The sequence below is a fragment of the Mustela erminea genome, chromosome 7, assembly GCF_009829155.1.
Source record: "Mustela erminea isolate mMusErm1 chromosome 7, mMusErm1.Pri, whole genome shotgun sequence".
NCBI classification, from domain to species: Eukaryota; Metazoa; Chordata; class Mammalia; order Carnivora; family Mustelidae; genus Mustela; species Mustela erminea.
The window spans coordinates 43,625,706-44,131,268 of NC_045620.1; the positions used below are offsets into that span (position 1 = coordinate 43,625,706).

Here is a 505,563-nt window from a genome sequence, read left to right on the forward strand (position 1 = left end):
GGGAAGCGGGGGGCTTCTGAAAACTGGGAGAGAACAGGCAGGACAGAAATAGCTGTTTTCCTTCGAAGAGGAGCCCACTGGGATCTGCCTGTCTTCCCCATTGCTGACAGAGGACTTAGGAGTTTCCCGCTCCCCAACCTCCAAAGGTGCCTTTTGAAGAAGAGGGTCTTGCCTGACCCAAGAAGAAACCTTCCCTCTCCTTCCTGCAGAGAAGCCAATGCCTCGGGGTGGTGGTGGGGGGCATGCAGTGAAGTACCCACCTGCCTTAGGTTCTATCAGGCCTGGGAACATATTGCCCCATTTTTCTTCCTGGGTGGTGACTGGCTGCTCAGGGGTCTTTGTTTTACTGCAATGCCATCTTTGCTCTGAAATGTCACAGTGACTATTAACTCAAAAGTCATTTCTATGGGCCACAGGAGTGAGCTCTTTCCCTCTCTCTCCCTTCTGCCCTGTTTCTGCCTCTCACTTGCCACAAGTGCTGGGAAGATTTCTAGGGAATCAACAGTTCCTGGTCCCTACTCCCTGCTTCCTCTCCATACCTCTCCCCATCCCACGATCATACAATTTCTGGTGCCTGTGGCCATTTCCCCCTGAGCTCCTGTTTGTTCCCCAGCCCAATTAGTTCCAGCTTCCCTCTTTCATTTTTATTTTTCCTATTTACACTATTGGAGTGTCTTCCCTAGTTAGCTGAAGGAAAAGCAATGTGTTCTGCGCCCCTAACCTTCCATTTTTGTGTCTCTGAACATTTGAGGGAGGTAACACCACTGGAGAAGCCCTCACCCCCACCCCCAACTCCAGCCTAGAGGAACTTACATAGTTTTAAATCCTCCTCAGTAGCTGGGAACCAAAGCAAAAGGACAACCACACTGCCGTCATAGGAAGGGGTTCTGTGTGTCTGGGAAGATGCCAAGCTGAGAACAGGAGTAAGTAAAAGACATGCCCAAGAAGCAGTCTTCCTGTCTCTGTGAGTGAAATAGTCCCTCTCTGGAAAGGAAGCCACCTTTGAAGGTTTGCTTTGTCCTTTTCGGTGACCCTGCTGTCCCCAGGTGGTGTTCAGGGTCATGCTGTGGGCTAGATTCCCCCACAGGTGCGGACACACTTGGACTTTGGGTGCTCCCGGACCTAGAACTGGAGAAACCTTCTTCTTGCTCACCTGTATAGATGTCTGTGGCGGAGTATTCTCATAGGCGACAGTCACACACACAGGTCCCCAGTTTCCAGATGATCCTCTTTTGAACCTGCCCTTTTTTTTCCCAGCCCCAATGCAAGGGCATCATCTTAGGGCTGTTTATCTGTCGTCCAGCCCACAGACCTAGGGAGGCACGTGGAAGCCTGAGGAGGGATGGTGGGTGGTTCTGAGACCACTAGGTGTCCTCTCTAAATGGGCACCTTCTGCAGGGCTGTGGGCCGGGCCAGACTCTAGGACAGTTACCACCTTAAGTAGGTGAGGGCAGGAACTGGGAGCAGAGAGGAATGGAGGAACTGGGGCTGTGACCTCAGGGGGGTAGGGGCAGGGTGATGCTCCCTGCGGGAAGCCAGGGTCCTCCTCCTGAGGTCGGCTAGGGACCCTCAGGCCTCCTTATTCAGGGACAGTGCCGATGCCCTCCTTCCTTCAGCCACAGCACTGGGTTGGGCCCAGCGCAATCGGGGAGTGAAGTGCGAGCCGGGCAGCGCGGGGATCCAGGACACCCCAGTGAGGCAAGAACCTCCGGAGAGTCCGGTTCCAGGTCGAGCCTGGCGCGCAGGAGATCCCCACAAGGGGGCGGAGGGAAACCCAGGAGGCCCCCGGGAGGAGGCGCAGCCAGCGGCTGGGCGCGCGCAACCGAGCGCACTCGCCGCCCCTCGGCTCGGGGCAGAGGGTGGGGAGGGGGCTGAAGAGACCATCGGGTTCTCCGAAGTTTCGGGCGATTCCTTCAGCCCGGAGACCCGCCTCCCGGTGGCGTGCTCCCCAAGAGAGGGCCTTCTGCGCCGCCCCCCCCCCCCACCTCCCGGCACTACACGGTCGAAGGATCGCGCGGGGGCTCCCTCCCCAGCTCAGTCTCCTCCCCACGCGCCCCCTCTCCGCCGCGCCGGCCAGCGCGGGCTGCGTCCCCGGCACTGCCCCCCGCCCGCGCCCGAGCCCGAGCCCGAGCCCGAGCTCGAGCTGCCGCGCCGCCGCAGGCTGCGGGAGCTGCGCCGCCCGTGCTCACGCCTCGCCCGTGCTCCCGGCGCGCCCCGGCCCCGCTCGGCCCCGGCTCCCCGCTCCCCGTTCCCCGCGCGCGGACCATGGAGTGAGGGGGCGGACGGCCCCGCGACGAGCTCCCGCAGCCGGCGAGGCCGGAGCCAGACCGGGTGGCCTCACCAGCCGGCGGAGTTGGCCAGCCGCGGGCCCTCCTCCCGCCGGTCCTTCCCCGCTCCTCCTCCTCGGCCGCCGCCGCCCCCGCCTCCCGGCCGCCCCCGCCGCCCCCGCCGCGCCGCCGCCCGAGGCCAAGCGCGGACGCCGAGCGTGGGAGCCATGGCGCGCGAGGAGGAGAGGGACCCCGAGCGCCGGGAGGCGGCGGCGCGGGCTAGCGGCGAGGAGGAGGAGGAGGAGGGCGAAGAGGGACTGAGCGACAGCGACGACGAGGACGAAGACGACGAGCCCGGCAGCGGCGGGGAAGAGGAAGAGAAGGCGGCGGCCGAGCGGGAGCGCAGCGAGGACGCGCGGCTGCAGCGCGCAGGGTTGCCTCCTGCCGCGGTTCCCGCCGCGGCCGCCCGCGAGAGGAGCGGCCGGCGCCCGCCGGGGCCCCCGCCGGGGCCGCTGCCCTGCTGCCCGAGGATGCCGTCGCCCGACGACGAGGACCGCGAGCGTCGCCGGAGCCGCCGGAGGGACCTTCTGCTGAGCCAGCTCTGCTTCCTGGCCTTGGTGGCGCTGCTGCTCTGGTCGCTGTCGAGCATGCAAGAGCATAATGGTGAGTGCTCGAGGCTCGCCCCGAGTGGGCGCTGCGGCTCCGGCAGCTCGGGGCTCCCGGGCCGGGCGCGGGGCAAGCAGGCTGGCCGGTGGGAGGGGGTGCCGGGCACGAGGACTCCCCCTGCCCCTTGGGGGGCTCGGAAGGAGGGGGCCCTGGGGAGGGACGCCCGCAGTGGAGGACCGCGCAGTGGAGACGCAGACGGCACGCGGAGCCGCCGGGCTCGCCCTGGGAACGCTTACCTGTGCCTCTTGGCTCTATCCTTCTAACCCACCGGCTGGAGGGATTGGTGGTAGAGGCGGTGGGGACTCTTACCCTAAGGAGGTACTCCCCCCTCCCCCCGGCCCAACAATAAAGTTGTCCTGGTAAGACTCGGTACCTGTGCAGGTAACCACCTGTACACCTTTGGCTTGTTGAGAGCAGGAAGGGGGGCTGGTGACTGGTGAAAACGTAATTCTCCAGTGTTCTCCATATAGAACACGCGGTGTGGACCAGGTAGAGGGCTCCACACCCGCTTTTCCAGAACAGGTGCCCGGAACTTCGGGTAGGAAAAAAAAAAGTGTTGGCCACCTGGCTAGGGTTTAAGGAATCTACTTGTTCTCTTTCACTGAACACGGACTGGGAAGACTGATCCCTTTTGTGCCTTTGCAGGTCTGGAAGAAATGGTTTAGATTATCCTGCCCATCAGGCTCTCTACTGCTCTCACGGTGACCTGCAGTGGGTCCGCCCTTTACCCACAACTTTTGTCTTATCTTTGTCCTTGGCTTTTCTTGAGCTGAAATAGACCTTGTGGGGAAATGTGCTCAGAACAGTTGTCCACTGAAAACAGTTTGGACCCTGGGGGGCAGCTGTCTAAATAACGGAGGGAGAGACTTGGAAGAATAACTGTTGTGAAAACGGTTTTATATCCCAGCCGTTCAAGTGGCACAGTTCGTGGGAAAACAGCCGTAAAAATGGTTGTGAGAAAAAGCCGTTACAAATACGTGCCTTGGTGTTAAGACAGATGTAGCCCTGATACAAGGCGTTAGGAAGTGCAGAATAAAATCTTTTCGATAGTGATGGTAAAAGGGTGGCATCAATTAAAAAAGGGATTTCCCCCAAATTGGCTGGTCTTGTTCTTCCGGGAGGTGGGTAAGCACATGGTCGGGCTTGGTTCAGGTCTTAACAGACCTCTTGACAGACTTCCTCATATATGGTAATATGAGAGAGTCCGCCTGGGTCTTCAGCGGAGCCCTTGGAACTACAGCTCTCTCCCTTTTTCCCCGAATCCCAGATGATCTGGTGATAGAGGACGGCATCGGGAAGGGCTGTGCTTGGGAGGGAAGCTGGACCTCTCTCAGAGGGCAGTGCCAGACCTGCCAAGAGCAGCTACTGACTGCTTCTCCCAAGAAGGGTTTCTTTTCACTGCCTTTTAATCTACCGGATTTTTATGAGTGCAAAGCCAGTCTGTACTTGGTGCCACCTTTGGAAAGGAACATGTGAAGTCAGTTACTTGCCGGCCATTTTTTCCTGCATGCTGGGGCTCCGTGAGTCCTAGAGTTCCCACCGCTGTCAGGATATGAAAGACATTTTTCTGAATGGAGAATGTGACCCATACAGTTAAGTTCATCAGTGACAGGGGGCTGCCTGGGCCCTGGGAAAGCTGGGATGTTCAGGGGGAAAGGAGGTGGCAGACACTGTGCAAACTTAAAACCTGGTGACTCGAAAGTCATTTTGAAATGGTTTCCCTAACAGTGACATTTCTATTCAGGCGCCACCAACTTGGGCATAGTTCCACAGCACGGCTCTTTCCCCCGTCCCTTCCCTTGGTCTCTCTCCTTCCGTATTCTTTCTGCCTCTCTCTCCCCTCCCAGAAATGTAGCGCTTCAGAAGACCCCCGCCCTCGCAACTGAAGGTAACAGTGAAAAGCGAGCAGTGCAAAGAAGGATGTCATCCATCCCCCAAGTGGCATGCCCACCCTAATTCTGTCCCCTGTCACCTTTTCTTCAAGTAGATACTCGTTATTTCATTACATGATGCCTAGCCGATTCTCAGCAAGGCTCAGGTGTTTTGAGCTAGTTTTTTGGAGCTAATTAATTAATGTGTGTGAATCCACAAGTGATCATTTAGCTTGGGGGGCGGTTGTCATTCAGCATACTTAAGCATTTGAATAGTGACTTTTACCCTGGAAACTTGGGTGTTATTCTACTTAAGGGTCCTTTCAGTATGGATAAAAAGTTTGGAATTTAGCCTCATTTTAAAAGATACGGTGTCTGGGAGAGGCTGAGTGATCCGCTTAAGGTCACACAGCATTTGGGGCATAGAGGGAAGAACCAGCCCAAGGTGGCCTGGCTGTTTGATCCCACCTCTGGTCCCTGCTATTCATGCCACCATCTGGGTGCAGCTTTGTAATATTTATATAAACACATAGGGGGTACCTTGCTAAGGATCAAAGGGGGATTTTTTATTTATTTACCTTGAAAGCCATGCAGTGATTAAACGTAACTTCACAGAAGCCTGTTTTCTAACACATATTAATTTTTCTTTTCTTTTCTTTTTTTTTCTTCCTTTCCTTTCCTTTCTTTCTTTTTTTTTTTTTTAATAAAAAGCACAGTCCTTTCACCAAACCCAAATAGAGAGGTGTTGCAGTTGTGTTACACAGTGTTGTATAACATTCCTGATCGTATGGAATCTGAGCTCCCTTCCTGGACATCTGACTGAACTCCAGTCTAAATTCCTTTCTCTGAGACGGGACACAGGCATTATTAAAGGGAGGGTCAGTGCTGTAATCAAGACAAAGGTTAACCCTCATGGTAACAAAAGCAGTAATAATAACTGGAACTTGGTGGGCTCTTACATGCCAGGCACCGTTCTAAAATAAGGACACTTTTCACGCGTTGTGTTCTTTAAACTTGCACGCACTCTTTGAGGATGGCCCGAGCCTTTGGTGGTAGAGGAAGCAAGTGGGCCTGGGTGTTCTATTTAGATATTGCTGATAAAGATCTCATTTTTTATCTGTTTTCAAAGCCAATTGAAATAAGGTGTCAGATTTCCTATGGGGGGCTTTCTTTTCTTTATCTTGTTTTTTTTGCAGTGAGAATGGATTACTTTTGTGTGTTTCGATTGGTTTGAAAGTGTTTAATTTTTGTTTGAAGTAAGGAACCTGGTCATCTTTTTTCCCCAGAAGTCATGTCAAAAAAGCCCAGAGGTTCTAACTCAGGAGTGATTATAGACATCTCCTCTAGAAAGTTCCTGGGTAGGTGAATAATGAGTAAGGAAAAAAAATGTAATATATGTTGCTAAAAACATACACACACACACACACACACACACACACACGTATGTATGTATATACGTATGTATGTACATATATTATATATATTCTGGCCCAGTTACTATTGCTAATAACAAATTACCCCAAAGTATAGTGGTGTAAAACTACCATTTTATTTTTTTGCTCACGGATATTTTGGGTCAGGAATTTGGAAAAAGTGTATTAGGGATGGCTGGTCTCTGCTCCACGTCTGGGGCCTCTGCTGGAAGGAGTGAAAGGCTGGGGGACTTGCCAGCTGGGTCTGCAGTCCTCTGGAGGCAACATCACTCCAGTGTCTGGGGTTGATGCCAGCTGGTGGCTGGGACCCTCAACTGGGCTGTCAACCGTAAAACCTATGTGTGACCTCTCCGTATGGCTTTTCCATGGGCCTTAGTTTGAACTTCCTCAGAGCACAGCAGCTGGGTTCCAAGAGGATAAAGGGGAAGTACGTGGCATTTTTCTGTCTTAGCCACAAAAGTCACACAGTATGACTTCCATTGTTTTCTTTTGGCCAAGGCAGTGACAGATGGCAGCCCAAGTTCAAAACGGGGACAGAGATGCCCCCACTTACTCAGTGGAGGAGTGGCAGGGTATATGGTAAGGTGAGCAGGCGGGCGTGTGTGTTGGTGTATAAGACGGGCATGTGTGTTGTGGCTATCTTTGGAAAACCAGGGGGCCAAGGGATAATAACTTAGAGATCAGAGCCATTTCCCAAGGTGGTAAATGGTGAATAACACACACATATTTGAAATACTTTCCAATCATGATCACGTGGCAACGCATCTGAAGTCAGTGTCGGGTGCACAGGTGGTATTTGGAAAGGGGGCTCTGTGTGTGTTTGAACTGCAAATTTCAGTTGCTGATCTGAGAGCGCATCTTTAGCTTTGTGGCTTCCCCTTCCTCAGAGGACAAAGACCACAACCTCTCGATCCCTCCTGTGGCTGACAGAGCTGCCTCGCTGGATTCCCCAGCTTTATCTTCCCTTCCCGCCTTCCCTTTCATGCTATACTACTCAGGCCTTCCTTCTGCTCCTGTAAGGGGTGACGCTTCTTCTAGCCCCAGACCTGTCACACATGCTGGTTCCATAGTCCCCAGCCCAGCTAGTTCATCCTTTACTTCCAGGCCCAAGATCTTCCTCATCCAGCTAGGTCCCCGGTTTTGCTCTCTGAACACCCTCAATTTTCCCTTCACAGTATTTGTCACAGTTGGCAATTATGTATTTATTTGGTTGGTTTGAGCAATCTGTCGTGCTTTCCAGATTCTAAGCTCCTGGAGGTCAGGGACCTTGTGACTTTTGCTCACCTTTGTCATCTGTGTCACCTGCCCACAGTAGATGCTCGTAATACGCTTGTTAAGTAAAGAAGCTGTTTTGATTTCTGAACGACAGTACCTGTGTTCAAAACTAGCCACCATGCCTCGGGAGCTCATTTACTAGCATATATTTTCATCTCGTGATTTATAGTTCTGCTGCTTGTCCATCAAATTCAATATTCTTACCCGTTTTTCATGGGCTCACACAGAGCTGCAGAAGGTGAGCACTTTGCCCAGTGTCACTTCGTTAAGTGGCAGGATTTGAACACAAGCCCACTTGCATCCGAGCTGGATGCCGCTGCATTCCCTAGCCTCAGCTTAGGAGGACATGAATAGAAAATGGGAATCACGCTGCCTTTTTCAGTCGACTGGGGAGAGTAAAGGAGTAACAGAAGGTTGCTTTCATAGAAGCAGTATTTTAGAAACACATTGCTTTTCAACCTTTTCTATTTTCTGCCTAAACATATATAGATGTGTCTCTCCTGGCTTTTCTTAGCTGCTCATCAACCCAGATTTTTTCTCAAAGATTTCCTTTACTTGCAAGCCTTGAATCCTTGTGGGAAGATTTCTTTCTTTCTTTCTTTTATTTTTTTAAATACCCCAGAGGGTTGGCAAAGCCAAAAGAATTGCAAAACCACCCATTTGCTGAGAATTCCAAGGCTTGGTAGAAGTTGGCTGATGGGACAGGATTTTGGCAACTCTCTTTTTCCTTAAGGAGATTCCTTTTCTTTGAGTGAAGTAAGTTTTTGGGGGGAAATGGTAGTACACAGACACTTGTGTTGGGGAGACTTGAGGTAGAGAGTTCAGAAGGCATCCTTGAAGTCACATAGTAGATGGCTAGTACTGTCAGGAAGGTGATGGAAGTTTTTCTGCTCTTTTCCTGCCTTCAATTTCTGTAGAGCTTATTTGGCAATGAATTTTGTTTATCTTTGCAATGGTTTAAAACATGGTATTCTCCTGTAGAGTTTGAGAATTAAGGATTCAGTGGAAGAAGGTTTTCTCTGAATGGAGTGGTGGTGGCACCATCCAGCTGTTTATAATCCTGGAGCCCTAAGTTGTTAGACATGGATGATGTCTTCTAGACTCTCTCCTGGAAGATACACTTGTCTTGTCCTTGTCCTCATCCCTGGGGGAAGTGACGTTTTTCATTGTTGGGAGTCCTGGGGGTTTTCCCACCCCACCTTTGGGACACTGTCTTCAGTGTCACCCGTTGGAGGAATTCCTGCCTGGATGCTACTGGTGGCACAAGACCCAAGGACTTCCATTCATTCACTCAGTAAACATGTGGTAGGCTTTTTCCTCATTGTTGGGGGTGACTGTGGTGTCTGAGATGGATACCCGGAATATTGTCATCATGGTGGCTTAGACTTTAGTGGGAGGAGAGGTGTTGAACAACTTATTTTCAGGAATTATGAGAGAGAATGAATGAGAAATACATCACGGCGTAGAGGAGGTGTTGGTGGTAAGCAGAAGCTGGAATCTGGAAAATAAAAGGAATTAGGTTGAGAATGAATAGGGGATGAAAAAGATAATTTATAAAAAATGGGCAATAGATACAGGCAGGCAATTCAAAAAGCAATTGCAAATGACCAGTAGACACCAGTAAAAACCCTCAGCCTTAATAGTAATCAGGGACATCTAATTTGAAAGATTTATTTATTTGAGAGAGAGAGCAGGGGGCAGGGCAGATAAAGAGAATCTTTAAGCAGATTCCCTGCTGAGTGTAGAGCCCCACACGGGGCTCAATCTCATGAGCCTGAGATCATGACCTGAGCCAAAATCAAGAGTTCTATGGTTACCCTGCTGAGCCACTCAGGCACTCCTCAGAGAAATCTGATTTTTAAAAATGATGAGATACCATTTTTTAAAATCAGATTGGCAAAAATGAAAGCATGTGATAATGTCAGGTGTTGGCAGAGATGCAGGGGAGACAGCTTCTCTCATTTATTGCGGGCGAGGATGTAAATTGGCTCCCCAAACACTGTGGGGAATTGCAAGGTGATAAGGTTTTTAGGTACAGACTCCAAAAGGAATCTTGGCTAATTTGTAATAAAAGGTATAAAAAGGGGAGCAGAGGGATTGGAATGGCAGTGCTTAGACAGTTGAGCCTTGGATGCAAACCCAACTTTCCTGGATCCATCGGTGACCGTGCTGCATGTTGGTCACGACCCTTTGCACTCTAGACTAAAGATGTTAGGTGGGAGTTCAAGTGAATGGGGGGAAAGGCCTTTGTCGTAGCTGGAAGTGTTCAAACCAATACCAGTTGCTTATTTGAATCATGAAATCTAGCCATTGTTCCTTGCTTGTCAACCACTCCTTATTTCCAGGAGAGTGAGAATAATTAACATCTGCTCATCTGTGACCTAGTTGGTAGAATTTCACATTTGCAACTTGGTGTTTCTCTCTTCATTTCCTCCCTGCACTTCTGCCTTGCTGGACCACAGCAAATGTCGTTTTCACTTGCGTGACTTACAGTGGACCCTGATCCTCTAGAAGACAGGAAGTAACAAGTAGGTTGCTTGACTAGGACTTTGATGTGAGAACAAAGAGGGTGGGGGTAGTGTATGCACCACCAGGAGAAAGGGGGGTGCCCCCAGTTGACATCAAGTACCATTTTTTAAAAATGATTTTTAAAAAAAGCACCATTTAAAAAAAAAGATTTTATTTATTTATTTGGGAGAGAGACAATGAGAGAGAGCATGAGAGGCAAGAAGGTCAGAGGGAGAAGCTTACTCCCCATGGAACTGGGAGCCCGATGCAGGACTCGATCCAGGGACTCCAGGATCGTGACCTGAGCTGAAGGCAGTTGCTTAACCAACTGAGCCACCCAGGTGCCCCAACAGCACCATTTTTAAGAAAGAATATGAGATAGTCACTTTTGGATGTTTTGATTTTGATAGCTAGTAGGACATCTAGGTGAAGTATATCTGATCATTAAAATCGAGTTTATAAGCTGCAGGTAAAGATAAGTCGCTGCAGATAAAGACCTGAGAATAGTATGCACGAGAGTCAAAATTGTATCTTTGCTTAGCTCCGTGGGTCTCAGTCTTCTCTGTGCATTGTAATCACTGGGGAACTTTAAACTTTACTTATGTCTGGGTCCTGCCCCCCAAAGATTCTGATGTAATATTTGGGGGGGCAGCCTGGGCATTGGGATTTTTCACAAAAGAAGCAGATAGCCCCAATGTGCAGCTAAGACTGGGCACCACTGGATTAGATTGGGGGGTCAGTATTTACCTTATCATGGACATGTCGTAGCTAAGCTGGGAATTACGCTGGGCTGAATTTTTCTGTCCTGAACAAGAATGCTTCTTTTTCTAAGCCTTCACCACTAATTGAAGCCCAGACTTTCCTCCGGTTACCTTCATCTTCACTCCCTATGTACACTGCCATTGAATATTCTATCTGGTTCTCTTTTTCCAGAAATCTTTCTTGGGTTCTTCCGGCTTGTTCCAGTCTGGACAGGTTGCTTGTTAATCTGCTGTCCAGCTGTCGTTTTGAGATATCCCTTGAGCTTCTTCCTGCCTGTGGTTTCTTTCCCCCAGCTCTCCATATGTTGAAAGGATCCCATGTATGTTTGCTGTCTTTTTTGGTGTATCCCTTCATTTGTGGAGTACATTTCTGGGGATCACACACACACTCCAGGTGCTTTCTAAGACAGGGGTGTGGAAATAACAAAAACAAAAATTTGAGACTTTGTAGGTTTGAAAATACATTAATTCTAGCCCCACACTTTGAAGATGGAGGGGTGGGTCAGGAATTCAGTTTGGAGCACAGTCTCTACACAGTTTTGAAGGCCTTGCTCTTATAACTTGCAGGGCTGTCCCTGAGAAGTCTGAGTCTATTTAATTCTTTGGTATGAATCCTGTTTTGCCCCCTCTGAAAGCACGTGTGCTCTTTGCTCTGCTTCTAAAGCTCAGGCGTATCACAGTTAAACGTCTGCCGTGGTTCTATTTGCATGCATTTTCCTGGGCACTCACCTGTTTCTTTTAATCTGGAAGCAGATGTCCTTTGGATCTGGGAACTTGTGTGATTTCCTCCATCCTCCGGTCTCTCTTCTCTCTGAATTGTCTGTTATTTGGGTATTTGACTCCTGAGATTCTGATTTTGAAGATTCATCTTCTGATTTTCTTATTTCTTCTCTCCTATGTTTTTTTCCCCTCATCCTTTGCTCTAATTTCCATAGGTTTCCTAACCGTATCTTTGAATTTCTGTTGTATTTTTAGTTTCCAAGAGCTCTTTTTTATTTCCCCTGTGCAAGTTATTTTTAGTAGCATCCTGTTCTGCTTCATCAATACAAGTATCATCGCTTACATCCCGACTCCGTTTCTCCAAGTTGCTGTTATCTATTTTTCTGTTTTGTTTTTCATGTTACGGGCTTTCTTTGAAAACCATGTGATCCTTGGTGTCTACTCATATTTACATGAGGCCAGTGAAATGATGATTGGAAACTGTGCAAGGAGAAGGGTCTGTTGACTGTTTCTCTGTAAGGTGATCTGGCCGGGCCACATCTCTGGGCAGTGCTTCCACATCTCTAGTTCTGGATCTTTATCAGTGGGTCGTCAGATTTCCCAGAGAGGGGTCACCCTGTGTCCTGTCTAGAGGGAGATCAGTGGGCATACAGTGGGAGAGGAAGTGGAGTTTAGGGTGTGTTGTTCAGCGGAAACATTCCTCTAGCCTCAGTGAGTTGTCTCAAGGGTGGCTTGGAGTATGACAGAGCCACACAGTTTATTTTGATCCATTGCAGGACCATCCTGAGTTATTTCAGGCTCCCTTCTTCCTGCCTGTCTCCTTCCATTCCTGTCTTCCTCCTTTTTCTTTCTCTTAACTCCTGGACACGCCAAACTGGTAAGAACTGTGGCCTCCTGGGAGAGCTTATGCTCAGGGGGAAGGGGGAAGCATAGTTTTCACCATCTTCTTAATTTTAACTGACCTTTTTATGGAGGTAGTTGTAGATACACAGCTGTTGTAAGAAATAATGCAGAGAGACTCCTCACATGTTTTCCCCAGTTTCCTTCAATGGTAATGTTTTGCAAAAGTCTATTATAATATCATAACCAGTGTAGTGCCTTAGATACAAGCCACGGACCTCATTCAGATATCCCAAGTTTCATTAGTGTTCATGTGCACGTGTGTGCGCGCGTGTGTAGCATGTGTATGTGTGTTTGTATGTACATGTAGTATGCATGTGTGTGCAGGTTGTATGTGTATAGCACGTATGGTGTGTGTTTAATGTGTGTACATGTGTGTATGCATGTGTGTAGTATGTATGTGTGTGCAGTGTGTGTGTATGTGTGTGTTCTGCACAGCTTTATCACCTGTATCAGTTGCTGTAACCACCATAATCAGAATGCTGGACAGATCCACTGTCATGACGGCAACTTACATTCCCCTTTCCATAACCGCACAGCCCTTGTACCTGTTTACACAGAAGGAACAGGCGAGGTAAGTAACTCGTGTCACCGCCAAGAATAAAGTTAAAACATTATAACTTCTCGAGTGAAAGGCTACTTATAAACTGGGGGTGGGGAGAGGAGTGTGAAGTCTGTCGACGTTCATGAACCTGGGCCGTGGAGACCTTGGTCAGTGATGGCATTCCTTCCCTCCAGGGATGCCACCATGTGCTAAGTGCCAGGTTAAGGCTGCGTGGAACTGGGGACCAGTTTCTCTGATGGGTCATGTTTTTTGTCATTTGCACAGCATTTCTGAATGAATGCTCCATGAAAAGTTTACCCAAGCCTCTTTTTCATTCAGGCAGGTTAGCCAAGCTTTCTGCAATCCTAGTTTCACCATTATTTGTTTCCTGGGGAATTAGAGATGGAAATCTTGGGGACCATTGTCTCTTAACGTCTGGCTTTATGTTTAAGGAAGCTGATGTGAAAGAGAGTTGTAATCAGGGCCCAGATCCTCATTTTCTGACTCTCTGCTTAGTAAATAACTACCCCCCACCCCCCGAAAATTAAGGGTAGGAATATATTTAGTGCAGATGAATTCTGGATTATTTCAAATTTGGAAATGTTTCTGAAGTGTTAGGACCTTGTTGGGAATTATTTGGCATGCAGTGTGGTCACTGTATGAGGAAAATGAGGGAATTTCAGGGGCAGCTGCTTCTTGTAACAAAAGATTTTTTTTTTTTCAGAAATATTTGCTCTTAGGACACTCCTGGCTTGCTTCAGGAGAAAGTTAACATTATTGGGTCACCTTTCACTTTGCTAGTTACCTCATGCAGCTATGAGAATGATTGGTTGTTTTGAAGATGAGTGCCCATGAATTTTTCTTGTTGGGGTCTTTGAGTTGATAGGATTTCACCATTTTTCATACCTGGTATTGCAATTCTAGTCTGTGATCTAAACACCACTTCCAAACAAAGCAAAGCTTCCTAGGACCTTAAGACCCTAGGTTTTTGAAAACCCCAGGATAATTCCCTTCTGAGTGGGATTTCACAGTGTGATCATTTGAAATCACAAGGGTTTGCTGGGGTAAGTGCAGAAAGAAATCTCATTGTACCTACTTACAATAAATCGACATGAGGATGGGTCAATTGCAGTATCTTCCAACATTATGGTATATTTCCTCCCTTAGGTATTGCAAAATTCATAGAATACTATATAAAATGTCTTGGATACTGCTTTTGAAACTAAAACTAGTAATATACAAGAAAGTTGATTGACAGGATCCAGAACAAAAATATCACCCCTTAGAAACTTTGTCAAACTAGCCCTTTGTAATTATATCCTTCCTCATCCCTAACCTCTGATCTGTGTGCTGACACCATGGTTTTTGTCTTTTTGAGAATGTCGTACACATGGAATCCCACACGATGGAATCTTTTGACATTGGCTTCTTTGGCTCAGACTCTCAGATTTGTCTACATTATTGCATGTGTGGGCCATTCATTCCTCTTTATGGCTGAATAGTATTCCATTAAATAGGATCTACAACAGCTTGTTTATCTATTTGCCTATTGAAGAACTTTGGGGTTGTTTTTAGTTTTGGTAATTATGAGTAGAGCTGCTTATCAGTATTCAAATCCAGGTTTTTTTTTTTTTTCTTAAATTTCTTTTTCTCACCTTATTATGCTGGCAGAGACTTCCAATACAATGTTGAGTTTGAGTGGACATGCTTGCCTTACCCTGATTACTTAGGCAGAAAGCCTTCAGTCCTTCATCCTTAAGTATGATGCTTGCTGTAGGACTTTCATAGATGTCCTTTATCAAGTTGAAAAAGTTCTCTTCCACTTACAGTTTGTTGAGAATTTTTTTTTCTTGGTTCAAAATATCACTTTATTATTAGGAATTTATAAGTTGCCACAAAAATCTACTACATTTTTATTTATTTTATTTTTAAAAAATTTTTATTTTATTTTTTCAGTGTTCCAAGGTTCATTGTGGTGCATAAACAGTGAGTGTTGAGAATTTTTATAAGGATGGATATTGAAGTTTGTCAGGTGGTTTTCCTGTTCAATTGATATGATCCTATTGTTTTTATTCTTTAGACAGTTAATATGATGGATTGCATGAGTTGATTTTCAAATACAGAATCAGACTTGTGTACCCTGGAGAAGCCCCACTTGATCACTGTGTTTTTTTGTGTGTGTTTTTCTTTTTAAATTTTCCTGAATTTGGATTGGTCATATATTATTGCAGACTTTTGCATCTGTGACCACCCAGGGTATTGGTCATAGTTTTCTTCTCTTGTACTATCTTTGTTTAGTTTTTCTGGCCCCACAAAATGAATTAGGAAGTACTCCTTTCCCCTGTATTTCTAGATGAGGTTGTGTAGAATTGGTAGATTCTGAATGTTTAAAAAACATTGGTAGATGCTGAATGTTTCAAAAAGTTTGGTCATTTATATTTTTTGTGAGAAAAACTTATTAATATCTTATTTTAATGTAATATAAACATGGCACCAAACTTGACAATGAATTTTTAATGTCCGCATAATGATAATTTTAAAAATCACAGTATTTTTCTTAGTATTTGTAGCAAGTGATATTTATCGGACACTTTGCATGCTCCAGGCACTGTGTAACTGTTTTTACATGTATTGACTCCTTTAATCACCATATCCAATGGAGTAGATACCATTATAATCTCCATTTTACATGCAAAGAAGAATAAGATGAAGCATGTAAGTAACTTGCTTAAAGTTTCGGTGTGAGCGATATCATTTGAATTCAGGCTGTCTGATTCCAGACCTCATGGTCTTAACTATTACATTGTATCCTCCAGTTATATTATAATTTATTTATTCAGGCCTCCGTTTGGGATATTGAGGTATTTTCTATGTCCTCACTGTGATGAATGTTCTTGTACTGAAATCTTTGGTAATCGATGACAGTTCCTTAGGCTGGATTCCTAGAAGTGCTATGTCAAAGTGCATGCCTATTGTAAAGGCTAATAACATCCTGCTATGTAATTTTCCAGGAACTTGGAAAAATTAGAAGTTCCAACAGCAATAGTTTGAGAGTGTTCAATTCAGTGTTCTCTTCCAGAATTGAATATTATGATTATTTTACATATTTTAAATTCAGTTTGATTGTGGAGAGATGGTATCTCATTGCTTTACTTTGCATATTTTCATACTATTGAAGCTGAATGTTTAAAAAAGTTTGGTCATTTATATTTTTTGTGAGAAAAACTTATTAATGTCTGTTCTCCATTTTTTTTCTAAGGGGATAATTGTTTTTCTTAATGACTTGTAAAAAGCTCTTTATATATTCTATATATTTGTCTTTTATTCTATATCAGAAGTTTTGCCCCCACCCTTTTTGGTGTACAGATTTTCATTTTTTATCTGGTCAAAACTGTATCTCTTTTCTCTTGTATTTTTCCATTGTTTTATTGTTAGACCTAGGATCTCAAGTGTGTGTTTATTCCATATAATCCTCTATGTCTTTTTTCCTCCTGTTTGTATGGTTTAATTTAAAACAAACAAACAAACAAAAAAACCTCTTTATTTCATTTGGGATTTACCTGAGCTAAGATGAAGATTTAACTTGAACCGAGGAGCAGATTTAACAGTTAAATTGTTTATTGAGCAATCTTTCCTTTGCCCACACATTTGTGGAATGACCTTTTAATCTGTGCTTGTTTGCTTATATATCAGAGGCAGTTGTTGTGATGTCTGTTTTGTTCTATTTTCTCATTAATTAATTATTGTAGCTTATTAGGATATTAATTATCTAATGGGGCAGGACTTCTCTCTTGTTATTCTGGGAGAAAAAAAATCATTTGTTGTTATCACTTGTTTATCCTTCCAGGTGAACTTTAGAATCTCTGTTGAATTTTGCTCAAATGCCTGTGGGTTTTGACAAATCTATAAATAATCTGTGGAGAAATGGCATTTTACAGCATTGATTCTTTTCATTCCTGGTGTGCTTTTTCATTTGATCAAGGCTATAAAACAAATCTGTCAAGATTAATAATTATTTCCCTATCTCCTTCTTACATATATTTGTGAAAACTATTATTATTTATTCTGACTGTTGTTTTATTCTTTATATATTCTCTTAAAATATTTAATCTTTACAATTTTTTCTAACTTCTTTATATTTTATTCTTAAGTTTTAAACTATGCAAGTAATAATAAACACAAATTTGTTATACAAACCAATACCTTGTATTTTCCTATAGTTTTCTATTAAAGGGAATTTTTATTTCTTTATTTTTTTTATGATAAAAGTGCTCAACAAATTAGGTTTGTTTTTTCTTTTTTGTTAAGTTTTTATTTTAATTCTAGTTAGTTAACATACAGTATGTTATTAGTTTCAGGTGTACCCGTATAGTGATTCCACACTTCCATACAACATCGGGGCTCATCACAACAGGTGCACTTGGAGGGCATTTTTATTTTTAATTAATTAATTAGAGAGAGAGAGAGAGAGATCTGAGCACGTATGAATGGAGGGGGGCAGAAGGAGAGGGAGAGAGAGAAGGCTGCATGCCCAGCATGGAGCCTGACATGGGGCTCAATCCCATGACCCTGAAATCATGACTTGGGCCAAAATAAAGAATTGAATGCTTAAAGGACTGAGCCACCCTGGTACCCCAGAGGGAATTTTTAGATTCATGCTGTAGTTGGGTGGTTTTTTACTGGTGGCTCTTGTTAGGTGCTTTTCATTATGCTATGGAAGTTTCCTTTTATTTCTCATTTTCTGAGAGTTTTCTTTTCTTTTCTTTTCTTTATATCTGCCATGGATGTTTTATGTGGGCAAATGCCCTATTAACATTTGTTGAAGTGTTTAGTATAATGTAACATAAATAAATATCCATGTGAAGCTACTCCTGAGCTAAACCCCAGATAGCCATGATTTTTTTTTTTCCTTTAATAGGATACTGGTTTGATTTGTTCATATTCCTTATAGGATTTTTGCTGTTATATTCTTGACAGATATTGACATACAGCTTCCCTGCCAGGTTTTGGTGTTAGCATTGGAGCAACCTCACAAAACTATTTGATGATTTCCAAGTTCTCCTGTGTTCCAGAATATTTTATGAAGCAGGGAGTTGGCCTGTAACTTTAAAATCTGCAAGAACATTTATATGGGACTGCCTGGCCTTTACCTGGTCTGTAGCAATCTTCTTAAAAGTAATTTTGGAGAAACTTTTCAATTTCTGCCACTGTTACTTTTCCATGGAGCTAATTTGTTTTCTCAGAAGTGTCCATTTCATTAAGGTGTTTTAAAATGAACCAAATTATGCAGTGCATTTTAAAATTTCAACTTTTTCTTTTATTGTGATTACGTAACACTTTCTCATTACTAACTTAGGTGTTTCCTTTTTCCTTGATCAAATTTGACTGTATTTGGTTTATTTTATTATTTTTGGAAGATCCATCTCATGTATCTTTTTTTAAAAATTTCTTTTCAGCATAATAGTATTCATTGTTTTTGTACCACACCCAGTGCTCCATGCAATCCATGTCCTCTCTAATACCCACCACCTGGTTCCCCCAACCTCCCACCCCCCACCCCTTCAAAACCCTCAGATTGTTTTTCAGAGTCCATAGTCTCTCATGGTTCACCTCCCCTTCCAATTTCCCCCAACTCCCTTCTCCTCTCCATCTCCCCTTGTCCTCCATGTTATTTATTATGCTCCACAAATAAGTGAAACCATATGATAATTGACTCTCTCTGCTTGACTTACTTCACTCAGCATAATCTCTTCCAGTCCTGTCCATGTTGCTACAAAAGTTGGGTATTCATCCTTTCTGATGGAGGCATAATACTCCGTAGTGTATATGGACCACATATTTCTTATTCATTCGTCCGTTGAAGGGCATCTTGGTTCTTTCCACAGTTTGGAGACCATGTATCTTTATCAATTTTGCTCTTCCCCCTGTTTTCTGAATCAATTACAACACTAGTTGTTCTTTAAAAATCTTAATTCCTTTGTTTTCTAATATCTTGAATTAAGTGCTTTATTTGCATATTTTTATTATTTCTTGTTAATGGTGCATTTGTCCTTGAGGGAAGCTTTAGACTCACCTTATAAGTTCCAAAGTGTCAGGTGGTCATTATTCTACTTTTCAAATAGTCTTGTCATTATAGTTTTATTTTTTCTGCAAATTAATTATTTAGGAGAGTGATTTTTAATTTCCAAGTTTATGTGTTTTTTTAAAAACACTAATTTCTAATTGTCTTTCAGTTTGTCCAGAGAATATGAGCTTTGATTGTGGTTTTTCATCTGCTTTGGTTCTTTCTTTTTGGAACATGAACTGTTTGTGATTGGATACCCATTTGTCTGTCTTTCATATCTATCATCTTCTCATTTCATCATTTCCCTCTTTTTGTCATTTCCTCTTCATTATGCAAGAGTTTCTACTTTTTTTTTTCCTCCTCAATGGTTTTATTTTCAGCACTTTGGGTCTGCTCCGCTGCCTTTTATTCCATTTAGGTTTTGTTCATGCATTTCCATCTTTTTAATTTCATATCTTGTCCATCCTCATATTAGCTAGCTGCCATTGTAATCTTAGCCTTTCTGCCCATTTTTAATTTTCTTTCATATAGCCCATATTTCTTTTTATGCCATTGAGATTATGAAGTAGTTTCTTTCTAAAATTTACTTCTACTTCTTTTAATAAACTATTTTTGGAAGTATAGTATTCTTTATGTTGCAGTGAATTTTTTTTTTTTTTTTGAGTTATCCACCCTTGAAAGAGAAGATCCAGGCCCTGTGTGTGCCTGGGAAGGGACTCCTCTGTCCCTCCAGAGCACCCTGCCATATCGTGATACTATTAGCGTATCTTCAGCTGAAGGTCTGGTTGCTGTTTGTTCATAGTCTTGACCAAATTCCCCGTGTTTATGTGACTTTTCTAGGGTAATTCAGCTTGCCTGAGAGGAGATATCCTGGTAGTTTGAATATTTAGATGGAGCTTTATTCATATAATTGCAATCAGTGATAGTTCTTCTAGAGACAGTTCATTAAAATCTTCCACCCCAGTTTGTGTCTTCCTTTGGTTCTGTTTGTCTCTTCTCTTTGTTGTTATTCTGCAGATGGCAATATTCCCCCATCCATCCACTCTTTCCCCAGGTTGAGTTATAGAAAGAGATATTCATGGGGTGGAGAGCCCCTTGAAAGCATTTCCTTTCAGCAGCTTGGTTCTGAAATAGGGGTTCATGCCTGGGGACTGGTGGGCCGTAGCCCAGCTCTCACTTCCCACAGCACCTGTCATGTCCCCTTCTTCTGTTTCAGGAGCTCATCCACACTCTGTGAATGTAGGAAAGGGCGAGTCACATATTGTTGACTGATGACCATAGTATCCCAGGATGCCTGTGCAGATTTCTGCTTTACAGTTTCAGTTTGTTACAAAGAAGAAGAAATTTCTTATTCATGGATAGCAGGATTCAGGAACAGCTGAATCTGTCTAGTATTAACTGACTGGTCCATGTTTTTTCCATGCTCACACCTCTTTCACATATTTTATCTCACTGGATTATCTTCACTGAATGATGGATTCGATATTATTATCCTCTTTGGGTTAAAGTGACTTGCTCTAAGTCACACAGGTAACAGTGGTGGTTTCCACTGTGCTAAACATCTCTGAGGAACAATTCCTGCCAGGAAGTTCAACAGAAGTAACCCCAGTGTGGTAGGCAGAATAATGTCCTCCTCCCTGTCAAAGATGTCCGTGTCCTAATCCTGGGAATTTGTGAATCTATAGCATGTGGCAAGGGTGAATTAAATGAACTAATCAGCTTGTTTCAAGATGGGAGAGTATCCTGGATTATCCAGGTGGGTCCATTGTGATCACAGGGGTCCTTGCAAGTGAAAGAAGGTGGCAGAATCCGAGGTGGGGGTGGTCCACTGACTGGCTTTGAAGATGGAAGGGGCCATGAGCCAAGGAATGTGGGCAGTTGCTGGGAGCTGGGAAAGACAAGGAATGGGTTCTCCTGTGAAGCCTCCAGAAGGAACAACAGCCCTGCTGACACTTTGAATTTAGCCCACCAAGACCCCTGTTGGATTTCCAATTCTAGAAGTATAAGATTCTGGTTTGTTTTAAAGTCACTGAGATTGTGGGAATCTCTTGCCACAGCATTGGGAAACAAACACACTCCGCATATCAGACTTTATGGTCTGTTTTTTTCATTGTTTTATTTTTATTTTTTCTTAAAGTTTTATTTATTTGTTTGGGAGCAGGGAAGGGCAGAGGCAGAGGGAGACAGAGTCCTAAGCAGACTCTGTGCTGAGCATGGAGCCTGGTGTGGAGTTTGATCCCACGACCCTGAGATCATGGCCTGAGCTGAAACCAGGAGTTAGATGCTTAACCAACTGTGCCACCCAGGTGCCCTATGGTCTCTGAGAAGTAGGAATAGGAAGTCCTGGAGGGATCTACGGTGTGTGCACATTACATAGGCATTTACCTGGACCCTCATTTGATACGTTTTATCCTCATTTGATATACAGTATATTTATTTTCTGACTGTGCTTGTGCTACCCTCCCAAGGAGAATGTCAGCTCCCGGGAGCAGGAACTTCCTCTGTTGTGTTCACCGTCTTATGCCCAGTGTCTGGTTTGGAGGAAAAGCTCAATAAATATTTGTTAGATTATTCCTTTTTGCCTGGATGATACTGTACTAACAAAATGGAGTCTCAGTTGCTTCCTTAATGGAATACTGCCAACTGTATAAGTAGTAACAAAAATAAAAAGAAGAAACTGAGTTAAAATGATTACTTTTCAGTGTTTTTTCTAGTGTCTAGTCATATACATAATTTTCTTCTTTTTAGAGTTAGCAGATTCTTGTCTCATACTCTCAAAGGATCCTCTCACAAAATAAGATAGGTGATCATTATAAAATAAATACGGTGTTGTAGATTACATTGTTGACTTATACATATGATGTTCCATGTTGCATTTTTGTGACTTAACATTTTAATAATGATAACAATCAGTTTTTGATAATTATCATTTCATGGGCTGGTTGGCTTCCCATTAAATATACAAGATATCCCATTGGATATGTAAAATATATGTATTTAATTTTTTTGGTTATTTAAAATATTATAAATTACTTAAAATATTTAATCATTACTAATTAAACACCCTTGCCTATGAGTCTGTTACGAGTCACTGTGCTCTGTAGTTATTATTCTGTTTGTAGTCGTTGGTAGTATGCTTGAGCTGCTGACAACGTCTGTGAAGTTAGGGGGCTTCCACAATTTTCTGTATAGACCTCTGTTTACTAGGTTCCCTGTCTTGGAGTGTTGTTTTTAAAGATATATTTATTAATTTTAGCTAGAGTCAGAGAACGAGCATGAGCAGGAGGGGCAGAGGGAGAGAGAATCTGAGCAGACTCCGTGCTGAGCAAGAAGCCTGGCACAGAGTTCAGTCCCAGGACCCCAAGATCATGACCTGAGCCAAAAACCAAGAGTTGGACACTTAACCCACTGTGCCACCCAGGCGCCCCTGTCTTACAGCAATTTGAATAGCTTCTTCATTTCTGTTTACTTCTGAGGCATTCTCTGCCTGGTATTGAGTGTCCCCGCCTTATCTCTTCAACCTCAGATTGCACTTCTGTGTCAAATTCTCCCTTGTCAGAAAGCCCTAGAACCTCTACAACAACTGGAGGGAAAGAGAGTGTTGATGGGTCAGTGATGGCAAAGAGGGACCAGTTTGGAAAACATGTCAAGAGGGTTATGAGAATCCAGTGGAGGCATCTCCTTAAAATATATCACATGATGACCTTCTCTTTTATAAGTAGACACTTTGTTTTTTTCTTTCTTCCTCTTCATGACAGTTGCTTTGGTTTTCCTACATGCTGATTGATCCTTTGATAACAAAATAAAAAGGAAACAAGTGTTCACCATTGACTCAGTTTCACAAGAGCAATGAGAAATCCAGGGGTGGGGGAGGGGATCTCTCTAGATGCCGTTTGGTTTGTTCAATTCAGCAGAGTTAACTGGATTACAAACAGTAACCGAGCCCGGGAGGAGAAGGATGTCCACTCTGAGGCCAGTCTGGACAGTTGTTTTGCCTAAGATGGCAAGATCATCATCTTTCCATCTGGAGGCAAGAATGCCATACATGGGCACATCTTGTCCTGCCTGGGAAGGGGTGGTCCTGGAGGTTTCTAGGGTGCCATCGTGTCTCTGGATGGCCCTTCCATGTCAGTGTTTGCTTTTTCTGTGTTTTCTGAGTCCACTGGGAGGGAGAGTAGGGAGGCAAGAAGAAAGAGGGGAAGCTAGGAGGACTGAATCCTTGCCTGGGAGCATTGTCTTTCGATGAATGTTCTGAGTGTCAGTGCAGAATGAGGGTTTATTTTAGGAGACATCAGGAATGAACTCTTTTATGTTGATATTGTACAGGACTGATCTGTATTATTCTGCCGTGAAGAATGATAAAACTTCCTGATCCTCCTACATCTTTATAATTTCTTCCATGGAAAACCTTTGTGGGTAGGAAACTTGGCTCTTCCTGACCAGAACAGGAGTACTGGACAGTAAGTCTGGAAATGGGGGTTCAAGTCAGCTGCATGGGCACATATGGTCTCCATTTCCCACCTGTGAAATGTGTGCCTTTGCACTGTGTTGTCTTTCCACTGGAAAATTCTACAACTCCCTAATTTTACCACTAATTTTAAATCACTAGCCTCCTGGAAGATGTTGGAGATCTGCTTCCTCCTAAGGCTAATTTACAGCCAGAGCAATAGAGCTTTGCTTCTGAGCATGCCCTGAAACATTATTCATTTTTATTTCATAGAATTACTCTTATAAATGTGATTTTCTGTTGGTTTCACAGAGCCATTGAGATTGTCCAGCTCGATGAATTTCTTTGGCATGTCATAAATTTTTGCTTGTAGTGGAAGACTGGTGTTCAAAGCAAGATCCTCGGATTCGTCATGTCTGTATCACCTGGTACCCTTCCCCACTTGAACTTGCTAAACATGCAGAGTCAGGGGCCCCATTCCAACCTTCCAAATCAGAATCTTTGGGGATGGGAGCTAGGAAACTTTATTCTAACAAGGTCTCTTAATTGCATGTCAGAGAAGGTTGAGAAGCGTCCACAAGCCAGGGAGGCAGACAGGTGCTATGATTTTGCCCTGCACTTGCGAACATACCCCCAAGCATATGGTCTCCTCCTCGATGGACACTACTTCCGTCAGACCTAACGGGCTTTATCTGAAATACCAAGATAGAGACCTTTCTGTGTTTGGGAAGGTCAGGCAGTTCTGCTGAGGGCCTGAGGATGTTGAGAGGGAAACACAGATCTTCTTGGGGGGGGGGGGGTAGAAAGGAGGATGCCCTTTTCTTAAGGGGTGACATCCATTGTCCTTGGTACCCCAGGCTTACCTCCACAATGTGGAGTGCCTTCAAAAGAGCCACAGGAGTTTTAGGAAGGGGACAGCAGCTCTGGCTGGCAGGGTTGGGATGCAACACACACCAGAGGTGGCTCATGCGGTCGCCTTTTTAAATTAGTTGTTATTACACAGGTAATTCATGGGTTACTGCTTCTGAAAATTAAAGACATCACATAGCACTTATATCCTCTGTGCGTGCCTGTCTCTATCCCCAATATTTACAGCCCTGTCCAGGAGCCACTGGTAAGCCATTAAGTGGCTTACCCCACTTAATGTCATTCAACAGTGTATGCTAGAGGCTGATCCCGCTCCTTCTTTTCCATGCCAGAACGGTATTGCAGGATACCCTGTGCACACTCCCAGATGCATTTCTTACCTTCTCCTGCTCTTCTTTTATCCTTGGGAGCTACTTTCCCCAGCTCCGTGGCCCTCTGTCTTCCAGGCACTTTGGCCAATGGGAGTACAGCATGGGGAGAGAAAGAAGAGCATCTCCTCCCCCTTCTTCTCCTTCCTCTCCCGCCTTGCTTCAGGCTGCCTCTCTCCGTGACTGCATTTAGTCTGGAAGCCCCTCCTTTCATGGCCCGGCTCCGGAGCCCTGGTCTCAGGCCATTTCCCTGTTGTCCTTCCCACCTTAGGGATGCTAACAACCTCCTGCCATAGGTCATCTCTGGTTGCCCCAGACTTCTAACTCTGTGACCTGTACAACCCATGGTACTCCGTATGACTTCCTCTTGTGTTGGTTTTCTTCACTGTCTCGTTCACAGGATTTTGCTTTTTAGCTCTTCCTCTTCTGTTGGACATTTGAAGTGTTTTCCTTGTTTCCCCCATCACAGAAAGTGCTGGAGTTGAACATTCAAACACACAGTTCCTGTGCGTGAGCCCAGGTGATACCGAGCAGTGGGAGGACTCTCTTTGGGTGCATTCTGGATCTTAGGTGCTTGTGTTACGCAGTGAATTACTCTGCTGAGAGGAGCTTACTAACTGTTGAGTGAATGAGTGCACCAATGAAAGAAAGAATGACGAATTCCCTTAGGCAGATGGAGAAAGCATTGCCTCACTGGCCTCACGTGAAACTGCCTTTGTTCTGTGGCCTGTTCTGAGGCCTGAACAGAGTACAAGTCCTTTCAGGGTCCCCTTCCTTGCAGAAGCTGACCCAGGCTCCAGAGCAGCATTCAGGAGCACTGCTGGGGCTCTTGTGAAATTAGTGCTACCGAGAAAGCTCCTTGGTCTCCTTAAGACAGGGTGTAGGGAACCAGGCATCTGCTGTGATTCAAGAGAGTGTTGTGCCTTTGCACGTGGATGGGGGTGTTGATAATGAGTGATGGGGGTTAAGAGGATGAACTAAGGGGAAGTGAGCAGCTCATGCCCACTTGGTGATTGGAGTCTCCCTCGCTCCCCAGAGAAGCAAAAGGCTGGCCCATCGTTTCTTCTCAGCTCCATAACGCTTTTAGAGGAGGATAAGGAAAAAACAACAACCACCACCTTCAAAATAAGCATCAAGGGCTGTATTGAAAGGCCAGCAGATGTGACCGGCAGACGGGGTTGTATGTGTGGAAAAGGAGTTGGGGCGTCCTTTGGGGATGGTTGGACGTTTACGGATCACTTTCTCCAGATTTATAAACCTCCCTTTTTTCTTTTTTTCCTAACAGTTGAGCTGGTAGAGTTTAAACCCCTATTCTTCCTTAGGCTGCTGTTCCCCAGGGAACTGCCCAGACTTCAGACACTTCCAAATCCTGCAATTAACTTGAAAAAGTAAGATTAGGTTTACTTTATAGTGCTTGGCCTGTAAATGATGATAATGAGGAGTTAGGGCCACCCAGCGCACATCAGATGAGCTCAGCCCTCGTAAATGCATTTGGCAGGGATCGCATTGGGCCTCCCTCTCTGGAGAGGCCTTTACCTTTCGAGTTGAGAGACCCTTCCAGTTTCAGAAGCTGCCACTGCTCATTCATTGTGTTGCCAGCTTGGTGGAGGGGGTTGGGTATGGGTGGATGGAACCCTCAGGATTCGGTTAGCCAATAGCACCGTCTGCCCCTCTCCTGCCTTCACCCGCTTTGCCTCCTGCAAGTCATCCTGGAAAGGGATTTCATGAAAAATTGCCTTACAAGGAGGCCCAGCATGAGGTCCCTGTAAAGGCACAGGAATCTGTGCTCTCCGGGGTTCAGCATCTGCTCCTGTCCCCTGTGAGCTCAGCCTGGCTTCAGGCTCTGTGAGGCATCCAAAAACTGGCAGGGCTAGGCTGGAGTTCAGGCTGCAGATGCGGTCCTGCTCAATGCTTTCCTCGTGCAGAACCCTGACCTCTGGTTCTGTGTCACGTTCGTACACACGCACCGTAATCTGAACGAGACGTTGACAGCCGGGGCATCCCTGTGTTGCTGGATTCAGACAGATTGAGATTAGCCCCCAGTGAGAGGAGATGACACACACAGCTGTCCTGGGGGACTCTGGTTTCGTCACCTTCTCACCAAATCCCACCCGCAGCTCTGCCCCCTGGCCTCCCCTCGGCTTCTGATGTAAGCCGGAGCCTGCGTCTTGCCTGTGTTGATGGACTTCCAGAGCCTGAGCCCCTCTGACATTTTCCTGCTGACTTTTCTGTGTTCAACCCAAATAGGAAATGACAGGGATGGTTTCTGTGCAGAGAGAATAGGATTCATGTGGTTACTTTTAAAAACTCATTCGGAAGTTTGATGTATACACAGACATAGACACACACGGAGAAAAGCATATCTATCACAAGCGTTTAGCTTGATGATTTTTCATAAACGAATAGCAGTTGTGAGATCAAGAAGCAGAGCAGGGCCTCTATCCCTGAAGCCCCCTAGGGGTCCTTTCTGCCCACCCCCCGGACTGACCATTGTCCCAGCTTCTAACCGCATAGATTAGTTTTGCCATTTTTTGTGTATTACTTTAGTGTAACCTGTGTATATATTCTGTTGCTGAATACATGCTTGTGGGCTCCATCTGTGTCATTTTAAGTGTTGTAGATTCCTCACTTATGGGGTGCGTTCTCGTGACTGCCTTTCCGGGATCATGTGTGCACACTTCGATGAGGTCTGTACCCCTAGCGTGGAATCACTGGGTCTTGGGATGTGCCCACCTTTGGCTTTTGCAGGTCCTAATAAGTAGTTTATCTATTTAAAGAATAGCTTGGATTTTTAAAGCAAAGTTGATAATTGAGTTTAAGCTTCATGGTCACATGTGGTTGGATGGAAAGGTTTCATGGGCAAACCACTGCCAAGAGAGAGTCCAAACCTTTGGGATGGAGAAATTGCTGGCATCACGGCATCTTCACCCTTGTTTGGTGTTGGGGTCCTGGGAAGAGGTGGCCAGATGGGCTCATGTCTTGCTGTCCCCGAGCTGGAACAGTTATTTCATTTTTGACCCTTCTCTGCATGTCCTCCTTCTTCCTGTCCCTCTTCTTCATGGATTTCTTTTCTCCTCTCTGAACTTCTCGCAAAAGCAGTTGTATCCCTGGCCCTCCCGCCCCTGCCACACACGTTTCACATACATTCACACACACACACATACCCCTTGCCTGTGGGAGGACCAGTTCCTAAGGTAGTAATACAGTCAGGGGAAACACAGCATGGAGAAAAGTGTTAATTATCCTGGAGGAAAGTGTGATCACAATAACTGCAGCTCTTCAGAGAAAAGCTTATTTAAGAAAAAATACGTGGTAAGAACAAGCATTCCCCAAATTACTGTGCCCGAGGCGAGGCCTGTACGAGGCAGCCTCACTCTTGCTCTCATGCTGTTCTCGCACCGTGACATGGCCAGCCCATGTGCAGCAGGCTGGCCAGCAGAAGCCACCCAGAGACCCGCAGATGAAAATTACAAGGCAGTGCATCCTCTAGACGGCACATTGCCTTGGTAGCCAGCGCCTGCTGTGCATGGGGATGGTACCACCCACTCCTTCCTCCAGCCTGGTTCTGGCCCCAGACCCTGTGGCTTGGAGTGAAGGGTCAAGGATCTGGGCACCCATCTGTTGCTGTCCCCAGCCCTCCTCAGGGGCCCTGTTTGGGGGGTTGGAGTGGAGGCCAGCCGAGGGACCTCTGCAGAGGTCAGATGTCAGTCTCCTCCTGCCATCCCGGGGACCCTAAGGGTCTCGGTTACAGTGGCAGTGCCTCCTGGGAGCCAGTGGAGCCAGTGCGTAGAAGGCATCTATGCAGAAGCTGACTGGACACCACCCAAGGGGTCTGTGGGCAGCCTTGGCACAAGTCCAGTGGCCCTAGAAACAGAAGAGTATCCTGGGGAGAGGTGACAGCCTGGCTGGGAGCAAGCATACTAAGCGAAGGCAGGTGACTGAGTGGGTCCAACAGGGTTGTATGTCGCCATCACTGGCTCCTCTCTGCCCTCTGACCCTGTGCGGCCCTCTCTCCTTGACCACGGCAAAGCCCCGGGCAGGGTGGCCACCCCTCTCAGTTCCATGGCCTGCTCTTTGGACTTGATAGGATACCGTGGACCCTGATGTGGAAGAGGAATGACTTGGGACCATCCTCATCTCTGTCTTCTCTCTGTCACCTGAGAACCAATAGAGACAGCCACTTGAACAAGGTGCGAAGATGGTGGTTTCGGTACCTCCTGCTACTATATTCTTCCATCCATACAAAGTCTTAGATTTGTGGATTCATTAAGTCATACTAATAAAACACCGATCTCTTCATTTCCCCTGAAAATCGTCAAAGACCCATGTGACTGACTACTTTTGGGGGCTTTTGGCCTGCCCTGTGGTACGTGGGCTGCCATCAGAATTTACATAACTGCCACTGAGAGCAAAGGCTGGTGGCATTTCCATTAGCCATCATGGCCTTCACTGAAGCGGACACGAGGGTTCCGTTCTTCTGACACGGCGTGTAGATCCTCTGTACCACCTCGTCCTGTTGGGAGGCGAGGGCCGGCTCTGCAGTGTGAATCTGCATGTAAGAGCCGACTGTTCCCGGTGCTTTTCCCGTTTTGGGTTGCTGGGAGCTCCAGGGACAGGGACCCTCTGTTCAGGGTGGGCTGAATTACTTGCATGCAGATGGGCAGACAGGCCCGGGGAGGTGAGGGAAGCCAGGGTAGGTGCTGCCTGCGGTAGCACAACCTCCTCGGGAAGGAGTCAATGAATATGGAGTCATAGACAGCCTTCAGCAGGGGGCCCACTGTCGCTGGTAGGCAGAGCCTGGTTCCTGGGCAAGTGAGTTATTGAAGGATGGAAGCAGGATAAAGCAGGTTAGGCTGGGTGTGAAGGCTAAGCTGGAATGTAGTCTCTGTGGGGGCCAGCTAATCCCACAGGGAGACCTGGAGCACAGTTACATCTCAGAGTGGATCCTGTCTGGGGCAGAGTGAGCCGTTCACTGGCCACTGGCTGCCTGTGGCATGGGAGGAAGAACCTGTCAGACAAGGCAGCTGCCTTGGAGAAGGGGGCAGATGACTCCATTAGCAGCCAGCTCTCACAGCAGCTGGGGTGGTGCCTGCGAAGGGCAGGGGACCTGGGTGGGCACCAGCAAATAAGCACCACATGGCTTGCGGGCCTGGCCTGTGATGGGCTGCTACCGGACTTGGGTCCTTGGACCAGTAATGGTAGAAACGAGTCCAGACCCCAAATGTAAGGGCATAGGCAAGGCTTTATTAGGATAACAGCTGCAGCTGAAGGGAGACATAGGACAAATCGGTGTCAGACTGGCCCTCCAAATGATACTCCGGGTAAGTGTTAAATGGGCTGAGGTGGGAAAGGAGTGATGGGTAAGCGTGCAGGGGGGTGGAGTCCCGGGAAGTCGGGCGCGCAGGCGCAGTGGACATACATTGTATGTTTCATCTACGTGTTAAGCCTCCATCTCTGGGTGGTTTTTGTTTGTTTGTTTGTTTGTTTTTTAAAGCATGAAAGTGATGGGAGAAGTTGGTAAAAGGTCGCATTTGGCGGTAGTTTGAACCTGTCTGGGCTTGCTCCTTGGACTGTGCTCTGCTTTTCCAGGAAAAGTGGTAATAGGCAGCAGGGAATGCCCCAGGTGCATGGGGCCTTGTTCCCAAGTTTCCTGTCTCAGGGCTACCCCCACTCCCAACCCCGTCCATGGGAACTGGACCTCCCCTCCCCGGACGTGCCTGTTTGGACTATGCCACTTGGACAGGTCCATGTGGCCTTGCCAGGCAGGACCTCGTGGCAGGTTTCAGCAAAGCAAACAGTTTTATGTAGTTGGATAACCACATAAGAGGGCAAAACTGGGGTTCAGAGATGTAGCTGTGAGAATTGGAGAGGGTTTGGGGGCTCCAGATGTTTGGGGAGGCATTCCTGTTTGAGACCAATAAAAGAGGACTTTTTTTTATTGGTGTTTTTTGTGTTGCCGTACATTCTTGTCTTATCCGTGTGCTCTGGGGCTCCAGGATCCATGCAGATGCTAAGTGGGGCTTGGAAGCTCCTTCTGTTCTCAGTACATGCACAGCTCTGTCCTGTTGGTCCCCGCTGCCTCCACCTCCATGCTGTCCCCACTCAGGCTGGGGGCCCTTTCTCAGAATGGTCTGGCTCTTCAGGCCACTCCATTTCTCCATTCTTGAGGTAGAATTGTTAGTCCAGAAAATCTCTCCTTGTCTAATTGTGGTGGGCAGGCAGGCCAGGTGCGAATTGCAAAAAAAGAAAAAAAAAAAAACACGAAAATGTGCTTGTAGGTAGATTTACCGAGCATGCCTGGTTGTGTGTGTGAGCAGGGGTAGGGGATAGGGGGAGAGACAGTCCCTGGGCTGGTATTGATAAGTAGATAGAGGTGACTTAAAACTAGCACTTTCATTGGTCTGCGCTGGTGGTTTGTGGAGACATAGTGGCATTTTGAGCTCTGTCCCTTCTTGGGACAGATGCTCTTTCCAGACTTAGAGTGGTGGCTCTGAGTCTAGAGCTTTTGGCACACCTAGCTCTCATTCAGGGCAATTCTGAAGAATAGTGAATTAATGTCCCCAGATAATGGGGGTCATTTTACTGCAGAATGGCTGCCCTTTGTCTCTCTGGCAAAAGGGTGCTGAGAAATGAATGTTCAGGGCTGTGGAAATGCTGAATAATAAGTGAACTTGATCCCATCAGGCGGCAAGGGCTGAAAGGCTCCCTCTGACGGACCCAGTTATACTTTCGGGGTCCCTGGACTGGTGCTTTGGAAAAAGTGATTGGCTTAAGTGTCTCTTTCTGTTGATGTTATCAGATTCCCCACCACGGACTTTGATCTCAATAGTGAGTTGTAAGTTTTGAGAGTAACTCAAAGGATTTCCTGGAAAAGGTGGAGGAGGGGAGTTAGGCTGTGGGGTTGTGAATGGGTGTACTGGAGACCCAGAGCCAAGGGAAGATTAATTTACACAGGGAGGGAGGGATGCCGGCCCTCATGGGAGTAAAGAAAAACCCCAGTTTTTAGAGGTGCTTCACCTTCATTCATTCTTCCCTTCATTCATTCCTCCTCTGTTGAGTCAACAGACAGGTGTGGGATGAGGTCGGTTCTGCTGGCATTGTGTTTGAGATGGCCCATATAGATTGGGGTTTGGACAATAGAGGTCTGGGCTGTGGGAAGGAGCAATTCTTCACTCTTTTCCCAGGACTGTACTGCAGCAGCTGGGATTGCAGCTGACATTCTCTACACATTTCCATGTTCTCAAAGGACAAGGTCAGTTTTTGGTTTTCTGGTAAAATTCGTGGGGCAAGTTCCCTCCCTTCCTTGTGGAATGATTTTCAGAAATGGTAAACCTCAACTCTCATACAGATAGAAAATGAACATATGTTAAAGATTTTATTTAACTCATGGAGGAGGAAACTGGTAAGATGTGAGGAACATTTCAAGGGGAATCCGAAGAACAGACGCCTTTACAGATCAGGAGTGTTGAAATGAATATGCAAATAGAGGCAAGAAGGGTTTCTTCCACAGCAGGGGAGAGAAGTTAATCTGTACATATAGATAATAGTTATTATACATCACTGTCAGTTTACGGAATGGTAAAATAGCTCAAGGGCCATGAAAAGTGAGAGACAACTTGGAAAGGTGTGTTCTAGACGATGCTTGGTTTTCTGTTGAAGTGCACATTTTTCCCTGTCCTCTTCTTAAGAAAGTCCAGTGTTTTAAGCATTAAGCTTGCTCCAAAAGTGCCTTTCTTTCTCTTTATTAATATACAAATAGCAGCGATAAAAGTGTTTCTTTTTCATTTTTGAATGCATGATGGTGGTTTTTGTGATACTAAGGCCAAGCTTACTACTTACCAAACAACTTCAAGAGTTATTTTGGGAGAGAATTACTCATCTTAGCCTGGGTAGTTTCCTAGGACCTATATTAATGAGTAGAAAGTATAATTTACAGGAATTATATATATGATTTATAAGAATATTGGGTATATGAATAACATGGAAATAGTGAATCTGTGAACCAGAAATGAATCGGCTCAGACAACATAGACTATTCCAGAGCTATTGCAGGGTTGGGAGGGATAGGAGGTAGGGGAAGAAGACACTTGTAGAAGCATCTAGATAATTTCAGAACACAATTCCTGAAAAAAATACTTGGGAATTTCTTCATGCATTAATTTTTAAGATCTGAAAACTTTTAATGTAATTTAACTGAAGCCAATATTTTCCACAGTTCCCAAGGATCTAAAATCCTAGTTGTTTCTCTCTTGTTTGCCTTTCTGAAGCTTATTCTAAAAAGGTGTGTTGTAGTTATGAAAAAAGGAAGGACTAGGGAATTTATGGTGGGATTTAACTTACATACCTCTTCTGGTTTATTGTGAAAGTACTTCTTCTATTGGTAGCCCTCGACATTGCTGTCCCACTGTCCTATTGGAAACCTGTCCCTTCTTTTCTGGACCCTCTACATTCCCTTGCTTTCCATTGCTGGAATTATTCTCTTTCACCGGTTTTCTTCTCTGTTCCTGGGATGCCCCACAGGCACTATATTCCTCTCTTACAGCCACCTTCCCCTGGACGCTGCATCCTCGTGCAGAGAACCAGCTCTCACTGGGGTTCAGAGGGTCATGCTCTCCTTTCTTGCTCCAGAACACCATACCAGCATTTCCACCTGCTGCTGGAGGTTTCCACCTCAATATTCTCGCCCATAATACTCAGTACGTTTGAACTGCAAGTAATCCAATTCCTTCCGTTGAAATGTAGTTCTTCCTTTTGAACTTATTCTCCCAGCCACTTACCAAACACTGTCAGTTTGTTCTTCTCAGGATCTCTTTTGTCAGTGGTCTCTTCCATTCCACTGTTGCACCATAATCCAGGCCTTCGTCTCTTCATCACTGAGTTGTTACACAGCTTCGACGTTACCTGAATTCAGTCAGTATCCCTTTAGTGCCTTGGGAGTGGATACCATGAGCCAGACCCTGACGCAGCTGGTGGGGGTCCAGTGCTTCTCAGTCTACAGAAAAGACAGACATCAATTAGATGCTTACACTACTAAGTGTATGGTTATAAGCTGAGGTAAATGCTGGAGGAAAGTGGTGTAAGAGTGTGTAAAGGGAAACCCTAAATTAGCCTTCAGGGCCAGACAGGCCTCCTTGGAGGAAGTGATCCCTGAGAGCACTGAGGAATGAACAGGTACTAAATGAGCAAAGATGACGGCTTGAGTTTATCAGGAGAGGAACCTAGTGTTTCCCAAGTCCTGGAGGTGGTGGTTGGAGGCATGGTGCATTAGCAAGACCATGCCTGAAGACCCACGTGCTAGGGTGATGTGAGTGGGGGCAGAGCGATGAGGGATGAGCTGGGGGCAGGGGGAGGCAGGGGCAGGCTGACGATAAGTCGCAGTACAAATTCAGGTGTCTGCATGATACCTCGAGGGCCTAGGCTACATGAAAAAAGAGGAAGGCAAACACTGTATGATCTCCCTTATATGTGAAATCTAAAAAAGGCTCAGCGAATTGGAGAGCAGAATGGTGGGGGATGGGCTGGGGGAGGGGGCAGTGGAAGATGTTGGTCACAGGGTACAGACTTCCAGTTATGAGTAAGTTCTGGAGATCTGATGAACAGGATGGTAACTGTATTCAACAGTCCTGTATTATATACTTAAAAGTTGCTATGAAAGTAGATCTGAAATGTTCTCATCACCCTGGTGTATAAAGTAATTATGTGAGTTGTTGGAGGTATTAACTAATGTTACTGTGTGGGAAGCATTTTGTAACATGTGCTAGTAGCAGATCATTACATTGTAAACCTTAAACTTCCACAATGTTATAAGTCAGTTATAGCTCAATAAAGCTGGAAGGAAAAATCTGGTGTCTATCTTCAGAGCCAAGGGGAGTCTTTGAAGGGTTTTAAGCAGGAAGGGCATGACATGCCCAGATAAGCCTTTTCAGAAGGTCATTACGACTGCTGTGTGATACCAGAGATGTCCAGAAGACAAGACAACCTGAAAATCCTCTTGATCCGAAGCAACAGGAAATACTGGATAATATCGTAGCAGAGCTGCACTTACTAGGAAGTAAGAGCCATCGCTGGAGCTTTGAATAAAGGGAACACTACTTACCCAAGGAGCATGCTGGCCCTGCCTGCTTCATCTCCCTGGTGGGCATTTGCCCATTTCAGTGAGCAACAGATGTGACTTCTGTGATTACCCAGGGACAATAGACAAAGCAAGGGGTGTGAATGGATTGGGGAAGTGATCTGAGACCCCAGTGTGAAAGAGAATCAGTAAAAGGGGGGGACCATCCACTAAATCTGTACCCCACAAAAGAAAATGCTAGGAAGTTTGTCTTTTTTGAGCTGGGCTCTGGTTGGGAGTGGGACAGGTCTTCTGCAAAGATCTCTCTCTATGCACACTGCCCTAAGTGGGTGTGGGAGTCCTCTTTATACTGTGTTCATGGTCCTGGAACCCCAGGCCAAGAAATTAACATAATAATGAGCCCTGTGCTGGTAGTCACCCTGGGATTCCTAGAAGAAGCATCACAGTTTTCTCTGATATTGTAAGTAGAATTTAACCTGGAAGATTTTCACATGATTTTATTCTTTCATATATATGAATCTATCTGCACATAATGTGTATACATATATGAATACATACACATGCATATATTCAATGTGTGTTCACATACATATGAAATTGGAATGTATTTTAGATTGTATAAAGCAATGATGACTGTGTAAGCACACGATCAGCTTGGCCAGGTAACCAGTAAAGCATTTTTTAACTTTCTGTATTTTTGCAGAAGAGAGTGATGTGTTAATTACAACTTAATTTTATTAAGTTAAATGTGTATGTTATAAGTTATGAGGAATTACTAAAATACTATGAATAGGGTATATGATTTCCTAACCAGTAGAGGAGAAAATTGGTGTGTAAAACCCTATTAATCCAAAAAAGAGAGAAAAGAACAGACAAAAGGAGAGAAGAAGAAAAAAATATAACCAAATGAGATGGTAGAAACAAATTCAAATATATGAACAACAAGACCAAGTTCATGACAGATTGCTAGATTGGGTTCAAAATATTTCAACTTTATGTGTTTTCCCTAGAGGACACATCCACAGCATACAGGCACAGATCATTGAAAACAAAAAGATGGGAAAATATTGAAGGCAACTACAACCTAAAAGACACCACTGGGTTGGATAAGGTTGGATATTATTATCCAATAAAGTATACTTAAAGGCAGAAATTATGACTTGGGATAAAGAGATAGTATTTAATGGTAAGTGATACAGTTAACTGGGAAGATAGAATAATTCTAAACTTCTAAGCACTTAATAACATAGTCTCAAAATAGCATAAGTAAAACTTGGTTTTTTAAGAAGAAACTGACAAGAACAAATTTATAATCATATGGGGGAGATAATACAATTTTCTGAGTAACTCACAGATCAATTATAAAAAAATCATGAAGGATATAGAGGATTTGAAAAAAGTTTTGATCTGATGGACATGAATAGACTAGAGCATATTGTTGAGAGCTCAACAATATGTAATGCATACTATTTTCAACGTGTATAAAATGGAACATACATAAAAATTCACCTTGTACCAGGCCATAATACAAGTCTCAAAAAATGTCATGGGATTGGTACAACACAGATTAAATTCTTTGACCACAGACAGACACTTAAAACCTTGTTAAATATATAGTATGTTACATTATATCATAATACATTGTATTTTATTATGTCAGAATATAGGAATATTAAAATTAGATATGTTAACTGTTCAGTTTAAGAGGTAGGAGGAAAGAAGAGTAAATATGCTCAAATCAGAAGGAAAGAAATAATAAAAAATAAGAGTAGAATGAATGAAATAGGAAGCCAAGTTATAATAAGTAGAATAACCAAAACCAAACTTTGGTTCTTTATAAAAAGCAATAAAATGCACAGACTCATTGACAAGTCTGGCCAGCACAAATGAATAGTAGTAGGCATGAGAAGGAGGACATGGATACAGCTATGGCAGATATGAAAAAGAGTAACTCTAAGTGTAGTAGGAAATGCAGATGAAATTGACATTCTTCAAGAAAGATTTAGCATAACTGAAGAAGAAATTGAAAACCTGAAGAGAATTGTTATATTAAAAATTTTGATATTATTTTATTAGTGTAAAATGTTTATTCATCTGGCTAGAGGCATTAATGTAATTTTCCTTATGAATATATTTTAAAAGGCTAAAAATGATCATCTCAACAGATGCAGAAAAATATTAAAAACCTCACACCTACTATCTACCTCTCTTTCCGTTTCTCTCTTGAACTTTGCAAACCAGAACTAATAGTTAAAGAGTATCAAAATCCAACAATAAAATTTGTGTTATTTAGTTAAGAAACATTAGAAGCCTTTTGGAATAAGGAAGCATTTTGCCTATCTTTTGTGATCAATGTCTTATCTGGTGTTATAGCTAATTGTAATAAGTAAAAAAACAGATTGAAAGTAGTAGAGGTAGTCCAATGCAAGAAAGTATATTTATTTACAAAGATTGTGATTTTCTAATTAGAGAAACCAAAGAGATTATTATAGATTGCTAGAATTAATGAGAAAATTCTTCCAGATTGCTGGATATAGGATCAATAGAAAAAAGCTTGTTCCATATCTGTATATTGGTCATTTATAAATAGAATAATATATTCTGCTTAGAAAGGAACACTAGTGATAACCTTAATCAGGTACCATCTCTCTCTCTGGGGCCAATCTTGATCAGGCAATCTTCCAGTTCAGGTACAGAAACCATTCCTTGTACATCAGTATGCCCATCCTCCTACCCATCCTTCCCAGAGTTACTTCCTCAATTGCTTGGCTTAATGGTTTTCTGACTAAAAAAATAAAAAAAAACAAAAATTAAATCCTATTTCTGAACTGTCTTCAGCTCTTGACACAGATCTGCAAGTCTCTCAGTACATTCTTTGCAGGGAAGGGTATAATTGTCGAGGTAATAATTTTATGGATGAGAATGTGAGGCCCATAGCTACTGAAATTTTCATTCCTGGAGGCAGAAGGCAGTTCCCAGCCCCATCCCACATGGTGGCAACCAGTCAAGCACTTGACTGTAGAATTGAGATGGGCTCTGACTGTAAAGCACCCTCCAGATTGTGAAGAGTTAGTTCAAAGGGATGTGAATGTCTCATTCATTATTTTATATCGATTATGTGTTGTAACAGTAATACTTTTGCTGTATAAGTTTAATTAAAATGAATTATTAAAGTTAACTTCATTTTTTGAAATTTTCTTCATGTGAATACTAGAAAGTTTTGTACATATACGGCTTGCGTTTGTTGACATTTTCTTTTCTGCAACTGAGCATGGTTCTAGGTTTCTCCTTCCTAGTGGTGTGGTTTGGGATGACGGCTTCACTTTCTCTGAGGCTCAGTCATCATCTTTGTAAATAAGGGTGATAAGTGCCTCATGTACCTTGAGTAGTTGAGAACGTTCAGTGGAGAAACCCATTACTTGAAGTACTTGATAAATGGCACAGCTCTGTATCTACACTGGATGATTTTGTTTCTTGTTTGTCAGTCCATCTTTGTTCCAGAGCACAGCACAGTTCCAGAAATAGAACAAAAAAGGAGTTGGAGAAAATGGACCACATTGCTGGCACCTTGCCAATTTATTGGAGCCTCAGGGATCAAGACCAACCTCTAGGAAAAACTTTGCTATTTGTCTTTTTTGTGGGCTTCTGATTTTAGAGAAAATTCTGTGTGCCTCACATTTTTTTAATCCTGCTGTGGCTGTACAGAATGGTAAAAATGACCATGTGTACAGGAATTGTGCAGAGCAATCTTAATACTCAATCAGAAAAATTATGATGGTTTTGTAAACTTTGAAATTTTTTGCTAACATCATTAAAATTTTAAAAATTTAAAATATTTAAGTGGTACACTTAATTTGTTTTTTAAAATATTTAGAAATAGTTAAAGTGCTTTATTTATTCATTTTTGTAAAAACAACTTATGAAGAGCAGTTTAATTAGTGCTTAGGATATAGACTGAGAATCTTTTCTAGGCTGTGGTTAGTTGTCTCACTATTTTCTGAGTTTGCGTCAGCTTCTGACATTTTTTTCTTCTTCCTTCCTTCCTTCCTATCTTCCTTCCTTCCTTCCTCCTCTCTTTCCTTCCTATAGGGAGGGGAAAGAGAGAGAGGGAGAGAGAGACTCTTAAGCAGGCTCCATGCCCAGTGTGAAGTCCAATGAGAGGCTCGATCTCACAGCCCCACGATCAGGACCTGAGCCAAAATCAAGAGTCAGACACTTAACTGAGTGAGCCACCCAGGAACCCCTTTATCTTTTATTTTAAAATTGAAGTATAGTTGACACACAGTGTCACATTAGTTTCACATGCATGGCATCATGCTCAGACACATCAGTACCTCACTCAGTGCTTGCCACGATGAGTGTCGTCACCATCTATCCCCGTACAGCATCATTACAGTGTTAACTGACTTTCCCATGTGGTACTTTTCATCTCCTTCACTTATACGTATTTTAGAACTGGAAAATAGATGAGGGTGATTAAGAGGGACAACATTTTATCTCCTGAACTTTTGCCATCACCAGGTATCTCCAGGGGCTCCTTCAACGTGCATCACTTCCTTAGAGACATTGTCATCCTTTGGTCACCACCGCTTTCTTCATTCGTGCTGCTAAGTTTGCACTGAGCTCCTCTAGCTGCACATCTCGAGTCTCTGGACACTAGTGCTGAGCGACTTCGTAATCGGCCCTTCCTTATACACTGTCGTGTAAGCCCTGGCCACCTTTACCTTCTGGTGCTACCACTTCTCATATTTCTTTGCCACATTTTCATCTTGTTAGCCAGTTCCTTCTTTCAGTTGTTCATCTTACAGAATGTCACATGGGTTTATTATGGGGAGACAGGGGGCAACACAACCACATGACGTGCAGTCTCTTGGCAGACTGAGTCAGCAATGCAGTGACCCGCCATGACAGGCTTTGGAAATACTGACGTGTTGGTCACTGATCGTGGTGTGTGTGATATTTACATGGTGGTCATGGGCAAGGGGAGCTAGCGGTGAAGTTTGTACTTCTTCACAGTTTATAGAAACTTGAACTGTGTTTTTGGGGCACTGCTCTTATTCAACTCAACTGTGGCACCTGAAATTAGCACTTCTCATAACTGTGCAAAATGAGGGCTCTCATTTTTGGCATGCTCCGAAGTTATTTCTTGGGACAGAGACACATCAGCACCTCCATTTTTGTCTCTTATCCCTTGTCTGATCTGAAAGACCACCTTTCCTATTTGTAGTTCCCAGATGTTACCTTGAGGGTATGCCAACTATACAGGGGGAACTCTGCAGGGTTCAGTGGTCATTAAGTCATTCGACAGCTATGTCCTCCATATCCGTCTGTGCTGGGCACCGTGCTAGACTCTGGCATGTTTGCTGGCAACTGAAAGTGCCTTAAATTGCTCTCATTTTTGGTTTTTGGCAGCTGACTTTCCAGCATATTTTCCAAACCACCACTTATACCATTTTCACAAAGTGACTTCTTCCTTGCACAAGTTTTTCCTGTCTTGAAGTCACTTTAAAATGCATGCCATCAGAGCCTCAGGTCTCTGAGATTGGACTATGGTCTGCATCTTGGCACATCAGATGGGACAGTCCCTTTTCTAAATACAACAATCAACTAATGGACGTGGTCTAAACTTGTATAGTTGTTTGTTAATTATTCAAAGCATGTTTCATCAAAGCCAGTCTCATTTCTCAGCATCTTCTTTCTTCAGTGTTTTTAATTCACCTGGGGATTATGGCTATGATACTCTAAAGAGCATCTTAGGGTTTATTTAGAGTCAGATGTCTCTGCCTGGAGCATTAAATTCCACTGAAAAACTGCTTCAACCAGAAGATAGGTGTGGCCAGAGGGAAAGGTTCATGATCTTAGAGCTTTAAAATTTAAAAAAAAATTCTTTTGAGATTCATTGCCATTAAATACATTAAATAGTTTTGGTAAATGATGTATTTGCTTAAGAAATTCAAAGCACTCTTTTTTTTTTTTTTTAAATAAAAGAGCTCTCTGGCTCCTAGTGGTGATGGGAACCAAACACTTACTGAGCTCAGACTGTGCCAGGAGCTTTTCCATATCATCATACTTAATCCTTATAATGGCCTTATAGGATAGAACCGTTTATCTGCATTTATACAGTTGAGGGACCTGAGGTCTAGCAGGAAAATTAAGATGCCCAAGACTTAGCATCTGTTAAGTGTTAGGGTTGGATTTTGAATTTTGAGTTTGTCTGATTCCAGAGTGCTTTTAGTTTTCTATATAGAAATGATTGTAAATGTCTGGCATACTGAAAACTGCTGACCTATCCTGATCCCATTACAGACATCACCAATGGATAACCTATTTATTCTCCTTGCCTTATTCTGTGCTGCAGCCCATAAAGATGCTGAATGAGCTGAATGGAAAATGCTTCTCATCCTTTCAGTGTTTAAGGATGTCTGGACTTAGGGAGGTACTTATACAGCTGCTGGTGGACGGCTTCCAGGCCAGTTCTGCTACTCACGACTGAAGGCCAGAGGTGTCCCCCTACCATCCCTCCTTCTAGCATTTTCCCCATGCTCACTGTTTCTATATTTGGGATTCTAAGAGAGAGATGAAATGTTCCCTATGGGATAGGCACAGACGGAAGAAAAACAATTATGAATTTAAATCCTGTCTTGGTTTGGGTTTTCCAGACCCTCACACCAAGGACTTGGGCACAAGGATTCAGGACTCCTTCCAAGTGAGTACATGAGGAAAGTGAGACCAAATGGGGGAAGGGTCAAGACAAGGTGCCTTCTTCAGCAGAATACTGCTGTGGGCATCTGGGGTCCACGCTAGATCCCTGAGAGGCTGTGTGGAACTTGCCTCAGAGGCAGGAAGCTGGGGTATTTATCCGGCATATTCCAGTCCCCTGCTGGTGGACAGCTGCTCACACACACTCCTCTCTCCTCCAGGATGAAATCTTCTACACCTCTCAGTTGCCTCTGTGCCAATCAGCCCCCTTTGGTGCTGGGAATAACCCTCAGGCTGAGAAGCTATCAGGTGCAGTGTGACGGAGAAGCTCTGAGTGGACCCCGTACCAAGGATGATCACACGGGGACCATCGGAGCCTGGAGCAGGGGCTTCTCCAGTGTCTCCTCCAGCAGACATCTGTTGGGTGATTTTCCCACATGCTGGGATGAGAGTTAAGCTGATCCCACTCCTTTCCCTTTAGAGAGTCTCCTAGATTCTTTATATTCTGAACACCTAATGTCATGGGGTGGGTGGACCCCAAATGGCCTGTCTCTGTGGCCAGGCTACATTCTTAGTTGTTGCAGCCCAGTCATGTGGACTTGAAATTTATGGTGGTGGTTGATTGCATCAAAGACAACGCCGAATGCTGTGAGTGGCTCCTAATACATTCCTTGTTATCTTTTACAACCATCTCCGGCAAGCATTGTTCCTCTTGACACAGTGGGCCGCGTCAGCCAGAGTGAATGTTATCCCAGACAACCATGAATTGAAGACCAGAGAGAGTTGGGGCTAAAATAACTAGCTTTGAAATGGAGCCAAACTGTCTTTCAGCAGTGGAAGGGGCAGATTTAAGGCAGGGGGACCTCAGGTGACCTTGGCGCCAACGAGACCCTTAGCTTTGGGAGACCCTCAAAGTCACAGGTAGCAAAAATCTCTGCTCCCAAAGCTTGGAGTAAGAAGAAGCAGCCATGGTGGTGACAGGGTAACGATGTATTTGCGGTAATAGGCGCTAATTAACCCGGACAGCTGATTTTAATCATTGCTGTCATCTGCTGAAATCAGCTAGCTGACAGAGTGGTTTGGTTTCATCTTTTCCAATAGGCGGATATGTGAAAAGTATTCTTTCCCCCTTCTCACTCTCTTATTTTAGCTTAAGAAGAACCAGCTTAAAAGGAGAATGGAGGATTCATTTCCAAGAACCCCTTTACAGTTTACCTTGAGTTGACTTGGTACCTTTTTTTTTTTGCGTGTGGCTTTGTCTCACTGGATCATGTGAACCAGGCAGAGAACAAGTCCACATTTCCTGTTGGACAATTTTTTTTTTCCCAATGGAGCTCCCAGGATGAACTTCTTTGGATTCTCCAGTAGACCCTCCAATATGGGGGAAGGGTCAGCGTACACTCAGAGCTAACATGTTGGTAGCTCCAAGTTAAATTCTGACAAGATCCATGAAGAGACGGTACTCGATTTCATAACCTCATGGTAGGAGCTGATGTGCATTTAGATTTATAGAATTATGCAATGGGTGAAGCAAGGTCATGTGGAAACATCTGGAGCAATTCCTGGATGCTTGGTCTTCCCACGGGATTAGGCAATAGTGCGGTCCTACTGTGCCCCCAGGCAGTGGACAGGATGGTATCATTTACAGAAGGCACCCTGACGTTTGTCTGGCGGTCTGTGGCCTTTTCCTGTAGGAATGGGTGGAGACCAGGGACAGACCCGAATCTTCACATCCCCTGGGGGTCCATCTGAAGGTCCCAGGGCACAGATCATGTCCTGAAAATCTCAATCGGTGACCCAACATGTTAAGCGTAAATGACCTGCCACTGTTGGTGTTTGGAGTTTGTCATTTTTAAGGCGTTTCCACTATGGCAGAGGTATGAAATTATTTCAGACCTCAGGGTCTGATGATGGAATATATGGCACATACTAATGAATCCCTTGCTAAGCGTCACCCTGGCCCAGCCCCACTGTTGCCCCGGGGGTCTGAGCTCTTCTGAGCAGTCAAGTTGGAATCCTCCGGACTTCCCAGATCCTTAAGCCACGGAATCTAGCATTCACTTCTCTGATTGTTTCATGGTTGTGCATTTTGAATCACCAGCATCTTTCCTTGTAGGAGCCAGGTCTATACATCCTTCACAGTCTTCTGGGAAGCTGTGTGGAGTTGCGCCTCTCCGCCCTTTGTCTTTCCAGGCTCTCCTCCTCACCCCACCTCACCCTTGTCAGGTACCTACCACCGGCCCAACCCAGTCTGGCAGCAGAAGGAGCCAAGAGAAGTGTATGAAATGTTCCTTTCCTCAAAGAGCTTCTGGAGTGGAGGGAGAAACGAGGCATTCACATGTGAGAAAAAGATGGGATCTGACATTCCAGAATTAAATGTGAGCAAGAGCAGCCGGGAAGTGGGAGGGCGAAGAAACGGGGCTTGGGGGCAGAGAGGGAAGGTGTCACAGACAGGGAGGGGTGCAGGCTGACCGCTGCTCTAGGTGTGGTATGGATGTGGATGATGGGTAAGAATGTGCTGCTTGACAAACCAGGGGCTTCACCGGCCTCTGCTCGTGGCCATGTCGGGGGTGCGTGCTCCGTGTCTGCCAGAGGGCCTGGGGAAAAACGGTAGGGAGGGTGGGGATTGCAGTGCAGATCAGGGAGGCTTCCTTGTCCGAAAGGGGAATAGATGCTTACTAGGTGTCCACATGGCAGGAACTCCGGCCCATTCTGCCAGGTATTCCAGTTTTTCAAGAGAAGCTGGAAATCGGGCTTTCTCTGTGACATCAGGGAAATCTTATAATGGTGTCTGAGCTAAACTCAACGCATCTGTGCTGCTCTCCAGCTGGACTGAAACTCTGGCCTCTGCCATCACAGGGTGCTCATTCCATAGGGTGGCCATGCCTGGGAGCCTTGTATTCCCCCCGCCCCCATTTCCAACTGGAACCAGAGTCCGCATGCCTTGAGGGGTGGCCACCCCTCCAGCAGTTCCCAAACAGATCATGAGATCCTGACTTCAGCTTCGGTAAAGGGGGAAGAGAGCTCCCTGGTGGGGAAGCTGCCTTTCCCATGCTCAGTGCGCCGCTTGCTCTCTTGTTGGACAGGGATTTCTGGAAGCCGGCAGTGGGGTAGGGTGGGCACGGTTTTGAGGACAAAAGCAGTGAATCCAAGTGTTGTGGTCTGTCATTCCTTAGCAACAAACTCAGCAGCTTGCCTCCCAGTTTAATAAGTCTAGACCTTTGTGGCTCGTAGAACAGGCGTGATGACAAGTAATAATAGCTCATAAGAAAAAGAAGTTTTTTTTTTGTTTTGTTTTGTTTTTTTCGTCATTCCTGACTCATCCCCCTAACATGGGAAATCCAGGCAAGGGTGCCTAGAGATGCCAGAAGGCACAAATTCAGAGGTAGTACTACATGGTCTGGGAGGTCCCAGGGGGTCCGTCCTGGAGGAGGAGGCTCCATTGGGAGCGCCCTGGACTCCTTAGATGTCCCAGGTTCCTCGAGGGCGAGCCTTCCAGAGCCGGACTGCGTGGGTTCAGATGACTGCTGTCCTGCTTCTTAGCTCTGTGACCTTGAGTAAGTTAATTAAACTCTTTGTGCCATCCTCTATTCATCTTCGGATGCAAATAATAATAGTACTAATAGCAGGGGTGATGATGATATCACCCCTACGTGGTTGTGAGAATTAGAGCTGCTGTATGTGAACCATTTAGAAGACCCTCTGGTGCGAGAAGTGGTTGCTATTATTATTTTTGTTACTATACCTGTAGCACGTGCAGAAGAAAGATGCACCTGCCCTTGCCCGTAATAGATGCTTTTGACTCCCTGGGTGGGGATCCTTGGGGCAACTTATTTATAAGGGATGGACATTCATTGACTCTCATGAATCCAGAAGACATCTCCTCCTCAGACGTGTCTCCGTCTCCTTTCCCGAGCACCGCATAAAGTAGGGGATGTAGGTACCATTCCTCTGTCAAGGAGTTTTGGGGAAGTGGAGTGGCTTCTTCATAGCGACCTGTCAGTTAACCTTGGTTGCCTTTTACCAGCTGTTGCTTTCAGGAGTCAGCTCGTCGGGATGGTGGAGAGGTGCTTTCTTTAGGGAGAAGGTGGGTTTGAGCTCTAGACATCCCGAATCCACATGTTCCCAGGCCCATCCAAGGGCACCATGCTTCCTCCTCTCACCAGCACTCACCTCTCACCTCCTCCTCACCACATAGGGAGGACAAGGAAGAAAACCCAGCAGGCCAGACATTCTTCTCTCTCAGCAACACTCCAAACCTGGCTGGCTGTTGTTCTGTTTTCAGCCTGGGTGCAGGCCCAGTGGGACAACGGCTGGGCACCCAGCCACAGTCACCACCCCCAAAGAAAACAGAGCCCAGATCTGCACTAACACTGGGCTCATGGAGCAGTATGTCTGACTGAGATATGCTGATGTGTGCATAAAATACACAGTGGCTGCTGAAGGCTTAGTACAGAAAAAAGAACGTAAAATAGTTCACTAATAATTTTTATCCACACAGTGGAATATTATTCAGCAACTAAAAGCGAGGAAGGCCTGAAGAGGCATGCTATGCCATCGAGGAGCCTTGAGCACATTTATGTGAACTCAAGGAAGCCAGTCACCGAAGACCACACACTGTATCATTCCGTTTATATGAAATGTCCAGAATAGGCAGATCTACAGAGACACAACATACATAACGATTGCCTCAGGTTAGGCCCTGGGGGTAATGGAGAGTGACCACTGATAGGTGAAGGATGTCTTTTCGGGGTGCTGGAAATATTCTAAAATTACATCACGACGATGATTGCACAACTCTGTGAACGTACCAGAAACCATTTAATTGTACATTTTACATGGGTGAATTTTATGGCAGGTAAGGTATGTCTCAAAAAAAGGTGGTAAAATAGTTTTTGCATTTATTACCTGGTAAAATGATAATATTTTTGATGTATCAGGTTAAGTGAAAGACATTAAAATTAATGTCACCAGTTGCATTGTACTTTTTTAACATGTCTGGGAGAAAATGCAAAGTTGCCTACGTGGCTCACAGTATATTTCTGTTGGACCGCACTGCACTGCACATTCTCGAAGGACCTTCCTGGCTCCAAAATTATATTCTTCCACAAAACGATCCCCAGGTTTGGACTTCTGATGACTCATCTTGGTACCATGGCTAAAACCCAACTTGAAAAAAGGTTCATTTGGGTCTTTTTTTAAAACCATTTGCAAAAATAGGTTTTTGGAGAGAAATCCTGGAAGGAGGCACAGAGTCACATAAGGTGAGCCTGAGTACTGAGACTGTCACTTTCTTCTGTCCCCATGAGCCACTAGAGCCATCTGCAACTGTGGACAGGGCTGTTTGAAAAAAAATTGCAGTCTAAACCTGAACAACGGTTTCCTCAGTCGATTCTCTTCTTGGAAAGTTGACTCTGGACCATCACTGTCCAGAGGAACAGGCAGTAAATCCCTAGTTGGCAATGTGGCTTCACGGGAGCCAGTGCCTGGCTTCCTACCACTCTTATGGCCCAGCTGGAGACCACGGGAGTGTCTTTCTTTCCCCCAAAGTCTCAGTGTCAAAACACAAAGCTTGGCCCCCAGTCTCATCTACAAGGAGGGTTGAAGATGATCTCCAGAAGTGTCTTTTTGTGGTCGTCCCCCAGTAGCTGTTATTCACCAGATGCCGGTTGTCCACTGCCTTAATGGGCCATCGCTTACTCAATCATGAGCCTATAGGCCTCACCTGGACCTTTTTGTTTTACTCCATGCACACTGCCCCTTAACTGCCTGAGGGCTTCCTTTGGCTGCTGGATCCTGCTGGGCCCAACAGAGGCCACTCTGCTGCCTTTCGCTGGGTGCTGTAGGAAGTGCAAACTCCCAAGTAATAGAGCTTTGTGGAGATACCAGACTCTGGCAAGAATAGAGGAGTATCAGCATGCATTAAAAAAAAAAAAAAAAAAAAAAAAAAAACAACCCTGAGTGGCTGTATTTCCTCTGTGAGTGGGTCTTTCCCTTTTGCTTCAGCCAACCCGTGGAAGGCTGACAGTCTCTGAGCCCAGGTCAGCTTCTGTATTCTTCAGCACGTGCTCCTGCGTAGGTCTCTGCAGTGTTATTCCTAAACTCCTTTACCTCTCTTTCGATCTCTTTTCATTTAAACAGTCAGGGGAAGTGTTCATTGTCTTGGGGAGGCCCAGCTGCTGGAGGTTTTGTAGCCCTGTCCCACCTGCTCCCTGCCCCTGCCCCCCACCCCTGCCCCTGTCATCCCACATCTCTGGACGAGCTTCTTTGTGCACTGTGAGCTCTTGCCCATTCCAGCATTTGGGTAAGGGCATGCAGAAGCAAGGGCTTTCTGTAAAAACCTGTTTTGCCATTTCTCCAGGGAGTAAGGCAGAAGCAAACTTCTTTAGTTCCTGGGCTTCTTTTGAAATAGCTGTGGTCACAGAGACATAGTCATAGAAAGAGTAATGATGAGGAGGATAGAAGAGCAAACCCTTTCGCATAGCTTTTCCACTCAGTATGAGCTTTCCAGAGATCCCCAGAGAAGAATAAGCAGACACAGAGATTGTGCAGGGGGATAAAGCACATGAGACAGAAAACTCGACCAAGGCCACTGCCTGTGGAAATCCACAGTTTCCAGGACACCAGGCAAATCATGTTGAGACCCTATCTCATCCTGGTAATAAGTGCACCAAAGGAGCATGCCATGGCACCAGATTTCCATTTTAATATTAGTGCAGCGGTAGATTGCCAACGTCATGATTAAATTAGAGTCAGGTACATTTTCTTGTAACAGCGATATCCAGAGGAGGGATTGGAAATGGAGCTGCTCAAAGATAATCTTCCTCTGCATCTCCCAAGAGAGGACACTCTGCTAATGTGGCTTCGCTGCTGAGGGAAGGCCCCCCCAGCCCTCTGAGAAGATACCTCAGATTGTGGCTCTCGAAGAGGGAAGGAAATAGGTGTGCATCCGGCCAGGCAGGGAGGCAATGGGATGTCCTGCCTCCAATGCCCGGATGTCTCAGGAGCACAGGCTCTGGGGTTAATGCCTGTTGGTTCTAGAATAGAGGGCTTCCAGCCACTGGACACCACCAAACATTCTCTTTTCTGTGACGGGTGTTTGTGGTGCACTTGGCTGTTGTGTCGTTGCCACACCAGTCTGGTGGTGACCATGAGGTCTCTGAGGCCTTTTAGGCAGAGGGGCACTGTTTGGAGGCCAAGCAGTACTGGGCAGCAGCATCCCATCCTGTTTTGGAACCAACCAAGGTGTTGGGATCACCCAGTGGCCGGCACCCTGCCCCATCTGGATGGGTTCCTCATCCATACTGGTCTTGGCCACATTGCCATTATGTTTCTTTTTCCCACTCCTAGATACCGTACGGGGGATGGTACTGATATTCTTGCTCCTCTGGTACCTTCTTTAACATTATTTCCCCTCCAACATTTTATATGGAAATACTCAACCATTGAGCAATGTGGAAGGAACATTCAGATACTCACCACCTAGACTCCTCCGTTAACTTTTCACTATAGACACATTTTTTCTTTTCTTTCTTTTTTTCTTTTTTCTTTTTTCTTTTTTTTAGCCCTGGTGAAATCTCTTCATGATTCTCCCATTGATGTGTTCCTTAAAACAGAACAGTCCTATCTCTGCCCTGTCACAGATGGAAACATGGATGGGAAAGTAGTGCAAAAGTCCTCTTGGTGAAACTGAGGCAAGAATCCAGGTGTTCTGAGTTTAGGGCAGGTCAAGGGAAACAAAGGGTTCCCAGAGCAGGAGCTGGAAGATGGGAGCGCCAGGCCACGCTTTGCTGCTAAGAAGCTTGTGTCCCTAAGGGGATCACCTTCATTCTGCCAGGACAGTTCTCGTGCTGACCTTGGACAAAGTGCTCCCTGCAGTCCAGTCCCTGCTGCAGTCCAGTCCCAGGCAGGGACTGGACATAGAGCTTGGGACCTTTGGCAGATCAGTGGTCTAGATTCTGAGCTGTCGGTTTCTCATCTGGGAAGTGGGGATAACAGCACCCATTTCACAGAGCTGTTGTAAAATGACCTGAGGTATTGAGACACTACAAAAATGCCCTCAAATGATGCCTGGCATGAGGTAGGCAGGTGCAGGGTCACCCCTAGGATGAACGCAGATACACGCATACCTTTGTATGGGTCTGGCTACGTGGTGCTCACAGAAGGTCCACCTATTATGCTGCTGAAGGTACAGCTGTACTCTATTTAGAAACAGTCGTAGTAACAAGGGAAGTCGTTTCTGTGGAGTTAAGTAAACCTGAACCAAAGATAAAAAGAGCCTGAGAGACACAAATGTCTCCGTTCACACTCTGAGCATCCTCTTTAAGCCTCTGTGGAAAGCGCTGTTCTGTTCGCCTCTGTGGATGAGCATTTTCTGGTTTATTGCTTCTCATAAAAGATTGAAGGGACGAGAGCACTGTTCCCTGCGGCCCTGTGGAGAAGGCCTGGGGCATCATCGCTGTACAGGACACGATTATTGGAGCTCTGCCCTCTCGTGGGGTGACCGTCTCTGTCACGGAGGGACGTACTGTCCTCGCTCCGTGACTTCCTGCTTCTCCTCTGGCAGCAGCGACAGCTCACGCTTGTCATCGGAGGGGACGGGATGAACTCAAGTCCCAGAGGCAGCATGTTCCTAATTAAGCACCAAGTCAGGGTGGCCCTGCAAGCCGGAGATGGCAGGGCAAGGCTCTCTGTGAGCCTCCAGCCCCTCCCGAGGCTCATCACGGGCTGCGGGCTTCTCGGAAATTAGATGCACCTTTCATGGCTTCGTGGAACTCTTCCAAGACAGGACATCCTCTTGGAGAGGTGGCAGTGTGTTCTAGGGACTCCTCATCCTCATTAGCCTCCTGTCTGGTTCTGTTTGGGGCTGGGAGGCCATATCGCTGACTGCGGGGTTGTCATGATGGGTGACGAGAGAAGTGGGAGTGCACCCGGTGCCCCACTTACTTCATGATGGTTTGATCCCCGAGTGGGGGAGGGACTTTGCAATGAGCTCTCACTGTTCTTAGGAGGAAGCTTTGTGTCTGGGTAGGCTCATCGGTGGCCCAGTTTGTGTGTGTAAGGCAGTGTCCGGGAAGAAGTCCATGCAGTGGTATGGTCACGTCGGTTAGAGAGTTGCCCAGCTGTGGTTTGAACCAGAGTGTGATACTTCTCATGGGAGTACTCCTTACCTTCTTAACAAAAGGTTAATCTCATACGTTGGTCGTGGCACTCCATGCTGTCGGAAATAAAAAATTCAGAATGCCTAACATATTGGGGGATTTTTTGGGAGGGCATATCTGCAGGTAGGCTTATCAGTGCACCAGTGATGTCCTTAGGGACCCACTTTTTCCCCACTCTCCCTTTTCTTCCCTTCCTTATATGAACTTCATTCCAAGACCAGCTCTTCTCCTGGTGGCAACATGGCTCATGAGGTTCTAGGAATTGCCTCTTCACCCAGGAGAGAGGAAAAAGGACATGAGCAGCTCTGCCTGGAGAGTGAGAGGACTTCCTTCCCAGAGGCTGCCAGCAAAAACCTCCCCTCTGTGTCTCACTAATCTGAACAGGACCACTTGCCACTCCCGAACCAAACTTTCTGGTTGTGCGCCCATCCCTGGGGATGAGGTGGGGTCAGGCCACCCCTTCTCCATAACTGGCTACTGCTACCCAGTGGGGGAAAAGTGGGAGAGATCTGAAGAAAAGGACCCCAGTGTCCATGATATCGACCATGACGGGCATTTGCTAACCCCACCCACGGTGTCTGTGACCCCTCTGCTCTTCCGCTGCCCACTCATCCTTCTGCCATGGAGCCACTCAGACGTGATTCCAGAGGGATGGGCATGCTCCTCGGCTCCCAGAGTCCCTCACTCCATCACTGCCTCTCAGCTCATGTGCCTACGTGTGTCCTTTTGTCGACCTCCGGTCTCTTGTTTCCTACTTCCTTTACTTTAAGAAACACTGGAAGAGGCCTTTGCTTTTTTCTTTCTGGCACCCTGTCAAAGGGCTTCCTGACCTTGGCTGGTGGTGGCTGTGATGGACAGGGTCTCTCTCGGCATTTGAAGTGGCAGGGCCTCACGTTGGGAGAGCACCGGGGCTGGAGGGAAGGGTGCGGACGGCATGCGTGGAGTAAACCGCACCAAGTGTGATGAGGAACCACGTGGCAGGTCTTAAATACTGAACCTTGATTGTCATTTTCAGCAAGTGTTTTCAGCGGGAAGTTATTGGCAGTCTGCACTTGACAGGACTCTAGAAAATAAACAGAGCCTGATTCTTTAGGCCAACCCCAAATCCATAGAAGTACACTTGGCGGGCTTCCCTGGGGATCAGGGCGAAGGGAGGTGTTGCTCTCTGGCTGGAAGGTGAGAAGCAAACCAGGTAGCAGGTGGTAGCCTGGAAGGTTCTGCGTGCGTCAGCCTCTCCTAGTCCGGCCATTCATGTATTTTCTCCCCGTCTTCCCTTTCCTGATGCTGGATCTCTGACTTGGGACTGAAACCCGAGAGGGGATGAACGGATCCTATCTTTCTTTCCACTCAACCTTGTTTCTCTCTGATGGCTGGCTTCAGTTTCCAGCTTGGAAAGGGGCAAGCAGTGGGCCAATGAATAGGAAAAAGTGAGAAGAACCAAGTGGCTTTGTGCTTAAATGAAAACCACACCAGCCGACCTCTCTTTGGTCCTGTCCTTCTCATTGTGAGGCATCAGGAGAATATTTGAGTTCTGGCATCAGGTTCCCTGGTGAGAGGAGAGAAGGAAAGGAAAACATTATTGGAAAATCTACATGTCTGTGGCTCTGGACCAATCTCATCATCCCACTTTCTTCAAGAGGCATTCTTTCCAAAGTGAGGCCAAGGTTACCTTTGGTAGCTGACATCATTTGGTGTCCCCTCAGCCTTTCTCCAGTTCTAGTTGCAGCGGCAGTGGGTAGTTTGGGGTGAGTTCAGACTCTTGTTGCCGTGGCCCTCAAGCGTGGCCCGAGGTCTTTCCCAGTAGGTGGGAACTAGCTTGGCCCACTCAGAAATGCTGCCCAGAATTTGTGGGGCTTCATGCTCCCGGGGCAACTCTTAGCTAGTGGGCCATGGGAACCACAGTCCTCTTCCTTCAGGTAGGCATCCTGGATGCATCTCTGAACTTCTAGTGGGTTTATGCCCCAGTTGCCGGCAGAAGCAACCTCCATTATGTGTCCTTATGTATCTAGTGTCCATTTCCCTATCTTGCTTTCCACTCTTCCTTCCTCCTCCTACTTGGTATCCCCTACAGGGGAAACTACTTGTACGTAAGACTTTATCGCAGACTTAACATTTGGAGAGCCCTAACCAGGACACCTCCCAACATGGTGGGCATTACACTGCCACCTAAAGCATTATTCTAGTGTCACAGCAGCATTTGAAGCTTTTGTTTGTTTCACTGGGTCAGCCTCTAGCCATTGTCTGGCCCAGGCTGACAAGGTATTTGGGGGGCAGGGTTAAGAGTCCCTCTCTACCATCAGTGGCCAGCCTCATCCCTTGCAGCCTGTCCTGAACACCTTATCCCTCAAAGCCATTTCAATCCCCATACAATTTCCTGGCACTCTCATGGCTTTATTAGTCTTGTTCATAGAAACCATTGGGAAGCTCTGTGTTCATGGTAGGATGAAAGGTATTTATGCAGAGAGAAAAAAGAGCTCTGTGTTTGGGAGTGCACTGCATGGACATGGTGAGGATGAAGGCCAGGGAAATTTTGATACAAATGTGGAGGTTCTCATATTTTCTTCCCACCCTTCAGTGAGTCATACAACCCATCCTCTTGGAGTGCATGACTCTCAAGGTTGGGGATGGAGGTGCCATGGGACCCTGTTCACCTTTGGTCAGATGACTCTACCCCGGATATAAAATAATCCAAGCTCAAGGAAACTTAGAGGTCAGATCACTCAAGCCTTTTCACTTTTCAGAAGCAGCAACCGAGATAAAGTGACTTAGCTTCTCCAGTAGCCTGGAGCTAGTTGCAGAACTGGCATAGAGTCCCAAGTCACCAAATGGCCAACATGGTGAATTCTTATGACCATGAGCCCTGGGGTCCTTGGAACAGACCCACTTGTTTTATTTAGTAGGGCAATGAAAGAAGATGGAGCAGGTTTGAAAGAGAAAGCTCTGAAACCAGGCTGCCGGAGCCAGATCTTTCAAGCCTTTCAGAGGACCCTGAGGACAGATCTGAGGAGACAGACATGGCGGGAAATGTCTCAGGGAGCCCACACAGCTCCGTGGGGGCCAAAGCGCCGTCTTTGGCCATGGCTCACATGGTGCTCAGTGAGGGGCCCTTCAGTTCTCTGAGGATGTTTAGGGGTTCCTGCGTTTCCAACTTCAGAGGTAGAGAGACCAAGCAGGGAACCGTACTGGGAACTGTGCAAGTGTTCCATGATGTCTGTGAACAAGTTAGGAGTAAAATAGTACTCACGAGTCAGCTGTTGAAACACAGCATCCCATGCAGTGGAAGTGTGAGGTGCACCCTGAATTCTGCATTTCTAGAAAGGTCCCAGGCTATGCTCACGCAGCTGGTCCCAGGACCACTTTGAGGAGCAAGGCTGTAATGGGAACGGTTTTGTCCAGGAATCTGGTAATCCTGAATTTCTGGTTCTGGTTTGCCACTAAAATTCTCGGCTTGTCATTGAAACATCACTCCGCCCCACCCCCCACCCCAGTCAAGGGGCATGACCCCTGAGGGGTGATACAGAATCCCCTGGGTATCTTTCCTGGGGATTCATGGATTCCTCCCAGTCCCGCCCAGATGGTGGCTTGAGTGAAACACAGTGACGCTGTGACTCTCCGGCATTGCCTGAGTTCTAGGCCAGAAAGACACAGGGAGGAGGAAAACCAAGCAGGCTGGGTATTCCTGGAGCTTACATGTGGGTTGGAGGGTAGGGAGGAGCAATAAGGACAGGTTATGATTCTGTCTGTGATATGTGATCTGAAGGAGGAGTAGAACTTTTTCGGGGAGCTTGTGGTGAGAGAGGTCCTGGAAGGTCAAGGAGGGCTGCCTGGAGGAAGGACTTCCCCTTGGCAGCAGTGAGGGACTCAGAGTCTCACAACTGGGCCTCCTTTGTTTGGCCATGGCACAGTCTGTATCTGGGGATCGTTTGGACTCCTGACTCATGCCTTTGGGTGGGTGCCTTGGGCTGGCCCTTGTCCCCAAGGCCATTCTTGCAGGAGCTCTGCCAGCCTCTGTGGGCCTGGGGTGAGTAAGTGAGCTGGGCTTGGTGTGAGGAGGGAAGGGAAGGCACAGCAGGGGTGGAGGACTTTGCGGGGGGCTGGGGAAGGGGGAGTAGAGAGATAGCTGGGCCTTCCTTTGCCCCTCCTATGGGTTGGTTTGCTTGGAGACTGCTAGTGGGACTGGTCTTTCCGATGCAGGACACAACTGAACACCACAGCATGGCCTGAAACCTTAGTAGCCTGCTGTGTGCTCCCTGCCCTCTCTTTCTGCATTGGATGCCCTGGCTTTCCAGCAGTGGCAGGCAGGGACTGGTTCCCTCTGCCCTGCAGCCTCCCTGTGTGTGTGATGCCTGGAGGACTGCCCCTTGGGCTGTGGGGACAGCCGCTCAGGCTCCAGTGTGCTCCACGAAGCTTTGGGGTCTCCCCTGGCTGGAGACCTGCATTTCCATCCAGCCCCCAGGAGATGCCCATGCTGTAGCTAACAGAACATTCTGCAGGAGACCTCCAGAAGACAGGGCATCAGCAGCAGTGCCTGCTTCTGGGGCATAGTTACTCCTCCTCCTCCTCTGCTCAGTGGAGGGACAGAAAGACTTCAGCTTTTCCACAGGGTTTTCCTTGAGGAGAGGTGTTGTGCTCCGGTGCTAGGAGGTTTGAATTCAGTGTGAAAGCTGCAGCCTGTGAATGCCGAATGTGGCTGGAGCACATACAGGAGGAGAACTTGTCCTAGTGCACTGGGTTCTCAGGCTCTCCCCTCTGCCCCGCCACCACACCCAACAGTGTGTAGAAGCAGCTAGAGAGAGGAGAAGTGTGTTAAACAGAGTGTGTGGCCTTCCCACCACACCGAGGCCTCTGGATCTACCCTTCTCTGTCTTTCTGGAAGCATTGAGGCAATGGAGAAGAACCAGCGCACAGCCCACTCAGCCTCTGGCTTTTTCCTCTCCTGGTGGTTTTGGAGAGCTCGCAGCCTCTCCACAGTTTGTGTTCCTTTCCAAGGACCAAGAACAGTGCAGAGAGACACACTCTCTTCTTTCAGCTGGAAATTCCATGTGAAAATTCACGTGCAGGAAGCTGGCGCCCCCATTGCCTCTTCTTCACCCCGGGAGAGTGAGAACCACTAGGCTCACCCTGGAGAGACTCTAGGAGTGGGGTCAGGAAGGGGGCCATGTGGAGGGTGCCGCTGGGGACCGGCAGACCTTGCCCCTGCTCACCGAGTCTGCAGAAGGCGGTCTGCTGGCTGTGGGCCTATACAAACTTGACCTCCAACCCCAGGGTGAAGACCCGGGGCGCAGAGAGTGGAGACAGCTGTGTAAACCACGGGGTGGGGTATTTATAGCCACGGTAAGGAGCGCTGAGCCAGCCTAGAGAGCCAGAGCCAGTCACTGTGGCCGTTGGCTCCATCTCTTGTTCTCTGTTAACTCGGTTTTCGGGACATTATTTCTTCAGTGTTGCGTTAGGCATTCTGGACTCGGTTTCCTCGTCTGCAAATGGGGGCCTGTTGTCCTGATCTTCGGAGCATTTCAGAGTGGTGGCTCTCTCTATCCAGTGTTCGAGAAGAAATGCAGGATTCTAGTTTTCAGGGAGGGGAGAGTTAACATGGCCTCTCAAAGTGAGCCCTCGAGGCCATGTCCCCCGGGCTCCTGGAGCTCTGGGATGAGGTGGGACACAACATACCTGGGTTTTGGAGACAGCTCTGGGCTTGAGTCCCAGCCTGGCCGCTTAACCCCAGCAGCAGCAGTGAGGCGGTGGAAACGCTGCGGGAGAGCATGGGGTGGTGTGGTGCGTACGCAAGGGGCATGCAGGCCAGTCGTCGCGTTGCCAGTCGTGGTGCAGCAGCTCGCCTGCCTGTCTGTGCCTGCCTGTGTGTCTGTGGGAGTCACCTACTCAGAGAGTGGACAGCCCTGTCTCCCTGAGGGGCCTGGGGCCAGTATTTGGGAAGGACGGAAGCCCTGTGCAGGAGAAAGCGTGTTCATTTTCAGGAGAAGGCTGAGATCTGGGGTACCCAAGGAAATCCATTCTTGGTGTCAGAAAACTTTGGGTTCTCTAACCCTCAGTCCCACTGAGTAAAAAAGGGTGGGGGGAAGAGAGAGAGCAAGTGAGCGAGAGAGAGAGAGAGAGAGAGGCCGAAGGGGGTGGTAAGAGCAGGAGAGGGTGAGCACACAGCTCTGTAATGGAAACTTGGCATCCAGCCTCTACTTCTTCCCTTCCTCAGTGCATGTGGCTTGAGTCTCGGCTTGAGAATGTCTTCCCCTTTCAGCAGGCACCCCGCACGCTCCCCGTGGCCCACCCCGTCCCCCCTTCTCAGAGCCTGCAGTCATCCACGCTGCTTCCATCGGTGACACAGGACCTGGGAGCCTCCTGCCTCCCTCCTCATGCACCCCCTCCCTCCGGACTAATTAGGCCAACATGCGACTTCCAGGGCCTGGCAGATGAGGAGCCAAGAATGCGGTGGACAGGCGCCAAATGTTTTTGTTGACATTGCTCAAGTGCAGCTCTGTGGATCGGCGTCTGCTGGGGCAGAGAAGTCCAAGGAAGCTGGAGATGCATAAAGGGAGAGCGGGAGAAACCCAAGTGGGTGCCTCTTCCAGTCCCCTTTGCCTTCCCCACGGCTCCTCCTCTACCCCCTGCCCCCAAAGAGCCCTCCAAGTCATGACCTATGGGACCATCTTAGTCTGTGAGGAGGCCACACTAAGTGGAGTGCCATGCATTCACTGGGGTTTTTGGAACCATTTTCTTTTCTGTTTGTGACGGCTTCGTGTGGCGTATGCCTCACCACTGTTCCTTATGGTTTCCGAGGAAATGTACTTCCTGGAAGTAAGTTTAGGGAGCCCGTCTTCACCCCTAACCTATTAAAAGGTTCAGGCCGCATTGCTGATCTGCCTCACTGTACCTGAATAATGCAGCCAGATGGACTGCATCCTCCCCAGGGATCTACCATGAATGTGGCCCTTGGGTTACCAGGCCTGGGTTCGGATCCCCATTCTACTTCGGATCCCCATTTGGATCCCCATTGCTTGCCGTGTGACCTTGGGTGAGTCTTTGAACTTCTTCACACTTTGGTTTGCTTATTTGCAAATGGGGCTAATGGTTCAAAATAAGACTGCTGTAAAATGAAACATGGATGGAATGGAAAGTTCTTTGCACATAATAGACACTCAGTAAATGGAAGCCCTAATAGCTCTTAAATGGTAGTTGGGGTGGTTGGCTATGGATTGGCTCTGATTTTAGGCAAATCTCTTCTACCCCGACTTCTTTACTTCAGAGGTAGGTTGACCCAGCACCAACTGCCCCGGCCTACCTCACCAGGATTTTGTGAGAACAAATGGAACGGGGTATAATAGTGTCACACTTGGTTCTCAGCAGGGAAAGAAGTGAATGCAGTACTTGCTGTCATCACTCTGATTTTCTCAGACTCTGGTCTCCACATTAGTAGTTCAGTGGTTAGTGGTCAACTATATTTTTGTTGAGATAAAAATTTGTAGGTTTTGGAATCCAGAGGTGCTGCCTTAATGGTCTCTAATGCCTGAAGATATTGAATCATTATGTAAAAAAAAAATCCTCTAATTTTCTGCTACAATAGCTGGCTTTATTTTTACATCTCTTAATTGGTATCAGCTTTTCTTTCAGAATTACAGAACCATGGAAACTTGGCCTGAGAAAGAACTTTGGAAGTCATTGGAAGGGACACTTGCTTCTCTGCAAATCTTTGGAGTCTCCCTAAGCATTCGGACTGTAGTACCACAAAGCACTTTTCTCTGACCCCGATTGTGAGAACAGCAGAGTGGCCAGTCTATTGATCTGTAGCACACCTCTGCCTTTGGATCTTATGCCGGCTGGGAAATGCCATCGGTGCCCTGCCCATATCCCTTTGTTCTTGCCTCTTCAGTGCTCGCTGGTACTGTTTAAGTCTTAGCATCTGCATTTCATTGTCTAAGGCCTTTGCCTAGGCACTAGAGCCCACCTTGGACTCCCATGTACCAAGTTCAAAGTGCCAGGGAATTCATGCCCCCTGGAAATAGCCTTCAACCAATGGCAGACCGCGGATAGGTAGATACGTACCTAAGCTTGCTCACCCCTGAGTATCTGAGCTACCTGTCTACTTTGACCCCCAGAGCTTTCCAGGGGAGCCAAGCTCTAGTTGACTCATTCTGGTGACTGGCTTGAAGTGTATCATCTGTTGGCTGTCTCCCCTTCCCCACCCCATGGTCCTGTTCCCTTACCGGTACTTCCTGGGGTCACCCCCCATCCCCATAGGAAAAACCCATGTTCAGATCCTCATTTCCAGGGCCGCTGTGGAAACCCAGCCTGAGACAAATGCGCCGTCTTTCTGCACACTTGCAGATCGTTTGTGACAATAAGGTGCTAAATTCACATTTCAGGGCTGCTTGTTGGATTTTCAGGCCACTGACCTTATTGTTTCTTCATGAGCTTTTGAGATTATTTTCTCTGCCTGTCACCATTCTTAATCCTAAGAGTTAACTGTGGAGGTTAACCAGATGACGCAAAAGCCTTGCTTTCACCTTGAATTAGCTCTGGCACTGTTCTCTTAGTTATGACTACACTGATGTCTGTGGCCACCACGTGGGCTTTTGCATTTCAGAATCTAAACTGATTGTTAATTCTCGTTAGGTTCCACATTCTACATTTGTGTGTGTGAGAGAGAGAGAGAGAAAGAGAGAGAGAGAGATGTCTAAAATAGCTGTTCTGGCTAATATGTGTAAGTTGTAATGAAATACCTTGATGATTTTATATCTGAGAGCAGATTCCATTTGACTGAGAAAGACCTTGGTGCATGAGCTGCTGCACTTATATGTGTCCTGTGGCTTAGGTGAGATGTCTACAAGCACTCTGATTTCCAGAAACTTCTGCGAGTCTTACTTTGTCCATCCCCAAAATGGGAATAGGTTTTTCAACCCATACTTACTGAGCACCTCCTCTGAGCCGTGGACAAAGTGGACAGCATCCCTGCTCCCTCTTGCTTTCCCAACCAGTGTCGTGAGGTTCAAATTCAACAATGAAGGTGGAATCATCTGGGAAACTAAAATTACCATGGAAATAGGGGAATGGGTATGATGACCTTCAGCTCTTCATTGCCCATTTCAGAACATCACACTGATGTGGCTGGATGAAGTGTTCCCTCTGGCCTTCTGTGAAGGCCACTTGGCCCATGAATTAGGCCTTTATCTTGTACTTAGATCCATTTTCTGCCCACCACACTTCTGGACACTCAAAGGGTGTCCCTTGCCTCACGCCACATCTTTCTTTAGTGCTAAGCCACCAGAAAGACTGTCTTTGCTTGCTGTTTCCACTGCCCAGTGGCTCTCTGAGGTCCAGCTCTCTTATTTCTTAGCCTTTGTCTTACTTGATTTGTCTGTAGGTCAAGGCCATTGACCACTCCTGAAATTCCCTTTCTGCTCACCTTGCCTTATGCTATTACCTGTCCTCTTTCCTTTCCTTTCATGATCCATTCTCTAACGGAATGTTGAATTCCCCATGACCTCTTCTCTTCTCTTTAGTCCCCTCCCAGAAGACCCCATGCATCATGTCTCATACTTCTCCCTATTTGCTTATGACCTTCTAGGTGCCGTCTGTAGCTTAGCTCCCTCCCCTAAGGTATCTCCATCCCCTGTGCTCACAGGCAGCTTACCACCCTTTCCGTGCTCCACAACACTTCAAGTTCAACAAATCCTTTATGGTTACGTGCTCCTTTCTCCCCTCTGATGTGCCCTTCATCTTTGTTCTGTCTCCTGGCACGTCGGTCCCTACAGTCATCTCAGCTGGAGTTCTCACCACTGTTAACCTGCTCTTCCTGTATTTCATTCAGTGGTTCAGTGTTTTCACATTTGTGCTTTCATCTCTTGTTTGTGGAAGTCTTGATATGCAGCATTGACTGGCCCAGACTCTGGGGATGTTGACATGGTGTCCTAGCTTGGGGAACCCTCCAGAAGCAGTTCCTGAGAAATTGTTCAGTTGTGAGAGGTTTATTTGGGAGGAGTAGATGCTGGTGGGCTCGAAACAGTCACACTGACTTCATGGACCTAATTATACCCATCTCTTCCCAAATCCATGTTCGGTGAGGTCAATGTGGGTCATGTTGAACTTGGCCATGATGAGAATATTTACACTATGGAAATAGGCCAGTGGCTCCAAACAAGGACACCCCCTGCCCACCCCTTCCAGAGAGAGTTGGTTGTTAAAACATATATCAGTGTGTTACTAGGAGTGAGGAATTAAGGCAGAAAAGGACAGCAATTAATACATTGTGTTTTATCAGGAGCATTACACTGTAGACAGCTGGAGCATAATCCCAGTGGAGAAGATTCTGTAATTCAGTTTAGAATACGCATCTTGAAGTCATCCCACCGGAGTGGGTGAGGTAGTAATATACCAGTCCCTCCCAGTCAGTGGCTGAGGGCAGCCTCTGTCAGGCCCAGCGGGATCCAGCAGTGCAAGGAAGCCAGCAGGCAGTCAGGGGCTGCGTGAATGGAGTATAATGATAAGACCCAAGGTGGGAGGAATAGGCTCACGACTGAGCAAATGGTGGCTGATGGAGGTGCTGGACATTCAGCATTGGGAAAGGCCAAAGCCCAGCTGTTAGTGATGTGTGGTTATGCTCTTTGTCTCCCCAGACCTCGACTTCATGGACCTCCTAGGGGAAGACCGACAGTGGACCGTGGGGAGGAAGTTAATGCAGGTGAATGACACTCTGACTTCAGAAGATGCAGGACTCCGGAGCAGCAAGAACTGCACTGAACCAGGTAACAGTTACAGCTGCTGTTGTGCGCAGTGGCTGCCCTTTTCTCTGGTTATGACTAAGGAAGAGCTGGACGCCATCTTCTCCCTTTGAGTTCTAACCCAGAGAGATCTTAATGACATTTAGGGCAGGTGTCTAAGAAACTGAAAGGGGACGTTCTGGGTGTGATTCTACCTCTGCATTCTTTTTCTAGGGCGTGGGTGAAAGGTAAGTCAAAGTCAGCGACCCTCATGATTCTGTGCTGATATTGAATGTGGGGGCTGGTGTTCTCAAGTGGGAAACTGAGTTGGGAGCAGGATGGGTGAGGGTGTTTTCTGGCCATCTTTGCTTTGATCTTTGGAATCCTCTCTGGGTGGTTTTTAAGCAGAAGCCTTGTTTCTGTCACAGTAAAGAAAAAGGGGGTGGAACCATATCCTTAACTGTGTTGTTGGTCTTCTTGGGAGAAGTGAATATTCATTTACCAGTGGTCATATTTAATATCTGTTGTGTCTTTATGTTGATCTTGAAAGGAAAGCAAACATAAAGGGAATGAAGGGGACTTGGAATCGTCAGAACCCAGCCCACCAAATCTCAGAAAAGGCAAGCACTTCTGGATGGTTGAGGGCCTTGTTAGTTTCAACCAGGGGTCAGGAAGCTTGTCTCACAAATGGCCAGACAGGAAATATTTTAGCTATTGCCACCCATATACCATGTCTATAGTTTTTTTTTTTTTTTAAATCATCCTTTTATAACCCTTTACACATTTAAAAACCATTCTTAGCTCATAGACCATACAGAACAGGCATTGAGAGGTATTAGGCCTGTGCTGTACTTTGCCAATCCTGACTTGGGCTGTTTGGCTCTCTGGGACCTCCTTTCCATGGATGGTGGGAACTTGGGCCCCATGCATGCCCCTTCTGATGGGTCAGGAGCTCAACCATGTGTTGATCCCACATCCAAAGGCCAGTCTCATTTTTAGTGTCACACTGCAAAGATATAAATAGTCTTCATTGCAGCCCAAAGAACCTTAGACCTTTGAAAACAGAAGTTGCTCTGTGAAGTTGTGTGTCTGCCTTTTTTTTGATAGAGGTGTCCTTCACCACCATCCTGAGAGTTTTAATAGTCTGTTCCTAGGCAGAGCTGGAAAGAATTAAAAATCAATTACCAGCAATCCCCCCATCCCAAACCCACAACAACCCACAATGCTACATCATCTATATTCCTCAAGCTGGAGAATTCAGGGGTTACTGTGGCTATTACTAAATGCTCTGAAGGAATACCCTTGAAGGTTAGTGAAGCACATGGCTGCTCCATGAGCTAGAAGCAAAAATGGATGTGATGGGTTTGAGTGCCAGACTGAGCCAACAGAGCCTTTTGTAGAAAGATGCAGCAAGAACCCTGGTTGCTGATCTGGTCACGTAGCCAAATATTTTTCAGTGTCTTCTGATAACTAAGAGGCAGGTAGTGAGCAAGATGTCAGAAGACTAGAAATACTAGAAAGACTAGACTAGGAGGCCAGTTGGCACCTTTGGTATACCTTTGGTATGGGAAATAATGGAGTCACTTGCAGTACAGTGACTGGCTTCGGGTTGAGGTCAGCCACCATGCTCAGGGCCAGTGGTGATAGAAGGGCTTCTGATCCCTGTTGAGAGATGTATGTTCGGGGGGGTGGTGCTGTCTCTGTGAGTGGCATTGTTCATTGTATCAAGAAGTATCTTTTTCAGAGTGATGGATGTAGAAGAATAAAGCACATTAAAACCATTTCAAGAGAGGAAATGACTCAGCCCCCAGGTAGAAAGGAAGATGTCCAGGTTTTTGGTGTTGACAGAAAAGGCACAGGGGGAGAGAGGAGGAAGGGCTTCTAGAGAGTAGCAGGAGGAGAACTAGAGCTCATAATGCTCAGAGCTAGTCCAGAAAGAATAAAGACTCAGAAGGAACATTCTCAGTGTCTTCATTTGGGGGCTATCGGAACTGGGCTTGATTTCTGGGTGCTGGACCTCAGAGCCAAAGACCACAAGGAAGGTGATCATGCCTGAAAGAGGAGGGGTCCTTTTTAAGTCCTGACACAGCAAGGGCCTGCCTGGAGTCTCTGTTATTCACCAGACCTGCCTTGACCATCCCAGGCTGCTGTGACCATTCTTTTTGCTAAATGTTTTTGGACAAAATGTCTCTCACTGTGCTGTCCAGTATGACACTCAGTAGTGACTTAAATTCAAATTAAGTCAAATTAAATACATTAAAAATTCAGATTCTCAACTGCACTAGATACATGTCAAATACCTAATAGCTGTGTATGGCTCATGGCTACCATATTGGAGATCGTAGACCATTTCTGTCATCACACAAAGTTCTATTGGATGGGCAGGTCTAGAGCTTCCATCTGCCATCTTTCCAGCTTAATTGCAGGCACCTCAAGGATATAAAGTGGACATGTAGATTTGAGAGTTCGTCTCTTCCTGGGTTTTGGAATTACCCTCCCCTGGATTTGAATCCCAGCTTAGAAGCTGTGGGCTTTGGGCAAAATAGGCTTTCTGAGCCTCTCTCTGCTTCTGTGAGAAATTGAGGTAATCATTCTGACTTTTCATGACTGCTGTGAGAATTGGTAATGAAGTCATGAAGTATGACCAGCTTAGTGCCCTGTGTGTGGTAGTTCTGTAGTAGGAGTTCCCCCATGAATTGCTGGCTGTTGGGGGCAGCCATTCCTCCATTATAGGTGGGTCATGGATACCTTCTCCAACCCCTCCTCATAGGAATGGGCACATTCTGTTCCTCTTGTTCTGTCAACAGGCCACATCCTCAGGTGGCCCAGGTCTGACCCATCAGGAAGGTGGGCTGAGAGGTTCAAGCACTATTTTCTAGTACATAAAAGCTTGAAAGATCTCGCTATGGTAATAAGCACATCACCTCTGAGAAATGCTCTCTTTCTACAAGAACGTGGTCAAAATGTGACCACAGACACAGGTGACCCCCAGTAGCCTTGGTGCTCTTTCCAGAATGCTGTTGGAAGTCTGCTTCTCAGTTTTCATAGAACAGATATTTTATGCAAAAGTGTTGAGAGCAACAGCACTCATAACATCGGATTTGGAATTTAAATACAGTAGTATTCATCTTCTCTACCTCTAACTTACTGTGGGAGGGCGGGATTGAACTGGACTGAGCCAAGGCCTAGTCGCCCAGGTTTCCTTAAGAGGTCAGAGGGCCCTGGAGGCAAGGAATATTGCTTGTACTGGTTGAATGCAGTAGTGTCTGCTCTCAAGAGTCTTCAGTGTAGAGGCTAGGAAGGAAGCCATGTGGTTTCTGGACTGACCTCTCTTCTGCTTTGTGATGATGTCAGCAGAACAAGAGTGTACTTCCAAAGATGATGCATCAGGCTTCCCTCTGTGCTCAGAGTAGTGATTATTTACTAGGGGGCCTGAGCATTTGGGATGCCAGCATGGCCCATGACCATGTGAGTAATGGTGTCAGGGTCATAGGCAAGAATTAATTTGGTTCTTGTCATAAGGTACACCTAGTGCTACTCATCATGTCACTGGGCTTCTCAGACTGTGCTCTAGGAACCCATGGCTTTAGGTGCCATTAGAGTAAGTATATTCAGAGCCTGGAGATGGAATGATCTCCATCCTGGGTGTACTCTCTGTTCAGGATAGAGGCTTACTTTGCTTCTCAAATGTCAATTTCCTCATCTGTGAAATAGGCTTGCAACTAGTTTATCCTTTCTACTTCTTCCACTTTACAAATCCAGTAGTTCCACAACATTTCAAGAAGAGAGATTCATGAAGACATCCACCCCAAGTTGCCCTGCTCCGTTTTCCTAAATAACTTCTTTGCATTTGCAAAATTCCATATCATACCCCACCCCCTCCTTGGACCCTCTCTCCTTTCCTCTTCTCCTCTACCCCTCCCCTGCCCCATCCCCCATCTCCCTTTTTGCCTTCTTCTCAAAACTAGGTGCCCAGAGTACCTGCCCAAGGGACGATCAGGATGCAGGGTGCTTAATATAATGTCAGTGCTGTCTTTGGTTGGTGTGCTAACACAAAGATGACACATTCTTCATATGGCAGCTGCCACTTTAAAGACATGTTGTTTTGCAGTATTCTGGATTTTTTTTAAATAGCATTCTTCCTTTCCCCCCAGGACATGGTTTTGGTGGAAATTGGTAATTTTTTTGTGCCTCCAGAACTGCATGAAAAAGACGAAGCTCTGGGCTCCAATTTTTCTGCAATTGTTCCAGTCCTCTGTGAATTTTTAAGGTTGTTTTCTTAGCCTGACACTGCCGATTTCATTTAGAGCCTGGAAACATATTGTTTTTTGGCAAATAACACTTGAAACTGTTTACTCAGATGACCTATTAAGTGAAATTTAACTTTGAATAAATTTTATCCATGGAAAATTAAGTTAGCTAAATGTAATATTGAGAGTGGTGGACAACTGTAGCAGAAATGAACTCTTTGTAGTATTTATTTGTACACTTTGCAGAATTTTATTTATACACTTCGAAGTCTGTCTCCAGAAAAATCTATCATCTTTTGGTTTTTAGTTCTTTGATGTTTTAAGGAAATGAGCTTTTTCTCAGAGTGCCTCCTTCAAATAAACTTTGGAAGAAAGAGCTATTTAAAATGATAGCCTTTGGCAAGAGTCTCACTCTGAGATCACTGGATGTTCTTTTGAAAAAGGGCTCATCTCCCTCTCTCTGTGTGGCTTAGTTGGGTCTAAGATCCTTGGGCCTATGCTGTAGGTACCTTTGGGGCATGCTGGGAGTGTTTACTGGATCAGGTGTCTACTGGAATGTCCAGGAAGTACACGATCTGAGAATCAAGTATGAATTGTAGTAGAGGAGGGAAGCCAGAGGTCCATATAAGTGAAGCAATATGGGTAACTTCAAGGGATGAGTATGTCCACAGATTGGGAAGCAGCACAGACTGGTTCACGGTGTAGGTCATGAACAAAGTTAAGTGCTGGAGTCCTACTGGTTTTTTACTTTAAGCCATAACATCAAGGCCAGCTGGTCTGGGGAGGTGGGTGGGAGGATGAGTGGTATAGGTGATGGGGATGAAGGAGCATACATTCCGTGATGAGCCCTGGGTGATGAATGCAAGTGCTGAATCAATGTAGGTACACCTGAAACTAATATTGCTTGGTGTGCTCGCTACCTGGAATTTAAATAAAAATAATAATTAAAAAAAGGCCAGTTGGTCTATAATCATAGGGCTGGGATGACCAATCTACAAAATATGAAAAGCCCGAATCTATCATCTCTTACATGAAAAAAAAAGATCCAGAGGGGATGGATGACTTTCCTAAGGTCACAGCACTTGTCAGAAACAGGTTAGAGCCCCCTGCCACCAAACTTCCATACATAGATACTCAATACATGTGGATAATTAGATAGCCTGACATCTACATGAATTGGTATAGCACTGTCCTGTAGAATTAGAATACAAGCTACAGATGTAGTTTTAAATTTTCTAGTAGCTACATTAAAAAGGTAAAAAGAAGCAGGTAAAATTAACTTTAATCATACATTTTAGGGGTGCCTGGGTGGCTCAGTGGTTTAAGTGTTGGATTCTTGATCTCAGCTCAAGTCTTGATCTCAGAGTTGTGAGTTCAAGCCCAGCATTAGGCTCCACACTGGCTGTGGCCCTTACTTAAGGAAAAAAAATACATACATATATATGCATATATACATGGAATATGCATATATAACATATAATTTTTTATTTAACAGAATATATACAAAATATTAAGAATGACAAATCTCAGATTGCCTCTGTGTTTTATCCCTGGGTTTGAACCCAGGAAAGAACTAAGGTTTTTTTTAGGGACATCTGAGTGGCTCAGTTGGTAAAGCATCTGCCTTCAGCTCAGGTCATGATCCTGAGACCCTGGTATTGCCTATGTCAGGCTCCCTGCTCTGTGGGAAGCCTGCTTCTCCCTCTCCTGCTCCCCCTGCCTGTGCCTGTGTGCTCGCTCTCTCTCTCCCTCTCTGTCAAATAAATTTTAAAAATCTTTAAAAAAAAAAAGAACTAAGGTTTCTTTTTAAAAGTCTTAAAATCTATTCCTTATTGTACTAGCTTACAGAGCTTTCAACAGTGTTTCTCTGCAGTTATGATTTTCGTAATGATTCACATAATAGCCGTTAACACTCAAGTGCAATAAGTTAAGAACTTACTGTGATCCACTCTTTAATTTGTATCAAACTCCTTACAGAATTAGATTGGGTAAGGGTAGCTGCAGTAACAAATAAGTCCTGCAGATGTGAGAGTTTAACACAGAGTTAAGGATTTCATTCTTGTGGAAGGTTCTGGCCTTTGGGTGGCCCTATTGCAAGAGATGGTCCATGGATTCTGAAGCCTTCCATTTTGAGACTTTCCCAGGCTTACACTTTGGTTCCCAAGGGTGTTGTGCTTCTCTCTGCTTTCAGAGGCACAGGCATGGAAGATTGTGCATAGCTGAGTTTAAGGGATTAGATCCTCACTCCTGCTCACACGCCACTGGCCAGGGCTCAGTCACATGACAACTCCTCACTTCCAAGGAGGTTGGGATTTGTATATATTAGCAGAGTGCCCTCAAAGAAGAGAGAGATCTGGTGAACAGCTAGCTGGTCTTTGTTACCTTATTTCTTCACCCAAATTTTTTCTTTTTGAAAAAAAAAAAAAAAAAAGACTTCTCAGTTTTCCTTTATGCCTATCTTATTAGTAAAGCCGTATTTTACCCTCTACAGAAAAATCATAAGCCAGACTGACATCTTTTGAGGTGGGCTTAGCTCTTGGTTTGACCTTCCTGATTCTCACTTGGGCAAGGTGGTGCAACTTGACTCTTCCCTCTCACCTTGGGAGGATCACAGGTGAGGTAAGAATTGTCCCAGTTGAGCCTCTTTGCACATTGTGTCTCTTCTTTGTAAATACAAGAACCCTAGGAAAAATAACGCATGTTTGATGCATGAAGCCATTGGCAGTAACGTAAGAACTTGGGTTCCAGAGGAGATCCTCAATCTCAATTCCATTAATTTCAACCTCTGTGGTGCCAGGTGAGTGTCTTAAATTCTTTGAACCCCATTTCCACTGTCTGTAAAATGCCAGTCAGGATGCCCACTTCGCAGGGATGTGGTAATCACGAGCCAAGGAAAGCTTCGTAAACAGCTGCAACCTCATAGTATGTGCTTATTAAATGGTAGCTGCATTACCTTCGTTACTGAAATATAATGGAAGGCAGACCCACAGAGGTCATTTTTAGGGCCTTTGCAATACTCTGAGGCACCCTAGAACATGGTGGGATTATGAAGATTATTTTTAGGCTGGATAGCTTATTGAGTGCAATTTGGCCCCAGTACAGCATTCTCAATGGCTTTGTGAACGAGACATGTCAAGAGATTACCCAGGAAGCTTCTGACTAATGCTGTTTCCTGGCCTCAGAGGCCACTCTAGAGACACACAGGATGAAATAAGGAGTACAGGATTTTCTACTGCACACTAATGAAGGGTTTCACAGCTTCCAGTTCTGGGAGGAGAGGCCAGACACTATTTATTTCTTCCAGCTTCAGAATCCCTTTAGGACTTATTTCCTGAGACATTCTTAAAAGCCACATTCTTTAAAAGTAGCCCGGGCAGACTAATCCAATGAACGGTGCATAGAATCTTCCCGAAACACAGGGGAAGGGTGATAAGCTCTGCTCTTAGATGCTTTCATGGGCCTATTTGCACAGGAGCCTAGACTCTCAAAGCATTTTTACATTCACTAGCTCATTGGAACATGTTTGGCTCCTGGAACAAAAATACCTGAAGGCCAGGAATGACTGTATTTTTGATAGATAAATTAGATCTAGACTGAGGGTGGTTAGGTTAAATGATTGAGTCATAGTCATAAATGTGGAAAGAAGCTTAGGGATTCTTGATTCCAAACCCTTTTCCTCAAGTCAGGGTCCAGCTAACTATGGCCCTTGACCAAATCTGGTCTGGTGACCATTTTTATAAATAAAGTTTTATTGGAACACAGCCAGACATACATATCCATCTGCATGTTGTTTGTGGGCTGCCTTTGCTGTAGGAAGGCAGAGCTGAATATTGCAACCTAGACCTCGGGTCCTGCAAAGCCTGAAGTATTTACTCAGTGGCCCTGTACAGGAATGTTTGTTGCCACCTCCTGCTCTAGGTACTGGGACTGGTGCTTCAGGTGGCCTGGAGGAGAGGTGAAGGTGAGAATGATTTCCCCACCTCTCTTTCTGCTCCCCTGACCTTTCCCCCAGATGTACTTGTGCCTTATTAAAACGAGTATCCTAGTAAATATTTTTAACATCACTCCTGACCGGGGGCCCTGTAACTCAGGTATTGCCCCCTTTCTGTTTTCTCTCTCATGCATAGACATACGATCAAAAACCTTCAGCATTGTCTGTCCACGTATTAGGGACATGTCTAAAGTAGAAGAGGTCATATTTCATCCCCATAAAGATGCTTGAAACCCACTGGTCTGGACTAACTCCTTGTCCCAGAGCCTCTGGGTATCTGAACCAACTGCCCAGTCTTTCTTACACCTGGAATGGCTTCCCTTTGGGGTTAGAGAGTGAAGCACCCATGAGGGGCTGATGAGTATGGTTGGTTCCCACCACATGTGGACAGTTTGCAAGGTCCCCCCAGAGCAGTGAGCATGGAGCTTCCCTGTGTGTGTGGAGGCCACAGGTACTGGAGGGGGTGGCAGGGAATGCTGTGGGGTGTGCTCAAGTGTCCATCCCCTCCTGGCCATGGTGCATCCCTCAGCAGTACCTGTATGGCCTTTTGACAGCGGCGGTGACAGCCACCTCCTCCTTGTGGCCCCCGCTCCATGGGAGCTTATTCTTGCCTGCCTTTGCCTCCTTGGTGGTGCTGCAGCATACCTGAGGTGACTGGGGGACTTTTTTCTTGAATCACACATTCCAGAATGATCTTGTGCCACAGATAAACCCATTTCACAGATGAAGCCAGGACTAAGGTTGAGGGGCATGAAGGGGCATCTCCAGGGTCCACCTCTGGTTGGCAGTCGAGTGAGGACCCGCACCTCCTCTCCTTTCTTGCCTCTGGCCACAGGGCTGGGCTGTGTCCCCTCACTTGTGTAGGTGTAGTCTGAAATCACGGGATCACCAGGAGGCCACCACTGTGCTCTCATGCAAGTGCTCTCAGGTGCCTTAGGGCGGCTCTTTTCAAAGTGCGGCAGACCCGCAGCAGTAGCCCTGGGAGCTTGTCAGAAATGCACATTCATGGGTTCAACCTGAGACCTCCTGGGCCAGAGCCGCCGGAAGTGGGCCCAACCCTCTGTGTTCTCACAAGCTCTCCAGGGGCCTGCGAGGTGCACTCGAGTGTGAGGAAGCCTGGCTTAGCTCACTAGAGTCCCCTGGAGAGACTTTCAATCCAGGCCCCACCCCAGACCAACTCGAGTCTCTGGGACTGGAGTTCAGGCTTCAGGGGTTTGAAAGCTCCCGGGTGAGGCCAGGGTGCCATCAGGGTTGAGACCACGGCCTGCGGCCACCCACCTCCATGCACTGGCTGGCTCTGGAAAGCTGGCTGTGGAAATCTGGTCGAGAGGAAGAGAACTGGGTGGGTGAGCCCAGCCAACCAACCAACCAACCAACCAACCAGAGGGACGGTGTCAGCCAAGTATAAGACACCAGACCTATCTTGCTGTAGGTTCCTCACTCCTTCTGCTTTCATTCATTCACTCCTTGTGAGTCACACAGATGGTCGTTCACTTTTAGGCTCCATCTTGGGGGTCTCTGGGTTTTGTTTCTAAGATCCCTTCCCCCAAGAAACACCAGGATGGAGTTTCACCTAGCTGTATTTTAAAATGTCCAGCTGGGGGCATCTGTGTGGCTCAGTCAGTTGGGTGTCCGACTCCTAATTTCAGCTCAGGTCATGATCTTAGAGACATGAGATCAGGCTGCACATCAGGCTCTGTGCTGGCAAGGAGCCTGCATACGATTATCTCTCTTTTTCTTTCTGCCCCTCCCCACCTTCTCGCTCCCCATCTCTAAAAAAATAAATAAAATGCATTTCTGTGAGGGTTGGGTGAGAATGTACCTGCCTCACCTTTTAGGGAATCTCATCTTGTGTTCCAGATCTTGGTTGGTTGCTGAGTGCTCACCTCTCCCACTCCCTTTATCCCTCCTTCTTAGACCCCTGGGCTGTCTGGGACCTCCGGGCTGACCCAGGGCTGACTGTGGGCCTGAGGCCTTGGGGTGCTGACTGCCTCTCCCTGGGCACTCCCGATTCTGACCTGAATAGGACATGCTCAGGCATGGGGTAGACTCTGGGAGCTTCAGGGTAGGATGAGGCCCAGGCAGAGTCTCTCTCCCCAGAAGCTCACAGCAGCTCCTCTGGGCCTCAGACTTCTGAAAACAGGCTGTGTGTGTAAGCGGAGCCGTGTGGCTGAGGGCTATAGGGAGGGCATGTCTGAGTGCACTAAGTGTGCCTTCCACAGATCGCACACTCGGGCAACAGGGACCCAGCCTATTGCTTCCTCCTACCTGGGGGCTCCCTATGGCCTGTAGGCCAATGGCCACCCCTCCAGTCTGCATTCATGGGGACAGGCCCCATTCGTGCCCATAACAAGTTCACATTCCACCTTGGAGAGTAAGGTTAAATAAGTACATGTCTGGGTTTTTATATTGGCACTTCTGAGGTTCCTGATATAGTTTAAACCATTAGTTTGGATGAAATTTCTATAATAGAACAATAAAATCCCTGAATTAAAGATTAGCAGACTTTTTTTAGAAGCGGACTTTGAACGAAATAGACATGAGCCCCGCCCAGTGTCTTGTCTTGTCCATCCCTGCCAAGGCCTTTGTGCACAGAGCTGAGCCTGGCTTCCCAGCCCAGAGCCTGCAGGGCTTACCCAGTGTCCATGCCATTGGGATCAGGGGCACTGGGCTGAGAAAGGGAAGAGATTAGGATGTGGAGGACTGGGGACAGGCCGCTCTAGGAGCAGCATAGGACTGGGGTCTGAGGAGTCAGGCTGGACTCAGTTAAGCTTCCATCACCTCAGTCAGTAAAAAGGTGCCTGGAGTTCCCACCCTGCGTTGGGGTCATTGAGACAATCAGGAGATAAGGGGTGCCCGCGGTTTATAATTAAAAAATACTTCTGCATGGAGGGTAGAGGTGGGGAGGCAGACCAGGGTTCCACAGACCTGGAAAGGAGTCCTGTTTTGATGTTCGGGGACTGTGGGATCCTGGACCAGTCATGGAACCTCTCAAAGCCTTGGTTTCCTCCCCTGTGAAGTGGGAAAATTCAAACAGCGAGTTTTGCTGGGAAGAGTCCTTGGAATACACTATGGAGAGTGACACAGAGCAGGTTCTCAGCCCATGAATGGATGCCCATATTTTGAACGCCTACTATGCGCCAAGGGGTTTTGCACGCAGGGCCTCAATTAGTGATGCATGGAAGGTTGTGGTTATTATCCACACATCCATTAGGACATGGAGATTTCTACTGCGGGAGGACAGTGAATGGATCTGACACGTCCTAATATTGTACACGCACCTCATTTTATTGTACTTCTCTTCTTTCTACTTCAGAGATACTGCATTTTTTTTTTTTTAACAAATTGAAAGTTTGTGGCAATGCTTGGTTGATGAGCAAGTCGGTCGGCACCGTTTTCCCTGTGACATTTACTCGCTTCGTGTCTCTGTCTAATTTTGGTAATTCTCACATATTTCAAACTTTTTAATTATATTTGTGATGGTGGTCGGTGATTACAACATGCTGAAAGCTTAGATGATGGTTAGCCTTTTTAAGCAGTGAAGTATTTTTTAATCAAGTTACACACATCTTTTGGCATAATACCATTGCACGCTTAATAGACTACAGTAGAGTATAAATATAACTTCCGTATGCACTGGGAAACCAAAAATAATCATGCGATTCACTTTCCTGAGACACTCACTGTATCACCATGGTCTGGAATTGAACCTACAGTATTTCTGAAATATGCCTGCCATACCTAGTGGAAAATAAAAATATTCTTAGTGGCCAGATCCTCCGTGCTGCCCATGAACAGCCTGTTGGCATCAGCCTCAGTCTCCCAGTGGGTCTTTTTTGGGGAAAGGGAATGCCACTTAGCTGCATTCATATTGGTCTGTCCTGGGAAGATCCACAGGAAAACCACTGGTAATGGGAATTTTGAGATGCAAGCTCGGCTGTACGGAATGGATGCCAGCGGATGAAAGAAGAGGGAGTGAAGGGCAGTGAGAAGGTGGGAAAGAAGCTGGACTTGTTCTGTGCTCAGTTCTGTCCACTTGTCACCATGCGCGTCTGCCCTTTGGACGTAACTTTAAGTCAAATCATTTGAAAAGAGATGACCTATGTTCCATGGGCAATGGTCCTTCCATATTCCAGAGACCGAATTCCCCCACTGCCTGTGCTGTTTTAACCACAAGTATGAGATCAATTTGTTAAATTCTGATTTGATGAATTTAAAGGAAGGAAAATCGTAATACAGCTGTACCCATCCCTCTAATCAGATTGACCCTAATTTCATACAGAACATTGGCCCCCTTGCAGGAATCATTGTGCGTTTGTGGCTTACAAAAAGACGTTGCCTTTAATGGGGCCAACCACGAATACTTTGGTGCTTGGTGGTTCCCAAGGGTGCACAGTCTGTCAGTAGTAGCCATTATGGATCTAGAATGATTGTTTTTTCAGTGCCACAATTCCATGTGCTGGTTTTGTTGTTGTTGTTTTGTTTTGTTTTTTTACAAATTTGTATCCCCTCTATCCCCATCCAGGCTCAAAAACATTATCGTCAGCTTTTTTTCTGTTTGTTTTTAACTCTAGCAATTTATTATAGAAATTTGCAGACATACAGAAAAATGGAAGGGATTTTACAGTGAACGCCCACAGACTCCATCCCTAGGTCCTATCATTTACATTTTACTCTGTTGGCTTTCTCACACATTTACTCATCTAGCCCACCTTGTATCCATCCATCAATCTGTCCTATTTCATTTGCATGTATTTCAGAGTCATTTGCAGAAATAAATACACTCCCTCTCCCATAGGTTAGCATGAATGTCATTAATTAGAGTCTATTGCTTACCCTTTTTGGGTAACATTTCTACACAATGAAGTGCACAAATCTTTTGTGCACCATCAGTGAGTTCTGACATATGCATACAGCAGTGGTCCCAACCTCTGTCAGGATTTAGGACACACATCATCCCAGGAAGCCCCTTCATGCCCCTTCCCAGGAACCCCCCCAGCCTACCCTCACATAATCATTCTTCTGATTTCTTGCACCATAGAAAAGTTTGCACCTATTCTAGCATATTATATACAAGAATCATAAAATATCTGTGTTTATCCTTGATGTAAGGCTTTTTTGTTGGCACGTTGTTTTTGAGATTGATCCATGTTTTTGTGTAGAGCTACAGTCTTTACTATACATGCATATACACACACACGTCAGTAAACATGGATTACATTTACATATGTGACACACTTCCCATCTAAATGTTCATATATGAAGTATATTTCTCTCCACGAAATGCTTTGTAGATTTTGATTACTTCTCTTAGAAACTTATTTTAGGGCGCCAGGGTGGCTCAGTGGGTTAAGCCGCTGCCTTCGGCTCAGGTCATGATCGCAGGGTCCTGGGATCGAGTCCCGCATCGGGCTCTCTGCTCAGCAGGGAGCCTGCTTCTCTCTCTCTGCCTGCCTCTCTGCCTACTCGTGATCTCCATCTGTCAAATAAATAAATAAAATCTTAAAAAAAAAAAAAGAAATTTAGTTTAGATCAACCTCCAAAGAGACCTTTATGATGTCTGGAAAATTAGTACGAGCTTTGGTTGACCAGGGTCTAGATGGAGATGAAAGAAAGCCTGTCATCCCTAGTCCCATCCTCTCTCTTGCCTCCAGATCAGAACTGTGAACTGGACCCAGAAGCCTTCTGGCTGTAGGAAGGGAAGAGGGAGGACGTGGGAGGGGAGATCTCCATTTAGGCCTCTGGAGGCAGCCCTGCGTATTCAGTTACTCAGTTACAAAATGAAGTGGGAGAAGCCGAACCGTGAAGGTGGAGAAAACGGTCTGGTTCATTGAGTAAACAGCCATGTGCACTCTGCTGGGGAAGCTGCTTCTGGAGGCCTGTGTGGCATTCTTTCCTGCAGGAGCTGGGCATGCTTCTCCTCACCAATAGCATCAGAGAAAGACCTTCTCTCTCTAAGCACCTCCTTGGGAGGTAGATGGCTAGTCAGGGAACAGGACCAGCCCTGCATTCAAGTGGGAACTGTGTGTGTGTGTGTGTGTGTGTGTGTGTGTGTGTATGTTAGTATCTTTGGAAAGGGTGAGATCCTCATTTCCCCGAACAAGTTCTGTCCCAGTGGAACCCTTTGTCGGCATAAGTCTTCATTTGTTTATGTTCCTTGTCTGCTTGTCTGTGGTTCCTGACAGGTTGATTTGGAGTAGGTAATTGAGAGGCACAAGCTACGGACCCAATGAGGAACACCCTGGGTGATAGTTAATTTCATGCCGTAGCCATTAACTCTCTCAACTCAGTTCTGGTTCCCTTTGAAGCAGACGCTGAGATAAGGGTTTGGGTGCTTGTAGTTTATCTGGGAGGTGATCCCAGGAAACTCCCAGGGAGTAAGGGAAGTGATCTGGGGAGGGAGGACAAGGTAGCCAATGTTCACATGTCAGTCATTTACCCCTGGAGACAACAGGGTACAGATGACGCCTTGGAGGTCTCCCCTCAGGGGTGAGGGACCTGGGGTATGTATACACCAGCTCCCACATACCTAGCCTGCCCCTCACCCAGGCAGAGCAGCGTCCTTGACCAGGGACCAGGTCCAGGGCAAGGAGTGTGGGTGTGGGCCGCTGGAAGTTGGGGCACTGGGTACCCAGCTGCTCAGAAGCGGGAAGGTGAGGGGGAGTCAGCTGTGATTGCTAAACACGGACTTCCTTCTTTCCCACGAAGCGGTTTTGTGTTGTAAAACGGGTTGGAAAGCTCATCCTAAACCAGGAAGATCTCATAACGGCACTTTGCACTTCCTCTGTGTGTGCATGGGTTTGTCTTGCCAGATGCAGGCACGCAGACTCACCCCGTTAGTTTTCACTGTGTCATAATGTGGGTTTGTACAAATGCTGACTGTTCATGCCGCAGGGAGCCGGCTCAGGCTGCAGGAACCGAGGAAGCTTTTCAGGCCAGGGTCTGCGAGCAAAGGGCTTTCATGAAACCAGGAAACATGCCTGCCTTCCTCCTTCACCTAGGATTGCCTCCATGCACGTATCAGACTTCTGGGGACCCTGGAGAAGGTCAGAACATGTCAAAATAGAAAAAAGAGGAACCCACCAAGAAAATCCTGCCTAAGCTCCTTCCAGAAGCAAGCAGAGCCTCTGCTCACCAGGCAGATCTTTTTGTTTTGCAATCAGTGAAAGCAAAAGAGTTACTTCTAGAAGTGTTGCTGGGCTCTGGGGCCCGGAAATTATGTAAATCCAGGGAGAAGACTCCGTTTAAACCCCGACTAGAAATTAGGAAATGTGGCGCCACCACCAACATGTGGCCCATACTTCAGTCTCCAGCATGGGTGTTATTTAGGGGAATACATGGGCTTTCCTGGCTTCAGAGTGAAACCAAATCGATCCAGGTCCTTAGGTAATCATTTAATCCCTCACTGGGCTCTATCTTGTATCAAATGGAGTCCGTATTTCACACCAAATCATCTTGACTCAGTATGTTTAAAGCAGAAAACCCGAGAGCCCTGGTCTTTAGGGCCTATATGTTTTCATATTCCAGAGCACCCCCAATGTGGGACTTCCAAAGGCTTCTAGAGGAAAGCATATCCAACTGAGTAAGGTTCTTCAGCCCAAAGCCAGGCACAACGGGAAGTAATTCCCACCTGGAACTGGAGGTATTTAGATCCCTCCAAGGCTATGAGGCTGTGGAATGCAGTTTTTAGCCATGGAGGAAGGATTGTCCCTTATGGTGTTTTAAACCATGACCACAGGTGCTTTGATATTTCTCCTGGGACGAGGAGAAATATCTTGCTCTAGAGTATAGCTGGCCTTCACGACCCACTCCTGACAGATAGACTGTGGCAAAAGTTGTGCGGCTTCCAAAGCTGTGTTGTGAAAGGCAATACAGCGTCCACTCAGCTCTCTCCCTTGGGACAGTTGCCCTTGGTCCTGGAACACCATGGTGAGAGGAAGCCTGGGCATCACAGAGACCACCTGCAAGTGCTCCTGGCGACAGCCCCAGCCATGGTCCTGTGTGACCGCTGACAGCCAGCATCGACAACCAGACCTGTGAGTGAAGACACCTTCTAGATGACTCCAGCCCTAGCCTCCATCAGACGGCGACCATGTGCCATCCCGAGTAAGAACTGGCTGGCCAAGGTGAGCCACCCCTGGAACCGCAGAGATGAAAACAATTAGTGATCATTGCTGCTTGGGTCTGCCAGTTTTGGCTGTTTTGTTATGCAGCCATGGTGACTGGGACAATCATATACCCATGGCCCCATTGCCAAAGAAGTTTCAGGGCCAGTGAAGGATCTGCTTTTATCAGGTGTGGTGACTCACTTCTTGCTCCCTGGGAAATCAGTGTCTGGGGAGAAGAGACAAGAGTGGACCTGTTTCTCAGAGTCTACAGCTTGTTGCCAGCTTGGCCTAGAGATGCATGAGGTTTCCAGCTCTTTCAGCCTCAGGAGGCTGGGGACTGAGAACCCCGTTCTGGGTCTGGCTGTGAGCACTGGGTCAGCAGTGGTAGGGAGCAGCCCTGCATGTCCCCCCAATGCTCTGGGCTTCTGGGGCTGACTCTGCACCCTGAACTTGCTTTAGTGTCATGATGTATCTGGTCTGGGCTCCTCCAGGGGCAGTGGCCTGTTAGAGGGTGCACAGGAGTGTGGCCCTGGCAGCTCTCCTGGTGCTCCAGTCCTGGGGAGGGTGGGTCCCTGTGGGGCCAGCTGGGGGTCTCCCCTCTCACTTCTTCTCTGTGCTTCTCCTCCTTCAGCCTGGGAGTGGATCCACCATTTCTTCACTGTCTTGGGAGAGATGTAAAAAAAAAAAAGACCAAAAAAACCCCCAAAAAACAAAAAAAACGCATGTGAGAGAACTTTGAAAAATCTGCAAAGGTCTTATGAAACCAGAAGTACTATTAAGGGATTCACAGATATTACTGGATGAGGCCAGAGCTGCGAACCTGTTTGGTGGTTTTACCTTCTCCGGAGACCGGACGTTAAGGGTCATAAACTCTCAACACTCAGACACTCTAAAAAAGTCTTGTGGCCCAGGACCCCATATAATGCCTGAGTTCTCTTTATGGCATTGCCTGAAAATTGCCCTCCATCATGTCATGGCATAGCCTCAGTGACAGGAAGCTCACCCCCCACCTCTTATTAGAGGCCTTTTATTCCTTTGGGCAACCAGGATCATGAAAATTACCTTCCTTGTGGTGAACCAAAGTGATCTTCCTTTTAGGCATTCAGAATTCTACAAAATAAGTCCTCTTCCTTTTCCTTATGGCGTCCCTCTGAGGTCAGATATCAAGGATATTCAGGCTTTGGTGTCTCCAGTTTTTTGAGCTCTCTTCCCACCCCTACATCATATGGCATGGCTGGGAGAGACCCCCCACCATCCTGGTTACCTTCTGGACTCTGAAAACGTCAGTCTCTATATATTAGGAAGGAAATATTTTCATTAAATATATTTCTAAGTGATCACTAGCTTAAATTTACTTACATCTTATATTTTAGCTTAAAGGCAGCAATCGCTATTTTTTTTAATTAAGTTCAATTAGCCAGCATATAATACATCATTAGTTTGTGATGTAGTGTTCCGTGGTTCATTAGTTGCACATCACACCCAGGGCTCAGCTCCACAGGTGCCCTCCTTAATACCCATCACCCAGTTACCCCATACCCCACCCCCCTCCCTTCTGTAACCTTCAGTTTGTTTCCCTGGAGTCCAGAGTCTCTCATGGTTTGTCTCCTTCTCTGAGGTCCTGGGATCAAGCCCTGCCTTGGGCTCCCTGCTCAGTGGGAAGTCTGCTTCTCTCTCCCTTTGCACCTCCCCGCAACTTGTGCACGTGTGTGCTCTCTCTCTCTCTCTCACACAAAGAAATAAAAATCTTAAAAGAAAAGAAGAAAAAAATCCATCTCCTGTCAGTGTGTATGAACAACACATGAAGAATTGGACCTGATTCAGTCCCTGCTCAGCTGTTAGACATAATTATGTCAGATGCCAACACATCTAATGCAAACCCATGTTCAGATGCAAATCCATTAATGGCTAAGCTAGGATTTAAATCCATAGGTTCTTTCCAGAGACAGGATCGAGTGTCTCCTTGGGGTCAGGGCTGGGCTAAGTGCTCCGTCTGCAAGTCTCCTTAACTCCGACAGGCGCATGAGTCAGGCGTTCCTTGGGCACCCAGGGACGGCTGCCCAGCTGGACTTAAAGCCCAGCCGCACCCAGGTGCCCCTTCCCAGCACCGCACTCTCCTCTACACTGTACGTCAGGCATGAATGTCGAGTTGACACATGATTTCCACAAGTACTAGTCCTGGCCTGCAGGTGTGAAACCCTGTGTGGGCCGGCACCAGGGCTGTTTTGCTCACTCTTCTATCCCCAGGGTCTGCAAAATAACCCAGAACATGGTGGCTTTCTCATCTTTGTTGGATGAACGATTGAAGGAATGAATGAATCCTTCTGCTTGTAACTTCTCTGTGACAGTTGTTCCCCCAACAAACATTTCATTTTGAAACAACAAAAGATGAACACAGTAAACTCTAAGGGAAAACTATAACAAACTTTAGTGTATTTCCTGTTAGAATTAGTGAATGTTAACATTTTTATTTGCTTCTGATCTTCTGTGTCTAAGAAATACAACAACACAGATCAAGTTAACATCCTTTCTTGTGCTTTGTCAGGTCTTCTACCTTCAGAAGCAATCATCGTCCTTATTTTGGGCATGGTTGACCTGTGTTTAGTGTTTCTATCTCATGTGGATATTTACACATAAGCAATAACTTTGTTTGGTGTACTTTCAAATGCACATGAGTGTTATTTGACTATAATAATATTCTGTGATGTTTTCCCCACTTCTATATTTTTGAGATCTATGTGTATGCATGCTCTGGTTCATTCATTTTAACTGCCTTCTTTTTTTTTTTTTTTTTCTCTTTCTTCCATTTGTAAGATTCTATTGGCATTTATCTATTCCCTAGTAGTACATACACGTCTTGTTCTGTTTGTTGCTGTGGGTAGTTAATATTCTCATCATCCTGCATTGTCAGGCAAGAAGACTTTGAGCCAGCGATGAGATGACCCCTCTAAGGTGCCACAGTTTTAAGAGGTTGTAGACCAGAGGATGGGCCCATATCTTCTGACCTCAGGCTGTGGTCTTCCTCACTGCGCCACACTGTCTCCTTTGGGAAAGCCGATGACAGGTCAGAGGAAATGGAGAGGGCTCTATCTCCTAAAAACTCCAGAAAGGGAAATGACCATTTTGAGAGACCAGTGTAAGTAAACGTTTGATGCAAAAGGAGGTCACCCCCACGCATTTCAAGGAAAAGACCCGAGTGTCATTGATGGGGTATCCCTGATGTTGACCCTTGTGTCTGTTGTCAGTCACCTGGGGCACCCTGGACAGACAGGTCAGGATAAGGCTTACAACCACCTCAGGGCTGGCCCGAAATTCACAAAAGCAGCAAGAGGCCGTAGGTGACTTTATCTCCCAGCTCAGAGGGTCTGGGGTATGGGGCCACTTCTGTCCTGGGGGTTAGCATCCCCTCCTTTTTTTTTCCCCCAAGTGAATATAGGGTTACTGTAGAGTAGGTATTAAAACCAGTTAATATAAAAAAAAGACTAATCATTTCTATCTTCGTTTCTCTTTAAAAATTAGGGCTTTGAAAACATTAATCAAATTGTGCAAATTTAGCAAAAGATGTTCAAGTTTCTGAGACAATAAAGACCTTCTTTTCCCTTCTCCAGAAATGGGATAATGGCCTTTAGGCCACCTGGCTCTGTGGACTCTCAGTGGAGAGTAGAGCCTCTGGGGCGATTTGCGTAACTTCTCGGTTTCCTCATCTTTCAAAGCAGATGATGGTGATAACCGCCTCATTGCCAGAACAAATTTGCCGGGAAGTGGGAGCCTCAGGGCTCTTCACTTGCAGGAGCCCTTCCAAGACCTTCTATCTAATTTTTATTCGTAATTTGGTATGCTTTTTCATGAAGGGGGTCTGCCAAGTTGTATGAGCTTCAGCCCCACATGCTCTGGGTTCACCTCCTTGAGCAGACGTTGGTTGTAAGGATGCCCTGTCGCATAATTAGTGCACAGTAATTGTAAGCCTTTGTTAGGATAATTATTTAATTAATAGCATGAGGCCCGAGTGTAACCTCATGCCTGGAACGGAGTGGGGGCTCAGTTAGTAACAGCCTTGGTTATTCTCTTCTCAGATTCAGCACAGAGCTCTATTTTTATGGGGTCTTTCATTTTCAAGGATAGTGGGAGGGGGACCAGAGGTAGGCTCCTGCCTCCAGCGGGCCCACGGCCCCAGATTCTCTGTAATACAACAGACAAAAATCCCTTTAAGGCCTTAGAAGTTTTCTGCCTGTCTTCTCCATCATCTGGCTCCCCTGAATGGTCTGGTTGACCTTCATGTCCCATGGTGAGGTGAGTAATCAGCTGGGCAGGGACGCTGACTGGTTGACCTCACCTTCTCCCATGCATTTTTTCCTCCAAAGACCATGAATATGAAAGTCCCTCAACTAAAAGCTGGTGGCAAATGAATTTACCATGGAAAAAATGCTTATAAGAGGATGCTGATCACCAAATGGAAGCTGAGAAAAAGAGTGTCTTCAGAGTGGATGGGATTGGGAAGGATAGGGAAGTCTAGTCTTAGACACTCTCAGAGCCTTCACTTCTAAATCCTGCACACTCTGAAAACTGGGACCAGGATATTTGGGCCCCATCTGAATTTTATGACCTGATGAGTTATTTTGTTCTTTCCTTCTTAAATGCAACGTGACAGTTGTGTTTCTAAATTTAACTCTTCCTGTTTTGGCTGCTCAGAGTATGTTCACAGAAGACCTGTGTGGAATGAGAGCAGCTCTCCCTGGGGCATCAAGCCCACTATGGGCTGTCATGTCCCTGGGGGAAAAAATCCCAGGCAGGATGGCCTCACCAGCCCATGAGGCTAGTGGCTTTGGATGTCACCTTTCTTTTCTTGGAAAAGATATAAATATGTGTGTGTGTGTATGTGTGTGTGTGTGTGTATAAATATGTGTGTGTGTGTAAATATGTGTGTGTGTGTGTGTGTGTGTGTGTGTGTGTGTGTAATTTACCCCCAAGGTTAGTTTCCTTGGCATTTTGTTACTCAGTCTTCTCATTACACCTTTTTTTTTAGGAAGTTCTGAGCACTGCCTCTTTCATGAGAGAATGTGAAATATGGTTGCTCTTAGGGCATCATTCTGAAAGCCATTTATGGAATCTTCTTCCAGTTTCTAACCTCTTTGAACTTCTTCTTAGCATTCTTGAGTAGCCAGAGTTACTTGTAATTGAGGTACCTAAACCACAGGGAGGGTAAGGATTTGTCCAAAGGGAAGCAGCATGCCGAGAGCAGATGTGAAACCCTTACTTGATGGCAGTGGATTTGGGTCATCGTCTTTCCATGACTTATTGGTGAGAACTTGAGTCCCCTCATCTCAAGATGGATATATGTATTATATTACTGTGCAGTTATGACGAATAAAGGAGGTTGGATTTGTGATCGCACCTACTATTCATGATGTATTGTGTGTACAGCCAGTGCTCAGTTAGTGGTCACTCCCCTTTGAGCTCCCATTTCTTTGTCTATGAGATGCATGGAGTAGACTGGATGATCGTTAAGGTTCCTCCTAGCACTGAAATGGAATGATTTTATTGCGAGGAGACATTGAAATCTGTCCTCATGTAGATGAAGAGCTTCCGGAAATGTGAAAAGATAGGAAGAACCTCAGTTTTAAAAAAAAAGCATCTTTTTTGTGAGGCACTTTGCACAAGATTATTCACCCCAGGACACCATGCCCCCCCATCCTCGGAGGCAGTGCTTGATCTAGCAGTTTCTTCTCTGTCCCTGGGGCCTACAACAGGCCTTGGCACAGCGTGGGCCCTGGTTGGATATTTGGTGAATGAGTGAATGGACAGCATGACGTCTTTGTGGTCCATAGACCCCAGCATCATGGTGGTTCTCAGAGCTAGAAGAAGAGATGCTGATGATGACAGTGGAGGGTAGGGTTATTGATGAGGAACTGGCTAGTTATCACTTCTGCTCTAGGACCTGCTGATCTAACTTAAATAAAACACAAAATTAACACTTGTGTGGTCTATCCTGAAAATATGTCTCATTTTGCAATAGTCTGGCTTGTTGGGAAAATAAAACTAGAGGCGGGGGGTTCCATGATCCCCTAAGTCTAGGAAACATGGCATCATATTCTTGGAGAGACCTCAGACGCTTTCCCATCAAAGCCTCAGAGAGCTTCAGGAAAACTTGTCTGAATTTGTTTCAGCTCATGTTTTCCAAACCAACTGGGCAACAGAACCATATTCTGGTAATTCTTATTAACTTCCTAGGAATCTAGGACTGGGGAGAACACACCTGGGGAAATGCCCACGCAGGTGAATGTGAATTATGTTGCAAACTGTGCTTTTTGTTCAAGATGTACAGTTCCAACTATTTTCAAAACCAGGTGGTGATCCTCTGACATGTCTCGTGCTGGGCAACCAGTTAAAACTGTAGAGGTACATCTTTAGTGCCCAGGGGACCTCTGGGCTAGTCATTCTTCTGCGGTGACTGAGCAGCTGCTGGTTTACTTAACCAAACACAATGCAGGAATATTTGCATTTTTCCCATGCCTGATGTTAATGAAAAAACAAAGATGTTTTAAGAGTGAAATGTCATCATCTTTCTTTGTTACACTTCATCTAATATCTCCCTCACACAGAGGTTGCCCCGTAGGAGTATAAGAAGGGAACTTGGGGGTACAGATCGGGCTGCAGGTGCTTGTGCACCAAGGTCAGTCCTTTTTCCCTTTGAGCTTGGCCACTGTTTACACTGAGGATGGATCATATCAAGCATATTTGACTTCCATGCTATGAGGTTTTCTAATGGGCAAATAAAGAAATGCTTTGAAAGGAGAAGGTCTCTTTCAAAGTGTATTGGCCCACCTTGATGTTACCAGCTTCTTTGACTCCACGGCTGTTATGTTTTGTTCAGATGGCCCTTGCCAGAGGAAAGTTCCTACTTAAACTGGGGAATGTCTTCATTCTGAAATTGACAAAGACTGAAGGTGCTGATCTTTGTAGTCCCCAGACACTAGCTGGGGACAGTGTCATCTGTGGTATCTTCCAAAAACAGATGCTGGAGAACCAAATTATATAAGTTCCTGGCCGTTTGCCTCACTGGCTGAGGGTCTATCAGCATATATTTGATCTGTGATGCACACTGCAAACCCTTGTTGAGCTAACGTTTTTAATTAAAATGTCTGAAATCAACTGTGTCATTTGCACCAGACTGAAGTAGGGGCTTTGTTCATTGCTAAGGAGCCCATGTTCTGATCTCAGCACCTCATTTATCTGTATTGTTGAGAAATCTTTCCACCTACGTGGCTGCTCCTGATAGCCCAGTCTTGCACATCAAGGAACTCAACAAATATTTGTTGAATATGGTGGAGCGAACGAAATGAAACCTTTCAAACGCCAGACCATTTAAAGAAGTAGTAAGCATTTGACTGATGTCTTCCTAAAGTAAATTCTCTACATTCTAGCCTCTGGGACACAGTGCGCCAAGTGTGGATTGGACTTCGTTGTGATACATTTAGGCCATCATTTTGTTAAGGAAAGAACATGAACTTGGTGTCAGGCTGACCAGACTGAAAATCTGAACGCTCCCATTCTCTAGCTGTAGAACTTGGTCCAATTTTCTCATCTTGATGGTTGGCTTCTCCCTCTGTCAGGTGGAGGGCAGTGCCTGAGTTGCTGGCATTGTTAGTACATTAAAGTAACTACTGTAAATTAGTTAGCCTAACTAGGTGGCTAGATATTCTCCAGCCTTCTGGTACTTATTGTGAAGGACCAGTGAGGCAGCTTCAGCATATCCTGGGAGCTGGATGGGAATGTGGAGTCATATCCCACCCAGACCACTGACTCAGGCACTGCCTGCTAACAGGCTCCCCAAGTGATTCCCCAGCACACTGGCCCAGAGCTCCCCTTTTTTATCCTGTTTGGGAGAAAAAGCAATGAACCAGCTTTAGGCAGTCAAGGCCTTTGGCTTTCTGGAAGGGGGTCGGGTCCTAAGCATCATGAGAGTAGCCTAAGGAAGGAGCATGGAAACTGCTTTCTGATTCTTCTCCATGGAGGTGGGTTAATGCGAGATAGCCCTGTACTGTTCATTTCTCAGCCACACACAAGTAGATGTAGAGTCATCTTTTGGGGAATGACCAGGCAAGGGATGTCCCCTTCCCCCAGGAGAGCTGGGCTCCCTTCTGTATCCCATGGACCACGTGCTGGTGGGGTTGATTCTGGGTCATCTGGCTAGGACAGGGCAGCAAAGCACCACTGTCTTGACTACAACATATGGCCTCCTATAGTTCTGACGCTGCATAGAGTCCAGCAGGTCCTGGGGGCCTTGTAGCAGAGCTGGGTTCAATGTCAGAGGCAGCCCCTGGAGATGGACCTGACCTTGCTTGTTCCTGACAGAGCTATACTTCACTTGGATGCCTGACATCCAGCCACTGCTTATGCAGTTTCTTAAACGGACCCTTGTTTTCATACTGCCCCTTCTAACATCTTTCACTGTATTCTCAACCCTTGCTTCTCAGAGTGTGGTCCAACCATAGAGAGGCATCGGCATGCCTGGGAGCTTGTTGGCCACCCAGAAGCTCAGGTCCACCTAGACCCACTGAATCTGAATGTGAATTTCAAACATTCCTAGAGGATTCGTGTGCGTAGTAGAGTCTGACAAGTGCCAGGCCAGTGTATGCTCAGTAAATATTAATTCTCTCTTCCTTTGTTAAACATTGTGTATAAAATAAAAATCAGTAAGTCTCCCCATGAAAGCTTGAGAAGTGAGGAGCAAGATGTCAGGGCAGAAATTTTATGAAAACTCTCTCTTCCCTCCCCAGTGCGGGCCAGTTCTCTGGAAGGCTGGGGCCACTCCACCACCGCCTTGGGACTACCTGGGGAGGAACCTGACGGCTCCCGGCACTGTTCTTCCTTGTGGGTGTCTGCAGCCTGGGCGGGAGACAGCCATGCTCTGTGTTGCAATCGTTCGGGCGGCAAAAATATAAACAGAGCACGATGCTGCGTTCAGCTTGGTTACGTAACTTCGCTTGGGAGTCATACTTTCCAGATGTTGTGTATCGACATGCTCCCTGCTTCTCGCACTACCTGTTTCTTTAGCCATGTTCAGCTTTTCTGGGGAAAGGTCAAAGACAAGCTCCTAGGACAGCCCAGTGCTTTAAATCTTCTGGGAAAATACCTTTTTTGAGCTCATTCTAGGTTGTGTTTATTTGCTTTCCTGGAGGCTCTCTGAAAAATTTTTTTTTCTCTCTCTGTAATCTTCCTTCCTTGCTCCTTCCCTTCCTCTCTCTTTCCTTCTCTTTCTCTCTCCCTCCCTCCCTTCCTTCCTGAAGAAGCACAGTTTGGGGCCATTGGAGCCTTGGTTTCCATTGCTCCCATGTGGATGTGGACCTGAGTTCGTATCTCCAGGGAATTTGGGCATGAACCTAAACCCATGTTCAAGGTCCTGGGCGGGAAGAGAACCCCAGACTTACAGTGGGCAGCTTTGGGGCAGCGGGGTCCAATGGTAGTTTGTCACGACGTGATGAATCATTCTGGGGCCACACACAGGAAATCAGGATGCGGTGATAATGAAAATAGACCTGCCCTCCCTGAGCTTTTTCTTGCCGGTCCAGGCACTTCCTTGGTGGCTGGGAGGCTTGAAGATAGAAAGGACGTGGTTTCAGCCCTCAGGAATCCCATGCTGAAGGTAGGAAGAGAGAAATGCAACTACTTCCATAGGTGTGATAAATACTCCACTATAGGTGGGCACATTGGGCTGGGTGGGGTCCCAGAAGAGGGTGAGATGGATGGGAGGGTACTGGTAGGGAAAGGCTTCCCAGAGGCGGTGGTGTTTCAGTTGACAAGTACCTCCAAAGGAAAATGATTGGATTGTGCCCCCCCTGGGGGGCGGGGAAGATGATGGTACTTGTTTAAGAAGGTGGGCTAAGGAGACCAGGACAGCCTATTGTATGTTACCAGCAACACACAACGCCTTTCTTTGCACTGTGGTCAGCACAGAATCCATTCTGCAGTACTCGCTTCCCATACTCATTAGAATACATCTCTCGAAAGGATTGCACAAAAGAAATACGGCTGCAGTTGCCTGATATAATTCTTGGCCCATATGAGAACATGGCTGCCTGTGCCCTGTTTGTTACATGGGGACTTTTCCCTATGAATTCTCTCCCTTTCATCTGCTGTGAGCAATGAGTAATTTTGCACCCATTTCCTGCTCTCGTTCTAATTCATGTTCCAAACACTAGAATAGCAAATGGAAGGGAGCCTATAATACAAGAACAATAAGTTCAGGGGTAGCTGGAAGGAAAATTGGATGTGAAAATTGCCATGTGAACCATCGGGATTTGAGTAATTTATGAAGGTGACGAGTTTATCTTTAAGTGTCAATGGATGTCCCTCAGGTCAGAGTATAGGAAAGAGTTCTTTAGGAGTGTAAGACACGGGGCTCTGTTTTCCCCTCAGCGAAGGGCTTCGTTCTTGCTTCTAAAAAAATGTGTCTGTGATGTCAGCAGGCTACCCAACATGTGGACAGGAATAGAGGAAGAAATTCTATGAATCTGTCCAAAGCTCCAGTAATATGGAAGCTTAGAACAGCTTAACTGTCTGTAGCTTTTATATTGGTATCTTTGGTTTTTTAAAGTTACAAGTCATCTAAGAATACATACTTAGCTTAGATAATCCAAATGGCGTCTACTGAACCACATAGAGAAAAAGTTAAAATCCTTCTTTACCCACACTTTGCCTCTCCCAAATCTGTATTCCAGGAAGATTACCATTGCAAACAGGGTGGTTGAGAGGGCAGGATTCCTCATAACCTCCATTTATTCACTCACAAGTGTGCATGTATATGTTATTATAACGTAAGTGGTTAATACCCAAAGTTTATGAAGAACTCATCATCAAAAAACAAAACCCACAAAATAATTTAAAAAAATTTAAAAATTAAAAAAAAAAACCCACAGATAATCCAATGAAAATGAGCAGAGGACCTCAATAGACATTTTTCCAAAGAAGACATCCAGATGGCCAACAGACACATGGAAAGATGCTCAACATCATTAATCATCAGGGAAATACAAACCAAAACCACAACAAGATATCACTTCACACCTGTCAGAATGGGGAAAATCAAAAACACAAGAAATAGGTCCTGGTCCAGACTGGTGATATGGGAGGACCCTGAACTCACCCCCTCCATGGAATACACCAAATTAAGCCTAGCTGTAGAACAGTTCCTTCTAAAGTAGAACTGAAGGCTGAGTAAACAGATCTACACAACAAATGACAGAGAATAACAGAAGAGAAGAGCAAGAGAGACAGAAGACATGAATGCCTGCTACCCGGAGAGCACCCCTCAGCCCATGCCATCCCACAGTGCCAGCCAGCCAGCAGAAGTCAGCCGTTACACACAGTCTACATAGTGGTTGACCATGCAAGACCATTCCTTGAAGTTTAGAAGTAGCTGGTCCACCTAATACATAGAAACAGACACAGGAAGCCAAGCAAAATGGGGAGACAGAGGTATGCTCCAGGAGAAAGAATAAGAAAAACATTCAGAAAAAGAAGTAAATGAAATGGACATAAACAATGTGCCCAGTCAAGAATTTGAAGTAATGATCATGAAAATGCTCAGTAGACTGGAAATAAGAATGAAAAACCATAAGAAATAGCAAGTTTGCTGAGGATGTGGAGAAAGGGGAGTCCTCATGCACTGTTGGTGGGGATGCAGGTTAGTACAGCCACTCTGGAAAACAGTACAGAAGCTCCTCAGAAAGTTGAAAGCAAAACTACCTTGTGATCCAGTAAATCTACTCCTGGGTTATTTACCCGACAAAAATGAAAGCATTGATTCAGAGAGATATATGTACCCTTATGTTTACCGCAATAATATTTACACTAACCAAGATATGGAAGCAACCCAGGTGTTCCTCTAAAGATGAACAGATGAATGGCTGAAAGAGGTTTGATAGATACAGGCATAGGTACAATGGAATATTATTCATCCATAAAGAAGAATGAAATCGTGCTATTTACACCAACATGGATGAATTTAGAAGGATGCATAATGCTACGTGAAATAAGTCAGAAAAAGACAAATACCAAATGATTTCACTCATTTGTGGAATTTAAGAAACCAAAGAAAGAAAAAAGAGAAACCAAAAAATAGACTCTTAAATACAGAGAAGAAATGTTCTTTGGCTGGTTGTCAGAGGGAGTTGGTGGGAGATGGGTGAAATTGATAAAGGGGACTAGGGGTACACTTATCTTGATGAGCACTGAGAAATATATAGAATTGTTGAACATTATATTGTACACCTGAAACTAATGTAATACTGTGTTAATTATACTTCAGTTTAGAATAAAAAAAAAAACAGAAATGAGCTTCATCTTACACCTTATTATGTTATTTTCACCTTATTTTGCTACTTGCTAAACTGTTGCCCATGATGTTTTTGTTTTGTTTTGTGCACACCTTTTTGTCTAGATTTTTTGGGGGGGGGGGTCAGGAGGGGCAGACAGAGAAAGAGAGAGAGAGAGAATCCTCCAGCAGACTCCACATACCACATGGAGACTGATGCGGGACTTGATTCTAGATCCTGAGATCCTGACCTCAGCAGAGATCAAGAGTCAGATGCTTAACTGATTGAGCCCCACCCCCAGATGCCCTCTTTTGTCCAGATGTTATGTGGATACATGTGATGGGGAAGACAAGTTTTTTTTCAGCACTTGAGCGAACAAAGGGGCTCATGCCATGTGCTCGTGCGGTCAACCAGGGTCTCAGAGCTCTGTCAGCCAGCTGTGGTTATGCTGTAGCAGTGGAGGTGTTGGTGCTTGGGGGTGACTCCCCAGCATCCCCATGAGCTGGTCCAGCCTGGCCATGCAGGTTTCTGGGCACCTCCTTCACACACCGTCACTCTCCTGCCAGATTTCCCTAGGACTTTGTAGAACTGCAGCATCAGGACCAACATAGTGAGGGCAGGCAGCTAATGTTTTCACTTAGCTCTCCCTTTCTCTTTGCCTTCTTTATTCCTGCTCCAGGTGGACACATAACAGCTTCTGATTTCAGAGTAGGTCCTGAGGGTTCTTGTGACGTTGGGCACAAGGTTCGTGCTTGAACCCTGTCTTCTACCTTTTTGAGGCTGGTAACAGGAAAATGTCTTGAAGACTAGTTTAATCTCTTTGGGGCTTTAGAAACTTGCTCAGCCTGCCCAACCCCCCTTGCCCCCCCCACCTTAGCAGAAGATTATACATTAAACCTTATAGCAGAAGGTGGGCAGAGGGACAGGGTGATGCTGGACACATGGGATTCCTTGTAGAATTTCCTATGTGGGGGTACAGAAAGGAGATTCTTCTGTAAGCATTTCCTGATAGAGCTCATGGTCCAACCATTCTGATCATTGATCCAGCTCACGTCTGTAGATCTGGGGCCTCTGGATGATGGCAAAAGCTTTTGACTTGAAGATTCCCTGCCCCCAGGTTTTTCTCCGCTTTTGTTGCAGGGTCGGAGGGCTGTAGACAGGATCCTTCCAGGGGCTAAGTTTCCCAGGGAAGGCTGGAGGAAAGCTGTTTCCTGGTCCTGTTCTAAACCATCTTTGCTGGCGTTCTGGACCCTTGTGTGTTCTCCCTCAAGAACACAGGTTTCCTTGTCTGTAGGGTGCAGGGAGCTGCAGTGGAAGGGTTTTGGCTGTGCAGGAAGCCATGCTGCGTGCTGCCCCTATTCACAGTTTTACAGGGAAAGAGTCAGCTCAGGTTTAAAATAACACACCTTGGCATCTGCCAGGCCGTGGCCTGCCATTGTGCCTGGATGGGGGCAGGAGGCCCGATGTTTCAAATGTGTGATTTACATGGGGTGTCGGCTGTGCATGGAATCACAGCATCACCCTGTTGTCTGAAAACAGCAGGTTGAAGGTCATTTGCTTTGATTTTATGGGTCATGGGGCTAGTGTGCTGGCCGTCAAGTCGCGTGCTTTCTGAGGCGCCCACGTTCTGTCCCAGCTCAAAGAGGTCATCTGTCTTGTTTTCATCTTCCTGAAAAGAACAGGTCCTTTGTGTCACTGTGTTCTGACTCGCTCACCCTCACACCCATATCTCTTTCTAGCACCTTCGCGCCTCCTGTGTGCCAAGCAGACCTGTTTTTCCCTCTTTCCTATCAGACTAGGAATGCTTTAAGTGAGGAATGGAAAGGAGGCTCTGGGTGGGCCCCTGGCAGCATCCCCAGTGCAGGTTTTCCAGAGTATGATGCCCTCAGAGCAGTCATTGGGCTGGACGTCAGACTCCCACCCAGGTGCAAAGTAGGAAGGGTTCATGGAGGGATTTTTCCATCAGACATCAGATAGGAATGAAATGGAATGTTCTGGAAGGAGGTGGAGTCATGGTCCTACCCTAAGTAGGTTGAGTGGCTGGGGACAGATCCTTTCCCTTGCAGGGCTGAGACCTGTCCCTCCTCATGGCAATTATGTGGGGTGGTGTACCATTCTTGAGATTTTACCAAAAACACACATGCTGGTGATTTTTATGACCTGTGTAGATCCAGGGGCTCTATGGGTAGAGGGGATCACTACTTCATTATAACTTCGAGGGTCATAACGCTGTAATCAGAGTTCACAGTTCTTTGGTTCACTCATGCACATAAACGCCTGGAAAGTGCTGGTGTAAGGAGCATTTGCAAAGATGAGGCCTCAGATCCAGGCTCTACGTATTTGCTGTAGCTGGAGAGAGGAAAAGAGAGAGAGAGAGTGTGAATGAAAGAGGGATGAGACGAAGTCTCGGACACAAACAGCGGAGGCAAGCTGGTCCTCAGGGTTTATAAAAACAGCCAAGGAAGGGAGTTGGCCAGCAGCCACGTTGGGGGCAGCACTCCATAAAACATTGGTGTCTGTGCCTCACACAAGCAAGCGTGATGGTCCATTTGACAGGACAGGGTTTCCCTGTTTCATTTGAGTTATGGATCATAAATCAGTCAAATAAAAAAATCCAATCTTGAAAATGTCTAGCAGCTCAAAAACTCTGGGATTAAGTTGTGTCAATGGGGCTATAAATCAGCCAGGAGCGAAGTCATTCTGATTCCTCTGGGCAGCAGTGGAGGAGGGTCGAGGCCACGTTGGCTTGGGGGAGGTGGGGGAGATGTGGTGGGGAGGCCACCTGACCTGAGGTGGGCCTCCTCGAGCAGACAAAGGGAACGACCACAAGGTCTTTGTGGAGGAGGGGGATGTTAGGGGCTCCTACCTCTCTTAGCAGAATTTTAAAATGTGGAGATCCCTTGATTTCCAAATGATGAGTCAGGATGGCCGCCCCCTTTCATGGGTATCGGGATCATCTTGTTTTTGTTTCTCCTCAGTCACCAAGTGATGTTTCATGTCTACTCTGCTTGCCGTAGCCATTCCTCTATGACCCGCTGTATTTACAGAAAAGAGGCAAAAGGGAAAAGAGCCCTTTGGGGCAGAGCAGCCACACAGGCCCAGTGGGCCACCGCCCCTCATTCTTGGGACCCTAGATGATAAAATCGATTCGGATCCGTAGCCACTCCTCAGACTGGCCTTGAGCACGCCTCGGTGGAAAGCAGGCAGGAAGGAGTCCCGGTGGAACTGCCTTTCCTCGCTGAGTTGCTCTGATGGGGACATGGTTCCTTTGGGGACCCCTTTGTTCTCCACGAGTTCTCCCCTTGTTGTTGGGGAAATAGAATCGCTTTTCTGGGTGCATGGTCATGCCTTGTGTGATGCGGCCCCTGTCTTCTGAGGAGTGCAAAGCCTTTTCAGGCACCCTAGCTGGTGCAGTAGCATCTGCTTTAGGTTCTTTCAAAAAGTAGGTGTTGCCTGCCCCCTGCTCATGACTCTTCTGCTCTTCCACTCAGTGCATGCTGGCCAAATTCTCCCCGCTGCCTCCCACATTTTTTTGCTGAGAGGCCCTCCCTTACCTCAGAGTTCACTCTCCTTCCCAAGTGGCAGGCTGGGAGGGCAGGGAGCCCATGGAATCAGCCCTCACCCAGGGATTGTCGGGAGCTGGTGGATCGCCCCTCTGATGGGATACCCACAGTGGGCACCTGCTTGATTACAGCTGCCCTCTATCGGCTGCCCTCCCTGCTGTGTCTCCGCTTCCCATTCGTTACTTAGTCCAAATGTCTTTTCTTCTGAGTGTTTGTTCTGTGGAATCTTACACCAAGACATTTGCTTGCATCCTTTTGTGCAGGTAGGCGATGGTGAACACAGGGAAGCAGAGGTTAGCCGTGGTAAGTGCCAGAGATTCCCAGAGCAGGGCCTGAGCTGGGGGCATGTGGAGGGCGTCACCCGCTGGCACCTCTGACTGGGGAGGCCATGTTGTTTCCTCACCCCTGGTATTGATGTGCTTGACTTTTCCAGAAAAGCCAAGGTAGCTCTCCTAAGTCCATTTCCTGAGTTAGGAACTGTTAATACCAGACACGAAATCCAGAGTGGGAGACACGGGGTGTGCTTTTCCAGGTGGTAGAGTATATTGATATTTTATCAACTAGTGTAGCTGTCTATACTGATGTCCACCAGCTGGCCCGTGCCTGTTTGATGGTGGGGTCACATGCCACTCACACCCAAGGAAGTTGGTGCACAGGGCTCGCCAAAAGACAGCAGTGCCTCCTGACCCAGGGGTTGGGGTGGGGAGGGATTCCCAGAGCTCCCTCTTGCAGACTCCCAGGGGCAGCTGTCCTGGGCCTTCCTTGTGCCTGGACAGCTGGTGGCATGGATTGGAAAACCAGGTCCACCCAGCTTTGCTCACCTGTAATTACATTTACTTGAATCTGCTGGCGTGTCCAGGCTGCACCTGGAACCAAATGTGTTTAAATAAAAGGTGGGCCGGAGAAGCACCAATGCCTATATTCTCTGCTCAGCTGTCCAATGGCTTTGTTTTCTGTCGGGCACCAAATGGTCAGGCTTGTCATATGGAGAGGCAGCACAGGTGCGGGTCTTTTTTGTTTTGATCAAAATATGTTTCGATCAAAAAATTTACTAACAGTATAAATGTCACGTTATGAAATTAACATGAGGGGATGCCCGAGGGGAACTTAAAAAGGTGATTTCCACCTCATTTAAGAGATTGCTGCTGACTTGCTGTTCCAGAGCTCTTGAGTTTGGACATCTGCTTATTTCTCTGGGAGGGACGTGGTCCGTTGTTTGGTTCATGCTGTGCTAATTTGCCCCGAGTGATCTGATCTACTGACGCTGTGCCCTTCTGGCTCTGTGTCAGCATCCTACAGACGGTGCATCACATGTGCGTGCTCTCTCTGTCCTAATGTGTACATCCCCAGGCGTGTGTGTTTTCTGGGTGCATTTTCCTGAGTCACCAACCCCATCTCCAAGTCTGAGTGGACACTTGCATGTCCAACATGTTTCATTTGATTCTGGCATGGCCCAGGGATAACATGGGATCCCGCAGGCTGAGGACTCAGCCCCACCAGGCTGTCCCTTCTTCAGATGCCTGGTGCAGGTCCAGGTGGTCACTGGGCTTCTGATGGACTGGCTATAAATCAGAGGTTCCTACGGCCCTCTTCCTGGGTTCAATTAATTTAGTTAATATATTTTTAAAATTAATACATTTCAACTAGAATTTAATAAAACTCTGAGAAATGTTTACTGACATCAATCAGTTTATTATAAAGGGCATTTTATATGGCAATTATATCTTGAAACAAAAATGTTGAAAAGCTATTAGAAAGGATAAAACTCTAGACAGGTGAGGAGGTACACAGGGCAGGGTCCAGAAGGGTCTTGTGTGCAGGAGCTTCTGTCCCCGTGGAACTGGGGTGTACCATCTTCCCAGCAGATGACTGTGGCCACCAACCTAGGAGTTCATCAACTGTTGCTGTTCAAGACTTTGGATAGGGTTCACTGGGCAGCCCCTACCTCCCCTTTCACAGAGGTTGGTGGGTGGGTTATATAGGTCAACGCTAATCACTCAGTGACCATCCCCATCCCGAGGCTCTCTAGAGGCCCCACCCTGAGTCCTCTCATCAGCATATACTCAGGTGTATCCAAAAGGATCTTCTTCAGAATGACAGAGGACATTGCTGTCACTCAGGAAATTCCAAGAGTTTTAGGAGGTTTTTGCCACAAACCAGGAACAAAGACTAAATATATTACATTGGACATACTATTACTTATGTACATACACACTGTGTGTGTGTGTGTGTGTGTGTGTGAGAGAGAGAGAGAGAGAGAGAGAGAGACTTGTTTCTTTTTTTTTTTTGCAAAATCACTTGGAAGTTAAACTTAACTTCATCAAAACCCTGTGTCTCTAAATACTTAGACCTGATCTCCTAAGAATAAGAGGATTGTATTCCTATCCATGAACAGAAAACTGCGTAAGAAATGGAACAGTCAAAAAAAAAAAAAAAAAAAAAGAGAGCAAGAGAAAAAGAAAGAAATGGAGCAGTCATGTCAGAAACTTTTAAAACAGTGCAAATGAAGTTTTGGTCAAACTAAGACCTAAACATCTGAAGCCTGCAAAATTATTAGTAACATATTGAACACACATTTACCAAGTCACTGGTATGCTCTGGTCACTAGGCATGGGACCAGGGAAGCTAAGGGCAAAAGAAAGACTGAATTGGTGAATATACTGGAGATATATGCAAAGGTCAAAAAAAGAAATTCAAAGAAACTCATGCTGAAGGACTTCAGTTTTGGAAAAGTAAAAGCTGCTTCTACTTACAGGCTGTCAGATCATCAAGACAGAACATCTTATAATCAAGACAGATCATCTTAAGGAGTGAGATGGTCTTATTCCGTGGATTTCTGAGACGTACTACATTTAAATGTATTTCACGTAACTAAAAGTGTATGCCAGAGGACAGCAACTGCTATAACGTTTTGTATAGTTCCCTTCTGGTGTTAAATAAATAGAGTTAATTTTCTAGCCCCCCCCCAAATCGTGTCAGTAATAGCTAATGTGTACCCATCTTGATATTTCTCCCAGTTGTTCCCAGGAGTGTTTTATATTTTCATATTTAAAATCTGGCATCTAGAGGAGGCTCACTTTGATTGAGTATGTTTAATCTGTCTTATTTTAGAACATCTCTTTTGCTTTTTTCTATTCTTTCCCTGCCATAGACATTTTGACAGACTCAGGCCTGTCAGCTTGTTGGGTGCCTCACACTCTGACTTTGTCCGGCTGTCTCTCCCTGGTTAGATGCAGGTTAAACATTTTTGGTAGGAATTCTGCATATGGGGTATGGTGTGCTTTTCAGTGTATCATGTGTCAGGAAGCACGAGATGCCAGTGTGTTCCGTAATTCCTTTTGGCGAGTTGGTTATGCTTTAGACGTGAAACTGATGCTTTGTATCTGCGTAACTACGCTGCTTCCCAGCAGTCTTTCGCCCCCTGTGGCTTTAGTGTTGGGAGATCATCCTTCCCTAGACCAGTTTGCAAATTGGTGATTTTCCTATTCAATCACTTTTACATTAGGTGGCATTCCTCTCTAAAAAAAGAGTGCTTCTGCCCCATTTAGTATCACCATGGATTCTTTTTTTTTTTTTTTTTTGGTCTATTCATCATCATTTTTTTTTTAATGCTCCAATTGTCCTAATTTTGGCCATGACAGCCCCTTCAAGCTGACCTACTCATTAATGACTTGCCAGACTCACCTTGCCTTGTTCTTCCCTGCAGGGTATTTCAGACTTTCAAAGACTTGGGGTTTCTCTCTAGCCTGCACCTACCTGTTCTGCAAAATCCAGTTAGACCATCTCAGTTTTCCGGCGCCTACAGAGCATTGGTCTTAAAAATCTGGTGCTCCTTTGTGTCTACTTGGCACACACAGAAGACACCATCCCCCTGCTGGACCTGGGCCTCGCAGCCATGAGCTCCTAGAAGTCAGCAGACCCATGCTGAGCCCTTCTCTGAGCTTGGCTGGATTAATTCACGTTGTCAGCTAGAGCTGATGAATTGACAGTGAGACACCAAACACAGGGACATAAAGGAACCTATTTTGGGTGAACGACATTTTCCTTTGGAGAGAAATAAAATCTTTATTCTTCAGGCTGATAAAAGTTTGAGAAGGCTATTGTAAACAGAATGACCTAGAGCAAAGTGTGACTGCGGATGTGCTGATGGTTGAAGAGCTAAGCAGGTCTGTGACATAAGCTTTTGGATGGCCCAGCCTGAAAATGTTCTAGACTTCTCCTAAGACCGGAAGGTTTTATCTAGGGTAGTTGTTTCTGGTGAAGTTGATCACTGCTATTATATTTAAGACTTTTTTGGTCAGTGCACCTCCAGAAGGAATGGGATCGGGCCCTGTGGACCCGACCTGCACATTGAGGTGACCACGCGCCACAAGGCCAGCAACAACCTCAGCTTGCCCTTTGGAATGCCTTCTCTGTCTGCTCCTATACTGTGACTCCCACCCACATCTGATGGGCTCACAGGAGGATAATATGGGGATCGAGGCCTGGGGGGGCTTTTGCTACCATTTGCACATTTTCTGCACCCATCTGCCAGTGTTGGAAACCACACTTACCTGCATGGGAAAGTAAAAGCTAGTGCCTCATTTGCCAAGATGGCAGAAGAATTGACTTTAGCTAGAAAATTGTTCCTTTTCCCTGCTCAGTTTGAAACATTTTTTTCTATCGCTCTATAGACAGACCATTTAACTGATGTTACTCTTACTAACGTCATCACAAGCATTTCAAACCAGTCTACTGAATTAAAAATATTTGCTTTCTAGCAGATAAGATGAATGTCTGCCTCACAAGGTGGCTGAGAGGCAGGTGAGATCAGGCCTAGAAAGTTCTTAGTGCAACAATGCCTGGTGCAGGATAAGAGCTCAGAAAACATCAGTTTTGATTACGGAACATATTTGGTGGCTCTGATGATCTGGCCTTGGAACACTTCAGAATGAAAAATGCTCTTCCTAAGTCACTAAATAATTCCACTTATTTCAGTCATTGGAAATCTCCTGGCTGTCTGCTATAATGGATAAGTTACAAATGGGTGTCAGAGAGCACATGGGACTGGCCTTTTTCCTCATTAGAGGAGGGCAAGTTCGCCAGAATGCTGCTTTCCTTGGTGTGAAAGCCGCACTTGGATCAATTCGAAACCACTTTTAGTTTTAATGTTTTTCTTGCGTACTGATCAGTATCTGCAGCGAGATTGGGCTGCAAACATATGATCAGTTATAAACCCTTTGACGATGACCAGGGAGCATTTTCACTGCTCTAAATGAGGAGTAGGAAGTTCCGGTTTTAAGAAAGCGGCTCTCTCTAATCCACACCAAGAGATGTTACAATCCTACAAACCCCCGAGTTTGCCAGTACCCCCCGTCACAGGGCTCTGTGGTGGCGGCTGTGCGGGTCAGCACCTTTTCCTGAGTGCACACCAGGATGGTTTGATGTCTTTACTCATCCGCATAATCAGAGAAAATCAAGTTGTTGGCTCTTAATGAGATGCCTTTAGGCTGTATCTATAGAATGCCAATTATGCAGCTGGAAAGAGGGGTAAAGTCAATTATCTTATTTTTCCCCAAGACTTTAACACAATCTGATATTTGCATTAATATTGTGACACATGCTGTCCTGGGGAATGTCTCAGGCTTTTGTTCAGTGACTTAATCCTCCCGGTATGTTCACTTTTCAATCTTCACCCAGGCAGCTGACATTCCAGAAGCGCAGTTTTCTCTGTTGTGACAGCTCCTGGAGGTGAATGGAAGGTGGGGCTTTTTTCCCCCCCTTGAGATTACACCTTCTCATTCTTACTTCTACACGTCATTCTCTTGCATTCCTGAAATAGCTTAGGCAGCCTTTAGGTGAAAGTGGCAAACTGCTCCCCCACCCGCACCCCCCCAGCCCCCCGCCAAAGGAGAGGAGCCCAGACCGCAGTCCTGAGCACTGGGCAGACAGCCCCTGCCCGTTTGCAGGGTTGACAGCCAGTCTGTGAGCCCTGCTCCTTCCTCGCCACTGCATGCGAGACAAGGCATGGTTGCCAGGACTGTAGGGCTGTTTTTCCCTCTGAATGTGGTCTTCCTCTTGAAATGTGCATTCTTCCTTCAGCCAGGGTCTGGGAAGCAACAGATGGTATTCTCCAAAGAGGTGGCTGGCATGGGGCTGGGGGTAGCTTCAAAAAGGATGTATTTTTACCAATAAATGGGTAGGATGCAGAACCAAGAAGAGATGCTAAAGCTTTCTAGAGTAGCTGTGGCAAGGGGCTATCACCATCCCTTTGCCTAAGAGAACAAGGAGGGTCAGGGACACCCCAATACTGAGCTGTGGACTATGGAGGGGGGACTTGATGGGAGCTCTGGACCAGGAGAAAACCAGGGGAAATAAGTGTCTTGGTCTCTCAACCTTTAATCTCCTGCCATTGGCCAAATCCACCTGTAAGCCAAAGGCCAAGGAAGCTGGGTCTGGCCTTTTAAGGCACAGAGCAGGAGTTGGGGGGCCTGTGGGTTGTGGGTCAGGAGGGATGGAGGGAGAGTTTCAAACACATTCAGTTTTCCCTTTTTTAACACAGAACAAAGCTTGTTTCCTTTGTTTTACAGAAATGGATACTTTGGAAAGCCAGGAAAAATAAATCCTGCCAATAATTAGGTACTGTTTAGAGATTCATTAGAACCAGACTTTGCACCAGAAGAGGGATGTGGCTTGACCATTTTATGAACGTTTACTGTTCCCTACATTTATTTTGATTAATATTTCTTTATTTCTTTAATTTTATTTTTAAAATATCCAATTAATATTTAACTATACCCAGTATTGGATCATTTTGTTCTGTTATGATTCACACAGTGAGAGATAATTTCTTTTCTTTTTTAGAGAGAGGATGGGAGTGGGGTCGGGGGAGGGCCAGAAGGAGAGGGGGAGAGAGAATCTTAAGATTCCACAGACACCAGCATGGAGCGCAACATGGGGCTTAATCTCATGATCCTGAGATCATGACCTGAGCAGAAATCAAGAGTCTTGATTTCTTAACTGACTGAGCCACCGAGGTGCCCTAAGAAGAGTAGTTCTAACGACTTTTCCTCTCATGATTGCTGGAGTGGTAGATTAAGAGAAATAACCTTGGGTTTTGTCAGGTTTTGAGAAGGTCATTGTTGATTCCCTGTGTCTTCCCATTTTGTGGCTGGGCTGGAGAGGGACAGAGCAGCCCATAGCTCCAGTTGCTTTGTTGCTGAAAGGCACAGTGCACTGGTCACTGAGAAAGACCTTCTTTCCATTCGCCATGCACAAGCCCTCTGGATAGAGCTGCCAGCGAGTGGAATATACAAGATGATGTAGGTGTGCAATCACAAGATTTGTTACCTGCACAGACTTCTGAAGAATGAGAGAGAGAAACCTCAGTGTGTGCCATACCCAGACATGGCTCAGAGTCTCAGTGTGAAACCCAACATCCTCCAACCTCAGACTTCAGCGGAACCTTCCAAACTATGCCCCCAAGTGGATCTTGCTTCAGGACATGTTGTTCTGTCCTTGCTCACTATTTACTCCACTTATATATGGTCTTTCTCATCATAATGTCATTAGGATGGTACTTATTTGAACTTGTCTGCTCCCCAGCCTCAGGACCCTCTACTGCATTCTTGGCTCACCATACTTTAATGCTTTAAATGTGTATTCCTTATTCTGTCCACTTTTCTACAAAATTCTATAGAGACCTGTTCATTTAGTATATATTTATTGGACACCCACTCTGTGTCACTCACTATATGTTCTGGGACAAGAGGACAATGAATGAAAAAGCCAAAATTCCTGTCCTCATGCATCCAGGCTGGGGGAGGGGGCAGTCAAGGCAAACAGCAGACAAACGCAAGTAAATGTTGAGTTGGCTAGAAAGTGGTACGTGGTGTGAAAAAAATGAACAAGATAATGAGGGACCAGGGTGGGTTGCAAGTGTAAACCAAGGTAGTAGAAGTCTTTGAGAAGGTGGTATTTCAGTCATCTCTGAAGAAAGTGCAGGAAGGAGCCAGGGAGATAACTGAGGGTGAGCATCGCAGGCAGAGGGACAGCAAACACAAAGACCCTGAGGGGGAAGCATGCTGGATGTGTACACAGGATGATGCGGAGTCAAGGTAGCTGGAGCAGGCTAAGGCAGAAGATGAGGAGCAGGAGGGGGGTCAGAGTGGGGGAAGACTGAACTGGATCACTTAAAGCCTTGGAGACCAGTTGAGGTCTTTGGCTTAGCCTGTGGCTGGGGAGCCGTTTCTTGCTCTGAGAAGTTATGTGCCCAAGCTTATGTTGTGGAAGAATCAACTGGAATGTCAGGTTGATAATACAATGCAGTGGGCAAGGATGGAAAGTAAAGTCTTAGGAGACTATTAAAGTGGTTGTGTCTCTGAAGAGGGTGAGAGACAAGGAGGGTGTGAGGAGGCATCAGGTCCCGGCTACATTTTGAAGGCAATAACAACAGGGTCTCCTGAAGGAATAGATGTGGATGAGATAGAAATAGAAGAATCCAGGATTCTTGATCTGAGCAAGAGTGGGTGAGGCAGCTGGTACAGCAGGCTTTGCTGGGGAGATGATACGGTGTTCTTAGAAATGGTCTTAGAAATGCTGATTTGGAGATGCACAATAGGCATCCGAGTAGAATTAATAGTAGGAGAAGTGTGCATGTGAAGTTCAGTTGATAGGTTAAGGCTGGAGTTCTGAACTGGGGGTTTTGCAGCATATAGAGGCTTATATTTATAGCTTGAGATGGAGGAGATCCCCTGTGGAGTGAGCATTGACAGAGAGGGGCCTATCTGGAGCCAGCAAAGGAGATTGAGGGGAGAACCCAGCCATAGGGGAGGTGGTGTGGTTCAGATGGTGTTACCATCTAGTGTGGTCAGTCTTAGAGGTCCAGCACCCAGACGAGAGGGAGTGAACAATGGGGTTGAATGCTGCCCACACATCTGGTGTCTTTGGTGACATGTACAAGAGTAGTCTCAGTGTTGGTGGGAAGACAATTCTGATTGGAATGGGTTCAAGGAAGAAGGGAGGGCAAGAACTGGAGACAGATCATATAGGCAACTCTTTTGAGAAGTTTTGCTACAAAAGGGTGAAGAGAAATAGTACAGTATCTCATAGGAAAAGTGGGAATAAGATGAATTTTTGCTGATTGGGGAAAAAATAAGAATATATTTTTATAGTAATGGAATGGTCTGCATTCAGCTGAATGTATTGACTTCTTAGAGTCTCTCTCTTTTTTTTAACATAATACATTTGTTATACTACTTCATTCCATGGGTGTGTCTTCCTCTCCCCTCAGTAGATCAAAAGAGTCTTTATTCCTCTGGGAGACACATAGTAAGACATCCTTGAGCTCCGGTTTTGTTCGTCTGTTCGTTGGGCGCATGTAAACATATGGCAGTGCTCAATGGATAAACCTGTTCTCTTACTTCGTTCCTTATAATATTTGATTGTTGTATTCCACTGGCTAGCTATGAAGGCTATTTTGAATGAACTGTTATTGAATTTGTTATTCAATTGACAGACAGTGGGAGGTGTAGAATCATTCCTTGGGGAACAAGTAAGACCTCTCATTCTAGATTTTCCACTCCAGAAGTAAGTTTTCCCCTTCAGAGCTGAATGACTGAGATCAATTAATTTGTGGTCAAAAACATGTTCATGAGTCCTGAGTTTGCTCTTTGGCTCATCCTGTCTACTTAATGCACAGCTAGTGCTATCCTTTTACCTGTGCTATTTCAAGATCAGGATTTTGACCTTGGCAGCATGTGTGGACTCTCTGTGATCTGACATATGTGAGAGCTTGCTTGTTCTAGCTTGGAGCCCTGTCACATTACTGGACATCCCTTGAGCTGGCTGAATTCCTAAGCATGATTTTTATTGATAGGGGCTCCTTAATACACATCACAGACCATCTGGGACTCCTTAATACACATCACAGACCATCTTATATATGTTCACTGTAGCATGATTCTTGGGATAACCACAGCACACGTTTTTATTTTGAAATACAAGTAGGCTTTAATAAGGAATTGTTTTAGCTCTCTTGGGGGAAGAAGTGCCAGTATCTCTCGTTCAAAGATTTCCCTGGGCAGGGCTGGCAGAGGAGGGTCTGTCAGACTCTGGGTCTGAACATTGTCAGACCCCCTGGGTCTGTTTTCACTGCTCCTGAGGAGGTAGACAGGAAATTTACAGAGGTGTGGCAGGGCAAGTGAGATGACCTCCCAACTGTCCAGAGCCTCCATGTGGGATGCTACAGACTGAATGTTTGTATCTCTCCAAATTCATATGTTGAATCACTAATTAGGTTTAGATGAGGTCATGGGGTTAAAGACCCCATGATAGATTTAGTGCCCTTGTAATAAAAGGAAGAGCTCAGCACCCTCCCTCACAGTGAGATGGTGACCAGGAAGAGGGCTCTTCAGACAGACACTGAATCTGATGGCATCTTGACCTTGGACCTCTAGCCTCCAGAACTGTGAGAAATAAATATTTGTTCTTTAAGTTATTGAGTATATGGTATTTTGTGACATCAGCCCGAAATGACTACAACAAGGAGGAATGCTTTTTTCTCCATTAAGTCAAACTTCAGGGAAAGAAAGCACCTTTCAACCAGCCAGGGTCTTATGAATATAATTAAAAATTAGCTGCCTTAACATAGGACCCCACTTGAAGGGGCTCTGCTGGGACAAATCTGGGGCAGTTTGAGTACCCAAACAGATAAGGATAGGAATAAAGTATAGAAAGGAAGAATCCATTATACCATGCTTATAATAAATAGATAAACCAGTAAAGAAACAAATCTGGGAGGAGGGAAGTTTCTTGTTTACATTTGAATGCTGAGTACTGATTGGTAAAAGTGGAGAAGGTACTGGATTGGGAAAAATCATAATTTTGCAGTCATCACAGTAAGGATTGAATCAGGTTAAAGTTACCAGTAGGTGCAAAATCCAGGGATAGATCTGATGAGGAAGAGGATATTTGCCTGGTTTTAAACTATTTCCCCATAGATTTCTTCTAAGTAGCAAGAGAAACAAAAGTAACTACAGTGGATAAATCCAACAATATATTGACTGAAATCACCTTGATCAAAGTGAACATTACTGATGAGACTGGGTGGTCACAGCACCCTATAGAAGTGATACCCCAAAAGGCAAGTTTGCTTCCATGGTGTTCTCACCAGGAGAATACGACCCAAGTCTAATTATCAGAAAGTACCAGAAAACCCCAAACGAGGAATTGCATTAAAAATTGGCATCAAGGGGCACCTGGGTGGCTCAGTTGGTTGAGCATCTGCCTTGAGCTTAGGTCATGATCCTGGCATTCAGGGATTGAGTCCCACATTGGGCTCCCTGCTCAGCAGGGAGTCTGCTTCTCCCTCTGACCCTTACCTCTCTCGTGCTCTCTCCCTTTCTCTATCTCTCTCCAATAAATAAATAAATATTTTTAAAAATTGGCATCAAAAATGCTGACATCAGAGCGACAGGAAGGCTGATGAGCTGCCCCAGAGTAGAGGAGAATGGGAAGACAGTACAGGTAAGCGCAGATCTTGACCAGATCCTGTACTTGGGTGGGGGGGGGGGGGAGGTGTTCTAACAGACATGACTGGGTCAGTTGACAATGTTTGAATATGGACAATATGTTAGAAGAATTACATCAATAATAAACTTTAAAAGTTCATGAGTGTGCCATGGTCACGTATAAGAATGTCCTTTTGTTGAAAAATAAGCTCTGAATTGTTTTAGAGTATAGAGACACATGATGTTTGCAACCAACTCTGGAACAGTTCAGAAATAGTGATGATGGATGGATGGATGGGTAGATGAATATAGATAGAAATTACATAGATGGGCAAATAGAACGATAAAGCAGATGGAGAAGAATATTGACAGTAGGGAAAAGGGTTTATGGGAGTTCCATGCACTACTTCAATTTTTATGTAAGTTTGAAATTGCTTCCAAGGAAAAGTTAAAGATCCTTTGTTGAAGGCTTGATTGATCCACATTCATGCAGAATTTATTCAGCATTGGTTTCCCATGCAGTGACCCATGCAGACAGAAACCTGGTTCTCAGGAAGCTTCTGCTCTAAGGGGAGATGACAGAAGAGAGGAATACACAATGAGCCCGAAGAAGGTGTCAGATGGTAATCAATGTTCAGAGAAGGGAAACTCTGTCATAAGGTGGTGATGGGGATCAATGGGAGGGGTCCTGTTTATACTGGGGGGCCATGGGGAGAATGGTAACCTGATTGAGGGAAGGAGTTGGTCCTATATCTGCCCAGGGAAGAACTTTACAGGCTGAAGGACCAGCCACTTCAAAGGCCCATTTTCAGGAGGGAGATGGCGTGCTTGAGGAACAGAAAAGGACATTGTGACTGGCAGTTAGGGACAGGGACAAGGAGTTGGTCCCTAGAGCAGGGATGGACCATCTAGGGCCTTGTTGGCCATAGTAGGGAGCTTTAATTTGATTCTAAATAGGAGAGGGATCCAATGGTTAGTTGGAAGAATGGAAGCGACATTGAGGAATTCATGTTTGGAGAGATCACTCTGGTTACCTCATGGAGTATTACTTGTAGGTGGACGCTGCTGGGGGAGGAAACCTCCATGAGGGACTCAGAGAGGCAGCACCATCTCTAGCCCCCACTGGTGTGAACATTTTTGGGAGTCCAGGGTGTCTATATGAGCACACTGTCTCTTTTTTGTCTTTAATACTAAAACAGATCTTTAGTGCAGTTACTCAGTGCTTCTCGGCAACTCTAAAAATTGACCAGATTTCTTTTTCCAGCATTACTTTGACACATGCCAAGAATGACAAAAATGTATCTCTCTCCAGTTTTTTTTTTCTCTTGAGCTACTTTCAGGCCTGAGTGTTGGGGAATAATAAATAGAAACCCAGAACATGACTAAAGAGGCCCCATTCCACAGGAAGAAAACCACTGTGAGGTTCCAGAGAAGTATTTGGGGGTTTCACCAGAGCTCCAGAAATAGGAGGGGGTAGTCAAGGGGACATCAGCCCTGTGACCACTCTGGCATTATCCAGAATACTGTAGAAGAAATAAAGACTGTAGTTTTTCTTGCTCATGGTTTCCCACTACTGCTTTTGCTGTCTGCCACCAGCCATCCTTTCTAGAGTTTGGAACTCTGTAGTCTAGGGAGGACACTGAGTGGTCCTGTTTTGCTTCCCAGTGTCCAGTGAACTGTGATTTTTCTTTAGCAGACTGAAGAGGCCCAGAGGTGGGGTTCTTGTAGCTCTTAGGTGTTTTGTTGAGGCACCATCCAGATAGAAAGCAGAAATGTGAGGCTTAGGGAAAGGGTTCTTCAATGCAATGATTGATTCTTTAAAGAGTAAGCAGACTCTTTATAAGACCCTCATAAGACCCCAAATGTGTGTGTATGTATGTGTGTGTGTGTGTCTAGGGTCTGGGTGGATGCACGGTGGGACAGTAGATGTCCCTAGAAGAACACTGACCTGTGATATCAACAATTCTGGTAGATCTTCTTTAGAATGTGTTTAGCTGCTCTAAGACACCCTTGCAGTATACCATGAAGCTCAAATTAGGGCCTGGGGAGCAGATTCTGGTGGGGGCACCTGGGTGGCTCAGTCATTAAGTATCTGCCTTTGGCTCAGGTCATGATCATAGGGTCCTGGAATTGAGCCCTGCATCAGAGTCCCTGCTCGGTGGGAAGTCTGCCTCTCCCTCTCCCGCTCCCCCTGCTTGTGTTCCCTCTCTTGCTGTGTCTTTCTCTGTCAAATAAATAAATAAAATCTTTAAAAAAAATAAATAAATGGCCCAAACAGATTCAAAGTCACTGGGGGAAGGTGGGAGACTTGGTCTATTGCAAAGAACAGTGTGGGAAGAGGAGGGAAGTATTTTACCAAAGTGGTTTGTGGCATCAGTAAGAATCAGAGAACTAGGGAGGAATGGAATTTAAAAAAAATACATTTTTGTGTTTGAATTTGCATTTTGTTGAGCAAACAAAATGTTCCTGAGTCCAGTCTTTGTGATTTTTTTTTTGCAGTGTAAATAGATAAATTGATAATTGAACATGGTAATTTTTTTGAAAACTAGAAAGGAAGAAAGCAACACTAGTATAACTATTTCTTATTCTTTTTCTGTATGCTCAGTGATAGTAAATGATCCTTCAGTGAATGTGACTTTGAATTTTGGATGTAGCCATCAGGTCATCGAGCAGGAATAATGTGTGTGAGAGAGCTGACTGCCTATTACCATTTTGGAGAAAGAAGATAAGAGAGATAGTTGTACAACCCTGTGAATATACTAAAACATGTTGAAGTACACACTTTAAATAGGTGAATTGTATGATATGTTAATTATATCTGAATACAACTGTTAGAAAAAAATAGCCAAAGAGCAAACTATGAAGAAATCAAATTTTAAAAAGCCATACAGGAAACAGAACATACAAATGAGCACTCTCATTTCCATGGGACTTGGACCACTTATTTTAATGATTTGATATGGGCCCAAAGGTCCTTAAGCCGTCTGTGGGAAAGCTTTCAGAACCAGGGGAATATTACCTTCTGTATTCTCAATGAGGTCAAATGTCTTTGGAGGATGGTTCGGTTTTTGGAAACAGCTAAAATGACTCAAAGGTAAAATTAGCAATTAAGCAAATGATGAAGCTGAGAGAAGTAGCAACACAGTAAAAATAAAAATAATAAAGAATGCTATAAAGTAAGATGATAGACATTTCCTTTTGGGAACGCCCATTTATTGACTCCACCAAGGACCATCTTTTTCACCAGTAAAATTAGCAGGTTTTCAAACACCAACACTGTAGGCTAAGGGAAATGTGACTGCCTTACGATTTGTGAACAACTGTAGTTAATTGTCTTGGTGGGGTTCCTCCAGAAGCCAGCCCGGTGAAGCCAGTGAGGGGAGTGTTCATGGCAGGTGATCACTGTGGGCATCTGGGACTCCCTGTCACCAGGAACATTCCTCAGAGTCGCCCAACCTAGGAAGTGAGGAAGGTGGGGTGTTTGCCCATTGATTCTCATTGATCTTGTTGAGAGCTGCTTCTAGGAGTATTTGTTGTCTAGAATTTGTTTGCTGGAGTACCCTGCAGTTTGGCTGAGCGTGCTCTTCGAGAGAGAAACACACCACTCAGGCAGAGTTGGAATTATTAGTAGCATCTACTACTTGAGTCTAAATCAGTGTTGTCCGTAGCATCTTCTTCAGCGACGGACATGTTCTGTAAGCTGGAATGTATAGTAAGATAGTCTCTAGACACTTTGAAAAATGACTAATGTGGCTTGGGCTTGCTTCATTTCCAAAGCTTCATTTCCTAGCTTCTTTCTACCAAAGGTAAAGATTGTATATTAATTGTCTTCTTTATAAAGCTAAACAGCAATATCTGAAGATATTCAGGGACTTGACTTTAATAATTCATACAGGTGAGATGAGATGTCTGCATCTTATCTGCACAATGTCTGCAGTGGCCAGTGTGGCTAGTGGCTACTAGCCCGGGCAGTGTAAGTCTAAATAGAATATTAGAAAATGAATGTCTCAAAGTCTCCTAGTCTCAAAGTCTCAAAATTAGGTATCAAGAGGACTAGAATAAAATGAGTGGTACATTTTATCTAAAGATGTATTTTGATGGACCCTCAAGTCTTTAGTCTTTGCGCTTTGGCTGAACAGATTTTCAGCTGCTCTTAGCTGATAGGTAGGACTCTGTGTGCTCAGCCAGAGATAATTGCTAATTAATGCAGTTCACATTTTTTCAGTGCCCGCTGTAGAAAAAAGTTCTGTGTCTCTGCATCCTAGCTCTGAACAGAGAGAGAGGGGACTAACATGCTATAGAGCCTTCATTGGTAGGACTCTATGACTCAGCCCAGGTCAAGACTGCTCAGATGAACATTGTTGCAAGGAGGTTAATGGAATTATCCCTTTGGTTTGATACTTATAATTGAAACAGAGTCATTTGATGTGACGCTTGTAATTGAAACAGGGAGTTAGGCAATTTTGATTCGTCTTTTTTTGCTTCGTTGTATTGACCAGCTTTTTTCTTTGGGGATGATATGTTTGAAGATATCAGTTAGATCACTGGATTATAAAGGCATTCAGAAGATTATTCATACCTGTGTCTGAAAAGCAGCCTGAATCATCTGCAGTTAATTGTTATTGAAAACAGTCTGTGGCATTGTAGAACGTAAATGACAGACATGTGGGACACCTGACTTAAACTGTGTTTTTTTCTTCCCTTCCTTTGCCTGAGGCAGACATGGCTAATCAATCACAGTGGTCTTTCTTGTGGACCCAAAATACAGCCTCTGGGTCTTTTCATAAAACAATGCTCCTGGCATATACTGCAGGTCAACCAAGATTAGCATGTTCAGTAAGAAAATGAGTCATTTCTGTCCTACCTGATAGAAAAGAGTGGGCAATTCAGGGATCACTTACACGTACGGAACTTTAATTCACTGGTTGTTGTTGTTTTTTCTTTTTGACCGTAGGGATTCAAAGTACTAACATTATAATCTATTATGCACCACCCTCCCCCTCCACCCGCACCCCTGGCCCTATTCCTTGGGCTGGGGCTCAGCAAACTATCTCTGTTTTTGTAAAGAAGATTTTACTGTTTGTGTTGTCTGTGGCTGCTTTTTTGGTACAATAGTATTTTTGAGACCATATGGCCTGCAGAGCCTGTCTGCCCCTTTATAGAAAAGGTGATGCCATATTAGACTCTTCTTCTGACTTTTGTACAAGGAGAAAACCTCTCCTTCCTGTTGGCACAGGAACAGTTAGATGAGCCTATGCTTGTCCACTCCTGCACTGGGCGAAGCTGGTGAACTTATTGCTCGTGCAGCTTTTAATCCGTAAAATGTATGTGAAATTGCTATGTGGCCAGGGTGCAAACTTGTTAACCCTGGCACACCATAATTAATTACAGAAATAGAACTTCGTAAGCACACACTCCGTAAGGGTGTGAACTTGGGATAAGTTGGTCTTGGGGTCACCGTTTGGATCTGCCACTTCGCGTGTGCCCTTGGTTGAGTTAACCTCTCTGAGTGTCTGTTTCCTCATCATTAATATGATAGCATTAAATCACAGTCCTTGTTGTGGCTGTAGAGATAACACTACAGTGAGGATGAAATAAGAAAATGCACTAAAACATGTTATTCTAGTGCCTTGCACATATTCATAGTCTATAAGTTGTAGCTCTTCTTGCAGCAGCATGTTTTAATAAATAAGGGAATGGACTAGGAGAATGGTCTTCTTTAGAACAAGCTCATATCTGCTGTGCGAGATTCTTGAGAGAGAGTCTCCATTCATATTTTGGGACCCCTACTGTATCAGTTGGCTATAGCTGTGTAATAAGCCATCCTTTATTTATTTATTTAAGAGAGAAAGAGAGAGAGAGAGCACCCGCATGTCCATGCAGGGGGAGACGCAGAGGGATAAGAAGACTCCCCACTGAGCAGGGAGGTCTGATGTGGGACTCGATCACAGGACCCTGGGATAATGACCTGAGCCGAAGGCAGATGCTTAACTGACTGAGCCACCCAGCTGCCCAATAATAAGCATTTACTATGGCTCCTGAGTCTGTGGGCCAGCTGCATAGTTATGCTGGATTAGGATCAACTGATCTCAGCTGAGTAGGTCCATGTGCATGTGATCATTGGTGGTCAGCGGGGGCTGGGAGGGGGCTGATGGACGAGGATGGTCTCATGTTGTCTTGACACCTATGCTGAGAAGTGGCACAGCATCATTTCCACCGTATTCTTTCATCCCATCAAGTCATAAGGACATCCCACATTTAAAGGATAACCCTACCAAAAGATAGAATGAGCTGAAACATCTGATTGCAAGAGGCATGGAAAGGGATGAATGAAGAACTGGCGCGTTTTTGTTTGTTTGTTTGCAGTTGATCTATCGTGTGGGCTATTTCAAGATGATAAAAAATAAATCAAGAAATTGCAGACATCTTGCCTTTCATTCACATGAATTTTCAAAAGTCGAGTATCCACATATTTGCAGCTACTACTATTTAGCTTGATAAAGAAGACAATGAATTTACAATTTTTAGCTTTGAGCAAAGCTAGGAAACAAAGCTTTTGATTAGGAAGTTCCACATGACAAACCCAGGATTTTCCTTGCCACATCATTTTTGCTACAGACTTTGGCCAATGGAGCCTTCAAAGGGACAGGATGTTAATTTGGGGCTTGCCTCCCGCAGTTTGTCATGTAATCAAGTCGGCAATCCTCAGGGCCTGTTGGCTGGTCATGTGTCAGTTTTCTCTGACATTTTAGTAAGCACTGCAATCCTTGAATTCCTTTATGAAGGAACCATCAAGCCCCCTGCTTCTCAGACTTATGGAATTCCCAGACGTAGCCTCTGGGTGCCATTGCCACTAAGGCCACTTGGGAAGGGAAAACCGTGGCTGGACAGTGCACTGCCTTGGCCTCTGGGGTCAGGCCACCCTGGATGCCTTGGTGGTTTGATCTCACTGACTATTCAGTTTCATTTTGGGGTTGGACTCACTAATAGTTGAAGACATGAGACGTTCAAAAACCTGGGCTCTGGAGCCCAACCAAATGTGGACACATTTGGCTCCACGCATCCATACAGTGATGTGGCTCCATCACTGTAGGTGTGACCTTGAGCAAGATGCTGAGCTGGAGAATGGCAGGTTTTACATAAATATGATGGGAACATCATGGTACTTATAGTGTGGAGCTACAGGATGACACAAGCTAAAGCTCATGAAGCCTCTGACTTCAGTTCGTGGAATAAACACTCAGTTGGCGACAGCTGTTATTATCAAGATTATTTTTAGGGGTCTCACTCCATTGTAACATGAACCCCTTGGTGATTTTTGAGTCCAAGTTACTTGCCCACTTTTGCCTCTTGGAAGGGTCTTGACCACCTTTCTCCGGCTGGCTCTGGAAGGCCCAGTTTGAGTGGAAACATCCGTGGGTTGCCATGAAGATGTCATTTTGATTCGCACAGGGAATTTCCACATTTCGAAGGGGATAGCTTCTCCTCAGCACAGGGACCCTTGCCAAGCTTCGAAAGAGCTATAAACTTGCTGAATCGTGGAAAGGCATTCTTGGACACAGAGCTTCCAACAAACCAGACCCTGTTTGTAATTAATTTGAATGTTTCCAGAGCTTCGTGTTATACCCTCCCTGTTGTATTTCCATGGGGAATTCATTGGGCCGTAGCTATGGTTCAGAAAACCGTGCACAGCCCTCATTTTTTCATGTGGGCTACGTTTTAATGGAGGGCAGTGATTTTTTTTTTTTTTTCTCCAGGTACCGGTTTTGTCTTCTTTTACATGTTCAGCGTCTGTGTGGCTGTTTGCCCTGCAGAACGGAGCTTGTAAACAAATACACTCGATGAGGGATACCATGAGAATATTCATTCATAAACTATCTCTGAGTCCATATAACAATTTATAGGAGAACAGAATGTCAGTTCACTTATTTAGTGGTTCAGAAATTCTGCTATTTGCTGTTTTATGAGGAAGAGAAATAGGAACGGGTTAGGAAAACTGAACCCAAGGTATGGCAGTGTTGGGAGAAGCAGAAATTCTTAAACAAATACTGGAGTTCACATTTCACTTGGCTCCCACGTGGTGTTCCAGAAAGACCCCACCCTGACCTACCTGCTGGGTAGAACTGTGTTCTTAACTCAGGGCCGTGAGGTTTGCCAAGTGCTGAGGGCTGAAGGCCAGCAACCAAGAGCAGAGAAGAGGACAGAGCTGATCTGGGGTGGCCCTTGGCAAGTCCTGGCCATGAGCTGGGTCACTTGGCTGCAACTCTGAGTTAGTGACACTTGAAGTGTGTGATCAATCATGTTTAGTTAGGCAACAGGAGATTGGGTAGAGGGAAGCAGAGGAGTTCCAAGTGGAAAAAAAGGTGAGTTTTGTATAATCTCCACAGGAATTTCTTGTGATGGTTTGTGAAGCAAGGGATTTTGAACAAACTGATGTTCTAGCCAGGGCCTTCCACCCTTGCATGTGTTTCGCAGCCTGTCCCTGTCAGTGGGACTTGGGGCATGTGCCCGACCCTGGGTTGGGGGGGTGCTGGTCTCAGATCTTTAGGTTTGGGAGAATGTTATTTGTTGAATTGTATCTCCCTGTCAAATAGATATGCTGGCTTCCTGATCCCTAATACCTAGGTATGTAGTCTTATTTGGAGATGGGTTTTTTTTCATATGTGATCAAGTCAAAATGTCGTTCTGGTGGGCCTTAATGCAGTATGATAGGTATCCTTGTAAAATGGGGGCATCTGGACATAGACACACTCAGGAAGAATGCCATGTGAGGATTAAGAAAGGGGTAGAGGATTCTCCAAGCCAAGGAACAGATTGACAGCAGATCACCTGAAGTGAAGCAAGCACCGTGGAACAGGTTCTCCCTCAGAACCTCCAGAAGAATACACTCTGCCAGCATTTTGATCTTTGACTTCTAGCCTCTAGGGCTGTGATATAATAAATCCAGATTATTTAAGCTACCCTATTTAGGGGACCTTGTTGAGGCAACCCTAGCAAACAATACAGCTAGCCTTGGGACAGAGGGCATGGATATTCTCACCCATTGCTGCATTGTCTTGCTTAGCCCCCCCCCCACCCCCTAACCCCCCCCCCCCAACCCCACCCTGCAGCCTGTGCAGGGAGCACAAGTGGTGGGAAGTGAGCAGTGAGGGGCTGGGGGACCAGGGATTTCCAGGTCCTCTCAAACGAGGCTGGGTCCCACTCGGCAACTGAGACTTGTGTATTTCTAATAAATACCCAGAAATAATGTGATGAGGTTCCGATTTCTGCTTCTTGTCATCTAGATTTTCTGTTAATAATAATAATGTAAAAAGTGCATTTTTAAGGTGTGATTCAGTGAGGGGGTTGTCAGTGCATTGGAGACTTGGTATGCAGGCCACACTTAGTCTTCACTCCCACTGAATGAGGGTCTTATGGGCCTTTTTTTTTGAAGGGGAGCTGAGGCTCCAGAGGGTGACAGGACTGGCACAAGGTGAATGATAGGACCAGAATCTAGTCTGGGACCCTGGACTTGCAGGGTTGAGGACCTCCCCACTGTAGGATGAGAGCACTCTTCCCTGGCTAGGGTCACCTGGAGAATTCTGAAGGTACTGATGCCTGGGTCACTCCCAGAGGGGCTAATATAATTGGTCTGGGCAGTTGGTCTGCCCATGGGTAATTTTCAAATCTCCCAGCTTGAGAGACGCAGCACGATAGGCAAGCCAACAAGGTAGTTTAGGTTGAAAATTTTAAGTTAGCTTATGGAGATGTTCTCACCGAAATTGCTGAGAATCACTTGCAAAATTTTTCCTTGAACGCAGATTCTTGGACCCCACTAAGCACACTAACGTAGAATTGCTTGGAGTGGAGTCTGGGCATCTGCATTTTATAAATGCTCCAAAGGTTATTCAAAGATAATACAGGTTTGGGTTCTAGGATTTGTTCTAGAGGGGTGCTGGGCTATGAAGGGCTCTTACCTTCCCAGAAAGCTGGTGCTCTAACATCCTACCTAGTGACCTAGGGAGCATGGCCATCTGTTCACTTCAAACATTCTGAAAGTAGATATTACAGTGTCATGCTAGAAAGGCGCCAGGGCTTAAAGATAGAGTAAATATGCCTTTCTTCAGTGACTGGGTATAACTCCGCTTCACCCAGGAACCTTGCCTTGGAATTCTGCAGCTTTATCCAAGCTGGCCAAATGGATGCAGTTTCTATTCCATAAGGAAGCCCTTGAAGGCAGCCTTTTTGAAGTCAAGTGGCAGGTTTCTTTATTCTACAAATGAAGAACCTGAAGCCCACAGATGGTGTGGCTTTCATCCAATCCCTGTGAAGAAAGGTGGATGTAGAACTGGAGGCTCTTAATGCCCAGTGTGACATTTTTTCTCTGTGTCTCTGTGTTTCTGACCCTTCACCATCTAGCTGCAATTCACTGGCCACATCTGTGAGAGCTCTGTGTTCTGGATTGGGCCCTTCCTGCAGGAGTCACAGGAAAGCTGTTTTTGGTGAGGAGCTGTGCTAGAACCTGGGGGAATCTGCCCAACAGGAGAAAAGCACACTTCACACTTTGTGGCTTTGGGCAGAGGGAGTCCGTGTTCCCATTCAGGATGTTCTGTAGCGTGAACAATATGGCCTTCCCTGGAAGGTTGCCCACACCACCTGGAGAACCTCCTGAGTCTGCATCCTATAGACCTGAGCATGTCATCTTGCACGTTTCAGGGACCTACTGGGGTGGTTCACTGTTCCCTGTGGGAAGATAGCATCATGTAGTGGAAATGAGCACAACACTTGGGCTTGGGATACGTTCTTGGTTAAGTTCCAGCTCCACCCCTTAGCTGCACTGGATAAACTCATTAGACTCTCTGGGCTTCCATTTTCTCATCTCTAATAATATCTCTTTGGGATATTGTGAGCATCAAAAGATCTTTAAAGCTTTATAAAAAATTAGTTATTACTATTATTGGAATGTTAGTCTGAATAAGATTTATATAGAAATGCAAGATAGGACACCAACGTTGGCTTGTACCTACAAGAACAATTAAGTACCAGTTTCTATTTGGGGGCCTGGTTTTCTCTTGCCATCCTCCAGATGATTTAGTAATATAAAGCCTCATATAGTGAATTAGGCTGATTAGCTCCCAAAGCTTAAAATCCAAGACTTAAGGGGCGCCTGGGTGGCTCAGTGGGTTAAAGCCTCTGCCTTCAGCTCAGGTCATGATCCCAGGATCCTGGGATTGAGCCCTGCATCCTCCTCTCTCTCTCTGCCTGCCTCTCTGCCTACTTGTGATCTGTCTGTCAAATAAATAAATAAAATCTTTAAAAAAAAATCCAAGACTTAAAATATTGGTCATGGCAAAAGTGACTGGACCATCAGCCAAACCAAATTCATTAATTCATCATATCATATCATTTCTATCTTGTCAAAGTGTTGTGGGAACCTGGCACAGATCCATGACACCTATTCCGTGCCCAGGTACCCATCATGATAAGTTTGGGCTGAGCTGGTTATGTTAATCTTTGGACCAATTAGATCCAATTAGATAAATGATTGTATTCAATTATAAACCAATTACAATTGGAATATTGGGTAATGATTAAAAATCAGGTTGCTGGGGTGCCTGGGTGGCTCAGTCAGTTGAGTGTCTGTCTTCTGCTTTGGTCATGATCCCAGGTCTCTGGGATCGAGCCCTGTGTTGAGCTCTCTGTTCAGTGGGGAGTCTGCTCCTTTCTCTCCCTCTGCCACTCCCCCTGCTTGTGAGCTCTCTCTCTCTGTGTCAAATAAATAAAATTTTAAAAATCTGTTAATAATGGGTTTCTTGTGGCTGAAAGAAGATATTTTTATTTTTATTCTTTGTATCTATTGGCATTTTTTAAGAAAATGCTACTTCAGCCTGATGAATGTAGCTTCACAGAAGACAGAAGACAGAGAAGTCTTTTTAAAAATTTTTTTAAAATTTTTTCAGTGTTCCAAGATTCATTGTTTATGCACCACACCCAGTGCTCCATGCAATATATGCCCTCCATAATACCCACCAGCAGCCTCACCCATCCCCCCAATCCTCTCCCATCTAAAACCCTCAGTTTGTTTCTCAAAGTCCACAGTCTCTCATGATTAATCAAGAAATGGGCAGAAGACATGAGCAGACACTTCTCCAATGAAGACATACAAATGGCTAGTAGACACATGAAAAAATGTTCATCATCATTAACCATCAGGGAAATTCAAATCCAAACCACATTGAGATATCACCTTACACGAGTTAGAATGGCAAATATTAACAAGACAGGAAACAACAAATGTTGAGTTGGGTCTTAATGGATGTATAGGAGTTTGGAAAGGCAGAAGGACTATCTTGAGAAATGAGAATACCATTTGTGGAGGCATAGAAGAATTAAATCTTATGACCTGTTCTGGAAATGGCCAGCAGTTAAGGCTGGACCATGTGGTCAGACATTTAGGGTTTGCACCAGTTCTGGCTAGAACAAAGAGAAAGACTTGGGGAACTTCAGGAAAAAATGTTGGATAAATGTTGGATAAGTTCACTGAAGACAGATCATGGAAGACCTTATAGGCCTTATGGTAGATTTCTCACCCATAAAGGAAAGAAGGATTAGGATGTGATTTTCCTGGTGTTCTATGCTTGGTAAAAGTGTTGGAGCACAAGGGGCTTTGCCCCTGCCATGTTTTTCAAAGTTGTTGTGTCCTGGACCTCACCTGTAGCCAAAACTGATATGGAAGTGTTTTGGATCTCTATTTTCCACAGGCATGGAAATAAGCCCTGATCTCTGACCCTGGAAAGAATCATGGTGGATGTTACTTCTGAGCATGGGTTTCTGGGGTTGGGGATAGCAGCTGAGTAGACACCTGCTCCTCCAGTGAATAAACGGGAACAGTGAACTTGTTGAGGCCATTGTAAAGTGTATGGCTTCATCACTTAAATAAATTATTTGCCTTTTAATTTTTTTAATTTAATGTTTTACTACCTCATTATTTCTGAAGCTTAATAATATGGTTGAAACATATACCTGGTTGTGTTTTTAGTGGAAACACCATGCCGTTTCTGAACAGTGTATACAAGCATTCTGAATCTTAATTTCTACACCCATAGATAGAACGTACGTACGTACGTACGTACATGCATACATACATACATGGTTTGGTTTTGGCTTGGGTTTCCCAAAAATCAGACCCTGAGAGTAGGATTTAACTAGTTTATCTGGAAAATGACCAAGCACCACTGGTACAGGAGTGGGATGTGAGACAGGCAAGGGACAGAAGTTAATAAATAGATGGAGCCCTGGGTGTGGTGCATAAACAATGGATCTGGGAACACTGAAAAAATAAAAGTAAATTTTAAAAAAGAAGCTAATAAATGAAGTAATAATAAGTAGGTATCTTTCTGGGTAATAGGAGCATCACCCCAGGGGACCACTGGGAACCTACATGGAGTACATGCAAGATTGATATCCTCAAGGGGTGAGGACACCAGAGAGCATTTAACCCACTGAGCCACCCAGGCGCCCCACGAGAGAGCATTTAAATGAACTCCTGTATACCATTGGTTGAAGGTTACTTCTGGGAGAATTAACTCCCCAGCATTCCTGGTCTTTTCCACATAATGGGCCAAACATGCTCTATGGCCAGAGAAAGCCCTCAAACACAGAAGACTGAGTGCCAAGGGAATATCGGCAGAGGACCCATTGCTCCACGTCACATAGAAGTTTTAACAATAAAAGTCATGCTGATAAACTAGATGTCCTTTCCCTAAGATCAGGAACAAGCCAAGGATGTCTGCTTTCACCATTTCTATTCAACAGCCTACTGGAAGTCCTAGCTAATGCAGTAAGATAAGAAAAGGAAATAAAAGGCATACAGATTGGGAAGGAAGAAACAAAACTGTCTTTGTTCACCAATGTCGTGATTGCCCGTATAGAAGATCCTACAGAATCAATAAGAACTCGTGGAACTAGTGATTATAGCCAAGTTGCGAGATACAAGGATACAAAAGTCAAGTGCTTTCCTATATACCAGCAATTAATAATTGGAATTTGATATTAAAAATACCATTTACATTCACAGAAAAACAATGAAATACTTAGTTATAAATCTAACAAAACATGCAAGATCTATAGGAGGAAATCTAGAAAACTCTGACGAAAGGAAACAAAGAGCTGGATACATGCAAGGAGAGCTATTTCGTGTTTATGGATAGGAAGATGCAATAGTGTTAAGATGTCAGTTCTTCCCACCTCGATCCTGACTAGCTTCAGTGCCATCCTTGTAAAAATCCCCACCAGTTATTTTGTGGATATCAACAAAGTGGTTCTAAAGTTTACATGGAGAGCCAAAAGACCCGAGGATAGCTTACTCTGTGTTGAAAGAGAAGTTGAAAGAACTAAGTTGGAAGACTGACACTACGGCACTTCACCCTTATTTTAAAGCTAAATTCATTAAGACAGTGTGATACTCTGCTGAAAGGAGCACAGTGTGTGTAACTCATAAATAAACAAATACATATATAAATAGATTTCTGTGTATTTTTTAGAAGGTGTGATATTGGTGAAGGAATATAAATAGATTGATAGAACAGAATGGACAGCCTGCAAATTGGAGGCAACCAAGATGTCCTTCAATATGTCTGTGGATAAGCAAATTGTGGTGTATCCATACAAATGGAATATTATTCAGCAATAAGAAGAAAGGAACTGTCAAGCCACAAAAAGACATGGAGGAATCTTAAAAGCATATTGCTAAGTGAAAGAAGCTAGCTTGAAAGGGCTACTTACTGTATGATTCCCACTATATGACATTTTGGAAAAGGCAAAATAACGAGAAAGTAAAAAGATCAGTGGTTCCCTGAGACTCCAGGGACAAGAGGCTGGGATGTATAAATGGGTGCAACCTTTAACCATCTATATGAGATTTCTTAGGGTGGGGGTTCATGGGTGGCTCAGTTGGTTAAGCATCTGACTCTTGATTTTGGCTTAGGTCATGATCTCAGGGTTTTGAGACTGAGCCCCACGTTAGGTTCTGCACTGGGCATGGAGCTTGCTTAAGATTCTCTCTCTCCTTCTGCCTCTCCCCCACTCTGTCTCTAAAAATATATATAAATTAAAATCTTTTAAAAAATGATTTCTAGGGTGGTAAAAGTATTCTGCGTGATACTAAAATGCTGGATACATGACATTATTTGTCAGAACCCATGGAACTGTACAACATGGAGAGTGACCCCTTATATAAACTGTGGACTTTAGATAATTATAAGGTATCAGTACTGGTTCATCACTTGTTACAAATGTACCACATTAATGCAAGCTGTTAATAATAGGGAAAACTGGGGTGAGGAGGGCATGTAGGAGAACTCTCAATTGTTGCCTTCCACTCAGTTTTTTTTGTAAATCTAAATCTCTCTACAAAGCAGAGTCTCTTAATAAAGGAAAAAATAAAGCAAACCATTAAGTAGACTGGTGTTTTAAAATTTTTTAAAAAGATTTTATTTATTTATTTGACAGAGAGAGAGAGAGAGAGAGAGATAACACAAGCAGGAGGAGCAACAGGCAGAGGGGGCGGGAAAAGCAGGCTTCCTGTTGAGCAGGAAGCCGGATGCAGAGCTCTATCCCAGGACCCTGGGATAATGACCTGAGCCAAAATCAAGAGTCAGATGCTTAACCAACTGAGCCACCCATGAACCCCTGGAGTTTCAAAAATATTAATATTTGTGACTATAAATTAGAACAGAGCCCTGATTTTTCCTATAAAACAATAATTCTAATGTGAAGACTAAAGGGTGACATTATGGAGGTCAAAGGCACTGAGTTGGGGATGTGTATGGAGCAATCGAAGGCCCCGGGCTTGGGAGTTACTCCTGCCTCAGTCCTGTACCAGCCCGTCTCTTAGCAGCAGCAGCACTTCAGATAAGTGGTACCTCAGCCTCAGATTTGTCATCTTCAAGGTGGGGATGATAAGACATACTCCGTGGGGTGGTTGTGGAGGGAAAGGGAGGTAATGGCTGTAAAGTGGTTGGACAACTCTATGCACGGAGCTCAGTTGCCTCCCAGCCTCGCCCTGCCTCCAGATCTCTCAGGGTGCTGTACAGAACATTTCATTTAGATTCCATCAAGGGTTGTGCCATCTTTGGCTTATGTTCTGTGGTGAGCATGCCAACGGATGACAGACAGCTACTCTGGCGGGTCACAACAAAGTAGTAATTGACCTTGCTCCCCTCTCCCCACCAGGACATCTGTTCAGGCTGTGCTAGAAGCCAAGGGCTCCCCATGTGGGGTTTCAGTTTTAAACTGCAGCACTCCAAACATTCTTTATGGGCTGGCAAAGGTGTTTCACACTTCAGATGGGCCTCTTGAGGACAGTTTGCTTTCTACAAGGAAGATTGGGAATTCCCATCTGATGGAAGGTTCTGTTTAGTCTCATTTTGGCACCACAGATAGACTCTCCCATAAGTGCATATATGGCCAATTCTGGATGAGCCATCAGTATGTAGCAGGGGGTAAGCTGTACTGTATTGGAGAGTGCAGATACAGATTATTTCTATCATCTCAGAAAGTTCAGTTGCATAGCACAGGTAAGGAATATTCTGTCTCTCTCACTAGCTGCCCCCCCCCATTTTAATCCCTTGCATGCATTTGTGCCTTGATGTTAATGCTACCACCACCCCAGTTCTGGCCTTTAGTGCCTATTAACATGTTGACAGACTGATAGAGTTGTCCTTGAGCAAGCCTGGTGTAATGCTATATACATCTTTCTTCTCAGTTGACAGAGTGAGTTCTCTGCTGGGTACTCAAGCCCTTACCAGGACCCCAGCTCACCTGTGACACTTTATTTCCTCCCATTCCCCAACATTCCCCAGAGTGTGTGACATGTATGCACCAGGTGCTTGGTGTTTGGGGAGCTCATCAGTCCTCCCCACTCCCCCACCCACACATGCCTCTGTGCTAGGTGTCATTTCACTCTCCACTCTTGGAGTGATCTCCTTCCTCTCCATCTGTCCTAGCCAAAGGCTTCTCCATTATGTGGCACACTTCTCAAATATCACCCACCCCTCAAAGGAGGCTGACAGGCTCACCCAAGCAGAGACAGTTTGTCCCTCAGGGAAATGCTTTGGGTTTCCCTTCCTTGTGACGCCTGGCACATCTTGCTTCATGGGAAATCATTTGTGTGCCTTACCCATCCTTACTTCCTCCTGGAAATACACCCCTTTAAGGGCAAGTGCTCTACCCCTTCATCTTTGTGGGCTATCCCAGTACTTTGCCAAGCAATGTGTATTTGGTGAATTTTAAGACCCTCCTACCAAGAAACATTCTCTAAAGTCACTCCTCTGTTTTCTTTCCTAAAGCATCATAGGAGCAAACCAGCACACTCACACTGTCTCCATGTAGGGAAATCCTGCAGAATCTCTGTTTCAATCCCTGATCTTTCTGCCTCTGAACCACCTTTTAGCCACACTGGTCATGCGTCTCCTTTTGCACACTAAGGGGATTATATCATGTACCAGGCAGTGTTGATGCCCAGCTTATGTCCCGCAGGCCTTAAAACTTAGCTTTATACTGCCCAAGCTTCTCATGGCTTGAATCTGAATCTCTTTGCCTGAGGGATTTGGAGTTTCTCCAAATCCTGGGAAAATGACTCTACTCCACAAAGTCAACCAGAAGTTCCAGGGGATGAATATCCTTGGGAACAGTCCTCAGCCAAGAACTGATGTAGGCTGGTGTATAAATACCTCACCTACCTCTCCCATTGGGTGGGAAGGCCCTGAGGTGCATACTTTAGCTGGTTTCCCAGAGGTTCCCCAGAGGATGAATATCAGTTGGCCATAGCATCACTAGCTTGATAACTTAACCCTTTGTTGGTTGACTTCCTTCCCTCTCCCACTTCTGCACTTTCTGGGTTCCCTTTATCTCCCAAAAAAAGAGCTGCCTTGGGGTGCCTGGGTGGCTCAGTGGGCTAAAGCCTCTGCCTTCGGCTCAGGTCATGATCCCAGGGACCTGGGATCGAGCCCCGCATTGGGCTGTCTGCTCCGCGAAGAGCCTGCTTCCTCCTCTCTCTCTCTCTGCCTGCCTCTCTGCCTACTTGTGATCTCTGTTTGTCAAATAAATAAATAAAATCTTTAAAAAAAAAAAAAAAGAGCTGCCTTGAGTCTTTGTCTCAGATGCCGCTTCTGGAGGACCCAAATTAAGACTGAATGACTGTAGAGTGGTCTTTATTGCTGAAACTCTGGCTTCTTTGTTTGTTTGTTTGTTTGTTTTTACATTCTTCAGTTTGCTCCGGTTTGTGTTTTATCTACACAGCTTGTCACCTCTGAGGCAGACATCCCTAAGCTCTTAGCTGGAATGATTGCCTTAATTATGTCACAACTGGAGACTCAGCAAGTTGAAGAATGTCCCTTCGACATGTGGGCACAATTGGACACCTCCAGAAGTTTTGGAGAAAAGGTGCAGAGACGTTCTTGGCTACAGCAGCTCTACCTAAAGCCAGAGATTACTGAGAGTTACCAGCTCTGCTATTTATAAGGAATGAATTCATGGCTAGGGAATTTATATATGAAAAATGGGAAATACTTTTATAATGTTAAATATAACTTTGTTCTGTAGTTGGTAAAAAGAGCATTTAATTAGAATAGAATTTGGTGGAAGATATCAAAGTTACTTTGCAAAGCTTCAGACTTATTTCTTTTCTTTCACAGACTTATTTCTATCTGAGTTTCTGCTCTCCTGTCCTGTCTTTTTATTCTTTTCCTCCCTTCCTCTCTTTTTACCATTATTATTTGTGCTATTGTATTTAGACAGGATTAAGGTGTTTTTAAAAAATCCATATGCAAAGATAATTTGATTTAACTCTTTAGCATTTGAACTCATTAGACTTTCCTAAACAACAACAATAAAAGGACAAATCTGTGGCACACAGGTTACATCTCCCCTCCACTGATCTTGCCTTACATCAATAGTCGATCACAACACCCTTCTCAACCTAGAGTTCAAGGGAGCCATTGCCAATTGATCAGTATTAGCTTAGGAGATGAAATTTTGTAATTTAATGTGAATGATTAGATTTGGGGAAACCAGTTTAGACACATAATTGATACGCCTGCTCTTTTCAGTTACCCTTTATTAGAAGTCAGAATAAAAGGATGGTTCTAGGACAACTTCTCCTTGGGTTCTGTGGGTATGTGTCAGTCTTGGGTGTAGCCCTGTGCTAAGTTTTTCATTAGCTTGAGAGAAGTCCAAGAAAGATAAGAACCACAAAGATAAGATCCACTCGCCTCTGTCCGAGCCCCAGGGGCAGTCTAATAAAGACCTTTCACAATATCTGCACATGGGCTTCTTGCCCTTTCTCTCCTCCCATCAATTTTATACATACCCGTACCAATGGCATTCCCTGTAAACTAGCTCCCATGTCCCTTGGTCATTGACATCATCCCTTCTCAGATGCTTTGATGTTTGGCTGGCTCTGTGATGGTCTTCAGGAGCTCAGATCCAGGTCAGTCGAGGAAGGTGAAGACTTCCCCCACATTCGTACCTCATCAGTCTTCCCCAGAAACCCAGTCTTGGTGACATGGGAATCTCTAATTGCTGCTCTGCCAGGTATATCCATAGGGGTGGGCTGACTCCTTCATATGTGTAGGGATCACTTCTCTTTTGGCCCACTTTGCTAGCCCACCTTCCTGAAGTTAAAGCTTATTTTTGCTCTTCCCTCTCTGTCTTATCTCTGCATCACGGGCCAACCCATGGGACACAGATGCAGTGTGTTCTCTGTGTCTGCAAGGATGGCTAGATAGGACCCCCATTCCTCTGATTCTCTAGCTATTACCACCCTCTCCAGCTTCTCCTGTCTACTTGTCCTCAGGTTCCAGCTTGACAAACAACTTGGAGAAGTTCTCCAGTGTTTGCTTTGTAACCTAAATTATTCAGCTTCTCATCAGCACTTATGTGTATATCAACAGGGGTAGTCATATTTGTCACTCTCCGCCACCCCAAAATGCCTCTCTTGGGGTATTTATCAGTGTCTTTTATGCCATTGACACTCTGACTAGAGGTTTATCTTTGGATAGTTATCTTCTGTCCACAACCTAAGACTTCTGAAAATGCCTCTTGTTTGATGGCTAAGTTAACCTGTTTTCCCCCAGGTGATTGATTTGAGACAGCTGAATGCCATCATCTGCAGAGTTTCCATGGCTTTAAACCAGCACAGAGTTCATGGGAAACTTCCCATTCCACTGACCAGACAGTGTGGCTTCAAAAAATCTTATCCTTTGTGTCATTAATGCATAGGGGAGAAAACAGTCCCCTCTGTGTTGTGGGTTTCTAGGAGCAGAGCCTGAGATGGGGATCTATGAGCGTGTGTTTTACTGAGGGAGAGCTCTCAGGAGAATTCTATGAAAGAGAGAGAGAAGCAGGATGTGGCAAGGGAAAGAGCCAGAAAGGAAGGCCTTTAAGGCAGGTTTAGCCTTGACCTGATCCATTGTGGGGAGGGGTTAGTGCTCTAGCAGAATTGTCCCTGCTTGAGTCAAGGGGTCTTAGTATCTATACTAACATAAGTCACTCATTGAACATGCCTGGAGGCCTGGGGTTTTTCGGTCAGTTTTTAGAATCCTAGGGGGCATTTCTGTGGACAGAGTCCCAGCTTTATCCCCAGCAGCTGGAGGGACGCAGCATCAGCTGCTAAAGATCTTGGCTGGCACCAAGGGCAGTGATCACCCCAAATCTTGTGCAGGAAGAAGGAAGCTCGCACGTATTGAAAGGCTGCTGTAAATGGGTGTGTGTGGAGAGCCACCACATCCATCTCTTCATTTAATGATTTAAACAACCCATAAAGAGGGGTGCCTGGGTGGCTCAGTTGGTTGAGCATCTGACTCTTAATTTTGGCTCAGGTCATGATCTCGAGGCTGTGAAATCAAGCCCTGCGTGAGGCTTTGAGCTCAGCAGGGTATCTGCTTGAGGTTCTTGCCCTTTCCCTTTGCCCCTCCCCCCACTCTCACGTGCTCTCTTTCTCTCAAATAAATAAGTCTTTAAAAAACAAACAAAAAACAAAACCCATAAACACAGCATCATTTGCCCTCAGTGGGATTCAGGAGCTTTCTAGGATTGGGAAAATGAGCAGAGGAATCAGGATTTGAACCCAGATCCCACTTTCTTGGTTTCTCACCTCAAGGCCCCAATTGTCTGCCTTGAAACTCACTTCAAAATTGTTGCCTGTGGGGCGCCTGGGTGGCTCAGTGGGTTAAGCCTCTGCCTTCAGCTCAGGTCATGATCTCAGGGTCCTGGGATCAAGCCCCACATCGGGCTCTCTGCTTGGCGGGGAGACTGCTTCCTCCTCTCTCTGCCTGCCTCTCTGCCTACTTGTGATCTCTGTCTGTCAAATAAATAAATAAAATCTTAAAAAAAAAATTGTTGCCTGCACCAGGGACCCCTTTTCAATATGTCATTTCTCAGTCCTTGATGGGTAAAAATACTGCATACCATCTCCTAGGACAATTTCCCCAAAACCATCTTTTGAAGTCTTGAAACCTCTTTTTCAGGCCTCTTTGCCTTTATTTATATAGTTGTGCATTTAAAAGTCACACTTCTTTGTCTGTTTCCCATACAAGCCCACAACAGATGCAAATCACCAGTTTGGGTCATGGGTCATCTACAGGCAGTGGGAGGCTGACAGTCTTCAGTGGGGGAGAGAGTTTAATCACAGTAATCAGAAAAAAATTAAGTCTTGGGCCATTCACTATAGAAAAGCCTGCAGTTTAGGGGTACCTAGGTGGCTCAGTGGGTTAGGCCTCTGCCTTCGGCTCAGGTCATGATCTCAGGGTCCTGGGATCGAGCCCCGCATCAGGCTCTCTGAAACCAGGAACCAGAGGAATGAGGTTCGCTTCATTAAAAACTGCTATTTAAAGTAGAGCAAGAGACCATCATTAGTGATGGGGGAGATGAAAAGTAAAACCACAGTGAGATACCACTGCACAATCACTAGAATGGCTCAAATGTAAAAGCTGACAATGCTGAGTGTTACTAAGGATGTGGAGTACCTGGAACTCTAATATATGGTTAATAAAAACACAAAATTATACAGCCACTTTGGAATTTCATATACATTAAGCATATACTCAGCATATGGCCCAGCCATTGGGCACTTAGCTCTTTACCACCAAAGAAATGAAAACATGGTTAATAAAAAGACACGCACACAAATGTTCATCACAGTTTTATTTATAGTATCTCCAAACTGGAAAAACGCAAGATAGCCATCAACTGGCAAATGGATAAACAAATAGGGATAAATGCATGTCATGGGATACTACTTAATATTTAAAGGAATGAACACTGAAGATGCATGAATGGATCTCAAAAGCATCATGTGAAGTGAAGAGTCCAGACACGAAAGCATACACACTGGATGATTCTATCTGTATAAAATTCTAGAAAATGCACATGAATCTGTGGAGTCAGAAAGCAGACCAGTGGTTACATGGGGGGGTCAGGTGTGGAAGGGATGTACCACAAAGGGGCACAAGGAAATTTCGGTGGGTGATGGAAATGTACACCTTAAATGGCTACAATTTATTGCAAGTAGATTGCACTTCAATAAAGTTTTATTTATTTATTTATTTATATTTTTTAGAGAGAGAGAGAGCGCGCGCACGTGCACGTGTGGGGTGTGAGGAACAGAGGGAGAGGAAGGGAGAGAATCTTAAGCAGGGTCCACTGCAGCGTGGAGCCTGACTTGGAGCTCGATCTCACCACCCTGAGATCATGACCTGAGCCGAAATCATGCACTTAACCGACTGAACCACTCAGGTGCCCCAAAATTGACTTTTAGGAACATTCAGCAGCTTGCCTAGCACGTTGCAAGTGCTCAGTAAATGGCGGGCTTTATGGAAAGTGTATATGTATGTGGCCCACTGCATGTTGACCTCTCACCAACTTCACTCCTAAGATAAGTCACTTCTTCTCCAGTGGGCAGCAGACAGGGATAGAAGCTCCCTGAGGTCTTCCCTGGAGGGTGGAAATCCTGATACAGCTCTCCTCCTCAGTGAAGCAGACAAAGCTGCTTTCAGCCCGAAGCAATTGTGCTCTCTTTTCCATCTTGGCATCTTTTGCCTCCATTCAGATTTCCCAAGGCCTGGCCACACCTCAGGCTGGGCTGAGTCAGGAAACCAGCTGGTCCTCACGCCTCTGCTCCACCCAGGCATCCTTCTGGCCCACAGGGAGGAAGCTGCACGTGGTTCCAATTACCAAATTAAAGACTCGACCTTCGCTTGGGTTTTTCTTCAGTTTGGAGGCCCCCTCCGAGCCTTTCTCCACCAGCTCAGTTCTTCTGTTAGCATTTTGATGTGGGTTTTAGAACACTTCACAGGATAGCCCTGATGAAAATCCAGTAAGATGAGACACAGAAGATGGGGTAGCAAGTATAGAACACTGGAAGAGAACTCAGCTTAATTCCTGGCCTCAGCATTGTGTATCTGCTAAGATAAACACGTGCCACTTGCCTCTCCTTCTTAAATTGGTATCTGATTTCTATCTCTGACTTTTCCAGCCTGGAGCTCTGAGGACTCCCAGGGACCGTCCACGGCCACTGACCCAACTCCTTGGGAGCCTCCAGTACCTCTCCCCTTCCAAGGGTGCACAATCCCCTTGGCAGTCTGGGGAAGGATATTGTTCTAAATACATTGGATAGGGATGCCTGGGTGGCTCCGTCGGTTAAGCATATTGTGCTCAGGTCATGATCCCAGGGTCCTGGGATCGAGTCCTACATCAGGCTCAGCAGGGAGCCTGCCTCTCCCTTTGCCTGCTGTTCCCCCTGCTTATGCACTCTCTGTCTCTCTCTCTTTGACAAATAAATAAAGATCTTTAAAAAAATAAATACATTGGATAAAATACACAGGGCAGCAGAAAGTATTGCAACTGCACTGCAATATAGTTATCAGCATAGTGAATAAACAGCCTGGTGATGGAGTAATAATCCATGTGCTTCTTTATTCTCATATCCAATAGCAAGATCTGGTGGTGGGTCTAATAACTACTGTCATTTTGAATTGCTGATGAGCATGAATGCTATCCGGAGATATCTGCCACACTACAGTGGGCTATAAAGTATCTGACAGCTATGGGTGATAAAGTCAAAGAAATTGCTATAATACCATGTAGCTTGCTGCCTACATTCTTATTAGAAGGAGATGCTACATTTCAGTTAGAAGTCAGTAAAAGAAAAAATGTATTTCCTCTTCACAGTTCCCAGGTCCCCCTGCATTCTACTTGTAGATCCCTTGGTTAAGAACCCTCAGGACTAGGGCCAAACTTTCCCCCCCTGCCTGGCCTTCCCACTGAGATGGATCCTCTGTCACCACTGCTGGTGGCCATATAGATCACCTCCTACATTGAAAAAAAAAAAAAGTGACAAACTATTTCAGACATGAAAGCATTTAGGGAATAATATAGCAAGCCTCCGTATATCCATCACCACCTGAGAAATAAACAATTGCAGATGCTTTTGGAAATCTCCTTTGGATTTCTCACTGCTCCTGTCTGCATTCCGTTCCCTGCCTCCCAGGGGCAACCTTTGTCTAGAATTGGGTGTTTGTGGCTCCTATGGATATCTTTAGGCTTCTACCACAGACGTACATATCCATAACCAATATCCAGTATCAGTTGCCTGTTTTTTGAGCTGGGTCTAAATGATTTCTCACTGCATGAGTCCTGCAATGTGCTTTTCGCCCTTGATGTTATATGTATGAGCTTTACCCATGTCATGCATGAGACTCAGTATGCTTTTTTTTTTTTTTTTTTTAAACTGTGTGGTATCCTGTTGCCTGACTACATCATGATTTTGTTAGCTGTCCTCCTGTCCGATGGACGCTGGGATTGTTTCCATGGTTTTGACATGACCAGGCCATGTTGAACACTCTTGAGGGTGTCTCCTGCAAAGATAATTTCTCTAGCTGTGGAATGGCTGGATCATAGGGTACATGTGTCCTTCGTTTCTAGGAATTCTGCCAGACCATTCTTGGTTATACCTATAGATTTACACTCTCGCCAGCAGGAGATGTGAGTCCCTATTGTTCTGCATTGTTGTAAATACTTAGTATTGTGAGACCTTTTAATACATGCCAGTCTAATGATGTGTCTCCATGTGGCTTTAATTTGCATTCCTCTGGTTCCTGGTTTCAGTGAGATGAATGATGCCCTCCCATGATATCAGGTCCTAACTCTCTGGAACCTGTGATGATTATCTGCAAAGTTTTTGCAGATCTGATTAAGTTAAGGCTCTTGAGATGGGAGGATTACCTTGAATTATTGGAGTGGGTCCTAAATGCTGTCACAGGTATCCTTATAAGAGAGGCCAAGGGGAGGTCAGACATACACAGAGCAGGCAGTGATGCAAAGGTAGGGGCAGAGACAGGAACACTAAGGCCATGAGCTGAAGAATGCCAGCAGCTACCAGAAGTTGAGAAAAAGCAAGAAACAGATTCTCTCTGAGAGATTTTAGAGCAAGTGTGGCCCTCCTGACGCTTTGACTCTGGCCTTCTGGCCCCAGTGCTGTGAAATGATACATGTCTGCTCTTTTAGGGCCCCCAACATGTGGTCATTTGTTACAGCAGTCCCAGGACACAAATAAGCCAATCAAAATCAGCTTCCACTTATAAGTTTATTGGGCATTTGTATGCTTTCTTCTGCGAATTTCTTAGTCATAAACCTTGCCTGGTTTTTTTTTTTTCTTAGTAACTGTAAGAGACCTTTCCAAATCCTGGATATCAATTCCTTGTTAGTGCTATATTTTGTTTATGGCTTGTTCTTCTTCTTTTTGATGGTGGTGTTTTGTTTTTGTTTTTGTTTTGTTTTGTTTTTAGAGAGAGAGAGAGCATGCACAGGAGAGAGGGAGGGGCAGTGGGAGAGGGAGAAAATCCTAACCAGGCTCCATGCTTAGCATGGGATCCTAAGCAGGGCTTGAACTCAGCCCTGAGATCATGACTTGAGCCAAAATCAAGAGTCAGACACTTGACCAACTGAGCCACCCAAACATCCCTGGTAGTGGTTTTTGATACATATGAAGGGTTTATACTTTAAGGTGGTCAAATGCATCACGTTTTTCTTTATGGTTTGTGCTGTGTCTTGTTTAAAAAGTCCTTTACCACCCTGAGATCAGGGATACATACATACCCTGCTCTTATCTTGTAAATATCTCCTGCTATTGAGGAACCTTCTTTTGGGCAAGAGACCCCAGCTGGGGAGGTGTCACCTCACTCTTCAGACAACTGGCAAAGCCTCTCAGATATTCCAGTGAGCCTGCCAGGGACTGCTGGCCTGAAAACAGGTGTGGGCTATCTTGATTTTTCCCAGATGGCCATGCAAGTTATTTTGATGTTCAGCTTTCATAGCTGTACCTACTCCTGCCCTTCTTGTTTGTTTGTTTCTAAGTAGGCTCCATGCCTAATGTGTGGCTTGAACTCAACCCTGAGATCAAAAGAGTCACATGCTCTCCCACTGAGCCAGCCAGGCACCCCTGCTCCTGCTCCTTGTAATCCCCACTTGTCATGGGCTGCTCTTCACTTACTACCATGGTAGGTCCAACCAAGGTATATTTGCTGTCCAGCTCAGCCGTGCTTGATGGCCTGTTACAGAACCACCCCTCCCCCTTGTAAACTTTGGTCTCATTTTGGGAAAAAGAGAAGTAGAACCTCCATCAGATGAAATGACTCTTCCTAATTCCCTTTGCAACTTTAACCAAGTCATTGACGACTCTGAATCTTTCTTGAGCTTTTAAAATTGGATTACAGAGTAGCTTATCTCTAAGGCGCATTTGAGCTATAAAAGTGTCTGATAGAAATCAGACTTCCGAAATCCAAAGGTGTCCATGTTCACAGACTTCTGTTTTCCTTTTAGGAAAAACTGTGGTAAAATACACATAAAATGTACCATTTTAACAATTTTAAAGTATATAATTTAGTGACATTTATTCTATTCACCATGCTGTGCAACTACCACATCTTTCTAGTTTCAGAACATGTCACCCCTGAGGATACCCTGTACCCATTAGCAGTCACTCCTGACTCCCCTCTGCCCCAGCCTCTGGCAAACCCTAGTCTGTGTTCTCTATCTGTGGATTTGACTATTCTGGATATTTCATATAAATGGACTCATATAATATGTATCTAGCTTATTTCATTTAGCACGATGTTTACAGCATATGTTAAATATGTATATATGTACAAGGTATGTATAATTGACCCCTAAAGAACAAGGTTTGAACTATGTTGATCCACTTACATGTGGATTTTTTTTTTTACAGTAGAGTACTATGAATGTATTTTCACTTCCTTATTTTCTTACTAATATATTTTCTCACTAATATTTTTTTCCCCTAGCTGACCTTATTGTCAGAATACAGTATATAATGTAAGCCACAAAATGTGTGTTCATCAACTGCTTATGTCATTGGTCAATGGGAGGCTACTAGCAATTACGTTTGGGGAAGTCAAAAATTATACATAAATTTCCAACTGCTCAGGATCATCACTCCAATACCTGCATTGTTCAAGGGTCAGCTACATAAATTAACATGCATCAATACTTCATGCTTCTTTATGGCTGAACTAAATAATATTCCATTGTGTGGATATATCACATTGTGTTTATCTATTCACCTGTTGATGGGCCTTTGGGTGTTTCCCCCTTCTGCCTGTTGTAAATAGTACTTTTTTGAACATTCATGTACGGTTTTTTTGTTTGAACCCCTCTATGGTCAGTTTACTGAGGAACCACCAGTTTTTCATAGCAGTGATACCATTTGTGTCTTTCTTGATCCATCATTTTCCCTTGAACATTTCTTATTCTTTTCTTATTCTTACCCATGTTGTAAGAGTCTTCTGTCCCTGCACACATCCTTCATGTATGTGTGGTTCAAGTGAGAAATTTGTGATTCAAGGAGAAATTCATTACAAACAGCCTACATGGGGCTCCCATACTTTCTCTACTCACTGAGGGCACCATTCTGGGAACACCCCCCTCTTTAAAAGAGAGCAGTCAGCTCATGTGCCCCTGACTCACATGGGCATCTAGGTATTAAGGGAGAGGAGGGACCTTTCCAGATTGCCATGTGGTTGGAGGTGAGCATGTCCTCAGCCCAGAAGGGATGGTAGTAGAATATGAAGCACTTCCATAGATTTCTGTCATTTGGTGCCCCTTAAGTCCTCAAGGAGCATGTCCTTATAACCTAACCACCTGCTTCAGCAACGTAGTGAGTAGCTAGTAACCTGGAAAGCTATGGAAGAGGAAGTGTCTCCTTTGGCAGGGATGAATTGTACTGACTTTCTGCTTTCTATCTATTTGGAGATAGCACTGGTCTTTGAAGTGCTTTGGGGATCACTTAGTTTGGGTTCCCACCAAAGTCAGAAACATGGATTTGAATGCAAGTACATTGTTTGGGAGGTGATCTCAATAAATACCAGCAGGGAATGTCACTACTGAGAACAAAAGGGCCCGGTTCCAGTGAAGAGAACTGTCCCTGGGAGATAGTGATGAATCACTGTCAAGTGAGGAAACTGAGGTATTTACCTCCTATATCTCATCCTGCTATAGTTGAGGGTCACTTCTGGGCTGTAACCATCTCCCTCAGTATTTCTTGTCACCCATATAGAGGTTGAGCCCTCACTTGGAGCCAGAGAGCATCCCCAGGCAGAAAAATGCAGGATGCCATGGGCCCATTGGATGGAAATCATCCATGGAAGCCTCCAAGGTGGTACCAACACAGTTTGCTGTGGTTTCGGAAAGTGATGTGGAAGAAGAGTCTACAGTTAATGCTCAGGAGTCAGTATCTCTATCTTAAGCCCTGCTAAAGTCATTTGATGTTCTAAGTCAGACATATGAATGAGAAGATCTTAACATCTCATCCTGTAACTATCTCAGCATCTCAACATGTGAATGTCTCCACTGATCCTGTAAATGTCTGTACATGTCAGCAAGTGAGAAGCTCAACATCTGAATTGTGAATATTTTAATATGGCAACCTGTGAATGTCTTAATTTCAGAACTTGTAAATACCTTAACTCCTCATTGTGCAAATGTCTCAATATCCCAACATGTGGATCTCCCAACACTTCAATATACAAATGTCACAACATCTGCGTCTATGAATGTTTTAACCTCTCCACATGTGAATGTCTCAACATCTCAACATGCAAATGCCTCAACATCTCAACATGGCAAATGTCACCACAAATCAATACCTGATATTGCAACACATGAACTTGCAAATCTCTCCACATCTTAACACATGTCTCAGCCTGTGAATCCGACGGTCACATCTCCACATGCAAGTGCCTTGACATCTCAACATGTGATTGTCAACATCACAACATGTGGGTATCTCAGCGTCATAACACATGAATGTCACAACACCACAACTTCAAAGAGATGGATGAGCCATTGTTTTCCTTTTTAAAACAAAATCGGTGTTTTTATTTTTTATATTTTTTAAGTTTTTATTTTAATTCCAATTAATTAACACACTGTGTTATGTTAGTTTCAGGTGTACGATAAAGTGATTCAACACTTCCAGACATTACCCAGTGCTCGTCATGACAAGTGTACTCCTTAATCCCCAGCAGCTATTGAACCCATCCTCCCTCCACCCATTTCCCTTCTGGTAACCATCAGTTTGTTCTCTACGTTAAGAGTCTGTTTCTTGGTTTCTTGGTTTCTCTCTCTCTCTCTCTCTCCTTTTCCCCTCTTTGCCTGTTTATTTTATTTCTTAAATTTCATATAGGAATGAAATCCTACAGTATTTGTCATTCACGGTCTTATTTCACTTAGCATTATGTTCTATAGTCTTTGCAGATGGCAAGATTTCATTCTTTTCGTGGCTGAATAGTATTCCATCACATGCATATGCCACATATTCTTAATCTGTTCATTAGTCAGTGGACACTTGGGCTGCTTCCCTAGCTTGGCTATTGTAGATAATGCTTCTATAAACATTGGGGTGCATGTATTTTCCACTCAACACCTGTCCCTCAGAACCTAGTGAAATACTAGCACACAGAAATTTTAACTCCTGAAGAAATTCTAATCTTTTATATATCAGCACTGAATCTGTAGATAGAAAAAGATAGATGTCTAGATATCTATAGATATCTACAGGTAGATAGATATTTAGATATCTATAGATATCTACAGATAGATAGATATCTACAGATGGAAAGAGAGCTGCTCAAGCTTTATAACAATCTGCTAGCACTCTATTTATATGGAAATCAGGCTGCTGGCAATATCACATACTGCCAAATCTTTGTTAGGGGAGAAATGCCTCTCAGCCTCCTGGGAAAGATAGCCCCAAGCCCCATGCTTCCTGAAATGGTTTTAGAATTTCTCTCACGATCTTACCCAGATAAGTACAGATAAAATGAGGTCACAGATTAGAAACAGAACCTCTGGCATTTGTAAAGTGACAGCTGACAGCAGGGGGAAGAGAAAGAAGACCTGTAGAAAGTAAGCTCCCCAGGAGTGTGAGTGGAATTGAATGGGATGGGGCTCTGGGGCACTTTCTGGGGCAGTAGTCATGGTCTGCATCTTGATAAGTTTTGGGGCTACACAGGTGTGCTCATTTGTCAAAACAGTGAATATTCACTTAAGATTTGTGCATTTCATTGTCTGTAAATTGTATCTCAATATAAAAATACCATACATATTTATATGATACACATACTGAAATTATTCAGAGTAGTGTGCTGATATCTGCAATATACTTTTAAATGCATTTTTGAAAGGACAAATTAATGATGGATAAATGGATATATGTGTGATGAAACAAGTATTTTATAATGTTATATAAGAATCTAGGTGATGGATACATTCTTTTAACTTTTCTGCACACTTAAACTTTTTTTTTTTTTTTAATAATAAGGTATTCTGGAAAAAAGTAGGTTTGGAAGACTAACAAGTTCAGCCATTTGGGGCTGCTTTACCCACATCACAGACTCTGAGAACATTGCCCAGTTGTATCTCATTTTCATGCCTGATATTCATTAATGTCCCGGATTATTTTTAGAAATCTTAAAATTCTGATCCATGTGTATTTAAGACACCAAAAAGAATGTAATTACTTTTGGAAATTTTCCATTAAAATTTTCTACTTTCAAAAAAAAAAGAGTTCAATTCTTAATTAGGGGTAAAGTTTATATACTTGAAAAATCCCACTTAAATGAAATCACTCATTCCCTGACAATGCAGGATACATGAGATACTATTTTAATAAGCATTTCTAGTTAGTGGATGACTTGGCTTCAGCATTTTCAGGCTATTTTTACGTGTAATGCTTTAGGGTTTGGGGGAAGGGATTTTGGGCTGGAATCACCAGACTTTGGATTCTGTCTAGATCATCCATTTGTTGTGTGTGACCATGGGGACTTTTCTTGATCTGTTTGAGCTTGATGTCTTTATGTGACAGGTGAGAATGATGATACCTAGAATATAGGCTTTTTGTACAAAATAAATCGAATACAGGTTTTCCCCACCATCTGAAAGTAGAGCATTCCTGTGAAACTGTTTGTAAGCCCAAATGGCAAAGTGAAGAAATAATTACCATTAATCTATACGGAAAAAAAATGTGTGAGCATTCCCAGACCCCAAGAATAACCACTTTGGCTTTTCTGGTTCCTTGGGACACAACATGTTAAGGGATGCACAAAACAAATCGAGGTATAGCACAGATGCTCACAGACACAGTTGAAAGTTCTGGGGGCTTGATGCTGCGATGCTGAGTGTAGTTCCCGGGGGAGGCGCTGTGTGGCGCTGCTCCTACAACTCCAGGGTGTATGTTGCCTCCATACAAACGGTTAAAGCTATGCCCACTTTTGGCCTTTCTTCATGGAGTGAAAATCCTCTTTGGATTTCTGTCAGTTAGTGAAAACAAGTACTAATGTTGTTCTTTCGTAAAAGTAAAGTGGTTAACATGAACTTTCAAAAACGAGGGGATACCCGTTATGCAGGCAAAGCACAGTAAAAGAGGCTAACATATAATAGGTTCTTAATCCGGTGGAGTTCTCAGCCTCCTGAAATCCCTATGAGGGGTCCCCTTTGTCCACAACCTCTTTAACATTTGTTGCTTCTTGTTAGTTTTTGCAGTTCTAACTGGTGGAAGGTAGTATCTTAGGGTGGTTTTGATTTGAATTCCCCTGATGGCTAATGATGTTGAACAAAGAAGGGCCACATGCACCCCAATGTTCACAGCAGCAAGGTCCACAATCACCAAACTGTGGAAGTAGCTGAGATGGCCTTCAACAGATAAACAGATAAAGAAGATGTGGTCCATAAATACAATGGAGTATTATGCCTCCATCAGAAAGGATGAATACCCAACTTTGCATCAATATGAACAGACATGGAGGAGATTATACTAAGGGAAATAAGTCAAGCAGAGAAAGACAGTTATCATATGGTTTCACTTATTTGTGGAGCATAAGGAATAACATGGAGGACATTGGGAGAAGGAAGGGAAAAATGAAGGGGGGGAAATCAGAGGGGGAGACAGACTGTGGACTCCGGGAATCAAACTGAGGGTTTTACAGGGGAGGAGAGTGGGGGAATGGGTGGGCCCAGTGTTGGGTATTAAGGAGGGCATGGACTACATGGAGCATTGGGTGTTATACGCAAATAATGAATCATGGAACACGGCATTAAAAATGATGTACTGTATGGTGACAAACGTAACATAATAAAAAAATTAAGAAAAAGTCCCTATGAAATTTCTAGGCAGGAGAATGTATATTGCCTTATGCATTTTCCAGAGAAGATAACTAGTGTTTGTGGAGGTGCAGTGACGTGTAGACCTCTAACCATGTGGATATTCCAAAGTAGATGGAGGACTCAAGCCAGCATGTGTGAGTCCGTTGCTTTTTTTTACTTTAGCCAGTGGTGGTGGGTCAGTAGGTTAGAAGTGGCTTTCCAGAGCCCTGGGTCCTTTTCAAATGCACTTCCCTTTGCTTCCTTTCCTTTGGCCAAAGCTGTGGAATTTCCACATATAGTGGTCAAAGAAGAGTTCTGTTACTGGGCCATTCCCTCTGAGACATCAAATCTGCCCCACAGCTGGTTGTCTTAGACAGCCTTTAATGAAGATTTGCCCATCTCTTAGGTCCGTCATCCAGAATTGGCTTCCTGGCCTTATTTGCAACATTAAGGAAGAAAAAAGTGCCCATCTGAAAGTAGTGTGAGCTATTTGAGGGCTCCCTCAATGCTTAAAGAGAGAGCCCCAGAGCCCAGCATGCGCGTCTGGTGGGGGATGCCCACTCAGGGTGCTATATGGTATGATAGAAACCATGGTAGGAACAAAGTACAGTCCAACCAACCCTTGGAGCACGGCCACGGCCAAAGAACACACACCCTCGTGGGGCTTATTGTTTTTAGAGCATGCTAGGGAATTACAACAGACTGTTTGGAGCCTTCACAATCGCTTATTTTGTATTGGATGTTTTAAAAAAAGCAAAGGATTTTTTCTTTGTATGTGACACATATGCCAGGAAAAATAGTTCCTGGAGAATGAAAACATCTCGAGGGGCAGTTTGCAACTTGAGAGGGGCAGTTGGGCCCAGTTGCAGAGATGGCATTTTCTTCCAAGCAGTGAGCGTCCAGGGAGGAAACAGACGTGGTCAGGCAGATGGGCTGATGTCAGGAGGTTTCCGGTCTTTAGCAAGGGCCCAGCTGGGTCTTCAGTGGGAGCTGCGGGTGCAGCAGTGACCTTGCCCTTGGCCGTCAGAGACATGGGCTCCAGAGCAGCTGGGTCCAAACCCTAATGGGGAACAGGGTGATGGGAGTTCCACATTGGGCTGATGTCCTGCAGCCTGGCCTGGCGTCCAGCTAACTTTGAAACCACTTATTGCCTCAGCACCACGTGGGTGCCACCAGTTTCTCTGTGGGCAGTGAGATCGTCCACCGGGCTGAGAATCTGCCAGGTCAAGGGCTTCAGGGGAATAGGCACAGAGAGACAGTAGGAGAAATGAAAAGAAGGAAGTAGCAGGAAGAGCCCAGCCTGCAGACTGCCCTGGGCTCTGTGGGGCAGCGCCCCCTGTAGACCACAGAGAAGGCTTCTCGGGGCTTGTGTACATCACCTGCTAGGAAGGATGCCCACCGCTTGGCACCTCCCTTTGTGCAGCCACGTGGCTGTGCTGGGTGCTGACAAATGCTGTCCTAGGAGGCTTTGCATTTTGACACCACTGACAAGTGAGGAGAGGGATGTTCCTCTACTGGCCACTTCAGCTTGACTCTCCTTCCAGGAGTAAAAGGAATCATGAAAACCAAGAGCATTTCTCAAAGAGCCATTCCTGGACCACCAGCCTCGGTTACCCCTCGGGAGCCTATGGGACATGCACATTCTTCAGCTCCTCCCCAGACGTGCTGAATCAGCAGTTCCGGGAGTGGGTCTGGGAATCTGAGGTTTCAAAGTCCTCCAGGTGAGTGGGATTAGCACTCCTAGTCTGGGATCCGCAGGTGGAGAGGAACCCAGCTAGCTCCCGGAGGAAATGGGTAGGGATGGGCATTCCACCGTAGGGTGTCTCCTACGGTCACCCCCATTCTAGTTGCTCTCCATGGGCTTCAGTGGGGTTTCTACATGGGATGGCCTTTAGGAAGATTCGAGGTAGTGATCTGCCTGGAGTGGGGCACTGGGATTATTTATTTATTTATTTTAAAGCTGCTTTATAGGAAAGCACAAGGTCAGTATTTAAATGATATGTCGATAAAAGCAGTAACGATTTTGTAATACTGCTTCTGTTCACACTTTACATAAGGACGAGAAGGAAGGTGTCTTCTAGTCTAGGACTAGTGATCCTTGTCTATGGGACATGGTGCTAGAGCCCCTGCCACCCCACCTCCTCCTGGAGGTTCCATAGTGAATACATCCAATGCCAAAGGTTGCCTACTGTGTTGTTCAGGACACTGCCCTGTGAAAATGAAGATCCTTGTGTTTGGTGTTTTTTTTTTTTTCCTTCTTCCTGACTTTCCCCTGACATGTGGGTCCAGGTATTATTTATTATCTGGTTTTGCTCCCTGCCTCCAGGCAAGGACTATTCAAAGCCAATTCAAACTTTGCAAGTCTTAAAAATAACTCTCTCTTTGCTAACCCCTTCCAGGTTTGGCAGGGCTTTCCTTCAAACAGGAAATCCATCTATTTCTACCTGCCCAACCCTCATGCTTAACTCACCCCAGGATCTGTTCTTACTTTTTCAAGCTACAAGTCAACAGGGTGATTTTGTGTGTGTGTGTGTGTGTTATAGGGGTGCAGGGGTCCTGTTTTCCCCTTCCCTTGCCAAGAGTCCTGATTTTCAGGGTCAAGGTTAACCTCTTCAAAGTCAAAACAGTCATCATGGCTCATTGTGAGCCGAAGTGTTTCCCATGAGTTCATCTTCAACTTACTGTTCCTAAAAGTCATCCCAGGCATCTGGAAGTAAAAGTTACTGTGACTGTTTTGGAGAGTGACTTAAATACTGCATGTTCACAGCAGACATTTAAGCTGATCATGATCTCCAAAGTGAATTCCTTTCATACTGAGACTTGACCTCTGGAAATTTGACTTTTCTTTTAGTTTCTTCATTTTAGTGACTATTTTGACCACGATTGTGTGCTCTAGTCTCTCTTTCTCAACTCTCTCCCCATCCATCCTGACGACCAGAGTCCTAAGACTCCTTTCTGTCCTCCAGACATCATTGTAATAAACCGACTCTCCATCCCTGGGAGGGGCCCCCAAACCACGCCTTTCTCTTCACAAAACCCTGAGTAATAATGAGTGGGAATCTTTGGTCTCAGAGAGATCTTGGGTATGGTGAAACTTAAAAATATCTTTAAATTATAAATAATTAAGGGGGAAAAGAGACCAACATTGGACTTCATATTGAAGGGGATGTTTTATCTTGTGGAGAAATGAAGAGTGGAAAGTATGTGGAAGGTAAAAAAAAGATCCGTAGAAGAAAGATAACGCCACGTGCCTCCCATTCCCACATCTCCACCCTCAAGTGTACGTCCTTTACCCCTGCTCTGAGCCCAGGCTCTCTCTCCTCTGAAATAGAAGGGTCCTTTGGCCAGCCCTGCCCTCTAATAGAACTCCTGTGACAGGATGTTCTCTGCACTGTTAGGAAGCCGCTTGCCACATGTGTCTCTTGAACACTTGACATGTGGCTAGGGCTACTGATGAGCTTCATTCTGAATTTCATTTCGTTCTATTTAATTTACTTTTAAATGGCCACACATGGCTAACGACTGCCATGCTGGGCAGCACAGAGCTGGAGGGAAGGAAGTGAAGTTGCCCGGGCAGTGCCGGCTCCAGATAATTCCTCTGGATAGTGGCAGCAAAGACCAGACTAGCTCCCCGAACAGTACTTCCTCCCCCAAATTATTAAATCTGGAAGCGGAAAAAGGAGAAGATCACTGTTTTACAAAGAAATTGAGATAATTGAGGCTTGAAATTTTCACTGAGGTGAAACAGAGCCTTCCTTCATTATTAACAAGTAGGCTTGGGATAAAAGCAAAAGACTAAAAAGGAAGCCCTGAAAATTTTTTTTTTTCTTTTTAAAATCCCATTTCGTCAACCAGGGATGAATTGCAGAAAACTCTGTGAGTATGCAAGGGTTTTTGTTTGTTTTTGTTTTTCTTTTTGTTTTGCCTGGGAAAAGGGCAATATAGACAGTTGTCCACTTAGATGCCCAAGTTCTCAGAACCTGGTGGTCTATCTGCCTTTGGTTTTACCATGTGTGGAGCCATGGAGCCATTCCTGGGGAGTGAGAAAAAGAGAGGGAATGAGAACCAGCTGATTTGACCTCATTGGCCAAGTTCAGGAGAGCATCTGATGGAAAGTGCTTGAAACATCCCAAGGTCTGGAAGATCCTGAGTAGCCTGCACCTGGTACCATTTGACATTGGTGTCTTGGCAGTTTTTGTCTGAGAAAACCAGCTCTATTTTGGAACATTCCTTAGTAACGACCACCCAGCGTCCATCGCTGATGTGTGCTGAGTAACAGGCTCTACGTTTCATGCTAGGAGCTTCAGGAGCTTCAAGAGAAACATCATTTATTACCACAGGAATACATCATTTACTACCACAGGCAGGAAAGGTAGTTATGGAAGTGTTAATTTTTCAGTAAAGAATGAGAGTGTGAGTGTAATTGTGTGTGTGTGTGTGTGTGTGTGGGTGGGTGGGTGCATGTACAATCTTAGTTAACACACTGGTGGCAGCAAGTGAGATAAAGACTTTGTTACTAGAGAGTTGCTGGGTTCCTTTTAAATTGAAGCCCTCTTGCTGGTGTCTTTATTGAGGACAGAACAGTAAGTGGTGACCATGAATGCTGACACTTTAAGACAGAGTACAGCCTGAGAGAAAATGGAGCAGACAGAGTTAAAAGCAGAAAGGCAAGGTCCCCAGACTGCCCTGGGAACCTGGCACCCATATTTGCCTGTCCCTCCCCTGTGTGTTGGCTCTGCATCATGGTCCTTCTTGGCACATGCCTTTGGCTGGGTGTCTCTGCTAGCAGCATTCTCCAGCTTGGCTCTGGTTTCTGGGCTGGTGTTTGCCCTCTGTCCACGCTTTTGGCTGGCACCCCCCCAGCAGTGGGCCACTGCATTCAACCGAGGTCCAGGCAGTGACCCTCCTTCCTGCTCCATGGGCACCACCCCATTCCCTGTGCTGTCCCAGGCCCATCTGCTTCACCTCTCTCCCTGGGGCAAGCAGCCGTGACAGCTGCTGGCCCCAGTCCCCAGCAGTGTAGCCAAATGATGCTTCACTGAAAGAAAAGCATTTAACAGAAACTTAAATCTATTCTGGAACAAAAATGAGGCCCATGGTTTCTTAGCATCCAGGAGAATTTCTCGGTCCCGACATGTAGAGACGACAAAGCGGCCAGCTTGAAGGAGCCCTTACTGGCCAAATCTGGGACAGTTTGAATATCAAAATAAGTAATGACAGTAGCAGGTAATAAATAAAGTATAGGACTAAAGAATCTGTGAGTCCACACTTGAATGAATGAATGAGTGAATGAGATGGAAATAACCTCCTTTGACAAGAAGAAATGACGGAATAAGAAAAATCCCCATATGGCAATCATCATAGTAATTGACTCAGTCAATAACCATAAACTGATACCATAACTAGGTGGCTATATGTGTGATAAGCAGGTATTACGTTGCCTCAGGGCATATCCCCAGTAGTAACTTTACAGTGGAGGAAAGTGGGTGGACTGACTCCACTCTAACCTGTGGGCTGATGGAAAACATTGGAATTGTGTGCTTTGGGATGGGCTGCCCTGGGAGGGGTGCAGTGTCACTTCTGGGGCACTCCTTTCAAGAGAAATCAGCAGGAAAACCCAGACTGAGGGGTGTTCTACAAATAATTGTCCTACAAGGACATGAAAGACAAAGGCCGAGCAAGAGTGAGGAGCTGTCCTAGTTTGGAGACCAAGGACAGAGGACAGTTAAGTACAGTATGTGACCCTTGATTGAATCCTATGCAGAATTTCTTTCTTTTCCTATAAAAGATATTAACGAGATAGTGAACAAAACGAATGAGGTCTGTGGATTATAGCATTGTGATCGTTGTTAATTTCCATAGTTTGACAGTTTTTCTGTGCTTATGTAAGGGAATGTCCTCATTCTTAGGAAATACACTAGACCAGGCAGATGCAAAGGACATGGTACCCAGATTGACTGGAAAGGGGTACAGAGGATCTGCCTGGGGTGACAAGGTACTCTAACTCTTGGTTGGGTATTGTGGATACTCTTGGTTGAGGTTGTGGATTACAGGAGCATCTACAATTATTGAAACTTCCTGAACTGTACATCTGAACATCTGTGCATTTTCCCATGTATAAGTTATGCCTTGCTGAAAAGTTAAATCAGAAAATAACTAAAATTTTTAAAAGACAATTCTAAAATTGTTCAGTGTGTAAAGCCATTGAAATGAGTGTTAATCTTTCCAAATGGCTCTCTTGAAATTCAAGGGTATTCCCTGATCTAAGCATATTCCTTTTAAAAAAATAATTCACTATTTCATGGTCATATATTATTTCTTCTCATAGCATTTGGCACCATATGACACAGAATAAGTATTAGCCAGCTGTTTTGATGGCCTGTATCTTGGACTTTATAGTAAATACACTTTATTGTGTTTGAGATCTGGTGGACAAGTAAGACATTTGTGTATCTAGGGTGGCAGCAGAAAGAGACCCTGGGTCAGAACTTTCCAGACACTCACAACCACAGTGGAAACATTTTTCCACCTTAGGAAATGTTCCTGCCACCCAGTAGGCTGCAGAATGGCAAGCCCAGGTTTGGAGCCACACAGTCTGCTTTTTGGAGTTTCCTTGTTTCCTTTTAAGGGTCCCCAGCCAGCTTCCCACCTTATTTGCAGAGGCTGGAAAATGTATCTGTTGCTTTTTAAGTTGCCCTCCTGTGCCAGGAAGCTTTAGGATGTTGTAATCCTTCCACCTCCGGGTCAAATGGAGTAAAATATGGATGCGAAGTCGGGACTCTGAACCCAGAGCAGAGTTCCGGTCTGGGAAGCAGGTTCAGGATCTCACCCTGGCAGTCTTTCACTGGTTCTGGCTGTGGTTACTCAGAAAAAGAAACCCGCCTTTCAGTCTGATCAGCACATGGTGTCAGGGGACTGGCAGGTCACCATGGTCATCCTACCTTTATCACACTCTGGAGACACCCAGGCAACATTTTGATCTTTATTGCAGATGACAAAACTGAAGCTCAGAGAGGTCAAGTCCACTAGAACCTGGGCTTTCTCCCCTCCTCTCTGAGGATCTTTCCAGCATATCACATAATCTTGGTGGGAGTCTCCCTGGAAGCAGACACTGAGCAAAGACTTGAGTATAGGTCATCTGTTTGAGAAGAGTCCCAAGGAAGAGAGGGAAGCCCTGGTGGTACCTCACCCTTCTGGGGATTTGGGGAAGGAGCAGAGAATCCGTATATGAGCATTCTCCAATCCATGGGGGAGGGAACAGGGGTATATATACCCCAGTTCTTATTACTTGTTGGTTGAAGGCTGTTGGGAGAAGGCTGTGTTTATTCTTGGTACATCACTCTGTCCATCACACATTTGGACAGAGAGATGCTGGTACTTGTAGGTGGAGATGGAGTTGGCAGGGACTGAAGTGGTGGACACTGAGGTGTGGGAAGGGTACCCACAGGGTCTTCCAGGCTACCTTTCAAGGACCAGACCATATGGAATCGACTTTGAGAGCTTTGAGGGAAAAAAGGCATTATGGGCTGGACTTGCAGCCAGATCTTGAAGTAGGTTGACTCTGCCCTTGCCACTGGTAAAAGGAGTGGGGAGGACAGGATTCTCCAGTTAGTTTATTAAGTGGGCCAAATCCTCCCAGTGCTTTCCATCAGGAATAACCCTCACTGTCCCCAAAATATGGGGCAGGAATCCTGACAACACCCCTCCTACACCTCCTCATGGGAATAGCCTCAGGCTGCCATGCCTTTTAGTGATGTCCTGACATCCTTGTTCAGTGCCATGACTCAGTCTCACTCAGCCATGGCAGCCCCCTGAGGGTGAGGGATGCTCTGGGAGGCCAGAGAGCACACTGAAAACAAAACAACAACAGAGGCTCTCAGGGAAGAAAGGCCGTGAACTTGGCCTCATTAGCACTATCTGGCAGTGGATCCAATTATCTCCCTCACGCGCTTATTATGGAAATGGTGAAACACAAAAAGAAACAGACCAATACACAGACTACTTAGCCTGGGGGAAGCTTCCTGTCTATTTACTAGTAGTGGAATTGTACTGTGGTGAGAAATCGAGGTTCCCTTGTCTGAGCCCCACTGGTCTCCCATTATTGAGACTAGGAGGTAAGAGTCTCCATGAAGAAACAGGACAACATTAGTGAGTCCAGGTCTTTCACTTCATGCGCTCCACACCATTGAGCAGAGGACATGGGGAACCACCAGTGAATTTCTGCCTTTCTCTGTGGTGGCCACAGATTTAATCAGGTGGCATCAGGAGGCAAATATTTGGACCTGCCTATGGAAAGTTCTTCTGCTCCACCATTTCCTGTGGTGGCCTGGGGCTGGTCGGGACCACAAGGGAAGTGAATTACCCAGAGAGGGCACATGCCTGACTTAGTTACCAAAAAGGAAAGAAAGAAATCCTTTAGCTTTGTGATCTTTTTTTTTTTTTTTTTTTTTTTTTTGTCCCTTTTCATTGAAGGGAGATCCTGGCAATTAGCTCTGGTCAGGGGCCTATGCGTTGGCTCTCTGCCTTTGCCCCACTTTGTCTTTTCAAACGGATGCTTTTCGGTCTGGTTTTTGTTTGCTGCTGGTGTTTAGTTCCTGAGAGAGGATCTGACTTATACAAGCTAATTTCTCCTTCAGCAGACCCCAGAGGAAATCAAGCCAGAAGCAGAGACCTCTTAGGGGGAGTCTCTGCTCTATGCCGGCCAACATCAACCCTGTTGTTACCTCCTCTGCAAAAGCAGGGTCCTAGGCTGTGCAGAATTCTTCTTGAACCTGGCTGGGAAGTTGGATGGGAGACTAATAGTCTGGAAAAAGCAGTGCACCGTAATGGTTTATGGTATCAAGTTTGGAACACCAGAGAGGAATGGAAGTAAAAAGAAAAAAGAAAAAAAAAAGAGTGGGGGTAGAAAAAGAAAAAAAAAAGACTCATTTCTCACAGAAGAAGGGGATAGGCCTTTGTGAGAAAAGCCCTGTAAGGACTCATAGTCATAATCTTCATTTTCAGCTTACCACATGACTTTGGAAAATCACAAGTTTCTGGATCTTGTTTCCTCATTGGAAGAATAAGAGTATAGGGCTGTATGACCTCTAAACCCCAACGGGAAAACCAGGGAGAACAAGGGCAAAGGACATGGGCTGAACCTGCTTCCAGCCTTGACTGGGTCACTTAACTGCTCAGAACCTCAGTGGGTCTCCCTTGCATCTTCCTGAGTGTTGAAGACATTTAGGGGGACCCTCTGAAGATCACCCATGGATAACATGAGAACTTCTCAAACCCCTTGACTGCTGGGGTTATCTCCCTATCTTTCACTGAGTACATGAAGCCAATAAACTGAGTACATGAAGCCAATAAGCCTTCTGAGGATTCAGATTTACTAGAAGATTTGAGGGAGAAGGATCACTTCTTAAGCCAAAACAAACAGTGGCACATTTATGCTGTTCATGTAAAATGTACTTGAATTTTAAAGACAGATACTTGAACAATAAGAACTGGAAATGGATTCCATGCCTCCCTTAAACCACGTTCTACAAGAGCCCGGTCATGGTCATGAACATACCTGTCCTTCATTTCTCTGTTCAGGGACACCTGGTGATACATTAGAGAAGCCACTGCTTTTCTCTGTGCCTTGGAGATCAGAACAGCTCTTATGTACCTGAGTACCATAGTGGAGAACATGACCGAGCTCTATGACTTTCCAGAGGTCACTTTGGTCTAGGATGGTGGTTCCTGGTTCTTGGGGGAAGACTGCCTATTTGGAAGACCTGGTGATAGCAGCTTTAAATTCTGATTTAGATTTTATGTGGAATTTGAGGGCACTCCAGGATCCATTTCATGCCTACTCAGTAGACCACTACTGCCTGGATGCCAGGTTAAGAGGACTTTGTCCAGAGGAATATGGGTGGGCAAAGGAAAAAACCTGGGTGGGGGAAGAGCTTTAGCTACTGCTTTATATCATTTTTCCAAAGTGGGTGGGCTTCTGGATTTGAAGGTGTCTGCTGAGGAATGACCTGTTTTGAGGCCGAGAAAGCATGAAACTTTTAGAGGTGGTGGGAGGTAAGGTATGTGTGTAGGGGGAAGGACTGTGTGTCTGTGCATATCTCCTAGTTGCCTGTTAGGGTTAGTCACAGCTCTTTTGGGTTTTTCTTGGATAGGCTAAATACTTGGATTAGGTTGTAAGGATTTTTTTTTTTTTTTTTTAAATCTGGGTGCTTGTAACCTAGCTACTGACATCAGCTCTCACACTGTTTTTTAAGATAACACGAGTACTTTGATGTCACGGTGTCTTTGCCTGAGAAGAGGCTTCAGTTTGGAGAAGTGAGGAGTGGGTGTTTATCTCATGGTCAGAAGGCAAAGCAGGGAGCCCTGATCATGCTTTGAAAATGGGAAAGTCCTCTAGTTTCTTTGCTTACTGACCCCAGTATATTACTCAGATGTTACCTGGCTATGACTCTACCTCTGCTCGAGTTGTCTTCTCTTTCTGATCTTGTATGAGTAACCCCAATCTTGTCGAAATGTGATGTTTCCCCTGAGTTGGGATGCTGGTGCAGCAGGTTGGATTCACACCCCTGAAAGTTTTAGGCAGAGTGCTTGCCCCCTACACATCTCAACAAGCAGGATCCTGACTACAGCCTCAAGCTCCCCTTAGGTGCTCTGTGTAAGACACAGAGAAACAAAGCCTGTGGCTCCTCTCTTATCGTTCTTGGAGCTCTGGGCACACGGTGGGCTCCCAGCCTACCCTGTAGGCTTGGGGGAGTTCATGATTTCACAGGCCTTTCTAAATTGCACAGTTATTTACAGAATCATCTGACTTAATTCTCACCACGAGCATGGGGGTGGGTATAATGGTATAATTTTCTGGATGGGGATCTGAGGTATAGGTTAGAGAAGTCAGGAGGTATTTCTCAAGTGCCAGCCTGATCAATGGCAGGACACAAGAATTCAGTGACTGTCATACCCTGCCTGTATCCTTTACCTATACCCATCAGGACTTATATTCTTTGCCTGATGGGCTTTCTCTGGCCATGTAAGTGTGCTTTGCCTGCCTTTGTGGTAGACCAGAAGTCAGAGGAATGAATTCTTCTTGGGGCAGCCCAGGACCTGTGACAGATGGGAGCTGGTGTATAACTACCCCAGATCCCTTACGCCTTGGAGGAGATAACACTGAGGTACCTGGTCTATGCATTTTCCCCAGAATTCCCCTAGGGATGGGATTAAAAAGTCCGTTGCCCACAGTGATAATGAGTTTGTGGACCAACTGGACACCTTCCCTTCCACATGTCATTTCCACACTCCCCTGCTGGCTCTCCTCCACCTCACAAATTAGCCCCTTGCACCTGAATCCTTGTCTTAAGAGTCTGCTTCTAAGACCCAGATTCTTGGGCACCAAATTCTGGCTATTCCCATCTGGACAGCAGTGCTCCTCTCGCTTCCTTCTAGTGTAACGGCTCACCAGCCTCCTCAGAGAGAATCAAGCTGTGTTCTGAGGCTAAGAACAGCCTGTCAGTGCTGTGGTACATGTGTGTAGTTGGTGAATTTTCTTTCTTTTACTCTGAGGAGAAAGAAAACCAACTGGTACTCCCTGGTACATCCTCCCACCCGCCCCACAGATCAGCACTGTTTCTTCTCCATAAAGGGAAGTTGTCTGAAATGGAGATGGGGAGGTCAGAGACCCAGGAGAAAACCCCACCGTCAGAGCCTCTGGTAGGGAAGACGGATTGGACCCAGAGAGGTTATAGAGTTCACCAAGTTGCTGCATTTGTTCTGCACATTGCCTACATTATGAAAGGGGAGGAAGTGCCATTTCACACTCGTGGCAGATGTTGTAAATCATGGGAAGTGTGCTGCGGCCACCTCTGTGAGGTGGCTTGGAAATGAAGCCTTCTATCAGAACCGGAAGCCAGACTGCCTGGCCCTCACTCCCCTAGGTTTTGCTTTGGTGAAGAGAGGGGGCGCTATTGAGGTGTTGGTGGGGGTGGGATTCTGCAACTCCTTTCAACAACACCCTTGAGCATCAGAGAAGTTGAGAAAAGCATGTCAAGATTCCCTGAGAAATTTTGACTGCATATGGCAAAGGTGAATTAGAATTTTCCATGTGAGTGGGGAGGGATTTTTAAATAAAGCAAGAGCTCCAAAATTCATATCCCTGTCCAGAAGCTTCTCTTGTATATCTTTAAAAAGATTGAAATCGAAGATGTCGAGGACAGCCTGGCTTTCTTATTTAAAACTGATTATTACCAGTTGGCTTGCTCTAACCCAGTATGAGAACTCCGTGTGTGTGTCTGTGTGTGCAAGGGCAAGGGCTGGAAGAAGATATATGAAGGTGAAGGAAAGTGGCATATAAGGACATTTCCTGAAATACACTGTGTACCTGTTTGTTTTTCCTATAATATCATATACTTTTAATTGTATTATTGACCAAACTGCTGGTGTGGGAACAATGTTTTAGGTCCTAGGTGCCACTTCCAACAAGATAATGTTTTAGGTGCTAGGTGCCATTTCCAATAAGAAAACAAAAAATGGAAGAAAAACAAGGTGGAAGATTATCTGTGTTCAAGGTTGCTACCTGCTGGTTGTTCTGGTGAGTAATAGTACAGAAAGGAAGATAGATAAGAATAAATGGGAAACGAGGCATGGGATTCATCTCTGGATTGCTTGTTCCCTGCTCTGTGTGTCCTTAGAATGGTTAATCGTGGGCAGACTGTCATTCTAGCCTTCCTGGGAGGCTGTTCCCAATTTATTCTTTCCCTCTCTGCCATGAGCAAACCAGAAAAGATTATTTCCAGAACCAGAGTGTTCCAGGTTTTCTGAAAGGTCATTGCCACTTTTTTTTTTTTTTTTGGTAGCTCCCAGCACGGCAGAAATGCTTGGATGTCAACCCTGTCCCTTTCACCACTGCTGCAAGCTGACTCCATTTATTTGAGATAAAACTTTCCTCCTGGTCCAGTAGCATTCAAGGCTGAATTGGCCATGAGACAGAGGGCCCTGTGTTCCTAATTATTTCTGGATGAAAAGTCCTGCAGGCGAGTGGAGATTCAGGGCAAGGATGGCCAGGTGGAGCAGTCACCAGTGTGCAGTGGATTGTAGAAATGGAGAGATAATTAAATTAAGAGGGCCAGGTGCAGGCATTGAAAAATAACCCTGGGTGTTAATTATGCAGCCCAGCTTTAGAGTCCAGTGTTAGCAGAGGAAATGCCATGGGACAGTTGGTCACATGGCAGCTTGAAAGGCTTAGGAGAGACACATTCATGATTTCTAGAGAATTTGCCAGCGCTGCCTACTTGGGATTCTGGGGAAGCAAGATTATTTATTAGTTGGAGTGTGTGTATTTTTTCTGTTTTACACTGAGCCAAGGTGGGAACTTGGTGCGTGTGTGTGGGGTGGGGGGCGAAGTTTGAGCCCCATGGAAATTTGAATGTAGTGGGAATCGTGGTGGAGTATGTCGTTTCTGGCATAGGCCCTTCTAGAAGGACTTACCATCCCTCTGATTTGAAATGATTTTGATCTTAGGGATCTGGGGCAATGTGTCCCTGTTGGGAAGATGAAAGGATAAGTCATGACTTAGTCTCAGAGCGGACAAGGGGGTGGAAGCTGATAGTGCGGAACAGCAGCACAGCTGGGGTGCTGGTATTTTGAGAGACAGAAGCCACAGCTCTAGGTCCTTTCTGCCTGATTCCATTTTGCTGAAGTTCTAGGTCAGGCTAAATCGAGCTCTGGGGATGCATGGCGGGGCTGGGGTTTGCATAAGGGAACTTTATAAGGTAGTGGGGGAATGTTCTGTTTCTTTCTTGGACCAAGGGTTAGATGATGTGAACATTTTTCAAAATACATGGGATAGACACTTAAAATCTGTGCATTTCATTGCACGCCAATTGCTCCCTGATGAAAGAAACATGAAAAGACCTTCCAGCGCTGCGCCTTTCCATGGATTTCAAGCCCTAATGGGTCTATCCCATATCTCGTGTTCATGGTCATTCCTGACCACCCAGGCTTTCCCCATGCACAGAGCTGTTCACAAAAGCCTCTCATTAGAGGGAGGCCGAGTCTAAAGCACAGACAGCGCACTGTGGCCCTCAGGCCAAACCCACTCACCCTCATTTTTGCAAATACAATTGTACTGGAACACAGCCACGCCTGTTCATTTATGTGTCCTCTGTTGCTGCTCTCATGGCATAGTGACAGCTGATTTGTGGCGGAGCAGGCTGCTGGCCCACCGGCCCGAAATCCTTACCGTCAGTCCCTTTGCAGAAAAGGTTTGTGGCAACCTGGTCTAAAGTACCATTACTTTGGGAGCGTCTCGTGACAGCTGGGGCAGAGGATGCTGTCCTGGAAGGGGTCAGGTCTAGCTGTCGAGTTGTGGTCGCAGTGTGGATAAGTCATTCTTCATCCCCTGGGTTTTGCTGGATGTGCATGGTGTCACGGATCTGCAGTGGAGAACAGCTTGGCCTAGATAGAGTAGCAAAAAAAAAAAAAAAAAAAAAAGTTTTCTGGGTCGTTGCTTTTAGGGAGGGAGACATAAGTAAGGCCTGGAAGCTCTCTGTGGCCAAAGCAAGACTCCTGTTTTAAACCCCTTAAACTTCAGCGATAAATGATGCCCGCTTGGAAAATGAAAGTCAGCTAATTGATTTTGATAAAAGTAGGCGTGCTCTGGTGAGAGCTGATCAGGGTGATTGACAATATTCGTTAAGTAAATGAAGGAACTAACTGGATGTATGAACCAATGTCAGAATTTGGGTTTGTATTTGGAGCTAAAGGAGCCGTTCTGTTGAAGATACTTTTTTGAACGGTTTTTTAAAAGGTTGACGCCCCGCCCTCCTTCACTCTCTCCCCGAGATGAACGCTTGTGACCAGGCAGGCGGTCCCTGGAGGCTCTGGTAATGTGGCACACGGGTCCCAAAGCTTAGGCTTTTGTCATTTTGCAATTGTTATTTCCTTCATGCATCTGGTTTTCTTATTCCGTGGTTACCAGAATTAAAGAGTTCAGTCTTGGGAAAGAGGGGAAGAGTTATTTTTTAATGAAAATAACTAAATGTGAAGTAGATTTTTGTTCTCTTTAAAAATATGTGTGTGTGTGTGTGTGTGTGTGTGTGTATGAATATATCATATGTTAATGAGGCATCGCATATAAATATGCAAATGACCATGTGTATGTGATGATTATGTAAATGAGAAATATAGTAATGATATAGCTATGTAATCGGGGCCTTAAAAAACCCTGGCAGCCCTTGAGTGTTTGGTTAGACTGTTCCTTCGTGGCCCCAGGTTACAGGGCTGGGAGCTGGTCAGGCAGAATTGCCGGAACTGATGAATTGCTGTCTGACCACGAGGAATTCACAAACAAGCAGATGGATTCTGAGCCGTGGAGATGTGTTGTTCCACAGAGCAGGGAATTACCGGTTTGATCAGGTGGCTGGTGCTGTGCAGTTCGTTCACTTAGTAGTATATGTTAGGGCCTCCTCCGTGTGCCATGTCTTATGTCAGTAGAGGTGAGAGGCCATGGGTCTGAGCTCACACTTAACACGCCTCGCAGCTACCTCTGTTAACTGGGAGCTAGTCAAGGACTGGATGCTCAGCAGAATTAAGCCAGCTGCTCCTTCTGCTGCACGGGAATGTCAAAAATAATTACATGTCTATAAAGGCCTCCCCTCCTCTCTTTTGGGTTGTTGTGCCCGACAGTGAGAACCGCAGCAACACCAACACACATGCACACACATGCACACACACACCCCGTCATCTCATGGCAGTTTCCTTAAAACTTTAGATACGGATTTGGGATTGAGGGAGAATGTGATTTTTTTTCTTACCTTTTATAAAGTATTTATTTTGTAAGTATTTAAATAGCAGTGTTAACAATAACCCCGTGATACGGACACTGACTGGGTAGTATGTATATGCATTCCTTTATTGACCCATGCATTCATTAACTCATCTTTACAGATCACATTGCCATCTGCCAGGGACCATGCTTGGTACTGGGAGTGAGAGGGGAAAAAAAAAAAAAAAGCAAAAAAAAAGCCCAGTTCTTGCCCACAGAGAATTCATAGCTTCCTAGGAGACAGATAACCATCAAATAATATTGAATTACATGCTTGCGAGTTTAGAAGAGTATTATAAATTATTCAGTACCATAAGATCGCACAGTAGGTCTGGGGGTTAGGACATACGTCACAGAGAAGAAAGTGGATGGGGTTGGAATCTACAGGGAGAATTTTGACCCATGAGGGTTAAGGGAAGTTGTGCAAGGGCCCTGTAGTCCAAAGGAACGGGGCATATAGGAGGAACTGAGACAAGACTGCAGAGTGAGAGAAATGCGGAGTGTAATGCAAGATGGCTTCAGTATGGCCAAAGACATTGGCAGTGACCTGGCAATGCAGGGTTCTTGCGGTTTATGATAAGGAGGTGAACTTGAGTCTAAGGATGGCGAGCAGTTGCTGTAGTGCTTTAATCAAGGTGGATTTACATTGGGAAAATGTAATTTGGATTTACATTTTGGGACACTTCCTCTGGCTGTGGTGCTGGTGTGGACCAGAAGGGGAAAACTCAGCCTGCAATGATGACTTTCTGTAGGTTTGTTTTTCTTCTTTCACTTTTCCTCTGAGTTGTGGGGCACTGGGCTGATTTAGTCTCTGATGGTCTCAGAGCAGAAGGACTGGTGATAAAAGGTCATAAGCAGAAAGAAAGGTGGGATGGAATATTCTAGAAAGGTATTCCTTGGACTGTGGGATGAGTAGGAATACCATATGTCAGCAGCAGTGGCCTAAATGGGAGAATTATGGTGCTAACAAGTCAACCGATGTCTGAAATGATTCCATCCACCAAACCTTGGCCTTAAAGAGTAAGTTCCTGTTTTAAACCAGTTTTTCCTTTGACATCCAGAATGAAATGTATGAGGATTTCCTTGGCAGCAACTCTTTAACCATAGGGCATTGGGGAATGATCTTTGACTCTGACATAATGAGCCAGACAAAGATCAAAATAGTGAGACACCTGGGTGACCCAGACACTAAGTTGTGGGGAGGAGAAGTATGAAAGTGCTGACCTCCGTGTCCTCCCCAGTTGCTAGCTGTTATTATATGGCTGTTATTAATATCATTACCACTGTTACCAATAGGAATGTCCTGCATTACTCTCTCACCCTTTACTATTCATTCATTTGTTTGTTCATTGATTAATTCATTCATTTCACCCTTTAAAAAAAAAGATTTTGTTTATTTATTTGACAGAGATCATAAGTAGACAGATAGGCAGAGGGTGGGGGGGGAAGCAGGCTCCTCGCTGAGAAGACACCCTGATGCGGAGCTCGATCCCAGGACCCTGGGATCATGACCTGAGCCGAAGGCAGAGACTTTAACCCACTGAGCCACTCAGGCACCCCCTTTCACCCTTTTAACAAACATTATCGAGAATGAGAACCAACTACACCAGGTATTATTATAGGTGTTGGGGCTGTAGCAGTGAACAGAACTTCATTGCACTCTCCATGCAGCTTACACTCTAGTTCAGGGAGGTGAATAAATAAATAAAAGCCAAATAAATAAATAAATGCATTAGCTGACTAATGAGAATGAGAGCTGAGAAGAAAAACCAGGCAGGAAAAGAGGCTGGAGAGTGATGGATAAGATGGTTCAGGCAGCCCCTCTGAGCCAAGAACAGAGCAGAAGGCATAGACTCTGCCAATGACTAGGGAAACTGAAAAGCGGGTGCAATAGCCCTGTGGCAGGAAGTGCTTTCAGTACTTGAGGGAGAAAGCTAGTGTGCCTTGGGGAGTGCTCTCCACTGTGTGCTTAGGCTTTCATTTTTACCTAACCAGGAATCCCTAATAATGGGAGTGGGCTCCTCTTTCAGGAGGCAAAGCAACTCTGATAGAAGTGATGGGCACCTACTTTTGATTTTTTCCCCCCCTTGGGGCTCTGATCCCACCTCCCTTTCACCATTTATGCATAGGTTAGTCCTGCAGCCATTCATACCCTGGGCAAAGGTTCCCAGAAGAAACCTCATGGGAGGTCTAACAAGTTAAGGTATTACTGTATCTCCTTTCTGACCATTTTCAAGATTGACAAAATTCCCCAGTTGTCTAGCAGCATGGTCGCTGGAGGGGCAGGTGTCCTGTTAAACGTGGAATACATAAATAAGCAGTGGGCATTGACAAGATGAAATAAAAATGGAAGGAAATACATTTCTGGATGAAATGGAGCCACTCCAGTGACATTCGGAATGTCTGCTCTGCATTCAATAGATGATGTTCTCTGCCACGAGCATCTCTTCCAACATTGATGTGGACATCTGCCACGTGCCTGTTCTCTGCTGGGGCTGGAAAGTATTCTTCAGTGTGTCAGCGTCTTGGTAAACATGTCAACAATTTGTGTGATTCACTACACGTGAATAAATGCTATGAATTTGGCTGATCGATGGGTGTGTGAAGGCCTGCAGACATGGGAGAAAATGCCACTTCTTATCTGTGGGCGGACACGGAAAAAAGCAGAAGTTCTCCCCAGGATGATAATTACACAACTAACGATGCGAGTCTGTGAAAAGTTCCAGAAACTCGATTACTGTTGATGGTGATAATATGATTAATTAAAGCCACTCAGGAATTAGTCTATTTTACTGTAGTAGGAGGAAGGGAAAAAAAAATAGGTTTAAAAGGAAAATAAAGTTTTAGGGGTTTTTTTGTTTTTTGTTTTTTTGGGGCTTTTTGTTTTGTTTTGTTTTGTTTTTACATCTAAGAGTCAGAATGATTAAAATTACGCAGCTTCCTCTTCTTTTTCAAAGGGAACCGGGAAAGTCTGTTGTCTTTGCTCCTGGGGCTGGCGGCTGGCAGATAGGTGAAGTGAGCGCATGTGTCCCTCCTGATTCAGGAGCTGTCCAAGGCGTAGCTGTGACCAGTCTCTCTGCACAGCACCCCTCTCCCTGGCCTTGTCAGGCAACACAGAAACCTCCAGAGTGCACTCGGACGAAATAACAAGACTGCCCAGATGTGAAGGGGAAGAAGAGGGTTTAATTCCAGCTTCCCTCCTTTGCTTGTTATGTTTGTCCCCATCTAGAAATTCATTTGTGAGCAAATGGCATTTTCGGAGCCGAAGAGGGTCAACCAGGACGCTGTTGGCCACAACCAGCCTAGGTGATGGGGCTGCAGCTTACTCAAACGCTCTGATACATTCCCTCGAGTGTCTGCCCCATGTCTCTATGGCAAAGCCTGCAAAATTGTGAGCATTCAACTCTTGCAATTACCACTGACTCAGCTGCCAAAACATATTTTCCGTCCATTTCTGACAGAGGCTTCTGTTTAAATAGAGAGGAGGAGAGATGATCTCTTTTCAAAGTGATTCCAGCCTGATTCTCAGAGTGCAAGTGGTAAAGTCACCAAGTCCAATTGGAATGAATTGATTTATCTTTTTTGGCAGCCCTGATCAGCACCCTCCCAAGAGGCTGGGCTATAAATGGGAGGTAATCATGATGATATACATATTTCTCTGGATTCTGCTTGGCTAATCCAGTCCATTTTCCATAGATATTATCACTTCAGACAGCTGCTATTCCATTGCTGGTCTTGAATTTTTGTTTAACCCTGTACTTCAAGAAGAGAAATCTGGTGGTTTTAAAAAATGCAATTGAATTGCCAGAAAAGATAGAGGAGTTCATTCCCCTTTAACATTTTTCAGTGGAAGTTTTATTCTTTTCACCTGGACGAAAATGGAATGATCTGTGAAATGACATAAGCACATGCAAAACGTGCACATAATTATCAACTCACATGCATGTACTGATATTCTATGTTTATACTGTAAACTGAAGGATCCTCAGCTTGTCATTTTGCCTGTTTTCCTTGACTCGCTGGGTTAGGGGCTTGATTGGGATGAAACTTGGTATTTGTATGACTCCCCCCCCACCACCATTACCCCTGTTTAGTCCTAGTTAGAACCCTTGAGAACTGTTGGCATATGACCTATTTTACCCACCACCTGCTTGTACCCCAAATCTCACAAAACAAACTGAGGGTTGCTGGGGGGAGGGGAGTAGGGAGAGGGGGGTGAGGTTATGGACATTGGGAAGGGTATGTGCTATGGTGAGTGCTATGAAGTGTGTAAACCTGGCCATTCACAGAACTGTACCCCTGAGGCTAATAGTACATTATATGTTAATTAAAAAAAGAAAAGAAAAAGAAAAAGAGTATAAAATTTAAAAACAAAAAAAGAATGCCTTCTTTGGCCACTTCTACTCAACAGAGTACTGGAAGTACTAACCAGAGCAATCAGACAAGAAAAAGAAATAAAATCCATCCAACTTGGAAAGGAAGAAGTAAATTTTTCTGATGTTGCAGATGATAGGATCTTTAAGCAGATTTCACAAAACAACTACTAGAACTAATAAATCAATTCGGCAAAGTTACAGGATAGAAAACCAACATACAAAAGTAACTCATGTGTCTGTACATTAACAATGAAATTAAGGAAGTTAAGGAAATAATCCGATTTGTAATGACATCAAAAGAAATAAAATATTTAGAAAGAAACTTAGCCAAGGAGGCAAAAGAATTGAAAACTACAAAACATTGCTAAAAGAATTTTTAATAGACATGAATGAATGGAAAGACAGCTCATATTTATGAGTTAGAAAACTTAGCACTGTTAAGATGTCAATACTATCCCCAAAGAATTTACAGATTTAATGCAATCTCTTTCAAAATCCTGATAAGCAATTTTTTGCAGAACAGAAAAGTGCATCCTAAAATTCCTGTGCAGTCTCAAAGGACCCCGGGACCCTGAATAGCGCCCTCCCCCTCAAAAAAGCAAAACAACAACAACAACAACAAAAACAAACTTGAAAAATAAGGACAAAGTTGGAGATATTACACTTTCTTATTTCAAAACTTATTACAAAGCTACAATAATTAAGACAGTGGAGTGTCGGCTTCATGACAGACATATTGACCACTGGGTAGAAGAGAGAGCCCAGAAATCAACCCCTGCACACATGGTTAAATGATTTTGACAAGGACACCAACATCATACACTGGCAAAAGGACAATCTTTTCAACAAATGGTGTTGGGAATACTGGCTCTCCACATGCAAAAGAAGTTGGATCCATACTTTACCTTATACTATATACAAAAATTAACTCAGAATGGACCAAAGAGTTAAATGTAAGACTTAAAACTATAAAAATCTTAGAGGAAACATATGGCAAAAGCTTCACAACATTGGATTTGGCAATGATTTCTTGGATGTGATACCAAAAGCACAGGCAATCAAAGTAAAAATGGGTACATTGGTCTTTGACAAGATTGAAAACTTCTGGGCATCTAAGGACACAATCAGTTGAGTGAAAAGGAAGCCTACAGAATGGAATGAAATATTTGCAAATCATTTATCTTTCGAAGGGCTACTACTCAGAATATATAAAGAACTCCTACAAGGGAAAAACAAACAAACAAACAAAACCTAAATTTAAAAATGAGCAAAGGGCTTAAAGAGATATTTCTCGAAAGAAGATACACAAATAACAATCATATGAAAGATGCTCAATATTACTAATCATTAGAGAAATGCAAATCAGAACCACAGTGAGACGCCACCTTACATCCATTATGATGGCTACTATTAAAGCAATAATAACAACAACAACACCAACAATAAAATATAAATACACCTATTTGAGTGTAAATTCTCAATGTTGAGAAATTGGTAACCCCTGTGTACTGTTGGTGGGAATGTAAAATGGTGTTGCTACTGTGGAAAATGGTATGGTCATTCCTCACAAAAATTAAAAATAGGATTACCATATAACCCAAAAGTCCCACTGCTGGGTATACATTCAAAATAATTGAAAGCAGGCTCTCTCTTTATTTTTAAACTCATGTTTACAGCAACATTATTCACAATAGCCAGAAGAAGCAACCTGAATGTCCAGTGACAAATTAGTGGATAAATGAAATATCATGTATACATATGATGGAATATTATTCAGCCTTTAAAAAGAAGGAAATTGTGACACGTGCTGCAAAAAATGGATGAACCTTGAGGATGTAATGCTGAGTTAAATAAGCCTATCATAAAAAGACAAATACTGTATGATTTCACTTACATGGGGGTAACTAGAAGAGTCAAACTCACAGAAATAGAAAGTGGTATGGTGGCTGCCAGGGACTGGGGTTGGGGGTGGGGAGAAGAGTCACTGAATGGGAACACAGCTTCTGTTTTGCAAGATAGAAAATTTCTGGAAATGTGTTGTAAAACAATGTGAATAAGCTTAACACTAATGAACTCTATACTTAAAAATGGTTAAGATGATACAATTTATGTTATATGCATTTTACCACAATTTTTAAAAATCGCCTATAATCCCACCACCACCAGAATTAACCACTCTTAACATGAACATTTCTTTCCTCTGCATGTGTGTTTGCACATGTGTACATGTACACACACACACACACACATCCCAACCATTTGTTGGCTTGAGAGTGTTGAAGTCACATGGAGAGATACAGAGGAAAGGAGAACAGAGAGGTAATGGAGTAAGTGGCATAGTTGGTGAGTGTCTGACTCTTGATTTCAGCTCAAGATCTCATGGTCCTGGGATCGGCCCTGTGTCAGGCCCCACACTCACTGCAGAGTCTGCTTGACTTTCTATTTCCCTCTCTCTGCATCTCCCTGCTAACTCTCTCTAAAGCAAATAAATAAATCTTTAAAAAAAGAAGAAGAAACCTAGTGTGCCATGGTAATTAAATGCTAAGAATGTCAAAACACTTTGGGAGGAGAAAGGAATGATTTTGCCAAGGAGGAGGCATCTGAGTTAATTGGGTTTTAATGTATGAGTAAGAGTTTTATGAGCAGAGAAGGAGGATCAAGGAGAGTATGTTAAAAGGCATGTGGTTGTGCAAGGCAGAAAAGAGTTTGGAAAGCAATGAATAAGGAAATGTTGGGAATATTGGGAGCAGGAGGTAGCAGTGGGGCCTGAGCCCAGAGAAAGTGGTTCGAGGACACATTGGGGGGCTTTAATCTTCTAGCTGTCAGCCAATGGAGGTGTCATTCTTCCCTGCCCCAGATGTGTTTGTTTGTGTGCTTGTTTTTTGAATAATGGGAATGACATTTGGGCTGCATGACATTGAAATAATCACCACAAACCCATTGTCACTGCAGGAGATGCAAAGTAACCCTTGAAGATGACCATTTGCTGCTCCCAAATAGGAAATTACCCATGTTCTGATGCTTCCAGAGGATTAAACGTTAAATGTGTGTGGGGATTGACACAAAGGGTAGTCTGCTTTTTCTGTGGCTTTTCATATCCTATATAATTAAAAATAGATGAAGCAGAGAGTCCAAGGACTTATTTTTTATTAATCCTTATTATCTAGAATGACAGTATCTAATAAAGATATACTGCAAGACACATATGTACTTTTGAATTTTCTAATAGTTACGTTAAGAATGGTGAAATTAACTTTGATAATGTATTTTATTTAAGCCATTTTATTGCTTGTTGAAATAATATCATTTCAACATATAATCAATATAAAGTTATTAATGAAGTCTTTACATTCTCCTTTTTATATGAAGTCTTCAAAATCCAGTGTGTATTTTGCGCTTACAGAATGTCTCAATTCAAACTAGCCTCCTTTTGAGTGCTCAATAGCCATAGATCATTGGTGACTCCTCTACGAGACAGAGCAAGTCCAGAGCAACCATGCTGTGGTTGAAAAGAAATGAGCACTAGCCATGTGTTCTCTAAAACATGATCAGGATCATCACCCTTTTTTAACAACTTTGCTCACAGTACAGATCAAATTCCTTCTCTGGCATTTAGGAAAGTTTAAGCTGATGAAGTATAATTTTCACTGACACTCTCGTTTGCCAGGATCATATGGTGTCTCAAAAATATGCAGTCATGTCAAATCATGGTAATTAGTGCCAGAAAAAAACTTGTCAGGGGTATGCATTGCAAACTCTATCACCTCCACTTGCCAACCTTGCATACGGATGTTCTTTTGCATTTTCATCGCAGCCAACAGAATTGAATTCTGCTTCAAGACACATACACGTGGCCTGTATTAGTATGGGTGGAATTGAACTTAGAAGAGAATTTGTCCTGAAGGGTAAATGAGAAAGTGATTATTAATGTCATTGAATATTTGAAGTAGCAAACACACGAGGATAAGAGTAAACACTGGATGTGTGTTTGTATGTATATGTGCATTTTGACCCAACTCAATAGAATTAATGCTTTCGTTCTCCACTTTTCAAATTTCCCCTCCTTCTGAATCTTGCAAATTTTTTTACATACAGATTTGGAATGCTAACATAATGCATTATCTTTTTCTCATTAGCAAAATTTCTTCCACAAGGCATATGTTTTTCTCCCCTCAAAATACAAATGATTTGTTTTTCATCCTAACCAGTTAGGTCTTGCCAAAGGTATATGCAATAATCATTTGAGATGCATATCGTGAAGCTCTGTTCTCCAATCAAGATAACAAACTAGTTGGAAACCATAGCAGCTGGAATGAAAATAAGACCTGGGCTCAGGAGTTTAACAGTGTTTTCAAGCTTTGAATGAAAACAAAATCCTAAAAACTTATTAGAGAAGAGACATTTGTTGTCTTTAAAAGTAGGACTAGGTTTTTTCCTTGTCTCTTATTTCATTTTACCTTGAAAATATTAGGCTTTCCTTTTTTTTTTTTAAAGATTTTATTTATTTATTAGGCAGAGAGGCAGGCAGAGAGAAAGAGAGGAGGAAGCAGGCTCCCTACTGAGCAGAGAGCCCGATGCAGGGCTCAATCCCAGGACCCTGGGATCACGACCCGAGCTGAAGGCAGAGGCTTTAGCCCACTGAGCCACCCAGGCACCCCGAAAATATTAGACTTTCTTAAAATGTGAATGGTTATAAAGGGAAAGACTGTGCTTTTAAAAAAAAATGTGGTTGTTAAATGGATAAAGAGAATAGGGTGAAGATTTTAAAGTTGAGGCTGGAGAAAACAGTAAGACTCTTTACATCTGTTGTATAAGGTGGAAATATCCAAGAAAGAACTATTTTTATGATGACAAAAGGGCTGTTAATTCTTGACACAGTCTTATGAGAATCTCAAAGATGAGAAGGAGAAGTATTACATCACTCTCTTAGAACCTTGCAACAGGACGTAAGATTCCAATAGGAAGTGAGATGCTAATAGGAAGTGAGAAACCTGTTTTAATGTCAAGTTTTGATTGTTCATTGCTAGCACTTAAAAATGCAATAGGTTCCTGCATATTGATCTTATATCCTGCAACATGCTAAATTCACACTTAGTTCTAGTAGCTTTTTGCATATTAACATTAGTTTTCTGCCTAGAGGATCATGTTGTCTGCAAATAAATACAGTTTACCTTTTTCTTTTCAATCCAAGTGCCTTTTCTTTTTCTTGCCTTATTGCTCTGGCTAGAACCACTGTGATTTGAATGGAAGTGAAGAGAGTAGACATTCTTGTCTTATTCTTTATCAGGGGAAAAGCATTCAGTCTTTCACCATTGAGTGTGATATAAATTATAGGATTTTTCTAGATGTCTTTATCAAGTGAGGAACTTCCTTGTATTTTTAGTATGCTATGAATTTTTATCAAGGATGGATATTGAATTTTGTTAAATGCTTTTTATACATCTATTGAAATGATCAGGTGGTTCTTATTTTTAATTTGTTAATATGATGAATTATATTAATTGATTTTGAATGTCAAACCAGCTTTGACTCCTAGAATAAATCTCACTTGGTCATGAAATATCCTTTTCACATATTTGTTGGGTTTGCTAAAATTTTATTTTTCATTTTACATCTATGTTCATAAGGGATATTGGTCAATAGTTCCTCTTTTTTTGTAATGTCTGTGTTTGGTTTTGGTAGTAACAGGATAATACTGGCCTCATAATATTAGTTGCATGGGATCTGGAAAAGTTTGCATGGGATTGGTATTCTTTCTTTCTTAAGTATTTGATACAACTTGCCAATGAAGCCATCTGGACCTCAAGTTTTATGTTAAGGTTTTTAACCACAAAATCAATTTCTTGAATAGTTAGTTAGCTGTTAAAATTATCTATTTCTTCTTGAATGAGCTTTAGTAGTTAGTGTTTGTCAAAGAATTTGTTCATTTCATGTAAGTTGTCAAATGTATTGACATGAAATTGTTCATAGTATTTACATAGTATCTTTTAAACATATACATATGCATATGCATACACACTCTACTCATGTCACCTCTCTCATTCCTTATCTGTCTGAATAGAGGATTATCAATTTTATTAATGATCTTTAGAACCAACTTTTGATTTCATTGATTTTTACCTATTGCTTTTTAAATTTGTTTTCTATTTCATTAATTCCCACTCTGATCTTTATTAATTTTCTATTTTCTTCTTTTTTTAAGATTTTATTTATTTATTTGACAGACAGAGATCACAGGCAGGCAGAGAAGCAGGCAGAGAGAGAAGGGGAAGTAGGCTCCCTGCTGAGCAGAGAGTCTGATGTGGGGCTCGAACCCAAGACCCTGAGATCACAACCTGAGCTGAAGGCAGAGGCTTAGCTTACTGAGCCACCCAGGCGTCCCTCTATTTTCTACTTACTTTGAATTTTCTTTTCTATTTTTGAGAGATATATTTATTTATTTTAGAGAGAGAGAGAAAGAGAGCATGCACATGAGCATGGGGGTTAGGGGCAGAAGGAGAGGGGAGAGAGACTCCCATGTAAACTCCATGCCCAGCATGGAGCCTGTTGTGGGACTCAATCCCAGGACACTGAGACTATGACCTGAGCCAAAATCAAGAGTCAGATGATTAACCAACTATGCCACCCAGGCACCCCTGCTCTTCTTCTTCTTCTTCTTCTTCTTCTTTTTTTTTTTTTTAAGATTGTATTTATTTATATGGCAGAGAGAGATCACAAGTAGGGTAAGAGGCAGGCAGAGAGAGAGGAGGAAGCAGGCTCCCTGCTGAGCAGAGAGTCCGGTGCAGGGCTTGATCCCAGGACCCTGAGACCATGACCTGAGCCGAAGGCAGAGGCTTTAACCCACTGAGCCACCCAGGCGCCCTTGCTCTTCTTTTTTTTAACTACTATATTGAATTATAATTTACATACAGAAAGCTGTACATTTTGAATGGGTACAACTTGTGGAGTTTGGAGATAAGTGCATATCTGTGAAACTGGCACCCACAGCCTATGCCATAAACATATCCATCACCTGCAAAAGTTGTCTTCTGTCCTCTTAAATTATTTATCATTATTTTTGTGTGATAAGAATACTTAACGTAAGATCTACCCTCTTAGAAAAATTTTAAGTATATAATGTAGTATTCTTTTTTGAGAGAGAGATAGAGGGAAAAAAAGTGCTTCAGTTTGGGGGGGAGGCATGTCACAGAGGGAAGGGAGAGAAAGAATCCCAAGCAGGGTCTACACTCAGTATGGAAACCAACACAGGACTCAGTCTTATGACCCTGAGATGATGACCTGAGCTGAGATCAAGGGTTGCACACTTAATTGGCTGAGCCACCCATGCTTCACTACAATATAGTATTCTTAACTGTATACTGTTTGCTATATGATAGATCTCTAGGACTTACTCTTCTCACATAACTGAAACTTTGCTTACACCCTTTGACTAATACCTCCCTGTTTCCTCCTACACCTAGCCCCTAGGAATCATTAATCTACTCTCTGCTTCTGTGAGTTTGACTATTTCAGATACTGTAAGTAGTATCACATAGTACTTATACTTCTGTGTTTGGTTTGTTTCATTTAGCATAATGTCCTCCAGTATCACTCATGTTGTCTCAAATGGCAGGATTTCCTTCTTTGTTAAGGCTGAATAATATTCCATTGTATGTTTATGCAGTATTTTCTTTACTCATACATCTGTCAGTGGACATTTATGTTGCTTCCTTGTCTTGGCTATTGTAAATAATTTTGCAATGAACATAAGAGTGCAGATACCTCTTTGAAATCATGATTTCAATCCTTTTGGATATATACCTAGATGTGGGATTGCTAGATCATATAGTAATTCTCTTTGGGGCCTGCAACAAAGTAATATGGATCTGCACAGCAAAAGAAACAATTAACAAAATGAAAAGGCCGCCTATGAAATGGCAGGAAGTATTTGCTAACTGTATATCTGCATAACAGTATTCAAAATATATAGGGAACTCCTACAACTCAATAGCAAACAAGCAAACAAACAAAAAACCCCACAAAAACAAGAACTGCACAAATAAACAAATTTAAAAATAGGCAAATGAACCGAATAGACACTTGTCTAAAGAAGACATAGAAATGGCCAAGAGACCCTTTCTCCCCCCTCACGATTTTGGATCTCTTCTAATTTGGTTAAAGCATTTTTTCCTGGGGTTGTTGCCACCCTTTTAGTATTTTACTTGCCCCTTCATATACTCTTATCTGGACAAAATGACAAGACGGAAAAATTCAACACAAAAAAAAGAACAAGAGGCAGTACCGAAGGCTAGGGACCTAATCAATACAGACATTGGTAATATGTCAGATCTAGAGTTCAGAATGACAATTCTCAAGGTTCTAGCCGGGCTCGAAAAAGGCATGGAAGATATTAGAGAAACCCTCTCGAGAGATATAAAAGCCCTTTCTGGAGAAATAAAAGAACTAAAATCTAACCAAGTTGAAATAAAAAAAGCTATTAATGAAGTGCAATCAAAAATGGAGGCTCTCACTGCTAGGATAAATGAGGCAGAAGAAAGAATTAGTGATCTAGAAGACCAAATGACAGAGAATAAAGAAGCTGAGCAAAAGAGGGACAAACAGCTACTGGACCACGAGGGGAGAATTCGAGAGATAAGTGACACCATAAGACGAAACAACATTAGAATAATTGGGATTCCAGAAGAAGAAGAAAGAGAGAGGGGAGCAGAAGGTATACTGGAGAGAATTATTGGGGAGAATTTCCCCAATATGGCAAAGGGAACGAGCATCAAAATTCAGGAGGTTCAGAGAACGCCCCTCAAAATCAATAGGAATAGGCCCACACCCCGTCACCTAATAGTAAAATTTACAAGTCTCAGTGACAAAGAGAAAATCCTGAAAGCAGCCCGGGAAAAGAAGTCTGTAACATACAATGGTAAAAATATTAGATTGGCAGCTGACTTATCCACAGAGACCTGGCAGGCCAGAAAGAGCTGGCATGATATTTTCAGAGCACTAAACGAGAAAAACATGCAGCCAAGAATACTATATCCAGCTAGGCTATCATTGAAAATAGAAGGAGAGATTAAAAGCTTCCAGGACAAACAAAAACTGAAAGAATTTGCAAATACCAAACCAGCTCTACAGGAAATATTGAAAGGGGTCCTCTAAGCAAAGAGAGAGCCTACAAGTGGTAGATCAGAAAGGAACAGAGACCATATACAGTAACAGTCAACTTACAGGCAATACAATGGCACTAAATTCATATCTCTCAATAGTTACCCTGAATGTTAATGGGCTAAATGCCCCTGTCAAAAGACACAGGGTATCAGAATGGATAAAAAAACAAAACCCATCTATATGTTGCCTCCAAGAAACTCATTTTAAGCCCGAAGACACCTCCAGATTTAAAGTGAGGGGGTGGAAAAGAATTTACCATGCTAATGGACATCAGAAGAAAGCAGGAGTGGCAATCCTTATATCAGATCAATTAGATTTTAAGCCAAAGACTATAATAAGAGATGAGGAAGGACACTATATCATACTCAAAGGGTCTGTCCAACAAGAAGATTTAACAATTTTAAATATCTATGCCCCCAACGTGGGAGCAGCCAACTATATAAACCAATTAATAACAAAATCAAAGAAACACATCAACAATAATACAATAATAGTAGGGGACTTTAACACTCCCCTCACTGAAATGGACAGATCATCCAAGCAAAAGATCAGCAAGGAAATAAAGGCCTTAAACGACACACTGGACCAGATGGACATCACAGATATATTCAGAATATTTCATCCCAAAGCAACAGAATACACATTCTTCTCTAGTGCACATGGAACATTCTCCAGAATAGATCACATCCTCGGTCCTAAATCAGGACTCAACCGGTATCAAAAGATTGGGATCATTCCCTGCATATTTTCAGACCACAATGCTCTAAAGCTAGAACTCAACCACAAAAGGAAGTTTGGAAAGAACCCAAATACATGGAGACTAAACAGCATCCTTCTAAAGAATGAATGGGTCAACCGGGAAATTAAAGAAGAATTGAAAAAAATCATGGAAACAAATGATAATGAAAATACAACGGTTCAAAATCTCTGGGACACAACAAAGGCAGTCCTGAGAGGAAAATATATAGCGGTACAAGCCTTTCTCAAGAAACAAGAAAGGTCTCAGGCACACAACCTAACCCTACACCTAAAGGAGCTGGAGAAAGAACAAGAAAGAAACCCTAAGCCCAGCAGGAGAAGAGAAATCATAAAGATCAGAGCAGAAATCAATGAAATAGAAACCGAAAAAACAATAGAACAAATCAACGAAACTAGGAGCTGGTTCTTTGAAAGAATTAATAAAATTGATAAACCCCTGGCCCGACTTATCAAAAAGAAAAGAGAAAGGACCCAAATAAATAAAATCATGAATGAAAGAGGAGAGATCACAACTAACACCAAAGAAATACAAACTATTATAAGAACATACTATGAGCAACTCTACGCCAATAAATTTGACAATCTGGAAGAAATGGATACATTCCTAGAAACATATAAACTACCACAACTGAACCAGGAAGAAATAGAAAGCCTGAACAGACCCATAACCAGTAAGGAGATTGAAACAGTCATTAAAAATCTCCAAACAAACAAAAGCCCAGGGCCAGACGGCTTCCCGGGGGAATTCTACCAAACATTTAAAGAAGAACTAATTCCTATTCTCCTGAAACTGTTCCAAAAAATAGAAATGGAAGGAAAACTTCCAAACTCATTTTATGAGGCCAGCATCACCTTGATCCTAAAACCAGACAAGGATCCCACCAAAAAAGAGAGCTATAGACCGATATCCTTGATGAACACAGATGCGAAAATACTCAACAAAATACTAGCCAATAGGATTCAACAGTACATTAAAAAGATTATTCACCACGACCAAGTGGGATTTATTCCAGGGCTGCAAGGTTGGTTCAACATCCGCAAATCAGTCAATGTGATACAACACATCAATAAAAGAAAGAACAAGAACCATATGATACTCTCAATAGATGCTGAAAAAGCATTTGACAAAGTACAGCATCCCTTCCTGATCAAAACTCTTCAAAGTGTAGGGATAGAGGGCACATACCTCAATATCATCAAAGCCATCTATGAAAAACCCACCGCAAATATCATTCTCAATGGAGAAAAACTGAAAGCTTTTCCGCTAAGGTCAGGAACACGGCAGGGATGTCCATTATCACCACTGCTATTCAACATAGTACTAGAGGTCCTAGCCTCAGCAATCAAACAACAAAAGGAAATTAAAGGCATCCAAATCGGCAAAGAAGAAGTCAAATTATCACTCTTCGCAGATGATATGATACTATATGTGGAAAACCCAAAAGACTCCACTCCAAAACTGCTAGAACTTATACAGGAATTCAGTAAAGTGTCAGGATATAAAATCAATGCACAGAAATCAGTTGCATTTCTCTACACCAACAGCAAGACAGAAGAAAGAGAAATTAAGGAGTCAATCCCATTTACAATTGCACCCAAAACCATAAGATACCTAGGAATAAACCTAACCAAAGAGACACAGAATCTATACTCAGAAAACTATAAAGTACTCATGAAAGAAATTGAGGAAGACACAAAGAAATGGAAAAATGTTCCATGCTCCTGGATTGGAAGAATAAATATTGTGAAAATGTCTATGCTACCTAAAGCAATCTACACATTTAATGCAATTCCTATCAAAGTACCATCCATCTTTTTCAAAGAAATGGAACAAATAATGCTAAAATTTATATGGAACCAGAAAAGACCTCGAATAGCCAAAGGGATATTGAAAAAGAAAGCCAACGTTGGTGGCATCACAATTCCGGACTTCAAGCTCTATTACAAAGCTGTCGTCATCAAGACAGCATGGTACTGGCACAAAAACAGACACATAGATCAATGGAACAGAATAGAGAGCCCAGAAATAGACCCTCAACTCTATGGTCAACTAATCTTCGACAAAGCAGGAAAGAATGTCCAATGGCAAAAAGACAGCCTCTTCAATAAATGGTGCTGGGAAAATTGGACAGCCACATGTAGAAAAATGAAATTGGACCATTTCCTTACACCACACACAAAAATAGACTCAAAATGGATGAAGGACCTCAATGTGCGAAAGGAATCCATCAAAATCCTTGAGGAGAACACAGGCAGCAACCTCTTTGACCTCAACCGCAGCAACATCTTCCTAGGAACAACGCAAAAGGCAAGGGAAGCAAGGGCAAAAATGAACTATTGGGATTTCATCAAGATCAAAAGCTTTTGCACAGCAAAGGAAACAGTTAACAAAATCAAAAGACAACTGACAGAATGGGAGAAGATATTTGCAAATGACATATCAGATAAAGGACTAGTGTCCAGAATCTATAAAGAACTTAGCAAACTCAACACCCAAAGAACAAATAATCCAATCAAGAAATGGGCAGAGGACATGAACAGACATTTCTGCAAAGAAGACATCCAGATGGCCAACAGACACATGAAAAAGTGCTCCATATCACTCGGCATCAGGGAAATACAAATCAAAACCACAATGAGATATCACCTCACACCAGTCAGAATGGCTAAAATAAACAAGTCAGGAAATGACAGATGCTGGCGAGGATGCGGAGAAAGGGGAACCCTCCTACACTGTTGGTGGGAATGCAAGCTGGTGCAGCCACTCTGGAAAACAGCATGGAGGTTCCTCAAAATGTTGAAAATAGAACTGCCCTATGACCCAGCAATTGCAGTATTGGGTATTTACCCTAAGGATACAAACGTAGTGATCCAAAGGGGCACGTGCACCCAAATGTTTATAGCAGCAATGTCCACAATAGCCAAACTATGGAAAGAACCTAGATGTCCATCAACAGATGAATGGATCAAGAAGATGTGGTATATATACACAATGGAATACTATGCAGCCATCAAAAGAAATGAAATCTTGCCATTTGCGACAACATGGATGGAACTAGAGCGTATCATGCTTAGCGAAATAAGTCAAGCAGAGAAAGACAACTATCATATGATCTCCTTGATATGAGGAAGTGGTGATGCAACATGGGGGCTTAAGTGGGTAGGAGAAGAATAAATGAAACAAGATGGGATTGGGAGGGAGACAAACCATAAGTGACTTTTAATCTCACAAAACAAACTGAGGGTTGCTGGGGGGAGGGGGTTTGGGAGAAGGGGGTGGGATTATGGACATTGGGGAGGGTATGTGCTTTGGTGAGTGCTGTGAAGTGTGTAAACCTGGTGATTCACAGACCTGTACCCCTGGGGATAGAGTATTATGCCTCCATCAGAAAGGATGAATACCCAACTTTTGTAGCAACATGGACGGGACTGGAAGAGAGTATGCTGAGTGAAATAAGTCAAGCAGAGAGAGTCAATTATCATACGGTTTCACTTATTTGTGGAGCATAACAAATAGCATGGAGGACATGGGGACTTAGAGTGGAGAAGGGAGTTGGGGGAAATTGGAAGGGGAGGTGAACCATGAGAGACTATGGACTCTGAAAAACAATCTGAGGGTTTTGAAGGGACGGGGGGTGGGAGGTTGGGGTACCAGGTGGTGGGTATTATAGAGGGCACGGATTGCATGGAGCACGGGGTGTGGTGCAAAAATAATGAATACTGTTATGCTGGAAATAAAAAAAAAAAAAAAAAGAAAAGAAAAGAAATGGCCAAGAGATATATGAAAGGTGCTCAACATCACCCATCATCACAGAAATGCAAATAGAAACCATCATGATATCACCTGACACCTGTTAGGATGACAGTGTATTAGAAAACACACACACATACACACACACACGCGTAATTCTTAGCAAGGAAGTGGAGAGAGAGGAACCCTCGTACACTGTTGACAGGACTGTAAAATGGTGCAGCCACTGTGGAAACCCATCTGGAGGTTCCTCCTCTCTTGTTCTTTTAAGGTGGATGTTGAAGTCATTGGTTTGATACTTTTCTTCTTTCTCAGTATAGATATATAGTACTGCATGTTTCCCCTTTCTTGGTGGCATTCCACAACTTTTGATATGGTGTTTTTATTCTCATTCCGTTCAAAATGCTTTCTAATTCCTCTTTGCATTCTTTGACATATGGATTATTTAGAAATGTATTATTTAGACATTATTATTTAGAAATGGATAGAAGATTTTTCAGATACCTTTTGGTGATTCATTTCTAATTTAATTCCATTGTGGACAGGAACAAACTTTGTATAACTTAATTCCTTTCCAATTAATTGAGACTAGTTTTATGGCCCAGAATATGGTTTATTTTGATAAATGTCCCATGTGTCCTAGCAAAGAACATGCTTTCTGCTATTGCCAGGTGGAATGTTCCACAAATGTCAGTTATGTCTTGCTGGTTGATAGGATTGTTTAAGTCTACTGTCTCCTGACTTATTTTCCATCTACTTGTTATATTAATTATTGAGAGAGAGAGACATTGAAATATCTTTGTGCTCTGTTTTATTTTGTTTCTATTACTATATCTTGAAAGTCACTAATCTTTTTTTTTTTTTTTTGAAATGCCCAATCTGCCATTAATCCTGTCCAGTATGTTTTCATCTCAGATGTAGTTTCCATCCAGAGAAGCTCAGTTTGAATCTTGTTAACATCTTCCATGTCTCTATGTAACTTTTTGAACTACAGAATGCAGTTGTAACAACTGTTTTAATGTCCTTGTCTGCCAAGTCCAACATCTGTGTCAGTTTTTGGTTGGTTTTGACTGATTGCTTTTTCTCCTCATTATGGGTCCTGTTTTCCTGCTCTTTTGCCTTACTGGTAATCTTTAACTGGCTGTCCAGACATTGTGAATTTTACCTTGTTAGGTGCTGGGTATTTTTATATTCCTGTAAATATTCTGGGATTCAGTTAAATTACTTGGAAACAGTTTGATCCTTTTGGATCTTGCTTTTTCTTTTCTTTCTTTCCTTTTTTTTTTTTGTTTTTTTTTTTGTTTTTTTTTTTTGGCAAGATCTCAGTAGTCAGTGTTTAGGTGCTTAGGAAGGCTTGTTGTTTCCCTCTACTAAGGGGAGACACTACTGTGTACTCCACCCACTGCACCCATGAATCTTGAGCTTCTCCAAGCTGGCTGGTGGGCACAGGCACTGTTTCCAGCCCTTTGGTGAGCACTGGACACTGCGACCTCTAATCCTTTTGAGTGGTTCCTTCCTGGCTTTGGGGTGCATGTGCTGATCAGTACTTGGCTAAATGCTAGAGGCGGGTCCTCTGCAACCCTCCAGGAGGCTCCTTCTTTGCAGCTCTCTTTTCTCCCCAGTGCTCTGTCCTGAGAGCTTAGGCAAAGCTCTGTATCCTCTGTTGAAGGGGGTCTGCCAGTCTCCCTCCGTATTCTCCCTCCCCATATTGTGCAGCCTGGGAACTGTCTCAAGGTGTTCCTAGACCTTGTGACATTTGTTTCCCATCTTTCAAGATGCCTGCCCTTCCATGTCTGATGCCCATTGTCTTGAAAACTGTTACTTCATATATAGTGCACATTTTCCTGGTGGTTTCAGGTAGGAGGATGAATCCAGTTCTTGGCCAGAAGCTTATCTGGGGCAAATGTTTAAATCTCTATGCCTGGATTTTCTCAGTTTCCACCCATGTTCTACTGTAGGGCTGTCATGGGATGGGAGTAGTATGAAGCACTTAGATTATGCCTGACGCATGATAAACTCCCCTCCTATTTTGAGAGGGGGACTGGCTGAGGTCTGAAGGGACCTTGGGCCCCAAGACAGCACCTAGAATGTCAGGAAAACCCCCTGAGGTCAGAAAGTAGCTGAAGAACCAGTCCACAGAGGTGGGTGGCTGCCAACATTGATGGCATGAAATTCTGTCTTCTCCAAGGGGACATACTCATGGAAAGTTAAGAACAGTTCAAGGATCCAACAGCCCCGATGTGGCTGAAGTAACTGTGAAAGATTTGGAGACCAAGGACATTGTTGTTGCTGATGTCTGTCTCAGACTTGGGGGTGAAGAGGGACCCTGTCTGCCATAACAGACTGCTATAACAAAATGCCATTGACCAAGTGGCATAAGTGACGTTGATTTCTCACTGTTCTGGGAGCTGGAAGTCCAAGGTCAGCACGCAGCACGGTCAGGCTCTGGTGAGGACTCTCTTCCTGGTTTCTAGACAGCCATTTAATTTACATCATAGAAAAAAAGCAAGAGAACTCTCTGGGGGCTGTTGTATTTGGGAACTAAACTCATTCAGGAAGATTTTACCCCATGGCCTGATCACCTCCCAAAGTCCGTACCTCCTCTTACCATGACATTGGGGGTCAGGATTTCAGCATAGGGATTTCGGTGGGGGACACTGCACAAACATGTGATTAATAACAGGCATCCACTCAGATATCTGTCAGAAAGCAGCTCAGAGTCTTGAAAGAATTTACAAAAACTCACAGATCCTCAGGGATCATCAACTTTGGACCCTCCTTTAGACTGATGAGAATGCTGAGAACACTGAGCATGGAAGATGATGTGGCTTATCCAAAAGGATTTCCCAAAAGAGGTTGGTTAGGAATCAGTTTGGGGCTTAGCTGCTCCAGGGATCCTGCCCAGAGCCAGTCAGCCTCACTGCTCCAGGGCAAGGCTGCCTGGTTCTTACTCCTAGCAACCTGCACTTATTTGTCTAAGGGCCTTCTTTGGCTGGTGAACCATGTTTTGCTTTCTTAGTGGAAGCTAAAATGTGGGAAATAATGCCTTTGTCTACCAACCAACAAACCACTATGCAAGTTGGTGTGTAAATACCCCAGCTCCCTTGCCTCAGAATGGCATGGGTTACAGCACCTCCTGGAATTACCCAGGGAGATTGAGTCCTGGCTGGTTGACCATGGTGATAACTAGTTTTGTCACACACCTTTTGATGAATGCCGTCACTGCCCGGTCTCATTCCTGCATCCCCTACTATGGTTCCTAGGCTCACCTCCAGAAAGCATCACTTGCCCTTAAATATGGTGGTAGTGTCTGCTTCTGGAGGAATGCAAACAAGGCCAAGGGTGGGGCTGCATAAGGACGATTTACAAGCATCAGGAAAGGCAGGAGCAACTAAGGCAGAAATCCCTTTTTAATGTAATGTTATGAAAGAGGAAAGAAGGAATTACAGCTCTAAAGCTCTAATCTAAAGATTAGACAGAAGGCTGGGAGGAAATGATCACAAAATAATCAAATCCACAGCGATCTTAGTAGGAATAAGCCAGAAGATGAAGAGACTCCATCTTAGCAAAGCAGATTTGCTTGGGCTTTCTCTCCAGCTGTTTTTCCCAACCATGATATGAAAAGAGCGAGAGGAACACAGACATCAGAGCGATTCTTCAACAGCCTAAAGTTTTCTCCAGAAGCAAATGAACCAGGGCCTCAGAAGTACAAAACTGTTGAGAAATCAGTCAAGGACTTAGCCCAAGTGCATAGAGTTAGGGCACAGAGGGAATGAGCCCAAATCCTCAAAGAGGAGGGCGATGAGACAGCCAGGCACACCCGTACAATATTGAGAAGACCAGCCTTGAAAGGAAGGGTTGCCAGCAAAGAGCGTGAAAACAAACAGAACATTTGAAATCTACTGGGCAGAAGGAACAGATCAGGGAAGTTAGCTTCTTTGACAGACAAAAGCTTTTAAAATCTGACTTCTGTCCTTTCAGAAAAGATCTGCTGTGGACATCCTGCTGCAGCTAGTTCCAGTTTGTGATATTAGGAAGGCAGGCAAAACCCAGACAGAGAACTGTGTGGTCTGAAATGACCTAGAAATATGACATGTGTTGAGCTTAGCAGATGCTGGCACAGGGTGTCCAAAAGAACGTTCTGTGGTGGCAGAAATGGTCTCTATCTGTCTACACTGTCCAGGAGAGTAGTCATTGGCCACATAGGGCTATTGAGCACTTCCTTGAAAGGTGACTAGTGTGACTGTGGAACTGAATTTCTAATTTTATTTCACTTTAATCACCATAAATTTAAATAACCACATGTAACTAGTGACTTCCATATTACATAGCCCGGGTCTAGAAGATGCATCTCTAGGCAATGGCTAGCCCATCTGGACTTGTTGCTAGCCCATCCCTTGGATGTATCACATAGGACAGAGAATAAGCCAAAGGACTGGAGAAGGGCAAGTATTGCTTCTCTGCCTTTCTATGAGAAGTGTGACCCTGGCTTTGCCTTGTTCAATGTCTGAAGAACTGTGGGATCTACCCCCACAGTAATTAACTGTGATTCAATATTTTATGCAGTTCTTAGGCAGCATCTGAGTGCCTATTCAATTTATCATTCATTCATGCATGCATGCATGCATTTATTTATTCAAGATGTAGTTATTGAGTTAGACATATGAGTTCAGGTCTGAGGACAACATCACAGACCCAGTCTCTGCCGTCATCCTCATGGAAATGATAATCTAGCAAGAGGAACAGACATCAAACTGATGATCACATTGATTTATTTAATTTTAACTTTGGATAGTGCTATTAATAAATAGGACAGAGTGCTATGAGACAAATAACAGGGGCTCTGACTCATCCAAGGATAGCAGGATGCAGAGGGAGTTATTCTGGCAAAGATAGAGCCATGGGTGGTCAGAAAAGGGCATTCTAGGCAGTGCGGACAGCATATGGATTTTGGGGTATTTTGGGAGCCATAGGCCAGAATAGCCAGATTCAAGGTATTCTAAATATTTTTGGGTGGGAGAGCCTTCAGGGGGCAAAGAGTCAAGTGGTTTTAACAAACTTTTTTTATTATTATTAGTGGAATCCATCAGTCAAACAAAAAATTGTGAGAGCTCTCATGATAAAGCAGGTGAAGTTGAAGCAAAAGTTTTGTATGTACCTTGTGCATGGAAGCACCCCTCCTAAGCTTTGGGGTTCAATGTAACATAGTTGGAAAACATTGCTGGAGTCCACTCTTTAATTGGCACAGAGGAAGACACTGAGGATCAAGGCAAATGTGTGACTTTATTAAAGTCCTAGAGTTTGATAAGGGCCAAGGGAAATCAGCACTTTGGTCGTCTCTCTCCACCCCTACCAGCACATGTTCTCTCTGCTTTACTACAAGGGAAGAATTCCGAGCCTGCCACTGGAGATTCCTTGGTATTTCTTTCAGAACTCTGTTCCATTTAGCAGATATTTCTGAGCATCTCTTATATGTGCCAGGTGCTCTCCAGGGAGCTAGGAATTTATTAGTTAACAATACAGCCCACAGTCCTTTGTGGAGCTTAAATTTTGTGTGCTTATATTCAGACAGTGAAATATTGGGCTGGATAAGCTGATGGCCTTTTCTCCTTGTCAAATCCTTAGATTCTTAGGACATTGCACAAGGGGCAATTAAAAATGCCTTTACCAGCTTAGTGTGATGGTCAATGAGAGCCACCGAGTACAAGGGACCTAGTAAGTAGATCTTTAATACGCACCACCAGGAAACAGGAGCCAAAAGGGGATCCCAGTCTCACCCCCAGTTTTTGCTCTGCACGTCTACCAGTCTCCCTCATGCATTTATTGATTCACCTCAGTGCAAGTAAATAGTTTGCCAAGCTGGTGATGGGGGCATGCGTTTTCATTCCATCCTACACAGATGTCAGTGTGTTATAGCACAGTGCCAAAGGGCTTGGGAGACAGGTTGGTCAGTTGCAGTCTGTTGCAGGTATGAGCCAGTCATCGTGCAGCACACGTTCCCTCGCGGGAATGATAGCACAGTCAGAGAAGTGTATGGGCTTCTTCCCTGGCTGCACTCTGCTTCTTTCCCCCTGACTCCCAAGCAAGATGGTCCTGCACCGCTGGTTTCTTTCAAACCTATTAGGGGTGACAGAGCTTTTTAAAATTTTATATATATATATATATTTTTTTTTTTTAATTTTATTTTTAAGTAGGCTCCACACCCAACATGGAGCCCAACGTGAGGCTAGAACTCAGAACCCTGAAGTCAAGACCTGAGCTGAGATCAAGAGTTGAACACTTAATTGACTGAGCCACCCAGGAACCCCAACACAGCTTTATTTTTAAGACCCTGCTCAGTTTCTTTGCACTTACTCTCCCAGAGTACCAAGAGCAGAGATAGCATGCACAGTGACACATCCCATTGGGGTTGCTCCCTGGTGATGGTCCTCTGGCCTTAGGGTGAACTCTTGCTGGCATGGCTATCTCTGAAAGCCAAGAATCCTCGTCGTTCCTTTGTCCTCCAGCTTGTCTGGAGTCTTAATTCCAAGATCTAATGTATTTTATTATGGCCTGCTCCCAGCATCCCCTCCAGCATGGGGGGGAGGGCTCGAGTAGCTGCGTGCATAACTGAGTGTTGGAACTCCCCCTTCTATCCTCCAGGGTCTTCTAGAAAACCAGGACCCACCCAGACCACTAGACCATCCATCTTGATTTCCTCTTCCCTATTCCTTCTGTGAAGTAAAGCTGACAGCTAGGAAAATAGATTCATATTTGAGAAAACAAAATTAGGAGGAGTTTTCTATCATTGGCCTCCTAGATGCTTCAAATTCGTTTTTATTTTGAGACAAGGGCATGAACAAATCACCACACGTCATCAGTAGTCTGACCAGGTGCCTGGGTGCATAATTGAAACACACAAGGCAGAGTGACAACTTGGAATTGATGGCCATGGTGGAGGCATAATTTGAGCTGTATCCACCTTCATTCCCAGTTGGTGTTTTCCCTACATTTTTATCAAAAATCATCCTGACGTAAATAATCTAATTCCTAGGAGTACAGTTGACATCAGCACTGTGTTCCAACTGGTTTAAAACAAAGCCCCAAATATTTGAAGTATTTGAAGAATTTAAATTTTATTTCTACCAAGAAAAATTATCAAAAAGTGCAGCTGCTTGGGCTGATGGGACTGTTCTGACTGGGCAGTGTCAAATTAAGGTACTTTTTTTTTTTTTCTTTTTGTAGAGGGAACTTTGGGTGAAATAATGGAACAGTTTTAATGCATGGATTAGGAAATAGATTCATATTTGTTCAGTGAATGATTTCCTGTGCTGAAGGATTGTATTAATAAATACTCTGTCAGCAAATGGAATTTCAAAAAGGAACCTCTCAAAATCTGATTTTGAATTGCTTCATAGAATTCGCTAAAATCTTGTACCTGCCTTTCTTTTTTATTTGATTGCTTTGGAAAAGTCTTAGAACTCAGTCTTAGAGGCTTGATGGCCCTCAACGATATTTAGGTGGCCCAACCCAAAGTACCCATATTTTAGCAGAACGTTTGGTGTTCTTAAATTGATATGATTGGGGGGGGGGGTGTACAGGGTTGCGGGGGGAGGATTTGAATGTTGGTGCCAAATCATACCCCATCTGGAAGGTTCCATTTTTTAAATTCCACATGAGTATCCTTGAACTTACATGTGAGAACAATTGTGAAATTATAGAGGATTGGCACAGTTGATTTAGAAATGGTGGGGCTTAGAGCTCAACTTTACATCTTTTCTGCCTCTCTTTTTCTGTAATGTCCATATAGAGACTAAGAGAATTGACTTTTAGATCTTTGTGCAGAGATTCAGTCCAATGCCATTCAGAAATATGTTTTGAGGGCCCTTTCTAGGCCAGTCCACTCTGAACAAACTGATCCATGCTTTAACAGTCTCTTGCTGGGGGATAAAGACACGTGTGACAGATTTATTACAAGAAAGAAACAACAGTGGAGCAAGAAGAGTAGGGATTAGTATAGGGGTATAACGAGAAGAGGGAAAGGCAGCACCAAAGAAGAAAGGATTACCTATGAGAGTGGGGACACAGAAGGAATCTGTGGTGTTCCCCATGTCTTCAGTGGCCATTTTAGTCCACCTGGCTGGAATGAGGTAGAGCTGTGGCCTGGGCATCCCAAAACATGGGTAGGGTTATTCAGTTGCTTTTTCTATTGTATGTGTGAGAAAACCTCCTACACCTTCTAAAAGTATGAATGAGGTGACAAAGATAGAAGTATCAGCCTCAGTGGAGGTGAAGGGATGGATCCAGTAAGAGATACAAGTTGACAGATATGGTATTTCTGGGTCGCCTTCACAGACAAGTATCACTAATCAATCATGGCACTCTTTTCTGTTGGTCTCTGACAAGATGATGAACCAGGTACTTTCTACCAGTTGGTGAGGTTGACTCTTACCAGAGGATGTTTCTGAAGAGTGAGTAGGAAAGTGGGAGCAAACTGGGTTTTTTGGTCTAAGGACAGTGGAGACTTGCAAAGACCAGAGCCAGTTCTTATAACTGGGTCCATGTGCAGAAGGTAGCCATCCTGGGGGAGAGCATTTGAACAGTGATGTTGAGAGGCTGTCTAAGAAGGTCCAAGGCAAAGAACTGGTAATAGGGTTGTTTGTGGTGATCAATTGAAATGATGGTGGAGGGAGATTAGGGGATGAGTTAGACATGCTCTTTAGAAGGATGGTGTTTGTCATCTTTAGTTTCTCTGTGTCCCGATACTGTGTCCCAATTTCTCCTCCTGGGAATCAAGAAAGGGGTGGGTTGTGCTCTCATGGTGCACTCTCCCGCTGCTTCAGGCGTCGATGGAGGCCACCTAGCAAAGCGGAGCTACCTTTCATGTCAGAAACAGGGGAGGGAAAATAACAACAAAGTTTTCCTGGCTTTAGAAGAGAACCACAGGAAAGATGAGCAGGAAAAGATCTTCGAGGAGAATAAGTGAATCACAAAAGGATCTATTTTAGGAGGCTGGTTACTGGTGATTAATGTCAGGCATGGAAAGAAAAAACAGGAAAAACTAACCCACCACAACAATAATAATGAGAATAATCTCATAGAGATATGTCAGTTTCACCCCTTGTGTTTTATGTGAATCTATTTTCCCTTTCTCCACCGTATTGACTGCTCAACCTTCTATAGTCCAGCAAGGAAATGTTGACAGTGGTGTGTTTCTGTTTTGATGTCTGCACCCTAACTACCTAACCACCCCAAAAGAAGTTAGCAGAAGTTTTCAGTGAGAGTAAGTGCTTACACTTCTTTCCGTGTTAGTGGGGGTTGGGGGAAGACAAGGTGAGGACTGCTCCCAGTTCCAAGGGAACATAGTGGTTTTATAGGACTAACCCTGTAAAACCGGTTCCTTCTTTGAACATTCTTTCTGTAACACTTAAAAAAAAAAAAAACAAACAAACCCTACTCTTTGCAAAACACCTCTAAGAATAGAAGAGGAGGACGAGAACTCAAAAAAAGAAGTGGGAGGAAACCGTTGAGTAGAAATACCTTTAAACTCAGACATGGGAGGGTTTGGTTGTTTTTTTTTTTTTTTTTTAATCTGTAAAAGAAACACATTTTCATTGAAGAAAATCTGTAAAGCACTGAAAGTAGAAAGGAAATTGTCATCCTAATTTTATCAGTCAGAGATATACCACCACCATTTGATACATTTTTTATCATTTTCACATCCTTAAAAATTCTCTATAAACATGGGATTTTTTTATTTTTAATTTTATTTATTTTATTAATATAGGAATTTTTTTAGGATTATTTATTTTAGAGGTGGGGGAAAAGGCTAAGGGAGAGGGAGAGAATGTTAAGCAAGTGTCACATCCAGTGCAGAGCCTGATGCAGGGCTCCATCTCACCACCCTGAGATTACAACCTGAGCTGAAACCAGGAGTCAGACACTCAACTGACTGTGCCACCCAGGCACCCCTACAAATGTGTTTTTTTTCAATGGCTGAATCATATTTCATCATTTTCATACGAGATTATATGTACAACAAGTTCCCCATTTTTCTGTAGATTACAGTTGCTTTCAGTTTGTTTGTTTTTAAATTCCAGTATAATTAACATACAGTGTTAGATCAGTTTCAGGTGTAAAATACAGTGATTCACTTTCAGTTTTTAAGATTATAAATTGTTGTCTGATGATCATTCTTTACCAGAACTGGCATCTCTTTTCCCTTTCATGTCATCAGAAGAGCTTCCTTGAAAGAAAATCCTAGCTGAAAGTATATGGATATGGATATTTTCAAGAGTTAAGAAATTCTCTTAAACTATGATATAAACTATATTCATATAATGTGGCAAATACTACATAGAGTATTTCACCAAGGAAATGAGATTGACTTTCATGTTTTCGTTCATTCATTCACCAGGAAACACTTATTTAGCTCTTGCTCTATATCTTCACAGTTCTGGGCAAGTTTTTATAATAATGAACAAAAGAAACTGGGTTTCACTGAAGGAAGAAGACAGTTAAGGAACACACTAAAAAGGAGATATTTTCAGAGCGTGCTGGGTGAGGAGCTCGTTGAGAGTAACTGACAGGGATAGGAACCTATAGCTTCTTTAGATTATAGCTCCAAAGAGGCCTTTGAAAGGTGACCCACAGGCCGGGACCTGAATTATGAAGAGAAACCTCGCAGAGACCTGAGGATTGGCCTTTCAAGGCAGAGGAGTAACAGGTGCAAAGGACTGGCATGGGCCCTCTCTGTGAAGGTGAAGGGGTCAGAGCCAAGACTGGAGGGGCAGCTGGGCCAGACTCAGTGGAGTTAAGGAAGCAAAAAATGAGCCCAGATGCTGATGCTGAGGGATCTGGAGGCGGGATGTACCCCATCAGGTGAAGACTAGGATATGCCAGGACACATATCCTAAGAGGAAGGAGAACATTCTGTGCCTGTTCTGACCAATAAACTGGAAAGGGTTCAGGGCATATTTGTGGGTAAGACACTGAGTCAGAAGGATTGCAGCCCAATTAAATTCAAATGTTTGTTTGGAGAAGAGGTTGAGGGAGATAAATGTATTTCCTTATACAATTATAGCAAAAAAGGAAAAACAACCCAAGTGTCAAGCTAGGAACATGATGCAATAAATAATGATAGATCCATAGTATAAAAATATTATACCACTGTTTAAAGTCAACGACCTTGAAGAATTTTAATAACATAGAAGAACATAGTTAATGAGACTGTGTGAAGTTAAAAAAGATCTAGAACTATATATAGTAGCACAGTTATATAAAAAGTGTATACATACTCAAAATACATATGAACAGAGCGGTCTCAGGTGTTAACAGTGGGTGTCTCTGGGTGGTAGGATTAGGGTTATCTTTCATTTTTATCTATATAATTTTCTGTATCTTCCAAAACTTGAGTGATATAGACATTACATCTGTGATCTGAAAAATAAAATATACAGATGCTTTTTTGAATGCAAGAATTCAGATAAAACACATTACACAGATACTCAATTATAGGACAAGAACGCCCATAATAAGAATAGGGGTATATGTTAGAAAGATGTTGAAAAGAGCCATGGAACAAAGGAAGTGCCTTATAAGAAGCCTGGAGACTTTATCAAACACCTAATTAAAGGCCTAGAAAAAAATACAGAGAAGCAAAGAGATGTTATGCCCAAAGGGGAAAAAATAAACTGCCACCTGACAAAATGCATTAGATAATGTCCTTGTAGAAAGTGACCCACTGTGTGGTCATGCGCCCCCCCACTCTCCACCCCCCAACAAATTAAGAGCATGGAGGGAAAAGAGGAAGTTACTGCCTTGCTGTGCATCTCAGCACACATTTGGAGAGAAACAGGAAATGCTGTGCTCCCTCCTGAACTGCTAGGTGGGACTTAGGCCATTCTACCACAAGAAAGACAGGGCAGAGGAAATGGGAGTGGGAGGTGAGGTGGGAGAGGTGAATGGGGAAGGAGGTAGCTGCAGATTTTATTTTAATACTTAATCAGATCCCATGGAATACACCTGCTCTTCCAGGTAAGTGAACCAAGGTGTGGGGCAGGCAGGACAACTGCCCAGGTCTGATTTCCAAGCCCAAGAACATTAGGCCATTCCTCACTGGGTGGTTGAGGTGGTAAGGTGCACGCATCCCCCAGTGTGTGTGGTGGAGTGCCCCATCCCCCATGAGCCAGGAAGCAGGGGAGAGAGAAGGTCTCTGGAAGACAGACTTAAAAGATGAACAGCATTTGGGCTGGAAAGACGGTAAACATCTATCAGATCATGAAATCATAAAATGGTGGAACCTATGGGAATATACTGCTTCATCCTCGCTTCTGTCAAGTCTGTATATTCCAAGAGGGTGGAATCACGTCCCGTTTTGCTCTCCACCACAGGCCCAGCATGAAGAACACCTTCTGGCACATACTAGGTGCTCCATAAACAATGGAAATAAAGGAATTAAAAAATCCAGGGAAGCACGAGTTGAAGGTAACTTAGAGCTCACACTATAAACATCTTCACTCAAACATTAACTTAAATTAAAAATTGAACATTTTTCCAGCACAAGGCAACATCTTCGAAGTAGAAACGGGTCCATGGTAAAATTGACCAAATCAGTGAGCATACACTGGGTCGTGAAAGGGACCCGAGGTGGATGATCTTCCTGGAAACATCTCCACCTTTTGGAGATGGATTCTCATTGCTCCCTGCATTCCTTGGACCTCAGAATGGCTGTGCATTTGTGGGTCTGGTTCCTGAACCCCTTCCCTTCCAATCCAGTTGACACCTTCCTCCTTACTGTTTAGGGCAATGTTCTGAGCAGTGCAAAGATGGGCAGCACTGACTCTGTACGTTGTCACCTCTTCATTTCTCTAGCATGAGTCTTCAGACTCCTCTAGTGCTACTTTAGTTAGCAGGGAAAGAAGGTCAGTATTTTGAAAATGTCAGGATACTCTTAGATTCTGCCTTGGCTCTCCCCCAAGCAGCTTGATGGTAGCTTCAACCCAATTCTAGGGTCTGCATCTTTCAGGGGCGTCCAGCAGCAAGAAGTAAGTTGGATTTTTCAAGCAACTGAAGGCTCTGGCTGTCAGAAAAGTCTTGTTTTGATGCATGAGTGAGTCAAACAAGCTTGAGGTGAAAGTGGCATAAGGAAAACAATATACGAGCGATGGGAGGTCACTTGGGAAACATCTCATTTGCTTCCCCCCTCCAAAGGTTTGGCAGTCTTTCCATCAGTGTGAATAATTGTGGGTTATGGCTTTGAAAAGTGAAAACCCAAGTTGTTCCCCTTTAGCAACCTTCGATGCCATCAGTCACCAGCAGCTACACACTCTGGCTTTGGGCACAGGGACATGAAATTTTTCTCGACACTTCCAAAAGAGTGGAATTTTGTTTCTTAGCTATTTGATGAACTTATTTTGTGTTCATGTCAGGACCTACCAGGATGTAAGAAATTCAGAATGTGAGTGAAAGAAAGTAGTCATCCCCCATTCCCTGTACTTATTTTTCATCATATTTTGAACTCTAAGTATGCACAAGGTCATAGCCTCTCCTTCTGCAACAATTGGGGGAAACTTTTGAAGATATTAAACTACAGTATTCTTGATCGAGGCAGATTTCAATCCCAGTAACTAGGAATTTGGAGCATTTGGCCTGTGATTTTGTTCCAATTCATCCAATGCATCTTTGTTTCAAGCCTAATGAAATTAAGTCCTAATGAAATTATTCAGGGAGAAGGAGTGACCCAGACAAAGAAAAACACTCTGGCTTCGGCTGGTAAGACAGAGCCAGGAAGCTCATGGAGAAAACTTTCCTATAGGACAGGGATGGGAAAATCATGAAAAAAATGACCATTGATTTCCCCGAATGAGTGCAATACCAAACTGGGGAGGGAGAGGGGAAAGAGGAAGAGGAAGAGGCAGAAGAGAAGGGGACCACCCAAATGCAACAGGATGGCCAGCCTGTCCTGATGAAATAATTTCAAGACCTCTCAGGGCGCAGTATAGGGAGCTTATTTTAGATGCCCTCTTGGCTTAATATATTGCACGATAGGAGGAAATGGGTCATTTGTTCACAGCCTGAATCCCCTGTACTTCCTAAATGTGGAGTAATGCTTTGCAAAGCATTACCTGATTCCCTTCTAAATGAAACTCTTAGAACTTGGCCAATTCATATTATTTGGTAGACTTTCTACATTTCAGTATCTCTCTGTTGAACACATTGCAGTGTTTTCAGGATAAATATAAAAGATAATCAGCTTAATTTTTTGGAATTGTATAATAAAATATATCAAAATTTTTAAGTTCTGCATAACTCAGTGAACCACTATTTTCCAAATGACCAAATGGCTGATGTTACCAAATCATGCATGATTAAAAGACACATTTAAAAAAAAAAAAAGAACTGGAACAGTGACTTCACTGGGGGACGAGCCTTCTCACCTGACACTTGCTTTGGGAGTTCATTATTTGTTTTGAGTGATCTACTTAGGGAAGTCTGCCCATGTCTATCTGGGACACTCCCATAGTCTCTTAGCTCCTGAAGTAATGGTCAACACTTTTGCCTTTGGCCATCTATTTAGTCATTGAACCAGCTTAAACCCAGAAATCTAAGGCTGGGGGAATTGGCCTGAACCTGCAGGTAGTTATGTTTCCATAACTCAGACCCTTTTCCAAAAGCAAAAGAAGAAAATGGGGAAATGAGAGCATGGGTTGATGATTCCTCATGGAGAGTCTAGGACAAAGCTAAAATGCAATGGGTATTGATTGTATCCATAAATAAACAGTACCATTCCTTGAGCTCTCTGGTCTTGGTGACAAGGGAAAAGTGCCAAAGAACTGGAGAAAATCCTGAAAGATTAGAAAATTTTTCCAATTCCTCTTCAAGGAGAGGATAACCAAATTCCAGGTGAGCCCTTTGAGCTGCCCAGTGATGTGGCCAATCTTTTCAGAGTTCTGGGCAAGAAGACTCCTGAAGCTGTAAATTCCAGCTACATTAACAGCCTCCTCTGGCCCCTGGTTTTGGTTTCTGTCAAGGATTTGGACACGCAGTAATCAGCTTTTACTTTACCCTTCCTACTTTACTCAATCCACCTTTGCCACACAGACTGATGATTATGTTTTGATTTGCAACTTCCTGTTCTGAAGTAAGGTAACAGAAGGAAGAAGGTCTCTATGACATTCTACCGTAGTTCTCTAGGACAGGAATATTTTAGTAAAGATCACCACTGGAATTGCAGAAGGTAGGGACACTGAAAGGAAGCAACCAAGAGGTTTGGCTTCATAACATTTAAAAATTTCTGTCCATATCACTATCCCATTAGCAGAATTAATGGGTAAACACCATCTTGGGAAATGTTTGAAACAAATGGGACAGAACAAAAAGATTAATATTCCTAATATGCAAAGAATTCATGCAAATCGATAAGAAAAACATTAAGACCCAAAATAGATACCCAGGTAAAGGACAAACAAATCTCCGAAGAGGAAATGCAAATGGCAAATCAACATATGATAAACTGTCCAGCCTGGCTGGTTTCTTAACAAAATGCAAATTGAAATAGCAAGGGGACATCATTTCCCCTATCAAATTAGCAAAGATTCTACAATGATGGTCCAGAAAAAAGGTGCAGTGGGATAGAATGCTATGTGCTACTCAGGAAAAGCACAGATTTTCTAGAAAATAATGTGTCCATACGCATTAAGAGCTTTAAAATATGTTCATGGCCTTTGAATCAAGAAGTCAGCCCATAAGGAACTTATGTTGAAGAGGTCATCAGAGATGTGGACCCTCGTTTATGTATGAAGGTATTCATAATAGATATTTGAGTTATTGAAATGCTTATTTAAAAGAGCCAAAGTGCACCAGGTGATGAGAACAGCTCAGTAAATAAGGCCAAGTGTTCCATGAACTATATAACCATTAAACGTGTCATGAAGAAGAAGAGTGGTCATGAAGAGACCACTCTTCATGGCACGGAAAACCCTTAAGATATAGAAGTCTATTAGAAAAAAATAGGAAAATGTCACTATGTATGGTTTCATCTGTAGTTTTTTTTAAGATTTTATTTATTTATTTGACAGGCAGAGATCACAAGTAGGCAGAGAGGCAGACAGAGAGAGAGAGAAGGGGAAAGCAGGCTCCCCGCTGAGCAGAAAGCCCAACGCAGGGCTCGATCCCAGGACCCTGGGACCATGACCTGAGCCGAAGGCAGAGGCTTTAACCCATTGAGGCACCCAGGCGCCCCTCATCTGTATTTTTTAGATGGGGAGAGAGTGGAAGAAAGTTACCAAATCCTCATCCCAAGCATCTCAGGGTAATAATATTACAGAGCTATTGTATTCTTTTTAAATATCTCCCCCAGGTTTTCCAGAAATAAATAATAGCGATCTCTCTGAAGTATCGTACAGCATGCCCTCCATCAATGGATGACTGACCCATAAATTACACAGTTTGTTCCCGTTTTTAAAAGATTTTATTTATTTATTTGATGGAGAGAGACTCAGCGAGAGAAGGGGAAGTGGGAGAGGGAGACGCAGGCTTGTGGCCAAGCAGGGAGTCCGATGTGGGATTTCAAGTTAATGAAAATCATTGAACGCCTTTGGAATATGTGTCTCTGTGTGTGTGTGTGTGTTCTGCTCAATAGTCCAGATACATTTGTGATTTATTTATTTATTTATATAGTTGACACACAGTGTCACATAAGTTTCGGTAGACACATTTGGTTGTGATGTGTCCTCTAGCAGGAGAGACAGGTGAGAAGCTGTGCAAAGATCCTAGCTGAGTTGGGGGTATACACACTCATAAGTATGCTACCACACACATCATGTGCATACCTGTGCAAGCATACACACACAAACACACACATTTTGCCAGACATTCCTCGTTCAGCATAATTCCTAACCCCTGGCCACATCCTTGACGCGCTACTTCAGAACTGTGTGGACTCTGCCTTTAGTTCATGGTGTAGTCTGAGTGACAGATACCACCTCACATGGCTACAGTCAGCCTTTTCTCTTCTTGGAAGGAATCTGTCTTTGTCTACATAGTGCAGCAAAATCGTATTAACAGACCTCAGGCCAGTCCGTATGCATCTCTACAAAAAAAGTGGAGATAGAGACAACTGCTTCAGCCATACCATTCATTTTTCCTGAAATTAACAAAAGAACCTAAAAGTATTCAGAATTCACCTTGGAGGAAAAAGTTGAGATTGAAACAGCCTTCCAGAACTAGCTCTGGAACCCTGTCCAGGAACTTCTCTCGAAGTTCCGTTGGCGTGAGTCAACCTGCAGGCATTTTGGAGAATTTGCTCTGTCAAGTGAGTTCTGTCATCATATGCCATTTCCAGGAGGGGAAAAAAGGTAGACCATTTCAGCCTCCAATTAATGTATTAAATTTAAAGGAAAACTGTTCAATGCTCTATTGTGTTCTGGATCTTTTGTATCTTTCCTTCTGAATGTGAAAGTTGGTTCATCGGGATAGCCAAGCACAGATTTGTGGGGTCTCGGGCCTGGCTTTGCGAGTTTTTGATTTTTTTTTTTCCCCAAATAAAAATTACGTATATTTAAAGGAGAAAGCATGATATTTTGATATGCATATACACAGTGAAATGATGGCCACGATCAACGTTATGAACATGTCCATCTCCTCACATCATTACCTTTGTTTTGGGGAGGAGAGCGCCCGAGATGTACTCGCTTAGCAAACGTCCAGCACACCATACAGGTTTATTAATTAGAGTCACTGACCTATACGGCAGAGCTCAGAATTTATTCATCCTGCGTAACTGCAACCTTGTACTCTTGGAATGACAGCTCTCTTGCTTACCAGTTTTGTGAACTTGGCGGTGATATATAGCTCCCCTGAGCCTCAGTTTCCTCATTTGCAAATACAAAAATCACAGCTCATGCACTGTGGATTTTCTCTGTGCAGGGGACCAGGCTGAGGGTCTTAACAACGTATTGCCTCATCTCAGCCCCCACTTTACCAGGTGGGCATCACATAGACTCCTTGGCAAAGAAGGAAAGCCAGTCACAAAGAAGTGAAACCATTTGCTAAAGTTCACATGACTTGTAAGTGTCAGGGCCTGCATTGCCAGTAGGAAGACAGGCCATGGAGCCTGTGTTCTTAACTGCCCAGCCTTGCCTGGTTACAGTTACCTCAAAGGATGACCCTGAGGATTAGGCAGAATGGGGCAGGGACAGTGACTGATTGCACTTTCACCCCCAGTTCCAGACAGTGCCATCCAGGAGAAGTCATACTTACGGAAGGAAATGCTGTAACAGCCCCCCTCGCACCCACCCCCACTCCCCATCACCACCATGCAGCATGAATAATGCCCTGGTCTCTGGTCAGGTGTTGCTTTAGCAAATCTGAAATTTCCATTACGTATTTCTCTAAAGAGTGTCACTTTGGAAAACAGTGTGGAGATTCCTCAAAAAAATAAAAATAAAGCTACCCCATACCCGGCAATTACACTACTGGGTATTTACCCCAAAGATACAGATGTAATGAAAATAAGGGCCATATATGCCCCAATGTTCATAGCAGTCATGGCCACAATCGCCAAACTGTGGAAAGAGCCAAGATGCCCTTCAACAGACGAATGGATAAAGAAGATGTGGTCTGTATATACAATGGAATATTACTCAGTCATCAGAAAGGATGAATACCCAACTTTTGCATCAACATGGATGGGACTGGAAGAGATGTTGTTGAATGAAATAAATCAAGCAGAGAGAGTCAATTATTATATGGTTTCACTTATTTGTAGGACATTAGGAGAAGGAAAGGAAAACTGAATTGGGGGAAATCGGAGGGGGAGATAAACTATGAGAGATTGTAGACTCTGAGAAACAAACTGAGGGTTTTAGAGGGGAGGGGTGTGAGGGGATGGGTGACCCTGGTGGTGGGTATTAAGGAGGGCAAGTATTGCATGGAGCACTGGGTACTCCATAATACATAAACAATGAATCTTGGAACACTGCATCAAAAACTAATGATGTATTTTATGGTGACTAACATAACACAATAAAAAAAAAAAGTGTCACAGAAACTTGATCATACTTGGGATAGGCTGTAAAAAAAAAAAAACCACCAAAAAAAAAAAAAAACATCCCCTCCAAGACAGGCTTCCTAAGCCTCAGAACCTATAAATATTATTTTATATGGCAAAGGAGCAAATACTAACCTTGAATGGCCAAAGATGTAATGAAGTTAAGGATCCTGAAAGGAAGAGATTACCCTGGCTTATTCCAGTGGCCCCAAATATCATCATAGGTTCCCTATAAGAGAGAGGGGGAGAGTGACTGGACCCACACAGAGAAGGAGGCCATTTGAAGACAGGGACAGAGATTGGAAGCTGGAAAAGACAAAGAAGTATTCTCCTCTGGAGCCTCTGGAGGGATTGTGGCCTGTTGACCTCTTGATTTCGGACTTCAAAACTGTGAGAGAATTACGTATCTGTTGCTTTAAGGTTCCTGGTTTCTGGTGATTTGTTTATAGCATTCCCAGGAGACTAATACAATATCCCATCCCTAATAGACTGAGGGCATTTCTGTTTATTTCTGTAGAGGCAACCACAGTCAGCCTCCTGTGCAGTCTTCCCCAGGTGGTAAGAGGATTTACCTGGGCTCTTAAGAAAGAATGCCATCCACAGACATGTTAGTGGAGGATATTATAGAATTTAAGGTGTTCAAATTATATTAGGGTATGAATTCCATAAAATGTTTTGCCTGTCCATTTGGAAAATGAGAACTTTGCTCTGAGTGTCTGGAGATCCCCTGGTAACATCTAGACCTGGGGGCAGGCTTCTGATAGGGCTAAAAGAACCTATTATCCCCATTTTACTGTGAGGACACTGGAAGAATGGTTAACTAAGTTTCCCCATCTTACCTCAGTGGAAGATTGAAAGAACTTTCTGTACAGATAAGAGAGTCCTATGTAATTATGAAATGTATTATTTGAGCTTTGGAAAGAACGGTTATTTGATTCAAGGAAGAGAAACTCTACTAATTTCATTTGCATCCTCAAGTATTAATTGACATATCACTGTATCTGGGCAAGCATGAGGAACTCAAAAGAAGTTAAGATCCCAGTCTCTGCCAGTGTGGGATTGGTTCAGGAGATAAGCTGTTGGCACAGAGAGCAAGTCAGAACTAAGACAACTCCTTAAATGTGAGAAACAAATACGTGAGTGAAGAATGCAGGGAAGGCAGTATGTAGTTCTGAGAAAAGACCACTCATGGAGAAGTCAAGAACTTGCTGCTCAGCCCATGAGCCCAGCTCTGCCATGAACACCCTAGTGGTACCTGGACAAGTTCTCTCAGGCCCTGGATCTTAGATTCTTATCTGTAAAATGCTAGGAGAGAGTGGGCTCCATAATTACTGAGGTCCCTTCTAGCTCTAGTAGAGATCCCAGAAACCAGTGGAGTTAAGAGATGGAACATTGTGTCGTACCCCCCAGCAAAATAGTTACTTGTCTGTTTGGGCCATGTCAGTAGGACCCAGGAGTCAATTTGGGAGGTTTCCCATTGGCTTAAGATGTGATGTTCTGAGCCCCACTTAGAGAATAAAGCCTGCAATGCATGGAACCACAGTCTGTAATGATGCTTGAAAGGGAAACTCTTTGATCACCTTTGGAAGATGCCCAGTAACCAGCTCATTATTTTGAAAGCGGGTAAATAGCAAGAAAGAATCTATTTGTTTTGTGTTTCTTGTAAAACTGTACCTTGGGTCACCAAATAGTTGACAAGAGACATTTCTCTGTATGAAAGCACTTGAGTTAATAACCAAGGAAGGAATGACAAAAATGAAAACTTCACCATGTTGCATTGGCCAATGAAATGAAGGATCCAAGCTAGGATCATTGGTCACAGAGATTCCTAAAAGAGTGACATCCAGACGCATCCTGCCTTCAAATAGAAGTACCCGGGAATAGCACCTGGGAGGTGGTAAGGCCAAGTTCTTAGCACACACCAGACAGTAGAAGGCCAATTTCTCATATTCCTGATATTTAAGACAGGGGAGAATAATTTAGGTTGAGGCTCTGTTTATATTGAGTGGAGGGAGTGGGGAGCTGGCATAAAAGCTTTTGTAAGTCATTTAATTATTTAATGAGCAACCCAGTGCCTCCAAGCAAAAGTTCCTGAATCTCTGCCCAGAAGGAATGTTGGATGTTTAACCCAAAGTCCATCCATCCGGTGGGCTCGAGCTTGGGCCCCTCTGAAACCCACCCAGGGAGGGACATGGAGGAGGCAGGCAAGGAGGGCTCAGCCTCAGGGCTGGGCAGCCCCAGCAGCTGATGGTTCCTCCCTCTCCCCACCACAGGCAGTGAGTGATCTCCTCCTGCAGCTTCACCCTTTGCTTTCACAGGTTTTTAGAGGCTGAGGTAAGCCAGGTTCTGAGGTGTTACCTCAGAGTCTCACAGTGTCTTAGTTGGGTGCCCCCAAAAGCCAAGCATGAACAAGGGATCCCAGGAGGCACTGTGAAGGATTGAAGAAATGAGACATGTGCCCCCACCCAAGATGCAATAGGAGCCAGCTACCATCATGGGCAGCTGGGGTTCAGTGCCCCTGGGGACCTCCAGGAGTTGTTTCATCAAGGGAGGAGGAAGAGGGAGTATCCCTCCACCAGTCATTGTCTCTCATTGGCTGAGGTCCGCACCTGGGCTACTCACTACCTGACACTTCTGGTCAGTCTTATTGAGCATGCTATCTGGCCATGCTCTCTGTCCCTGCAGACAGAGAGACTTGGGGCGCCAGGTACCGGTAGGGCAACTTTCTGCAGGTGACTTCCACGGTGAAGAGTCCAGCAGAGCCAGATCTTCCTGGCCCCAAAGCCGTGGTGGTAACTGCTGCACTAGATCGGTATTGGGGCCTTTCCTAAGGTCCAGATCTGGAACTCAGGGAGAGAGGACAGCTGGAGTTCCCTAAGCCCAGCAGGTGTCATGTGTTGGAGGAGCAGACCCTTGGTACTGTGCACAGGTGACTCTGACCTGATGTGCCCTGGAAAGAAACTGGGACATTTTTCTGCTCAGCGTTCTGGCTTCTGACCCAGGCAGTCTTCCAAGTTCAGCATCTCTCGTGGTCATCCCTTAGGTCTACTTCTGCTCCTCACCTGGCAGCTTTGGTGGAAATGCTTTCAATGGCTCTCAACCGTGGCTGCACTTTATAGTCATCTGGGGACCTTTCAAATGACGGATGCCTCTGTCCCATCCCCAAAGTGACAAAAGTAATTGATCTGAGGTGAGTGCTGGCCCAGGGAGCTTTAAAGATCTCTCCAGGTGTTTCTAATGAGCAGCCACAGCTTATAAGAAAATTCTAAAACCTTAAGCAGGAAGTCTCTATTGCAAGCAAGTATTGTAGCAATCAAGAAGGAATCTCACTTCTTTATGAAGCTCCACGACCTGAGTTCTGGGGAGAAAGAGACCCAACAGGGGGGTGCATGAGTAAGTCCCTTTTGCCTGCAGGCCTCTGGTGGATTAAGAGAGTTCATAAGTGTAACTGATGAGTGATTGATTGATAAGCGATTGGGAGAGATTCGCTGCTGGGTGCCGGGTCTCGGTCACCTCCTGGTCATAGAGACCTGCTCACCAGCTGTGCCTCTTCAACTCCTCAAGCCTCTGTTTCTTCTTCTCTGAAACAGGGATCTGTGTGCCAGAGAAAACTCGCATAAACCATGTGCCTACCATGCTCGGGGCATACAAGGGCAGCCCCTGCCCCACATCCAGCTGGACAGGCCAAGGGTGGCCACATCGAATCTGCTGTCGTGGAGTAGATGTTGGCTCCTCTCTGCAGTGCTGGGCAGCCAGATATCATGTGAAGGAGGCAGTTGAGCACCCAGACTCCGGGGTGAAGATCACACTTCCTCCAGGTTTCCTGCTGCCCCCCTGCTCAGTCCCCACCACAAATGCAGAGAGCCAACAGCAGGGCAAATGCTATGTGATAAAAGATCCCCACTCAGTCTGAAAGAGGTGGCTGTAATTAGGACAGAAGAAAATGTAGCCAGGCCATTTACAAAATTTGCAGAACGCTTTCCCTCCCAAAGAACAGCTAAGCAGGAGCCCCCTGGAGGTGTTTTTAATGGGCCTGAGCAGCAGGAGGGCTTGCAGAATTGTTTTCCCGGCTCCCAGGGGTTCAATTTCTGTTTTGGTGTGGGCACTGAACAGTATTGGTCTTCTAGAACTCCTTTTGTTGTTATTAATAACACCACATCATCCAGAGTTTGAGCAAAGACAGGCAACTCGGGAAGCAGGGGTCCTAATGTTTAGAGGGCAGCCTGTTCATAGACATCCCTGCCCAGCTCCCACAGTAGGGCCAGCCCTGTAGACGTTTGAGGGTGCCCTGTCTCAATGGTGCAATCACGATTTGAAGCCAGTTCTATCTGGGGAGCGTACTCTTGAGTGCAGGATGCCAAGTACATCAGAACATCATCTCAATATTACATTGTGCATGATTTAATGGAAGTAGGCATGGAGCCTGGAGGGAGAGGTGGGGAAGTCCAGAAAAGACGTTTGCCCAGCAAGGCGTCTCATCTGGGTTGAGTTTAAAGGAAAAACAGTTACAGCATGGAAAGGAAGGAAGGAATCTTTCATGGTGGAAGGAAATGCATGAGCCGTGGTAGAGCCAGGAGGAAAAGCATAGTGTGATGCAGGAACAGCAGACAGAGAAGTGTGGTTACAGCAAAAGGTCCCAGGGCTGGGGGGTTGAGTTGGGGCGGGGGGTTTGAGGAAACATGTAGCTGGGAGACTGAGCCGAGACAAAACATCCAAGACCATTTGCTGGGTCAGAGTCTAGAGTGATCAGAGGAAAGTCCTTCTCTCCTACTTTTTTTTATTTTTTGAAACTTCCAAAGCTACAGAAAAGTTGAAAGAAGAATACAACAAATAGCTATGCTCCTTGTACAGGGATTCTGAGGTTGTTAACGCCTGTCAATATGTCATACTGACCTTTCTTCTGCCTTTTTTTTTGCACAGTCTTTGAAAGTAGATTGCAGACATGATGACTAAATAATGGAACATGGGTCTCCAGGAAGACAGGACATCCATTTTCCCACATTAACCACATTTCCCCATTAACCACAATACCATTATCACCCCCAAGGACCGAACACTGGTCACACACTGAGTGTGTTTTCCTACATCCGGTCCACAATCAAATTTCCTCTCTTTTCCCCAAAATGAACTGTATAGCTCTTCTAGTCTTCATCTGGTGTCCGATCAAGAAGACATACTGCCCTTAGGGACAATTGCTCTTCAGTCTCTTTCAGGGTAGAATGTCCCCCACCTTTTGTTGTTTTGTGTTTCTTGACATTGTCTTTTGTTGAGAGGACAGGCCGGTGGCTTAGTGGAATGTCCTTCTGGATCTGTGTGATGGTTCAGCCATAACTAGATAAAGGTGAAACGTTTTTGAGAAAAGTACTCTCCTTCCCATTGGACCACTCCCAGAAGCTCGTAATGCCAGCTGGCCCAGTGTTCTGGGCTACATGGTTCACTTGGTTGTCACCATGGTCTCTCCATTGTCCAGAAACATCTTTTTCTCTATAACTAAGGATGATTGTGCAGTTCTCTCTTTTCCTTCACTCTTTGTAGATTGGCATTCTTTCAGGAAAATCTCCCCACCACACCCCACTTCTAAAAAAATCATCATTTGAGGCTTATGGGATTCATATTTTATTTAGGGTATTAGAAAATGCCATTGTGCTTGTTGATGGTCAAGTTATCCGAAGCAGGGCCAGTGGGAACCCCTTCAAGCCAGCCAGCTTGTGTGTCTTTGATGGGCTCCCATTTGACTTTGAGGACTGTGGGCTTTCTGCCTTGCTTGGTACTTTCATGTTCCACACGTGGAAATGAGTACTTCTCTGAGGAGCCCTGGTTGCTTTCAATGAGGAGTGATCATTGGGAACCGTGACCTGGATACCAGCTGTGGTCCCCAACTACAGAAATGTTGTTTCTAGGCCCTTTGAGTGGGGAGTGCTAGGAAATGTGTATTTTTTTTTAAATTTGCAAGTATATGTAAATGACACCAATTCTTCACAAGGCTCTTTTCTTCCTCACATCCATATCCCCACATTGATCCCCAAATACACGAACTTACTACTTCTTTGCTCTATTCCTCAGTAGAGACAGTCATTCTGGATTACTGTACTAGTCACACCACCACTAAGAGCAGGTTTACTAGGGAAAATGCAAGATTTCTTTGCAGGTACTTTTCTTTTTAGAATGTATTTTACGAGAGTGTGTGATCAGAGTATCTGAATTTATCAATGTGTATGATCAGATTCATGGAATACCATTTAGGGTTTGTTTTTCATCTTCAGTTTTGTTTTTTGGAGACGTATTTTTTGGAAATTTTTTATGTCGTAGAGATGGGCACTTGCTTGTTTTCAATATTTTGCTGTTACAAATAACACAGTGGCAAATGCTTTTGATCTGTGGACATGTATCTTACAGGTAAACCCCTGCAAATGTGCTTCCTGTGTCGAAGGACAAGTACGTGTGTCATTTCATGAGATGTTGCCACATTTCCTTTGGTACAGACTGCCCTTGAGTTTTCCGTAGGTTCTGCTGGAGAATGGACTTGAGACTTGAGAGCAAACGAGGTCGGACATAGGAGGTGACTGCAGCTATCCAGACAAGTGATGGCCAGTGTCTCAGCCAATGGCAGTGAGATCAGAGAGGGAGATGGGCACTGGCTGAGGGTGTGATTGGATGTGGGATAAGGGAAATAAAAGGTCTCTAGAGTGTTTGGACTAAGGTAAGGAGGCAGTTGAGCGTCCACACTGAGGCAGACGTGTTTATGAGCACACGTGTTCATGTATGTGTGTGTCCATATGTAAGATGGTGCGAGTGGGTGCCTATGAATGAGCGCATTTCTATCCTTTTGTGTGTCTGTGCATGCACGTGTGTAAATGTGTTTGGAAAAAAGAGGTGCAGAGGCCTGGAGCACAGAGTGGGCGGGCTTGGCAGCCATGAGCCCCTGGCATGAAGAGGCTGAGCTGAGATCGTGGCTGAGATCACTACATCCACTCCTGTGTGTCCCGAGCCTCTGGACACAGAGGGGAAACGGGGTGTTTATTGTACCTTTCTCAGATATGCGCATAGACCTGCTGCCTTAGCCTTAGTGGACTCACCTGAAAGGGTAACTGGAAGTAGAGGAAAAGTAGAGTGAGTATACTATGTCAAAATGGACCTGCCTGCTGTTTAAAAAAAAAAAAAAAAAATGGATTTGATGTTTCCTGGCTTCTCAGGTACCACACAGGCTTTGGTGGGTAGGTACACACGGGCCCCGATCGGAGGCAGGAGGACTCTCATGAAACAAGTTGCTGGCTGGGACCTCATGAGCCCCTGCAGGACTTCTGTTCATCCTAGACACATCCGCTGTCCTCATCCTCCAAAAGGCTTGTCCTGGGCCGACCCAGGCACGATAAAGATCGCTCTTGGAAAAAAAGTTAATTTGCCAGAGGCTGGGAGCACTAGAAGGCAGTGGGAAATCGGTTCACTGATAAGCTCCTGTGGGATCTACAAAGGTTCCCTGGAAAGGGGTCCTTATCTTCCATCAGGAAACATGCTCTTTGTTTCTAGAGGCCACTTTATGTTTGGCTAAAGGTGCAGCCTTGGGTAGTTATATGCAACTTACTTACATAGCAGTGGATAAATCCCCATTTTTAGAAGCTTATCAGAAATTCCATTCTCTGCACACATGTAACAAACTAGCATATTTGCAGAAACACGTCAGGGGCTGGGCATTGCTGGGCTCCTTATGCTTCAGTAACTCAAATCATTGAAAAATTCCTTCAGGAACCAACTCAGCAACAATAAAATACAACCCCCATTGGTTTCACTCATTCCAGTGCAATCTTTCTAATAATACGCTTTCCTGCCTCCCTATATATACTGTGTATAGGGTCCATTACTTTGTTATTTCTTAATAACTCAGTAGAATTAATACAAGCATCAGCCCGGCCTGGTTGTGATTATTGTAGTTTCTGTTCGCTCTCTTCAAGGTTGGCTGCCAGTGGCCACTTCTGTTACCTTCTGGTTTGCTTCTAATAGCTCTTTTTACACAAGTAAAATCCAGTCATTCTCCTTCGTTTGCTGTCTTGAACATCCCGTGGGCCTGGACACAGCTACCCAGTCGGTAACGGTGTCACTACTATGTGTTAAATAGGAGTCACGAGACTCTGAGAGACTTCTTGAACATAAATGCCAGATGAGGCACCGTTAGCGAGGGCTGAGAGATTCCCATTGAGAGTGAGGTTGTGGGGAAAGAGTGGCTTCTGGAAATGTTCCTTTTCCTCAAACTGGTAAGGCCTACGATGCAGCTGACCAGAAATAAGCTTTGGGTGGAATTGCTGGGATGAATTCTGTCCTTTGAGTGGGTGGAGATTGGCATAGGCAAGCCCTCCTCATTGTCTGGCAGGCAAAAGAGAAGATGCCACAGACTGGGGTTCTGAGTTCTTATGTGCCCCAGATGCTATCACTTCTGGACCATAGGGTTAGGTTAGACCATAAGGTTAGAAATTCCTTATCTTCCTGTCTCCTCCCTGCAAATGGAGCTCTTACCTGCCTTGCCCCACTGGTGACTGTGGAAAAGCTGTATATAAGCAGTGTGGTCTCCGTCCACAAAATACCTTTCTCTGCACTTTGGGGATATTTTAAATGGATGATAGACAAGTTCTGGTATTCCATTTGTGACTTTCCTCAGCACACGTGGGACATTTGCTTTCCATCTTCAAGTTCCCCCTTCTCCTCTAGAGATGTTTTCTAACCTCTCTCTGCTCCTCAGAACTTGAAAGAGAAATATAATTCTGTTCAAAAAAAAAAAAAAAATCTGAAATAATGTTCCCCGCCCCCCCCCCCGCCATGACCTGCAGTGATCAACAAGCAGAGTTTCATTTCTCTGAAGGTTACCCACCATAGGAAGGGGTGTGAACTATGTGGGCAAAAGCAAACAGCTCAGCCATCCCCCACTGTCCTCCCCTTTCTCTCTATTATCCTCAGGAAAAGAATCAAGGGGCTGGTGTGCACCTGCTGGCCGGTAGGAAGCTGCTGGCATTTGACCACTTTTAACATGCAGAAAGGCCAGCTTCCAAAGATTTAACCTAATGATTTATGAGGAAAGGGAATGACATGCACAGTTCAGGGTTAGTCAATCAATACTGCGGCGTAATGCTGAACCTCTCGCTTTTATGGTGGAAAAATCAAGGAAATAAACCCCAGGAGTGCCATGTAAATAAAAAGCAAAAGTAATAAATACACAGCAATTTGATTACTCTATTCTCTACCCCCTCCCCAGCCCTATTCAGTAGATGCTGTTCTTTTCTTGGGGCCAGGACAAAGCTACATGTTTGTATGGAAGACGATGGGAAATTGGACTTGAATTTACTGTGTCATTTTAATATACTGCCCCCTTTACTTGACAGCCAGGTTCACTGAGGGCTGTCTTCGGAGCACTGTCGACCTGCTAAATAAATAATGTGCCCAGCTCAGAACCTCTCTACGGTGCGTCCCGGAGGCTCATAAGTCCACTGTCACAGGAGAGCAGCAGGGTGTTTAGCTACTCCATCTTCATTTCTGGCTGACCCATAAAATGCATCCTCCGTGTTGCTGATTATGAGCCCGTCATCTGATTTGAAGTTATGTCACCCTAAAGCAGGGAGAAGTTCCTCACAATAAATCTCATTTTTGATCCAGAACTGAAGTGGGGAAAGCCTGTCTGCACAGTTTGGAGGAAAGTGAGAGGTAGAGGGTGCCGGAAGGCGTTTCTGGGGTACCCATGGGTCTGAAATCCCAGGAGGGAGAGAGGTTGAGTGGAGGGAGGGGCTCTTTTGGTCTCTTTCACCCTCTCCAGGCGCCTCTCCTTCCTGCCTCTCCCAGCCCCACTCTCTGCACCTCCCTAGCCCTCTCCAGTCTCCTCTCCACACCCCACTTGCCTCCCTTCCCTTCTCCAAACCCCACCTCTCCTGAACTCTCACCCCCCACTCCCTTCGCCAACCTGCTCCCCAGCCCCACCCCTTCTGTCCTCATCTCTCTTAATCGTCACTCTGCCCACCCCCCAGCCTTTTCCTTTTCCATTGAGCTAAGATTCCTTGTGGCTCTCGATGGGGCAAAGCCCCTCTTTGGGTTTAGGTCTTGGAGCTGTAATCTCTGCTGCCAGGAGTTTTATAGAGATACAGACATCCTACTCTTGTTTTCTGGGCTCACCAAGGAGAGGAAGGAGAATTAAGCAGAGAAGATAGGAAATCTAAAGGGTGTTCTCCTTTGGTGCTCTGTTCAGACAGGTGCTGTCTCCACTCAGACCCAGGGCCTGAAACCCAGAGAGAAGAAACAGGAGATGGGAGGGAAATTGGGTGAGAAGGAGGAGAAGGGTAGAGGGAAGGGTGGAGGAACAGGGGAAAGGAGGGGTGGGGGAGGGGGAGGAATGAGAGGGGGAGGGAAAGGCCATTCTCCCAATTGATCTGTGTGGAAATTAAAAACAGAACCCAGACTGCAGGATTTCTGCAGCCTTCAGGGAGAGAGTTAATGGGGAAAATAGTGCGGAAAAATGCAGCTGATCCACGTTAGCAGCCCCGCTCCCTTGAGATGCCCCTGCCCCAGTCTGTGACCACACACACATATGCCCGCACATGTGCACACATGCGCAGACACACGGTTCACACACGTGCGCATGTAGGCAGGCACACATGTACCCGCATGCATGCATACGCGCACTCACAGGTACATACAGGCCCACACTCGCACACGTTATCACACACTTGCATGCAGCATGCACGTGTACACAGAGAGACATGCTTGTGTATTGATGCATGTACACAGAAACACACACACACTGACACATGGGCACACATGGACCTACACAGGCACACACAGACTTGGATACATGCACACACACTCATGCACGTACACAATCATGTGCACACATGCATGTACCCATACGCACACGGGTGTATCACTCCCTGCCCCATTCTTCCTGTTTGGAGTCTTGGCCTCTGTCGTTGTCTTCACCCTTGGTCCAGGGGTGGGATCTCCAACAGGGTCATGTCCTCTCATTCTCCACCTGCCCTCAGGACCCCAGCCAGTCTTCTACTTCTGCTGGGCATGAACAAGGAATACCTTGGACTTTTGGAGAGGGGTGGAACAGCCTTTATACACCTGTGAGAGTTTGAACTGGCCAGTGAATTAGCAGGAAGAAAATGTTGACTTGAGTCTGGCGAGGCCTTGGGTGTGCCCTTGGCTGAGCCTCCAATAGACATACCAAGTCATCATGGGAGCCTCCGCGAAACAGATGCCAGGATGGGATGAGACATGCAAGGACTTTCCTAGGGAAGTGTCTATGGGGGCTGGGGGTAGGGCACACATGGATATGCCCTGTGGAATGGCCCTGCAGGCCAGGAAAGGTTTTACAGGATGGGACCATCAGGGAATCACTGAGCCATTGCTGGCCCTCATGGGAGTCCCACATCTCCTGGGAACAGGCCGCCTGCCTTGGTGTCCCTGCTGATGTGGCTGTGGATCCTGTCATCCCATGGCCAGTGGGCAAGTTGTGTCAGGTGCATGGCCGTGCAGACACCTATCTGTGTCAGGGAAGACAGAGACAGTAGTTGATTGGAACTTTGCCCCAAGTCAGAAGCAGTGACCCAGCTCCCTTTTGTAATGATTCAAAACAGAAAATCAACAATTCACTCAAGAAATAGGTTCACTTTTCAAATAATGCTATATTTGGTCCAGTAATCATTTGCTCACCAGGTGTCTGAATACCAGGGGGTTTTCTCTGCCCATTCAGCTGGTCAACATGCAGGCACCCCTGTTATCAGCACCAAAGAATGCCAGCCCTTTCAACTGGGGAAGGGAGCTCTTGTCTTGGGAATAGGGTGCTCTTTCTGGAAATAGGGAGGTCTTTCTGGATGTTGAAGGGAACCCTAAACATTGCCCATGGTTTTGAATCATTTCATTTTAGTACCTTTAAAAATCAGTTTGAGGTAGGTTGAGTGACCCTGGCTGAGGGGAGATACTTTGTCATTCTAACTTCCCCAATAAGCCCACCCCTTTCATGCTGGGATCAGTCAAAGGCTCTGTGGGGTGACAGGAGATAGAGGTCCTCACATGGAGGACAAGGAAGTGCTGAGTATGTCCATGTAAACACAGACCTTAGCAAAAGCTGACCCTAAAGCTGATATCCTGAGAAGACTGGTAGTCGCCTGACATCATTTTTATGAACTCAAACAGGTTTAGATATAATTTTAAGGCATCATCCTAATAAACAGTGGAAAATTTCAGAGTTTAAAAATGTGCCCAATCCATCACAGAAGACAAGGAAAAAGTGCCTGCATACTTCTGTTCTTTGCTTGTTCTTTTTCTGTGACCATCTTTAAGGTAACCTGTAAAGCTTTCTCTCACGGCCCGCCATAATTCATGTAGACAAAAATGACAGCACAGAGAATTCCAAGCTAAGGTCTGATTCTACTACCACACACATATCTCAAGCCCCAAGACATTCATAAGTGAAGGGGGAAAAAAATCAGCCATTATGAAAAGAAGTTTTCGTCTGGGAGCTGGGATCTCTAGTCTGCCCCCGTAGAGAGTCTGTAACATGACGCTGTGGAGACCCACTCAGCTGTGTTGCCCCAGCGACCGAGGAGAAAGATTTGCCAGCTTTTAGTAGCAAGATGCATTACTTAACATGAATTCACCAAGGCATCTTAAAAACATCAGTGTAGTGCCGTAAGTTATGAGAATTTAAATCCATGTGAATTTTGCAAGCTTTCAGTGATGGAAGGTGATGGTTGTCACTATCTTCATCTTCAATCATTTTAGAAGGAGTATACTTCCCTTCTTCAGGTAGTTCCAGTAGAGATATAGATATTTTACCCAGTGCAAGTAGCTATCTGTGTAGGAGGTGCCCCTGCTCAGGATTTAATGGGATATTTGCCTTCCTCTTGGTACATCACATGGAGCATTTCAAATTCTGCGTGGAGCAGTATGGCCCCACATTTTCTTAGTAGACTAATGACACATGACCAAATCCTTATACAGAAAACATTTACATTTTATTTTCAGACTTTGGGAGTTGAAACTGGGTCAAATCCCAGAGAGCTCTTACACAAACTAATGAGGTTACAAAATCCAGATCCTCAGAAATCATGCTTACAGTGGTTTTAATGAATGTTCCACGGGGAAAATGCACCAAGATCTTTTGTTTGAATCAGGCAGTGACTTAACTTAGGTCACTTTGGGTAAATTTCCTCCAATATGCAGAGGATTAACCTTGCATCTGCATATATGTTATTCTTTTGATTCTTCTTTCAGTCACAACTGTAGGGTTTTCATCTCTGAAAAGCATGGTGAGGCCACCCAGAGTTTTCTCCTGTCCTGTAGGATAAGGGCTTGCAGTTTGATGAGAGTGTCTTAGTAGAGAGAAATTCCCATCTTGGTTTAAAATATAATGTGTTCATAGATAAATTCGAGGTAGGGTAGGACCAACAGATTAGAAGCAGACTGCCATGGAAACAGCTCTTTCCTTACCGTTCTGGAGAGAAGGGGCCATTCCATACCATTCAGAGCCACCTGGGGAAGCACCAGGGTCAGGAGGGTGAAGGCACATCTGTGGGCAAAGCCTTTATTGTGGTTTCCATGGGAAGGAGTGGGTGAGTCAGTATAAGCAGGCTTAGGATTTGCTAGTTGGAATAATTTCAGTAGACTCTGGGGAGTAGGGGCTATCCCTTGTCTAGTGCCTGGCCCTGGGTACCAGGTTAGGGCAGGTGGATAGTGACCCAGAATGTGACACTGGGTGGGCTTTGGATTGATTGGTTTGCATTTGAAAAGCATGCTCTATGTTTATTATTCATTACTTTTATGTTTACTCAAGGAATTGACTTCCCCTGAGAGAGGCCGTCCCTTCAGGGTCAGCAGGGCCCCAGATGTCAAACCATTAGAATTTAGAAAATAAAAGACCTGATTAATGCACATCTCTGAGTTGAAAATCCCATGGTTTATCAAACAAGACAAGTAAAGATTTAGGGCTGCATCTGTGCTCACGGAAACCCTCATCTGAGGGAAATTATCTTGGATATTGATACCGAGAAATGACAGATCTTTATTCTCCCATGGAAGTCCACAAACCTGGCATTCATCAGCCCCTGCTGGTCATGAAGTCAAGAGGCTCTGGAAGGCTCTGTACAGAGAAGCGGGAAGCTAAGTGAGCCAAGAGACAAAAGGGGGGCACATCTCTGAGTTCGAGTGCACGATGAGAACAAATTTGAAAGTGTTTTTTTCAGATGGCCTCAGCCCAGGAAAAATTTATGCTGCAGGAATAACATTTCAGTTGGTGGATAAGATGGAGAATATTGTAGAACCAGGCTGTACTGTTAGCATTGGTGATGAATGACCTCGTTTTGGAGAACTTGCCATCTGCTTAGAAAGATGGGAAGGTGAGTTGTTGGTAATCCCGACAGGGTAGACAGAGCACACACCCTTCTTCTGTCTTTGCAAATATTCAGCAGCTCGCATAGCAGGCTCTTGGAGGTTTTGTGCTCTTGGCTAATTACAGAATGAAGGACTTACAGTCTCACAGTGAAGTGAGTAACTCACCCTTTTTCTTTTTTCCTAAGAGAACTGGAACTTCTCTCCTGCCTCATTGGAGAGTCATGGATGCAGGTGAGAGAAGATGCTGACTGCACACCCAAAGGAAAGGAACCCCTTCCCTTCTTGCTGACAGCATGTAGGGATTCCATTCCTTAGTTTTGGAAGCTATACAAGTGGGTCACAAGTCCCCTTTCCTTTGTGTTGCCGCTAGTTCTAGGATGCTCACATATCTTTCAGCAGCTGCTTTTTGATCAACTGATCCACTTACTCTGACATTGTATTTTTGCCAAAAATGATTAAAAGATGCTGCCCTCTCTAATTGGGGACAATCTATAATCAAGAGATAAGAGATAAGTCAGGCAAGCACAGGTTCAAGTCCTAGCTGAGCCATTTAGCAGCAAGACAGATTTGGGCCCATTACTCAACTTCTTCGAACCTGAATTTCCTCCTCTGCAAAATGAACTCAGCAGCACCTATCCTGTGACTTCACAGGAAGGCCAGACAATACCGTTTGTAAAGGTACTGCTGTGTCGTAGACCTATTGTTTGTATATTTTTAACACTTCTACCCAAATAACCTACAAATGTATTTTAATAAGAATGTATTTATTGTCACCATTTATATTTTATGCCATAGCAGTAAGTACAGCTTCAAAGTGGAATATTTGGGGAGGAGATTATCTGCCCACTGAAGATGTTAGGAACCCAGAATGATATACTTGACTAGATGTTGTGTTCACAGATGGGTACTGGCCCTATTGAGGGATTTCAGAGCAATCAGTATGTGGCTTACCAAGCTGTCTGGCCAGGCATAGCGTGACCCAATTGGGGTCCCCACTCACTCCCAGCAGGCACTGTCCAAAGGTGACTGCCCTTTTCTCAAGTGTCCCATGAGAATCTGACAGCTTTCTTTATCTTTAGGGTGTCTTCCATCTGAAACAGTCAACAGATATAGGAGAAACAGAACAGAGAGGAAAGTTTTATTCTACCACGTTGTGGTTATTGCCCTTCTTGGTTCCAGGAATGAATAGAAAGAGAACCTAGATGTTTAGTTTGGTCACCTGAAATTCCCTGTACCAAGTGACGCAGTTGGACATAACATCTCCTTCCTACAAATGTACTTGGTAAGGAGAGATTTGAGGTCTCCTTTTTTCAGATACAAATAAAGAGATGATAATAGAGACACCTGGGTGGTTTAGTCAGGTGAGTGTCTGCCTTTGGCTTGGTCATGATATTGGGGTCCTAGGATCAAGCCTCACATTGGACTCCTTGCTTAGCGGGGAACCTGCTTCTCCCTCTGCCTGCCGCTCCCCCTGCTTGGGCACACACACATTCTCTCTCTCTCTCTGACAAATAAATAAATACAGTCTTTAAAAAAGAGAGAGATGATAGTAACTCACATTTATTGAGTATCTGCCTTGTGGCCAATGTGGTTCCAAGAGCATGACACACATCAGCTCACTCAGACCTCATACTCTATATGAAGTGAGGACCATTATTATGACATCATGTGCTAACATAGTATAGCACATGTATTGGCCCAGATGAGGAAACTGAGGCCCAGAGAAATTCAGTGCCTGGTCCCAAGTTACACCGCCAGGGAAGGGAAGCTACAGGCATGGATTTGTGCGAGCCACTAATAGGTCTCCTGCCTGACCTGCGATTCTTCAGAGGCTATGAGTAGTCTCCTCTCATTTCCTTTCAGCAAGTCCAGCCAAAGGACCCAACAGAATTTTGGCTCCTGCTCTTGGCACCATAGAGCCTGACTCTTTCACGTGTATCTCTGAGACGTCCCATGCGAATATAGAAAAGAACACCTGCTCTCCATGGGGAGAAACAATTTCTGTGTTCACATGGATCAGAGACCCTAGAACCCCAGGGGCACCTCCAGGGGATGTCTTCCCTACAGGTTCTGGCAGGCAACTATCAAGGAGCTTGTGGCCAGTGGCCAGCTGCTGGAGCAAAGGCCTCGACATAGATGTATGGCTGTACCTTCCATTTTATTGGCCCTGTTCTCCCCTTAAATTCTCCTGAGCCTCTAGAAAGGGAACCTCTTCTCAGCTCTAGTTAGGAAAACCCCAAGATAAAGTACTGACTGGTGCTAAAACCAGGGAAATGAAGGATTACTTTTGGCCCCAAATCACCCACATGTCAACCTTTGACCAGTCACTGCAGCTGGATGATCAGAAGATAGCAGTCTTTTTTCTGGCTGACAGGAGTAGAGGAGGTGTGGGGGGTGAGATGTCCCCCTGGAAGGAAAGAGGTCAAGTTCCAAAAGACAGAACAGAGATGTGGGCAGATAGAATAACAACGTGAACAGCAAATATATAAAAATTATCCTGAGAGCATCTGAGAATGAGACGAACTAAGACCATAACCCTCTGCCAATGTGCAGCGGAAGTTTTGGCACTGGGATATCAGGGAGCTTCAAATGAAAGAAGAGAGGAAAAGGTGTGTGTGACAAGTGATTGGGGAGCACAGAGGAGGGGTTGGTTCATATACCTCAACTCTCCCAGTTTTCTTCTGCTCCTCAAACTAGCTGAGTCTTCTCAGCACAGGGCCTTTGCACATGATGTCTTCTCTTTTGTAATGCTCACATTTTCACACTAACTGTAGCTGCCTTTTTCCACCCTTAAGACTCCAGTGTAAGAATGATCTTCCCTAGAGGCTGAACTTGAGCGCTTGATTAAGTTAGGTTCCTCATTTTTTCTTCTCTTCCATAGATCCCTCTTTCTTTCAGAACACTTAAAATAAATTTTAGTCACTTATTGAATTGTTTCTTTCTTTGCTCCATGTCTCTGCACTGTGTCTGTATATTGCCAATGCTTGGCAATCAGTAGGCACTCAATACCTATTGTGAAAATACTGCCCTTGTATGAATGATGGTTTTATGGGATGATCAGAAGCAAATGGGCTGGGCCAGTGTGGAGAGGAGAGAATGAGGAAAGGATACATAGAGGAAAGACAGTTGAGTCTGAGAGTCAGAAGTCAGAAGGAAGTTGGAAGGAACTGGGCCGTTGTGATGCCCTCAAATAACTCTGGGTTTCCTAGAGTTTTCATATGGGGTGAGGGCTTATCTAAGAAAGTTTATCTGTGTGTCCAAGATGGTGATGCCAGAGAACATCTGGGTTATCATGTCATGACCCTGTTCCATGGTTGGTGTGATGGAGAAATGGGTTTGCAAATGGTTGACTGATGTCAGGTGGGCCGTGGTGCTTTGTGTCGTGTGGGTTCTGTTCCCTGTCTCCTTTCTCCTCTGCCTTCTTCCCACTGTTCTTGGGGTGCAACTGTTGGCCATGCCTACCTCTCACATTGCGATTTCAGAAAATTCCTCACCACCACTTCACCACATGACAGTGAAGGCACGTCAGTGAGGCCATTGAAAGAATCTGCCATATTTTCAGGGCAGTGTTCTGTGCACATGTCTAACCCCCAAACAACCCAGTGGAAGTTCCCCCTGAAAGGCTCTGGCATTGGTGCCCTGAGCAGACTCCTTGCTTCATGGTTGAGTCCACTGACCCCCTGTTTTCAAAATGTGAAATGATCACTTGGGAGAAAGTCAGTTGAGCTTGGCCAGTCCCTAGTATCTGGGCATCATGAATTCTGCTGTGAAAGGAAGATGCTTGTTTTTCAGAATATATAAAAGGCATCTGAATGGGTTGGGAGAAGTAGCTTTTCACCACTTTCAGGAGGGATAAATTGAATTTTTTAAAGGAGGCTTTTATTTCAGGGAGGCCTGGTTTGTACAGGGACTGTTTCTGAGTGACATAGAAAGCTAATCTTGGAGACCTTCCACACTGGGTTCCTCCTGACCTATTGCCTGTCCAGGGGTGATGGGTAGTATAGACAGCCAACCACTTCTTGGTCTCTGCCTGCACCCATCCCCACCCCACCACAGAGTTGTTTGGAGCCTTCATCCCATGGCTGACCAAAGCATGCCCAGAAATGAATGCATAGCCAGAGTGAAGATGTCTTTTGGTTGTGGCTTTCTGGAATTCAGAGCAGCTTCCTTTAAAAAAATAGGGCTTATTGCCTCTAAGTGGGCACTCCTCTCCAAAGTACAGATACTCCTATTCAGCTGCTGCTCATGTCTTCACCATGGCATCCACTGTCACCAGCAGGCCTCATGCCTCTTTTAGCATACTTTTGCTTCCCTTAGGTCAGGGACCCTGTTGTGTGTCAAGCAAGCCAGGTGATCCCACTTGGCAGCCACCCCAGGTCTGAGGGTCAACCTCACTCATCTTTCACTTTGAAGGCCTGTAGGAGCATAGTACCAAATTTTTGTCTTTATATTATTTCTTGTTTTTATTTAATATTTTATTCTGTAGAAAAAAAAAAATAAAAAGAAGCCCATATATGGGCAGAATAGCATAGTGCCTCTCAAACAGGTAGATATGACTGGATTTCACTGTTAGAGATGTACTTGTGAAACACTTACGAGTGACTTACATCTAATGTGATTCTGTACACATTTTGTTGGCATATATAAGGGACTCCTTAGGACCCCACAGGAATAATGATTAGTCATAGCCAGAATTCACCAAAACAAATCAGAACGCATTTCCTTCCAAGGACTTCCAAATCTCTTGCATTCTTCCTTTCATCAGAACAACAGGTGGATTTGATCTGTGCAGTGGGTAGTTCAGAGATCTTTGAATAAATCAGAGCTTATTAAACAGAATGCCTAACCGATCTGAGTGTCTTTGACAAAGAACAAGACCTTTCCATGTGGACATGGCTGACTCCCTTTGTGGAAGTCAGAGAGAAGGTTAACATTGGTTAAGGGAAGGGAGAGAAAGGTTACCACTGGTTTTGCGTTTAACCAGCGTTGGGTGGATGTGTGTTGGAGAGGGTGATGTTAGTGGCTGGGTTCTGATTGGTGGATGTAGGGATTTTATTCCCACACAAGTAGTATGTATTCCTATAGATTTATTATATTTCCCACTTTCACATATAGGGGAAAGAATCAGACCTAATTTTGACAATTTTCTTTGCTAAAATATATGTGACTCCTTGGACATTGAAATCAGACATCACTCTGGAATTTGTGTTTTCTTCCTGTTTTGGTAAATTTCACTTATTTCAAAGTTCAGAAATACCAAGTGTAAATTTAAGAGCAATGACATACCCTGTACTTTACTTCCAGCTTACCAGAACCATCTGATCACCTGCCCTTCCGCCACACCTGCTGGGCACCTGTTTGTCAGTTAGGTGATGAGGCTCCTGTCTGAAATCTAGAAGGGAACTGGTGTGATGGGTGGAGAAGGGATGAGAGTCTAAGGAGCTGTTATATCTCTGATTGTGGTAACCCTCCCAAATCCTATGCTGCAGAGCTAAGAGGAAAATAATAACTGTCTGGCACCATTAACTTGGCTTCTAAACCATGAGGTCAGAGAGAGAGAGATGGTGGCCACAGTTGTCATTCCTATACTGTGCTAAGCAGAAAAGATTTTTGTACTTGAAAAAAAAAAAAATCCAGAAACAGTTCCTGGAGGAGAGACCTGGATTGGTTACTCTTTAACGAATGAATAGAGTTTCAACAACTGGAGATAAGTCCAAGTTCAAGAAACAGTGTCAGGGCACCTGGGTGGCTCAGTTGGTTAAGTGTCTGCTTTCAGGTCAGGTCATCATTCCAGAGTCCTGGGATGGAGCCCTGCATCAGGCTCTCTGCTCAGCAAGGAGCTTGCTTCTCCCTCTGCCTCCTGCTCCCTGTACTTGTGCTCTCTCCCTCTCTGTCAAATAAATAAATAAAATCTTAAAAAAAAAAAAAAAAGAAGAAGCAGTGTCAGAAGAGGTAGAAGACAATGGTGACGGTGGCCAAGACTCCAGCAGATATCTGAGGAGGATGGATAGAAGGTGAAGTCCTAGGCTCCCAGGGTGGAGGGCACTATTGGCAGCCCAGCACTGGACTCAGGAATTTCATCAAGTGTGGTTGGCAGGTGGATTAACAGCAAAGCCCCTGGCTCTCTGAGCGAGAAATAGGTGGGATCTCAAAACTCTGTCTTCATTGGATGTCACATCGCATACTGGTAGCACTGTTTCAGACCAATCTGTACAATAATGTCTGGGTCAGGCCATTTTTGAAATCAAGGTTGAAATCTTTAGCCTTCCTGCTGTCCACTGAGCCAGGAACAGGCTGACCTCTTCCTGGGCTGTCCCTCCCTCACACAGTAGGATCCCACTTCTGTCTCAGCTCCAGTGCTGACAAGCTGTGACCTAGGTCTTCTCACCTTCGTGGGCCCTGACATCCCCACCTGGGGGCTGGAAGTGATGACAGTCATGACTCACAGCCAAGTACAGGAACCTCATGGTCTGCTATGGATACATGCTCTCCTTTCCAGCTGAGGGACCCTCTGCCTCCAGAAGGAAAGGAGTGAAGATCACATTGGGCTAAAGTTGGCATGGGCTCACTCAATTCACAGTACTTCCTCAACCAAACAGGCCATATTTCTTAGAATCTCAGGAAATAGAAATACATGTATAAATTTAAATACATATGCATGTATTTAATGCTTATTAAAGATAGTTTTAAAGACCTTAAAGTTTTAGGTTTATAAAAAGTGGGTGGGAAACACCATACACCCTTTCACTTCCACCTCCCAGTGTCCCCTTCTGGTAACAACTTGCGTTTCTGTAGTGTATTTGTTACAAATGATGAACATAAAATGATGCAACATTATTAACTAAACTGTGGTTTACCGTAGAGTTTGCTCTTGGTGACATACAGGTCTGAGTTTTGTCAAGTGCATGGTGTCATATATCCACCATTATGGTATCCTGCAGAATAGTTTCCCTGACCTAGAGATCCTGTGTTCTGCCTCTTCATCCCTCTCTCCCCACCCCCAACCTCTGGGAACCACTGATCCTCTTATTGTCTCTATAGTTTTACCTCTTCCAGAATGTCACATAGTTGGAACCGTAGAGTAGTCTTCAGTGTCTTTCACTTAGCAATATGCACTTAAGGTTCTTCCGTGTCTTTCTGTCAATAGCTCATTTCTTTTTAACGCTGGATAATATTCCACTGTATGGATGTACCACAGTTTGTTTATCCATTCACCTCCTGAAGGACATCACAGTTTCTTCCAAGTTTTGACAATTAAGGATAAAACTGCTAAGAACACATATATGTAGGTGTTTAAGTTTTCAGTTCATTCACGTAAATACCAAGAAGTACAACTGCTGGATTGTATGGTAAAAGTATATTTAGTTTCATAAGAAATTGCCAAACTGTTTTCCAAGGTAACTGTATAGTTTCACATTTGCACCAGCAATGAATGAGTTCCCATTGCTCCTCAACCTCACCATAATTTAGGGTTATCAGTGTTTGGGATTTTGGCTATTCTAATAGATGTATAGTGGTACCTTATTGTTGTTTTAGTTTTCAGTTCCTTTTTAAAAAATTTTTCTTACTTAAATTTAATCATCATGTAAAGAAACTTAATCTAAGACATATTCCATTAGATCAGATTTGCAAGTAAAAAGCTAAGAAATTATATGTTATGGTGCTGGACCATCAGATTCAATTAAGTTTTTCTACTCTAAGGAAATTGGCCATAGGTTTAAGGCTCAACCTATTCTTTTTTTTTTTAATTTAATTTAATTGTATGTGTGTGTCTGTGTGTGTATTCCAAAATTCATTGTTTATGCAACTAACCCAGTGCTCCATGCAATATGTTCCCTCCTTCACACCCACCACCAGGCTTCCCAACCCCCCTCACTCCCTTCCTCTCCAAAACCTTTGGTTTGTTTCTCAGAGTCCACAGTCTCTCATGTCTCTCTCCCTCTGATTTCCCCCATCTCACTTTTCCTCCCCACCTCCCCATGTCCTCCATGTTATTCCTTATGCTCCACAAGTAAGTGAAATCTTATGATAATTGTCTTTCTCATCTTGACTTATTTCACTCAGCATAATCTCTTCCTGTTCGATCCATGTTGATACAAAAGTTGGGTATTCATCCTTTCTGATGGAGGCATAATACTCCATTGTATATATGGACCATGTCTTGTTTATCCATTTGTCTGTTGAAGAGCATCTTGGCTCCTCCCACAGTGTGGTGACTCTGGCCATTGCTACTATGAACATCGGAGTACAGGTGGCTCTTCTTTTCACTACATATGTATCTTTGGGGTAAGTACCCAGTAGTGCAATTGCAGGGTCATAGGGAAACTCTGTTTTTAATTTCTTAAGGAATCTCCACACTGTTTTCCAAAGTGGCTGCACCAACTTTCAATCAGTGTAAGGGGGTTCCCCTTTCTTCACATCCCCTCCAACACTTGCTTTTCATTGTCTTGTTAATTTTGGCCATTCTAACTGGTGTCAGGTGGTATCCCAATGTGGTTTTGATTTGAATCTCCCCAATGGCTAATGATGATGAACATTTTTTCATGTGTCTGTTAGCCATTTGTATGTCTTCTTTGGAGAAGTGTCTGTTCATGTCTTCTGCCCATTTTTTGACATGATTATTTGTTTTGTGTGTGTTGAGTTTGAGGAGTTCTTTATGGATCTTGGATATCAACCCTTTGTCTGTAGTGTCATTTGCGAATATCTTCTCCCATTCCGTGGGTTGCCTCTTTGTTTTATTGACTGTTTCCTTTGCTGTGCAGAAACTTTTGATCTTGATGAAGTCCCAAAAGTTCATTTTCGCTTTTGTTTCCTTTGTGTTTGGAGACATATCTTGAAAGAAGTTGCTTTGGCCAATGTTGAAGAGGTTACTGCCTATGTTCTCCTCTATGATTTTGATGGATCCCTGCCTTATGTTGAGGTACTTTATCCATTTTGAGTTTGTCTTTGTGTATGGTGTAAAAGAATGGTCGAGTTTCATTTTCTAGACATAGCTGTCCACTTTTCCCAGCACCATTTATTGAAGAGACTGTCTTTTTTCCACTGTATATTTTTTCCTGCTTTGTTGAAAATTATTTGACCATAGAGTTGAGGGTCCATATCTGGGTTCTCTACTGTGTTCCACTGATATATGTGTTTGTTTTTGTGCCAGTACCATGCTGCCTTGGTGATCACAGCTTTGTAGTAAAGCTTGAAATCAGGCAACATGGTGCCTCCAGTTTTTTTTTTTTTTTTTCTTTTTCAACATTTCCTTGACAATTCAGGGTCTCTTCTGGTTCCATACAAATTTTAGGATTGTTTGTTCCAGCTCTTTGAAAAATTTTGATGGGGATGGCATTGAAAGTATAGATTGTTTTTGGCAGTATAGACATTTTAACAATGTTTATTCTTCTGATCCACGAGCATGGAATGGTCTTCCATCTTTTGGTGTCTTCAATTTCTTTCATGAGTGTTTCGTAGTTCCTCAAGTACAGATCCTTTACCTCTTTGGTTCAGTTTATTCCTGTATCTTATGGTTCTTGGTGGTATAGTAAATGGAATCGATTCTCTAATTTCCCTTTCTATATTTTCATTGTTAGTGTATAAGAAAGCAACTGATTTCTGTACATGGATTTTGTATCCTGCCACATTACTGAGTTGTTGTATGAGTTCTGGTAGTTTGGAGGTGGAGTCTTTTGGGTTTTCCATATAAAGTATCATGTCATCTGCAAAGAGAGAGAATTTGACTTCTTCTTTGCCAATTTGAATACCTTTTATTTCTTTTTGTTGTCTGATTGCTGTTGCTAGGACTTCTAGTACTATGTTGTTTCAATTTCTTAAAGACATATGGTATTAAGCAGCCTTTCCTATATTTATATGCCATTTGTATACCTTCTTTTGTTAGGTATCTATCCAGGACTCTTGCCCATCTTTTAATCGGGTTGTTCATTTTCTTATTGTTGAGTTTTAAGAGCTCTTTCTATACTTTGTCTAATAGTCTTTTGTCAGATAGTCTTTTGCACGTATTTTCTCCCAGTCTGTGGCTTGTCTTCTCATTCACTTGACAGTATCTTTTACTGAGAAGAAGTTTTTAATTTTAAGGAAATCCAACATATCAATTATTTTTTTCATGGATCATACCTTTGGTGTTGGATATAAAAAGTCATCCCTCAAACCAAGGTCACCTAGATATTTCCTTACATTATCTTCTAAAAGTTTTATAGTTTTGAATTTTATGTTTAGGTCTGTGATTCATTTTGAGGGGTTTTTTTTTGTGTGTGTGAAAGGTGTAATGTCAATGTCTCTCTCTCTCTCTCTCTCTCTCTCTCTATATATATATATATATATATATATATATATATTTTTTTTTTTTACATATAGATGTCTAGTTCCAGCATTTTGGGTTAAAAAGGATGCTCTTTGCCATTAAATTTGTCTTTTGTTTCCTCCTCAGAGACCGGTTGACTGTATTCATATGAGACTATTTCTGAGTTCTTGATTGTGTTCCATTAGTCATTAATCCATTAACTTTCTGTTCTTGCACCAATAGCACACTTTCTTAATCAGTATTGCTTTATATTAAGTGTTGCCATCAAGTTGTATCAATATTCTGTCTTTGTTCTTCTATAGTATTATGTTGACTATTTTGGGTCTTTTGTCTCTCTATATAAGCTTTGGAATCAGTTTGTTGGTATTTGTGAAATTATTTGCTGGGGTTTTGATTGGGGTTGCATTGAGTTTATAGATCAAGTTGAGAACTGACATCTTAATAATATTGAATCTTCCTATCCATAAACAAGGAATATCTCTACATTTATTTAGTTCTCTGATTTCCTTCATCAGAATTTTCTAGTTTTCTCTGTATAGATCTTGCACATGTTTTATTAGATTTATACCTATGTAGTTATCTGTTTTGGGTACTACCGTAAATGAAACTGTGTTTGTAATTTCAACTTCCAATTGTTTATTACTTGTATATAGGAGAACAGTATAATTTTGTACATGAACTTTGTGTCCTGCAGTCTTGCTATAATCACTTATTAATACCTGGAGTTTTGTTTTTGTTTTGATTCTTTGTGATTTCTTGCATTTAATCTCTGAATAAAGACAATGTATTTCTTCCTTCCCAAATCTGTGTGCCATTTATTTATTTATTTATTTATTTATTTATTTATTTTTAAATTTTTTTTGTCTTATTGAATTGACTTGGACTTCCAGTATGATGTCAAATAGGAATGGTGAGCAGGGACATCCTTGCCTTGTTCCTGCTCTTAGGGGGAAAAGCATCAAGTTTCTCATCATAACTTTTACCTTTAAATCCTCTATGTGATATAGGGTTATAGGTGCTCTACCTTTCTTCCCTTGCCGTCCACTTTTCTTTGTGGAAGGGCTTTCTCTGGCTACAGAGCAGATTCAGTCCATTCTCAGGAAAGGCCAGGAATACTGGGGGTTAATAAAGTACCTATTTTCTCACCATTGAGTATGATGTTAGCTGTAGAGTTGTGGTAGTTGTTTTTTACCAGGTTGAGAGGGTTTTCCCCTATTCCTAATTTGATAAGAGGTTTTGTTTTGTTTTGCTTTGTTTTCACCATAAATGGATGTTAGCTTTTGTCAGATGCTTTTTTTTGCATTTTTAATATCATATGATTTTTCTTCTTTGGCCTGTTGATGTGATGGATTATAGTAATTGATTTTTAAATGTTGAACCAGCCTCTGTACCTATAATAAATCTTACCTGGCCATGATGTATATTTTTAATACATTTTTAGATTGGATTTGCTAATATTTTATTCAGAATTTTAAAATCTGTGTTCATGAGAGATATTTTGTAGTTTTCTTACAAATTTCTTACAATTCTTTGTCTGGTTTAGTAGTAGGATAATACTGGCCTTTTAAAATGAGCTAGAGAGTATTCTGTGTACTGATATTTTTTGGAAGATATTATGAAGAATTGGTATAATTTCTTCCTAAAATATTAATATAATACACTGGTGAACCAACCTGGGCCTGGAGCCTTGTCTTTTAGAAGGTTATTAATTATTAATTCAATTTCTTTAATAGATACAGTCCTATTCATATTATCTGTTTCTCCTTATGTGAGTTTTGGTAGATTTTATCATTCAAGACATTGATCCATTTTATGAGTTATCAGTTTGTAGGCAAAGGTTATTCATGATATCCTTTCATTATTCTTTTATGTCCCTGAGATCAGTGGTGATAGCCTCTCTTTCTGATATTAGTGATTTGTGGCTTCTCTCTTTTTTTTTCTTATAATATGCCTAGATATTCAATTTTAATGATCATTTCAAAGGTTTTTTGTTTACTGTTTTCCAATTTTCTTTTTCTGCCATTTATTTTTGCTCTAATTTTATTATTTCTTTCCTTCTGCTTACTTTGGATTTAATCCATTTTCCTTTTTCTGGTTTCCTAAAGTGAAAGTTAAGATGATTGACTTAGAATCTTTCTTCTTTTCTAATACATGCACACAATGTTATAAAACTCCCTCTAAGTACTTGTTTTTGCTGCATCCCACAAATTTTGATAAATTTTTTATTCATTTTAATTTTACTTAAAACCCATGTAAGATATAGAAAAGCATCAAGATAATTGAATGTATTCTGTGTTATCACCAACAAGAACTGACTTTGTCAGTAACCTTTCATCTTGTCTCTTTTTAGTAAAAGCCAGCACAATACTACATGTGATATGGATGTACTGTCCTTGTCACCAGTCCTAATCACTCCCGGCCCACCATTCCTAGAAACAACTACCATCATGAACGTGGTGGGTTCAATGACAACCTCAATTTGTCTTACATCAACACTATGAACCCTACAGTGCTAGAAAGAAGAGCAGTCAGTAGAGAAGATAACAGAAACAGGATTCAGAGTTCTCTAGTCTGGAATACAGAGATGTCTATTCATGCACAATGCATCTGTCTTAGTCTGGGTTCTTCTAGAAGCAGGCCCAGGGTCAAGGATTTAAGAACAAGTCATTTGTTTAGCATGCAGCTCATGGAGCAGCAAGTTAGACAAGGCAGGAAAGAGCACCAGGAGAGGACACATCATCAGGACAGTTGTAACTGGCGAATGGAGACCTGGCCCTCTGGGGATATGCGAGGCAGCACAGAGCACACATGAGACGTGAAGAAGTGAGATGCACCATAGCTCCCATCAAACAGTGACTGAGAGGGCCTCTGGGGTCCACTGAGCTCCTAGAATTGCTGACCATGGTCAAAGTTGGCTCCGACAGCCAAAAAGGGCCCTTGGGCACAAAGGTGCAGGTGCTGGCAAACAGAAGTCAAGCAGGTATACTATGGTTAAGGGAGAGGATGTGGTTCACCCACTGACAGCACCTGTTAAAACCTCTCATTAAACATCACTTTGCTAATGCTTAGCTTATTTAATAATTATGGAAAAAAAAGAAAAAAGAAAAAAGAAAAAGCATGTGCTATGTGCAAGTTCCTGGGATCTTGTTCCATCCTTGTGAGAAGGCTGCAAGGACAGGGGTGTTATCTTTTCCCTGTTGTCCAGATCTGGGAAATGAGACTGGCCAGGCTTCAGTGCTCGGCACTGGCCAATGACTCACCTGTCAGGACCCCAAACTGCCTCTCAGAGACTGTAGCGCCACTAACCCTTAAGAACATTCAGGAAGGGAAAAGCTACAGTGTCAAAGGAAGCTTATTTTGAGCCAACTTTTAGAGAGCAGCATACAGTGAATGCTGGGAGCCTTTTAATTAAACATTGAAAAGCACAGGAGCTTGAAAGTAAGTTGCTTCAATGGGAAAGCTAATATTTACAGATTAAAAAACATGTAAAAGTCTGGAAATGCAGGTCTCTCGTTAGAGGTGATATAATCACCAAGTTCTCGTTTCCTAGCAATAGCGGCCAAGGTGTTAATTCTCAGTTCACAGTTTGCCTTTAGGCAGGTCTTGGATATGGGTTTGGTTGCTGACTGACGCTGTTGCCAGGGGACACATCTTCAGGTGTTCTGTTGGAGGAAGTGTTCTGCGGTGGAGTTACCCTTATTCTCTGCATTCAGGTGACTTAGGTGGGGCTTTGAGCAGCAAGTGATGGGAGGGAGGCTACCCTTTATGTGACCTTGACTCATTCTACCAGAATGTCTGCCTGTGGGGAAATCTCCTGGGCTAAAAAACAAAAAGACTTCAGTTTAGCCCCTAACCAGCTGTCAGACTTTGAACAAGTCCACGGAACTCTCTGGATTTACTGATTTTAGTCCATCCTGCTCAGCTTTAATAGTGCATGACAAACAGGTGACTACATGTCTGGAGTCCACGTCCAATGCTTTGTATGCATTTGTGGTGCTCAGTGTCTGCCACTAGTTCATGTCCCCTTGCATCATTAAGTGGGATCCCCCCAGGCCAAGCCTGGTGGTTCACTATAGGGCTCCATTGTTCGACATCCTCCCTGTGACTTGGATGAGGGCACTGAAAGCATGCACATCCATCTATGGATCCCATAAAGCTGGAAGGGTGGGCAAAAATTGCCTTGTTGAATTATTTAAGGCAGTTGTAGCTTCTATGAGAGGCAAGACCTCAAATTTCAGGGTCTGAGCACCATGGAAGGTCCTTCCTTACTCTTGTAAGGTCTGATGCAGTATCCAACAGGCACCTTTCCATACAGTGACTCAGGGAACTAGGGATCTCTGTCTTCAACTCACCAACTGTTGGGATCTCAAGCATTCCCCTCCAGCTGGCAGATGGAGAAGGAGAAATGGTGGAGGACCACAAGGGAGATTTGAAAGGGCCAGACTTAGAAGTGGTGTCTATCACTTTTTCCCATGTGTTATTGGCCATATCTTAGCTATATGGGCCCACATTGAAGGTGAAGTGAGTGGGCATGAGTTTTGCTGCAATTATAGCCCAGTCTGCTTCAGTTATGTGAGAGCAGAAGCAGGATTCACAAAGGTCTGAGAGCCTATTATAAGGGGGCATATCTTAAAAGATGAAATTTGGTGGAGATTAATATCTGAAGTCAAGCTCTTGGTTTGGGGAAAGGCTTTCTATAGAAGTATGAGATGGAGAAGATGTGACTTATAAGCATCACACTTGTAAGTGGCTCTTAGCTTCTTTGGGTCACATATACTGAGCAGTTAATGTGTGTCAAGTACTATGTCAAGTCTTTGTGGCAGGTGATGTACTGGGCATTTGCATGCATTCTCTCATTTTCATAGCCACCCTTGGAGTTGACAGTCCCCTCATCCTCACTTTACAGATCAAGAATATAGGACTCAAGGAGATCCTTGAAAACCCTGTTCTGCAGGGGAAGCTGGATGCCTGTGCTGTTTGGTCTGGAGAAAGGGCATTTGGGTGGCACTCCCATCTGCTTGAATGAATGAGAGTCTCAGGGGATTATTTTTTAAGAGCCCTGAGCAGTAGGGCCAGGGCCTGAAAGGTGCTGTTCAGGGAGGCCAAGTTATGTTCTGTATAAGAAAGAGCACGTTTTGCTTTTTTTATTTTTAATACAGAGACAGAAAGATGGCAGGTTCGCTATCAGTGGGAGTACTGGGGCCAAAGCTGGGCGTGCTTTGCTAGTGGTGTTTTGAAGGAATTCAAACACCCCTTGGAGGTGATGATATTTCTCAATGATGCTGCTCTAGGACACCCCAGTGGTGGATGGTCCACTTTTCCTTTACACCCTCACCATGCCCTTAAAAGAGCCTTGTTATTGCCCTTGGGACACATTACTTACTTAATTTCTAAAGTAGATTCAATGTACCTTCAAAGGCTTTTGAATGAATGAATGAATGAATGAATGTTGGTTTGGATGGTAGGGGCAAGTGATTTCTTGGGTTCCTGCCAACCCCAGGATTTCATACTTCCATGCACAAAATGAGCCCCCCTCCTCCCAGCACTAACCAGTGCATTTAGCTCCTCCTGCCCTTGCTGGTTCTGAGTCCTTGGGAAGGTCTACTGAGTCCAGAGGGAGTTTCACCTCCTCTTCTCCAAATGCAGGGTCTGGAGTCACCACCAATCCTGCACAGGCCAGGATGGCAGGACCTAGTCTCCAGACCCTCAGCTCATGGCTAGACACAGTGTCAGACTCAGTGTTTTGAGATTATTTTCTCATTACTAATAATAGAGTCTGTACTGATATTGGCCACGTATTGGATACTTATTATGTGCAAATAACACTTGGTTACTTTGCACAACCTCTTTTAAATAGTTTTTTATAATCTACATTATTTTTGGTAATTTTATTTTATTTTTTTCAGTGTTCCAAGATTCATTGTTTATGCACCACACCTAGTGCTCCATGCAATATGTGCCCTCCACAGTACCCATCACCAGGCTCACCCAACCCCCATTCCCCTCTCCTCCAAAACCCTCAGTTTGTTTCTCAGAGTCCACAGTCTCTACATTTTCTAACATAAAAATAGAGTCTTAGCTTTCAGAGAAAATACATGGCAGATCCTGGATGCAAGCCTGGGGTCTTCCCTAGGGCCGCATTTCCCCTGCAGGATGTCACACAACTTCTCCGAGCTTCCGTGAACTCACAGCATCAGACAGATCATGATCTGCCCTTTCTCCCCAGAAACAGCCTTTAATGGTTCCCCAGGTCAAGGTTGCATTTGTGCCAATGGGTAATTGGGTAACGCCCCACCATTATGGTAAGGGGTATGAGGTTGGACTTGGACCACCTTTGGGTCCAATCTAGGCCTCACCACCTAGCAGCATGTCACCCCAAAGTGACATTCATACCAGTCACATAGGCAGTTGTCAAGGATTCGGTCAGATAAACTATGCAGAGCCACTCAGCACAGTCCTGCCTCCTCGCAAGTTCTCCATAAATTGTTAGTATTGGAGCAAGAGTGAAAGGCTGGAAGGCATTTCTCCTCTTCTGATCTTTTCTTATTTTTTTAAGATTTAAGTATTTCTTTTTTTTTTAAATTTTAATTCCAGTGTCATTAACATACAGTGTTATAGTAGTGTCAGGTGTACAGGGTAATGATTCAACACTTCCATAGTGGAGTAAAAGCCTCACGTCCTGGGAGGGAGTCACAACAGAGTGGCCGTCCTTCAGCCCTCCCTATGTGGACAGCCCTGGGTTGAATACGGCAGGGACTCTGTCCATATTACCCAGGATCCCCTGAAGGCAGAGCCTGAAATAAGGACTCATGTGGTTTAGGAGGGGATCGGTGGCAAGAACCTAAAGTGAAGGGAGAGACAAGTGAGGCAAGAAGGAGAGGGCCCCTATCGAGGGAGCAGTGTCGAGTGTGCTGTGCAGGAGGAAAGGGGCTCCACGGTTCTCGGGCTGGGTACAACATCTTGTGAAGCTGTCCGCTGCAGGGATGGCTGCAGGGAGAGTTCTCCAGTCCCTACCCCCCATAGCTGAGGCCCACTTCTCTGCACTTCCAGGGCCTAAACAGCCTTGCTAGGCTTTAGGAGAGCCCAGAGCAGAAGGCTGACGGCTGTTGCTTAGCGCTGGGGGTGGTCCTCTGCCTGGAGACCTGGGCTGAGCCCCTGGTCACAGCTGAAATAGAGGGCTCAAGGGTCTGCTGACCTCCCTGCCCGGGGTGGGGGGGTTAGAGGGGGCTCAGCAGCTGCCTTTTCAGGAAGCTCACCCAGAGGGTGGCCTAGGCTGGGGCCTTGAATCAGCAACTGGGAAAAGCCTTGGCCTTCCTCAGGAAAATAGAAAGTCTCAGGTTTTCCCAGGCAGGGTGTCCTGCCCAGCCAGATGCCCAGGCCTGGGACTCGTGCCCTTAATTCTGCCAGTGTTCCCACACCATGGATTGTCTTGCTGTCCTTGAGCTTGCACGTTCTACCAATTCCAGAGATGAGGTGAGCTGAGACGGCAGATGAGATGAATGAGAACCTCTTCCTGGCCGGCCACACTGAGGGACAGGGAGGACTGTATTTCTACCGCAGGCTCTCTTGGGAGTCCCGCCTTCCTACCCCTGTCCTATGGCAAGAGGTCCAAACTCTGGCCCTGGAAGCATTGTCAGGCAGGCAGACGGCATTACAGGTGCTCTCTGTGTTGAAATTTTATTGGAAAGAAACATTAACTAGAAAATAAGGGGAAATGAAATGCCTTTCTTTTTATTATTGTTATTATTTTAATTTTTAGAGAGAGAGAGAGAGAGAGAGAGAGAGCATGTGGGGCCTGGAGGGGGAGTCCTTGGGGGAGGAAGGAGCTGAGGACGAGGGGGTGAATCCCAAGCAGCTCCACACCCAGCATCGAGCCCGAAACAGGGCTCGATCTCACAACCCTGAGATCATGACCTGACCCCAAATCAAGGGTTGGTTGGATGCTTAACCAACTGAGCCACCCAGGTGCCCCAAAATACTTTTTTTTTTTAATAACCTTCATATTCATTCATTCATTCATTCATTCATTCATTCATTCACTCATTCATTCATTCATATATTATTTCTTGAGCATCCTCACTTTTTCCAAAAGAACAGAGCTCAGGGGTCCAGTCCTCAAGGCCTAAACAGTCTGGGGAGAGGAGGCAGAGGTGTGGGTCAGTTTGAAAAGAACCGAAGTTGTGGTTCAAAGGAGCCGTGTCTCTGCAGGCTAATGAGATCATAACACACGCCCTTCCTCTGGCTCACGAGAGTTTAGATGATGAATCTTCAGATGACGTGATGGGGATCCCTTCCACTGAACAGTAAACTGGCTTCAGCTCTAACGTTCAGACAGTGGCCAACACGCAACATCCAAATTCAAGGCAGCTCTCAGTGACTGACAAGGTTGCATCCCCAATGCTTGTTCCGTCTTCTTTCCACCCTCACTGCCAATATGCTCCCCATTCTGGTGCCATCTCCCCAGCCCTGTAATGAGCAATGAGAAATCTTACTGTGGGGAGGAAAAGAAGGTGGAAGGGAGGTAAAGCGGAGTGTGCACAGAGGAAGGAAGCCCTCCTTCTGTGCATTGTCATTTGTCACGACCTGTATCAGAAGGTTGTCATCTCTGCACGTGCCCACCCTTCTCCTCATTATATGGTAAGTTCCACCTATCGTAGGAACACCACTAGCTCACAGAACACTTTTGTGCAGACTGGAGAAAAGTGCCCCTTGTGCTAGTCACAGCCTTGTGGTCACTGGTCTAGCAAGCAAATGGCACCTTGGTTCATATTTTTTTGAAGATTCCTTTTAGAGGTGACTTCTGGGGTTCAGGCTCATGTTCTTTTTTTTTTGACCCTGGTGCTGATGACCTGGATGTGTTCACTTTGTGAAAATTCATCAAACCTGCAACTTATGATTTACATACTTTCCTAAATGTATGTGCTACTTCAGCGACATTTACAAAAACATTAAAAGAATAAGAGAATATATCTTTTAAAAATACTCTCTTCTGCATTTTGGCTTGGCAAGGGCAGCCAGGGGCCTTTGTGCATCGCACATCCTACACAAAAACAACTGTGCATGGCTGCCTCAGCCTTACTCAATGTCTTATGTCTCAGGCGGGCTTCCTGAAACTGTGCCTGGCTTCCAGCAGGTCATCTTGTTAATGGGTGTCTTCTTGATCTATTCATCAGTTGTATTGAGCCTCTGTAGCCCTCTGAGTAGAGACAGCTCCTTTTCTCCTTCATTGCCACTGACAACTCAGCTGTGTGGCCCAGTGGAGAGGTCACTTGTGCAAACTAGAGAATTTTGTCACTTGCGCTAATCCTGTTTCTGCAAGAGCAAATGAAGGGTTGGCCAGTAGCTCCCTGCATGAGACATTTTGAATGATTGCTGCAAATGCTTGTAGGACTGGGAGATTCTCAAGGTCATTGGGGAGGTTGCATTTTCAGCTGTTGATAAATAACTTCTAACTGGTTTGTTAGTGACTCCGTCCCTTTCTGCAGCTGTTTTCCTCTTCCCCGCACACCTGCTTTACGAGTGGACTACATGCTCTTTGTCATGTAACTGGAAGGAAATCAGATTTTGGCTCATGGGGGTTTGTTTTTGTGTTTGTGTTTGTGTTTTGGGGGGTTTTTTGTTTGTTTGTTTTGCTTCCTAGCAATGCTCAAATGGGCTTTGAGGTCCAATAAAGATTTACCAAGAGCAGCCCTCCCCATCCTTATTTGCGTTTCCTGACATCCTCAGTCTGTGCACATGCATAAGACAGGATTCTCTGTGTGGCTATTTTCAGGAGCCCAGACCACATCTCATCACTGCACAAGAACATAATTTAAAGAAGCCCAGCTCTGCTCTAGGGAAGCATTGCGTATGAGAGATAAGACGCTCGGGGCTTATCCCACAAGTGCAATAGTTTATTTCAACCACAGACCAACAGTTGAGATGCCAAGGGGAAGAGATGTTGTACTTTTTAAAGAACAGGGTTAGAATTTTCCAAGGGGGTTATGGTTTATCAAAGATTCACGTCAGAACCTACTATCTGGCCATCAGGTATCAGGCTCCCAGCAGTATTTCTGTCTTAATTGTATTTACTGTTGTCAATGGCAAAGTTTAAAAAAAAAAAAAAAAAAAAAAAAGGAAAGCATGGGGCTGATGTAGGATCTGAGGGGTGTGTGTGTGTGTGTGTGTCTGTCTGTCTGTGTCTGTCTTGGGGGAGGTGAGATGCTAGGATGACATATCATTAGGCAGGAGAGTGTTGAGAGAGGTGGGATACTCTGGATGCTTAACTGGAAAAATTGAGGTACTTGGTGGGGCTGGGAAATAAGCAAAGGACAGCAGTTGACCCGCAGGGAGAGGACCCACTAGGAGCCTTAAGCTCTACCCATCCACAGGACATCATTGATCGGCTATAGCTAGATTCCTTGTGTCACACACCCTGATCCAGCTCTTTGGAGAGAGAACAAGCTGATGCACGCAAGGAACATGCTGTCCACCACCAGAGTCCTTTGGGAGCCTGACCAAGTTTGGGAGGTCCTTGGCTTCTGGTCTTAAATGAAAAACTGCTTAATGTCCCAGGAGGCATAAGGAGTGGTGGGTGGCAGTGGGTTATGGTGACGGAGAGAAGGCTAGAGACAGGTGGTGAGCCTTCAGGTTCTGATTGAAGCAATTTTGCAACAGTCACTTTAGATGCTCTCCACGTGCCCGAGTCCCATGTTTCTTTTATGCAGGACCCCTGCATGCTCTCACTCCCCTCTGAGCTGCTCCTGCTCCCCAGCTCACATGCAGGCCCTGTTTTGTCCCTGTCCAATGGGGGCATCAAAAACCTACTCAGGAGAGGGATTTGAGGGGCTGAGAGGGTTCCTAGGCTGCCCCGTCTGCCTTAAACAAGACTAAAAATATACCTGAAGGCTTCACTTACCGCAAAGCATTTGGAAGAAGGGTCACCACCACCATGGACAGGGCCTTTTCCATTTTACAAGCCGCTGTCTCCAAATGTTTATGAATTACTCCTTTCAGAAATCTGATCACCTTGGTAATGTTACCGTCTCCTAGTTCAAAAGGCAGAGATGCTGGAGATTACCAAGTGTACTCAAGGCCCATGATTTAGAGACAGCTCTGATGTAATTGAATATTTATGGACCCACACGATGGGGACAGGTTTGGCAGCCACCTTGTGCACTTTCCGACCATCTAGGGAGTCGACTGTTACCGGGTCAGTGAACAGAAGATGCATCAATGTTGTGGGGTCCCCCTCTGATTCATGATGGATTAAAGGTTCATGGAGGGCATCTTTTGCACTGGTCACTTATTTCCTGTTTTGTAAAAAGATTTCCAGGTAATTCAGGACTATAAGGTAGAATATGGGGGGGGCAGGGTCTTGATTACAATATGAGACTTATAGAATCTGTCATTGTTTTCATTGGAGGCCAGACAAATAACGGGGTATGAATACAGTTGGTATGTCAGTAGCTGGTGGACAAACTGCTTCAAAAATATGATTAATGGGGGACTCTGTTGATTAAACATCTGACTCTTGATTTTGTCTCAGATCATGAGCTCAGGGTCGTGACACACTCAGCAAAGAGTCTGCTTGAGATTCTTCCTCTCCCCACCCCCTGCTCTCATGCTCTCTCTCTCTTTCTCTCTCAAATAAATAAATAAATAAATAAATAAATAAATATTTTTTAAAAAAGTGATTAGGGTGTCTTGGCAGTTTAGTCAGGTAAGCATCTGCCTTTGGCTCAGGTCATGATCCCAGGGTCCTGAGATCGAGCCTCACATCAGGCTCCCTGCTCAGTGGGGGGAGCCTGCTGTTCCTTCTCTCTCCACCCCCGCTCATGCTCTCTCTCTCCCTCTTGCTCTCTCTCTTTCTCTCAAATAAATAAATAAGATCTTTAAAACAATTAAAAATGTGATTAATAGCATCGGTGTAGGAGGGGTCCTCTATGGCATGTCTGCACTCGACTGTCAAGCAAGTTCAACATTTTCCCAAATGACAGTGGATTAGAAACGTCAAGCCATAAAACATTTCAGCAAAGACCTAAAAGGTGTGATCATCACATTTGCAAGAGACCCGAGGGTTGTGGTGGTAGCCACAACGTGTAACGAAGGACCAGGATGTCAGGCTGTCTCCACAGCCCGCAGATGGAGGAGATCAAATTTAATTGGTATAAGTGCAGAGTCCCACACAGATGCCCTGAGACCCATGATGTGAGTGGGGGATGGTGAACTCTGGCTGAAGAGCACTCTCTGTAGAGTGGACCTTCTGGTTTGGTTCATGTTCCTGCCATCGATGTGGCTGAGGATGTGCGTTCCTAGAAAGAACCCAGGTGATAGCTTTGCTGTCAGACCTCCTTCTCTTCTTACCCCCCAACACTTGCTCTGTGTGCCTTGTTATCAGCAAGAAGACTTTTATGCCCCCTTGAATTTTTCTTCCTCGGATCTCGGGCTTGTTCCTGAGTCCAGTATTTATAAGCAGAATGGAACCACTATTGTTGGTCACTGAATGACTGGCCGTGAGGAGAACTCAGCCCGGTGGAGTTGGGATCCTGGTAGAAAAGAGGGAGGGGGAGTAGGCAGCCAATAATGTCAGCAACTCTAAGATTCTCTAGTTCTTTTTTATTTTCCGTAGTGCCTACTGCAGTGTTGGGTCATTGGTGGGTCAATTAATTAATGACTTCTTCATCTTTCTCCCTCATGGCGTTCTCTGGTCATGGCTCTGTGCTCAGCTTGAGCACAGAACAAGCTGAAAATGCCTGGGACTCAGTGACCCAGGAACAAACCTCCCTAGTGTTGTACAGGGTTTGTAGATAAATTACACCACCTTCTCTGTGTCCTTGTGGAACAGTTCAGAGGTGACTCAATATCACCTCTCAGAGTATCCTCGGTGGGGTTGCCCACTGAGGTCACAAGCTGGGGACTGAACCCTTTCCCCCCACCCTGTCTTCACTTCCCTGCTGTCTTCCTGCTGCTTCCTGTCACCACTCTCCAAATCAACTCCTTATCTGATGGTCAGCTTCTAGAGGAACCCCCATGAAGATAGAGGCCAAATAACTAGAACTATATTAGTTAGGTGATGAAAATGACAAGTGTTACCATCACATATCAATTCCTTCAGTGACGTTGAGTAGGCACCTGTTGAATGCAAGTAAGTACACTGTGGATTGGGCATTCTTACACAAAACTTTGAGTTTATAGTGCCTGAGGAAGGTCAAGTTTGCATGTCCCACCCTGCAAGTTCTCTACACTGCCAGGGAGCACAGGGTTCCCTGAGAATCCTGCCTTCTGCTCTTCTTCTCCATCTTTATTCTTAAAACTGTTTCTTAACTTTGAAGGAGAAATCCTTAGGAAAAGAGACTCAGTAGGATGCTATTTCTTTGGACCAACAGTTAGCAAGCCTTTTGGGGAATGTGTTTGTTCCTTGGCAGAGCAAGCCTCCATTCCATTCTTCACACCCTGCCACATTGTCTTAAGATGACCAGCATTTCAGTAGCCCGAATGGTCCCTCCGCAGCTAGGAGTGGTTCAGAAATCCTGTCCACCTACAAATCCCAAACCGTGATCACAGGGCAAGGCAAGTTGGTGGGAGCAGGAGTGGCCGTGGGCAGTGACTTCAGCTTGGCGGGGGTGGGGTGGGGGGCTTGACCTGAGAGTCACTGCCATGTCCAGCCCGGGGACGTAATGCTCCCCATGTTCTGGCAGGCCCGTTGCATTCGCAGACACAGAACACGACACTGAGACCTTGTGCAGAGACTCCCTGTTAATGTCTTTAGAAGCTTAAATATTAGAGCCCGAGCTTTCTCTTGGGATTAATATAAGGGGATATAAGGGGAGGCATGTGCCAGATATGGCTCCTCCATGAGCTCTCTGCTGCTATAAAAAGAAACCCTACAAAGGGCCTCCAGAAAAATGTCTCAACCCCAGAAAAAAATGAATAATGTAGCACTTACCGACATGTGGCCTGGGATGTAAAGGGAAGCCCTCATGGCATCATCCCAGATCTTCTCGGAGCCTCCCATTTATGACCAGAGTCTCTAGTGGAGGCAGGCAGACTGTACAAAGGAAGGCAGGGTTCTGGGGCCTGATTTGCTGTGTGACCTGGGGTAAATTGTTTTACCTCCCTGGGCTTTAACTTTCAGATGAAAGAATGAGACTGGGTCCTTTTCAATCCCTGCCTTCCTGCCTGCCTTCCTTCCTTCCTTTTATGATACAAATTCTGGCTATACTATAAATTATTCATGGCCTCCTTTTTTTTTTTTCACTCAAAATGAAAATGCTTTATTAAATTCTCCTTGAGAGAAAAAATGTGTATTCTAACGATTTCTATGTTATACTTCACTGAATAGAAGAACACCAATGAGAAAGTCTATGCTACTTTTTTACCCTCTGAAATGGTAATAGCTAGGCATATTTGAGAAGAGGTAGAGTGGGGGAAACTCCCCAGTATTCTGCCCTAAAACAGGCTCTCTGCACTGTCTTGTGAAGCCAGGCAAATGTGTGCATCCTGATGGCCACAGATCACTCATCATGGGACCAAAGTCCCCTTGGAGGACAAAAATTCTCTAAGCCTGTGACTCTGGCCGGCTGTCATCCCATCTGGAGGAGGGTGAGGGAGTCAGCTGGGAGAGCGAGTCGGGCAGTCCCCAGAGAAAGAATCCCACGCAGCTTCTCTGGCATTTCCTCCAGCTCGTGGTAATCAAGAGTGGCAGCTCCAGCTATGACGCTGGGAAGCGGCAAAGCCTCAGGACAAGATGCCCCCAGGAGAATCCCAGGGAATGGGAACAGCAGTGGATCTGTTCCCCAGATTTTTCCTCCCCAGAAAATGCCATATTGCACACATTCATTTGCACACATAATTGCAGTTACATAATTATCCTGTCATATGTGACTTCTGCACACCTGGGTGGGCGGGGCACCCCCATCAGTCAGGATGTGTTCTGGACTCATTCCTTCTACATCCTGCACAAAGGGTGGCTTCAGACCTGTCTCTAACACACACATGCGCACACGCACAAGTGCGTGCACACATACACACCTGTGTCCGTGTGTGTGTGTGTCTGTCTGTATCCTCTCCATTCTTGGGTTCACTTGAATAAAGTCAGAGGCAGGCTTCCTACACAGCCTTTAAGTGTGACTATGTAAGTGTTATTTTTAACCAACTCCAGCCTTATATTTGGTATTAGTCCAGGCAGATTTTTTTTAAATTTTTAACAGGCCTGTTCTTTCACATATAAAATGTGCCACATTAACCCTTTTCCTAATGTTCAGTAGCATTAAGCACGTTCACATTGTTGGGCAACAATCTCCAGAACTGTTTTCATCCTGCAAAACTGATATTCTGTCCCGATTAAACAACAAATTCCCCATTCCCCTCTTCCTCCCAGCTCCTGACAGACACCATTCTGCTTTTTGTCCTTCTATGACTGTAATGACTCTAAGTACCTTATAGAACAAGACAGAGCATCGTAAGGGAAGGGAGGGAAAAATGAAACAAGATGAAACCAGAGAGGGAGACAAACCATAAGAGACTCTTAATGTCAGGAAACAAACTGAGGGTTGCTGGGGGGAGGTGGGTGGGGGGATGGGCTGGCTGAGTGATGGCCATTGGGGAGGATATGTGCTCTGGTCAGTGCTATGAATTATGTAAGACTGTTGATTCACAGACATGTACCCCTGAAGCAAACAACACATTATATGTTAATTTAAAAAAGAATAAAAACTGTCACAACTTAAAAATGAAGAAGAAGAAGAAGAATCATATGGTTGTCTTTTTGTGACTGGTTTATTTCATTTAGCATAATGTCGCCTAGGTTCAACCATGTTATGTAGCATGTGACAGGATTTCCTTCTGTTTTAAAATTAATCAATATTCCATTGTACGGGTATTCCACATTTTGTTTATCTCAGACTGTTTTTCTCTGCTGATTGAACAGTCTAGTTCATGTTGTTTATATATACCCTGCAGTCATCAATGTTTGAAATAGGAACTACATTTAATTCTGTGGGGAGGTGGATAAAATTGGTGAGTTTTTGCTCTGTGAGCTTTATCAAGGTGCTTACCTTGGTGGACTTGAGAATTGTTACCTGTAGACACTGGAGAACGTTGGGCTAGTTGGACACACTTGCCTTGGCTTGTGAGAGGGGTTAAAAGAGTAGTGTTATAGTCAGACTTGCTCAAAACTCACTTCTCTTCAGCGTGAGCCCAGGGTTCACTAGAATATCCTTTGGTTTTGGAGGACTCAGGTGTGCAGAGAGCAAGTGTGGTGGGTGATAGATCAATCTTGGTTGACTTGATTAGGTGATGAACATGTTTATTGAGTTGGGTTGCTGTTAATGGAAAGTATGCACATTCCAATATATTTAAAGAGATACTGATCATAACCCTGAACATACAGGCCAGTCTTGTTACAGTTTCAGCAACTTCTTCCAATTTATGCTTCCCTAGCATCCCTCCCTTGAAGGCTCCATCAGGTAAAACAGCCAAGTATAAATGGACTTCGTGCAAGACTTCCTCATATTAATAACCTACTCATTACCATTCTTCATATCTTTCAGTTGTGGAAGGAGTGGGAACTTGGGCATGTGCCTGACACATTGTTCTTTTAAGTTATGGATACATTTGAGACACCATGTAAATATTTATTGATTTTTATTGCACGGACTGTATTGACATAATGCAATATTAAATAGACTCTTAGTCCTGGATGGAACTTTAGAGAGTGGTTGTTCTTCTATTCAAATACAATGTGTGAGCTTTGTTAAATATTTAATAAATGGTCAATAACTATTTCTTTTAATATAACCAATGTGATGTCTCTCTGGAAGTTGAGTGTAGATTTGTGATCTTCAGTAGCTGAGAACCCCTGGGGAATATCTTTCTGATATCAGCCACCTCACACCCCAGCCCCACCAAGGCTGAGAGATGGCAAATGCCAGGCAAGTTTGCAATTTCTGTTCCTCATCCCTGCCAGCTCTCAGACATTAATTTTGCACATACAAATCATCTGGCATTTTGTTAATCTGCACCTCTATGACTCAGAAGGGCTGAAATGGAACTGAGGTTCTCCATTTCTCCATTTCTAGCCAGCTCCTAGGTGATGCTGCTGCTGCTGGTCCCACTGCTCTGCATAAGCAAGGCTTCTGACAGCACAGGGTATCAGAGGAGTGGGGCTCAGACCAGGTGAGTGTGACATCTTTGGCACAAAGCACAAGGGGGCGCCGGCTCTCAGTGTTATATATCCAAGGGCACTGAGGGTGGCACTTCCTCTCTGGGTGTGCAAGTGCAAGGCTGCTTGACCCCAGGGGCCTCTTTACATTCTGTGCCCCAAATTCCATTCTCATGCCACGCTAGTCCTGGCTCTGAAAGGAAGCTTTTGGTCCAGAGATGGGGGGATGCTGATGTGCTGCTCTAACCTGGGTTATCCTGTGGGCCAGTACAGTGGAAACACCTGTGTTTGATCAGAGATTCCCAGTCCTCCTTGCTGCCTGAACTGACCCCAGACAGCCAGCTGGGCACACCTGAATGACCCGTCACCTAACCCAATCAGCGCAGGGCTCCCAAATAGCTCAGTCTGTCCTTTCGCTGCCCAGCTGGTGCAATCTTTTAAAAAGAGCATGTTTTATCCCAAGTGCTCCATGGAGTGAAGCACACAATGCCCTCCATAGCAGCAGGCTGAGGGGATGTGGTGTGAGTCTGTCACAGGGCCGTGACTTGAACCCAAGCGTGTGTTAAGCCACTTGCTCAACTGAAGCAAGATTGCTGGAGCATGCTCTGTGTAAGCTGTCTTATGTTGATGTTTTTCCCTCCAGGTGCTTATCGTGGGTAATTAGGCTCTCTGCCACATGTTAGCTGTGACGAGTCACTGCAAAGCCCCTACACTCTCCTTTCTGCAAGTCTCTAACTCTCCAGTGAAATCAAATTACCCAAAAGCAAAAGAAGAGAGGGATGAGTGTTTATCCGACAACCATGTAGCATGGGCTCTCCTGGATGGTTCCGTTGGGGTGGGGGGTGGGGTGGCAGGATGTACATTTCCTGGTGGAGTCACATGACAGAGAAGACCAGACTTTGGTTGTTCTCAAGCTAAAAGTTCATTTCTCAGCCCATAGAGGGACTGATGCGCCTCTTCTCACCCCACACCCAGGTCTGCAGGCCCCTGAGAAGGATGAGGTGAGGCTAGTGACTTCTACATCTACGCCTTCAGCATTCCCTGCTTTTCTAGACTCCACTTCTCCGCTCACACTGTGTCTGTTTCCCAAGAAGGAGCTTGGGATGCTAAGTCTAAGTCCACTTCATGTTCTCTAGATGGTCTTGGATAAGTCCCTTGTCTTCTGCCTCAAGTTTGGCAAAAAGGTTTAGCTCTTATTTTCTCCACCAGAAGAAAAGTGGGAAAGGGAAAAACTGCATACACATCTGTACATCTATATGTGTACATCTATATACATACATGTATTAAACATATACACATACATTGTATGAATATAATATGCATGCCTTGAACATTATTTATTTCCCAGATACTTGGCTAAGTACTTTACCTGCATATCTCCTGTATATCCTTGCATCAGTCTTAAGAGGAAAATACCAATGCCCTTCTCCATTTACCCCCAAGAGGTAAAGTACTGAAGGCTGAACAGATATTAAATGGCTGATCGAGGATTTGAATGCAGATACACTGACCCTAGTGCCTGGAATCTTAACCTCTATCCCATGTCTGAGTTTGTCTGAGTTTGGGTTTCCCCAGAAGCAGTTTGCTCTTTCCCTGAAAATGCATGTAATTTATTTGGAAGGCAACTTCAGGACTCACTGATGGTTGAGTGGAGAAGTGAGACAGGGAAGGAAGGCAGTCAATACAGTTTGCTTTATCCAGTCAGTTACCTCTTTGGACAGCTGAAGCTCAACCCACTGGGCAACTCTGGGACACAGAGTAGAACACGTGCCTCAGTGTTACCCAGCCTGAGGGGTAAAGGAACGAGGGTATTTATTCACCAACTCTCATTATTCGCTGAGAGATGTTCAGTCCCTGGCCATCCATGGCTGCAGTGCACACAGGCAGAGAAGGCTCTGCTAGCAGGGAAAGCTAGCTCCCATGGGCACTGATGGCATTAGGATTATCCCACACACCTATACAGGTGCTAGGTGGTGAAGAGCATGACTTGTCTTGTCCCACCCCCTGACACCTAGGGGAGGGTCCCAACTGCCACCTTCTTTTGTTCCCATTTCCTAGGGAAAAGAAGAGCTGAATGTGTAGACACAGCTCTCAGCTGAACGTCAAACAGCAAGAGAGCCCAAAGCCCTTGGAAGCTATCAGCTTCCCGCCCTTGGGACACCCCACCCCCCAAGGGCTTTGTGCCCTGTCCCACTCCTGATTCTTTCCTCTTCCTGTCCCACTCCTGATTCTTTTCTCTTCCATACTGTCCTGCTACCAGTCACTGAGTGATCCTACAGAAATCCAGATCCATATTTATCTGATATGCCAGGGCCGCATGCAGAGCCCAACAATATCATGGATGGAAGCCAGATCACCTAAAGGATAAATGGTGGGAAGCAGAGAAGAGTGGTTAAATGGCTGCTTTCAGACAATCAGAGGTTGCCAGGGGCTTCTTGGGAGCTCCAGCACTTGAGGCATTTATAATGAACTTCAGAGAGGTGGAGAGGAGCGCTCCCCACCCAGACTGTGCAGCAGGGGAGTTGTGCAAAAAGCACTTCTTGCTTCTTGTGTTCTGGAGCAGGGAACCAGCGGACATGTCATGGGCACCCTACATGCCTTGGGTCCTTTGGTGAACCTGAGTCTCTGAGGACATGTGTGTCCTCCCAGGGAATTCGTTTTGGTCCTTTGGCTTCTGGCGCATGGGTGATAGATATGCTCTCGCTGTGTTCAGGAGGGCTGATGGAGGGCAAAATTTTTCAGCTTAGTTCTTTGGGCTTCAGCTCCTGCCCTGACATCTGGCCCATGTGCCTCCTACTTCCCTGCCTGTGGTCTCTCACTTTGACCCCTCTCATCTAGGATGTATTTGACACCAAAGATTTTCCTTCTTACAGCCCTGTCGTTGCACACTACTGAGCCCACGTCTTGGCAGATGATGGCACTCCCCTCACCACAACCTCCTGCCTTTGCAGTAGTCTTAGTGTTGTTCCTCAAAGGGTCTCAGTCCTCTTTTCCTCCAGGTACTCAGATGACCTCCCCATGCCCTTGAAGCCAGGTGTGGTCATGTGATGTGTTTTCAGCAGAAGTGCAATATCCCATGTGGGAGCTATAAGAGCCAGTGGTGGTTTGTCATGTCTTCCTTCCTCACTTGACTGGTTATGGGTTGATAGAGTTGAGAGGAAGCCTCCCAGAGTGATTCCTGGGAGCATTGCCTCCTACTGACACACCCTGGATATGTGGTGTGAATGAGAAATACACATGTGCTGTGTTAAGCCATGAGATCTCGAGTTGTATGTCACTACAGCGTAACCTTAGGTACTCTGGATGACACAATCTTTGTACTCGCAAGGTAGCCCAGTCTCTCTCTGTCAGGCAAATCCAAGTTCCTGATTGTGCTGCCCAAGCCATTTCCTAGAGTGACTTGTCTCCTGATTACTGTGGACTTGTTTCCTTCCTTGGATTTGGACTCCTACTAGGCGCTCCAAGCACTCTCCAAAATGTGTTTGGAGAAATTCTTCAGGTCAAGGCTGTTAGCAGTAATCATCTCCTTAAAAGGGTTCCTCTTGTTCATTTTCAAGCAAGCGCTTTTTACCATTGCCTTGAAAAGAAAGTACCTGTGCACAGAGTTGGGATCCTGTTAGAAGAATTCCATTGTTAACTGGGGGGGAATCAGGGATGGATCCCCTACGCCATCACTGGTGATGTTCTCAGTGATGAGAACAATGGATCCATCTTCCCCTATGGACAACCTTGCAGGTCTCCAAGGGCCGCCATCCATGTTTTTGTTCAGTTCACAACATGTTAAGAACACCTTTCCTTCTCAACATGAAGAGAAGCAGTCCATGGCTTTTAATAACTGCGTGGCATTTCCCTGCATGGAAGCTCCATGTTTATTTACATAGGTGTCTCCGTAAGACCCTTGGTTTACTGCCAGGTTCCCCAGGTCATAAACACCACTGCCTCCTTGTCTGTCCACCTTGCCTTACAACAGATTCCTAGAGTGCTTGCTGGTCCAGTAACACCAGTATTCCCCAAGGGACGTGGTGTACGTGAGGACAGCTCCCTCTTTCCCAGGACACACGTGCCCACCACAATCCCTCCATTATTAACATTTTAGTCTGGATGGAATCATGTTGAAGGTGAGTATTCACATATTCGTGTAGAGAAACCCCCAGAATACCTCCACCGAAACACTGATTCCTCATTGTGGTGATTTTCTATTAGTTAATATCAAGATACAGGAGGGCTTCAATGCATTTTCCATTATTTGTTCTTGGACAGCTGCCCAGGTGTATGCATAGCATGAATGAAATGTTGGAGCAGGAGTAGGAGAGAGAAAAGGGGTGTGGACCATCACAGTGGGTGCCAGGCTGGGCCCAGCCAGGTCACAGGGCAGCTGATTGCCATGTTGAGAAGCTGAGACATGTGGACACAAACACTGTCCCCGCCTGCACATGCAGTGTGAGAAATTCAGGAGAAGACCCATCTGCTAGGGTTGGCCTGGAGATGGAGTCAGGGCTGAGAAAGGGGAGGGATGCAAGGGGCTCATCCTCTCCTGCTGGAGGTCTCGAGGGGAGGGGCTCAGCATGGGCTGCACTGACTTTGTCAGTCTCTCCCTGAATCGCTGGGAGGGAGCCCGTGGGGGTGGAAGGCGCCTTCTCTGTCCACGCTTACAGCCCTGCTGAAAATAGAAGTCCATTCACATGTCATCCACAGGCCTGGATACTCACTCCTGACTCACCAAACACTGAGAAGGAAATCGCAACACGCTGTCACCAAGGCCATCGGAAGTTAATGGTTTTCTATTGACCTTTTTACAGGTTAATAGAACCTGTAAAAAGCTGCCGCTGCAGTGGAAGGTTCTCCATCACATGGGCTGTCGGGGCAGGCATAGGCTCTGCTGACGGTGGACTTTCCTGCCTCCGTGGAGCAGTTTCTGTGACTTGCCTATGACTTACCCACCTTCCTCTGCAATCAAAAGCGTGTGTGCACACATACCTGCACACAGGTACGCATGCTCACGCCAGTGGACGTGTGTATGGATGTGAGCCCATTCACATGTGTGCCCAGAAAGATGGGGGCAAGGGAGAGAGGAAGTCAGTGGAAAAAGCGGTGACCTTCTGAAGCTCTGTTGTGTTAGGACACCACGTGGAGAACTCGTGTGCTCACTCATTCGTTCGCAGTAATTCTTCCTCCTGGGCCTGGTTTCTTGGGGGCTGTTTGTTAGTACTTACTGTTGTTAAAATTAACAAAATTATAGCACATTCTATGTGCAAGGGTACATTTGTCTCAGGAATTTAAGCCTTCCTTTAAAAAAGGAAAAAAAAAAAAGCCTTTAAATATATTGAAACTGAGGTGGGGAGAAAAAAGGAGAGAGTGTGTCCCTTATACAGATGAAGAAACTAAGGTCCACAAACACACCGTGAGTTCCCCTGTTCCTCATCCTATTCATTAGAGAAAATAAAACCCCATATTTTCACCATGGGTGGGAGTTTGGATTTTCTTGAATTTAGGAGCCCAAATTATAAATCAACATAACTTCTGTAAAAAGTCAAATGATGGTATTATTTCAGGCTGATCCCCTCTACTGCCATTCCCTACAATAGCTCTTTTGATCAAAAAGTCTCGTGGCCGTAGAAAAGATGCTGTAAACCTCTCCTAAATGGGAATTATGTAAAATACGCCCCAGAAAAGAGGACAGTGAGCATCTGTGATGCCTGAAGAGTCACGAGGAAGGGGGTCCAGCCAGAACCACCTCTCTTTTCGGCCTCTGTGCAGTGGAGGTGGCCCGTCGGTGTTATCTGTTTGCATCACAGAGCAAAACAGAATTCCTGTTTGAAGGGGGAAACCTCCTATGCTTCTGGAATATTGTCCTGGTCATCCTTCCCTCGAAAAGTAATAAAGTATATGCATTTTCTGATTAGGGACAAATGTCAAAGTGTCCACGATGATGGACGTCTCCGATTTCCATGGTGCTGATATATCGTGGCGGGAGCTCATGAATCTTTAATGGCTGGCCTATATTTAGGGGCTTTCAGTTTCTGAGGGCGATAAAAGGTTCTGCAGAGGTGGAGTTCTCCTAGTGTCCTGTCTTCTGCCAAGGCTGATGCCTATTTAAAGCACATCTCGTCTTTCTAATGCACAGAGATTCTGCTGATCATGAGAATGTATCTTGGGCCTGAAATTAGATTATAAGTCTCCCCACCGTGCCCCCGCAAAAAAAAAAAAAAAAAAAAAGTGTTGTTTAATTTAGGCAGCAGTATGGTAAGATTACCCATGATGGGTCGGCGTGTACTAGGGGGTCAGGTGCCTGACCCCTGAACTTTTATTCTAAGCACAGGAGATGGACGACAGGGAAGAAGACAAATAAGGTAATCACTGGCTGTGATAATTGCTATGAAAGATATAAGCAGGGTGGTGTGACATGTTCTAAGTACAGCAGTGACATCCCCCAATTTGCATTTTGAAAGATCATTCTGGTTGCGGGGTAGGAAGATGGATCGTAGGGGGACAGACATGAAAGCCAGGACACCAATTAAGAGGCTGTTGCAGGGGTCCAGGGAAGAGTCGGTGATGGGGATGAAGGTGGCAAGAAAGTGGGGATTTGCAACATATTTGAGAGTGCAAGTGAGAGCACTTGCTGGTGATTTGGACAGGATAGCAGAAGAAAGAGAAGGAAGGAAGATCCTAAATTTACAGCTCAACTTGGCGGATTGTTGTAACCTTTCCCAAGACAGGGGAGATGGAGGTGTGAGTAGAAGGGGGAGGTTTGGGGATAAATATGGAGTGTCCTGTCATCTAAATGATCTAAATATGGATATCCTAAGCACAGACAGACATGCCTAGAGTTCTGGAAAGAGGTCAGGCCTGGAGATACCCAAATGGGCAGAGACAGAAGCTTATAGGTGGCATTTGAAGCTATGGATTGACCTGGAAAGACATCTCAATTAGAGAATGATCCCTCTGATTCGTCACCATTTGGAATCCAGTAGGAGAGGTACAGGTGATGGAAACCAAGGAGTGGCCAGTGAGGAAGAAGGAAAAAAGGGTATGGCATCCTAGAAGCCAAGAGAGGTGAGGAGGGGTGGCCACCAGGGAAATAGGGTCAGAGAAGCACTCGGTGAGGAGTCCTTTACGATGGAACCTGTAGCAGCCTTGACAAAGGCAGTTCTAGAAGGAGGCTGGAGGGCGTGAAATGGGTTGGGTGAGGCAATGAGAAATGGAGTCAAAGGACCAAGAGGAGCAAGTTGAGCCCTCACTTTTACAAGTTTTTCTTTGAAAACAGCACAGAATAGAGCACCAAGTGTGGTACATAAACAATGAATCTTGGAACACTGAAAAAAAGAAAAAAGAGGAAAAGAAAATAGCACAGAAATGGGGTAGTAACTGGATATAGGGTACTGAGTAGCAGAAGGATTTGCTTGTTTTTTAAAGATTTTATTTATTTATTTGAGAGAGCGAGAGCAGGGGGAGGGGCGGAGGGAGAAGGAGAAAGAGAATCCTAAGCAGCCTCCCCACTGAGCTTGAAGCCTGATGCAGGGCTTGATCTCGCAGCCCTGAGATCATGACCCGAGCCAAAATCAAGGTCAGAAGCTTAACCAGCTGAGCCACGCAGGCGCCCCGGGAAGGATTTGTTTTAAAGAGGTATTTTGAGGTGGAGATTCTATAGCATCTTCACTTACTGATGGAAATGACAGAGTAGAAAGGAGGGGTTCATGTTTCAGAGCAGAGGGGAGAAGGATAGGTGCAAAGCTGTCAAAAATCCAGGAGGGGCTGGTGCCCAAAGCACAAGTTCACCAGTCTTCCTTCTAAAGCAGCAGGGAGGCTCCCACTTTCAAACCAGGAGCAGGCAAGGGAGACTATAGGTGTAGACGCAGGGAAGCATGGGGATTTGGTGGAGGAGGACAAGAGTCTGATAGTCTTCTTTCTGAAAATAAGGCAAAGTGATGAGCTGATGGAAAGAGTGTGTCTGAAGAGCACCCAAAGAGCAGGAAGCAAGATCACATAGAAAATGTAGTCCAGTTGCCTGGCTCCCTGGGTGACTCTTGGAGTATCAGTGTTCTGCCAGTCCAGGCGGGTCATTTTCTCTGGCCAGGTTAAGTTGCTCAGGTGTGGCCCAGTATAGGTAGAGCGTTGGACTGAACCACAGTCTGCAGTTTTGCCCCTTGAGTACCATGTAAGTTGTGAGAGCAAGGAGGTGAGGGTGTTTGAAAAGGAGTAATTAGAAGGACAGACAAGGCCGTGGAGAAGGGAAGGTGGTGGATAATGGGAAGGGGTTGTGGCAGTTGGGGTTCTAGAGTAAGTGGCCTGGACAGCTTTGGGGGTGGTCAGAAAGGATGTTTGAAACCAGGATGTTGGATTAGGGATGTCCTATATGTTGACAAGAGTAAAAGCTTATTAGTAGGGGCTAGAGAATAGGAGCCTTGGGAGTAATGAGATCAGGAAGGGGAGAGGTCAGGGCTCTAGATGGTTGTCCCTCTGGTTCTTGATGTCACTATTATGATGACAGGAGCAGGGATGGGGAAGCAGGGATGAAGCTGGAAGTTGAAGAAGGAAGAGGAGACATGGTTTAGAAGCCCCAGTTGGGGAGCTGTGATGGAAATGAAAGCTATCTGGAATGCTTGCATTTTCTCACTGTTTGGGCTTGGAGTCAGTGTTTTACCGTGTGCTGCAGAAGCTTCTTGGAGAACTACATGTCCCCAGGCTTGAGGACTCCCAGCTGTCCCAACTGACCTACAGTGCTGGAGAAATGACAGCACCTCACTGTGCTGAACAGGGAGCGCAACATGTGGCTGCCTCCAGTGCTGCAAGGCCAAGTCCACGATCACACGGTGCATTCACCTTGGGGCCTCGGGGGACCAGAGCACCTGCCCAGCTCTGCCCGAATATCCCTGTGTGACTTTGGACCTTTGATGGCATCTCTCTTTACTTATGTGTGATGTGAGAGAGTAAATGTACTCCTCGATCTGGAACCTTTTTTGCTCTAGCCTTCCATGACTTTTCCTGTCTGCACCTGGTCTGAGGCCTCTGTCTATAGTCTTGAGAAAAACCAGCACACTTCAAGTTGTTTACATTGAAAAGGACAGCCTCCGTTTATGAATATTAACCAACCAAGCCCATCCAAGAGTGTCACCGTGGGACCTTCACCTCTTCAAAACTAACAATATTCCTGTGCAAAAGGGACACCTGTCACACTGCTAAGGGGTGTCTGCCCACACAGACATCCTCCCTGTAACCCTGGAGGGGCTCTCAGGTCTGCCAGGGTGCTTGCTTGAGGAGCACCTGGCCAGCCAGGTCACTCCCACAGCCCAGGGCTGTGTGCAGGTGTGTGTGGAGAGGCCCTGTCCCACCAGCCCCACTCCGTACCTGTCCTGTCTGATAGGAATTCAAACTAGGGGCCTACATCCCGCCCACAGAGGTGAACCCAAACATCATCCCTCTCAGTCCTGCTGCTGATTCCCCAGAATGGCTTGGCTTATGGCTCCAAGGTTGCCGGTTCCCAGGTTTGATTTAAGAGAGGGGACCTGGGGGGTCCCTGAGCAGGGCTATTATTTAGGTGACTGCAGCTATGGGATTGGGGGACTGACTCTCCTTCTCTGAGAAGGGGGTGGGTTGGAACCAGCAGGCCAGGCTGCCCTGCCCGGATGTGAAGAGAGGGCTCTTCTCTGTCCTAAGTAGCACTTGTTCCGACCCTGAAATGTAAGTCACGTCGCAGGCTGGGAGATGAGTGCTCAGATACACAGCACTAAGTGCGCACACTGAGTGTGCCTACGTGTATGTGTGCGTATGTGTACGCACGCATACACAAACACAAGACCACTCTTGGCTGACAGTAAATTTAACAACACACAGTCCTGGGTATTAGACACCAAGGAAGACTGGCCTTCTCTGTATCGCCTGTGCCTCTCCAGGGCCTTGAATTAGGTAGATCACATAGGCCCACATTTCTTCACTGATAAGTGTTTTTTCTTCATGCGCATGTGAGTGATGTCAAACCCATATAGCCCCAGCCACTCAGGGAGGTGCAGGCTAGTGGAGGTGAGCGCGTGCGCGCGCGCACACACACACACACACACACATATGCACCCCACACAAAGACACACACACACACCAAACAACACACACACAATGCTCCCCACACACCACACATACACATACACACCACACGCACACGCACGCAGCCCACACAAAGACACACACACACACACTCCACACACACTCCACACACATCACACACACATATACACCACACCACACACACACACACACACACACACACACTCTCCACACACACATATACACCACACCACACACATGCACACACACACACACCCCCCACGTACACACAAGACCATGATGCACATACACTAAGTGACATGCAATACCCAACAACAAAACACCATGGGAGTTCAAAGCACGGTGGATTTCTCCCAGAAGGTGGGTTTGGGAGAGGCTCTGGAACCAGGTGGTGCCCGTGATTCCAACAGGCAGGGTCTGGGGAGGGGTAAGCATCCAGCATAGTGGGTGTCAGGGCCTTGGAGGGCACGTCAGGGATTCCGGGCCTGTTGTGATGTTTCTAGCTCAAGGTATCTTTGGGGAATTTGAGGGAGAAGCAGAGTCAAGGGGGACCCTCTGTGTTGATGCTATATGTGGCCCTCTGGCTGATGGTGTCTGCCGTTGTGGCATCACAGGGATCCCCTCTTAATGGGGGAGGGGGAGAGTGCCCAGATTTTCCTGGTCTTCGCCCTCGACTGCTGTTCCTGAAACACCCACAGAAACTGCTTCGGATTTCAACCTTAATTAATATGCCACGAAGACCAAGTTTAGCACCAGTTTCTTCCTTAGGGTCACTGCTATTGCATTTCCTCTTTCGCTCTGGAAGCCGGAAAGCAAGGTGCTGTTTCTGTGAACAGCTCTGGTGTTGACTACATGTGTGGAACTAGGGAGTGAGGCAGGGGTGTCCCGGTAAACTGCCCCCCCTGCGAGGGGAAAAAGACCCAGTTTGTGAATTGTAGCCTTTGCTGACTTCTCTGGTGTAGATACCCCTACAATCGCCAACGTCATAGTAGGAATGATTTAACAAGTGACTTGTAAAATTTTTGAATGCTTAACATATGGTTCTAGGGGTTGGTCCAGCCAGCCCATCACTGAGTGGCAGGAAGGGTGATGTGAAGAAATGAAAGCATATGCAGTCAAGTTGAAAAGTTTCCTTCCCTTGCTGTCACAGTATCTCTGACAGCCGGTCCCATCCACACAGCTGCTATTTACCTACAGAACTGTAAAACAACGTTTGTATTGTTTAAGCGCAAAATAGTTTTTTTTTTAACTGAGCGAATATAGCCGGTTTACCGACACCCAAATTTCCAAAAGTGCTTTTTTTAAAATACAGCAACATCTGAAATTTTAAAATATAAAAATAACAGTCAACAAGCGTCTGCATGACAGAGAGATTATTGCTTTGCAAAGGAAATTACCATGTACTTCTTTAAATACCAGGTAATCTTGGGGTTTTTTAATTATTCACTTTTGCAAATATTAGCATAGTGTTTCTTTAAAAATCCCTCTTGGTTTTTTTTTGTTTTGTTTTGTTTTTTAAAGCAGTGGCTCTAAATTTGGGATTAAGGAATCCCTGGAAGGAGCCACTGGGATGACAGTTTAGGGACTTTGTGCAGATTCCAGCATATTCTTCAGCATGTCCATTACATAGAAGGTGATGGCCTGTCACCCGCCACGGGGCTCGGTCATGTACGTCATAAATGCATGGGTGGTCAGCCCTGCGGATCGAACAAGGCATTTCCGAGTTGAGGACACATTTAAAGTCGGCGCAGATTCAGTCTGTGTAAATGGTCTGTCTCCTTTTCCTGCTAGAGGTGTTGGGCTTGTCTTGGGATGGCAGGCGGGACCTGGGCTTCACAGGGAAGGTCTACAACAGATTTTTGATGAGGACAGTGACAATGATGGTGACATCTCAGCTTTACTCACATAGGTGGGGAAGGAAATCAAAAGAAACAGAAACGGTACTAAAACCAAAACTCATCCAGGGGGCCGCTCTGCATGTTTATGCCCTTGAGTTTTAGGGTGTTACACTTGCTCCTGTCACCAGGGCTGTGAGGGGCCGTTTTCTGTGACAATATTCATCACCATGGTGGGGTCTCCTCGTGAACTGGGGAAACCAAGTCCTCTCTGCACCTGGCCTTCCCAAGGACAGAAGGATTATCTGCAGGTGTGGGAGTGCTCCTGAGGACGCCAGGAAGGCTGTGGACAGCACAAGGAGCCTTGGGGCCATTGCATGGAACACTCAGCTGGGGCATGTGGGACTCTCACTGCATTTGGCAGCGAGTTAGCACTTCTGGCGAAGCCAGAAGCCACGCTTCTCTAACCCCCAGAAGCCGAGTTAGGCCGCATTCAGGACCGAAGTGACTTGGTGGGGGCAGGGTGTCCCTTATACGCTTGCTATGGTTATACGTTCAGCCTCGTGTGAAGCCTCACGTCCACGTGACTCTTGGGATTTTACTTCATGGGTTTGTATTTGTCCACACGGTCCTAATTTTAAAGAGAGGGATTAAGTTCAGTTTGTCTGTCACTGATTGTAAGTGAAAAACTCACTAAAATGGAAACATTTGGCTTTCTGTGTGCTGCACCCTAGGTGGTGTGGGATTCTCCCAGGTGCCCCCTGCCGTTGGATTATCACGATGTAGTGATATGTCCTGTGTGGTCCTGTGTCGTTCATCAGCCGGCCGGTCGCTGTCTGCCTTGCTCCAAGTACGTCCCTGGGCTGGTTGGTGGTCAGCTTTTTGCAGTTCTCTGTGCATTAATTAATGTCACCCTCTGCAGAAGGAATTTCTTTTTAAATTATGTGTTGTTGGGGCACCTGGGTGGCTCAGTGGGTTAAAGCCTCTGCTTTCAGCTCAGGTCATGATCCCAGGGTCCTGGGATCGATTTATTTATTTATTATTAAATAAATAAATAAAAATTTTTAAAAAATTAAAAAAAAATTATGTGTTGATAGTCACCATACAGTAAAAAATCCCAAGTGAACACGACATCTTCAGAGGATTAGTATATAAATGAACTATATTCTGAAGAATATGATCATTTCAGTCTCCTATAGTTGCTGTTTGGGGAATACAGTCTTTCCAGTGAATTATGTTTCAGAATGAATGGGATGGTTTCTTTCTTTTCTTTCCTCTCTTCATCTTCAGGACTTCAAAACACTTGCTCCTTAGCACTCTATGGAGCAAGTTAGACAAATTATTATTTGTTTACATTATAAAGGTGAGAAAACCGAGCCACAGAGTTTATGGAATTGGCTGAAGCAAGAGCTCTAGATTGCTAATTCACCGTCCGCTCCAGTCAGCCAGTGGGAAATAATAATGGTAGGGACAGTCATAGTGCTAACTATGACAGCTGGCCTTCCTTGAGCACTTTCTGGAACTGGGCTCAGTTCTTTATGTGGTTTTTCTTCTTTCATCTCACAACAAGCTATGACACAAATAAGTACTATTATTATTCCCATTTCCAGGGTCACACAGTGAGTGAGCCCCTCACCCATAGCCAGGCAGCTGGGGAGCTGGGAAGCCAGAATCTGAACCAGCTCTCCCTGACCTTACTCTCTCCTTCTAGTAAGTTCCATGTAGGTCTTGGAAGACTTACAAGGCCGTACAAGACCTTCCCGGGGGAGCTGTTGTCACTGCCACAGAGGGTCTGATAGCTCCGTTGCAGATGCTGGTGAAGAGTTTGGGGACGTGCCGTCAAGGAGGGACAGAAGCCATCAGTCTGGTGCAGGCCTTGGCACCAAATACCTCTCCCATACTTTCGAATCAGATCAGTCTGTAATTCAGTCATTGGGTCTGCAGAGACTTCTAATTAAGAGATGGATTTTTTTAATGAACTTTTATTAATTCAGCAATCTCACTGAATGCTGAATTGTCATTTTTTGCTAATAGAGAAAATGGTTCGGTTTATTTTCCAGAACAAAGAAAGTCACTCAACTTAATTAAACTGTCTAAGGAGATTTTCTACTTGTCTTACTCAACACGGGCCCAGGAGTGTGCTTCATAAATCCTGTTGGCCACAGTGACAACTCCAGTCGAGCTTTCCTTTTGAAGTTGGGCTGCATGTGGTGTCATCTACTTCTAAAATTCCCATTGTGGTCTCAGGGACACCCACCTGAAGCAAAGCACATAATTGTTACATGATTTCAGGGATTGAGAAAGCCCCCAAGTCCCCGGGGGGATTCTGCTACAGCCCCTGGGCAGGGTAGCCCAGGAACAGTGGAGGGTAACTTTATTTCCCGATAGCTTTGAACTTCATCATAACCCAGATTTTAGGCTCTATTAGAGAGCACCATGAAAAGAAAATTATTAAAAATTCAGACCTGCCGAAGAAAATACTAACTAAATTTGGCAGTACATTAAAGAAGTATTTCTTATAAGCAGGTGGGAGTTATCTTAGTGCTACAAAGATTGATTAATAGTAGAATATCTACCAATGACATATTTTATAGAGATGAGACTCTGTGGAGAAAAAAAATCATGTGGAAAAAAAATTGATGTTGAAGGAAAGGCATCCCTGATGTCAGAAATACTCTCTCACTCTGATACAAGTGGTCAGCAATGGAGGCGGCCAAGAAACACACATGATACATAAAAATCACTTCCATGACACAGTGTCCATCATGACCATTTTTATTTGACATACTTGCTTTTTTAAATGTTATGGTCAATAGAAGAATGAATGTTATTTACAGATAATACAATGGTGTACCTAGAAAATCATAAGAATTTACTGATAATCTCTTAAAATTAGTAAGAAAGTTTTAACTGGTCAGACATAAGATGCAGAAATCAATAACTCTCCCAGATACTGACAGTGACTAGACAATACACTGAATCTTTTTTCAGATAATAGCAATAAAAAAAATATAACATATTTACTAGGATTGATTTTAACCATGCACCCCTTTATAAGGAAAACTTCAACATGTATCTAAGTATATATTAAAATATTTTTTAAAGTCGATGTTCTTGAGTAGAACATGGAAACTTATTTTTTTTTTAATTTTTATTTATTTATTTGACAGACAGAGATCACAAGTAGGCAGAGAGGCAGGCAGAGAGAGAGGAGGAAGCAGGCTCCCCACCAGACAGAGAGCCCGATGTGGGGCTTGATTCCAGGACCCTGGGATCATGACCTGAGCCGAAGGCAGAGGCCTTAACCCACTGAGCCACTTAGGCGCCCCACTTATTTTTATTTTTAAATTTTTTTTATTATGTTATGTTAGTCACCATACAGAACATCATTAGTTTTTTTTATGTAGGAAACTTATTCTTAAATTCTCTTTCCAGTTTAACACAAAAATCTATAGGGTCGGGCGCCTGGGTGGCTCGGTGAGTTAAGCCTCTACCTTCGGCTCAGGTCATGATCTTCGGGTCCTGGGATCGAGCCCCACATCGGGCTCTCTGCTCAGCAAGGAGCCTGCTTCCCCCTCTTTCTCTGCCTGCCTCTCTGCCTACTTGTGACCACTCTCTCGCTATCATATAAATAAATAAAATCTTTAAAAAAAAATCTATAGGGTCTATTTTTGGATTTACCTGAAGACCTAAAAATATTTTGAGGAAGACCCATGAAGGAACATTTTTCCTTTCCTCCATACTGAAGTGTATTTCACATTTTGTTAGAGCTGCAGCATCCTAGCAGGCAGATGAGTGGAACACCGTGGATAGCCTGAAACGGACATCAGGACATGAATCTAGTCTCTAACAAAGGGGACAGCCTTGATCAAGGCAGAAGGGATGTTTAGCAAAGTGCATGGGGAAATCAGTTGGGAAGACTGAGGTAGATCCCACCTCAGCATATACATAAAACTGTCCTTGTTCTCCCACCACTCTGTCAGATCCAAAGCAATCCACTCACAGATGGGAAAGTCTGAAGCATCTGCCCTTCCAGCCTCTTTCTTGCCAGAATTGCAGCTGGTTGGTGAACGCACGCAGAACCTCATTTTGAGGAGCGATTGCTATGAATCCAAGATGCTAGTGGTTAATAATGATAAGACTGAGCTTGCCTTGGATGCAAATCCTAAGCTTGATTAAAGACGGATAAAGGCAGTCCTGCTGTTCTTACTACTTAGCAAATGACTTCACGTTTCTGCTGTGCAATATAAAACAAGTCTAAATGTAAAATGCAAAACTTTAACTCCTAGAAGATAACACAGGAGAAAAATCTATCTGGCTTTGAATTTGGTGCTAACTTTTCAGATAGGACCCCAAAAGCACAAAAGAAGATGTGCAAATCCATGAAAGAAGATGGCAAATTGTACTTTATTAAAATGAAAAAACTTGAGCTTGTTGAAGGACACGGTTAAGAGAATGAAGAAGCCACAGACTGGAAGAACATCTTTGTAAAAACAGATCCAATAAAGGGCTGTTATCCAAACTATGTAAAACTCTGCAACCTGCTGCTGGAGAGGGCTGGGTGAGTGCACGTGGAGGGAAGCTTCAGAGGAGGAGAGGAACACAGTGGAGAGGGTGCAGCCTTCATGGCAGGGAGAAAGGAGCATGGGGGTGGTCATCGTCCAGTTGTGGGAATCCAGAGCACAAAGAATTCCAAAGGCAACCCTTGGAGGAGGGATGCCAGCAGTGCAAGCTTGTTAATCCTCCTTTTCTCTCTATCACTGTCCTGACTCTTCTGGGTACCATATGGGATTGTTAGGAGCTGAATTAGGCAGAAATGACAGTACAAGGTGAGGACTCATTTCCTTCCTGTGGATGAGCCCCCAGGGTGTTGGTGGGGGAGTATATAGACACCATGGTAAGGACGCTGGTCCCCACTTGAGGGGAGCAAGAGTTCTTACCTGGTTGGAAGTGAGCAGGAGAGATGGAGAAAGGAAAGTTTACCACTGGAGAAATGTGCTTATCATGGCACAAGCAGGTGGACCTCCTAAGGACCTCTTCCCTGTGGTGCTGAGAGGAAGGACAGCTGATGGGTAGAAGAAATTTGGCAGGAAACAGCCTTCCTGATTGCGAAGCTGGCTGGACATGGGCTGGGCAAGTGTAAGGAAGCCAGCTGATTCCAGACTTCTGTTGGACACCTGTGCAGGTGTTGCCGCCATTGGCAGAAATAACACATGAGGGAGAAAGAAGCAGGTGTTTGCAGCTGGAGGGACCTTCAGGAAGCAGATTGCCAATTTAGTTGAAGGCAAGCTAAATTCACAAAAGGGAGGGATTTTAATAACAGATAAATTAATTACCTGGAAGTATTTTTTTAAGGTACACAGTTTCTCTTCCATGGTATAAGTGTGTGCTAAAAAACCCTGCAGAGAAAGAACAGTGCTTAACCCAGAGTTAAGAATTACAGGCACCACATTTCTTGCATCGGGGAGGGTCTTTAGCCAAGGGGTCAGCCAAGCTGGCTTTACCTGTCAGGAGAGTACCACCTGCCACCTGTGTGAAAATCAGGTGCCTGTGACATCAAATCAAGGCAAATGGCTTGATGATCTTCTTCCTTCTCTGACAATTTCTCCCTTTGGCCAGACTTAATACATGAATATAGTATAAACTCTGTGCACATTGGATACTGTCTGTAAATGGTATATAGTCTGTATAGTATAAAACCATTTAGACTTGATGGCAAAAGAAACTAAATTACTAATATTACACCTTGAAGTTATTGGAAGTGAATGAAAGGATCTGATTGTCATTTTCACAAGGGACAACCTAGAGAGAGGATTAAAAAAAAAAAAAAAACCTACAGAGAAACAGAATCCCCAGGTGTCTTGATATTAATTCTCTCCCTTGAAAGGCCTTCAGGAATCCCGTCCATGGGGTCAGCAAGAAGTTCTTGGTCATTCACATTTATTGCCATCTGTCATCTTGATTATTCGTAGGGATTTCATTTAGTGATCTGAACCCAGAGGTTGTCCGTCAGAGCCGGGAGCTGGGGGATGACCTTGCATGGCTGCCTCTGCTCCTGTCCCAGTCTTCCTGCATTTGATGAATGACACACCCCTCCTCCCACCCGCTGGAAGAAATGAAGTGCAGGCTCAGGGCCTTATCGATTTTCCATAACAACAGATGCATCTTTAGAACTCTATTTTTATTTCAGAAGTGGACTTCTGACCTGATTCAGGTCCATAAATCAGCTGACAAAATGTATTACTACTGTTCTCCTTGGCATTACCCTTTATGCCATGGCTTTTTCTTACTGATGATGTGGAGAATATCCTTGGGGTTCAGGTACACCCTGTTCTTCACAGGGGGGCATTTCTGCACGTTGATTTCAAAGATTTTTTTCAGAAGGTGAATGAAGGGACCGCAGTCCTTGATCTCCTGTGGTTTGACAAGTGAGGCTCAGCAAGTTACAGCCCCAAAAATGAGTGCTCCCCTGACCGTCAGCAGTGTTTCTTAGCCCAGTTGGGGTAAGGGTGAAAATTTCCCCTGGGAGAATCTGACCTCTGTAAGAGCCATCCACAGATAAGTTCTGGCTCACCAGGCCCTTCCTATTATGTGACAAGGAACTGGAAACCATGAATGTTTGGAAACTTGAAGGTGAGAACTGAATCAAATCTCTCTGCATCCCAAAACTCAGCTCCATGCCTGGCACCATCAGCTTCTGTTGGCTGAATGGGGGAGCAGGTGGCCTTGGTTGCCAGCACCAAGACTCCTTAGGAAACGAGCATCGTTGATGCCCTGGCCATAGAACATTTGGTTTCCTCCTTTGGAAGACCATTGTGCTGTCTTGGAGCTTGTTATAGGTTTCAGATGGCGGTGTGGCCTTTTCCCAGGCTTCTCCTGGGCCCAGGCCAGGTTCGCTGACTGGCTACCCCAGAGTGGAGAGGGCAGAGTCACAGCCTGGGTCGCGTCAGTGTTCTGTGGCTAACATCCATGTACATGCAGCTCCCGTTCCTACCAGGGTCCCGTGGGTTCAGCACCGTCATCGGGAACAACTGACTGCAGGTTCTCAGGTTAACTGCTTATTGCCAGTGTCTTGCACTCTGTCCATTCGGCTGTAGCTCTTCTTCGCTTAGTAACTATCCATTGTCCATGTTTGTGGGAGGAACCCCCACCTCCTGCCCAGCCTTCCTGACGTTGCTCTTCTGTGTTTCAGTTGTCTTCTGTGCTTTCCGTTCTCACAGATCAGGAGAGAGAATGTTCCTGTTTGTTTCTCTCGTCTTAGCCTGGGTTCCCCAGGGAGCAGCCCCTGGACAAAATGCAAGTGTGAGAGGTTTATTGGGAGTGACCCAGGGAATTTGGGGGGCCATGGGGAAGTGAGATGGGAGGGGAAGGAAATCAGTACAAGGTGTGTCAAGGAGAAGGTGGGGTTCAGTCCTACTAGGTGGTGTGTAACCTCCAGCTCCCACCCATCACTGGCTGGGGGTACCCTCGGACCATTAACCCCCAGCTCTCCGGTCTGTCCTGCTGTCCTACCTACAGGATGGGAGACAGCCCCATCCTGCAGGTAAGACATGGAGCATCTCAGGCTCTTGGCATGAGGGCTATGAGTGTGCTCAGAACACATGGCTGGGACATGAACAGCACTATTACCCTCAGGTTTTGAGGCTTCACAGCGGGCTCCTATACCTGCCTGCTCCGAGGACTGGGGCAAGCAGCCCAAACTCTGTGACACTCAGTTCTTCCTTCGGAAAAACAGGGACAGTTGTGGTACACATTTATACCGTGGTTGCCCAAACTAGGAAATGCTTATAGGCATGGGGCCTGGCTGAGGAAGCTCAAGGATGTTTTAGCCCTGAATGGTGCTGTAACCGTACCTGTCTCTCACTGATTATTTCAGACTGAAATTTGCTCATTGACGTGTAATCAGGTGTCTGCAGAAACATGCAGCAAGAAGTTGCGGTTAGCTGGAAATGGGGTGAGGGGTGCAGGGGGCAGGTGTCTGGCCTTAAGATGAGTAAGCTAAGGAAAGTCGTTTCTCCCCTTTGGACCCATTTTCTCACTCGAGAATTTTAGACTGGAAGAGGGTTCTAATCATTGATGAATCTGCAGAATAGCTACTCAACGGAAAGCTGCACTTTACTCCCTACTGGTCTTTTTGTCTCCCAAACCTTTCCTTGCGAACCATATTTATATCACTGGACATGTAGCTGCCTGCATCTCCTTTTTCAAAAAGAGGAAAAAGTGGTACCCAATTTGAGGTACAGTATTATATTACTTCATTAGGGATGGCCTGGCAGGTTGCCTCACTCACAGGTGGCAGGGTCCTTACCTCTAGTCTCAGTTCTGTGCCTTTGTCAAACAACTAGCCCACTTAGCTCCTGAGACCCTGCTCACAGGCAAGTCCAGAACATTCTGTAGATTTCACACTCATCTGTGTGCAGGTCTTGGAGAAGGAAAGGTTCCCCAGAGGACTGTTGGCTTACCTGAGCTCCTTGGGTCAGTGGCCTCAATCTCAGAGCCGCATTTATTGCTCAGGAACATCTGGGTCATGGGAGACTGATCTTTCCTGGCAGTGAGGCTCAGACGTTCTCCTAGAAGTGTCTGAAACAGCACAACTGAGTTTAGTAACGTAAGAAAAATCCAGTAGAATTCCACAGATGTATATTGGCCACCCTGTTTAATAAAAAGCATCTGAAAATACTGTGGATTCTTGACAGGAGCATCAGAAATGCTTGCCTTGCCTATGACTTACTGTCTACTCCTCTTGTAAAATTTCTTGTGGCTACACGTTCAGAGAAAGAGCAGTCATTTTTGGAGCATGTATTGGGTGCTTGGGAGTCAAATATGAATGAGGAACAGCTCCTTCCTGTGAGGAATGGCCAGTCCAGATGAAGAGACAGATATCTGAGGTAGGGCTTTCAAGAGAAGGTGCTACATTGGCACGTCTTGGCTGTCAGTGTGAAGTATGTGGAAAGAGATACTGAAATGATAGCCAGTACTTATTGAGCAATTACAATGTCCTGGATCCTTGTTTTAGCCCTTTATGTACATTAGTGCTCAGCTTTACACACATTCTATATAAAGTAGAGGAAGTGACAGTCACAATTCTAGATGAGGAAAGTGAGGCCCAACACAGCCCAGCTGGTAAGAGGTGGAGTTAGAATGAGAATCTGGAAGGCCTGGCTTTAGACCTTACTGAAAATCCATCCTCCAGAAATGAGAAGAATCTGGTAGGGATGGAGAGAAGGGTCTGAGAGAGCTGGGTCTCGGGTGAGGGCATCAAAGGTCAGGAAAATGCAGGCCAACTCTGATTTACCATTTGGGTGCCTGGCGACATTCATGGCCCCATCAGTCCATAAGATGGGTGCACAGTGGTTATCTCTGAGATGGAAGATAACAGACTGGGTCTGAGTCAGGATAAATTGAGTGGGACCTTGGTGGGATAGTGGGGAGAATGCCCAAGGGTGGGGGAATGTCCAAGGTGCCTGGGTGGCATGGCTGGGTAAAGCATCTGCCTTGGTTTTGACTCAGGTTGTGATCCCAGGGTCGTGAGATTGGGGCCCGGGTTGAGCTCTGTGCTGAGGGCAGAGCCTGCTTGAGATTCTTTCTCCCTCTGCCTTTCCCCACTGTGTGCCCTCTATCTCCTTCTCTCTCTCAAAAAGTAAATAAATAAATCTTTAAAAAAAAAAAAAAAAAAAAAAAAAGAATGTCCGTGGGGCTTCCTGGAGAAGTCAGCAAAGTCAAGGAAGCATTTCAGTCCACCCAGAGATAGCCAATGATTGTTCACCATGCAAGTGTCCCATATGAAACTCTTCTTTGGGAGGAGGAAGCGGCGCTAGGGCCTCCTGTATTCGCCCTTGCTGTCACAGCTCTCCTCTGAACTCTAGACCTAGCTGACACCCCCTCCTGGAAAGCCACCCTCCACACATCCAAACTGACCCTTTGACCGTCCCCCCAACCTGGCGCTCCTCTTGGGTTCCTGTTCTCTGAACACCCACTCATGGCTGAAGACAGGGACAAGACAGGGACAGGGACATCCTCCTAGAGCCACACTCAGTGTCTCCACTAACAGACCCTGGGGCTGTACCTCTTTACTAGCTCTCGGATCTGGCCATGCATCCTCCATAAGACTGCCAAGTCTCCTTGTTGCTCTCTCTTGGGCAGTGCCGTAGCTCGTGTGGCTTCTGCCTCCTTCCAGTGCTCTCACCTACACAACAGCCACCGTGATCCTGCTACACATTCTAGGTCATCATGCATCCCCTTTTGGAAAATGAATAAATGATTTCCCATTGCTCCCCAGGGAAAGGGCAACCCTTGTAACCTGACCCACCTGAACCATGTGGTCTGGCACTTCCCTCTCCGCCTACCCCTGCCTTTCTCCCCTCCAGCCTCTCTCTCCTTCTTGAATAGCAAAAACACATGTGGGCCTCCCACCCCCACTCCAGCATTTCTAGGCTTTTTATCTTACGAGTTTTTCCTCTGCTTATTTCCTGTTTCCCTCCTACTCTTCTTCCCTCCCTCCATGGCAGAGGAATTGCAGCCTTCCCTTCATGAGCACTTCGAGCCCCAGGGAGCATCATAGTTGAAACCTTATATTCCTTAGTGAACTTAAATCGTCAGTTACTAGACAGTAATCTCCCTGTACTTGGTGCTCTGCAGGTAGCAGGCACATAACAGGGTTAACAGATATTATCTAAATGAGTGAGTGAATGAATGAATGAATGAATGAAGCAAACTTGGGACAGTCTCACCTCTCTCCCATTTGAAGATTGTTCTTGCCTTCTGTGAAGACAGAATGCATACCTTGCTGAAATGTTCTGGACAGCACCAACTCTTCTGCTGAGAAAGGACCCCTGGGCAGAGTTTGAGGACATGGCTCAGCCAAGGCAAGGCTCTGTAAGCATACCCACTGAATTGAATTGCAGAGTTTATAGATTCAGGGTGAAGACCAACTTAGCAGATGGGAAGTGTGCTGAGTTCCAGGAATGCGCCATGTGATTGCCAGGGTTCTCCCCTCTCTGAAGCATGGCAGAGCCAGCCCAGCCTTCTGGTTGAACTCCTGTGTTAACATACCTTATGTCTCCACTGCAGGGATTGAGGCTCTGCAGCAAGAAATTACCTGCAAATGATTAGCTTGTTTGCTTGCAATTAATGACTGCTGAGGGCAGGCACATCAGGGCCAGTGATCAGTCCTGATTCATTGATCAAATCATTCCACTGATCAGGGATTCCAGGAAGCACCTGCGCTCAGTCACCAATAATCCCCTTCCTACCCGCATGGCAGGGGTTGACATTTAACAAGCAATAGCTCCTTGGCAGATTTTTGACCGAGCTTGGCTTTCCAAAGTAGTGGGAATGGGGACCAAGAAAGAAAAAGAGCTGTTTGCAATGGAAACAAAAGAAAAAGAGATCATAGAGGCAGCCAGCCTCGGACGCTGGACACAGATCAGCCTATCACATTTCAGTGGCTTGTGGAACTGCGTGTGTATGGTTTAACCAAACCTAAATTTAGGGTTTGGAGTATTTTGGCAAGATCTTAAGGGTAGGTAGCATTTTTACCAGCTTTACCAGCTGTTTTTCTTGCCTCTGGGGTTAAATGATGTTCCAAATGCCCTAAAGAGCTGCCTCCTTTGTGTGTGCACCAGAGTCGCTGTATCGGGAGCAAGAGAGAGGCTGATGGGTCAACATGGCCAGGAGGCTAAGCCAGGTGTCCTGGGGCCTGAGCACATGCAGTCATTGTGTCGGGAGCTTTGAGACAGGCTCTCTCTGCTCATGGCCAAGCCTCGTGGAACCGGCAGGCCAGGTTGGGTCCACACTATTAGGGCTGGTTCCAGCTTTATTCTGAGGTCATCTTGGAAGGGCAAAATACCAGAGTATGGTAGTGTGCTGAGGACAGATTTAGTAATGGGCTTAAAGGTTAAAGAGAAAGGATTCCTGGAAACTGAGGTTCCAACAGTGTTGAAGGGTCAACTGGAAATAAATGACATTAAAACCTAATGAAGGAATTAAAAGTAGAATCACCATATGATCCAGCAATTCTACTTCTAGGTGTTTATCCAAAAGACTTGCAAGCAGGGTCTCAAAGAGATATTTGCAGACCCCCTGTTCACAGCAGTATTATTCACAGTAAAGGGGGGAGGAGCCAAAGAAGGGGGAAGGAACCGAGAATTGAATGGGTATGCAAAACAGGGTATATACGTACAATGGAATATTATCCAGCCATAAAAAGGAAGGAGTTTCTGAGACATGCTCCAACATGGGTGAACCCTCACAATATTATGCTGAGTGAAATAAGCCTGCCACAAAAAGACAAATATTTTATGATTCCACTTATATGGTATGTGGTACCTAGAGTGGTCCATTTCAGAGAGAGAAGGTAGAATGATAGTTTCCAGGGGCTGGGGTAGGGCAGAATGGGATGTCATTATTTAATAGGCACAGACTTTAAATGTTGCAAGATGAAAAAGTTCTGAAGATCACAGCTGAGTTGTGCACCTAGAAATGGGTAAGATGGCAATTTTATATCATGTGTACTTTACCACAGTTGAAAAAAAATGAAACCTTAAAAAAATATGGAAAGATACTCAACCTCATCAGTTATAAGCAAAAGTGCAAATTAAAGCTCCAATGAACACAGAGTTTCCTGCATCACAGTGGTAGAGGTCAAGAAGCTAGAAAATTCGCTGTGTTGGGAAGCAGGCACTTCATACATTGCTGGTGGGTGTAAAAATTGGTACTGACTCTTTGGATTATATTTTATTTCTAGCGATGTTAGAACATGTGTATTGCCTTTAACCATTGCTTCCCCTTCTGGGAGTTATCCTATAAATATACTTGTCCAGGTACACAAAGGAGAGTGCAGGGGAATGCTGCAGCCCTGTTTGCATAGTGAATGACAGGAAGCAATCTAGGTGCCCATCACCAGGGCACCGCCGAGGGATGGGTCTTTGCAACACATAGAAAATGAGGCAGCTAGATTGATGTGTTCACATGGAGAAGCTTCCAAGATGCGTTAAATGAAAATAGCAGCATGCAGACCACTGTGTTTAATTAGCTACCATTTGTATGAAAGGAAAGGAGCCTGGATTATGCTTTAGTGCTCATATATGCATAAGAATATTCATGCCAGGGCCCAAGAGGACTGGGGATCCTGGTGGTCTCTGAGCCTTGGGATGGCCGGGACCACCATTCCTTCTTATATCTTCAGGGATTCCCTTCCATAAACTTATGTTCCTGATTCTAAACAATTACACGCACACATCACCCAGCCATCCAGACGTACACATGCTTTCAGAGTTGGAGGTGATAATGAAAACCCAAGGCCTTGCAGTTTCTCCAGAGGCTTGTCTAAAACCACCAAGATTCACCCACTTCCAGAAAATGCCCCTGTCCCAGCAGTCTCCACATTGCCAGAATCAGTGTGAAATCTTCACAACCCAAGATACATGTGGAGACTGCGGATCAGGCAGTCTTCTTCTGCATTTAATGAATCAGTTTTCTTTCCTCTTAAAACTTCCATGACTGTTCTCATACTGGAAGAATGGGTTTCGGTTGTGAGAAACACAGAGAGGGTGAAACAGTGGGGGAGGGAGGCAAGGTCACTGGAGGGTGTGAAACAGGGTTTCTGCTCATGGAATTTTGGATTCCATGCCCACCAGGGAGGGGAAAAAAGAAGACAGAATCTGGAAGACAGGCCAGACTGGTGAGGGATTCCATTGCCACAGATCTGCTTTTTTTCCCCAAAGCCAGCCTCTCTGACCCCTCTCCAGGAGAGGGTGTGGTCCCTCCAAAAAGAGAGAGAGAGTGCCATCTAGGTGGCCAGACCAAATACCTTTGACTCATTCCATTGTCCCCATACCAGGCTGCTTTCCACATTTGGGGTTAGCCCTGGGGGTGAACCATCAAGGACTTTGGATAATGGACCCTTTTGTCGGCAAAGGGTCTGCTATAGATAGGTGCAGGAACTGGAGCAATGGTGGTGGTGGGGGGGGAGATGAGATGGGGCAGTGACCGGGTGGACAGAGCTGGCACTCAGAGGTGGCCATGGGCAAGTTCTGTCTGTGCCGTGGACTCCTGCCTCTTTGAATGGTGGTTAAATGTACCAACACCAGGATGAGTCAAACCTGGGATTGGGCTCTGGCTCCGGATCCCAGTGGTTATAGAAGTGCCTAAACCTCAGTTTTATTAATCTATGAAGTGGGGGAAAATATTATGGATACATTCTTCATAAATGAGTTTGGAAGATCTGTTAGATAAGTGTCAAGAATTGACTATTTTCTTACAAACTTTCTGTGGCATCTCCCATAGAACCAAGTGCTCAGAATACAGGAGATGCCAGAAAGATTCCTCTGGAATTGCATTAAATACCCTGGAATATTCTAAGAGGGTTTTCGAGCCTGGAGACATCCATGCCATTGGGAATCTCCCTCATGTCCTCCCAGAAGCACAGGGAGGGCTCTGTCCTCTCTCCCCCAGCACTCCCTCTTTTCCTTTTCCAGGTCATGGTTTTCATTTTCCTCATCCCTTCGTTCCTCACTGCCCTTAGAATCTTATTGGTTTCCCTAGCACCATCATCAGTACTTCTGAGTAACAATGGTGAGGACAACAATGGCACTTCAGAGTTCCAAAGCAGAAATTGTCTTTTGCCTTATTTGGTAGATGGGGAAACCAAGGCTCAGAGAGACCACATGCTCAGCCACGGTAGAACCACAGCTTTCTAGAGAAATCATACCAGTTTGTGGCGCAATCAAGCATCTGTATTGAAAGTCATCAAGAAGTTCTATCTTGAGTCTGTCACAGTCCCTAAACCTAGTCAGTCACTGAGAGCAGAAGAGGAAGATTAAAATCCATACAGCACACCAAACACCCACTGAATTCATACAATGAGATGTAGCTACTGAATTCTGGAAATATTTGCTGATCCCCAAGATGCTGATACCACTCCGGGGTCATGAAGCTCTATGCCAAGCTTCTCAGAATGATGTCTCTTGGTGGTTAGCTGCCACTTCCAATTTTATAGTCAAATTCCCTGTGGGGTTTCATTCTGTTTGTTTGTCTTTTCCTGATGGAGCTAAATACGTGGGATGCTTCCTTTTTCAAATTTAGGCTAAATTGAGGGATGTATCCATAACCCTCTCTGTGTATTTATGTCATCACATCCTCAACAGTCTCTTAGGTCCTTGTACCTCCTTCTCCAGAGACTGATGGGGATGGGACGGCATCAGTGAGGGAGACTTTGTATACTAAGTAAGAGAAATTAGTATGGTCCGGGTAATGTGACTATTCCTATTTACTCTGGCATCCATCCCACAGATACAGCTGCAGTCATGGGACCTCAGGCAGTGCTCAGTTCCCTCATCTGGGGCAAGCAGAGGCTAGAGGGCAAGTGCTTTGGAGCACTGAGCTGGACCCCTAACCTCAGCTCTCTTCCCTGCTCACCTCCAAGGATTGCTTGCACCTCCGCCTTCCTGCCTTGAGCACTTCCAGGACGAAACTGAGAAGTCACACCAGGGGTCTTAACATAGGAAGGTAAAACAAAACCAGGACAATGGTTTGTTAAAGAATTTCATGGGTTGAGCTCTGTTCTACATGATCCCATGATGCCTTGAAGAATTACTAGACTTTACGTCCCATTCACAGGGACTAATAAGTAAAGACACAGATCCCTTTCTCAAGAGGATTGACCCACTGACTCTGGGAGCTTACTGTTTTCTCAAGGTATGTGAGTTTTCATGTTCCAGAATCCTAAAGTTCAGATCACAGGTTTTAATGACAAGTATTCCATTTTATTTATATTATTATTATTATTTTAAGATTTTATTTATTTATTTGACAGACAGAGATCACAAGTAGGCAGAGAGGCAGGCAGAGAGAGAGGTGGAGGCATGCTCCCTGCTGAGCAGAGAGCCCGATGTGGGGCTCGGTCCTGGGATCATGACCTGAGCTGAAGGCAGAGGCTTAACCCACTGAGCCACTCACGCACCCCTATTTATATTATTTTATTTTAATTATGATTGCAGCAAAATCATGCCTACCTGGTTACACAATACATGGCCCAAGAAAGTTAAACACCATAGTAATATATTTGACAGGGGCTCATAAGCTATGTTTTCAGTTCGTAATTTACATTTATCAAATACCTGAAGTGTGGTAGATATAGTCTAAACATTTACATATTTTGCTCTCTTATGAATTTTTTTCCCCAACTTATTTTGTCAAAGGAGATCAAGGGTCTTTGGAAGCAAAGTAAAAGTGGGGTGTTGTTCCAGAAATTCTGTCAGAAAAAATCACGATTCAGAGGCACCAAGGTGCGTATCAATGAGCTTTAACTTGAGTTTAATAGTGGCCCTGAGGCTCTGTGGGTCCTGAGTTGTGTTTTGAGTATAGTAGAAAAATCAAATTATGTCCAGAAAAGTGTTAGTGCTAAGTGTACTTTATAGTAGCAAGTGATCTTTTTATTTAGGTGGCCTGTATGTTAACACATGGTAGGTAGCTCTGTTTCTGGAATGTGCCATTCCCTTTAGCATACTAAATAACACAGTTTAATGTTGCCCCATTTTCCTTCTGAATACAACACTAGATCCCAGAACCTTTGGGTAGAAGGTAGAAGAAAATGCCTTTGGGAATAAAGTTCCTAACATTTATGGGTGTGCATGTGATCCTGAATTACTATGTATTTTTTTTTTCTAACTTTATAAACTGTCAAGGACTGCCAGGGATCCCAGAAACCACACTTCCTGATCATCAGTGGCCCCAGACTGGCCACATGAACAGTCGATGAAGTTCATTCAAACTGTCCTCTTCAAACCATAAGAGACTCTTACTGTCACAAAACAAACTGAGGGTGACGGGGCGTGGGGGGGGGGAGGGGAGGGGGGTCGGAAGAGGAGGGTGGGGTTATGGACATTGGGGAGGGTATGTGCTATGGTGAGTGCTGTGAAGTGTGTAAACCTGGCGATTCACAGACCTGTACCCCTGGGGCTAATGTGTTTATAAAAAAATTAAAAAATGTAAAAAAACCCTGTCCTCTTGACCCCAAAGGCCCCCTCTCCTCCCATCTGTCCCTACGGACTGTAATGAGATGGAACTCATAGCTTGTGGCCCTTTGGGAATGGAGACAGTGGCTCCTCATCTACTTCCCCAGGACAGAAGCTCTTCTCAGACTCGTGAGAAAGCGGGCAGTTGAAAAATATCTCCTGACCCTCACTCCATCCTACTCCACTCACAAAGCCCAAAGGAGAGGCAGGCCAGAGCCCGAAGGTCCTAAAAACTTTCTTTGTTGCTTAACAAACTCAGATGATAACCCTCAGAAAACTAGGTAGTCGTTTTCTGGGGAAAGAGATGTCTGGGGGTTGTCATCTGAGATTTAATTACCTTAAAGAAAGCTTCAGGACCTGGACACCTGCTAAAAGATGACAATGATTCAGAGACTGACACAGAGCTATTAAGATCAGGAAGTAGGGAAGATTCTACTGAAGACACTAGTGTTGAAAATGAACATTGCCTTTCAGTTTGGTTGTCCCACACCCTGCTCTCCAGGACCCCTTTTCCGAGGGACACAAGATTGTATGGGCTCTTTCGCACAAGACATGAGATCTGCCTCGGGGATACTTGAGGACTTATCTCCTCCGGCTTGTTCTTTGCCTTCCCTCAGAGGTGTTAAAATATGTGTCTGTGGATGTTACACAGGTGAATGACTGGCTGTGGGGCAAAAAAATTCTTTCTCCCCTCCACTCCCTAGTGGCACTTTTAAAACTCAGATTGTCTCTGTTTTTCTTTGCAGTGAGCAGGGAGTGTTTTATTCATATTTTTAAATGTGAAACTTTAATAAAATTCAGTTTTGCCTTTTCCCTACTCCCCATGTGTTAATGACTCAATTATGCTAGTACTCATTTGAAGCCCCAGTACTTGGCCCTGCCGTTCCTCAGGGAGAATGGGTCCTCAGTGCCAGCCTTGAACTTGGATGCCTGGGGTACCAGCATCAACCAACCCCTAAGCTCCTCACCTGAGCCGTGGGGGGGCTGTTCCACTAGATGGTGTTATCGCTTTCCTGCCCTTCAGATGTCTCTCTTTGTTCTGCTTTCTCCTGGTTATCGCTCTCTCCTGTGTATTGATTCCCCACACCTCTGACTTTTATTTTTTATCTGTACCCTCTGTGTAACCAGCCTCTTCAACGAGGCTGCCTTCCCCAGCCTCGTTTGCCATGTCCCCCAGTTGGCTGAGCTAACTGTCTTCTGTGCCCACAGTCGTAACCTCAGGGCTGAAGTGCCCAACCTTTGTACCTGATGGACAAAAGCAGGCTGATGGGGACTGAGCTTCTAGTCCTGCTGGTTCATGTGTCCACGCACCTACCCTTCCTCTCTTCCCACTGTCTGAGGATGAGCCCTCCCGAAACAGCCCTGAAATGAGGATATGTGTGCTATCTCTAAGGACGACATACTAGTCAGGGAGTGGGGCAGGAAGAGGAAAAGAAGGAACAAAAGTGGGGCGTGACCTCAGTGAGAGTCCTGCCCAGGCTGTCTCCGCCTGATCCCACAGTGGCTCTCAAGTATCATTTATGCCCTCTGAATGTTCCAACCCCAGGCAAGTTTGCTCCTTCTATTAGGGACTGGATAAGGGACCTGGGCAAGGGAAGGGTGATGTGTTAGCAGCCGGACTTTTCTGCAGGGGCCCTAGGGCCATCCAGGTGCTGGTTTAGGGGAACTGGAAGCCTAGGAAAGGGGTGCACATCCAAACGAGGGGGCTGACAGATCACTGTTGTCCATGGTGAACCAGGAGAGAGGCAATTCTGGGAGGATTTCCAAAATAGAACCTTCTTGCCGACAAAGTCATCCCTGTTCTTTCTTATCCTCTGGGCCAAATGTTTTTTTTTCTCATAATTAGGACAACATTGCGGTTAAAATTTATGGGTTCTAGGATCAAAGGAAACTGGGCTTTAGATCTGGCTCTGCCACTTAGGAGTCTTGTGGCCATGGGCAAGTTATTTGCCTATCTGGAGTCAGATCTTCACATCTGTGCAATGATGACAGTTCCATTTATCTGCCAAGGTGTTTGGAGGACCATTTGAGACAATATGTGCATGGCCGACCACCAGGACTCGGCCCTCGACACCCACTCAACACATAAGAGGTCTTAGAGTCACGCATCTTTCCCAGCTTGAGAGAATTAGGGATGTTAATGCTACTGTAGGACCCTTGCTTACTGTGGAACTTTGACCCCTGAACTTTGAGGCTGAGATGTCCATACTTTAGCTGATCATATCCCATAGTTACATGTTTGCCATGGACAATTATTTCCTTTATAGGGCTTTTCTTAAACTGACTTTTTAAAAAGATTTTATTTATTTGAGAGAGAGAGAGAGAGTGGGAAGAGGGGGCAGAGGGAGAAAGAGATTCCCTGCTGAGCAAGAAGCCCAAGGCGGGGCTCAGTCCCGGGACCCTGAGATCATGACCTAAGCCAAAGTCAGACACTTGCCTGAGTGAGCCACCCAGGTGCCCTTAAACTCACTTTCAAAAAAAATCTTTTGTTGTTTACTCTCAACAAGAATTTTTTCTAATTTTAGCAAATCACGATGTCAACTTTCCCAGCTTTATAGAGAACAAGATTACCCAAGTATACAGAGTTAGAGATTTATTTTCATGCCAAAATTCCCTGTGAGATGGCTAATTGTCCCTTTCTGTGGATATAGCCAATTATGGTCACTTACTCCTGAATCATTCCAGTGCACAAACAAGAACATTCATTCGTGGTAGAGGGGATGAAAAGCAGTCTTGGACAAGCATCTGCACACACATAAACAGACATCATGTGTGTCCCCTGCTCTCCTTAATCCATTCCAAAATTGTATCAGCAGAACAAGACTGCACAATAAACACTCCTGCTTAAACACATACACACAGACACCGGGAATACCTTGACAGCAAAAGTCTGGGTAAATTTCAGTGCTCCCGCGAAACAAACAAACAAAAAAGGCTTCCATACCACTATAAATGCATAATTAAGGAATTTATTTTTCAAGGTGGTTTTATGTATCTTCCATAAATGAACACAGATATTTTTATAGGAGTATTAAAATAAGCATTATGTAACTGTTGACATAAAGTTTGTTCTTATGTGGCCCAATATCATCTCATATATCCCCCCAAAACACCCCAGGCATTCCTGCTGGAAGCACTTTGTTCATCAAATGCCATCCAACCACAGTGATGGACCTCAACAGCCCTAGAGCCTGAGAAGGAGTTATGAGTCTGTTATTCCTAATCTTTCCGATAAAAATGTTTGGTATTTTTGAATGCGAGTGTCTGACCACAGGTTGAGAAATATTTTGGGGCCCCGAGGTTGCTGAGGGAGCTGGCAGGTAGCTCTCAGAATTAAATGGCTGAGTCTGGCCTCGTCACCATAGTGACAGGAATCAGCACTAGCCCACCAGGTAACCAACTGGGTGGGGAAGATTTTCAGGTGTAAGTTGTTCCTTTGTCAACGTCTCAAGGTCTTACATTCCCATCCCCCAAGTGGGTCACACCAGCAGTCACCATCCAGATGTCACCTCTGACATCTGAGTTGGGAGGACCTGAAAACCAAGGGAGTAGCCTACTGTACATACCTTGAAAGAGACACATGATGCAATGACGTATTTAAAAAAGAGAGAGGGAGAAAGAGAAGTACGTAAGGTAAGCATTGCCTGTTTACTTAGTGAGCACAGCTCCTGGTGCAGAGTAGGCATTCCAGAATTTTTATTGAACAAATAAGCCAAGTCCTAAAACCATTCTGCATCACAGTCAGGCATCCACTCCCTGCAAATAGCATCTCCTATTTTCTGTATTTTTTTATGACCAGGTCAAGGATAAAAGAGTAAAAGAATCTGGAAGTGCAAAGCATTGTTGGAATGTAAAGGGGTAGGTGGAGGGCTGGGGAAGAGGAAGAGGTTATGGAAGTTTCTTGGGGAAAGAGGACCAATTCGAAATTGCGAAGGGTCAGGAGTCGGAAAGAGGGGTTTGGTGTTGGGAGCACACCTGTCACGCCAGCTGCCTGCTGCCTGCCTCAGCCCTCCCACCCCCAAAACACTGCAGTGCAGCTGATGAGGGGCGGGCCAAGGCTGTCCACTCTACTGCCTGCCTCTTTGGGTCCTAAGGAGAGAGGCTGTTTGTTGGGAAAATGCTCTCTTGGGCGTGCTTGCTGTACACTGTATCTCTTGGCTGTGGCTCCCTTTGGCCTGGCTTGCTGCATTCCAAGTTAAAATAGCTCACACTCCTTCCGGGTGGGAACGAGGAGCCTCCCCAGGGCTTGGGGTGTAGAACTGCATGGAGCGAGAGATAATCCGTGGCTGCTGTTCTTCCTTTTGATGGACGTCTATCTGTGCCCCCCACTCTCAGCCACCAGGCCAGTGTGTGACAGCAGAGATGCCACCTGTGTTATCTGAATATCTAGATCCTAGCGTGGCCCAGGATCTGTTGTCCTTCCCACTCAAACCAATCATACTTGTGAAAAATGTTTTCAGTTTTATCATCCTTGCCATGAAGGAGAGCAGTATTTCCCTCGAGACATCAAGGTGGGAGTCCTGCTGTAGAGAAGCACTTCTTGTGGTGATAGGGCTCTGTCTTCAAGAGCTACAGAATTAGCTGAGGAAAGATTTGCAAACATGAATCTTTAGGGCGCCTTAAAAGGATGCCTGGTTTTGTCCAAACTCATTACCTTCCAAGTGACGGAATCATCTGGGAAATAAATTTCTTATTAAAATCTAAGACCTCCCCAGAATCCATCTGCAAACTTCAAAGGGAGATTTGGGGAAAGGAAATCCTACCCAATTTTAACTATTCCACGGATGTTTGTATGAGGTTAGAGGGAAGGAAAATGGTTTCTTGTTGCCAAATCAGAAGCTGGTTCCATGCTGTGGGTCAGTTTCCAGGGCACACCACCTGGGCAGCAGCTTTTCTCAGGCCGGGGGCTTAACTTGCAACAGAAAGAGCTAGAACCCACAGCCCAGCTCTGGGCCGCTGTGATTTGGAGGGATTAAGAGAGGCAAAGCTTGCTTGGGCCATCCTGGAGTGCCCAGGGATTCACCTTCCCCAGCTGCTGTGCATTTTCCATTTCAGTGAGATTTCCCATTCCCTTGGAGCCTTAGAAGCAAAAGCCAGCCCAAGGGGCTGTCTCAGATGGAGCCCCCAAGACTAGAGGTTCTGGGGCAGGAGATTTGTCGATGGAGAGTTCTCAGGAAAAGGTGAACAAGAGAAGCAGGATCAGGCAGGAGGACGAATCAGCAGGACTGTGTTCTCAGCGGCAGACTGGCCTCCGCCTGATCCCACAGGACCGTGGTGCATGAATAGCAGCATGGAGCTGTCCTAACTTGAGGCAGAACATTGGCTGCACCCTGCTCTTGGCATGAGGACTTCATCTTGTGGCCATTTAGGTTGAGGTAGCGCCCGTTCGCCGAGAGCGATTCTGAGGAGAATGCACCCTGAGCCATTAGCAGCAGCATTCTCACCACGGGGCAGTGGGCACCCCAGCCCGATGAAGGAGATCCTGGACCTTCATCAAATGGTCCTCTCCAGTGGTGCACACTCATCATCCTGCTTGACTTCCCACAGACTGGGAGTAGTAAAACCCCCAGTTTTTGTTACCTTTACAAGAAAGTGCCATTCATCAGTCTAAGAGATTCACTTTCCTTTCCAAGCCATTATACCGTAGCAGGTTTTAGACATGTTTTATAGAGGGATGGGGAGGGGAAGGGATGCAGAAGCTAACATAGCTGGTCAGACATTATCGCCTCCCCCAGCATACAGCACCACCAACTATGGACGTAGCCACTCAGTTATTCAGCCAGGCTTGTTAAAAATGAAGGCAAAAAAAGAGCTGATTTCATCCATTTTATGGCAGTATATTTCCCCCAGGAAACGCAAGGTTGGCCAACATGTGTGTGGTCCATACCTTTTGTGTGGAAGATGTTTTTAAGACTTGACTCCCTTGTATGTGCCTAGTCTTGCCCCTGACCACTACTTAAGCTTCTCATCTTTTCTCAAGCTTTTTTCCTTTCTGTTACCTGGAAATGGTCACAAAAAATTATAGCCTTTTCCATTCTCAAATCCAAGCTGCCACTTTCTTTCACACGCACACACCATGAGGTTCTAATATCCAGCTCATCCACAATACCCCAGATTTGGGGCTGGTTGTTCTTTTGTCACCTGAGTCCGTTTCCACTTCCAGTGGAACAACCACAAACTATTCTGTTGTCTGTTTGGATCTGAGCTTCCTGGTAAAAACAGTTTTTAAGAAACCTGACAGGAGAACCTAGGAACGTCTGGAATGTGTTCAAGACCAATGAAAACCCGTACGAAGACATTCTCACTGCCGACTCTTGGTTCAGACAAGTCAGACGTGCCCCTGGGACACCCCTGGCTCCCATCAGTTGGCACCAGGAATGGAAACTTTAGCCACGCGTAGTTGTTTCTGTGGCTTCTCTGCTCCCCTCTTGCTGACGATTTCCCAGAGCATGTCCCATCTAGCATCAGTCTGTCCTAAACATCAGCCAGCTCATCTCCATGCAGCTAGGACCCATAGGCATGCTGCAATCTCAGTACAAAAAAATGCTCATCCACTGGGCTCACATAGGCCCCCTGGGAATTGACAGGCTGATGAGTGATGTGTGTGGCTTGTTTGGGACCCTGTCATTTGAAAGAAAGGATGGAATGCCGTCCCCATACCCAGGGGTGTGGGGAATAAGCTGCTGCCCACCACTAACCCTCTAGCCTCCACTCATGTGGTCTGGATCCCAGGCTCTGTGGTGATTTAGTGCAGGATTCCTTTGGGATGATCAAGGGAATGTTTGTGGAAGAAGCAGCATTTGTGTGGTTCCTGGGTTAGCCTGGGCTCCCAGAAGCTGAGCCTGGCACGAGTGTTCATGCGAAAGTGATTTTGAAAGTGCTCCCTGGAAAAACTGGTAGAGAATGAGTGGTGGGACCAGGGAGGGGGAGAGTGGAGAAGAATAGTGTCAGGCCAGCTTACAGTGGCCACTTTAGCTCAAGGTAGCCCTGGGTGCTTGTCATCAGATATGAAAGCACCCCAGGAGTGACAGGAGGAAAATGGCAAGGAGATTCGCTTCAGTTCCCTTCTAGCAACTTCCAGAAGAGTTTACAGGAGCCATAACTTCCCCAGGTCAGTTCTGCCCCCAGTGTCTAAACCTCACTGCATTGTAAGTTGGGATCTTTGGGAAACCCGTATACCAACTCTTTTTTCTGCCTTACCCCTGTGGGTCCTAACACACTAAGCAGATATTGGGGCAGCAGCATCCTATGGCCATAAAATGTGCAAATGATAAAATGGGACTCCAGGGCACAGATAGATGCACTGCAAAAGGTGCCAATATGCTTTCCGTCAGGATGTTATCTCAGCTAACAGGAGGATCTGAGTTAAGTCCTTGTTTATTTTCAGTCTATAGCAAATGTCAAGATGCAGGTAGACATTCCCAACACTTAACCAAGGCAGAGCTCCATACCAGTTCCTTTTGGGTAGAAGGGGTCAGAAACCATTTTGTCTGAAAAGGAAGCCCTTAGATGGAGAAAGCTATCCACCACAAGTCCCCCAGTGGAGCAAAATCCCAATGCATGCCAGAGTTATGTTCTCTAGCCTGAGGCTTAGTAAAAGGCTAATCAGGAAAACTGGCCAATTTTAGTCTTGGGTCCCATTCTGGGTTCTAATGCACCATGAAATTCAATGCAATCCCGTGTTCTTTCTTAGATTCTGGTTGCAGTCTTTTCCTTTCAGGGGTGGGGGTGGGCAGAGCTGGGCTTTGCATAAGTCCATGCTTGATCTCTCTGGGCCTTTGGGAAAACATGAACTAAGCCCCGACTCATGTTGACCCTCAAGAGAGCATTTAACTTAGATCTGGCCCCAGGATGGTTCTCACTAGACCTCATTTTCCTCCTCTATAAAGTGCAGGGGTCTCAGGATGGCGATGAGGATTAGGAAGGATTATGTAAGGGAAATGGTGATATGTTAACACATTAGTAGCTATTTGTGTTTCCCATGGAGAACTTGGCTGCTCATTCAAGGAGAAACCCATTGAAGAGTACGCACCTTGTTAGAACAGAGAATGGCTCTGCTACTTCCCACCTCCTCCATACTTCTGTCTCTGCTTCCTGACCACTTGAAATGCCTCCTCTACAGCTGTGTAAGCCTTTTCTTCTTAGAGGCTCTGCACATCTGAGTCGCCCATGCAGTCTTTATCCACTGAGCTGGCTCATGCTGACATTTTTCTTCCTGACCCCAAATACCATTCACTCTCTGGTTCACCTTCATCTAGATAAAGATTTGTTGTAAATATGGCTGTAGATGTAGTTCTCCTTTTCAGATAGAGGTGAGTAGTGGCAGGTTGCCTCTTCCAAAATGGCCACAGCGGTAACTCTAGGACCATGTGCTCATCCAGAATCTTGTTCCTCCCCCTTAAGGCCACCCGTACCTTTGTAATGACCCTCTGCATGACTTCCCAGGCCAGATCATAAAAGGCCATACAGCTTCCTCCTCTAGCTCTCCATCTTGAAACTTGGGCCTTGTAGCACTGAGCTACCATGGGAGAAGTCCTCAAGCCAATGAAGGGAAGGCCAGGTGGAGAAGCCACACTTAGTTAGAGAGAGAGGCCAAGCAACCTGAGTGGTTCCAGCCCCCAGGTGTTCGAGTCTCCCCAGCGCAGGTGCCAGACAGTCAATGAGTAAGTGTCATGTTTCCAGTTCCAAACACTAAGTCATTGCAATCACATGAGCGGCCACGAAAGAGCCACTTGCCCCAGAAATGTGAGATACAATAAAAGCAGTGTTGTTGCCTTAAACCGCTACATTTTGGGATAGTCATTATGCAATAGTTGGTATGTCTAGGATACATAAGTGTGTATATGTATAGACATGTGTGTGCACATGCCTATACATACGTACGTGTTTGGGAGGGTATAGCCTGCTTGCTACCATCCTTCAGTTTGTATGTTCATGCACTCAAATCTGACTTCTTCGGTGGGTGGGTATGTGCACATGCATATACATACTTACGTGTTTGGGAGGGTATAGCCTGCCTGTTACCATCATTCAGTTTGTATGTTCATGCACTCAAATCTGACTTCTTCTGTGGATGAGGGCAAGACCGTGTGGCATACTTCCTAGTTATCCTCTGGCAGAGGTAGGGCCACCCGGCAGATGCATAACCACTGCACCATATGTCCTTGAGTGAAACTGACAGGGAAACATCTGGGCCCACATCTGTGTCCCTGAAAAGCTTGCCGTCCTTACAGAATGCAACTCTGATCCTGAAGGCATCGGATCTCTTTGGTACTTGAATCTTTCTCAAAGGAACCCTGTATCTTTGGAAAGAAATGTTGCCTGAAATCACTGAGAGAAAGCCAGCCAATTTGCTTCTGTGTCACAGACTCAGGGAAAGACAACACTGCTCTCACTGGCCCTTCCACCTGTGGGCACTTGACAGCCGGCCTCTTCCAAGTGATTAGGCAAGACCTTGTCTCCTAGGTCCAGGACCCCTGTGGGATTTGCCGCTTCCCTATTCAGGCTGAAAAACAGCCCCTTAGCCTGTCTCCTCCTCTTAATGTTACCTAGGAGATCAGAGATTATTTATGCAGCTATCTGTGACAGTGTGGTTCTGCTTATTTGAGCTATGGCAAGAAAACTTAAACATTGGAGTCTTTCATAGAAGGATAAAGTTATTTGTATTCCTTCCCAAAAGCAACAACAAAAACAAAACCATGGCACCGGGGTGGCTCAGTGGGTTAAAGCCTCTGCCTTCGGCACAGGTCATGATCCCAGGATTCTGGGATCGAGCCCCGCATCGGGCTCTCTGCTCAGCAGGGAGCCTGCTTCCCCTCCTCTCTGCCTGCCTCTCTGCCTACTTGTGATCACTGCCTGTCAAATAAATAAATAAAATCTTCAAAAACAAAACAAAACAAAACAAAACAAAACCCAAAACCATGGATCTCAAATGTCCAAAGGGTCATTTTTTAAAGAATCATTTTAATAGATTTTTTTTCCCCTTAGGTCTATATGATATGCCCTGAAATTCAGTGTTTATGTGAGGAAGGATTGAAGGAAGGAGCGATACAAACTCTTCTATCCTATGAAAGCCTGCCAACTCCTTTTACCCTCCCTCTGCATTAATTCACTGTCCAAGCAGCTCAGGTGAGCTGCAGGCCAGCATCCTCAAGTACACATTAAACCAGACTTTAGATGTTGGTGGTTTCAAGGGGTCTTCATTTTCTCTGACCAGCTTTTTCTCGAGTGAGCCTAAGATTTGTCCTGGTTTGCGACAATAAATACATACATTTGCATGCAGCTTCTGTGACATGATGACTGAGGTTAACGCATCACAAAGTGTATGTTGCCTTTCCATTTTCTTTTTTTGGTCTCAGAATAATGATGTTGATTTCTTTGAATGTGCTTTCAGTTCCAACAATCCTGCAATGATATGCAAGCGCATAGAAAGACACAAGCCAACCAGCTATGACACTAAATTCTAATTTCAGGGGTGAGGGAGGCAAAAGGTCATTGACTTGTGGTAGGGAATATGATGGGGTTCTGGGGCAAGAACTAAGTGGAACCCCTCCTTCTTTCTTTGTGGATGCCTTTCCACTTTACTTTCACCAGACATGTAGTTTTGATTATTTTGTTCTTGACTATTTCAGGAAGTTAGCAGAATTTTCTTTTTCTTCCTTTAAAAAAAATTAATCACTAATATGTTTATGTGCTTGATTTAGTGACCAGATTTAGTCAGAAGTTTGATTTGCTGCCTGCCTTTCTTTCCTATTTCTGAAGCTTCACAAATTTGTCTGGACTTGAAAGGCACTTATTAAACACCTACCTTCTATTGCTGTGAATTTCAATTTGCCAACATCTTGTAGGATGTCAAAATTTGACACTTATGGGAAAATGTATGAGAACCTCCAGACTCCTAAAGAAGTAGAACATGATTTCACTCCCTTGGCAGTAACTGGTTTCCAATACTCTTTGTCCCCTAACACACATTCTTGCCTCTGAGCCTTCGAATATCACCTGTCAGAGACATCAGAACTGCCACAGATGCTTTTCTGGGTTGTCTTGACCTTGAAATATTTGTAGTTGAAGGCTGTGGGAGGCTGCATCATCACTTCCTATAAGCTCTGCTATATCAAGGACCCATTTTGCTCAATTCCTGGTTTATCCATACAAATTTGTATGCAATTAAATTATCTGTGGCCCTTTATCAGATCTTGCCAGCACATTCCAATGACTTTCACGTTCCCCAGGTCCTTATTTACTACTGGGCCACATGGTTCCTCCAGGTTGCCTTAGTTCCATGGAGAACTTAATGGCGCTAATCAAGTTTGGGAACCTATAATGTGAATTTAGTTTCTTGTAAGTTTTCTGCCATAGGTGATGATGCAGAATATATTCTGTTTGTTTCATTCACTTTCCAGAGTTTTTAAACATTGTTTTTCTTTATTTTCCAGAGTCCATAATTATTCCTACAGGGGAATTAATCCAATGCAAGCTACTCTACTATGAACTGAAGTAAAAAATCCAGAGTATAGTCATTGTTTCCCCCACACTGCTTGGTGTGCCTGCAAGCATGGACAGTTCAGGTGTCAAAGACTTCAGGGGGATTTATATGCATGTTAGGGCTTCCCCTCTCTGAAACCTTCCTTTCTGGGATGCCCATTTCTAGCTCCTCCAGAAGCTCCAAATTTCAGTCTTGAAGACCTCAGCCCAATAAGATCCCTGCTTTGTGTTCCACTCTATCCCCCAGCTCTGTTCCAGCTCTATCCACACCTACTGGGGAGTTTCACAGGGGAAAAGCTGACAGGTGTGGCTGCCTTCTTTCAGTTTGGGGGGAACAATGGCTTAAAAGCCTGACATTGCTGAGTAGGGATTTCAGATTGCTCTCAAAAGACAAACTCTGGAGTTCAAGTCCCCAGTGTGTAAGGGGCTTGGTAAACAGGTCAGACTTCCCATTGAAATCCTGTGAGGACCACATCCCAAGATAAAGAGCATAATCAGAACAGACTTCTGTCAGAAAAAAGCCTAAAACCACCGCCAGAGATGACCCTGCAGTAGTTAACTGCCTACTGGAACAAATTCAACATTGTTCTGAGGAAGACAACAGAATCCAGAGTCTTCTCAGTTCATCTTCAGTAAAGTCAGATATTCGATATAAAATGACTAGACATACATCAAGTAGATTCTAAATTCTTTTGCTTTAACCTTGTCTGCTACAAGCTATAACCAGCCTTGCTCTGGTAACTACAAGACAGCACAGTGACCTTCTTGAGGGATCTTTCTTTGTCCTACTCTTGGTCTGTACCCTTAAAAGCCTAGTTTGGAGGACAAAGCGCATTGTGAAAACAAAAGGTATTTAGTCTGTTTCGTTCAAAACCAATAATGTACCATCACTACAGCCAAAAAAAAAAAAAAAAAAAAAGAAGGAAAAGTTGATACAGTAATTACTTTTAGTTTTGAATTAATTATAATCTTCTCGTAATTTTCATTCAGATGGAGCCATCATATTTGGAATGTAGACTTTGAATGCACAAACTTAGTGATCCAACAAAAAAGCTCTGATTTGAGACCTACCCTTAAGAGTTTCAGATATAGTTAGATTCTTGAGTGTTTTGACCCCAAACCATAGGTAGCTAATATTTAATATATGTCAACATAAAAAGGAAAATTATTTCCTCCAGGTAACATCTTAATTTTTCTTCCAAGGAGGAGCAGAGGTTGCCAGGTACTAATGAGGAGTAATGTGTTTTGCCAGCTAAGTTAGCCAGTAGTTTGTCTTATTTATTTATATCTCTTCCTACAACTACAACTAACTGTGAGTTTCTTTAGGTATTTATTTCATTGCTGTAAACCAGATTTCAAGCAACTATATTTTAGGTGTGTAACAACCTAATGAATCTGCTTGAATATATTTGATATCTTTGGGAAATTGTATTGAAATATTTTCTTCCTCCCGGATCTTTAAATAGATAATGCTCAAAAAGAGATGCATATTAAAGAAAATTATGGCAGTCATTACTATTACTAGGAGCAGGGAGTGCCAGTTATTCTGTCAATTTCGCACTTTGTAAGCAAAGCTTCAGTGAAGGGAAATGAGAAGCACACATGCCCCCATCCCCATTCCCATAACCAATATGGCAGCATTGTTAATAGATCAAGTTCCTCTCCCACACAGCACCCCATCTAAGACTCAGCCTAACAGCCAGTCATTACCACTCTACTGATGAACATGTGCGATGAGATCTATTTTCTGTCTCTGAAACTGGTGATCATGGAATATCATCAAGGGTGAAAGAGAAAAAACGGATTTTGAAAGGAGAAAACAGAGGAAAAACTTTAACTGTGCTTCTCACCAAATCCTTCTGTTACTACCTTCCCATCTATAGACCAACAGAACACTATAGGTTACTTCTGGCTCTGAAATGTGATGGATTAACACTTTTTTTTTTCCAAAAGAAATCATTGATTTTGAAGTGTCCACTCATTTAGCATGCACACTTCATCTCTGCTCTAAAGTAAACACATGAAGAAGGAAAACTGTCGATTTAAAGTCTTATGGGGAATTACTACATTCAAAAAGAACTGTTTAAATTGCATTTGTCCTTTCTTAGGACATGCACCCTCATCCCCCCCTCCAAGGGTGCTGAGGAGGAATGACCTTTTCTTTTACCAGTGTGCATCCCCTTAAGGAACTATGTAGTGGGTTTCTGTGCATATCAGTTTGTTGGTCTGAATTTCTCTGCATCAGTAAGCAGATGTGAAATCATGAGAGATGCAACACCTGGGTCAGACCCCAGTCCATCCAGCCACACGTTCTCTAACATTGGCACCAAGGGACATTTTGAAGAACAGAGCAGTCCACGAAGGGCCTAAAGTTCTGAACACCACAGGGCTATTGACCAAAAATATTCCATTTCCTTTAATAAGAATTCATTACTGATATAGCCATGGACATCCCACATGAGCAACAAATACAGGTTGTAGGCTCCTGCCCCTACAAATAGGCCTCCTTCTATGTGCTGCCATGTTTGTGGCCTGAGAACACTAAATTAGTCATGGGATCACTGTATTTTCTACAGTAGCTACTGGCTTGGAGACATGAGCAACGCTGATGCCATGGCTTTTTATTATTGATAAAGAAATATGTTTCCAGTTCCTCAAATTACATTGCAGTGCCTTGCCAGGCCAAAAGTCTATGGTAACTAATGATTGGGGTTCTTTAGTTGCAAAGAATGTCTGTTCCCTTCCAGGAGAAAAGCTTGTGGGATGATTTTTTTAAATCTCCTGCCAATATGGATATGAGAAAAAGAGCTCTGAAGTGGAAATCAAGGAACTTCTCATGGGTGTGTTGGATCAACGTCAGCACCATCAAAACAGGGCAGACAGTCTTCCAACCTGCATTCAGGAGTTAGGTGGTTCCGTGCTGCTGTCAACAAAGCAGGATGCGTCAATCCCCTATAAAAGTATAGAAGTGAGGCCATTGAAAACTGTTACCGTTATTGGCGGGGCAATTCACCTGAATATGGATGAGTCCTCTGCTGGAAGAATAAATCTTTGTTGAAATGGAGAGGTGCCAACGTGCAAAATTCTTAGCTTCCCTTGTCTAAATATGGGTTCCTCAGAAGTAGGCCCTGAGGCAGATTCAAGTACAGGTTTATTTGGGAGATGATCCAGATAGGGGAGTCAGGAAGTGAGACAGGAAAGGGAAGGCATCCAATCAAAAGAGTATTACAAAGCCAGTTCTCACACTGAGCACCCGGAGCTTTCCCCAGCTGAGAGTGCTAGAAAATAGTGCCGGACACATCTGAGAGTTATCTCACCCAGGTGGTGAGGGAGCTGAGGTGTTTATACACCCACCCTTTCATCAGACGTGGGTTGAGGGCCTCACCTGGGGGAAAGAGCAGTATTAATTCTCCAGCATATCCAGCTTGCAGTATCTGGGCGGAGAACCCCATCTTTGCCTTAGGGAAAGTCTTCAGGCAGACAGACACAGGTGCTGGTAATTGCTTAGCCTAAAAGTGGTAGGTTCCCAGGAATGTGGGCAGTGTCCCCAGGCACTGATGTCCTAGGAAACAAGTCTTGTCCGTATTTCTTCTCTCTACTATTTAATAAAGTAAAAGGAGCTATCATTTGATAATTACTTGCCTGATTCTAGGTACTACATGTTTCATAAACATCATCACAGTTCATCTTCATAATAACTATGTAAACTGGTGTTGTTTTCATTCTCCCATTTTGCACGTTAAGAAATTAAGACTGAAAGAGGTTAAGGAATTTCCCCAAGGCCACAGAACTCGTAAGTGATGAAGGAAGTCTTCAGGTCCAGGTCTTTAGGCTCTTACAAAACCCTGGCTGCCTGTGGTAAACAAATGTCACCACATAAGCATTTGAAACCAACTTTCTCAGCAAATTTGACTGGTAGTATCTTTTTGATTGACAGCCACGTTGAGGCTCTTGGTTACCATGACCCGTGGTTATATCCTCCTTCACAGAGATGCTGTTTATGGTCTCATTTCCATGCACACATCGATCCATTTGAATCCAGATTTTGTTTCTGGCTTTCGAAGGGAAGAAGTTGTGACCTTCAAAGTCAAGGGAGGAGAAAGGTCAGTTTGCCCTTTCTAATATGGAAGAATCAATATGCTAGAAAGTCAGACCCCACTCATGATCTCAGGCCCTCCACTACCATCTGTGTGAACTTTGGCTCATGACTTGCCTTCTTTGAGTCTTGGTTTACTTATCTGTAAACTGAGGATAAAGATTCCTATCATAGAAACCATGATAAAGTGAAAAATAGTTATAGGACTCAATAAAGATTAGTTCCATCCTTAAGTATTGGGATGGTTGCAGAGAGAGCTGAATGTTCCCTGGCTTCCAACCTATGCTTTGGTCCACTCAGCTGATGACTCATCAGTGAGCGGGACAGTGCCTCCTTTGCCTTTCTGTAACTAGGGTTGAGTAGGGTACCCGGCGTGTGTGAAGAACTGAGTAACTGCGTGTTTATTTGCATATGATTGATTTGTTAATACATTTTCCAGTGTTGTTGAGACTCAGATTCCAAAGACGACCTCCCAGCAGCCTGCAATTCTCTGGGACACCCTATACTCTCCCATTGCCATATACGTCCCACCCCACCTCCCACCCCTGTACTTTTGTGGCTTACTGATCCTCACTGAGCATAAGAGAAGGGCACCAAAATGTCTCTGAAACTTTTCCAGAGACTAAATATTTAGAGAGTTAAGTTGAGAATATATCCATTTTCACATAGATTTCTTTGTGGATAATTTTGTTCAGGGGCCTTCAGTTATGACATATGTGTTCATTTAATCAACAAACACTCTTAATTAAGTGACTGTTCTGTGCCAGGCACCTCACTAGGCACTGGGAATGCAGAGAAGAGAAGGATAAATTCCTTCCAGCCTTAACTGTCCTCCCCTGGTCTGTCGGAGAAGACAAAAGAAACTAAAAATTGATGAGGCAAGGCCTCACTTGAAGAATGCTGAGTCCCATATTAGCTCTCACATTACTCAGGATGGGCTGGGCTACACTGAGTAACAAACAGCCCCAAGTGTCAGTGACTAAGAGAAGAAGCACATTATTTTTTTACTCATTCTACAGGTATAAAATGTGCATGTCAGAGGGTTAGGATTCTGATATCAGTTGCTCAGGGACTCAAGCTGATGCAGAATTCATCCTGCTGTATGATTCTATGCATATTTAGATAAGAAAATGCAAAGTGATGAATCAGACACTGGCTATTAAAGCCTGCCTAGAAGTGTGACATATATTGTTTGCTCCCATTTCATTGACCAAAGCAAGCCATGTGGCCCCCCCTACCCTTAAAGGGAACCTAGAAGTATAGTCTTCCAGGTCTCCAGAAGAGAGAACAGCCAAAATAGCCACTCCCAATTGCTGGGAGTTTTACTGCTCTGTTTCTCCCAACAGGATTTCTTAGTTAATAATTCTGTCTTGTGTTTATACGAAAACCATCCCCTGGGAGAAAGTCCCTCTAAGTTTGTTCACACTTGTCTTCTCATGGTATTTATTTTTCTCTTTCATGGACCTTGGCCCAGTGGGTGCTGGCCACAGAGAGAGAAAAATGCACGGTTCCTTTCCGCAGGGAGTTCACAATGTGGGAATCAAAGGTGACTGCAGTTGGTTGGAAAACCGCTTATTGGGCACTTATAGGACAAGGACACCACAGAGTCTGGAAGACTCCATGGGAGGCTGAATACTACAACAGCTGGCTAATGGTGTCCTCCCAGTGTTAATGCCAGGGGAAGGGGGAACAGAAGGTTTTATGGGATGGAGCACTCAGGTGGAGGAAATTGTCTAATGCAGAAGCATGAAGTCATGCATCATGCACGGGAGAAGTTGGGCAGTGTCAACCCTAAATTCTTGGGCAACTCCCAAGAGACAAGTCAATAAAATGCGCAAGGTATTTTGTTATAAAAAGGCCCCTGGGACGAAAAGGCCAGTGTTGTGATGGTTGTAGCAGTCAGATTCCTTTCGCTCAAACCTGTTAAGGTAGCTAAATTTTTGGAACTACATCTTGGGAGGCTCTATGTAATCAACGTGAGATCAGTATGCCTATAGATGCCATGACTGTCCCTGCTACAATTTTTTCCCCCAAATGAAACAGAAAATACTCTCTATCCCTTGCAAACCTCCATTTGGACTCATCAAACTCAGGCCTCAGGAAAGCAGCCAGGAGAAGCAGGACAGCTGACTGCTGTTGCCTTGGTTAAGGGGGATCCACTCTGTTCAGGGCTCTGTGGTTTCTATGGGAACAGCACTGCTTGCTTTTGCTGGCTCCCATGAGCTGACGAGATGTACTAAAAAGAAATTTGAGGGATAGAACGAGAGGAGCAGAAAGGGACTTTGAGGATTTTGAAGGTATTTGGGGGAACCCTCCATTGGATGTGTAGCTGTTCCCAGCACACCATGTGGGCCATTTGGCTCCAATGCAGCCTGAACAGGGGAAGCATATATCTAGAGGTACATGCATTCACACAGCTCTCTCAGACTAAACACCATCCTGGAGAAACAGATGCCAGCACAAAGCAGGTGGGAATTGGCAGTAGGAGGATTTCAACTCCAAGACCAGAAAAGAATGTATCCTTGTCCCCAGGCCGGACCAGCATCCCATCATTGTTATAATTATGAAGACTCATGATAAGTGGCCTAGGAAGATGGTGGGAGACATTTTATATACTCTGCCTACACTCTCCCCAGCCACCCTGCAAAGCTGGCATTCACCCACCCATTTTACAGATGAAGGAAATAGGGTTCTGAGAGAGGATAAGATAACCCATGAGTTAAACAAGTGGTATAGGTGGGATCCAAACCCAGGCCTGATGCTCCATGTTGGGCCCTTATGCAAAATCTAACCGAAAGCCCAAGGGCAGTGTCAAGTTCCCAGAGATGGGTAACCATCCAGCTCCCACCTTGGTCAAGAAATGACCCTGGTTCTCTGGATTTGGGTGTGAAGAAGCACACCAAAAATAGAAGGCATATGGAATGGCATCACTACCATTAGCTCTGCAGGATGCTCTAGCAGCCCTACCTTGTTTTGTAGATGAGGAAACTGAGGCCAAGAAGCACTGGGAAGAACCTTCTAGTCCAGCATGCCACAATGTATCTTTACAGGTTATCTTGGACGCTGTAGCTGTTCTGAAAACACAATTTCTCAGGTGTATTTGGGGCCTATCTGCCAGGTAGGGAGCTAACTTGGGCTCAAGGAAGCAAGCCGCTGCTGCTGGCAGCCCTCTTCTTGACCAGTTGGGCCAGGTGGACAAGATGGACATATTCCATCCCCAGTCAGTATCCAGGACTGGGGATTCCTTTAGCATTCTTCATCCTGCTGACACTTATTAGACACCAGCTCTGTGCACTAACCGTACTATGAGATTAGACAGGAGGGAGCAATGAAGAGGAATTGTGGCCATCATTCAGATGGCCAACAGACATGCAGGTGGTTTCTTGAAGCACCTGTGACTCTGTCTGGGGCCTTTTCTGGTCCCATGTACACACTGAGTTAGCCAAGTGCAGAGTTGAGGAGTGTTAAGGGTCAGCCCTAAAGTGTTTAGGACAGCCTTCAACAGTGATGGATGAGCATTTGTGGACAATACTGAGGCATATTCTACACCATCTCTCAGAGGGGCCCCAGCAAATTTGAGCCTACTGTCTCAGCCCCTTTCTGATTTGTCTCTCTCCTCCCAGATATCACTTCCCAGATAAACTGCTGGCATTCATATCTCTGTCTCAAGGTCTGCTCTTGAGGGACCCAGCCTAAAACATAGGCATGTGGGACCTCTCAAGGAGAACTTACTGCCTGGAGGGCAAGAGGAGAGGGACTCCAGCTCATGTTTAAAAAATCTTTTCTTGTCACTTTCACCAAAAGACTATGCTATAGGAGCGAAATAAAATATATTTATCCTTCTTTGCAAATTGTGCATTAGCTCTTTGAAATTATTGTTACAATTTCATCACCAGCCCAATACATGTTTTCACAAAGGACCTATAAGGAATAAGTAGAGTGGGATCCATGTCAGTAGCTTGCTGGGGGATACGGAACCTGGTCATTCTTTCCACATTGCTGTGAACCACCAAATAAGAATTTTGTTGTTGTTCTCAAAGCAAACTGATCTGAGAATCCTTAACTGCCTCTCCTCTGCTTTTCCCACCCCCGCCATCACACCCACCCCTGCCATCACACCCACCCCTTATCTCAGCCACTGACCAGCCAGGTTCAATTTCATGAGGAAGTTTGCCAGTGGCCTGCTTGGCCAGGACTTCGGACAGCGCCTCAGCCCTTCCTGAGCCAGCACTTGGCTCTGTGGGTCCCACCTCGTTCAAGGGCATAGCCTCCAGCATGGTCTGGGCAAGTCCAGGTGGACATGGGGACCAGCCAGGTCTGGAAGGTTTCCAGATCACCCAGCAGGGCCTTTCCTCTCCTTACCTTTGCTCCACTCCCCACCATGGGGGTGACCCATGGAGACCATCAGTGTCCTGGGTTTGGGAAGTGGACAGAAAGGGACATTTCTCTTGGTTTCTAATCCACACTGAACAACTTCGGGAGGGGAGGGCAAGGTGAGAGCCATGGGATAGTTATTTGGACTAAAATTTATTCAGGCGAATTCAAAGAGAGGTTCAAAGGAGGAAGTATGAGAAAGCATCTCCTAAGAGTGTAAGACATCCTGTATGCACAAGGAGAGCCAGGAGGTGTGGAAGAAGGACAGGCAGGAATTGACTGGGGGGCTACAAATATCAAGTCTCCCCGGATCCAACCTCTTTGGGTACTGTGGGCAGCAGGGAAGTTTCAGGGAGGAGGAAGTCGAAGGGTTTCTCACCAGGGAGGCTGGAGGGCCTCCTCTACCTCTGCTTACTGGACAAGAGCACACCAGCCAGAAACATTAGGCCCATAGAGGGAAGATGCTAGAATAGAGACTCCTCAGTAAAGTGGCTGGAATCCTTGCAGTGCCCAGGGCCTGACGGACAAACTTCAAGCTTGCTCTGTGAATTCTTGTCCCCTTCTGGTAATTTCCAGATTGTCGTGTCATTTGGTCTTCAAAGTGAAAGCCTCCAGGCTTGCCCTCATTTTTCCCATCCATTGATCAGGAGGACTCAGTGCAGCCTGTTTGGAATAGCTTCAGCTTGGAGAGTCACTTGGAGGGGTGTGGGCAGATCACGACCTCCCTCTCTTTCCTTGTCTTCTCCACTTCATCACATGAAGAATAGGACAAAACTAGCATGTGTGATCACACCTGTGACATGTACAGGTGATCTGTGCTTCATATGCTGGATGTAGCTTCAGGCCATATCACCACTGTTGTGGCTCTGGAAAGAGTTATGTGGTGTCTTTATCTGGTGATGCCCTGGAAGCAGAGAGCAGAACTTTTTCAAGGAATAGCCAGAGACTTGCATCTTGGGCCAACTGCCTGGCCAACAAGCTGCAAACCAGAGGCATGTTCTGTGCCATCTCCCTGGATCTGCAGTGGGACTGGGCCCCAGGTGTCCTGTGTGGTCACCCACTCACTCATCAATGTTATTGTCTTTGACTCCCTTCCTTCCCTGGTCTCCTCCCCTTCCTCGCTCATAGCGTGTCCAGGAGTCACCTCCAAATAAGCTATGTATCCCCAAATCCTTGACTGAAGATCTACTTTGGGGAAAACCCAAAACAATACATGTGGCAAGCAGGTGTCATCTTGTACATCTTCCCTGTCCACTGGTGATAGTTGTCCCACTTGCGTGCTGGAGATGGACGGAGAGCTTGTGGAGCTCCGAGAGAAAGTCTGCTTTCATCAGCTGGCCAAACTTGCTAATAATGGGGCCAAGGGCAGGGAAACATGTACAGCTTTCCACAGAGCCTGCTCTGATGTGTCTTCCAGAGACGAGAGCCATGGATCCTACAGGAGGCCTTATGAAGGCTCTGGCCTTGAAGCTGATGGGATTTTATGAAAGGCAGGGAGAGAAGATCACTTGGGGAAGGGGATATCTTGGGCTGATGGTACAATCTGTATAGATAAAGACATAAAAAGAAAGCAAATGCAAGGTGTGCTCAAGGAATAACAAATGGTCCTGTCTGTTAAGAATATGACACCTACGCAACAATGCTGACTGTCAAATTTCTAGCAGTGAGAGCATGGCCTGGCACACAGTAGCTGCTCGGGAGTTAGTAACTAAGTGAATGAGCACATGCAAAGTATAAAAGGGTGGGCGAAGAGAAGAAAGCTCTAGTAGGGACCATCTTGGCACTGCCAATGCATAGACTGGGGCTTTCATCGCCCAGTAAGGAAGGCTTGGGACCAGGGAGACAGGCATGAGCAGCTCTGTGCTTGATAGTCCATTTCAGGGGTGGCAAATGTGGGTCATATTCAGAAAGGGTAAGAAAGACCAGGGAAGGTGTTGCATCAGGCCCAAGGCCCCAAGCCAAGAGAGTCCTGGTGGGAAAGGAGGGACAGTTTAGGACAGGGATCTTAATCCTGTGTGTCCCATGGACCCCCTTGGTAATGCAGGGAAGCCTACAGACCTCCGCTCTCATGAACACTATAAATCACAAGGGGTGATCTAACTGCCTCCCAGTGTTGCAGCGGTGAGCAAGAGCTGCTGTGGGTATATAGGATAACGTATCATGAAAACATATCTGTTGGGGGCCGAGTCTCTTGTGCTTCTCACACTCCTGAGGTTTGTTGCCTACTTTCTTACCTGAAGGAAACACTAAATTCCAGGTAGAGATGTGTGAATGTAAAGATATGATTTTTTCTCATCCAAGTTCATGGATTCTGCATTAAAACAAGGACAGGCACGACTGTCCCAGTCTTCCAGAGCTGAAAATATTATCCTCTGTTCTGAGCTGGTTTTCTCTTTCCGTTCTTCAGCCCTGCACGAATTCCCCAATGACATCTTCACCAACGAGGATCGAAGACAGGGGGCGGTCGTTCTCCACGTGCTCTGCGTAAGTACCCCTTTTGGGTCTCTGCTGGAGGGTCCAGAGGGGGAGACCTGGCCAGTGGTGGGTGGGCATAGCGAGATGAAACCTTGGCGTGGGTCCTCCGAACCCCATGGAGGGCAGTCTCCAAATGTACCTTCTGTAGGAGGCTGCAGGCTCATAAGCTGGAAGATAACAACGTATTCTTTCCTTGATATCAGAGTCTAAACCATGGGTTCCCAGGTCAGCAAAATTTGCTGTCTACTATTTAACTTGCTCTCTCTCCTCCAGTGTCACCCTCTTGGGGAACCCTTTACTAACCAGCCTCTCTAGAATGCCATCATCTTTCCCCATCTGGGGCTTTGTTTTTCTCCGTATCACTGATCACTATCTGACATATTATGCTATCATTATTTGTTTCCTGTCCATCAGCCTCACTCACATGCAAGTCCAGGGGAACTGGGGCATGGTCTCGCACATGGCTTCTTTCCCAGACCCATTTCTGGCACACGGTAGTGACAATGTATTTGTGAAATTAACAGATTACGTGTCACGCCGCTGACACGGCATCTGACCTAGAGTAGGTGAGCAAAAAAACGTTTGTTCTGATTCCTAATGTCCACCATGGCCCTAGAGCTTCCTCGGAAGAACCAGGGCATAGAGGGTTCTCACTTTTCTTTGCCCCTGTTTGGAGAGTGTGGGGAGGGTGTGTACGTGAAAATATATCTAAGGAGTGGCTGCAGAATCAGAAAGACCCAGACCCAGGCCTGGATTAGGTACGCCACTGTGCTTTCCTGTCTCTGTGGTATTCACTCTCCCCCGAAATGCTCTTAATTCCATTTTGGTTATTTATTGCTGTAAAACAAATTCTCCAAATTTAGTGACATACCCAATGACCACTCTCCGTTATTCACTGGGTCTGTGAGTCAGGAGTTTAGAAGGGGCACAAAGGGAATGCTGTGCCACCGGACCTAGGTCTGGGAAGGGACAATCCAGATGGCTGACAGTGACCCCAGCAGCTGGGCTAGAGCCCTTGGTGCTGGAGAACACCCCTCCCAAGAGGGTTTTTCCGCCCTGGAGCCTGGTGTCCGGGCTGCAGTGACCTCTCCGTCATGGCTCCCTGTGGCACTCCAGTACTTGGAGAGGGACATTAGGTGAACAAGGAGGAAGCCCCGTGGCCTGTAACGCTCTGGCCTCAGAAGTCACATGCATCATTTCTACAAGATTGTATTACTGTCACAAACCCACCACAACTCAAGGGCAAGGGACAAACACCTTCCTTTTCAGACCACACTGGGGGCATGGGTGTGGAGCCCAGGTCCGCTGTCCTTGTTCTGCCTGTGGCTTCTGACAAGATGTTTAGCCTCCCTGGACCCAAAGCTGCTCCCAGCTTGACTCCCCTTGTGGTGAAAGCAATCAACTCTTTAGAGCTTTCCCCACTTGCCCCAACTTCCTAGAACTCTCCTCTTGAAGAAAAGGCACAAGAAATCTTTTTTTAGCAAAGACATTCTCTGAAAACACCATATAAAGTAGACTCTTTGCCATCCTCCCTGCCCTTCAGGAGAGTCACACACACAGAGCAATTAATATGGTTTCCAGCTGCCACCGTTGGCACCAATGAGGCTCCCCTGTCTCCAGGCTGAGGAGATCCAGTCATTGCAGTTGGACTGGGGTAGGTTGGCATTTTCCAAAAAAGGGAGAAAAGGAACTCTAGGAAGGAAAGGGAAGCCTCTGATCAAAGAGGTAGAGACTCGAGATTGCAGGACGTCGGAATGAACAGAAACTAAAGACAGGGAAGGTGGGGGCGGGGATCACCTGGTAGGCCCCATGAGGTGATTCATCTGCTGAGTGGGAAGTAGGGGGAAGCAGATTCCTGACCTTGCCATCCCTCCTTGCGTAGGGAGTAGGGTCAGGCATGGCCAGAGATGACCCAGCATGGTCTATGCTCTAGTCAGGTGACGAAGACCCAGGCAGGCCACAGAGAAAGGCTCAGGGCCATTTGGGCAGGGGTCCCAGAGTCTAAATACCCTAAGAACACCCCAGGCATGGGTGTTCATGACCATCAAGAGGAGGTGTAAGGGACTGAATGTCATCTAGCTGCCTCTGGGCCCCCGAAGAGCAGGGTCTGCCCATCCAGTGAGGCAAAGGCCCCAGACTTGTGACCTGTCACCCCAGCCTGCCCCAGGGAGAGGGTCTGAGGCTGTCCTTTCATTGGGATTCACTGATGGTCATGGTGGATCTAGACCGGAGAACCCAGTCCTTTCAGATCTTACTCTGAAACCTGACTAAACTTTTCATTTGCACTCAAACTCCAAATTCCCCATTCCAGTTGGGCCTCATGGGTTTGCTTTACACATGGGGCTCCATAGAGCTCGTAGCCTTCAGCCTTGGTCGATTCCTGGTCTGTGGACATGGGTGCTTCTGAAGACACCCCAAAACAGTCTTTTAAATCTTCACTTCACAACTTGCTTCTCTTTTTTCTTTGACTTTCCCAGAAATGCTTTCCCCTCTTTTGTGAGCTTCATGGAAATCAAATAGCCATTTCTGGTTTAACTTTCCAAAGGCTGCAGTTTTCATTTTCCCTTGAATCCGTCTGGTTTTGTGGATTTCAAAAACCCTAAATCCCAAGATTGCCCTAAAAAATACTTCTGCTTCTTCTGACTGTTCTTCATGGTTGGATTCTTTGCTAGTGTGGAAAGTCATCATTGGTATAACTGTATCAACAGTGAATATCCCCAAGAAAACACACTGGTCTTAGAACCTCCTTAATAGCCAATCTGTTATAATGTTGAGACACTAAAGCAGTATTCTCTGTCAGTGAGGAAATTTGCACCTTATAAGCCCATGGAGGCTGCCCTAAATAGAGAGAGAGGCCTGTGAATAATTTTGTGATTTAAGAATATCTTGTGAAATTTGCTAATCATCCCCCTGGTAGATAGTTGAATCTTTGAGATTATAAGACAAGCTAGTAAAAGCTTTTCTCATCTAGTAAAAGAAGCTTTAAATAATCAATATTTGAAATTCTTTCTCAAAATGGGCTTGTCCTTAGTAAGTCAATTTCCATTGCAGAAATTAATACCCTCTGTGTACCTTGTCAGCATTCAAAAATATTCTTCTTAAGCTTCAAGTCTTCTTTTCACATTTTTAATGTAATTCCCCTCTTCCGTTACACATATTTCTATGTGTGTGTGAGAGGTCGTATAAAGGATCATGTAAGGACCTATTTAGCTAAAGGCTTCCATTAAGGTTAAACAATAACCTTGTTGTTTAACCCTTAAAATGTCCCTGCTTCCCTTCCTCCAGGGGATTTACTTAAAAACAATCCTGGAAACCAGCTCCAGGTAACAAAGCCCAGATACAAGGGTGGGTCAAGCCAGTTGGAGACATCCGATCAGTGGGGGGTTGCATACTGTCTCCCTAGTTACCAAGGAGTATGGGCCCCTGCCCTTTGGGAGCCTTTTGGGCGCCAATTCTAACCAAGGTGATAGGCTAAGTCAAATGTCTACTATAGGGTAAATTGTAATTCAGTTGGTCACCTAGCATCACTGTGCAGCTTTCTCTGTGTGTTACAATTTCATTGGCTACCTGTGCGTGGCCAGGCCCGCCGGCATGGCCTTTGCCCTTAAAAGCTAGTCTGTGAAACAAAGAAGGGTCGCCACTCTCTGTAAGAGGCATGGCCCTGGCTGCTCAGTTTTATTCTTGATGTTTGGCACAAAATAAAGCTTTGCTTGACCTTTGATTTATATCAGTCTCACTCCTTTAATCACGGACCCGTTATTGGGGGATCTAACAGATCACAGTCTAAAAATGAATGTATAGCCCTTATGAAGGCAAATCCTGCTAAGTGAATCTGGCTGGGAGATGGGCTCATTAGCTTGTCCAGGAGCTCAGACCATCCATGGGCCAGCCAGGAAAGGTTTAGGAACGAGAATGTTTCTAATGCCCATCTTTGTGTTCTAAAACCTGGGTATGCTTGGAGAAGCCCCACTGGAACTCAGGTGTCAACCCTGTGCATGCAGAAGGGACTTCCTCCTCTGTGGAGCATTAGGGTCGCCTCCACTGGGGCCACACCAGGCTTCCCAAGGCAGCAAAAGAATGCATGAGCCACTGAGAGGTCCCTGGCAGAGAATACATCTGCCTCAGGCCCAATCTGTCCAGTGGTAGGGACTCCCTTGTCCACATCTCGGTCTTCACTGCACTCCTATATCCAGTGCTGATTTTAGGAGTTCATGTGTGTTCACAGGAGGTGGGCTCTATACGGGCTGGAGCATTTCAGAATTAGAGGCTAGATTTTTGTGGTGGGTCGTCAAGCCAGGGCTCCCTGGGAGTGGAAGTGAGGGCCATTGATCTCCAGCCCAAAGGTGTCCGGGGCTGGATCCCAAGCATGGGGACTTTCCTGTACCCCAGTTCCTGTCCATATTTCTTTTCCTCCTTCTCTAGCCCAAGGACTCTTTAATCTGGTCTGGGAATTTAGGGAAACTGGCTCTGTGAGCCTGCAACCAAATTCCATCTTGTTCCCAGATCAGCCTGCTTTTTAAACTCAAGGAATTTGCTAATTTCTGTCTCATGGTTCCATTATGACCTGGCTTGCTCTCCAAAGCTGCGGGAGGAAACCAGTTGGCATCCGAGGAAGTGATGGGGATATGAGGCAGCAGGGTTGGTGGGGCGGGGGGATGGCTGTTTAAATACCAGGCTCCCTCTGGAATTGTGTTTTTCTAGGTTCATTCCATATTGCCTCGATGTTGCTGGTTTTCCAGGGCTCCCAGACAGATAGAATGCCTAGATGTCCTGGATGTATCCATTCTGCCCTCCCTTTCCACACTGTTCCCATGCTGGCCTCTTTTGTGCACCTGTTCTGCTGGCTCTCTCCCTGTACCCTTCACTCTTTCTCAATTCCCAGCCAGCTGGTCACCAGCCAGACTTAGTTGCCTTCTGGGTCTGTTCTTAACCAGTCAACATGATCAAAGTACAGTCCTGCCCTCAGCAAATACAGACGTTGGGGCAGCTTCTGAAGGAGGAGTCTGGGCTCTGCAACCCCAACCCCAAACTACCCTCCTCCACCCAGAGCTTAAAGGAAGGCTGATTTGGATGTGTTCTTGGAGCAGCCAGGTGGGGGGTCTTTCTGGGGAGGGCCCAGGTACCACGTGGTCTATTCCCCTTTCAGTCCCGGGGGAGGAAGTTGTCTGGAAGGGGCCTCACCAAGGGATGTCATTTCCTTGTGGCCTGAGTTCCTTCCAGTTCTCTCTATTTAATTTTAATATCTGGAGTAGTTTCTCTGGATGTGCCCCTGTGGGGCCCAGATTGCTTTTGTTGAGAGCCAAAGAATAAACTATTTGCTGCAACAGCCGGTTATTAGAGGGCAGAAGGGCCAGGCTACCAGCAGGAGGTGGAGGGGGCCCCTTCCGCTACCCCTGCCCCGCATACCAGTCCAAGAAGAGGCAGCTTTGCATGTCAAAGCTCTTGGTCCACCTCCACCCCAGGGGTGATTTTTGTCTCTTCAAGACTATCCCTTGCTTTTTTGGCTGTGAAACAACTCCACTTTTATATGCCAGCCCTATCTAATAGAACTTTCTGTGCTGGTAGAAACGTTCTCTGATGGCCTGTGTATGTAGGCAGTCTGCTGGCCTGTGTATGTCCACTCAGCCCTGGAAGTGTGGTTAGTGTGATGGAGGGACTGATTCTTTATTTTTATTTCATGTTAATTAACATAAATTTAAATAGCCTCTTGTGGCAGGGGGCTGCCCTGGAAAGCCTTCAGATGGATTCAGGCTCCGCGTCTTCCTTTCCTTTTTTATGTTGTCAGCTTGAAATCAAGAAGCAGAGACAGGAAAAAAGCAAAGGGGTGTTGCTCCCTCATTTCATTCTCTTCAGGGCTAGCCTGGGTTTAGCAATTCAAACACACGGGGTACAGGGAAGTCATTGCCAGGGCCCAATGGGATGTTTGATGACGAGGCAAGACACCCAGATGAGGAGTGAGGACAGTTACCTGTCACCCACAAGCTCAGCACTTTGGAACAAGTCAGAGAACTTCTGACCTCAGTTTCCACATCTGTAGAGTTGCAGGTGCATAGTAGGTGCTCGGTAAATGGTAGGTTTTTGATCTTCACCTTCTCTCCATCCCACACCCCTTTAAGGGCAGCTCTCATGTGATCAGCCTGTTACAAACACCTGTCATGGGACCAGAGCCAGATCCACTCAGAGGCAGCCCTGTCCTCCTGAGCAGCCAGACAGGGGGCATCAGGAAGGCCTCTCTTCAGCTGGTGTCTTGCCAGACCCAGGGCTCTGGGAGAGAGGCAGTTGCTGGGGTTTGAAATGTAAAGGAACCTGTATGATCTGGTCAGCAAGGTCCCAGCAACAGTTCACTCACTGGGCAGACGTGTTTAGTTAAGGGATTTCACCCTGGAAGAGAAAAATGATTAGAAGAGCTTGTGGAATTTGCTGTTTACTCTTGGAAAAGTGCTGAGCATGTCCTTAATTTGTCAGTGTCAACACAAAGCTAAAACTGGCGTCCAGAGAGGATTAGCACGGAGAGAGTAAATTATTATGTTTCAATAGATCTTAAGTTATTCCCTCCCCTCCTTGCTCCTGGGACCCACTTCAGAAGGCTCAGGTTTAACCATTAGGTCTCATGGGCTTGCTGAGAGATTGATGTCCCCAGGAACCCTGAGCTGGATACAAAGCATGAAGAGGGTTAGAGCACACTCTTGGAATGAAATCCATCTGCGTTCCAGTCCTGGCTCTTCATTTATTAGCTCCATAGCCATGGGCAAGTTGCTTTGCCTTGCCAAGTCTCAGTTTCCCTCATCTGTCCCTGGAGATAAATATGGCAGCCACGTCATCAGGTTGCTTTGAGGAATACATGAAGGCAAGCATGCCAGGATCTTGGCAGAGTGTCTGCCCTGCATAGACAGTGCCCCACCTCTGCTCTTAGTACTTGCAACCTGTGTGTGCCTGCCCACCTCCCAACTTCTAGCCTGCACAACTCTGGGCTTTCTCTGGTCTGCAGAGCCCATTCTACCGGAATGCAGGACAGCCCAGAAGTAGCCCTCGGATGGAGCATTCCTTCATGCCTTACTTGGGCTAAATGAAACATTTGTTTTAGGTTGTATCCCAGAGTTGCCGGAGCAGGTAGAAGCTCTAGATGCCCAGACAGTGCCTTGCTTGATAACCCCTTGATTATCTGCCCAGCTCTCCCCCAGCTCATTTTCCTGCTTGTCTGTTGCTGCTTTCTGGGAATCTCCGCTTCCAACTAAAGGACTTGCACTGGAATCCTGATACCCAGTTCTGCTTCCGAGGCACAGGTTGAACAGATAAAACCTACCATTATTGTTATGCACATTGTTATGCCTGAGTTTTCAAGTCTGAGAGACCACCAAGGAGCCAAGCACTGATGCAAGGGTTTATTTGACAAGCTTAAGCTTGGGCCCAAGTATACCCGGCACAGCGGAGTAGGGACTTGGACCCTGAAACAGATTACAGTCAGAGTTTTTAAAAGGCAGAGTAGGGGTGGACTCAGTGGTGGGTGAGGATAAAGGGGATTATGGATGATGTAAGTCTCTAAGGAATTCTGGAAGCAAGGTCTCCAGGACTTTGAGGGGCTAGCTATTGTTGGGAGAAAGGTTATTTATTACCAATAATAAAAATCTTCTCGTGAGACCATTTAGATGTCTATCAGTGGGCCATATGTTTGGGAATGATTCTTGACACTATCTTGGAGGTTTAGAGATAAAGTTTTCTAAAGGAATTGTTAAAGTAGACTTACAGGATCCTGGTCAGACCTGTTGGAGTAGGGGGTCGGTCAGGGTAGGATTGTCCTTAGCAAAACCTCAAGGTGAGGGCAGTTAAGTCCCCAGGGGAGAGCCACTCTGTCTGTTTCAAGGGCTTGTCAGTAGGTAAGGAATTTTAATGATTTTCTTTTGCCTCTGTTTCCCACATTAGCTAAACTTGAGGTGGGATGGCCTTAATTTTCTTGGCCTCCACACAAATCAGATGCATAATGCCAGTTGCAGAATTAGGAGATTCCAGTCCCTTTTAGACATCTACAGACCAAGGGGTGACGTGAATTCATCTACTGTCTCTGTGAATCATATCCTGAACCCTGTATGATATACAAAGAGCTTGAGAATGAGCCTTGGAGCAGACACCATGAAATCTGGCCCCTAACAGTGAGGGCAGAGCGTGAGCACATGACTTAGACACCAAACATTTCCCCATGGGAGCCAGACACCGGGAGCCTGCTGTATGCTTCTCTTCGTCTTATGTATTATTTGCTTCAGTCATCCCTACTCTCTGCATTTTTTCATTTATTTCGTTATTTGGGAAATAAGTTTTATTTATGTGTTCCTCTGAGATGATGTTGCCAACAGCCACAATTTATACACAGTAGCTATGTGTTGACTATTTGAAGTTTTGTAGTAATTTTTCCTTTGAAAAGTGTAAATACCAAAGCTAAGTGAATGATCAGGTACTGCTGTTTGGATTTGTCATATGTCCTGGTTTAAAGAACTAGTCTGTGGCAAATATTCAGCAAAGCACTCTGGATAAAGTAGTCCATTACGTGCTCTAATTTATCAGAAAATACTCCATGTATTTTAAATGTTGATGCCTGGTGGTGTGGATCTTTGTCAGTGGTTTCCTGAAATCATCAGGAAACAGACAACAGAATCACTATTGTGTAGAGAAGCTCAGTAGAAGACCTGCGGTTTATCATGCCTTGCAGCATCAGAATAAGTGCTACCTGGAGGAAACTTGGTTTTCTGTTCCCTCTATCTGTCATGCCTCCCACCCTAACCCTGACTCTGGTATGACTCCTATCCGGAGTTTCTATATCATATATCATATATCACTCCTATCCGGAGTTTCAAGTTTAAACAACAACAACAAAAAAAACCCTGACCTTAAAGCCCAGAAGCTTCTGCACCGAGGGACCCAGATCTGCAGCCTGTTCCACAGTCTGAGAGCCAGTTTCCACCTCAGATTGGTACCTGAGGAGATCCTGTGGCCAAGAGGCATGTCTCAGGCAGGGTCCCCCCCCACCCCCCACTCCTGAAAAGTTGGCCCCAAGACAAGGAGTCAGGACAGGGGCTTCCTTGGGGGATGATGCTGGGAAGCACCCAGCAGGGCTAGGCAGAGGAGGGGGCATCAAATTAAGGCTATGTGGTAAGGCCAGTTACACATCATGGTCACGGTGGCTAAAGCTTAGCCCCATGGAGACTGGCTGATTGTGGAGAACCTGCCCCTCTGATCACCCTAACTGATGTGGGGGGTGGGAACCGCAGCCTCCTGTCAGTCACTGCTGAAGGCTGCACTCCTGGAGGAGCTGAGCTGCTCCAAAGCCCCAGTCAGTAGACGGAAGTTGTTCAGTTGCCACCCAGGCACGTGAGTACCAAGATTGAGGGTGGGCATGACACATCCCAGCCGGACCGCTCCAGATAGGAGAGGACTTGCACCTGTGCCCACACCATGAGCTCCTTCTGAAGATCCTGGCCAGTGCCTTTCTCTGCATCTTTTCCCCAGCAACACCTTCCGAGTCTGAGGCCAGCAAGCATCCTCTATGTGAGTTCACCCACTTGGGAATTCCCAAGACTGGCTGTTTGGCAGACGGTCCTGCAGCTTTTCCCAGACTGTCTGAACCCACTTGGGTTGGTGGGGAACAGAGCAAGTTGGTGTCTTCTCACGTGTGCCTTGTCAGACTCCCTTCCCCTGCAAGGGTCCTGTCTTGTCCCAAAGCCTGGGTTCCCTTCCATGTGTTCCCTCCAGCACAATGTCCGACTTTGAACTTGACAAGTTCTGTTAGTTCTACCATTTCTCAGGATTCCTGCGATGGTCAAGAGTTCAAGAGTTCAAATGCTGACTGCCGCAGACCCCCTGCATGGCCTTTATGACTCAGGGCCTCAGTTTCCTCATCCATGTATGAGGATGACGCTAGCCCCTACTTCATAGAAGTTCTGCTGCCAAGTAGGAGAAAGCAGGGAACATGCTTAGTCCAGTGCCTTGGCTACAATAGGAACAAGAAAACATTAGCTATCACGTTACTTTCATTACTTTCATTGTTCTACCCTTTCTTGGGTCCCTTCGTGTCAGGATGGTGGCCATCCAGATGATCTTTCTGGCTTCATTCTATGATGGCCATCCAGATGATCTTTCTGGCTTCATTCTTTTCCCTTTCCATTGAAATTCAGCACTATTCACACCAGATCAACACCCTGAATGCAATGTCCTGGTCATGCTCAGAACTCTCCCCAGTTACATCCCCCACCTACGGAGGGCCAACCTGGCTTGGAAGGGAGGGCATTGGGTGTCAGAGTCAGATCACCTGGGTTCAAATGCCAGCCTCACCGCTCTTTTTAGGTACAATTAATAGCTTTGGGCAAATAAACTTTGTTCTCTGTGCCTTAGTGTCCCTGTAGCATGAGGATAATAGTAGCATCTATTTCTGAGATGCTATCTTAGTGCTTGGAGCACAACCTGGCACTTAGGAAATGCTCCTAATTGTCAGTCATTGTCCTTATTGTTATTTCAGAGTGTCCCCACCATCTGTGCATCAACTAGTGTTCAGTTTTTTTTTCTTTTCTTGCCTTCTGTATACCAGTATAGGATAGCCTAGCAAAAATGGATTCTTCACCACCCACCAAGAAATCCCAGGGCCTCCCTGCCCATGCTTCCTGCCCATGCTTTCCCATAATCTTTAGTCTTCTTGCAGTTCTCCTCCAAGCTCCCTCTGGATGTCATCTCCTTGGAATTTTCTCTTACTTCCCATAAGGAGAAGTGGGACTTCACGTTGGCTCAGATCTGCATCCTATTCTAAATCTCCACTTTCTTTGTTCACCCCCTAAGGAACTTCATGCAGGCAGCCCTCTGTTAATAACACGTCTTGCCTCTCCCCTTCTTCTCATATGAGTGTTAGTGAGCTGGGACCATGCTTTAGTCATCTTTATGTTCCCGTAATACCCAGCATAGCACCTTGCATGCAGGAATTGCTCACTGAAAGTGTGATGTGTGAGTAAATGAATGGATGAAATGGGCTTAGTATCTTAGCTGCTGAGTATAGGGTCTGTTCACTAAGCTGGTAAGAATTAAGCAATGAAAATAATACGGTGCTTTCAGAAGGCTTGGGGATTCATCAGTTCCAAGTATAATGATATGGTCTTTTAGAGACAGATCTTCATTGAGAGAAGTGTACTGAGTTAAATGCTGAGGATACCCCAGCATCCAAAGCAGGAGTGGATGAATTAAGACAAGAACTCAGAGGCTTCATATTCCAGTGGCATGCCTTTCTTACCATAGTTTTGGTGCTGCCCGGGTAACTTGGACATTACAAAGATCCAGTGACGGTAGAGACCCTCCCTTACAGAGATGTGTCTGTTTCGCCCAAGACTCAAAGTCCTTTCTGAACATTTGCACAAAAACGTAGCAACTAAACAATCATCATCATTAATGATAATCACATTGTTCTCTAACTTGGTTAAGCTAAATTCTTTCCCTAAAAGATTGGCCTTGATCTACTGAGGCATTATTTCAGAACCAAAGGCAGTCCCCACCTATGAAAGGGACTCAAACAGTGTTATCAGTTAAGGATGAGCAGAGGTGACATTTGGGAACATGGCTTTGGTTTCCTAAGCCCATTTAGCTTGGAGGATCCAGTGATGAAAAAGGCTTGTTTGCAGCAGACACCAGGATTCCAGTGGGATCCCTCTCCTTCCCTGAGATGCCAATGAACTTCTTGCTCTCTTCGAAGGCTCCTGAAGATTTTCCAGAGCTGGTGCTCTCTTATTCTTATACTTTCAGGAACCACAAGGACCCCCAAAGATAACTTGTCCTTTCAGAGCTTACCAGCTGTTTCACTAGGGAATTTGGAGCCACTTCCTCCTGGTTCATGGGACATGTGTAGTAGACTGGCAACCATCAACTATCCCACTCACTGAAAATTGGGCCCAAGGTGGTACCCACTTACCCAACTCTTTACCCTTGTAAAGCCTTGTGTCCATGACAACCTATGGCTCTCTCAAGACTTTTTTATTTCCTAAGGTTCTCTTCACATTTTTCCCATCAGTTCTGGGAGCTGTTTGTAAATATATTTCTTGGTGACATGATTTTTCACCTAGAAATCTCAAAGCAAGTATGCAAATCAGGTCCAAATGTGGCCCTCATTCTTAAGTCTTTGGTTGGGATGTTTTCACTGATTCTCTTGACATATCCTTAGCTCCTTGCTAGTGAGCAGATTCCAGAGGTAATCATGGAATCTGTCAGCTATTTCTTTTGTCTCTGACGGTTCCAGTCTTAGGTGCAAAGGTAGAAGCCAGAGGATCTATTTTTTCCCTTCCTAAAGTTGTGAGAACAGTCTTTTCCTTTGTGATATGGACTGCAGGGATTAAGGCAGACATGTATTTTTGGCAGTTAGCATAATGCCTCTCAGCATTTGAAGCTATGATGGGACCAGCAGTTTTGGCATTTGCTGGGCCCTCTTATCCTTTCCTGGACACAGGCCCAAGTTCATTTGACTCCACCACTCTTTTGGTTTTACAGAGCTGGCTTGAGGCAAGACCCATTACTCTCATCTTTAGAGGAGCAGGGCCTGGAGGGTTATGTTATCTCCAGGCTCATATACACATAACACATCAGAGTGGGCACATTCCTCACACAGATGCACATCTATGGATTTATTACCTTTTATAAAAAAGACAATTGGAGATCATATTAGGCATGACTACTTAAAGTGGGATATTGGAGAAATGAAGATTGTGTGTGTGTGTGTGTGTTCACGCTTGTAATCTCTCCCTTAGAAACTCAGCATGAGTGGACATGCAGTCAGAATATAGTTTGAAATGGAGCTATGAATTTTTAAAAGACAGCTGCCTTTCATTCTCCCCTGTAACCCATTTAGCCCTTAGTTTGACCACCTCATCAACTGTCGCCACCACCACCATGCAATCCCCCTGTTGCTCAGGCTGGACTCAGGAATCAGATTGACTCCTCCCTTCCCCAACACCCATCAACAAGTCCTGGCCATTCCACCTTCAACCCATCCTCTCTCTCCAGCTCCACTGGCATGGCCATCATCCAGGCTACCATCATCCCTCACCTGGACCAGGATCTCCCCTCTCAGTTACACACTGGTGTCCTTTAAAAACATGTGGTGATCAGAAGTGCACTTCCTGGCCCTTCTGATCTCTCCAAATTCACTTTACCTGAAACACCTGCCATACTTCAACCCCACACACCTCCTGTTGCTCAAATGTTTCAAGCTCATCCCACCTTAGGGAGCTAGGTATATGCCCTTCCTCTGATGGCACCTGGACCCTCTGTACTGATGTCCCATGCCACCACATCTCAATCCTAGCTTACCTGTGAATATTCACTGATGGCCAGCTGCCTGAAGGTTCTGCTCCACTTTTTGCTCTGCTGGTCAAGGAACCATATTCTTCTATACAAAAATGGCAAAAAAAAAAAAAAAAAAGAAGAAGACGACGAAGAAGTGAATCTCCTTGTCTCCTTTCTTATAGTAAATAGACAAGTCAGCTCAAAGAGGAATCTGTTCAAACTAGAAAGGGCTCAGCATGACTGAAGAAGTAATCGACGATGTCATCCCTTATCAAATTATCTGGCCCTCATTTAAAAAAAAATTTTTGGAAAGGAAGGGAAAAGCTCTTCTGTGAATGTATTCATATAACTTGATTTAGTGATGGTGTTGTCACAGAAACGCAGCATGCCAAGGGAAGGGGCTAGGGTGCTCTGCACTGTAGGACACGGAAAGACTTCAGTTTTCCCCATTGTGATATTTTTCATGATAAGATGCAAAGAAAGCATACTCGCTGGGCATCAATACGTTAGCCATGCTGCTTTGGATGTCTTCAAATCAGTTGAGTAAACGAGGGGCTCTCTCTGTTTGTCTTTGAGGTTACTGGGTGATGACCCTGGACCTGTTAGCAAAGGAGAAGAAGGTATGAATAAGGGAGGATGTCAATATCTTAAGCTTATTCAGTTCCATGATGGCTCAATGGTGGGCAATCTTCTGTCCAGAGCCACCAGTGACCAACTCTGTGGCCTTGAATAAGTCACTTGCCCTTTGGGATCTTGGCTTATTCAACTTTAAACAAGAAAAATATTCTCAAGGTCCAATCTGACTCCAAGAGCCACCCCCCTCCAAAAAAAGACTCTGAGATCTGTAGTTTGCACAGTAGAAGCCCCCTAGTGACTTCCCCCTTCTGAGGAGCCTGGAGTTCCTGGATATACATGGGAGTCATGATATTTCCCAGCTAACACTCGCCAGGCAGTCATGACGAGCTTCAGTCCTGGGCTATAACCAGGCACTCTCAAAGGCTCTGTATCTTCTTGTCATGGGTGAACAGGCATGCCTCCATGGTCCTGGGGTTAGAGCAAGTCACGTGGCCAACATGGGCAGAAGAAAAGCCTACAGCTGCTCAATATAAGGAATAGAACTCTTGTCCAGAAACAAGAGCCAGTGCCTCTCCCAAAATAACATTAACAGCTGCAGGCCAAATGCCAGATGATGCCAGACATGGTTTGCCCGTGGCTCACTGTGTCCACATCACTTCTTGCCAGCCACAGGCACCAGGATGGGACCTCAGCAGAAAGGCCACTTGATGTTTTTTTGCTCCTCTGCTGTAAGCTTGTGGGGCAGGGATGCCCCTGTTCCATTTTTCAGCTGTAGATGGGCCCAGCTGCAGTCCAGGTGCATCAGAGCTGCCCTGAAGTTCAAAAAGCAATCAACCAAGTTGTTGGAAATTTCTCATCTCCCACTAAGATGCTTACAAGGAAGGATGGGGGAGAGAAAAATGGGTCAGGTATGAAAAAAATAATGTACAAATCCAGCTGCCCAGTTGTTTTGCTCCCAGGCCATGAAGAGAAAGAGGAAGGGAGAAGTGTGCTGGGTCTTCTGCACACCCTCTCCTCTGATTCCCCACCCCCACCACCACCACCTAGTGTCTGTCACCCTCTCTGTTTTATAATTGAGTAAGCCAAGGGCTGGAGAAGTCACTAGTCCCCGGGAACAAATTGCTTGTGTCCTATTTAGACCAATGCCTGTGTTAGATACCTTGGCTTCCATCAAACAAAGAAGTATTTCCTGGGACCTTTGTAAATGAGCAGTGCAGAATGGACACAAGGAGGGATAGATAAGCATGGTCCACACCTGCTCGGAGTCCGACATCTTGTAAGACATGAACTGGGAAGCATCACACAGCAGTGGAAGATGTAACCGTGTGCATGTCGGCTTTTCCTGCCACATGGCTGTTCTCATTCCCATTGTGCTGATGGAGGGATAAGACACTGAGCTGTTAAGTGACTTGCCCCATATCATATAGGTATTACCTTCTGCCATTTTACAAGTTGAGGAAACTGAGGCACAAAGAAATTAAGCGACTTGCAGAGCACATAGCTCAGGAGTCAGAGCGGAGTCTGACCCCAAGCCTTAAGGCTCCAGAGTAGGGGTGGTAGGAGGGAGAGAGCCTCCCTCCCAGGACAGTGACTTGAATGGCAAGTTTGGAAAGGGTTCCAGGCATGATCAGTGGGCATGTCTGTTCAAGGTTTTCAGTCTTTATTCTAGATAAGCTCTAGAAACAACCTCCTGAGCTGCCAGAGAAGCCAGGGGGTCCTCAGGAGTGGGCATGGGGCCCTCAGGGTACTGTCAGCCAACCTCAAGTCCAACACCAAGTGGGTTGGCATTCTTGGGCAGGTTTTGCATCCCTCCATGTCTAGATCCAAGAGTGACTAGGGTCTGTCCTCACCACTTCCTCATCTACACCTTCAGGAGAGGGACCACCAGACCAGGCTCTGGTCACCGCTTGGGCCTGGGCCCTGCCCTGGCCCTTTGCTCTCGTCTGAGCAGCTGGGCTGCATCAGAGAGTGGGACCCTGGGGCCAGTGGTGTTTGCTGGGCTCAGCCAGCTCTTCTTTTACCCTCATTTGTCTGAAATTCCGGAAGCCTTTGAATAGCACGCGTGATAATTACAGAATTCCCACATATATTGATGAGAAACAGCTACATAAATAGCATAGCTTGGTATTTACGAAGTACCAGTTTTCTGTAAATATAGAATTTTGGTAATTACTGCCAAGCAGCTCGTCCACCTTCTGGAGCTCTTCCCAGGGGACACGTCACATCATCTCTGTGGCCAGTGTCGTGGAGTAAGCGGGCACAAGTCCATGAAGCAAATAGGCAGTCTGGAACCAGTGATCCCCAATCTATTTTGGAGTATGGGGATTCCTTTTTGACAGACGAGGAGTGTGTTGACCCCTCCTCCACCGTCTATGCACACGTCTGTCCACCGTTCCAATAAGCCAAGCTTCTCAGTGGGCCCCTGGTCCACAGATTGAAAACCAAGTTTCCTTTACTGACCTAGAGTAGCATCTCCCACCCTGCTTTCTCAGGGCACTCCTGGAAGGAAGATGGTCATAGGTATGATGTGGAAAATAAGGATTCTTTAGTAGCATGTTTAAGAAATGTTAAGGTATTATGTATTTATTTTCTCAATGCAGGATTTCTCACAAACTCCAAATATGCTGTGTTGGGCCATAGCCCTCCATATGGGACATATAATAGGAGGGCTTTCAAACTCACCATAGATTCCACCTCTTCACAGAGTAGTTCATAAGAGTTTGCAAAGCATCCTACTTTGGGGAATAATGACTAACCATCCTCAGGGCTCATTAATTGATCTTGGCTCAGCTCTCAAAGGAATGGTATTATATCCGTTATCTTTCACTGCGTAACAAATAACTCTCCATTTTAGTAGCTGAAACCAACAGCCGTTTATTCAGGTTCTGGTTCTGTTGGTCAGCAGTTTGGGCTGAGCTCAACAGGGTGGTTCTTTTGATCTTGGCAGACCTTCCTCATGTGTCTGTGGTTGGCTCTCAGCAGCCAGATAGCTTGGCCGTGGACAGATGACCAGCTGACAGCTGGGGCAGTGAAAGCTATTGGGCCACACGGTGTATCATTCTCCGTCAGGCCATCCTGGGTTTAGGGTTCCAAGAAAGGATAGGGTTCCAAGAAAGCAATCGGAGGCAGTACTACGCTCACCTCTGCCACATTCTGTTGTTCAGAGCTGTTCACAAGGTCAGCTCCCATGAATCCTAAGCCAGGGAGAAATGAGAAATAGAACTGGAAGATTCTAAATGTCTAGGGTCTTTGGAGAGGCAATTTGTTTGGGAGAACAGGCCCAGAGTTATTGTTGAAGCTGGAATCCTATAACAAACAAAAAGAGAACCTTGATTGCATGTTTATTTGGAGGTGCCAGAGAGGGAGGGGTCGCTGCTGGAGATGACACAAGACTAAATCCACTCTGTAGTCCATTCCTCCGTGTGCCCACTAGAGGTGAGTCTAAACTTCTCTCTCCCAATAAAATAGTATTCTTAGGCATGGAACCCTACCAATGAGAGATGACCAGGAATACCCCTTTAGTTACCAAGAGTATGAAGTTAGATTCTTTCAAGCCTGCTGCAGCAAGGGAGAATGTTCCCGGAGGAGCATTGGGAATGTCTCTGGAAGAGGAAGTTAGCCTTGGGCCACATGCCTTTGAGGAGGGATGGAGGAAGAAGGAATGGTTGGGTAGTGGTTATTTGGGGTTCAGGGTTCAATTTTATCCATGTGCTATTAGACACAAGGCTCAGAATTTGCCAGTTTATATGGAAATGTCTGAATTCTGTTGGGATCATTGTGATTTGGTTGCTGGTGGGCAAATTTTTGTTTCCTCATAGACGAGGATGGTAGTTGGTCAGTAAGAGACTGTGCCATGTGCTAGCCTCAGCTGTGCATGGCCCTGAGATGCTTCATCATGTCAGAGGCATCGCAGTCTCAAGAGTGAATTCCCAAATGGGGCAAAGAGTTAAGCTGGCAGGTTGCAACCTTGGCCCTCCCCTGAGACTTCCTGTTGGCTAAGGGAAACACTACACAGGTGGCCATTGCTCAGAGGAACCCTTGCTTGGTCAGCCTTCAAAGTAGCACAAGGATTGGAGGAGTGACTCTTGGAGTATCCCTGGGCAAGCCACTAGACTGCCAGTAGTAAAACCAGCAGGTGGCTGCCTGTCCCTGCCCAGCTCTTAGACATTCAGGGAAGTTTGTAGAAAATCATGCAAGGAGCACTTTGAGAGCACACCATCACACATGGTGTCTCTGGATGAATGACAAAGGGCCAGTGACAAAATGGCACCCCTTCCTGAGTGAAACAAGGCAAACAGGGCATGGAACTTAACCACAGAATGGAGACCAGCAGCTCACAACCCTCCGTGGAAAGCCTTGTGCAGTGTGCACAAGCTACACAGCTGTTCTCAGCAGTCCAAATTCTTTGGAAGGAGGTTTTCTATTCATCATCTGTAGCAGGGTGAAGAGTGTGGCCATTACTCTGCTTAGTTCAGGACTTTATGTGAGATCATTGTTTGTTTTAGCTCATAGCACTTAATAAAGAAGATTCTTTACCCTACATCCATCAGTCAATGAATGTACAGTCGATTCTCGTTAGTCACAGATTCTGTATTTGCATATTCATCTACTTGCTAGAATTTATTTGTAACCCCCAAATCAACGTTCATGCTGACAGACATGCACAGAGTGGTGACCCCGTGTGCACGTTCTTGGCTGAGGTTGAACGAGGCAAGGCTCTGCGTTCTTGTCTCAGCCAATACTGTCAACAAGCATCCTCTTCACAGTCTTCCTAGTGCCAGGGTTTGTGCATTTTTGTGCTTTTTGTTGGTGATTTGCTGTTTAAAGCTGTCTCCAAGCATAATGCTGAAGAGCTGTCTAGCATTCCTAAGCACACGAAGGTTGTGATGTGCCTTACAGAGAAAATAACGCGTGATAGATAAGCTTCATTCGGGCATGAGTTATAGTGCTGTTGTCTGTGAGTTCAATGTTAATGACTTGACAGTATTTATTAAGTGAGGTGTTGTTAAACAGAAGCACCCATAAAACAAGGTTCTGTGTTAATCATTTGATGACAGTGGTGTGAGTTGGGGCTCTCAGGAACCCTGCATTTCCTCTGTGAGGAATGCTTCAGTATTCCCAAAGTCTGTGTTCCCAGCGATGGGAGAGGGCATAACTACTGTGAATAAGGAGATTCAGGGATGTGGCCACTGCCTCCTTGGGATTCACCAAGTCCTCAGTGGCAGTTAATGGACAGAGGACCCTGGCCTTCCTCAGCAGGAGCAAGGAGCTAATTTGAAGTGTATCAGGTGAGAGCATCACTTTATTTGAAGCATTTGGAATTGCCTGCAAGGCAGGGACACCTGTGTTCATGTGCTAATACCAAGACACATTCAAGAGCTAAATATTAAAGCGATCTGGATTGTCTGTGTTAATGTTCCTCTCCATTAATGCAAATTTGAGAGTTAACAGTATTTTCATTTGCTTTGTAAATTTTGAAACTGGGTCTCTCTCTTTAGTTAATATACTCCAGATTCCTTCATCACCATAATGATGAGGTATTCTCATGAAAACTGGACCTTTTGGGCGTGCCTGGGTGGCACAGTTGGTTAAGCATCCAATTCTTGCTTTCGGCTCAGGTCATGACCTCATGGGGGGTAACGTCGAGCATCAGCCTCCATGCAAGGAGTCTGCTTGAAGAGTCTCCCCCTCTACACTCCCCCCCCAATAAATAACCTTTTTTAAAAAATTGGGCCTTTTGTATAAGGGCCTTTTTTCCTCTTTTTCCTTGCCCTAAATTCTCCTTTTAGGGGAGAATTGCCCTAAATCATATTCACAGAGCATATTTTTTTTTTTTTTAATGTTTTTTTTTTTTTTTTTTTTTTTTTTTATCAGCCATCAAAAATGAAATCTTGCCATTTGTGACGACGTGGATGGAACTAGAGCGTATCATGCTTAGCGAAATAAGTCAATCGGAGAAAGACAACTATCACATGATCTCCCTGATATGAAGAAGTGGAGATGCAATGTGGGGGTCTTGAGGGGTAGGAAAAGAATAAATGAAACAAGATGGGATCAGGAGGGAGACAAACCATAAGTGACTCTTAATCTCACAAAACAAACTGAGGGTTGCCAGGGGAAGCGGGGTAGGGAGAGGGTGGTGGGGTTATGGACATTGGGGAGGGTATGTGCTTTGGTGAGTGCTGTGAGGTGTGTAAACCTGGCAGTTCACAGACTTGTACCCCTGGGGCTAATAATACATTATATATTTATAAAAAATTAAAAAAATATTTTAAAAAGATTTTGTTTATTTAGATAGAGCTCATGAATGGGGAAGGTACAGAGGGAGAAGGAGAAAGAGAATCCTAAAGCAGACTCCCCACTGAGCAGAGTGCACTACAGGGCTAGATCCCAAGTCCCTGAGATCGTGAGCTAACCTGAAAACAAGAGTTGACGCTCAACCAACTGAGCCACCCAGGACCCCCCTTTCAGAGCACCCTTATAGACAGTCCCTGAGAGAAAGGGCTACTTGGGGAATGTGACATGCACTCTGCACAGTTGTTTACTCTTTTTTGGCTAGTTGAGGGGCACTTGTATTTTACAGATCATAACAGATTTTCTGTGTTTCTAATTTCTCATCTGACTCTGCATCTCTTCACTCTTCTGGTTCCTTTTATGTCCTTTCCTTTCTTGTCTGGCATTTTAAAGATTAGATTTTTTTCCCTTGTTATATGCCTACTTTAGTGGCAAGAATTTCATTACCATGGACAAAAAAATACCAATTCCCCAACTGTGCCTGTCGCAGAGACTTTCTGACGGTCACTTCTCTTACTCCTCAGCATACCCATGTTTTCCTCCAGGCTCAGGAGTTCAGTTCTAAGTAGAGAACCCAGTTCCAACCTTATCCTTTCCCCCCATTATCCTTACCATTCCCAGGCTTCTCTCCCATTTCTCTTTTATACCTCTTTACCCAGTGGCACATTCCTAAGCCTAGTAGTATTTTCAAATCACAATAATGTGTGTGTGTGTGTGTGTGTGTGTGTCTGTCTCCATCAAAGAATGTGTATCCAGAATATGCAAAAAAAAAAAAAAATACTGTTACATATCAATAAGAAAAAGAAAGCAACCCTAGGAAGGGAAAAGCACAAAAGTCTTAAACAAGCATTTTCATAGAAGAGGAAATTCAAATGGTCAGTGGATATATGAAAAGTTGCTCAGGCCATCATTCACCAGGGAAAGTTAATTAAAACCAGAATAAAGTACCACACCACATCTACCAGCATGCCTGAAATGAAAGATGGACAATCCCAAGTGTCGACAGGGATGTGGGGCCCCCGGACTCTCTTCTGCCAGTGGTGGGAATATAAATTGACGCAGTCACTTAGTGAAACTGTTTGGGAGTCATTTACTGAAGCTGAGCAAGCAACATGGGTTTGCACAGTGACCTAGCCATCCTACTCCTATGCTATCCACAGAAATGTGTAGTATGTGTGCACCAGCTGTACGAGAATGTCCATGGAAGCACTGTTCTTAATAGCCACACTCTGGAAACTACCCAAATGCCCATCAGTAATGAAAGAGAAAGATAAATCCTGCTCTCATCCCACTATGATAATGATCCACACTGATCTCTAACAACTTGCAACACTGGTTGAATCTCACCAACACAGTACTGAGCCAGCCACAAAGGAGAGTGGACTGTAGGATGCCACTTAGGTTAAAATACAGAAACAGAAGTCAGGATAATGGTTGGCCTTACAGGTTAAAGACTACAGGGAGGATTTTGAGGTGCTGGTCATGGTCTGTTGTTTCTTGATCTGGTTGCTGATTACATAGGTATATTCATTGTATAAAAATTAATGAGCTGTTCATTTATAACATGTCCATTCCAATAAGAAGGGAAACATAAAAAGAGGATCCCTGTGTCACTGATGACATGGTGGCTGTAGCCACACCAGAGCTCAGAGACGCTCCCTGCCCTGCCCATCCCAGCTCTGGGCAACTGCCTGGGGTGTGATATATACCATATACTATGTTATCTGACCCATAGTACAGATGAAGACACCCAGACTCAGAGAGCACAGATGGCCCATCCAAGGTCATTCGGGATTATGTTCATACAGAGCTAGAACTGGAACTAGGGTCTCCCAGACTCCAGAACTTGCCTTCCAAAGGAAGGACCCTCCTGCCGTGAAGAGGAGAGCGGGGGGCTCAGCTGGTGCTCCAAGCAAGGGTCCTGCTCTGGCACAACCAGAACAAGCCAGAAGCAACCGGAAACCTTCTGCACAGTTGTCTCTGCCTGAGTGCCCATTTTAAATGCAAACGAATTCTGTGATCTGCCTTGAAAACGCAAAAGCTGTTACTTTACACAAATATGAAACCAGAAGGTTCTCAGAGGCCGATAACACCAACTCCTCCACATTGTACATTCCAAACAGTATGGGAGGGATGAAGCCAGCACCAAAGTGAGGAGTAAACATCACATGTGTTAGGGGGTGGGTGGTTAATGTTGCATGAAGACTGGCGAAGCGGATTTCCTGACATTCTGCTTCTACAGCAGTGCTGCAGGAATGGGCACATTTGTGTTTGATTGGCCTTATTTCCAGAATTATTTTCAGAAATGGGAAAGGAACCTGAGGAGGGAAAAAAAAAAAAAAAAACATCTCCGGTCTTCTTTCCCTTTATGGTGCGGTCCTAACTCATTTGTTACAATCACCAAAGATCAATGACAAGTGTTCATGAAAAGAAAATCGATCTCAGTAACACTGCTGCTGCAAATGTATTTGAACTGTATAAATATTGAAGTAATTTACAAATTACAGATAATTTTGTGCTGATATCCTCCGTGTGCCCTGCCCCTGCTTCTTGTGGGAAAACCCCACAAAACCATCCGTGATGAGAACCTGAGACACTGAAGGCTTGAACCCCAGCTGCTTGAAGAAACGCCCACATGTGCAGCTCACATCCTGATTTTATAGCAGTTTTTTGCTCTATTCTTTCTCTTTAGTGAACATATTTTGCTTAAACCTTTCAACACAATGTACCTTTTATGCTAAATCCATGATGGAAACTTTTCAGATGAAAAAGAACAGCTTGTCTGCAAGACAATCATTATAATAATGGTGATGATGGCGTTGCATCAAGGAGATATTTCTAGAAGACGTTGGCACTGCCCTAATCCTCCTCTACCCCCATATATGTTTTGTTCTCCAGGAAATGAGGGTCCCGTTGCACCCAACTCTCTCCTTATCGTTCTCACTTCCTTTTTGCAGTCAAGATAACGCTTTCTTGCACAAACACCATTAAGAGCTTACCCCTAGGTTTGGGCAGGCCCTGCAGGAAGAGGATTTGGAGATGTGATCCAAAGATGCGGGACCTCCCCCATCCTCCACCTGCCTGGAATCACAAGCTCCTCACTTCTCAGGATTAGTCTTAGGATGCATGGTCTCATTTCTTATCATTTCTAAGGAGACCTGTGTGTGGTCAGCCCATGTAGTTCCCTCTTCTTCTATGGTCTCCTGGCTTGCAGGTCCTTGGCTACCATAAAATAGTCAACATGCATCGTGATACTCCTACAGTGGACAGGCTACCAGGCCCTGGGGGGTGGGAGGCAACAGGGGCAGGATGAGGGAACAGCTTCCGGTCCTACCCACCAAGAGATCACAGTCTCACAGGGATCCCAGCCAAGGGCAATTCCAAATGAGAATCTAAAGGATCCTATGCAGCAAAGCATATCACATCAACCAACTGGGGGGACCTGCAGTCAGGCTGAAAGGGAGCGTCGGGACGGAAGATAAGGTTTTGAGGCAGTGCCGCAGGAGACACACCTGAGCTGGGTGCTGAATGTTGAGGCCCAGGTGAGAATTGCATGCTAATCTCTGTTGAAATCCTCAAGCTTGCAAAGTTGAGAGATTATGCGTGTATGTATTTATTAGGTCCTGAAAATATGTCAGTAAGTAATCACTGTTTGGGATCAGGACAAGCCGCTGGTCATCTTTTTGCAAACTAAGCCTCCTGTTTTCAGACTTTCTCTTACTGAGAATGCAAATGTCAGGGTATGATTCCTGGATCGGGGTGGTCAATGGACTGGAACGCAGGATTGGTGTTTCCAGGTGAAAGCACCTCTATTTTGTTTTCGAAGCTACAAACATTTGACTTTTCCTGTTGCTATTGTTCCTTATGACTGCAAGGGGAACATTAGAGATGGGGTAAAGTCTGAGTTTGGGGCAAATTAGGTTCCTGGACTAAATGCCAACATGTGGGAGGAAGCCAAGGATGGGGTTCCCACCCAATACCCCGCAATTCTTGGAAACCAGCAGGATATCCAAGAATTCAACCCAATTCGGCTGAATTCTGTTACTCTCTACCTAGAGACAGCATCTGAATTCCCAGGATAAGGGCGAAGTCCTGCAAGACTGCCCCTTCCCCACTTCAGACACCGTGTTCAAACCCATGGGGTGTCTCTCCTGAGCTTCTGACCAGCCAGTTACATAAATAAGAGGTTCCAAGCACACCGCCTCCCTTGGGTTCAATTAATGTACTACAGCAGCTCATGGAACCCAGAGAAATATTTTATTGGATCACTAGTTTATTATAAAAGGATATAACTCAGGAGCAGCCAGATGGAAGAGATGCATAGGGAAAGTATGGGGAAAGGAAGCAGAACTTCCATGGCCCGCTCTCTCCAAGCATCCCATTCTCTCCAAATCTCCATGTGTTCACCAAAAACCAATGCTTGTTTTGCGGGTACAAACGTGAGTACAAGGGAGGCTGTGTAATAGGCCTCCTTGCAGGAGCACTGGGGAAGGAGTCCAACCACTCCCACGCCCTCCCTTACAATGGCAAGTCCTCACAGGCTGCGAGAGGAAGCACAGCATTTTGTGTTCTAGGAAAACCAGTGACTGCTTTGTGGATATCTGGTAACTGATAAATGTTGGTTGACTTGATAAGTAAACTAGGTTTCCAAGGATGGTCGGTTGTGCTATTCTTTGCAAGGAGGACAGCAGAATTCGGAGCATCAGAACCCAGTGCTGCCTAGGGCGCAGTTTATGGCTGTAGGTAAAGAGATTTATCCTCACCTACGTTCCAGAATGTACTCACTGAAGTGAATTGTACCCTCTTCAGAACGGTAACCTGGGAGGCCACACATTTATTCCGCTGATGCTATTATTGTCCCAAGTATTTTTGGAACTCCTCTTGGCCAGGTGAAGAGTTTGGGGGTTTATGAGTCCTCATTGGAAGTCAAAGTTCTGATATTACACTCCTACTTCATTTGAACCACAAATGTGTTGACCTGAAATTCACATATTTTACCTCTAGAGGATTTTTGGCCAAAATCAAACCACCTTCTGTGGACCTTGTTTGCTGCATTGAAGTTGTCAGAAAGGACAGGCTGCAGGCTCTGAAAGCAGTTCCAAAGGAAAGTAGTGACAGCACAGAACCCCCTTTTTAAAAGGCCCTAAGAACATTTTTTCATGTGTCTGATAGCCATTTGTATGTCTTGATTGGAGAAGTGTCTGTTCATATCTTCTGCCCATTTTTTGATATGATTGTCTGTTTCATGTGTGTTGAATTTGAGGAGTTCATTATAGATCCTGGATATCAACCTTTTGTCCGTACTATCAATTGCAAATATCTTCTCCCATTCTGTGGGTTGCCTCTTTGTTTTGTTGACTGTTTCCTTTGCTGTGCAGAAGCTTTTGATTTTGATGAAGTCCCAAAAGTTTATTTTCGCTTTTGTTTCCTTTGCCTTTGGAGACATATCTTGAAAGAAGTTGCTGTGGCTGATATTGAAGAGGTTACTGCCTATGTTCTCCTCTAGGATTCTGATGGATTCCTGTCTCACGTTGAGGTCTTTTGAGTTTATCTTTGTGTACGGTGTAAGAGAATGGTCGAGTTTCATTCTTCTACTTATAGCTGTCCAGTTTTCCCAGCACCATTTATTGAAGAGACTGTCTTTTTTCCACTGTATATTTTTTCTTGTTTTGTCGAAGATTAATTGACCATAGAGTTGAGGGTCCATATCTGGGCTCTCTACTCTGTTCCACTGGTCTATGTGTCTGTTTTTATGCCAGTACCATGCTGTCTTGGTGATCACAGCTTTGTAATAAAGTTTGAAATCAGGTAACATGATGCCCCAGCTTTATTTTTGTTTTTCAGCATTTCCTTGGAGATTCAGGGTCTCTTCTGATTCCATGTAAATTGTTGGATTATTTGCTCCAGTTCTTTGAAGAATACCGGTGGAATTTTGATCGGAATGGCATTAAAAGTATAGATTGCTCTGGGCAGTATAGACATTTTAACAATGTTTATTCTTCTGATCCAAGAGCATGGAATGGTCTTCCATCTTTTTGTGTCTTCCTCAATTTCTTTCATGCGTGTTCTGTAGTTCCTCAAGTACAGATCCTTTACCTCTTTTGTTAGGTTTATTCCCAGGTATCTTATGGTTCTTGGTGCTATAGTAAATGGAATCGATTCTCTAATTTCCCTTTCTGTATTTTCATTGATGGTGTATAAGAAAGCCCTAAGAGGGTACTCAGTTCGTGCTTGGCCTAGTGGGAACCCACAAGGTAACATGATACTGTAACTTCCCATAGAGACATAAGAATAGAACAGCACGGAAGGTGGACATTTTTCCATTCTCTGTTCTGAGGTCCCAGGTACCCAGGCTTGACATAGCAATAGCATCAAGAAGAAGCTTGAAAGAAAGAAGGAAAAAAAAAAAAAAATATATATATATATATATATAAGCATTAAAAAGACACCTGAAATTCTAACACTTGTGCATAGATGTACCAGGAGAATTCTGCCCATGAGACATGACTCTTGCACCAGGCTAAAATTTATATGGTTCAAGGTTGTGGAACAGGAGGTTGGTAAGCATAATCTAACACTTGTTCCTCCTATTTAGGGCATATCTTAGGCAAGGACAACAGCAGAGCTAGGAATTAAGCATGTGTATGATGCCCACCAGTGCGAAACTCTGATGAGGTTTGCTGGACTTACACATGCAAGTCCAAGGTCCAAGTGCAGCTTCCTTCTCTCCCGGTCGTATCTAAGATGGCACAGTTTCCAGAATGGACCTGACAACTCCTGTGGACCGAAAGAGAACAGGCACACCTGCAGGTCATTATAAGCAGCCGACCTGAGAGTAGCTCATGCTAACCAGAAACTTGAATGAACTCTGACTTCAGATGAGCTTCCTTGCAGGAAACGACAAGAGGAATGGGGAAGAAACACAAGTGCGGAAAGAAAGTGTGGATGCTTCCTTCTATACTACCAGATCCAAGGTTTAAGAAGAATAAAGCTGGGGGCGCCTGGGTGACTCAGTCATTAAGCAGCTGCCTTCGGCTCAGGTCATGATCCTTGGTTCCGGGGTCAAGCTCCATGTTGGACTCCTTGCTCATTAGGAAGCCTGCTTCTCCTTCTCACACTCCCCCTGCTTGTGTTCTCTTCTCCTGTGCCTCTCTCTGTCAAATAAATAAATAAAATCTTTAAAAAAAAAGAAGAAGAAGAAGAAGAAAGCTGTATAGCACTTAGGACCATAATTTCCATAATTAAATTCATAATTAAAACTTTAAAGAAAAACTTAGTAGGAGAAAGAGCCTGTGGGGTTTAAAACAACCCCACTTGTTTGTTATATCTTATGTACTGACTGGACTCAAAGTGGTGGAAGAGAAGGGGGAAAATGCAAGAAGTGGTTAGCTATAGTGAATGAGTACTGGTTGTTTTATGTAACTGATGAATCACTAAATTCTACCTATGAAACTAATAACACAGTATATGTTAATTAAAATTGAATTTAAAATAAAGTAAAAAAAGAAAAGTTGTTAGTAGTTCAAAATGCTTGTAATGTAGGTGGAAGAAAACACATAATTACATAAAACTCTGTAAGAGCAGATACGAATTAGCAAGCCGTTCCGACAATAAGGGCAGACCAAGTCTGGAAGAAAGGAATTCCTAGTTTCCGTGTGGATGACAGGCATGTGTAAGTGCTCAGCTCTTACATCAGAAATGCTTCCCCTGGAGTCGGCAGGCCTCACTTCTGCACTTGTATAGAGCTGTCCTTTCTATGCAGATTGTGTTTAGTTAAGACCAGATAATAGGGCTTCTTTTCTCTGACTCCTGCTCCCATGCGGGGTCAAAAGGAACCAAACATCTAGGTCAGCCACACTTCCTGGCTTGGAAAGGCAGTGATGTTGTGAGCAGGTCTCTCAATCTCTCTCTCTCTCTCTTTTTTTTTTTTTTTTAAAGATTTTATTTGTTTATTTGACACACAGAGAGAGAGAGATCACAAGTAGACAGAGAGGGAGGCAGAGAGAAAGGGGGAAGCGGGCTCCCCTCTAAGCAGAAAGCCCAATGTGGGGCTCGATCCCAGGACCCTGGGATCATGACCTGAGCCAAAGGCAGAGGCTTTAACCCACTGAGCCACCCAGGCACTCCGTGAGCAGGTCTCTTGAGACAGAGTTGGAGGTGCAGGGGGTTGGGCCCTGCTGCTTGGCAGTGTCGCCATCCCTCAGTGTGTTCATGAGGCCACCTGTTCCCCACTGAAGGATGCCTGGAGTGTTTCTACAATGTTGGGGCATTGTAGTACCAGTACCAATTTGGAGTCATTACCTTTTGGAGTTCCTGGAGGAGACCAAGGACTTTTTGAAGCATTGACTTCATTTTTACTGACACAAATTAATTGATGAGTAGGATGCTTTCATTTCCCTGGGAGTAAACACCATTCTTTAAAACCTATGAAACAGGTAGCTGGCTTTCTTACTGGCTCACTTTCCCAGGATGTGGCTAGGAGGAGCATTTTGTGGCTGGTGAGGAATCCTTCACAGCACCCTTCCTACACCCCTAAGCTAGAACCAAGATGATCAGAGCTGAGAAAAGAGTGTTCTGTGACTGTCAAGAACCAGACCACAGTCTCTTGATACCACATAATACCAAACCTTCTCCCCACCCCTCCCATCTTATTATTTTTAGCAATAGGTTATAAACCAAATTTCATCAATGTGTAAAATAGAGCTACATCACAGAGGTTGTCCAGAAGTACCAAAGCTGTGCTCCCCTCATCCAATCGGTCCTCACCCCCATCCCACTCGCATCCTTGCCCCCCACAAGGCAGCTCCATGGAGACTGAGATCCAGAGAGCACAGTGTACCTTCATTGTCAGGGATGGCAGACTAGTGATTTTTATGGTCCTTTCCCATTTGAAGGTCCTTTGATTCTCTACAGCCATCTGCCCGCACGAGTAAATCCCAGCCTTGCCTCCCAAGCATAGCCCCTTTGTACCCTCTCCTTTCGCTGTGAGTGGATCTGCCCTTCCTACTGTGCTAAGCTGGAAACCTTGTCCCATATCCCTTGATGAAATCACCACCTGGCCTGCTCCATCCTGGCTACTCAAAGCTGGGTCCATGGACTACCAGTATGGATATCACTTGAGTGCTGGACATATCTGGCCCCACTCCAGATTTACTGACTGAGAATCTGCACTTTAGAATTATAGTGTGAAAAGCAGTGGCACTCAGCTCTATCGGCTTTCAATCTCTACTACCCATTAGCCCATGTGCTCTTGCCTAGACCTTTGCAATCCCCTTGCCTCCAGGTTGGACAGCTCTCTGGGACCATTCACACCATGGAAGAGTCCTCCATGGGATCCAGCTGAGGCTAGCATCCCCCAACCCCAGGGTCTTCCATATTGACCCACCCACTGCATCCCATGGTGTGCTCCAGCAATCCTGACCTTCTTCCATTTCTTCAGATATCTGTTCTTTCTTTGGAAGGTTAACTACTGTGCATTCCTAAGAGCTCAGGGGAGTGGTCACCTCCTCTCTGTAGCCTCTTCTGACCCAGATCAGATTACATCCCCTGTTTGTACAAATTAGTAGCTCCCTTGCCTTTCCTCTGGTAGCTATTAACACAATATGCAATTATATATCTATTTGTGGGATTGTTCCATTAACATTTCTCTCCCTGCCAGTCATTGGTCTCCATATGGGTAGGGACCACGTCCGCTTCACTCATCACTCCATCACCAGGGCATAACTCAGTGCCTGACACATGACGGATGCCCCACAGGCATCAAACTGAGTGAAAGAGGACTAGTACAAAAGACTATAGATGCTGTGTGATTCCAGTTATGTGAAGCTTCTAAAAAGGGGAAACTAGAAAGTTCAAAAGAAATCACTGGTTGCCTTCAGATGGAGGTGGAAGTAAGGAATGTCTGCAGATGGACATGGGGGGACTCCTGAGGGGGGCAGGGAATGGAAGTGTCCTAAAACTGGGCTGTGGTCATGATTGGATGATTATATTAATCTATTAAAAATCATCAAACTGTGTAGTTACAATGGTTGAGCTTTGTGATATATAAATTATAACTCAATAAGGCTGTTCAAAAAAAAAAAAAAAAAAGTGAATGCAGTGAAATGAATGGGGATCTCCCGGGTGACTGCATGGACATGGCTGCTGTCATATCTCCCTCTCTCCTTCTTCCAACCAAGAGATGTGCATGCTCAGCAGCAGCTGGGGGAATGACCAGGCCAAAAACAACTCCCTCCCTCACCCTTCCCTTGCCCTGAGCTGAGCTCACATACAGATGCTGAAATTGCAGTTCCTTTGATGGTGTCCCAGAGCCAGGGCAAGAGAAGATTCATGATTTCTAATAACCATCAGCCCTGGATGTAGCTATGTCCTCTCTCTAATTAGACAAGTCTCCTTTGGACACAGCCCAGGAATCAGAACATCTTGGCAGTTTTCACTGCAAAGTTTAGCAAAACAACCAGGTATTAGGAGCTACAGCACAGGCAAGGATTTTTGCCCCCAGATTATAAAAAAATGCCCAGTCAATGTTAGTTATGTTAAAATTCTTCTCCTGACCACATTCTTTTCTCTTCTGAATTTACATGGTTTTTTCAGTTACCAAGTGGATCAAATCAGACCCTGTGCATGAAAGATATGGACCTAGTCTACAAGTGAGACTGACATACAGCCCAGCTCAGCTGTGATTGGGTCACTAACTATTCAGATTTGTTTGTACTCATCCCTACCTAGTGTTGCATATCTGGAATGTTCCCTGTGTTTACAAGGACCACGTTTGAACAAATTACCATGCTTCATCTCCATTGTAAATTCTTTGTTTTTAAAACCTTAACACTATAAATAATGGCCTTGGAAATTTTGTGTCATTAATTAAGAATACATTACTAATTTTTTAAAATTTTGGTGATGTCTAATATTTGACTCCTATAATCATTTTCATTCCTTCTTATCAGGGAAGGTGCGTTTGAGAGAAATACAAATAAAAGCTTTGGGTTGCCAAGACAACACTTACTAAATTTAGCCTTGACAAATTTCTGCAAGTTACTTTTGTCATGCTGTTCTAGATGAAACCTAAGAATTGTAGCAATTTCCTTTTCTTCCCCACTCTAAACTTTTCTAATATCTATCTATCTATCTATCTATCTATCTATATACACACACACACACACACATATATATATATATGTATATATATATATATCTTTTTGGCTTTTTAAAAGGCAACAGATTATAAAAAGTTTTTGATGAAAAAACATTTGTTCTACTAATGTGCCATTTGCGTACCCCCTCAAAACACACACAGCATCACTGAGCTAAGTTCTGTTGTGTCTTGTAAGATTTGACATTTCTCGTAAAGAGGAGGGGAAAAGGAAGATCTGTTGAGAGGGAGTAGCTGGCAGTAGTTTTCAAAGACTTTCTTTAGTTCACGCAATGAAACAATTGAACAACATGCAACTGAAAAGAATTCTACCTTCTTGACTTATACATAGCAACACAATCACAACTAGAGAAAAATGGGGTTTGGGGCGTGTGTGTGTGTGTGTGTGTGTGTGTAAAGTGGAAAATGCATTTCTGTATTTTGAATTTCAGTTAAAGACTAGCAGCATGATGTCAAAATGAAATTTGGGTTTTGGCCAATATATTTTCCTTTTGTCTTTGCACCGAGATTTAGTCCCTGGCCTTCTATCTGTAGCTCTTATAACCCTTTATTGTACCTGTGTAGAAAGGTGATCACTAAGTCTGGTTGAGAGAGGAAGTGCCTGCAAAAGTTGTGGCCAATTTAGGAACTGTACTGAAAAAGTTAAAAATTAATTAAGAGAAAATTAGAATAAAGTTGAGAGTGGTAAGTAAATTTGACCCAACTTGACGATGAGGTCTGAGAGTAAATTAAAACCAGTGGGGGTGTGGGGGTGGGGAGTGCCAGTTACATAAGGCACAAACCAAATAGGCTTAGGCTCTGTGTTATTCCAGTTCTATTCAGCTTCAGGGAATAGAGAACCCAACTAACATTGGCTTAAACTCATAGGTGACTGTTTTTCTCAAGAGGCAAAAAAGATTTCAGAGGAGTCATGTCAAGGGCTTGTGCAATGTGCCAAGACCCTTCCATCTTTCTGCTCTGCTTCTCCTTAGTCCCCATAGTTTTAAGATGGAGGCTCCACTTGGGAGAAAAGAACTGATGGATGTGGGACATTAGATGGAACATACTGGGAAGGCAGGGGGCAGTGGTCAGAGTGGAAGGCATGAATTTGAGATCAAGGAAGAGACAGGAGGTATTAATGATAGGGTCTACTACGGTGTGATTATAGAGGTGAATGTCTGAGGGAAGATTAAAGACAAGACCCTTGGAGTAGAAGAATTCAAGAAACCAGGAGGGTGTTGAAAAGATTGTGTGCATGTATAATGAAGTCTCCAAAACTTGAAGCAGAAGTGGCATTATTTTAAAATTATCATTGTTTCTTCCCCATCCCATGACCCTCCATGGACCTCACAATGGATATAGAAAAACAAATTCCTTGGTGGAGTTGCCATGACATGCCAGGGGTTTTGTTTATTCTTCATGTGCTGTGTCCTCCCAGCCCCCTTTGAAGGCCACGTACTGCCCTGTATTGGAGGCACAGGCAATGGTTAGCTGGGGACTGCCCTGCTCTTTTGACTCCTGCAAACTAAAGCACTCCAACACAAGGCTATTCTGCTCATCACCCACCTTGTGGGACACAGTCAGTCAACTTTCCTCCTAATGAGTCCTCGAATCTATTCCAAGAAGCTACTTCATTACCGTCTTTCCTCCTTCCCTTTGCTCCCTAGAGGACCAGATAGCTTGACCTCAGCTGCTCGATCCATTCTTGGGGCCCAAATTATATAAGAAATCTCTCTCAAAACCCAAGCTATGGAAAAATAAAATAAAAACAAAAAACTGAAAGTTGATTTTGCTGACCATGCAAGAAGCTGCTCACTTCTTTGCTTGCTAATACTCTTTTATTTGCCTGGAAGCGATTTTCGATTTAGTTCCCTTGCCCCCTAAAAAAATATTTCTGTCTCCTTCAAGATCTACCTGTTTGGAAACTTTTCTTTTTCTCTGTCTTCAAACTTCTCATTGTTCATACATTCTGGGACTGTTCCTCTCCCCATGAAGAAACAGTTAGGGCAGTCTGTTCTCAGCTCCAGCCATGAATAGAAAGGTAAGCTCGTGCTTCTAAGCCTCTCCCTTCAGTAGAGGAAAAAACAGACATAAGCAGCTCTTCTTCCATGTCCACAAATATCCACAGACAGAGCAGTTCTTCTTGATGTCTGTAAAGTAACACTCATCCCTGTTGTGTTGCTGTCTACACACCTTCTTCCCAACAGGGGAGAGACCAACAGTGGCATTCTACTGACTTTGACTTTATTCTGACACCAAATCATCCAGGTCTTTAAGGTATAGCTGCTCCTCGCTGTGGCCATCTACTTCAAAGTTTAGGCAAATCGAGGCTGTATTTCTACTTTCCACCAGTGATGACATTCTTTCCATTACTCTCTACACTGACAGGAACCATTCCTTTCCTGTGCACCAGATGGATCTCTGGGCTGCAGCGAGGGGTGAAAATAATTTCATTATGAAACAACATCTGATTTCGCCTGATGCCATTTACTTTTTACTTTGAGGTTAAACATTTCACAAGATCTGGTTTTCTTCTTTCTGCTCCCTCTTGAAACTCCCTGTTTTGATTTTCTCAGCTGCCTCCACTTCGCCTGGCCTGTGGTTCTCACTAATGTCAGACTCCCTCCCCAGCTATCTCAAGTGTCAGCTTCGGAGAGCAAGAATGGACAGGATTAGGGGACAGCCTATGCCTGTGTCATCTTTCCTCATCAGAGGAAGAAGGAGGCTCTATTTACCAAGGTCCATAGATCTTAATCAACAGGAATTTGCCATGTGCAGTGTGTGCAGTGTGGTAAGCAAATGTCAAGGGTTGCAGTTCTCAAAGCTTGCAAAGAGTCCATGCCTTGCCTTTACCTATTCACCCTTCTTTTCCTTCCTTTCCTTTTCTCCTTCCCTTCCCTTCCTTCCTTCCTTCCTTCCTTTTTCTAATATCTATAGAGTTCTTCTGCCAAATCTCAAGCTATTCGTAGTAGATAGGCAGCCTGTGTAACTGAGAGTGCACCTGTGTGCCTGTGTGCTGACCCATGTGCACCTGTGTGTGTGATAAATGCAGGTGGTGGGTGGTATTGACAGAACACCTTAAAAGCTATGGGATGGGGGTATGTAGATTACAGTTACTGTAAGGTAAATCACTGCATCATGAGAACGTACAGTGGCTCTTGCCGTGACAGGGATACAGAGCTCAGAAAATGTGAAATCATGTCCACCAAAGGGTAGAAGAGTGTCTCTATAACACAGCTGTGTAAACTACAAGAGGCTGGAGTCCAGATGGGAATAATCCTTACTTCTCCGTCAGCCCCTTAGAGTGTGTCTTTGACATTGTGGGTACTAAGTAAATATTTAATAACAGGATGACTGATGGCGTGCATAAAACTAATGCTGATAAAACCATTTACGAGCAGTGTTGCTGCCCACATCAGCTGACTGTGGAATGGCCACCTCAGGCCTTTTAAATGATGCTGGGAAACCCCCAAGACTAGGGGCATGAATGGATGTGTGGAATGCACAGGTCTGCCTTAGAATGCGTCCAGTGATGTACACCTTGGAAATAGAATAAAATATTTGGGGACCAAGAATAGGGAGCACTTACAGAGCTACACAAGCCTGTGCATGTTTGGTTGACTTTGTAGAGGACTGTGCAGGCTGGTGGACAACATGAGGATGGCAGGAGGCAGGCAGCACAGCAAGTAGACAAGAGCGTGGGAAAGGAGGGAAGTGATTCAGAAAACACAGGGAACGAATCTAAGATGACAAATGCAAAGAGGAATGGAGTCAATGAGAATAAGGTAATTTAAGAAGAAAGACGGCAGAGATGGGAAATGGGGCATTCATGGTGTACCACCCAGCATGGTGGGCGCCAGCCACAGTAGTCTCTGGAGTGTGTGAAAGATGATGGTAAGTCCAAACTGAGGTGTGCTGTAAATGTAGATTGACCATCACATTGCAGACACTTAGGATGAAAAGGAAGAATGTAACATATCCCGTGAGTATGTTTATATTGATATTGAAATTACATATGTTCTGACTTTAAATTTCATATTGAAATAATATGTGGGTCCATTCAGTTAAATGCAACATATTAAAATTAATTTCACCTGTTTCTTCTTACTTTTTTGAACTAAAAATCTTACTTCAAAAGCAGAACATTTTAAATCAAAATTTAAAACTCAATCTCAATCAAATTTCAAAAATCCAGGAAATCTCAAAAAACCTTGAAAAATATAAGTCTTTGAATTGTCTATGTAGCTCGTGTATTTCTCTGCTCTAGATATGCTTCTAGCTAAGTTTGGGGAGGAGAGGAACGGTAGAGGAGAGAGAATATTGTGAGAGCGGAAGTCACGTAGACGTCTTGGTCCTGGCTGTACGTCCTTGGACAAGTTATTTAAGCTCAGTGAGCCTCAGTGTCTTCATCTGTCAAATGGTGCCTACTGATAATGTCTATTTCATGTAGTGGTCATTAACCTAAATAGGAAACCATGTAGCGCCTCTAACGGAATACCGTTGCAGGAGGTCCTCAGATAACAGTTGCATTCTTTCCTTACTTTCCTTCAGCCAGAGTAACACACCGGGAGCTCCAGAGGCATCAAGGTGGAGCTAAACTAGACTTCAGCACATTCTGAATATGTATTTTGACTTTCCGAATGCTCTGGTGTGCAGCAGACTGGGCAAGTGAGGAAAGGAGTAGAAAGTCCAGTGGAGAAACCTGAGTAAAGAAAGGACTGCACCCAGAAAGGGATGATAAAGGCATCCTTCTGATTTGGAAGGAAGCTGTAATGGCAACAGAGAGTCCTGAGAGTTAGCGGGGAAGCAGGGAGGGTGTAGAGGTGCCCTATCCAATTTTGCTAAAAGCTGCTCTCAGATATGCCTGGATTAAGCAGATACTTTTGTTCTTCTTAAGTAAAGGAACATGATTTTCTCATTCTTTGCAATTTTGGATGGAGCATGGTGTTAGCCACAGCCTGAGCCACTGACAACATCAGTAACATCCCCCAAATAGAATTTAGCATCCCTGAAAAGGACAATAAAATCCATGCTTATTGTTCTACTCTCAAGGAGAAGAACTCATGTACTGGCTACTTAAAAATGAATCATTTGTTAAGGGAACATCACATAACAGTGAATGCAAATGTCCCACCATCCTGATGAACCTAGGAGGGAACAAAAGGGAGTTATTTCAGAGGCCCCTGGTGGTGATAAGACACTTCTTAAATAAAGGAAACTGAGACCAAGGATCACTGATAGATGGGAAATTCTGTTCTCCAGTTCCAATATATTGGGTTCAAAGTTCAAGAATGGCCATAGGTCTTCCGGTTTGTTCCAATAAATGGAAAAGAAAAATAGATGCATAGATAACTTAGAATGGTAGGTATTTGCTAGTTTGCTCCAGGCAGTATTCTGAAAAACAGTGATCTAGAAAAATTTCAGGAGATCTGCTTCTACCACAGGGGCACAGAGATTTGCTCTATCTCCTTGGAACATCCTGTCTCTCTTCAGTGGGGCTCAGTTTCTCATTTATAAAATGAAGATCACTAGCACATGAAAGGACATCACCAAGCCAATTCCTTTATTTTATCATGGGGAAAAAGAAGGCCCCCAAAGTCATTCTGTAAATAACTGGTGGGGATTGTGAACTGATCTGCATTTTAAAGACCCCTCTCCTTTGTGGAGGAGCAAATACACCACACAGAGAATTTCAGCAACTCAAGCTGAGTAAATGCTGACAGTCACAGAGACACACAGAAAGATACATCATGGTCATCAAAATTTACCTGTTACTCATCTCCTTCGCTGTGTGCCTTAGGCATAAAGAAAATCCAAGAATAAAACTCTTTCATACTGGCAATGCATTCTACTGGGAAAATTGGTCATGGTGTTAATAATCAGTTTGTCTTATTAAATTGTCCTCTCCCCCGCCCCTATCACCCAAATTGGTATAGAATTCAGAGTCAGCTGAATAATTTTACCATTGAGTTAAACCATTTAATAAGTGTGGGTTTTCTTCCGGCAAACCCTAAATAATTATGTTGTATTGAGAAGGAGGCATTGTTTTTAGCTGGAATGTAAAAATGTTGCTGTAGTAGCCAGTGTGTTAAAAAAAGAAAAGACAAATTCAACTTGGCAGCTCAAACAAAGCATATGTAGCTTGTTTCTACGACAGGTTTTTGGGACACCTTTCCTCAGACTCCCAAGTGACTAAGTTCATGTAATCCTTGCTCTGTGTAGCGTCTTCTCTCTTACTACACAGACAGGGTTGTGCTATAACCTCACTGACCTCAAAACTCAAAGTTAGATAGAAAGAAGTCAAATTAGAAAACACCAGGCAGGGGCGCCTGGGTGGCTCAGTGGGTTAAGCCGCTGCCTTTGGCTCAGGTCATGATCTCGGAGTCCTGGGATCGAGCCCCGCATCAGGCTCTCTGCTCAGCGGGGGGCCTGCTTCCTCCTCTCTCTCTGCCTGCTTGTGATCTCTGTCAAATGAATAAATAAAATCTTTAAAAAAAAAAAAAAAAGAAAACACCAAGCAATCCTTAGATCTATAGATGTTTTATGGGAGCTGAATATTCCCTGCATTTCTCAAAACTCATTAAAAAAAAGTCTCCCCTTCATTCCTGGTGCCCCAAGAAGTAGGGTCTTCTCCATGGTCTGACTGCTCCATGAGCCTACACCCCATGCTGCCAACAAGATGTCCAGGCCCTCTGGGCTTTTCCAAACCATAGCCCTGTGGAGGTCTGTAGGTAGCATGCTCTTCTTTGACATGGCGTTCTTCCACTTGGAGCTCAGGTTCCTGGATGACCTGGAAATCTGTAGTTTACACAATCTGAGGGCATCTCTCCCAAGTATTCTTTGCTTTTCTGTGATGGCAATATCTTGATTCTTCTGTGGCTTTTATCATACAGATAAAGAGGCCTCTTCCACCTACAAACACTTATGAGATCCTTTCTCCTGTTTATCAAAATACTGAGTCCTGCTCCCTTCCCCAGTCATGTCTGTCCAGGAGTGTACTAGAGATGGCTCATCCTAGCTCACAAGAGCCGAAGATCTCTTCCCAGCTTCTCCGGGTAGCCTAAGATTGGCCATGGTGCTAGTGTTTACACCATGGAAATGGACAAATGCTAGCTGTCATGGCTTATCCCCCAGAGTGTCAGGTATTAAACACTTACTAGCTCACCACTGGGTCTATCTATTTGCATTACCACCTCAAACTCAAAATCTCTAAAAACACCTGCCCACTTCCATTTTCCTTAAAGATGGGTTTCTTCTAAAAAAAGACACAACTAGGGGTGCCTGGGTGGCTCAGTGGGTTAAAGCCTCTGCCTTCGGCTCAGATCATGATCCCAGGGTCCTGGGCTCAAGCCCCACATCAGGCTGTCTGCTCAGCAGGGAGCCTGCTTCCTCCTCTCTCTGCCTGCTTCTCTGCCCACTTGTGAACTCTGTCTGTCAAATAAATAAATAAAATCTTAAAAAAAAAATAAAAAATAAAAAAGACACAACTAGATTGAATGTTTAAAAATATAATCCTGTTGTTGAAATTTCTTTTAATTCTTAGCAATAATATCCCCTTTTTTGAATGAAGTCATAAACAGAATAAATCTGGGTGTGCATATATGTATGTGTGCATGTATATATATGCATGTATGTGTATATAATAGAAAAAAATGAAGTTGAATTGAAATGTGACCAAAGGTAGGGTATGTGGAAGAGAAATGAGATCAGACCTCCATATGCTGACCATTTCCCTATCTTGGGCACCTCGAAGAAACCTCACACTCTCTGGGCTCAAGAAATGTTGACCTGCTTATTTTTTAATTACTTCAATTGAGGTATAATTAGCATGCAAAAAAAAAAAAGATATCTACTTTTAAAAAATCTTTTTATGGGACTCCTGAGTGACTCAGTCAGTTGAGCTTCAGAATAATTTTGGCTCAAGGTCCTGGGATTGAGCCTGCTTTGGGCTCCAGGCTCAGCACAGAGTTTGGCTGTGATTCTCTCTCACCCTCTCTCTCTGCCCACATGCTCTCTCTCTCTCTCTTTCTTTTTAAAATAAGTTAATAAATAAAATCATTTTAAAAATTAAATAAAAAAGCTTTTTGTTTTGCAATAATTTTAGGCCTATAAAAAAAAACTGCAAAAAGAGTACAGAGAATTCCCATATGCCCTTAACCTAGATTCCCCTAACGATAACATCTTACATAACCCTAGTAAGATCAAAACCAGGAAATAAAACATTGGCACAATTCTATTAATTAATCTGCAGAACCTATTCCAGTTTCACCAGTTTCCCCAATGAACTGTTTTTCCATGCCAACCTGGGATCCCACGTTGCATTTAGTTGTGTGTCTCTGTAGTAGATCCAGTCTGTGACAGATCTTGGTCTTTATTTATCATGACCTTCACAGTTTTGAAGAATCCAGGCCAGTTTGGGTTTGTGCTCTGTTTTCTCATTATTTGTTTGAGGTGTACATGCAAAGCAGAATACTGCAATGATGCTATATTCTCTTCAGCATCTCATATCAGGAGGATGAGATGTTGATATGTCTTATTACTGGTGATACTAACCTTCATCGCTTAGCATAATGCTTTTGAGATCCATCTGTGTGGTTGTATGTTCTGTTGTATGTACAAAAAGTTTATTCTTAAAAAAAAAAAAAGTTTATTCTTTTTTTTTTTATTGCTTAGTAGAACTCTACTGTACAGGTATACCACTTGCATATCCATTTACCAGTTGGTAGACACCTGAGTTATTTCCCATTTGGGGGTTATTATGAATAAAGCTACTATAAATATTCATGTGCAAGTGTTAGTGTCTATAGATGTTGGGTAAATACCTGAGAGCAGTATGTAAGTATTTGCTGGATTTTATAAGAAACTGCCAAACTTTCTTCCAGCATGGCTATAATTTTTACATTCCTACCAGCAAGGTACGGGAGTTCCAGTTCCTCCATTTATTCACCAACACTGAAGTCTCTTTCACTTCAACCATTCTAGTGTGTAGAGGCAACCCATTGGGGTTTTTATTTCCATTTCTGTAATGACTAATAAGCTTAAACATCTTGTCATGACCTTCTCTCCCATTTACTTATCTTCTTTGGTGAAACGTATACATATATATTTTGCCCATTTTAATTATGTACCTCCTTGGTTTTGATTGTAAGTGTTCCTTATATTTGTGGAATACAAGTATTTTATAAGATGCATATTTTGCAGTCTTTTTTCTCCCAGTCTGTGGTCTGTCTTTTCATTTTGTTAACAATGTCTCTTGAAGAGCAATGTGTTGTTTTTGATGCATTCCATTTTTTAAATAATTTTTTTATAAACATATAATATATTACTAGCCCCAAGGGTATAGGTCTGTGAATCGCCAGGTTTACACACTTCACAGCACACACCATAGCACCTACCCTCCCCAATGTGATACATTCCATTTTATCAGTATATTTTCTGTCTCAGTTCTTCTTTTTATACTCTAACTGATAAACCAGTGTGTAACCCAACCTCACAAAGATGTTCTCTTGTATTTTAGTCCAAACTGAGTTTCAGGTAGCAATAAATACCTCCTCACATTTTTGTTGTTTTTGTTGTCCAGTTTTATCATGATGGCAAATTTGATTCTTTTATTACCTTAAATGCTTCTGTGTTGGCTTCTGTGGGGCACCTTCTACTTAGACTCTTAATTTGGATGCTTCCCAAAACAAACCCTGAGACAAATGTAGGATGAAGACTGTGGTGTATTGGTTACTATTTAACAACTGGTCCCCTGAGGTGGAGAGAAGCCCTGATTTGTAACATTTGCCAATATCCATGGTGTAAATACCTAAGCCAGGACCAATTTTAAGCTATTAGTACATTGCCAGATATGCAGATTTCTTGAAAATTTAATTATTTTTCTTTGTGAGCAGATCAGAACATCACCAGGTGCAGGCAGTTTATTTGAGGTGAGGCTCAGGACACAGAGTGAAGGAGTAAGGAGAGCAAGACAGGGAAAGGAAGAGAACTAGCAAAGGGGCATTGAAGAGCTTGTTACCACTGTGAACAGCTGGGGGTCCAGCCTAGTGAGGACTCTCAGAGAAATGGTATAGACTCAGACTCAGAACTGTCCTAGTCAGAGCTGAGCAGGCTGGCTACTGATTCACAGATTCCTTCTTCTGTCTTTCTTTTGTTGATGGTGGTCCCTGAGCTGTTAAAACCTAGGCACTTTCAGGCTGCTCTGCTCATTATTAAGGAAAGCTCTCTAGCACTGGTGGCTTCCCCAAACAGAAAAACAGAGAGCCACAGGTGAGGTGGGAAGCTGTTCTGGGTAGGAAGCTGCCACTGTGTCTTAAGATGATCATTGTCAGAAGTGGGATGGGGAGAAACAACAGGGTCCACTCCATGTAGCACATACTTTTTCTAAATACTAAATTACTGGTAGTCAACAGCATCTCCCACTAGGTCCACGGCCAAAGGCACAATCCCCTGCCCAGTGCAACTTAGGTAATGCTTTCTTTATTGGCTTTTATCAGCGCATTTTTAAAAAAGATTTTATTTTTTTATTTGTCAGAGATAATGAGTACAGGCAGACAGAGTGGCAGGCAGAGGCAGAGGGAGTAACAGGCTCCCTGCCGAGCAAGGAGCCCGACGCGGGACTCGATCCCAGGATGCTGGGATCATACCCGAGCTGAAGGCAGCCTCGCAACCAACTGAGCTACCCAGGCATCCCTTATCAGTGCATTTAAAGTCACCACCAAACCATACCTAGTGACACTGCTATTCCCTCTAGGAGCCACAAGGTCACTTCTGTTCAACTGGTATGTTCTGTTTAGAAAGGGATAGGGAAAATCACTTCCTTGTTGGTTCTTAAAAGCATGGGTAAAATAAGTATGAGTAATAGAATCTAATCAATTTCCTCATCCAGACCACTTCATAATTGGATTTCTATATGCCCGAGAGCAAGCCTTGTCTTACAAACCAGTAGACAAGTCATATTCAAATACTACCTTTTCTCCAGATTGTCTCACTTGTGGTGACATCTTGAGCTTGAGCAGCTGTCTACATAACCAAGGTCATCCCACTGACTTTCCCTTGTTGGATGTCTGACCTAATGTTTCTGTGGTTATTTAGATCAGAGAAAGTCTTATCATGACAAATAATAAAATGTTTTCTGAAATGCAAAAGTCTAGTCTTTCTTGGGGCAAAAAGAAGTTGGCTATAGCTCTGTCTTCTCCGCCGGGGAAACTTCCTACAGACAGGGAACAGATGGGCCTAGATCGAGGCACCATCTGCTTTTCAGTTGTAATTAACATCGGATCCAGGGGTGGGTTGGATTTTACCATAGTGTTGGCCATCCCTCTTGACCACCAGGGAATCCTAAATCATGCGTTTGTTGGAATGTGAAACTTGGGTTGGGTTTCTTCGGATGGGCAACAGCTCTTAGGAGACAGGAACAGAAAAGAAAGCCAGACTGTGCGGCAAACCATTTCTGTGTGCCGGCTTCCGTGCTGAAGTGGCCACGACAGATGCAGTCAAAGACGAAGAAGCCTACTTATCTTTTCTTGCAATTCTTTGATTCCGTTTCAGTTCAGTTGGTCCCACTTTTCTAACAAGTTGATTGAAATAATAATGACCCCTGGCAAAGATAATATTATTCAGCATTTATTGAATGTTTGCAACCTTCCAGCCATCGATGCTAAGAATTTTGCATGAATTATCTAGTTTCAAGACAACCATGTGAGATAGATACCATTATTTTTCCCACTTTACAAATAAGGGAGACTAAGTCTAAATTGAGGTTTAAAATACTCACTTCAGGTTACACAACTCAGATATGGATCCAGGCTATCTGATTTTGCTTTGTAACCATGGTTAATCACAGCATCCACCAACTTATTTACATTAGGGGAGAGCAGAGTTAGTGGTTGGCAGATTTCTCCCAATCCTGTTTTGTAAGTTGCAGAAGAGAACTATAGAAACTCAAAGATAATTAGTGTTCTTCAGTCCCTTTATTACCTCAAGGGAATGTATCTCGCCTGTGTTTCACTGTGCTCTACCTCCATGCCATTGGACTCTTAGTTGCAACTCTGCTTCTTACTTTTTCTGAGCCCTTAGAGAGTCAAATGAAAACATGACTAAATTTTAGTTCTCTGCCTTGAATCCACAGCTCATAAAGTTGGTATCAGCATCTACACACCACAGCAAGAGTCGGTCCTTCTCATTATCAGTGACATTGTTCCTCCAACAATAGAGAGACTTTTTAGCAGAATGGCCTGGGACCGTCTTTGTCTTGAGCCCAGATTGCCTTCTAAGGGCACACCAAGTGAACAGAATGCAAGAAGGACATCCCAAGACTGGCAGTCATTTGTACTGTTGTTCAGGTACACGGGATTCCCTGGAATATCCTGTGAACATCAAGCCAGCCTATGTCAGCCTTGGGAAGAAGCCCATGTGCCCGGCTAAGCTAATTGTCTGGCAAGAGAGATTTTGCACCTCCTAGTTAAAAGTCCCTTATAATCATTTGGTAATTATTTTAATGGATTGTCATTAAAGTATGAATTTGGAAATAATGTAATATGAAGCTCTGGTCTGGCATCATTAGTTGCACTAGATCTTAAGTAATAAAATGAAGGTCAGAGTTTAAGCCCCACACAAACCTGTTGGCCTTGTTCATTATATACACAATCCCAGAATGTACCCTTACATACAGGCATCCAACCATTAGCCCTTTATACCATTCACAAACAGAATCAGGCTGGGGATGCTTGGTGACCCAGTATAGCCGTTCACAACTAATGGGGAATTGCCTTCTGTTCCAGGAGCGTATCCTGTGATACTGGGTCGGTTCTGGTAATAGGACACAGTAAAGACATACAGTTAAGGAAGTGGTCTCAACCTGGGAATGCTGTCATGGCTTTCCGCTGGGTGCCCAAAGCTAGATTGCAGGGTGGCCATCTGGGCACCTTCTCAGGAGTGCCAATCTACCAAGAATACTAAAACATCACTATAATAAGTGGGAAAGATGGTGCCACTTCACTATGGCTTCCACACAACACAACTGAAGACAAATAGATTGATCCCCTCCACCTGAAGCAAACAGCCACCTAAAATGGAACAAAAAGGATGTTTCTGCTTTTTGCTACTACTGTCCTCTTTCGATTACATGTACTCTGTAAGTGCTCATATCATTGCAACAGCTAAAATTTTAAATTTGCACAGAGCATAGTATCTGCCAACATTGACTAAAATGTGTTTCATTATCTAAATATTAAATACTAAAATTTTGAATTCACCAACAAGAAGTTGCCTACTTTAGGGTAGTTCTTGCTACAAAAGAAACTTGAAAGAGACAACAATTACAGAAAAATGGGGGAAGATTTTTTAGAATATTTTTCAGAACAGTGGCTCTGCTTACACCAGTGGAAATGAATTAGTAAGGGGCTTAATTTCTATATATATTTTTTTATTAATAGAAGATTAGTTTTCTCCTCCCTTCTCCACTAAATAAATGTTGAATAAATATTTAAAGAACATGGGTTTGAAGAGGCGCCAGCTTATGAGCCTGCTTGGATGGCCAGCCTGGGTCTCCGGCCGATTCTGTGTTTGGAAGTGCTGGTTGCTCGCCTATGATTGGCTTGCAGTTCCACTGTTTGATATTATCCAGCAATTGTGGTGCCCACCAGCTCCCAAGACTGTTTGGGGAGAGAATAACAAGAAAATGACAGAAAGGCAAGAATGCAAATATCTTGATAACTTTAACCAGCCTGGTGTCTTTCAAAGGCACAGTATTGTGCAATAAGCTTAGCTCTAACTCTGGCATGAAAATCCCTACCCTATTGTGGTTTTCCTCAGAAAGGCTTGGCTCAGGGTACTAATAAAAACTTTGAGGCAAGAAGCAGGTTTCTCATCGGACCAAACATGAAATGAAGAGTTCTACCATCTTGCAGAGAGTTGGGGAAAATTTGAAATTCCAGACTCCTCCAGAAAAGTTAAAGTCTTTAATATTTGTAGTATATTTCTAGGGGAGAAGTCATTGTCTTCATTTTCTCAAACAAGCCCGAAGAGGAAGAGGCCACTGTTGGGAGACAAGCCAGTTGTCAACCAGTCTCTGCGTGAGACTTTGAGAACTCCCACAGAGTGTGTCACTAGAGTTTAATGGGGAAGAATGAGGTATGAGTGTCACTGAGAAGTGGGATAGGAAGAAAGGGAAGAAAAAGACCCCAAGAACCCTTCAAGACTGTGGGCATTCTAAACCTCCAGACCATTCCTCTTCTTTTGCTACTGAAAGCAACTGGGGTTAGAGCCATGAGTTCTGGAATTGGATTAGATTCATACAAATGGGGTTGGAGTCCCATTTCAGTCACAGACTGGCTCTGTAATCTCGGGTTTATATTCTCTCTGACTCAGTTTTCTCATCTGAAAAGTAGAGATGACAATAGTCTTTATCTTGTGGTGTAGTTGAGAGATTAAGCTTTAAAGTAATTCTAGGCCCATGCTCAATATTCAATAAATGTCAGGAATCAGAATGATCGCCATCACCATCATCATCATCATCATCATCATCATTCTCTGTCATCATCATATCACAGTCACTATATCACCACCACTTTCATCATTGACACCACATGGTCGAATGTTTATTACCATCAATATCATTATCATCATTGTCATCATCATCATCATCACCATCATCACTACCACCACCACCATCACTGTCATTATCATCATCATTATGTCATCATCACTAACTTAATCATGGTTACCATCACCATCCTCATCTTCATCATTATTATCATCACCATCATCATTATCATCACCATAACCATCATTCAGTCATCATCACAATAATCATTACCATCACCGTTATTCGTCTTCATTACCATCACCACCATGATCATCGTCTTCATCATTACATCATCATCACCTATCATCGCTACTATCACCGTCATCATTATCATCACTGTCACAATCATTACCATCACCACCATCACCACAATCACCATCAGCAATAATCATCATCACCATCATCACCATCATCACCATCAGCACTACCACCTACCATCATCATCACATCATGAAATCACTATCTCTATCACCATCACCCTCATCATCATCATTATTGTCATTACTATCACTATCACCACCACCCTGACTACCAATATTACCATCACAATCACTAGTATGACCATCATCATCATTGTCCCCATCATCATTGCATCATAATCACTATTATCACCATCATCATCATCACCACTACAACCATCATCACCACCATCAAAACTATTTTCATCGTTATAGCATTAAACCTACTGGAGCCAACAAGTAATTCATGTTCAAGGCAGGCAGTCTGCATTTATGCACCCAAATACCAGCCCGGAATGTAAGAGCCTCCCCAAACTGATCTTTGCCTATTTCTGCAGTGTCATCTGTCTGCTTTCTTGCCCATAGTCTACACTCCAGCAATAGTGAATAATTCATCATTTTCAGCACAAACCATGTTAATTTATGATACCATGCTTTGATTCATGCTGCTTTTTTCCTTACCTAGCCACTTATTTGCTTGGCTTCTCAGACATAATATAAGCATCTACTCCTCCCAAGAGTCTTGCCATAACTTTCCCCTAACTATCTAAAATGTAGGTTAAGCATCCTTCCTCTAAGCTCATGTAAAATGTTGTGAATAGCTCTGTGTTTGGCTTTAATACCAAATGTTCTGCTTACATATTTAGCAGACCTGTTGGTGCTCCATCAGATTGACCTGAGTCCTCTGTACTAGTTTGTGGCTTTTGGATGCTGTGCTTCTCATGGATCACACCTGTGACCTTCTAAGATCTGGGCTGCTGGAGCTCCTTCACCAGGGTTCACTGAGTGGCAAGTCCCTCATCATTTGGATTCTCTGGAGTGGCAAATAGCCACTGATGATTGGTTGATACGTAGTATGAAAGCCCAGCCCGTTGTTTCAAGGCAAGACAAAGTCTGAGGTGCAACTTATATTCCAGAGTTCTGTGCAGAATCAGGTTGAGGCTAGGTATCACCTGGCATCCGCCTTTCCTTTATTTCTTCTCCTTCCTTGTCCTGCTCCTCCATTACCTTATCAGACTCCCATTGTATATGGATTCTCACCTGAGGGTCTCTTTTTGGCAAACACAGCCAAGTTCCAGGGGCCCTTTCCTTTGGACTAGTTGGTACTACCTAAGCACAGATTGCTCTTTCATAATAAATATCATGTTTAAATGAATGGATGGAATGGCTGCCAGGCAGGTAGCGAATTTTCCATTTTCAGTTCCTAGAGTCCACTGGGAGTGGAGATCATGTGATGAAGATTGAGGGCTTTGAAATCACACAATAATAGACTTGAGTGATTACTGACTCTGCTGATAAAGTACTTTTCTCATTCCCTCCAGATCCCAGTTTTACCTGCAGTAAAGGGGAGACTCTATAGAGCCAACCTCTGTATGTGGGCTATTGGAAGGGTGAAATGAACTAATGCATTTTACACATGGAGCCTAGGCCCTGGCCCATAGAAAGAGCTCATTCATTCATTCATTCATTCAGGCACTCATTCAGGAATGTTCTAGAAACAATGTCAGGCACTGATGTAAGCCAGGGGATACAGAAGTGAGCAAACCTGTCCCAAACCTCTGTCCTGGGTGCCATCCAGGTGTTGTTGATGTTTTCATCAGCATAGACTCTAGGCCTGAGGTGTGGGACACCTGGGTCTGGGGCTCTTGAAGTTCAAACATGGGTTCAGGCTTTCAGCACCAGGTAGTTAGTACCTGTCTCCTGGAATAAACTGGAAAGCAAGTGGAAAGATGCTGCCTGTTATCGTGGGAAGAGCCCTGGCCCAATGGTCTAGGGATAGGAGTTTCAGAACAAGCCAGGTAGGGTGACTACAGAAAAGTTATTTAACTGCCCAGGGCCTTATATTGCTGATCAAAGAAATGGGCTGTTGGACCTGACCTGAGATCATCATGCTGACTATTGACAGGCTTCATTTGGCTCAGTGCTTTACAATTGTTGAATTCAATCATTCATTCACTCAGTACTTACTGAGCATGTACTATGTACTGGCCTTGTTCTAGGTACTTGGAGTATGTCAGAGGATGAGACAGGAAGAGCCCCTTGTCCTCATGGAGCTTATATTCTAAGGAAGGAGGCAGACAGTAAAATAAACATAATAAGTACATTGTTTACTATGCTAGAAGCTAATCCATATGGTAGAAAAAGAAATAGTGCAGCAGGGTTTGGACAGTGAGGAGGGGAGGTGCAGGACATGTTGCAGGGTGAGGGTAGTTTTGAAGAGGGTGATACTTCAGTTAAAATGAAAGAAGTGAAGGAGGGGGTCATGTGGATGCCTGGAAAGAGAATGGGCCAGCCAGTGCAAGGGCCCTGAGGTACAACCGCTGCCCAGTTTTATTCATGCAATAGCCAGGAAGCCAGTGTGCCTGGAACAGAATCAGCCAAGGAGAGAGTCAGGTGTGAATCAAAGTGGCTACATTGGTTTCCATTACTCAGAATCAGAAGGTTTTACCTGAATTCCAGATTTGCAGCTTCCCTCTTCAAAACTCAGTAGCTCTGGCCACACTGAACACATATTCTCATGCAATGTTGGCTAGGACAGAGCACAGGCTGCCCACCTGAGATGGGCCTCCACTGTCCAGTAAGCCACAGACCCCACCTCATCCACATTCTTATTCTTATACCTTGTGACCCCTGCAGGCAATTGAGGCCATGGTGTCAGGCAGCAGCTGGTGACAACACCAAGGTGCCTGAACTCCATAACTCACTGAGTCCGCCCCTTCCTTTATAGTCCTTATTTCCTCTCTGCCCTGATTCTGCGCTTATTCTTGTGTAAGACTTTGGGTAAGACTTTGAAAAGGAAGCCCATATAGATGTAGGAAAATTACCATTCCTGATTCTGCAAACAAGGATCTTCCTTTGGAAAGAATTAATGGACTTTATGGAGTTGTATGTGTGTTTGGGAAAAAGGCTGCAAGGGAGCAAGGAAATATTTTTCCTCTTCTACTCAGGCTTGTCTCCTCTCCTGGCAGCAGGGCTTCAGGGAGATTTTATTTACTTTTTTGCCATAAATGAAGTTATTCCCAAAACCCCATACTGTGTCATGATCCCATTACCTCGTATGCATTCAGATGGCTACTGTCAAAAAACAAAATAAGACAAAACCCAGAAAACAGCAAGTGTTGGCGAGCATGTGAAGACATGGGTACCCTCTTCATGCACTATTGGTGAGAACGTACTATGGTGCATCTACTGTGGAAAATAGCATAAAGTTTCCTCAGAAAATTAAACACAGAATCACCACATGATCCAGGAATTCCACTACTGGTTATTTACCCAAAAACATTGAAATCTAGGACTTGAACAGATCATTGTACACCTGTGTTCATCATAGCCAGAAAGTGGAAGTAATCCAAAAGTCCATACATAGATGAACAGATGGAGAAATTGTGATATATACATACAATGGAATATTAATTCAGCTTTTAAGGAAAGAAATTCTGACACATGCTACAATGTGGAGGAGCCTTGAGGACATTATCATGGTAAGAAAAATAGGTCAGTCACAAAAGGCAAAAACTATGATTCCACTTAGATGAGGTATCTATAAGAGTCAAATTCATGGAGACAGAAGGTTAAATGCTAGTTGCCAGGGCCTGAGAAGGAGGGAAATGAGGGGTTAGTGTTTAACAGGTACAGAGTTTCAGTTTGGGCAGATGAAAAAGTTCTTAAAAATGGGTGGTGGTGATAGTTGTATAATGATCTGAATCTGAATGCAAATGCACGTAATGGCTTTGAACTGCATGGAAAATGGTTAAAGTGGTAAACGTTGTATTGTGTATATTTTCCACCATAAACAAGTTAAATTTTAAAAAATCAAATATATGTAATATGTATTAAATATCGATGGAGAGAGATGGAGAAAGAGAATGCTCCATTCATTCTCAGAGAACTTGGCCCTTCTCTGAGAACTTGGCCCATCTCAACACCCCCCCCCACCCGCCAACTGGGTTTGCTCTCTTCTGTCTTATGTGACGAAAAGAAAACAAAATGCTTATTTAGAGATGGGAGTGGTCCACAAACCCCAGGAAGCAGTTCAGCCCATGACCCCAAAAATGGGTGTGTCAGGGAGCCCCCGTGGGGGTTCAGACCCAGCCAGCCAGAATGTGCTTGTCCCCCAGGGCTCCCCCCCCCGAGGATTTCTGAGGTCCCTGTGGGGTGCAGTGTGCATGGTGCTATATGTGTGTTTCTTCTCCATCACAGCTTCCTACTTATGTTTTTATTTTTCTTCTGTTTTGATATTTTACACTTATTTGTGTTTACCACTCTTACTGCATCTGTTTTTACTGTGAGTGTTCGTAAATCCCCAGTGAAGGGAAGGAAGTCATGAAGGGCTAATATCTTTATGCCTGGCTGGCGTTAAGAACCTGTTTATGTCCCTTTCCATCTCCTTCTCCTGTGTCCCCCCTCCCCCACTGTTGTTCCCCTTTCTTTTTCACATCTCTCCCCAGTTTTCCTACGTAATTTTTCTCTGTCTCCACCCCCGTTTTCTTTGTCAACTCTTCTCTGCCCCACTCTGGACCCCAGAAGGTAAGGACCTTTTCTGCCAGGCTGCCATGCCTCTGGGAAGGGACGAGAGTGAGAGGTCAGAGCCTTTCTTCCCTTCTCACTCCTGGGTTTCTAGGCTCTGTCAGCAGCTGCTTCCCTCCACCCTTTGTGAGAACCCGCCTGTGGAGCAGCACATCCCCACTCACCAGACTGTGGCCTCTTGCACCTTCAGGCCACTTCCAGGGAACAGCTTCCTGTGTTGCTAGGTGCTGGGTGCTTTGCTTTCTCTGTCCCGTCCTGTCCATTCTCTGTCCCTTAGCCCTGCCTATACCACTGTAAGTTAGCCCTTCATCAAACTCTCTGCAGTTAAAAAGAATTCTCTCTGGGTAAGCCCTTTTGAGTGACCTTCTCTTTCCTACACAGACTCTGACAGAGGCACCAAGTCTCCCCACTATTGTGAACTTAACACTCTCTCAAGGGATCCCACTGGGGGCCTGCAGAAATGGACCAGGGAACTCCTGGACCACCTATATCAGAACTATCTGGTGCTGATTAGAAATGCAGATCCATGGGTCCCCACCCAGACCTGCTAACTAGATCTTCTGGAAGTAGGGCTGTGGGGCCCTCATTTTGTCTGCATTTCCCAGATGACCCCAGTACACTTTAAAGCACACAGCGATCTAGAAACCCGCATGATTCTTTGTTAATATGTCAAATACAAGAACTGACGTCATATTTCATAGCTATTTTTGAAGTAGTGACAAATAAGCATGTGGTCCCAGCAGTGCTGGTCATGTGATATGAAAGGTCTATGATTCCCCCTGGGGACATATTCCCAGGTCTGGCCAGTACTACTGTGGCTTATTGCCTATATTCTTAGTGGAAGGAAATGCTGAATTCCGCTCAAAGGCTAGTGAAAACAGAGATCCAATTTGTTCCCATCCACATAAACAAACTCCTAAGTTCTGAGTCCTTCCTGGTAGGGTAGGGGGTTTAGGGACCCCTGCTTAAGAGCCTGTGTCTCATAGGAGTTCTCCACAGAAGGGAATCTGAGGCCTGGCACAGGTTAGAGGAGTAGATATTCCTTAAATAAAGGACAGTGCCTTACATAAAGAAGCATCTCTTCCTGAGATGCTGTGTGGAGTGGTGGTTAGGAGCATGGACTCAGGAGGCAGGTGTCCTCCATTTAAATCCTGCCTTCACCACCTACTAGCTGTGTGACCTGAGCCACGTTACTGAGTTTGATTCCTGCCTGTGAGGCTGGTAAATCCAGTGCCCCATCCTGTACCATTGTTCAGATCAACAGAGAATGTGTGTGCCTGGCACCAGGGATCTTCCTGTAAGACCCACATGGCCATCAACCCAGCTACATAAACCTGCCCCCGAACTTTCCTCTAATGAATATGGAGGGGAAATGGCAGTTAGCACCCTCCACTTTTGTGAGAACCTGACAACCAAAAAAAAAGAAATGACTTCCTCAGGGACTTAGGAACGAATATCTCAGAGCAGCACCAGGGGAGAGGCTTCTGGGATAAGAGAGAGACAGAGAGAGAAGAGAACACAAGGGGAAATAATTGTTCTTCTCCCACCAAAATATTTCTCCTGAGATGGCAAATATCTCATTCCCAAGGCCCCCAAGTAGTCACTCCACTGTGGTGACCTCCAAGAACACTGATCAGTTCTGAGCCTGATAGGGCATCATATCAACCCTTTCAAGTAACATAATTATAGGAGTTATGCTAATGGAACAAGTACATTAGCATACTCTTTTCCTTTAGCATTTGAGTTCCTTCAAGAGAAACCCTTTCAGTTGACAGTGGTTTCAAAGACCTTCACAGTGCCAACTGACGAAACAACTGTGGAGATGGAACTGAGGGATGGAGACCCTGTTTTGTGTTGGCCTCAACCTACAGATACTAATGCTATCTTCTAGGGGTTCCTGGGGCATATCTCTGGGCCCCTGCTACCTGTGGCGAGCCCTCACAGACATCTCCCTGACAGAAGCCAGTGTTATGACTGAATTGCCCTTTGTGGCTCTTATTATGAATGCAAGGCCTCCCTCAGCAACAACCATCAGGGAACCCTATAAAACTAAGGTTTATTACTTATAGGTTCTGGAGGGCACACAGTACAGCAGAGCCACACAATGGGGGGCAGATCGAGGGAGTGCAGACCTGGGGCTCTGTCTTCACTGGGGCCTGGGGTTTCATAGGCTTACTCTTTATTGGTGAATTTAAAACAGAAGAGTGGGAATTAGGGCACGGGAAGGGAGAAGCAGGGTCACTCACACGTTCAGTCACCTAGGTCAGCCAGGGCTTTCTAAAAGGGAACTTCATGGTGGGGCAGCCCGGCTCCTTATCTAGTTGTGTAGCTGACAATATGTTTGTCTGAGATGGATGTCTTTGAATTACATGCCCTTACACTAGTCCCGCTGGATTTTCGGAAAACTCGTGTTTCTAAGAGTGGATTGCAAACTGCATTTCATTCTCTCCACGGTCTTCTTTAACTCCCTTCCTTCTTGTTTTAATTTGGGCTCTCCCAGAAGCAGACACTGAGACAAGGGCTGGAATGCAAGTGGCTCTCTGGGGGTGGAGAGAAACATCAGTAGTGCAGTAGGAAGTGGAACAGAGAAGGGGGAGGGGGACTGATAATTAAAGATTGGGTGGTCAAGCTTGCAACAGCATGGGCACCTGAAGCTTAGGCATCTGGGAAACCCAGCGAGATAGTGATGGTTACTCCACCCAGAGGGCAAGGGACCTGGGATACTGATACACCAACTCCCATTGGTCATGTTGGGGGAGCTCCCAGGGGGCAGTTATGCCCTAGCATTTCTGGATTGCTTTGTGTAAGGTTAAATGAAAGGTCTTCAAGCAAATCAAGCCAGAATTATGGCCTTCAAAAGACACTCTAAATTAATAAAGCCTGAAGAATATGGTAGGACCAGGGGCCCACATAGTTATCGGCTACATTCCTCTTCCCTGCAACTCCCCTCCCCCAAACCCCAAATCCTGCAGAACCCTAGTCTGACTGCGAAGCTGAGAGTTTCTTTCTCTAGTCCCTAGACAGGGTGAGTGTTTCCAGGAGACTGTTGTCTGTCATGGTAGCAGAACCCGAAAGTGATTGTGTATACCAGTCCCACCATGGCATTGTGGGGCCATTAGAAACCAAGCCTGTAATGGGGGGAAATTATTTTAAAAGAAATACCATCCCCCCCAAGTTTAATCTTATATTATCACTTGAAACTATGGAAAAAAAAAAAAAAAAAAAAGAAGGGGAGAAGAAATATTTTTTTGTTTAGTATTCAGACCATATTCCCTGGGAGATTTAGAACAATTTCCACCAAGGCCAGAGTTCTATAGATCTTCCCTAGGAATTGCTTGTCCAGCACCACCTTCATTGAAATTAAAGACGGAGTGACATGAGTGCAGATGATGTAGTAAAAGGAAATTGTCTGTGAAAACCGCTGACTGTAGATGCCACATAAAACAGCGGGGTTAATGTTGCACTGTTCAGAGACATTTGCCCTCACAATTCAGAAGCTCTTATGTATATTGACATTTCAGCTAGAGCCTGTTCACCTCCATTAAGCCCCAGGCCACGATAATTTCCTGTTACTTTAGGTGCTTTCCAGTTTAACCACTATGGCCAAAGTTTCTCTAGTTTTATTAGTCCCAATCAACCTGTGAAACCACCTGATGAGATGGTATTTATCTTCCAAAATCCCAGTTCAGTGGCCACATCTCTGTGAAGCCTTCTCTGGCCTCCCTTCACTAGCCTTGTCTAGCAGAATGAACTGTGTATGTCCAGAATCAGATAGGGAGGGGCATCCAGAAGTCTCAGGAGGTTACGCGTCCACCTCTTGATTTTGGCTCAGGTCCTGAACTCAGGGTCGTGAATTCAAGTCCCAGGTCGGGTTGGGCTCTCAGCGTGGAGTCCACTTGTCCCTCTCCCTCTGCTCCCCACACCACCTCCCACCCCCACTGCTTGTGCTCTCTCTCAAATAAACAAATAAATAAATAAAATCTTTTTAAAAATCAGATAGGGAGGCACACGACTGCAGGTGTGGAAACCTGACTAACGGCCACTGAAGCAAATGGGGGTTCATTTTTCATTTTCTCACCTAGAAAGTACAGAGGAAGATGGTTTCTGGCATTTGAGAAGCTAGTGAATGGCATCCTTAGGGCTCCGCCATCCCTTGCACTTTGGTGTGTATCTCTTGCTTGTTGTCTCATGGTCATGTGACGGCTGCTGCCACTCCAGACATTACGTTCAAGTGCAAAGCTAGAAAAAAAGGTCACTTTAGTCGCATCTGTCCCTTATTCTCATTGGCCCAAACTGCATCCTATGATCATGGCTAGTTCCAGGGAGACTAGAAAATCTGAGTATATGGTCAGTCAGAACTTGGACGTTACATGTCATTATTGTTCTCATTCTGGCTGTATCATCATCTCTGTATCTGTTGCCTGATGCCATAATAATGCCGTATAGCAAATGAGCCCAAAACCTCAGTGACATACAACAGTAAATATTTATTTAGCTTGTGGGTCTTTGGGGTTCAGCTGAACTTTGGGGATCAGGTGACCCATATCTGGGGGTTAGCTGCTTGTCAACCGATCTCTGACAGCCTCAGCTGGGACGAAGGCAATTTGGCTGTGCTCCATGTGTCTCTTGTCCTCCAGCAGCCTACCTGGGGCACATTCTCACAGCATTATTGTTGCTGTGGGAGGTGTCTGGCCACACCCAGTCCCCTTTGCTCTTCTGCTCCCACATACTCCCCACAGTAGCCTTGAACGCTAACTCGAGAACATGGTGTGATTGGTCTCGTGTTGAAGGCTAAGTGAGGCAAGGAGAGTCACTCAAGGTCACAGTGTGGGATTTGATGTGAGGTCCTTGATCCCATCCTGGGGTTCCTCCAAGGCTCCAGGCTGCCTCTCCTTCTACAGCTGCTGTGCTAGTCAGTGCTATACAGGCATTTCCCTTGATGGCTTCCAAAGGTGGCACCGTATTCTGTGGGCACGGCCCTGCTTGGACGCATTTATTTCATATAAACAGGACCTTCAACTCTGTGCAAGCCTGCCCTGAGATGGGGTATGAATGTGGGAAGAGCACAGCTGCTGGCCTCTTCAAGAGGAGCGAAGGCAGGTACCTGACCCTGAAACAGGGCTCACAGTCCAGGTAGCACGTAGTCAGTGCCAAAGTGCAATGCCCACAGCAAGGGCCCTGATGAGTTCCCAGGGAAGTGAGGAGCCCTGTGATCCTGAGCTTGGAGTTGAACCTGATATGGACCCCTCCTCTCCTCTCATTCTGCACACACACCCCGCTCATGATTTCCGGAAAGCAACCCACGTGTGGTTGTTCTGGTTGTTACAGCCAGCCCACAGGCTCGAATTCCAGGGGGCACGGCCACACATCTGCCACCCTGGGGCATTGGCTCACCTCAAACATTTTTGAGAGTTTAAGTCTGTCTTGTATTTTTTAGGGCACCTTGTAAAAATAATAATATTAAAAAAGAACATCACCCAGCAGTGCCAGCATCTGGGAGTTTATCCTAAAAGTGCAAAAGGATGTATGTTTAAAGAAGTTCATTGCAGCAGTGTTGATAGTCCATTTATTTATAGGGGAAAACAGGAAGCTGCTACAAATAAAGAGGTGACTAAGGTTTACTCCTGCTTGTGCTGACCACATTGATACATTTATGTAAGTGGCGTATTTGTATATGAGTAGGTAATCAAAATTAAGCTTGTAAAAAAAAAAAAAAAAGATAAGAAAGAACATCAGTGACTCCAACCAGCAGCTCCCAGATGTGGATGACTGGGATTCCAAAACCATCCCTCCCTTTATGTAGTTGGAGAGATCAGCTTATTTGTAGGACAACTGAAAATAGAAGGTGTCGATTGGATAGCAGTTCCGAATGACCTCTGTTAGGGGAGGCAGCTGGCCTCGGTGGGAAGACTCAGAGAGTCTTGGGGTCACATCCAAGGCCTGCCATTTGCCATCCATGTGTCCTTGGACAAGGTACCGTACTCTCAGAGACATCTGGGAAATGGGGCCAGTAACTCCTGCCTCCCCCAGGGGTTAAAGAAATGACGTGGACAGTCCTTATAAAGTATCTGGAATGTACCTCCATTCCGGACCCAACAAATAGTAGCAAATGTTAACAGTATTGTTATTAGTCATTATCACCAATCATTATATCCTTTGGAAATAGAGGAATGGCCAACTTGATGGAAAGGTGCCTCACTCTAAAATATTCAGGCCAGTAGTATCGATGGTACTATCTATATCATCAGGCTTTCTTCAAAATTGTAGGTTCTTCGAGGTTGTATCTTCAAGACTGACTTTATATATTTGTTTTGTTCCTTTGTTTTGTTTTTTTTAAATTTCTTAGTACTAGTAGTAGACCCTTTTTTAGAGCATTTTTAGGTGCATAGCAAAATCGAGCAGAAGGTACTGATTTTCTTTTCCTTCCTACTCCTCTACCTGCACAGCACCTTCCCCCATCAATACTTTGTTCTGTTTTATTTGTTTTTCCAGTGGGAACCTGATTTCCAATGGGTAACACGGCAGGAATTGGAACAGAGTTTCTTGTAAGCAGAGTGGTAGGACAGTAAGTGCTCTATGGCTGGAAAGGAGCCCCATCACCTGGTGGCTAGAGAGGCATCTGATCCAGGATGGGCATCCCCATCTCACACTCCCCTGTTCAGGGAAGTTAATGTGATAGTCAACACCCTTGAAAACACAGAGAACCTGGGAGACCTCTTCATGTCTCAACCCATCAATCCAAGTGTTGATTTGCAATATGTTAGATGGAGCTTCTTGCTTCACAACATATTGGAATATATTCTTAAAGAGATGATTTATAGACTTGGCTATTTCAGTGAGTTGAGTGTGGCAGCTTTAGACAGCTTATTTAGATCTTGCTTAATTCAAAAATGTGCAATTCTGTATTCCAGTTATTGCATCTGGCTGTCCTTTCAAGATAATGATAAAGTCCACATATCTTTGGATCAGCCAAGTCATACAGTAAAAGGGTGGGGCTGAGTCCATTACAACTTGGGAGTATATTTTCTCACTCATCCACAAGCTGTAAATATAGCATTAATTTTTTTTAAATTGACATTTTCTTCCCCCAGAAATCCACAAATAATTTTGTGTAGGTTATGAATAGACCAATCAATGAAAGTTATTTTTAAGGCTTCTCTGCATGCCAGACATCACAGGAGATTAAAAACATATAAGATGGAATCCTTGCCCTAAAGTCTCCACCATCTACAAAATTCACATAAGAAATACAAACTCAAGGTTGACAAACAGAAAATATAGATAGGAATCATAAAAACAGAGTCATGCCAATAGGAAGAGAAGCTATTTTGATTTATGGCCTTACAAACTCTTATATGCAAATATACTTATGTGAGTATGTGTGTATTTATGTGATTTTTATTAACATATAATGTATTATTTACCCCAGAGGTACAGATCTGTGAATCATCAGGCTTACACATTTCACAGCACTCACCATAGCACATACCCTCCCCAATGTCCATCACCCAGCCACCCTGTCCCTCCCCCACCACCCCTCAGGAACCCTCAGTTTGTTTCATGGTTTATGGTTTTATGGTTTTTCTTATGGTTTATCTCCCTCCCGATCTCATCTTGTTTCATCTTTTTCCCTCCCTACCCCCCACAACCCTCTGCCTGCCTCTCAAATTCCTCATACCAGAGAGATCATATGATAATTATCTTTCTCTGATTGACTTATTTCACTCAGCATAACACCCTCTAGTTCCATCCACATCATTACAAATGACAAGATTTCTTGGGGGTTTTGATGGCTGCATAGTATTCCATATTTTGTGTGTGTGTGTGTGTATCACACCTTCTTTATCCATTCATCTGTTGATGGGCATCTAGGTTTTTTCCATAGTTTGGCTATTCTGGACATTGTTGCTATAAACATTCAGGTGCAAGTGCCACTTTGGATCACTACATTTGTATCATTGGGGTAAATACCCAGTAGTGCAATTGCTGGGTTGTACAGTAGCTCTATTTTCAACATTTTGAGGAACCTCCATACTGTTTTCCAGAGTGGCTGCACCAGCTTGCATTCCCACCAACAGTATAGGAGGGTTCCCCTTTCTTCTCATCCTTGCCAACATTTGTTGTCTCCTGACTTGTTAGTTTTAGCCATTTTGACTGGTGTGAGGTGGTATCTTACTGTGGTTTTGATTTGTATTTCCCTGATGCCAAGTGATATTGAGCTCTTTTCCTGTGTCTGTTGGCCATCTGGATGTCTTCTTTGCAGAAATGTCTGTTCATGTCTTCTGCCCATTTCTTGATTGGATTATTCTTCGGGTGTTGAGTTTGGTAAGTTCTTTATAGATTTTGGATACTAGCCCTTTATTTGATACATCATTTGTGAATATCTTCTTCCATTCTGTCAGTTGTCTTTTGGTTTTGTTGACTGTTTCCTTTGCTGTGCAAAAGCTTTTGATCTTGATGAAGTCCCAATAGTTCATTTTTGCCCTTGCTTCCCTTGCCTTTGGCAGTGTTTCTAGGAAGAAGTTGCTGTGGCTGAGGTCAAAGAGGTTGCTGCCTGTGTTCTCCTCAAGGATTTTGATGGATTCCTGTTTCACATTAAGCTCTTTCATCCATTTTGAGTCTATTTGTGTGTGTAGTGTTAGGAAATAGTCCAGTTTCATTCTTCTGCATGTGACTGTCCAATTTTCCCAACACCATTTGTTGAAGAGACTGTCTTTTTTCCATTGGACATTCTTTCCTTCTTTGTCGAAGATTAGTTGACCATAAATTTGAGGGTGCATTTCTGAGCTCTCTATTCTGTTCCATTGATCTATGTGTCTGTTTTTGTGCCAGTACCATACTGTCTTGATGATTATAGCTTTGTAATAGAGCTTGAAGTCTGGAATTGTGATGCCACCAAATTTTTTTTTTCAACATTCCTCTGGCTATTGGAGGTCTTTTCTGGTTCCATAAATTTTAGGATTTTTTGTTCCATTTCCTTGAAAAAAATTTATGGTATTTTGATGGGGATTGCATTAAATGTGTAGATTGCTTTAGGTAGCATAGACATTTTCACAATATTTGTTCTTTCAATCCATGAGCATGAAATGTTTTCCATTTCTTTTTGTCTTCCTCGATTTCTTTCCTGAGTACTTTATAGTTTTCTGAGTACAGATTCTTTGCCTCTTTGGTTAGGTTTACTCCTAGGTATCTTACACTTTTGGGTACAATTGTAAATGGGATCAATTCCTCAATTTCTCTTTCATCTTGCTGTTGGTGTATAGAAATGCAACTGATTTATGTGCATTGATTTTATATCCTGACACTTTGCTGAATTTCTGTGTGAGTTCTAGCAGTTTTGGAGTGGAGTCTTTTGGGTTTACCACATAACATATCATCTGCAAGGAGTGAGAGATTGACTTCTTCTTTGCCAATCAGATGATGTTTATTTCTTTTTGTTGTCTGATTGCTGAGGTTAGGACTTCTAGTACTATGTTGAATAGCAGTGGTGATAGTGGACATCCCTGCCATGTTCCTGACCTTAGGGGAAAAGCTCTCAGTTTTTCCCCATGGAGAATGGTATTTGCTGTGGGTTTTTCATAGATGGCATTGATGATATTGAGGGATGTACCCTCTATCCCTACACTTTGAAGGGTTTTGATCAAGAAAGGATGCTGTCCTTTGTCAAATGCTTTTTCAGCATCTATTAAGAGTATTATATGGTTCTTGTTCTTCCTTTCATTAATGTATTATATCATGTTGATTGATTTGCAGATATTGAACCAACCTCGCAGCCCAGGAATAAATCCCACTTGGTTGTGATGAATAATCCTTTTAATGTCATGTTGGATCCTATTAGCTAATATTTTGGTGAGAATTTTTGCATCCATGTTCATCAAGGATATCGGTCTGTAATTCTCTTTTTTGTTGGGGTCTTTATGTGGTTTTTGGATCAAGGTAACACAGACCTCATAAAATGAGTTTTGAAGTTTTTCTTCCCTTTCTATTTTTTGGAACAGTTTCAAGAGAATAGATATTAATTCTTCTTTAAATGTTTGGTGGAATTCCCCTGGGAAGCCATCTGGCCCTGGGCTCTTGTTTGTTAGGAGATTTTTTTTTTTTTAAGATTTTATTTATTTATTTGACAGAGAGAGATCACAAGTAGGCAGAGAGGCAGGCAGAGAGAGAGAGAGAGGAGGAAGCAGACTCCCTGCTGAGCAGAGAGCCCGATGCGGGACTCGATCCCAGGACCCTGAGATCATGACCTGAGCCGAAGGCAGCGGCTTAACCCACTGAGCCACCCAGGTGCCCTTGTTAGGAGATTTTTGATGACTGCTTCAACCTCCATACTGGTTATGGGTCTGTTCAGGTTTTCTATTTCTTTCTGATTCAGTTTTGGTAGTTTATATGTGTCTAGGAATGCATCCAGATTGTCAAATTTGCTGGCATATAGTTGCTTGTAATATGTTCTTATAATTGTTTGTACTTTTTTGGTGTTGGTTGTGATCTCTTCTCTTTCATTCATGATTTTGTTAATTTGGGTCTTTCTCTTTTCTTTTTGGTAAGTGTGGCTAGGGGGTTATCAATCTTATTAATTCTTTCACAGAACCAGTTCTGTTGATTTGTTCTACTGTTTTTTGGTTTCCACTTCATTGATATCTGCTCTGATCTTTATTATTTCTCTCCTCTTGCTGGGTTTATACTTTCTTTGCTGTTCTTTCTCCAGCTCCTTCAGGTGTAGGGTTATGTTGTGTACTTGAGACCTTTCTTGTTTCTTGAGAAAGGCTTGTATTGCTATATACTTTCCTCTCAGGACCACCTTTGCTGTGTCCCAAAGATATCTTTAGGTCCCTAGCCCTTGGTACTGCCTCTTGTTTTTTGTTTTTTGGGTTTGTTTTGTTTTGTTTTGTTTTGTTTTTGTGGTGAGTTTTTCCACCTTGTCATTTTATGCAGATAAGAATAGATGAATGATGGGGGGTTAAAGGGGTAGGAGAAGAATCAATGAAACAAGATGGGGTTGGGAGGGAGACAAACCATAAGTGACTCTTAATCTCACAAAATAAACTGAGTGTTGCTGGGGGGAGAGGGGTTGGGAGAAGGGGGGTGGGGTTATGGACATTGGGGAGGGTATGTGCTATGGTGAGTGCTGTGAAGTGTGTAATCCTGGCGATTCACAGACCTGTACCCCTGGGGATAAAAATATATTATATGTTTATAAAAAATTTAAAATTTAAAATTTAAAAAATTTTTCTTAAAAAAAAAAAGAATAGATGAATGAGAACAAAATACTAAAAGGGTAGCAACAACCCCAGAAAAATATATACTAACCAAATTAGAAAGGCCATGAAACCAGGGGGAGAAGAAAGGGGAAAATAGAAAAATATTATATATATAATATATATATAATATATGTTATATAGAGAGAGCCACACACTTGATTTGGGGTGTTTTTTGGTCCGTTAGAAGAAACTGCCTCCCAAAAATTTTAAAGAAAGAAAGATTGGCTCAGTTCATGATCCCAGTGTCCTGGGATGGAGTCCCACATTGGGCTTCTTGCTCAGCAGGGAGCCTGCTTCTCCCTTTGCCTCTGCCTGCCACTCTGTCTGCCTGTGCTCACTCTCTCTGTCAAATAAACAAATAAAATCTTATTAAAAATTTATGTATATACAAAAATAAGGGTAAAAACAATGAAGGAATGGAATATGACTGTGAAGATGTAAATTTAAAAAGACTGTAACATTGGGGAGGGTATGTGATATGGTTGGTGAGTGCTGTGAAGTGTATAAGCCTGATGATTCACAGACCTGTACCCCTGGGGCAAATAATACATTATATGTCAATAAAAATAATTAATAAAAAATAAATAAAAATATATAAATAAACCTTTAAAAGAAAAAAAGATTCTGAAAGAGGAATTGATAAGAAGTTGATTGAAAAAAGAAAAAAAAGAGGAAAGAATGTGATCAGGCTGGAGACTAGAAGAAAGCCATGTGCTAGATTTAGGGTATATTTTGATCTATTAGAAGAAATTGTATCCCAAAATTTTAAAGAAAATTAAAACCTGTATGTTACAAAAAATAAGGTTAAATACAATGAAGGGATAAAATATGACTAGAGCAATGAAAATTAAAGATTTTTTTAAAAGGTATTTATAAGGTAAAATAGTTAAAATAGGAAAGAGGGAAAATTTTAAAAAACAGAGTAAGAAAAATTCGTTTTTACTTTTGTTTCCTTTGCCTTTGGAGACATATCTTGAAAGAAGTTATTTTGGCCAATGTCGAAGAGACTACTGCCTATGTTCTCCTCTAGGATTCTGATGGATTCCTGCCTCACTTTGAGGTCTTTTATCCATTTTGAGTTTATCTTTGTGTATGGTGTAAGAGAATGGTTGAGTTTCATTCTTCTATACATAGCTGTCCAGTTTTCCCAGCATCATTTATTGAAGTCTTTCTTCCACTGTATATTTTTTCCTGCTTTGTCGAAGATTAGTTGACCATAAAGTTGAGGGTCCATATCTGGGCTCTCTACTTTGTTGCACTGGTCTATGTGTCTGTTTTTATGCCAGTACCATGCTCTCTTGGTGATCATAGCTTTGCAGTAAAGCTTGAAATCAGGCAACATGATGCCTCCAGTTTTGTTTTTCTTTTTCAACATTTCCTTAGCAATTCAGGGTCTCTTCTGGTTCCATACAAATTTTAGGATTGTTTGTTCCAGCTCTTTGAAAAATGCCAGTTGAATTTTGATCAGAATGGCATTGAAAGTATAGATTGCTCTAGGCAATATAGACATTTTAACAATGTTTATTCTTCTGATCCTTGAGCATGGAATGTTCTTCCATCTTTTTGTGTCTTCTTCAGTTTATTTCATTAGTGTTCTGTAGTACCTCAAGTACAGATCCTTTACCTCTTTGGTTAGGTTTATTCCCAGGTATCTTATGGTTCTTGGTGCTATAGTAAATGGAATTGATTCTCTAATTTCCCTTTCTGTATTTTCATTGTTAATGATAAGAAAGCAACTTATTTCTGTACATTGAATTTGTATCCTGACACATTACTGAATTGCTGTATGAGTTCTAGTAGTTTGGCAGTGGAGTCTTTTGGGTTTGCCATATAAAGAATCATGTCATCTGTGAAGAGAGAGGATTTGACTTCTTCATTGCCAATTCAAATACCTTTTATTTCTCTTTGTTGTCTGATTGCTGTTGCTAGGACTAGTACTATGTTGAACAAGAGTGGTAAGAGTGGGCATCATTGTAGTGTTCATGATCTCAACAGGAAGGCTGTGAGCTTTTTCCCATTGAGGATGATATTTGCTGTGGGTTTTTCATAGATGGATTTTATGAAGTTGAGGAATGTTCCTTCTATCCCTATACTTTGAATCATTTTAATCAGGAACAGATGCTGTATCTTGTCAAATGCTTTTTCTGCATCAAATGAGAGGACCATGTGGTTCTTCTCTCTTCCCTTTTGATTTGTTCTATCACATTGATTGATTTGTGAATGCTGAACCACCCTTGCATTCCATGGATAAATCCCCCCTTGCCATGGTGGATAATCTTTCTAATGTACCATTGGATCTTATTAGCTAGGATCTTGTTAAAAATCTTAGCATCCATATTCATCAAGGATATTGGTCTGAAATTCTCCTTTTTGGTGGGTTCTTTGCCTGGTTTTGGGATCAGGGTAATGCTGGCCTCATAAAAAGAGTCTGGAAGTTTTCCTTCTGCTTGAATTTTTTGAAACAGCTTCAGAAAAATAGGTATTATTTCTTCTTTGAATGTTTGGTAGAATTCCCCAGGGAATCCATCAGGTCCTGGGCTATTGTTTTTTGGGATGTTTTTGATCACTGCTTCAATCTCATTACTAGATATTGGTCTATTCAGGTTGTCAATTTCTTCCTGATTCAGTTTTGGAAGTTTATAGGTTTCCAGGAATGCATCCATTTAATCTAGGTTGCTTAACTTATTGGCATATAATTGTTGATAATAATTTCTGATGATTATTTCTATTTCCTTGGTGTTAGTCATGAACTCTCCCTTTTCATTCATAATTTTATTAATTTGGGTCCTCTTTCTTTTCTTTTGGATTAGTTTGGCCAGTGGTTTATCGATCTTATTGATTCTTTCAAAAAACCAGTTTCTAGTTTCAATGATGCGTTCTGTTGTATCTCTAGTTTCTATCTCATTGATCTCTGCTCTAATCTTGATTATGAATTCTGGAACACTGAAAAGGAATTTTAAAAAAATCAAAATTTAAGAAAATAGAATAAGAAAAAGAATTTCTAAATTTAACTTTGAAAGACTAATGATCATGGAGAAAAACCATGAATTCTATGTGTTGCTTTCCCCTACCTCTGGAGTTCTGCAGTTTTCACTGATTGGTAAACTTTGCTGAATGTTCTTACTGATCTTCTGGGGGAAGGGCCTGTTGCAGTGATTCTCAAATGTCTTTGCCCCAGGCAGAATTGCACTGCCCTTGCCAGGGGCCAAGCTAAGCGATCTGCTCAGGTTCACTCTTGGAGCTTTTGTTCCCTAAACACTTTCCGTAGAGCTTTGGAGGACGGGAATGAAGTTGATGGCCTCCCAATCTCTGGCCCATAGTAGCTGAGGGCTTCGGGGCCTGCTCCTCAGTGCACCCTCAGAGAAAAGTAGTAAATCCCTCCCATCTCCCTGGTCTCTGGCCACAATCCAAGCTCAACCAGCCTGTGACCAAGCGTTTTTTATCTCTGGTGCATGGTCCCATTTGGAGTCTTCAAACCCAGCAGATTCCTGCCACATGCTCCCACAGCACTCCTTCCAGAGGAGGAAGGAGAGTCTCCCTGGATCTGCCCCTTGTGGGGTCCCTGCTCAAAGAGTAGTGGCCCAGCAATGCCCCAGATCATGGTTGAAGATAACCCTGAGTTGAGAGCCCAATTCTTCACTCTGTCTCTGCCAGCGGCTTCCCCACTCTGATACCTGGGAGCTTTGCCACACTCAGACATCCCTGGTCTTTCTGTGACCCATGGGTCCTGAGACACACTGTCCCCACAAGAGCTCCACCCCCTGCTTAGTCTCTGGGGTGATGTCCGTCAGTGGAGCAGACTTCTAAAAGTTCCGATTTTATGCTCCCCTGCCTTACCACTTGCCAGGAGCCAGCCCTTCCCTCTGCAGTCTCTCTTCCCGAATATTGCCTCAGATTCACTTCTCCGCATGTCCTATTTTCTGGAAAGTGGTTGCTTTTCTGTTCCTAGAATTGCTGCTCTTCTTCTCTTTGATCTCCTGTTGAGTTTGTAGGTGTTCAGAATGGTTTGATAACTATCTAGCTGAACTCCTGGGACCTGATATTTAGTTTCCTACTCCTCCGCTCCTACCCCCCTCTTGCACCTACCCCCTGTACTTATGTGTTTATACAATAGATAATACCCAAAAAGAGATTGTACACCCTGTTTTATAATATTTTTCAATTAGCAATGTATTGTAAATGCCTTTTCTTGTTATTAACTATGGACTAAAATAATCTCTTTTAGCAGGATTTCATTGAGTGACGAACCACAGTTTAGATAACCAATCCCCTATTGTATATTTTGTTAGGTTTTGATAATTTATTATAGTCAGCATTTTGGAAAGAATATCCCCGCTGCATATGTTTTTGTGCACTCGTCTGATATTTTTGTAGAATCAGGTGGTAAGATGCATTTTAGAATCTTACAGTCTGGTCAGAGAGCCCAAGCACATAGGTGTGAAAAGGAAAACGGGTTCATAGAGTAGGGGAGGGATGGCTACATTAGTGCAACAACCAAGAGTCAGAGGCCAGAAAGATAATTTCATGCTTGGGTTGCTACAGAAGGCTTCATGAAGGACACCTGTGAGTGACAGAAACTCCATTCAACTCATCTTAAGTGTAAAAGGCCTATTATCGGCTCATGAAATTGGAAGGTTGACTTTGGTTTCAGCCTGAGCTGGGTCCAGAGTTCATGAGGTGTCGTTGAGCACCTGTGTATGTGTGTGTGTGTGTGTGTGTGTGTGTGTGTCTGTCTGTCTGTCTTTTTGAATGTGTATGTCTGTATGTGTGTATCTGTGTGTGGATATGTCTGTCTGTCACATCTCTTTGATGGTCTTCTTACTACATGAACTGCATTCTTGGACAAGCTCTCTCTACACACCAACTGCCTCCAGCAGCTCCCGACTTGAGTGGTATTTATATCTCATAAGGAGAGAGCCCCTCTCTCCCAGTTTCTCTGTCAATCTCTCCTTGGCCCCTTGCAGACCTTTTGCCCACCACCACTGTATGACACAGAATGGGATGTCCTGGCGGCTAGCCTGGGTCTTGTGCCTGCACCCTGTGCAGAGAGAGGCTGAGAGTGTGCAACTAAGATCTGTCTGGTGGAGCAGTTCTCAAAAGGAAAAGATGTTGAGAGATGAAAACATGAAAGCGATGTCACTGCAGAGGATGCTGAACTTAAAGGATGAGACGCTATACCCATTTGATGTTTTTGGTGTCAAGTAACAGGAAAACTCCAAATCAGACTGGTCTGCTGAATGCCCTGTTACGAAATCCAGAGGCAGGCATACTCCAGCTTGATATGCTCAATGGCTTAGTGATGCCATTAAGTTACTCAGAGTCAGCTTCATCTTATATCCCATTTCCCTCAACATGGCTGCTAGGAGCAGTCAGGACTCATAGCTTCCTTGTCTGTAACCAGTGCCGCAGGTTGGGAAATGGCACCCACTGGCAAGAACTCTAAGACATTTCCTGCCATGTCATTGGACCAGTCCAGATCATGTGTCCACCCTTGAACCACCAGCCATCAGTGGGAAACACTATACTCTATTGCCCAGTCAGTATCTACTCCTGGAGGAAAGGGTGGGGTCACCTTCCCAGGGGATATGGTGGATATTGGGATGAAACTGGGGTCCCATTAGGATGGAGTGGAAGACAGATGCTAGCTGGTCAACCAACAATGGAATCCAAATAAGATTTTACTAATTAGAGAAGAAACCTGAGTTAAACAGGTAGAGAGGTAAGTTATGGCCAAACCGTAGACTTCAGGGTTTTTCCTAGTCAGAGCTGACAAGAAGAAAGATTGTAGAGTCTGTCCTGCAGGGAACAGCACAGTGAACAGCCTCAGTTGAAGTGTTTGTTAATTTATTCCTTCATTGCGTACATATTTATTGAGCACCTAATATGCACTGTGCCCAGAGCTGGGGATAAATAAGACAGATGAAGTTCACCTCCTCTTGGACTTCTAGTGAGGAAGATGGAGAACGTACAAATTAATATGTCAAGGAAAACAAGTCAGGATAAGGTGAGTAGAGAGAAATGGGAGGGAGGAGAGTCCAAGGACCCTTGCTTAAGTTGACATTGAACCAGGGACTCAAAGGACCTGATGGAGTAAGCCAAGGTCATCTGAAGGAAGCATGATTTGAGCAGAGGGAACAGTAGGTGCAAAGTCCCTGAGGCAGGCATCTATCGTCTGTTTGGTGGACAAGGGGAGAGTGGTAGATGTTGAGGTCAGAGATGACGGGTGAAAACGCAGAGGGCCTCCCAGGCAATGCAGTCTTTGTACTTTACCATGTTGCATCCATGATGTTGGAGGGTGTTACTGAAGCAGAGGGTAGACAGGCCCTCACCCTATGGCTCTGCCTTGGCTCTGACTTCAACACCTTCTTTCTTCTCTTCCAGGCCATGTACATGTTCTACGCACTGGCCATTGTGTGTGACGACTTCTTTGTCCCCTCCTTGGAAAAGATTTGTGAGGTACGTGCCTTATATTCTCAGCATGTCTGGGCAGGTGATGCAACTATACTGCCCCAGTCCCCTTCACTGAGGACCTGGGGAGCCCTCCATGCCACCTGGGCAGGAGCACCGGCCATCAGCATCCTTCTGAGTGACCATCAAAATTAGCACAAAAGCTCCATTGGTCCCTTTAGAATGTCAGGGCACCAACCCATAGTTGGACTTTCACCCCTATGGCCAGCTCTCCCTGCTCCATTCAGCAATTCGTGATGCTCTTTGTGTCCTACTTCCCTGTTCTCTTTTCCTCTTTTAAATCCTGCTTTCTCCCTTTGTGTTCCTCATCTTCCCCTCCTTTGTTTCCTTCTGCATCTGTGACCTCCCTCGTGGGGTCCTCACAGAGCAGGAGGTCTTCAGCCACACACCTCCACCACCCTGCCCCTCTGTACACGTGCAGAAACGCTCTAAGCAGAGGCCCAAGAAGGAAGATGATCAAAGAACTGACCACAGAGAACAGGAAAGGGACTCTGTTCTCACTCAGCCCAGGAATGCCAGGTTGAAGACCAAATGACAGCCCTTTCATCAGAAAATATTCAGAGTATTTAGAACACTTTCATTCTCTCGCCTCTTTCATCTCCGTCTGTTTTGAAATGTAGTTTCCTTTATCTGGAAGCTTTCCACTTTATTTTATTTTTAATTCAGAATCCTGTTTTCCGAAAGCCTCTCTCCCAGACACGCCTCCCATCTGGGACTCATGTTCCTCATGTCGTTCTCAGACTTGGTCATCCTTCCCTTTCCCTCCCCTTCACCCAACCCCCGATTGTCTGAGTCATTGGAGGACAGCAGAGGACCCAAGTTGCATTGCTGTGAAGTGTCCAGATGATGCTGGGGCTCTTGGTCTACAAACCTCACTCAGAGATCACTCACTTAAACAGTTTCTTCTACATCCTGGAAATCTGCTTGGTTTTTGCACTTTAAAAATGAATGGATGGATGGATGGATGGATGGATGGATGGGGGAGAATCGGGCCTCAGGAGTCCTGGAGGGGCCTCAGGAGGAGGTTCCTTTATTGGGTGGGAGGAGAAGGAGAACAATGAGGTGGCCTCTGAGATGGATAGTGGGCACATGTGGGAGCCTTTTGTCCCAAGCAATGTCACCTGAGCGCAGGGTCACCTTATAGGGCAGCAGAGGAGGTGCTGAGGCACCCATAACTGGGATCATTTGTGATCATGGAAATACCACCACTTGGTGTTCTATTCATTATGCAAAACAAACTCCTCTCTTTCCCACACAACTTTTTTTTTATAGCCAATTTATGACCCTGCTCTAGACATGTATGTAGTCTTGTCTGGAGGTATTCTGCTCCATAGGGGAAATCCGTAGCACCTGTGAGCACACCCCCTTGGGGAGGAAATGGGACGAGATAGAGCGTGGTTCCTTGACATCTATGGGCCATAGGACACATAGCCAGTCTCCAGGGTGAGGCACACGGGGCTGGATGAAGTTCTGGGAAGTTGAAAAGTAGAGAGAGAAGAAAAGGGAGGGAGAGCTGGATGGGGGGTGGGGATGGTTAGGGAAGGGCTTGTGCAGGGACAGGGTGGGAGCAGCCCTTGGAGGCATTTTTCACATTTCAAGACAACACATTTCAAGGAAAGATATTTGTGCTGAGAAGAGTCTGAGCTCTGGGACCAAGGGAGGAAAACCCAGGACTGGAATCCACCTCTGGGGAAGGCGGGGCTGGGACATCAGGGTTACCAGCGCTCAGGAGGGAGCTAAGAAGGCTCTTGACAACTATGCTCTTGTAGATAGAGGTGTCCAGAGGCAGGAAGACCCTCTCCCTCCCCCAGCTGGTGATTCGGAGTATCCAGCAAGATGTTACCAGAGCCCAGGTGAATTAGGGATAAGAGAGGAGGGGAGGTAAGGAAACATGGGAGAAGAAGCAGACCTCAGGGTTTGAAGGAGAGAGAGAGGAACTGGAGATGAGCTCAGGGTGTGGACTCTATGTCTCATGCCCATTAGGGACCCCGAGCTGGAACAGACACAGCAGTCCTGGGCTCTCAGCTCCTGGCAAGTCTTGATGGACCACCAAGGAATGTGAGCTCTGTGTTAGGTCACCTGCAGGGACTCCCTGTCCCGGGTCTCACCTGCATCCCTCACAACCACACCTTTCAACTGGAGATATCAGCACCTCTTAGAGTCTTCTCAGAACCACATGTGAAGTTGAGCTGTTCAGTCCAGAGTGAGAGATTCCCCGGACTCCAGATCTAAGTGCTCCATTAGGGCTACCACAGCAGCCCATTGCTGGTCTGTGGAGCCAAGGGCCTACACCGAGGCCATGCTGCCTCTCCATGGCCGAGCAAGGAAGTGCAGCTGCTCGTGCAATGGGAAGAGGGACTGTGTCATTCAAGACTAGCCTCTCCTGGCTGGGACCCAGCGGGAAACCCGCTAGTTACTGACAGCGGGGGCAGCATACGTTCTGAGTCCTGACTGAACGCAGGAAGGCTAAACATGCTAACCTGCCTCAGATACCTATATATTTGTCTCATCTTCTTGTAGATCACATTTTGGATTTACAGACAGGGTAACTTGGAGGATTCATTGTATAGAACATATTGGATGGCTCCACATCCTTTCCGCTTAGTCTCAGTCTCACTGCTCCCCGCCCCATTCTCCCAAAAGGGGGTTCAAAATTGCATTAGTGAGGAACAGTAGGTTTCAGGAGGGTGACCCCTCCACCCCCAAAGCTGCTATAACCTCCTAGAATCCAGACTTGCAAACTGATTACCGGGAGCCTCATTTAGCCTGTGATAGGCATTTAGGCATACCTAAATATGCCCTTAGGCATACCTAAAGAATTACTGGGGGAAAAAATCAAAATGTTTTGCCTAAAAATGTGGATTTGGACATCCCTTAAGAAGTAAGGCTATTTGGCAACATGGAGGAAGTGAGTGGCATACCTTTAGAAAGGAGGTAGACCCCCACCATGCCTCACACTAGCCCATCCCCCCCACCCCCTGTTATCTGCACACCACCTGGGGCTCCTGGGTTGGGGATTCCTACATCTTGTCAAGAACCTTTAACTCACAGAGCTTTGGAGCCCCTCCCTCATTCTATCCCTGAGGAGGATGGCCAGGGGAGCTGTGTCCCAGCAGGGGATGGTGCAATAAAGGTCCAGCTGTGGGAGGGGGATGGTTCTGGGAGGCCCCGAGCTCAGAACCTCAGGAGTCATGATCGCCTCTGTTCTCAGGGGAGTCCCAACTCACCTGTGCTTTGTCCTTGCTCCTCTGTAGCGCCTGCACCTCAGTGAAGATGTGGCTGGGGCCACGTTCATGGCAGCAGGCAGTTCGGCCCCAGAGCTGTTCACATCCGTCATAGGTAGGTGATGACCTGGGAACATCTCTCAGCCCTGCCCTCTCTTGAGGGCAAGGGCTATGGGGACAGACAGCCTTGCAGTGGGTTGGCGAATAGGAAATGAGACTCTTGAGACCCCAAGGAGCAGAACACGCATCTTCCCGCCCCACTGTGGTTGCTGTCATTCTTTTACTTAAGTGACACTTTCACTTTGCACAAGCGTGCCCCAGTTCCTGTGCCAGTGCCCCCACGGAACAATAGCCCCAGTGCAGATTTTAAAACTCTCTTCCATCCTCGGCCTTTTCCCGTGGACCCTGAGAACGGTCTAGCTAATACTTGTGAACACTTCCCCACACTTGCATGAGGATAACTGGCCACAACAACCAGGCTGACCTCAGGTCTGTTTCAGGGGTCTTCATCACCAAGGGCGACGTGGGAGTCGGGACCATCGTGGGCTCTGCGGTATTTAATATCCTGTGCATCATCGGTGTCTGCGGGCTCTTTGCTGGGCAGGTGAGGCTGGCGGTGGGACGTGGCATGGGGTCAGAGGGGACAGCGTGGAGGTGGGGGCCGGTGGCCCCAGGCAGCAGTGACATGGGATCTCACACCCCAGTAGGGTGCCCAACTAGGACTGGAAACTGTCAGGCACCATTGTTTGGTCTCCATGCTGATGGCTTACAGAACACCTGGGTCCACATAAATAATTGACCAGCCTGAAGGTACAGGCTACGGATCTGAAGATGTCCAGCTCATTTTGAATGTCATGATCTGGACTGGAATGACCTAAAACAATTTATGGTATGGCTTTGCCTCACTGGCGATAAAGGAAGTGAGGGAGAGAGAGAGGGAGGAAATGACAGATTTTCGTTTTCTGCTAAAAACCATTTGCTGCCATCACAGCATAGGATGGTTTTTTGGGATAGCCATCAAGCCATTTATTTTTGTGGTTACTTTAGCTTCGTTCTGGGATCCTGAGGGGTTTTGCATGCCTGTGTTTTGTCTCTGGAGGCTGTTCTACTTCCAGAGACTGTCATGGGGTCTGGTGTCTGTTATGGAAAACCTTAGGAAGACACCCAGAAGTCACCTAAGTGCAAGGCTCACTGGTGACCTCAAGCAATGCTGAGGCACCCATGTGTTTGCCAGCTCTGACATCCTAATCCCCTCATGGGAGCATTGATCCTGAGCTCTGCCCAGACACCTGGGCTTGACTATCTTCTAGGAAAAGCACCTTCTAGAAGCCCATTTAGGGCACTCCCCCTGCTTTATTGAGGAGCCTGGTAATCCTAACCAATTCCCTCACTGTGAGGACACAGGGTCCTGCTAGAGGTGGTTAGCTGGCCTGAAGGCGAAAGAAAGTGCCTTTGAACCTTCTTCCACATCCTTTTCTGGGCCCCTGTGCTGTCCAGTAAGCCGGCCAGGGGCACCCACCCTGCCTGTCTCTCTAATACAGACTGGAGAGTCTGCAGGAGGCACCTGGAACACCATTGCAGTTCTCCACTGCCCATTTCTCACTGCCATCATTTTATGCCCGTCAATATGTTCAGATTGCCTGATGGGTTGACTGCTTGTGGGTAACAGGCAGAGGGACACCTCGATGTCACCGGGAATGCGCTCCAGAGCCCGCTGACATGTCCATACGTGGTGGTTGAGTTCTGCCCAACTTGCTAGACTGACATTTTCTTTTTTCTCAACATTTTGACCCATCATCTCTTGTCTTAGATTGTGTGGACCCACAATATGGGTTTTTTTTAGACTTATAAATATAGTTAGTGCCCCCCCAAACTCAAAAACCAAAAAACAGGTCTCTGTCTTTGCCTTTGGTGCCATTTGTGCTTGCGTGGATCTCGTCTTGTTGGCCGTCTTCTTGTTGCCTTGCGGAGATGAATAGTCACATCCTCAGAAGAGGCTGTTGCCGTTCACACTCTCTTAATTAGCATTGTCACCATTAACAGTATGATTATTAGCCTGGCCATTATTCTCATTGTCATTAGTGCATTAGTCATTTGTACCTGCAGCATGATGGAAAGGCGAGCCCAAAGGGGGAGAAGCCAAGTAAAGAAATGAAACAAATGACTGGGAGGTACCCAGTAAATGCCAGGCAACTAATTACATATGAAGTGGTTTGCATTCATTTGTATTCATAATTCATTAGCAATGTGGTCAATCACTGGCTTGGTTAGAACACCAGCTTAAAAGGCAGATTGCTTCCTGAACTTCAACCTGGAAGGTCCCTGCAAGCAGAGAGAAGTAGCCGTCCCGATGTTGTTCGAAGTCGCCTGTGTGATGATTCTGGTTGCCAGCACTTCCTTCTGTTTCTCCTCGTCTTCTGCCCACTCGGAGATGGCTAAGGCCATCCATCTTCTTCCAGCTGTTTGTAGAATCCCAGAAGTCTTTGCAGAGGGAGGAAAATTATGTTTCAGGAAATAACATGGGTCGCAGGACTCAAACTAGCCTGGGTTTGAATCCCGACTGGTTTGAATCCTGACTCTGCCCTTTGGTGGCCATGAAATCCTGGTGGAGTGACTTTATCGCTCCTCTGAGCCTGTTTTCAAATCTATGGAGCAGGTGGCTCTAAGCCCACCTACCACCTAGCATCGCCATACGGGTGAAACAGAACAGGTTCAGCATTAAGCAGCAGCCAGCCCACCCGGTAAATACTCAATAGAAGATGCCACCATCGGCTCTCAGAAGAGTAACGATCCTTGGGGTCCTCACCTCCGAATCCCACCACAAGTCACTGTGATCCTTTTGCCAAGAAGTTGGTGGACTCTCCTAACTAGTGGAACATCCAGGTGGGGTGCCAGGTGGGGAAGGAAGGGAAGGTCAGGAAGAAGTTCTTCTAAATGAAAATCAAAATGAGAAGATGCAGACAGAAGGGCGGTCTCAGAAGACCAGGCTTTGCCTCCAGGCTGTCTCGTCATGGAGAGGGAAAGGAAAAATGGGTGAGAAATGAATCCTGCCTTCCACCCGGAGAAGCATTCCCAGGTGGTGGGCCAATGCTGTGGAACACCGCAGCAAGGGATGGACACTGGGAATTGAACTGATTAATAAATCCAATCATGGGTCTCACTTAGCATAGTTATTTATGTGGCCCCACACTTTCATTTGGCTGGGAGAATTCCCTGAGAGTGCCCGCAGGCCTCTTTCTAATGTATTCTGGCCTGAAGGGCTGCTCATGACCAAGTCTGTTACTCATCTGAAATCAAAGTAATTAAGCAGTAAGCTTTGAGTTCCTGTCTCAATTAGGGTTCTGATGAATTCGATGTAATTAAATGTCTGCCGTATTTGCAGTTTGCAAACATACCCAGTGCTCTGGTGTTCGCCTAAGGTGCTTTGGGGAGTTTTATGGGACAAGAAGAAAATTGCTTCTTAGAAAGTGGCTTTTAGAGCAGTCCTTGGCATCCCCACAAGACATGTACAGGGCTGTAGTCCTACAAGCTTGCTTTATTTAAAAACAAAAAATAGTAAGAGAGAGAACACCAAGCTCTCAGTACAACATACTAATGTATTTTGCATATTGCGTGGCAAGAACTTCATGCCAATTTTGTAAAACAATGTACTTAAGAATTTAAGTCCACCATCCAGCACATGTTGGGCTTTAAAGACATAAGCGCAAAGAGAAAGTAAACCGTTTAAGTGCATTCCAGATTAAGATGTTCATATTCCAGTTTAAAGAGCTCCAGCATCAGCTCTCCTGGCATTCTCGAAATGGGCCTGATGATCCCTGGCAAGGTGCATCTAACCTTGTCTGACTTCACCTTTCTCCAAATGACTCCCTATCCGTGTTGGCCCCTTTACACAAACCAAAGTAGCACCCAGAGGTTGCACATCTGAACTGAAACCTGTCTTCAGTTGGGTTTCCACAGGAGAGTCTAAGCAACAATTCCTAGACAGGTAGTTGATCTGGAAAGTGATCCCAGGACATGCCAAGGAGGGAGTCAGTGAAGCCAAGAAGAGAAACTAGCCAAGGAAAGTGTGCTTATTAGTAAGTAAGTTACTGCTGTGGACAGCTGAGATTTACTTCTTCTGGGGGAATGAGAGACTATCTAGAATATAGGTCTCTAAGGTACCCAACCCAAGGGAAAGGGAGTTGGGGTGTGTATCCACCAGGCTCCACCAATTGTTGGTAAGGACTGCTCCTGCTGGACATGGGCAGGACTGACTTCGGGAGAAAACCTCCAAGCTAAAAGACATAGAGGCTGGGCCTTGGAAGGACTTGAAATGGAAGACAGGAGTGCAGCCCATAAAGCATTTGCTAGAAACTCAACTAAGCCTTTAAAAATAAGCCACCTATGTGGTCTCATTTTCACCTCTCCTGGATGAAACACAAGCTTCATAACTAAGCTGGCTATTAAGAATTCAGGGCCAGGACATCTTGCATTTAGGAAGTTTCCTCTAGTGCTAAAAATAACAGCTACCATTCCAGGCACTCACTGCTTCCAGTTAGGACACAGAAGACCTTGGCTCCCATGGGGACACCAAAAACCAATCTGGAGAATATAAAAATCATACTCATATATGAGACCATCAGAGAAGAGATGAGGTAGGAGAGACTTGATGAACTAGCTTCCAGAGAGAGGAGCCCTCTGTCAGTGAGCTGAGACCTGGCAGGTCTGGTTGCAGGCAGAGCGGAAGGCTGTGAAGATCCAGAACTTTGCAGGGTAGAGATGAAGCCAGGTGAGATACTGGCGGTGCTGGAGATAGCTGGGAGATCCTGGTGTCTGAAAGACTATCACATACACTAATAATTTTTTCAACAGAGGAGAGTAGTCCTTTCCACCCCTCCCCAAACTTGCCTGGGAAAAACAAAAGTGAGGGCAGGACCGAGAAGCAGAAAGAGATCATTTCATCTATGCCATCTCTCATGTCCTCCCAGTCCCCAAAATCGAGGAATCCCAAATCCAACCCTTGGAACTAGGAGACTAGCCCTTCCTACAGAAGCTGGGTGGGTGAGGTGGGGCTGACCACAGGTGACCCACCATTCACTCCCAGTCAAATGAACACTTCCTGAAACATGAATAATCACTCCCTCGCTTTAGCCAGCGAATGAGAGCAGAACTTGACATTTGTTGGGGGTGTGGCAGAAGGATCAGTATTATTCTTCAGTTCTCAATTTTCTTCATAATAAAATCCAAAACCTGTGAGGAGGCGGGAACAGGACTCATAACCAAGGGAAAGCAGCAGCAGAAGCAAACCACAGATGATCCAGATACAAGAATTAGCAGAAAAGAATTTGAAATATCTATCTTAAATAGGGACAGATGGGAAAAATAAATGAATGGCTGGGGAATTTCAGCAGAGAAATGGAAAAAATAAGAAAAACCAGATTGAATTACATATATATAATTATATATTATATAATATTATATATATTATATTATATATTGTATAATATTATATATTATATAAAATTATATATTTTTTAGATATAATTTTAGTCTGTTTTTTATATATGTAAACAACCCCCACTCTCATTTATTAAACTTCCCCAGTGTGCAGGCACCACAATGTGCTTTATAAATGTTTGTAGAAATATACCTACTGAGGTTTTTTTAAAGATTTTATTTATTTATTTATTTGAGAGAGAGAGAGAATGAGCGTGAGAGGAGAGAGGTCAGTGGGAGAAGCAGACTCTCTGCCAAGCAGGGAGCCCAATGTGGGACTCGATCCTGGCACTCCAGGATCAAGGCCTGAGCTAAAAGCAGTCGCTTAAACAACTGAGCCACCCAGGTGCCCTACCTACTGAGTTTTAAGACAGTATTATCATCATTTACAGCAAGGAAGAGGGTATCTGGGTGCAGGAGAGGCCACCTTGAGCTGGTGAAGCCTGGCTTGGAGCCCACATCACTGACTGTAAAATCCTTTCTCCTTCCTCCTGGGGAGCCTATGACTTAAAACTCCCCAGATGTTGTTATTGCATTATTATGGTTAATGTTTCTGTGTTCTCTAGAAGTGGGTAGTGTAGGAGCTGAGCCAAGGCAAAGAAGGGACCTGTCCACAAATGGTGGTGCCCTGGGATGGGTGTTGAAAGTGCTCAGCCCAACCAGTGCTCTACTAGAAGCTTCTTTTATAATCAGGTGGCATCATCTACCACCAGACTTTCACTCCACTAAACAGATTGGAGGATTCAAGCTAATAAACACAGTAGGAGCCCACAGAGCACCCCAGTTTACTCTGTTCACCTTGGCTCCTAGCTTATCGTTCTCCAGACAAAATCCAACATGTGACTTAACCCAACCACGTTAAGTTCCCAGTTCTGGGAAGTATCCAGATTCCCCGAGAGGCTGAAGGACCAAACAGATAAAGCTGAAAAACCCCACCTACATGCTTGGAAACAGGGCCTGGAGGTCTATCATTCTCCCTAGAAAAGGAGATGGAAGTACATGAGGGAGAATGAGTGATGCCTGGAATACTTGAGGGGCAAGTTGCTTTACTTTTTAAGTAGGAGAGGATAATTCGTGGTGGGAGAGGAAACAAAGACCAGGGCCTGGTCTATCTGGAGTCCCTGGATCTATCACATTCCAGTGAAATAATAATTCCTTCTAGTGGCATCGGCCAGCCACCTGCTCAGGAAGACCTTGCTTGAAGGCAGATCCCGAGCCCTAGTTTGAGATCAGCTGAACTTTGAAGAGCAGATGTACCTGCTGGAGCCCCATCTGTAGGCTCAGCTCAGCTCAGATTCATGGACCAAGCTTGGCCTTGGGCAAGAGACAGACCTCATTGGGCAGTTGGCCCAGTCAGCGTGAACTGTCCCCACTTGATGCCCCAATCCTATATTGGGCTGTCTGCCCTCACTGTTTCCTGGTCATTTCTTTTCCCTGGCTATTCCCACTGCCCCTTCAAGGCTGGATACGGGCAGGGCTCCATACCTGATCTTTCCCCTGACACATACTCGTTCCTGGCCCCAAGTTCCATTAAAGTCACCCACCCACCTCTGGACTGCTCCATCCTAATGGCCTCTGCATCCTCATCCCAGATCTCTTCCTTAGCTTTGACTTTGGCTTATGGCTCCTGTCTCTGGCTTATTCTACATTTTTGAAATGATCTCTCTAAATCAAATCCATTCCTGGACCCATATGTAGACTAGTTCAGAGGCTTTCAATTTCAAGTAACAAAAAATCCCCACCTCTAACTGGCTTTCTAAATGGAGGGAATTTATCAGTGTCTGTGAAAAATACAGAGGAAAATGGACATCAGGCATGGTTTGTTCAGGGCTCCAGCCAACTTTCTGTGATTCTCTTATCACTAACCTTCTCTGACTCCTTCCTCAGGCTATCCTTCAAGGAAAAAGATGACCATAGTGGTTTCACACACATTGACCAGAAGTGAAGGAGAATGTCTCCCCACCCACCCTATCTCTCATCCCCTACCTGGCATGATCAACCAAAAATCTGAGTGGGCCATCTTGGGTCACCTACGCATCCCTGAACCAGTCACTATGGCAAAAGAACTAGAGTAATCCAATTGGCTTAGGGTAATCAAGAACCACCTGCCCATTTTCTTCTTCTCTCCAGAGCTAAAAATGTGATCAGTTCTTCCCCAAATATACAGCTTTTTACAGAACAGGTAACTGACTCCTGGGCAGAGTCATGAGCTGCCTCAGTGCCTGCTTCCCCTTGGCTGGTGTAACGCAGGTGGTAACACAGTGCACAGATCCATCACAGGTCTTTGTGTGAATGTATGCTTCCATTTCGTTCAGATGGATTGCAAAGGAGTGGGATTGCTGTGTTGTATGGTGAGTGTATTAGTAAGAACAAACTAGCAGGTTTTCAGCGTATCTGAACCATTTTGTATTTCCCATACTATGTGAGGTTGCAGATGCTCTTTATCTTCGTTAGCACCAGTTGTTACTGGTTTCCTTGTGTTCTAATATTAGCCATTCTGATGAGTGGGGGGGGGCACCTCACTGTGGTTCTAATTTGTGTGATCCCTGATCAATCATGATGGTGAGCGTCTTTTCATGTGCTTACTTACCATCCAATATCTTCTTTGATGAAGACTCTGTACAAATCTTTGCCCATTTTTTTTTCCACTGGAGATTTTGTCCTCAACGCCACTGTTCAGAGATCCTCTAACCATCACTTTGGACCTCCCTTCTAAGTCCTTCTGTCCAATTCACTCATTTCCAAATCAGTAGAGCCTGAGGCCATTCAAAATGATTCAAAGTGATCTTGGCCATGTTTTGTTTCTTTCGTTACTTGCATGTGGGTTTGTAAGAGGTACTCAGAAGTGGTACTCCTGAGCTATGTGGGAGAAAATGCAGAGGTCACCTGTCTTTGTCCAGCATGACTTTCTGTATAGCAGTCACTGAGAGCTGAGATGCACCGTTTCAGAAATGGCACCCAGCCTCTGGCAGCCAGGGCCGGACATTCCTCCCATGTAATTAAGTCTCACGTTGCTCCTTGAAAGTGAGCAAAAGGGATGGAGTTTCAGATCACCAGCTCCATCCTTGGAAAGGGAGTTCTCAGTATTGGCTAGACTACAACACATAGGGAGACCAGAACCTTACACCCGTCATGGCTGGGCACCACCCCATGAAGAGAGTCCATCTTTTCAGCACAAATGGCATTTCTTTTCATGATCATGTCCAAGTGAATATAGCATCCCCGACACTGCCTCTTGGTATAGATGAGTGGGGCTCTTAGCAGGAATCTACCCTGTGAGCTGGTGCCAAATTGAACCAGAGCCAGACCACCCTAGTGAAATTGTAGAAAGAGCTATAAACTGTGGACATCCAGGCCCTCTTCCTCACCAACAGCTGGACCTGAGGTTGAAAATGAATGCAGGGAGGCCAAAAGTCCTTCTGACAGACGGATGCTTGTTTTATATAGTATTTCTCTTTAACTAACACTCTTTTTTTTTTTTTAATTTAATTTAATTTTTTCAGTAACCAGCACTCTTAAATTCCCTAACCATGTGCCAGGCACTGTTCTCACCACTTTGCATAGATTAACACTCTTGGTCCTTACAACAGCCCTATGACAAGGACACTGTTTTTAGAAAAGAAGAAACTGAACTCCAAGAGTCTGAGCAGTGTGTCAGTCACAGGACCGGAAAGCTGAGAGTCTTTTAGGGCTTCAGGGGTGCGGCCTTGCTCAGAGAGCTGATTTCCACCAAGCCTTATCCAGAAAGCTCCCTTCCGTGTGTCAGTCATCCTCACCATCCCTCGAAGGATCCTCAAATGCCCCCGTACCCCCAAATGGAATGTGTGTGTAGCATCTGCTGAGCTTACATTCTTCTGGAGGATTCTGGCATCTTGGGCCTATACACCCACACTTGGATCCCATGAAAGCTCCAGGGGGCCCAGGCCCCCCAACACTTGACACAGAGATTCCCTCACCAAGACACTTGCCCTTTATTCACAGCCAGACCCTGCAGACGCCACTAGGGGAGGTGAGGAATTCCAATCATGACCTAATTCCACCCCAGGCAAAAGTTTGCTGGAAAGCTTCCCATGATAAAAATGTTAGCAGGTTTAATGTTAAATGTTAGCAAGTCATGAAAGTGTATCTGCAAGCAGGACAAAGAAGGCCTTCTGCTGGTGGCCACCAGAATCCTTCCTGGTCTTAGCACTTGTCTCCACCACCACCCCAACACATATGGCATTGTATGTGCTGTACAGAACAGACCAGATTTCATGTTTTGGATCCCAGCAGCTATGATCAGAGTGTCCATGGCATGAGCCATGGTCAGCCCCTGACACCGTGAATCCCCAGTACTTATGATCCCGGGCATATCTACACAATAACATTAATTAAAGGTGGTTTGTCTCTTTGTATTGCCATCTATGAATTTAAAGCCAGTGTAATAATCCATTGATTGTGTTCTGGGAGGAAATGTTTTTATTTTATTCCTTCTTTGGTTAGTTCATTCGTTGATACAACAAATGTTTACTGAGTGCCTAGTATATTCTAGGCACTGAAGAGATACTAGGGGAAAAAATTACATTCTAGTAGTGGGCTGTGGGATCTTAAATACCCAACACAGATAACGGATTGCTGCATTAGATAGATGACAGATAGAGTTTGAGATAGTGAGGGAATTAAATGAGGACATGATGTGTTATGCCAGGTGGTGGTCAATGCTCTGAAGAAAATAAAGCAAAGTAAGGGTCACAGAGAGAAGATGGGAGAAGAAATACTGATTTATAAAGGGCTTCCAGGAAAAGTCCCTTTGTAAGTGTTGATAGTTCAGTGTGAATGAGAAAATACTTCTGTTTTCCACTCCATGAAGAAAATGGTAACATCTACAATGAAGATTGGTTCTGGGCACTGTTTTGAACATCTGAGTCTCTCTGAACAGAGGGAACATGCCCTACAAGCAGATAGACAGTTCTTGCTCTAGGACAGTGTAAAAGGTTTGTCTGCCAAGCTTACAGGGTAGAATAAGGATACACCAATGCCAAGCAGAGCCAGAAGGGTGTATGCAGTGACCACCACCATCCCCATCCACCATGAGATGCAGGAGGAGGCTGCAGAATTGTAGGGAAACTCTTTCCTGCCAGTAGGGAATCATGATGCTTGGTGGGAGTTCCCTGAGGGCCCGGCCTGGCTCCAACTAATTCCAGCTATATCTGCAGCACCAAGAGTTCTACCCACATATGGTAAGCACTCCATCAATCTTTGATGAATGACTGACTGATACACTGATGTGGGGCAGAGGAGGATGGATATATGAATCAGAGATACAGTTCACGGTGCCCCCTGGCCTGGCACAAACATGCTCAGGAACTGTTTGATAGGTGTTCAGGCTTAGATAGATGCAGGGATGAATGTCCCAACTTGCCACCAAGAACCCCAAAGGTGAGGAGGATTGAAACAGTAGAAACTCTTCAGGAAGAACTTGAGACATAGTCATGAAATCTAATTAGTGATTTTTACGTGGACTTCAATTTTTGGATCCATTCACTGCCTGTTATATACAGGCACAAGGCCTACAGAGGTCAATAAGAGAAGGAAGTTTCCTCTCTTTCTAGAGCTCATAGACCAGTAGGAAACCCAGGCAAAGAGCAAGTAAACCAATAAATGATGATGTAATAATACAAAACAAGAAGCTCTTGAAGACAGTGCATTGGGATATGGGGTGACTGGTGGGAAAGGTAGAGGAGGAGCTTTGGGAAGGGTGGTCTGGAGAAGGGTGTCAAAGAAACCCCAGATCATGAAGGCAACTCCATATGCAAATCTGGGAAAGAGTAGTGGGTCTTCAGACAGAAACAAGTGTCGTATGTGTGTGGATCAGGAAAAGGGTCCATTTGGAAGAACCTACTAAAGGCAGAGTGTGGCTGAGAGAGAGCTCTGGTTGGAATCAGATCATGGTGGAATTTAGGTGAAATGGGGAGCCATTGGAGAGTTGTAGGCTATAGAATGACACTACCTAATTTATACTTTGGGAAATTTACTCAAACTACCCTGGGGGGAAAAGCACCCTATGGAGACAGATGGTGGCAGGGAGACAAGTTAGGCAGGTCTGTGGGGAAGCATGAGTTGAATTGGGGGCAGTAACAACAATAAGAAGTGCTTGTTAGACACAGAATATTTTTGGAGATGGTGCCGAGAGGATTTACAGATGAATTAAAAATGGGAGTGACAGAATGAGATAAATCATGGAAGATTCAGGATTTTGGTCGTGATCCATGTAAATGGGGCCTGGCGATACTAACAAGTACGAATTGGTCATGACAACTGAGGAGGGTTTGTTTTCAAAGACCAGCCAGACTATTATCTAATGTATTCTAAAGTCTACTCTGGTATGTCAGATCCAGAAACTTGGTAAGGGGGCCAAAATACATTGTGAAGTTTTATTTTTTGTAATTCAAAGTCTGATCAGCCATCTGTTACTCACCAGCCACTTTGCCGGCCAGCTTTTGTCACTAACAGCCCTACTCAGCCTGCCTGAGCAGCCCAGCCCAACTGTCTTAGAGAGTCACTGCTCCTATTGGTGTCACTTCAGTGAAGCCCTGATTCGCTCCTTCTAGGGCTTTAGATGCAGTGAGACCTGAGTCCTGGATGGCACTGCCCATCTTATGTCAACCTCCATCTTTGTGAATTTTTACAAGCGACACCTGGGAGCTCCGTAGACCCATGGTGGTCATGATCTTGTGTTTGGTGAAGTCAGATAAGAACAGTTGAAATCCCCAGCATTTACTGAGGTATGGCTGGACCCATCGTTTTCTCTGTCACTTCCTTTCCCCTCCCTACCCTGGGTCCAGATAGAGCTGGGGTATTATATCAGGTCATACTAGGCTGCAGTACCATAGGGTTGTCTTTATTCCAGGTTCTCTCATTTCCCAGTGAGCCCTGTCTCTACTTTGTAATTCATCAGGACACAGTTTGCAACTTGAAAACTGGGGAAGCAGGAGGAAGCCACCAAGGAAAATTTTGTGGATTTTTTTTTTTGCCCCCTGTTTTTTTAATGTGACCAAACACTTTTTATAGTTCACTCTTTTCTATTCCAGGCCAATCTCCTTTTATTTATGTGAAGTAAGACATTTACGCCCTCCTGATCCAGCTGCTCTTTCCTGCAGGGGAAATATTGCTCTGCATTTAAATGGAAACCTTAAGACTGGACCTGAGCCTGAATCTCCAAGTGAGAAATAAACAAATGTCATTAACCTTTCCAGATAGCGAGCAGACTGTTTGGGGCAAGAGGAGAGCTCATATACCAAATGTCTGGCTTTTACAGGCAAAGTCAGTTGGAGTAGAGGGTGGCCTGGGGCTTTCCTCCCCCTGACTCAACCAAGGGGTGGCTTATGTTTACACAGCAGGAAGGGGACCTCTCTTTCCCCATAGTGGATATACGTGAGCTGCCACTCTCAAAGTGACTGAGGAAGAAAATGGCTTCAGTGTGCTTTATTTGTGATTTTTTCTCTCTAAGATCAAGTTGGGGCACGGAAAATAAGAATTAGAGTACTTGATGCAGTAGCCCCCCTTTGCGGGGGGACTCCTGGCTCAGTCAGCTGTAAGCATGAGACCCCTGGCCTTCATCATGTCAAGATCTTGGTCATTATACAGTAAATCTTTTTTTTTTTTTTTTTTCCATTTCCTTTCTCTGTCTCTGATCACTGCAACATGCAGCTGCTAAAAACATGGGTTCTAGGTTCCCCATAGCACCTTTGCTTTTTTTCCTTTTTTGCTTTTTAATAATGTATAACATTCTTCTGCTTCCAGCTATCATCTATTTTTATTTTCAATTAAAGACAGTTTCAGTATTAACAGTTCATCTTTATTGGTTTTTCATCTGAGTTAATATAAAATTATATATATAAATTTATATATATATATCAGTGCATGCTTCCATCAACCCCATGGAGTGGCTGTTGTCTTTCTCATTTTACAGACCCAAAAACTGAACCCAGAGAGGGAGGTGGGAAAACTTGCCCCAGACCACAGAACCAGGATTAGCAGAGTTGGGATTCAGAACTAGGACATCTCATTCTAGAATTTTTATCCTTAATCCTTGAGAAACAAAAAGCAGCAGAGGAAAGTAATGTGGGGAGGTCTCTCATGGTGGAAGGTTGTAGGAAAATACATTTTGTGATTGAAAGAAGAGGCCTTCCCAGATTGTCAGATAGCTTTCTCTTAGTGTCCCATGTATGGGGTTTCCTTTAAGTCCTTCTGTTTTAGAACTTTTTATAGAAAGTGCTGAGACCAGCAGCCTAGGGGGCTGTCTGTGAGTGAAAAACCAGATGATGTCTCCTTTCAGCAAGGGAGACTCTGTTCTGAGCTGCATTTATACATGCTCTGACAACAGCAGGTGTTGAAATGTGTTGTGAGACAAAATGGGTGTCGGGACTCTCTCATACCACTATTAGGGTGCAGTGCGCTTCCACAGAACAGAGCAGCAGAAAGCTGGCCCTCCCACTGCCCCACATTGATTGGGGCTGCCACTGATTGATTTGTGCAGCCCATTCTACCCTTGACCTTTATTCTTTCCTTTAGAGGAGTCTACTCTGTTTCAGGGAAAAGACAAAAAGATTGAGAGGGATAGCCAGGTGGGTTCCTACTTGACCCAGGGAGACAAAGCCCAAGCGTGTCCCTTGTGAAATGTTGGCTTCCTTTTCAGAATCAATTTTCTTTTGGAGCCCTTGGGTGGCTTGGTTTTGCTTGTGCAACCTGTGAAGGCCCAGGGGCCAGGTTGAAGGCCTACGGGAGTCTTCCTGAGAGAAGCCTCTGTGTTCTCTGCACAGAGCTGTGAACCAAAATGTGGTAGAAAATCTATTGCTTTTACCCAAGTGCTAAGTTCAACTTCTGGCCTTCTTAGCTTCCCCTTGGCCCTAGCTTGCACTGCCAGATACTGCCAGGGAAAACTGGACAAACCCATGTGTGATTTAGAAGCAAAAGGATCTTATGAATTATAAAGTCTCTGGCCCTGACTGGCCGGGACTGGGGCTGACTTCACTAGTCCTGCCTAGTCCTGGCCCAAAATTCTGTGGGGTTTTGGTCTGAGCACACTTGGCCATGCCATAGCATCTGCCCACTGAAAGTTCCCAACTGTCCAGCCAGGTCACTCAATTGGGGATGGTGGTACATGCTGCCTTTTTTTCCCCCTAAGATTTTATTTATTTATTTGACAGAAAGAGAAGGAGATAGCACAAGCAAGGTGAGCCACAGACAGAGGGAGAAGGAGAAGCAGACTCCCTGCTGAGCAAGGAGCCCAATGTGGGGCTCAATCCCAGGACCCCAGGATCATGACCTGAGACAAAGGCAAATGCTTAACTGACTGAATCACCCAGGCGCCCCCAGATGCTGACTTTTTATATTTCTGAATTTGCATTCTCTAATTTCTGTTCTTTTCCAAGGAATAAAGCAGTGGGGGGGGGGGGTCCATAGTGGTTCTTTCTGAGGTGGTTTTGGGGGCTTTTAGTGTGCAGGGGTCAAGCAAGCCCCACCAGACATGGAAATCAATGAACTCTATAAATAGTCCAGAACTGACTTTGTATTTGTAACCACACCTTGTGGGGCATCTATATACCTGTTTGCCCACGTGGGCTGACTGGTGTCAAACCATCTAGCCATTGTTTGAAAGGGAAGTCCTTTCTCCATCAGAAGAAAGAATAGGGTTCCTGGAGCTTTCAGTCTCCAGACACATTTTCCCTTCAGTTCTTTTGTGGTCATTCCTTGATTTGTTTGCTCATTCTGGAATTAAGTGTGTTATCGCCACCCTTGGAGCCGTGTATGCGCATAACCCAAGAAAATGCTGTGAACTCTTGAGGTGCCAACTGTGACTGTTCTTGGTGCCCTGTTCCCACTGAGCCTGGTGTGCAAGTGAGCCCCATCATTCCAGGTCTATGGAAGCATTTCCGGGGAAGCCCTGGGACTCCGGTGGCGTTATCCCACAAAGGGTAGCCCCGGACAGCACCAGTGTGATCCAGTCACTTACTCAACCAGTGATCATTTCCTGAGCGATAGATCCAGTGCTTGGGGAAATGATTATAAGACCAGATGGGCCCCTAAGCCTTAGTGTTGCTTATACTCCAGTTGAGGGAAGACAGATGAGGAAAAAGCATACATTAAACCAACAAGGTAGTGTCAGATGGAAATAGTCCAAAAATACTAAAATAGAGCGACCTTGGTGACTAGCAGAAAGTGAGAGGCTAGAATGGGACCACCTCACATGCTGCAGGGGAAAAAGGACTCTTTGGGGCTGAGGCCAGATTGGTAAACGAGCTAGAACATTTCTAGGCAGAGAACTTCATGCAAGAGCTGTGAGATGGGAACAAAGGAGCAACTTGGGGGAACAGAAAGGAAAGCAGTGTTTCTGAGTGGGGACGCAGGGGTGAGGCAAGACCGGCTCCTGAAGGTTCTAGTGAGGGGGTTGGCTGCAGTCAGGACAGTGTTCTAGGGAAATACTTGGGGGCACTTTTCCTGGTGAGATGTCACAGAGGGTGAAAAGGATCAGAAATCTGTGTGTTAACCTAGGTCTGTAAAGTGTTAAATGGTTCTAAACCAGCTTAATGCCACAGGGGCAACATCTCTAATACCACCCAAATGTGAGATCCTACCTTTGATATCTGCCTTTGGATATTGGCTCAAAACCTGTGGTTGCTCCTTCTGAGGAATGTCCCCCAAGGTCTTCCCCTACCCTCCCACTTCTCACCAGCTCTGTATCCATACATCAAAGGACCCCCTTTTTGCTCAGCCTCAGTTCCATTCCTGAAAGATATACAGTCCATTAGCCTTAGTGACCTTCTTCTCTTTGTCTTTTCCAAATCCTTTTATCCTTCAGATTCTCAACATTCTCCTCTTATGGTGGCCTTTCTGATTAGCTAGTCTCAAGCCCAAGTATTTGCCTACCCAACTCAGGGTCCCCTTTTCCCCTTCCTCCCACGCCCATTTTGGAATACTTGGTCTGACCAAGCCATTTCCAGGTGCAAGAGTTAAATTGGGAAGTCATTCGGGTGCTGAAAATTTAGAATTTGCTTGGGTGGTCTGGTGGTTTATTATGAGCAACACTTCAGGATATTTGAAACCAGGACTGTCTATACATAGGCCCCTTTGTTTGTCTGCTTCTCACAGTCATCTCTCAGGTGTCAGTTTTGAGTTGTAATTTGACAGATTTCTATTCAGGCCGAGCTTCACCTACTTTCCAGACTCTCTCTGTGGTGCCTAAACTGAGCAGACCCTGTAGTTTTAGTCTCCCCCAGATGAAAGCCAGCCTAAATTGTAGTGAAAGGGGACAGGCTTTACTGAGCACAGGGCACAACATGTACATTTTCTTACTTATTCCTCATAAAAATAATCAGGTTATAGTTACTTCTAATTTGAGAAATGACATTTGACAAATGTGGGAGCCAGCCTCTAAGATGGCATCCCACTTCCTGGTATTCAGGCCTCTTTGTTCCCCTCCCACCCTGAACAAGGACAACCCATTTAACCAGTAGTATATTGTGGAAAAGGCAGTGTGACTTTGGAGGCAGGCCGTAGAAGGGATGAGAGCTTCTGCCTCCCTTTCTCTCTTGGATCCCCTGTTCTGGGGGAAGAGGCAGCCATGTTGTGAGGCCACTCAAGTAGCCCTGTGTTAGGTTAAAGTGGGGAGAAACTGAGGTTTCCTGCCAACAGTACCCGTGTAACCAGCCCTGTGACTGAGCCACTTTAGAAACAGCTCCTTCCACTCTTGTAAGTGGACTTGTAAGGTGACTGTGGCCCCAACCAACATCTTCCCTGCAACCCAGTGAGACCTTGAGTCAGAATGACCCAGCTGAGCCACTTCCAAATTCTGAATCCTCGAGAACTCCATGAGATAATAACTGGGTTTTTTGTGTTTAGTTGCTACGTTTGGGGGTAGTTTGTTATACATGGTAGGTAACTAATACAGTAAAATTTACCCCCATTTGGTAAATGACAAAGCAGGCTCAGAGATATCAGGGATTTGTCAGGAAATGGCAGAGTAAGCATTCAGCCCACACCTGTTTCACAGAAAAGTCCATGCTCCTACCTCCCTGCATGTCTGCCTGTGGCATCTGACTTTTGACAGGCAGATAATACCAGGTAAAAGCAACAGACCGCATTGACTTCATTGACTGAATCCTGCAGTGGTCCTAGATTTGGGAACCCCAAGACACTGTATGAAGTGCTTGATTGATCAGATTTAATTAAAGCTCCATACTCACCCAGTTCAACAACAGCTGTCTAATGTTTGGACTTTCACCCTGTGTTTATTTCTAGTTTTTTCTCTATAATTTTTTACAACACTTAAATCCACTGCCTAAATAGTCTGTTTCCAGTTAGAACTTTTACTAAGCTTTCTCTGCAAAAAAAGTTTTTTCTACTTTTCTTCTTCCTTTCTCCCTCTCTTCCTCCCTTCCTTCTGCTCCCCACCCCCGTGCCCCACTTCCTCCCTCCCTTCCTCCCTTCCCTCTTTCCTTTCTTTCTTTCTGCAAAATATAGCTTTGGTGTTAGAATGTAACAGCAACATGCGAGTTTTTGAAGCTGACATCAACAGATTCTTAGGACTTTTAGCAGTTTATATTGACTGCCATTAGGAGATGCAGGTCCAATTCCATAAGCCTGCCATTCGCATTATTGCCGAACTTGCACATCTGGAGCCATAACCCATGCTGTCTTCATTTTGAAAAAATATTCTTCCCAGCACAGGCTTTCTGACATCTACCTGTGGAGTCTCTGTTTAGAGACCTGATGTTTCATCCTCTTCTCCAGCAACTCACAACCACCAAATTGCCAAAACTTCAGTTTTCCCCACGAATCAGTCTGGTGAACTTGCCAAGCCAAGAGAAAATGAGTATACCCTAATAGCCTTGAAAAGGAAGAGGAAACTCTACCTACCAGGCTGCTTTTTCCCCCAGATGTCCACTGAATGGTGGCAGGAAGCAGCAGCACGAGGTTTAGTGGGCTGTGAAGGAAAGAGGCTTCCCCTCACCTGTTCTTGCTGCGAAAGCTGTGCCCACTCTCTGAAGCCAGTTCTGACACCCAGTTCCAATTCCTAGCCTGGCAGTAGGTTGAGCCTCCTGATGTCCCCAGCTGGGCTTGCTGTTTGACCCAGCAAGGGAGAGCAGGCCAAACTAGCCAGTCCTCTACTTTCTGTCCCTGAAATAAAGTGGGTCTGTGATATCATACCCGGAGCTCTGTGCTCAGCAGACTCCTCCCCTTGAGAGTTATTCTGGGGAGCAGGGCAGAATAGAGGGCAGGCTGCCTGCCTGGGTTCCACATGAACATGCTGCTCACTGGTGTGTGTGGACTTGTCTTGTTCTAATTACTACCTGCTGAGTACTTAGGGCTTCCAGCGTGGGGGAGGGGGACTTCTGTCACTGAACAGAGCTTCTTACAACAGGGATGATTCTGGTTAAGAATGGTGCAGGCCGTGCCCATAGAAGTAATGGTAGTAGGTATTGATCTTACTTTTTATCCCATAACTCAGACTGTTTGAAAATTGTTCGGTGCTGAAATACAGAAACACATTTCTTATAAGGGATTTCAAGCTCCAATGAAGCTCTAAGGCTTCTCTGTAAATTTGAATCTGAACAATTGCTTTGCAAATGGGATTCATCTGACATTGAGGAGTGAATTTTTAGAGCCTAGGGAAGTATGCTAACTAACCTCTTCTCTGTCCATAAATAAAAATAAAAGGCATCTGTATGTGCCTTATGTGTAGGAGGGAGATCAGAGGGGGCATAGGACATGTGGGACTGAAGATGTAGAAGGAAGAAAGCCAGGAAAGGTCATGAACCACAGAAGAATGACTGGAACAGATGGGTGGGCTGATGCTGGGAGGAGTGACTTGTCCACCCATACAACCTGTAACTGTCAAGACTATGAATTGAATCCCATTGTTGTGCTTTGGGTCCAGCCTCCCTTGGCCTTTCCAGTGTGTATGGGCACAGTATGTTACTAAGCTGTGCTTTGTACCTGGTTCACGTGTCAGTCCTTCCCTTCTGCAGCCTCTCAGGCCCCTTTCATGAATTAGTGAATAGATATGTGGGCATGAAGGAGAGATGGACAAGTTGAATGGGTCCAGACAGTTGTCTTAAAGGAAATCACCAGTAAGATGAGTCAACTCAAAGATACTCTTTGAGAACCTGTAAGATATGACTCATCTCCTTCTCCTACTCCCACTCCCCAACACACACACACACACACACACACACACACACACACACACACACACATAAAGTGATTTACTGTAAGGAATTGACTCACATGGTTGTGGAGACTGAGAAGTCCCAAGGTCTCCAGGGTGAGTTAACAAGCTGGAGGCCCCAAGAAAGTTGATGGTATGGTCCAATTCTAAAGACCTGGGACCCGTGAAAGCCATTGGTGTAAGCTCCAGTCCAAGGCCAAGTCTGAAGGCAAGAAACCAATGTCCTCACCCAAAGACAGGCAGAGAGAATGAATTATTTCTTTCCCAGCTCATTATTCTCCTCAGGCCTTCAGTAGATTGGATGAGGCACACCCATATTGGGGAGGGAAGTCTTATCCAGAAACACCCCTGCAGACATGCCTGGAAATAATGTGTAACAAAATATCTAGGCCCAGTCAAGTTGAATTAGCCATCCCACCATCCCACTTGAGTTCTTCAGGTATCCTGAGTGTGTATCCCTTGGGTTCTGTCTCACACTTTAAGCCTCAGCCTCATGGCAGACACTCCACATCCAGCCTGTTGTCAAATCTGTTTGATTCTTCCATCACAGCATTTCTTGTATCTGTCCCTTCCTTTCAAGTTCACTGACACCATCTTATGCAGATGGTGACTCTTGGGCAACTGGTCTGCCAGAGTCCCCTGACCCCTATCCCCTACCTTTTAGCTTTTTATCCTCAAATCCATTTTCACATTGACTGACCTCCTGAATCTTCTCTCTGATGTCATCTTTTACCTGCAAGACCTATCTTCCATGGTCACATCCTGGTGGCCATTTCCCATTTCTGGATGTCTCTCACCTATCCATATTTCAGCAGAACTGAACAGCTTATTGTGTCTGTCCCCATTTTCTCACCTCTGGACAAGTGTATACGTATATGTTGTTCCTTCTAGCTGAAATGCCTTTCTTCTCTTTGTTCACTGTACACCATCTCCCAATTCTGAAAGTGCAAGTCATTTTTGTTTTTCGGGGCTCTATTCAGTGTCACCCCCTGCAAGAAGCCTTCCCTGATTTCATCAGCTGGACACATTTCTCCTTTGAACTCCTGTAGCAGTCTTTCAGTTTTGCTATTGAAGTGTGCAGATGATAAACTCCAGTAAACTCCTAAAGTTGGCTGTCCAAATGGATTCTTCAGTTACTCACTTTCTCTGGTGATGGCGATATGGGGGTGTGGGTGCAGAGGAAATACATACACTTGTGAGTATCAGTTAGCAGTGTGAGACTTAAATATACCTTTAAAGCAACAAGCAATGCGAAGTTATAGGTTGGTAAATGGTTAACAGCCGAGTGAATTGTACCCTTTTCTAGTTCCCAGTGCATTATTCTACATGAGTTCAAGTTGGTCCTTCGGTATCTGTGTCATTTGCGGGTGTCTTATGTACACACACACACACACACACACACACACACACACACGCTTCAATAAAGAAGCATAACTAAGTCAATAGCTTTTCTTTGAAGATTAGCAATACTTGCTCCATTTTTCAGGAATCCTTTTATAGTCTCTATGGAATCACCATGTAACAATAAGGCTTTAAAAAAGAAGAAGAATGATATTTTTTAAGTAGACAAAGAGAGTACAATGAATAATGGAACCAGGGGTCCTCATTGATCTATGTACTGGATTCATTACCTGAGGCCCTGCTGTTAAGCGGTTTGCATAGAGAAACAGAGTTGTTAAAACACACAATATTCGCTAGCGAATTGAGCACTTGAAAAAAGCAAACCCCTTCATCCACCCTTCCCTGCTTAACAAAAGGATCTCTTTCCACCCATTATATCAGTCTTTTTGTCCAGTTCATGGCTATTTGTTGGACAGAGGATCATCCCATAGATATGCAAATCTCATTAAGCTGACATGTTGGAGAACTGCTTACACCCCATACACAAAAGCATCACTAAATGAGGACCTCACAATTGAGGAGGAACATAGACAAGGATGATGACACAGATTTTATATCATTGTGAAGAAAATGACTCAAATAATGAAGGATTAGGATTAGAGACTTGGAAAATTGGACAAAACCCTTGAATAGTTTACCCCAAACTCTCTGTATTGTTGTAGAAAATGGACATGAAGGGGCATTGTTATTGTGAACTTTCTACTGCGTTATAGGATAACTACACTAAGGAACAATCAACACTAGATCCCTCCCTCATTCAATATAACAAACAGGGCATGGTTGTTCTTAGAACATGATTTTTTTTTCCCTGGGGGAACATTTACACACCCTTTATTATTTTTTCCCATTTTTTAAATTATTTTTTTATAAACATATAATATATTTTTATCCCCAAAGGTACAGGTCTGTGAATTGCCAGGTTTACACACTTCACAGCACTCACCATAGCACATACCCTCCCCAATGTGCATAACCCCACCCCCCTTCTCCCAACCCCTCTCCCCCCAGCAACCCTCAGTTTGTTTTGTGAGATTAAGAGTCACTTATGGTTTTTAAGGAAACCTTAGGTCTCTATTTTATTTTTCAAGATAAAATCTAAGTGCAGCCTTCTTATGCATCTTTCCTTCATTTCAAGTAGTCTACATGAAGTTATCTTTCCCCTCTTCAGGTTATCCCCATGTATATTATGTGTAAATAATAGAATTTTCTATCTCTGAAAAAGAGCTTGGAGATCAAAAAGCATTTGGTTTGGGGGTCTCTGTCTTTTCATGACTTGGTGAAGTAGGTAACACAGTAAGTGAAATTCGTGGTGTTTGCCATCAAACTGAACAAGTATTTGTTCATCTTGATTGTAACTGTGGATCCTTGATTTATGTTCACTGAGTCAATATGCCGGTGTTGGATCGCATACCAGGAAACTCCGGTAGAAAAGTGTTTGTTTTCCTTATAAGCCAGCTATAGTCAGTTGCTCCGTTCTGATGAAATAAAACTTTTCCCGAAAGTTGATGCTTTTTTCTTATTCTTTCTTTTCTTTTTCTTTTCTTCTTCTTTCTCTGCCTCCATTGTCCTCCTTCTCCTCTTCTTCTTATTTTTTTTTCCTTTTAGGGTTTTTTGTTCTGTTGGGTTTTTTGGTATTTGTTTGTTTTTATGAAATATTATTTCGCTTACACAGAGATAGATTGGAATCTTCTAACTTCCTTTCTCTTCTTCAGATGTAGAATGTGAATACTGAAAATGATCTTAGTGATGAGCAAGACTACCCCGCTCTTTTTAAAGATGAGAGGACTCTGGTTTGAGAAAGAATGGTTGAGCTGAATCAGGCTCCTACTGATCCATTCATGGTTCTAATCTATGTCCTCTATGCCACATCCTGCTTCCTAGTGGGAATGGCCATGACAGGAAATGACACAGAATCTGGGGACACCAGATCTTGGAACCTTTCCCCCTGTGTCCAATTTTGTATTCTCTAGAAGTAGACCTTTAGACAAAGATTCAAGAACAAGTAATTTGTTTTGGGACTGGACCCCAGGAAACCCAAATGTGAGAGAGGCAAAGGAGATAAAGAAGCACCCACGGGTGTGCTGTCAAGCAGGTTTCTGTCCTAGACAGCTGGGACTCAATCCTATGGGAAAACTCTGGGAGATGGTTGGAAACACGCACATCAGCATTCTACCCCAACAGTGAGAGAGTTGGGGTATGTACATACCTACTCCCATTAGACCATTAGGGCTTTCCTCAGAGGTGCGACTCCCCAGCACTTCCAGCCTGGCCCATGTGAATGTAGAGTGGAGGGTGTTGTGGCAAAGCTGCAGATGCTGGAGTTTGGAAGCCCAGCTTATTTGTGTGGAAATGGTTGATACTGATGAGATATGGGCAGAGATTAGCTCTGTCTTCCACACAGTATCACAAAAATACACCATGGGGAGGATAGGAGCCTCTTTCCTGCTCTCAGGGGGGAAGATACTGGTTTTACAGATACTAAATTCCCTTTTCAAGAAGGATAAGAGGAAGAGGGGACTAGTACACATGACAGCCCTAAATGTAAGTGACTTCCTTTCAGCAGGAATCCTTTGTGGTCAAGTCTCACCAACACACACACACACACACACACACACACACACACACACACAAACACACACACACACACACCTGCAAATTCAGTAGGTTTGTGGATAAGTTTAAGATAAAATGCTAGTCTTAGCTGGGTTATCTCTACAGCAAGAATCTATGCTTCTCTGCCTGTTTTCCCTCCTTTAAAATGTTGGATAAATCCATCACTGACCTGGTTCTTGGAACAGAGAGGAAAGGAAATGACGGCTGCATGTTCAGAAATTCTTTGAAAACAGTGATCAGGGCGCCTGGGTGGCTCAGTGGGTTAAGCCGCTGCCTTCGGCTTAGGTCATGATCTCGGGGTCCTGGGATCGAGTCCCGCATCGGGCTCTCTGCTCGGCAGGGAGCCTGCTTCCCTCTCTCTCTCTCTGCCTGCCTCTCCGACTACTTGTGATTTCTCTCTGTCAAATAAATAAATAAAATCTTTAAAAAAAAAAAAAAAGAAAAGAAAACAGTGATCAGTCTGATATCTCACCTAGGATTCCTGATATCTCAATCAGGGATGGCCAGACAGAATGGCCCATACACAAATGATTACTGCCATTTTCACCCATAAAGCTACTGGAGGCCAGAATGACATGGGGAAATTTACCTGACTGCTCCTTAGCCTTTGTCAACACCATACCTTCTCCAAAGGCTTTTGGACATTTGGGAATTCAGGTAGTTTATGCCCCTTCAGCCACTCTCCACAAACCAAAACTTCTTCCTGAGTGAAAAGAATAAGAATGTAGAATCTGAGGGTTCAAAGGCACACCTCTCAGTGAAAATTTTCTCCCAATATAGTATCCCTTGCATAGATTCTTGATCCCACTCAAATCAGGCGTGTGCCCCTTCACTTGCCTATAACTGCTCTCATCAAAGTCACAGTGACCTCCAAGTAGCTAAATCTGAAGCTGATCAGAAGCCTTCTCATTTGATGTAACGTCAGTGAGTTGTTCCCTGCTGGGGAGACTTCTTCTCCTTGGTTTCCAGACCCCACACAACCCTGGCTCACCTCCCGGCCACTCCCCCTCAGTCTCCTCAGTTTGTCCTCATGTCCCCACTGGACAAAAAACCAGAGTGCTCTGTCTTCTGATCAGTTCTCTTTTCTCTCCACACTCATTTCCAGACTTTTGGCTTTAAATGCCACCCACATGCTAGCGATCCTAGACCCCCATCCCCAGTCATCTATAGGACATCTCAAATATGTTCAAACCTGGACTCCTGACTTCTGGCAAATCTGTTCTTCCCATGGTCTTTCTTATAAGTAAATGGTATGTGCATTTTTGGAGATGCTGAAAGAAACCTTGGAGTCATCCTTGGTGATTCAAGACCCCGTAATCCATGTCCAGACTATCAGGAAAACCTCTTGGATATACCTTCAGAATACATTCAGAATCCGACCACCTCTCCACCTCCACAGCTGCCGTCCTGGACAAGCCACCATCGTCCCTCCTCAGGATTGCTGCATAGGCCCCTGAGTGGTTTCCTTGTTTTTTTTCTTCATGCTTTCCATTCTATGCCCCCACAGAGCAGCCAGAATGACATCTGAAGGTCTAAGGGGGAATGTATCACCACTCAGCATAAGCTCTCCATTAGGCTCCTGTCACACTCAAGAGTGAAAGCCAAATAATGGCTGGCCTCCAGGACCCTCTGACCTCATCTGCTAGAACTTGCCCTTCACTTTGTTCTCTGTCCTCACTGGCCTCCCCACCATTTCACAAACACACCCCGTGCCCCTGCCTTTACACCTGTTCTTCCCCCCCCTTCAGGAACACTCCTGCCTCAGACATCCACATGCTCACTCTCCCCTGTCCCTTGTGCATTATTCAAATGTCTCCTCTTGTTAGATCTTCCTTGGTCATTGTGCTAAAATGTTCACACATGTCCCCATTCAGAACTCTCAATCCCCTTTCTCTGCCTCATTTTTCTTCATAGTGCATATCATCATAAACATGCTATGTAATTTACTATATATTTATTTATTATACACCCTCATCCCATGGGATGTGACTATCACCAGGGGCAGGCAGGTTCACTGATACTGATTTCTGGTATATCCCCAGTGCCTAAACAATGCTGGGTATCTGTTTGGCAACTGACTGATGGAAGAACAGACATCACAATCAAGGGCCCATCTACCCTCAATGGCTTGTCATTCAGTGATACAGAGCTTACAGTTTTGCAAAGTGCTCCTATTATGAATTTTTGGAAGATTTCTTTCTTACAGTATTCGGTTCAAATATCCCTCTTTAGACTGTGCAGCAACTGGTCCCATTTCTCTGCCTTATCTGCCAAAACAAAATAGATCTCTTCCCTCCTTAATCAATAATGAAAGTCAGATCTCAGATGGACCCTTCAGATGGACCCTCAGGTTTTAGTTCCCAATAGGAACTCCTCCCTCATTCTCAGTTCACCCAACTGCTCCTCTGGAACTTTGTCTCAAGACACCTGTCCCACCTTTGGATGTTAACCTATTGTCAGTGTCTCCATCCCAGAATGGGATCCCGATTCTGCACCAAATATGGAGCCCAGCCCAGGCCTTGAGTTCATGATACTGAGATCATGACCCTAGCCAAAACCAAGAGGCCAGGCATCTTGGTTCTCGCTTTTGGCTCATAGGAACTTTTGAGCTGCCCAGTCTCCAGGTATTTTTCCCATGCACCACCTTGTCCTATATTTAGGTATGAGATTCTTTGCATTCATTCCTCCCACATCACTCTTGTTTGTCTTGGCACAGGCTACTAACGTCATGATTCTCTCCCATAGTGCATTCCCATCTCCCAGGTGTCCACAGATCTGATAAGCAATTTCAATAGTGTGATGAGGGTGGAGGCAGTTCGCCTCTGGTGAGTTTCCAGGGAAGATTGGTCTTCCTCCAACTCATAGATATGAGTGCTGATGAAAACAGGACTGGAACAGGTGGCCCAGTGCCTCCCACCATGAGTGTTGATCATCTTTGGGTAGGTGACAGCCTTGAGAATGAACCTCTCCAATTCCTGACTGCAGGAAAGTAATTGACTGACCGTCCTGGCTGCTGTGTTCTGAGATCCAACACAGCATTTAGGTCAAGGCAGTGCTTCCCACAGGTCTACTTCCAGGGATACTTAGTAGTTCTGGGAGACCTCCGACACATGAGCCAAACTCTCTTATGATCTAGACTTAAATCCAAAATGTGGACTGCTCTCTAAGAAACTTCTATAACCCAAACTATCTGCAACCTCTGTTGAGTCTGGTAACCTCCATTGGGCTCTACAGTCAAGCAAAATGGGCTTTTATATTCTTTGCCATTTCTGAAGAACTGTAGGGGTTGGCTGGAGTGGCACCTTGAAAAGATTGGGGTAAGATTAAGGGCTTGGAATTTGGAATCCTACTGGGGGGACTGAATCCATTTCTGCCACCTGCTCCCTGTGTGACTTTGAGCTAACTGAACAAATTATTTAAATCTTCTGTGCCTCAGTTTCCTTATCTGTTAAGTGGGTTAATAATAATAGTTTTACCTTGTTGGGTCATTGTAACAGTTGCATGAATTAATACACGTAAAGCACCTAGAATAACACCAAATATATAGTAAATATTTGGTAAAAATAACCCTGCAAGTATACTTGTGCTCACGCAGTATCTTTCTCCTAGAAAGCCCTTCCTGCCTGGCCCAAGCCCTTCCTTTCTGGGGCAGTTGCAGGCCCACCAACACTCCTTCATGCAGACATTGGTGTTTACCCCAAAACCTTGCTCTTGATCCCATTCTGCTTTTCTTATCCATACATGTGTCATTCTGGGTCACTATGCTGGCCTGCGGGCACTGGGAGAGCAAACACTATCACTCAAACTTCTGTTTCCCATCCAGTGCACAGTACACAACAGGCTCTTATTAACCAAAGACACACTGCAAATTGTGGACCCAGAGAAGTGCAGTCATGCTCTGAGGCCCCTCTGGATACCACGTGGATTCTGATTAAAATGCCACCAGCTCTGCAACTGCCTGTGACCTTGCTTCTGTTAACCCACGTAGATCCCTGACTTGGATCACTCTGCTAAGAACATAAAGACTGGTCCTAAATAGTGAGGCTGAGTTAGTAGGAGTGTTCAAAGAAGATCAGATGAGCTACTAGGTCAGCATCTCACAACCCAAATTAAAATTTGCTGGTGGTATGTGTATGCATATATGTGTTGTTTTGATTACTGATTGTTTTGCTGTTTGGCCATCATCCAAATCATAACCTCTATTTTAAAGCTATAATCTTTTAAGCTTTAATTTCACTGACTATGAGGTCTATACCTTCATCCACACAGATGGGGTAAAGATCATTTATGGGATAGAACATTCTCACCAAATGGTTTAATCCCTTTACCAGTTGGTTTTCTTATTGTTGGGTTCAGTTTGGCTTAGGTTTCTTTTTTGTCCTATTTTAAAGTCAGGGAGACACCAAGCTGAGCCTAGACATTTTAAATGAATTAATTAGGTGCTGCCAGTGGTTGGGTTTTCTGCAGACAGACAGTGAGACAGAGTTTTAGGTACAAGCTCTTTTTTAGGGATTAATACCTGTGAAGGGAAGAGGGAAGAAGTTGAAGTCAGGCTGTGATGCAGGCTCTCCAAAGGCTTGGCTAAGCAGGCAGAGTTCTGGAACTAATCTGGACCCAAACTTCCCAGCCTATGTGCCACTGCCTCTCTTAGTCAGTGGGTAAGTGCCACCCAGGACAGATGTGACCTCAAGCAAGACTGCTGTCTGCAGAGCCATCCCAGGAGAGATGACAGCTGGAAACCACTCAACCACACTCCTGTGCCTGGGCAGCAAGTCCTTCCCAGAAAGGAGTTTGAGTGTGACTTCTCCATGCTTCCCATCTGTGGTCCAGCAGAGAAGTCCAGGACCTCTGAACATTCACATGCACCCAGTTGGGGACAGTGTGTTGGGGAAGAACGGTAGGTTCTTGGCCACAATTTGGTAAGTGCTCTGACCTCCCAGTTCCCAGGCCCTCTGTCTATTTTGAAACAGCTGGCCTAGATTGGCCCACTGCTGCCAAGGCCACCAAATGGTGGGCACCTGTACTAGAAAGGAAGCTTCTGTGTTGAAATCACCCTGCAGGAAATGGGTCCCAGTGAGGGTCTGCTTATCCAGAGGGAACTGGAAGGCCTAGGAGCCATTTAGGAATTTTGATCAATTGATGTTGAGCCAGCATCACACTCTCCTGACGTCCTCTTCAGCCAAGAGCCCAAGCATGGCTCAGTCCAAGTTGCTGCTTTTGCAGCTGAGAACTCTCTCCAGCGTCCCTTTGAGGCATGGGAAGAAGGAAAGGAGCAAATCACCTCGGCAAATGCCTCCAGCACCCCCCCCCACAGGACAGGATAACTATAGGCCGCTCATCCACTCTTTTATTCAGCATTTATTGGGTACCTATTAATGGTGAAACAGGCCAGTAAAGCCTGTATCCTTGTGGGCCTTACATTTGGGTGGGACATACAGCCTATAGGCACCATGCTGAGCATTGCATGTTAGGTTAGATGGAAATGGCCTCAGCCTTCAGAGCTTATAGTCCTATGGGACAAGGTTCCAAATGAAACTAGTTTCATCAGGCGCCTCTGGAGTCAACCCAGTCCTTCATCTGTACTCCAAACACTGATGAGGTGTGAGAATGGGTCATGGAGAGGGCCTGGTGGGTTCTGTGCCAGCACATTTGTGCCCCCCCCCCACTAGTACACCCCTAGAGTACTTTGAAGTGTTATCCGGAGATGTTAGGCAAGAAGTCCACAAAACCGTGGCAGCCAAGTACATACATCCAGGCCCTTCTTCCCACCGTCCTCCATCATTGGCCAGCAAGGAACAGAAGCAGCCTCCCAGTCTTGAAGCAGCAGAGCTTTGAGATGTCTAGTGGAGGTGACCTTGGCATTGAGGCCTTTTCTTCCCACATGGGCACATGGGACAACAAACCATGAGTTTCAGGGCAGATCTGGGAGGGCAAATGGTGGTGGAACAAAGACTTGAGTTTGGGAAGACAGTTCTGGGGTCCCCTCTCTGAAGTCTAGAGCAGGGAAAGTCTCCTGGGAGAAGTCTGCCATCCAAGGTCTATATCCTGAGCCACCCACCTGCCAACATATTCTCATCCATCACCAGCCCCATAACTTTCTGTCTCTCAGAGCAGCAACTGTAAAAAGAAAGATTTAATAAAAAGAACAGGGGTGTCCCAGCAGGAATTTCTAGTGCCTGGTTCAGCCAAGGCTGTATATTATATAACTTCAGGGTAATGAAGTCAGGGAGGCTCTGGGGGGCTCTGTGACTTCTGTTTTTGATCTCCAACTTCCAAGCCAAATCCCAGACAGCTTTAAAACTCCTCTTGTCCTATTATAAATAATCTCATTTCAAGTGGGTTTTTCCCCCTCACTTTGAGTTGCTTTCTCCTCCCATTCCCCCTGAGCATCCTCCTTGAAATTTGCCGATGAGGAGTGCCAGCCTATCTTAAAAAACATTGTTTTACTAACAGTGGGGAAATTTGGGGAAGAGGATCACTGATGGAGACCCCCACTTTCCAGACCCAGAGTAGAATGGGTGAGAATGTGGACTAGAGTCAGGATACCTGGGTTCAGATTCCTGTGTCACCATGCATTGGTCTCCTAGGGGCCTAAGTAAGTACCACAGACTGGGGTCTTTAAACAACAGGAATCTCTTTGCTCACACTCGTGAAGGCTGGGAGTCTGAGTTCAAGGTGCCAGCTGGGTTGGTTTCGTCTGAGGCCTCTCTCCTTGACTTGTAGATGGTCATTGATCTTCTCACTGTGTGTTCATATAGTTTTGCCTGGGTGCATGTCTGTGTCCCAATCTCTTATACAGACACCAGTCATGTTGGATTAGGGCCCATCCATAGGACCTCTTTTTCCTTAATCATCTCTTTAAAGGCCTATCTCCAAATTCAGTCACATTCTGAGATACTGGGGATTCAAACTGAAACATATATTTTGGGAGACACAATTCAGCACATAACATCCATGTACCAACTAGGTGATCTTAAGTAAGTATTTTTTATGCCTCATGTGCCTCTGTTTCTTCATCTGAAAAATGGGCACAGTAATAATGCCTACCCCACGGAGCCACTGCAAGGACTAACTGGGTAGAACAGTGACAGAAATTGTTATTTCAGATGGAAGCAGAAGAGATTCTCAAGGCATGCCTGACTCTGTCCTCAGAATTGAAAGGGTCTGTGGCCAACCGTTGAAACTTTTGGGAGTTTGGAATGGTTCAGATTCCCACAAACCAAAATGCAAACCAATGGCAGGGTGGACGATCAGAGCAGACCAGAACTCCCAGCCCCCTCCACCAACATTGCTTCCTGGCATCCATACATCTCCCCAAGCCACTCCTGCCCAACTGTGGTGGCTTGAGACATGACAGCGATTTCCTTTCCCTTTCTCCTATTCAAAAATAATCGTCTATTTTCCTTCTCCTTGACTGTGGGCTGCCTCGTGCTTCGCTTCCAGAAAATAGAGGGAGAGGGAAGAGACACTGCCTGGCTTTCAAAACTGGATCAGAAAAGGCAATAGGGCTTCCCCTGCTCACTGTCAAGGATCTCAGGACATGGACTTTAGAGGCCTGAGACACCATGAAAGAAGTCTAGCTACCCTGAGCTGCCATGCTAGAGAGACAGTACAAGGATAGAAAGAGAAGCCCAGGGATCCTCAGATTTCTTACTCCAGCTATTTGAATGTTTCCAGCCCAGAGCCAAACAGAACAAGCAATCCTCAAGCCACACCAACATTGCCAGCTATAGCCGATGAGCTCTCTCCATGGATCTATAGGATTTGTGAGCATAGAAATGGTTGATTTATGCCATCACACTTTGGAATAACTTACTATACACATTACATATATGGAGCACCATCTTAGCTAACATCCAACCACTTTGGGCAGCCTTTTGTGGGGTGTTCCTCTGGGCTACAGCCCCTCCCTTTGATGCATTATATGATAAGGAGTTCTAGGCCCCATTTGGGTTTGGATTAAGGTTATTGGAAACTGACAGAAGGAACTGTAGTTTATTGCCAATGACAGATGATAATCTTAAGAGATAGGAAGTTCTGGTTATGGCTTGTCATGCAAGTAGTAAGTGTGGGTGCAGATTAAATTATGGCAAAGGAATATCTTAACTGAGAGGAAAGTTGATCAAAAAGGAAAAATGGAAGGTAGGGGGTAGCTATGGTTTTAGGCACTTTGTCTCGCGGGGGCGGGGGGGGAACCACTTGGAACCTACCAGAAGTCACAAAACCCCTGCTACTTCACCCCACACAGCCCATCCTCACCCCACAAAGGCCCTCCTTTGCATTTTCAGAGGAACTAGACCAGTTTTCCTTGGTTGACTTACTCCATAATCCCCAAAGTTAATTCAGCAACTGGGAATCCCATCAAAATCTGCCTAGCCTGAGGGTCTTGCAGTGCATCCAAGCTATAATCCTGCAAAGCTTTCCCACGTCACCTTGACTAGTTAAGCAGATCTTTTTATCATCAGGGCAGCTTCCAGCATGTTAGAAATAAGCTTAAATGGTGATTCTTTTCCCTTTGGGATAAAAGAAATGATGAACTGGGGAGTCTTAAGAGCCTATGTGCTGTCAATCTTCTTTGGGGTGAGGCTTGAAGAGATAATGATTGCACTTGAGCATCTCAAGTTCAGAGCTCTTCAAAACCAGTACATTTTGCAGTGCTCTGTCATGGGAAACCATACAGATGGTGAGAGATTAGGCATTCTTGAGAGAAAGAGACAGGAAGAATAAGAACTGACATTACCAGACCTTGACACTGAAGCTTTGAAAGCGAGACAGAGGTTCATCTGGGGGGCAGGCAGCTGCAGCTGTCATCTGATGTCATTGGGACACCCAACACATTAGTGAAGGAAGTCAGATGAGACCCCACCTGCTGGGACATGATTGGGTCTTCTGTCTTGTGTTTGCTGAGCAAATGGATGGATAATTCACTTGTTCCTTACCTGAGAAGTGAGATGTGGGGTTCTGTCCTAGCATGAGAGATCAGAAGGGAGAGCATTTGTTGAGCTGGAAAAAGCTACAATTCTGGCCTTGTTGTTAGTCTACGTTATCCGGAGAAAGAGAAGGTTGAGTTTCCTGGCTCTCATTCATCTACCAGGGTAAATTTTGGCAAAGCCCAGAGACATTTTTCAAGGAGCCTATCCTAGTGTCCTGCTGAATGACATTATCACTGGCTCTGAAAAGGTTTCTTACCTGAAAAGCACACAAGTGTTAAGAGCTGCTGGTCTCTTTCTGGTATGGGTTTGATTTGAAAAGTGCCTGTAGGATTTTCTGTTCTCTTTCTTGAACAGCCAATTCCAAGTTCATTTCCCAGACTCTTCACTCTCACTGTCTAGAGGTAATAAAATGAGGCAAAGAAGGTAATTTCTGACCCTCCTAAATCCCACCAAACTTCCTGTTTTTAAGGATCCCTCTTGATGCCTATCTGTTTAGTTGTGCCTTCCTCTGTTCTGGCAGCGGTCCTGTATGGATGCTTGAGTGGATTCCCAGAGATTGACATTACCAAACCAACAGAGTCAAAATAGGCTCATTTCCCCCCTAGATCTCTTAGCTCCTTGAATAGTTATCCCACCCACCCACCCTCAGCAGTAGCCCTTAGCCTTTGTTTTTTTTTTTAAAAATATTTTATTTATTTATTTGACAGACAGAGATCACAAGTAGGCAGAGAGGCAGGCAGAGAGAGAGAAAGGAGGAAGCAGTCTCCCTGCTGAGCAGAGAGCCCTATGTGGGGCTCGATCCCAGGACCCTGAGATCATGACCTGAGCTGAAGGCAGAGGCTTAACCCACTGAGCCACCCAGGCCAGCCCTTAGCCTTTAGACCTAATTTTCTCAGACATGAATATGGGTAAAGGGTTTTGTTTTTTGTTTTTTTTGTTTTTTACTAAGGACACTTAATATTTTTCACCCATGTAAAGAACTGGATTTTGCATTCTTTCTCAGAGTGTGTTGATTCTGGTCCCTTCATGAATTATATCTAGTTCTCAAACATGCAGTGAAGTGAAGTGTTCCTTTTTTTTTTTTTTTTAAGATTTTATTTATTTATTTGACAGAGAGAAAGCACAAGTAGATGGAGAGGCAGGCAGAGAGAGAGAGGGAAGCAGGCTCCCTGCTGAGCAGAGAGCCTGATGCGGGCCTTGATCCCAGGACCCTGAGATCATGACCTGAGCCGAAGGCAGCGGCTTAACCCACTGAGCCACCCAGGTGCCCTGAAGTGTTCCTTTTTATGAGGATTTACACTCCTTAGGCACACCCCAAATGTCTGTTTACTTATAGACCAGCATTTCTCAAACTTTAATGCGCAGGTGGATCACTGGGGATCTAGTTAAAATGCAGATTCTGATTCACATGGTCTGGGGAAGGGGCTGAGATTCGGCATTTTTAACCAGATGCTGAGTAACACTGTTGCCCTACCTCAAACCACACCAAGAACAAGGCTATAGGGCATATCCAGTCTTCTGCTCTTACCATGCTTCCCAGAACCACCCCTTCCACCACTTGTCCTTCAGAAACTCTCCTTCAGCTGATCTGCTCATGGCAGATCATTGTCATGAGGCACTGAAGCCCAGAAATGCCAAATCTCCCAGTGCTGCAAATGTAGACCTGTGGCTCTTATCAGCCCTTCGATCTAATGTCAGGGATCCATTGAGTTCCTTCTTGTGCAGACATCAAGGAAGATGCAAGGAGGTGATGGGTTTCCAGGAGCTCTTTTAGGCAGCTCCTACAAAGTTCCTGCTGTGCACTTGCAAAGTCAAGGACACAGAAAGAGTACCAGATGAGAAATCAAGATGAGTACTGAAGCACAGGATTGCACTGTGGCAGCACCACAGCTTTCAGGAAGTGGGGAAAGAGCCTTTGGAGATTGAGGCAGGATGGGGAGCTGGAGCTTGATGCTGAGATGTTCCAAGATAGTGACCATAGTTAGCACACACTCTTTGGACAGATGAGATTGGTCCATTAAGAGGCTAGCTTGGGGACGCCTAGGTGGCTCAGTTGGTTAAGCCACTGCCTTCAGCTCAGGTCTTGATCCCAGGGTCCTGGGATCGAGTCCCACATCAAGCTCCTTGCTCAGTGGGGAGCCTGCTTCTCTCTCTGCCTCTGCCTGCCACTCTGCTTGCTTGTACTCTCTATCTCTCTCTCTCTGACAAATAAATAAATAAATCTTAAAAAAAAAAAAAGAGGCTAGCTTGTTGGTAGCTGAAAGTTCAGGTTTAAAGGAATACAAAAGAGGGAAACTAAGGCAAAAACACTTTGGTATCCACTGACAGATGCATGGATAAAGAAGAGGTTGTATGTATCTCCACAATGAAATATAACCCAGCTATAAAAAAGGATGAAGTCTCGCCATTTGTGACAGTATGGATAGACCTAGAGGGTATTATGCGAAGTGAAATAAGTCAGAGAAATACCATAGGATTTCACTCATATGTGGACTCTAAAGAACAAAACGAATGAATAAACAAACAAACAGGGAAAAAAAAGAAAAAAATAGCTTGGGTAATATCTGGAGAGTCTCTCTGAGTGATATGGTACCAGCGCTTAAAGGTCATCAAACCAGCAGCCATAATTCACACCCTTTTATGAAGAGTTTCTGATCAGAGAGAGCTGAAAAATGACAAACCTGTTTCAGGGAACACAGTCCAGAACATTTGCACTCTCATTCTTTAAGTGTAGACTTCTGAGAAGGCCTTTTGCAACACACCCTGCTTTTGTCTAAACTGGGGAATAGCATATCTGAAAGCAAACTTCACATTCCAACCATCCTGGATTATTTTCCAACCCTGGAGCATAAAAATGAGTTCACATGAGTTCAGTTATAAATATTTTCTGCTTTTTGTTTTGGTTTGGGTTTTTAAACAATAGGAGGCACCAAATGTTGTGACTTGAGTTCTGAGTCTCTCTAATCAAGCAGGAGAAGGAGGTTCCTATCAGCGGCTGCTGCATACTCTAGAACTTGCCGAGAGGCTTAAAAACGCCACAGGCCTATTGTACTAGTGTCCATTTTCTTTGGTTGGTGGCAACTCTTTTGCCATAAAAACCTTCCTCAGAATGAGTGGCTTTTGGCCCTGGAAGTTTAACCTCTATCACTCTATGTGCTGACTGCCAACACCTGGTTTGCTCAGTTCAGAAGCAGAAGCTGCAGGAGGGACAGCAAGCCTGTGGTTCTTGTTGGAAAGGCTTGGCTTCTCTTTTTAATGAGTAGTATTTATTAAAGCTTCATAATGTAGTGGAGTTGACCAGCATGCTGCCCTCTAGAATTGTACTGCCCAGTTTAGCAACCACTAGCCACATTTAAGATTAGATTAAGTTGTGTGATTTTAATTAACTAAAATTTAATTTAATTTTGAAATTTAGTTCCTCAGTCACACCAGTTACACTTCAAGTGCTGAGTAACCCCATGTCAATAACAGTTACCATATTGGACAGTGCAGACCATAGACCATTTTCATCATCACAAATTGTTCTGTTGGATAGCTATTCTAGAAGCTAAGCACACACGTTGTGTCGATACCCAGTGGTGGGTAGGAAATGGGCCTGCCAGAATGTGAGCAGAACATCTGGAGAAGAGCAAATTCATGTCCCTAAGATGAGAGACCACACCTGTATCACCCAAGGGGCTGAGCTAACTACCAACAGCTGCAGATGGCTGGTGGCCAGCTATATCCCTGTGGCTCCAGAGGAAGAGAAGGAGTTGAAGAGCATACCTTATTCTCCACAAAAGCCCCCTTTGTTAAACTGGCTTAACAACTCATTCTCTTGTCAGGAGTAACAACATAGGCGTCCCTCGAAAAAGCCAAGGCTATCATGAAATCTCTTTAGGTCTCATCTCCTATTACTTTTCTTCCAGAACTTAATTGCTTTCCTCCAGCTCTGGTTTTGAGGCCCCTTTTCCTGGCATCTTCATTTCTGCCTTGTCCCATCTCTCTGATGCTTTGATAGGACTCTCTGCTTGGTTGGATCTTGATGTGGCCTCTGAAGATCATTTTTCCAAAGTTTCTCTATGACTGTTCTGCAGGCAAAGGGCCCAGAATCCTGGATCCCAGTCACTCATCTACCAGGGAAGGGGGTTTAGACAGGTTCTTGGTGTCAAAATAACGCTGTTTGTTTGAGTCAGCTATTGCTGTGTAACAACCACCCCTAAATCTCAGTTGTACAAAACAATAAACATTTATTTCATATACAGATATTCTGGGTCCCAGACTGAGACAGAAGCAGCTGTCTTCTTGTGGCAGTGGTAAAAATACAATAGAGCAAGTAAAATACCAGACCTCTTCATTCTAGGCTCAGAACTGATGAACTCTCACTTCCACTATCATTCCAGCATCCAAAGAAAGTACATTCTACATTTTTTAAGGAGAACTACAAAGTTATGTGGAATCAAGTATATATCCAGAATGAAGAATCAGAGCCAATGGTTCAGTCTGAGACACTGCTAGACCACTTATCCAGATCTTGAGAAGAGAAAATGAGCTGGTTAATCAGTCATACAGCTCACACTCATTGAGTTCTAACTCTGTGGATAAGTGCTGGGTAGTATCAGTTATCTATTTCTGTGTAATGAACTATAGAACAACTGACTTAAAACAACTATTTTTTTCTCTTTTAAGCCTGTTTTTACTGTGGTGTAGTTGACACACAATATTACATTAGTTTCAGGTACAACATAGTGATTTGATACCTCTATGTGTTATGCTATGCTCATCACAATTGTAGCTACCATCTGTTACCATACAACATTATCACAAGAACATTGACTGTATCCCTATGTTGTATCTTTCACCCCAGTGAGTTATTCATCCTAATTATGGGATGAATAATTTCCACTCCCCTTCACCCCTTTTGCCCATCCCCTCCATTTCCCTCCCCTCTGCCAACCATCAGTTCTCTGTATTTATGGATCTATCTGTTCTTCCTTTCTTGTTTGTTCATTTCATTTTTAAGATTTTATGTATAAGCAAAATCATCTGGTATTGGTCTTTTTCAGTCTAACCTATTTCCCTTAGCATGATACCCTCTAGGTCCATCCATAGAACAACGATTTTATATAGTTGATTCTGTGGGTCAGTAATTAGATCTAAGTTCAGTGAGCTGATCCTTCTGGTGTGGGCTTCTCTTGGCTGGATTTGTTGAATGTCTCAGCCTGGGAATGCTGCACCTTACATTCTCCAGCAGGCTCAAATAATGATGGAAGAATTCCTACTGAGAGTCAGGCTCAAGGCCTCTAGAGACTGAGGCTTAGAGCTGGTACCCCACCACTTCTGCTGCATCTTAAGACTAAAAGATGGAAGCCCAGATTCAAGGGAGAGAATAGGGAATCATTTCAACTTTTATTGATAATAAGTAATCTTGGCTACATTTTGTGGTCTATTGGATGGATCTGGCATATATATATTCCATGATTGGAAATAAAAGTATGAGTTTAACAAGTAATACATTATATGTTAATTTTAAAAAATATGAGGTTTACTCCACATCCAAAATTTACTATATAGAGGTATCCTGAGGAATGCAAAGCAGAAGTACAGGTGGAATTTAGAGAAGGCTATGTCTCTTTCCTCAATTTCTCCCCATGCAGTGGGGCATCATTGCATGTCCTATCTTACTTGATGAGACAACATTAAAATCATGTTGACATTACATGATATATTATGATAGCCACCAGTTATTAATCCAACATCGCACCAGGAATTCCATGGGTCCGAATTTACCAAGACAATCCCCATGTATGTCTGTTTTCAACCAATACCACCTGTCAAGTCTTTTCTAAGAGATGGAGTTGCAGCTGCTAATAACAACTGTCTACAACAGCTGTGACAATAACATCAAACCTCAAGATTCTATAATTTCTTTCTGGGAGCCAAAGTGACTGCAAGCATATAGTGTGTCACTGATTCCTACCCTACAGGAACAGTTGGCCACAAGTGAATGCAAGTAGTAAATCCTTGAAATATATATCTTTTCCATGGAGTCCTAGTTCTCTGCTTCATCCTACCAAGAGTTTTAAAGCAACATTCTCCTTCTTCAGACATTTTTTATCTATTCATCTCGTTGAAATTTCTTTTGGGCTGCCCTTTCTCTATCTCTGCTGAATTTATTCTTCCCATTTATCTGTGGGAATAATTCGTTCATTTTCATCACTTTAGTCTACCTGCCCATAGCTTTGTATGGTGTTAATGAATCTGTTTTAGTAATATTTACTATTTTTTAATATTACTTAGATTTATAAAATATTTCAACTTAGTCACTTACTCCACTAAAAATGTTCCAGAATTCAGAATGAAAGGGAAATTAACATTTATTGAATACCGCCTACATCCAAGCTCCACAGTAAGACTTGTAATTCTGCTCCTTCCTTCCGTGTTCATCCTCTACCCTTGTGTAAGGGGTAGCTTATTACTTTTGTGTTTCAGCTAAGAAAGTTGGGGCTCAGATCAGTGAAGCACTGGCCTAAGTCCTAGAATGAAAGTGAAGAAAAGAAAGAATATTATTCACATCACTTTTCCTGATGATAAATCTGTGACATAATTTATATATAGAGTAAGTCAGAAATTTTTGCACTTTGTTCATAGTAAGAGACATAGTAAGAGACAAAAATGGTGTTTTATTGAACAGAATAAAATTCATCTTTAGGACAACAATGCAGCTTATTTCAAGAGTAAGTGATTATTTCATTGTTCTATCCTCCTGGTTCTGAATAGGTCTTCCCAAGGAAACATAACAGACATTAAACTTAAGTAATCCGTGCTTCCTTATAAGTGGTTATTTCTCAATTCCAGCACTCTGTATACACCACAACCTAAAACCTTTACATAAAATTACTCTGGGAATCTTGCTCCACCCCATAAGTATTCTACCCACCAGGTATTAAGAGTAAGGATAAATAATGTTGATGCAGAGGAAAAATACTCACCTTCATGGCCCAAGTCCCCCAATTCTGAAATTGCCTTGAGCATTTCAGTTACTAGCAATGTGTGTATTTGATCATCTTCCCTTCCCTTTTCAAAATGAATATGGACTGTCATGGAGAGCCAACTGATTCCTAGGAAAAGATCAGATAGAAAGTCCTAGGTAAGATGATGGACAAGAATCTGTATCCCCAACTTCTAATTGAGGACTCTTCCTACAAGGTTATATAACCAGAAAATGCCTGACTTACTGGAGATCTACAGACTGACCAGAAGTGAAGCCCATTAGAGCCCTTCAAACTCCCTTGTTAACTGCAAGGCATAGTTGATACAGTTTAGTGTCAGAGTCAGAGTATGAATGCAAAAGGCACTTAAAAAAGATTTAAGGAAATGAAGGCACTCATTTAGGGCTTCATTGCATTGCCTACTACAAGGATGCAGTTGCTTGTTGGTGCTCTTTCCTAAGAGTGGCACAGTTGCACAGAAGCCGTTATTTGTAGCCACTGTCTCCCCATTTTTACACATAAAAATATTGTTATTGTTATTTCATTATGTCTGGATTTTCCATTTTCTTGACTATCTCTCCCACTATTACCATAGTATCCCCACCATGCAAGATTTGGGGTTTTTTGGAGAAGAGGGAATTCCTTTGCTTAGTTTCAGCGCTCATAAGCCTAACATGATTCTTGAGCATTCAGCTTTTACGGCCTTAAAACCACTTATACCTTCTATGGACATAAAGGAGTCCTGACTGTTGTGTTTACTAGGCAGATGGGCTGAAGATGGATAAAAAGGCACAGAATGAAAACTATTAAATGTTTTGGGGGAGAGAGGATTATGATAAAACAGATAAGGAGAAAGAAGCTGTAAGATTCAAGAAAGGAAAGACTAAGTCATGCCTGACCAACATTATTTTAATTGTTTCACTATATTAGTTAGCAGAGAAAGGAACGCCATTGTTGCCTTCCCTTAAGAAGAATGTTCAGTTGAGTGATTTGTGAAATATTTACCTGTCACATTTGTTGAACAAGTATAAACACTGAACAGTGATGAGTGACAAGGGTTTCATAAGAAGACATGTATTAGCACAGGTAGAAGCAACTTGAAGTAACTTTAAGGAAAATTTTAATCAGCTACCAAGATGAACAGATATCTTAAAGAAAAACCTGCAAAAGTGCAAGTGCTTATATCACCAATGACTACAGAGAGGAGCTGAGTGGCATTAGCAACAGGGTGAAATAGGAAGCCCCAGAGAGTCCTTCCCCTTGGAGACATTGATTTAACAATAATATGGACTAGATATATAAACCATATGATTGCTTTTGTGAGAACATCAGAAGCCAGTTGAGAGGTTACAGCACCCCCAGGTGAGTGCAAGGCCAAAAAGAGATGCATTGGAGTAGGTAGGAAAGTCCATAGCACTTACCCACCAAACTCCATCTCACTCCCAACTCAGTCTCTCTCCCTTGGAAGGGAAATAAATATGGATCACATGTTCAATGATTTGGATTTTTAGGGTGCTTCCAAAAGTAGTTTCTATCTTACCTCACTCAGAGCACTGACAAGAAAGGCAATAAATAGTACACTTTGGATACCTGGGAGACACTGAGAACAAAGGTGGGCTTCTTGACTTGCTGCAGCATCAGAAAGATTATAGGATGGCAGACAAGACACCAAGGGAAGTTGGTGAGTAGAAACAGGCACATTTCTTCAGCTGAGAAATTACACACACAAGCCTAGAAAAGTCACAATCCAGAAAAGGTTGGAGAGACCTACTGAATCTCTAGCTGGGCTTATTGGAGAAGATTTTCCCTTACATGAAGATAATCCATAAAGACTAGAAGAAGTAGCTGTTCTTTTCAAATATCCAGATCTCAAAAAAAGATCACAAAAGCATACAAAGAAACAGGAAAACGTGGCCAAATCAAAGGACCAAAATAAATCTCTGGAAACAAACCCTAAAGAAATAGAGACCTATGAGTTATCTGAGAAAGAATTCAAAATAGCCAGCATAAAAATGCTCAATGAGCTAAAGGAGAACACAACACATGACAAGATGAAATCAAGTAAACAATGTATGAACAAAGTGAGAATATCAGCAAAGAGAGAGAAACAATAAAAAAGAACCACACAAACTCTACAGTTGAAGAATACAGAAACTGAATTGAAAAATTCACTAAAGGAGCTCAACAACAGACTGACTATCAAGCACAAGAACCAGCAAACATGAAGGCAAATCATTTTAAATGATCCAGTCAGAGAAGGAAAAGAAGTGGGAGAAGAGGAAGAAAAAGAAGGAAAATGAACAAAGCCTAAGAGACTTATGATATACTATCAAGTAGACCAATAAAAGCACTCTGGGAGTCTCAGAAAGAGATTATGGAGGGGGACAGTGAGTGGTGTGAGAGTGGGCAAAAAGCCTATTTGAAGAAATCATGGCTAAAACTTCCCAAATTGAAGGACATACAAATTCAAGAAGCTTAAAGAACTCCAACCAGAGTTAACCCAAAGAGACCAACACTAAGACATATTGTAATCAGACTGTCAAAACGGAAAAGCAAAGAGAGAGTCTTAAAAGTCGTAAGGGAACAACAACTCATGAAGCTCTCATAGAATTACCCACAAAAACTTTGAAGACCAGAAGGGAGTAGAATAATATATTCAAAGTTCTGAAAATAAATAAACAAGCAAACAAACAAACAAATAAATAAATCTGCCAACCAAGAGTACTCTATCTAGCAAAACTATTTTCCAAAAATGAAAGAGAAAACAAGACTCCCAGATAAAGAAAAGCTGAGAGAGTTCATCATCACTAGACCTGTCCCATAAGAAATGGTGAAAAGAGTCATTCAAGTTGTAATAAAGGGTGCTTGATAGCAATATGAAAGTGTATGAAAATATAAAGCTTTGGGTAATGGTATACACACAGACAAATATGGAATCAGTAGTATTGTAAAGTTGGTGCATAATCACTTTTAATTCAGTATAGAATTTAAAAAATGAAAGCATAAAAATTACTATAAATTATTGATGAGTAGAGAGAAATAATTTCAGAAGCTCCATGTACATGAAATCTTGTGGAAAGCCACTTTGATTTATGCTCAGAAAAGTTTCTATTTTGAGTAAATTTGTCCAGCTGGAAATGAGAGAAACAGTCAGATGTAAAAATATTAGATAAAGTCACTTAACAAAAACCAAATAGTGTGTAGCTTTGAAGATATATCTGTTCAGTAATAATATTAATATCAATAGGTTTTGTGACAAGAAGAAGCTACCCAAATACTCATGAGGACCCCCCATGTTTGACCTGAATGATCTGGGTTGACTTGTGATATATGACATGAGTTTGCTCAATTTCCAGAATCCTCAGGTCATTTGCTGCTTATGCTGACTTGGTAACTCTGGCTCTGTTTTGAAAAACATTCTGATGATGAAAACAAATAACAGGTTAGGGTCAAGGAGACCATTTGAGAAACAAAATCACCCCAATTCTGGTTCTGGAACATAATCGCAGAAGAATGACAAAATATAACTGTCCTGAAATGTTTTCTAGCTCAAAGGTGTTTTTTTCTACAGTGGGATGCAGTTTTCTTTTCATTTTTAACTCAGAAATATTTAACGTCACTTTCTTATTTACTTTATTTTTCATATCTATGACATAACCCAAACTCCATTAAGCCAAAACATTTATTTAAGTATCTAGTCATACTACAATGGAAAAAGACTGACTTGTTACATAAAGCTAGCCAGGGAGGTATTCCCCAGGATGAAAACGTGCCACAGAACCAGAAGAGCAAGGAGGGATGAGTCTTCATGGACAGTGCTTGAAAATGGCTTCATGGTACTTTAGATGCTGACCTTTTAAGAGCTAATTAATTGTCCAGATGGAATGTGTTAGCTTCTAAGAAGTAAAAACTACATCAACAATTATGTAAAACATAGTCACCATTACCATGTGACTATCTGTGTGGAATATGGATTTTTTAAAATTTTGCATTTATTTTATTTTCATTGTTATTTTTATTTTTTTAATTTTTAAAAATTTATTTATTTTCAGCATAACAGTATCATTATTTTTTCACCACACCCAGTGCTCCATGCAATCCGTGCCCTCTATAATACCCACCACCTGGCACCCCGACCTCCCATCCCCCCGCCACTTCAAACCCCTCAGGTTGTTTTTAAGAGTCCATAGTCTCCCATGATTCACCTCTCCTTCCAATTTACCCCAACCCCCTTCTCTCTAACTCCCCATGTCCTCCATGCTTTTTGTTATGCTCCACAAATAAGTGAAACCATATGATAACTGACTCTCTCTGCTTGACTTACTTCACTCAGCATAATCTCTTCCAGTCCCGTCCATGTTGCTACAAAAGTTGGGTATTTGTCCTTTCTGATGGAGGCATAATACTCCATAGTGTATATGGACCACATCTTCTTATCCATTCATTCATTGAAGGGCATCTTGGTTCTTTCCACAGTTTGGCGACCGTGGCCATTGCTGCTATAAACATTGGGGTACAGATGGCCCTTCTTTTCACAACATCTGTATCTTTGGGGTAAATACCCAGGAGTGCAATTACAGGGTCATAGGGAAGTTCTATTTTTAATTTCTTGAGGAATCTCCACATTGTTCTCCAAAGAGGCTGCACCAACTTGCATTCCCACCAACAGTGTAAGAGGGTTCCCCTTTCTCCACATCCTCTCCAACACATGTTGTTTCCTGTCTTGCTAATTTTGGCCATTCTAACTGGTGTAAGGTGATATCTCAATGTAGTTTTAATTTGAATCTCCCTGATGGCTAGTGATGATGAACATTTTTTCATGTGTCTGATAGCCATTTGTATGTCTTTATTGGAGAAGTGTCTGTCCATATCTTCTGCCCATTTTTTGATATGATTGTCTGTTTTGTGTGTGTTGAGTTTGAGGAGTTCATTATAGATCCTGGATATCAACCTTTTGTCTGTACTGTCATTTGCAAATATCTTCTCCCATTCCGTGGGTTGCCTCTTTGTTTTCTTAACTGTTTCCTTTGCTGTGCAGAAGCTTTTGATTTTGATGAAGTCCCAAAAGTTCATTTTCGCTTTTGTTTCCTTTGCCTTTGGAGACATATCTTGAAAGAAGTTGCTGTGGCTGATATCGAAGAGATTACTGCCTATGTTCTCCTCTAGGATTCTGATGGATTCCTGTCTCACATTGAGGTCTTTTATCCATTTTTAGTTTATCTTTGTGTATGGTGTAAGAGAATGGAATATGGATTTTTAAGTATTTTTTTAACAAAAAAATATTGTGAGCAGTGAACCAAATATTGTATTGTTTTACAAAATAACATAAACACTCATTTATCATGGAATGATTGACATAAAGTCAAAGTAGGCCAACTCTTCCTTTTTATTATTTTTTTTTAACTCTGTAGAGCACAAACACCTCTTTTTGCTCCCTGTGTCATGTTTCAGACCATCAGGAGGAGCAAAGGAAATCAACAGTGGAAGCATCATTCTGTGTGATATCTGTGTTTGTATAGGAGGAGGGTAGGTAGAAATTATGAGCTCAAAGGATTTTGCAGTTATCTTAATTCTCTTGTAATTAGTAAGCCTCTCTGTGGGCAGTGCAGGGACTGTTGGACCACACTTTCAGGCTCAGAATTGAGTGTTACAATATTCTTTGTGACCAAGAATGAGTCCCAGTTTGTTCCATAAATTTGGGTTGTGGGTGTTGAGTCGATCTGCACAGCCTCCACACTGAGCCATGCCAAAGCTTCCCTGTGGGTATCTGGAAGTGATGCCAAGATTAAAAAATGTGACCTTCGAACATGGATGAAGCTTGCAGACATTGTGCTGAGTGAAAGAAGCCAGAAACAAAATGACAACCACCGTAGGATTCCACTTATATGAGGTACCCAGAGTAGTAGAATTCATAGAGACAGAAGTAGGATGGTGGTTGCCAAGGACTGTGGAGGAGGAATGGGAATATATAGTTAATGGATACAGGGCAGAGTTTTCTCTGCATACACAACAGAGTGAATTTACTCAGTGCCACTGAAGTGTATGCTTAAAAGTAGTTAAGATGATAATTCTTATGTTGTGTGTATTTTGCTGCAATAAAATTAAAAACAAACAAACAAACAAACAAACAAACAAAAAAACCTCTGTAGGTTCCAGGCTTTGGCAAACGGGGATCTGGACCTGATCCTGCCACTCTTAGCTGTGGTGAGTCTCTCCACTGTTCTAACCCACCATTTTTACCTCTCTGTAACATGGGGCCAACCACACGGGCCTGTGTAGGATGGTAGGAAGAGTTGGAGGCTGTGGCAGATACATTAAAGACACCCTACTGCCCATGCATAGCCTCAGGTACAGGGCTCTGGGCACCCAGTTGGCCTAAGGAATGCTGCACTTCATCTCAGGAAAATAATCTGAACCCTGATTCAAACACTTACCAGCCACGGGATTGGTGGAGATCAGAAGCATCTGGCATGTAGACACAGGTGTATTCATTTCCTATTGCCAGTCTTACAAACATAGTGGCTTAAAACAACACTAACTGATTTTCTTACAGTTCCAGGGGTAAGAAGTCTAAAGCTAGAGTGGCCATAGGGCTGTGTTCCTTCTGGAACCTTCAGGGGAGAATCTGATTCCTCTTGCCTTTTTCAGCTTCTAGAGGTCACCTTTCTCCTTCCTTACATCACTCCAAACCCTTGCTCCTATTACCATATCTTCTACTCTCTCTGACACTCCTTCCTCCCTCTTGTAAAGACCATGGTTACATTGGTTACATGATTACATTGGTTCCTGGATCCAGGATAACCTCCCCATATGAAGATCACTAACTTAATCACATTGACAAAGTCCCTCTTATCACATAAGCTGACATATTCCAAGGGTCCAGAGATCAAGATATGGACATCTCTGGGGGGCCATTATTCAGGAGCCATACCAGGCAATCTGGTTTATTTGTTCTTTTCAGGAGACTATCAGACTTCCCCTTTCTGTCACCCCTGAGTCTAGCTCAAGAGGTGAAGAGCAGTTGTGCTGTGGGTTAGATCAGATTTGGGCACACAGTTCTGGACTAGTCTTTTAAAAAAAAAATGTTCAGCTTGGTCCTGCAACTCCTTGAGCTGTTCAGACTTGACAGCTGGGCCATGTAGCTGCCTCCCATTACCGAAGTTTTGTCTTCACAATGAGTTGTAAGTTCCTGCAAGATAAAGACCTGCCTTCAATTTTATTTTCATTACTTGAGAAAGAAATAGTTTTTTATATATCTAACAATTATAAGCATGGGCTTTTGAGTCAGTCAGCTAGCTTCATTACTGGGCATACAAGGCTTGTGCGCAAGTTATGATGATCCTTGGTTTTCATATCTGTAAAATAGAGACATTATGTAGCACAGCATTAGTCTGCTGAGTTTGTTCGAACAAAGTACCACAGCCTGCGAGCGTAAACAACAGAAATGTATTTCCTCACACCTCTGGAGGCTGGAAGTCTGAGATCAAGGCATTGGCAGGATTGGCTCATTCTGAGGCCTCTCTTTGGTTTGTTGATGGCCACCTTCTCCCTGTGTCTTCACATGTCTTCCCTCTGTTTGTGTCTGAATTTCCTCTTAGGTAGAGACCACAGTGCACTGGAGCCCAAGTTTGTGAACTTTTTTTTTTTTTTTTTAGATCCAAAAATGATTTTATTTTATTTTATTTTATTTTATTTTTTCGACATTCCAAGATTCATTGTTTATGCATTTTTTAATGTAATTACCACTTTCAAGACCCCTCTCTTCAAGCACAGTTGCATTCTGAGATTCCGGGAGTTAAGACAGGAACCCGTAAATTTGGGGGGGGAGCAGTCACAATTAATCCTATAACAAACATCCATCTCAGTGAGTTATATGACAAATTAATTAAGGCACATGGAGAAAAGCTGTTAGGATGGTGCCTGGCACTCAAATATTCCATAAAATGCCACTGTTGTTGCTGCTATTGTTTATAAAGGAAGTTGGCCAACACTCCCTCCCACCTCTTTCTATATCTGTTATAAAATAGTTCACATGTTTATAAATTCTTTTAAAAAGCTTCCTGTGTCTTCCATTTCCTTTTAGGTTCCCTACTTATTTTTATATGCGTGGCCATTCCTAAATACTAAGACAGTATTGCCACTGAAAAGGGATGCATTTTGAGGATTTTGCTCCATGGCAATTATATTTATATGCTATTTAAAGGGAGGCTGCTTGCCATCAAAAGAAATGAAATCTTGCCATTTACAACAACGTGAATGGAACTAGAGGGTATTATGCTTAGTGAAATAAGTCAATCAGAGAAAGACAATTATCATATGATCTCCCTGATATGAGGAATTTGAGAGGCAGAGTGGGGGTTTTGGGGGTAGGGAAGGAAAAAAATGAAACAAGGTGGGATCAGGAGGGAGACAAACCGTAAGAGACTCACAAAACAAACTAGAGGGTTGCTGTGGGGAGCGGGATATGAAGAGGGTGGTTGGGTATGGACATTGGGGAGGGTCTGTGATGTGGTAAGTGCTGCGAAGTGTGTAAGCCTGACGATTCACAGACCTGTACCCCTGGGGCAAATAATACATTATATGTTAATAAAAATAATTAAGAAAAAATAAAGGGAGGCTGCTAATCTCTTTGAAATGCTTATGACCAAGTCATACCTGAGTCAACTTTTTCAGTGTGGCAGTGCTGGCTTTGATTTTCACAGACCACTTTTGATTTGGTTTTCTCATTCCCTCTAACTCCTGGGATCCAGAGTTTTATCATTCATAGAAAACTGAAAAAACGAGTTGTTCATTTATGAATCCCAGTCACCCAGCTGGCACCAGGAACTCTGCCAGGGAAACTCTACTTTCTCTAAGGAAGAAACGAAGGGCCTTACAATCTGTGGATTTAAAGATTTATCCAGTGTCCAATGAGAGACTTGTGTCAAAAGGGCGAGAGCAGCTTTAACCACAGTACCTCAGAACCAATAACATCCCAAATATCCTTCGACAGGTCAATGGATAAACAAAAAGGATACTGCTCACCAATAAAAAGGAGCAAACTATCCAATACACACACAACATAGATGAGCTCAAGAAGCAGATGCAAAGGTGAATATACTGTATGATTCCACTCTAGAATAATGAAAACTAATCTATGGCTATAGAAATCAGATGAGTAGTTGAGCATGTGGGGATAGATGGTGAGTGGTGGGAACAAAATGGGGACACTCTTATGTGTGATAGAAATGTGCTATATCTTGACTGGGGTGGTGGTTAGGTTACATGGACATATGAACTTGTTTGGAACTAACTGAGCTATACATTTAAAATGTATGCACTTAATTGCCTATAAATTAAGTTTTCAAATTTTACTTAAAAACCAATCAACAAATAAAATAACATCCTGTTCCATGTGGTCTTCTCCAAATTAGAATTTGAGGTTATATTGACACAGGCCTGAAGCCAACTGGCCCTTCTGGCTCTCATTATATTCTTGTGTGCTTTACCCACAAAGGGCTGGATTGGAGATGAGAAAGTGAGGCAGAAGGCTCTTGAATAGAAAGCCATAGAATATTACATATCAAAGTAATGCATAAGCAACCAGGATGCCTGGAACAAATAACTTTTTGCTGATCCACTGTGAAAATTCAGCAAACTCAAAAGCCCTTTAAATTCCTCATTTTGTTCCTGAAGACTAAAATAGGTTCTTGTATGTATTTGCAGACTAACATTCTGTCCAGAGCCTTTTAAGAGAGAATTCTTATAAATTCTTATAAATTATCAGCAAACATTCTGCCTGAGTTTCAATGCTTTAGGTAGTGAGCATTGCAATTTACCAGTAGACACTGGTAACACTATTAACCTCTGCCATTCCTTGTTCAGTATTGAGAAAAACTGGGCACTGTTTAATACAAGATCTGCTATGTATTTACTAAGGGATCATGAATGATATAACTAAACAAATGGATCCAAATTCATCACCTTCTTATGCCTACCTCATGGAGTTTTGGTGAAGAAAATAAGTTGGAATAACTTAAAAAGATGAGAATCATGGTATTATGTCACATTTTTACTTTCATGTAGGTCCAGGAATGTCTACCTGAACATCAATGAAATTCCTTATTTATCCCTTCTCTATTTGGTATGACTTCTGTATTTTTAAAGGAAGCCATTTTGGACTGGTATTCTTCTCTCTCTCATTCTCTCATTTTTTCTCTCTCTCTCTCTCTCTCTCTCCCATTAATATAAATTCTCTGTACTCCCACCCCATTCTTGCTCTGATCCCAAAGAAATTTTTTTTTAATCTCTTCATATGCTTGGAAGACTTTGTTCAATGACAAGGGTAGGAAAAGAGGAGTTTAACTGGAAGAAAGAGCTGGATACCTTCCAGGCACCTTGAGCTGGTTTGGCTTCTCAATGGAGAATGGGAATTGAGAGGTGGAATCTAATGGAAGCAGTCCTTAAAGATATGGAAATTCTGGGCACGTGCAGAGCTGACTGCCCCAGGAAACAAAGTATGTTGCACCATCAGGAAGATCCTTCTCTTTACCTCCAAATGAAACCTAACACTATGCTGACACTCAGTATTTTTGGTAAATCTAAAGACAGAAACTATGGCATGCATACTGACTTTTTTTAGGCACACGGTGGCAGTAAACTTTTTTCTAAAATGATTTGCAAAAGAACAGATGTAGAAACCAGAAAAAGACAAGAAAATAGGGTCCAAGTTGCATGACAATTATGGGTTAACAAGTGGGCCAGTACACCTGAAATATCTCTGGAGTACTCTTAGTTTTGTTGGAGCACTTGGCTAAGGGGGATGGGAGTCAGCTCTTACTAAATTTATCCAGTCAGTACACATAAGACTATCTCTTTGATGGCTCTGTCCCTCTCCTTCTCTTTGTCCCTCTCCCATTCTCTCCCTCTTTCTTGTTCTCTTTTTCAAGGTTCATTATGGTTGGCTGTATGTTCTGAGCTATTTCCAGATTCACTTAACATTCTGGTTTCTCATCTGGTAAATGAGGAATCGGGGCCATATCATGTAGAAAAGTCCTTCCACAATCACCAAACTGTGATTTTCTGAATAGAATGGCAGAGAAATGGTTTGTGAAAATGTACCAGGTAGTTGCCCAAGATGGGTGTTATATCCCCTGCACCTACTTACTGGGGAGAATCTTTAAATCTGGTGCGATGGGGGAGAATGTGAAAACTGGAATCTTACATTCCTTTCCCTATGTAAAACCATAGTTCGGGTTCCGGCGCATATTTCTTCCAGCTTCCATTCTGACAGGAAGCGACATGAAGGAGTGGTGAAGGGCATGGAACCCCAAGCAAGATTTGTTTGAAATCCAGTCCTCCTGGTTATTAGTTTTGTGGCCTTGACAATTAATGAACTTTATTATGCTCTAATTCTCAACTAGAAAATGGAGATGGTTACAGTATGGCCTAAGTCAGAAATTTGTAGCAAAGTGTAAATGAATTTCTGTAAATGTTTGAAAGAACATCTGATGAATAATTTATACAATACATTATTTATTTATACAATATAAATAAATACAGTATAATTTGATTTATACAATGTAAAATACGATATTTAAAAAACTACAAATTAGAGCATGTGTCACATTGAAACCATTGTCTGATTATATTTCCAGTGTTCCTTATTAAGTCTGCGCATTCCATGAAGACTAGACCAAAGAGCACATGATAATAAATATTTGATTAATATTGGGCAAGTTTAAAAATCTAACCAAGATAAAAGAAAATTAACATAGTCAATTTCAAACCCTGTGTGATTAGGGAAAAAAAGACATTTGAATACATTTTTAGTATTTGTGCCTTTCTTGTCTCACAGACACAGCCTGTTTCTAATTCATTACTGGCTATGAAATGTGTCCATTTTGAATGGAGGATCTGTCTCTTCATCTGAACTACCTCATAACTGGTTCTCAGGAGGGACATTTACACCCCCCACACATACCTACAACCTTCTTGAAATAACAGTTGTGACATTCAGAGGGGATGAATCCATTATTATTTCCCAGAGACCAGGAAAGCATGCCAGGGGTTTCTAGACACTTCCGTGAATTTCTACAGGACAGAAATCAGATGTGATTGTTCTGACCCAGAGCAGGGAAAGACTCAATATAGAGCACATGTAGGAAAGAGTTAAAGTAGAATTGGGTCCACTTGAGCTCTCAGAGCTTTGACCATAGAATCAGAAAGTGTGATATGTGCAGAGATTGGTGAAGAAGGAGTAATTAGAGTAATTAATTCAATGAGTATCTTTGTGCTTCAGACATCTATTGCTGTGTAACTAGCCACCCCAAATTTGGTCATGTAAAACAAGAGCCTTTTAAATCTGTGCTCTGAGAATTTGGACAGAGCACAGCAGGGATGATTTATCTCTGTTCCACCATGTGTAGTGAAATACTGGAAATGTTAGGAAATACTAAGAAAATACAGTGTCACTGGAAATTCTGGACTGTCAAGAGATGACTTGGTTGACTAAGGCTGTAATCATCTGGAAGAGTCTTCATTCACATTTAACCCTGGACTGGAGTGACTTGATCCTGGGCTCAGCTGAGACTGTTATTTAGAGTACCTACATGTGGCTTGGGCCTCCTCACATATGGCAGCCTTGGACTGTGTCAGATGACTTTCATGATAGCTCCAGGATCTCAGGGTTAGTGTTCCAGAAAATAAGGCAAACATTGTATGGCCTCTTTTGACCTAGTTTCCAAAGTCATGTAATGCCACTTCTGTCATACTGTATTAACAAGTCCATCTGGATTCAAAGGGAGAGGATATAGATCTCCAATTCTTTTTTTTCTTTTTTTTTAAATTTTTTATTTTTTATAAACATATAATATATTTTTATCCCCAAGGGTACAGGTCTGTGAATCGCCAGGTTTACACACTTCACAGCACTCACCATAGCACATACCCTCCCCAATGTCCATAACCCCACCCCCCTCTACCAACCCCCCTCCCCCCAGCAACCCTCAGTTTGTTTTGTGAGATTAAGAGTCACTTATGGTTTGTCTCCCTCCCAATCCCATCTTGTTTCATTTATTCTTCTCCTACTCCCTTAACCCCCCCATGTTGTATCTCCACTTCCTCATATCAGGGAGATCATATGATAGTTGTCTTTCTCCGATTGACTTATTTCGCTAAGCATGATACCCTCTAGTTCCATCCACGTTGTTGCAAATGGCAAGATTTCATTTCTTTTGATGGCTGCATAGTATTCCATTGTGTATATATACCACATCTTCTTTTAGACCTCCAATTCTTGATGACAGGAGTGTCAAAGAATTTGTGACCATGTTGGAAAACCACGCTGCTTTAGAATAAGTGGATCAACTGGTTCTTTCTCATCTCTATCAGTTGGCCAGTGTCTCTCCCAAGGAAGAACCAGAAAAATGGTCTTTAAAGCAAGTGTTTATGTGTCTAGGAAGGCTTATAACTTCTGCTAGAGAAGAAAGAAAATTATGAGCTACCTCTGGACCTTTACAATGCCTAATATTGTAAAGGGGCTCAAAAGGGAAGTAGGCAAGTAAATCACATTCAAATATTATATCTCCTCTTTATTTTGCCTTTTGGTTGGAGGCTGTACAACAATGACCACACACCCTCAACTGAAGCGTGCCTGTCTACACACCCTACATACTTCAGAGAGCCAGCAATCAACTCTCTCATTTAGAGGACTTTGGGGAATCAGGTCTATACACCTGCAAAGAAAATTTGTGCTGGGTGCCATATTATTCAGTCATTAGTTCCTATATATGAGCATGCTTCCAAAGACTATCAGGCATTTGAGAAAACTTCCCAAGAGAAGAATCAAAATGGATAAAAAGAAGAGCTCTCCACCAAGTAACCAATAATTCAAGTGATAGAAATAAACTTTTAAAAAATATTAATTCATATACTCAAGGGTTGCACATAAAGTCAGAATAAGCTGCTATAAAAAAAAAAGGAAGTGGGTGGGAGTTGAGCATAAAAAAAATGTTTAAAAAATTTATAATGTGAATTCCAAAATTAAAAAATATGAAAAGCACTGAAATAATAGAATTGATATGGTGATGACCAAAACAAAGACTTTAGAGACATAAGAGTAGTGGCATTCAGAGCAGAAAAAAAATGAGATGGAAAATCTGATGGAAAAATTAAGAAACCTGGAAGATCAAGTGGGGGCTCCAATATGAAATTTAGCTGGAGTTCCAGAAGAAGAAAGTACAGAAATTAGAGGGAAAGTCAACAAATATATAATAATGGGAAATGTCCTCTAGCAGAAGGAAAACACAAGTCTACTTATTGAAAAAGCTGACACAGTGGCGAACAAAGAGAATAAAAATACATCTATACCTAGAAACATCTGCATGAAATGTTCAAATATTGAGGCTAGAGAGCCTAAAATTTTTCAGAAAAGAAACAGGTCATGTACAAAGGAATAGAATTGGACTAACTTCAGACTCTAACTGGCAACACTAGATGCTAGAAGACAACAGAAATATACTTCATTAGGAAAGGTAATAATTTAGACCCAGAATTCTATATTTAGCTAAACTAGCAATCAGATGGGAGGTCAGATAAAAATGCATTTCCGCAAAATAAACTCCAGGATTTTACCTCTTACCTAATCTTTTTTTTTTTTTTTTTTAGGAAGCTACTTAAGAATATGCTCCAGCAAAATGAGGGTAAAAACTAAAAAAGAGGTTGGCAAAATTAACACAGAAGTCCAATAAAAAGAAATCCTAAAAAGCAAGCTGAACAAGCAGATCTAAAAAGAAAATGGTTCAGATTTTCAAAGCATGAGTTCTAAGATCTCCAAAAGGAAAAATGGAATTAATTGCAAGTCATATATATATATATATATATATATATATGTCTATGTCTTGGGGCACCTTGGTGGCTCAGTCAATTGAGCATTTGAGTCAATTGAGCATCTGACTCTTGATTTAGGCTTAGGTCATGATCACAGGGTCCAGGGCTCAAGCCGAGTTGGACTCTGCACTGAGTGTGGTGTTCACTTGAGATTCTCTCTCTCTCTCTCTTAAAAAAAAAACAAACAACAAAAAAAAAAACAAAAAAAAAACTTTTTAAAATATGTTTTCACATGTTGGTAACGTGGGGAAGAAGGCACATATCAAGTGTCCCAACAAGGATTTAAAAAGGTAGTTTCCAACACCAAGACAAAAATCTATGCAAGAAAAGTATTGCAAATATATAATGCAAATTAAAATATGGAATCTCTTTTTTTAAGGATGAAGTTTAAGATGATAAACTATTTTATCTTGAGATGAGAACATTATCTTTTCAGTAGTAAGTGAGTGGTGACATCAAACCTATAAGAAAAAAATGACATTTTTAGCATGCTGTTTGGCTCTACAGTGAGCAATATTCACTTCCTAGTCATCTTAATATAACTATTATCTATTGGCTTTCTATATGTACACTCAACCTTCAGATAAAATGTGGACAACTAAAAAGATGGTGATAGAATGTAAATGATTTCATGTTGAAAATGTAAAAATCAATTTATACTTGGGGCGCCTGGGTGTCTCAGTGGTTTAAAGCTCCTGCTTTCGGCTCAGGTCATGATCCCAGGGTCCTGAGATCGAGCCTTACGTCAGGCTCTCTGCTCGGCGAGGAGCCTGCTTCCCCCTCTCTCTTTGCCTGCCTCTCTGCCTGCTTGTGATCTCTGTCTGCCAAATAAATAAATAAATAAATAAAATCTTAAAAAAAAAAATCAATTTATACCTGAGAGAAGTTTAAAGTAGAAGGTGAGATACGAAGATGGCTGGAGATAGGAATGGGAGCACTCTTCTCCTACCTAGTATGGAACCAAGACATACTACCAAAAGCTAATGGAATGTGAGATAGGGGAGGAAAACTTCCAAAGATTTATTAGCCCTAATAATCATAATATAACTTTCAAACATTATGAGTGTAAGAAGATACAGGGAATAATAGAAATGAGCTAAATCTTCATTTTTCAAATGATGATGTCCGAAGTGGATAAATCTAGAAGGAATTATTATGATCCCTTTATTGGGCATTATAGAAATAAGAACTAAAAGAACGAAAAAGGAAAATGATTAAAACCGTATACTGCTGGGAGGTGGGAGGGATGAGGCAGGAATGGTTGTTTCTCATTAATAAGACCCTGTAAGTACTACTTAGTTTTTTTGGTAATACATGCTATTCAGTTTTCTTAATAGGGGTATAAAGTCATTAACACAACTCCCAGAAGAATTAACTCAAGTATCAGGGAAGGAGGAAGAGAAGGCAGGAGAGAAGCAACAGCAGTAGCTGTCCCTTATTATATAGACTTTAATATCGTGCCAGGCAGAGTCCTAAACCTGGTACGTGTATCAGCACATTTGGTAATAACCCTTGACGGAGGTGCTGTGATCCTCTCTGTTTTGAAGATCAGGAACAGAGGCAGAGACTTGAAGTAAGAGCTTGCCCAGAGCTGTATAACCGATAACTGCTGGAGCTGGGCATTCAAACTCAGGGATGCTGATGAGGGGTCCTTGCTCTTCACCATTCTGCCTTAGGCTGTCGTCATTCCTGTGGGATTGTTTCCTCACCTTTCCTTTTTTTTTTTTTTTTAAGATTTATTTATTTATTTTAGAGAGAGGGAGGAGGGACAGGAAGGAGAAGGAGAGAGAGAATCCCAAGCAGACTCCCCAGTGAGTGCAAAGCCCACTGCAGGGCTCCATCTGATGCCCCTGAGATTGGGACCTGAGCTGAAACCAAGGGTCCAATACTTAATTGACTGAGTTATCCAGGTGTCCCTCCCTTGTCTTTCCTAATTAGAAGTCCAGAGCAATGAAGATATGGAGGTAGAAACAACTATTTTATTGAAGCTTTGTGACACTAAAATTACTGAAAGCAAAAATGTTAAAAATGGGTACATCCAGTGAGTGAGGAGGCGATGGGGCGGTGGAAGGCATGGGGAGGCAGAAAACTTTTACTTGCATTCCGTCTACTGCGTTGATTTTTTTTTTTAACCATAATCATCAATTTTGTGTTTTAAAGTTTGTGTTGCCCAAACCTTAAAAATTTCAGTGGACTTTTATTTTAAAATCAGATAGGAGTAGGAAGGTATTTATGAAAACTCAGATTTCTGTTTCTTCCATCTCCCAAGATCAGAGATAATTTATATAAATGTGTGTGATTTATGCAACCAAATGCACCCTTTGGAAATTTGATTTAAACATTTTATTACCTTAAGTGTTTGTTTCATTTGAAAGGAAATATATTAAAAATGTCCTGCCAGTGCTCCTATCCAATTTAAAAGCTCCAAACAATGGTTAGACATGATCAGTTTTGTGACTAAAATGAAGCCGTGTGATCCCTGAGGCCAGGTCCTAAAATGCTGTAGAGCTTCTGCTTACTCTTTTGGGACACATGCATTCAGAGCCCTAAGCTCCCACATAAGTGTCTGACTGCACGGAGGCTACTACCCCTGAGGAAGCCTCTGCCATGTGGAGAGGCCATATGTAAATTTGGTCATTAGCCCCCGCTGAGATCCCAGTCCATGGCCAACAGGAGCCACTGGTCATGCAAGCGAGCCAGGCTGCCAACGACTCCAGCCTCTAGCCTTTGCGTCCTCCGAGCTATAAAGTTAAATCCAGCGATTCCGCACTTTTTGTTTGACACTGACATGACTCACAAAGTGAATTTTTATTATAAATCCAAAAGAGATATTAAAACAAATCTACTTTATAAGCAGAGTGATGGATGGCAAACACTCCTAGTGTGTAGACTATGAAATATTCATAAGGAATATATAAAATTCACTGTCATTTCTCAAAACCTCATACACAGAGGATAGGGTTTTCTTCCAGGTTGTGTGGGACTGGGTAGTGCCGGGCAGTTTCTCATTTCTCATTTTCTGGACATCTATCGGACTAACAGGTCATAGCAGGAGGGAACAGAGGTGTCAACGCTTGCTGCTCAGGGTAGAATCACCTGAGAATGAAAACTCCAGGGACCAAACCACAGCCCAGCTTAGCTAACTCACCATCTCTGAGGGTCGGACCCAAGCAAGCATGTTTCATAAGGCTTCCAGATGGTTCCACTGAGCAGCCAAGGGTGAGAATCAGGCCTCCCTGAGGATGATTCAGAAGGTCTGGGGTGAGCCCAGAAATCTGAATTTGTCACACAGCCTAGGTCATTCTCATGACCAGGTAAGTTAAATAATCACCTGTAAGGGGCTGACCATGGGGACTCTGTGGGTACTCACACCTGGCTCAGTCACTCCATGACTCCATGGTCAGTAGAGAACGGACCATGTGCCGGATCACACAGCACAGTAAGGGTGAAGCTGGGGGAAAGCTCTCTGGAAAGTGGAGAGAATGAAAGCCGGGGACGACGCTGCAAATGGAGGGGTGCGACCCCACCCCCAGTCCTGGAAGACACCTGGAAGCCACCCCTTGCCTTGGCTTCCTCCACACGGCATGAACACATCTCCCTACTGGGTGCTTCCCACCACTTTGATGACATTTCTGATTCCACTGCTCTCCACTTACACGGTCATCTGCAAAGTGAGAAAATGAACCTAACCCCAGAGATAACCTCTGGCCATGTTTTTGGCTAAGAACTATTCTTCGGTTCTTTCGGGAAGAGGTTTTGGTTGGCCAGCTGGTGTTACGCCTTCCCCCCACCCCCGTGCCCGCCCCCCCACCACTCTACTCCCTCAGCTTTCTGCTTTATTGCCTAAGGCAGATAAACCCGGGATGTGTTATTGATGTTACCATGTTTTAATTATCAATTTCTTTAATGCGGGGAGAAAATATCTTCCAAGCACTCATTAAAGAAATGTTCTTGTGTTCAGTGTGCCCTGGCTTCAGAATCGATTCATGAACGTCACCTGCTGTCCCTACCCTGAGTCACAGAAATTGCTTAAAATAGATTGCCTGACATTAACTGGAGCCGGATGAGCCACACATACGTGGCAGCCAGTATTTTTTTAGTATGAAAATATTACCGCACTGCATCTACTCATGAGTAGGTGCTTCCTTTGCTACCTACAGCCCCCACGGGTGATGTCCTCCCACATTTCCTTTGAACACATATTCCATTAGAAGACAGAATAACTCCTGATATTGCGGAAGTCCTATTCTTTGTCAAACAGTGGGGATAAATCTTAATTTTAATTTTAATTAATCAATTTTTAAGGTACACAATCCACATTGCCTCTTCTCTATAACTTGATGAAGGCAGGGAACCATGGATCCTGCCAGGGATAATATGTGTAATTTTAGCCAGAGCTTCCAGAAACCTAACTAAAATACATGGTCTTAGCTGTCTGATTTCTGAGCTCACATGATCTGTATTAACTTCCTTTCTCATCAACACTTCGAACGCAGAGAAGCCCTACAGCATTTTGGGGGACGTTACTACCTATGATGAGGTGTCCCATGTCAGGACCCTGAGATGATCCCACAAGCTTGAGATTGTCCTTCTAGGCTTCATAATCCATGAAATGAGGAAATACTTGCCTCCTGTGTGTATTTGGCTACTACCCTCAAATGGTATAAATTTAAAAATAAATTCAGCACTACTCTACTTGGCGTCTTTATACCATCTTTTCAGCAGACAGAGTAGGAGAGTATACAAGGGAGCCAGGATTTCCCTGCCATGGTTCTCCAAAGGGACTGGACAAGGGGTGATCCCCCAGCATCTTCAGCAGACTTGGTGCTAGAAATGGACAAAGTGTACGAACCACCATACACAGAAGCGTTAAGGAGCTTCTGATTTGCAGCTTCACCTCAAACACACCTAGTTGCTCTTTGGTGCAAAGATCCTAAGTGGCTACTCATGCCCACAGCATTGTGTCCAGCCCCAGTGCCCCAAGTGAAGGGGGAGGAGCCACCCCACCAGCCTCCTGCTCTTTACATTTCCGTTCCACAGGTGTGACCCAGACTTGGAAATTCTCTGTCCTCTGGGCCAGCACTTCTCACACTGTAATGTGCACATGGTCACCAGGGGATCTTGTGAAGATGCAGCTTCTGATTCAGCAGACCTAGATCTGAGAGTTGCATTTTGAACCACCCATTCCGGGCCACACTTGGGGTAAATAGCAGGAGGCACGCACCAGGCTGTGGCGAGAGCATCACTTCAGCCAGAGGACTGACACCCATTCTGCATTTCCCGGGCTGAGGAAGGAGAATGAATGTTTGTGAGCCACTTCAGTTCTTCCTGGAAACCGATATAAATTTAGCCAAGTTTCTCTCCAGGATAATGGATGAAACAGCACACATAATTGAAATTGTCAGAGAGCCCCAAAGAGTGCTTTTGCCATTAGTTTCAAGCCCCTCCATCCAAGTGCTTATCACCACACCCAGAAGGGACTGAGAGCCGCCTCACCTCCTGCCACCTTTCTGGCAGAAGGACAATTACGTAAATGACAAAAAGCCAGGAACCGACAAAGAGTAGAACCTCAGGACTTCCTTTCCCAGAGACTAGATTAGAGGAGTCTGTGAACTTGAGCGCGAAAAAATATTACATCTTTCTAAACCACGTAGGTTTAACCTTTCATTTCATTATTCATGAGGCACCAAACCAGCAGTAGCTACTCGTGGCTTTGTCTCCAGCAGAAATACAAGAAATATTCATGCTACGTTACAACTATGGCGGATTATCTGGGATTGCTCTCCTTACTCATCACTACATTGAAATGACTAACTCTTCTTACAATAAGGAAACTTCCTGGCTCTTGTTAATAAGGAAGCACATATACTACTAATATCTCCATTTTTCCGTGTTTTGATAACCGGATTTCAGTAAATCGGTTTCTTGGTCACTCTTTGTTGTTTATTTTGTATATTTTACTACACAGTTCTGAAAAGGGGTCCATAAAGTACGAAGATGTGCATTTCACAAAATGTTTAAGACCCCCACCCCCAGCATGATGTTGGACTGTGAAGAAATGGCAGCCGCTGCATGGTCAACACTAGTTAAAATAATTCTTTTAACACTTTATTTTAACACTAGTTAAAATAATTCTTTTAGGTCAGGGATCACAAATGCATGTTCCTGCAGAGCCCACGTATATAGGAAAATGAGTGAAGCTGTCCAGTCTAAGAAAAACAACAGCAGAGAGATGTTATATATGGCAGCTGACTCTTGTCTTTGGAGTTGGGGACAGTGGAGTTGAGGGGACTGTGGCAAGCTGAAGAATGTATGTCCTGTCTAAAGAGGGCATCTCTGACGGCTCCACAGTGACGTGAGAACACCCCCAGGTTGCCAGGTCTTCCGGTTTTTCTGAGAGAAGCCAAAAGTCTTGGTGTTGTGGAAATCCTCTCCATCACACTCACAGTATTGTAATGTACATCTTGGCAATGACTGCAATTAACAAGAAACTGAGGGGGACAGATCCTCTGAGCAGGCCAGACAACGAGAACAAAACAGCAATCAATATCCTGCATGAGATAAACAGACAATATAGAAAAAAATTCAGCTTTTCCTTGACCTTATGAATATTTCAAAATCACCAAACCTCCAGTTTTGTACTTAAAGAAAGGCAAAATAGTATCTTAACCAAGACCCAAAATTTTGTAAGGAAGGTTATCAGATTTAGCAAATAAAAATAGAGGGCACCCAGTTAAATTTCAATTTCAGATAAGCAACAAACATATTTTTAATATGCTTCCCAAGTGATGTTCAAGATAATACTTATATTTTTAAAAATTACTTATTGTTGTCTGAAATCATATTTAACTGGGTGTTCTATATCTTATCTGGCAACTTCACTCCTAAGCCAACTCTCAATGTGAGGGAGTAGCTACTATTAAAATTAATATGTAATTGACAACCAACACAGCAATTGCATTTTTCTTTTGTTCAGGTAGCATTTTTATTGGGGGACCACATGCATTCAGGAAAGTGCACATATCATCTGTATGGGTCAGTGACTTTTCACAACTAAGCACATGCAGTAATCAGTACCCTGATCAAGAAAGAGAACAGTCCTGCCCTGCAGGAGCCCCTTGTGCCCTTTCCAACTCTATTCCTGGCCCATGGGGAACACCATTCCAGATTTAAAACAGCATAAGTTTGTGATGCCTGGCTGGCTCAGTCAGGAGAGCATGCAACTCTTGATCTCTAGGGTGGTGAATAGAAATTACTTAAAAATAAATACATTAAAAAAAAATATATATATATATAAACTTTTTAAAAAGCAGCATAAGTTAGTATGTTCTGCTTTCAAATCTTATGTAAATGGGATTGGGTTGTATTTTTAAGCTTACAAAACTGTATGGACGGGGCGCCTGGGTGGCTCCGCTGGCTGAGCGTCCGACATCAGTTCTCTGACCCTCCTCCTACTAGTGTTTTCTCTCTCTCTCCCCTCTCTCTCTCTCAAATAAGTAAATAACATATTTTTAAAAAACACAACTGTGTGTGTATGTGTGTAAGTGCGTGCGTGCATGTGGGAGAAAATGCTTACTCTGATTATTGTGTATAAATCTATGTATAAATCTATGTTTTGGGTACAGGAGACACTGCTGGTGCTCCATAATCCCCTGCACTTCCCCATCTCAGTTCCTACCACCCTGACTTCCACCTGCACCACCATACCTGCATTTCTCTTTCTGAAGGCTCTCCTTGGTCACTGCCCTGGGGCTGGGAGTGTCAGGGATCAGCAGACCTGGGTGCTGGACCCTGGGTGCTGGGTCTTCAACCAGTGACTGATGGGAGCGGGTGGATAAATACCCCAGCCCCCTCTCCCCTTGGGTGAGACAGGGGAGAGGCACATTCTCGCTGGTCTCCCAGAACTGTCTAGCAGGAATCAGGATTGTACCCCAGATGTACCTGCTGTAACTTGCTTCTTGTATTCCTTCCATTACCTGCCTCTCTTCCCCCAGACCCCAGCACTGCTTCCTAGAACCACCTCCCAAATAACCTTGGTGCACTCAGATCCTTGCCTTGGGCTCTATTTCTGGGTGGAGCCAAGCTCATATATCTAGTGACATGACATTAATCTCAGTACCCTACATGTATTCAACCAACTCCTACCTGGTGCTGGTACCTAGTGCTGCCAGAGGCAGTGGTAAATGCAGACTCTACACCTTGTCCAAGCATGGGCAGAGGACTCCAGGAACACAACAGGCCACAGTCCTGTGGCCACAAGTCTGGGATTTCCTTCCCTAAGGCAGAGCTAGCTGACCCCTTGTGAATTCTGATGGGTGTGAGCACAGTCAGAGCTACCATATTTTGAAGACCTACCAGGCAATAACTTGCATTTCACGACTGCACGTAATGTTTTGGATGATTGAGAAGGCACTCCAGAGTCCTGGGCGCTATAGGTCATGATGAACACCCGTGGTTACTGTTCAGTACAATCAACGAAGAACGCGTGTTCGGGAGTTAACCACGTGTCCACACTCCTGGTGCGGCCTCATTTTTCATTTAAATCTATCTCCAATAGCAGCTTATTTACTTGTCATTTGCTTTGCCCACATACATCTCAAAATGAGATTTCTTAGAAAAATAAAATAAAATTAAACATATAAATTCGTTTTCACGTTTGCAAAGATTAATAAGTGAAGGTTCACTGTATTTTGCAGAAGCATGGTCTTTTTTACATGGCCTGCTTGTTAGGGTCCTTTTCTGACAATAAACCAGAAGGCAGGAGTCTTTTATATAAAAGGGGTTTTTCCCAGGATCAAAGGATTTAAAAAGTGTCCTTGAACAATGCACAAGAGCAGCACCAAGCCTTCCCTATGGGAGGAAGACCCATTCTCGGTACCGCTGACCGTGCTCACATTGGGTGGGGAATGCCCCAGAGCCCCATCCCTGCTCTACATCGTGTGGCTGCCTTTCCTGAGATAAGAATTGGCTGTAGAAATTGTGTCAGCTCAAAAGCTTGGAACAAAGCTCATGTTATGATTTTTCAAATCCCTTTTCTGTGAAATCTGTGTGAAATCACAGCATTTCTGAGATGATAGTTGTATGTTTTATGTCATGTAACCATTATGCTGTTCTGACTGCTTCAATAGTTTTTCAAAAAGGCAAAGTGCTTGCAAGTCAAGGGTATGTGTGCCTTTTAAAATGTGTCTGCATTGTCAAATTCTACTGTTCATTGAGAAAAAACATTATATGTATTACATTATATTATGTATATTTACACTGTGTATCTCACATATATACTATGTGTGAATATTATCACATGTATAAATAGCTATATATAGATTTGCAATATATATCCAGAAATATACAGAAAACATACCATTTTATCATAAACAATTACTTTTAACCTCCTAGAAGGAGCCAGAATTCCAGAAGATTATCAGTCAACATTTGAATAAAGGAGAATGTGTTTTTTTGTTTTAGAAGGGTGGTTTTTTGGCATTATGCCACTCTGAAACTAAATGAAATCATAAAAAGGAAACTAAAGTTGCATATTTAATAGAAAAAGTGTGAAATGCACTCCAGAAATAGAAAAGATGATCAAGAAATATCAAGCTGAAATTTCAGTTGGGAGGGATTCCTAGAGCTAGGCAGCAAGTAGCGTGTCTGCCTTTAATTTATGGGGGGAGTTTGCCAGCGATGGCCTTCTGTAATCTGTACCAATCTGCATTATTGATTGATGAGGTCAAGGGCAGGATTACTCACTGTTGGTGTCCTCCCAGGAGCCCTGTTCTGGTCTCTTCACTAGAGTGACTTCTTGGCCTTCCTTGCAGCCACTTTGCAAAGCGCTAAGGAGGTACTGTCCTCCCATAAGTGCCCCCCGCCACCCAAGCTGGGTAACACCTGACAGCAGATGACAAAGAGGCTCCCATTTTGATGAAGATGTGCTAATATGTCTCTCTCTGCCAATAAATGTGTTCAGGATCAGAATCTGATGGTTGCTGTACCCCCTCTAGAGATAAAACACCCTTCACCGAGAGGCAAAGGGAGCCCCTTAGACCCCACGCACCCCAATTTGTGAAAAAGTGAAACATTCATTCACCAAGCAATGAGCTTATATTGGTGTGTGTTTGTTTGTTTTAACTAAACTAGCTAAACAGAGTAGTTCCCAGTTTATTTCACGGACTCTCTCCCTCCTGGAATACATACATACCATATCCATATCTGCGGTCCTTATGGTAAGACTTTCCTGCTTGGGGTCCTTGGCCTGAATCTCTGTAAAGCAGTACATATTCTAAATTGAGCTGTGGTCACTGCTTTCTTTTCTTTCTTTCTCTTTCTTTCTTTCTTTCTCTCTTTTTCTTCTTTCTTTCTTTTTTTCTTTTTCTTTTTTTGTCTCTTACCTTCAATTTTTCCCTCCGTTGGCTACCATCTCCAACACACCTGCCTAATGGCTTAAGGTTGTAGAGAAAAGACGACCTCCATGAGAGGCAATCACAAACAGGTGTCTGCTTTTCAACCCTGCCTGCAGTGAGTCTTTGTGCCATAGTAGGAGGGGGCTGGGGCTTGAGACCCTGACTTCCTGGTTCAGATCCCAGCCCTTCCCGCCAGATTGCTGGCCAGCGAGGGTGACGGTGCCCACCTTATTAGGTCACGACAGGATTGAATGAGATAACCCTTCTGGATCCCCAGATTTGCAGAAAGCGTCAGGTAAATATTTGCTGTTGTGATGAGTGGCAGTCACAGAAGCGTAAGGTAGAGGCAGACAGGAGGTCATGTCACAGCTCTCAATAGAGACCCCGCAGGTTCATCAGTGGTGCTTTAATTCCCTCTAGGGTGTGGAAAGCAATTATCCTCTGGTTTGACTCCTTCTTACTTGTCTTCTGGTTCATTGCTTCTATAGAAAAAAATTGGTTTCACTCGGGTGTGGGCTGTGAATGTGAAGATAAATTTGATGATGGTCCAATGACTGACAGCTGTTTTGGAGAGTAAAATAATGACGACTCATCCAGAGTTGGCCTGTAGGCTGAATGCAAGGTGTATCTTGCAGCAGTAAATCAAAGTGGATACTTTGTACTATACTTTCTTATTTTTTAATTTGTATTTAAGTTATATATGCACAGAGCTTAGAGAGCCAACCAGTTCTAAAAAGCTTATTGTGAAAGATCTTTTTTCCAGTCCACCAGCACCATTTCCCTCTCTTTTGACACAACTGCATTTTTTAGATGATGTATTCTGGACACACAAGATTACGTTGACTTCAGGTATCCAGCATCAAGACTGGTGGTCTTCCAGTAGCTTTTTGAGAAGAGATACATAGGAAGTAAAGGTTTTGAGACAATTACACTTTTGTTTTTATTCTTCTCTCTTAATGAATAGTTTGGTTGGGCACAGAATTTCAGGCTAAAATAATTTTCCTCTCTAATTTTAAAGGCGTCACTCCATTGTCTTCTCGTTCCCAGTGCTTTTGTTGAAAAATAAAATGTCATTCTGGTTTTGATCCTCTGTATGTAATCCCGTTTTTCTCTTTCTGGTGGTTTCTAGGACCTTTCTTTTCTTTGTGCCAGGATTCTGAAAATTCATAATCATATGCTTCGGTGTACATCTTTTTTTTGGTCCATTGTGCTGAACACTCAGGAGGCCATTCTACTCAGAAAATGCACATCCTTAACTTCTGGGAATTTTTTTTTTTAATATTTATTTAATTATTTTCTCTCTCCTATTTTCTGGAACTTCTGTCTTCAAGTGCCAGGTTTCCTGTTTCTCTTAAGGTGAGGGAGGTATAGTCACTGGTCTGCTTGAAGTGAAGTAAATAATTTGTGGGTTATATTTTCAAATATTCTTTCAGTTATCTTGGCTTCAGACCCTCCTTCACCCCAATGTCTAGAGCTTTGCCCACCTGAGTATTCCATCATTCTTCTGCTTTCCAGCATCTGGAACGCTTGGGTGGCTCCGTTGGCTAAGCATCTGCCTTCTGCTCAGGTTATGATCCCAGTGTCCTAGGACTGGGCGCACATCGGGCTCCTGGCTCAGTGGGGAGTCTGCTTCTCCCTCTGCCTGCTGCTCCCCCAGCTTGTGTTCACTCTCTCTCTCTCTCCCCACCTCTCGGACAAATAAATAAAATCTTTGATAAGCCCTCTTCCTTGGGGGAAATTCTCTTTTCCTTGGGGGTTTATACCTTGTTAAAAAGGAAAAAAAAAAAAAACTTTACTACTATATTATTTTGGTGTAACAAGAGCAAAGGTCATGGGTATGTATCTAGTCTGTTATCTTAAACTAAAAGCCCAAGAGATTTTTTTAAGGCAGTTCAGAATTGATATTTGCCACATGTTTTATGTCCATTTTCCTAGCCATCTGATGCTGAATAAATATTCACAACCTTTTATGACCTGCTGGAAAATGGACAGTCCCGTCCAACGTAAGCTATTCCGTAGATGACCATGGATTCTAATAGCATACACTACAAGGAGAGAGCATGATAAGAGGGTAACGAATACTTTACATTTGTTCTAAAGAGATTCTGTGGCACGAGCCCTCTTCTTGACCACCCGGTCATCTGTAACTTGGATCTGCTAGCACAAGACCTAATAAGGCAAAATCAGCAACAGAAAAATACCTAAGTGTCCCTATAACAAATGGAAGAATGTGTTCATGGAAGGAGACCTCATTACTCATTTATGGTTCTATTTAAGTCCTATCTTTCATGTTATTTGAATCCAGAAAGCCTTTTCTGGTTTGACTTTGCCTGATCTTTTCTTTATAGACTGACACAGTTGTCAGGGAGAGAAAGACTCCAAATGTTGCCTTGTCCCCGAATCCTTTTTTCCCTTTGTCTTTAGTGCAGCATGTGGCTGTCATTGGCCCAGCCAACAGCTGATATTTGCTGTGACCTTCTTCACTTACGAGGCCAAGGGCAAAGGCAGCTAGACAGGTCCTGTGGCCGAGGGGTGCTTGACACTTGTCTAGGGAGGTGGGAAGGAGTTGTGAGGGACAGGCAGGAAGCACTTCCCACCCCTCTCTGTCGACTCCCCCACCCTTCTTTGTGAGAGTCTGCCAAAGTGGACCCACTCCACAAAGTAAAGAAAGAAATAACAGGTATCCCTCAAAAGGTGATTTGGAAGGACTTACCAAGGAGAAATGACTCTTCCTCCAGAACAGGAATCTTAACCTGGCATCTGCAGCTCCCCCCTTCCCAGCAGCCTCTCCTCCCCACGGCCCAGCCCGGCTCCATTGCCCGCCTTTGTCTCATCCAGGGGCCTCCCTCTGTAGGAAGTCTGGACACAGCAGGCCAGGCCTGTCATAGCCTCCAGCAGTGTGTCTCCTGGCCTCATCATGGCTGAGCCATCCTGTCCTTAAAGGGACATAGTCCAACTGCTAAGAATAACATTTTCTCCAGATAAATATGCAAATCAGTGTTTTAAAAAATTTCTGATCAAATCAGGAGTCAGGTGCCGACAAGGACAGGCATATAATAGAGGGGAGAGGAGGCGGCTCCAGGGGCCCCTTGTGAAGGGCAACGGCTGTCCAGCCCTGGGTTCATTCCATGAGCCCAGGCTGCAGCAAACATGAGAGCCTTGACCAGGACCCAGGGTGGGCGGCTCCTTCATCCCCCTCTCATGAGGAATGCTAAGGCTGCTGGGTTCCTGGGAGACACAGGTCTTTGACTCAGCTTTGCTGAGCCTTCCTCGTGCTGCCCCGCAGCCTGGGGCATGTCCACCCTCTCTCCTTCACAGGGGTCAGACCCAAAACGTGGTTGGGTGGCCCTCCTTGCCTTCCCCCCAGCTGGCTCCCCGTTTTCCCTCGTGAGTGCCTTCCCCTCATAAAACTGTTGCAGGTTTAATCCCTTCTTGGAATTTGTCTTTCAGAAGATCCAAACTAATACACCCAAAGGCCTTCCATAAATTCATACCTGCAGGCAGATTGACTGGGGTCAGCCCAGGAGACAGAAATACTAAGTCGTGTTCCCGGTTTATCACTGGTGAGAGCCACCGGAAGCCATGCTTTCTCCTTTGCACCGTCGAATATCCTGACTGTTACTGTCTTCTTCTCTTTTCATTCAGGTTGTGGCTCTTTCCTCCTGGTGCCTGCTGAGGGATTCAATTTACTACACGCTGTCTGTGGTGGCGCTCATCGTGGTAAGTGTGTGACACACTCCTCATCGGAGTCCCCTTGCCATTTGAGTCTTAACTCATCCCTTTCATTGCTTGGGATTATGTGCAGCTCCCCCGCATGGAGCAAGTTCAGGGTCTCTGGTGACAAAGAAGCAAACAGATGTCTATGCATGGAGGTGGCTTCTCTTTCTTCCAGCTACTTTGATCTGCCAGAACCCCAGTGTGATAGTTTGGTGCGCAGAACAGGAGTGTTGACTCTGGTTACCTGATTCCATGAGAGAGAGTCCTTTGCTGTTTTCCTGGGACCCCCTGACCATTCCCTCTCACTTTCTCATGGGCTCTTCTGGAACTCTCTTCGGTGTCAGTGTGCCCTATCCCCAGGTCCCCAGTGACCTTAGTTCTCCCTCTCTGTATGCCCTCCCAGGACACCGCCCATGGCCATTACCACCTTTGTGCTAACACCTCTACACTGTATTTTTGGCAATGGCATCTCTCTGAGGTACAGTCATAGAGAAGCCCCTCTCTACTGGACATCTTCCTGTCCCAAACTCAACGTGTCTCTAAACTTACTGTGACTTCCCCAAGACTGGACGCTCTTTCTGTATTTCAACCCCCATTTCTCTCCTAGCCATCCAACCTGTGGATGATACTAAGTGGACCTTTTTCCCAATTCCACCATACCCATTTCACTTCATTTTAGATTTTCATCTTGTAAAAATCTCCCCAGTGTGTCCCTTCATAGTTGAGGGTTGAGGGTTTTTATGTCTTTGGCCAGAACTGACGGCCTGTCGCGGGTCAGTATGACAATGAGAAGCATCACTGCCACCCCACCCTTCCCTCCTTTCCCGGTCAGTCCTCAGAGCTGTCCCACTGGTAGCTCTACAAAGAGTCTTGTGCCTCCTTGTCACCTGTGGGGACAAATCCAAACCCCCGCTTGGCTAGCCAAGTCATCCAGAAGAAGGGTGGTGGCGAATCAGAAACACACCGAAATGGGAGTTAAGGCATCTGACTCCTAATCGTGGTCCCCTCCCTCTGGCTAGCTCTGGTTCTTGAAAGTTACTGTTTCAAAAGGCATGGTTTGCGGACACGATAAATAGATGCAACTCTCTGTTTTGCCGAATTTCGCAAAGAGATGACCATTCCCAGAAAGACGAGGTTATGAGATGGAAAACAAACGCTGAGATTTCCCCGGAGCAGAGACTCAGCATGTCCACCCCCAACAGTGAATTGCCCACACTGGCTTCTTTTTCTGTTCTCAGCACAGACACCTCCTGGACTCTGGGTGAAATAACTTGTCTTCAGTCGGATTTACCTGAATATGCCCAGGATTTTTTTTTTTTTTTAATGTAACTGTTGTTATGATATGTGAGGAAGTAAAGAGTTTTGCTTCCTTGGGCTGCAGGTGACGCTCACCCAAGTGGGGTCTTTGGGCAAAGCCGTCCTCTACCCAGCATGTGGCCCATGAATCGCAGAGCTGAGCCCACTGGACACCCAGGCTGCCGCAGCTCTGTGTTTCCTTCATATGGCAACAAGATGCAAAAGCCAGTAATTCTCTGCCATTCCCTGCAGATTTGGACTGTGTACTTACAGCCCAGATGTCAAGACTAGAGTTTTCTGATTTTGAGAAAAATTACATTTCTCCACTGTTAGGAAGCAATAGCAGAGAAAAGCTTGAGTCCTTAGGGTTTGGTCTTGGTTCTTCTTATTTTTACCGGTGTTCCCGCCAACTTCTCTACGCCCAGCAAACACCCAGCATGCTGATGGAAAGAGCGCAACCCAGAAATCTTAATCCAGTAAGCTCTGGGGCAGGACCCAAGAACTTCCACTGCAGCCAGGACCTGCCCTGCCCCTCAGACGATTCTAATGCACCACACTCACTTCCGGAAACTAAACTGCAAATACAATGAGACACCACTTCCTGGGGATAGTCCACCTGCTGCCTGGCGATGACAGCTTCCGGAGGAAATGTTGAGTTTCTCTAACACGAGGCATGATGACTGCTTATTTGGCTGGATTGCCGACGGCTGTTCATTCTCAGGATCATTTTCAAATGAGACCTGAAACCGGGATGAGGAGAACAGTCTTCTATACAGAAGTCCAGCATTTAGCAAAGTGCATTTCTCAACAGCCCCAGATCTGTCCCATGGACCAGCCCCAGGCTGCTGCTCACCACAGCTGCTGTTTGTTTTTGTCAGGGTGTTCTAGTCTCCTCTTTCTGTGTTTTCCCCAAATGTCATGGTAAAAAAAAATCACTTTTCTTCTGGCCTTCTTTATAGAATATTGGGCTTCTCTATAGGACCCTGCAGTGGGGCAGGACACTTAGAATTCCTGTATTTAAAAGCCTTCCTCCTAGCCACAAATAATTGCCAACTATCCATACAATTTAACTATTAGGGTTTTTTGTTGTTGTCATTTTTTAACCCTCTCCCCCTTTTATGGTTCTGAACTGTTCAGAAGACAGAGTTGCAGGTCTCCGGAGGTGATGCGGTAAAGATCTTGTTCACCCACAGGACAGTCCTAACTAAGCGGGTGCATGAGAATCACCTAGTGGGACCAGATGTTGCTTCTTTGTACATCCCTGTGAGAGGCCCTACAGCCCCGGGCAGAGGAGCCCCAAGAATGAACCATGGGGCCTGGGGACCCAGAGAACAGGGAGACAGTTATGGGAGGGACGCTCCTGTTGCTGGGCTAGGAGCGCACAGACAGTTGGGATTACCTGGGTCTGCAGCCGGTCTGAGCTGGAGAAGACACCAGAAGGCAAACACGTGGAAACCAACAGAGCTTAAGACCATTAACTTAGAGATAAGGGACTCATTCCCTTGGGCAGTTGGGTTTCACATACCTTAGCTCTGTGCTATTTTCTGGTGGGTTTGATGTTGTCTTTCAGGGAGAAAGCGGAGGAAATTAGGAACGTGTTACTGTCGAAACCAGTTATGATATCAAAAACATGTAGTGTGTGTCTCTCTGCCCTTCCTGCCCCATTAGGGCCCCCCCCCCCCCAGCCTTGCCCTGGCGACGTCCTATACAGCAAAGCCTCACACCTTGGAGAAGCTGAACGTGGCGCAGCAGGCTTGCCCCATGATCTGAGACTATCACTGCAAGACAAGTGTCACCTTTGAGTTCCCAAAAGCATTCTGGGTTCTTTGGAGCATGTCCTTGCGTGTGTCTACCCAGCAGATAGTCTCCACAACCTTGCAGACCCTCTTGCTTCTTCTCTCCCATTTGATTGACTCACCCCCAGCCAATGTCCACCACCACAGACAGCTCTGCCTAGCCCTACCCTTTCTCCAAATTCCAGCAGGCACCACAGCCTCTTTTATTGAAATGTTACTGTAATTTACATAATCATGTAATTTACATAAATGCAAATGATTCATTACATCCTCAGTCTAACAGCTGCCCAAAAAGGAATACTTTATTTTTACTCTTCATCTCTGCTTTGAGATGGGGTTTGTGAGCATTAGGAGAAGGGAAACCTCCTGGGGGAGTGAATAGGCCTTGGAGACAGGTCTGGATGGCTGAACTGGCTCTCAGATCCAGAGTCAGGAGTGCTGCCTACCTGGAGAGGGGCCAGGTGGGCCACTGGCACCAGCTGGGGGCCCTCAGGGCCCCCTGAGCATGGGCACAGCAGCGAGGCCCCTCCGAGGTAACACTTCCCTCTCTTCCTCCCGGGGGCTACTTGCAGTTCCCCCCTCTTGATGGGATTTTGTGGGGACAGAGACAACTCAGCTGGTCCAAACACTGGAGATGGCCTGGGTGGCACTGTCCAGTGGTGTAGCCAGTGTGCACATGTGGCTATTGAGCTCTGGAAAATGCAGGAAATGAAACCAAGGAACTGAAGTTTAACTAATTGAAATTTATGTAGCCTCATGTGGCTAGTGCCTACCATACTGGAGAGTGCAGTTGTAGTGGGCAGACCCATCCAGAGAAAATATATGCATGTTGCCCCAGGCATCCCTGAGTTTTAACCTGCATAGACCCAGTACTTCCTACAGTACTAGGTACTACACTGGATCTGTCCATGAGGAATTTCCAGTTCAATACTCACGACTCTGCAAGCTAGCTAATTGCATGAGTCCCATTTTGTAGATGGCAAAACTGAGGCCCCAGACTTTCAGGGATTTGCTTAGGGTCAGTGAGTTGCAGTAGCTCAGGTTTGCCAGAGCAGGTGTCTAAGATGGTACTTCTCCACCCTCTCCCACCCCCTAAGCCCTGGCAAAGAGTTCAGATTTCCCCCTCCAATAAAATCTGCCTCTTCATCTTTGAAATCATCCTGATTGTCCCTCACCAGCTCTGCAGGCAGCCACTAGAGAGCCATGCCTGCTGCTCTTACTTCACATTCTTAGACTGAAAGGAATAGCTCCTGCCTTCCCTCTCCTGATTCCTTTTTTCTTAAGACAGCTGATCATAAATGATCCAGAATCTTCTTCTGTCACCCTATCTGTGAGAGAAAAGACATCTCACACTAGTTGATTGATGACTGGCGTTTTCCCCTGCCTCCATGCTGGCCTCCAGGGCCCTGCCCATCTGGCTTACTGTCCTCCCTTCTCGGACCCCTTCCTTGCAGGGAGGTAGCCTCCTCTCTCCAATTCAGCAACACTGAGGTTCTTACACTCATGGTACCCTTGTTACATCTCAGCTCTCCTTCTGGGAAAGCGAGAACTGACCACGGTGGCTAGAAGATTGTCAGAGGGAATGAATGTGAGACTTTTTAAAGTTCCTTAAACAAATCAACTATGGTCATACAAAGGGTTGCCTGTGTCGTTATCACTGCCACTGAGAGGAAGAACGGTGCGCTCTAAAGGCTCCTGGGGTATACCAGGAAGTTGGGTCTCCCTTGTGCTCGGTTCTAGAGCAGGGACATGGATCAGTCAGACTGTGGGATGCACAGAGGACCCTCTTCTCTTTCACAAGGAAAATGACATGGAAGTTTCAGTTATGTGCCTGTGTTTGGTTTTGCATTGCTCAGCAAACAGAGCCCTTTTGGTTTGGCAACTATCCTCCCCTGTATCCCATCCCATTACCTGCTTTCCTTCCTTCCGTAGCCAGCTTCTGCATATTTACGTGAGATGACCAGCTCTGTTCAAGCCCTGCCTTGAAGAAGTCCTTACTTCCTACACTCCTGCAGCCCCCACCGCTGTTGTAGGCCTGCTAGAGATCCAGAGGTCGAAAATCCCGTTTAACTTTCAAGTGTGGGGACGCCTGAGTGGCTCAGTCATTAAGTGTCTGCCTTTGGTTCAGGTCATGATCCCAGGGTTCTGGGATCGAGCCCCACATCAGGTTCCCTGGTCAGTGGGGAGCCTGCTTCTCCCTCTCCCACTCCTCCTGCTTGTGTTCCCTTTCTCACTGTGTCTCTCTCTGTCAAATAAATAAAATCTTTTAAAATTAAAAAAAAAAAACTTTCAAGTGTAAACTATATTGGTGCTTAACAGCAGCTTTCCAGTGTATTCCATTGGACTCCTCTCCTCAGAAGGAATGCCATCTGCACCCCCGTCCCCATTTGGGCACAACTCCTGAGGGATCCTCCATGCTGTTGAGTGAGAATAGGAGGGGGAGGGGTGCATTTTCCATTTCCAGCTAGGGAGGGAAGATTTTTCAGGATTTTAGTGTCTTGAAAGAGACTGGTGGTGTTGATTTTCTCCTGTTACTTTTGCTGTTTAAAATTCTAATGGCGCCAGTGATGGAAATTTAAGTTCTTCAGTGCGGCTGCTTCTGCTCCATGGTTATGGCTTAAAGTAAGCTGCTCTGTGGACTGACATGCAATGTGGGGACAGCCACCTGCCTCCCTGCTCAGAAGCCAGCCCGGCTGTCTGCTGTCCACACACCTGGGCGATTCCTGGCCCTTGTTTTCCCTGCTCTTCTGCTTTGAACATGCCACATCCGTCCCATTTCCCTGGGATGCTCTGTCATCCAGGGATTCACCTGCCTGATGTAAGCCTGTCTCTCTCAGAAGAATTCTAGAGCAGACACCAGGGCTGAAAGCTGGTTTCCATGGTACCCAACTGTTTCTCTGAGGCCTGAAGGAAAAAAGTGGTTTGGGGTTTTTGTTTTTTGTTTTTTTGTTTTCAAATTTGTTCATATATGTTCACATTTAGCTGGTCTGTGGAACACATGGAAAGCTTAAGGGCGAAGCCAGAGGTAGCTTCGGATGAACCACACTGGAGTCAGAGAGCAGGTCCCTTGACCCGCTGTGTGCAGCAAATCTGGGGCTCAGATACCGGTTCGCACCACCCACATGTGTTCATGGGAGGCAGCCCCAAACACAAGCAGCAAAGCACAAAGGGCTGCTTTCCCAAGCAAGACTTGTTTTCAGAAACCCAACTGGGATAAGAGTGAGTCAGTTCCGAAGGCCACACAGCAGGTCCCTCAAAGGCCACATGTCCTAGGTTTTGAGTGGTGGGATGAGTTGAGGGACCTGCCTGTCCCCAACTCAGAACACATCCTGCCTCCAAAACAGCTGAAGACTCCGTTAGGAAGCCGTCTGTCTTGAGTTGTTTACCCTCCTCCCAGGAGGTTAAATGAAGCCTTGAAATGACTTCCTTCCAACCCGGCTCCCTGCCTTGGCGGAGTGGACAGGCAGCGGGTAGGACGTGAGCACCACCTAGTGGTGACCGGGTGGAAGTGGGGGCACGATTTCTTGTTTCCAAGTACCTATATAAATTATTTCAGGGGGTTTTCTATCCTAGTAAGGTAGTTGTTTCATCTTATTTTACCCACAGATAGAACATGGAAATACAGAAGGGCATGCAGTATTTGTCTTAAGAACATAAAATAAAATAAAACAGAATAAAATGAAATAAGATAATTGTTGGCAAAGTAACAGATCCATTCCCTGAAACCATCAGCAGCATCGAGTGAGAAAGTCGCCTGTCCTTGTCATTTTATGACTTTTCAGACAGAGCAATTCCAGCACTCTGTCAGGGTGGTTCAGGAACTAGAGGGAATATGCTGTGAGCAGTGTCGATTTCCTCATGTTCAGTCTTCTGAGTGGGGGATAGTCCCAGGCCCAGCCTCATCCACGTGCCGCCAGCAAGGTCCAGAGTTATTCATAACTCACCGTCCACCTCCTTTCTTACCACAAACAATCCTGTTCCATGTAGGTTAAAGGCCTGGCTTCTATTCCTTTTCTCTGTTATACTGTTCTTTTTTCTGAGTCCTTTCATTTTTCCACCAAGCCCTCTAAAAGAAGTCAGATGAATCCCAGGCAGTGTTTGCTCATTAGGCACCGGGCATCTGAGGGCTCCTGGCCACGAGTGGTCAGTGAGAGGGTATCACTGCTTAATTATCTGGAGGCTTCCAGATCACCTCCATCTGTTAAGACTCCTACCTAGCAAGACCATCGGCCTCTCTCCTTGTCTGCCTCCCTCAACCCCATTCCCACCCCCGACCTCTCTGGCCACCCCCGATACCTTAACATCAGGCTCATGATGTCCTTAGTTGTGCATCTAGTCCAGACCTCACTACTCCCTGATGTATTGTGTTCTCTGTAAATCCCATTCTCATTTTGGGATCCTTTGCACAATTCCGCGTATGCTGCTTTTTCCCCATTAATATGATCACTGAAATAATTGTTAAAGACCTATTGATCTGTGCCCCCACAAGTCATTCAGATGGCACAGAATAAGGGCCTCCTGAAAGCTGCTTTTCTGTTATGCAATATCACCTACCTTCCCTTTTGTCTTTCAGACGAAAATTAAATTGGCACTTTAATAAACTTTACCAGTATCTCGTGCTCTCCTGAGTGGCGAGCATTGATTGCTCCAGCACTGATACTAAATTAACTTCAATTAATAGAAACATTTTTCAACTTAAATCATTTGTTCTGTTCCCTGATTTCTTGACAATGGATTTTTTTTTTTTTTAAGCCAGTGTTGGTACAAAAGAATCTGTGAATGCCTTCCAGGGTGGACTGCAGACCACCCAGACTGGATTGCAGGATGGTTTCCTTTATTTCTTTAATTCTCTTCCCTTTCCGCTTTGACATTTTCATCCAAATGTCAACCTGTTGAATCTGATCACAAGAGTCACAAAGCTGCTGAAGCCAATGTCTTCTTCAGTGTCTTGTCAGGAAGTGTGAGCTACAAATAAGTGGGGCCCCTTTGTTCTCATCTTCTCTTTGCGCCTTCGGGATAATTGGAGAGAGGTCCTTTCCAGTGCCTTCGGAGCCGCACCTGCTCGGCTGTGCAGTTTTCTCTGTGTGTCTCACAAATGCTGCTTATTATCCTCTCCCGGACTGAAGTGATGCCCGTGTCTTCTGTTGGGTGTACCATCTCCATGCGGTAATGACCCCTTGCACCCAGAGGTTTCTGCCTTGGAGTCTGCCTTGGAGGGCCACAGGCCCCCGAAAAAAAAAGCGCTCAGAATTGGTGGTACCCTGAGCAGTCATATCCCATGAAGGTGGAAAGAGCAAGCAATGAAGCAACCCTCAGCTTCCACTTTTCAACAGCGCACCTTCCGGGGAAGGAAATGTGTCATGGAGAGAAGACTTAAGAACCAGGTCTGAGTTCTAGAACCAACTCTGCAGCTAATTGCACACCTTCAGCTTTTGAACACCCAAAATTCCTCATGTTCTCTGTGGCTCCTTTTCCCCGTGTAAATCAAAGGGCCAGGGTGACACCACTCTTTCCCCCAAAGTGAGAAGTGATTTGGGCTCTGGCCTAAGCAAATGCAATCGTTGCTATATGCTTTCCCTTTGGATCCTAGCTGATCCGGGGGGACACCTCCGTTTGGCACTGGTCCATCTTTCCAGCCACCTCTGACCCTCGGGAATCTCCTTGGAACGAAGACGGGCAGGCCCGTGGCCCAGGGCAGGGGCAGCCTGCGGTGCCCCCTGGGGCTTGTAGTCTCTGCTCTGATTTCCCACCCTTTGCACAGGGCAGCAAGCCGAGCGGAATCTCTGCTTCTGGTTGTGATGCAGTTTCCTTTGAAAATGAACTCTTTTAAGGAAACAAACAAAAAAGTAGGTCAACCAAAAGAAAAACGTTGAGTACACAGAAGTCCGAGGGCTTGCCTAAAAGCTGGAAGGCGCTGTAGAGAGCCCCGAGACGTGCAAACGTCTTACAGGCGGTCCCCAAGTTGCTGATGTTCGGAAGCACCTGCCAGGCTCCCCTAGCCCCTTCCGGATCTAAAATTCAACAGCGCCTCGTGCTCCGCACAAAAAGGTGGTCATGCTTCCCTGTCTGTCAACCGCTGGACGGAAGTTGCTAAAAGGGAGGGATAACCCGGTGCTTCTCCCCTCCGCATCATGCCGCCCCAGCCTGCCAACAACACCTCCTTCCGCTAACTTTAGCAGGAAGCGGAACCAGCACAGAGGGAAGTTGGTCGACAGATCCTCGGTGTTGCAGGCCAGTCCCTGGCTGATTCCCGCCAAACTGGCTTCGTGGGTGGTCAACGCGCATGCGTGTGCATGCAGACCTCGCGAGTGCGCGCGCACATGTGTGTGCATGTCTAATTGTCTTATTTATTTATCTATTTATTTATTTATTTATTTATTTATTTATTTTACAGTTCATTTATGATGAACAAGTTTCCTGGTAAGTACCTCCTTTTCCCTTCCAGTTCCCCCTGGCTGTATGGCGGAGGCGAATATATATTGAAGACTAGAGTCAGGGTTAAGGAAAGAAAGGGGAATGTCCTGGCAGCTTGGAACAACTAGCCCTCCTTGGGACCCCCCTGTGGACCTCAACAAAGACATTAGATCAGCTTTCACAGAGCAGAGACCTTCCTCCATCCCCTCCCATTTGGGATGCTAATATCCCATTGTCTTTGTCATCCAGGTGAGAGGGGGTGATTTAAAGGGGCTTTCTGCAGTCAGCCATTTCCTGGTCCTTACAGATCCTGTGCAGACTGTGTTGGCATATTCCAAACACCATGTATGTTTCAGGAACCAGAGATGGAGGCACTTCTGTTGTCTTTTACCCATTAAAGTTCTATCTGACACTCAAGACTATCTTAGATCTCTGAAAAATCAGTGATTTTTTTTTTTAATGGATAACAAAGCTTTAGCCAGTTTACATCTATGAGAACATTTACATTTGGGCCAACTATGCATCATTTCTCAGGCGAGTTTTGAGCAAGTCAGTTATGTTTGGAATGGAAATAGAAATTGAGTGCGTTGTGCATTCTTGTTATGTTATTCTCGAATATTTGATCTGTGGATGTAGAGAAACATGAAATAGCATCTGTGGGAAAGTGTGACAGCATAGCTAGTATACCAACCAGGTAAGCAGACCAACTTTTATGGTATTATTTAAAGCTTAGAATGAGCTTTTGGCATATGAGCAGTAGCTGTTTGTGGGAGTGACATCTCTTTGTCTTAGGATCTCTGATTTTCAGAATTTGGGCATGGCAGAGGAGCTTGCCCCATTGATGGTAAATGTGATTCACCGTGCCAAGGTGTTAAGTGTAGTTTTGCCAACTCTCTTTCCTCTGTCCAGGAGGGGTAGGGAGGAGACTGCTAGGAGAACGTGCTTTAAGACACACCATTTTTATGTCAACGCATAAGAAATAAGAAGGTCTTCTTTGAGAAGCCAAGACCAGTAGGCTAAAAGGGATTAAGATGTCTGGGAGCACCTCAGGTCAGCGGTCAGAAAGAGCCTCTTCATGGGATTTGTCTGGACGAGGTCTCCAAGCAGAGTGGTGACATCTTCTTCCCATGTTCTTGGGGATGGAGTGCAGCACAAGAAAACTTGCAAAACTATCCTCACTCCAAATGATGGCACACTTAGCATGACCCCCACTCTACCTTACCAAACAGTAGGTGCTTAAGTGTTGCTCAGTGTTGCTGCTCTTAGCTCACAACACTGCCATAAAGATAAGTTATGATCGCATTCGATCTCAGGAATTTTTCTGCTGTTTTTGCACGGAAAAACTTAAGAAAGTATAGCTATGGGTGGATTACTATTGGTTTTTCCTAGAGAGAGCTCTCTTTTCTTTACCTCCCTGGCTTTGCTATGAAAGCAGGCCTATTTCAGTCCTTACCCTCAAAATGTCTTTTAGGATCTTTCAGATAGTGTGAAGCAAGAAAGAGAGAGGCTGTTTCCTCTGCATTTCAAAAGCCAGATCTCCTATGGATGATATGAGGTTAGAACCCTGGGCCTGCACTGAAGGGCTCAGATCCTGAGGTCCTCAGGCCCTCAGCATGAGCACCGAGGTTCCCACATGGAGAAGGAGAGAGGAAGGCCGTGAAGGAATGAGTTGCAAATTCCCAAGTATGTTTGGTTCCAGCCTGGGCTGGGTTAGAATCCTAGCTCATGCACAGGAGTAGCTGCAGGGAAGAACAAGGGGGAGGCTTCATGGCACCAGGACATCATTCGCAGACTGCCGACCTGTTACGTAATTATTGTTCTGTGGATGGGCTAATGGAGAACATTCTCCATGTGAGTGAGGCCAAGAGATTCAAGTCTGCGCCACTGGACCATAACTGCTCTGGGACTTCCAGGGATCTTAGCTCCTCATTTAAATGCAAAATATATTGAACTTTAAGGTATTTTTTGCTGTCACCAAAAATATTGGGTATTTTTCATACCCAACCAAAAACAAGCATTTGTTTTGCTGAAAGGATGTGTCTAGGTGCTGACTTCTCTCATTTCTCCCTTTAATGTCAGATTCTTCAACCTGTGCAATTAGAACACAGCAATACTTCACGAATGCCTTTAACAGTGAATTCCACTCCTTGTTGTAGAAAACTCCATCATGTCTGACTCAAGGGAGGTAACCAGTTCATCCCAAATCCTCAAAAGGAAACTAATTTCAGTTGTGTATCTTCTGAAACAAGAGTACTCTATAGGACTAAAGGAGCCTTGTGGAGTACAATACATAGGGGTAACCCTTCCCTGTCATCCACAGCTTAAATGCCTCTACCACTCCTTTATCAGAATTCTGCAACAGATCTCAAGCAGCCAAGAAATGGCAGGCAGAAGGTTTTTACAGTGGAAAACCAGCTCTAGTGGGTTAAAGAATCAGTGGTTTATTTTTCTTACATAACAAGTACCCTAGCTGTTGGTGGTATGATGCCTCTGCATTTCTCTTCGCCTTTCCGTCATGGTCCCAAGAGGACTGCTGTTGTCTCAGGCATTGAGTTTGGATTGAAGGCAAGAAGAAGGAAGCAGGAAGAACACCTTTCCTCCTTGTACCTCTTTGGTCCCAGCTGGGTCTACGTTGACCAATAAATGGCCAGGCAGAATAGAATTACAACTCTAGACAGATCATTATTTATCCTAGAAGTGGGTCCACTTTCCTGCAGATCCAGGGGTCCTCATTTGCTATCTCAACCTCATAGACTCTTGTTAGCAAGCAAGAGGCAGGGGAATATATGTTTGATGCTTTTCAGTTAGATAACTACCCCTAAAGACATTTAAAATAGAAAACAATGGAGATTTACCAGATAGGATAAATGTTCACCCTGAATCCATAATAACAGCCCAGCAAGACCCAAAATATTGCCAGAAAGAATTTGGAATATGTCTTCAGTGAGTCTGAATGCCTGACAAGAAAACAAAAGGATCCAGGTTGATGTTCTTGTTTCTTCTTTGAGCCTCAAGCTGTAACTTTGGGAGAGAAAAGAGGGCCTGGGAACATGACCTGGAGAATATCTACCTGTATGGCACTTGGAACCAGCATGGAGTGTTCTGGACCACAGTTAAGAAAGCAGAACCATGCCCTCTGGGTGAGAATGGGGAGGAACAGGGAGTAAACCTCCCAATACAAGAAAAAACAATCTTGGGCATGAGAACCAGGGGCTAGTTGAAGGTGGTTCCAAATGGAAGTTTGCAGGAAGGGAAGGAACAAACCCAGATCATGCCACAAGACCAGGTCCTCGGAGGACAGTGGATGTTGTGGTTAGGAGAGGCAAGCGGAGAACCGGCTCCAGGAGAAGTGGGGGAGAGGGGGGACAAAAGCCATGTGACTTTAGAGGTCTGTATTTGGAATCTGTCCAATTCCACCTGTTTCCTAGACACCTCCTGAATCCCAGGCTCCCTTGTTCCAGAACAAGACACAGAACACAAAACCAAACTCGGCCTTCACTTTGGGGCTCTCTGGGACTAGAGAGGAGGCAGACAGTTGACATGTAATCATGGGGTCATTTGGAGACACTCACAGCACAGGGCAGGGGCGGGGGCAATCCCTGGGACTCTGAGGAGCATGAAGCCAAGACTGGATCAAACACTCAGGCCCCAAAGCAGAGAGGACAGCAGCTAGCTAGTGTCAGGGCCTCACAGAGCCTCGTGTATTTCCTATGGAGGAAGTGCTGGGCAAGCCCTGAGTCTGGGTACCAACCAAGCAAACCTGAAAGGTCAGCAGAAGCAGAGAACCCCCATCTCACGGGCATCCCCAAAATGTAACAAAACAGAATCTTACTTGAACATTGCAATGGAAGGGCTTGTTTTGAGGGGGGAAAAAAAAACAATAAAAAGTTCTAGATGAATTAGAGAGTATCTATCTACCTATTTACAAAGAGCTGGACTTCATTCAGCCTAGCTGAAATAGTTTACTGATGTGGGTCTGTTTCCCTTCCTGAGTCTATTAAAATGCATCCAAGTTACATGGCATCCCTTTGGATCTCGAGAATCTCTGCCTTCAAAATGAACACTGTGACTAAGCCTCATTTTTCCTAATTAACTTTATGCCACACATACACTGGTTTCAATAAGGACCAAGTTCAAAAGGTCTCTTGCAACTGAAAATGGATTTTAAGGGAAGTCTCATCCTATGCAGATGAACTGAGGGCTTCCCTGTGCTGGGGAGAAGAGAATAGTGGGCAGCTGGGGAGGGATGGGGAGTCAGCTGTCAGGGGATCTGCTCTAAGCCTCTGGAAAATGAGAAACCAGATAGCTGAGGCAGGGGTCAAGAATGAGGAGTGTTGTCAAGTGACTGCCTGAAACAGGCATTAATAAGCAATGAATAAATAAACAAGGGAAGCACAGACTGGTCAGCAGTTTAAAGAACATACTCAAGGTCTTGTAATAGAGAAGTAGGAGTAGGCAGGGAAGACTTCTTGGAAGAGATGACATTTCCCCCAGCATTTGCAGGATAAAAGGGACCAGCCAAGGAGTGAAGGGAAGACTATTCTTAGCAGAGGGAGCAGTGAGTGCAAAGATCCTGGGAGAAGGAAAGAAGCTTCTGGTGTGTGCAAATGAAGGGAGGCCAGTGGGATGGAGCACAGACCAGGCACTGACAATTGGAGGAATAGAAGAACTGGGTTTTACAGACAGGAGGTACTTTTTGTTTTCTCTTTTCAAGTGTGTTGGGAAGCAGCTGGAGAGGTTGAAACAGAAGAATGATATGATCCAGTAGCCTCGCAGATACCAGTATAGAGGTTGCTATTCGGGTGGCCTGGAGGGTAGCAGTGGGGAGGGCTGAAGCCAACAATTCATGAAATAGCTCAGACACGGGGTTCCGAGGCATGTAAGGCAAGGGTCAAGGAGGGTTCCAAACTGATTTCCAGATTTGGAGCTTGACCAGGCAGGGAGTGGTCCAGTTGATTGAGGTGGCAAAGCCCAGGGAGCATAAAACCAAGAAGTAGGAATTCCAGATTCTGCTCTGACGTCATAGATGCCACATGGAGAAGCCGTGTTGACTATGGGTATAGGCACCTGCACCAAGGAGAGGTGTGGGGTCAGATGTCAGCTGGTGTTTACTGCAGGAGGATGAGAGGATGTCATCCAGGGAGAACGTGTAGGTAAAAAGAGAAGAGAGTCCCATATTTAGAGGTTCACCTGAGGCAGTGGGGGAGGTGGAGGGAAGGAGAAGTTAGGGGGATGACAAGAGGAAAACCAGCCGTGTGGCCTCTCAGAAGTGAGGAGAAGAGACTGTTGCATGCATGAGGACAGGTGGTCAGCTGCAGGGACTTTGAACAGGGTGGCAGAGAACCGTCCCTGGGCACATGCAGATGGAGGTGGCTGGTGCCCTGGACCAGTGTGTCAGGGGACGGACGACTGTGGATATTAGACTCAAGGAATTGTCCAGTGAGTGGGAGGTCCTACGGTGCAGGGCATGTGAGGCTTTGAGAAGGTTTGCTGAGAGAGGAGCTGAGAAATGTGGTGGAAGGTAGAGAGATTTGAACCCCTTGACTTTCTTCTCTTGGTAGCACCAAGAGCACATTCTATACCAGATACACATACACAGTTTGCATAGTGATTTGGAACCAATGTGTAGGATGGACTTACTGCGACAGGTGGACCCAGCCTCCCCTCTACAACTGTCTCTCTGTTTTCCGGCACTTTGGGGTCATAAACACCACTACAACAAAAACTGTTGCGTGTGGCCTTTTTGAATCTGACCACATACTTCCCCAAGGGCCAGTTTTTAGACATAGAATTTGAGAAAAAAACAGAAAAGGAAGGCATAATCCAGAATTTCTTCATAGACCATTCACCAGTAACCTTTTCACAAAATCAGAATTATTCCCTCAATTCTACAGCTAAAAGGGGACTTAGAAATCAAATTCCTTGGTTTTGAAGCTGGAAGTTACTCAAATGAATAAAATAGAAGTATTCAAATTATCAGAACCTCAAGGTACATTCCATTGGGTTTTTCACTTTCTCTTGACCATTTTCCAGTTGTCCAGTCTTATCCTTTCTGCTGGCCCTTTCCCTACCCAGGTGTCCTTTCTCCCTCCCCCCCTCCCCCCCTTCCCCCACTCTTTCTCCCTCCTCCTGCCTCACTTTCTCCCTCCCCCTCCATCTCCCTCCCCCTTTCTCCCTCCTTCTGCCTCTCTCCCTCTCTCTCCCTCCCTCTTCTTCCGGCCCTCCTCTCCCTTCCTTCCCCTCCCCTCCTCTCCCAACCTCCTCCTTCCCTCCTTCTCCATCCCTTTCTCTCTTCCCCCTCCCCCTCCCTCTCTCTGCGTGCCTGTCTCCTCCTATCCAGCAATCCCTGGGTCATCCCTGTCCATTTCTCTAGTTTGCTCTTTATAAATATATCTGAATAGTTTTAGTGAATGATGAAGCTGTGGGTGGGTTTATAAATACAGGCCTATAATCAGCAATACTATGGTAGACTTGTGCTCTCACAGAACTTTCAGGTGAGTGAATAACGGAAGGGAAGGAGCATTTTCCTTTTAGGTAGAGAATGAAAGCAATCCCATTGAAAGCTGTGTCTACAGACCAGGAAATACTTGTAACCCGTCTGCACATGTGGCTTCTCCTCGCCCTGCTTGCCAGGTGTAACTGTCCTCCATGTGGCATGGATGTTTCAAGATTGGCTGGTGTGTTGCACATCTGCCTGTGATGACTTTCTTTAACTAGCCATTCTTGGTTTTACACAGGTGGGAGTCTTTAGTCCTCGTGCTGATGTATCTCATTTATATCGTCATCATGAAGTAAGTAACATGCCTTCTCGATTTTCATTCCCAAAACTCTTTCCTACATCAAGCATGACAGGATAATGTAAAAAAAAAAGGAATGGAGGCAGAGCAGGTAGCAGGCTGGCTATCAGTGCCGATGATCACAGTCTCCTCAGTTCCCTCAGACCTGCGTGCGGCACTGTAAGTTCTGATCCATGGCAATAGCAAAGACCCTTCAAACCCCCATGCAGTAATGGAATCAAAGCTTTAAGTGTTTAATTTGAGAAATCTCTCAAACCCTTTACCCTCCTTTAATATCTGTCAAACAAGTTTGGGCTGATTTCACTCTCTTTCCTAACAGGAAAGGAGGTAGAACTCACTAAGTCATGCTTCTCTGTAGGGTGACAAAGATGGGACCAGACCTAGTTAAGAGATAACTAAAACCATGGACTGAATACTTGCAGACTTGCATTATTTATATCGTATTCATCACCTACTGCTGTGTAACAAATGAGCCCAAAATGTAGAGTCTTAAAACTACAAGTATATGCTATCTAATTAGAGTTTCTGAGTCAGGCATCCAAGAGGACATAACCAGAGAGTTCTAGCTCAGGGTTTTCCTTTCTTCCTTGAGATTGTACAGTGTTAAGAGGTTGGCTGGGGTAGTTGTCATCAACTTAACTGGTTCGGCAAAATGACCTGCTTTTACTGTTGGTAACGTTAGCCAGCTAATGTTGGCTGTTGGCTGGAGCCCTCGGTTCCTCAGCATATGCGCCTCTCCTTAGGGCTGGTTGAGTGTCTCCACAGCACGGGAGCAAGTGAGTCAAGAGGGTACAAGTGCCTTTTCTAATCTGGTCTCACAGGTCACACGCTGTCACTTCTGCCTTGTTCTGTTTATTAGAAGTGAGTCTAGCCCACACTCAGGGAGTCTGTGTCACCATTTGAAGGGAGAGGTCTCAAAGAATTTGTGGATATATTTTAAAACCACCACTCCATAGGTTCTTTTCCCCCAGAGTCTGGGAGGCTTCCTGTGTGTTTCAAGAATTATATTGCTGGTGTTTCCCATACTCTAAGGCAAAATGTAAGCACCATGGCTGTGAACCTGCTGGTTCATCTTTTTGCCAAATCCCATTGAGATGAGGAGCTCGTAAATAATGCAGAGCCATTCCATGCTGCAGCTGCTGAACCCCATGGAAACTGTTTCTTTCATTCTAAATTAACCTGTACTTTCCCCAGCATTTATGACCACGTTCTCAGGGGGCAAGAAAGTACCACGTGATCAGAAATTGCCAGTTAGACATGTCAGGTAGTGGTCTGGAATTTGACATGACAAAGTGTCTTTTCTACTAAAGTCTGACAGAAATTACTTCTGGCCACTAGTGTCCAAGAGACCTTTTTTGAGAAATCAGTGTGGCCACTGGCAGACATTTCATGAACAGTAAATGTAGGAGCTGGCTCAGACGGTGTCCTTTGTGGGCTGTAAGTAGTCTGTGGCCAGTCCACTCAATATGGCATCCAGCCTTCACCTCAGGAGCTATCCAGTGGTCAGTGTGGACCTGATATCTGGGTCTTGTTAGTGGAAGAGGGTATTTCTAGAGTAGCCTGGTGTAGGATTACCACAGGATAACTGACAAAGAAATCAGTTATCACCTTGATAACCTTGTTGTCACCTTGGTTATAACTTTGATTGAAGAAATCAATACTCACCTTCCATCTTAAAATACCAATTGATGGGCTTTCATGAAAACCAGAGTTGGCCCAAAGGCCTTTCAGAGTTTCTAGACTCCAAAGGGAGAGTCTCTGAAGGCATCTTGCTCCTCCGTCTCTCAAATAGCAAAACCATTAGGAAATCAGTGGTCTCAGCAATAGGGGGAGGTCTCAACAATGCACACATCTTCTTTCAGTGTGTTTTAAATTTGATTATTTCACTTTTTTTTTTTTAATTTGTTGAGGTCCCAAGTTTGAGTTCCCCAAGAGTCAAGAGTCCTTTTCTTCCCCTTTGAAAGGGTGAATCAGTCAATTATTGCAGAATAATTAACTGTCTGCTGTATACCAGACATTGGTCTTGGGTTTCAAATTCAAATTTAGAGACAACATATCCCATAGTGGACTCACTGGGGGCTTCACAAAATAAGGAGGGCTTACACCAGAGTTAGTCTAAAGGGAAGGAATGTTGAGGAATTTTGCTAATATATATCTTGTGACCACTGCACTCCTCTACCAAGCCATCATAAAAGCCCATGCATTGCTGATAGGGCATGTGGACATTAAGATAACACCGTGAACAAATTCTCTCCTCTCCCCCAAACTGTGCCTAGTGTGAAAGCTAATGAGGTGTGTTTCTGCTGATGCCTCAACTTTCCCAGCCTGCCAGCTGTTCAAACCAGCAGGATACAAATAAAACAGGGAATGGCAGCTACTGTGCTCACAGAATTTTCTGCATAAATTCTGGTCCCAAGTTCTAAATTGAAATCTCTGCTCTTTAGCCATCCCTGTCCGCAATCAGAGGCTTTAATCATGGGGTTTTATAAAATCTGATTTATAAAATTGCATGCTCCACAATAAAATAGCTTCAGGGTGCAAGCACAAAATTTAAAACATTCAATTAAAAATATAAAACTGAGTAGCAGCAGTTAAAAAACGCATATATTAGAGTTGTCAGCTGCCTCCTGGGTGGATGACTTTAAACATTCTGTCTGAAGGTCAAAAAGCAATTTCGGTTTGGCCAAGTTGATAGAAACATTAAGGGAGCATGAGGCATACCTGGACTTGGTGAGTATTGATTTCTGTACTTCTGGGTCCCTTCCTTGGGATTTGGTCCCCAGGTGAGGCAATGTAGTCTGGTGGTTGAGATCAAGGGTTGCGCGTTCAGCCCTGCCGGGTCACACCTCACAGTTTGCCACTTGCCAGCGGCCAACTTATGACGCCATTTTGAATCTCTGTTTCCTCGCTTACAAAACGGGGATCCTAACGCCTCCTATGGCAAAGGTTGTTCTTTTTTTTTTTTTTAATATTTTATTTATTTGACAGAGAGTTAGAGAGAGAGCACAAGTAAGCAGAGCGTCAGGGAGAGGGGGAGAGAGAGAAGCAGGCTCCCTGCCGAGCAGGGAGCCCGATGCGGGGCTCGATCCCAGGACCCTGGAATCATGACCCGAGCTGAAGGCAGCTGCCCAACAAACTGAGCCACCTGGGCGCCCCGCAAAGCTTGTTCTTAAGCATGAAATGGGACAGCATAGTTAAGTTACTACCAGTATCTAATTTCAAGAAAGCTCTCGTAATAATACTAGGCCTAGTGTTCTTACTTTGTTTTCCAAAGCCAAATAAATGTGTAGCACACGGTTATACTTTCAAAGCAAAGCCTCATGCAAGTTGGTATTTCTGTGGGGAAATGGATTTTGAGTCAAGATGATAGAAATTCTGCCTCGCCCCCATAGTCTGTCAGGAAGAAAGTGGGGAGACTTTTCATTAAGAAGAATTTGAATATAGAATGGTATGACAGCCCCCCCATGCTCATCATCAGCGCTGACAGCCAATAGCCCACACCACTGCCCATTTCCTCCCTGCCACATGGTGTGAAGCCCAAGAGACATGCCAACTCATCTATCAAAAACCTCAGGATACGTCTCTAAAAGGACTCAAATTTCACATAATAACCACCACATCATTATCACACCCAAGATTAATGCTATTTCTTCAAGAGAATTAAATATCAAATCAATATTCAAAATTTCATTGATCTCACGAATGTCATTTTTTTACAGTTTCTTTTAATCTCCTAAATATTTTTTAAAATCAGAATCCAAATAAATCCCACTCATTATCATTGGTTGCTCAAACTTTTAATCTATGAATCCCCCCTCTGGTTTTCTTTTTCCTTGCAGTTTATTCTTTGATGAAGTTGGGTTGTTAGCTACACAGTTTCCTGCAGTTTGGAAATTGTTGATAACGTCCCGTGCTGTGGTGTGGCCTGTTCCTTTGACCCCTGTGTTTCCTGTATGCCAGCCATCAATCCAGTTTAGGGTAGACTGTGTCCCATGTGGTGGTGAGTTCTGCCACCAACAGGCACACTGATGTTTCCTATCGCTGTCAGTAATGTTGGGAGCCATCCATGCACAAGATCTGGCTCCATTATTTCTTTAGGGTTGCAAAAAAGTGATGTTCTGGTTCTGTTCTCTGCCTCGTGTAAAGCCTGAGAGTGTCCCAGGACTGGCCTGCCCACTTCCTTTCTCACAGAAACCATCATCACTTTTGACTAGTTTTCTAGTCTCCCTTATGCCATGGAGGATGAACTGTAAGCTCCCAGGGAGTACAGGAAGGGGCTGTCCAGCCTCAGAGGGTCTCTTGATCTGTACCATGATGGCCCACCCACCCAGAGCTGCTCTCACTGAAGAACAGGCATAAGTGCCAGTGAAGCAGACTCCAGAGAGCCTGTAGCAGTAAAGGATGTGGAAGAGAAGCCTATGTGGGGAAATACAGCTTGAGGGGCCTACCAGCTGGCCATTTAGAGTTGCCATGCCTGGCTGCAGTTCCTCTGGGAGGCCAGAGATCAAGCTGGGGCAACATGTTGTTGTTGTCCCATGGCTTGTCCCATGACTAGTAAGCCACTGATGCCTTTAGCTGTTTGAGTGGGGCAAAAAAAATAGCAGTGGCCTCCAGTGCTCTGGAAACTGCCTGGCTGTGTTTTCCCAAGAGTTTTCTAGGATTCCTCTCTGGGGGCTTTCTAATAGTAAAGGATATTTAATATTGTAAAAATATGTAGCTGCCAAAAACATGCTAGGAATTTATATAAGCGTCTTCCCTTCCAACATAAAAGACTAGAAGAAAGACGACACAATGTTTTCATCCAATCATTCTGGAAACTCATAGTCCAGAATTGTTTCCTAAAGCCAACCACCTGACCTGGAATTATGGCCCACTATGTACAGAGATTCCCAGGACCACAACCTATGGTTTTAGAAAACCAAACAGAGACCTAGAGTGCCAGTTGGCCTATGGCCCACAGACCATGACGCACTGGGATTAGGCAGGAGCATGACACTTTCTCCTTCCCCCGCCCAGCATGCCCTTCACAGGGGTGTGTCCTGGAATCATGGCCAAGAGAAAGTAGACCTTGCCCATCCTGCTGAGTCTCATCATGGCCCTTCCATGCATAAACTGTGAGCAAGGGAGTTCAATCTCAGAATGCCACCACTGACCTTGAAAATTTGCAAAGAAAGAAGTTTGTCTCTATTTACTTATGTGATGTTGGTTTTATCTTCACTCACTCAGAAAATAGGACAGATTGCATTTCTCTGTGGGGACATGAATAAAGAATAATGATAACTTGAAGCATGGGGTCCCCCACAGTGTGCCTACACTGAGAGCTGCAGGACACACAGGCTGATGGGCTTCTTCTGCTCGTTGCTTTGTTCAGATATAATGCTTGCATCCATCAGTGCTTCGAAAGGAGGACGAAAGGTGCTGGAAACATGGTCAATGGCTTGGCCAACAATGCTGAAATTGACGACAGCAGCAACTGCGACGCGACTGTGGTGCTACTGAAGAAAGGTACCTGCGGACAGCCTGGGTCCCGGGAGGGAGCACTGGGAGGATGCCTGGCTGCCCACCTTCACGGCCACCCCTGGGGTACTGTGGCTGGGCTGGTGGAAGGCTGCCTGCCCCAGAGGAGACCAAGGGAGAAAAGCTTCCAGGCCTCCCTGCCTCCCTTCGGAACATCTTCTGGCAGGCATACTCGGTGATGAGCTGCCTGGGAAACTTCATTGGGCAAAACATTTGCTGGCAGTGACACAGGGGATTTAGGACAGGACAATAAAGGAGACAAGACCAGGGGTCTTGAGGTATTGACTCTGTCACATTTTGGCTATCTGACTGCGAAGCCAATTAACGATCCTTTCTGAGCCTCAATTTTTTCCTCTGCAAAATGGGGATAATTGTAATGAGTAAAGGAGATAAAGTATATAAATTACTCCATTAGTGATAGTTGCTATTAGTATATTATTATATCCACATTCTTTTTCAGGCTACATTACCTCTGTATGCAAAATAACAGAAAATTGCTGCCCCCCTTTTTTCGAAGTAATTCTTGTATTCAATAGATTCTCATTAAGCAATTGATACACTGAGAGAACTAAGATAGTACTCCCTAATAAAGAATATTCTTTCTTAGAGGAACACAGAAAATTATCATTTACTTTTGCCTTAGAATGTGTTTGGATTTTCAATTTCTTTTAACCTTCTCTAAAAATGTGTGGGTTTATTTCTTCTTGGTCTCATGTGGTTGCTTTGCAGGAAAACACAAAAGAAATTTGAAAATCTATAGGTTATTCAAATCTGAGTTTTAAATCTGAGGTAATTATTAGAATTTGGAAAACCAAATATTTGATAAACTTTTCTAATTATGTTTAGCAAAAGACTTAAGTATTCAGTGCCATCCCACAAAAGGATTTCACTGAATCCTGGATAGTTTATAACCATTAAAGTAATACTCTTAGGAAACCAAAAAGAGCTACCTCATATTAGTCCATGTTTCCAGAGATCATTTCATGATTTAGTGGCTTGGAAAACAAGGGTGACCACCAGCAGAGTGTGTGGCTAGACAAATATGAGCTGTGTGCTTATATTGCATGTTTGTAGAGAGGGGGTTGGGCTTTGATGAAACTTATTTATCAGGACTGCCAGCAAACGTTGTGTAACAGTTTGGGCCATTCTGGACCTTGGACCTCTGTCATGTAGCTGGTTCACCTACCCTTTTGCCCCTTCGTCAGCCTTGCCCATAGGCTGGGGTGCAGCAATGTGCTCACTCCCCACTTAAGCCCTCCATTTGGCACTAAACTCATTTCTGCAGCTTTCAACAGCTCAGATCACTGAACATTGTTGACATTTGAAAGGCATAAAGGGTTACTAAAGATTATTGGGATCTTTCCTGTGCCCCAAGTCTGAGTGTTGGGAAAAAAAATCCTTTGAAGATACAGAGGAATTCTCTTTCTTATCACTCTTACCATGCCAGTGAATGATGCTTATATTGTTTCAAGTCATTTCAAAAGAGCTATCAATGAGCCTTACGGAAAAAAGAGTTTGACTATTCTCCATATTTTGCTCCTTGGATGGAATGATGGTTGGTTGGGTGGATGGAAGGAAGGATAGATGGGAGGATGGGTGAGTGGATGGAAGGAAGGAAGGAAGGAGGATAGATGAGCAGGTGGATGGATGGATGGATGGATGGATGGATGGATGGATGGATGATTGGATGGGTAGAAAGAAGGATAGATGGGTAGATGGGTAGATGGATAGATAAATGAGTAGGTGGGAAGGAAGGAGGGGCTGAGGGATGAAGGAGGGGAAAGAAGACTAAATAAATAGCTCTTTTCTGCTTCTAGCCTCAATAATATCTTTATTTTATGTTTTTAATTTCCCTAGCCAATTTCCACCGCAAAGCGTCAGTGATTATGGTAGATGAGCTGCTGTCAGCTTACCCTCACCAGCTTTCTTTCTCTGAGGCTGGACTTCGAATCATGATCACCAGCCATTTCCCCCCCAAGACCCGACTCTCCATGGCCAGTCGCATGTTGATCAATGAGGTATCTGGGAAAGCACACTCCATTTGCCGCTAGACGGAGATGGGAGATTTTGGGAAGGGGAGAAACTTTCTTGGTCTGAGAATAGAAATACCAAACTCTATATTTAACAAAATAATACCCCTCAGCTACTTCCCAACATCTTTGTCCATGGCCCAGCTGTGCATCCTGGTTCTTGCTCTTCTCTCCATGTGTTGAAAGACATGACCAGGCTCCCAGTTATATAGAAAAACTCTCCTGTTCCCTTCCACATACCTCTTTCTTTTCATCTTCCTTTTGGATAAAGCTCTCTGATGTGAACTTGCACAGAAGTACTTGCTAAATCAAGGTTGCTTTATTTTAAAGTAATGTAGTTTTTGACCTGAATTTTCCTATGTACCCCTGTTTCTGGAGTCACAGCCTTATTGATATACTAGTCCAGACACATCTATGTGGCTTTTTCTCTTATGGTCCAAGGGATTCCTACAGTCCAGAGAAGAAAGATAATACTACAATGCACAGGAATCAAGAATGCTGGTAGAAAATGCTCCAGTGGGTCATAAAATGTTAATCCTTCCTCCCAGAAGGAGGTTGTCTGAGTTGCTTCTTACTTTGAGGAATCCCTTAAGACTTCACTGCAGAATCTCCTGGAAGCTTCTCCTTGTCAGCAGCCTGAAAAAGATCCCAGTAGCTGGTGTTCTGGGTGTGCAGATCTACAGTTCTTCTGACTATGGTAAGAATGTGCCTTTCTCTTTCCAGAGACAAAGACTGATAAACAGTAGGGCCTATGCCAATGGAGAATCAGAAGTGGCCATCAAAATCCCAATTAAGCACACCGTGGAGAACGGGACAGGGCCCAGCAGTGCCCCAGACAGAGGCGTGAATGGGACTCGGAGGGATGATATTGTTGCAGAGGCTGGTAATGAGACAGAGAATGAGAATGAAGACAATGAGAACAACGAGAATGACGAAGAGGAAGAGGAGGATGAGGATGATGATGAAGGACCGTACACGCCATTCGACCTCCCCTGTAAGAGGTCCTATGTCTAGGCTGGGTTGGGGAGCTATTTTGAGGCCACTGAATAGATGCCCTTGACTTTGGTGATTTTTTTGACATTCTATTCAAAGAACTATCTCTATATGAACATAGAAATATTTATATTAACTTCTACAGTGGGAAAGACTGTTTTAGAAGGTCCAAAGATGAACAAGATGGGAACACTTGACCCTGGATTGAAATGTGGGTTCTTTGACCAAGTATAATTTGTTGGCACTTTGTGAAGGAAGACTCTTAGCTTAGCTTAGCTGTTCTGTGGGACTTCTCGGGGCTAAGGAGGAAATGCCCATGACCCATGTTTGGAAGGCAGCTTGGTGCTCAAGGCAAGAGACACATCACCCACCTTCACCCATCCCATTACATTTGGCCGAGGGATCTGTTCTGCCAAGCCCAGCCTAGGGGGAAACATGCAGACTTCTCAGCTGGTCTTTATTCTCCTAGTCACTTCTTGCCCCTTACCTCACACACCCCATTCAGGTTTCTCCTCTCCCATGACCTGCTTGTTTCCAAGATGGACACCACAGGAGATAAAGATCCCAGCCCCAGCTAAGTCTCACACAGTGAGGCTGGCCAAGGTCATCTCCCTGGTATCTTGAAGGGGAAGCACAGGCATGTATAATTTTCAGGACCCCAGCCACCAAAGCAGTGTCCTCCTCTGACTGCTACCCAACAATGACTTGGCCATTGTGGAATGGCCACATCCTACCATTTGTGGAATGCGTGGACCAAGCCTAAAAAATTCTACCTATTTTCTAGATCTTCCAGAATCTTCAACTGTTTCAGGAAAGTGCCCTAGTCCAGTGTGAGAGCTTAATAAATGTGTGACTTCTTTGGGATGTTTAAAATTGCAGGAGAACTGAATTCTGGTGAAGTATTACTTGACCCACTTGAAAGGTCATTTAATGATGGGATGTGGGTGTGGAGTGGTAGAGTTCTGTGTTAATTTCAGATGTAAGGCCTTTCTGTGGTCCAGGGGATAGCAAGTGAACCTAGGATGAGAACTGCTCCTGGGTCCCCTCAGGGCCCCTCAGATCTCAACTTCATCAAGTGCTTCCCCAAACTAACTAGAGAGTATCCACTCAGATCTTTTACCCCACAGCCCAGCCAGAGTTAAGTCATTACTTGTTAGGGGTTTATCTTGGTAGGAAAAAAAGCATGCTGGCTCTTTATCCATTTTGCCATCTTTGACTCTATTTCTTGGCAACCTTCTTCCCTATCAACAGGACAAAAACATTTTAAAGATTAAGCAACCAGGCCCTCTATATCCACCTTATGAACTTTTGTGTTCATTTTCTATTGCTGTAAAATAAATTACCACAAACTAAGTGGTTTAAACCAACACCCGTTGATTAGCCCCCAGTTCTGTAGGTCAGAAGTCCAGCACAGCCTGGCTGGGCTTCAGAGGCTCCAAAGGCCATATTAGAGGTGTAGACAGGGCTATAGACCTTCCCAGAGGCCCTGGGGAGAATCACTCTCAAACACAAGCAGATTATTGGCAAAACCCAGTTCCCTGTGGTTGGAAGGCTGAGTCCCATTTCCTTGCTGGCTGTCAGCCGGGGGCTGCTCACTGCTCCTGGAGGCCTGCATTCTTCACATCACCAGTGGTGCTTTCGGTCCTTCTCACAATTCCGGTCTCTTGGGCTTCCCCTTCTGCTTCTGAGGAGCCTAGAGCAGGCCCGCCTGCCTAATCCCCTTTCAGAAGATCGATTCTCCCACACAACAGAGCATAATCATGGAACTGATGCTTCAGCCTCCTTGTCACAGGTTCTGAGAACTGGGGCACAGACTCTTGGGGGTCTACGTCTAAAATCTTTGCTTTCAGAGCTCACCCTCAGCAGCCCATAACAAAGTTCCAAAAATGCCTATTTTGCTAGTCTTTCACTGATGAAAGGAGCTCTTGGACCAGGTGAAGAGTCTGTAAGGGACCAGTATGGGGGGTGGGGGCAGAGGCCCCAAAGCCCCATGTACACCCTTCCAGGCAGATGACCAAAGACATGTGTGTGGCACCAGACAACTCATCTGGCTCCCACAACTGGGTCTCATTACTCAGTGAGACAAAGGGGCCCCTTTCAGGTCACTTACTTCCTTTTTCTCACCTGAATGGGATAAATGCCAGACCTAACTGGGAGATTTCAAGGTATCTTATAACTGTCGCTCACTTCTGCTCCTCATCTCTGGGGTCCGTTGCGGATGAAGTGGCCCCGGGTATCCCAGCCACATCACCTTGTCTTCTCCTGTTAAGAGGCGTGGCTGTTGGTGTGGGCTCAGGAATCGCTACCACCCCACCCCACCCCCCGCCCCCGAGGCACCCTGCATCCTTTGGCAATTCAAGCACTAGAGGAGAATGGATGCTCTGCCTGGTCTTGCCATTCCTTGGTGGTCTCTTCTTCATTTCAAGGCCCTGAGCTGCCAAGAAAGGAAGTGGAACCCCAGGTTCTTCTAGACCAGCCCTGTCACCAGGGCATCCTGGATAAAAATGCAGGCTCTGATTCGGGAGCTCTGGTGGGGAGGCCCAGATTCCGCATTTATCACAAGTCCCCAGGGGACACTGGGGCTACTTGTCCGGGGCTGCACCAGAGGCAGTGAGAGGGTAACATCCTGGACTCACGGCAGCAATCTTCACCATTCTCCTGAGCCTTAGGTGAGCCTTATTCAAAACCAGGTGAGGTGCTGCAGCTGAATTGGAGAGTGGGTTTGGCCAGTTATGATCCTCTGTTCCCTCCCACCACCAAACCCACACCCCATTTCAGGACTCAGGAACTTCCATCTGAGGCTCGCAGCCTGCATGTCCAGCAGCACCGGCCCCACTCCAAAGGCAGGCAGACCCCTCACAGCAGTGAGAGGGCCAGCAGATGGCATTCGAGGAGCAGGAAGGACCCAGTCCCAGGAGCCCCACATCCAGTTCCTTTGGCCTGAAAAAGCTCCGTCCACATGTTGAGGACATTTTTCCCCCTCATGGTAATCTTGCCAGGGCATGGCTCTCTGTGTTTCTGTCACTCAGATATAGGGCTTTCTTCTCTCCAGGACTTGACTGTAGTGAGTGTAAGTAACGAATAAGTAATTATGTGGAAGTATGTAAATATAGGTGTACCTAGGATGGATGGGTGTGTATACACATACACTATGTGCACATATATGTACATACGAGTGTGTGCATATAGGCAGTGTGCTTGTGTATGGTTGATATCATGTGTACATATGACATGTTTATTCATGCAATGTATACATTTTTATGTTGAGTTTATGTTTTTATGATTTATGCACAGATATTAACATACCTGTATTTTTTATATGTGCTCATAATGTACATATGGGTTAAATTCATATAATATATATTCATATATATACCTATACATAGAAAATATGTGTGTGTATCTATATAAAAATTGCACATGTATACTTATGCCTTGCATGAAGAAAGCCTTAATGTTGACTGAAAGAAATGGAAATATTTACATATTTACATGTGGGGGCACCTGGATGGCTCAGTTGGTTAAGCATCCAACTCTTGATTTCGACTCAGATCATGGTCTCAGGGTCGTGATATCGAGCCCTGCATCAGGCTCTGTACTAGGTGTGGATAAGATTCTCTCTCTCCCTCTCTCTCCTCCCCTCCCCCTGATTGCATGCTCTCTCTCTCTAAAAAAAAGAAAGAAAGAAAGAAAGAAAGAAAGAAAGAAAGAAAGAAAGAAAGAAAGAAAGAAAGAAAGAAGGAAAAGAAAGAAATATTTCCATGTGTACATAGGCAAACATTCAGTCTTTTTCCACAGAAAAAGACTGAAAAGAAATATACCAAAATATGAGTGTGTTTCCCCAGGTGGTATTCTTTTTTTATTTTTTTCTAGATTTTCCATTCTAAAACACTGTGTTTTAGAATGAGCAAGGACTTTTCTTTCCAATAGAAGTAAACTTCTGTAAAAACTCAATAAGGAATACAACTTAAGGACAGCTCCTTTGCTTTTTGGAGACAAGTCACACTCAAAGGGATACTGTAATGCTCAGAGTCCCCACTTCATGTCCCTGGCTTCATCTCCCAGGTGCTGGCTGCCTTCCAAGGAATCACATAATCTTGGGTATATCAGGTTCATGCTCAGGGAGTTTGGTTTTCTTAGCTTGTCCTCGGCACCCGGAACAGCACCTGGCATAGACTGGCCTTGGGGGCGTGGGGTGGTGGTGGTGGTGGTGGTGTGGATTCAAAGAATATTTGTTAAGTAAAGAAATAAACCTATCCCCTGGGGGACTAGAAGCGGACCACATAGCAATGGAAGAAAAGATGGGAAAATGTCCAGAAATACTGTTGACTCAAACAGGAAAGGAAAACATTTTACCCCTTTTTTCAGAAACAGAAATTTAGGCCAGCTAAAATGTGCACATACATTAACATTCCTGTGTTTATATGTGCATATAATATATGTAGAGGCTAAATCCACATAGTATATATGTAAGTTATATGCACCTATGCATAGTATAAGTTGTACATATATTAACCTTTTCATGAAGAAAGACTTACTGTTACTAATAGAAATAGAAACATTTACAAAGGATGTAGGTAAATACACTTTCAGCAGAAAAAAAAAGACTGAAAAGAACACACCAAAATATAAGTACCTTCCTTATCTGACTGCTCCTCAAAATCACTTAAAAAGCACATTTCTGTATCACTTGGTTTGCTCAAGGAGTTATATTTGTTACATTACACTTAAAAGTCACTTCCAGATGATACTGATTGAGTTTCTACTGTAAGTTTGTGGTTACAGTGGAGCTGTAACTTAGAGAAAACATCTGTATCATGAAATGGAGAAAACTGTTTCCTAGATATATGGCCCCTCCAGGGTCAAGTCAGTCTTTCTCTAAAACAGCTGAGAGAAAAAACTCAAAATTCACTGGTGCCAACCTATACTGCTCACAGTTCTACTGAATCAATATCATTTTCTAAGCTTCCGCAGTCTTAAGTTCCAATTTCATTTTTTTCCTTGTCTTTTTTAAAATTTTATTTTCTGAAGAAAGACAAAGCCAGATTGTAGTCATTTCTCTTCCCATTCGTGTGTTTCTTTGTAACTTTGATTGGGTGTGTGTTTTAAACTGGACCAAGTCTCTCTGTGTCAGGGCATCCGGAGGACTGCAAGGCCTGTGAGGGGATTGCCCAATGAAAAAATGACATCACCACGTTACAGGCTTTAGGAGCATGCCGAATTCCAGGATGACTTTGAGATCCAAGGGTCTGACAATAATGGTGGACTCCACAACATTTGGAAGCCCCTCACAAAAAAACCCTGACCGCTTTCTTGCTTAGAAATCCAGCCAAACAGTCTAAAGGTTGTCACCATCCATTCCCAGCTCCGTATCTGCATAGCAGCTAATTGGAAAAGTGCTGGATACTGGCATAAAATTTTGAAATAATTTTCATTTAACATTTTATTAATCACTGTTCAAAGTGTAATTTAACAAATACCTCCTTCATTCTGATAGGAATATAAGATGGGATGATCATTATGGAAAAGTGCTCGGCAGTTTCTTGTGAAGCTAAACATCTTCCCTGTGACTCAGCAATTCTATTCCTGGGTCTTCACCCAAGAGAAAGAAAAACATGCCGACAAAACAAAGGGTACAAGAATACCCATAGCTCCTTTAGTTGTAATACCTGAAAACTGGCAACAACTCAAATTCCCATCCGGAGAGAATGGATAAACAAATTGTGTATCCGTAGGATGGAAAACTACAAAGCAATTAAGAATGAACTCCTGACCCATGAATGAATCTCAAAAAAACATGTTGGCTGAAAGAGCGTAGTTGACTAAAATCACATGCCATGTGATTTTCTTTATTTAAAGGTGGATAATGGGGAAAACTAATTTATGGTGGTAAAAGGTGGAAGGTTGACTGGAAAGAGGCTCAAGGAACTTTCTGGAAGGCAGAGAGGTTCTTTATCTCAATTGAAGCAGGGAGTGTATGCAATACATATTTCTTACCAGAAGTGTTAGCACTTACTCAGGATGGTAATAAAGGCTAAAGGAGAATTGAAAGGTTTGTCAAATCTGCGGTTACAAGGAACTCATGGCAACATGGTCACCAAAATAAGCATTTATGGGTATCTCTGAAACACAGGGCTCAGGCAACACAGAGATGATAAGATCAGGTTATCACTAGCCATGGCAGCAGGTATTTAGAGAACCAGAAATCAATGACTAATATGCAAATTCCCTTCAACTTGAGATACAAACCCCACCTTGAGAACTTTCAAATCATTGTTCATTTCAGAGAGTTGACAATGTTGAGCAATTCCACTAGATGGCGCTGGGACCACTGACACTTTATAATCTGGCAAGATTTGATCTAACCATGGGGAGAACAGACCCCAGGCCAACTGGTGGTCTTCCAGCTCCCCTCCCTAACCGTCACCTGCATCCCCACACACTCCCCTCCCTTTGCATCTGGGAATCTTCCTCATCCTTTGCCACCGGCCACATGTGCCAAACCATCCTTCCAGCCCTGTATCCTCAGAAGTGCCTCATCTGTCATTTGGGTGCCTAACTAGCAGGTGAGCGGTGGATAACTGTTTTTATTCTGCTTGCTTTTGTATGCTAGGTTTTGCTGCTGGTAGGAAGCCATTTGTGTCTTTTATGAAAAGGACAATATAATAAGCCTGATTTCACAGGTCATCAGTTAGGACGTAAATGTCTGGGGCAAGTAGCACAGAGGGCTGGTGAAACACAGAGATGAAACTAACTAATTCTTGTTTTTGTCTTTGTTTCCTTTCCCAGCTGGAAAACTGGAAACAGTGAAGTGGGCGTTCACCTGGCCACTGAGTTTTGTCTTATACTTCACTGTACCCAACTGCAACAAGCCGCGCTGGGAAAAATGGTTTATGGTGACATTTGCTTCTTCCACGTTGTGGATAGCAGCCTTCTCCTACATGATGGTGTGGATGGTGAGTGTACTGAGGACCTACAGCATTGCTAGACCTCTTTAGAGAGAAAAATACCCTCAATCAGAGGGGACTCGGAGGTGAGGTGTCAGCCCAGTCACTGTATCAGTCAGCTAATGCCTCAATAAGCTGCATGACAAACCACCTCTGAACTCAGTGGTTTAGAATCACAAGAAGTTATCTTCCTGCTTACATACCTGTAGGTTGAGCGTGGTTTGAGTAATCTTAGCCAGCACCGACTGAGGGTTCTCCTTCAAGCCATAACATGGTTATATGTGATTCAGGCAGCAGGGGGTTTCATATCTACTTCTTATGGTTGCTCGATTTCCTTGGACCGGTGGCTACCTAGGGAATGCTTTTCTCATGGCAGATTGTTGGAATGCTAGAGGGCCAGTGGAAACATGAGGTGCATCCTAGCACCTTGGACCTGTGACTTCTGCCCAGTATCAATGGAGTGGGGAAAATCTATTCCACCTGCTCTAACGGAAAGAACAGCAGAGCCACAAGGCAGAGAACACGAAGGAAAGATGTGAAGAATTGGGGAGTAATCACCCCAGCTGTCATCGTCACTTCCCTTAACTAAGTCATAGTTTTGTCAACCAGAAAATAAGGTCAATGGACCAGGTGACCACTCAAGGGTCCCTTCTGAAGCTAAAACAGGGATTCAAGAACTGGCATTGGTTGTGAGGTTCTGGTTCAAAAGAGCCTCTGCCCCAAAGCCATTTTAGGAAACACAACCATCCAGAATGTATTGCCTATTTATGACTCCACTTTTCCATTCTGGAGTATCCTAGGACCATCCTGAGTTCAAATATTCTGTCCCCAAGTCACCTTTTCCCAGAAACTTTCTCTCAAGCCTCCTGCCTCACCTGAAAGAAAGATGTATACAATACTAATCTTTGGTTGGGAAACATGGGCTCCATAATTGTATCTTAGTTCCCAGACCTGCAGTCCTGGTCTGCTCTGCAGGATGTTCTTTGCCGTCTACATTGACACCGAGAGCAGACATTGCCCCCTGAGGAGACTGCCCATATTGCAGCCTTTTGTGCTTCTTGGGCAGAGGATCCACTAGTGCATCAGGTTGACATCAGCCCCCAACTCACCACCTCTTCCTGCTTCTTCCAGGTGACGATCATTGGATATACGCTGGGAATTCCTGATGTCATCATGGGGATCACTTTCCTGGCAGCTGGAACCAGTGTGCCCGATTGCATGGCTAGCCTCATTGTGGCCAGACAAGGTGGGACCTCCATTTAGATGGGGATAGGGGTGGGCGAGGGAGGAAGACCTATGGGTGGGAGGGGAGCTTTGGGGGATCCACATGACAATTACCCAGATGATGGTTGACTTCAGTGCTGTGTTAGTCGAAAAGGTCACTGGCATCAAAAGAACAGGGAAACAAGCCCGAAGATCTACCCTTCAGAAAGGCAGAGACATTTTCTAGGTAGTACACAGAGGCCTTTCTAAAGGTTGTGTTACTGACCCCCTCTTTTATTAAAAATAGTAATAAATGTAATGAGAGTTAACCTTTGCTGAGCGCCACACACCGAGCAAAGCTGTTTAGGTACGTTATCTTATTTAATTTAAACAACTCTGTGGGATAGGGAAGATCAGTCCCCCATTCTATGGATAGGGAAACCAAGGCTTAGAGAAGACAACCCATAGCCTAAGGTCTACCCAGCTGCAGTACCCTGACAATGGTGGTTGTCATAGGTCAGTCCTCAGTGTATGGCACAGCCTCCCCTCCTTAAGTTCACAGATGGATGCTCCTTCCAGAGGCCATGCCCTTTGCTAGCACCCACTCTAGTGTGTATGCCTGATTTGTGCTGATTGAATTTGTTTTTGACAAATACAATGTATAGCTACGACACTTAGAGCAGTGTCCCCGAGAAGTCCTCATGAAATTCTACTGGTTACACTGTTTTTCTTAATAGTGCTCAATCATTTAGAAAAAGAGTTGAAGTCAGTGTAGAGCAGTTGGGAGATGGTAGTAAAATATATAAGTTGGTGAGCTTGTGAGAGGCTTAACAGAGCTGTTAAGTTTATTCCTTTCTAGAAGGAAGTTTCAGAATTTGGGGAACTATATTTGGTTTTTTGAATCATTCACATTTTACCGGTGATCATATTTGAAGGTCAACAATTCAGTAGTATGTGCATTTCATTCTAGTCTGTTCTGTTCCATTCCGTTCCTTTCTACTGAAGATACCTAGTCCATTGAAAATACAGGTGGTGGCCTGGGAGGGAACCACCTAGCAAATGAGCCAGCAGATCTGCCAGCTAAGTCTCTGGATGTCAGACCAAAAGTTTGACAGGGTCCCTTGGGGAGACCCTGTACTATCCTGAGATCACCTCCCTCACTCTAGTGACCTCTTGTCCTTTCAGGCATGGGAGACATGGCAGTATCCAACTCTATCGGGAGCAACGTGTTTGATATCCTCATTGGCCTTGGTCTCCCATGGGCCCTGCAGACCCTGGCTGTGGATTATGGATCCTACGTAAGTGGGTTTCCCCTGTGAATTCCCCTTAAATCTAGGGCTATGCAGACACTGTTTTCAGGGCAGAGGAGATGCGGAAATACTAATGTTGAGAGGCAAAGGAACTCTTGCTTATCGAAGTCCTTCTAAAATCAGGCTTGTGGGGGCATTCAGGACTTGAAAACGGGGTTGGCAGACTTCTTAAGGGAAGGACCAGATAGTAGTAACACTTCAGGCTTTGTGGGCCAGATGGTCTCTGTCACAACAACCCACCTCCGCAGCTGTAGCCTAAAAACAGCATATACAATGTGCAAATGAGTGAGCGTGGCTGTTTCAATGCAACCTTAAGTACAGAAACTGAAATTTGAATTCCATAAAATTTTTACATGTCCTGATCTATGGTATGGGATTCTTTTTCATTTATTACAAAAATAGCTCTTAACTCATGGGCCACGCAAAAATAGGAGGCCAGCCAGATTTGTCCTATGGGCCATCTTCTGTCAGCCCCTGTCTAGTGTGTGTGCTTTGTGGGCAAAATCATTTCACTCATGGAGGAACCTACAAGATGCACCCCCTGCAAGGGGTCTGGTGAGGGTCAGCCCCCACAGAGATAGCCTCCATTGCTGTTTCTTAAGGCTAAGTTGATTGTGACTTCAGGTGGATTTGCAGGTGAGTGACATGGAGGGTCCGGCCTTCTTTCCCAATTTGTTAAAATGTTCCCCCTCCACTAATGGCAGCTCTGTCCCAGATATTCACTATCCAAGGACTGAGGAAGAAACTGCAATTGGAGGTTTTTGCCCAGACGCGAAAAGAAAAGAGTAATGTGTCTCCAGAATTTTTACATTCAACCCAGGGCCAGTGCTTCTCCAGATGTGCTGCCAAGCACTACCTTAGTCCATCTGCACAATTTGTTGTTAAGCAGTGGTATACCCTGTAGGAAATACTGTGGCTCATTTTATCAGATTACAATTGTCTTCCAAGCTGCTTGACAAATGAATAGCTATTTCAACCAGGGAAGGGGTGTCCGGCCAGTTGCAATGAAACTGAAATCCATGAAGACAGTGTTTTTGGTTCATCTGAAGTTACCTGCTGGCTGAGAAATTTCACCAGAGGATAAAGATAAGCACAAGGGGATGGAAAGAAGCAGAACGTGTTCTAAGGAATGAAGATCTCTGCTCTGTTGTCAGTGAAATTGGGTAATGACATGGTGAGAGAGGCTACATTCCCTTGGGGGGATGCTGGTAGCTTTCAGAAGGTAACTGTGACAAGAAATCTGAATAACTATACAGAACCAGCCAGGGGGATGTGGACAGTGGTGTGCAACATTCTAGGCAGAAGGAACAGCCAGTGCAAAGGCCCTGAGGCAGAGATGCACTTAGCATGAAGCGAGTCCAGTGTAAGTGGAACAAAGTGACCATAGGGGAGGCTCCCATGATTTGAGAGGCAGTTGGGAGTCTAGGCAGGGTCAGGTCATGTGGGTGCTTATCAGACAATTGAAAAAATAATGACATTCAAACTTACATGACAATATGGATTTAGAAAATGATGTTTTTGATGACTTTTATGAGCGATTCAGCAGCACGAGTTTTAATCCTGGGCCCTAAGGTATAAGGATCTCTCAGCCTTGGCTAACTGTAATATAAACAGATATCCATCAGGAAGGCCAGTTCTTCAATATCCCTCAACAGTTCACCCTAAATATCATACCTCCCAGACTACTTGCCATCTCAGACATTTCACAGAGCCAAGCCAGTGCCCTCAGAGTCCTTGTCCCTCAAGGTGCCCTGTTTCAGAGGCAGATGACTCTGTCTCAAATGCGCACATCCCATCACTCTTCCCATTGGAAATGATGTCCCTTCTTCCAGGTGTGTCTCATGCAGAATTCCTCTCTGGACCCTCCCCAGCATCACCACCAAATGGGACCTCTCTCCACAGCCTTTGTTTCTATCTCACCATGGCTGTTATCCTAAATCTTGAACTTGCTTCATCTTTTTTTTTTTTTTTAGATTTTATTTATTAATTTGACAGAGAGAGAGAGATTACAAGTAGGCAGAGAGAGAGGGGAAAACAGGCCCTGTGCTGAGCAGAGCCCAATGCGGGGCTCAATCCCAAGACCCTGAAACCATGACCTGAGCCAAAGGCAGAGGCTTAACCCACTGAGCCACCCAGGTGGCCCTCTTCATCTTCTTAAGTGACACATATAAAAGAGACACTGAAGAAATTCCCTCCAGGTTGGCCACTGAAAGGACATCATTAGGTGGTCACAGATTTCCAGATAATCTTCTGAAGATGTTATGAGTGGTGTTGTTGTCAGTCAGGCCCTTATGAAGGGGTTCATATCAACCAGATTCACAGGAGTTTGATGTTTATGCTAGAATGTCAACAGGTGGCAGTAAGATATTCAAGTGTCAGATAGAAATCATACTTATTCTGGACAGTTTGTGCTCTGTTTTCTAAGAGAAAGATCTCATGTGAGAGGTATTTTGTTTCTCAATTGGGGGGGGGGGGTTGGAGGGAGTGGGGGGCTCTTTTTTTCAATTACAGTGTAGTTGATGCAAAATGTTAGTTTCAGGGGTATAGCATAGTGATTCCACAAGTCTCTATGTTGTGTTGTGCTCACCACAATTATAACTGCCATCTATGACCATACAACACTATTATAATACCATTGACTATACTCCCTATGTTGTACCTTCTGTAGCCATGGCTTCTTCATTCCACGACTGCAGCCTGTACCTCTATAGATGGGAGGTATTTGGGGAGCTCCATGACCACCCTCAAGTTCATTGACTCACCAGGAGTATTCACAGGACTCAGCAGCAGGTCTTAGTCATGGCTAAGGTTTATTATAGCAAGGGATATGGAATAAAAGCAGAGCAGTGGAAAAATGAAATGCACCAGGAGAAATCAAGAGAGGTTAGATGTGGGCTTCCAACTACTGCCCCTCCCAGTCAGATAAGATGTGCTTTCTCTCTAGCAGCAAACTATAGGGCCATGTGTGAACTATATTCATGGAAGTCCACTGGAGTCTGAGGCTTTTATGGAGGGCTGGTCAGGCAGGTATATTCCTGCTCAATGAACATCATGATAGTAGAACTCAGAATCCCAACCCAGACACCAGATAAACATCATAAAGCTTGCTAACCAATCCTGACAAGCTGTAAAGCAAACCCCATTGCTTTTGGAGGACAAAACAACATCATCCGCCAATTACATAAAGAACATTCCAAGGACCACATTCTTGGAGATTGGCTGAAGGTCAGTCATGGTTCTGGGCTCCTCTAGAGGCTCACAAAGATTAAGTCACCAGACCTCCTGCATTAACACATTCTGCGTAGAAGATCAAATTAGAATGTATATGTTAGAATAAGTATCACTGCTGCTATGTCACAAACAACCCCCAAAATTTCACTGGGGTAGCCCAACAAGGGTTTATTTCTTGCCCCAGGTTCATTGCAGATATTTCCACTCTGGCAGCTTCCATGGTTCTCCAAACAGAAACTTAAGGATTGGGGCTTATTTCATCCTGTGGTTCTATCCTCTTGGAGTCCTTCCCCAATAGACCCAGAAAGTAGAGAAAATAAGGGCATGGACGATTATGTAGATCTTTTTCTAACAAGGACAGAAAGTGGTGGGTGCCCTGCCTGTTCCCACCCATTGTCCAGATGAGCAAACATTTCCATTAAGATGCAAGAAGGATCCAGAACACTTGTTTAGCTGTGCATCCAGGAAGGAGAGTAGATGTGGGTGTTAGTGGACACTAACAACTTCTAAAGTCTAGGGTGTCAGGTTGAGAGTTGGAGCCACCAAGAGGGTTTGCTGGACAACCTCTTACTGGAGCCATTAAATTGCTATTTTCTGAGGCATCAATCCATGGTCATAGGGCTTTTTTCCCCACCACAACAACCATCCTGGGGTACATTGACTAATCCTGCCTTTTTGGGTTTCTTTTTCTGGGTCATATGTAGACCCTCCCTCTCCCAGTTAATACACCTTTCCTGTACTTAAGTTGAAAACAATACTATCGATTATATTGAATCTCTCTCATTAAAGTCATTGCTTCCTTAAAATACAAGTTCACCTTGATTCTGTTTGCCATTCCTCACATAATCTCTTGGGTTTTTCTACAGTCAAGTCATCCTTTTTAAATTAATTTTTTTATTAACGTATAATGTATTATTTGCCCCAGGGGTGCAGGTCTGTGAATCATCAGGCTTACACACCGCACTCACCAGAGCACATACCCTCCCCAATGTCCATAACCAAAGCACCCTCTCCATACCCCTCCTCCCCCCAGCAACCATCAGTTTGTTTTGTGAGATTAAGAGTCTCTTATGGTTTGTCTCCCACACAATCCCATCTTGTTTCATTTTTTCCTTCCCTACCCCCCAAACACTCCACATCGCCTCTCAAATTCCTCATATCAGAGAGATCATATGATAATTGTCTTTCTCTAATTGACTTATTTCACTCAGCATAATACCCTCTAGTTCCATCCACATCATCTCAAATGGCAAGATTTCATTTCTTTTGATGGCTACATAGTATTCCATTGTATATATATACCACATCTATTTTATCCATTCACCTGTTGATGGACATCTAGGTTCTTCCCATAGTTTGGCTATTGTGGACATTGCTGCTATAAACATTCAGGCGCACATGCTCCTTCAGATCACTACATTTGTATCTTTAGGGTAAATACCCAGTAGTGTGATTGCTGGGTCATAGTCTAGCTCTATTTTCAACTTTTTGAGGAATCTCCATGCTGTTTTCCAGAGTGGCTGCACCAGCTTGCATTCCCACCAACAGTGTAGGAGGAACTTGACTTTGTTATTCCTTTTTTCTGGTTATAAAAATAGCTCATGGTCTTTACAGGAAAATTAGAGAAACTCTAATTAGAGAACACTTGAACACTTGATCAGTGCAGGCCCAATAGAACTTTCTTTAATGATGGAAATATTCTATATTGTACTGTCAAATATAGTAGTTACTAGCTCCTTGAGACTTTTCAAGAACTTGAAATATGGTTGGTTCAAGTGAAGACCCAGATTTTTAATTTTAATTTCATTTTAATTAATTTCAATCTATGTAGCCACATGTGGCTCATGGCAGCCCATCCAATTCTGCAGGTTCAGAGGATGCAATAAAAATCATGCACCGTTCAGTCCTAAAAATCAGTTGCTAATATTTTAGCATATTTTTCTTTCCACTTTGATTCATTGTACAATCGCTGAAGACTTCATTGTACAATCGCTTTTTTACTCCTTATCGTAGCAAACACATTGTCCTTAAAATCTTATAGAGACATCATTTTTAAAGACAACCTCATATTCTAGTTACACCAAAATTTACTTAACCATGCTGCTGCCGTTAGACACATATTGCTTCAAGATTTGGGGGATTATAAATAATGATGTGACATACATCTTTGTATATCGATCTTACAGATTTTGGAGATCTATAAAAATTCTAATTAAAACTGTATTTGTATTTGAGGTTATTTTCCCAAAGCTGGAGTTGTTACATAGAATATGAACGCTGTGACACTCTTTGCACATCCCTAATTATTTTTCCAAATGACAGTATTCCTTACATTTTGATTTGTCTTTATTTCATTTCCAAGATTTGGAGGAAGCTTCATGGCACCCTCTTATTCTCTCTCTCTCTCTCTCTTTTTTTTAACATGGGCTGACCATTTTTTTAACAACATTCTGACCATTAGGGTGAGCTTCCTCATGACACATAGTATGGGGCGTGTATGTACTTGAGCCATGAAAAAAGTGTCAAATATAATGGGAATAGCCCAACCTCACTTCCTTTGGAAGTATCGCTTGTGACCCTCTGTCATTTAATCATACTCAGTCTTGATTGTCTCCCTGCCTCCACAGGCTGCTCCATGCAATGTTCCGTCTCTCATTTCATGGTCTACATTTAGATCCCATCTTCACTGGCACCCCAGACTCTGCCTAGCCTCTGTGCCTCTTAACCCAGTACAGAGCCCTGAGTGTGGATCTGTTGAGTCTCCCCAGCAAATCCACCTGGTGTGTTCCTCTGTTTCATTTCCTCACTTATCTCTTATCAAAGTTATGAAAAAGTAAAATTCAGACTTGTGTGAATTTTAACTACTTTTTGTTGCCTCTGGTGATGATTAGAGAGTAGTGGCTAAAAAGCAGGCAGCAAAAAAGATGAAAAGAAACCGTGCTCCAAATATCCTGGAAAATTGATCCATGAATAATAGACTTTTACCAAACTGACTCTCTCCAGCAACAGAGGATGCACAAACAGGAGCCGGGGATGAACATCACTCCGGTGTTTATAAGATCCATTGAACCATTGTGTTTATTTTTTCTATATTGTGGTTACAATGTACAACCATATAAGGTGAAATCAAAACCTTTCCAAACAAACAACGACAACTTATTCTAGAAGCAAACTGATTCCTCCCCCTAGCTTTGAACTCCCCTTGACTGAATATGGGCATCAGGCCTGAAATTCCAATTCAGCAAAGCACATTTTGTGCCGTAAATGAACCCCAGTGATCTGCGTCCTTTCCCGTCCTTCTGACACTCTTCAGAGAGCAGGAAATTAAGCATAATTCTCATTCAGTAACACCCACAGCCATGAAAACATATGCTTTTCAGGTTCCAAACTTTAGTGACAGGGTGACATCATGAAGACAAAAATTCAGGCCCTGTTAGATGTTTAGCCCAAATTCATGTTTTCCGTCTGTAGATGACATAATTGGTTCACTCTGGTCATTCTTTTGGGATTGTGCAAGAAGCACATCTAATCCTGTGGTGAAGATGGCCCTGAACTGAAGTGGAGGGGGAAATACAGGAGAAGAAACAGGCCACTTCTGTGATCAACAGCCATTGCACACAGGAGGGTGCTCCTGGTGGAACTTTTGGTCAGAAGACAGGAGAAAGACACGTCCATGTTGCATTAATGCTATTTCTGTTCTCAGTCAGAGAGATCTTCATTTTATTCCCAGGATATAAGCATCCAATGTAGGCCTCACTTTTGAGAGCAGAAAATCAATAACATTCTCTATAAACAGTTCATGAACCCCAGGGAAATCAAGATTTTTTATACATGGTGTGAGGTAGGGGTCCAGTTTCATTGTTTTGAATGTGGACGTGTTTGTTTTAGCACCATGTGTTGAAAGGAGATTTCATTTTGAACTTTCAAAATTCAAACAAAAATATTTGTTAACTTATTTTTCTTTTATTTTTACAAAATTTGAGTATAGTTGGCACATAATATTACATTAGTTTCAGATGTACAACTTAGTGTTTTGACAAGTTAATATACTATGCTTTGTTCACCACAAGTATAGCTACTGTCTATTCTACCTCACTATTACAATATAATTGACTATATTCCTTATACTCTTTTACTCGCATGGCTTACTCATTCCATAACTGGAGGCCTTCACCCATTTTTCCCAACACCCCACTTCCCTCCCCTCTGGCAACCATCAGTTTATGCTTTGTACTTATAAATCTAATTCTGTTCTTTGTTTATTCATATTTTTAGATTCCACTTATGAGTGGAATCATAATAGTATTTGTCTTTCTCAGCCTGATTTATTTCACTTAGCCTAATAGCCTCTAGGTCCATCCATGTTGTCTCAAATGTCATGATCTCATCCTTTTTTATGGCAGTGTGATATTGCAGTATAAATACTTAGGTGTGTATGTATATATATGTGTATGTGCATATGTATATATGTACACACACACACACATTACATCTTCCTTATCAATTTATCTATTGATGGATGCTTATGTTCCATGTCTTGACTATTATAAATAATGTGCAATAATCATAAGGGTGCATTTATCTTCTTGAGTTAATGTTTTTGTTCTCTCTTTGTAAATATCCAGTAGTGGAATGACTGGATCATATGGTATTTCTACTTTTAACTTTTTAAGGAACCTCCATATTGTTTTCCATAGTGACTGCACCAATTTACATTCTCACCAACAATGCACAAGGGTTACTTTTTCTCCATATCCTTGCAAATACTTGTTATTTCTTGTCTTTTTTATTTTAGCCATTCTGACAGAGGTGAGGTGATATCTCATTGTGGTTTTGATCTGCATTTCCCTGATAATGTGACAATAAGCATCTTTTCATGTATCTTTTGGCTATCTGTAATCTTCTTTGGAAAGATGTCTACTTATTTTTCAATAATATTCATGACTTAGGAAATATTAGGAAGCCCATGATTGTATTTAGTTAAAGCTAGGTACTCTAGAACCCTGTATTTTATAAGTAGTATAATCGTAACTATCAGGAAAAGTTTTGAGCCTAACTGAGACAGAACGTAAAGTTGAATGGTCAAGAAGAAGGGGATAACAGCCAGGTGAGCTGAATTAAGGAAGGACAGAGTAACAAAAGCACCTCAGAGCCTAGTGGCATTCTTTAAGATGTTACTTTTTTCTTATTTTACTCAGATAGCTTGATCTCTTTGGTTGAAAGGGCATTCAACAAAAAGGAAAAGGACACCTCAGGTCCTTACCACATGCCTAGCTCTCTAGCCCTTCCACATGCTGTCCAAATACAGCATCACACTGCACATCTATAATCTCTTCCCCACGTCCCTGTGGATCCATTCCCTTCCTACCTTGTCTGGTAGTTGTGCACCCACATCATCTACCTGCTACTAGAATCTGAATGTAGGACCACATCCACTTCATGTTTGCCATTCACGTTGCACACTTTTCCATCTTACACATAGCAGGATATTTCACTTGTTTAAATAGAGAGTAGGGGTGCCTGCGTGGCTCAGTCATTAAGCGACTGCTTTGGGCTCAGGTCCTGATCCCAGGGTCCTAGGACTGAGCCCCACATCAGGCTTCCTGCTGAGCAGGGCAGGAAGCCTGCTTCTCCCTCTCCCACTCCCCCTGCTTGTGGTCCCTCTCTCGCTGTGTCTCTCTCTGTCGAATAAATAAATAAAATCTTAATAAAGAAAAAAAAGAAAGAGGAAAGAAAAGAAAGGAAGGAAGGAAGAAAGAAATGCATTTTATTTCCTCAAAAGTGGAGGCAAGCAACTCCTTAGACATGAGTAGATCCTGAGAGCTTTGCCATATTTCAGCTCAGGTTAAAAATATATTATATATATACATATATAATATATATAATCATATAAATATATAATTAAATATAATTAGAATATATTTTATATATTTATATATTTTTATATAATTATATAATTATACTATATTATATATTATATAGTATAATCATAATTATAAAATATATATTATATAATATATAATATATAGATATCTATAGATATATATTTTATATAAATTATATTTTATATAAATATAAATTATTATTTTATATAAATTATTTTATATAAATCATCTATAGATTATATATATTATATAAATATATAATATATATTATGTATATGCACAAGGGTTACTTTTAGATAGTATACTATCTATATTATATATATTTTTTATTTATATTATATATTTTATATATATATATAAAATATATTTTCATTCCACTACTGGATATTTACAAAGAGAGAACAAAAACATTAACTCAAGAAGATAAATGCACCCTTATGATTATTGCACATTATTTACAATAGTCAAGACATGGAACACAAGCATCCATCAATAGATAAATTGATAAGGAAGATGTAATGTGTGTGTGTGTGTACATATATACATATGCACATACACATATATATACATACACACCTAAGTATTTATAGTGCAATATTACCCTGCCACATATATAATATGTATATTATATTATATATTTTATTATATATAATGTATATATATAGTATATATAGTATTAGTATATATATGTACATATACATATATACATATATATTTTATATATGTACTATATATACTATAATGTATACTATATATTATACTATATATACTATATATAGTTTATATGTAATTATATATATTATAATTATAATATATATACTATAATGTATACTATATATACTATAAAGCTAAAGCAAGCTCTGCAGCTTTCCATAAAGAAAGAAGAACCTGACAAACCATAAAAGACGCTTAATCATAGGAAACAAATGGAGGGTTGCTGGAGGGGAGGGAAGTGGGGGGATAGAGTAACTGGGTGATAGACATTAAGGAGGGCACATGATGTAATGAACACTGGGTATGATTTAAGATGATGATGAATCATTGGACTCTACCTCTGAAACCAATAATACATTATATGTTAATTAATTGAATTTAAATTTTTTTTTAAAGGGAAGGAGACAACTCCTGACCCCCACGTTCCCATCCTAGAAGTCCCACAGATATGGTGGCAGCTAAAATCCTTGCTGCCCTAGGCCATGGTGCATTATATTTCTACAGTGGGTTTCTGACTGAAGGTTGGAGGAAACATTCTGGATCCTTCCATGAGGATTACATGTTTATTCAGTCCCTGGGTCCCCACCTGGCTTTCACCAGGACCCCTTGGCCAGCCCCCAATTCCCAGACACATTTGAGGGGCATCTCCATGTAAGCTCATGACACGACACAGAACTCACCTGGAAAAATAGTTTCAGGTTCATGAAAAGGCAAACTTAAGGGTTTATTTGCCATGAGCATCTTGCCTTCCCTCTTAACCTCCAGATTTTCCTGGGAGAGAGGCTTCATTTCTGGAAGGACACCCAGGGGCCTCCTTCCAAGTAGCATGGCAGTAATCCATGACATCTCTGCGTCTCTCACATCAGAAGCTAGAAAACTGCGCGGGTTTAATAGACTCTCCTGCCCTCCCAATGGACTTGCTGACAATTCTGAAGCAATTTTTCCATCTCTACTAGATGGAACTTCCAAGTCATAATTACTGGATAATTACCATCAAGACAGCTGTTTTGTGCATACTATTACGTTCAGCCATTTTATAGGAATAAATGCAGTTTTACAGATTTTGACATTTCTTAGTACTTGTGGTTTGCTCAGAAGCCAGTTAGCTACCTAAGTGCCTGAAACATTTCTGAAAGTCAGAATTTGGAAAATGAGCACTTCTTGTCCTGTTTTTGTGATGAATGTCTGTTCTACATGCTCTAACAGACTTAAGAAAGTCACCAAGCAGGCTTCAGGAAGCCAGGACAATACTCAGATCTCTGAGCTAGGGCTTAGAAATGCAAAATGAATCCACAAAGTAATAGAGGGAGAAAGAGACTTTTTTTTTTTTCCTAAGCCAAGAGCCCATCTAACTCCAGAATCCACAAAGGTAAAAGGAAGAGGTGATCAGAAATATTCTTTTCCCATCCTTTCTGCCCAATTCATTCTTTTTCTGACACACATTAACTGAATGCTTACTGTGTGCTAAGCTGGTAACCCCCATTGGGGAAGCGTCAGTGAGCAGGCCAGACACTGTCCTATGCCCTGGGGCTGCAGCATCTGGAAGGAGACAGTTACACAAGCAATTCCAAAACAAAGTGTGATTCGTGCCTTCCTAAGGTTGGTTGTGTGGGAGTTGCACAGTATATGGCAGGGGTTGGGGACCTCCAATGCTTGTAAGGAAGTGATGCTTATTCTGAGAATCCAAGATTATCAGGAGCCAAGCAGGTAAAGAATGTGAGAGGAATAGTTTTTAGAAGAGGAATATCCAAAACAGCTTCACACACTGAAGGACCTGACGGTGACAGCTGGGATAGGGGGAGGGTGTGAGGGGTAAGAAGTGGCAAAGTGGAGGGATGAGTGGCCAGGATGAGTTCAGAGACAGAGAGGGGCCATGTGCTAAAGGATAGGGGAGCTAGAGTCACGGCAGTGGGAAAATGAAGGAGATAAAGGAGGGAGTGGTGTGATTGCGTGTGCTTTTAGAAAGAAGATTCTGACTACTTCATAGAGAAGAGGTTGGAGCCAGATCAGACTGATGACAGCAAGACCAGTTATGAGGCATTTGTAGGAGAGAGATAATATAGTGAACTAGACTAGGATAGTTGTATAAGTTAGCTATTCTACCATAATGCTGTGTAACAAACCATATGCAAACTCAGCAGCCTGCATACATTATCATGTATTTCTCATTTATGCATCTGTGAGGTGACAGGTGTTTGGCCAATCTAGGTTTGGCTCCAAGGTTCAGATGGGGCTCTTCCTTGTGTCTCTCATCCTCTTTGTACCAGTGACTTCCTGAGACACATTCCTTGTAGGATCAATGCACAAAAGGTCGTGTCAATGATAGAAGTACCTTTCAAACCCATGTTTGTGTTAAATCCACTAATATCCCATTGGCTAAAGCAGATCACATGGCCAAGCCCAACTCCAAAAGGCAGAGAAATGCCTCTGCCCACCATGAGGCTGTGGAAAGGGGGTAGACACAGAACTCTAGTACAGGGGAGAGGAAATGAGACCAGTGACCTGCTCTTCCTCAGTTGTAGCAGTAAAGCAAGAGAACAATGAAAGACACCAGAAGAAACTGCAGAATAAAATTCAGCAGGACATAGTGGTTGCTTTAGCATCAGCCCTAAATATCTGTTAATGGGGAGGTGAGTTGGGGTAAGACAAGGGTCTGGTCATCCAAAGATTTTGTTGACTGTTGTGAAAAGTTTGGGTTATATTCTAACTGCCGTTGAGGATTCAAGCAAGGTAGAAGCATGATTCACTTTATGTTTTAAGATCATATTTGATGCTGTTTGGAAATGTATTATGAGAAGGCCAGGAAAAGGAAAAGAAGTTAGGGAGGTAACAAAAAGACCCCGGTGACATGGGCTAAGGTAGTATGAGTATAAAAAGGGAGAAAAAGAGGGGCACCTGGGTGGCTCAGTGGGTTAAAGCCTCTGCCTTCAGCTTAGGTCATGATCCCAGGGTCCTGGGATGGAGCCTTGCATCGGGTTCTCTGCTCAGCAGCGAGCCTGCTTTCTCCTCTCTCTCTCTGCCTGCCTCTCTGCCTACTTGTGATCTCTCTCTCTCTCTGTCAAATAAATAAATAAAATCTTTTTTTAAAAAAGGAAGAAAAAGATTTTCAAAAGAAATGACAAGATTTTCTGATGGCTGTTTGGAGGGGATGAGAAAAAGAAAAATTGAAGGTCACTTCTGTGTCCTTTATGGAGATGGGAAGACAGGTGGTGGGGTGGGGAACATATTTAGGAAATATCAAGGGGTCCCTTTAGGACAGATTAAGTTTGATATGTTTGAGGGTCATCCAAGTGGAGAGAGCAGATAGACAGCGAGATAAATGTGCCTGACTTTAGGGGTGAGGTCTCAGCTGCAGGCATAAACTTGGGAGTCAGTAGCTTTGAATGGTTTTCAAAGCATAAAGATCATAAAGGAAGTAAATGTAGCTAGAGAAGAGAGCCCAGAAGTATATCCTGATGTTGGGTCAAGAAAAATAAAAACATCCAGGGAAGAAGACTGAGGAGCAGTCAGCCAGAAATGGCAGTTATGGATCCAGGAGAATATTTCAAGGGTGGAGTGGCCAAGTACATCAAGGTTTTCCCTGAAGAGTTCTTCTAAGACCAACCATCAGCCAACCACCTCCTCCTCCAAGAAGGCTGCTCCCACCAAATTTACTCCCTCCAGAATCACATGGGACTGTCATCTCTGGCATGCAGAAATTGAATCTCTCTCAACGAATGCTTCCCAGCACCCAGGAGCGGGCCCATGTGGAATAAGTCCATGGGCCAGTTCTTAAGTGCCTTCCACATCATTCCTTCTCATCTTTTGTTGTAAACATTCCCACATCATTCCAACACCTGGCACTGTTCCAGCTGCTAGGACCGTTTTCTTTTGTTCTGAAAATCTCTTCCCAAACCCTCAGAGGACAGTGAGTCACTGGAGCCAGCTCTTAAAGTCTCTGGAGAAGAGACTGAATGGCTTTTTGTAACCCCGCCTTCAGCGAGGCCGTATTGGTGGTTTATACCCAGCCAGAGCGGACTGTTCCCACCATGCAAAGTAACAAAATGCCAGAATGCCACTAACAGGGCCAGTCTACGAAACTGTTCCCACAGCATCTGGATAGCGAATTTAGGGATAGTTTGCAGACATCTTACTGAATGGTTCTTCTTGATGTTGTCCTAGCAGAGTTCCTGGGAGCTACAGTGATGCTACCCAATCCCATGAACACAAGCTTTGTGTTAGATTTCAGGCACTGTGTCAGGAAAATGAGGTGATATTTGGGGGAAGGCAGTGTCTTTACAGGTCCCCTATGGATGGGCTTACCCGAGTTGCCTAGGGCCTGAAGCCTATTCATTTCACTATCCGAGTTTAGATTCCCCCAGAAACCATTCAGTCCTGAGACAAAGGTTTGAGTGATGTGGGTGTTGGGGAGGAGTGGGAAACTCCAGTGGGGGATGAGAAGGGGGATGGACAGGGAAGGCAGCCAACCAAAGTCATAGTGACCGGAGTGGAGTCCCTGAGGGTGAGACTCTAGCAAATGGTATGCACACCCATCCTAGAATGACCCCATCTGAGGGGCAGGGGAGCTGTGTGGTTATGCACTCACCCCAAGAGTCATTGATACAGCACAGTTTGGCACTTCCAGAGTTTGGAGAAAAAGCCCTTCAGGCACAGACACTGGTACTGGTTGTGGAGAGGTTGCTTGTCCCAGAAAAATCATGAGAAGGGACACTAGGACATGGATGGGGTCCCAGAAGCATCTGCCACAAGGATCTGTGGTTCTTAGAGTTTATTCAGGACAGTTTCAGAAATGATAAGCAGGAAAGGCCAAGATATAACCTTTGAGGATTCTTAGTGGGTGAAGAGAACTCTAGCATTTTCCCTGCGCCCTGCAGGGAGATTTACTGTTGGAATTCCAATTCTCAGTCTACACTGATCCCTTACCAGCTCCCTGGCCTTTTATGACGTTGTGGTTTATAAGAAATACACGTTTGATCTTCATTCCTGTTTCTAGCACAGAGCTCCTAAAACTTCTGGAATTTTCCCAATGATGAGAGCTATAAGATGTCTTCTGTTATGTTAATGAGGTGACTTTCCTATCCCACCTAAGGATGGGAGCTGGTGACCAGGAAAACCAACCATGTGATTAAAAGGTTGAAACTTCCAGTCCTACCCCAACTACCAGGGAGAGGAGAGAGGCTAGAAGTTGAATCAGTTGCCAAGAGCCAACAATTTAATCAATTCCCTATGCAGGGAAGCCTCTCTACACACCCAGAAGGATGGGGTTCAGAGAGCTTCTGGGTTAGTGAACACGTGGAGATTTGGGGAGAGTGGTTTGCTTGGAGACAACATGGAGGCTTTTCTCCCTTTCCCCATACCTCACCCCGTGTATCTCCATCATCTGGCTGCTCTTAAGTTACATCCTTTTATAACACACAGTCATCTAGTCAGTAAAATGTGTTCCTGAGTTCTATGAGCCTCTCTAACAAGCTAATCAAACCCAAGGGGCGGGGGTGGGGGGTGTCCTTGGTATCTCCAATCTGTAGCTAGTCCATCAGAAGCACAGGTGATATCTGGACTTGTGATTGGCATCTGGGGGTGGGGAAGACAATTTTGTAGGACTGAGTCCTCCCCCTGTGTGATCTGATGCTTTCACTGATAAATAGTGTCAGAATTGAGTGAAATTGTTGGGGGCGCCTGCGTGGCTCAGGTGGTTAAGCGTCTGCCTTCAGCTTAGGTCATGATCCAGGAGTCCTGTGATCGAGTCTCACATCAAGCCCCACATTGAGTCCTGCACTGAGCTCCCTGCTTGACAGAGAGTCTGCTTCTCCTTCTGCCTCTCTCCCTGCTCATGCTCTCTCTCTCAAATAAATAAGTAAATAAATTATTTTTTAAAAGAAAAAGAATTAAGTTAAATTGTAGGACACCCATCTGGGATCATAGAAATGCTTGGATGTGTGGGGAAAACCCACACCCACACACAAATGGGAATTGGTGAGCAGAGCATCAACTGTCTCATCTTTACATGGGGAAAACAAAACCTACCTCCCCCCATCTCCAGAGTCGCCACTAGAATTCCACACTCTGTGTTTGTGAGAGTCCTCTGGACGGGACAGGACACATGCATCAGCTGTCACCGAAACGCCTCTTCTCTCTAGGCGTATTCACTTTCTCACCTCATTTAATTTTTCCGGGAAGGAGATTCCTGTCCGGTGATATTTCACAACATCAAACCAAGGCTAGACACATCCATTTGGAGCCTACACCCACACGAATGTTCAAATTACCCAAATCTGAAAATGCAAAGCCACATGCAGCATGCATTCCAGGTCATAAATAAACTAGCAAAAATCCAGGGGCTCCTTAGTTTTCCTATAAGAATTCCTCTGAATGTGGGGAGCTGACCTCAAACCCTAGGGAGATTTTAAACTATAATATGGGAAAGTCAGAATCTTTGAGGCTGGGGATTTTGGATCCCTTAACTGGGTAGGATTTAGGGAACTCTTTATGAACCCTGTGCACAAATAAACTAGGTCTGAATGGGCGTCTGTGTGTGCATCAAGATGAAAAAATATATGTGCATGATGGGCTCAATTTCTGTTGACTCGGCAACCGGCCAGCCTTCTGTTTTCTCTGCAGCAACTACCATGAGGGAATTAGAGAATGAATTCACATATTTTGAAGGCAAGAAATAAGAACAGTGTTCAGTGTCAGGGCAGTTGTGCCTTGAATGCTCTTGGGTGGGCATTGCCATGGAGATTTGCTGCATTTGCACTTCGTGGACCCTGCATCTGTGTCTCAGGAAGCAGGGAAACCATTGTTTAGAACAACACTATGCACAGCTAGAGCTCCAAGTCTTTTGCAAAGGTAGTCTAGAGATGAGAAGGGTCCGTGCTATTGCTGGCTTAGCACACCGCAAGAAACTAGTTTTTGAGGGGGTTGAGTTAAATTTGCTGCCCTTAGGGAAACTTACTGGGATGATGGAAATGTTTTATAGCTTGTTGAGAGGTAGGTTACATGGGTACAAGCATTTGTCAAAACTTAGCCAATAAGAGAGATTTGACCCTTTACTATATGCAAATTGTACCTCATTTTTTTGTTTAAAAGAAACAAAACTATTTTGGTGTCCTCTCACTGTTTTGCTTAAAAAGATCAGCTTAAAGCCACCCCCATGTCGGTCTCCTCATCCAGCTCTGAAATCTTGCCCCATGCCACTCAGCCTTACTGCCTCCAACATGCACATGCACCCTATATGTGTACACACACACCCCACGTGTGTGCACACACATGCATGTACTCACGCACATGCACAAGCACACACACATGCTCAGCATCACCCACAGATGTTTATTTAAACTTAAGTACAGTATATGTAGACAAGCAGGGAGTTAGGTCCTGAGTGGAAGGAGGAAAAACTGAAGACCAAGCATCTGCCTCAGAGCAGTGGGACTGGCTGGAGAGGAGCGAAGGCTACACAACAAGGTTGGGAAGTGATCTGCATCAGAAGTGGAGCTAGGGCCAGCGAGGGCTCAGTGAACTTGGAAGAGACAAAAGGACTGAGGGAGAGATGGGCAGAATAGAGCTGAGGTTGAGTAGGGGGTACGCAACCCATCTGACCTGACTGAGGTTCCAAAAGGGAGACAGCAGTGTGCTAAGGTGAGGAAGGTGAATCTCTCCTGTTTGGAGAGGCTCCTAGTGCCCAGCTAGAGAGACAGGATGCTGGGATGTGAAAGAGCATGTTTAAGGTCCCAGCAAAAACCCCCTGGCTGTCTTCATTATCTTCATTCCTGCTTCTCCTGTGGGTGACAAGGGCCTCTATAGGTCTCTTATCGTTGTGTTTGTGAATTATAAAATCAATGCATGTTGATAGCCCCAAACTGGAAGCAAGCCAAATGTCCATAAATAGGAGCATAACTAGATGAGCTGTGATATATTTTTGCTGTTACAAAAAGAAATGAACTATTGATGTAATGAAAAATACAAAGGAAATGAAGAAATACTTTAAAAATTCTGCTGAGTAAAAGAACCCTGATGTAAAAGAACACACATTATAGGGCTCCATTTATATGAACTTTCTTGGACAGGCTAAGCCTAGAAGCAGTGATTGATCTTGCGTGAGACTGATGAGGGAACAAGAGAACTTTCTGGGGAGGATGGAAGTGCTCTCTACCATGGTTACAGTTTAGGTTTAGGTTACACAGGTATATGCATTTCTCAGAAATTCGGAAACTACTGAGCAGTATCGTTATGATTTGTGAATTCCACCATATGGAAATTGCATCTAGAAACAAACGACCTGTGAACTATAATGGTTTAAAAAAATGGTGTAATTCTTTCAACTTTTCTGAATGTTTGAAAACTTTCATAATAAAATGGTAGGTGAAAAAAGGCTACATGCATTAATAAAAAAATAAAATGGGGAAAGGGAACAGGGGATGTTGGATAGGATTGCATTGCTTCTGGAATACTATCTGGAAATGGCAGCTGGGGTTGCCCGGCTCCCAGCCTCTCTGTGAAAAGTCCACCCTGCTCCATTTCACTTCTGCAAAGGAAATGGATTCATCATCTCTTCATTGGTTGCATACAGAAGCATGTGGTCTGTGCTCAGCCTTGTGCAAGGCAGAGGATAAAGTCAGACATGGTCCCCACCCTTACTGTGTTTGTCATCTACTAAGGCTTTGAAGAGGGGACTCCTAGGTGGTGAGTTTATAAAAGAAGCAGCCAGGGGTACCAGAGAAGGGATTAGGCAGCTCATGGGTTGAGTGGAGAATAATGGACCAGACACACTGAGAACTCACTATACACTGGGTCCTTTTCAAGCTTTTTAACATGGATTAATTCAGTGAGTCCTCATAACCACCTCATGAGGTAGAAATTGTATTATCCCCACTTTACTTCTCAGAAAACTGAGACATGGGAAGTTAAGTCACTTTTCCATGATGATACAGAAAGTGGGTGACTGAACAAGGATTCAGAAGGGGTTTGGTAAACTGGATCAGGAGCCCATGCCCCAAACTAGGGATCAACAGACATTCTGGAAAGGGCAAGAGGGGAAATATTTTAAGCCTCATGGGCCTTATGGTCTCTATGGAACGTCTCGGCTCTACCACTGCAGAAGTAGACAATATGCAAACGAACGAGCTGAACTCCAATAAATTTCATCTACAAAATCAGGCAGTGGGCCAGACTCGGCCCATGGCCCATAGCTGGCCACCTCTTGCCCCAAACCATCCGTAGTCTCCAGTGATTGGGAGATGTTCAAGTTGGACCCAGAGGCAACTGAAGGAACCCTAATTCCTGACTGCCATGTCTGTGTGGAGATGAGGGTTCAGATAGCAAGAACTCAATACAGGCTTTGAGAGCCCAGGTCTGTAATGAATGAAAATACAAAAATTACCTCTAGATGCATGTGGCAATCTGTTACCAAAGGATGACTGCAGAGAAAAAGGTGAAAATGTGAAATATACTCAAAAATCCCACCAAGTCAGTTGTCTTTAGTCTTTGGAGCCAGATTTAGAATTTTAGAAGCACCACTCTTTGAGATTTTATGTCAATGGAGGAAGAATAAAGTTCCAAAGCTCTAGCTGAACCTGATTGATTTTGAAAAGATAGAAGGCTTGGCCAAAGAGAAGATACTTGCTTAGAGCCTAGCTCTCATGGCTCTTGGTTTCCAAAGGGCAGGAAATCACTTTACTCAATCCTTCTTGCTGACAAGGATTCAACCCTAGAGCTCAAAGGGTGAGCTGGGCTGTGAATGCATTGGCCCCGTGCTTAGCAGAATCCATGCATTGTTGACAGTTAAGAGCTCAAAAGGGTTTCTGAGTGTGTGCTCACATCTTCAGGGTGAGCCCAAGGCCTGCATGACAGAGACAGCCCCTGTAGGCTCTTCTTCATTCTGCATAGGAGCTGCCATCTTGCTCTGAGGAGCCCTGCCCCTGCCCTCCAACTCTGGTCAGGTACATGTGGGATTATCATAGGTTCAGTATGGACAGAATACTTTTTCAGTATTCATACTATACTCCTAGATATTAGCCTTTCTATCCCTACACAGCTGGCGAAAGGAGGAAATCTTTCTATAGGCAAATCAAAGGTTTGCAGGAAGATAAGCTACCAGCTGGACAGGGATGGATCCGATCTTTCGTGGGTTTTTTTTGTTTTTTTTTTTTTTTAAAGATTTTATTTATTATTTGACAGACAGAGACCACAAGTAGGCAGAGAGGCAGGCAGAGAGAGAGAGAGGAGGACTCAGGCTCTCTGCTGAGCAGAGATCCCAGGACCCTGGGATCATGACCTGAGCCGAAGGCAGAGGCTTAACCCACTGAGCCACCCAGGTTCCCAGATCCTTTGTTTTTTTACATGAACTTACCCAGGTTAACCCACTGCTTTAGTATCACAGAGATATGATTTGAGTCCTTTGCTCTTCCGAAGGCATTTGGTGGCTAGGAATAATTTCCAGTTGGGGTTCAGTCAATGGTTGGCTTACACGGATTGTGCCAGCAGGAGAGAGGGACTGGTGCACTCCCTCTGTGACAGAACATTGCATAAGAAGATATGGTATGCCACTGGATCCCCACACAAAATTTTTGACCATTAAGGGCATGGAGTTTCCTGTCACCAAAAGGTAAAGCAAACACACCCACCTACAGAGACACCCCTATGTTCCCATACCTACACCCCAGGGGTGAACTGGTAAAAGGGTGCCAAGAGGCACCTTGAACCTTGTCAGAAGGGCCCCAAACCACTTCTAGTAATAGTCACCACTCAGTTCTCTAATAAAATGATCAACTTGCCTTGCTTTTCCTTCCTGTAGGTACAGGTGAGCCTTTGAGTCCCAGCAGAACAGTGTATGTTGGTCGGGGCTCTGTGGTCCCCAAGCCTCTATGCAGATAATATTTTCCAAGAGAACTGGTGAAAATGAATGTCAAAGTCCTATCCCCCAAACCTGTGGAGATCAGAAGTGGATTTAGCCTCAGTACTGGCTCAAAGTCAGTGGTTCTTAAACTTTCTCATACATCAGAACCATCTGGAGGGCCCCATCCCAAAGTTTCTGATTCAGGAAGTCTGGGTGGGGACTGAGATTCTGCATTTTTTTTTTTAAGATTTTATTTGTTTATTTGTCAGAGAGAGAAAGGGAGAGAGAGCAAGCTAGCACAGGCAAACAGACTGGCAGGCAGAGGCAGAGGGAGAAGCAGGCTCCCCATCAAGCAAGGAGCCCAATGTGGGACTCGATCCCAGGATGCTGGGATCATGACCTGAGCCAAAGGCAGCCGCTTAACCAACGGAGCCACCCAGACATCCTGAGATCCTGCATTTCTCATAAACCCCCAAATGATGCTCGTCCAGGGAGGATGCTTCGAGCATGGCTACTCTCAGGCATACTTCCTATTTCAGGGTAGCCGACCTCATGACCTTTGACCTAGGTCAAGGCAGAAGGGACATCTTCTCTACACTATGAAAGAAACTTTGTAATCTTTTTTGGCCAGGTGGCCTCTAAATATTCTCTACCTGCCCTACCCAATACCGCAGCCACTAATCACATGTGGCTCTTAAAATGTAAATCTTAATTAATTGAAGATAAGATTAAAATTTTTGTTCAGCTGGACAAGCCACATGTGCCTAATGGCTGCCATATGGGACAACGCAGATACAGGACATTTTCATCATGACAGAAATTTCTGCTGGACAGTGCTATCTTATAAGAATTCCAAAAATTGTTTCTCTCTTTCTTCTCAGTGTTTGGCAGTTCACTCCACTATCCTACTCTGAAAGACAAACAAAACAAAATCCTTTTACAAATACCAGGAATGGAATGTTAACTCTTTCCTCTTCTTTGCTTGCTGACAAGAGCAAGACTCACCCATCTCTTCCATCCAGTCTGTGGGCAGTTCACAGACAATTGAATGCAAAAGAGATAACAAGTTTAGTAATACTTTTCAAAATATTGCTCCCATCCCTCAGTGTCATGAGATTTACCCTAAAAGTTGTATGTCAATAAAGTGCGTGCTTCCTGGAGGTCAGGTCCACAGCGAAGTGTTGTGGGCACCAAGAATCAGGCTGCACACCACAGAGAATTCAAGTGGCCATGGAGCACCCCAGCGGACCCTATCTCTGGAGGGTAGGATGGGGTTGGACTGAGAGGGGACAAGACAAGGACGCCCCTGGCTGTCCTAGGAAAGTGCACACCCCTGCTCCCAGCAGAGTGGCAGAGCATGGCTGTCCAAGCTCCCTTTTGTTTGTCGTCCTAAAGGAGAGATTTGGACTGATCGCCACTCAGATTCGCTTCAGCCCCTGCACTGAGCAGATGCCTTTTTAGAAGCCTAACTGCACATCCTTTCTTACAGATACGGCTGAACAGCAGAGGACTGATCTACTCCGTGGGCTTACTCCTGGCCTCCGTCTTTGTCACGGTAGGCTACAGCTCCTTCCCCTCTAGAGTTCCTGTGACTCCTTTCCCCCTACCCCCCAGCCCCGCCTTTGGGTTCTTTGGCTACAGAGTTTGTTTGGACACCAGATGGGCTTGGCCTCCGGGTTGAGGACAATTGGCCTACAGATGTCCCATCTCCTTCATGGCTGTTTTCTTTAGAAGTGGATCCTAGCAACTCACTAGAAAGCCTTCCCTCTGTATGAGAGGAGCCAGCCCTCCTCTGAGAAGCATGGCCCTGCCTCATGTCAAGCCCAAGCCATTTTTATCAAAAGCAAAGGAGAGATCCCACTTTTTCTGCAAGATTAGTCAAGAGAAGGGTAGATTCCAATTAATTATCTGTTCTAGGTTAGTAAGCATCTCCATAAATCCATGGATTTGACCAACATTCAGAGACTAAGAATACAGTGTTTTACTGAAGTGTACTTTGATGCCATTCTTCTGTCTTGGCCATTATATCTACTTGTATAATTTGATATTCCAACTCAGCTGACATGTTTTGGTGGATATCGATTTGCACCAACACATGGACTGGTCCACATGAAGTATCCATTAACATAAAAGTAGGCAGTTGAATTTTCACATTAGAAAACATTGAGATGCAGTGTGTTTCTTCCTGAAATTTTCAAGGAAACAGACATTGAATTACACTGGCATGTGAACATCCATATGCTAGAGAACAGGAACTCAGAAGATCAGGCAGGAAGCTGGAGGTCATTGACAGGATCATGCTGTGAGTCAAATGTCAAGGCTTCACTAAGGCAAACACAGCCTTACACAAAAGTGGGAATCTATGCAATTCTTTGTTCTGTAGCTTAGGAGTTTCGGTCTCATGTGACCTAGGCTTATGATACCTATCATAGCCACACATTATGCTCATTGCTTTGCATACATTTTCCCATTTGGACCTCACCACGAGCGCATCAAGTAGCCGCTCTACCAGCCTCATTATACTGATGAACATCTGAGACCACTAGAGGAATTGACACCAAATAAATGAAGGGGCAAGCCATCTGACATCAGAGCGCATGCTTACAGCTACACTTGTACAACCTGTAGGAGATGAGTCTAGCCTCCACCTGGGATATTGAAATGGGGTTGCTAGAAGATGGAAGAGAAGTAGGTTTGTCAGCAGTGGGGGAAGAGCAATTTCAAACATCTTGAGCTTTCAGTGCCTGTTCGACACCCAAAGGAGAGGTCAAAAAAGCCACTGGAAAGATGAGTCTGAGTTCAGGAGAAACATTCAAGCTGGAGGCCCCAGAACGTGGATGGTATTTAAAGACGTGCAATTAGATGCAGGCAGCAAGGGGGTGAGCAAGGACAGAAAAGAGAAGAGGCCCAACATCCGAGTCTTGGTGCCCTCCGGAGGTCAGGATGATGATAATAAAACAGCAAAAGAAACAGAGTAGCAGTTAGAGAGGTAGGAGGAAAACCAGGGGAGTCTGGCATCTGGAAGCCAATAGAGAAGGTATTTCAGGGTGGAGGGAGTGATCGGCTCTCTCAGGGAGATGAGTCCTGAGTACTGGCCGCTCAGATTAGCAATATGACATTATTGGTGCTCTTGGTGAGAGGGTGGTTTTGTGGGGCAATGAGACAGAAGGTTAAGTAGAACGAGTTAATGGAGAATGGAAGGAGAGAAATTGGACAAAGTGGTATTTACCACTCTTTCAAGTCATCCTGCTGTAAAGAAAGTAGAGAAATGTCTATCCAGAAAAAATGTAGCTGTTTTTTTAAGAGGAGAGAAGTAGCAGGATTCTTTTATCCCAGTTGGAGTAATCCAGAGGTGGCGTGGGGAGGCGGATATGAAAAAGGGGTAGTTTCTGGGGCCATGTCTTGAGTGGTAAGGGAGGTGGGCTTGTGTCCACATGTGGAGGAGTGCACCGTGGACAGAGCCGTGGGCATCGGGTCTTCACTAGCAAGAGAGAAGGTGAGCAAGTGGGTCTGGTAGTGGGAGCTCTGTGGATGGGAACATGGTCATGTGCTGAGAGTGAAGGGGGAAGAAGGGGTTAAGGGGGGTCTGAGAAGAGAGGAAAGGCTGGAAACAACCATGCAAGAAAAGGAGAGAGTGCGCACTTAGAGAAATGTGGGAGGATTGCCATTAATGGCCCGCTTGAGATTTGTGGGCTTGAATTTAAAGGGAGACCCTTCGGCATGGCCAGCTTGGGTCAGCAGCACAGAAGGAATGTGGAGTCCCTGGAAGCTGGGCTCAAACCCAAGGCTGGGGCTTCACCGACATCACCAGAGAGGTCAATGAATGGCAGTAGATGCCCAGAGATGGTTCTAGAAATTGCTGGTGGGATTTCGGCAGGGTAAGGTGGAACATGGGTGGGTCCAGGGGATGGCGTGCGGTGGAATGGTGGTGGTAGCAATGAGTTCTGGGTCCTTGCAGGTCTGTAGAGTTTCAGGAGGGAGGCTTCCAGACGGACTAAGCTGGAAAGAGGAGATGGCAGTCAGAGAGTGGGATGAAGGACAGTGAGAGGATAGAGTCGTTCCTGTTCTTACTCATCGCCGGCTCTCAGCTGCAGAAGCATCCAGCAGAACCTGTCCAGTGGCCTTTGCCTGCACCTGCACTGACAGTGGCATTGGTCACGTGTGGGTGTGGAGCCCATGACATGGGGCTAGTGCAACTGGGCAACTTAGTTTTTAATATTACTTATGTCCAGATTTGGGTGGCCACATGAGACTAGCGCAGTGCAGGTGCAGGGTTGGAGATGGGGTGGAGGACAGGTGTTGGGAAAATCCTCTCCATGGACGATGAAATTGTGGGGAAGGATGTTCGGGTGCTGTAGATGGGGAGTGGCAGTGAGTGGGACTCAGGGATCTGAGGAAAGGGGAGGGCAAGAGGTCGGGTGTGCAGTGCAGACTGTAGCCAGATGAGATGGAGTGTGACTGTTAGAAGGCTTTAGATTCCAAACTGGGTGTTTTGGGGAAAGCAGCAGTGAGGAGCAAGGGGTACAACTACCTTGCCTCCAGGCATAGGAATGAAAGAGATAGTGGCCACCACCTGCCAGGAGATGCGTCCTCAGGAAGAGCCAGGAGCTGCTTGGGGACAAGAGGCTGAAGAGAGAACAGGGGCTGTGGGCACAGAGCAGTGCTGGGTTGAAATTCAGGGTTAGTGTGGTGGCCGCAGTGCCTGTGTTGGTTGGTCCCATTGTTAGGACTTTTTAAAGTTGTTTTAAAGTTCTGACTTCCCTTCTTGATTTTGGTGTTCTGATCTTCCAAAACGTGAGCGATGAGCTCGAAGGGCGCTCACAGACAATCGGTGCCCCGCGAAGTCGGCCACTGGCGGCCCCTCTCCCACCTCCACCCCCCACTTCCGCCCCTCCCCTCCCGGCGCCGCCTCTTCCGGCGCCCTCTGACCCGGCTGTGTGTGTTGCAGGTGTTTGGCGTTCACCTGAACAAGTGGCAGCTGGACAAGAAGCTCGGGTGCGGGTGCCTTTTCCTGTACGGCGTATTCCTGTGCTTCTCCATCATGACGGAGTTCAACGTGTTCACGTTTGTGAACTTGCCCATGTGCGGCGACCACTGACCCGCCCGGCCGCCCACCGAGCCTTGGGCCTCCTTTTCTGTGCAATACAAGATCCAGCCGCACCCCGAGTCACGCGGGCCGCCCCCGTCCCCGGGGCCGGGGCCTCTGGCTCTCCCGCGCTGGTCACAGGCCTCCGCTCCTGCCTCGGTGGCCCAGGCTGTCCCCGCCCCTCCCTGCCCCCCACCCTCCTCCCTGGGTTCCTCCGGCCCACCCCTTCCCGTCTCCTCCGGTGTGAAGACTCTGACATCCGCGTGAATTTTCAAGCTCCATTTTTGAACAGTGACTGAGATTCTAGGGGAAAAACAAACAAAACAACACAAAACAAAACAAAACTGGCTGCTAACTGGCCCAAGCCAGGCAAAACTTACTACAATCCCTCCTCCTTTTTTAAGTTATTGGATGGAAGACAAACCTAATTTATGACCTGAGACTGTCAAAGGAATAGAGAGGAGAGGGTCTATCGATGCTAGGGAGTGTCTGGGATTTCGTTATGTTTCGAGGTGACGGCTAGGTGACTGGGTTTGGGGAGGTTGTTTCACTTGGGGAGGGGGGCTTCCCCCTTTTCTTCCTTTTCTTCCAGAGACGGAGAGCTTCTCTTGCCTCTTCTTTCACGGGGCTCTGGATTAGCAGAGCCGCGGGCTGTCCCTGCCGTGTGTTCTGGGATCGCATCCCAGGCGCGGTAGACTAGGCAGGGACGTAGCGCTTAGGAGACGCCCATGTGGGCGGGGCCACCGGGGACAGACGCGTGACGTTTCATAGCGGAGGTCGCCTCCCGGAAGTCCCATAGGCGTTACCCAGGGGGCACGAGGCTTTCGAGGAAGAAGACCGCTTCCCACGTAGCCATTAGGACCATGTTTTTCTCACTAGGTACCTTCTAGTCTCTCAAGCAATAGTTCTAGCCTGCCTGAGGCCTTGGACGAGGGGCCCCCGTTCCATTCCCCGACTGTGACAGGGCCAGGCAGTCAGCGCCAGAAGCTTCCCAGCCCGTTGAGTCCCTGAGAGGCGCGCTCGTCGCTTGGTGTTTGTGGGGTGACAGGGAGTGACCCAGAGGCCACCACTGCTTTTCGTGCAGGAGTTACAGACACTGGTTTCTTGGAAAATGGAGAGAAGCACACTTTGCACAGACGTCGTCAATAAAGTCCCGATTTGCCACTCGTTATTGAGTACACTGGACCCTGACGGCTGGCTCTTGGGCCAGCGTCCTTCCTCCTGGGACGCCTCCACCAAGCTGCCCCAGCTCCGCCCCTCCCATCCTGGAGGGATGGCCCGGGAAGGAGAAAACAGAGAACTGACTGACACCTTCGGAACCACAGAATGTGTTCAATGCAGACTTGCTCAAGGGCCTAAGTTATTGTGAACGTTGTTGCCAATCACTGCTCAACAGCCCTGCTAGATTTTGTATGATGCTGAATTATTATGCAGACTAATTCCACCGAGTTGATACCCACCCATGCTTGTTACACTTGTATTTATTGAAACTGTGGATTCTTGCCCGTGCTGCCCCCTGTATTTACTTTAAGCACTGATCACTTATCATTCATTCAGTATGGTTTTCCGCCCCCGTCCCTTGTACACATTCTGGTATGAATTGTAAAAATAACCTGCTACACATTGGTTGAATGTTTTCTGTCAGTGGTGCAAACCGAGGCCAGCGTTAGCCGATGGGGCACCTGCCCGAAGGAGGAACGGGAGAGGAAATCACCAATCTGGGCTCTCAGAGCTAAGACACACGTATTGATTCTGTTGCACATTTTGCACTGGTTTATGGAGATTGTTTTCTTGGACGGATCGTGTAAAATAAACTTCTCTGTTCTGTATCCTTCCTTGAGCAGCGCACTTTACTTCCTCTCCTAGGGTGTTGCCTGTTTTAACTACACTGACCAGTATGCTCGGAAGGAAGCGGCCGGGTGTTGGTGCTTCTACTCTTTCTGGGTGGGCTCACCTGGAAAGCTGGCAAGTGTCTGGTGGATTGCAAGTATGAAGTTGCAAATCGTGGGTCTTCTCTCAAGGTTGCAGGAACTTTGGATCTGTCATCCTGTAGCATCCGTGCAATGCTTCATTAGGAATTCTTTCAGCTGGACTGAGAGGAAGAAATTCCATCTCTGCTGATAATGTTCAGCAACGTTCAAGTTCTTTATCCTGTCTGATCTGACTACTTTTCAGTTGCGAAAACTCATACTTCCCTGAAGCTAACTCCTACAAAGGGAGACTAACACAATTTTGTAATAAGCCCCATTCTTATCCTGAGTGACTCCCAAGAAATAATTACCCAGATCTAAAAATAGACCAAGGTTAGTGAACAAGCCAGGTTTCCACCTGGAGCAACAGAATTCATTTATAGGAATCAGAAGAAAAACTGCCAGTAAGCCACAGCAACAACTTTTATTTAATTATGTAAAAATATATATATATATATTCCTCTTGGAGCATCTGGGTGGTTCAGTTGGTTAAGTTCCTGACTCTTGATCTCAACTCAGGTCTTGATCTCAGGGTGGTGAATTCAAGCCCCATGCTGGGCTCCACCTGGGTGTAGGGCCTATTAAAAAAAAAGATAAATAAAAAATATATATATATATGCACATATATATTTGGGTGTGTGTATATATATTATATATATTGTGTATTATATATAATATATATAATATATTGTGTATTATATTGTGTATTATATATGTGTATTATTATGTGTATATACACAAAATATATATATATATTTCCCCCCCTAGGTTGGAGGGAAAAGGTACCTAGCTTTGAGTGTTGATGTCTAAAAATGTTTTACCACTCTCTTTGTGCATTTTATAAATACATGCTGGCCACAGACAGGGTATTTTCATTATTCTGATTGGTGCTTTTTATATTGGTCTTAATTAGCTTTAGTCTCTGACAAAACATTTGACCTGAAGCTTGAATGTTTTCCTTTCAAGCATGCTTTGTATGATATCTTTAGACACTGTCATTCCATGCTAAATTTCTCAAAGAGAAAATCATGGGTTAAGGGAAAGTTCCCATGCATAATGATTGCCAACCTAGGAACTGGGACAGTTTCCTATATGAAATGAGAACTTGGCCTATTTCGGCCTAGATCCCTCCATGCACGACTGTGTCTTGAGTTACCTACTGAAAATGTGGTTCTAAATGAGCAGGCTCTCCAATGATGCAAAAGAGCTGATGTTGCTATTTTCACTGCTTCCACTGCTCTGGGATTTATCTGGGAGGGGTTAGAATGGATATGAGGCAAGAACGTTGCTTCAATAGGCCGTACCTGACAGTAACACCAGAGATCAAGTAACCCTCTCCGCAATTTTCTGGAGTGTGCTGGAGAACTCCCCAGGCTGTGATATTGTGCATAAGGGGGCAAGGGAAGGCAGATACTGGAATTCATGCTTCTTCCTTATCACATCTGAGTTGACTCCACAAGGAGGAACTGCCAGAAAGTTCTCTGCTTCTGGAAAATATATTCCCAACCACGCCTGGCCTGTTGGGCCCCTGCCGGCAAACATAAGTGGCGTTGGTTACACTGAGAGGCCACAACACCAGGAAGTTTCCAGAAGGCTTCTGCCCCCTTCTGAAGGAAAGTACAGGACCGACCTTTTTAGGGGTAGTACCCTTTTGTAGGTACCTGTTTTTTATCTGCTTCCAAAAAGGCCTGGCTGGAGGATAGGTAGGTGATTATGTTTTCCTAAGTCTGTTACTGTAGACGCTTACAGTTTGTGGTCATGAATGTGAATGCTAGAGATTTGAGATTCTGTATGTCTCAGATAGCAAGACACTGAACCCCTTTACATACACAGGCTTCAAAGAAAAGCCTAAGTGTTTAAAAATAGGGGGAAAGTGGTGATTATATTCTAAGGTCCAGACGGTTTTGAATTGTGGTATATAAAATAGGAATAATATCCTTCTTGCAGTACAATGTATTAAAACGTATAGCCTTAGAACTTTACCTAATTGGTCCTGGAAATATTCAGACTCTTGGGAGAAATTGGAAGTGAGAAATTGGTGTTGGTGGTGCTCCTTCTAAGATTTATTTATTTTCACCTTTTCAAAATTGGTTGATTGTCCCATTCACAGGCTAATTATCCAATTACTTGACCCATTTTGATCAGCAATTTTGAAGTAGATGGGATTTCCATGTTGAATCTTGTATAGGCTCATACTAATCCTTGAGTCTCGTTTATTTTTCTATTTTCTGCAATGGCTGCTCAACACACACTCCCCCCCCACCCACACACACACCCACACACACATACACACCATCTATCTGACATCAAAACTCTCTATGAAAACAATCCAATAGATCTTTGAAAACTGTCCAAATATCCAGCTGTCTGTTATGATACAACTTCAGGAGTAATTGTGTGGGTTCAGCCAATGTTTCTCGTATAAATAGAATGCCATGTGTCCATGGCATGATCCTCCAGAGATGTGAGGCACTTAGAGATGCTGAAAAGTTAGGCGCTAAAGCCATGGACAAGCCTGGGATTAGCAACATGCATAAGATAGACGATGTGATGTCTCAGAATTGATTTCACATTAAGCTTTCCGCTTAGTTTCAAAACCCAGGGCAGAGCAATAAAACTCCACCGAAAGCTCTTAGATAGCTTCCTGTTGCACTCAGAACATTTATTTCCTTAATAAATTGTGGTCAGTAGTCCCATTTATTTTTTACTGAGCTTCAATTTGGCAAACACTCTTACCAAGTTGTAGAGATGTTAAATGTAGTGAATAGTTGTAGTTACTACTCATTTTGGTTTTGGTCTTTTCTTTCACAACAGGTAGGAGGGAAGGGAACATTTAAGACAACATTGGCATAGATGCCGCTTCAGGGTTTTCCTGCTAAAAATTAACTTACATAAATGTATGCATATATACATACATGATAATTCTTTTTTACGAGACTTCAAACTTACCCTGTTTATCAAAAATTGAATATGGTGATATCACCTCTTTCGTTTTTGTTGAGACAATTTGTCCAGTAACTGATTCCAGAAAACTGCATACGAAAGTTGGAATGAAGTGTGACGAATAATTTCAGGACCCTGGCAGTTGTTTCGAGAGATTGTGAGCCAGACCCACAGGCCATTGATAAAAAAGGGAGGCACTTACGCACTAAGGTGCTTTCAGCAGAAAGTTAATACTTTTAAATTCTTGCAGAAATAAAGATGTGCTCTACTTAGGTTTGTGTCCTTCTTTTTGATACATAAATCATACGTATCATTTCCCTCCCATGCTTGGTGCGGGATATGTTCAGATGCTCTAACAACTATGGATTTAAACCAAAACGTCCACTGCTATGGTTTCAGAATTTATTTTGCTGACTTTGACAGGTCCAAACAACCAGTTTCAGAATATCTAAAAATTTATTGTCGTGTCAGGTTGAAATATTCCTTCCAGTTGCTTAGAAGTCAAATACTCTATTCAACTTCATGTATGAGAAAATGCATTTACCTACCTTCGTGGTCTAAAATCCAAGCTTCCCAAATTTAAGTGCCAATTAGAATTACCAGAAGACTTACTCAAATATAGATTTCCAGTTCAGTAAGTCAAAGAATTTGAATTTCTCACCAACCCCCAGATGCTACCACGGCTGGATCTGGGTCCCACTTTGAGAACCACTGGCGTAAATAATGTCCTTTGTCCCAGCTGATATTACAGCTTATGCAACACACACACACACACACACACACACACACAAACACACACACAGGTGTACTATTTATTTCATTCTTTCAAAATTTTACACTGAGATTTTACAAATGGCTGAAGTAAGAAAAGAAATTTGGGCAACTCGATAACGTGAATTCTCTATCATCCTGCAATATGTTTGCTTCCTGCCAAAAACAGCTTTTAAATTAAAACCAAACCAGGGGCACCGGGGCGGCTCAGTGGGTTAAGCCTCTGCCTTCAGCTCAGGTCATGATCTCAGGGTCCTGGGATTGAGCCCCACATCTGGGTCTCTGCTCAGCAGGGAGCCGACTTCCCCCCCCCATCTCTCTGCCTGCTTCTCTACCTACTTGTGATTTCTCTCTCTGTCAAATAAATGAATAAAATCTTAAAAAAAACAAAACAGATCAAAGTTAATGATTTAAGATGAGATGAGAGAAAGCCAAGATTCTGGGTGGAGTTATCAGCTCAGTAGAGATGGACATAGGCAACCACCAGTTTGTTCAAGTTGAAAAGGGCTTAGTTATAAACTCCAACAAGAGAGGGGCACCTGGGTGGCTCAGTGCCTCGTGTAAGTGTCTGCCTTCAGCTCAGGTAATGATCCCTGGTTCCTGGGGTCAAGGTCCCCATTGGGATTTCTTGCTTCTTCTTCTCCCTCTGCCCCTCCCCCCACTTGCACGCTTACTCTCTCTTTCAAATAAATAAAATCTTTAAAAAAAAAAAAAAAAAAAAAACTCTAACAAGAGAAACTAATGGCGAACACAGGAGAAATTTCCTGCCCGTGAACTCCCATTCACACATTACAACCATGTACAACTAACTTTCTGATCTAAAAAGTTTGTTGGATAGTATGCAAATCTATCCAACAAAGATGTCATGACTCAGAAAAGAAAGAAAAGAGTTTACACCAGCGTTAGCCTTCAAGGTCGCAAATGCTTCAAACAATCATACAAACTCAATTTACACACTCGCCTAAAAAATCAAAGTAGAACGTGGTCAGTCACACACACCTCCTGCCAGGCATGGAGAAACCTCCATATGCAGGCTGTGGCTCCCCATCAGTGTCCACCTGGAAAATGATTGCCACTCCCGGGCAGGGGACAGGACAGGCTTGGTTTGTGCCCATGGCCAGACCTTAACTCGGATGTGGGCTTTTGGCTTTTCTACAGGAACCTCAGGGACACCCTGTGCTTTAAAATGACATGGTCAAAGCCATGTTTTTCTGTCCACTAAAGGTTTTGCTCAGAGTCAGGAAGCACATTTAGATATCGGTGTGCATAATCAGGAGGGGAGGAAAGGAGGAGGGGAAAGTTATCCTTTCCAGAAATAAAACATTTTATGCTTTGCCTATGGTAGCAGTAGGGGCCTTGTGCCCCAAGGCAAGGAGATGTTCTACATCACTCCCTAAATCTCTCTATGCACTATGGAGCCATTGCCAGCCTCTCTTCCTAGAGGGAACATCATTGATCATGAAACATGCTCCCAGGGTAGCAATGTTAATATGAGACCACACGAGTCATGTTACAACCAAATGTGACGTTTCCTGTCTCCTGAATGCAAGGACCCCTCCACCGTAGAAGGAGCCCTTTAGACTTCAAGGCAGGATTTCATCTGCCACCTGAATATTAACTAACAACACATGCCTTAGGAGGACAAACAAATTTGAATATATAAAGGAAATCCATGCCAAGAAATTCACTCATCTGTTATAAATGAAGCAAATCAATCCATTGGAGTTGGAGGCACTGGGTTTCAATGTGCTTTGGAGGAACACTGTAACAGAATTGTTAACATTATTCTCAAAAGGCATCTAATAGAAATCCACATTTTTAAACTGCCTTTTAGTGTTTGTTTCAGAAAGAAGTTGTGTCCCCTTAGTATTTTAACATGGGTTGACTGGCTACACAGAAAGTTTCATATTTTCTATATAGGAATTCTGGAACAAGAGAGCCTTTTTGTGTGAGTGCTAAGCTTTCCCCTGTACCTCGTCAGGAAAATAAATCGATGTCATGTATCACTGTTACTTCTGAGAGTCACCAGTTGTGACTCAGTGGTCTGGAAAAGAGTGAGGACCCGTCTCAAGTCCCACCTGGTCCCTTTCTTCTCTCGAGCTTCACAACTGTCCACGGTCCTGACTGTTCCCACTTGGCATTTTTTCCCACATCATAGGCTGTCTGGCCCGATTTCTCCCTTTTGCTGGCTTGAAGGTGGCCAGAGGTGGGTCTCTCAGAGCTTCTCTTTGCCAACTGAGCGGCAATGTGATGTGCACCATTCAAAGTCCTCAGAACAGTGAGGGGTGGTCAGGGCATAACTATAGGTTATGTTTACCTGCATAATCACAGGTTCTGTGATACATGGAATAAAAACTGGAACATTTTTTAAATTGAATTGTAGTTGACATACAAGTTATATTAGTTTCAGCTGTACAAAATAGTGATTTAACATTTATATATAGACATTATATATACCTTACAAAGTGATCACCACAATAAATCTAGCTATCATCTGTCACCACATATACTGTACAATTTGTCCCCATGTCTAAAAACAGGGAACATTTCTAACCCAACTTTTGAACTCTAGATAATGACATAGTGGCCATAATAGTATCCTTCTTCTTGTGAAAGCCATAATTCAGTGGAGCCAGCTAGGTCTGGACCCCAGGGCAGAAGTCCTATCCCATCCTATCATATGGGTATCTGAATTTCTCCCAAATGACTGTGTAGGATCACATGATCACTGAGGTCCCTGCTAAACTAGACATTCTATTAATTTAGACTAGAGAAAAGATGACTTCCTCTTGAAATTAGTACATATTTTATAGAAAGTCAGCAAGCCTGGCATGAGTTTTGAGATAAAAAAGAGTTTGCAAGGGGTGCCTGGGTGGCTCAGTGGGTTAAAGCCTCTGCCTTTGGCTCAGGTCATGATGCCAGTGTCCTGGGATCGAACCCCGCATCGGGCTCTCTGCTCAGCAGGGAGCCTGCTTCCTCCTCTCTGCCTGCCTCTCTGCCTACTTGTAATCTCTGTCTGTCAAATAAATAAAATTTAAAAAAAAAAAGAGTTTGCAAGTTATTCTGGATGCTACAGTTCCCCTGTAATTGGAATTCCATCTTTACTCTTGCTGGGATTTTTTTTTTAATGTTTATAATTTGGATAGTATCTCTTAGAAAAACCAAAACTCTTCGACAAATTCTCATCCCTTGTCATGCTCAGAAAGAATTTTTAGGGTTTCAGAGACTAAAAACACATTCATTTCAAAGAAAAAGTGGCATATCTGCTTTTTGCTGGCAATGGCTGGAAATATATTTATGCTTTCTAAGCCCCAAATGTAGTGTGAGTTCTGGACCTCTAAAAAAAAAAAAAAAAAAAAAAAAAAACAACTCCAGAGGATTTACTGTCTGGGGAACAAGGAGTTCCACAGGATGCAAGGACTGCTGGGCCATAGGACTCCAGAGAAGCCAAGCTGTGATAAGCAGATGACGTGCGTCAGGACTTTCCAGTAGGGCTGGTGGAATGCTCCCAATCTTAGTCTGATGGCTGGGAAAAGAGGCTAGGCATCTTGAATGAGGCCACTTTAACATACATCAAAGTTGGAGAACTCCTCATGTAGTTGACCTCCCTTTCACATGTAAGTCAATCTGGGGACAAAGTCTATTTTAAATAGTTACAATATGTAGAATAGAGAGAACATTGCAATCATTGTGATTATAGGTTATTCATTTTCTTGTAGGTCTCATGGCCATCAGAAGGTCAGAGTTACGTTTTATCTTTACTCACACTTAAAATTCATGATTTGATGCAGCACGATGAGTCACAAATGTTTATTAGGGCCTGGAGGGGTTGAGATTGAGGGAGTAGCTGTCGGTATCTGCATGCACCGCATGCTTTCCTTGAGGGAAAAATGACAGTGCTTGGTTCAGTGCTTACTAAATTTTGGGTTTTTCCCTAGAGAAGAATCATGGTCATTAATGGTGAGATCTGTACGGTGTATTAGTAAATATTAAATCAGCAGCTTGTTAAGGAAATCTCCGGGCATTCTTTGGACACGAACCATAAACGGGTTTGCCATGGTCTAGCTTGATGCAGTTCAGAAGACCTAACCACACATAGTCTGCTGAGGTCACGTGTGCTTTCCACAACGCCAGCAAAGAGCAGTTAGGCTGTCCTCTTCAAACAAAGTGGAAGCCTGCTCATATGGAGAAAATTCCCACTCAGGTCCCACACCAGGTACAATATGCTAATGAGGGAAGGAGTGGGAGGGCCACATGGTTCAGATTGGTTGGAAGCGTCTCTTCCTGATTGGTCGATATTGGTAGGCGACTCAGGCAGCCCCTCCCTTCCTTTTGGAGCCCGGTCCTCTGGTTTAGGTCCAGCTTGTCAATGGGGAAGCAGTTTAATAATAACAGCAAACAGAAAGCGTCGCAGGTGCATAAGGCTTTTCACTTACAGCTTGCTCCCATGGTCCCTGACTATCTCAACTTCACTGGGCAGAGGCCCCGCTTTCTTGGCTCCTATTAGAATTTTAAAATAATAATAATTTTTAAAGCCTCATTCTTGTTTCTCAGAGACATCACCGGAAAATGGAGTCACTGAAAAAAATCTGTGCGTAGACATAATCAAGGAGACTGCTGGCTGCTTAGACCGAGGCAGCCCCTACACTCCTCCCCTCCCACTGCAGAAAGCCGTGCATTTTGACTTGCCCAGAGAATATTTCCTAACCCTCCTCACTCTGCGTGTCAGTGCAGGTCATAGTATCGAACTCCTGCCTAAAGCAGTGACTCCACCCTGGTCCCACATTAGAATCACCTGGGATGCATTTAAGCCTCCTAGTGCCCATCCCACTCCGCCCACCCTATCCCTCACCATAATTCTGATTTGGGTTACCTGGTTACCTGTATCGGGCTCCCAGGTGTTTCTACATGTGTCCAAGATTCAGAACCAGGGCCCGCGGAAGTATATCAGACCATTTGTGATATTGTGCAGATTCTAAAAGAAATGCTGCGTGTTCCACAGGTTTTTGCTACTCAAAGTGTGGGTGGGGCTTAAGCTAGCGGCTTTAACTAGAAAGAGATTTTTGGAACTTTTAGAGAACAGCATTGTCAAGTAGCGCTTTCTGAAGTGATAAAAATGCCCTACATCTTTGCTGTCCAATAGGGTAGCTGTCGGCAGGTGTAGCTGTTGAGCCTTTGAGAGGGTACTCATGCAACTAGGAATAAAGTGTTTAGTCTTTTAAAATTAATTTAAATTTCTTGTAAAGAATTGCATATAATTAGCAGTGCATTATAAGACAGAGCAGGGAGAGGATTATTAAGGGGCTGACTTGGTTCCTTCCATAATATGGAGAAGGTGCCCCTTCTGCTTTGCCCTGAAACAGGAGTATGCCTTAGAGCAGCCATTCTCAAGGCATGGTTGCTGGACCAGCAGGAGCAGCATCATCTGGGGGCTTGTTAGCAATGAAGGATCTCTGGCCTCACCGAGACCTACTAAATCAGAACCTGTATTTAAACAGGTCCTCAGGTGATTTGTACAAACACCAAGAAGTGTAAGTTTGAGAAGCTCTGCATGTAGATAGTCGCTCTGCCCTTCAGAAGACGCCATTTGTACTCTATATTGTCACTGGTCAGTGTATGTTATAAGAATTGCCATTTGGATGGGGTGGGGAGGGCCTAGGTGGCTCCATCTGTTAAGTGTCCTACTCTCGATCTCGGCTCAGGTCTCGATCTTATTATCCTGAGTTCAAGCTCAGCCCTGGGCATCATGCTAGATATGGAGCCTATTTAAAAAAAGAAAAGAAAAGAAAAGAAAGAAAGAAAGGCCAAACAGGGATAGACACAGATAATGGAGAACAACATATTTGAAATTGGGGTTGGATTGGTGAATTTGGAGGGCAATAGGGTTATATTTTAGTTAATAAGTTGAGAGTAAAGGAGAAACTATAGAGAATTGAAAAGCCAAGATCTAACTCAGGGTGTATCTCACCTCATCTTGAAATTCACCCCTCTCTTTAGATGTGGACCCACAGGGGATATGCTGCCAGATACGTTATTAACATTGGAGATTACTGCATTGTACTGATCGACTAAGCAGGTCTCTCTCCTTTCTACAGTGAAATCGGGAACTGATTCTATTCTTTACCTTCCAAAGTCCCACCAGATTTTTGCTTCACTTGCAAGATGAGAGATTTCTCCTGTGAGGCTATTAAAAACAGCAACCAAAAAACCTCAACCAACAAAGTCATTGCACTTAGCAAAAAAGGGGCAGAAAATAGAACAAGGAGGAGAGTGGTTTATGTAACAGCAGCTTTTGGTAATGAGTGTGGGGACAGGTCCCACCGGGAGGACATTTAGGCTGTAATTTTTGAAATGAAAATTGGGGCCCAGCTGGATAGTGGTCAAGTTCAAAGCCAGGAACCATCAGAGCCAGGAAGTGGAGTAGCAGATGACTCAGCCCAAGGGCATGGGAGGTTGGATGACTGCTTCACCCAGGGGAGCACCAACAGTCATCTCTTGTGTTGGTCGTGTTGTGTAGTCCTCTCAGTGTAAGCGGGAATAAAAACCAGTCTTCCTGCAGCTCATGAGAGTAATTTAATCGCAGTTCTGTATGCCAAAGTCTAGATATTTAGCACCAACCGCCCCTGCAGTTTCCTTAGTGTTGAATTTTCCTTGCCTTGGGACCTGCTGTCCCTATACTCATTTCCTCACTTTGCGCTCCCAATCCAAATATAAAACTAAACAGCTGGGAATTGGTTTTAAATGCCTCTTTCACAGCTGTTCAGACCATCCTAAGTACCTTAGAAATCAGATTCAACTATTTAAAATCAACATTCAGGGGCACCTGGGTGGCTCAGTCTTTAAGCATCTGCCTTTGGCTCAGGTCATGATCCCAGGGTCCTAGGATCAAGCCCCACATCTGGCTCCCTGCTCAGTGGGAAGCCTGCTTCTCCCTCTCCCACTTCCTTTGTTTTCCCTCTCTCACTGTCTGTCAAATAAATAAATAAAATCTTTAAAAAATTTATAAAAGACAAATCCTTCACACTTTAAAAATAAATAAATAAATAAAATCAACATTCATCCCTCCCTCTCCCCTCCTTATACAAAAGTTATTTTTTAAGATTTATTTATCTGAGAGAGAGTGAGTGCACAGGCAGGGGAAAGAGTAGAGGGAGAGGGAGAGAATCTCAAATAGACTCCCCACTGCACAGAGCCCCCTTGGGGGTGGGGGGAAGTGCTCCATCTCCCAACCCTGAGAGACCAAGACCTGACCTGAAGCCGAGAGTGGGATGCTTAACCAACTGCGCCACACAGGAGCCCCCAAACGCTTTTTTTTTTTTTTTGAGAGCTATTATTACAGAATTTCATTTGCAAATCAACACAGGATGAAAACCAATGAGGTATTTTATTCTGGCATTTCATGTGTTTCCATGCACATGCAAGAGCAAAGCCCTTGAGGGAATTTGATCCATGGCCTCCTCCCCCAGGACCTACAAGGTCCTGGCTCAAGAAAAATCATAACTGGCATGTTGACAGATAACTTCTTATGTTCTGCGGCCAAAATAAGGATACAGATAAAAAGTCCAAACATGGGTCAAAAGTATCTATTCAAAAAAGTTTTTCACAATTACTCTCCCGCAAAAAGAAGGGAAGATATAGAGGTTGAAGATCTATTAACTCATGGACATGGGAAGTAATAAGAGGGTAAAGCTGGTCCAAAGAGTATGGGAGGGTGTGGGGACTTGGAGCTATACCCAAGGACTCTAAAGAGAACAATGAAAAGTGCTACATACAAGACCAGTTAACCAGCACCAGGGCAACCAGATCTTGGTGATCTGTTTTACTGAAGGAAACTATTTGCCTCTCTCAAACAACATGCACAAGTTAATGTTCCAAGCCTTAATCAACAGTAGTGAGTCAAGCACAGATGCATTCCCCAACATGACTCCATAATATCTAAGTGGATGGGTTAAATAATGGCTCAGTATGACACAAAAGGACAGACTAGCCTTACCCCCAATCCCAACCCTCTCTTGACCTTTTTTTCCAAGTGCTGGGTAATATGATGGATCTCCAACTGGTTTCAATTGAAATCACTCATTATACATGCAATGTTCACAAGAGATTCAGCTAAACAGGACTGAGATTCCTCTACTTTCCTAGCATGTTGATTAAAAGCATGGCCTTTCCCTCCCTAAAATGTCCCCTTTGTAGCCCACTGCCCCCAACATGGTACAAGATATTAATTCAAAGGAACTTCATGCAATAATTAGATTCCTCTCCCTTGCAAACCTGCCTTTGTTCCTGCTCCGTGGTGCCCACATTTCATTCAAGGCAGCAGGAAAGCATAGCAGGAAACATTCCGCTGAGCACATTCTCACCCATAAGCAAGTGAGAAATTAAACAGGAACCTTTGACTGGATTGAATTAAACGTTCTTTTCTCTCTGAGTGCAATGCATGAAACTGTAAAATTGAAACATTTATGTGATTTAATGTTAATTTCTCTTGGGGGGGTTCTTTACAGTTTAAAAAAAAGAAAGGAATTAGTGAATTATGACAGTAAAAGTTCATTCTCAGATATTACGTTCCCCTCAAAGAAATTTTTCACCCTAAAATAGGATGAAGTAAGAGAAAAACTTGGGTTATCTTTTTTAAAAAGATAAACTGATTTTTTTCATACGTACATGAACATGACTTTCTATATTTGTTTTTGTCACTTATTGTAGAGGACTACCGTGTTTTTCACTCTTTCTCCACTTGGATGCATAAATTAGCAGCTTAGAAGAAGTGGGAGCATGTATTTTTCCATTTCTTAGGAACCTAAGTATTCATAAAACTGTTTTTCAGCATTTGAAAAAGTATTGGTAACCCTAGAGAAATTTCTCAGTGCTGTTGTTTAAAGAATAATAACAAGATTCTTCACATATCACTATCCCATTTATCTTTTAATTTACTTTGATAATTATTGATTCAGTTGTATCTCCTGCCCCCCAAAATATGTTCAGGTCTTAACCTCTGCTACCTGTGAATGTGACCTTATTCAGAGAGAGTCTTCACAGATAGAAAAAAGTTAAGATGAGACCATATTGGATTCACACAGGCTGTAATCCAGTGACTGGTGTCCTTATAAGAGGGAAATTTGGACCCAGACACACAGGGAGAAGGCCATGTGACCACAAAGGCAGAAATGGAGTTATGCTGCCGCAAGCCAAGAAATGCCAAGGACTGGCGATGATCACCAGGAAGCTGAGATTGGCATGGAACAGACTCTCCCTTGAGCCCCCAAGAAGGAACCAACCCAGATTGATCTGGGACTTCTGGTTTCCAGAGCGGGGAGAGAATAAATATCTGTTGTTGTAAGCCACCCAGTTTGTGTTCTTTTGTTATGGTGGCCCTAGGAAACCAATGCCATGATGATTCAGATAGAGACACGAAAACAATACCAAGCTTATGAGCACACTACGCCTCTTTGATTGGATCTTAACTAGTTAGGAGAAAGCTATAACTATTGGAAAATTGCCCAACACTGTTTCAGTTCTTTATTTCCATTTCCAGGTGGGGCTGTGGTACAAAAAGGAGAGAACAGACTCCCCAGTATTGTCACCTCAGATAGGACATCCATTCCAGGTGACACCTGGAGATGTCAAGGCCACAGGGCCACTGCCCATCACCTACACACACAACCCTTCTTGAAGTCCTGAAGATGGGAACAGATCCATCCTTGATTCTGCCAGAGGTAGTGGTTGGCCATGGATTTATGGGATGAGGCTTAGACACCAGGTGCTGGGAGTAGGGGTGGGAGATACTGTCTAAAGGGGATGGGTGTGTATGAGAGACCAAGACTTCTGCAGCTTCTGCTCCCATTTGCTCTTACATGGGTGGGCTGAAGGCCCACACTAGAGGGCAGGCAGAAGATGGAAGAGCGTTCTCCCTATGAAACATCACTTTCAAGGGGCAGAGGCTGAGCCTGGGGCCAGCATGGGACAGTAGCCAACAAGCTCAGGATGAATGGGAGGATCACAGTCCCAGCCTTCAGACCTCTGGAAGGCTAGTAGGGACACAGACCATGCAGCTCCTGAGTGTGCAAAGGCACTGCTGTCCACCCAAGAGGGCTTCTAGCTTGAGGGAACCACTGTCCTCAGCAATCATTTGCCTTCATTAGCTATGTTTTTGGAGACCAGGAAAAGAAAAGTCCAGCAGATACAATTCTCTGAGACACAAGCATGCCAGACCTGCCCTCAGAGGAAACCAGTGGGGAAAATTGAGTCATAGTCAATCCCAGGCTCTGTCATCACTGCCCCGATCGCAGCATTGGGGGTATATTCCAGGAGGCAGCTGGCCCAAGGGTGGCATTTTTATTCACTCAGGCATCTTCTGAGATGTGCTCTTTTTTCTCTACTTTTCTTCATTGGTCCCCATGCTGGTCCCTGTGGACAACTTGTAGGTGTGATAATTCCATGGATCTGTCTTAGGTCCATGTGCCTCTGTCTCCTCATAAATATTTCTTCTCCTTTCATACCATGTTGAATGAGGGAGGACCCTGGAATCTTCCCACTTTGAAAGGAGATGCAGGGATCTATGACTCCTCCTGACCATAACCAGGACTTACCACGGAGCAAGACATTTATACCTTTCCTTCAGAAGGTTCACACTTACATGATGCCTGGCCAGAAGCATCCTGGGTTGAACTGTCATTCACATGAGTAATATCATCTCCAGGTTCAGGGTGCATCTTCTGTGCCAAGGACAAAGCACACTAGAATATAAGAATTATAAGATGTGTCCACTGACCAGAACCAGGTATTCCAGAAGTATTAGACACTTCGAGTTCATACAACAACTAAACAAACAAAAACAGAAACAGACCCATAAATACAGAGAAACTGATAGTTAACAGAGGGGATTAGGCAAAATGGATGAAAGAGAGTGGACAGTACAGGCTACCAATTATGGAATGAATAAGTCACAGGGAGGAAAGGCACAGCATAGGGGATAAGGCCAATGGCATTGTAATAGCATTGCATGGTGACAGGTGGTAGCTACTCTTGTGTGGAGCACAGCACAACATATAGGGCTGTCCAATCACTGTTGTACTCCTGAAACTAATGTAACATTGTGTCAACTAGACCTTAATGTATTAAAAAAGTTCCTAGTGTAAGCCACCTCATTATTTCCATCCTTCACTTGACAGTCTGAATAAACATGGGCTAATGGAAACAAACCAGGAGATACTGGATCTTCCCAGGCATTTCTCTTCACTAGAGAGGTGATGTTATAGCTTGCTTTAAGAGCAGAACACATGGAAGCTGATGTTGCTTCTTCAGGCCACCAGAGATAGCTGTGAGAGCCAGTTTCCCCACAGTGTAACTCAAAGACCCCTAAGTTCCATCTTCTAGGGTCCCCCTCTTCTTTAATATCCAAATGACATATCTGAATCTAGAGTTCCACATGGCAGACTGATAGTACACATTTACCTCCCTCCTGCCCACATCCCCCTATAATGAAAATAAAGGAGTACAAGCAGAATTCCATCCATCACAACAAAGAGATCTGTGTGATCTCCGTCAGAAAATTTGAGCCAATGATAAAGTTAACCAAGACAAAATAGATGAGAAGATCCTGGTGGAGGCGTACCTGGGTCACTCAGTTGGTTAAGTGGCTGACTCTTGATTTTGGCTCAGGTCATGATCTCGGGGTCGTGATCTCAGCATCATGAGATCAAGCCCTGTGTCAGGCTCCTGCTTAGCCAGGAGTCTGCTTGAGATTCTCCCTCTCCCTCGACCCCTCTTCCCTCCCTTCCTCACACCCACCCCACCATGGCTCTTGTGTGCTCTCTCACACAAATAAAGAAATAAGTCTTAAAAAAAAAAAAGAGGATATTGGTAGATAAAACAATGAATGAAAGACCCATTCCCAGACATACAACAGCTTGGAAGATAAAGAAAACTTTCAGAGGAAAAGAAAATCAGATCAATTTTAAAGAGAAGGAGATTCAGACTGACAGCATCCATTAGTTAGATCTCTTTTCAACAACACCAGATGGCAAAACACAAGGAAAAAAGGCCTTCAAATGAGAAGGGAAAAGTATTTTGAGCCTAAAATGTCACTGTTAATCAAAATATCAATTAAGCACCAGTGCAAAATAAATACGTCTTCAGACATACGCAGACTCTGAAAGTTAGCCTTCCGGAAACCTTTGTGAGATAAAATGGGGCGGGGGGAGAACTGAGATCTAGAAAATAGTGGCTCTACCCCAGAAGTACGGAGAAAAAGAGCTTTAGGACTATATTTCTCAGCAGATCTAGAAAAGAATCAATTTGATTGGAGCAGAAATACAGAAATCTCTAGAAGAATGTTTTCAGAAAGTGGATTCCCTGAAGCAGTTAGTATAATTGAAAGTCTAGATATTTCTGAAGATCTGTGAGAGTAAATGTGCTTTGTTGACAACACAAACAATAAAACATAAGGAGGGAAGGAAGGAAGGAAGGAAAAAGAAGGAAGGAAAGGAAGGGAGGGAGGAAGAAGGGAGGGGAGAAGGGAGGGGAGAAGGAAGGAAGGGGGAAATTAGAAATTTGGGGAGGAAAAGAACCATTTAAGGAAATAAAGGTTCAAATATCAAGTCAACAGAAATACAGCATGATCATGATTTTGAGGAATTGAAGGGGGTCAAGTAGGAAATTCATTTGACTTTGATGCTAGAAACATCTTGAATGGTGACGTCTGATTCATTAGAGAAGGAGAAGAAATCTTAGCCCATTGTGAGGCTGTAGAGCAAACCTGGGTTATAATGATGTTAATGTGGTTTATTGTTGTTCAGTCTTTAGAATCAACCTATAAACAAGGTCTAGAAAACTGAGTTATGATTTCAGAGCAGAATGCACAAGCAAAAGTAAAAATGTATCTGATAAGGATGATGGAGGGAACAGTTCTATCCCGGAGGTAGTCAGAAGAGTCTTGTCCTCTCTGCAACCCCGGCTGTCCCCTATCTACTGAGTTATGTTTGTTGTTCCACAGGCATATGCAGCTCCCCTGCTCTGCACCTTTGGCCTTGCGTCCCTCTCTCTCCTTCTAGCCTCTCTGAGTCTGTGTTCAAGCTCCAGCCCACGTTTCAATTTCCCTGGGCTGTCTTCTTTGGCAACCCCAGTCTACAGTGATCTCACTGTACATTTGGGAACTGCTTCACAGACTCCAACTGACTTACCAGACGGAAGATTTAAAGAATGGTCTCTTCATACTGCTTATAAAATCAAAATACATGCAAAACGTGGTCGCAAAGGGAAATTCCAACTGGTCATTTGGAAAACTTCCCTAAAAACCAAGAATCTGATCAATCTTTGAACTTATATTCCTGATTATTTTCAACTTTTGGAGCAAAAGTAATACAGATCTTTGTTCTCTGGCCCCCACTTTTTATTAATTACACTAAAACAGGGCTCCTGGCCTTTTCCTTACCAGGAGGAGAAGAGGACCAAGCCCCATTCTCCATAAGCACCTTGCTATGGCCTTTGCCATCGGTTGCATGCTGGCATCCCTGGGCGGGGGGCTTTTAAAACTCCTGATGCCTGGGGCACACTCCACTTTAATTACTTCACAGTCTTTGGTGGGGTGGGTTGTTGGGTGTCAGTGTTTTTTAAAAAAGCTTCCCAGTGATTCCATGGGGCACCTGGGTGGCTCAGTCTGTTAAACGACCGACCCATGATTTCAGCTCAGGTCATGATCTCAGAGTCATGAGATCAAGACCTGTGTCAGGCTCTCTGCTCAGCATGGAGTCTGCTTGAGATTCTCTCTCTTTTTCTCCTTCTGCCCTTCCCCCTGCCACTCATGCACTTGCTTTCTCTCTCTCTCATTCTCTCTCAAATAAATAAAAATAAATCTTTAAAAAAAAAAAGCAATAAAGCTTCCCAGTGATTCCATTGTGCAACAAAACTAAGAACTGATCTAAAGTCTGCCGCTTTTAGAACAGCAATGCTTTGGGGGGCTTGGCTACATACTAAAATCACCTGGTAGGTCTAAGGCTGCTCGTGCCTGGTCCCATTCTAGAGATCTTAATTTACAGATAGGGGGTCAGACCTGGGCATCAGGAGTGTATACAACCCTCCAGGTGATTGTAACATACAGCCAAGGTGGAGACCCACAGCCTGGCCCATCCCAGCACATTAACAGTGAGAGAAGGTTTGGTGAGAGACCCTAGAGTGGGAACCGGAGCTGGAGGATGCAGCACAGAGAGGGACTAGTGGAAGCCCCTTAATCACAGAAATCAGCCATAAATGCCTGGGTGCAGATGTCAGAGATTAACAGGGAAGCACAGAAGCCTGCTTAGGTGAGGCGTCAGGGCAAAGAGGGTCTCAGGGATCAATGGCTCCAGGACATTCCTTCCTCCAGGTTCCCTGGGCGGTGGAGCAGAGCAAAGGGGCAATGGCTTTCTCCCAGTGTTGCTCCTCCTGCTGGATTAAAAGTGAAACCTGGGGGGGGGGGGGTGTTGACTGGTGGAAGCCAGCAAGTGGGCGTGACCAGCAATCATTTTTCAGGGCCTGGGGAGCTGCTCTTGTGGGGCTCATCCTTTCCTACCATGGTAGGAAGACTCCTATGCTGGATGAAAATGCCCCATGATCTCCACCCGTGGAGTTAGGTCCTATAATCTCTACCATTTGGGCAGGACCTGTGATTTCCTTCTAGCCAACAGAATATGATAGGTTGTCATTCCTATGATTACATAATGACATGTATATATGATGCTGTCTTACCAGAGTGCATTACAGGGAGAGATACTGCTGACCCTGAAGACGCGAAGCACCATGTCAGCTCCCTATGGAAAGTACCACACAGCAGGGAGATGCAGACAGTATCCAGGAGCTGAAAGACTAAACATACAAATGGACAATGGCCAGACCGAGTGTAGAAATAGAACTCTGACCCATAGCCTGCAGCAACCAGCCTAGAAAACCAACCCGGCATCTACAGTAACCAGCCCAGGAAGCCAGCTGCTTGCATTTAGAAAGCAGACTCATAAGAAGTCAGACTACGATCCCTAGCAACGGGTCCAGGAAACCATACAATAGCCTCTGTCATGATTGGTCCCAAATAGCCAGCACCTGATTCATAACAGCTTCCTAATTTTGTTCCTCTTTCCAACTTGGGACCAGTGAGAGAGAGCAAACATGAGCCCCTAACCAATCCCTTAGGACACTGGCCGCTAGTGAGCCTGCTCTGGCTTCCCCAGGCCAGCAGCCTGCAATCAGGGCATACCTGACCTGAAGCCCTCCCTTGTTCCCACTACAAGCCTTTCTGGCTTTCTGCCTGCCTTTGAGTCTTTGCCAAGCACAAATAAAATGATGACCAACTCCCTTGCTTGAGCAAGTTCTGAATAGACGGACTTTGCCTAGTCTCACTTGGTTGGTCTTAAGTTATTTCCACAGAACTGAGAGCCTCAGTCCTACAGCTGCGAGGAAGTGAATTCTGCCAACAACCACAGGAGTTAAGAATTGAACCCAGAGGAGGGTTCAGAGGTCTCAGCTGAAGCCACAGCCCCGGACAGCCCTGGGATCGAAGCTTTGTGAGACCCCAGGGCAGAGAACCCAGCCAAGCTATATCCAGAATCATGACCCACAGAAACTGGAGCTGGTAAATGGGTGCTGTTTTAAGCTACCGCGTTTGTGGGCATTTAA

The 505,563-nt window shown here is 44.4% G+C and overlaps 1 protein-coding gene across 1 annotated transcript; it reads left to right on the top strand.

Annotated features, from left to right (window-relative positions):
- The first annotated feature begins 2,122 nt into the window (after positions 1 to 2,122).
- SLC24A3 (solute carrier family 24 member 3) lies at positions 2,123 to 486,061 on the top strand. Its single transcript, XM_032351525.1, has 17 exons — positions 2,123 to 2,930; positions 61,246 to 61,374; positions 283,708 to 283,784; positions 352,293 to 352,367; positions 355,634 to 355,718; positions 356,104 to 356,207; positions 424,113 to 424,187; positions 433,671 to 433,696; positions 440,428 to 440,481; positions 445,859 to 445,992; positions 447,862 to 448,022; positions 448,758 to 449,028; positions 455,817 to 455,983; positions 457,106 to 457,220; positions 458,363 to 458,475; positions 480,638 to 480,703; positions 484,097 to 486,061. The coding sequence occupies exons 1-17, from the start codon at positions 2,495 to 2,497 to the stop codon at positions 484,244 to 484,246; spliced, it is 2,238 nt and encodes a 745-aa protein (XP_032207416.1). The 5' UTR covers positions 2,123 to 2,494; the 3' UTR covers positions 484,247 to 486,061.
- The last annotated feature ends 19,502 nt before the right edge of the window (positions 486,062 to 505,563 follow it).

What these genes read in the sequence shown, in the direction of transcription:
- SLC24A3 (XM_032351525.1), top strand. Translation starts at nt 2,495, where the DNA reads ATGGCGCGCGAGGAGGAGAGGGACCCCGAGCGCCGGGAGGCGGCGGCG. An exon ending in TATGATGAACAAGTTTCCTG is followed by an intron (nt 433,697 to 440,427) that starts GTAAGTACCTCC and finishes GGTTTTACACAG; the next exon opens with GTGGGAGTCTTTAGTCCTCG. An exon ending in ATTTATATCGTCATCATGAA is followed by an intron (nt 440,482 to 445,858) that starts GTAAGTAACATG and finishes TGCTTTGTTCAG; the next exon opens with ATATAATGCTTGCATCCATC.